Source organism: Festucalex cinctus, chromosome 20 (genome assembly GCF_051991245.1).
Source record: "Festucalex cinctus isolate MCC-2025b chromosome 20, RoL_Fcin_1.0, whole genome shotgun sequence".
Taxonomy (NCBI): Eukaryota; Metazoa; Chordata; class Actinopteri; order Syngnathiformes; family Syngnathidae; genus Festucalex; species Festucalex cinctus.
In genome coordinates, this window is record NC_135430.1 from 22,025,903 (window position 1) to 22,485,396 (window position 459,494).

At 39.0% G+C, this 459,494-nt stretch overlaps 15 protein-coding genes and 2 long non-coding RNA genes across 47 annotated transcripts; 8 read left to right on the forward strand and 9 right to left on the reverse strand.

The window, feature by feature from the left end:
* Positions 1-92,099: 92,099 nt before the first annotated feature.
* Positions 92,100-99,133, reverse strand: LOC144008987 (uncharacterized). Its single transcript, XR_013280800.1, has 4 exons — positions 98,999-99,133; positions 97,362-97,428; positions 95,198-95,625; positions 92,100-93,323 (listed from the first exon to the last, which is right to left on the reverse strand). It is a non-coding gene; the product is annotated as an uncharacterized LOC144008987 (long non-coding RNA).
* On the forward strand, positions 92,498-97,084 carry ropn1l (rhophilin associated tail protein 1-like). 3 transcript variants are annotated; one of them, XM_077508399.1, is made up of 7 exons: positions 92,533-92,658; positions 93,031-93,055; positions 93,133-93,265; positions 93,867-93,990; positions 94,742-94,903; positions 95,093-95,268; positions 96,694-97,084. In XM_077508399.1, the coding sequence occupies exons 3-7, from the start codon at positions 93,135-93,137 to the stop codon at positions 96,773-96,775; spliced, it is 675 nt and encodes a 224-aa protein (XP_077364525.1). In that variant the 5' UTR covers positions 92,533-92,658; positions 93,031-93,055; positions 93,133-93,134; the 3' UTR covers positions 96,776-97,084. The 3 variants fall into 3 exon arrangements, with proteins under 3 accessions (XP_077364523.1, XP_077364525.1, XP_077364524.1); XM_077508397.1 differs by lacking the exon at positions 93,031-93,055 and having other exon boundaries at positions 92,498-92,658; XM_077508398.1 differs by lacking the exon at positions 92,533-92,658 and having other exon boundaries at positions 92,683-93,055.
* A 71-nt stretch (positions 99,134-99,204) lies between the features above and the next one.
* On the forward strand, positions 99,205-108,087 carry ankrd33ba (ankyrin repeat domain 33ba). The gene is made up of 6 exons (XM_077508396.1): positions 99,205-99,993; positions 104,192-104,321; positions 104,416-104,556; positions 105,297-105,438; positions 105,515-105,713; positions 106,986-108,087. The coding sequence occupies exons 1-6, from the start codon at positions 99,646-99,648 to the stop codon at positions 107,526-107,528; spliced, it is 1,503 nt and encodes a 500-aa protein (XP_077364522.1). The 5' UTR covers positions 99,205-99,645; the 3' UTR covers positions 107,529-108,087.
* Positions 108,088-110,857: 2,770 nt separating this feature from the next.
* Positions 110,858-117,417, reverse strand: dap (death-associated protein). Of its 3 annotated transcripts, none has more exons than XR_013280798.1 (5): positions 117,189-117,417; positions 116,297-116,396; positions 115,286-115,473; positions 114,191-114,233; positions 112,939-113,043 (listed from the first exon to the last, which is right to left on the reverse strand). XR_013280798.1 is itself a non-coding variant. In XM_077508400.1 (4 exons), the coding sequence occupies exons 1-4, from the start codon at positions 117,241-117,243 to the stop codon at positions 112,924-112,926; spliced, it is 318 nt and encodes a 105-aa protein (XP_077364526.1). In that variant the 5' UTR covers positions 117,244-117,410; the 3' UTR covers positions 110,858-112,923. The 3 variants fall into 3 exon arrangements, 1 of the variants encoding a protein (XP_077364526.1); XR_013280799.1 differs by having other exon boundaries at positions 112,955-113,043; positions 115,281-115,473; XM_077508400.1 differs by lacking the exon at positions 115,286-115,473 and having other exon boundaries at positions 110,858-113,043; positions 117,189-117,410.
* A 6,252-nt stretch (positions 117,418-123,669) lies between these two features.
* On the reverse strand, positions 123,670-284,266 carry ctnnd2a (catenin (cadherin-associated protein), delta 2a). 5 transcript variants are annotated; one of them, XM_077508498.1, is made up of 25 exons: positions 283,621-284,266; positions 261,960-262,102; positions 233,306-233,418; positions 212,048-212,082; positions 211,834-211,938; positions 208,104-208,276; positions 204,885-204,939; positions 203,859-204,069; positions 203,475-203,589; positions 202,967-203,099; positions 198,693-198,866; positions 186,427-186,793; positions 174,289-174,421; positions 168,505-168,718; positions 160,661-160,847; positions 155,581-155,698; positions 153,310-153,492; positions 148,428-148,601; positions 146,568-146,718; positions 138,361-138,601; positions 136,905-136,989; positions 130,596-130,722; positions 125,648-125,779; positions 125,425-125,495; positions 123,670-124,330 (listed from the first exon to the last, which is right to left on the reverse strand). In XM_077508498.1, exons 2-25 carry the CDS (start codon positions 262,098-262,100, stop codon positions 124,028-124,030), a joined length of 3,741 nt encoding a protein of 1,246 aa, XP_077364624.1. In that variant the 5' UTR covers positions 262,101-262,102; positions 283,621-284,266; the 3' UTR covers positions 123,670-124,027. The 5 variants fall into 5 exon arrangements, with proteins under 5 accessions (XP_077364624.1, XP_077364622.1, XP_077364623.1 ...); XM_077508496.1 differs by having other exon boundaries at positions 123,670-124,438; XM_077508497.1 differs by having other exon boundaries at positions 123,670-124,438; positions 186,427-186,727; positions 283,621-284,264.
* A 1,392-nt stretch (positions 284,267-285,658) lies between these two features.
* Positions 285,659-303,604, reverse strand: zc2hc1a (zinc finger, C2HC-type containing 1A). 8 transcript variants are annotated; one of them, XR_013280801.1, is made up of 10 exons: positions 299,605-300,182; positions 297,743-297,816; positions 297,517-297,633; positions 296,857-296,998; positions 296,362-296,504; positions 294,957-295,219; positions 294,778-294,888; positions 293,962-294,103; positions 288,227-289,243; positions 285,659-286,609 (listed from the first exon to the last, which is right to left on the reverse strand). XR_013280801.1 is itself a non-coding variant. In XM_077508410.1 (9 exons), the coding sequence occupies exons 1-8, from the start codon at positions 299,621-299,623 to the stop codon at positions 293,968-293,970; spliced, it is 1,005 nt and encodes a 334-aa protein (XP_077364536.1). In that variant the 5' UTR covers positions 299,624-300,182; the 3' UTR covers positions 285,659-286,609; positions 293,962-293,967. The 8 variants fall into 8 exon arrangements, 7 of the variants coding, with proteins under 7 accessions (XP_077364536.1, XP_077364541.1, XP_077364540.1 ...); XM_077508410.1 differs by lacking the exon at positions 288,227-289,243; XM_077508415.1 differs by lacking the exons at positions 285,659-286,609; positions 288,227-289,243 and having other exon boundaries at positions 291,871-294,103; positions 294,957-295,026; positions 295,117-295,219; positions 299,605-300,111.
* LOC144008995 (uncharacterized) lies at positions 288,144-291,811 on the forward strand. Its single transcript, XM_077508416.1, has 5 exons — positions 288,144-288,201; positions 289,142-289,255; positions 289,336-289,419; positions 289,525-289,644; positions 290,982-291,811. Exons 1-5 carry the CDS (start codon positions 288,199-288,201, stop codon positions 291,150-291,152), a joined length of 492 nt encoding a protein of 163 aa, XP_077364542.1. The 5' UTR covers positions 288,144-288,198; the 3' UTR covers positions 291,153-291,811.
* Positions 303,605-306,941: 3,337 nt separating the features above from the next.
* On the reverse strand, positions 306,942-314,686 carry ercc3 (excision repair cross-complementation group 3). Its single transcript, XM_077508408.1, has 15 exons — positions 314,513-314,686; positions 313,828-314,027; positions 313,511-313,747; positions 313,094-313,143; positions 312,874-313,009; positions 312,388-312,558; positions 311,875-312,079; positions 310,518-310,832; positions 310,255-310,439; positions 309,994-310,196; positions 309,810-309,906; positions 309,117-309,234; positions 308,890-309,008; positions 307,683-307,832; positions 306,942-307,595 (listed from the first exon to the last, which is right to left on the reverse strand). Exons 1-15 carry the CDS (start codon positions 314,538-314,540, stop codon positions 307,461-307,463), a joined length of 2,349 nt encoding a protein of 782 aa, XP_077364534.1. The 5' UTR covers positions 314,541-314,686; the 3' UTR covers positions 306,942-307,460.
* A 435-nt stretch (positions 314,687-315,121) lies between these two features.
* LOC144009107 (RNA-binding Raly-like protein) lies at positions 315,122-362,769 on the forward strand. 11 transcript variants are annotated; one of them, XM_077508624.1, is made up of 9 exons: positions 315,122-315,271; positions 318,928-319,019; positions 340,062-340,156; positions 356,123-356,387; positions 358,976-359,175; positions 359,304-359,420; positions 359,546-359,700; positions 359,807-359,846; positions 360,516-362,769. In XM_077508624.1, exons 2-8 carry the CDS (start codon positions 319,003-319,005, stop codon positions 359,837-359,839), a joined length of 882 nt encoding a protein of 293 aa, XP_077364750.1. In that variant the 5' UTR covers positions 315,122-315,271; positions 318,928-319,002; the 3' UTR covers positions 359,840-359,846; positions 360,516-362,769. The 11 variants fall into 11 exon arrangements, with proteins under 11 accessions (XP_077364750.1, XP_077364749.1, XP_077364751.1 ...); XM_077508623.1 differs by having other exon boundaries at positions 315,199-315,271; positions 340,045-340,156; XM_077508620.1 differs by lacking the exons at positions 315,122-315,271; positions 318,928-319,019 and adding exons at positions 358,139-358,214; positions 358,373-358,420 and having other exon boundaries at positions 340,043-340,156; positions 360,516-362,766.
* Positions 362,770-362,964: 195 nt separating this feature from the next.
* On the reverse strand, positions 362,965-364,039 carry rbis (ribosomal biogenesis factor). 2 transcript variants are annotated; one of them, XM_077508629.1, is made up of 4 exons: positions 363,888-364,039; positions 363,384-363,510; positions 363,202-363,318; positions 362,965-363,115 (listed from the first exon to the last, which is right to left on the reverse strand). In XM_077508629.1, the coding sequence occupies exons 2-4, from the start codon at positions 363,495-363,497 to the stop codon at positions 363,047-363,049; spliced, it is 300 nt and encodes a 99-aa protein (XP_077364755.1). In that variant the 5' UTR covers positions 363,498-363,510; positions 363,888-364,039; the 3' UTR covers positions 362,965-363,046. The 2 variants fall into 2 exon arrangements, with proteins under 2 accessions (XP_077364755.1, XP_077364756.1); XM_077508630.1 differs by lacking the exon at positions 363,888-364,039 and adding an exon at positions 363,750-363,872.
* A 1,328-nt stretch (positions 364,040-365,367) lies between these two features.
* Positions 365,368-370,644, forward strand: LOC144009109 (carbonic anhydrase 1-like). The gene is made up of 7 exons (XM_077508628.1): positions 365,368-365,540; positions 365,652-365,849; positions 367,338-367,456; positions 368,164-368,256; positions 368,327-368,389; positions 368,469-368,624; positions 369,340-370,644. Exons 1-7 carry the CDS (start codon positions 365,507-365,509, stop codon positions 369,457-369,459), a joined length of 783 nt encoding a protein of 260 aa, XP_077364754.1. The 5' UTR covers positions 365,368-365,506; the 3' UTR covers positions 369,460-370,644.
* A 427-nt stretch (positions 370,645-371,071) lies between these two features.
* Positions 371,072-422,408, forward strand: rdh12l (retinol dehydrogenase 12, like). Of its 2 annotated transcripts, none has more exons than XM_077508616.1 (7): positions 371,072-371,443; positions 383,003-383,118; positions 383,793-383,948; positions 384,056-384,160; positions 420,360-420,569; positions 420,840-421,032; positions 421,117-422,408. In XM_077508616.1, exons 3-7 carry the CDS (start codon positions 383,822-383,824, stop codon positions 421,217-421,219), a joined length of 738 nt encoding a protein of 245 aa, XP_077364742.1. In that variant the 5' UTR covers positions 371,072-371,443; positions 383,003-383,118; positions 383,793-383,821; the 3' UTR covers positions 421,220-422,408. The 2 variants fall into 2 exon arrangements, with proteins under 2 accessions (XP_077364742.1, XP_077364741.1); XM_077508615.1 differs by lacking the exon at positions 371,072-371,443 and adding an exon at positions 382,630-382,758.
* Positions 422,409-424,196: 1,788 nt separating this feature from the next.
* LOC144009111 (phthioceranic/hydroxyphthioceranic acid synthase-like) lies at positions 424,197-434,379 on the forward strand. Its single transcript, XM_077508631.1, has 6 exons — positions 424,197-424,283; positions 425,034-425,187; positions 425,611-425,771; positions 425,844-426,050; positions 426,118-426,299; positions 426,735-434,379. The coding sequence occupies exons 1-6, from the start codon at positions 424,226-424,228 to the stop codon at positions 432,273-432,275; spliced, it is 6,303 nt and encodes a 2,100-aa protein (XP_077364757.1). The 5' UTR covers positions 424,197-424,225; the 3' UTR covers positions 432,276-434,379.
* On the reverse strand, positions 433,690-443,373 carry LOC144009103 (phenolphthiocerol/phthiocerol polyketide synthase subunit C-like). Its single transcript, XM_077508612.1, has 6 exons — positions 443,196-443,373; positions 442,468-442,621; positions 442,143-442,303; positions 441,164-441,367; positions 440,760-440,941; positions 433,690-439,668 (listed from the first exon to the last, which is right to left on the reverse strand). Exons 1-6 carry the CDS (start codon positions 443,371-443,373, stop codon positions 434,215-434,217), a joined length of 6,333 nt encoding a protein of 2,110 aa, XP_077364738.1. The 3' UTR covers positions 433,690-434,214.
* A 45-nt stretch (positions 443,374-443,418) lies between these two features.
* LOC144009104 (ATP-dependent zinc metalloprotease YME1L1-like) lies at positions 443,419-451,569 on the reverse strand. 2 transcript variants are annotated; one of them, XM_077508614.1, is made up of 18 exons: positions 451,351-451,569; positions 450,595-450,714; positions 450,181-450,349; positions 450,015-450,110; positions 449,824-449,933; positions 449,167-449,320; positions 449,001-449,084; positions 448,499-448,672; positions 447,743-447,895; positions 447,154-447,286; positions 446,989-447,051; positions 446,810-446,922; positions 445,637-445,792; positions 445,407-445,558; positions 444,514-444,640; positions 444,369-444,442; positions 444,212-444,298; positions 443,419-443,855 (listed from the first exon to the last, which is right to left on the reverse strand). In XM_077508614.1, the coding sequence occupies exons 1-18, from the start codon at positions 451,381-451,383 to the stop codon at positions 443,715-443,717; spliced, it is 2,139 nt and encodes a 712-aa protein (XP_077364740.1). In that variant the 5' UTR covers positions 451,384-451,569; the 3' UTR covers positions 443,419-443,714. The 2 variants fall into 2 exon arrangements, with proteins under 2 accessions (XP_077364740.1, XP_077364739.1); XM_077508613.1 differs by having other exon boundaries at positions 448,995-449,084.
* Positions 451,570-451,764: 195 nt separating this feature from the next.
* Positions 451,765-458,324, forward strand: mastl (microtubule associated serine/threonine kinase-like). 3 transcript variants are annotated; one of them, XM_077508857.1, is made up of 13 exons: positions 451,765-452,094; positions 452,159-452,296; positions 452,402-452,541; positions 452,636-452,724; positions 452,980-453,083; positions 453,147-453,297; positions 453,631-453,794; positions 454,066-454,403; positions 455,054-455,336; positions 455,413-455,554; positions 456,683-456,796; positions 456,875-456,976; positions 457,874-458,324. In XM_077508857.1, exons 1-13 carry the CDS (start codon positions 451,927-451,929, stop codon positions 458,083-458,085), a joined length of 2,145 nt encoding a protein of 714 aa, XP_077364983.1. In that variant the 5' UTR covers positions 451,765-451,926; the 3' UTR covers positions 458,086-458,324. The 3 variants fall into 3 exon arrangements, with proteins under 3 accessions (XP_077364983.1, XP_077364984.1, XP_077364985.1); XM_077508858.1 differs by having other exon boundaries at positions 453,150-453,297; XM_077508859.1 differs by lacking the exons at positions 456,683-456,796; positions 456,875-456,976; positions 457,874-458,324 and adding an exon at positions 456,371-456,544.
* On the reverse strand, positions 453,537-456,544 carry LOC144009257 (uncharacterized). The gene is made up of 3 exons (XR_013280880.1): positions 455,023-456,544; positions 454,510-454,603; positions 453,537-454,409 (listed from the first exon to the last, which is right to left on the reverse strand). It is a non-coding gene; the product is annotated as an uncharacterized LOC144009257 (long non-coding RNA).
* Positions 458,325-459,494: the final 1,170 nt, after the last annotated feature.

The window sequence follows — 459,494 nt, forward strand, 5'->3', positions numbered from 1 at the left end:
TTCCGACAAAAAAACGACCATGTATAGTAAGGCTTTTTTTTCCCCGACAAAAAAACGACCATGTATAGTAAGGCTTTTTTTTCCGACAAAAAAACGACCATGTATAGTAAGTCTTTTTCTTCCGACAAAAAAACGACCATGTATAGTAAGGCTTTTTTTCCCCGACATAAAAACGACCATGTATAGTAAGGCTTTGTTTTCCGACAAAAAAAACGACCATGTATATAGTAAGGCTTTTTTTTCCCCGACATAAAAACGACCATGTATAGTAAGGCTTTTTTTTCCGACAAAAAAACGACCATGTATAGTAAGGCTTTTTTTTCTGACAAAAAACGACCATGTATAGTAAGGCTTTTTTTTCCGACAAAAAAACGACCATGTATAGTAAGGCTTTTTTTTCCGACAAAAAAACGACCATGTATAGTAAGGCTTTTTTTTCGACAAAAAAACGACCATGTATAGTAAGGCTTTTTTTTCCGACAAAAAAACGACCATGTATAGTAAGGCTTTTTTTTCCGACAAAAAAACGACCATGTATAGTAAGGCTTTTTTTTCCGACAAAAAAACGACCATGTATAGTAAGGCTTTTTTTTCCGACAAAAAAACGACCATGTATAGTAAGGCTTTTTTTTCGACAAAAAAACGACCATGTATAGTAAGGCTTTTTTTTCCGACAAAAAAACGACCATGTATAGTAAGGCTTTTTTTTCCGACAAAAAAACGACCATGTATAGTAAGGCTTTTTTTTCCGACAAAAAAACGACCATGTATAGTAAGGCTTTTTTTTCCGACAAAAAAACGACCATGTATAGTAAGGGTTTTTTTTCCGACAAAAAAACGACCATGTATAGTAAGGCTTTTTTTTCCGACAAAAAAACGACCATGTATAGTAAGGCTTTTTTTTCGACAAAAAAACGACCATGTATAGTAAGGCTTTTTTTTCCGACAAAAAAACGACCATGTATAGTAAGGCTTTTTTTTTCTGACAAAAAACGACCATGTATAGTAAGGCTTTTTTTTCCGACAAAAAAACGACCATGTATAGTAAGGCTTTTTTTTCCGACAAAAAAACGACCATGTATAGTAAGGCTTTTTTTTCCCCGACAAAAAAACGACCATGTATAGTAAGGCTTTTTTTTCCGACAAAAAAACGACCATGTATAGTAAGTCTTTTTCTTCCGACAAAAAAACGACCATGTATAGTAAGGCTTTTTTTTCCCGACATAAAAACGACCATGTATAGTAAGACTTTGTTTTCCGACAAAAAAACGACCATGTATATAGTAAGGCTTTTTTTTCCCCGACATAAAAACGACCATGTATAGTAAGGCTTTTTTTTCCGACAAAAAAACGACCATGTATAGTAAGGCTTTTTTTTTTCCGACAAAAAAACGACCATGTATAGTAAGGCTTTTTTTTCCGACATAAAAACGACCATGTATAGTAAGGCTTTTTTTTCCGACAAAAAAACGACCATGTATAGTAAGGCTTTTTTTTCCGACATAAAAACGACCATGTATAGTAAGGCTTTTTTTTCCGACAAAAAAACGACCATGTATAGTAAGGCTTTTTTTTCCCGACATAAAAACGACCATGTATAGTAAGGCTTTTTTTTTCTAACAAAAAAACGACCATGTATAGTAAGGCTTTTTTTCCCGACATAAAAACGACCATGTATATATAGTAAGGCTTTTTATTTTTGAAAAAAAAAACGACCATGTATATAGTAAGGCTTTTTTTTTCCGACAAAAAAACGACCATGTATAGTAAGGCTTTTTTTTCCGACAAAAAAACGACCATGTATAGTAAGGCTTTTTTTTCCGACAAAAAAACGACCATGTATAGTAAGGCTTTTTTTTCCGAAAAAAAAACGACCATGTATAGTAAGGCTTTTTTTTCCGACAAAAAAACCGACCATGTATAGTAAGGCTTTTTTTTCCGACAAAAAAACGACCATGTATAGTAAGGCTTTTTTTTCCCGACATAAAATCGACCATGTATAGTAAGGCTTTGTTTTCCGACAAAAAAAACGACCATGTATAGTAAGGCTTTTTTTTCCGACATAAAAACGACCATGTATAGTAAGGCTTTTTTTTCCGACAAAAAAACGACCATGTATAGTAAGGCTTTTTTTTCCCCGACAAAAAAACGACCATGTATAGTAAGGCTTTTTTTTCCGACAAAAAAACGACCATGTATAGTAAGTCTTTTTCTTCCGACAAAAAAACGACCATGTATAGTAAGGCTTTTTTTCCCCGACATAAAAACGACCATGTATAGTAAGGCTTTGTTTTCCGACAAAAAAAACGACCATGTATATAGTAAGGCTTTTTTTTCCCCGACATAAAAACGACCATGTATAGTAAGGCTTTTTTTTCCGACAAAAAAACGACCATGTATAGTAAGGCTTTTTTTTCCGACAAAAAAACGACCATGTATAGTAAGGCTTTTTTTTCCGACATAAAAACGACCATGTATAGTAAGGCTTTTTTTTCCGACAAAAAAACGACCATGTATAGTAAGGCTTTTTTTTCCCGACATAAAAACGACCATGTATAGTAAGGCTTTTTTTTTCTAACAAAAAAACGACCATGTATAGTAAGGCTTTTTTTCCCGACATAAAAACGACCATGTATAGTAAGGCTTTTTATTTTTGAAAAAAAAAACGACCATGTATAGTAAGGCTTTTTTTTTCCGACAAAAAAACGACCATGTATAGTAAGGCTTTTTTTTCCGACAAAAAAACGACCATGTATAGTAAGGCTTTTTTTCCCCGACATAAAAACGACCATGTATAGTAAGGCTTTGTTTTCCGACAAAAAAAACGACCATGTATATAGTAAGGCTTTTTTTTCCCCGACATAAAAACGACCATGTATAGTAAGGCTTTTTTTTCCGACAAAAAAACGACCATGTATAGTAAGGCTTTTTTTTCCGACAAAAAAACGACCATGTATAGTAAGGCTTTTTTTTCGACAAAAAAACGACCATGTATAGTAAGGCTTTTTTTTCCGACAAAAAAACGACCATGTATAGTAAGGCTTTTTTTTCCGACAAAAAAACGACCATGTATAGTAAGGCTTTTTTTTCCGACAAAAAAACGACCATGTATAGTAAGGCTTTTTTTTCCGACAAAAAAACGACCATGTATAGTAAGGGTTTTTTTTCCGACAAAAAAACGACCATGTATAGTAAGGCTTTTTTTTCCGACAAAAAAACGACCATGTATAGTAAGGCTTTTTTTTCGACAAAAAAACGACCATGTATAGTAAGGCTTTTTTTTCCGACAAAAAAACGACCATGTATAGTAAGGCTTTTTTTTTCTGACAAAAAACGACCATGTATAGTAAGGCTTTTTTTTCCGACAAAAAAACGACCATGTATAGTAAGGCTTTTTTTTCCGACAAAAAAACGACCATGTATAGTAAGGCTTTTTTTTCCCCGACAAAAAAACGACCATGTATAGTAAGGCTTTTTTTTCCGACAAAAAAACGACCATGTATAGTAAGTCTTTTTCTTCCGACAAAAAAACGACCATGTATAGTAAGGCTTTTTTTTCCCGACATAAAAACGACCATGTATAGTAAGACTTTGTTTTCCGACAAAAAAACGACCATGTATATAGTAAGGCTTTTTTTTCCCCGACATAAAAACGACCATGTATAGTAAGGCTTTTTTTTCCGACAAAAAAACGACCATGTATAGTAAGGCTTTTTTTTTTCCGACAAAAAAACGACCATGTATAGTAAGGCTTTTTTTTCCGACATAAAAACGACCATGTATAGTAAGGCTTTTTTTTCCGACAAAAAAACGACCATGTATAGTAAGGCTTTTTTTTCCGACATAAAAACGACCATGTATAGTAAGGCTTTTTTTTCCGACAAAAAAACGACCATGTATAGTAAGGCTTTTTTTTCCCGACATAAAAACGACCATGTATAGTAAGGCTTTTTTTTTCTAACAAAAAAACGACCATGTATAGTAAGGCTTTTTTTCCCGACATAAAAACGACCATGTATATATAGTAAGGCTTTTTATTTTTGAAAAAAAAAACGACCATGTATAGTAAGGCTTTTTTTTTCCGACAAAAAAACGACCATGTATAGTAAGGCTTTTTTTTCCGACAAAAAAACGACCATGTATAGTAAGGCTTTTTTTTCCGACAAAAAAACGACCATGTATAGTAAGGCTTTTTTTTCCGAAAAAAAAACGACCATGTATAGTAAGGCTTTTTTTTCCGACAAAAAAACCGACCATGTATAGTAAGGCTTTTTTTTCCGACAAAAAAACGACCATGTATAGTAAGGCTTTTTTTTCCCGACATAAAATCGACCATGTATAGTAAGGCTTTGTTTTCCGACAAAAAAAACGACCATGTATAGTAAGGCTTTTTTTTCCGACATAAAAACGACCATGTATAGTAAGGCTTTTTTTTCCGACAAAAAAACGACCATGTATAGTAAGGCTTTTTTTTCCCCGACAAAAAAACGACCATGTATAGTAAGGCTTTTTTTTCCGACAAAAAAACGACCATGTATAGTAAGTCTTTTTCTTCCGACAAAAAAACGACCATGTATAGTAAGGCTTTTTTTCCCCGACATAAAAACGACCATGTATAGTAAGGCTTTGTTTTCCGACAAAAAAAACGACCATGTATATAGTAAGGCTTTTTTTTCCCCGACATAAAAACGACCATGTATAGTAAGGCTTTTTTTTCCGACAAAAAAACGACCATGTATAGTAAGGCTTTTTTTTCCGACAAAAAAACGACCATGTATAGTAAGGCTTTTTTTTCCGACATAAAAACGACCATGTATAGTAAGGCTTTTTTTTCCGACAAAAAAACGACCATGTATAGTAAGGCTTTTTTTTCCCGACATAAAAACGACCATGTATAGTAAGGCTTTTTTTTTCTAACAAAAAAACGACCATGTATAGTAAGGCTTTTTTTCCCGACATAAAAACGACCATGTATAGTAAGGCTTTTTATTTTTGAAAAAAAAAACGACCATGTATAGTAAGGCTTTTTTTTTCCGACAAAAAAACGACCATGTATAGTAAGGCTTTTTTTTCCGACAAAAAAACGACCATGTATAGTAAGGCTTTTTTTTCCGACAAAAAAACGACCATGTATAGTAAGGCTTTTTTTTCCGAAAAAAAAACGACCATGTATAGTAAGGCTTTTTTTTCCGACAAAAAAACCGACCATGTATAGTAAGGCTTTTTTTTCCGACAAAAAAACGACCATGTATAGTAAGGCTTTTTTTTCCCGACATAAAATCGACCATGTATAGTAAGGCTTTGTTTTCCGACAAAAAAAACGACCATGTATAGTAAGGCTTTTTTTTCCGACATAAAAACGACCATGTATAGTAAGGCTTTTTTTTCCGACAAAAAAACGACCATGTATAGTAAGGCTTTTTTTTCCCCGACAAAAAAACGACCATGTATGTATTTTATTTAAAAGATGCATTGTGCACCTGCTGAGTAATAAACTGATCCTATACTCGGCCTGCTGTTGTTGTGGGGAAAAAGTCAACTAACAACTGCCTTTGCATCAAAAAAACGACCATGTATAGTAAGGCTTTTTTTTCGACAAAAAAACGACCATGTATAGTAAGGCTTTTTTTTCCGACAAAAAAACGACCATGTATAGTAAGGCTTTTTTTTCCGACAAAAAAACGACCATGTATAGTAAGGCTTTTTTTTCCGACAAAAAAACGACCTTGTATAGTAAGGCTTTTTTTTCCGACAAAAAAACGACCATGTATAGTAAGGCTTTTTTTTCCGACAAAAAAACGACCATGTATAGTAAGGCTTTTTTTTCCGACAAAAAAACGACCATGTATAGTAAGGCTTTTTTTTTCTGACAAAAAACGACCATGTATAGTAAGGCTTTTTTTTCCGACAAAAAAACGACCATGTATAGTAAGGCTTTTTTTTCCGACAAAAAAAACGACCATGTATAGTAAGGCTTTTTTTTCCGACAAAAAAACGACCATGTATAGTAAGGCTTTTTTTTTCTGACAAAAAACGACCATGTATAGTAAGGCTTTTTTTTCCGACAAAAAAACGACCATGTATAGTAAGGCTTTTTTTTCCGACAAAAAAACGACCATGTATAGTAAGGCTTTTTTTTCCGACAAAAAAACGACCATGTATAGTAAGGCTTTTTTTTCGACAAAAAAACGACCATGTATAGTAAGGCTTTTTTTTCCGACAAAAAAACGACCATGTATAGTAAGGCTTTTTTTTCCGACATAAAAACGACCATGTATAGTAAGGCTTTTTTTTCCGACAAAAAAACGACCATGTATAGTAAGGCTTTTTTTTCCCCGACAAAAAAACGACCATGTATAGTAAGGCTTTTTTTTCGACAAAAAAACGACCATGTATAGTAAGGCTTTTTTTTCCGACAAAAAAACGACCATGTATAGTAAGGCTTTTTTTTTCTGACAAAAAAGGACCATGTATAGTAAGGCTTTTTTTTCCGACAAAAAAACGACCGTGTATAGTAAGGCTTTTTTTTCCGACAAAAAAACGACCATGTATAGTAAGGCTTTTTTTTCCGACAAAAAAACGACCATGTATAGTAAGGCTTTTTTTTCGACAAAAAAACGACCATGTATAGTAAGGCTTTTTTTTCCGACAAAAAAACGACCATGTATAGTAAGGCTTTTTTTTTCTGACAAAAAACGACCATGTATAGTAAGGCTTTTTTTTCCGACAAAAAAAACGACCATGTATAGTAAGGCTTTTTTTTCCGACAAAAAAACGACCATGTATAGTAAGGCTTTTTTTTCCGACAAAAAAACGACCATGTATAGTAAGGCTTTTTTTTCCGACAAAAAAACGACCATGTATAGTAAGGCTTTTTTTTTCTGACAAAAAACGACCATGTATAGTAAGGCTTTTTTTTCCGACAAAAAAACGACCATGTATAGTAAGGCTTTTTTTTCGACAAAAAAACGACCATGTATAGTAAGGCTTTTTTTTCCGACAAAAAAACGACCATGTATAGTAAGGCTTTTTTTCCCGACAAAAAAACGACCATGTATAGTAAGGGTTTTTTTTCCGACAAAAAAACGACCATGTATAGTAAGGCTTTTTTTTCGACAAAAAAACGACCATGTATAGTAAGGCTTTTTTTTCAGACCAAAAAACGACCATGTATAGTAAGGCTTTTTTTTCCGACAAAAAAACGACCATGTATAGTAAGGCTTTTTTTTTCCGACAAAAAAACGACCATGTATAGTAAGGCTTTTTTTTCCGACAAAAAAAACGACCATGTATAGGCTTTTTTTTCCGACAAAAAAACGACCATGTATAGTAAGGCTTTTTTTTCCGACAAAAAAACGACCATGTATAGTAAGGCTTTTTTTTCGACAAAAAAACGACCATGTATAGTAAGGCTTTTTTTTCCGACAAAAAAACGACCATGTATAGTAAGGCTTTTTTTTCCGACAAAAAAACGACCATGTATAGTAAGGCTTTTTTTTCCGACAAAAAAACGACCATGTATAGTAAGGCTTTTTTTTCCGACAAAAAAACGACCATGTATAGTAAGGGTTTTTTTTCCGACAAAAAAACGACCATGTATAGTAAGGCTTTTTTTTCCGACAAAAAAACGACCATGTATAGTAAGGCTTTTTTTTCGACAAAAAAACGACCATGTATAGTAAGGCTTTTTTTTCCGACAAAAAAACGACCATGTATAGTAAGGCTTTTTTTTCCGACAAAAAAACGACCATGTATAGTAAGGCTTTTTTTTCCGACAAAAAAACGACCATGTATAGTAAGGGTTTTTTTTCCGACAAAAAAACGACCATGTATAGTAAGGCTTTTTTTTCCGACAAAAAAACGACCATGTATAGTAAGGCTTTTTTTTCGACAAAAAAACGACCATGTATAGTAAGGCTTTTTTTTCCGACAAAAAAACGACCATGTATAGTAAGGCTTTTTTTTTCTGACAAAAAACGACCATGTATAGTAAGGCTTTTTTTTCCGACAAAAAAACGACCATGTATAGTAAGGCTTTTTTTTCCGACAAAAAAACGACCATGTATAGTAAGGCTTTTTTTTCCCCGACAAAAAAACGACCATGTATAGTAAGGCTTTTTTTTCCGACAAAAAAACGACCATGTATAGTAAGTCTTTTTCTTCCGACAAAAAAACGACCATGTATAGTAAGGCTTTTTTTTCCCGACATAAAAACGACCATGTATAGTAAGACTTTGTTTTCCGACAAAAAAACGACCATGTATATAGTAAGGCTTTTTTTTCCCCGACATAAAAACGACCATGTATAGTAAGGCTTTTTTTTCCGACAAAAAAACGACCATGTATAGTAAGGCTTTTTTTTTTCCGACAAAAAAACGACCATGTATAGTAAGGCTTTTTTTTCCGACATAAAAACGACCATGTATAGTAAGGCTTTTTTTTCCGACAAAAAAACGACCATGTATAGTAAGGCTTTTTTTTCCGACATAAAAACGACCATGTATAGTAAGGCTTTTTTTTCCGACAAAAAAACGACCATGTATAGTAAGGCTTTTTTTTCCCGACATAAAAACGACCATGTATAGTAAGGCTTTTTTTTTCTAACAAAAAAACGACCATGTATAGTAAGGCTTTTTTTCCCGACATAAAAACGACCATGTATAGTAAGGCTTTTTATTTTTGAAAAAAAAAACGACCATGTATAGTAAGGCTTTTTTTTTCCGACAAAAAAACGACCATGTATAGTAAGGCTTTTTTTTCGACAAAAAAACGACCATGTATAGTAAGGCTTTTTTTTCCGACAAAAAAACGACCATGTATAGTAAGGCTTTTTTTTTCTGACAAAAAACGACCATGTATAGTAAGGCTTTTTTTTCCGACAAAAAAACGACCATGTATAGTAAGGCTTTTTTTTCCGACAAAAAAAAACGACCATGTATAGTAAGGCTTTTTTTTCCGACAAAAAAACGACCATGTATAGTAAGGCTTTTTTTTCCGACAAAAAAACGACCATGTATAGTAAGGCTTTTTTTTCCGACAAAAAAACGACCATGTATAGTAAGGCTTTTTTTTCCGACAAAAAAAACGACCATGTATAGTAAGGCTTTTTTTTCCGACAAAAAAACGACCATGTATAGTAAGGCTTTTTTTTCCGACAAAAAAACGACCATGTATAGTAAGGCTTTTTTTTCAACAAAAAAACGACCATGTATAGTAAGGCTTTTTTTTCCGACAAAAAAACGACCATGTATAGTAAGGCTTTTTTTTCCGACAAAAAAAACGACCATGTATAGTAAGGCTTTTTTTTCCGACAAAAAAACGACCATGTATAGTAAGGCTTTTTTTTCCGACAAAAAAACGACCATGTATAGTAAGGTTTTTTTTCGACAAAAAAACGACCATGTATAGTAAGGCTTTTTTTTCCGACAAAAAAACGACCATGTATAGTAAGGCTTTTTTTTCGACAAAAAAACGACCATGTATAGTAAGGCTTTTTTTTCCGACAAAAAAACGACCATGTATAGTAAGGCTTTTTTTTTTTTTTTTTTTTTTTTTTTTTTTTAAATTCCTAGTCATACTTACTAAACTCATTGCTCCTCTTTCCAGTAAACAGACTAACAGCCCCGTGGTCTAGTGGTAGAGTGTCTACACTCTGACACTGAGGTTGTGGGTTCGATCCCAGGCTGAGTCAAACCAAACGACCTTGTATAGTGAGGCTTTTTTTTTCCGACAAAAAAAAGGACCATGTATAGTAAGGCTTTGTTTTCCGACAAAAAAACGACCATGTATAGTAAGGCTTTTTTTTCCGACAAAAAAACGACCATGTATAGTAAAGCTTTTTTTTCGACAAAAAAACGACCATGTATAGTAAGGCTTTTTTTTCCGACAAAAAAACGACCATGTATAGTAAGGCTTTTTTTTTCTGACAAAAAACGACCATGTATAGTAAGGCTTTTTTTTCCGACAAAAAAGCGACCATGTATAGTAAGGCTTTTTTTTCCGACAAAAAAACGACCATGTATAGTAAGGCTTTTTTTTCCGACAAAAAAACGACCATGTATAGTAAGGCTTTTTTTTCTGACAAAAAACGACCATGTATAGTAAGGCTTTTTTTTCCGACAAAAAAACGACCATGTATAGTAAGGCTTTTTTTTCGACAAAAAAACGACCATGTATAGTAAGGCTTTTTTTTCCGACAAAAAAACGACCATGTATAGTAAGGCTTTTTTTTCCGACAAAAAAAACGACCATGTATAGTAAGGCTTTTTTTTCCGACAAAAAAACGACCATGTATAGTAAGGCTTTTTTTTCCGACAAAAAAACGACCATGTATAGTAAGGCTTTTTTTTCGACAAAAAAACGACCATGTATAGTAAGGCTTTTTTTTCCGACAAAAAAACGACCATGTAAAGTAAGGCTTTTTTTTCGACAAAAAAACGACCATGTATCGTAAGGCTTTTTTTTCCGACAAAAAAACGACCATGTATAGTAAGGCTTTTTTTTTTTTTTTTTTTTTTTTTTTTTTTTTTTAAATTCCTAGTCATACTTACTAAACTCATTGCTCCTCTTTCCAGTAAACAGACTAACAGCCCCGTGGTCTAGTGGTAGAGTGTCTACACTCTGACACTGAGGTTGTGGGTTCGATCCCAGGCTGAGTCAAACCAAACGACCTTGTATAGTAAGGCTTTTTTTTTCCGACAAAAAAAAGGACCATGTATAGTAAGGCTTTGTTTTCCGACAAAAAAACGACCATGTATAGTAAGGCTTTTTTTTCCGACAAAAAAACGACCATGTATAGTAAAGCTTTTTTTTCGACAAAAAAACGACCATGTATAGTAAGGCTTTTTTTTCCGACAAAAAAACGACCATGTATAGTAAGGCTTTTTTTTTCTGACAAAAAACGACCATGTATAGTAAGGCTTTTTTTTCCGACAAAAAAACGACCATGTATAGTAAGGCTTTTTTTTCCGACAAAAAAACGACCATGTATAGTAAGGCTTTTTTTTCCGACAAAAAAACGACCATGTATAGTAAGGCTTTTTTTTCTGACAAAAAACGACCATGTATAGTAAGGCTTTTTTTTCCGACAAAAAAAACGACCATGTATAGTAAGGCTTTTTTTTCGACAAAAAAACGACCATGTATAGTAAGGCTTTTTTTTCCGACAAAAAAACGACCATGTATAGTAAGGCTTTTTTTTCCGACAAAAAAAATGACCATGTATAGTAAGGCTTTTTTTTCCGACAAAAAAACGACCATGTATAGTAAGGCTTTTTTTTCCGACAAAAAAACGACCATGTATAGTAAGGCTTTTTTTTCGACAAAAAAACGACCATGTATAGTAAGGCTTTTTTTTCCGACAAAAAAACGACCATGTATAGTAAGGCTTTTTTTTTTTTTTTTTTTTTTAATTCCTAGTCATACTTACTAAACTCATTGCTCCTCTTTCCAGTAAACAGACTAACAGCCCCGTGGTCTAGTGGTAGAGTGTCTACACTCTGACACTGAGGTTGTGGGTTCGATCCCAGGCTGAGTCAAACCAAACGACCTTGTATAGTAAGGCTTTTTTTTTCCGACAAAAAAAAGGACCATGTATAGTAAGGCTTTGTTTTCCGACAAAAAAACGACCATGTATAGTAAGGGTTTTTTTTCCGACAAAAAAACGACCATGTATAGTAAAGCTTTTTTTTCGACAAAAAAACGACCATGTATAGTAAGGCTTTTTTTTCCGACAAAAAAACGACCATGTATAGTAAGGCTTTTTTTTTCTGACAAAAAACGACCATGTATAGTAAGGCTTTTTTTTCCGACAAAAAAACGACCATGTATAGTAAGGCTTTTTTTTCCGACAAAAAAACGACCATGTATAGTAAGGCTTTTTTTCCGACAAAAAAACGACCATGTATAGTAAGGCTTTTTTTTCTGACAAAAAACGACCATGTATAGTAAGGCTTTTTTTTCCGACAAAAAAACGACCATGTATAGTAAGGCTTTTTTTTCGACAAAAAAACGACCATGTATAGTAAGGCTTTTTTTTCCGACAAAAAAACGACCATGTATAGTAAGGCTTTTTTTTCCGACAAAAAAAACGACCATGTATAGTAAGGCTTTTTTTTCCGACAAAAAAACGACCATGTATAGTAAGGTTTTTTTTTCCGACAAAAAAACGACCATGTATAGTAAGGCTTTTTTTTCGACAAAAAAACGACCATGTATAGTAAGGCTTTTTTTTCCGACAAAAAAACGACCATGTATAGTAAGGCTTTTTTTTCCGACAAAAAAACGACCATGTATAGTAAGGCTTTTTTTTCCGACAAAAAAAACGACCATGTATAGTAAGGCTTTTTTTTCCGACAAAAAAACGACCATGTATAGTAAGGCTTTTTTTTCCGACAAAAAAACGACCATGTATAGTAAGGCTTTTTTTTCCGACAAAAAAACGACCATGTATAGTAAGGCTTTTTTTTCCGACAAAAAAACGACCATGTATAGTAAGGCTTTTTTTTCCAACAAAAAAACGACCATGTATAGTAAGGCTTTTTTTTCGACAAAAAAACGACCATGTATAGTAAGGCTTTTTTTTCCGACAAAAAAACGACCATGTATAGTAAGGCTTTTTTTTTCTGACAAAAAACGACCATGTATAGTAAGGCTTTTTTTTCCGACAAAAAAACGACCATGTATAGTAAGGCTTTTTTTTCCGACAAAAAAAACGACCATGTATAGTAAGGCTTTTTTTTCCGACAAAAAAACGACCATGTATAGTAAGGCTTTTTTTTCCGACAAAAGAACGACCATGTATAGTAAGGCTTTTTTTTCGACAAAAAAACGACCATGTATAGTAAGGCTTTTTTTTCCGACAAAAAAACGACCATGTATAGTAAGGCTTTTTTTTCCGACAAAAAAAACGACCATGTATAGTAAGGCTTTTTTTTCCGACAAAAAAACGACCATGTATAGTAAGGCTTTTTTTTCCGACAAAAAAACGACCATGTATAGTAAGGCTTTTTTTTCCGACAAAAAAACGACCATGTATAGTAAGGCTTTTTTTTCCGACAAAAAAACGACCATGTATAGTAAGGCTTTTTTTTCCAACAAAAAAACGACCATGTATAGTAAGGCTTTTTTTTCGACAAAAAAACGACCATGTATAGTAAGGCTTTTTTTTCCGACAAAAAAACGACCATGTATAGTAAGGCTTTTTTTTTCTGACAAAAAACGACCATGTATAGTAAGGCTTTTTTTTCCGACAAAAAAACGACCATGTATAGTAAGGCTTTTTTTTCCGACAAAAAAAACGACCATGTATAGTAAGGCTTTTTTTTCCGACAAAAAAACGACCATGTATAGTAAGGCTTTTTTTTCCGACATAAAAACGACCATGTATAGTAAGGCTTTTTTTTCCGACAAAAAAACGACCATGTATAGTAAGGCTTTTTTTTCCCCGACAAAAAAACGACCATGTATAGTAAGGCTTTTTTTTCGACAAAAAAACGACCATGTATAGTAAGGCTTTTTTTTCCGACAAAAAAACGACCATGTATAGTAAGGCTTTTTTTTTTGACAAAAAACGACCATGTATAGTAAGGCTTTTTTTTCCGACAAAAAAACGACCATGTATAGTAAGGCTTTTTTTTCCGACAAAAAAACAACCATGTATAGTAAGGCTTTTTTTTCCGACAAAAAAACGACCATGTATAGTAAGGCTTTTTTTTTCTGACAAAAAACGACCATGTATAGTAAGGCTTTTTTTTTACTATACATGGTCGTTTTTTGTCAGAAAAAAAAAGCCTTACTATACATGGTCGTTTTTTGTCAGAAAAAAAAAGCCTTACTATACATGGTCGTTTTTTGTCGGAAAAAAAAGCCTTACTATACATGGTCGTTTTTTTGTCGGAAAAAAAAGCCTTACTGTACATGGTCGTTTTTTTGTCGGAAAAAAAAGCCTTACTATACATGGTCGTTTTTTTGTCGGAAAAAAATGCCTTACTATACATGGTCGTTTTTTTGTCGGAAAAAAAAGCCTTACTATACATGGTCGTTTTTTGTCAGAAAAAAAAAGCCTTACTATACATGGTCGTTTTTTTGTCGGAAAAAAAAGCCTTACTATAGATGGTCGTTTTTTTGTCGAAAAAAAAGCCTTACTATACATGGTCGTTTTTTTGTCGGAAAAAAAAGCCTTACTATACATGGTCGTTTTTTTGTCGGAAAAAAAAGCCTTACTATACATGGTCGTTTTTTTGTCGGAAAAAAAAGCCTTACTATACATGGTCGTTTTTTGTCAGAAAAAAAAAGCCTTACTATACATGGTCGTTTTTTTGTCGGAAAAAAAAGCCTTACTATACATGGTCGTTTTTTTGTCGAAAAAAAGCCTTACTATACATGGTCGTTTTTTTGTCGGGGAAAAAAAAGCCTTACTATACATGGTCGTTTTTTTGTCGGAAAAAAAAGCCTTACTATACATGGTCGTTTTTATGTCGGAAAAAAAAGCCTTACTATACATGGTCGTTTTTTTGTCGGAAAAAAAAGCCTTACTATACATGGTCGTTTTTTGTCGGAAAAAAAAGCCTTACTATACATGGTCGTTTTTTTGTCGGAAAAAAAAGCCTTACTATACATGGTCGTTTTTTTGTCGGAAAAAAAAGCCTTACTATACATGGTCGTTTTTTTGTCGGAAAAAAAAGCCTTACTATACATGGTCGTTTTTTTGTCGAAAAAAAAAGCCTTACTATACATGGTCGTTTTTTGTCAGAAAAAAAAAGCCTTACTATACATGGTCGTTTTTTTGTCGGAAAAAAAAGCCTTACTATACATGGTTGTTTTTTTGTCGGAAAAAAAAGCCTTACTATACATGGTCGTTTTTTTGTCGGAAAAAAAAGCCTTACTATACATGGTCGTTTTTTGTCAAAAAAAAAAGCCTTACTATACATGGTCGTTTTTTTGTCGGAAAAAAAAGCCTTACTATACATGGTCGTTTTTTTGTCGAAAAAAAAGCCTTACTATACATGGTCGTTTTTTTGTCGGGGAAAAAAAAGCCTTACTATACATGGTCGTTTTTTTGTCGGAAAAAAAAGCCTTACTATACATGGTCGTTTTTATGTCGGAAAAAAAAGCCTTACTATACATGGTCGTTTTTTTGTCGGAAAAAAAAGCCTTACTATACATGGTCGTTTTTTGTCGGAAAAAAAAGCCTTACTATACATGGTCGTTTTTTTGTCGGAAAAAAAAGCCTTACTATACATGGTCGTTTTTTTGTCGGAAAAAAAAGCCTTACTATACATGGTCGTTTTTTTGTCGAAAAAAAAAGCCTTACTATACATGGTCGTTTTTTTGTCGAAAAAAAAAGCCTTACTATACATGGTCGTTTTTTGTCAGAAAAAAAAAGCCTTACTATACATGGTCGTTTTTTTGTTGGAAAAAAAAGCCTTACTATACATGGTCGTTTTTTTGTCGGAAAAAAAAGCCTTACTATACATGGTCGTTTTTTTGTCGGAAAAAAAAGCCTTACTATACATGGTCGTTTTTTTGTCGGAAAAAAAAGCCTTACTATATACATGGTCGTTTTTTTGTCGGAAAAAAAAGCCTTACTATACATGGTCGTTTTTTTTGTCGGAAAAAAAAGCCTTACTATACATGGTCGTTTTTTTGTCGGGGAAAAAAAAGCCTTACTATACATGGTCGTTTTTTTGTCGGAAAAAAAAGCCTTACTATACATGGTCGTTTTTATGTCGGAAAAAAAAGCCTTACTATACATGGTCGTTTTTTGTCAGAAAAAAAAAGCCTTACTATACATGGTCGTTTTTTTGTCGGAAAAAAAAGCCTTACTATACATGGTCGTTTTTTTGTCGAAAAAAAAGCCTTACTATACATGGTCGTTTTTTTGTTGGAAAAAAAAGCCTTACTATACATGGTCGTTTTTTTGTCGGAAAAAAAAGCCTTACTATACATGGTCGTTTTTTTGTCGGAAAAAAAAGCCTTACTATACATGGTCGTTTTTTTGTCAGAAAAAAAAGCCTTACTATACATGGTCGTTTTTTTGTCGGAAAAAAAAGCCTTACTATACATGGTCGTTTTTTTTGTCGGAAAAAAAAGCCTTACTATACATGGTCGTTTTTTTGTCGGAAAAAAAAGCCTTACTATACATGGTCGTTTGTTTGTCGGAAAAAAAAGCCTTACTATACATGGTCGTTTTTTTTCCGACAAAAAACGACCATGTATAGTAAGGCTTTTTTTTTCTGACAAAAAACGACCATGTATAGTAAGGCTTTTTTTTTCTGACAAAAAACGACCATGTATAGTAAGGCTTTTTTTTCCGACAAAAAAACGACCATGTATAGTAAGGCTTTTTTTTCCGACAAAAAAACGACCATGTATAGTAAGGCTTTTTTTTCCGACAAAAAAACAACCATGTATAGTAAGGCTTTTTTTTCGACAAAAAAACGACCATCTATAGTAAGGCTTTTTTTTCCGACAAAAAAACGACCATGTATAGTAAGGCTTTTTTTTTCTGACAAAAAACGACCATGTATAGTAAGGCTTTTTTTTCCGACAAAAAAACGACCATGTATAGTAAGGCATTTTTTTCCGACAAAAAAACGACCATGTATAGTAAGGCTTTTTTTTCCGACAAAAAAACGACCATGTATAGTAAGGCTTTTTTTTCCGACAAAAAAACGACCATGTATAGTAAGGCTTTTTTTTCCGACAAAAAACGACCATGTATAGTAAGGCTTTTTTTTCCAACAAAAAAACGACCATGTATAGTAAGGCTTTTTTTTCGACAAAAAAACGACCATGTATAGTAAGGCTTTTTTTTCCGACAAAAAAACGACCATGTATAGTAAGGCTTTTTTTTTCTGACAAAAAACGACCATGTATAGTAAGGCTTTTTTTTCCGACAAAAAAACGACCATGTATAGTAAGGCTTTTTTTTCCGACAAAAAAAACGACCATGTATAGTAAGGCTTTTTTTTCCGACAAAAAAACGACCATGTATAGTAAGGCTTTTTTTTCCGACAAAAGAACGACCATGTATAGTAAGGCTTTTTTTTCGACAAAAAAACGACCATGTATAGTAAGGCTTTTTTTTCCGACAAAAAAACGACCATGTATTGTAAGGCTTTTTTTTTCTGACAAAAAACGACCATGTATAGTAAGGCTTTTTTTTCCGACAAAAAAACGACCATGTATAGTAAGGCTTTTTTTTCCGACAAAAAAACGACCATGTATAGTAAGGCTTTTTTTCCGACAAAAAAACGACCATGTATAGTAAGGCTTTTTTTTCCGACAAAAAAACGACCATGTATAGTAAGGCTTTTTTTTCCAACAAAAAAACGACCATGTATAGTAAGGCTTTTTTTTCGACAAAAAAACGACCATGTATAGTAAGGCTTTTTTTTCCGACAAAAAAACGACAAAAAAACGACCATGTATAGTAAGGCTTTTTTTTCCGACAAAAAAACGACCATGTATAGTAAGGCTTTTTTTTCCGACAAAAAAACGACCATGTATAGTAAGGCTTTTTTTTCCGACAAAAAAACGACCATGTATAGTAAGGCTTTTTTTTCCGACAAAAAAACGACCATGTATAGTAAGGCTTTTTTTTCCAACAAAAAAACGACCATGTATAGTAAGGCTTTTTTTTCGACAAAAAAACGACCATGTATAGTAAGGCTTTTTTTTCCGACAAAAAAACGACCATGTATAGTAAGGCTTTTTTTTTCTGACAAAAAACGACCATGTATAGTAAGGCTTTTTTTTCCGACAAAAAAACGACCATGTATAGTAAGGCTTTTTTTTCCGACAAAAAAAACGACCATGTATAGTAAGGCTTTTTTTTCCGACAAAAAAACGACCATGTATAGTAAGGCTTTTTTTTCCGACAAAAGAACGACCATGTATAGTAAGGCTTTTTTTTCGACAAAAAAACGACCATGTATAGTAAGGCTTTTTTTTCTGACAAAAAAACGACCATGTATAGTAAGGCTTTTTTTTTCTGACAAAAAACGACCATGTATAGTAAGGCTTTTTTTTCCGACAAAAAAACGACCATGTATAGTAAGGCTTTTTTTTCCGACAAAAAAACGACCATGTATAGTAAGGCTTTTTTTTCCGACAAAAAAACGACCATGTATAGTAAGGCTTTTTTTTCCGACAAAAAAACGACCATGTATAGTAAGGCTTTTTTTTCCAACAAAAAAACGACCATGTATAGTAAGGCTTTTTTTTCGACAAAAAAACGACCATGTATAGTAAGGCTTTTTTTTCCGACAAAAAAACGACCATGTATAGTAAGGCTTTTTTTTTCTGACAAAAAACGACCATGTATAGTAAGGCTTTTTTTTCCGACAAAAAAACGACCATGTATAGTAAGGCTTTTTTTTCCGACAAAAAAAACGACCATGTATAGTAAGGCTTTTTTTTCCGACAAAAAAACGACCATGTATAGTAAGGCTTTTTTTTCCGACAAAAGAACGACCATGTATAGTAAGGCTTTTTTTTCGACAAAAAAACGACCATGTATAGTAAGGCTTTTTTTTCCGACAAAAAAACGACCATGTATAGTAAGGCTTTTTTTTTCTGACAAAAAACGACCATGTATAGTAAGGCTTTTTTTTCCGACAAAAAAACGACCATGTATAGTAAGGCTTTTTTTTCCGACAAAAAAAACGACCATGTATAGTAAGGCTTTTTTTTCCGACAAAAAAACGACCATGTATAGTAAGGCTTTTTTTTCCGACAAAAAAACGACCATGTATAGTAAGGCTTTTTTTTCGACAAAAAAACGACCATGTATAGTAAGGCTTTTTTTTCCGACAAAAAAACGACCATGTATAGTAAGGCTTTTTTTTTTTTTTTTTTTTTTTTTTTTTTTAAATTCCTAGTCATACTTACTAAACTCATTGCTCCTCTTTCCAGTAAACAGACTAACAGCCCCGTGGTCTAGTGGTAGAGTGTCTACACTCTGACACTGAGGTTGTGGGTTCGATCCCAGGCTGTCAAACCAAACGACCTTGTATAGTAAGGCTTTTTTTTCCGACAAAAAAACGACCATGTATAGTAAGGCTTTTTTTTCCGACAAAAAAACGACCATGTATAGTAAGGCTTTTTTTTCGACAAAAAAACGACCATGTATAGTAAGGCTTTTTTTTCCGACAAAAAAACGACCATGTATAGTAAGGCTTTTTTTTCTGACAAAAAACGACCATGTATAGTAAGGCTTTTTTTTCCGACAAAAAAACGACCATGTATAGTAAGGCTTTTTTTTCCGACAAAAAAACGACCATGTATAGTAAGGCTTTTTTTTCCGACAAAAAAACGACCATGTTAGTAAGGCTTTTTTTTTCGACAAAAAAACGACCATGTATAGTAAGGCTTTTTTTTCCGACAAAAAAACGACCATGTATAGTAAGGCTTTTTTTTCTGACAAAAAACGACCATGTATAGTAAGGCTTTTTTTTCCGACAAAAAAACGACCATGTATAGTAAGGCTTTTTTTTCGACAAAAAAACGACCATGTATAGTAAGGCTTTTTTTTCCGACAAAAAAAACGACCATGTATAGTAAGGCTTTTTTTTCCGACAAAAAAACGACCATGTATAGTAAGGCTTTTTTTTCCGACAAAAAAACGACCATGTATAGTAAGGCTTTTTTTTCGACAAAAAAACGACCATGTATAGTAAGGCTTTTTTTTTTTTTTTTTTTTTTTTTTTTTAAATTCCTAGTCATACTTACTAAACTCATTGCTCCTCTTTCCAGTAAACAGACTAACAGCCCCGTGGTCTAGTGGTAGAGTGTCTACACTCTGACACTGAGGTTGTGGGTTCGATCCCAGGCTGAGTCAAACCAAACGACCTTGTATAGTAAAGCTTTTTTTTCCGACAAAAAAACGACCATGTATAGTAAGGCTTTTTTTTTCTGACAAAAAACGACCATGTATAGTAAGGCTTTTTTTTCCGACAAAAAAACGACCATGTATAGTAAGGCTTTTTTTTCGACAAAAAAACGACCATGTAAAGTAAGGCTTTTTTTTCCGACAAAAAAACGACCATGTATAGTAAGGCTTTTTTTTTCTGACAAAAAACGACCATGTATATTAAGGCTTTTTTTTCCGACAAAAAAACGACCATGTATAGTAAGGCTTTTTTTTCCGACAAAAAAAACGACCATGTATAGTAAGGCTTTTTTTTCCGACAAAAAAACGACCATGTATAGTAAGGCTTTTTTTTCCGACAAAAAAACGACCATGTATAGTAAGGCTTTTTTTTCGACAAAAAAACGACCATGTATAGTAAGGCTTTTTTTTCAGACAAAAAAGCGACCATGTATAGTAAGGCTTTTTTTTCCGACATAAAAACGACCATGTATAGTAAGGCTTTTTTTTCCGACAAAAAAACGACCATGTATAGTAAGGCTTTTTTTTCCCCGACAAAAAAACGACCATGTATAGTAAGGCTTTTTTTTCGACAAAAAAACGACCATGTATAGTAAGGCTTTTTTTTCCGACAAAAAAACGACCATGTATAGTAAGGCTTTTTTTTTCTGACAAAAAACGACCATGTATAGTAAGGCTTTTTTTTCCGACAAAAAAACGACCATGTATAGTAAGGCTTTTTTTTCCGACAAAAAAAACGACCATGTATAGTAAGGCTTTTTTTTCCGACAAAAAAACGACCATGTATAGTAAGGCTTTTTTTTCGACAAAAAAACGACCATGTATAGTAAGGCTTTTTTTTCCGACAAAAAAACGACCATGTATAGTAAGGCTTTTTTTTTCTGACAAAAAACGACCATGTATAGTAAGGCTTTTTTTTCCGACAAAAAAACGACCATGTATAGTAAGGCTTTTTTTTCCGACAAAAAAACGACCATGTATAGTAAGGCTTTTTTTTCCGACAAAAAAACGACCATGTATAGTAAGGCTTTTTTTTCCGACAAAAAACGACCATGTATAGTAAGGCTTTTTTTTCTGACAAAAAAACGACCATGTATAGTAAGGCTTTTTTTTCGACAAAAAAACGACCATGTATAGTAAGGCTTTTTTTTCCGACAAAAAAACGACCATGTATAGTAAGGCTTTTTTTTCCGACAAAAAAACGACCATGTATAGTAAGGCTTTTTTTTCCGACAAAAAAACGACCATGTATAGTAAGGCTTTTTTTTCCGACAAAAAAACGACCATGTATAGTAAGGCTTTTTTTTTCTGACAAAAAACGACCATGTATAGTAAGGCTTTTTTTTTCGACAAAAAAACGACCATGTATAGTAAGGCTTTTTTTTCCGACAAAAAAACGACCATGTATAGTAAGGCTTTTTTTTCCGACAAAAAAACGACCATGTATAGTAAGGCTTTTTTTTCCGACAAAAAAACGACCATGTATAGTAAGGCTTTTTTTTCGACAAAAAAACGACCATGTATAGTAAGGCTTTTTTTTCGACAAAAAAACGACCATGTATAGTAAGGCTTTTTTTTTCCGACAAAAAAACGACCATGTATAGGAAGGCTTTTTTTTCCGACAAAAAAACGACCATGTATAGTAAGGCTTTTTTTTCCGACAAAAAAACGACCATGTATAGTAAGGCTTTTTTTTCCGACAAAAAAACGACCATGTAATATAGTAAGGCTTTTTTTGCCGAAAAAAAAAAACGACCATGTATAGTAAGGCTTTTTTTTCCGACAAAAAATCGACCATGTATAGTAAGGCTTTGTTTTCCGACAAAAAAAACGACCATGTATAGTAAGGCTTTTTTTTCCGACAAAAAAACGACCATGTATAGTAAGGCTTTTTTTTCCGACAAAAAAACGACCATGTATAGTAAGGCTTTTTCTTTCAATAAAAAAAAATGACCATGTATAGTAAGGCTTTTTTGTCAATAAAAAAATGACCATGTATAGTAAGGCTTTTTTTTTCATAAAAAAATGACCATGTATAGTAAGGCTTTTTTTTCATAAAAAAACGACCATGTATAGTAAGGCTTTTTTTTCCGACAAAAAAACGACCATGTATAGTAAGGCTTTTTTTTCTGACAAAAAAACGACCATGTATAGTAAGGCTTTTTTTTCTGACAAAAAAACGACCATGTATAGTAAGGCTTTTTTTTCCGACAAAAAAACGACCGTGTATAGTAAGGCTTTTTTTTCCGACAAAAAAACGACCATGTATAGTAAGGCTTTTTTTTTTTTCTGACAAAAAAACGACCATGTATAGTAAGGCTTTTTTTTCTGACAAAAAAACGACCATGTATAGTAAGGCTTTTTTTTCCGACAAAAAAACGACCGTGTATAGTAAGGCTTTTTTTTCCGACAAAAAAACGACCATGTATAGTAAGGCTTTTTTTTTTTCTGACAAAAAAACGACCATGTATAGTAAGGCTTTTTTTTCCGACAAAAAAACGACCATGTATAGTAAGGCTTTTTTTTCCGACAAAAAACGACCATGTATAGTAAGGCTTTTTTTTTTTCTGACAAAAAAACGACCATGTATAGTAAGGCTTTTTTTTCCGACAAAAAAACGACCATGTAATATAGTAAGGCTTTTTTTTCCGAAAAAAAAAACAACCATGTATATATAGTAAGGCTTTTTTTTTTTCTGACAAAAAAACGACCATGTATAGTAAGGCTTTTTTTTCCGACAAAAAAACGACCATGTATAGTAAGGCTTTTTTTTCTGACAAAAAAACGACCATGTATAGTAAGGCTTTTTTTTCCGACAAAAAAACGACCGTGTATAGTAAGGCTTTTTTTTCCGACAAAAAAACGACCATGTATAGTAAGGCTTTTTTTTCCGACAAAAAAACGACCATGTATAGTAAGGCTTTTTTTTCCGACAAAAAAACGACCATGTAATATAGTAAGGCTTTTTTTTCCGAAAAAAAAAACGACCATGTATAGTAAGGCTTTTTTTTTTTCTGACAAAAAAACGACCATGTATAGTAAGGCTTTTTTTTTTTCCGACAAAAAAACGACCATGTATAGTAAGGCTTTTTTTTCCGACAAAAAAACGACCATGTATAGTAAGGCTTTTTTTTTTCCGACAAAAAAACCACCATGTATAGTAAGGCTTTTTTTCCCGACAAAAAAACGACCATGTATAGTAAGGCTTTTTTTTCCGACATAAAAACGACCATGTATAGTAAGGCTTTTTTTTCCGACATAAAAACGACCATGTATAGTAAGGCTTTTTTTTCCGACAAAAAAACGACCATGTATAGTAAGGCTTTTTTTTTTTTTCAATAAAAAAATGACCATGTATAGTAAGGCTTTTTTTCAATAAAAAAAAATGACCATGTATAGTAAGGCTTTTTTTTCTGACAAAAAAACGACCATGTATAGTAAGGCTTTTTTTTCTGACAAAAAAACGACCATGTATAGTAAGGCTTTTTTTTCCGACAAAAAAACGACCGTGTATAGTAAGGCTTTTTTTTTCGACAAAAAAACGACCATGTATAGTAAGGCTTTTTTTTTTTCTGACAAAAAAACGACCATGTATAGTAAGGCTTTTTTTTCTGACAAAAAAACGACCATGTATAGTAAGGCTTTTTTTTCCGACAAAAAAACGACCGTGTATAGTAAGGCTTTTTTTTCCGACAAAAAAACGACCATGTATAGTAAGGCTTTTTTTTTTTCTGACAAAAAAACGACCATGTATAGTAAGGCTTTTTTTTCCGACAAAAAAACGACCATGTATAGTAAGGCTTTTTTTTCCGACAAAAAACGACCATGTATAGTAAGGCTTTTTTTTCTGACAAAAAAACGACCATGTATAGTAAGGCTTTTTTTTCCGACAAAAAAACGACCGTGTATAGTAAGGCTTTTTTTTCCGACAAAAAAACGACCATGTATAGTAAGGCTTTTTTTTTTTCTGACAAAAAAACGACCATGTATAGTAAGGCTTTTTTTTCCGACAAAAAAACGACCATGTAATATAGTAAGGCTTTTTTTTCCGAAAAAAAAAACAACCATGTATATATAGTAAGGCTTTTTTTTTTTCTGACAAAAAAACGACCATGTATAGTAAGGCTTTTTTTTCCGACAAAAAAACGACCGTGTATAGTAAGGCTTTTTTTTCCGACAAAAAAACGACCATGTATATAGTAAGGCTTTTTTTTCCGACAAAAAAACGACCATGTATAGTAAGGCTTTTTTTTCCGACAAAAAAACGACCATGTATAGTAAGGCTTTTTTTTTTCCGACAAAAAAACCACCATGTATAGTAAGGCTTTTTTTCCCGACAAAAAAACGACCATGTATAGTAAGGCTTTTTTTTCCGACATAAAAACGACCATGTATAGTAAGGCTTTTTTTTCCGACATAAAAACGACCATGTATAGTAAGGCTTTTTTTTCCGACAAAAAAACGACCATGTATAGTAAGGCTTTTTTTTTTTTTCAATAAAAAAATGACCATGTATAGTAAGGCTTTTTTTCAATAAAAAAAAATGACCATGTATAGTAAGGCTTTTTTTTTTTCATAAAAAAACGACCATGTATAGCAAGGCTTTTTTTTTTTCGACAAAAAAACGACCATGTATAGTAAGGCTTTTTTTTTCGACAAAAAAACGACCATGTATAGTAAGGCTTTTTTTTCCGACAAAAAAACGACCATGTATAGTAAGGCCTTTTTTTCATAAAAAAATGACCATGTATAGTAAGGCTTTTTTTTTCATAAAAAAATGACCATGTATAGTAAGGCGTTTTATTTTTGTAAAAAAAAAAAAAAAAAACATACAAAAAAAACGACCATGTATAGTAAGGCGTTTTATTTAAAAAAAAAACACACACACACAAATAGAAGAATCTTAAAATGGATTCTAAATTTCACGGGCAGCCAGTGAAGAGAGGCCAGGATAGAGGTGATGTGTTCCTTCTTCCGGGCACCAGTAAGGAGATGAGCAGCAGCATTTTGGACAAGCTGGCGACGCTGGAGGGAGGACTGGCTGATTCCAAAATAAAGTGCATTACAGTCATCCAGCCCAGATGTAACAAAGGCATGGATTACCATTTCTAACTACTGCTGAGATAGGAGATTTTTTACCTTAGCCAGCTGCCTAAGATGAAAAAAGCTGGATTTGAAAATAGCGGCAATTTGCCGGTCCAGTTTAAAGTCACTGTCCATATTGACACCCAGGTTTGAGGCTGTCGGCTTCAGATATTATTATTATATATAAAAAAAAAAAAAAAAAAAAAAAAAAAAAAAAAACATGTATAGTAAGGCGCTTTATTTTTGGAAAAAAACGACCATATATATTAAGGCGTTTTATTTTTGTACAAAAACGACCATGTATAGTAAGGCGTATTTTATTTTGTTAAAAAAACGACCATGTATAGTAAAGCGTATTTTATTTTGTTAAAAAAACGACCATGTATAGTAAGGCGTTTTTTATTTTGTTAAAAAAACGACCATGTATAGTAAGGCGTTTTATTTTGGGGAAAAAAAACGACCATGTATAGTAAGGCTTTTTTTTTTCCGACAAAAAAACGACCATGTATAGGAAGGCTTTTTTTTCCGACAAAAAAACGACCATGTATAGTAAGGCTTTTTTTTCCGACAAAAAAACGACCATGTATAGTAAGGCTTTTTTTTCCGACAAAAAAACGACCATGTAATATAGTAAGGCTTTTTTTTCTGAAAAAAAAAACGACCATGTATAGTAAGGCTTTTTTTTCCGACAAAAAATCGACCATGTATAGTAAGGCTTTGTTTTCCGACAAAAAAAACGACCATGTATAGTAAGGCTTTTTTTTCCGACAAAAAAACGACCATGTATAGTAAGGCTTTTTTTTCCGACAAAAAAACGACCATGTATAGTAAGGCTTTTTTTTCCGACAAAAAACGACCATGTATAGTAAGGCTTTTTTTTCCGACAAAAAAACGACCATGTATAGTAAGGCTTTTTTTTCCGACAAAAAAACGACCATGTATAGTAAGGCTTTTTTTTCCGACAAAAAACGACCATGTATAGTAAGGCTTTTTTTTCCGACAAAAAAACGACCATGTATAGTAAGGCTTTTTTTTTTCTGACAAAAAAACGACCATGTATAGTAAGGCTTTTTTTTCCGACAAAAAAACGACCATGTATAGTAAGGCTTTTTCTTTCAATAAAAAAAAATGACCATGTATAGTAAGGCTTTTTTGTCAATAAAAAAATGACCATGTATAGTAAGGCTTTTTTTTTCAATAAAAAAAAATGACCATGTATAGTAAGGCTTTTTTTTTCAATAAAAAAAATGACCATGTATAGTAAGGCTTTTTTTTCCATAAAAAAAATGACCATGTATAGTAAGGCTTTTTTTTTCATAAAAAAATGACCATGTATAGTAAGGCTTTTTTTTCATAAAAAAACGACCATGTATAGTAAGGCTTTTTTTTCCGACAAAAAAACGACCATGTATAGTAAGGCTTTTTTTTCCGACAAAAAAACGACCGTGTATAGTAAGGCTTTTTTTTCCGACAAAAAAACGACCATGTATAGTAAGGCTTTTTTTTACTGACAAAAAAACGACCATGTATAGTAAGGCTTTTTTTTTCCGACAAAAAAACGACCATGTATAGTAAGGCTTTTTTTTCCGACAAAAAAACGACCATGTATAGTAAGGCTTTTTTTTTTCCGACAAAAAAAACACCATGTATAGTAAGGCTTTTTTTCCCCGACAAAAAAACGACCATGTATAGTAAGGCTTTTTTTTCCGACATAAAAACGACCATGTATAGTAAGGCTTTTTTTTTCAACAAAAAAACGACCATGTATAGTAAGGCTCTTTTTTTTTTTCAATAAAAAAATGACCATGTATAGTAAGGCTTTTTTTCAATAAAAAAAAATGACCATGTATAGTAAGGCTTTTTTTTTCCGACAAAAAAACGACCATGCATAGTAAGGCTTTTTTTTTCGACAAAAAAACGACCATGTATAGTAAGGCTTTTTTTTCCGACAAAAAAACGACCATGTATAGTTAGGCTTTTTTTTTTCTGACAAAAAAACGACCATGTATAGTAAGGCTTTTTTTTCCGACAAAAAAACGACCATGTATAGTAAGGCTTTTTTTTTCGACAAAAAAACGACCATGTATAGTAAGGCTTTTTCTTTCAATAAAAAAAAATGACCATGTATAGTAAGGCTTTTTTGTCAATAAAAAAATGACCATGTATAGTAAGGCTTTTTTTTTCAATAAAAAAAAATGACCATGTATAGTAAGGCTTTTTTTTTCAATAAAAAAAATGACCATGTATAGTAAGGCTTTTTTTTTCATAAAAAAATGACCATGTATAGTAAGGCTTTTTTTTCATAAAAAAACGACCATGTATAGTAAGGCTTTTTTTTCCGACAAAAAAAACGACCATGTATAGTAAGGCTTTTTTTTCCGACAAAAAAACGACCATGTATAGTAAGGCTTTTTTTTCTGACAAAAAAACGACCATGTATAGTAAGGCTTTTTTTTCCGACAAAAAAACGACCGTGTATAGTAAGGCTTTTTTTTCCGACAAAAAAACGACCATGTATAGTAAGGCTTTTTTTTTTCTGACAAAAAAACGACCATGTATAGTAAGGCTTTTTTTTCCGACAAAAAAACGACCATGTATAGTAAGGCTTTTTTTTCCGACAAAAAAACGACCATGTATAGTAAGGCTTTTTTTTCTGACAAAAAAACGACCATGTATAGTAAGGCTTTTTTTTCCGACAAAAAAACGACCGTGTATAGTAAGGCTTTTTTTTCCGACAAAAAAACGACCATGTATAGTAAGGCTTTTTTTTTTTCTGACAAAAAAACGACCATGTATAGTAAGGCCTTTTTTTCCGACAAAAAAACGACCATGTATAGTAAGGCTTTTTTTTCCGACAAAAAAACGACCATGTATAGTAAGGCTTTTTTTTTTCCGACAAAAAAAACACCATGTATAGTAAGGCTTTTTTTCCCGACAAAAAAACGACCATGTATAGTAAGGCTTTTTTTTCCGACATAAAAACGACCATGTATAGTAAGGCTTTTTTTTCCGACAAAAAAACGACCATGTATAGTAAGGCTTTTTTTTTTTTCAATAAAAAAATGACCATGTATAGTAAGGCTTTTTTTCAATAAAAAAAAATGACCATGTATAGTAAGGCTTTTTTTTTTCATAAAAAAACGACCATGTATAGCAAGGCTTTTTTTTTTCCGACAAAAAAACGACCATGTATAGTAAGGCTTTTTTTTCCGACAAAAAAACGACCATGTATAGTAAGGCTTTTTCTTTCAATAAAAAAAAATGACCATGTATAGTAAGGCTTTTTTGTCAATAAAAAAATGACCATGTATAGTAAGGCTTTTTTTTTCAATAAAAAAAAATGACCATGTATAGTAAGGCTTTTTTTTTCAATAAAAAAAATGACCATGTATAGTAAGGCTTTTTTTTTCATAAAAAAATGACCATGTATAGTAAGGCTTTTTTTTCATAAAAAAACGACCATGTATAGTAAGGCTTTTTTTTCCGACAAAAAAACGACCATGTATAGTAAGGCTTTTTTTTCCGACAAAAAAACGACCATGTATAGTAAGGCTTTTTTTTCTGACAAAAAAACGACCATGTATAGTAAGGCTTTTTTTTCCGACAAAAAAACGACCGTGTATAGTAAGGCTTTTTTTTCCGACAAAAAAACGACCATGTATAGTAAGGCTTTTTTTTTTTCTGACAAAAAAACGACCATGTATAGTAAGGCTTTTTTTTCCGACAAAAAAACGACCATGTATAGTAAGGCTTTTTTTTCTGACAAAAAAACGACCATGTATAGTAAGGCTTTTTTTTCCGACAAAAAAACGACCATGTATAGTAAGGCTTTTTTTTTTCCGACAAAAAAAACACCATGTATAGTAAGGCTTTTTTTCCCCGACAAAAAAACGACCATGTATAGTAAGGCTTTTTTTTCCGACATAAAAACGACCATGTATAGTAAGGCTTTTTTTTTCAACAAAAAAACGACCATGTATAGTAAGGCTCTTTTTTTTTTTCAATAAAAAAATGACCATGTATAGTAAGGCTTTTTTTCAATAAAAAAAAATGACCATGTATAGTAAGGCTTTTTTTTTTCCGACAAAAAAACGACCATGCATAGTAAGGCTTTTTTTTTCGACAAAAAAACGACCATGTATAGTAAGGCTTTTTTTTCCGACAAAAAAACGACCATGTATAGTTAGGCTTTTTTTTTTCTGACAAAAAAACGACCATGTATAGTAAGGCTTTTTTTTCCGACAAAAAAACGACCATGTATAGTAAGGCTTTTTTTTCCGACAAAAAAACGACCATGTATAGTAAGGCTTTTTCTTTCAATAAAAAAAAATGACCATGTATAGTAAGGCTTTTTTGTCAATAAAAAAATGACCATGTATAGTAAGGCTTTTTTTTTCAATAAAAAAAAATGACCATGTATAGTAAGGCTTTTTTTTTCAATAAAAAAAATGACCATGTATAGTAAGGCTTTTTTTTTCATAAAAAAATGACCATGTATAGTAAGGCTTTTTTTTCATAAAAAAACGACCATGTATAGTAAGGCTTTTTTTTCCGACAAAAAAAACGACCATGTATAGTAAGGCTTTTTTTTCCGACAAAAAAACGACCATGTATAGTAAGGCTTTTTTTTCTGACAAAAAAACGACCATGTATAGTAAGGCTTTTTTTTCCGACAAAAAAACGACCGTGTATAGTAAGGCTTTTTTTTCCGACAAAAAAACGACCATGTATAGTAAGGCTTTTTTTTTTCTGACAAAAAAACGACCATGTATAGTAAGGCTTTTTTTTCCGACAAAAAAACGACCATGTATAGTAAGGCTTTTTTTTCCGACAAAAAAACGACCATGTATAGTAAGGCTTTTTTTTCTGACAAAAAAACGACCATGTATAGTAAGGCTTTTTTTTCCGACAAAAAAACGACCGTGTATAGTAAGGCTTTTTTTTCCGACAAAAAAACGACCATGTATAGTAAGGCTTTTTTTTTTTCTGACAAAAAAACGACCATGTATAGTAAGGCCTTTTTTTCCGACAAAAAAACGACCATGTATAGTAAGGCTTTTTTTTCCGACAAAAAAACGACCATGTATAGTAAGGCTTTTTTTTTTCCGACAAAAAAAACACCATGTATAGTAAGGCTTTTTTTCCCGACAAAAAAACGACCATGTATAGTAAGGCTTTTTTTTCCGACATAAAAACGACCATGTATAGTAAGGCTTTTTTTTCCGACAAAAAAACGACCATGTATAGTAAGGCTTTTTTTTTTTTCAATAAAAAAATGACCATGTATAGTAAGGCTTTTTTTCAATAAAAAAAAATGACCATGTATAGTAAGGCTTTTTTTTTTCATAAAAAAACGACCATGTATAGCAAGGCTTTTTTTTTTCCGACAAAAAAACGACCATGTATAGTAAGGCTTTTTTTTCCGACAAAAAAACGACCATGTATAGTAAGGCTTTTTTTTCCGACAAAAAAACGACCATGTATAGTAAGGCTTTTTTTTTTCCGACAAAAAAACCACCATGTATAGTAAGGCTTTTTTTCCCGACAAAAAAACGACCATGTATAGTAAGGCTTTTTTTTCCGACATAAAAACGACCATGTATAGTAAGGCTTTTTTTTCCGACATAAAAACGACCATGTATAGTAAGGCTTTTTTTTCCGACAAAAAAACGACCATGTATAGTAAGGCTTTTTTTTTTTTTCAATAAAAAAATGACCATGTATAGTAAGGCTTTTTTTCAATAAAAAAAAATGACCATGTATAGTAAGGCTTTTTTTTTTTCATAAAAAAACGACCATGTATAGCAAGGCTTTTTTTTTTTCGACAAAAAAACGACCATGTATAGTAAGGCTTTTTTTTTCGACAAAAAAACGACCATGTATAGTAAGGCTTTTTTTTCCGACAAAAAAACGACCATGTATAGTAAGGCCTTTTTTTCATAAAAAAATGACCATGTATAGTAAGGCTTTTTTTTTCATAAAAAAATGACCATGTATAGTAAGGCGTTTTATTTTTGTAAAAAAAAAAAAAAAAAACATACAAAAAAAACGACCATGTATAGTAAGGCGTTTTATTTAAAAAAAAAACACACACACACAAATAGAAGAATCTTAAAATGGATTCTAAATTTCACGGGCAGCCAGTGAAGAGAGGCCAGGATAGAGGTGATGTGTTCCTTCTTCCGGGCACCAGTAAGGAGATGAGCAGCAGCATTTTGGACAAGCTGGCGACGCTGGAGGGAGGACTGGCTGATTCCAAAATAAAGTGCATTACAGTCATCCAGCCCAGATGTAACAAAGGCATGGATTACCATTTCTAACTACTGCTGAGATAGGAGATTTTTTACCTTAGCCAGCTGCCTAAGATGAAAAAAGCTGGATTTGAAAATAGCGGCAATTTGCCGGTCCAGTTTAAAGTCACTGTCCATATTGACACCCAGGTTTGAGGCTGTCGGCTTCAGATATTATTATTATATATAAAAAAAAAAAAAAAAAAAAAAAAAAAAAAAAACATGTATAGTAAGGCGCTTTATTTTTGGAAAAAAACGACCATATATATTAAGGCGTTTTATTTTTGTACAAAAACGACCATGTATAGTAAGGCGTATTTTATTTTGTTAAAAAAACGACCATGTATAGTAAAGCGTATTTTATTTTGTTAAAAAAACGACCATGTATAGTAAGGCGTTTTTTATTTTGTTAAAAAAACGACCATGTATAGTAAGGCGTTTTATTTTGGGGAAAAAAAACGACCATGTATAGTAAGGCTTTTTTTTTTCCGACAAAAAAACGACCATGTATAGGAAGGCTTTTTTTTCCGACAAAAAAACGACCATGTATAGTAAGGCTTTTTTTTCCGACAAAAAAACGACCATGTATAGTAAGGCTTTTTTTTCCGACAAAAAAACGACCATGTAATATAGTAAGGCTTTTTTTTCTGAAAAAAAAAACGACCATGTATAGTAAGGCTTTTTTTTCCGACAAAAAATCGACCATGTATAGTAAGGCTTTGTTTTCCGACAAAAAAAACGACCATGTATAGTAAGGCTTTTTTTTCCGAAAAAAAAACGACCATGTATAGTAAGGCTTTTTTTTCCGACAAAAAAACGACCATGTATAGTAAGGCTTTTTTTTCCGACAAAAAACGACCATGTATAGTAAGGCTTTTTTTTCCGACAAAAAAACGACCATGTATAGTAAGGCTTTTTTTTCCGACAAAAAAACGACCATGTATAGTAAGGCTTTTTTTTCCGACAAAAAACGACCATGTATAGTAAGGCTTTTTTTTCCGACAAAAAAACGACCATGTATAGTAAGGCTTTTTTTTTTCTGACAAAAAAACGACCATGTATAGTAAGGCTTTTTTTTCCGACAAAAAAACGACCATGTATAGTAAGGCTTTTTCTTTCAATAAAAAAAAATGACCATGTATAGTAAGGCTTTTTTGTCAATAAAAAAATGACCATGTATAGTAAGGCTTTTTTTTTCAATAAAAAAAAATGACCATGTATAGTAAGGCTTTTTTTTTCAATAAAAAAAATGACCATGTATAGTAAGGCTTTTTTTTCCATAAAAAAAATGACCATGTATAGTAAGGCTTTTTTTTTCATAAAAAAATGACCATGTATAGTAAGGCTTTTTTTTCATAAAAAAACGACCATGTATAGTAAGGCTTTTTTTTCCGACAAAAAAACGACCATGTATAGTAAGGCTTTTTTTTCCGACAAAAAAACGACCGTGTATAGTAAGGCTTTTTTTTCCGACAAAAAAACGACCATGTATAGTAAGGCTTTTTTTTACTGACAAAAAAACGACCATGTATAGTAAGGCTTTTTTTTTCCGACAAAAAAACGACCATGTATAGTAAGGCTTTTTTTTCCGACAAAAAAACGACCATGTATAGTAAGGCTTTTTTTTTTCCGACAAAAAAAACACCATGTATAGTAAGGCTTTTTTTCCCCGACAAAAAAACGACCATGTATAGTAAGGCTTTTTTTTCCGACATAAAAACGACCATGTATAGTAAGGCTTTTTTTTTCAACAAAAAAACGACCATGTATAGTAAGGCTCTTTTTTTTTTTCAATAAAAAAATGACCATGTATAGTAAGGCTTTTTTTCAATAAAAAAAAATGACCATGTATAGTAAGGCTTTTTTTTTTCCGACAAAAAAACGACCATGCATAGTAAGGCTTTTTTTTTCGACAAAAAAACGACCATGTATAGTAAGGCTTTTTTTTCCGACAAAAAAACGACCATGTATAGTTAGGCTTTTTTTTTTCTGACAAAAAAACGACCATGTATAGTAAGGCTTTTTTTTCCGACAAAAAAACGACCATGTATAGTAAGGCTTTTTTTTCCGACAAAAAAACGACCATGTATAGTAAGGCTTTTTCTTTCAATAAAAAAAAATGACCATGTATAGTAAGGCTTTTTTGTCAATAAAAAAATGACCATGTATAGTAAGGCTTTTTTTTTCAATAAAAAAAAATGACCATGTATAGTAAGGCTTTTTTTTTCAATAAAAAAAATGACCATGTATAGTAAGGCTTTTTTTTTCATAAAAAAATGACCATGTATAGTAAGGCTTTTTTTTCATAAAAAAACGACCATGTATAGTAAGGCTTTTTTTTCCGACAAAAAAAACGACCATGTATAGTAAGGCTTTTTTTTCCGACAAAAAAACGACCATGTATAGTAAGGCTTTTTTTTCTGACAAAAAAACGACCATGTATAGTAAGGCTTTTTTTTCCGACAAAAAAACGACCGTGTATAGTAAGGCTTTTTTTTCCGACAAAAAAACGACCATGTATAGTAAGGCTTTTTTTTTTCTGACAAAAAAACGACCATGTATAGTAAGGCTTTTTTTTCCGACAAAAAAACGACCATGTATAGTAAGGCTTTTTTTTCCGACAAAAAAACGACCATGTATAGTAAGGCTTTTTTTTCTGACAAAAAAACGACCATGTATAGTAAGGCTTTTTTTTCCGACAAAAAAACGACCGTGTATAGTAAGGCTTTTTTTTCCGACAAAAAAACGACCATGTATAGTAAGGCTTTTTTTTTTTCTGACAAAAAAACGACCATGTATAGTAAGGCCTTTTTTTCCGACAAAAAAACGACCATGTATAGTAAGGCTTTTTTTTCCGACAAAAAAACGACCATGTATAGTAAGGCTTTTTTTTTTCCGACAAAAAAAACACCATGTATAGTAAGGCTTTTTTTCCCGACAAAAAAACGACCATGTATAGTAAGGCTTTTTTTTCCGACATAAAAACGACCATGTATAGTAAGGCTTTTTTTTCCGACAAAAAAACGACCATGTATAGTAAGGCTTTTTTTTTTTTCAATAAAAAAATGACCATGTATAGTAAGGCTTTTTTTCAATAAAAAAAAATGACCATGTATAGTAAGGCTTTTTTTTTTCATAAAAAAACGACCATGTATAGCAAGGCTTTTTTTTTTCCGACAAAAAAACGACCATGTATAGTAAGGCTTTTTTTTCCGACAAAAAAACGACCATGTATAGTAAGGCTTTTTCTTTCAATAAAAAAAAATGACCATGTATAGTAAGGCTTTTTTGTCAATAAAAAAATGACCATGTATAGTAAGGCTTTTTTTTTCAATAAAAAAAAATGACCATGTATAGTAAGGCTTTTTTTTTCAATAAAAAAAATGACCATGTATAGTAAGGCTTTTTTTTTCATAAAAAAATGACCATGTATAGTAAGGCTTTTTTTTCATAAAAAAACGACCATGTATAGTAAGGCTTTTTTTTCCGACAAAAAAACGACCATGTATAGTAAGGCTTTTTTTTCCGACAAAAAAACGACCATGTATAGTAAGGCTTTTTTTTCTGACAAAAAAACGACCATGTATAGTAAGGCTTTTTTTTCCGACAAAAAAACGACCGTGTATAGTAAGGCTTTTTTTTCCGACAAAAAAACGACCATGTATAGTAAGGCTTTTTTTTTTTCTGACAAAAAAACGACCATGTATAGTAAGGCTTTTTTTTCCGACAAAAAAACGACCATGTATAGTAAGGCTTTTTTTTCTGACAAAAAAACGACCATGTATAGTAAGGCTTTTTTTTCCGACAAAAAAACGACCATGTATAGTAAGGCTTTTTTTTTTCCGACAAAAAAAACACCATGTATAGTAAGGCTTTTTTTCCCCGACAAAAAAACGACCATGTATAGTAAGGCTTTTTTTTCCGACATAAAAACGACCATGTATAGTAAGGCTTTTTTTTTCAACAAAAAAACGACCATGTATAGTAAGGCTCTTTTTTTTTTTCAATAAAAAAATGACCATGTATAGTAAGGCTTTTTTTCAATAAAAAAAAATGACCATGTATAGTAAGGCTTTTTTTTTTCCGACAAAAAAACGACCATGCATAGTAAGGCTTTTTTTTTCGACAAAAAAACGACCATGTATAGTAAGGCTTTTTTTTCCGACAAAAAAACGACCATGTATAGTTAGGCTTTTTTTTTTCTGACAAAAAAACGACCATGTATAGTAAGGCTTTTTTTTCCGACAAAAAAACGACCATGTATAGTAAGGCTTTTTTTTCCGACAAAAAAACGACCATGTATAGTAAGGCTTTTTCTTTCAATAAAAAAAAATGACCATGTATAGTAAGGCTTTTTTGTCAATAAAAAAATGACCATGTATAGTAAGGCTTTTTTTTTCAATAAAAAAAAATGACCATGTATAGTAAGGCTTTTTTTTTCAATAAAAAAAATGACCATGTATAGTAAGGCTTTTTTTTTCATAAAAAAATGACCATGTATAGTAAGGCTTTTTTTTCATAAAAAAACGACCATGTATAGTAAGGCTTTTTTTTCCGACAAAAAAAACGACCATGTATAGTAAGGCTTTTTTTTCCGACAAAAAAACGACCATGTATAGTAAGGCTTTTTTTTCTGACAAAAAAACGACCATGTATAGTAAGGCTTTTTTTTCCGACAAAAAAACGACCGTGTATAGTAAGGCTTTTTTTTCCGACAAAAAAACGACCATGTATAGTAAGGCTTTTTTTTTTCTGACAAAAAAACGACCATGTATAGTAAGGCTTTTTTTTCCGACAAAAAAACGACCATGTATAGTAAGGCTTTTTTTTCCGACAAAAAAACGACCATGTATAGTAAGGCTTTTTTTTCTGACAAAAAAACGACCATGTATAGTAAGGCTTTTTTTTCCGACAAAAAAACGACCGTGTATAGTAAGGCTTTTTTTTCCGACAAAAAAACGACCATGTATAGTAAGGCTTTTTTTTTTTCTGACAAAAAAACGACCATGTATAGTAAGGCCTTTTTTTCCGACAAAAAAACGACCATGTATAGTAAGGCTTTTTTTTCCGACAAAAAAACGACCATGTATAGTAAGGCTTTTTTTTTTCCGACAAAAAAAACACCATGTATAGTAAGGCTTTTTTTCCCGACAAAAAAACGACCATGTATAGTAAGGCTTTTTTTTCCGACATAAAAACGACCATGTATAGTAAGGCTTTTTTTTCCGACAAAAAAACGACCATGTATAGTAAGGCTTTTTTTTTTTTCAATAAAAAAATGACCATGTATAGTAAGGCTTTTTTTCAATAAAAAAAAATGACCATGTATAGTAAGGCTTTTTTTTTTCATAAAAAAACGACCATGTATAGCAAGGCTTTTTTTTTTCCGACAAAAAAACGACCATGTATAGTAAGGCTTTTTTTTCCGACAAAAAAACGACCATGTATAGTAAGGCTTTTTCTTTCAATAAAAAAAAATGACCATGTATAGTAAGGCTTTTTTGTCAATAAAAAAATGACCATGTATAGTAAGGCTTTTTTTTTCAATAAAAAAAAATGACCATGTATAGTAAGGCTTTTTTTTTCAATAAAAAAAATGACCATGTATAGTAAGGCTTTTTTTTTCATAAAAAAATGACCATGTATAGTAAGGCTTTTTTTTCATAAAAAAACGACCATGTATAGTAAGGCTTTTTTTTCCGACAAAAAAACGACCATGTATAGTAAGGCTTTTTTTTCCGACAAAAAAACGACCATGTATAGTAAGGCTTTTTTTTCTGACAAAAAAACGACCATGTATAGTAAGGCTTTTTTTTCCGACAAAAAAACGACCGTGTATAGTAAGGCTTTTTTTTCCGACAAAAAAACGACCATGTATAGTAAGGCTTTTTTTTTTTCTGACAAAAAAACGACCATGTATAGTAAGGCTTTTTTTTCCGACAAAAAAACGACCATGTATAGTAAGGCTTTTTTTTCTGACAAAAAAACGACCATGTATAGTAAGGCTTTTTTTTCCGACAAAAAAACGACCGTGTATAGTAAGGCTTTTTTTTCCGACAAAAAAACGACCATGTATAGTAAGGCTTTTTTTTTTTCTGACAAAAAAACGACCATGTATAGTAAGGCCTTTTTTTCCGACAAAAAAACGACCATGTATAGTAAGGCTTTTTTTTCCGACAAAAAAACGACCATGTATAGTAAGGCTTTTTTTTTTCCGACAAAAAAAACACCATGTATAGTAAGGCTTTTTTTCCCGACAAAAAAACGACCATGTATAGTAAGGCTTTTTTTTCCGACATAAAAACGACCATGTATAGTAAGGCTTTTTTTTCCGACAAAAAAACGACCATGTATAGTAAGGCTTTTTTTTTTTTCAATAAAAAAATGACCATGTATAGTAAGGCTTTTTTTCAATAAAAAAAAATGACCATGTATAGTAAGGCTTTTTTTTTTCATAAAAAAACGACCATGTATAGCAAGGCTTTTTTTTTTTCCGACAAAAAAACGACCATGTATAGTAAGGCTTTTTTTTTCGACAAAAAACGACCATGTATAGTAAGGCTTTTTTTTCCGACAAAAAAACGACCATGTATAGTAAGGCTTTTTTTTCCGACAAAAAAACGACCATGTATAGTAAGGCTTTTTTTTCCGACAAAAAATGACCATGTATAGTAAGGCTTTTTTTTTCATAAAAAAATGACCATGTATAGTAAGGCTTTTTTTTTCATAAAAAAATGACCATGTATAGTAAGGCTTTTTTTTCATAAAAAAACGACCATGTATAGTAAGGCTTTTTTTTCCGACAAAAAAACCGACCATGTATAGTAAGGCTTTTTTTTCCGACAAAAAAACGACCATGTATAGTAAGGCTTTTTTTTCTGACAAAAAAACGACCATGTATAGTAAGGCTTTTTTTTCCGACAAAAAAACGACCGTGTATAGTAAGGCTTTTTTTTCCGACAAAAAAACGACCATGTATAGTAAGGCTTTTTTTTTTTCTGACAAAAAAACGACCATGTATAGTAAGGCTTTTTTTTCCGACAAAAAAACGACCATGTATAGTAAGGCTTTTTTTTCCGACAAAAAAACGACCATGTATAGTAAGGCTTTTTTTTCTGACAAAAAAACGACCATGTATAGTAAGGCTTTTTTTTCCGACAAAAAAACGACCGTGTATAGTAAGGCTTTTTTTTCCGACAAAAAAACGACCATGTATAGTAAGGCTTTTTTTTTTTCTGACAAAAAAACGACCATGTATAGTAAGGCCTTTTTTTCCGACAAAAAAACGACCATGTATAGTAAGGCTTTTTTTTCCGACAAAAAAACGACCATGTATAGTAAGGCTTTTTTTTCCGACAAAAAAACGACCATGTATAGTAAGGCTTTTTTTTTTCCGACAAAAAAAACACCATGTATAGTAAGGCTTTTTTTCCCGACAAAAAAACGACCATGTATAGTAAGGCTTTTTTTTCCGACATAAAAACGACCATGTATAGTAAGGCTTTTTTTTCCGACAAAAAAACGACCATGTATAGTAAGGCTTTTTTTTTTTTCAATAAAAAAATGACCATGTATAGTAAGGCTTTTTTTCAATAAAAAAAAATGACCATGTATAGTAAGGCTTTTTTTTTTCATAAAAAAACGACCATGTATAGCAAGGCTTTTTTTTTTCCGACAAAAAAACGACCATGTATAGTAAGGCTTTTTTTTCCGACAAAAAAACGACCATGTATAGTAAGGCTTTTTCTTTCAATAAAAAAAAATGACCATGTATAGTAAGGCTTTTTTGTCAATAAAAAAATGACCATGTATAGTAAGGCTTTTTTTTTCAATAAAAAAAAATGACCATGTATAGTAAGGCTTTTTTTTTCAATAAAAAAAATGACCATGTATAGTAAGGCTTTTTTTTTCATAAAAAAATGACCATGTATAGTAAGGCTTTTTTTTCATAAAAAAACGACCATGTATAGTAAGGCTTTTTTTTCCGACAAAAAAACGACCATGTATAGTAAGGCTTTTTTTTCCGACAAAAAAACGACCATGTATAGTAAGGCTTTTTTTTCTGACAAAAAAACGACCATGTATAGTAAGGCTTTTTTTTCCGACAAAAAAACGGCCGTGTATAGTAAGGCTTTTTTTTCCGACAAAAAAACGACCATGTATAGTAAGGCTTTTTTTTTTTCTGACAAAAAAACGACCATGTATAGTAAGGCTTTTTTTTCCGACAAAAAAACGACCATGTATAGTAAGGCTTTTTTTTCCGACAAAAAAACGACCATGTATAGTAAGGCTTTTTTTTCTGACAAAAAAACGACCATGTATAGTAAGGCTTTTTTTTCCGACAAAAAAACGACCGTGTATAGTAAGGCTTTTTTTTCCGACAAAAAAACGACCATGTATAGTAAGGCTTTTTTTTTTTCTGACAAAAAAACGACCATGTATAGTAAGGCCTTTTTTTCCGACAAAAAAACGACCATGTATAGTAAGGCTTTTTTTTCCGACAAAAAAACGACCATGTATAGTAAGGCTTTTTTTTTTCCGACAAAAAAAACACCATGTATAGTAAGGCTTTTTTTCCCGACAAAAAAACGACCATGTATAGTAAGGCTTTTTTTTCCGACATAAAAACGACCATGTATAGTAAGGCTTTTTTTTCCGACAAAAAAACGACCATGTATAGTAAGGCTTTTTTTTTTTTCAATAAAAAAATGACCATGTATAGTAAGGCTTTTTTTCAATAAAAAAAAATGACCATGTATAGTAAGGCTTTTTTTTTTCATAAAAAAACGACCATGTATAGCAAGGCTTTTTTTTTTTCCGACAAAAAAACGACCATGTATAGTAAGGCTTTTTTTTTCGACAAAAAACGACCATGTATAGTAAGGCTTTTTTTTCCGACAAAAAAACGACCATGTATAGTAAGGCTTTTTTTTCCGACAAAAAAACGACCATGTATAGTAAGGCTTTTTTTTCCGACAAAAAATGACCATGTATAGTAAGGCTTTTTTTTTCATAAAAAAATGACCATGTATAGTAAGGCTTTTTTTTTCATAAAAAAATGACCATGTATAGTAAGGCTTTTTTTTCATAAAAAAACGACCATGTATAGTAAGGCTTTTTTTTCCGACAAAAAAAACGACCATGTATAGTAAGGCTTTTTTTTCCGACAAAAAAACGACCATGTATAGTAAGGCTTTTTTTTCTGACAAAAAAACGACCATGTATAGTAAGGCTTTTTTTTCCGACAAAAAAACGACCGTGTATAGTAAGGCTTTTTTTTCCGACAAAAAAACGACCATGTATAGTAAGGCTTTTTTTTTTTCTGACAAAAAAACGACCATGTATAGTAAGGCTTTTTTTTCCGACAAAAAAACGACCATGTATAGTAAGGCTTTTTTTTCCGACAAAAAAACGACCATGTATAGTAAGGCTTTTTTTTCTGACAAAAAAACGACCATGTATAGTAAGGCTTTTTTTTCCGACAAAAAAACGACCGTGTATAGTAAGGCTTTTTTTTCCGACAAAAAAACGACCATGTATAGTAAGGCTTTTTTTTTTTCTGACAAAAAAACGACCATGTATAGTAAGGCCTTTTTTTCCGACAAAAAAACGACCATGTATAGTAAGGCTTTTTTTTCCGACAAAAAAACGACCATGTATAGTAAGGCTTTTTTTTTTCCGACAAAAAAAACACCATGTATAGTAAGGCTTTTTTTCCCGACAAAAAAACGACCATGTATAGTAAGGCTTTTTTTTCCGACATAAAAACGACCATGTATAGTAAGGCTTTTTTTTCCGACAAAAAAACGACCATGTATAGTAAGGCTTTTTTTTTTTTTCAATAAAAAAATGACCATGTATAGTAAGGCTTTTTTTCAATAAAAAAAAATGACCATGTATAGTAAGGCTTTTTTTTTCATAAAAAAATGACCATGTATAGTAAGGCTTTTTTTTCATAAAAAAACGACCATGTATAGTAAGGCTTTTTTTTCCGACAAAAAAACGACCATGTATAGTAAGGCTTTTTTTTCCGACAAAAAAACGACCACGTATAGTAAGGCTTTTTTTTCTGACAAAAAAACGACCATGTATAGTAAGGCTTTTTTTTCCGACAAAAAAACGACCGTGTATAGTAAGGCTTTTTTTTCCGACAAAAAAACGACCATGTATAGTAAGGCTTTTTTTTTTCTGACAAAAAAACGACCATGTATAGTAAGGCTTTTTTTCCGACAAAAAAACGACCATGTATAGTAAGGCTTTTTTTTCCGACAAAAAAACGACCATGTATAGTAAGGCTTTTTTTTCTGACAAAAAAACGACCATGTATAGTAAGGCTTTTTTTTCCGACAAAAAAACGACCGTGTATAGTAAGGCTTTTTTTTCCGACAAAAAAACGACCATGTATAGTAAGGCTTTTTTTTTTTCTGACAAAAAAACGACCATGTATAGTAAGGCCTTTTTTTCCGACAAAAAAACGACCATGTATAGTAAGGCTTTTTTTTTCGACAAAAAAACGACCATGTATAGTAAGGCTTTTTTTTTCCGACAAAAAAAACACCATGTATAGTAAGGCTTTTTTTCCCGACAAAAAAACGACCATGTATAGTAAGGCTTTTTTTTCCGACATAAAAACGACCATGTATAGTAAGGCTTTTTTTTCCGACAAAAAAACGACCATGTATAGTAAGGCTTTTTTTTTTTTTCAATAAAAAAATGACCATGTATAGTAAGGCTTTTTTTCAATAAAAAAAAATGACCATGTATAGTAAGGCTTTTTTTTTCATAAAAAAATGACCATGTATAGTAAGGCTTTTTTTTCATAAAAAAACGACCATGTATAGTAAGGCTTTTTTTTCCGACAAAAAAACGACCATGTATAGTAAGGCTTTTTTTTCCGACAAAAAAACGACCACGTATAGTAAGGCTTTTTTTTCTGACAAAAAAACGACCATGTATAGTAAGGCTTTTTTTTCCGACAAAAAAACGACCGTGTATAGTAAGGCTTTTTTTTCCGACAAAAAAACGACCATGTATAGTAAGGCTTTTTTTTTTCTGACAAAAAAACGACCATGTATAGTAAGGCTTTTTTTTCCGACAAAAAAACGACCATGTATAGTAAGGCTTTTTTTTCCGACAAAAAAACGACCATGTATAGTAAGGCTTTTTTTTCTGACAAAAAAACGACCATGTATAGTAAGGCTTTTTTTTCCGACAAAAAAACGACCGTGTATAGTAAGGCTTTTTTTTCCGACAAAAAAACGACCATGTATAGTAAGGCTTTTTTTTTTTCTGACAAAAAAACGACCATGTATAGTAAGGCCTTTTTTTCCGACAAAAAAACGACCATGTATAGTAAGGCTTTTTTTTCCGACAAAAAAACGACCATGTATAGTAAGGCTTTTTTTTTCCGACAAAAAAAACACCATGTATAGTAAGGCTTTTTTTCCCGACAAAAAAACGACCATGTATAGTAAGGCTTTTTTTTCCGACATAAAAACGACCATGTATAGTAAGGCTTTTTTTTCCGACAAAAAAACGACCATGTATAGTAAGGCTTTTTTTTTTTTTCAATAAAAAAATGACCATGTATAGTAAGGCTTTTTTTCAATAAAAAAAAATGACCATGTATAGTAAGGCTTTTTTTTTTCATAAAAAAACGACCATGTATAGCAAGGCTTTTTTTTTTCCGACAAAAAAACGACCATGTATAGTAAGGCTTTTTTTTTCGACAAAAAACGACCATGTATAGTAAGGCTTTTTTTTCCGACAAAAAAACGACCATGTATAGTAAGGCTTTTTTTTCCGACAAAAAAACGACCATGTATAGTAAGGCTTTTTTTTCCGACAAAAAATGACCATGTATAGTAAGGCTTTTTTTTTTCATAAAAAAATGACCATGTATAGTAAGGCTTTTTTTTTCATAAAAAAATGACCATGTATAGTAAGGCTTTTTTTTCATAAAAAAACGACCATGTATAGTAAGGCTTTTTTTTCCGACAAAAAAACGACCATGTATAGTAAGGCTTTTTTTTCCGACAAAAAAAACGACCATGTATAGTAAGGCTTTTTTTTCTGACAAAAAAACGACCATGTATAGTAAGGCTTTTTTTTCCGACAAAAAAACGACCGTGTATAGTAAGGCTTTTTTTTCCGACAAAAAAACGACCATGTATAGTAAGGCTTTTTTTTTTTCTGACAAAAAAACGACCATGTATAGTAAGGCTTTTTTTTCCGACAAAAAAACGACCATGTATAGTAAGGCTTTTTTTTCCGACAAAAAAACGACCGTGTATAGTAAGGCTTTTTTTTTTTCTGACAAAAAAACGACCGTGTATAGTAAGGCTTTTTTTTTTCTGACAAAAAAACGACCATGTATAGTAAGGCTTTTTTTTCCGACAAAAAAACGACCGTGTATAGTAAGGCTTTTTTTTCCGACAAAAAAACGACCATGTATAGTAAGGCTTTTTTTTTTCTGACAAAAAAACGACCATGTATAGTAAGGCCTTTTTTTCCGACAAAAAAACGACCATGTATAGTAAGGCTTTTTTTTCCGACAAAAAAACGACCATGTATAGTAAGGCTTTTTTTTTTCCGACAAAAAAAACACCATGTATAGTAAGGCTTTTTTTCCCGACAAAAAAACGACCATGTATAGTAAGGCTTTTTTTTCCGACAAAAAAACGACCATGTATAGTAAGGCTTTTTTTTTTTTTCAATAAAAAAATGACCATGTATAGTAAGGCTTTTTTTTTCATAAAAAAATGACCATGTATAGTAAGGCTTTTTTTTCATAAAAAAACGACCATGTATAGTAAGGCTTTTTTTTCCGACAAAAAAAACGACCATGTATAGTAAGGCTTTTTTTTCCGACAAAAAAACGACCATGTATAGTAAGGCTTTTTTTTCTGACAAAAAAACGACCATGTATAGTAAGGCTTTTTTTTCCGACAAAAAAACGACCGTGTATAGTAAGGCTTTTTTTTCCGACAAAAAAACGACCATGTATAGTAAGGCTTTTTTTTTTTCTGACAAAAAAACGACCATGTATAGTAAGGCTTTTTTTTCCGACAAAAAAACGACCATGTATAGTAAGGCTTTTTTTTCCGACAAAAAAACGACCATGTATAGTAAGGCTTTTTTTTCTGACAAAAAAACGACCATGTATAGTAAGGCTTTTTTTTCCGACAAAAAAACGACCGTGTATAGTAAGGCTTTTTTTTCCGACAAAAAAACGACCATGTATAGTAAGGCTTTTTTTTTTTCTGACAAAAAAACGACCATGTATAGTAAGGCCTTTTTTTCCGACAAAAAAACGACCATGTATAGTAAGGCTTTTTTTTCCGACAAAAAAACGACCATGTATAGTAAGGCTTTTTTTTCCGACAAAAAAAACGACCATGTATAGTAAGGCTTTTTTTTCCGACAAAAAAACGACCATGTATAGTAAGGCTTTTTTTTCTGACAAAAAAACGACCATGTATAGTAAGGCTTTTTTTTCCGACAAAAAAACGACCGTGTATAGTAAGGCTTTTTTTTCCGACAAAAAAACGACCATGTATAGTAAGGCTTTTTTTTTTCTGACAAAAAAACGACCATGTATAGTAAGGCTTTTTTTTCCGACAAAAAAACGACCATGTATAGTAAGGCTTTTTTTTCCGACAAAAAAACGACCATGTATAGTAAGGCTTTTTTTTCTGACAAAAAAACGACCATGTATAGTAAGGCTTTTTTTTCCGACAAAAAAACGACCGTGTATAGTAAGGCTTTTTTTTCCGACAAAAAAACGACCATGTATAGTAAGGCTTTTTTTTTTCTGACAAAAAAACGACCATGTATAGTAAGGCCTTTTTTTCCGACAAAAAAACGACCATGTATAGTAAGGCTTTTTTTTCCGACAAAAAAACGACCATGTATAGTAAGGCTTTTTTTTTTCCGACAAAAAAAACACCATGTATAGTAAGGCTTTTTTTCCCGACAAAAAAACGACCATGTATAGTAAGGCTTTTTTTTCCGACATAAAAACGACCATGTATAGTAAGGCTTTTTTTTCCGACAAAAAAACGACCATGTATAGTAAGGCTTTTTTTTTTTTTCAATAAAAAAATGACCATGTATAGTAAGGCTTTTTTTCAATAAAAAAAAATGACCATGTATAGTAAGGCTTTTTTTTTCATAAAAAAATGACCATGTATAGTAAGGCTTTTTTTTCATAAAAAAACGACCATGTATAGTAAGGCTTTTTTTTCCGACAAAAAAACGACCATGTATAGTAAGGCTTTTTTTTCCGACAAAAAAACGACCATGTATAGTAAGGCTTTTTTTTCTGACAAAAAAACGACCATGTATAGTAAGGCTTTTTTTTCCGACAAAAAAACGACCGTGTATAGTAAGGCTTTTTTTTCCGACAAAAAAACGACCATGTATAGTAAGGCTTTTTTTTTCTGACAAAAAAACGACCATGTATAGTAAGGCTTTTTTTTCCGACAAAAAAACGACCATGTATAGTAAGGCTTTTTTTTCCGACAAAAAAACGACCGTGTATAGTAAGGCTTTTTTTTCCGACAAAAAAACGACCATGTATAGTAAGGCTTTTTTTTTTTCTGACATAAAAACGACCATGTATAGTAAGGCCTTTTTTTCCGACAAAAAAACGACCATGTATAGTAAGGCTTTTTTTTCCGACATAAAAACGACCATGTATAGTAAGGCTTTTTTTTCCGACAAAAAAACGACCATGTATAGTAAGGCTTTTTTTTTTTTCAATAAAAAAATGACCATGTATAGTAAGGCTTTTTTTTTCATAAAAAAATGACCATGTATAGTAAGGCTTTTTTTTCATAAAAAAACGACCATGTATAGTAAGGCTTTTTTTTCCGACAAAAAAAACGACCATGTATAGTAAGGCTTTTTTTTCCGACAAAAAAACGACCATGTATAGTAAGGCTTTTTTTTCTGACAAAAAAACGACCATGTATAGTAAGGCTTTTTTTTCCGACAAAAAAACGACCGTGTATAGTAAGGCTTTTTTTTCCGACAAAAAAACGACCATGTATAGTAAGGCTTTTTTTTTTCTGACAAAAAAACGACCATGTATAGTAAGGCTTTTTTTTCCGACAAAAAAACGACCATGTATAGTAAGGCTTTTTTTTCCGACAAAAAAACGACCATGTATAGTAAGGCTTTTTTTTCTGACAAAAAAACGACCATGTATAGTAAGGCTTTTTTTTCCGACAAAAAAACGACCGTGTATAGTAAGGCTTTTTTTTCCGACAAAAAAACGACCATGTATAGTAAGGCTTTTTTTTTTTCTGACAAAAAAACGACCATGTATAGTAAGGCCTTTTTTTCCGACAAAAAAACGACCATGTATAGTAAGGCTTTTTTTTCCGACAAAAAAACGACCATGTATAGTAAGGCTTTTTTTTCCGACAAAAAAAACGACCATGTATAGTAAGGCTTTTTTTTCCGACAAAAAAACGACCATGTATAGTAAGGCTTTTTTTTCTGACAAAAAAACGACCATGTATAGTAAGGCTTTTTTTTTTCCGACAAAAAAAACACCATGTATAGTAAGGCTTTTTTTCCCGACAAAAAAACGACCATGTATAGTAAGGCTTTTTTTTCCGACATAAAAACGACCATGTATAGTAAGGCTTTTTTTTCCGACAAAAAAACGACCATGTATAGTAAGGCTTTTTTTTTTTTTCAATAAAAAAATGACCATGTATAGTAAGGCTTTTTTTCAATAAAAAAAAATGACCATGTATAGTAAGGCTTTTTTTTTTCATAAAAAAATGACCATGTATAGTAAGGCTTTTTTTTCATAAAAAAACGACCATGTATAGTAAGGCTTTTTTTTCCGACAAAAAAACGACCATGTATAGTAAGGCTTTTTTTTCCGACAAAAAAACGACCATGTATAGTAAGGCTTTTTTTTCTGACAAAAAAACGACCATGTATAGTAAGGCTTTTTTTTCCGACAAAAAAACGACCGTGTATAGTAAGGCTTTTTTTTCCGACAAAAAAACGACCATGTATAGTAAGGCTTTTTTTTTTCTGACAAAAAAACGACCATGTATAGTAAGGCTTTTTTTTCCGACAAAAAAACGACCATGTATAGTAAGGCTTTTTTTTCCGACAAAAAAACGACCGTGTATAGTAAGGCTTTTTTTTCCGACAAAAAAACGACCATGTATAGTAAGGCTTTTTTTTTTTCTGACATAAAAACGACCATGTATAGTAAGGCCTTTTTTTCCGACAAAAAAACGACCATGTATAGTAAGGCTTTTTTTTTCCGACAAAAAAACGACCATGTATAGTAAGGCTTTTTTTTTCCGACAAAAAAAACACCATGTATAGTAAGGCTTTTTTTCCCGACAAAAAAACGACCATGTATAGTAAGGCTTTTTTTTCCGACATAAAAACGACCATGTATAGTAAGGCTTTTTTTTCCGACAAAAAAACGACCATGTATAGTAAGGCTTTTTTTTTTTTTCAATAAAAAAATGACCATGTATAGTAAGGCTTTTTTTCAATAAAAAAAAATGACCATGTATAGTAAGGCTTTTTTTTTTCATAAAAAAACGACCATGTATAGCAAGGCTTTTTTTTTTCCGACAAAAAAACGACCATGTATAGTAAGGCTTTTTTTTTCGACAAAAAACGACCATGTATAGTAAGGCTTTTTTTTCCGACAAAAAAACGACCATGTATAGTAAGGCTTTTTTTTCCGACAAAAAAACGACCATGTATAGTAAGGCTTTTTTTTCCGACAAAAAATGACCATGTATAGTAAGGCTTTTTTTTTTCATAAAAAAATGACCATGTATAGTAAGGCTTTTTTTTTCATAAAAAAATGACCATGTATAGTAAGGCTTTTTTTTTCATAAAAAAACGACCATGTATAGTAAGGCTTTTTTTTCCGACAAAAAAACGACCATGTATAGTAAGGCTTTTTTTTCCGACAAAAAAACGACCATGTATAGTAAGGCTTTTTTTTCTGACAAAAAAACGACCATGTATAGTAAGGCTTTTTTTTCCGACAAAAAAACGACCGTGTATAGTAAGGCTTTTTTTTCCGACAAAAAAACGACCATGTATAGTAAGGCTTTTTTTTTTCCTGACAAAAAAACGACCATGTATAGTAAGGCTTTTTTTTCCGACAAAAAAACGACCATGTATAGTAAGGCTTTTTTTTCCGACAAAAAAACGACCATGTATAGTAAGGCTTTTTTTTCTGACAAAAAAACGACCATGTATAGTAAGGCTTTTTTTTCCGACAAAAAAACGACCGTGTATAGTAAGGCTTTTTTTTCCGACAAAAAAACGACCATGTATAGTAAGGCTTTTTTTTTTCTGACAAAAAAACGACCATGTATAGTAAGGCCTTTTTTTCCGACAAAAAAACGACCATGTATAGTAAGGCTTTTTTTTCCGACAAAAAAAACGACCATGTATAGTAAGGCTTTTTTTTTTCCGACAAAAAAAACACCATGTATAGTAAGGCTTTTTTTCCCGACAAAAAAACGACCATGTATAGTAAGGCTTTTTTTTCCGACATAAAAACGACCATGTATAGTAAGGCTTTTTTTTCCGACAAAAAAACGACCATGTATAGTAAGGCTTTTTTTTTTTTTCAATAAAAAAATGACCATGTATAGTAAGGCTTTTTTTCAATAAAAAAAAATGACCATGTATAGTAAGGCTTTTTTTTTTTCATAAAAAAACGACCATGTATAGCAAGGCTTTTTTTTTTCCGACAAAAAAACAACCATGTATAGTAAGGCTTTTTTTTTCGACAAAAAACGACCATGTATAGTAAGGCTTTTTTTTCCGACAAAAAAACGACCATGTATAGTAAGGCTTTTTTTTCAGACAAAAAAACGACCATGTATAGTAAGGCTTTTTTTTCCGACAAAAAAACGACCATGTATAGTAAGGCTTTTTCTTTCAATAAAAAAAAATGACCATGTATAGTAAGGCTTTTTTGTCAATAAAAAAATGACCATGTATAGTAAGGCTTTTTTTTTCATAAAAAAATGACCATGTATAGTAAGGCTTTTTTTTCATAAAAAAACGACCATGTATAGTAAGGCTTTTTTTTTCCGACAAAAAAACGACCATGTATAGTAAGGCTTTTTTTTCTGACAAAAAAACGACCATGTATAGTAAGGCTTTTTTTTCTGACAAAAAAACGACCATGTATAGTAAGGCTTTTTTTTCCGACAAAAAAACGACCGTGTATAGTAAGGCTTTTTTTTCCGACAAAAAAACGACCATGTATAGTAAGGCTTTTTTTTTTCCGACAAAAAAAACACCATGTATAGTAAGGCTTTTTTTCCCGACAAAAAAACGACCATGTATAGTAAGGCTTTTTTTTCCGACATAAAAACGACCATGTATAGTAAGGCTTTTTTTTCCGACAAAAAAACGACCATGTATAGTAAGGCTTTTTTTTTTTTCCAATAAAAAAATGACCATGTATAGTAAGGCTTTTTTTCAATAAAAAAAAATGACCATGTATAGTAAGGCTTTTTTTTTTTCATAAAAAAACGACCATGTATAGCAAGGCTTTTTTTTTTCCGACAAAAAAACAACCATGTATAGTAAGGCTTTTTTTTTCGACAAAAAACGACCATGTATAGTAAGGCTTTTTTTTCCGACAAAAAAACGACCATGTATAGTAAGGCTTTTTTTTCAGACAAAAAAACGACCATGTATAGTAAGGCTTTTTTTTCCGACAAAAAAACGACCATGTATAGTAAGGCTTTTTCTTTCAATAAAAAAAAATGACCATGTATAGTAAGGCTTTTTTGTCAATAAAAAAATGACCATGTATAGTAAGGCTTTTTTTTTCATAAAAAAATGACCATGTATAGTAAGGCTTTTTTTTCATAAAAAAACGACCATGTATAGTAAGGCTTTTTTTTTCCGACAAAAAAACGACCATGTATAGTAAGGCTTTTTTTTCTGACAAAAAAACGACCATGTATAGTAAGGCTTTTTTTTCTGACAAAAAAACGACCATGTATAGTAAGGCTTTTTTTTCCGACAAAAAAACGACCGTGTATAGTAAGGCTTTTTTTTCCGACAAAAAAATGACCATGTATAGTAAGGCTTTTTTTTTTTCTGACAAAAAAACGACCATGTATAGTAAGGCTTTTTTTTCCGACAAAAAAACGACCATGTATAGTAAGGCTTTTTTTTCCGACAAAAAAACGACCATGTATAGTAAGGCTTTTTTTTCTGACAAAAAAACGACCATGTATAGTAAGGCTTTTTTTTCCGACAAAAAAACGACCGTGTATAGTAAGGCTTTTTTTTCCGACAAAAAAACGACTATGTATAGTAAGGCTTTTTTTTTTTCTGACAAAAAAACGACCATGTATAGTAAGGCCTTTTTTTCCGACAAAAAAACGACCATGTATAGTAAGGCTTTTTTTTCCGACAAAAAAACGACCATGTATAGTAAGGCTTTTTTTTTTCCGACAAAAAAAACACCATGTATAGTAAGGCTTTTTTTCCCGACAAAAAAACGACCATGTATAGTAAGGCTTTTTTTTCCGACATAAAAACGACCATGTATAGTAACGCTTTTTTTTCCGACAAAAAAACGACCATGTATAGTAAGGCTTTTTTTTTTTTTCAATAAAAAAATGACCATGTATAGTAAGGCTTTTTTTCAATAAAAAAAAACGACCATGTATAGTAAGGCTTTTTTTTCCGACATAAAAACGACCATGTATAGTAAGGCTTTTTTTTCCGACAAAAAAACGACCATGTATAGTAAGGCTTTTTTTTTCGACAAAAAACGACCATGTATAGTAAGGCTTTTTTTTCCGACAAAAAAACGACCATGTATAGTAAGGCTTTTTTTTCCGACAAAAAAACGACCATGTATAGTAAGGCTTTTTTTTCCGACAAAAAATGACCATGTATAGTAAGGCTTTTTTTTTCATAAAAAAATGACCATGTATAGTAAGGCTTTTTTTTCATAAAAAAACGACCATGTATAGTAAGGCTTTTTTTTCCGACAAAAAAACGACCATGTATAGTAAGGCTTTTTTTTCCGACAAAAAAACGACCATGTATAGTAAGGCTTTTTTTTCTGACAAAAAAACGACCATGTATAGTAAGGCTTTTTTTTCCGACAAAAAAACGACCGTGTATAGTAAGGCTTTTTTTTCCGACAAAAAAACGACCATGTATAGTAAGGCTTTTTTTTTTTCTGACAAAAAAACGACCATGTATAGTAAGGCTTTTTTTTCCGACAAAAAAACGACCATGTATAGTAAGGCTTTTTTTTCTGACAAAAAAAACGACCATGTATAGTAAGGCTTTTTTTTCCGACAAAAAAACGACCGTGTATAGTAAGGCTTTTTTTTCCGACAAAAAAACGACCATGTATAGTAAGGCTTTTTTTTTTTTCGACAAAAAAAACACCATGTATAGTAAGGCTTTTTTTCCCGACAAAAAAACGACCATGTATAGTAAGGCTTTTTTTTCCGACATAAAAACGACCATGTATAGTAAGGCTTTTTTTTCCGACAAAAAAACGACCATGTATAGTAAGGCTTTTTTTTTTTTTCAATAAAAAAATAACCATGTATAGTAAGGCTTTTTTTCAATAAAAAAAAATGACCATGTATAGTAAGGCTTTTTTTTCATAAAAAAACGACCATGTATAGTAAGGCTTTTTTTTCCGACAAAAAAAAACGACCATGTATAGTAAGGCTTTTTTTTCCGACAAAAAAACGACCATGTATAGTAAGGCTTTTTTTTCTGACAAAAAAACGACCATGTATAGTAAGGCTTTTTTTTCCGACAAAAAAACGACCGTGTATAGTAAGGCTTTTTTTTCCGACAAAAAAACGACCATGTATAGTAAGGCTTTTTTTTTTTCTGACAAAAAAACGACCATGTATAGTAAGGCTTTTTTTTCCGACAAAAAAACGACCATGTATAGTAAGGCTTTTTTTTCCGACAAAAAAACGACCATGTATAGTAAGGCTTTTTTTTCTGACAAAAAAACGACCATGTATAGTAAGGCTTTTTTTTCCGACAAAAAAACGACCGTGTATAGTAAGGCTTTTTTTTCCGACAAAAAAACGACCATGTATAGTAAGGCTTTTTTTTTTTCTGACAAAAAAACGACCATGTATAGTAAGGCCTTTTTTTCCGACAAAAAAACGACCATGTATAGTAAGGCTTTTTTTTCCGACAAAAAAACGACCATGTATAGTAAGGCTTTTTTTTCCGACAAAAAAAACGACCATGTATAGTAAGGCTTTTTTTTCCGACAAAAAAACGACCATGTATAGTAAGGCTTTTTTTTCTGACAAAAAAACGACCATGTATAGTAAGGCTTTTTTTTTCCGACAAAAAAACGACCGTGTATAGTAAGGCTTTTTTTTCCGACAAAAAAACGACCATGTATAGTAAGGCTTTTTTTTTTTCTGACAAAAAAACGACCATGTATAGTAAGGCTTTTTTTTCCGACAAAAAAACGACCATGTATAGTAAGGCTTTTTTTTCCGACAAAAAAACGACCATGTATAGTAAGGCTTTTTTTTCTGACAAAAAAACGACCATGTATAGTAAGGCTTTTTTTTCCGACAAAAAAACGACCGTGTATAGTAAGGCTTTTTTTTCCGACAAAAAAACGACCATGTATAGTAAGGCTTTTTTTTTTTCTGACAAAAAAACGACCATGTATAGTAAGGCCTTTTTTTCCGACAAAAAAACGACCATGTATAGTAAGGCTTTTTTTTCCGACAAAAAAACGACCATGTATAGTAAGGCTTTTTTTTTTCCGACAAAAAAAACACCATGTATAGTAAGGCTTTTTTTCCCGACAAAAAAACGACCATGTATAGTAAGGCTTTTTTTTCCGACATAAAAACGACCATGTATAGTAAGGCTTTTTTTTCCGACAAAAAAACGACCATGTATAGTAAGGCTTTTTTTTTTTTTCAATAAAAAAATGACCATGTATAGTAAGGCTTTTTTTCAATAAAAAAAAATGACCATGTATAGTAAGGCTTTTTTTTTCATAAAAAAATGACCATGTATAGTAAGGCTTTTTTTTCATAAAAAAACGACCATGTATAGTAAGGCTTTTTTTTCCGACAAAAAAACGACCATGTATAGTAAGGCTTTTTTTTCCGACAAAAAAACGACCATGTATAGTAAGGCTTTTTTTTCTGACAAAAAAACGACCATGTATAGTAAGGCTTTTTTTTCCGACAAAAAAACGACCGTGTATAGTAAGGCTTTTTTTTCCGACAAAAAAACGACCATGTATAGTAAGGCTTTTTTTTTTCTGACAAAAAAACGACCATGTATAGTAAGGCTTTTTTTTCCGACAAAAAAACGACCATGTATAGTAAGGCTTTTTTTTCCGACAAAAAAACGACCATGTATAGTAAGGCTTTTTTTTTTTTTCAATAAAAAAATGACCATGTATAGTAAGGCTTTTTTTCAATAAAAAAAAATGACCATGTATAGTAAGGCTTTTTTTTCATAAAAAAACGACCGTGTATAGTAAGGCTTTTTTTTCCGACAAAAAAACGACCATGTATAGTAAGGCTTTTTTTTTTTCTGACATAAAAACGACCATGTATAGTAAGGCCTTTTTTTCCGACAAAAAAACGACCATGTATAGTAAGGCTTTTTTTTTCCGACAAAAAAACGACCATGTATAGTAAGGCTTTTTTTTTCCGACAAAAAAAACACCATGTATAGTAAGGCTTTTTTTCCCGACAAAAAAACGACCATGTATAGTAAGGCTTTTTTTTCCGACATAAAAACGACCATGTATAGTAAGGCTTTTTTTTCCGACAAAAAAACGACCATGTATAGTAAGGCTTTTTTTTTTTTTCAATAAAAAAATGACCATGTATAGTAAGGCTTTTTTTCAATAAAAAAAAATGACCATGTATAGTAAGGCTTTTTTTTTTCATAAAAAAACGACCATGTATAGCAAGGCTTTTTTTTTTCCGACAAAAAAACGACCATGTATAGTAAGGCTTTTTTTTTCGACAAAAAACGACCATGTATAGTAAGGCTTTTTTTTCCGACAAAAAAACGACCATGTATAGTAAGGCTTTTTTTTCCGACAAAAAAACGACCATGTATAGTAAGGCTTTTTTTTCCGACAAAAAATGACCATGTATAGTAAGGCTTTTTTTTTTTCATAAAAAAATGACCATGTATAGTAAGGCTTTTTTTTTCCTAAAAAAATGACCATGTATAGTAAGGCTTTTTTTTCATAAAAAAACGACCATGTATAGTAAGGCTTTTTTTTCCGACAAAAAAACGACCATGTATAGTAAGGCTTTTTTTTCCGACAAAAAAACGACCATGTATAGTAAGGCTTTTTTTTCTGACAAAAAAACGACCATGTATAGTAAGGCTTTTTTTTCCGACAAAAAAACGACCGTGTATAGTAAGGCTTTTTTTTCCGACAAAAAAACGACCATGTATAGTAAGGCTTTTTTTTTTCCTGACAAAAAAACGACCATGTATAGTAAGGCTTTTTTTTCCGACAAAAAAACGACCATGTATAGTAAGGCTTTTTTTTCCGACAAAAAAACGACCATGTATAGTAAGGCTTTTTTTTCTGACAAAAAAACGACCATGTATAGTAAGGCTTTTTTTTCCGACAAAAAAACGACCGTGTATAGTAAGGCTTTTTTTTCCGACAAAAAAACGACCATGTATAGTAAGGCTTTTTTTTTTTCTGACAAAAAAACGACCATGTATAGTAAGGCCTTTTTTTCCGACAAAAAAACGACCATGTATAGTAAGGCTTTTTTTTCCGACAAAAAAACGACCATGTATAGTAAGGCTTTTTTTTTTCCGACAAAAAAAACACCATGTATAGTAAGGCTTTTTTTCCCGACAAAAAAACGACCATGTATAGTAAGGCTTTTTTTTCCGACATAAAAACGACCATGTATAGTAAGGCTTTTTTTTCCGACAAAAAAACGACCATGTATAGTAAGGCTTTTTTTTTTTTTCAATAAAAAAATGACCATGTATAGTAAGGCTTTTTTTCAATAAAAAAAAATGACCATGTATAGTAAGGCTTTTTTTTTTTCATAAAAAAACGACCATGTATAGCAAGGCTTTTTTTTTCCGACAAAAAAACAACCATGTATAGTAAGGCTTTTTTTTTCGACAAAAAACGACCATGTATAGTAAGGCTTTTTTTTCCGACAAAAAAACGACCATGTATAGTAAGGCTTTTTTTTCAGACAAAAAAACGACCATGTATAGTAAGGCTTTTTTTTCCGACAAAAAAACGACCATGTATAGTAAGGCTTTTTCTTTCAATAAAAAAAAATGACCATGTATAGTAAGGCTTTTTTGTCAATAAAAAAATGACCATGTATAGTAAGGCTTTTTTTTTCATAAAAAAATGACCATGTATAGTAAGGCTTTTTTTTCATAAAAAAACGACCATGTATAGTAAGGCTTTTTTTTTCCGACAAAAAAACGACCATGTATAGTAAGGCTTTTTTTTCTGACAAAAAAACGACCATGTATAGTAAGGCTTTTTTTTCTGACAAAAAAACGACCATGTATAGTAAGGCTTTTTTTTCCGACAAAAAAACGACCGTGTATAGTAAGGCTTTTTTTTCCGACAAAAAAACGACCATGTATAGTAAGGCTTTTTTTTTTCCGACAAAAAAAACACCATGTATAGTAAGGCTTTTTTTCCCGACAAAAAAACGACCATGTATAGTAAGGCTTTTTTTTCCGACATAAAAACGACCATGTATAGTAAGGCTTTTTTTTCCGACAAAAAAACGACCATGTATAGTAAGGCTTTTTTTTTTTTCCAATAAAAAAATGACCATGTATAGTAAGGCTTTTTTTCAATAAAAAAAAATGACCATGTATAGTAAGGCTTTTTTTTTTTCATAAAAAAACGACCATGTATAGCAAGGCTTTTTTTTTTCCGACAAAAAAACAACCATGTATAGTAAGGCTTTTTTTTTCGACAAAAAACGACCATGTATAGTAAGGCTTTTTTTTCCGACAAAAAAACGACCATGTATAGTAAGGCTTTTTTTTCAGACAAAAAAACGACCATGTATAGTAAGGCTTTTTTTTCCGACAAAAAAACGACCATGTATAGTAAGGCTTTTTCTTTCAATAAAAAAAAATGACCATGTATAGTAAGGCTTTTTTGTCAATAAAAAAATGACCATGTATAGTAAGGCTTTTTTTTTCATAAAAAAATGACCATGTATAGTAAGGCTTTTTTTTCCATAAAAAAACGACCATGTATAGTAAGGCTTTTTTTTTCCGACAAAAAAACGACCATGTATAGTAAGGCTTTTTTTTCTGACAAAAAAACGACCATGTATAGTAAGGCTTTTTTTTCTGACAAAAAAACGACCATGTATAGTAAGGCTTTTTTTTCCGACAAAAAAACGACCGTGTATAGTAAGGCTTTTTTTTCCGACAAAAAAATGACCATGTATAGTAAGGCTTTTTTTTTTTCTGACAAAAAAACGACCATGTATAGTAAGGCTTTTTTTTCCGACAAAAAAACGACCATGTATAGTAAGGCTTTTTTTTCCGACAAAAAAACGACCATGTATAGTAAGGCTTTTTTTTCTGACAAAAAAACGACCATGTATAGTAAGGCTTTTTTTTCCGACAAAAAAACGACCGTGTATAGTAAGGCTTTTTTTTCCGACAAAAAAACGACTATGTATAGTAAGGCTTTTTTTTTTTCTGACAAAAAAACGACCATGTATAGTAAGGCCTTTTTTTCCGACAAAAAAACGACCATGTATAGTAAGGCTTTTTTTTCCGACAAAAAAACGACCATGTATAGTAAGGCTTTTTTTTTTCCGACAAAAAAAACACCATGTATAGTAAGGCTTTTTTTCCCGACAAAAAAACGACCATGTATAGTAAGGCTTTTTTTTCCGACATAAAAACGACCATGTATAGTAACGCTTTTTTTTCCGACAAAAAAACGACCATGTATAGTAAGGCTTTTTTTTTTTTTCAATAAAAAAATGACCATGTATAGTAAGGCTTTTTTTCAATAAAAAAAAACGACCATGTATAGTAAGGCTTTTTTTTCCGACATAAAAACGACCATGTATAGTAAGGCTTTTTTTTCCGACAAAAAAACGACCATGTATAGTAAGGCTTTTTTTTTCGACAAAAAACGACCATGTATAGTAAGGCTTTTTTTTCCGACAAAAAAACGACCATGTATAGTAAGGCTTTTTTTTCCGACAAAAAAACGACCATGTATAGTAAGGCTTTTTTTTCCGACAAAAAAACGACCATGTATAGTAAGGCTTTTTTTTCCGACAAAAAATGACCATGTATAGTAAGGCTTTTTTTTTCATAAAAAAATGACCATGTATAGTAAGGCTTTTTTTTTCATAAAAAAACGACCATGTATAGTAAGGCTTTTTTTTCCGACAAAAAAACGACCATGTATAGTAAGGCTTTTTTTTCCGACAAAAAAACGACCATGTATAGTAAGGCTTTTTTTTCTGACAAAAAAACGACCATGTATAGTAAGGCTTTTTTTTCCGACAAAAAAACGACCGTGTATAGTAAGGCTTTTTTTTCCGACAAAAAAACGACCATGTATAGTAAGGCTTTTTTTTTTTCTGACAAAAAAACGACCATGTATAGTAAGGCTTTTTTTTCCGACAAAAAAACGACCATGTATAGTAAGGCTTTTTTTTCTGACAAAAAAAACGACCATGTATAGTAAGGCTTTTTTTTCCGACAAAAAAACGACCGTGTATAGTAAGGCTTTTTTTTCCGACAAAAAAACGACCATGTATAGTAAGGCTTTTTTTTTTTCCGACAAAAAAAACACCATGTATAGTAAGGCTTTTTTTCCCGACAAAAAAACGACCATGTATAGTAAGGCTTTTTTTTCCGACATAAAAACGACCATGTATAGTAAGGCTTTTTTTTCCGACAAAAAAACGACCATGTATAGTAAGGCTTTTTTTTTTTTTCAATAAAAAAATAACCATGTATAGTAAGGCTTTTTTTCAATAAAAAAAAATGACCATGTATAGTAAGGCTTTTTTTTTTCATAAAAAAACGACCATGTATAGCAAGGCTTTTTTTTTTCCGACAAAAAAACGACCATGTATAGTAAGGCTTTTTTTTTCGACAAAAAACGACCATGTATAGTAAGGCTTTTTTTTCCGACAAAAAAACGACCATGTATAGTAAGGCTTTTTTTTCAGACAAAAAAACGACCATGTATAGTAAGGCTTTTTTTTCCGACAAAAAAACGACCATGTATAGTAAGGCTTTTTCTTTCAATAAAAAAAAATGACCATGTATAGTAAGGCTTTTTTGTCAATAAAAAAATGACCATGTATAGTAAGGCTTTTTTTTTCATAAAAAAATGACCATGTATAGTAAGGCTTTTTTTTCATAAAAAAACGACCATGTATAGTAAGGCTTTTTTTTTCCGACAAAAAAACGACCATGTATAGTAAGGCTTTTTTTTCTGACAAAAAAACGACCATGTATAGTAAGGCTTTTTTTTCTGACAAAAAAACGACCATGTATAGTAAGGCTTTTTTTTCCGACAAAAAAACGACCGTGTATAGTAAGGCTTTTTTTTCCGACAAAAAAATTACCATGTATAGTAAGGCTTTTTTTTTTTCTGACAAAAAAACGACCATGTATAGTAAGGCTTTTTTTTCCGACAAAAAAACGACCATGTATAGTAAGGCTTTTTTTTCCGACAAAAAAACGACCATGTATAGTAAGGCTTTTTTTTCTGACAAAAAAACGACCATGTATAGTAAGGCTTTTTTTTCCGACAAAAAAACGACCGTGTATAGTAAGGCTTTTTTTTCCGACAAAAAAACGACTATGTATAGTAAGGCTTTTTTTTTTTTCTGACAAAAAAACGACCATGTATAGTAAGGCCTTTTTTTCCGACAAAAAAACGACCATGTATAGTAAGGCTTTTTTTTCCGACAAAAAAACGACCATGTATAGTAAGGCTTTTTTTTTTCCGACAAAAAAAACACCATGTATAGTAAGGCTTTTTTTCCCGACAAAAAAACGACCATGTATAGTAAGGCTTTTTTTTCCGACATAAAAACGACCATGTATAGTAAGGCTTTTTTTTCCGACAAAAAAACGACCATGTATAGTAAGGCTTTTTTTTTTTTTCAATAAAAAAATGACCATGTATAGTAAGGCTTTTTTTCAATAAAAAAAAATGACCATGTATAGTAAGGCCTTTTTTTCCGACAAAAAAACGACCATGTATAGTAAGGCTTTTTTTTCCGACAAAAAAACGACCATGTATAGTAAGGCTTTCTTTTCAGACAAAAAAACGACCATGTATAGTAAGGCTTTTTTTTCCGACAAAAAAACGACCATGTATAGTAAGGCTTTTTCTTTCAATAAAAAAAAATGACCATGTATAGTAAGGCTTTTTTTTTTTCTGACAAAAAAACGACCATGTATAGTAAGGCTTTTTTTTCCGACAAAAAAACGACCATGTATAGTAAGGCTTTTTTTTCCGACAAAAAAACGACCATGTATAGTAAGGCTTTTTTTTCTGAAAAAAAAACGACCATGTATAGTAAGGCTTTTTTTTCCGACAAAAAAACGACCGTGTATAGTAAGGCTTTTTTTTCCGACAAAAAAACGACCATGTATAGTAAGGCTTTTTTTTTTTTTCAATAAAAAAATGACCATGTATAGTAAGGCTTTTTTTCAATAAAAAAAAATGACCATGTATAGTAAGGCCTTTTTTTCCGACAAAAAAACGACCATGTATAGTAAGGCTTTTTTTTCCGACAAAAAAACGACCATGTATAGTAAGGCTTTCTTTTCAGACAAAAAAACGACCATGTATAGTAAGGCTTTTTTTTCCGACAAAAAAACGACCATGTATAGTAAGGCTTTTTCTTTCAATAAAAAAAAATGACCATGTATAGTAAGGCTTTTTTTTTTTCTGACAAAAAAACGACCATGTATAGTAAGGCTTTTTTTTCCGACAAAAAAACGACCATGTATAGTAAGGCTTTTTTTTCCGACAAAAAAACGACCATGTATAGTAAGGCTTTTTTTTCTGAAAAAAAAACGACCATGTATAGTAAGGCTTTTTTTTCCGACAAAAAAACGACCGTGTATAGTAAGGCTTTTTTTTCCGACAAAAAAACGACTATGTATAGTAAGGCTTTTTTTTTTTCTGACAAAAAAACGACCATGTATAGTAAGGCCTTTTTTTCCGACAAAAAAACGACCATGTATAGTAAGGCTTTTTTTTTCGACAAAAAAACGACCATGTATAGTAAGGCTTTTTTTTTTCCGACAAAAAAAACACAATGTATAGTAAGGCTTTTTTTCCCGACAAAAAAACGACCATGTATAGTAAGGCTTTTTTTTCCGACATAAAAACGACCATGTATAGTAAGGCTTTTTTTTCCGACAAAAAAACGACCATGTATAGTAAGGCTTTTTTTTTTTTCAATAAAAAAATGACCATGTATAGTAAGGCTTTTTTTTTTTCTGACAAAAAAACGACCATGTATAGTAAGGCCTTTTTTTCCGACAAAAAAACGACCATGTATAGTAAGGCTTTTTTTTCCGACAAAAAAACGACCATGTATAGTAAGGCTTTTTTTTTTCCGACAAAAAAAACACCATGTATAGTAAGGCTTTTTTTCCCGACAAAAAAACGACCATGTATAGTAAGGCTTTTTTTTCCGACATAAAAACGACCATGTATAGTAAGGCTTTTTTTTCCGACAAAAAAACGACCATGTATAGTAAGGCTTTTTTTTTTTTTCAATAAAAAAATGACCATGTATAGTAAGGCTTTTTTTCAATAAAAAAAAATGACCATGTATAGTAAGGCTTTTTTTTTTTCATAAAAAAACGACCATGTATAGCAAGGCTTTTTTTTTTCCGACAAAAAAACGACCATGTATAGTAAGGCTTTTTTTTTCGACAAAAAACGACCATGTATAGTAAGGCTTTTTTTTCCGACAAAAAAACGACCATGTATAGTAAGGCTTTTTTTTCCGACAAAAAAACGACCATGTATAGTAAGGCTTTTTTTTCCGACAAAAAATGACCATGTATAGTAAGGCTTTTTTTTTCATAAAAAAATGACCATGTATAGTAAGGCTTTTTTTTTCATAAAAAAATGACCATGTATAGTAAGGCTTTTTTTTCATAAAAAAACGACCATGTATAGTAAGGCTTTTTTTTCCGACAAAAAAACGACCATGTATAGTAAGGCTTTTTTTTCCGACAAAAAAACGACCATGTATAGTAAGGCTTTTTTTTCTGACAAAAAAACGACCATGTATAGTAAGGCTTTTTTTTCCGACAAAAAAACGACCGTGTATAGTAAGGCTTTTTTTTCCGACAAAAAAACGACCATGTATAGTAAGGCTTTTTTTTTTTTCTGACAAAAAAACGACCATGTATAGTAAGGCTTTTTTTTCCGACAAAAAAACGACCATGTATAGTAAGGCTTTTTTTCTGACAAAAAAAACGACCATGTATAGTAAGGCTTTTTTTTCCGACAAAAAAACGACCGTGTATAGTAAGGCCTTTTTTTCCGACAAAAAAACGACCATGTATAGTAAGGCTTTTTTTTCCGACAAAAAAACGACCATGTATAGTAAGGCTTTTTTTTTTCCGACAAAAAAAACACCATGTATAGTAAGGCTTTTTTTCCCGACAAAAAAACGACCATGTATAGTAAGGCTTTTTTTTCCGACATAAAAACGACCATGTATAGTAAGGCTTTTTTTTCCGACAAAAAAACGACCATGTATAGTAAGGCTTTTTTTTTTTTTCAATAAAAAAATGACCATGTATAGTAAGGCTTTTTTTCAATAAAAAAAAATGACCATGTATAGTAAGGCTTTTTTTTTTCATAAAAAAACGACCATGTATAGTAAGGCTTTTTTTTTCGACAAAAAACGACCATGTATAGTAAGGCTTTTTTTTCCGACAAAAAAACGACCATGTATAGTAAGGCTTTTTTTTCCGACAAAAAAACGACCATGTATAGTAAGGCTTTTTTTTCCGACAAAAAATGACCATGTATAGTAAGGCTTTTTTTTTCATAAAAAAATGACCATGTATAGTAAGGCTTTTTTTTTCATAAAAAAATGACCATGTATAGTAAGGCTTTTTTTTCATAAAAAAACGACCATGTATAGTAAGGCTTTTTTTTCCGACAAAAAAACGACCATGTATAGTAAGGCTTTTTTTTCCGACAAAAAAACGACCATGTATAGTAAGGCTTTTTTTTCTGACAAAAAAACGACCATGTATAGTAAGGCTTTTTTTTCCGACAAAAAAACGACCGTGTATAGTAAGGCTTTTTTTTCCGACAAAAAAACGACCATGTATAGTAAGGCTTTTTTTTTTTTCTGACAAAAAAACGACCATGTATAGTAAGGCTTTTTTTTCCGACAAAAAAACGACCATGTATAGTAAGGCTTTTTTTTCTGACAAAAAAAACGACCATGTATAGTAAGGCTTTTTTTTCCGACAAAAAAACGACCATGTATAGTAAGGCTTTTTTTTCCGACAAAAAAACGACCATGTATAGTAAGGCTTTTTCTTTCAATAAAAAAAAATGACCATGTATAGTAAGGCTTTTTTGTCAATAAAAAAATGACCATGTATAGTAAGGCTTTTTTTTTCATAAAAAAATGACCATGTATAGTAAGGCTTTTTTTCTGACAAAAAAACGACCATGTATAGTAAGGCCTTTTTTCCGACAAAAAAACGACCATGTATAGTAAGGCTTTTTTTTCCGACAAAAAAACGACCATGTATAGTAAGGCTTTTTTTTTTCCGACAAAAAAAACACCATGTATAGTAAGGCTTTTTTTCCCGACAAAAAAACGACCATGTATAGTAAGGCTTTTTTTTCCGACATAAAAACGACCATGTATAGTAAGGCTTTTTTTTCCGACAAAAAAACGACCATGTATAGTAAGGCTTTTTTTTTTTTTCAATAAAAAAATGACCATGTATAGTAAGGCTTTTTTTCAATAAAAAAAAATGACCATGTATAGTAAGGCTTTTTTTTTTTCATAAAAAAACGACCATGTATAGCAAGGCTTTTTTTTTCCGACAAAAAAACGACCATGTATAGTAAGGCTTTTTTTTTCGACAAAAAAACGACCATGTATAGTAAGGCTTTTTTTTCCGACAAAAAAACGACCATGTATAGTTAGGCTTTTTTTTCTGACAAAAAAACGACCATGTATAGTAAGGCTTTTTTTTTTCTGCCAAAAAAACGACCATGTATAGTAAGGCTTTTTTTTCCGACAAAAAAACGACCATGTATAGTAAGGCTTTTTCTTTCAATAAAAAAAAACGACCATGTATAGTAAGGCTTTTTTTTCCGACAAAAAAACGACCATGTATAGTAAGGCTTTTTTTTCCGACAAAAAAACGACCATGTATAGTAAGGCTTTTTTTTCCGACAAAAAACGACCATGTATAGTAAGGCTTTTTTTTCCGACAAAAAAACGACCATGTATAGTAAGGCTTTTTTTTCCGACAAAAAAACGACCATGTATAGTAAGGCTTTTTTTTTCGACAAAAAAACGACCATGTATAGTAAGGCTTTTTTTTCCGACAAAAAAACGACCATGTATAGTAAGGCTTTTTTTCCGACAAAAATACGACCATGTATAGTAAGGCTTTTTTTTTCGACAAAAAAACGACCATGTATAGTAAGGCTTTTTTTTCCGACAAAAAACGACCATGTATAGTAAGGCTTTTTTTTCCGACAAAAAAACGACCATGTATAGGAAGGCTTTTTTTTCCGACAAAAAAACGACCATGTATAGTAAGGCATTTTTTTTCGACAAAAAAACGACCATGTATATTAAGGCTTTTTTTTTTCGACAAAAAAACGACCATGTATAGTAAGGCTTTTTTTTCCGACAAAAAAACGACCATGTATAGTAAGGCTTTTTTTTCCGACAAAAAAACGACCATGTATAGTAAGGCTTTTTTTTTTCTAACAAAAAAACGACCATGTATAGTAAGGCTTTTTTTTCGACAAAAAAACGACCATGTATAGTAAGGCTTTTTTTTCCGACAAAAAAACGACCACGTATAGTAAGGTTTTTTTTTCCGACAAAAAAACGACCATGTATAGTAAGGCTTTTTTTTCCGACATAAAAACGACCATGTATAGTAAGGCTTTTTTTTCCGACAAAAAAACGACCATGTATAGTAAGGCTTTTTTTTTTGACAAAAAAACGACCATGTATAGTAAGGCTTTTTTTTCCGACAAAAAAACGACCATGTATAGTAAGGCTTTTTTTTTTCTGCCAAAAAAACGACCATGTATAGTAAGGCTTTTTTTTCCGACAAAAAAACGACCATGTATAGTAAGGCTTTTTTTTCCGACAAAAAAACGACCATGTATAGTAAGGCTTTTTTTTTCATAAAAAAATGACCATGTATAGTAAGGCTTTTTTTTCATAAAAAAACGACCATGTATAGTAAGGCTTTTTTTTCCGACAAAAAAACGACCATGTATAGTAAGGCTTTTTTTTCCGACAAAAAAACGACCATGTATAGTAAGGCTTTTTTTTCCGACAAAAAACGACCATGTATAGTAAGGCTTTTTTTTCCGACAAAAAAACGACCATGTATAGTAAGGCTTTTTTTTTCGACAAAAAAACGACCATGTATAGTAAGGCTTTTTTTTCCGACAAAAAAACGACCATGTATAGTAAGGCTTTTTTTCCGACAAAAATACGACCATGTATAGTAAGGCTTTTTTTTTCGACAAAAAAACGACCATGTATAGTAAGGCTTTTTTTTCCGACAAAAAACGACCATGTATAGTAAGGCTTTTTTTTCCGACAAAAAAACGACCATGTATAGGAAGGCTTTTTTTTCCGACAAAAAAACGACCATGTATAGTAAGGCATTTTTTTTCGACAAAAAAACGACCATGTATATTAAGGCTTTTTTTTTCGACAAAAAAACGACCATGTATAGTAAGGCTTTTTTATCCGACAAAAAAACGACCATGTATAGTAAGGTATTTTTTTCCGACAAAAAAACGACCATGTATAGTAAGGCTTTTTTTTCCGACAAAAAAACGACCATGTATAGTAAGGCTTTTTTTTTCGACAAAAAAACGACCATGTATAGTAAGGCTTTTTTTTCCGACAAAAAAACGACCATGTATAGTAAGGCTTTTTTTTCCGACAAAAAAACGACCATGTATAGTAAGGCTTTTTTTTCCGACAAAAAAACGACCATGTATAGCAAGGCTTTTTTTTCCGACAAAAAAACGACCATGTATAGTAAGGCTTTTTTTTCCGACAAAAAAACGACCACGTATAGTAAGGTTTTTTTTTCCGACAAAAAAACGACCATGTATAGTAAGGCTTTTTTTTCCGACATAAAAACGACCATGTATAGTAAGGCTTTTTTTTCCGACAAAAAAACGACCATGTATAGTAAGGCTTTTTTTTTCGACAAAAAAACGACCATGTATAGTAAGGCTTTTTTTTCCGACAAAAAAACGACCATGTATAGTAAGGCTTTTTTTTTTTTCTGCCAAAAAAACGACCATGTATAGTAAGGCTTTTTTTTCCGACAAAAAAACGACCATGTATAGTAAGGCTTTTTTTTCCGACAAAAAAACGACCATGTATAGTAAGGCTTTTTTTTTTCGACAAAAAAACGACCATGTATAGTAAGGCTTTTTTTTTCTGACAAAAAACGACCATGTATAGTAAGGCTTTTTTTTCCGACAAAAAAACGACCATGTATAGTAAGGCTTTTTTTTCCGACAAAAAAAACGACCATGTATAGTAAGGCTTTTTTTTTCAATAAAAAAAAATGACCATGTATAGTAAGGCTTTTTTGTCAATAAAAAAATGACCATGTATAGTAAGGCTTTTTTTTTCAATAAAAAAAAATGACCATGTATAGTAAGGCTTTTTTTTTCAATAAAAAAAAATGACCATGTATAGTAAGGCTTTTTTTTTCATAAAAAAATGACCATGTATAGTAAGGCTTTTTTTTTCATAAAAAAATGATCATGTATAGTAAGGCTTTTTTTTCATAAAAAAATGACCATGTATAGTAAGGCTTTTTTTTCCGACAAAAAAACGACCATGTATAGTAAGGCTTTTTTTTTTCATAAAAAAATGACCATGTATAGTAAGGCTTTTTTTATTTTGTTAAAAAAACGACCATGTATAGTAAGGCGTTTTATTTAAAAAAAAAAACACACACACACACACAAAAACGACCATGTATAGTAAGGCGTTTTATTTTTGTAAAAAAAAAAAAAAACGACCATGTATAGTAAGGCGTTTTATTTAAAAAAAAAAAAAAAAAAAAAACGACCATGTATAGTAAGGCGTTTTATTTAAAAAAAAAAAAAAAAAAAAACATACAAAAAAAACGACCATGTATAGTCAGGCGTTTATTTAAAAAAAAAACACACACACACAAATAGAAGAATCTTAAAATGGATTCTAAATTTCACGGGCAGCCAGTGAAGAGAGGCCAGGATAGAGGTGATGTGTTCCTTCTTCCGGGCACCAGTAAGGAGATGAGCAGCAGCATTTTGGACAAGCTGGCGACGCTGGAGGGAGGACTGGCTGATTCCAAAATAAAGTGCATTACAGTCATCCAGCCCAGATGTAACAAAGGCATGGATTACCATTTCTAACTACTGCTGAGATAGGAGATTTTTTACCTTAGCCAGCTGCCTAAGATGAAAAAAGCTGGATTTGAAAATAGCGGCAATTTGCCGGTCCAGTTTAAAGTCACTGTCCATATTGACACCCAGGTTTGAGGCTGTCGGCTTCAGATATTATTATTATATATAAAAAAAAAAATAAAAAAAAACATGTATAGTAAGGCGCTTTATTTTTGGAAAAAAACGACCATATATATTAAGGCGTTTTATTTTTGTACAAAAACGACCATGTATAGTAAGGCGTATTTTATTTTGTTAAAAAAACGACCATGTATAGTAAAGCGTATTTTATTTTGTTAAAAAAACGACCATGTATAGTAAGGCGTTTTTTATTTTGTTAAAAAAACGACCATGTATAGTAAGGCGTTTTATTTTGGGGAAAAAAAACGACCATGTATAGTAAGGCTTTTTTTTCTGACAAAAAAACGACCATGTATAGTAAGGCTTTTTTTTCTGACAAAAAAACGACCATGTATAGTAAGGCTTTTTTTTCCGACAAAAAAACGACCATGTATAGTAAGGCTTTTTTTTCCGAAAAAAAAACCCGACCATGTATAGTAAGGCTTTTTTTTCCGACAAAAAAACAACCATGTATAGTAAGGCTTTTTTTTCCGACAAAAAAACGACCATGTATAGAAGGCTTTTTTTTCCCGACATAAAATCGACCATGTATAGTAAGGCTTTGTTTTCCGACAAAAAAAACAACCATGTATAGTAAGGCTTTTTTTTCCGACATAAAAACGACCATGTATAGTAAGGCTTTTTTTTCCGACAAAAAAACGACCATGTATAGTAAGGCTTTTTTTTCCCCGACAAAAAAACGACCATGTATAGTAAGGCTTTTTTTTCCGACAAAAAAACGACCATGTATAGTAAGGCTTTTTTTTCCGACAAAAAAACGACCATGTATAGTAAGGCTTTTTTTTCCGACAAAAAACGACCATGTATAGTAAGGCTTTTTTTTTTCTGACAAAAAAACGACCATGTATAGTAAGGCTTTTTTTTCCGACAAAAAAACGACCATGTATAGTAAGGCTTTTTTTTCCGACAAAAAACAACCATGTATAGTAAGGCTTTTTTTTCCGACAAAAAAACGACCATGTATAGTAAGGCTTTTTTTTTTCTGACAAAAAAACGACCATGTATAGTAAGGGTTTTTTTTTCCGACAAAAAAACGACCATGTATAGTAAGGCTTTTTTTTCCGACAAAAAAACGACCATGTATAGTAAGGCTTTTTCTTTCAATAAAAAAAAATGACCATGTATACTAAGGCTTTTTTGTCAATAAAAAAATGACCATGTATAGTAAGGCTTTTTTTTTCAATAAAAAAAAATGACCATGTATAGTAAGGCTTTTTTTTTCAATAAAAAAAAAATGACCATGTATAGTAAGGCTTTTTTTTCCATAAAAAAATGACCATGTATAGTAAGGCTTTTTTTTCCGACAAAAAAACGACCGTGTATAGTAAGGCTTTTTTTTCCGACAAAAAAACGACCATGTATAGTAAGGCTTTTTTTTCCGACAAAAAAACGACCATGTATAGTAAGGCTTTTTTTTTTCCGACAAAAAAAACACCATGTATAGTAAGGCTTTTTTTCCCGACAAAAAAACGACCATGTATAGTAAGGCTTTTTTTTCCGACATAAAAACGACCATGTATAGTAAGGCTTTTTTTTCCAACAAAAAAACGACCATGTATAGTAAGGCTCTTTTTTTTTTTCAATAAAAAAATGACCATGTATAGTAAGGCTTTTTTTCAATAAAAAAAAATGACCATGTATAGTAAGGCTTTTTTTTTTCATAAAAAAACGACCATGTATAGTAAGGCTTTTTTTTTCGACAAAAAAACGACCATGTATAGTAAGGCTTTTTTTTCCGACAAAAAAACGACCATGTATAGTTAGGCTTTTTTTTTTCTGACAAAAAAACGACCATGTATAGTAAGGCTTTTTTTTCATAAAAAAAGGACCATGTATAGTAAGGTTTTTTTTTCCGACAAAAAAACGACCATGTATAGTAAGGCTTTTTTTTCCGACAAAAAAACGACCATGTATAGTAAGGCTTTTTTTTCCGACAAAAAAACGACCATGTATAGTAAGGCTTTTTTTTCCGACAAAAAAACGACCGTGTATAGTAAGGCTTTTTTTTCCGACAAAAAAACGACCATGTATAGTAAGGCTTTTTTTTTTTCTGACAAAAAAACGACCATGTATAGTAAGGCTTTTTTTTCCGACAAAAAAACGACCATGTATAGTAAGGCTTTTTTTTCCGACAAAAAAACGACCATGTATATAGTAAGGCTTTTTTTTCTGACAAAAAAACGACCATGTATAGTAAGGCTTTTTTTTTCGACAAAAAAACGACCGTGTATAGTAAGGCTTTTTTTTCCGACAAAAAAACGACCATGTATAGTAAGGCTTTTTTTTTTTCTGACAAAAAAACGACCATGTATAGTATGGCCTTTTTTTCCGACAAAAAAACGACCATGTATAGTAAGGCTTTTTTTTCCGACAAAAAAACGACCATGTATAGTAAGGCTTTTTTTTTTCCGACAAAAAAAACACCATGTATAGTAAGGCTTTTTTTCCCGACAAAAAAACGACCATGTATAGTAAGGCTTTTTTTTCCGACATAAAAACGACCATGTATAGTAAGGCTTTTTTTTTTTTCAATAAAAAAATGACCATGTATAGTAAGGCTTTTTTTCAATAAAAAAAAATGACCATGTATAGTAAGGCTTTTTTTTTTTTTCATAAAAAAACGACCATGTATAGCAAGGCTTTTTTTTTTCCGACAAAAAAAACGACCATGTATATTAAGGCTTTTTTTATTTTGTTAAAAAAACGACCATGTATAGTAAGGCGTTTTATTTTGGGGAAAAAAAACGACCATGTATAGTAAGGCGTTTTATTTTTTGAAAAAAAACGACCATGTATAGTAAGGCGTTTTATTTTTGGAAAAAAAACCCCGACCATGTATAGTTAGGCGTTTTATTTTTGTAAAAAAAACGACCATGTATATATAGTAAGGCGTTTTATTTTTGGGAAAAAAAACGACTGTGTATAGTAGGGCGTTTTATATTTTGTAAAAAAAAAAAAAAAAAAAAAAAACGACCATGTATAGTAAGGCGTTTTATTTTTGTAAAAAAAAAAAACGACCATGTATAGTTAGGCGATTTATTTTGGAAAAAAAACCCGACCATGTATAGTAAGGCGATTTATTTTGGAAATAAAAAACAACCATGTATAGTAAGGCGTTTTATTTTTGTAAAAAAAAACGACCATGTATAGTTAGGCGTTTTATTTTGGAAATAAAAAACAACCATGTATAGTAAGGCGTTTTATTTTTGTAAAAAAAAACGACCATGTATAGTAAGGCGTTTTATTTTTGTAAAAAATAAAATAAAATGACCATGTATAGTAAGGCGTTTTATTTTTAAAAAAACAAAACAAAAACGACCATGTATAGTAAGGCGTTTTATTTTGGAAAAAAAAAACCCGACCATGTATAGTAAGGCGTTTTATTTTGGAAAAAAAACAAAAAACGACCATGTATAGTAAGGCGTTTTATTTTTGGAAAAAAACCCCGACCATGTATAGTAAGGCGTTTTATTTTGGGAAAAAAAACCGACCATGTATAGTAAGGCGTTTTATTTTTGTAAAAAACACGACCATGTATAGTAAGGCGTTTTATTTTGGAAAAAAAAAAAACGACCATGTATAGTAAGGCGTTTTATTTTTGTAAAAAAAAATAGTAAGGCGTTTTATTTTTGTAAAAAAATGACCATGTATAGTAAGGCGTTTTATTTTTGGGAAAAAACAACCATGTATAGTAAGGCGTTTTATTTTTGGAAAAAAACCCCGACCATGTATAGTAAGGCGTTTTATTTTTGAAAAAAAAAACGACCATGTATAGTAAGGCGTTTTATTTTTGGAAAAAAAACCCGACCATGTATAGTAAGGCGTTTTATTTTGGAAATAAAAAACAACCATGTATAGTAAGGCGTTTTATTTTTGTAAAAAAAAAACGACCATGTATAGAAAGGCGTTTTATTTTGGAAAAAAAAACCCCGACCATGTAAGGCGTACATGGTATAGTAAGGCGTTTTATTTTGAAAAAAAAAAAAAAAACGACCATGTATAGTAAGGAGTTTTATTTTTGGAAAAAAACCCCGACCATGTATAGTAAGGCGTTTTATTTTGGAAAAAAAAAAAACGACCATGTATAGTAAGGCGTTTATTTTTTGGAAAAAAAACGACCATGTATAGTAAGGCGTTTTATTTTTGTAAAAAAAAACGACCATGTATAGTTAGGCGTTTTATTTTGGAAATAAAAAACAACCATGTATAGTAAGGCGTTTTATTTTTGTAAAAAAAAACGACCATGTATAGTAAGGCGTTTTATTTTGGAAAACCCCCCCCCGACCATGTAAGGCGTACATGGTATAGTAAGGCGTTTTATTTTGAAAAAAAAAAAAAAAACGACCATGTATAGTAAGGAGTTTTATTTTTGGAAAAAAACCCCGACCATGTATAGTAAGGCGTTTTATTTTGGAAAAAAAAAAAACGACCATGTATAGTAAGGCGTTTATTTTTTGGAAAAAAAAAACAACCATGTATAGTAAGGCGTTTTATTTTTGTAAAAAAAAAACGACCATGTATAGTAAGGCGTTTTATTTTTGTAAAAAAAAAAAAAAAAATGACCATGTATAGTAAGGCGTTTTATTTTTAAAAAAACAAAACAAAAACGACCATGTATAGTAAGGCGTTTTATTTTGGAAAAAAAACCCCGACCATGTATAGTAAGGCGTTTTATTTTGGAAAAAAAACAAAAAACGACCATGTATAGTAAGGCGTTTTATTTTTGGAAAAAAACCCCGACCATGTATAGTAAGGCGTTTTATTTTGGGGAAAAAAACCGACCATGTATAGTAAGGCGTTTATTTTTTGGAAAAAAAACGACCATGTATAGCAAGGCGTTTTATTTTTGTAAAAAACACGACCATGTATAGTAAGGCGTTTTATTTTGGAAAAAAAAAAAACGACCATGTATAGTAAGGCGTTTTATTTTTGTAAAAAAAAATAGTAAGGCGTTTTATTTTTGTAAAAAAACGACCATGTATAGTAAGGCGTTTTATTTTTGAAAAAAAAAAACGACCATGTATAGTAAGGCGTTTTATTTTTGGAAAAAAAACCCGACCATGTATAGTAAGGCGTTTTATTTTGGAAATAAAAAACAACCATGTATAGTAAGGCGTTTTATTTTTGTAAAAAAAAACGACCATGTATAGTAAGGCGTTTTATTTTGGAAAAAAAAACCCCGACCATGTAAGGCGTACATGGTATAGTAAGGCGTTTTATTTTGAAAAAAAAAAAAAAACGACCATGTATAGTAAGGAGTTTTATTTTTGGAAAAAAACCCCGACCATGTATAGTAAGGCGTTTTATTTTGGGAAAAAAAAACCGACCATGTATAGTAAGGCGTTTATTTTTTGGAAAAAAACCGACCATGTATAGTAAGGCGTTTTATTTTTGTAAAAAACACGACCATGTATAGTAAGGCGTTTTATTTTGGAAAAAAAAAAAACGACCATGTATAGTAAGGCGTTTTATTTTTGTAAAAAAAAATAGTAAGGCGTTTTATTTTTGTAAAAAAACGACCATGTATAGTAAGGCGTTTTATTTTTGGGAAAAAACGACCATGTATAGTAAGGCGTTTTATTTTTGAAAAAAAAAACGACCATGTATAGTTAGGCGTTTTATTTTGGAAATAAAAAACAACCATGTATAGTAAGGCGTTTTATTTTTGTAAAAAAAAACGACCATGTATAGTAAGGCGTTTTATTTTGGAAAAAAACCCCCCGACCATGTAAGGCGTACATGGTATAGTAAGGCGTTTTATTTTGAAAAAAAAAAAAAAAACGACCATGTATAGTAAGGAGTTTTATTTTTGGAAAAAAACCCCGACCATGTATAGTAAGGCGTTTTATTTTGGAAAAAAAAAAACGACCATGTATAGTAAGGCGTTTATTTTTTGGAAAAAAAACGACCATGTATAGTAAGGCGTTTTATTTTTGTAAAAAAAAACGACCATGTATAGTTAGGCGTTTTATTTTGGAAATAAAAAACAACCATGTATAGTAAGGCGTTTTATTTTTGTAAAAAAAAAACGACCATGTATAGTAAGGCGTTTTATTTTTGTAAAAAAAAAAAAAAAATGACCATGTATAGTAAGGCGTTTTATTTTTAAAAAAACAAAACAAAAACGACCATGTATAGTAAGGCGTTTTATTTTGGAAAAAAAAAACCCGACCATGTATAGTAAGGCGTTTTATTTTGGAAAAAAAACAAAAAACGACCATGTATAGTAAGGCGTTTTATTTTTGGAAAAAAACCCCGACCATGTATAGTAAGGCGTTTTATTTTGGAAATAAAAAACAACCATGTATAGTAAGGCGTTTTATTTTTGTAAAAAAAAACGACCATGTATAGTAAGGCGTTTTATTTTGGAAAAAAAAACCCCGACCATGTAAGGCGTACATGGTATAGTAAGGCGTTTTATTTTGAAAAAAAAAAAAAAACGACCATGTATAGTAAGGAGTTTTATTTTTGGAAAAAAACCCCGACCATGTATAGTAAGGCGTTTTATTTTGGGAAAAAAAAAACGACCATGTATAGTAAGGCGTTTATTTTTTGGAAAAAAACCGACCATGTATAGTAAGGCGTTTTATTTTTGTAAAAAACACGACCATGTATAGTAAGGCGTTTTATTTTGGAAAAAAAAAAAACGACCATGTATAGTAAGGCGTTTTATTTTTGTAAAAAAAAATAGTAAGGCGTTTTATTTTTGTAAAAAAACGACCATGTATAGTAAGGCGTTTTATTTTTGGGAAAAAACGACCATGTATAGTAAGGCGTTTTATTTTTGAAAAAAAAAACGACCATGTATAGTTAGGCGTTTTATTTTGGAAATAAAAAACAACCATGTATAGTAAGGCGTTTTATTTTTGTAAAAAAAAACGACCATGTATAGTAAGGCGTTTTATTTTGGAAAAAACCCCCCCGACCATGTAAGGCGTACATGGTATAGTAAGGCGTTTTATTTTGAAAAAAAAAAAAAAAACGACCATGTATAGTAAGGAGTTTTATTTTTGGAAAAAAACCCCGACCATGTATAGTAAGGCGTTTTATTTTGGAAAAAAAAAAACGACCATGTATAGTAAGGCGTTTATTTTTTGGAAAAAAAACGACCATGTATAGTAAGGCGTTTTATTTTTGTAAAAAAAAAACGACCATGTATAGTTAGGCGTTTTATTTTGGAAATAAAAAACAACCATGTATAGTAAGGCGTTTTATTTTTGTAAAAAAAAAACGACCATGTATAGTAAGGCGTTTTATTTTTGTAAAAAAAAAAAAAAAATGACCATGTATAGTAAGGCGTTTTATTTTTAAAAAAACAAAACAAAAACGACCATGTATAGTAAGGCGTTTTATTTTGGAAAAAAAAAACCCGACCATGTATAGTAAGGCGTTTTATTTTGGAAAAAAAACAAAAAACGACCATGTATAGTAAGGCGTTTTATTTTTGGAAAAAACCCCCGACCATGTATAGTAAGGCGTTTTATTTTTGAAAAAAAAAACGACCATGTATAGTTAGGCGTTTTATTTTGGAAATAAAAAACAACCATGTATAGTAAGGCGTTTTATTTTTGTAAAAAAAAACGACCATGTATAGTAAGGCGTTTTATTTTGGAAAAAACCCCCCCGACCATGTAAGGCGTACATGGTATAGTAAGGCGTTTTATTTTGAAAAAAAAACAAAAAAACGACCATGTATAGTAAGGAGTTTTATTTTTGGAAAAAAACCCCGACCATGTATAGTAAGGCGTTTTATTTTGGAAAAAAAAAAAACGACCATGTATAGTAAGGCGTTTATTTTTTGGAAAAAAAACGACCATGTATAGTAAGGCGTTTTATTTTTGTAAAAAAAAACGACCATGTATAGTTAGGCGTTTTATTTTGGAAATAAAAAACAACCATGTATAGTAAGGCGTTTTATTTTTGTAAAAAAAAAACGACCATGTATAGTAAGGCGTTTTATTTTTGTAAAAAAAAAAAAAAAATGACCATGTATAGTAAGGCGTTTTATTTTTAAAAAAACAAAACAAAAACGACCATGTATAGTAAGGCGTTTTATTTTGGAAAAAAAAAACCCGACCATGTATAGTAAGGCGTTTTATTTTGGAAAAAAAACAAAAAACGACCATGTATAGTAAGGCGTTTTATTTTTGGAAAAAAACCCCGACCATGTATAGTAAGGCGTTTTATTTTGGGAAAAAAAACCGACCATGTATAGTAAGGCGTTTATTTTTTGGAAAAAAAACGACCATGTATAGCAAGGCGTTTTATTTTTGTAAAAAACACGACCATGTATAGTAAGGCGTTTTATTTTGGAAAAAAAAAAAACGACCATGTATAGTAAGGCGTTTTATTTTTGTAAAAAAAAAATAGTAAGGCGTTTTATTTTTGTAAAAAAACGACCATGTATAGTAAGGCGTTTTATTTTTGAAAAAAAAAAACGACCATGTATAGTAAGGCGTTTTATTTTTGAAAAAAAACCCGACCATGTATAGTAAGGCGTTTTATTTTGGAAATAAAAAACAACCATGTATAGTAAGGCGTTTTATTTTTGTAAAAAAAAACGACCATGTATAGTAAGGCGTTTTATTTTGGAAAAAAACCCCCCGACCATGTAAGGCGTACATGGTATAGTAAGGCGTTTTATTTTGAAAAAAAAAAAAAAACGACCATGTATAGTAAGGAGTTTTATTTTTGGAAAAAAACCCCGACCATGTATAGTAAGGCGTTTTATTTTGGGAAAAAAAAAACGACCATGTATAGTAAGGCGTTTATTTTTTGGAAAAAAACCGACCATGTATAGTAAGGCGTTTTATTTTTGTAAAAAACACGACCATGTATAGTAAGGCGTTTTATTTTGGAAAAAAAAAAACCGACCATGTATAGTAAGGCGTTTTATTTTTGTAAAAAAAAATAGTAAGGCGTTTTATTTTTGTAAAAAAACGACCATGTATAGTAAGGCGTTTTATTTTTGGGAAAAAACGACCATGTATAGTAAGGCGTTTTATTTTTGGAAAAAAACCCCGACCATGTATAGTAAGGCGTTTTATTTTTGAAAAAAAAAACGACCATGTATAGTAAGGCGTTTTATTTTTGGAAAAAAAACCCGACCATGTATAGTAAGGCGTTTTATTTTGGAAATAAAAAACAACCATGTATAGTAAGGCGTTTTATTTTTGTAAAAAAAAAAACGACCATGTATAGTAAGGCGTTTTATTTTGGAAAAAAAAACCCCGACCATGTAAGGCGTACATGGTATAGTAAGGCGTTTTATTTTGAAAAAAAAACAAAAACGACCATGTATAGTAAGGAGTTTTATTTTTGGAAAAAAACCCCGACCATGTATAGTAAGGCGTTTTATTTTGGAAAAAAAAAAACGACCATGTATAGTAAGGCGTTTATTTTTTGGAAAAAAAACGACCATGTATAGTAAGGCGTTTTATTTTTGTAAAAAACACGACCATGTATAGTAAGGCGTTTTATTTTGGAAAAAAAAAAAACGACCATGTATAGTAAGGCGTTTTATTTTTGTAAAAAAAAATAGTAAGGCGTTTTATTTTTGTAAAAAAACGACCATGTATAGTAAGGCGTTTATTTTTTGGAAAAAAAACGACCATGTATAGTAAGGCTTTTTTTTTTTTTCAATAAAAAAATGACCATGTATAGTAAGGCTTTTTTTTTTCATAAAAAAACGACCATGTATAGCAAGGCTTTTTTTTTTCCGACAAAAAAACGACCATGTATAGTAAGGCTTTTTTTTCGACAAAAAACGACCATGTATAGTAAGGCTTTTTTTTCCGACAAAAAAACGACCATGTATAGTAAGGCTTTTTTTTCAGACAAAAAAACGACCATGTATAGTAAGGCTTTTTTTTCCGACAAAAAAACGACCATGTATAGTAAGGCTTTTTCTTTCAATAAAAAAAAAATGACCATGTATAGTAAGGCTTTTTTGTCAATAAAAAAATGACCATGTATAGTAAGGCTTTTTTTTTCATAAAAAAATGACCATGTATAGTAAGGCTTTTTTTCTGACAAAAAAACGACCATGTATAGTAAGGCCTTTTTTTCCGACAAAAAAACGACCATGTATAGTAAGGCTTTTTTTTCCGACAAAAAAACGACCATGTATAGTAAGGCTTTTTTTTTTCCGACAAAAAAAACACCATGTATAGTAAGGCTTTTTTTCCCGACAAAAAAACGACCATGTATAGTAAGGCTTTTTTTTCCGACATAAAAACGACCATGTATAGTAAGGCTTTTTTTTCCGACAAAAAAACGACCATGTATAGTAAGGCTTTTTTTTTTTTTCAATAAAAAAATGACCATGTATAGTAAGGCTTTTTTTCAATAAAAAAAAATGACCATGTATAGTAAGGCTTTTTTTTTTTCATAAAAAAACGACCATGTATAGCAAGGCTTTTTTTTTCCGACAAAAAAACGACCATGTATAGTAAGGCTTTTTTTTTCGACAAAAAAACGACCATGTATAGTAAGGCTTTTTTTTCCGACAAAAAAACGACCATGTATAGTTAGGCTTTTTTTTCTGACAAAAAAACGACCATGTATAGTAAGGCTTTTTTTTTTCTGCCAAAAAAACGACCATGTATAGTAAGGCTTTTTTTTCCGACAAAAAAACGACCATGTATAGTAAGGCTTTTTCTTTCAATAAAAAAAAATGACCATGTATAGTAAGGCTTTTTTTTTCAATAAAAAAAAAATGACCATGTATAGTAAGGCTTTTTTTTTCATAAAAAAATGACCATGTATAGTAAGGCTTTTTTTTTCATAAAAAAATGACCATGTATAGTAAGGCTTTTTTTTCATAAAAAAACGACCATGTATAGTAAGGCTTTTTTTTCCGACAAAAAAACGACCATGTATAGTAAGGCTTTTTTTTCCGACAAAAAAACGACCATGTATAGTAAGGCTTTTTTTTCCGACAAAAAACGACCATGTATAGTAAGGCTTTTTTTTCCGACAAAAAAACGACCATGTATAGTAAGGCTTTTTTTTCCGACAAAAAAACGACCATGTATAGTAAGGCTTTTTTTTTCGACAAAAAAACGACCATGTATAGTAAGGCTTTTTTTTCCGACAAAAAAACGACCATGTATAGTAAGGCTTTTTTTCCGACAAAAATACGACCATGTATAGTAAGGCTTTTTTTTTTCGACAAAAAAACGACCATGTATAGTAAGGCTTTTTTTTCCGACAAAAAACGACCATGTATAGTAAGGCTTTTTTTTCCGACAAAAAAACGACCATGTATAGGAAGGCTTTTTTTTCCGACAAAAAAACGACCATGTATAGTAAGGCATTTTTTTTCGACAAAAAAACGACCATGTATATTAAGGCTTTTTTTTTTCGACAAAAAAACGACCATGTATAGTAAGGCTTTTTTTTCCGACAAAAAAACGACCATGTATAGTAAGGCTTTTTTTTCCGACAAAAAAACGACCATGTATAGTAAGGCTTTTTTTTTCTAACAAAAAAACGACCATGTATAGTAAGGCTTTTTTTTCGACAAAAAAACGACCATGTATAGTAAGGCTTTTTTTTCCGACAAAAAAACGACCACGTATAGTAAGGTTTTTTTTTCCGACAAAAAAACGACCATGTATAGTAAGGCTTTTTTTTCCGACATAAAAACGACCATGTATAGTAAGGCTTTTTTTTCCGACAAAAAAACGACCATGTATAGTAAGGCTTTTTTTTTTGACAAAAAAACGACCATGTATAGTAAGGCTTTTTTTTCCGACAAAAAAACGACCATGTATAGTAAGGCTTTTTTTTTTCTGCCAAAAAAACGACCATGTATAGTAAGGCTTTTTTTTCCGACAAAAAAACGACCATGTATAGTAAGGCTTTTTTTTCCGACAAAAAAACGACCATGTATAGTAAGGCTTTTTTTTTCATAAAAAAATGACCATGTATAGTAAGGCTTTTTTTTCATAAAAAAACGACCATGTATAGTAAGGCTTTTTTTTCCGACAAAAAAACGACCATGTATAGTAAGGCTTTTTTTTCCGACAAAAAAACGACCATGTATAGTAAGGCTTTTTTTTCCGACAAAAAACGACCATGTATAGTAAGGCTTTTTTTTCCGACAAAAAAACGACCATGTATAGTAAGGCTTTTTTTTCCGACAAAAAAACGACCATGTATAGTAAGGCTTTTTTTTTCGACAAAAAAACGACCATGTATAGTAAGGCTTTTTTTTCCGACAAAAAAACGACCATGTATAGTAAGGCTTTTTTTCCGACAAAAATACGACCATGTATAGTAAGGCTTTTTTTTTCGACAAAAAAACGACCATGTATAGTAAGGCTTTTTTTTCCGACAAAAAACGACCATGTATAGTAAGGCTTTTTTTTCCGACAAAAAAACGACCATGTATAGGAAGGCTTTTTTTTCCGACAAAAAAACGACCATGTATAGTAAGGCATTTTTTTTCGACAAAAAAACGACCATGTATATTAAGGCTTTTTTTTTTCGACAAAAAAACGACCATGTATAGTAAGGCTTTTTTATCCGACAAAAAAACGACCATGTATAGTAAGGCTTTTTTTTCCGACAAAAAAACGACCATGTATAGTAAGGCTTTTTTTTCCGACAAAAAAACGACCATGTATAGTAAGGCTTTTTTTTTCGACAAAAAAACGACCATGTATAGTAAGGCTTTTTTTTCCGACAAAAAAACGACCATGTATAGTAAGGCTTTTTTTTCCGACAAAAAAACGACCATGTATAGTAAGGCTTTTTTTTCCGACAAAAAAACGACCATGTATAGTAAGGCTTTTTTTTCCGACAAAAAAACGACCATGTATAGTAAGGCTTTTTTTTCCGACAAAAAAACGACCACGTATAGTAAGGTTTTTTTTTCCGACAAAAAAACGACCATGTATAGTAAGGCTTTTTTTTCCGACATAAAAACGACCATGTATAGTAAGGCTTTTTTTTCCGACAAAAAAACGACCATGTATAGTAAGGCTTTTTTTTTCGACAAAAAAACGACCATGTATAGTAAGGCTTTTTTTTCCGACAAAAAAACGACCATGTATAGTAAGGCTTTTTTTTTTTCTGCCAAAAAAACGACCATGTATAGTAAGGCTTTTTTTTCCGACAAAAAAACGACCATGTATAGTAAGGCTTTTTTTTCCGACAAAAAAACGACCATGTATAGTAAGGCTTTTTTTTTTCGACAAAAAAACGACCATGTATAGTAAGGCTTTTTTTTTCTGACAAAAAACGACCATGTATAGTAAGGCTTTTTTTTCCGACAAAAAAACGACCATGTATAGTAAGGCTTTTTTTTCCTACAAAAAAAACGACCATGTATAGTAAGGCTTTTTTTTTCAATAAAAAAAAATGACCATGTATAGTAAGGCTTTTTTGTCAATAAAAAAATGACCATGTATAGTAAGGCTTTTTTTTTCAATAAAAAAAAATGACCATGTATAGTAAGGCTTTTTTTTTCATAAAAAAATGACCATGTATAGTAAGGCTTTTTTTTTCATAAAAAAATGATCATGTATAGTAAGGCTTTTTTTTCATAAAAAAATGACCATGTATAGTAAGGCTTTTTTTTCCGACAAAAAAACGACCATGTATAGTAAGGCTTTTTTTTTTCATAAAAAAATGACCATGTATAGTAAGGCTTTTTTTATTTTGTTAAAAAAACGACCATGTATAGTAAGGCTTTTTTTTCCGACAAAAAAACGACCATGTATAGTTAGGCTTTTTTTTCTGACAAAAAAACGACCATGTATAGTAAGGCTTTTTTTTTTCTGCCAAAAAAACGACCATGTATAGTAAGGCTTTTTTTTCCGACAAAAAAACGACCATGTATAGTAAGGCTTTTTCTTTCAATAAAAAAAAATGACCATGTATAGTAAGGCTTTTTTTTTCAATAAAAAAAAAATGACCATGTATAGTAAGGCTTTTTTTTTCATAAAAAAATGACCATGTATAGTAAGGCTTTTTTTTCCGACAAAAAAACGACCATGTATAGTAAGGCTTTTTTTTTTCGACAAAAAAACGACCATGTATAGTAAGGCTTTTTTTTTCTGACAAAAAACGACCATGTATAGTAAGGCTTTTTTTTCCGACAAAAAAACGACCATGTATAGTAAGGCTTTTTTTTCCTACAAAAAAAACGACCATGTATAGTAAGGCTTTTTTTTTCAATAAAAAAAAATGACCATGTATAGTAAGGCTTTTTTGTCAATAAAAAAATGACCATGTATAGTAAGGCTTTTTTTTTCAATAAAAAAAAATGACCATGTATAGTAAGGCTTTTTTTTTCATAAAAAAATGACCATGTATAGTAAGGCTTTTTTTTTCATAAAAAAATGATCATGTATAGTAAGGCTTTTTTTTCATAAAAAAATGACCATGTATAGTAAGGCTTTTTTTTCCGACAAAAAAACGACCATGTATAGTAAGGCTTTTTTTTTCATAAAAAAATGACCATGTATAGTAAGGCTTTTTTTATTTTGTTAAAAAAACGACCATGTATAGTAAGGCTTTTTTTTCCGACAAAAAAACGACCATGTATAGTTAGGCTTTTTTTTCTGACAAAAAAACGACCATGTATAGTAAGGCTTTTTTTTTTCTGCCAAAAAAACGACCATGTATAGTAAGGCTTTTTTTTCCGACAAAAAAACGACCATGTATAGTAAGGCTTTTTCTTTCAATAAAAAAAAATGACCATGTATAGTAAGGCTTTTTTTTTCAATAAAAAAAAAATGACCATGTATAGTAAGGCTTTTTTTTTCATAAAAAAATGACCATGTATAGTAAGGCTTTTTTTTTCATAAAAAAATGACCATGTATAGTAAGGCTTTTTTTTCATAAAAAAACGACCATGTATAGTAAGGCTTTTTTTTCCGACAAAAAAACGACCATGTATAGTAAGGCTTTTTTTTCCGACAAAAAAACGACCATGTATAGTAAGGCTTTTTTTTCCGACAAAAAACGACCATGTATAGTAAGGCTTTTTTTTCCGACAAAAAAACGACCATGTATAGTAAGGCTTTTTTTTCCGACAAAAAAACGACCATGTATAGTAAGGCTTTTTTTTTCGACAAAAAAACGACCATGTATAGTAAGGCTTTTTTTTCCGACAAAAAAACGACCATGTATAGTAAGGCTTTTTTTCCGACAAAAATACGACCATGTATAGTAAGGCTTTTTTTTTCGACAAAAAAACGACCATGTATAGTAAGGCTTTTTTTTCCGACAAAAAACGACCATGTATAGTAAGGCTTTTTTTTCCGACAAAAAAACGACCATGTATAGGAAGGCTTTTTTTTCCGACAAAAAAACGACCATGTATAGTAAGGCATTTTTTTTCGACAAAAAAACGACCATGTATATTAAGGCTTTTTTTTTTCGACAAAAAAACGACCATGTATAGTAAGGCTTTTTTTTCCGACAAAAAAACGACCATGTATAGTAAGGCTTTTTTTTCCGACAAAAAAACGACCATGTATAGTAAGGCTTTTTTTTTCTAACAAAAAAACGACCATGTATAGTAAGGCTTTTTTTTCGACAAAAAAACGACCATGTATAGTAAGGCTTTTTTTTCCGACAAAAAAACGACCACGTATAGTAAGGTTTTTTTTTCCGACAAAAAAACGACCATGTATAGTAAGGCTTTTTTTTCCGACATAAAAACGACCATGTATAGTAAGGCTTTTTTTTCCGACAAAAAAACGACCATGTATAGTAAGGCTTTTTTTTTTGACAAAAAAACGACCATGTATAGTAAGGCTTTTTTTTCCGACAAAAAAACGACCATGTATAGTAAGGCTTTTTTTTTTCTGCCAAAAAAACGACCATGTATAGTAAGGCTTTTTTTTCCGACAAAAAAACGACCATGTATAGTAAGGCTTTTTTTTCCGACAAAAAAAACGACCATGTATAGTAAGGCTTTTTTTTTCATAAAAAAATGACCATGTATAGTAAGGCTTTTTTTTCATAAAAAAACGACCATGTATAGTAAGGCTTTTTTTTCCGACAAAAAAACGACCATGTATAGTAAGGCTTTTTTTTCCGACAAAAAAACGACCATGTATAGTAAGGCTTTTTTTTCCGACAAAAAACGACCATGTATAGTAAGGCTTTTTTTTCCGACAAAAAAACGACCATGTATAGTAAGGCTTTTTTTTCCGACAAAAAAACGACCATGTATAGTAAGGCTTTTTTTTTCGACAAAAAAACGACCATGTATAGTAAGGCTTTTTTTTCCGACAAAAAAACGACCATGTATAGTAAGGCTTTTTTTCCGACAAAAATACGACCATGTATAGTAAGGCTTTTTTTTTCGACAAAAAAACGACCATGTATAGTAAGGCTTTTTTTTCCGACAAAAAACGACCATGTATAGTAAGGCTTTTTTTTCCGACAAAAAAACGACCATGTATAGGAAGGCTTTTTTTTCCGACAAAAAAACGACCATGTATAGTAAGGCATTTTTTTTCGACAAAAAAACGACCATGTATATTAAGGCTTTTTTTTTTCGACAAAAAAACGACCATGTATAGTAAGGCTTTTTTATCCGACAAAAAAACGACCATGTATAGTAAGGCTTTTTTTTCCGACAAAAAAACGACCATGTATAGTAAGGCTTTTTTTTTCGACAAAAAAACGACCATGTATAGTAAGGCTTTTTTTTCCGACAAAAAAACGACCATGTATAGTAAGGCTTTTTTTTCCGACAAAAAAACGACCATGTATAGTAAGGCTTTTTTTTCCGACAAAAAAACGACCATGTATAGTAAGGCTTTTTTTTCCGACAAAAAAACGACCATGTATAGTAAGGCTTTTTTTTTTCCGACAAAAAAAACACCATGTATAGTAAGGCTTTTTTTTCCGACAAAAAAACGACCATGTATAGTAAGGCTTTTTTTTCCGACATAAAAACGACCATGTATAGTAAGGCTTTTTTTTCCGACAAAAAAACGACCATGTATAGTAAGGCTTTTTTTTTCGACAAAAAAACGACCATGTATAGTAAGGCTTTTTTTTCCGACAAAAAAACGACCATGTATAGTAAGGCTTTTTTTTTTCTGCCAAAAAAACGACCATGTATAGTAAGGCTTTTTTTTCTGACAAAAAAACGACCATGTATAGTAAGGCTTTTTTTTCCGACAAAAAAACGACCATGTATAGTAAGGCTTTTTTTTTTCGACAAAAAAACGACCATGGTATAGTAAGGCTTTTTTTTTCTGACAAAAAACGACCATGTATAGTAAGGCTTTTTTTTCCGACAAAAAAACGACCATGTATAGTAAGGCTTTTTTTTCCTACAAAAAAAACGACCATGTATAGTAAGGCTTTTTTTTTCAATAAAAAAAAATGACCATGTATAGTAAGGCTTTTTTGTCAATAAAAAAATGACCATGTATAGTAAGGCTTTTTTTTTCAATAAAAAAAAATGACCATGTATAGTAAGGCTTTTTTTTTCATAAAAAAATGACCATGTATAGTAAGGCTTTTTTTTTCATAAAAAAATGATCATGTATAGTAAGGCTTTTTTTTCATAAAAAAATGACCATGTATAGTAAGGCTTTTTTTTCCGACAAAAAAACGACCATGTATAGTAAGGCTTTTTTTTTTCATAAAAAAATGACCATGTATAGTAAGGCTTTTTTTATTTTGTTAAAAAAACGACCATGTATAGTAAGGCGTTTTATTTAAAAAAAAAAACACACACACACACACAAAAACGACCATGTATAGTAAGGCGTTTTATTTTTGTAAAAAAAAAAAAAAACGACCATGTATAGTAAGGCGTTTTATTTAAAAAAAAAAAAAAAAAAAAACGACCATGTATAGTAAGGCGTTTTATTTAAAAAAAAAAAAAAAAAAAAACATACAAAAAAAACGACCATGTATAGTCAGGCGTTTATTTAAAAAAAAAACACACACACACAAATAGAAGAATCTTAAAATGGATTCTAAATTTCACGGGCAGCCAGTGAAGAGAGGCCAGGATAGAGGTGATGTGTTCCTTCTTCCGGGCACCAGTAAGGAGATGAGCAGCAGCATTTTGGACAAGCTGGCGACGCTGGAGGGAGGACTGGCTGATTCCAAAATAAAGTGCATTACAGTCATCCAGCCCAGATGTAACAAAGGCATGGATTACCATTTCTAACTACTGCTGAGATAGGAGATTTTTTACCTTAGCCAGCTGCCTAAGATGAAAAAAGCTGGATTTGAAAATAGCGGCAATTTGCCGGTCCAGTTTAAAGTCACTGTCCATATTGACACCCAGGTTTGAGGCTGTCGGCTTCAGATATTATTATTATATATAAAAAAAAAAATAAAAAAAAACATGTATAGTAAGGCGCTTTATTTTTGGAAAAAAACGACCATGTATAGTAAGGCTTTTTTTTCCGACAAAAAAACGACCATGTATAGTAAGGCTTTTTTTTCCGACAAAAAAACGACCATGTATAGTAAGGCTTTTTTTTCCGACAAAAAAACAACCATGTATAGTAAGGCTTTTTTTTCCGACAAAAAAACGACCATGTATAGAAGGCTTTTTTTTCCCGACATAAAATCGACCATGTATAGTAAGGCTTTGTTTTCCGACAAAAAAAACAACCATGTATAGTAAGGCTTTTTTTTCCGACATAAAAACGACCATGTATAGTAAGGCTTTTTTTTCCCCGACAAAAAAACGACCATGTATAGTAAGGCTTTTTTTTCCGACAAAAAAACGACCATGTATAGTAAGGCTTTTTTTTCCGACAAAAAAACGACCATGTATAGTAAGGCTTTTTTTTCCGACAAAAAACGACCATGTATAGTAAGGCTTTTTTTTTTCTGACAAAAAAACGACCATGTATAGTAAGGCTTTTTTTTCCGACAAAAAAACGACCATGTATAGTAAGGCTTTTTTTTTCCGACAAAAAACAACCATGTATAGTAAGGCTTTTTTTTCCGACAAAAAAACGACCATGTATAGTAAGGCTTTTTTTTTTCTGACAAAAAAACGACCATGTATAGTAAGGGTTTTTTTTCCGACAAAAAAACGACCATGTATAGTAAGGCTTTTTTTTCCGACAAAAAAACGACCATGTATAGTAAGGCTTTTTCTTTCAATAAAAAAAAATGACCATGTATACTAAGGCTTTTTTGTCAATAAAAAAATGACCATGTATAGTAAGGCTTTTTTTTTCAATAAAAAAAAATGACCATGTATAGTAAGGCTTTTTTTTTCAATAAAAAAAAAATGACCATGTATAGTAAGGCTTTTTTTTCCATAAAAAAATGACCATGTATAGTAAGGCTTTTTTTTCCGACAAAAAAACGACCGTGTATAGTAAGGCTTTTTTTTCCGACAAAAAAACGACCATGTATAGTAAGGCTTTTTTTTTTCTGACAAAAAAACGACCATGTATAGTAAGGCTTTTTTTTCCGACAAAAAAACGACCATGTATAGTAAGGCTTTTTTTTCCGACAAAAAAACGACCATGTATAGTAAGGCTTTTTTTTTTCCGACAAAAAAAACACCATGTATAGTAAGGCTTTTTTTCCCGACAAAAAAACGACCATGTATAGTAAGGCTTTTTTTTCCGACATAAAAACGACCATGTATAGTAAGGCTTTTTTTTCCAACAAAAAAACGACCATGTATAGTAAGGCTCTTTTTTTTTTTCAATAAAAAAATGACCATGTATAGTAAGGCTTTTTTTCAATAAAAAAAAATGACCATGTATAGTAAGGCTTTTTTTTTTCATAAAAAAACGACCATGTATAGTAAGGCTTTTTTTTTCGACAAAAAAACGACCATGTATAGTAAGGCTTTTTTTTCCGACAAAAAAACGACCATGTATAGTAAGGCTTTTTCTTTCAATAAAAAAAAATGACCATGTATAGTAAGGCTTTTTTGTCAATAAAAAAATGACCATGTATAGTAAGGCTTTTTTTTTCAATAAAAAAAAATGACCATGTATAGTAAGGCTTTTTTTTTCAATAAAAAAAATGACCATGTATAGTAAGGCTTTTTTTTTCATAAAAAAATGACCATGTATAGTAAGGCTTTTTTTTTCATAAAAAAATGACCATGTATAGTAAGGCTTTTTTTTCATAAAAAAAGGACCATGTATAGTAAGGTTTTTTTTTCCGACAAAAAAACGACCATGTATAGTAAGGCTTTTTTTTCCGACAAAAAAACGACCATGTATAGTAAGGCTTTTTTTTCCGACAAAAAAACGACCATGTATAGTAAGGCTTTTTTTTCCGACAAAAAAACGACCGTGTATAGTAAGGCTTTTTTTTCCGACAAAAACGACCATGTATAGTAAGGCTTTTTTTTTTTCTGACAAAAAAACGACCATGTATAGTAAGGCTTTTTTTTCCGACAAAAAAACGACCATGTATAGTAAGGCTTTTTTTTCCGACAAAAAAACGACCATGTATATAGTAAGGCTTTTTTTTCTGACAAAAAAACGACCATGTATAGTAAGGCTTTTTTTTTCGACAAAAAAACGACCGTGTATAGTAAGGCTTTTTTTTCCGACAAAAAAACGACCATGTATAGTAAGGCTTTTTTTTTTTCTGACAAAAAAACGACCATGTATAGTATGGCCTTTTTTTCCGACAAAAAAACGACCATGTATAGTAAGGCTTTTTTTTCCGACAAAAAAACGACCATGTATAGTAAGGCTTTTTTTTTTCCGACAAAAAAAACACCATGTATAGTAAGGCTTTTTTTCCCGACAAAAAAACGACCATGTATAGTAAGGCTTTTTTTTCCGACATAAAAACGACCATGTATAGTAAGGCTTTTTTTTTTTTCAATAAAAAAATGACCATGTATAGTAAGGCTTTTTTTCAATAAAAAAAAAATGACCATGTATAGTAAGGCTTTTTTTTTTTTTCATAAAAAAACGACCATGTATAGCAAGGCTTTTTTTTTTCCGACAAAAAAACGACCATGTATATTAAGGCTTTTTTTATTTTGTTAAAAAAACGACCATGTATAGTAAGGCGTTTTATTTTGGGGAAAAAAAACGACCATGTATAGTAAGGCGTTTTATTTTTTGAAAAAAAACGACCATGTATAGTAAGGCGTTTTATTTTTGGAAAAAAACCCCCGACCATGTATAGTTAGGCGTTTTATTTTTGTAAAAAAAACGACCATGTATATATAGTAAGGCGTTTTATTTTTGGGAAAAAAAACGACTGTGTATAGTAGGGCGTTTTATATTTTGTAAAAAAAAAAAAAAAAAAAAAAAAACGACCATGTATAGTAAGGCGTTTTATTTTTGTAAAAAAAAAAAACGACCATGTATAGTTAGGCGATTTATTTTGGAAAAAAAACCCGACCATGTATAGTAAGGCGATTTATTTTGGAAATAAAAAACAACCATGTATAGTAAGGCGTTTTATTTTTGTAAAAAAAAACGACCATGTATAGTTAGGCGTTTTATTTTGGAAATAAAAAACAACCATGTATAGTAAGGCGTTTTATTTTTGTAAAAAAAAACGACCATGTATAGTAAGGCGTTTTATTTTTGTAAAAAATAAAATAAAATGACCATGTATAGTAAGGCGTTTTATTTTTAAAAAAACAAAACAAAAACGACCATGTATAGTAAGGCGTTTTATTTTGGAAAAAAAAAACCCGACCATGTATAGTAAGGCGTTTTATTTTGGAAAAAAAACAAAAAACGACCATGTATAGTAAGGCGTTTTATTTTTGGAAAAAAACCCCGACCATGTATAGTAAGGCGTTTTATTTTGGGGAAAAAAACCGACCATGTATAGTAAGGCGTTTTATTTTTGTAAAAAACACGACCATGTATAGTAAGGCGTTTTATTTTGGAAAAAAAAAAAACGACCATGTATAGTAAGGCGTTTTATTTTTGTAAAAAAAAATAGTAAGGCGTTTTATTTTTGTAAAAAAATGACCATGTATAGTAAGGCGTTTTATTTTTGGGAAAAAACAACCATGTATAGTAAGGCGTTTTATTTTTGGAAAAAAACCCCGACCATGTATAGTAAGGCGTTTTATTTTTGAAAAAAAAAACGACCATGTATAGTAAGGCGTTTTATTTTTGGAAAAAAAACCCGACCATGTATAGTAAGGCGTTTTATTTTGGAAATAAAAAACAACCATGTATAGTAAGGCGTTTTATTTTTGTAAAAAAAAAACGACCATGTATAGTAAGGCGTTTTATTTTGGAAAAAAAAACCCCGACCATGTAAGGCGTACATGGTATAGTAAGGCGTTTTATTTTGAAAAAAAAAAAAAAAACGACCATGTATAGTAAGGAGTTTTATTTTTGGAAAAAAACCCCGACCATGTATAGTAAGGCGTTTTATTTTGGAAAAAAAAAAAACGACCATGTATAGTAAGGCGTTTATTTTTTGGAAAAAAAACGACCATGTATAGTAAGGCGTTTTATTTTTGTAAAAAAAAACGACCATGTATAGTTAGGCGTTTTATTTTGGAAATAAAAAACAACCATGTATAGTAAGGCGTTTTATTTTTGTAAAAAAAAACGACCATGTATAGTAAGGCGTTTTATTTTGGAAAAAACCCCCCCGACCATGTAAGGCGTACATGGTATAGTAAGGCGTTTTATTTTGAAAAAAAAAAAAAAAACGACCATGTATAGTAAGGAGTTTTATTTTTGGAAAAAAAACCCGACCATGTATAGTAAGGCGTTTTATTTTGGAAAAAAAAAAAACGACCATGTATAGTAAGGCGTTTATTTTTTGGAAAAAAAACGACCATGTATAGTAAGGCGTTTTATTTTTGTAAAAAAAAACGACCATGTATAGTTAGGCGTTTTATTTTGGAAATAAAAAACAACCATGTATAGTAAGGCGTTTTATTTTTGTAAAAAAAAAACGACCATGTATAGTAAGGCGTTTTATTTTTGTAAAAAAAAAAAAAAAATGACCATGTATAGTAAGGCGTTTTATTTTTAAAAAAACAAAACAAAAACGACCATGTATAGTAAGGCGTTTTATTTTGGAAAAAAAAAACCCGACCATGTATAGTAAGGCGTTTTATTTTGGAAAAAAAACAAAAAACGACCATGTATAGTAAGGCGTTTTATTTTTGGAAAAAAACCCCGACCATGTATAGTAAGGCGTTTTATTTTGGGAAAAAAAACCGACCATGTATAGTAAGGCGTTTATTTTTTGGAAAAAAAACGACCATGTATAGCAAGGCGTTTTATTTTTGTAAAAAACACGACCATGTATAGTAAGGCGTTTTATTTTGGAAAAAAAAAAAACGACCATGTATAGTAAGGCGTTTTATTTTTGTAAAAAAAAATAGTAAGGCGTTTTATTTTTGTAAAAAAACGACCATGTATAGTAAGGCGTTTTATTTTTGAAAAAAAAAAACGACCATGTATAGTAAGGCGTTTTATTTTTGGAAAAAAAACCCGACCATGTATAGTAAGGCGTTTTATTTTGGAAATAAAAAACAACCATGTATAGTAAGGCGTTTTATTTTTGTAAAAAAAAACGACCATGTATAGTAAGGCGTTTTATTTTGGAAAAAAAAACCCCGACCATGTAAGGCGTACATGGTATAGTAAGGCGTTTTATTTTGAAAAAAAAAAAAAAACGACCATGTATAGTAAGGAGTTTTATTTTTGGAAAAAAACCCCGACCATGTATAGTAAGGCGTTTTATTTTGGGAAAAAAAAAACGACCATGTATAGTAAGGCGTTTATTTTTTGGAAAAAAACCGACCATGTATAGTAAGGCGTTTTATTTTGGAAAAAAAAAAAACGACCATGTATAGTAAGGCGTTTTATTTTTGTAAAAAAAAATAGTAAGGCGTTTTATTTTTGTAAAAAAACGACCATGTATAGTAAGGCGTTTTATTTTTGGGAAAAAACGACCATGTATAGTAAGGCGTTTTATTTTTGGAAAAAAAACCCGACCATGTATAGTAAGGCGTTTTATTTTTGAAAAAAAAAACGACCATGTATAGTAAGGCGTTTTATTTTTGGAAAAAAAACCCGACCATGTATAGTAAGGCGTTTTATTTTGGAAATAAAAAACAACCATGTATAGTAAGGCGTTTTATTTTTGTAAAAAAAAAACGACCATGTATAGTAAGGCGTTTTATTTTGGAAAAAAAAACCCCGACCATGTAAGGCGTACATGGTATAGTAAGGCGTTTTATTTTGAAAAAAAAACAAAAACGACCATGTATAGTAAGGAGTTTTATTTTTGGAAAAAAACCCCGACCATGTATAGTAAGGCGTTTTATTTTGGAAAAAAAAAAACGACCATGTATAGTAAGGCGTTTATTTTTTGGAAAAAAAACGACCATGTATAGTAAGGCGTTTTATTTTTGTAAAAAACACGACCATGTATAGTAAGGCGTTTTATTTTGGAAAAAAAAAAACGACCATGTATAGTAAGGCGTTTTATTTTTGTAAAAAAAAATAGTAAGGCGTTTTATTTTTGTAAAAAAACGACCATGTATAGTAAGGCGTTTTATTTTTGGGAAAAAACGACCATGTATAGTAAGGCGTTTTATTTTGGAAAAAAAAAACGACCATGTATAGTAAGGCGTTTTATTTTTTGGAAAAAAAACGACCATGTATAGTAAGGCGTTTTATTTTGGAAAAAAAAAAAAAACGACCATGTATAGTAAGGCGTTTTATTTTTGTAAAAAAAAAATAGTAAGGCGTTTTATTTTTGTAAAAAAACGACCATGTATAGTAAGGCGTTTTATTTTTGGAAAAAAACCCCGACCATGTATAGTAAGGCGTTTTATTTTGGGGAAAAAAAACGACCATGTATATAGTAAGGCGTTTATTTTTTGGAAAAAAAACGACCATGTATAGTAAGGCGTTTTATTTTGGAAAAAAAACCCGACCATGTATAGTAAGGCGTTTATTTTTTGGAAAAAAAACGACCATGTATAGTAAGGCGTTTTATTTTTGTAAAAAACACGACCATGTATAGTAAGGCGTTTTATTTTTGAAAAAAACAAAAACAACGACCATGTATAGTAAGGCGTTTTATTTTGGAAAAAAACAACGACATTATGCTATGACAACTTCATAATATCAAATTTTTCGCCGGGCCCGAAGAAATTGCAAAGTTTGGTGAGTTTTCGTAAATGTTTAGGTCCTCAAAAATGCGATCGTTTGCGGAGAATAAAGAAGCAGCGGAATAATAATAATAATTCTTACAAAAACAAGAGGGACCTCGCAGCGGTTGCTGCTCGGGCCCTAAAAACCCTGAAATATAACTGCATAATTGGGTAAAAGGAATTTCAAACAAGGAGTTGGATATTTATTTGCAAGATCCAGTACTCACCTTACAAGCAGGGGGCGACATTGTGCCGAACTGAAGTTGACAACCGCCTCCTTTGAGTCGAACGGGCCCGTCGCTAGGCAACGGTGCTGCAAATGAAGACTTTGCTAGGCTAGCAAAAATTAGTTCATCATTCAAAGATTTACAAACGTCAACATTCCCACTCACCAACAGCCCAGGTAATATTCCATCTCCTATATTTAGCAAATTGAAACGTTTACCCTTCAAGTACATACCGTTAATAGTTAATCGTCTTTTTTTTTTCGTACACTCGTGGTCTTCAAAATGCTAACAGTCGGCATGTTTCTTTCCCCAACGAATTCCTTTTAAAAGTCGTCGACGGCTTCAATTTGTCAAGCCGGCTGCTTATTATCAGTCAATAGAGTTAATCAAGTTGAGTAGACGTGTACGTGACGTCACCGACGAGGTGTTGTTCATCAAGGTGTTCGTGATATTGATTTAAAGTATTTCGTTACGTAACGAGACTCCCACCTGCATGTCGACTTGTAATACTTACCTGATGATGCCACAGCTAATCATTCCATTTGTAGTCTGTGTAGCAGCACGACGCTTGAAGTAAGTCCTGAATCTGAACAGTAGATTGAATGAATTGATTAGCTCGTCGTGGTTGTCACATTTGAATGCGTTTGCAGCCATGCCTCCTCCAGAGACCATGTTCTGCTCCCAGCAAATCAACATTCCGTCGGGACTGCCGGAAGTCCTCAAGAACTTCACAAAAGCAGCCATCCGAACTCAGCCCAAAGATCTGCTGGTGTGGTCGGCAGCGTGAGTTCATCTCAGATGCTCTGAGAACTGTTTGTGTCCTTAATTGTATGCAGCATCACTGCACACACACACACAAAAAAAAAGAGTCCATTTTGACATGTGCGTCTCTTATATTTGCATTGATTGACTTTAATTGGATCCCACGAGGTTCGTTGTCTGGCTTCCTTCACAAATGAAAGATCTAGAAGGAATAAAAATGAGTGCAACTTAAGTATGTCAAACCACTCTGGTCTAGTACTGGCCAATGTTTGTATTTCGAAAGAAAAGCGATCTTCTGTTTTGGATGCATGATGAGATTTTTTTTTAAATTAACTACTTGAATTCATAATCAAAATCACAGTTTATTTTTGTTTATATTTTTGTATTATTGTATGACCTCACTAAATGAACGACAATATCTGCCCATCCTTCTCTTTGCACCAATTTTCTTCACAGTGTTTTTGAGCATGAAGAAAAGTGCAATACAAATCTGATTAATGTATAACACTACTTATGTTATGACTGACCAGACCCAATGCAATCAAGCAGGATTGTTCTGACCCAATATGATATTTACAATTGTAATTTTTGTGCTACTCACGTTTTGTTTTGTTTTTGACAGCTACTTCGAGGCATTGGCTAAAGGGGAGATTCTGCCAGTTAAGGAGAGGCTAGAGTTGGATTATGGCAACCAGAATAAAGATGCTCTGCTGACACCAGGTCTGCTAAAGACTCTTCACAAACAGGTACAGTACTTTCATATCACTGTATGTCTGCAGTACACTGATAAATCTGAGTAATAGAATTTTTCTGAGAGTGTAGTTATTAGTTGTGCAATTTTACTGAGCATATTTCTCATTTTTGTTTGTAAAGTATGTTCCATCCATCCATTTTCTTGACCGCTTATTCCTCACAAGGGTCACGGGGGCTGCTGGCGCCTATCTCAGCTGGCTCTGGGCAGTAGGCGGGGGACACCCTGGACTGGTTGCCAACCAATCGCAGGGCACACAGAGACGAACAACCATCCACACTCACACGCACACCTAGGGACAATTCGGAGCGCCCAATTAACCTGCCATGCATGTCTTTTGAATGTGGGAGGAGACCGGAGTACCCGGAGAAGACCCACGCGGGCACGGGGAGAACATGCAAACTCCACCCAGGAAGGTCCGAGCCTGGACTCGAACCGGAGTAAAGTATGTTCCTTTCTTCAAAATAAAATAAATAGTATGATAGTTTTATTTTTTTTAGTTGATACTATTGGGCATTTTCTTTCTTTTTCTTTTTTTTTTAAGAGAATGGGGAAAAACAAAACCTTCTAACACTAATTATATCCTATTTGGTCTCTCCCAACCAACATAAGCCAAAAGCGCATCAGATCATCCTCAAGCAATTTCCGTAGTCCGAAGATTTATTTCTGCCGCTTACTATAAATCAGATTTTTCATGCGTATACTTTCTATTTCTAAAGTTGATATGTTTGTGCTCCACCGTATAGCTGTCGACTGCGGAAATTTGCGGCAGAGAGTCATTGCATAACAAATGGAAGGCTCTGTGTCTGCCCATGGAGCAGCTGGAGAACATGCTGATACTGGGCAACTTCAGCATGGAAATCAACTGGATGGAGTTTTTTGCACTGGGCTGCAGTGCTCTGGGAGATGTGAGATTTTGATCTTATACTTTGGTGTGAAAAAGAGCAAGCTTTGAGCTGCTTTTCAGGGTCTCTCGACTTTGAAAATGAGTAACTGCAATTCCCCACGTTGACCACACGAGGGCAGTCGAGCTCTATTCCCCATGTTTGTTGCGTGCGTGTGTTCAAACGTTCCCTATCTGTTGTGTCTTCTCCAAGTCTCTCAAGACCTCCCTCAAGGTGGCTTGTGAGATCCTGACTGAGGACGAGGAGGGGGGTGCCGCAAGGATCCCCTTTGAGATATTTTCATTGATGTGCACCTACCTGGCGAGCCTGGACAAAGAAATGCCGCCGGGCCATATTGACGCCTTCCTCGCTCGCCTGCAGCCACAAGTGTAGGTTCATTCTGATCTGTTTGCATGCTGTGTATGGAACTATCTCGAGGTCGGTAAGGTCACATGATGGAGTGAAAACCTGAAAGTCAAACGTCCCAAAGAGTCGGAATAAATGTTCTGGAAAAATGTCTTAAAAGTTCAAAGCTAACTTACTAGCCTTAATGAAGAGAAATTGATGACAAATGTTCTGCCCCAACACACGGAGCCGCCCAAGTGTGCTTATCTATTTCACATCCTGACAACTGAGAACATTCTGACCTCTGTTTGGTCCAAACGACACCCGGTCGCTTTGGGAGTCCAGCCAGGTGCTGCGGCCTCAGATGGCGTCGTGAGATAGTGTCCGTCGCTTTCGCTGTCCTAAGAGCAAGAAGCAGAACGGAATTGTGTTTTGGAGTTTCGACATCAGCAGGAAAGGTAGATTTAAAAAAACAACAACAACAACAACAAAAAGACAAAATGGCAACATTCCATGAATGCTCCTTTAAGCACTTTACCTCAAATTGCTCCCAATTACAGGTTAGCATCGACAGGCCTAGCAGGGCTTTATTCACCATTGCTCTGCTTTTAATGAGTAGCAAGAGTGCAATTGATCCAAACGGAATTTATCATCATACACAGAGACCACCTAGCAGCTTGCTCAGGGGTCTGCAACCCGCGGTTCTGGAGCCACATGTGGTCTTTAGTCTCTCCCCTGTGGATGTCTAAAAAAAATTTTTAGTAGAGATCAATATTTTTTTATAGATTTATTTTTTAGATAAAATATGCTTTAAATGAATTGATTTAAATAAAAGAATGTATATTTAAAAAAAAAAAACATCAGTCCAAATTTTTAAGTTGTCAGAAAGAGATGAAAGGCAGATGAAAAAAAGTTTTTAAAATGACCTAAAAATGTTTTAAAGGTGACCATAAAATGTCCATAAAGGAAGAGGAAAAGCAGAAAATTACCATAAAATATCCATGAAATTGCAAAAAAATATCAGAATTTAATAACAAACAAAAAAAAAGGCAGAAAAGACCATCAGAAATATGCTCAATAAATGTCCTATAACAAAAGAGGAAATCCCAAAAATTACCCAAACATCTACACAAAATGGCCTCTTACTGATTTTTCCAGAACATTACTTTTGAAGTATTGTGAATTATTAACTTTAATTGTGTTGATTTTGCTATATTTGCAGAATTGGGTTCTGAGACACTTTAAACGGTGGCATGATTTTGAATGTGACGAGCCACATCTCGGGTGTGCACACTTTTGCAAACACAATGGATTGTTTTTAGGTTCACCTCAAATATTTTTTTTTTCAATTGAGTTATAATGTCAGATAAAGATCACAAGAAATCTTGTAGTAAACAGGGGGGTGTAGACTTTTGCTATCCACTGTATATAGGGGTGTAAAATACAGTAAGTGTTGTCTTGTGTTGCAGCAAAGTACAACACGGCCTGATCAAACCTCTCGACTTCATCCATCAGGAGGATATGAACCCGCCCAGTGAGTCATCGGACTGAAGTTGAGCAAAACCAAACAACCGCTACTGTGTTTCGTCATTTTCAGTCAGGCACAACCCGTCCCCCTTCTCATCCTCTAATCCTATTGATGTACTGATGATGTCATCATCCTGGCACGTTAGAAGACGCTTAATTCATCACCGAGACAACATTTATTCCGCAGTTAATCACTCGTTTCCATGAATTCAAAAATCCGATTGAGCTGTTGTCATTCACACAGCGTTGTGTATTTAATAACATCATTCATTTATTATTCATCCAGCTTTAGGAAGATGATAACAATAAATGAAGCTATTTGTCTTGGCTGTATTTGGGAATTGCTTTGACACGCATGACCAAACATCAAAACGGAATTAAGGGTCATTGTGAGCTGATTGCAATTGTTGCCAATGGATTGTTACATTCGTCCTTCAGCTAACAGCTAAATTGAATTAAATGTTTATCCTTGGCGTCTCATAAATCTTGAAATAATCACCACCTTAATGTCTTTGATATTAAAGAAAAAAAAAACACGAGAGTCAATTGATATTTTGCCATTTGTGTGCACGTGTGTGTGTGTGTGTGTGCAATTGAGTGGGGGACTCACAGGGAGATCTTTGTGAGGCTTCAGGTATGTAGCACAAGAGCCCACAAAGTGGGTGGGCCGTTTTGGGCTGTGGGGGGAAAAACAAAACAAAACCAGTGAGTATTACATGTTTAAATTCATTTGCATTCCAATCTATTGAATCTACACAATTACGTAGCATACACAATTTTGCTATAACAATAAAACTCGTTTGTAATTAGGAGTTTCCGAGTGGTAACGTCTTTCTCATAGCACGCGAAGGCAGGGTCAAAACAAATTCCCACTTGTCCAAAATATGACATGAGGTGGTGTTCACGTGCAATTTTCCTACTAGACATTTGGTATTTACCATAATTTCAATACCACATGAGGGCAGCATATCCTGACTTCACCGACGGTCTGCAATTGACGTCACACTACAACGCCGACCGTGAATGGTAAAAAAATAATTTTTTTTTACTCGAGTATAAAACCTTTCTTCATTCATATATTAAAAATGCCTTGCTGTAACATGTATGTGACAGTATGCTATTACCTCCCTGCATGAAATGATGCGGTGAACTACTGAAATAAGCGTAAATAAAAAGAATAAATGAAGCAAAATTGTGAGAATGTTAAAAATGTTTGCTGGAGGTCCAAATGAGTTTTGAGGACCAAAATAAAAACTACTTTTGTCTCAAACGCTTTCAGGTCGGAACTGGGAAAAACCAACTTGGATACATCCGACTTTTGACCATCCTCGAATGCAGCAAAACCATTTTGTGTGTCACAATTCCATCTATTACTAGTTATCAAATATCATGACACTTTCCCTCTTTGCCGTTATTTGCACGCTTCTGTGGTAGAGTCGCAAGCAACTCAACAAATGGAAGACTCCATGTCTGCATGATTTTTGAACTCCACATTTTTGTTTTAATTGAACTACTTGAGCTCTTTAAAACAAAACGTCACAAAAAAACACTAAAGGTCAACTCTGGATTCTGAATCAATTATGGCTGTAGACATACCCAAAGACGTTGCTTATTGTACTTGTGTCCATATATGATCATGCATCGTTTACGCTAATACAAATTGCTTTATGGGACTTGGAGGCGCTTGTCCCAAAAGAGTTTGTTGTTGGCCCCCATAATTGAACGACAACTTCCCATTTATGGTTAGTTCGTAAATGGGCCGGAAAGTACAGTTTTGTTTGTCCACAAAAAAGAGCCATGCGAGACAGCCATCACATTTTACGGCCCTCTGAATCATCGAGCAAATGACTTTGGTTTCCTTTGATCGTACATGAGAGAGAGAGAAAAAAAGTGGCCTGTGAAATTGATGGTGTGGCTAAAATTGTGTTAATTGCTACTTGTGCACGTCCCAGCATGTGTATGAAAACATGTTTTCTTCCATGCACTTTTTAATTATGACTGCAACTACTGATTATTTTAAGAATTACTATTTCCCATCAACAGGGGTGTGTAGACTTTTTTTTTGTTTTTTTTTACAACCACTTACAAGCAACTTAATGCACTTTAAACCAACTTGACTGTGAAATAAGCAATTCTGATGGTTTTCCACACACAAATGTCGACAAACATTTCAACATGTGGATTTTCCTATCAAACATGATGAAGAGATATAGTGCATGTAAATATGGCCATGTTAATGTGACTCACCCACACGTTGGCACGCCTGCTGGTACCTTAGCGATGATGGGCCAGCCACAGGAGATCAATCCCAGCTCTCAGCGGGGGGGCAAAGAACAAGGTAGAATATTAATCAGCTCACACTGGGACTGTTATGCACTTGCTCCCCCCCCCCCCCCCCCCCCACTACAGGTGGTCGCAGTCAACTGGCACTCAGGAATGGAGAAAAATGACATTTTAAGGTAATGATATGGTAGAAATGCAATGTGTGGGGATTTTTTTCAAGTTTTTCAACGGCTATACTAGATTTATTATAAACACTTGATGAAATCCTAAAATGAAGAAAATGCTATACTTTGAGGTTACGTTACTGACGTAATCTGGTGACAGCGTCGTAAAGCGAGGATAGCCTGCATTTTAATGGAGGAGGGGTGGCTTGTCCCGGGGCCATCTAATCGGATTAGAGACTGCACGTTGGGGTTGTGCGTCTCTCTCTCCGCCCTACATGTCATGTTTGGGTGCTCTTCTCCACGTTGGAACTTTGGAAAGTGTTGCGTTCACGTGCGGTGCGCCAATGTCGTCCACGCAACGAACTGAGCCGAACGACGTGACAGCACGTGCATGACGAAGTCAACGTAAAGTGACCTTTCGGGTCGAGAGAGTTGGATTCGGATTCGATGGTGCTGATCACGGACGACAGGGACGTTGGAGTCGCAGCGTCGCTCCGGGTCAAGCAGCTGAAAGCGGGCGCGGGGGTCGCTCAAGTCCACCCGACCATAGTCGAGGAGGACTTCGAAGAAGTTGACTTCGAGGACTTGGACGACGTCAGGAGCATCGCGTCCGACGACTCCTTCTACCCTCCCGATGATGCGTTCGAGGACTCCGAGCGCTCCCCGTCACCGCAGAGTCCGGAGCCGCTTTCGTTCTTCCGGGCGTGCTGCACCAACAACGCCGCTGGAGTCCGGATCATGATTCGGCATGGGGTCGCGGAGGATGAGGTCAAGCAGACGGACCGGAACAACAGGGTATAGAAAACACATCAAACTATGGCTCCATGTATGCTTTCATCCGGTCCACCGAGTAACTATTGTCAAGAGTCTTGTATTCATTTTAGCCAGTAAATGTCACTAAATAACTGGGTAGTTGATTTATGATGAATACAAATGTAGTATTAATCAAATAAACACTTTCAAACAATTAAAATTGAATTGAAATCATTTGAATACAATTTAGTTATTTTAATGTAGTTTACATCCACATTTTAACTTTTTTTTTAAAATCCTCATTTACAAATGAATGCTACATACAAATATGTTTCTAACATAAGCAGGGCCAATAAGAACATACATAACCTGACACATAAAGAAGACGTGTCATTTGTCATTTTATTAGCACGGCACTCACATCAGACTGTGGAGAGGAATAATTAAGCCCGAGCTTTGTGTAGAGGCTTAAGGACTATTTTAAGGCTTTGCTGTAACGATACATAAAGTCTGACCTCTGTGTAAAAGCCTGTTTTACTCGACTTCACTGGCTTAGTCGGACTAATCAAAATGATAGCAACAAATCCAAAATTGAACACAATTTGTTTTCAAGATGAATAATGTATAGTGAATACTTTTGTGTCACAAAATCCGACCAATGGAAATTAAAACCAAAATAAAGTAATAAACTGACTTGGATAGTGTAATAACCCATTTAATCCCAATGTTTTCCCAGGCATAAAAAAAAAAAAAAAAAATCAAAATCAGGTGTCATTATTTTATGTTTTATGTCTGTTGGAACAAGTTGAGGAAGCCATCTTCTTCTCAAGGTGTAACCAGGAAGTAACCAGTTCTGGTCATGTGATAATATATTCCAAACATGTGTAAATGCATACATTTCACCCAAGCAATATATTCTGACAATATATACCAAACATATTTTGAAAGATTACCCAGTAACATTTGTAGAGCCCTGAAGATGAAATTATTCTGGTCCAACACAAGAGACCACACACCATATAGTCACCAATGCTTTTAACAGAATGTTTTTGAACCCACCATGCTGCTGTATATGAGGACGTAGTGTCCCTTTAACCCCTTCTGGGAAACTCCAAAGCCACACGCACATACACAGAACCCATTAAGTATAAATGAGGCCACTGTTCTCGCTCGTCTCCTCTCGACCACCTTTTGCAAACAGGGTGAGCTCGGGAGAGGAGACAAGGAAGGAATCATACGGAATGTTGTTGGATTGTGTGTGATAATTGTTATCGCAGGAGAACAGAGCGAGCAATATTATTGCAAGTAGGAGCCGAGCTAATGTGAATGATTGGAAAAATCAAAGTCATGCACATGTGATTTGATAACGCCCCAGACAGGAGTGTTAACACGTTCGTTATTGACTGTAAATGGCCTCTAGTCTGGACTCTGCACGGTTGCATCATTTACTTGTTCTTTTCACACATATATAAGTTGAGTTTGAACAAATAGATTTAGCAAAAAAAAGGTTGGATTGATGAGAGATTCTTACATGAATTTAACAAGAACTCTGAGTCGCTATGGCTTCGGTTTAGACCCCCAAAACAACATCACTTTACTTGCAAAATACTTGCAAAACAGCAAATCGCCATGGCAACAGCATGCAATAAAGTATAAATCTTTTCAAGGCACTTTTGGTTTTAAACACATTTACCCGAAACACCCCCAAAATTGAAGATGATCGGATAACTTCAATAAAAGGAGATCATCTTATAAAGGGTCAAAAAATGTCAAAAGTAATATCAAAATGGCAGACTTTCAGTTCCGTTTATGGTATGACTCTAAAAGACTTTTCTGTACATTTTGGGCAGATAAATATGCCTTCCAATTATTGTAACTAGGTCAAACTAAAACAGGTTGAAAAGGTGACATTTTACATCCCAAAGCATCACAAAAAGTGAGGCTCAGAAATTGATAAGCTTCAGATACTAAGTAGTGATTTACCTTGAGTGCCAGCACATCTACATATTTGTAAAAAATCATTAAAAAAAAAATCTTCATATTTGTATAATTGAAAGCTATTTATCATCAGTCGTTGATAGATTTTACAGATGTTCGTAAAAACAAACAAACAACAAAATCTGAGGAAAACCACTATTTCCATAAAAACAAATATCCAAGAGAAGTAATAATTGCCATATAAATCACCAAGATATAAATTCAACCAGGTTTTACCGCAGCCATAAAACTATACAGTAAATCACTCGCGTGCAAAATATAAATGAAGTTGTCCCATTCTAGTTCTCATATGAACAGCAAAACTCTGAGGAAGACGTGTTCACCACCAGACCGTCACATAACATTTGACATAAGGTAAATATGAAAGCAAGTTCGAATTGCTTTAACTTTGGGGGTATGATTTGAGCAGAGCGAGGTTAAACAAGGTCAGCAGGAATCCAGCGAATTGGAACACAACAGATTAAAAATCAGAACGTCCATCAGCATCAAATAATGAAAGTCTTCAAACTGCTTTCGTCTGCCTTCCTTTTTATTTGGCCTACATGAAAGAAAAAAGAAGAAAAAAAAATGCATAATCTTCTACTGCTTGTGTTTGAGGCGGAGCTTTTGCATTAAGACTGCCTTTAAAATCACTTTGTATGCGATGGTGTGTTTGAGTAAGAAATGAGTTTGTCGAGTACAACACGTGCATTTGTGTCTATGAGACAGGTCGACATGTGCACAAGCAAGCAGAGCCGTGCAGTTAAAGTGAACTTTTTCCAGACAATCCAGCAATTATTCCCAACAAACATTCCCCCTTTGTCTCCTGGAGGCTCCCAGGCCTGACGACGCAAATGCGATTACATGCACTCGGCTGACAGCCTGCCTTGTTTTAATAGTTGTGTTTGTTTTACATCGTGTCCATTACGCACGGGCTATAAATTCTGTCTTAAGTGGCCTGCGCTAAGGAAAATACCCAAAACTCGAGTAGTGGTGATTTTATTTCATGCAACTGCAGATAATATTGAGTCAAGAATTTTTTTATTTGATTTTTTTTAGGAGATAATTCACGTTGTCTCTCCAGGAATACTCCTTCTTTTGTGGAGTGTTACCTAATTATCAGTCAATGTACATACAGACATTTTTAATGCCATTACATTAACAATAACATGATTTTTCAAACAAACTCTGGAGCTGTAGTAAATCTCAACAAAAACAGATTAGAATACCAAAACACACTTGTGCATTGTTATCAATTTAAAGCATCTATATTTGTTGATCCACGGCTTGTATTATAGTTAGGATTAACAGCTGATATTTCAAATGCTGCTGGTACAAATAATTATTGCGCTTATTAGTTTGACTATTTAAAGAGGACATACTCGTCTGCACACAGTATTCTGGTGAATTTATATTGTGTTTGTGGAATATGAATTAAACAGCAAATGCCACCTCTTTTATGCACTCATGGGGCGGCCATTTTGCCACTTGTATACAAAATATACATAGAGCATCCCAACAAATCTCCGAAAAAAAGTTTGTTCAAGCACTCACTGAAAGTTCCAAACTACATACAGTTGCTTTTAATGCTGACATTTAAGCTCTGTCGACATCAACACTCGTCTTGCTCGGGAGTATGCAAATGAGGCTTGCGGCTAAACTCGGTTAGATGAGTAAACATAGTGCTTCTATTTCAATTTGGAGCAGTCAGCGACTGGATGTTTTCGAGAGAGAGAGAGATACATAATATTTATAGTAAAAATATAGCTATTGTATTATTAAAATAGAGCGTAACAGAAAAATTGATGAATTATACTCACTGTATAATGGTTGTATAAATAATGCATAACCAACACAAAGCTAAAAGTGCGACCCCATGAAAAGTCAACTAAGTAAATTTCAATTGGCCCGTCATCAACCTTGTTTGTGTTGCCTTATGACTCCCCGACTTTTACTTTCAGCAGAATTTTCCAGGGTCATCACTGCAGCAAACATCCTCCCACACAGAGCGACATTCACGCATACGCGCACAAACACAAACTCCTTTTTCTGGCACACAACATCAGACCACGGCTCTTGCTTATTTTCCCGCCGAGTTCAACATGTCTCGGTTTGCAGTGAAAACAAGTCATCTTAATTCACAAAGGTCCATCCATGCCGACGAGCGCCGTTATGTTTGGATTTAGCGTCTTTCAGGGTCCGATATGGCGGCACAAATGTTTGTGTCTCTCTCATTTAACGCCTTCGCTTGTTGTCGTGTCAGACAGGGCTGCTGGTTGCTTGTTACCAAGGTTATGTTGACGTTGTGGTAGCGCTGTCGCAGTGCCCGTATCTGGACGCTAACTGGCAGGACAGCGAGGGGAACACGGCCCTCATTACCGCAGCACAGGCGGGTAGGTCGCACAAAACCATGTCTTAAAAAAAAAAAAAAAAAATGTCTTCAATCCTTTTCAAAGATGATCTGTTCTCTTTTGGACTTTCCTTTAGGTCACATTACAATCACCAACTACCTACTCAACTACTACTCAGGATTGGACATCGAGAGGAGAAACTGTCACGGCTTCACGGCTCTCATGAAAGCTGCCATGCAGGGCCGCGTTGAATGTGTTCGCTCGCTTATGATGGCGGGTGAGGAGAAGTTAAGTCCCAGTTGTTGGGATAAACAACACATTTTCAACTAGACTGAGTGCAATTCCTGGAGAAATTGCGTGGGAATGCTGAAAGCTGAATGCTAAGACTTGAATGCATGTGGAATGCTTATGCAGTAAATTGGGAGAAAAATGATGAAATGATGATCTCCTGTACTGGTTACTGGACAATGCACTTTGCCAACTGTGCCAACGAGCAGTAGCAAACACCTGGTAAAGATGATAAGTTATATGTATGGAAGTGGGCGTGGAAAGTTACACTCAGAAATAGTTCAATGTCTGTCCCATTGAAAATGAAATTGTGCAAATACTGTCAGTAATGTGGAATCAGACGATATATACCCCGGGAGGCGTGAATTTTTGAAGCAAGTTTGAAATTTGAACAGGATAAATCAAAGTATTATGTAGGAATTGTTACATGGCAAAAAAGTGTGGGGAATAAAAATCACAATAACAATCGTTTCCAGCGATCTTGCAAGACGCACCAATTGAGAAAGGAGAGACATCTTATTATTTGTGGGAAATATTCTTTCTGATTTTTGGAAACACTAATATGTTTGATATGATTATTTATTATTATATTTTTGACAATGTAAAGCATTGTGACCAACCGTATCAAATATGACACAAAAAGTCATGATTAAAGAAAAAAGATGTTTGCTCATATATTTGATGGTCCAGGCTTTATTGGGTTAAACGGAACAATCTTGTTCCTCTCAGGAGCCACTCTAAATGCACGAGACTCTGGCCGCCAAATGACGGCCAGGGAATGGGCCTTGTTCACCGGCCGCTATGAAACTGCCTGGGCGATGGCCCGACTGATGGAACGATCCACTGCGGATCAAATCTGTGATGCATACAGGTAAGAAATAAAGTTCCCCCTCTTGGTCTTACTTTGAAGGACAGCAACGACATAACAGCCAAGCGACTTTTATCAGTCTAGAATGGCCGCCGCTGGCATCAATGGTGGCCAGAGCCCGGGAGCCTCGAGGCTGCCTGACGCGCTTGACCGACACGGTGCGCGACATCTTCAACATTGCCAACGTCACCAACCCTGAGGACGATGGCGTCATCGACCACCTGGTGTCTGTGACGACGGCCATCAGGAGCCCATTTATCGCCGTGACCTGTCATACGGTGAGTGGCCGGAAAACTTCAAATTGCTATAAAGCCCAAAGTAGCTGCCTGCTTAAAGGTAAACCTATGATACATTTTATCTGGCTTATAGCAACAATTTTAATGATTTGGAAACTTTGCGAACGTAGTTCGCCTTAGTGGCGCTTAATCGAGTGTCGAACGCAATGGCTCGACCTTCCACAGCTGGGACCCGCAGGCCGTCGTTGCTGAGTCTCGTGATTCGGGCTCTCGTCGCTTGCCACCTTCTGCTTTGCTCGTGCAAGCTTTTTTTTTTTTTTTTTTTTTTTTTTTACTAGCTTCTCCCACTAGCTGCTCTTGTTAGCCACTCCAGCCTGCAACTTGCAGCTATGGAGCCACTCTTTAGTCCCTCTCCTGTGGCTCCCTGTGGAGCGCTAAAAAAATTAATATATTTTTTACATCTTTATTTGTATATAAACTTCACATTAATTAATGATTAAATAAAAAATGAATAATTAAATATCCAAAATATCGTCAAAATTGAAGTTGTCGGAATAAGACACGAAAGGTAGGTGAAAAAGTTGTAAAAAATACCTAGAAATATCCAAAAAAGTGACCGTAAAATATCCAAAAAGGAAAAGAAAAAGCAGAAAACTACCATAAAATGTCAATGGAATATTCTTCAAATTAATTGATGATTAAATAAAAATAAATAATTAATATCTAAAATATTGTCAAAATTTAAGTTGTCGGAAAAAAGAGGCGAAAGGCAGATAGAAAAAGTAAAAAAAAAAAAAAAAAATACCTAAAAATATCCCAAAAGTGACCGTAAAATGTCCAAAAAAAGCAGAAAACTACCATAAAATATCAACCGAAAAAAGGTATTTAAAAAAAAAAAAAAAAAAAAGTCTTAAAAATGTATAAAAAAAAAAAAGGAAGAAGAGAGGCAGAAAATCATCCAAATAATATTTCCATACAATTGCCAAAAATGTCAGAAATTTAACCCGAAAGGCAGAAAAGTCTAAAAATGTATGAAAAATTAAGTATGAAAAATCCAAAAATGGACAAGAGGTAGAAAAAAAATGAATCTCAAAGTATTGGATGCTGCATCTTTGTCTGTTATGGTGCTAATGAGCTCTTGGGTCCTCAGTACAATAAACTAACAATAATGACACACAGTTTCGTCTCTCTGAGCCACCGTAGACAACATCATCAAATAGTTGCAATTTCCGCTTTTATGTCTTTAGCTAATACTTCGGTAGTTAGCTTTAGCTCTCTAGCTAGAAAGTTGTGACACTCCCACTTATATTCTAGGTCTGTCCCGAGAGCCCCCCAAGTGTGGGCAAACGCCGCTACGCAGTTCCCGAGATCCTCCGCCATCAGCGGGCCAAAGAGGTCAGCGCCATCAACCCGGACAGGGTCGACGGCCACCTCAAGCTGTTCCAGAACTCGCCAGTCACTTTGGCGCCCAAAACCTCAGCCGACCGGCGGGCCAGCCTTCAGACGCAGAACCCGGCGCCTCGAACCAGGAGCCTCAGCCTGGGAATGTTGTCGTATAACGAAACGGAGCTCCGGAGGACTAGCCTGCTGCCTCTCAACATGTTGCTCAGGAGGAGCAGCGTCAGGCCGGGGTTCACCATCCCCAAGGTGAGCGTGTCCAGGGCGCCGGCGCCCACTTACGAGCCCGAAAAGATCCGGAGGAAGAGCAGCGCCAAAGATGGAGGCAGACAGCTGCTGCAGATTCCTAAGTGGCGATATAAGGAGCTGAAAGAGGAGAGGAGGAAAGCCGAAGAGGCTGAGAAGAAGAGGCTGGAGGCGTTAACCAATAGACGCCTCACTGTCGGAATCAGGAAGTAGTCCTTTTTTTTTTTTTTTTTTACGCACACTAAACCAAAAACAGACAATCAATGAGTTGGACATTACTCGACTCAGGGTGACTACACTTACCAGCAGTATTGCATGACTCAAGACAAAGTTGATTTGTGTCATTTAATCAAGTTTCAGTGGATGCAAAATTGCTGCCAGCTTTAGAAATGCTCGTCATTTGCAATGTCGCAGGGGATATTATACTTGAAAGTGGTTGGAGCTTTAACTTATTTTTCCTTATTTATTGCTTTTAAAAGCAGCCCTAATGGCCAAGCCTCTATTTCATTATATTTTTTTTTCCCCACACCAGCCTTTTTTGTTGTTGTTTTTTTGTAGTTTTTCCACTGTAATGGAGGGGGGAAAGTAAATAACAAAAATCAAAAATCCAAAGTCTGTTGAAGCACAACAACAACATAAAACGAAATCAATTTGTACTCGACTATTTTTGGGCAATACACTAACACGAGCAAATCTCTCTGCAACATTCCACAAACATGCTGTGCTGAAAATACTGTATTTTGTAATAAATGAATTTTGCTATCGTACTGCAGTTTGGTATTCAATAATTTGCCTAATCATACTTTTTGGGATCAAGCTTCCATTACTTGCTGAAAATTTCCCCTATTTATTGCATCAGATCGTTGCCTACAGTATGTGGCACATGACTGTACATTATTCCAGTTATGGCCAAGACAATCTTCTTATTATCTGGCTGCATGACATAATATTTAGGTCATGAGTGTTGCTGACCCAGCTGTTGGCTTCCAGTGTAACCTGAGATTATGACATACTACAGGCATGCCTCTTCGATATGACCCGAATCCCTCATTAATTCAGAGAAGGCTACATAACAAACAAACAACGAAGCAGTACAGTTGCTACTGATATGATGGCTATTACAGTTTGGGTCCATGTAATGCTAGATGCGAGCGTGGGGATTTAAGACGGCATGAGCTCATTCTGGATCAGCACTTTCAGGAGTGCTGAGTGGGAGGTTTTGGCGGAGAGCTTAATTGCAGCCCCCTGCTGGTTGCTTGTGGAACAGCACTTGCAGAGTACGATTTTAATGAGTCACACGTTTTTTTTTTGTTTACTGCTATGTTTTTGATGCCTATATAGTAATTTTAGTATTGGTTGTAAGCTTTATATGTCAGCAGATGCGGGTTTGTGAATTGCACTTTTTCCAAAACTTTTGGTTGGCTTTCTTTGAGTTGTTCATTTAGCAACACAAGTCCCTCAATAGTTCTTGTATGAATTTCCACCACATTTGTATATATATATATATATTTTTTAAACCAATTTACCACTTGAAATGTACATTAGGGCAGTCATGAAACGTTTTCTTTTCAACTTGCCACTCTACAGTGACCCAAAATAAGTAACATAGTACAGTACCAAAAACCTGGCCATTTACTGCATTTTTTATTACAGCTATACTGTGTGCTACATATATATATATCTGTAATTCACTTTTGATTAAGGAAAACAAAACTGAATTCCAGATATATGGCATTTTGAGTCACAAATTAAAATTCCAACTACTTAAAATATAGTTACTAACTAGTCAGTTGTCACGTTATTGGTACACAGAATAACGTGCAACTACCCTCTAAAATAATCGTTTTTTAAGTCTTGATTCAAGTAAGAAACTGAAACTATTCTGCCACTCAAGGTACGAGAGATGTACAAACATATATTTTTAAGGCTAGAACACCATTCTTTGACGGCAATGACTGTGACACTTGGGGGGGGGTAAAAAAGATGCAATGAAGTTGGTGTTTCCTCATGAATTTTGAATTTCTGACAAGCAGCAACGTCTGAATAAATGATTGTGGGCTCACAATTAAGAAACTATCACAACTAATCTCAACTAGTAAAAATGAACTACAAGTTGTCCTAAAACAAAAAAAAAACTTTCCACAAAGAGTGACTGTATAAATTTGAAGCCAACATGTGATTGTAACTTTCTATGGCACTTTTCTTATCACAGTGACCATGAACACCGCCCCCATTTCCACATTCAATGGTCGTCATACCTTTGACTCCCACTGTGGCTTGTTGACTGAGTAAACGGATGACTTTCAGGTCACTTTGTCACACCACTGTCCAGTTGGTACAGGTTGGAGCTAGTTCCAATGATGCTAAGGGTCACCTGGTCAACAGCTGGCGGCGTATACTCAAGAATGATGCCAGCGAGTGCAGCAAAACAAGAATGACTCAGGTTACATGTTGTATTCTATTCTTCCTACAGAGAGAAACAAATGGTTAGTTCCATGTATAGCTGGATAATGCACAACACAATAATTAAAAACAGAAAAAAACAAAACGTTTTTACCTATTCATGATGTAGCTAGTTTGACATTTAACCTCAATTGTTCAGACTAACTAAACGTCAGGAATGAAGATAAATTTATAGGAGATGTCAACTCGAAAAGTTACTAGTTTAAACATGGTGGGGGCAGCCATTTTGGCGTCTGAAGATGGCGTCACAGTTTCTGAGGGAACAGGCAACGACCAATCACAGCTCACCTGTGTTTTTGAAGCTGAGCTGTGGTTGGTTACGACCTGAGCAACTGTGATGTCATTTTCAGTCGACAGCAAGTGGCAAAATGGCCGCCCCATGAGATGGATACAAATGGGTGGATTTTGCTGCTTAACTTATACTTCATACTTTCATTAATCAGAATTTTTTGACTATTTGAGGCACATAAAATATAAAACAGATTTTTTTTTTTTTTTTTTAATAAATCCCTCATTTAGTTATCAAAATAAAATATTTGAAATTAAAACTGCTGTTGTAGGACCCATTTTAACCAGCATCTAAAGTCAATACAAATCTAAGCAGCCATTGCATATAATACAAGTGTTTTTCCAGTTATTGACAGTACATAGTTTAAATGTATGGCAGCCATATAAAATGTGTATTTCTCAGGTAGTGTGGGTGTGCTGCTCCACGCATGGAGGTTGTGCGTCAACTGTAATTTGGTGTTGCGGTTCGCTGCATCTGGCTCATACCAAGTTATATTGCGCCGGCTGCTTCACTGGGTTAACACGAGCTGACAGGACACCTGCTTGCAGATGCATGTGTAAAGACGGATTACATGAAATAACACCTGGTGTGCGCACTTATTTGTGTGTGTGTGTGTGTGGCTGGACAGCTCATGACTTGTTTCTTTTCCAAAACACCAGCTGAGCCCTCATCCCCCTGCGAGTGTTGATTCACCACGGGACACACTTATTTGCAACGTAATAATAAACGAGCCTCCAGATATTTTTTTATTTGTACTTTTTCATAAAATCAAATCATGAAAAACAGCCCATTTAAGATAATCTATATCTTTATTTAAGACAACCACAACCAATACCAAACTCCAGTTGAAACAATTGATTTAACTCAAGAGAAATGTGAAAGACAACAACAATAATAAAATTCTTCATCTTGAATGAAAATGAATTGATTTGTAATTCTTGGCAAAGAGGATCTCTTTTACTTCCTGTGACAAATGAGTGTCTTGATATGTTTGAAACACACAAGACGTGCGCTAAAATGAAAACAAGTACACTACCACAACCAAAATGATGGAATGTAAAAACTGTTTTTTTTTTTCCCCCCCAATCATCCTACTTTATGTTACCTTCAATTTACACATCTGCTGTTTTTTTTGGCGACAGGGTTTTGCTTGGCTTGTTATACTCCGACCCTGCTATGTTAAAGCTTGAATGAAAGCAAAACAAACCAGCAAGCATCCCCTTTTGCTTTTGATATACAACATACGCTGGCGAGGGATTTGGCTTTATTCGCAGCTGAAATCTAAGAAACATAAAAACAGTATGGTGCAGGATGTTAACAGGCACTGCTGGATTATCTTTGAAGCAGGTTGCATGTGCATCACATTCGCAACGTTACAGTTAGGAGGAGGACGCAAAAGCTAAAGAGTGAACTGCATTATGATTTGCTCTGTTACAGTATGTGATACCCTTGACACCTCACATCAAGCAGCTAACTAAGCAGTTGATACCAAATTATTTTAGGACACAGACGCAGAATTCAGTTGAAAGGATTTTTGCCTTAATTAGGACGTGGCCAATTAGTGGGTGCACTGCTGGAATGTTTATTGGTTATAATGCTCGCTCCTTTCCCTTTTTATGGCCCACGTGCAATGTGGCAACAGCCTGAGTATGACAACATATACAGTTTTTTCTCTAGGGATGAATTGTGCAATGAACATTGCGCAATGTTTCAATGTATTTGTTCGACATATAGTAGGACTTGAAAGCATATTTGTATTCAAGTTAATTTTGCAAACAATTATTGGTTTACTTATCGGTTATCGACATCGGCACCTCTAAATTATTGGTTTTATCGGTATCGGTTGAAAATAGTATTATCGTGCATCCCTATTTTTTTCCAATCAAATCAATTCAATTTAGTTTTTTTTTTTTTTTATTATGTTGTTAATAAAAAAAAAGGGGGATCTCTAATTAGCTGTTAGGCTCTTTTGGTTTGTCAAGCATGTACAAAGTCTTCCTTCATATTAATTGGTAAGTTCAGTGCTATTAATTACCTGACTGTGTTGTAGGGCTGGGTAAAATAATGATAATAATAATAATAATCTAACAATCAATATATTGAATCAATTTTCCTTTTCAAGCATGATAAAACTCATAAAACCATGACTTGATTATTTTAAATTTATAAGAAAATAGAATTTTGAAAGGACGAGGTCTTTTTTGTATTGTACTGTTTAAAAGTATTTTCTTACATTTATGAAATACCTGACTCACTGTACTTTAAGACAATTCAGAATGTTTTTTTTATTTATTTATATGTACAATTATTGAATTAGAATTCTGAAAAGATTTTCACCTCATTCTTGCTGATGCCAATGTTTGTGCAAGTTAAGCGATTTTAACGCTAAATCATTTAACCAGCTCCTTCCTCCGCAAAATTTAATATATTTGTGGAGTTTTTAGCATGTCCTTGATATTTAAGAAGACTTGTTGTTCCATAATTAATCGATATCGGATTGAAGTGAATCGAATCAGAAAACAATCAAAATCGAATCGATTGAGGAAATCTCAACATGGGGGTTGATCGGGGTGATTGATTATATAGTAAACGTCTATATATCAATTATGACTTTCAAAAAGATACATTTGAAAGAAAGGAGCCAAAAGGGCACAACTAATAGTGCAGCACCGATTCAGGGCTGGTACAAGTGTGGCCATAGCGTTATTAGGCTTCTGTTGCAGACAAATTCCACATCACACAACAGTAAACAAAAGCAAAAAAAGTGACCGATCGATCAAAGGATATCTGTGCCTAGCGGGAAAACTGTGTTCAATTGGGGAAGGCCGACTGGTGGGCTTGGCGTGAGCTCGCGGCTCACTTGCGGGGCTGATGGATGTGCTGGTTGATGTGCTGAGAGGGGGGCAGCTTGGGGATGCCAGGCTGGGGCTTCTGGTGCGCCACCTGGGCAGCAGCCGGGGTGAAGTCCCGATCGCCCTGAATGCAGTCAGGCCGAAAGGAGAGTCACAAGCAGGCGAGCTTGGAATCTTCCACATTCATTACAAACTCGGAAAATGCGTGATGGATCTTCCACTTAGCAGATTTTTTTGTTCCTCGTTATTATTCACTCAGATTTCCCCACACACAAAAACATGTCAAGAAAATGTATACTAAAATGTACATGACTCATAAAGTGGATGTATAATTTAACATTCTGTGAGCACAGTGTCTTAGTATATTATTATTTTTTTTAATCATTTTATTATTATTATTTCTATTATTATTATTACTATTATTAGTTTTTTAAATAAGTATTTTTAATAATTTATAATGTGAATGGTGATGTTACCATACACTGTAAAAAAAAAACAAGTATTTACTTGAAAACACCTAGTAAAGTTTTTTCACTCAGAAAATAAATTCACAGAAAGCACATTTTACCAGTTTATTTAAAAAAAAAAAAAAAAAAAGTACTTGAGGGTTGAGGAACTAACCCAAAACCTTCAGGTTGGGAGACAGCCACTCTACCACCTGAGCCATGCCGCTCCTGCTGTGTGCTTAAAATATTGATGAAGCTCATGAGTTTGTTCCTTAATGCCTGAGAGAATTATTATTATTTTTTTAATAAAATGGTAAAATGTACTCAAAACTCTCCTTGTAAAATTTACTTTGAATTTCTGAGTGAAAAAACTTCACTAGGTTTTTTTTCAAGTAATATTATTATAGTGTATAAAAATACAGTCTATGCGTATTCAGTTTGTCACCTGTGAATTTGCAGATTTTTATGTTCTCTCACCCCAATACTTTTTTTTAATGATTATTATTACTTTATTATTTACCAACCTGATCTCTCCCTCACTCATTTTTCATGGAAAAGGTATATTGAATGTTGATCAACATCTTCAGAAGAATTATAAAAAATAAAAATAAAAAAAATAAATAAAAAATAACGCCAAATGCAGTTCTATACATGTGACAAATTACAGTGAAAATAAAACATTTTGACATTAATAAACTCTGAATTGTGTTCGGTCAAGGTAGAATTTCCTTTTCTTCGACTCCATACAAACTCAGCCATTGTATTATTCTGACCGCTTATATTTCCACGACATTAATGTGAAATGTGTGAGTCAGTGTGCGTTACCTTGGTAACCACTCCAGACACAATCACTGGGACCTTGGGTGGACTGAAAACAAAAAAGAGAAAAGACGAGTCAGTCGTTGAGAAAAAGCCATGTACACTGCGCAGAATGTATGCCAACATCTTTTAGTTTGTGCATGTGTGCAATCTAATCATCTGAAAGAAGGTCGAAGACGGTTACAGTCTATACAAAGCGGAGTTACAAAAATATGTTGGGCAGAGCTAAGGGAGGCGAAAGGTCAGAGAAGGACATATGGAGGCAAACGCTTTGATAACAACAATAATAATGGATCGTCAGAGGGGAGGAAACGAGGACGGAGGGCGAAGCGAGCGCGCGGCTCGACCTTGACGTGACAAACGAGCGCCGCCGTCTAATTTTACAGCGTCGTCGCCCCGCGGTGATGGTGACCACCTTCCAAAAAAAAACATCACCTCGAAGGCTAGCACAAAAGGAAGCGCTAACAAATTCAGAAAATACTTCAAAATATATTCACGTATAACATGTGAGGGACTTTTTGGAGATAGTAACTAATTTGGGTTGTCGGGCAGGCTAAAGGAAGCCATTTTCTGTTCATATTTTTGATAAACTGCACTATAGCAAATCAACATTTTACAGCTAATTGAAAACTATTTCTTCAGGACATTTTTCCTGACTGAAAGCTGGTGCGCAGAGCCTGCTGGGGGAAGCAGAGAGCTGTCAGAAATACTGCAGACTTGTGCCTCAGGAAGGGGGGGAAAAAAATGAGGGGGAGGAGTCTGAAGGTGAGACAAGAAGTCAGGATGTTAATTCAACGCTGGCTTCAAAGAGTGAAATATGTTATTACATACGCATTCTTTGTAAGCGTCAACTCAGCGACCCACCCATCTCCCTGCGCTTGAGCAATGCACAAAGTTTGTTGCCGTGGGCATGGAGATGGTTGCCATAGAAACTGATGCATGCTGCATTTTCTTCATTTGTCTGCCACTTAACTGAACTTTTACTTGCACTGAATTTTATCTCAGGAACTCGAGTGCTTCGGCATCACAAAACAAAACAAAACACTTGACATATATGGTGAACTTGTCATTTCTGTAACATGTTTTCAACACCGACCTGACCTTTGCGTTCTTCTGACTCCATGCTCGTCCTCAACTTTCCTCTTCATCTCTCATGTAAACACGGCTCGCCGTCTCTCCACCTCCCTTTGCCCCATCTGTCCATCTGGGCGAGATTGGTTTCGGCAGGTGCTCCCCTGACTACAACGCTTGACTGGCCGCAGCTGATGTGAAATTTACCCACTAGCCACCTGCGAGACGTCCATCAGTGTGACTCATGGAGGGAACAGTTGGACTGATGGAGTGCAACTGTGGCTTTGAAACAACTTTTCAACACAAGAAGGCCCAAATATTATTCATAACGGCTTTATGCACACTACAACCAAGTTTAATAACCTTTGACTGCCGAAGACAATTAATAATTAGTAGATGAATGTTATGCGATCTTTCATTTAGTACCCACATTGTACATATAGTAAAGGCAAGCAATATTCTTTTTGCCTTGAAAGATGAGTTAAAATGCTCGAAATTGGCTGGCACTGTGTTTTTTTTTTCTGTTTTTTTTTTTTTGGGGGGGGGGGGGGGATAACGTGTGGCAGTCAAAGAGTTAACATTCAATGAATACCTAATTTTGGCAGAATTGTATTTATTTTTCATATATTTTATTCGATTGCGCAGGTGTACCTAATGCTGAGCGCCATGAGTGCATATAATTGCGTGTGACTGAAAAATGTGCATAAAATGACTGGAGTGACGGTAAAGCTCTCTGCTGTGCACCCGTTGTCAGCTCTCATCACCACACAACCTGATAATGCGGCATGTGAATATACCATCTGCACCCGCTTTAAACTTGCAGCTGCAAATGGGAATAGGAATTCACTGTTACAACCAAAAACGGTGGTCGGAGGAAAAATATGAGTTAGAATATGTTGGAATTTATGTTTGGGTAATGTTATATGAAAAATAGGCCAAGTCAAGGTTATTCTAGCGTAAAAGTTTGTTTCTAGAAAATTAAATTAAATTTGAGAGGAACTCAATCAGAAAATCTTTAATGTGCACTTTAGCCAGGCTCACCTACTGCTCACATATTCCTCCTCGTCGTCATCTTTTGGTGGAGGTTCCGGCGTAGCAGTCGGCTGGTGCTTCTGCACTATCCTCTTACCCCCGGCCTTTACTGCAACAACAGGTTATTATTACAACATGCGATTAGGTCTCATTACTTCTGTGGGCTGCAACTATATTAGCAGAATACTTGAATAATCCATCACATATTGTACTTGTGGTTTGGCTTTTGCAAATTCACCAACTCGGATCCTTTTTTTTTGGGAAATTATCCTCCACATTGTGTGGATAATCTGCAATGGGTTTTTTTTTTCTGTGGCAAAATGCTGTCTGCAACATGTATGATATTATTTGCCGAAATGGGAAATGTGATTTTCTGCAAATCTCCAACTTTACACGATTAGCATTTGCATTGTAGCAATTCGTACTTGATATTCACCTTTGAACTCAGAGGTGATCAAAAGGGCTGACATTGTGGAATGTCACCTTATCAGACTGCGTTATCAGTGCAGCTGCTGCAAGGCCGCCGTGGCCTGTCCACGTATACGTTATTTGCCCAGGCGCCTCCCTGCTCACTGACCTCCACGTCACCATCGTACTTCCACTGCACGCTTGTCATATCCCTCTAAAATAATAAAGCCATCTTTAAAAATGACCAAACTATGTTTTGAGATGCTAATAGGGCATCGCTCGTCTATCCGGAAGTGAAAACGTGCAACATTAGCGACACGAAGGGAGTGCAAATGCGTACATTGTCAACCACAAACACAACAATAAGGCTGTCAGTCGCATATTACTATTAGTGATAGCTTTTAGGTGTATTGCTGCACCACTGTTATTAGAACATGGAAACATGAGGCCTTGAAAGGCTGTAAATAAAAACAATGTGCAGTAGTAGCTTTACCTGCAGGAGGGTGTCCACCCCTGGTTTCGAGCTTTTCTCTCGGCGGAGACGACATACTTCAGGCTCCAAAGTGTGTCGATGCCAACTCGCAGCGTATACTGACTTCTTCTCGCTCAATTCGGGCCCAAATTCGGGACGGAACACCAGTCTGGAATCGTCAACGTGGCTTTTCCCCGAGAATTGTTTGGGAACGATGCGTCATGGCGTCACGGGTGCAGCGCGAGCCGTGACGTCATGACGCAAACGTGAAAAAAACTTTATTTAGAATGAATTGTTAACAGAGTCGCAGTTGCTTAGGTTATCTTTAAAAAATGTGGAAATAATTTCCTAGAAAATAAACACAACGATTTTAAAGTTCTTATTTTTATTTATTTATTTATTATCCAGGTTGAAAGCTATGATTTAGTCTTGCACTGCACATTGTTATTTGAGTAAACCGTTGTTTATTGATGTACTGTTTATAAATAAAGCTCCCTTGCATTACTTGCGTTTTATTCTGCCTCAGCATCAGCTCAGTGGTTCATTAATTAAAATAAATGGACACTGCTGAGAATTGCAAGCACATTGTTAGTGGCAGTCTTGACAAGAAGTGCTTGACTGTCCCCTGAAGAGGCCAAATCAAAAGACCAGAAGTTCACATGCAGGTCAGGACACAGTCTGAACTGGGAACACTGTTGTATTATATGTTAGTATTTTTTAAATTAAATCTGATTCAACAAGACAAGTTGATTATGATGTGATTTTTACTGACAACACATCAGCAGGGAGTACTTCAAGCAGTGAGACTTTTTTTTTCAATTTTTTTTTTAACTTGCCTTTTACAATCAATCAGCACTGACTGACACTTCTGATTAATCACATACTGTAAGCAGGTCCATGAATGAAAGCCCCATGAAAACATAGCAAATTGTGCTTCAACAAAATATACAAAAGTCAAACATAAAATGTGCAAAAGCCAAAGTTTTTGTTTTATTATGCCGTGTCAAACCAAAAAATAGATCATGACTTATCCTCCATAAACCAGGATGTAAACGACTAACTAACAATCATTACAGCATTAACAACAAATCTAATGCTGGCCTACTGTATGGCATTCCGTAGTCATCATGAGCAAAGCAATGTGTTAGTTTGACTCTCTTTTGAGTAGGAAATTTGCCCCTGATAGGACGACTAGTTACCCGTCCATTCTTAAGTGTACCCATTCGCAATTGTGGCCACTAAGAAGCAAAGTAGAGTTTGATGACGAGATGAAGCTCAGCCTCCAGATGTGAGCACTTTGTGCCCTGCAAGAATGGTCTGTGATGTTCCCATAGCAGAAAAGTAACACATCTCCATTTTCTCCTTGACCTTTTCCTCTCTGATGTACACATAGAGAGTTGTGACTTAGCACGGGTAGCATTCATTTACTCGGAGTGTAAATCCACGGCACACATGAATACTGCCCTTGTTGGAATCCTTTTCAGAAGTCAGTGATCTCAACACCTGCCCGTGGCTGATATCTTAGTGTGTGTGCGTGAGCGTGTGTGTCAAGGCCTTGGAGAGGAGGGGCACCCGGTCGACGTCTTGGAGAGAGACAGAATGAGGACATCACAGGTGAAAGCTTTTGCTCAAGCTGACAGCTTCATGCACCCTCATGTATGTGCTCTCTCAAATGTATGAAATCATGCCTGGGACATATTTGTCAACTCAACTCAACTGAACATCAACACGCCTGCGGAAAGAAGTCTTCTCTCAGTTGCCTTTTGTTGGTGTTTCTATCCTTCTCCGTACTGGCTTCTTCTGTGGCAGCACAAGCAGTTAAACAGCCATTATTGCTCAAAAGTTTTCTATACAGACGCTGCTTTGCTGTCCGTTTCTGCAATTTTCTCAGGTGGCTTCCACATCGGCACGGAGGCGCGCTCGTGCACCTGTGCGGGAGACAGCTGGCTCGACTGCAGCAGCACTAACATGCATGAATAGGCAAGAGCCATCTCCAGCGTAGGCTGCTCAATATCTGACAAAGGCAGTAAAGAGTGAGAAAGAGTGCAACAGGCAGATGGATACGCATAATATAACATTCACTGATTCCATGACCACTATATTCACGTCTTTTATAGGAAGTTCCGCTTTGTCTCAAGTCCCGGTGGATTTCGCCAGCCCCATTTTTATGCCCTGGTTTTAAATAGGGCTGAGTATCGATTCAATTTGGATTCATAAGAGTTCAGTTCCATTCGATTGAGATTTTTTCTGATTCGCTTCACTTCAATTCAATTTGATATTAATTATGCAACATCAGTTCTTCTTAAATGTTAAGGGCCTGATAAAAACTCCACAAACGAGTGTTTTGATGTCAGCAAGGACGAGAAGAAAATATTTCTAGAATTCTAACTCAAAAATTGTGCATATAAATTAAAAAGATTCTGAGTGGTTTAAAGTGAAATAAGTCAGGTCTTAAAAATGTAAAAACATACTTTTACACTTATGTGAACAGTAAATTTCAAGTAGCCCAAAACAAAACAAAAATGTTCACATGATCTAAAACATTCCCTGCGAATAAAGACTTTGTATTCCTTTAAATAATTTCATATGGGAAAAGCTGTTGAAAAGCTGTGAATTAGCCCAACTTCAAAGTCAACCAGTGACACCAAACAGACTGTATTCATATTGTAAAGAAAAAAATAATAATCTAACCGACTGTTTTGAAAAAGATCATACATTGGAATAAAGTCAAGTGATTACTGCTGATTCTCCAAAGAATGGTGAACTGAGCTAGAACAATAAAGGGTGGTTATTAAATGGGGATCTGCTGGCAATCAAAACTAATTACGTTGTGTGAATATCGCAGCTCCAAACGGCAATCTCAACGTCATCAAAACAACAGAGAGAAATTGCACTCGGCACCACACACCAAACGCGCGTTAAATTCACCTCTTGTTGACAGTGATGAGCCAATAACAGCTTTATTTTTAACGACAGCTCCCGTTTTGTTCTGAATTTGTATTTATTTTTTGCTCCATCAGCCTGCCAACACCTAGCCCCAACTTATCTCACTCTAGGCGGCCTATTTCATAGTTTACTCAGTTGATAAATGTCCTAAATGGATGGTAAATGTTTCTCTTTAGTCAATGGCAACAGAAAAACAGCCCATGAAACAAAGAGCCAAGATAATAGTCAATATTAACACTTCAACTCTAGAAGTGGCTGCTTATGAATGCTAACCACATGCTGAATGCATAAATAAGCGTCTGTTTACTAAAGTGCTCCTCATTCCACCTTAAAGGTGCTGCTGATCAAAGGCTGTCTGCACTGCTTCCAAGTGTCAAAAAAGAAGAAGAAGAAGGAAAAAAAAATATGCAGTGGATGCACATCTAAGGGGGTCGACGGGGTGAGAACCTGAGAGCCAAAAATGTTTGAAGCAAGAACCTTTTAAAGAACCTTCAAAATAAGGGAAAAGTTATGCACGACTGAAGAGTGCCCTGATTTCTGCTGCCAGCTGTTACGGGAACATGTAGCATCTTGTTTTACTCAAATATTAACCGGGTAATTCTGGCTCCAAGAATATTTCTACTAATTTTGAACAAACTAAATTGACCAGCATCAAGTGTCAAAACAAACAAACAAGCAAAAAAGCATCCGACTCATTCTCTTTGTATGCGTGTTAACATCAAAATCAGCATAATTTATCATAGCAAAATGCTCATTGCCACGGCAACAGCATTGGAAAATCTTTGCTTTTATTCATCTTGAACATTGTGACACGAAACGACCACAGTTTCAAGACAATCGGATAAAATCGCTTTCAAATTGTGACCTCAATAATAGGCTGTAAGTGGGGTCTAATTTGGGGGAGAAAAAATCAAAATGGTGGACGTCATTTTGTAGGTCTTTTGGGCTGTTACATATGCCTCAAACTTCTCGTAGATCTTGGTGAAATAAGAAATATACAACTTGGGCTGAAACGTTCTAGGGGGCGCCACTGAGTCATTGTCAATAGCTGCACAATAAGGTATTGAAAATATTGATTATTTTGTCAGGCATGATGAGCGTGCGGAATTTTCAGCATGTGTTAAAATCAGCTTCATTTTTTCTTGGCAAACGCAGCAACAGCTTTTGGCGAAATCAAACTGTTGGCTTTTTCTTGAATCAAGGCAGTCAATACAGAATTGCACTTGGATTTACATTGTGTCCTGCCCTACTGACCCAGTTTATCTGTCGAGGGGGGATTTAAGAATGAACATTGCTCTATGCTATGAAAATATAGCTACATTGCTCGGCTTAATAACAACATCTCTCGGACTACAACGCAAGCGCCGTCATATCGCTCCATGCCGACATCAAAGTGAAATCTAAGCTCCCACATCGCGTGTAAGTACGTTAGCTTTTATCACAGAAAGGGCCAAAGCAGAGTCATATGACATGTTGCCACAAATCAGTCAAGCTCCCATTTATCAATTCTGTTTGGGAGATGATCAAGATGTTAACAGTATTGTTACCTTGGTTATTCACGACATCTATTGGTGACTTTGGCTTGTGAAAATTGAGAAATAGTGTCACAATAACCTCAGCTGTTCATGACTCAACTGCAGAGGAATAAAATTGCAGCAAAATTCACCCACCTGGTTATTATGTAATTGTGTATGTCATCATAGCCGTCTCTCGCATGTTGTCACCTCCTTAAGACAGTCCTCAAATTATGTTCTGGGAACATGCTCTTTATTTTTTTTTTTGGCCATAGTAAAAAAAAAAAAAAAAAGTGGCACTCTCATTTATTTATTTCTTATTTTTTTTTATTTCAGGCAAATTGCTGCCCAAATTTTTTCTGTTATAGACTGTTGTAAATTGATCTACTGTATATGATTTTTTTTCTTTTTTAATGTTAATGATACATTTTTACTTAAAATAATTCCTTAGACAAACAAACTATTTATATTCCCGACAGAGTTGGCGGGGTTGCGTGAAATGTTTTCTTGTTCTTGGGTGTGAGGTTAAGCACTAACTTCAACTAAATATGAGACCAATATTTGACAAACTTCAATCTCAATATGAACACTACAAGCATAAAAATAAAAAAAGATCTAATACCTCTTTGACAATGTCAACCAAAATGGAAAAGTTTTGAAATTCAATTCAACTTTCAGAAAAAGACAATGACATTTGTTTGTAAAGAGTCTTTTTATTTGTTTTGATTTCTCCTTGTGTTCAAGTACGGTCCTTTCTCAGCAGGGTCATTTAAGAAGCATGGATACACGATAACACACAACTCGCACCTGAGCCTGAGCATCTTCAGCTAGGATTTCTCCTTTCGGGGGGAGGCCAGCGAGCCGCAGTTTCCACCATTAGAGCAAGTCAACTAAAGTTCTGTTTGTACACCGCGTCATTTTTTCTCTCTCTGCAAACATTGGTTGAGCTTCAGTGACATGGATATCTGCACATAAAAATGATAGATTTAGATTTCTATTCATATATTTATAGATTTGTCATTCTATGTCAACAATTCATTCTAGTGATTGGACCGAGATTAGCAAAAGCGGACGGAACGCCTCGCGTGGGCATTGATTTGTACAGAAACCCGCACGCGCACAGACACGCCACACACACGTGCATGCATAAATACGCTCACCCGAGTTGAATGCGTCGACGCACGCGTTCCGTCACCGACATGCACACAAACGCACACGCTCACGCGCCCACATTTGCTCAGCAGACACGAAGGGTTCCCAGCAACATCCAGTTGGGGGGGGGGGGGGGGGCACGGCAACAGAAAAGTTACAAACAGCAGAGCGAGACATCCAGTCAGTGTGTGACAACCGAGACGGAACGTCCGTTAAAGTCATCCGGGGTTGATCCAAGAGGGGGCAAAGTTTGCCAAGTCTTTCTTGTCCTTTGTGATTTTCCTTGACATTGTCTTGCACAATATTGACTCCTGCCCAAGTGATGATGCTCCCCACTCAAGACAAGACGGACTTTCCCAAACACAAACAGTGCTGGAAAATGTTTCTTTTTTTTTTTTTTTTTTTTTAGGCAGTGAAAAAGCACTTGTCCGCATGTGTGCATTTCCATTTTCCCACCAATTGGATGAACGACACAAATACGGCAAAGCTGGGATTGTGCTGACTTGTGTTCTTATTTTACATCTTTTTGTTGCTTTTCTCGTGTGTTACATCTGCAATACATAAAATGACTTGTTGAAAAATCTAAAAAAGTAGAAAAAAATGATGACATTCCTTTGAAATAAATCCAGAGGCTTCCGTAGGCAAAAAGGCAACAACAACAACAACAACAACGAAAAAAACCAAAGAAGCGGTGCTACGTTTAGGTGAAGTAGGAAAACCCCACTTTTCTCCTCATGTCAGATATGCTTCCATTCTTCCTCGGAGACTCCTCGTGCAAGTCATCCTCTCTTGCTCTCAACAAAAGGTCACGACTCCTCCTCATTCGATCGCCATTATACGGTCATCCCTCGCTCGCCTCCTCTTCTTTAGTCATCTCCCTGTGCCTCATCCTTTTCTTTTCTTTCTTTCTTTCTCGATTTATTCTGCCCACTGCATTTTTGGCCCTTCACACCTTGCGCTCACTCAGTTGAGCGGGGCTGAGATTAAAAGACACATAAACTGAGCGGTGGTGGGAAAAGAAAAAAAAAAAAAAAAAGTAAATGCATGCACATGCATTGTTTGTCACTTGACCTGACTTCATTACTTTTTCTTGCTTTTGTTTTGAGATCAGAAAAAGTTTGTCAGGGGGTTCCAGACTACTATGCAAACTTGATGTGCTTGGAAAAAAAATCCCCTCCACACACAGAAACGCTTTATAACCCCTCATCATCATCATCATCATCATCATCATCATCATCATCAGTCTAATTAGACCCAGGAGTCAGGTGAGGCTGGATAGTGGCTGGTCTCGTAGTTGAGTTCGCTGTACGGCCGCGCCGCCGAATAGAAGTCTACATAGTTGCCGGTGGACTTGAGGCCCAGATGCATGCGCAGGTCCTCCCGCGGGTCCCGGGGAGGCCCGGCGCCGCTGGGGGGCTGCTGGGGTTGGGCCTGAGGTTGGGCCTGCGGCTGGGGCTGGTTGGGCGCGGGCGGCGGCGCTCCCTGGTCCTCGTAGTAGGTCTCGTCGAAGCTCCTGCTCTGGCTGTGAGGGGGCGGCTGCGGAGGAAGAGGCTGGGGGAAGGAGGGAGGGGGAGGGTAGTGGTCGTAGTCTTTTAGCACGCCGGTTGACGGACTGTCCTGTTGAGGCTGCGGGGGCATGGTGCAGGGCTGGACGGGGGCCTGTTGACGGTGCGGTGTCAGGGAGACGGGTGGTGGAAGGTGAGGTGATGGGAAAGAAGGATTTCAGGCAGTGTGGTGAAACATCAAAGGAGCGAGAGTGGGGGGGGGGGCACATGCTGCAAAACGGCGCTGTCCTGTGTAAAACACTTATGTCCAATTTAAAAAAGGAGCTGGTTGGGCTGATTTTATTTTGATTAATTTTGTGTTTTACCTAAATAAATAAATAAATAAATAATGAGTAAGTAGGGCTGTACCGCCAATAAATACATATATGTTTCTAAAACAGCGACTAACCATTAGCATGTCAATGGTGTATTTTTTAAAATGGTTTATTAGCATTAAGCTAAGCTAGCTTCCCTATGGCAGTGGTTCTCGACCTTTTTTTTCAATTTCAATGATTTTTTTCAGCGCAAAGACGTAAAGGTATAGTTTGAAGGATTTGTTTTGGTCTGTCCGGGACATTTTTTGGGCGGAGATCCAAAAGTTTTCCTTCTAGCCAAGCCGCGGAGACAAGCTACTATTAGCGGTATATGCAAATTTTACTGTGCCCACTCCTGATTGGTGGACGCGTTTGGAGTTTTGATCCTTGTGTCTTGTCTGCATATGCAAATTTGGCTGTGCAAAGTCTTTGTGATGAATTGTTGACTATTTGCCAACCTTATTGTAAAGTGAGTTGAATTTGTTCACTGCCACTTATTTTTGTGGCCTTTCATTCTTCATTATAAGTTCTTGCTGTTACAGGGGAAATTAATAGTAAAGAAAATAAAGGAGTACAATTGAAAGTGAGGAATTTTGTACCACTATGTGATCTTTTAGAACAGGAGCCCCTAATTGAGGAATTCCATAAGATTCCATCGAGCTCACTTGACAAAGTGAGGACATGCTGGACATGCTATTTGACAGGGTGCAGCTAACAAATGCATTTAAAAAAAAAAAAAAAAAAAAAAAAAAAAAAAAAAACATTTTGTTTTGTGCTATTAGCTCACCTGATTTGGTTTGATATCATCACTGGCAGTCAGGTATGAGTTTCGGAACAATGTAGATGTTCCGCAGGACACTTGAATGGGAAAAACAAGTTAATAGTGACATTTACATGTCGGCCACATAAAAACAAAAACAAAACAGGAACGTAAAGAAACAGATGCATTTAGCATTACAAAAAAAGACAACAATGAGGAAAAAAAAAAAATCCCCCACACGCGTACACACCTGCCATGCCATCTTTCCGGGATGTGTGCTCGCCTTTGTTGCTATGGAAACCGGCGTTGGTTGCTGTGGAATCGTAGTCCATCTTGCGTTCCTTCAGACTCATCATCTCTCGCGGAGAGGCCGGCGCGCTCGCTACGCACGCACAAATACACGCACGCAAAAAATAATGAGGACAGCATGAGAAGTCGCACTTGTGCGTGGCCACGTTTGTGCATGCATGAGCATTCTGGCCTTTCAAGGTGCGCCATCATTACGCCACATTTACCAAGTCAGCATATAGAATCACCTGCTTACTTGACATTAATAACTCGTCAAAATATATGAAGTATAAAACAAGCATTTGGACATCAGCTTAACGTTTTGTTTGGCTTTTTTTTGTTTTTTTAGTGTGGAGGTTACCCTGACAGATTCAAATTATACTGTTTTGTTTTGGGATTATATTTTACCAGTTGTATTGTCACCTTTTCAGCATAACTGTATTTCACACATGAATGCATCATTGCGCACACACAAAGACACTTACGCCCTACAATAGTTGAAGCTACTGTTTTGATCTCTCTCTCTCTCGCTCTCTGCAATGTAATCCCCTTATAGCATATTCAAAGTGCTTACTCAGTCCCTCTTATCTTGACACATGGGATTGCCAGAATGCTGCCTACATGAAGTATCAGCCCCCTCAGTTTGCTTAGCTAAACATTCCTGTAACTACTCCACATATGTGTCATGCATTAATGCACTGCAAGATTAGCCGGAGGCTTCAAAGTGAAGGACACTCTAAAAATACTCAGTCTGGAATAGTTCAGTCTGACTTTGCAGGTAACTGTGCGGCTGCAGTGGTGAGCAACTTCACTGCATCATACTGAGATTGAGGTTGTATTTAGCTACAGGGGAAAAAACAGTGGAAAGGCCATTAGTGTAATCGTCATACACGGCTGTAAACTACAAACATGTCATACATATATGCCAAATTAACCTCACAAGTGTGTATTTGGTTTATGTTTGCTTATGTTGTCATAGAGGTTCAGTACATTAGCAATATAATTAATTAAAATCAATCATAGATGCAAACTAACATTGCGCAATAATGACATTAGGTCCAAATACAATAAGTAGCCTACAAACAGACGTACAACAGTCAAAATGTGTTCTTATGCCGCCGTAATGACAAAACCAAACACCAAAGGGGAAAGTATGACAAACAAATTCTTGATCGCACGCCACGACAGTGTCATGCTACTTTGTTTTAGTTGAACTCTCGTTTTACATTGGGTAACATCTCTTTATACTTATATGGTGGTTAACAAAATTAAAATCATGTTAAAAACAGTGCCATTGATTAAAATAGGTTTTACGACACTGACAGTTTAGGTACAAATGAATTCACTTGACAGTATTTTAATGTAAATGAACTTTTGAAATTAGAACTAAAAATGTTGTCTTTGCTGACAGTGTTAGTTCCAATAGCGCTCTATACAAGTCGAGTGCACAGATTTTCTCAGTCTAATTATATGAACACGCTCCCCCTTTGTGTAAGAGGAAGAATTTTCCTCATTTCAATGCAAGACTAAAACTAAGGAGGAAAAAAAAAAGCCTTTGTTCTCCGTGGCGCCCCTCCTATATCATGATGACAGCAGCAAGGCAAAACTACAAATAGAATAAAGGTTTTTAAACACGTCTTTTTCGCTATTTGAATACAAAAGGACGACCTATTGTGGTTCAAATCTTCTGTACTTGACACTTACGAGCAAAAGAAAAATTCTTCACCTCTTATCTGCCTCCCAGTTTTTTTTTTGTTTGTTTTTTAAATACAAGAGACTGCATGTATTGTATGTATTGAGGCCAAACTTGAATCAAAAGAGGTTCGACTTGTTAAGAACATTACAAATAACTACGGTAGATTGGGGTTGCCAACACGATGACATAAAAACTACCCACTCCATTTTAAATAGCCACAAAACAATGGATATTATGACAAGAGATACTTACACCATCTGGCCACACTTTTACGTACAGCTAAGCACTTTCTAATATTTTGCTTCTTGGTTTGCTGTGTTAGCAGTGACTCAAAAATGTAGCGAGCTAAGGTACAAGCTATACATGTTGCTTAAATACACTGAAGATAACCACCATATAAATGAAGCTAGCTAAGCTACATCACAATCACAAATGTTGCTAAAATACACCAAAGCTACTGAAATGGGTAGAGACTTAAAAACAACAACAACAACAACAACTACATTTTAAAATCAAGGTTAGAATTGTTCTATTGGGATTTAAATGAGCATGTAAATATTAAAAGTCACTGAGCTATATAAAGCTATTAAAATTGGTAACAGTGACACCACTACCACATTACTGAGAAATGGAGTTTAGCTCGTAAATATTGAAAAACATTTGCTATTATAACTGATTTATGGGAGTGGCCAAAACATCCCCAATTAAATTTCAAAACTAGGCAGATTGCTATACGTAGTCAAACAACATTTAATGACATTTTGAAACCAAAATAATCTTCCTTTCACCCAGTTGACCGCCATTTTGACTCGTGACGTAAGCTCGGAATTGTCAAAAACCCTGTTTAGTTGTTCTAATCAGTTACACTGGGCAGAATAGATTTTTTTCTACCCAACTGTGTCCACCTCTGAAACAGATAAACACGAAAAGGTGATTTTTTTTTTTTTTTTTTTTTTGTAATCATTTCACACCATAGTTCGATGCCTGCCGGGTGAGCGCTGTGACCTGACACCTACTGAGACGTTCCCATCACCCCTGGTTACAGTGGCAGGCTAGCTGGGAGACTTGTTCTATCAGTTCGAAACACAGCAGGATCCCCATGGCAACCAGGGCGGACGTAAAGGTCTCCTTCTCCCTCTGCCTCCCTGCCGTCGGCACCGCCCGACACCTTCCCCGCAAACTCGTTACGTCTTTTCCCCCGACCCCCGAACACACACACATGCACACACTTTCACTCCACCATCATTAGCCACCCTCCTTTGATCCGTCTCTAGGGGCCGAATCACGGAGCACATGCAGGCAGAAGATACAGATGCACGTTCATGTGTGCGTGCGATCAGTGGATGAAGGGACAAGGAAGAAGGCTTACTGGAAGAGTAGAAGGTGGAGGAGCGAAGAATAGATGCAATATATAATACACTCACAAACACACGCACACAAATCTGATGGAACATTTCAATGTCACTGTCCAAGGTCAAATCCTCATCCCTGCATTAACGGTCCTTTAATAGCTAATGCTGTTTGTCATGCCTCCCTTTGCCGTCTCCACACATCCACGCATGCGTGGCTCCCTCACTGGGTCCTTGAAGACCACCCTAAGCTGGGAGGAAGGAAAAGTACTTTTCTGCCTCATCAGTCCGCTAAGCCTGATGCGGAGAAAGCGCAGCTCAAGGCTCCTTGACGACGGATGCTAACAGCTAGCGCGCACGTAGCAAAGCATGAAGGCCACTGGGCTCAAGCGAAAGGCGAGCGCTAATCACGCTGTGGGTGGCCAGCACAAATTCTTTACAGCTCACGTCGGCACACTGACCGCTAAGTCATCAATGATTTGTCACTCACATTCCTAATGTCAAACGCAGTCCGTTCTAGGAGGCTATTTGACATTTGATTTTCATTGTCAAATTGGATGAAATGATATAGGAATGACTTTGTATTCGTTATTCTAACATTTTAGTTCATACTCAAACTATTCCTCAAGTTTTTTGTTGTTATTGTTGTTGAAAAAAAAAATCTGTTAAATTAAAGCACAACAGTATGGAACCAGAATTTGTAGATGACAAACATCCTCCAGTAGTTTAATTGCATACAGTATGTACTTGAAGGTTCATCACATCAATCAGGTTTTCAATATATGAGTCAGCTCAGATCAATTCTTACCACTGAGTGTCTTGTGAATAAAAAAGTATCTAGGAGGAAAAATATCAGCAATTATTCTGATCATTCGGTTCACAAAAAAAACAACTAACTAACTAACTAAATAAATAAATAAATAAACCAATCAATCAATAAATCAATAAATAAAAACAATGAAGCATTGAATGTGAATCAAATGTGTCCCCTGATGGGGTATAAGAAAACAAATGAGAAGACACTCACTTTCTGTTCAATTCTGTTAAATCGGCCATGCTATGAACTAAGGATGTAACAATACGGGCAATATCGTGATATCGCCATAATAAAACTGCCACAGTCGCCCTCATATTAAAAACAGAACATCTGTTAAAAAAAAGTCAGGTTGATTTCCATTTGTACAGTGTAGCACCCTCTTGTGGCTATTTTTTTTAGTGCAGTTTAATTTTGACAAGGCATGGTTTGGCCCTTCTATGTTTAAAATCCATGCAAAGGGTCACATGAAGGGGTATAGGTAGTTTTTATGTATTGCTGTAATGTACAAAAGCACAACGTTGCATTTTTTTGTTCCCCACAACCTCCCCACGTATCGTGATAATTATCATATCGTGACCTTCATATTGTGATAATCGTATTGTGATGTTTGGATATCGTTACATCCCTACTATTAACCCCCCCCCCCCCCCCCCCCCCAAAAAAAAATAAAAAATAAAAAATAAAACTTTAAACATTGCACCAAAAAGACCTTAGAAGGAAGTCTTCAATGACACACCTTTGATGATTTGTCTATGTGGGAAAAGAGCTGGTTTTGAGCCCGTATGACATGTTTTTGAAGCACTTTAATAGTTCAAAGAAGACTTTTGTAAGTGGACGTGAACTCTGGAAGGAAGCGCTGATCTTTGCAAGCAATGTAAGATTAGATTTATAAGGTTAAATCGAGTTCAAATGAAATATTAAATCTCAACTTGAATGACTTCATGGGAAGAAGAATTTCACTGGATCAAAATATCCTTGGTGCAATTATGGTGACGGCATGGTTCATACACACACCCGCCCTTGATCATAACTGTTGTCGTTTACTCACCGGAGCGGTTGTTTGGGGATGTCCTGATAGGGGACACGGAGGGAGTTCGAGAGGACGAGTACGGTCTCTGCCGGTCTCGCTCTATTGTGGAGGCAGAGCCCACAAAGTGATACTGGGAGTAGCCATCCTACAGTCAAAATACACAAGAGGAGAACACTGAGAATTCATGCTAATGGTCCCATGTGTTAGAAAAGCTGGCATCCTTGATTTTTTTTTTTTTTGTAGTTTTTGTGACGTCCGCGACCAAAGAACGTGGCAACATAATGACATCCAGCTCAATTCCTACTCTGCATTAATATACTGTAAACCTTATAAGACCATATTTTGTGAACTACAAGTCGCTCCGGAGTATAAGTCGCGCGAAGCCAAAAAATCTCACTGTTGATTTTTACATTTTTTGTGCAGCAGCTTGTTTTAAAAGTACAGATACCTTACTAAAGTCCAGTTGGTGGAAACATTAGGGGGTACGAAAGAAAACGACTTAATGGATGATAGCAAAAGGTTCGATAAACATATACAGTATATTTATTCATCCCCTGAATAAAATCAAATTATTAGGTCAAGTCAAGTCAATAAAATCTAATTATTAGGTTAAGTCAAGTCAAGTCATCTTTATTAAACCAAAATCAGCGTAAATCTATTAGGAGCAGATCCACTACATGGTCAGTTAAAAAAAAAAGAAAAAGTGACAGCTTCATTCCAACAATTGTCCTTTCTATTCATCCTCAGCTGTCTGATCCAAAATGTACTTTTAGTGCCAAAAATGCCATAATCACATCAATCACCTCTTTCATTATATGATTTTGAACACTGAGAGCGGAGGGGAAAAAACAAACAAAAAAAACACTGGCCAACACAATCGAAGACATTTGCATCAAGCCCGAGCATCGTCTTCTTACTTCACTGGCAGGGACATTTTAGCACAACAAGTTGGCATGAAGAATTAGTGCAGAGCCAATGACTTTTCTGCATGCGTGTGTGTTGGCTTAGCAGTGATTGGAGCAAAGCACTTTTCAAAAATGGATTATGATGGTCGGCAACAATCACAGAGCCGGAACCCAATTCAATTTAGCATTACGATAATTGGCTACCTCTGAATACAAAGCGCAAGTAGATGATAAAAATATAAATGGAGATGTGCTCCATCATTGCTTTGCTGTCTGGCAGCGAGTTGTGGCGCGCATACGTTGGAGTTGGAGGGCTGAATCACTGAAGTGGAATGGCTGGAGAGGAGGAGCAATTAGATGAGGCAGAAAGAGAAGAGAGGACGACGAGTGAGACAAAAGATGACAGGAAGTAATGAGAGCGGAGAGTAATGGCGGGACGGTAATGAGCGAGGCGAGCACAACGAGATACGGAGCAAAGGATCAGGAAGTAGGCTGCGTCCTCCCTCGACTTTCCCGCCAAAGCAATGAAGACAAATCGAAGGTGGCTTACGTCAAAAGGTAGCTCCTCTGCAACCATCCGTGTTCTTCCCGTGTATCCATCAGCTCCCTCTTCCTCCCACCCAACACACATCTCATTAGAAGCCACGTAACCTCCCGATGGTACCGATGGTACCCTCAATTGGACACCGTCAAAGTGTCATGTTGCTCAAATGAACACAGTCACCAAGTATTGAATAATGAATGCATTTGGCGGTGAGTGACGGCAGCAATCTGCCGCCCGTGGTTGCGGATCGCTCATCGGGTCCTCGATGGGGTCTTGAAGGGCGAGCGCGAGCCACGTGAGGAATAGTTCAACGCGTTTCATCCACGAGTGATTCTAACGTATGGATTGCCTTTACCAAGGCGGAATCATTACTAGCATGTTCTCCCTCGCAGTCAGGAGATCAAGGTTTGAATCTCTGTCGGAATATTCCTTCATCATGTTCCTTTACGTTTCCGTTATGTTCCGCTTTCCTTGTGCGTCTCGTCAAGCATTGTCCTGCCCACCTGCCTTTGCCTGACTTCCTCGTGTGTCAGAACACTCTGACACTTGTGTCTTGTTGTGGCAATTAGTGTGTGTGTGTATTTAGTCTCTTGTCTCCCATGTGTCTGTGTTGATTCATTGTCATTTTCCCTCAAGTCATTCTGCCGGTTTACTTCCACGTCTTGTCTCGTTTCACCCTTTTGGATTTTGTCCTTTTTGTTTCTTAGTTTGAAGCTCCTTTTTGCCTCCTCGTTTTGTTTATTAAATTCTTTTTGACCTCATTCTTTGCCTCCTCGCCCTGCTGCCTTGCATTTGGGTCCACCACCACACCTTGTTCAACATTTGCATTGGGGTGGGCACATTTTGCGTCAAATGTATGCAAATGACCTCATTTAGTGACATTTAGTTTACTTAGTGACGGATTTCCCCATCTGCGCGTGTTTAGTGAATTGGGCGCTCCCGGATTGCTCCATTTTTACCGGTTTGCGCCGTGCAAAGGCGACGCAAACCTTTAGTGAATAGGCCCCAAAGTGTGAATCGAACGCTGGCGATTTTGCTTTGTACAACCAAAATATTTTTCCGCTTCATACAGATGTCATAAAGGACAAAAATGTGATTGTTCCAATCCACATCCCTTTTGTGCTATGCAACCTTTCTGCATGTTGTTCTCGTGACTGCAGTATTAGTTTCAGGTCATGCAGCTGTGCAGCCTTAACAATTGAAATGAATGCGTTTTTGTGTCTTCTATTCAGTGTTACTTTCGCAAGCTTATTTCATCCTTTCAGATTTGATGGTGTTGAATGCTGCGCTCTGACCTTTGCTTGCTTTATTTTGCTTGAGTAAAATACTGTCGCTCGCTTCCAGATGAGTAATCGCAGCACACTTTTTGATTGTATTACTGAGCTTCCGATTCTCATCTGTGCTTCCTGACAACTTCATTTTCAAGTTGCTCATCTCATCAAAAAATAAAAAGAAGATGAAAGTGCGTTTTCAGCCATCGCTCTTTGTTCGGACTAAATGGCTGTTGCTTGTCTCACTGCGGCAACAACGTGAAAAAGAATCACACGGCACGCGGTGACATGAGCACACTTACTGACATTTTCCTTTCAAAAGTCCATTCACAGGAACATACAGAGCATCACGTGTCGTGACCTCACGCACATGTTCCAGGCCTTGTCATATCACGCTAACAGCCGCCCACACAATTGTCAATTACACAAGGCCAAACCATATTGAGAATGCGCCACACTTGCCATCAAAACATCTCTCTGGCCCTGAACCCCAACTGCCAAGTAGTTTTTGTGACTGCTGAATGTTTTGCATGCGTGTGAGCGAGCGATAACAAGCGCGTGTCGGATTAAGCGCCAGAGCGAAATCTTTTTATCAGGCAAGCTGGAAAATGCAAAAATGCAGTGTGGAATTCCGTCTTTAGTTTGTGTATCTAAGTGCGTGTGGGCTCATTAAGTCCTGCTGGTGTTTTTGCTCGTCAGCCTGTGACCGAACAATGGCGGACATTTGTTGTTGACATGGCTGGCCGAGCGGCGGCATCCCTCCAAGGAAGTGAAGCAGCAGCGTAAACACAGAACGAGGACATAGAAGTCATAGAAACCAAATCAATTTGGGGACAAGCGGAGTTTGAAAGCACACTGGAGACTTTTAGACATGATTTATCTTTAAGGCAAGCGCCAGTGTTGCTGAAAACAGATTTGGGCTTTGGTTTATTAATGACTGCTGCACCACTGATCTTTCAAGTCATCTTCATGCAGTTGCTGTTTATTTATGGGCCCTCACCCAACTAACATCCACCGGCTCTGTTGCAATTCCCTTTTCTGCTCCTGTGGAATTGCTATAGGAAGTGATAAACTCGACTTAGTCCTGTGACTGTCGCGCGACACAAACAAACAAACAGGAAGACAAACATACGCTGATGTTTCCAGAGAAATCTTTGAAAAACAACTTCCAAAACGCTCATTATGAGAAAGAAACAAGCAGACTTATTCATGACTTTTTTTTTTTCCAAAACATTTCTCATACACAAAACCCACCAAAACTCTCTCTGCTTTTGCATTTGATCGCAAACTCCCTTCTAAATTGTATGCTAATCCATGTCTGGATTGGAGGCTAACAGGATTTTTGGCTGCCCCAAACATCCATGACCTAATATGTGCATGCAAGAGAAGAATGCAAGGTTCTGCACTCTGATGATAAGGCCCAAGAGTGGATTGTGGAATGCAGCATTTACTACAACAACAAAGTAAAACCACTTTGCTTTTTTTGTTTACCAGGCACAACTTCGATCAGCTCTTAAAAGCGGTTTTGTGAGTGACTATGGAGGACACCAACAAAATGAACAGCAGTTCGACAATCCAAACTTAATTAAAGTTGCTGCCAATGCAAACCTTATTTGACCTTTATATTACTGAGTCCTCAAGCACTACATACTTCCACATCCAACAAGTCCAAATCCAAAACACGTCTGGCAAGAACTGCACATGAAAGTCAGAGAAGAAAAGATCTCGACCAGGTGTGGCCAAGCAGTCAGCGGCTAAGAGACACATTTTGTACTTTTGATCATTACGCATCCCCGTCCGCTCACTCCGAGCACTCTTTTGCATGATTTCATTGGTTGACTTTTTAGCCCATGCACTGTTTCAAGTAAGTTCATACAAGTGCTTCATAAATTTCGGAAATAACTGTCTACTTGTGCTTGAGAAGTTCAGTCTCTTTTGTAAATTCCTGGTTGATCTATGGAGGAGTGAACTGACAATTTGAAGCCCTGAATTTGACTAATGCTGCCTAGCGTGGAAGGCAGACTGGCTTGCCGATTATGTTCAACAAAAACTGTCCTGTGTTCATCTTTAAGTTTTTTGCTTTGGACCGTTCTCCCATCACGCGTGTGATGTTGTTCTGTTGTTCTTTCAGGCAATAATTGAGACCTTATATATTATTGGATACTTGTTGTGTTTTAGGTTAGCTCCAAGACCATAAAAATGGCAGCGGAGGCCGAATAAGCAGATGCTAATTTGCTAACGTACCTAAATAAGTCAAGTCAAGTCAAGTCAAGTCATCACCGGTGTAAGAGAGAGACGTAATTCTGTCGCCGAGTTGGGGGGAAAAAAAACAAAGTACTCCTGACACTTCTTCGCCAATGGGAATATCATCCAACCTTTGCTCAAAGGCTTTAGTTTAGTTGTGGGAGCCAGTGCAGGATTGTTGTGTGTATCACCGGGAGTATTGTTTTCCATTCCTCTAACGGCTCTTTTGGTACACTGATGTGCAGGCAACCTTGGTGGCAGATATTCACTCAACATTCATTAGTGACAAATGAAGGGAACACAACTCTCATTACCTTTAATCAAGAAGCAAGGTTGTGTGTATTTGTCATTTGAAAAGAAATACACTAACTAGGAACAAAACCTTTTTTTTGAAATGGTGCTTGTGTGAGCAATAAAAAAAAAAAGAAGCAGTTTATGCAAACAAACAAGCTCACACAAACACTCCTCCACTGAAATGGCCCTTTGTGCTTGCTTGTGATTCTTTACTAACAGGAAACACGTTTCCTGGTCGCCAACATTGTTACTAGCCTGTTGTGCATGACTTGAAAAAGGAAAAAAAAAAAAAAAAAAAAAAAGAGTCCAACCATAGTAGGCTGGAAATAACACATACTGCATAACACAACATTATTGATTTTTGTTCCCTGTAGAGTATGAATGGTTCCAAGTAGAGAAACCATTGATCTTCAGTTTGGAGTTGATTTTGACTGAGCTCAAAGACAGCAAACAAACTCGCACACACGCATGCGCAACTGCACTCTGGCCATTCGTTTTTACACACAGGTTAGCAACATCATAATTATACTTGAATCATTCAACTACACTTGACATTATTAAGAAGACTTTTTTTTTTTTTTTTTTAATAAACAGCACTCCTTCCAGCTATTATTTTGAGGTGGTTAATGCTCCTTGTAATTGGGCTTGTAGATGTCATCACATTAGCATGGACGCAAATCACACAGTGGAGCGAGCTCATCACTGTTTACTGGACCGCTAATCCCTTGTAAAGAAATACATGTTGAATCATGTGCGGGGAACTCATTTACCTGTAGCGAGACTTGACACTTTCATTGGTCCAGGGGGCTTAGGTGCTGCTGTTTTGGTTAGCAAGTGGGTCAGTAGTTCTGCAGATCACGACTTGTTGAATGGGGGGGGTGATTAAATTAGGCAATTACCTATACATATACATTTTGCTGCTCACAATTATTAATTGAATGCAAAATTTTTAGGCACGATGGGGTATTTCCTGCGCTGCCCGTCATGCAGATTTGTGCGTCCAAATGAAGTGGATAAGGAATCCAGCCTTTGGTGTAGACAGCATCTGTTCATGATAGCAGTGCGTTACCTTCTTGTAGAGGGAGCGCAAGTCTCTGTACTGCCACATGCTGCTGAGCACCTGAGAGGCCGCCTTCACCACCTTGGCCGAGTGTCTGAGGGGAGATTGTGTGCATTGTTACCTCTCCACCGCACCATTTCTTCTGATAACATTCCAAACTGTTATTCCGTTTGCCGTCAATATCACCTGTGTGGAAAGATATGTGGAGGTTGCCGGCTCTTTAAGACTAAGAGGCCCATTGCTCCTTTCAGCAGTGAGTGATTCCACTAACGCAGTTTCCAGTGGAGTGAAAAAAGACCCCACCTTAGCCCTCCCTCCCTACCTGGCCACTCTGTCTGCAAAATGACTCCAGAAGGAATCCGCTCATAAGCAATGGCTCTCTCGAGAGGCAAGTCGAGCAGATGCTTGCAAAATGAACAGTTCTCTCCTGATAGTAAACATCACCTTTTTCTCCATTTCAGCCCGTTAAATAATACAACACAAGTGCTTTAACACCTCCTGCATAGTTCACTTTTCTGGTTGAGGTGTTCATCTCTCCATAAAAGACAATTTGATACGCTTTTCCATCACGTGGGGTGCAAAACGATTCAAGGACGGTTCCATTTGAAAACGGAATGATTCAATTGGGTTCGACTCAGCGGATTACGATTCGATTCGATTCGATTCGATTCGATTCGAGATGGTACAGCTCAGTTAGGGTATGATGCAATGACTGCTATTATTGTCATTTGACATACATTTCAATGAACTTGTTAGTAATATCAATTTAAGGTACTTTTGGGGCTAAATGCATTGAATAGTACATCTTGACCCTCAATGAAACTCTTTTAGGCGCTTTTGAAGCGGGTAAACAAGTGAATTTCTCAGTGAGCCAAAAGCAACATTTTGTGATTGAGGCAAGTCTTCTTCTCAGCGCACCTATCTTGAAGAAACGAAGATGTGTGAGCTATTAAAAGCGGACTAAACTAAGTGAGAAATTTGCACTTTCTTGCAGCCGCAGCCTCATCGCTCTTTGTAATGATGCCCTTGAGCAAAGTTCTCGCAATAGTCCGTGCTTCTCTCTCGGATTCTCTTTCTCTCCCCTCTCTTAACTACAACTCATTGTTTGAGGTCTGGTTGATGTCACTTCTGGCAACCTCTCTGACTTGCTGGTTGCCATAGCAGCAAGACCGAACAAGCTGCTTCCTTTCCTGAGCTACATTATTCCTTCTTGTTTAGGAATAGGCAAGTGCATGTGGATAGGAACAAATGCTTCATGGAACAACAGCTGAAATATGATCAGCTCATCCGCAAACGCTGCATAAGCCTGATAATGATCCTGTTGATTGGAATCTGCTCGTGTTGGATAAGGGAAACCTCCAAAACCTGTTGGACTCCGGCCCTCCAGGCCCACCGCTCTTCTAAAGTGTTTCCAAAAATACTCAAGATCAAAGTGACCTTCAGGTGGCGTTTTAAGAACACTTACTTGTCTCCTTTACTGCGGGCGATGCCGATCAGTTTTTCAATTCCACCAGCGTCCCGGAGGGCTTTGGCGTTCTCCATATTCTTGGTGATGACTTCATGTAGCGCGCAGCAGATGGCGGTGACCGTGTCGTCAGACATGGCCTTGCTGGGTGCGCCCGCAGTACTCGAGTTCCCGCTGCTGGTGGCGTTGTTACTGCTACTGCCCGGTAGCCGATGGATCAAATCTCGCATGGCATATTTACCTGAAATGGCAAGAGGGAGAGGTGTTTTTTTCTTGTCGTTTTTAGTAGGTGTGTCAGGCGATTACATTTTTTGATTGCAATTAATTGCCTGGCTTCAATAGTTAACTCACAGTTAATCTGAAATTTCATATCTGTTCTAAACGTACACTGTTAAACTATACCTGCACAGTTAAACTATTTTTCAATATGCATTTTTTTTTAGTTATTGATGTGGTAATGTCATAATAACTCATAAAATTGAGTTTAAATTAAAAAGATTCACTGTACTGTAAAAAGACCAAAAAAAATTAAATCTGACATTGATTTGTGTCGAGGTTATTTTTCTGCCACTAGGTGGCATAACTGCATTTGTAAGACATTGGTGACAGCATTTTTCTTTTCTTTTTCTTTTCAATCTCAACAAATAAATGTGTTATTATTCAATTTAGTACTGTCAAATTCTGCTGCGTCGTAACTGAAATGAACGGCTTTCCAAGCAATCACACGTTAAAAAGTGGCGGCAAATTAACAGAAAATGAAGGCACTAATTTTGATACCCTTCGTATTTAATAAAAAGAACAAATGTGTTTGACTTAAGAGGGAACTACGAGTGAAAACCAAAGTGAGTTTTTAGATGGACTTTCCAAATGTTCTGCAAGGCAGCAAATATCCATGCGGGCATTTTCTTCATCTCTCCAATGTCTGCGAGAAGCAAGCGAAAGTATATTTTACTGTGGATCACAGGGAATGCGTGAGTACTTAACCTCATTTCAGAAAAGTTTTGCAGAAATCAGAAGTGCAGCAAACACTTGTGACTTAACGACGCCGTACGCTCACGCACTTTGACTTTGCCATAATTCAATGGACTTAAATCAGGAAGTGCTGTGAAGGAAATTTAACAAGTTAACAGATCCTTTGAGTGTCTAAGTAATAAAGCAAACGTCTTGCGCAGCGAGTGAGTGCTCGGATAACTCCATAAAGCTTTGGCCTGAGAGGGCTCACTGTAAATCCGCTCACACGGCCGCGTTAATGCTCGCGCTTAGAATGCAATAAAAGGGGCCGCCTTGCGATATTTCAGCGCATATGAGCAGACGGAGAAAGAAATGACATTCAAAGGATGAGTTGAGCTGCCGGAGTCATTAAGGAGTTGCAGGAGATTCAGTCAGATAGCAAAAGACAGAAGAACTCTCATTTGGGAGAACTTGCGCAAGACACGAAAATGACAAAACCGACATCATCTAACGTGAGCTCAACCATCACATGAGACATTTAGGTGTACATTTATTGTGCATGAAAGATCATATGTCACATGCTAAGGCTCATCCTGGTGCTTTCATGTTTGGGCTCCTCGAAGTCTCTACCTAGTTTTGATCTTCTCAAATTTGAATCCTGTGACCTTCATGCCTGATTTTATCATGGTAATGACATTTGGACATGGTCATTATTATTTATGATCAATGTGAGGGACAGAAAGTTCTCAAAAATCAAGAGGAAAAAACTTTTTTTCTTTTTCTTTCATACGGCTGAGAGGAAATATTGAACATTTCCAACCATGTTCCTGAAACTTTATCTTTTGAAGAAGACAAAAACATTGATTATTCTTGCCGAGGACTTCACAAAGGGAAGAAACTACGAGTATCAACGCAATGCAAATAAAAAATGTAGGCTGAGTTTCATTGGGAGTTTTTCAATGTTTCATGGTTACATCTATTCATGTTTCAATATTTGTCAGTCCGACTGCTCAATTCTAGTGGATAATATGCAACATTAAATCCACATTTGATTCAAATAAAAACGCAAAATCTTCAAAATCAATGGATTCTTAATCATCACTTTGGTCTGATTTTTGTAATTTTGTATACATTTTAATTAACTGAGGATGTTGCTGATGAAAATTTTAGCAGTAGATAATAATAATAATAATACATTAGAGTTTAGATTTGGTTGAACAAGGCGGAAATATTTTGAGAAAATCCTTTGTAAGGATTTAGAGTAAAAAATAATCATGACTCAGCGGAGCATTCGAACAAACCATGTTCGGTAAGTTTCCTTTCTGACACAAACTACATAAACTTGGAGAATACAGTGTCTGCCGTTTCCCGCTCTGAGTCACAATCCAACTCCAAAACATCCGTCTGTGCTGAAGCGTCCATGCTAAAAACAGCAAGTTTCATCCTCACTTCCAATCTGCCATCAAACAAAACATTAGCTCAGTGAGGAAGAACATTTGAGAATTGAGTGAAAAGGGAATGTGTGAAAACACACGTTGGATGAACACTAACTTAAAATAGTGTCAAATTGCCAAGAACTCTGTGAAGCGCTAATAACGAGAATTGTAGACACGACGGATAATTGGGGAAATTGTTTGTAAGCATTTGTAAACAACAGCAAATTCCAAAGTCCTCAGTTGAATGTACATCAGTTCATTTGGACGCGTCACCTTCCCTCCAAATTCTCATCGCAAAACAACGGCGGGAAGTCCAAGTTTTTCAATGATTAAGTAAGAACACAATATTCTTGTAGGTAACACGTTGATTCATTCATTTTGACTGTATTGGCAAACCTCTTTTCTATTCCACTGACTTTTTTTCTCCTTTCAGACAGTGTTGATGAGACACTTTTTCTCCCCGACCGCTCATCATTGTGATCGGCAAGATACTTTCCCGAGCCTTTGATAAATCCTGTTTACTAGTCAAAGTGATCCGGAAATGGCTGAGAATGCGGAATAATGACACTATTAACCTCCAGAAGAAAGCACACATAAGCAAACATACAATTCCGCAACCCTCACGTGCGCACTGCATGACACGCACGCACACGATCGAGGATGAGAAGTGGGTTCATTGGTCCTGCGTTATCGCCGTCGGACAGGATAAGCAGAGGTGAAACGGTCTTGTGCTCCACAGGGTTGAGCTAAATTCACGATATGAGCAACTTGACTCATTTCCTCACTGATGAAGTGACACACATTGGCTTTCATTTGATGAATTTGGGAGCGACTGACGGAATAATTCACTAACTTACTGACCGGCTAATTTAGCGAGTGCCTCGCCAGATAATTGACTGTGCCAGTCAATGACAATTTATTGACTGGAGTGCTGATTGAGTGAGCAAGTCATTTATCAAGCCACTGACTGAAGAGACGTCATAATAAAAGTAGGGAAAGTCTTTGCTAAAGAAAGACATTTCAATAGGGACGTCGAGTTGCCCTTCGGAAAACTAACCAGTGTCCTCCAGGCAGCTGAGACACGGTGATACCAGAAGAACAAAGGATGAATTATTCATTCATACAAAAAGTCGCAATGCTTCCCAAAGTCAATGCAAAATTAAACAAATATAAAAGCTTCATCCGACGTTTCCTCTCGTTTTCGCTGCAAAACGGAATTGTAGGAAGTTCAGTCAAGTGAGTTTTGTCACGCATGCAAGAGGCAAGTCGGGAACATCATGAAACCGTTTCACTGGTGACCTCAGAGTGCTGATGTGGCAATCGCACAAAGAGAAGAGGGAAGACAAGTGATGCCTGAAGAGCAAATGAAGATCGATTTTTCATGAGCGAGGAGCAGCTTGAATGTACAACGTGAAAACGGCAGCACCGTTCCAATGGCAATTTTGGATTTTTTTTTGCTTGCCGTCGGACATGCCTCGTCTTGCATGTGTTAATAAGCGCTTATGACATGACCTCCAGTGCAGCGTCCCTCATGTGGGATGCAGAGGTGCTGATCTATTCCTGCGCTGCATTCCCTTGTGCCGCTCGCTCCCTTCCAGAAAGCTGCGCTTCATCAGGGCCACCATGGCTGATTTGATTTCAAGAAATCCAATTATAGCCCCAACAATGGAGGGATTTGATTGTTTACTGGAGGAAAAGGGAGAACGTTATTGAAGTCAAATTGGAGGTAATTGTCTCAGAGAGCTGTTATGAGAGATGAAGCAACGTGATTCCGCTGAATGGAATGAGAGGAAAATATGTTTAGTGCACAGTTATCAGTGTTTGTTCATCGAAAAAAGTGCTTCTGGATTATGTATGATAATCCGGCAGAAATCTTGCCCACTGAACCAAATCTCATGATGTCATTGCAACTTTGCATGCTGTTGTATGTCACTTTGGCAATAGGGGGCGCCAGAATAAAAGTAACTGACAACGCTGCGTGTGATTCTCCTAATTCGTCCATCCATCCATTCTATACAGATCATGTGCTGATCTAATTTTGGGTGAGCTGGAGCCTATCACAAAGACCAAAGCAACTACTTTGTCCAACTGTGTGTTTAAAAAAAAAACATTCAGGCAGCTAATGTGGTTCTTGGGGTACCACATTGTTTTTGGAACGTGGGAGGAAACGGAAGAAAATGCAGTCAGGCGTACGGCGAACACGCAAACGCCGCACAGCAACCAGGTTGCCAGTACCATCAGCTTGGCCCCATATGCCATTGTGTGCATATTATTCTCGACTTCATCCGTTTGACATCATCGAGTGCTCAAACGTCAAGGTGGAAAAGATTCTCTGAATAAAACACGCCACCACAGACACAAAAGCACAAAGTTGTCTCAGCGTGAGTCACCGGAGGGCCACACGTCATCTTTTGGCCTTCTTCTGGCGAACCTTCAAAAGTTTGAGTATGGAAAAGTGTCAGGAAAGCCATCACGGACCTTCGAGGACGGTTTGATGAGTGCTCGTCATGTGACTTCTTTATTTCGTTTCATTCATTTGCCTATCACGGCTCACCACTTCCAACGCTCACGTTTGCAATCAAGCGCTTCGCGAAACCCCGGCGGTACGCCGCTGCCGTTTCCATGGCAACGCCTCGGCGCCGGCGTCATCGGCGCAAGACACAATGAGCGAGTGAGAAAGAGAGAGAGATGTTGTGAGCTCATGTCTGAGACGGTATTAGTTTGAGAGACGTGGGCGTCCAATTAAGAATGTACGCTTGGAGGAAGAGTAATAATCGACTCAAAGACGGGAAGGTGGGCAATGGAGGGAGGAGAGTGGGAGGGGAGGACAACTCCACAATAGCAATTGTGTGACAAGAAAGAAAGAAGAAACATGAGAGCATATTTGCTGATATATTTGTCATTTTGGCTTGACAGTTACATTATATTCGACTTCACGTATTTAATATAATCCGCAGTATTGCGCTCCCTCTTTGAATTAAATGCTTGCTGCAAAACACAAGTGGAAAAAAACCAATTAAATCGAGCTGTGAATTAATTAAGCGTCTTGAATTAATACCGATTTTGAATTAATCGCTTTTCATCCGGCATTAACTTTGTTTTGGTGGCAAGCGCAAGCGTGTGTTTATAAAGAGCGTCGCAAAATAGCTGCTCGATTTGGAATAACGCGACGACGACTGCTTGGCATTCACGCGTGTCAAATTGCCGTCTGCAAGTCAACGGGCGAGAATTGCAAAGACGGACTGCATAGCGGTAAATGCCAGTCATTTATCTTTACAGGATATTATACAGATCAAAAAACTAAAGAGGTAGAAACGGAACAAAAGGGGATGAGCGAGCAGATGGATGATGCAAAGTGACTTCAATGTGCCACCAGATGACATTAAAGACACTTGAAACAGATGCAAATGGCTGCTCGGTTTCATCTTTGCCTGTCCCTCTATTTAATGGCGGTTCTTAACGTGGGTTCGATGGAACCGGAGAGGTTCAGTGAGTCGGTCTCAAGGGGTCAGCGGAGGTCAAGACACACAACAAACTCATGATTTGTGTGTTTTCGTTATCATCGTAATTTTAGACTATGTTGAGCAAAAAAATTAAACGGTCGGATGGATACACGTGATATGAATTAGTGCTGTCACTATCAAATATTTCTAGAATTTAATAACGAGATTTTTCGATTAACCTATTGATTATTCAATCAATTAATCTGATTCATGTGAATTTTGCATTCAAATGTATGACAAAAGCATTTCCCCCCCGTTTACTGTTTATTAAACGGCAATTTGTGTTTATTTCATAATTGTATAGTGATTTTAAAAAAAAAGAAAAAATTGATGGGGATTGATGTTGTACTATGTTAACGGTTTGGACATTCTTTTCCAAAGTCAAAACAGATGTTTGTAAATATCTTATTTTGATTACTGGTAAACACAGGAGATAATCTTCTTTCATGAAGGACTCCAGAAATCAGTTTACAATTACTGTTGATCTCGAGGATTTGGACAATTTTAAATTAAAAAATGGCTCCAAACGATTACTCAATTATTAAAATATTTGTCGATTAATTTGATAACTTGTTAGTTGTCGAAATCGATTGATTTTGACAGCCCTAATATGAATTCATTTGTATAACAGAAGACATGGTGTTCCACAGGGTTCAATTCTGGGGCCTATGCTGTTGGGTTCCATCTTAATAAATAAATAAATAAATAAATAAATGAAAAGAGTGGAGGTTGTTTTAAAGTGTTCAATAAATAGTTGAGTGATGCGAGTAACTGCATGATTTGCAATGCTAAGTTGAGCAATTCTAAAGCAACACTTGCTTAACTGCATGGAGATAAAATCAACAACAAAGAAGGAAGTGGTGAATGCGTAGAAGGAAACTCGGAGGGTTCAGTACCTCCAACAAGGTTAAGAAGGACTGCTATATAACAACTAACTAAAATTCCATCTGTAGTGCCAGTCATTTGAAAATATTTGGCCAGCAAGAATGCTCTGTCCAACATCTTTGTCAGCCAAGGATCGTTTTTGCCCTGATGTAAAGAAACAGCAGTTGACTGTGAGGTTTGAGTCAGTGTGTGTTAATAAAGCTTGTTGTCAAGGGCCAAGCAAGATGGGGCGAGCGGCGTCTGGCCTCGACCTCTTTGCTGTCACCGCCAATCATGTCACACCTTGCCGAGAGCAGACGCTCGTCTTGGAAGCAGCTCTTACGCTTCGGTTTGCATCACTCAAATGTTGCTGTCATCTCACTTGCCCGTCGTCTATTACAGCGCATTCAAAACCAAAAATCACTACTTGTAACCCAACAAAACAATTTTTTTGAGTGAAATGAGTTTGAAAATAACAAATTGTTCATTAGTCTTTCCCTAAAAGCCAAATTTATTAGGGAACCCTCGCCATAATTCTTCGTTATCTCATTCTGTTTTAAAGAGGCTAATTAAACAGTGCTATAAAAGTTGATCAATTGCCTTCACGTATTTGAATCAATTAGATAACCTTTTAATGATTTCCAGAGGAGATCATATATTGTTCTCATCGTAAAAGACCCAATAGAATCGCTCATCCAATTCTGTGACTGTTGCAAGAGGTGCTTTTTTCTTCTTCCATCCATTAATTTAAATGGAGCTTTTAGGTCGATAATGTAACAGCGAATGACTCACTCTCATTTGTTGCAAACGCCGTTTTAACAGCTATAATTCCGCAATCAAAAAGCACCCCCCCCCCCCCATTGAGCTCCTCCATGTAGTTTACATGCACAATTGAAGTTTTTGCATGAAGAAAATTGCAGTGTTGAAGCACAAAGTAACTGGCGAACAAATGAAATGAAAACTTGTCATCTGTGTGCAGCGGAAGCCATCTGCTGCCATGCAGCAGCTCGATAAATGTTGCATGGGAATGTGGCGCTTCACTCTGTGTTCTTAAACCACATCAACAGAGACTCCAGAAATCCTCCCCGCAAGTGAGGGAAGCATGGTTGCTATAGAAACCGCCGAGCCCACCAGAAAGCTGCAATAATTAGACATACCAGAGGCAGAAACACACAGACAATCCCCTCCAAAAGTAATGGAACAGACAAGGCAATTTAGCGATTTTTGCTGTCAATCTCCGAATCAGTTTGCTTTCATTTTTCTTGAAAGTCGCAGACAAAATCGTTTGGTAGACTTTCGAGTTCATTGTTCTTGTCTTTTTAGGGAGTTGAACGGCTCTCCGCAAAGACTCGATTCCCATCATTCATCATGCACTGAAGAGCCGTTCAAATGACTCGATTGGTTGGTGAACGTCGCATCGCTAATAGAAGCAAATAAAATGAAGCAGACTCACCGATTAACTCCTTGTTCCGGATGTCCAGCGCCATATTTCTTAGAGCGGTGGCCACGGCGCACACGACTTTGTCGTTATCGATCCGCAGTAACTCCACCAGGATGGGAAGTCCTTTCTCCTTACGAACGGCAGCCCGGATATACACGGACCACTGCGAAGCAAGACAAACGGAGCAGTGGCCAAACGGTTCGTGGATTAGGAGAAGGTTTATCAACGAAACCGTCATGGCGCCGGCATGTATGCCATATGTGGCTTTGACAGACATTTTTAGCCAGCATTTTTACTCCTTTTACATCCACAGCATGAGCACAAATGATCTCCGGATAAATGGGAAGGTGTGGCGAACAGCTGTGAGGCAGTCAAAGTCCAATGCTCAAGAGGGAAATGTATGGAAATATTCGGGGGCCGTTTGAGAGGCTGAAGTAATACAAGTGACTCACAAGTGATACATCGTAAGAGGGAGAATGATATGAACTGGAGCCAAGTCTTCAGAGCTTGGAGACCACTCTATCCTCCCTCAGTAACTCTCATCGTACACTTAGATGGCTTTGTCAACCCGAGATAGCTCAAGTACTGCCACCTTGTGGCTCATATGCAGATAAATGGATAGAAGTCTGCCTTTTCAAATGACTTCAACTTCAACCCATTGCGCTCTATTCTAATCGAGCGAAACAGGAGGAGAGAATTGCAGGAGAATAATCAAGATCTTCTTCTTTGGAAAATGTTGCCTGACCTTGGAAATAATCTGGGGTATCGGCCGATCAAAATGTTGAATCGGAATTAATCACATGACTTCAATTTGTCAAATTTGATATCTGTTTTAAATGTACAAGTTTCATACTCTGGCTAACGGAAAAGTCGAAACAAATGTTACACGAGTAGAAATATGGCTTCATCTTTTAGTCATCGATGCAGTAATTTCATCAGAATTCAAAAAATTGAGTTAAAATGAAAAAGGTACTTACTGTAAAAAAAACCCGAGTGTGATGTTGATTTGTGTTGGGGTCATTTTTCTGCCACTAAATGGCAAAATTGCATTTGTAAGAAGTTGGTGACAGCTCGGTGCATTTTTCTATTCATATTAAGAGCTATCTAATCTTTAATATGAAGTCACTTGTGAAATTCTGCACATTTTTAAAATTGTAAAATACAACTTGACCCCTGCTAAATTTTGACATGCATTGCGACTGGAATTCACCCAGTTCAGGCTTTCCAAGTAAGTGGTGGTCATTAATCGCGCGTTAAAATGATTTTTTGATGGCGTTAAGGGAACTTTAAATGAGCTCAAAATGAACGCACTCGAACTCTGGAAGCGCTCACCAAACCAAACACATCTCCAGATGCTGAAACATTCCTCTTGCTCATCGTGTGTCCTTCACTTGAAGTGCTCCTTTCAACCAAGTAAAACAAATATAAGCTGATGGGAAGCTGTCGACCACACCCCCATTCCCAGATTGTCCATTTGCAGTCGCCCATTTGACTTGTGTCATTTCAAGGTTACACTCTCTCAATTCATGTCTTGTTGGGGGGGGGGGGGGGGGGGGTGTCTCAGACATCTCCAATCTTGCCCAAGGCTAACACTGCCTTTACTGATACCATCCCTTTGGACTGCATGACTCATTCATTATTCGCAACAAGCTGGCGGACCCCGGGTGGACTCCTGTGTGGGCTTAAAGTCATTCTTTATACAATAAGATCAATCACAGACTGCATTTCAAAGTTGAACCAGTTATTTCCTCCGCTCCAAATGAATTTCTGTCTGCGAATCTACTGAGTAGCATTCCCAGATTTTTACTCCATTTGACTATTTGTCTTGTCAATGAATAGTTTTGGGAGCGATTCCTATTTCTCATTCGTTACCTTCCAGCTGCCAGCAGCCAGGTTCTGCAGTGCTCCAGCTGCTCCCTCCAAGGTGTCAGGATTGGAGCATTCGGACAGCAGGGTGAGGTAGGGCTTGACAATGGTGGGGTGCCACAGCATTTGAACACCTTTGGGGGGATCCACCGTGTCTGGAAAGGGACCAACACCATCCCACTGGAAGCAAGGAGGAAGGACAGGTTAAGATTGTCGGGATAACGGTGCCGTACTAAGCAAAAGCGCTAATTCACTGCACTTGCTTGCCACTATGGGCAGGGCACAGGATGGCGGTGGTACAGCGGAAGCTTGCCCATATTTGGCACTGCTTGCTAAATGGCCAGACAGGAATTGACCCGGTGCCTTTTCATGCCGGCCTGGACAAAAAGGAGGGCATAGCTAGGCAATATTCATTTGGCGCAGCCTTTGCTTAAAATGAGGAGGAAGCGAAATGATGAGTAAAGCATCTGGGTCAATACTGTATTTTAAGCAAACATTTTGATTGTTAAAAATATTCACTCGCAGCCATTTTCACTGAAGCAACACCCTTCCCTCACGGTTGTTTTACTGGATTTTGAATGATTTTGCAAGGCCCACAGAATATTGTTCTTTTGCTATAAAAACATGGAAGCTACCAAAAGAAAGATTAGAGTCTCTTCTTTTATCAGGAAAAAAAAGTACATTTCTATCTGTTTCTATTTTGCAGAAATTACCAATAGAATTGTGGGGAAACATCTTGTTTTCAACATGACCCTGGTTGATCTCTTATACTCTGCTGCCACTTGCTGGCCGTTTTTGGAATTACTACCATAGTTTCACCCGTTTACTGTGCATGAGAGGCTGCACGAAAGCCTTCTATATGCTCTACCATTAAAAAAAAAAAAAGAAAAAAGTATAAATATGTCTTTGGGACACATAACATTTAAAATAGAACATATTTATACATTTTTGGGAGCAAATTAGTTAAAATCACAAGTTTCTACTACTTTTTAGAAAGCTGGTACATCCAAAGTAGTGATCTCTCCCCATCGATGTGACTTCATCATCATTTGTCATTAGTCAACAACGACCCCTGTACTAAAGAGATACTTTAATATTATATATTGATATTTCGTCTATAATTAATGTAACAACTTCATTATTTTTCATGAACAATTAATACATTTAAAAACGACATTTTCCACTTGCTGTTGACTGAAGATGACATCACCCGTGCTGAGGAAACAGGTAACGACCAATCACCGGCTCCAGTTTGCCACGATTGGTCGTTACCTGTTTCCTCAGCACAGGTGATGTCATCTTCAGTCAACACCAAGTGGAGAAATTAGTTTTTAAAGGTATTACATCATATTAATTATCGACAAATCTTCTTACTGTTGAAAGTGGCTCAATGAGTCAAGTCCCCCTTTTAAGTGCAGTGTGAAAAGGTCAAATAAGACAAAAATGTGAATCCGAAACAAACAAGCCCAAATTCAAACATCTTTTTTTCCCTTTTCTTGAAAGTGGAAATGGTGAGAAACTACAATTTCTCTTTATGAGAGAAACCTTGGCGCTTGATATAAACACAAAATAACAAGTCAACAAACCTCCTATTAAGTAAAATGCTCCCTGACACCTTGATTTTTTTTTCTTGATTAAAACTGATGAAAGGGAAATCGTGAGCAAGGGCAAAGGATGAAATAAAATAGCTGCTTTCACACAGCAACTGCATTTTCCTTTTGGAGAAATAAACCCAAAGAGCTTTAACTGTCACGTCTTTTACACAACCTCCGTCGCTTTGTTACTCCATCTTCTGTTCTGTCATCTCTCTCTCTCTCTCCTCTTTTTTCAGATTTGGTCTCTTCTTTGGCTCGAGATGTCTTGCTTTTCTTTTGTGCATGGCACACATTACCTCAATAAAACCTCCTTTCCATGTATTTTTTCCTTCTATTTCCTGACTTCTCCCTCTTCTTTGAGTTTTCCTCCCCATCGACCTTCTCGTTCCGCTCAACTGCTTCATGGTAAACTAGTCTTTTGCACTGTGCGTGCTTTATTTACATCAATTCTCTGATGGCAAAATCAAACACTCGATACAATTTGAAAAGTGAACAGAACAGCCTATTACCTACAATTGTTGCCCTGCAGACCTCCTACGTGAATATGAATATTGGAGATCATATTAATGCACAGAAGGAAAAAGCAAAGACCTTACACCTATTGAATGTTGCTGAATTCAAAAGGTGATAACAAGCCACAAAAAAAATGGGATTTGCATAACTGTCACACAAACAACAGGAAGATAGCAAAAATGTTTCATTTGGAGCCGTGGAAGGCTACGAATGTGTTTGAAGGGGGTCGAACTCGCAATCTATGTTGTAGTTCACACCAAAGAATCAGCTCAGAATGTCTTTACAGTCAGAACCCGTCCAAGAAACATTAAGATAACAATGATGACCAACACAGGGAGAAGAAAAGGAAGCCTGGCGGTCCGTTATCAGTGCCCCGAGTTTCTTAGATGAAAAAACTAAACGTTCGGAAGTAAAAGATTGTCAATCGGAAACACTGTAAATATCCAACATATCCTAGCAAGATCTAAAATTAAGAGCTGCTTATTGATGAATTAATAGCGCCTTTGGTCCTTATTGCATGCATTTCCTTCAATTCCTTGTACAGTGTTTGTGTTTACTTGTATGCAGCAGTCAATTAGGGGTGTTTAGCTTGAGTTCAGGCACCCACGCTGTTCTTTGGCCTTGCTGTCAGAGACGCTAATAAATGATGAAGGGGACGACATTACCGTCCTGACACCGCCTACCCTCGTTTCTTGCTGGCGCTCTGTTTTCCACTATTACCTCATTTTATTCTCTTCGTTGTCTAGTGTACGCTTTTTTTTTCTTTTAAATATAGCTTGTACTGGATGTCAGATTGCATAGCAGATGTTGTGGGCAGTAAGTGCAAGAAAATCAGTTGCTTGGCATCTTTTGGGTGTCGTTTCCTTTACCTCTCACGAAAGCACATTGAAGTGGAAGACAAAATAACGGGTTGACTTGTAAGTCAAACGGTGTGATCTCACCTCACCCACTTTCTAAGATAGAGCACACGTGCACGACACCAATCTGGTGAGTGAAAGATGAATATGGAATTGCTTGAAGACTTTTTCAGGTCCCGTATTTGCCACTTCAGAACAGGTACAAGCGGTTCGGACTTTTTAAGCCGCCAGAGTTAAGCAAACTTCAGCTTATTAGCTCCAAAAAGAGAGTAGACGGAACAGAGGATAGAGGGCCAAGACACAATTAAGCTTTTGACAAGATCTAGCTTTAAAAAAAAGTAAAGTGCCATAAAAGAATGAAAAAGTTGCCTGTGATCCAATTCATTAGAAAGGAGTCTAATGCGTTTAAACAGGTCTACAGCGTACTTTGTGATCTCAGGTTTCCATCCCTCCTCTGCATTATTCAGCCAGCGCGCAGCTCCCGTGTCTCGACGGCTGACACCGTGTTCCTGCTTCATCTTCTCCGTTTTGGACCCACGTGTGACGGAACACAGCGTTTGTATTGGCCACAAATTCAAGTGAATACGTGAAAGGAGAACGGCTGCGCCGTCGTCACATCTTAACCCTACTTGGCAGGCTTCCTTCACGTGAGGAACAGCGTTGCTGCTGAATCGCATCAATTGGGTGAAATTCAAGAGATGACTTTTGATTGATTTCACAACCTGTTTTTCCCAACTCTTCTTGGACATATGATGAACACAAAGAACACAAAGATGCAAACACAAAAAATGTTGAAATGTTAAGAAGCAAAAAACCTTGCATGGATTTTCCAAACGAACAATGTTTAGTTGAGTAAAAAAAATACATGAAAAAATTACACGCTGATAATGTGACTCATTTGTCACAAATTAAGGGGTTCCGAAAACATGAAGGGATAATGGGAGTGAATTAGTCCCAATTATAGCTATGTCCCTGAAACTACATATCACTGGCCAGAAATTGGTGAATTTTCACAAATATATACTACTGCTAAGTGTGGGTGTTATTTTGCCAAATCATTGACCAATATAAAGTGTTGAAAAAGGTTTGAACTCTTTAACGATGCTATAAAGAGACTTACGCAGTGATTACTTGAGAGGTATTCAAAGATCTTAAGTGATTTGTTACAAAATTGAAATACATTTTTACAAAGTTCGTAGAAACAAATAGACACAAAAAAAGTTTCATTGGCAACTTAAATCACAGGGCTTCACTGTCCAAAAAACAGACGAAGGACATGGAGAAAGAACAAACAACAGGGGAAAAAAAAAAAAGAAAAAAAAAACCCAGAAAGGATTATAAATACATACACACTCTAAAAAGAGAATTGTTGAGCTAATTTAAGATTGCGGAATAATTGTTAAAAAATTGCTTCAATTCAATTGGTAACACACGATTGAATTCAGTTAATCCAAAGTGAATATATAAGTTTAATTAATTGAGTTGATTATACTTATAATTAATGATGAGTTCATTAAACTTTTAATTAAGTATGAGTTCATTTAACTTAATATATTCACTTTGAATTAACTTAATTCAATCATGTGTCAACAATTCAATTTGTAATCTTAAATTGGTTCAACAATTCTCTTTGAGAGCAGTTATTGTAAATTAATCAAAACCATAAATATTGGGTTATTTTTTTTTATTATGTCACTAAAATATATATTTTATATATACACATACATATATTATATATGTTATATTATCATACATATATTTTCTGTAAATGTACATTTGAATATTTCACCAAAATGGACATACAGTACGATCTAATTTGGAATCCAATTTCAGCCTCTTTTCTTCCCACTATCTAACATGGACGTGGAGTATTTTGAATAACATAAAAGCTGCCTTCGTTTGGAATGCTTTTTGTTTTCGTACCTGGTCGGCACCCTTCTTTTTCTTCTTCTTCTTGCCCCAGCAGCCCGAGCTCTCTCCATCGCGAGCGTTGGCGTCACAGAGGAGGCCGTCCAGCTCCTCCAAGCCTCCCTGCTGGCCGTGGGACGTCTCGGCCGCCAGGCGGTAGGACAGGTTCCTCAGGATGCAAACGCAGTTCTCCACCGTCTGAGTTGGGAAATGAGAACGATGAGAGGACCGATTTCAGAGATGAAATGTCACACTTGAGAACACAGCTCAAAGTAGACGTGAAGGCCTGCGCCTTTTCCACGAGAGCAGGACTTTCATCCGCCTTCCAGCCTGAAGCGTACTTGATGGAGAGAGTGAGAGGAAATTGAGAGGCTCGATAATCCACGGCTGATATCAATGAGCCTTTTATTAGTTCTGACTTGGAGATGAGATGAGAGGAAAGTCAGGTGAATGAGGAAACACGGCAGATCCAAAACATTTTCCAACGCGCCATTAAACAGGTGAACAACGCGAGATCAGGCATATGCGTCAACGGGTTTAGTACCACTGGTGTCACCAAGACAACGGTGTGGAAATGAACAAAGTCAAATCATCCATCTTTTCGCCCGCCACTTTACACAATCGAACACGCTCGGGAGACGCCGCAAACAAAACAACGTCGCGCTCGGGCGAGCTGCAGTCACGTGAAATCCACCATCAACCATAAGGCATGCTTAAAATCCTTTCATTTTCTCAAAAATTGAATATGCTTTGTAATCCAGTGCGCCTTCTGGATATCGGCTTTTCAGTTTTGTCGTCTTTAATTGAAATTCTTTGATACTTGTTGTGTTTTCTTTCCTATTATATTGCCATTCTCATTCTCATGCACAACTAAACGCTAGCATTTATCTTTTCGTCATAACATAGAATTATTTTTCAGCCTGTCGGAATCATGGGAAATGAAGTCCTACTACCTGAGAATTGTTGGCAGCATGTTTCCAGCATTACCAAAAGATGCCGATTGTTTACAGCTGTTATTAAACTGTCAACAGATGACTTAAAAAATCTGCTTTTACCAATCGACCTCGCATACCGATGAACTGAAAGCAATTATTGCGACTATTTTCGAACACAACACAGGATTCGAGACGAAATGAGTCGAGCGGTTTGCCCGCCGCGGCAAAGGAGCCAGCGGCTATCATTTATGGCTATTTTGCTAATAACCGCCTGCGCGTTCACCTGCCAATCAGTCTTTGTTAGCGGGGCCACGGCTGCTCTCCTCTGGCGGCTGCAGTCAGATGTTGGAGAGGAGCGGGCGGATAAACCGTGATTAAGGGAGGCCATTTGGAGCGCCTGGCAGACAGGGAGACCTTGAGAAGCCAGCCAGCCAGCCACAACATTGTTTATGCCATATCGACCGGTTGACACGAGCGCACGCTCGCTCGCTTCAGGCCTGCTCCAACCGGAACATCACATATGGGGAAATGTTCAATGCAGAAACTCTCCATGCCTGCTACTAAGAGTGAAATATGACCCATTTTCAACTTCTTACTGGGCAATCGGTAAAGATGTGATATTTGACTCGATGAAATGCCTGAGGGGACTTCACAATATGTCATTCAAACATTGCCGTACAGTTTATACAGGAAATGTACGTCGGCGAAGATCCAAATTACAATTGTGGTGAAAGTCTACAATCTAAATCTAAATCTGTCATTGCAGAATTTCATTCCCCTCAAGTGCGAAAGCGAAAGTTTGTCTTTGATTTGCTGTTGTTAGGTTTGTGAACTAAACAACAATCTAATCAAACTTAGTGAATAGATCATTAGTAAACTGTTCATGAGTTATTTACTAACAGTAATGAGGAATAGAATAATGTTCCAATAACATATATAAACTATTAACTGATACTCACCAAGTCACTTAGTAATTTACTAATAGCTTATTTATTATCAATTACTCATTTAGTTGGTATAGTTATAAATAATTAATGATTACCTAACAGTTTATTCATGATATATTAACTACCTATAAACATCATTATAAAAAACAAAAACAAAAAAACAAACTGTTATTCACAAGTTCACTCCCAGCCATTTTCACTACCGGCTGTTTTACTGGAATTTGACTGATTTTGCAAGGCCCAAAGAATATTGAACCTACCAACCAAACAAAATATTAGTCTCTTTTTCATCAGGAATAAAAAGCTTATGTTTATCTGTTTCCGTTTTGCAGCACTTAGCATTGGAATAAAGAAGAAAGAAGAAAGGAAGGGAGAAAGCCAGTGTAACATTTGAGCACACACACCTTGCTGTCAATCTCAGTGCTGCCCAGAGAGGTCTGGATGACGTAGAGCAGAGCGTCCGTCAGGCCGTCGCACTCTCGCATCCTCCGTCTCGCCTCCTCACCCGCCGAGCTGACGTTCCTGGAAGCAAACGCAGGCCGACGAAGTGGTCAGGATGTGTTTTGTCAATCGCGAGCGCAAAATGCCGCTAAACGGGGAGTTTGTGAGGAGGCAAGATAAGACGAGGTAGAAGCGCACAGAGTGGCGGCGAGATCCCCAAAGCTATATCATTGGAAAAGGTGCATTACAATTCAGGCAGCAGCATTTGAAAAAACAAAAGTTAATGTTCACATTTGCACTTTAGAGCGAGATTGGACATTTTCTCAAAAAGAAACCAAAGAAACCAAAGTGCCGTCTGGTTCTCGTGGACTCAATCTCGATTTGTGTGTCCGATCGTCCCACGACTAACATTCAAGTCATTCAAACGTATCGCTAAAGTTGTTGGGATGTTTTGGTAAATGTTCAAACTAGTGCTGTCAATTGATAATTGATAATGTGCCGATTTATCGATTAATTTTGACAGCTCTAGTTCACATCTTAAACCGTAAAAAAAAAGGCGAAATTATTATTATTCTTTTTTTCCTATAATGCCACGGGGTATTGACTTGCACATGCACAATTGTGGCATTACAGAAAATACCCCTCTGCATTATGGGAAAAAAATGTTTTTAGGTTTCGAATGACTTTACCAATACTTTCAAACGACTATATAACACATTCGAAGGACTTTCTCAAGTAGTTTGAATGACTTTTCAGTACGTTCAAACAACATAGCGGCAGTTCTGTGCGTCCATTGTTAACCAATACATGCGGTTTACAAAAAAGGTGCATCATGTGTGGTTAATCAAAAAATCTAAACGCGAATATAAGCATGAATGGTTGTTATGGGTGTAATTCCACAAAAAGTTGCTTTCAGACCTTGAAATGCCAACCGACTTCTTCTATTGATGTTCAGTCGTTCTGAATCAAGTGCTTTACAAAAGCGCTGCATTGATAAAAAATGCTGAAGAAGATGAATTATTTCATTTTCATCGAGTCAAAAAAGGGCTCTGTGTGTTTGCTACGATCCATCTTGTGTTTCATATGTCAATATGATGCGGAATCTTTTATAGTGAAGATAGTGGGTGGGGCCTCTACCAAGTAACTCAATAGTTCGGCTTATTTCTTTCATTTTGTCTCTTTCCCTCGTTAATTTCCATTGATTACATCATACATGCGCAGCGCTTAATTACAGTTCGAATGAAATTCCACCATGATGGGTTTGCAGAAAGCCAATAAGGGAAACATCAAAAGAATGATCAAACTAATTAGTCAATAATTCCAAGAGTTTGTCATATAGGTGAACAGATATGCCATCCAATTGAAATGTATTGAGTCCCATTCATCATGCTGGCATTCTAAAGAGATCACAGCTCTTTGACTAGTCTATGAAATGAGGGCAATCCTTTATTGTTGTAACGAGAATGAGGTGAGAGAAAGACGCAAGAACTCAATTAAAACTTAACGTCTAATGCTTCTGGCTTTCCAAGAGAAGGTCAAGTCGTTTTCACCAGCTCGGAATGCTAATGGAAAAAAACGCAAGCTCACTTTGCATAACTGGCTTCAAAGTGACGATTCTCGGAAGTCGTTGGGAAACGGCGCAGACTGACAACGCTTCATTCGCAGTAATAAAGACGCTTGCTTGACTTTTTAAATGTTTAAAGGGAGAACTGGAACTTTTTTTTTTTTTTTAAATCAGATGTATCCACCTGCGCAACGCCAAACCGCTCGTCTCGGTTATGATATGAAAAAGAAAAAAAAGCCCGACAAGCTAATACTCAATGGGAGAGCTTTTCCGCAAAGTGGGAAAGGCCAAATGATGAGACAACAACAGAGGCTGGCGCCGAGATGGTGAGACGTCACCGCTTGGATCATCGCTTCAAGAGAATGTGAAACCCAAACCAGAATGTCACCGCCTGACCGTGTGCCCAATTCAGACGGAAAAATTCCACGCCTAATGCACCAGTGAGAAAAGAAATGAGAGCACCTTTTCGTGACCGTGACAAAGTGCCAGAGAATTTCTTGCAATTGAACAGGTAATCGCCACTCTTGAACTATTCCATTATTGACTTGCATCTCGTCCTATCTGATGTCACTCCTCATTAATTCAGTCCAAGTCATTAGCTTGCATCATGAAATAATTGCCCAGCGAGAACGACGACAGAACATGATTAAGCATCCCATTCACGATTCAAAGCGCCGTTATTTTGGCTATGTCACACTGATAAATGACACGCCGTTTCTTACACTATACATCATGTGGTTTAAAAAAAATTAAATAAAAAAATGTCAGTCCAAGCAAGCTACCGTGTAATAATTAACATTTGATCATTGCATTTGGGGAAAATATGGCCGAGAAGAGTAAAGTGCAGCAAAGATGTGATATTATTTTGGCTGAAAAAAGAATGATAGAATTATGAATGAATTTATTTGGTTCATTGGCAAATAAAAAAAACTAACTCTACTACTCTAGCAACTCGCCACTCGAACACTACAAAATAGAAGAAATAATCAATAATTCAATAATTGTACATTTTACAGTATAAAGACAAGTTATGTATTATTGAAAGGGATGAAGAGTGTTACCACTTTTTTTTTTTTTTTTTTTAAACCTAAACATTTTAAAATAGGGGACATTTGAGCAACAAGCGCACAAGTGGGATCCCATTTTACGGAAGGTCTTATCTTGAATTCAAGGAGCTCTTAACAACTATCCAATCTTTCAAGTGTTTTTCAAGGTGGATTTCAAAATGAACTTTCCCTCAGTCGACTAGAAGCAAATAAGCACCCGACCTCTCGGTGGACAAATGGAGCATCCATTTTCTCTGGAAACCGCTCGTTTCTTTTTGATGACCTTGATAGCAACGCGTACAGCAAACACATGGACACAAATGATTGGTTGGCAGATGGCTTTCTAATGTCGCTCAAAGAACAAATGACCACCGAGTGACATGAGAGCAGCTGGTGTGAGGTGGCTCCACGCAGTGTGCGAATGTGCGCAAGTGAGGACAGTCGAGGGTCATCGGCAGTCGGCTCACACATACAATCCAAAACAGATCAAACCGGGAACATGACGAGATGGCGACGGCGCCTGCATGGAAGTTGGTGTCCTCGTGGGAGCGAGCAGGAGACATTCAATTTGACCAGGATGGACCATTTGTCTCTCAAAAACTCTCTTTTCAAATGTGCTGACTTTTTTTATTGGATACGTCACGTGACAAAAAAAGCCAAACAAAGTAATGCTGCCGTCTTCTCTTCAATGATGAGCAAAAACAATCCGTAAACTTCCCCCACCCATAAATAATGGCCGTTACAACTTCTTAAATCACCACATTTCAAGGGGTGCTGACATTTTTAAATATAAACCCAGCCAATGTTCATCCCGTGTGTGTGCGTTTCTGTGATCCCGATAAGCCGAGAAACAGAACCGCAGACACAAACGTGTGTACAGTGTGGAAGCGGCGAATGTTTTTTTCTGTCTCTGTGCCTTGGCTGTGAACCAGCACCCTGCAGGGAGGTAAACAACATTCAATTGAGGCTATTGAGGATATTGAAAAGCGTTCACATAACACCAAGTGTCTGGCATGATAAGTCTTAACGTGTATGTGCGTGCGTGCATGCGTACATTTGTGTCGATTGATTACATAACCTTTCCTTACATAACCATTCGTACCACTAGTGACTGGACACATACAAACCCAACTAAAACACATGCACGTAAAATAAGAACATTTGCAAAAAATCTTTAATCTCTTGTTGAATGTGATAAACGGTGTCTGTTGCAGAATGTTCTGTTGAATTGTTTTTTTTTTTTTTTTTTTTTTAAAAGAACATTTAACTCATTTGCTCCCAAAAACGTATACATATGTTCTATTTTAAATGACGCATTTATATGTTTGTTTTATGTTTTTTTTGAATGCTAGAGCATAGAGAAGGCTTTGATGCAGCTTATGACATGAAGAGGCAGCTTAAAGCAATGGTATTAATTAAAAAAAAAAAAATGTCAACAGGTGGCAGCAAAATATAAGCCAAATATCAGCCAAGTTCTTTTTGTCAGTTTATTCACCAGGAATATGAATATTGATGAAACTTATATATTCCAATGCTAATTGCTTCAAAACGGAAATAAATAATAAGATAATTTTTGAACTGAAATGAAGGGCTGGTAATGGTAGTTAGTTATTACAAAAACGGCCAGAAGGTGGCAGCAGAGTATAAGAGATCAACCAGGGCCATATTGCAAAAGGCTCTTTTCCCCACTGTTTTAAACACATAATGATGAAACTTAGGAGGACACTAATCTTTCTTTTGGTAGGTTCCATGTTTTCATAGCAATAGAACAATATTCTGTGGGCCTTGCAAAATTAGTCAAAATCCAGTACAGCGTTGCTTCAGTGAAAAAGGTTTTGAGTGAATGAGTAAATGGATTAGGAGTGATATATGGATGCAAAACTCATTTCAATCTGAAAGATGTTTTACTGCTTATGATCATGATCTTTGTTTTGATTCCATTTTATCCTGTCATGTGTTTCTTGTTTGCCTTTTTTCCATGTCTTGCTCGTTAGCTTTCTGTTTCCACGACAACCTATCAGGCCCCTCCAGCCACTTCATAACATGACCTTGTTAAAACAAAAACAACAAAATCTGCATCTTTAATTAATCGACTAATTGATTTTATGCTTCTTCTTCTTTTTTTTTTTTTTTTTTAAAATATGATCCCCTAAAAGAAATAAATCATAAACATATCCACAAGTAGTGTGTACCCGTAATGGGAATAGGGTCTTTACTCTAAAACTGAATAACGGAGATTGCACTGCCAAAGCTAATAAGACTATTGTGAATTATGCATGCTGCTATACGATGACTGCGGGGAATCAATAAAATAAAATGCTTATTTACAAACAGTGTGTCGAAGGCATCAAGCGTAAACAGAGAGGAAAGCGCATGTGCATCTTGACCCACTTGATGCAATTGGCATGCTAATTTCCCGCCCGGTGCTTTTACCTGAGGCAGCCAGTAGCATTGCGCAGCACCTGGGAAGTGTGAAGCTGGAGCTTGCGGTCGTCATGGTGATTGGGGGAGGAGTCCCAGTTGGAGTGGGGGATGATGACGCTGTTGGTCAGCACAGCCAGCGCGTCCTGGATGATTGGCATCTTGAGAGCGTCGCATGACGACAAGTTCCACAGCACGCCTGCGCAGAAAAACTATTTCATTCATGAACAATTTACAGATTTTTTTAAATTCCATCCAATATGCCGTTATCCTTTTTCGCATTCTTTCAAAATAAAGCTGCCGCCAAACGGGAAGTTGGAAAATAACAGTTCCAAGTAGTTGAAAATTTGGCAAATAACTCGTTGTCCGTCCTTTACATCTCTAAATTTCTGCCTTTTAAAACTTTCTCGTGGTTCTGACTAACAGCAATCTCTCCCACGTGTACTTTCTCAGCTCTTCTTTGCCTGCTAACGTGACATTTGGAGGCACATTTTTGATGGAATTTTAAGCAGATGGTGACATGAACCTCTCAGAGGTGTCCAGGGCAAAACATTTGGTTGGATTTTGTGAGGTTAAAAGTTGGATCTTGTCGCTCACGTTGATGTGAGCTTGAAACTTTTCAAAGTGAGGCGAGGCCACTGGGCTCAAGGCCAAAATGGAGGCTGCACTCCACACTGGAGAGGGATTTTACAGCTGGCATTTTAGGGAAAAACACTTTTATCACTTTCTGACATAGCTTCGGCTATTTTTAGCCGAGGAGAAGTCCTTAAGATTTACTCCATGTTTGTGATGCATTGAAAAGTCATTTTGTGCCTTGGCGACACTGCACACAAGCTGTCATTAACAGTGTGCGAATGTTCGCACGTTTTACATGCTGATACAACAACGTGCAGACACAAGCAATAATCGCGAGATATTTCTTTACTGGCAAATGAAATGTCCTATTTGCATATTCAAAAATGTTAACAAGTGCTGACAAAGTTGGTGACGATGAATTAATACAGGAGGGAGGACAGTCAGACAAGCTGAGTAATTCAGGCAGGAACAGATTGAGACAAAAGATGACACATGCTTTGTTGTATTGCCATGGTGAGTTTTGTCTTTTTTTACAAAAGAATAAGAAGCTACAAATCAAGGGTATCACCAAACTCACATATTATGCATGCAATTGACAATTTTTAATAAAAAGCCTGAAGAGATTCTGCACACACATAAAACAATCTTAAAACTGGTATGCAAATACCAACAATCCTGCTTCACATAAAAATCGGTTTTGCCACTTGATTGTGAGAAAGTGAGATTTAGAAATAAAGTTTGTTCTTACTAAAGATCCAATTGATAACAACCCTTTTGTCTTAACAATTATAAAAAATAAATAAATAGTCTTCCTCGACTTCATATACACATCAAATACATTTTTAAATAAAATCTAAACTAAAGGCAGTTTTATTTTCTAACGTGACATGTTTAACTATTAATGCTGTAATGGCAAATCTGACCATTTATACATTTTTGTAATCACATGATGAAGATGATGTCGCTCCCTCAGACGATTTGAATAGTCCCACAAGTTTGGCCATGTTCATGCTGTAAATAGCAGTTTCATTTCCAGTTCTCATTTGTGCCTCTTGCAAGTGCTTAAATGTTCCTGTCAGTGGTAGCAGAATGTTATTCTCACAATGTACTGACATGTAGAAACAAATATATTATTCAAATACTAATTTTAGAAAAGTAATTCCATTCTGATTACTTGACTGAGAATAGTTGAAACTGCAGACATGTTAGAATAACATGTTACAGGCATCACTGTTCACAACTGAACAGATCTCAGCAAAGACACAAGAACAATCTATCAAAGCGTCTAAACAGCTCGAATGAAATGTTTATAGAAGGGAAATGCTTGTATTTGTACCAGTGCAATAGTAAAAAGGCCTGGAGTTATGTGCTCGCTTTATGAAATTAAACAACATTCTTGGTTGAAAAAAAGAAGACCACTGTGTCCTTATTATTGTTATCGTGTAAAACAAAAGATGAAAAAACGTCAATCTGTGCATAAACAAAATGTGGCAGTTGTGTCAAATTAGCCATGAAAGAGAAGAATGGCTTGTGTGTGCCTGTTTGACTGTCTGGATAACGAGGACAAAGAGGGTGATAAGGCGATGACCATTGCTGCTATTTGGCACCAACTGGGAGCTTCAACCTTTCTGTGTGTGGGTTTCCATGGCAACATTTGCCATCACTTAGCACTCTTTTTTTTTTTCTTTTCCACCCCTCAAGCCTCTCGCTTTCCTCGCAAACGCTCTCCTGTCACGAGCACTTGCTCAAGCAGCAAACACACAAAAGTCACTAAAACCGGCACATTAAAAAGTGACATTTTCCAGGCATTTGCTCTTTTTATTTACACGGAAACCCAGCTGAGCTAATATTGTTATATTTATATTATATCATATTATATTATTATTATTAGGGGTGTCAGGCGATTAACATTTTTAAATTGTAATGAATTGCATCACTTCAATAGTTAATACATTTTATATCTGTTCTAAATCTACAACAAAATGCACAATTAAATGTTTTGGAAGTTTTCAGAATTGTTAACATAAAAAAAAAAAAAGAGGAAAAAATGTTAAACTAATAGAAATATGGCTGCATCTTTTAGTCATTGATACAGTCATTTCATAATCATTCATAAAATTGAGTTAATTAAAAATATGTACTGTACTGAAAAAGTGTGATATTGATGATTGATTGATACCGTGATCACCTGCAGCCAATGCTAGCCAAGGGGGGCAATTCATCCAAAATCCTTTGAGTCAGGCGTGTGCGTGCGCGTGTGTGACTCTTGACTACCGCCAAAGCCGAGACCGGCTCAGCAAGCCTCGGGTGAAGCAATGCTCTAAAAAGTCATGTCTCCTGTTGCTTGCGTAGGCACATGGCAGCCGGAAAATACATTTTTAATTGTGTTTTTGTTGTTGTTGTTTTTGCCACGAAACGGTTACAAATGCCACACAAGCATGTCCAGACAACAGCCCTTAAAAACTCAAGCCTGCGTTTCCGAAGAGGTTCGAAACGTTGACTCTTGATTGCAATCAGGTTGCAGCCGCGTTCTTTGTCAAACGCCAGCAGAGCCAAAATAGAGCGCAGGCTCCTCCAGCGTTTTGTGGGACAACGGCAGCATCGCGTCTGCCACTGTGTCATGTTGGCCAAATTCCGGTGTGACACACGCTATCGCACACACATCGGCCTGCTCAAGAAACATGGATCGGCCATGCTTCACTAAGCCCACGGGGCCCTTTGGAGGATTGCAGTCAGGTGACCATAGACAATGACATCATTCGAGAGCTTTGTGTGTGCCAGCCGGGGTGTGTGCGTGCGCACTCCTTTATCTGGTCCTCTCTAATCCGTCTCTCTTGGCTCCAACTGGGTCCCTCCAGACACATGACAGACAGTTTCCAAGGAGCTTGGTGGTTTGGGGGGGAATGTGGGGATGATTGCATGAATTCATGAATAAATGAGAGTAAGACTTGTAAGGGGGGGGGGGGGGCAGGCCTGTTAGGACTCAAGTGGAAATGTTTTATTAAACAGCCCTCATCTACGTGGCTGCGTGTGAATTAGTAAACCGCAGAGTCAGAACCGACTGATGAACAAAGGCAAAGATGAGAAATGATACAGTAAAGGTGAGAAAATATAGAAAAAGAGCGATGAAAAGTGGACACATTGACTTTGACAAAGTGTTCGTTCGGCAGCAGGTTGCTGACTTGGGCCGGTGATTTTTCTGCAGCAAAGAGCAAGAACCACCATGATGCCTTGATTTATAATTTAAAAACAGCTTGGGGCACAGGTTCTTCAAAAAAGTCAAAAAAGTACAACAACTTCTGACTTGATTGGTTTTGATGACACCTGACAAAGTCAAATTTCATGACAACTGGAACGTCACTCACAGAAAAAGCAAAGAGCACTTCCAAGGCCAAACAATCCTCATTTGGAGCAATGTTAATTAAGTTGCTACCTTTATGCATAACCCCTTTCAGCATATTTGAGAGGATGGGATTTGTTTTTTCTCCGCAATTTTTGCAAAATCACATTCATTAAAACAAACACGTTAACACCACTGCTAGTAAGTCAGTAGCGCATCTAATATTTCACTAGCATCACAAACAAGTTGAATTCCTGAATATACATACATTTGAGAGGAATTGTAGTTATTCCCAAAAAAAACAGCAGGTGGCAGCAGAGTATAAGAGATCAGCGAGGGCCATGTTACAACAAGCTGTGAAGTCTTTTCACCAGGAATGTGAATATTGATGAAACTTAGCTATATTCTGATGATAATTGCTGCACAACTGAAACAGATACATTTTTTTTTTCCTGATGAAAGAAGAGACTCTAATCTTTCTTTTGGTAGGGTCCGTGTTTTTAGAGCAATAGAAAATCAGTCAAAATCCAGTAAAACAGCCGGTAGCGAAGGGGTCGCTTCAGTGAAAATAGAAAGAGACCCTTACAAAGTGGTCTTGAGAACTGCAACACAATTTCCACATGCTTTTTTTTTTGTTCCCATTCCCACCGGCTTGATAAGTATGAGGTTTTTTTCTTTTGAATCATTTCTAAAGTTCATTGTCCTACTGAAATGGATTTATGATTGCAAGTTCCGACACATTGTTCCACACAATTCATCTCAATAGGAAATTGGTTGACCGCCATCACAGAGAAAATTGAGTCCAAAATTGGAGGTTAATTGTCCATGATAATGGAAGCAAATACACCTTTCAATTACCAACAATCTAAAAGCAAAAGAATGACAAAACTGCATGTGGCCTGTACCTCTCTCAGGTAAGTAGAGTATTCAAAAGGAACATAGAACCCACTGCAGCCAACCTTATGTGTCACAGTCCGGCAACTCAAGGTGAGCCCACAAGCATGGACAGCATCTCCGATTGACACCCAGAGCCTCAACATCGACCAGCCTTTGATTGACAGGCCCGGAAGCTTCAACTTCCTCCTCTCTCACTCGCACGGACAGCCAGGAAGCCAATAAAGCTTGTCTAAATTTCAACTTCAGAAAGGACAGTGCAATACAGTCAAAGGTTTACTGTCTCATTTTCCAGAGCCACAAAGCGCCTTTAATCAAACAGTGCAGAATTCGATATAAGACTGTCAACGGGTTGGCGGTGAGAAGGCGTCTCACCCCGGGTTTTCACCGGATGCGGTTGCGGTGCGGTTGCGGTGCGGTGCGTCTTGACTGCGTGCTCCGGACGGGTCAATTTTTTTGTCAATGCACACCGTCGCCGCCCACTTCCCAACGTGTCTCGCGGGACCGCGCACGCGCGATCATGTGGCATTTCACAACGAGAGGTGGACTTCTTTTGATTGAACCTTTTCTTCTTCTTCTGCTATGAGATTCCATGCAGCATCCTTTTTTTGGTTGTCCTTGTAAAGTATATTAATAACGAGAGTCGGGTCAGTGCGGGTCCACTCTTTATTTCTGTCTTCCGCGTCCGGCTGCCGCTCAGTACGGCAAGCGAGACGGGCACAACAAGCAATCGCGAACATCAAACTCACAATACATTACAGTCCTTATAAAAAGGAGTGCCGTGTCATATATTATTTGGTGGTTTTCCACCTCCAATATAAACCTCTCCTCGTCCATGTTCGCTGGTGTCTAAACCGTGAATGAGCACATGGCCCGGCGACGCCCACGTCACGTTTTGCTGAAAAACTTGCGAAATAGGAGCTGGCGAGTGTTTTATTCTGAAAGGTAACCGGAAATTTATTTTGAAACTGCCTCGGTCTTCCTGTCCCGCTCGATGTGTTTTGTGCTAGCTTGCCATTTGCCGGAGGCCTACCGCTGCGGCGTCCGGCAAAAATAGAAAATAGGTCTATCCTTCCGCAGTCGACACGCAACGCACCCGCAAGCGGTGTAAACTGCACCATTCGAATGAATGGAATCTAATTGCTTGCGTCGCCGGACCGCACTGCAACCGCACCGCAACCGCATCCAGTGAAAACCCGGGGTAAACCCGGGGTCACTGGTTCGTACTCAAGCACAACCATTCGGTCTGTCTCGGGCCAATAATGAGTTGACGTGTGCATGCTGTTTGAGCATCAGCCATCGGCCCTGATCTATTTCTGATGGACCAATTCACATTTACTCATTAGAAAATCATTTTGCTTAGATTTCGCCCACAAAATTAACACTACGTACAACGGTACAACGGAAACAAATCACATCCATCTTTGTCAATTTTGGGCCATCCATCACATCTTGTTATCATCTCATAATATGTTGTGGAGACTACGGTCGTTACTGTTAAGGCATATAAAGGCAGAATTTCTATGACCGTTGTTAAATTGGATTTTTCCTCTCAGTGTATCTTTAGAGCCAACGCACAAAGGTTGCTTCATAAAGCGTAGTTGCTCTTTCTTTCTGCTCTCCTCACCCACATTCTTTCTTTGTTTCTCTCTGGTGGGATGTTATCAGTATTTCAGCCATCTCCAAAGGGAGCTTCCAAATCCCTCGACAACTTGTCGCTATTGTAATCCACACATCTCCTTGGAGACCTATGGGGATGTGTCGAAAAAAAAATATATGAAAGAAATGTTAAGTTTGAGTTCAAGCTCTACATTGGCTTTCTCTGAATTTGCAGCTGTGAATGGGTCACCACGCAGATTGTACTTGATCCTCAGAAACATCTCCACCACTCGTAAGCGTTTTAACATATTTACAGCATAACGCATATTTCTTCTAAGCCGAAAGCAAAAGACTGATCAGTGCTTTTGAACATCCTTAGCATTTGCTCATGAGGGCTGAGGCACCTGTGTGACCACTGGACTCAGGAGTAGTGGCAAACATTCTGTTCACTGCAGAATTCTCATTTGCTATCTCACAGCCTAATTCGGGCTTAACAAACGAGTTTTTATTCCAGTGGAGGGAAATCTTCGCCTTTCAGCTTCCCATGATATCTTTGAAAAATTCCATGCTGTGCACAAACAGTTGGGCAAATGTCTTTTAGTGTCACGGAATGGGGGATGAGTTTGATGTGAAACAACTTAAAAGGCTTCACTTTAACCCCATCAACAACCTTTCAAACAGTAGTTTGCTCCTTGTCATTGCTGACAAACAATTGCAGCCACACACCGATATGACGTCATAGTTGAATGTGTATTATATAAGAGACGGACGGCAGGGTGGTGCACTGGCAAAACACAAAATAAGATGATTACAATGTGAGTGGGAGGCAGTTTGCAGATTTTACATGGAGTATTTGACTGACGTTTGCTTACTGACAGGCTAATGAAAATTCAGAAAGTTGAATGCTAATATAACTCAACTACGTGTCAAATAAGTAAAAAGGAGAAAACACAAAAAGAGGAGTTGTGCGAGTCAGGTTGTTTCAGGACAATATTGGCTGCCATTCATGCCACTTCTTCATTCAAGTTGTTTGCCCGTGCTTGAAAATCAAACAAGTGGAATTTTTAACAGCCTTGGTTTGAATGAATAGTTGGAGTTGATTAAAGACTGAGTGAAAAGTTACAATTGACGTCAATGGCGCCACTAAAATATCTGCTGCTCTTGATGTCAGGGACACAAAATACATGCAAATGTTTGAGAGGGAGTTGTGTTAAACATCTTCAGTCAAACCCAAAGGAGAGAAGATTTTGCACAAGAATATGTTGCATAGTTGACCCAGATTTCGTGTGCGTGAGTTGGTCTATTCAGAGCTTACACCTCCGCACATCAGATGTGGCTTCACTTTTTCCAAATCATCTTGCGTAATGCCAAAACGCTTTTTAGCACGTGAAAAGCTCTTCTGCAAGGTCAAGCTCCAAACAAGGACATGTTGTAAAAGTGGTCATACCTGTGACCAATTCTCTGATTTCAACGTCTCCTGTTTTCCTCAGAAGGCGAACGAGTGCTGGGATCCCTCCACAGTTCTTCAGGGCCACTTTATTCTCGTCGTTGGCCTTGCCGTAGACCAGGTTCCTGAGGGCCCCGCAGGCACTGCGGTGGACCTCGCTCATCCTGTGGTCCAGCAGGTCCACCAGCAGCTGGATGCCTCCCTGTCTGCGGATCTAAACCATTCAGACAAAAATAAAAAATTTAAATCACTGGTTGCTTTAATTCTTTATGGGACAAGCCAAAGGAGTGATATTGATGGGGTTTTTTTTGTTGAAAAAGTCTTCACATGTTCACATCACCTTGAATTTTTTTTTTTTGACTTCTCTATTTTGCATTTTATGCAGCATTTAAAATGCAGCAACCTCGTTGATTTACAACACTATAAATGCTGCAAGGATGTGGTTTGTTATGTATGCAATATAATAGTTACACGATGCTGCGGAATCTTTATGGAGCAAATAAACAGTTATAATAACAAATGCACTTTCAAGCTTATACTGTATTATTTTTTTCCATCGATTATTGAAGTTGTACTGCACTAGGAAGGCGACTTTAATGTGTTTGTCATTAGTGTCTATAAATAAATTGACTGAAATACAAATTGCATATTATGAGACATGTAGTTAATTAAAGCCATTTTGCTCTCTTTAAAATAAAGGAGCTTGACAAATACAAAGCTGCAGTCAAAGTGATGATTGTACTGATTGATTTACTTCGTGTTGAGTTGGGAGTAAAATTCTAGCGGGAACGGGAAGAATGACATTTAAAACAATATAAGTGCATATGGGATCTGGGTCTATTCAATATTTCACAATTATTTCTTCCGAAATGACTTTAAACGCAATAGTCGGAATTTCTCCACCTATTTTGAACTACTGTTCCTCCTGATTAGCAGAATTTTGCTGCCTGATGGAATTGTGCCATCAGTGGACGTCTGCTTGGATGACGTCATGTTGCTGTTTATAGAATCCAGTCTGGTTTCGACTGATTCACCAGAAAAGTAGTGCAATCCATTTTTTCCTTTAACACGTCAAGAAATGACTAATTGACAATAAATAAAGCATTCCAGCTTTCTACATGATTTCAACAACAAGTTTATTACACTCCAAAATCAGTTAAAGTCAAATGTAACAAATTATGGATCAAAATTGGACTGACCCAACTTTCTGAGTTGTTTCATACAAAATGGCCCCATTTTTTACCCAAGGTTGGGTCAAATTGACCCACGTAGAAGATCAGACCCAACTTTCTGGGTTCTTTTGTGCAAAATTATTTATTGTTAAACCTCCCATAAACTTGGATCAAATTGACCCAGTAGACGATCTGAACTAACTTTATGGGTTCTTTTATACAGAATATTTGACATCTTCTTATCTTTTATACAGAAATTCCCATTCTGTCTCCAGGCTGTGATTGTGAAGACAAATTCCTCGTGTTTTTAGATACTTGGCAAATAATTCTGATCTCGAGTGAACTAGTCCAGGTATAGGGATAAACTTTTTATACAGTTAAGCGATCAATAATAATAACAAAACTTGCACAAGCAAGACTACAACCAACTGCGTGAAGTGCTTTGGTTTGGTTTGGTTTGGAGCATGGTGGAGACAGAAGAGTAACTTTGGCCACTGATGAAAAACAGGAAAAAAAAAAAGAAAACTTCTAACATAGCTTTGATGACTTTTAAGTGGAAAGACACATTGAAAAGGGGGAAAAGGTGAAGACGAAAGACGCGGACGCGATGGAGGGCAAGGAGAGGACGGAGGTGTTTGATGACACAGCGGGAGTCTATCGAGTAAAATGACTTTGCTTATCTATTCAATTAAAATGGATTAAGGGTTGCCGTGAATGGCAAACTAACCTTGCTCTATTGACGACATCGTTTCCCCGCTGCAAGTACGCACGACAATCTTTAGCTTTGTTCCTTCCCTCCCTTTGTCCAAATACATCTCTTGTAAGGCTTGGTTTCATACCTAATCTCATATTCTATGAAAGGCATCGTGCTATTACTTTGCATTGCCTTCCAGATAGATTCGGCGTCCCAATGCCGTCGTCCTTTCCCCCTCTTATTCTATGCAAAGAAGATTAGAAGCGTGGATTGATTTGTCTTTGTCTCCCGCTGTTATGCAGGACAAACTTTCCGTAACCCATAGCGACAGCATCGCTGTGGTAACGGTTAGCGGTGGTGACAGCCGCGATTGTGGCACTTGGAGGTGCTGCAGGCGTGCATGAAAATCAATAAATAAACAATGGAATCGATAAAAACAAACGGAGACAAACACGGGATACACGGGTGACACTTCTTAGCCGTGCTGGTGAGCACGTGAAGCCTCACAAGTGCGCTAGTGGGCATGAGTCACCACATATGGAATGTCAGTACAAATCAGCGGCACACTTGCCGTTTAGCAGCTTGATTTGCGAGCCAACGAGTGTCACACACCTTCAAAACCATCACGTGCACTCAAGCAGACAAGCAAGCTTTTTTTCTTTGCCTCCATTTGAAAAACCTTTCGACCTTTGCCTAATTGAGTTTGTGGCCTCAAGCAGTGATTTCTCCATGGGGGCAATGCAAAATGGGCCACCATTCACAATCTCATATTTGCACTGAGGCAACAATGAAGAGTTCACAGCAAGGGGAAATCTACAGTGGCAAAAAAAAAAAAACTACAAAATTTGGGAAATTATGGCTCTGCAATGAATTCAATTACAATTTCAATTATTATTACACTCCACAATTACAAAAATCAGCATAATCGCAAAAAAAAGATTATGAATACAAATTTTTGAGTTGTTTAAATTTATACAGTTACACCTTTTTTAAATTTGAACAAATTTCATACATTTTGAATATATATATATATATATAATGAATATAATTTTGACTGATTGATTGATTTTGAATCCCACAGTGTCAACATCAGTAATTTTCCATCTTTTATTTTTATAATGTTAAATTGATTTCATTTTTTATTCATGATGTCACTTACACTTACTTTTTGGCAGAATAGATAAAAGACTGCTGAAAAAAAAAAATCACCCTTCTTCTGTAATGAGATCAAATTAGAAGAACGATATAAAAACATGCCTTTACAAAGATGATGCTCCGTTTTAATTGACACTATTACATATTAATTCAGTTTGCAGTGGGAACGGATTTGTGTGCCTTAGATGAGTTAGATTCCTTAATTATGAGTTGGTATATTCTTCTTCCAAGGCCGTTTTTAGAGTCAAGGTTCCTATCGCTTATAGAGTTGAGAGTTTTCATGCAGCTGCTTTGGGATCGCTCATTTCACTGCAAGCAACTGTCCAGAATGAATCCGAAATCCTTCGGCCTGGGCTACAGTCGATGTACGACGATGCAATTAAAACGAGTCATTGTCATCATTACATCGCTTTAATCTTATCCAATTTGCAGGGTCAGAAATGTCAAACAGTTCTGCTTCCGATTTGCTGAAAATTTGCCAGCAGTCTGAATGAACATGGAAAATCTCATTTAGCATGTTCAGATGTTTTTATCTCATCACGTTTTATGATTAAGACAGTATCTCCATAAAACTTCCGATTAGGATCCTGTTCAGCAACTGATGTCACAAGTGACATATTTTATTCTTGACTGTACCTAATATTATGACCGATGACTGTTTTATTGGTCAATTTGTCATCTCAACAAAGGAGTCAAATGAATGAATAAAGTAAAGAAAAGAAAGAGTATTACTGCATCGTCACAGAGATACGTGATGGGAATTCCCACTTTTGTGTACCTGAAAGAGGTCTTGCACCAAGAAAAGGTCGCCCAGTAAGCTTAAGCTTATTAATAATAATCCAGTTAGTCTGTACCAGTGTTATTTTGAATTAATGAAACACAAGTCAGTGCAGATGGCAGCGAGGGAAATTCAAGTCTAATACTTTTTATAAGTAATAGAAGAGTTGTTTTTTTAAAACTATATACGTACCTGCCTGTGTTTTTTTTCCCTGTCCGCTGGTCGAAAAGAAAGAGTGCCACTATTCTTCAAGACAGCCTTGAAGATCTTACAAAAGACTCGAAAAGTGCACTAAACAAAACATTAGATTTTATAAAGCAATATATTTATTATCCAATGAGGTACTGTAAAGCAAACACGATGGACTAATGTTCAGTTGGAGATTAATATAAGTATTATTATGGAAATCCTCCTGTTATGTTTGTTTGGGAGGAACAACAATAATGTTCCCCCTGGGTCATTTTGACCCAGGACGTGTTTTAGCTATCCAAACATGTCAGAAAAGTGTCTCATCCAAATGCAATACTGCATTTTAAACAGTGTGTGATGTTCATGTCTTCAAAACAACAATAATGTTTCTGGGTCAAAATGACCCGGAGATATATTTCATTTTCCAAAAGTGTCACAAACTTTTTGTGTGCACACACTTGCTCGTATCTAAAATAATACATAATTTCAACCCATTTGTTATATTTGTTACACTGGATTAGTAATAATGTCCTGGGTCACTTTGACCCGGGATCATGTGTAAAAGAAGAACCAGATTTTGTTTTTTTTTCTTTTCTTTTTGTGTATTAATAATCATGCTTAACAAACAAAGCCGGTACTTCATTTAATTACTTTTCCCAGGAAGAGCAATAATAATCCTGGGTCATTTTGACCCGGGTTTTGCTCAATTATCCAAAAAAAAAAAAAAAAAAGTTTCAAAATGAAAACAAATGTCAAATAACATTTTTTAATGCACTCTTTAATTCCAACACTAACAATTTCCATCAATATTCATCTCACAGATCACGTTTCATGGATTTTTTTTAAGTAAGAAAAATGCGTACAAATTCCATTTTAATTGGATATGTTGAAGCAGAAGCCGAAACCCAAAAACTGCTCTCAACAATGTAACTTTCAAATGGGTCAGTGTGGCCCACAACATAACAGGAGTGTTAATAATGACATGAATGAATGAATGAATGAATGAATGAATTGCATGTTAATTATGTTTGAAAGCCAAAAAAAAACAAAAAACCCTGAAAGCACTGAAGATCAAAACTGCTGCTTATTATGCCACAATATTCTAAATCTATTTGTAAAAATGTACAGAATTGAAATGTGCAGTTTTGTGGAATTGCAAGCTCGTGATTGGTTGATGTTTCTCCCACGTGTAATAATGAATGATGAAGTGTTGTTGCTGCACTTTGGACCTTGAATGAAACACTCAAAGCGGTGAAAGAAACTGCATCCATTGGAAAGTGGAATTTTCTATTTGCTTCACTGTTGGATACCTTCACTTAGAAACACTAACTGCATCCATTAGAAAATACATTAAACACTTAAGTTATTTTTTCAGGGCCAACAAGAGTTGAGTGGAATGACGCTTTTGTGTGCATTTGCTTGCGTGCGTGGGTGGATAAGTCGCTTTGTGAGAATTACAGGTACCGTCTTGAAGCTTAATTGTCAACATTAGCCGATAGTTACCGGCTTCCTCATGCACGTGTGCTGCTTCAATATATTTGTGGGAATGGTTACTGTAATACGACGGCATTTTTTCTTTTTTTTCTTTCATCATTTTCAAATAAAGTGATAAACTTGGGCACTGCCAATGGTAAGATAAAACAAATCAGACCTCGAAGGGATGAGGTTTATAATCCAGAACTGGTTTGTTTATGTGCCATTACTTGAACCGTAACGCAGGGAAATGCAAAACTGCAGACGACTTGAATCCACTCATTTGTTGTGAAGTTTTTTTTATAGACGATGCAGATACTCACCTCAGCTTTGATCTTGTTGTCCCCAAAACAAAGGTGTTGAAGGTATGCAGCCGCATTGGATTGCACAGATGGGAACTGATGTTGCAACATCTGGATCACCTCTGGCAGCTCTGGGTCTCTCCAGCCAAACTCCCTGCACAGATGGACAGATGGAGACATTTTGACTCCCTGGGAGATGTAACAAGCGTCGTATCGATATTACCTGAAGGAAGACAAATGAAATCCCCAACTGTCTTGCTGCCACGCCAAAAGCTACAGAATATTAATATGCAGTAGTCAAGAATGCAGTGCCCGCATGAATGAGAATGTGAATGTGAAAATCTTCTCAATCTGTCTTTAGATGGAGACATATTGTCTTACACAAGAGAGTCTGACAGGCTTCGAAATGATGCAAGCTGCACACAAAAACATGATGATTTGTACATATCACAAAGAAGTGAGAGTGAAAGAAGTTCATGACACCACAAAAACTATTTGGAGAATAAAAATGGGGCGGGGGGATGCGAGTGCAGTGCAAAGAGTAAATAAAGTAAAATAACGCCCAGGAAATGGGCTCCCTCCCTGCTGATAATTCCTCTGTAATGGTCCCCTGAATGAGAAAATGAGGAGTGTGTGTGAGAAAGTGTGGCTGGGTTTGTCTCCACAATCACCCATGTTATTTCCTTTAATAACCACCCTGTAAAAGTAACTGGCTTTCAGGAAACACCAACTCCCAGCGCCATCCCACAAAAAGCCTTTGTTGAAATTTTGCAAGCAGCATCGATTTGACTCGACGAGGATTGATTTTGCTGTTACCACCTTCATGCTGGCTCTTGTGTGCCAAAATAGCTTCTGCTATCATCCCCAGCTAGATATCCCGGTTTATTTTCCTCACTTGCCCGTACATGAAAATAGGGTAAATACAGAGAAATTGAGCAGCCCGAGGAGTTGGAAATGGCCCTGGCCTCCATGCCGCGCTCTCTGCTGGATGGAGAGCGTCAAGCGCGTCAAGCGGCGGTGGAAAGCGGCGCGCTGGCGAGGAGTAAACATGGCTCTCCCAGATAAAGTCAGCTCTTGCCTGGACGGGTCTTTATCTGCCAAATGATAAGTGTTCATTCGGCTGGAAAGGGAGGGAGAGGAGCGATAGGAAGAGCGAGCTCGAGGAGGAGGGGGGCGGGGCGGGGGGATTCCCAGGCCATTTAGGAAGAGAGACCCTCAAACAACACTAAATCACATGGGAAGATAACATCAGGCCAGTTTGTTGAGATTTGACTTGTTTCTTTCCAAAGTGCATCTTTATTTCTCTCTTTAGCTTTGTTTATAGGTAAACCTGACTGGACTGAGCATGGGTGCGAGATCCATCCCTTCCCTTCCCTTCCCTTCCCTTCCCTTCCCTTCCCTTCCAACCTCACAGCTCTGTCAGCGCGCGGAATAGAAAGCCGTGAGATCTGCTGATAAGATAAGCGTCATGGCTCACCATTAATTAAAAAGGCCTGCAAGGGAGAGCCAGACACACACCGAGAGGAAAGCGGAGGGACAACAGGCAAGAGGGAGAATAAAAATACATTTTCTTTTTGAAAAAACGGCCCTCAGACAGGACAGCAGTCAACACTGGTGCTAATGAGCGCTACAAACCTGCCGGGCGACGAGCCAGTCACGTGAAACACACACAAACACAAAAGGGGCGACAAGACTCGTGCCAGCAGAACCGCAAGGTTCACACGAAATATGCATTAAGGCAGCTTGTTGTCGCCAGAATGTGACAAGCTTCAATGCCTCCAAATACGGTAGATATATTTTGAAATAGCGTGTAAAGCTTTATTATTTGATAATTGCCGTTTTTGTCCGGCGGCGTCACGGGGGATGCGGTTTGCGCGTCTACCGTCAAAGGCAAAAAGATCTGCTTTGAAATTTGGCTCAGGGCTTTCTGTGTGAAATTCTCATGTTAGCCCTGTGAAATTGTGCAATTTCATATTCCAAAAATGCACGAAATTGTGGATTAATTGTGAATTGTGTGTCTTTCACACAGCTAGCAGGGATCGGCTGGAGGTCACCTGTGATTTATGCTGCATTCAAGGAAAGTGGGAAGTTAGCGTAGGGGATCACCCCCTTGAACTCGGAAATCCCACTTGGGAAGTCGGGATAAAAAAATAAATAAATAAATTTTAAAAAAAGTACCTCGACTTCACCGACCGACTTCGATGTGACGTCACTCGAAAATACTGTCAATAGTAAAACATAATTTTCTCGAGGACAAAACTAGATAGCTTTCTTCATTCGTAAATATTCAACATAACTTTATGCGTAACACAACATATGTGACGCCGCTGTCTCCCTGCATGAAATTATACAGTGAACTAGTCAATTGAATAGAATATATTAATGAATACATAGATGAATACGTAAATGAAGCAAAATGGCGAGAAAGAAGAATAGAAAATTGCCATATCGTATCCATTGTCCCATGTTAATCAAAAGTGATTTGGAAATGAAAGTGTAGAGTAAATACACATTTTCTTATATGGCAGTGACATTGTAAGTCTCAATGTTGGGACTGACTAGAAAATGGTGAAAAATGGCTGACAAGAATCCTTTTGGACTCGAGCGTCTTCTAATGCCTTGAGGTGGAGTACACGGTAGTAAATATGCAAGGCTGTAATTTATTACGTCCTTTTTGCCCTCGCATTCCAATTCGCATCCATTTTGAGAGCTCGCAACGCATTTGAAGAGACAGCTCCCGACAGGAAGTGTGTCTCGCCGGCCTTAATCTGATTGGACAAGGCCTGTCATTTACGTCAACTGATTGGCGGACAGGAAAGCATCGCGCGCGCATACCAAAGCAGATGCTAATTAGGACCTGAGCATCCATCTTCAGGCCACTCAAACGGACAGAGGAATGAAGGTGGTCAGTGGGGGGAATGAGAGATTAAGAGATATCGGAGGGAGGAAAGTGAGAGAAAGTGCCGAAAACAGTTTCGCTAATTTATAGCCTTGGTTCAGACAAGTCTGCATGTTACTCTGGGGAAGCTAAATAAGAGTTTGACTTTGACAAAGGAGGCAAGCTGAGCATTTTTGGAAGTACTGGCTAGTAAATCATTCCGGCCGTCAAACACCAACTGCTTCTATTTCCTCTCTTTTGTCTCATGCAGATCTTCTGACTGCATTTAGTCACATTCTAACAAGACTCAATACAACAATCTGTCTTTTTCAAAGCTCTAGATTCTCCGTTTTAATGCACATCGTCAAAGAGAAATTCATATATTCAATATGTTTGCGATTGTATTTTTCAGCTTCATTTAATACTGAGCCACCAAAGTTGTACACAACAGAGTTCAACCAAGACTGAGTATTTTTTATTATTCTTATTTTTAGCTTTATTTAGTTATATTCAACAGTGTTTGACTCTTTACGCACATATGGCAGTTGACGTGTTCAAATGTGACATTTAAACAGCGACTTTCGAGCAAATGATCAAAGAAACGAAACTTAACTCATTCACTGCCAGTCATTATAGAAAATTTTTACATTTCCAATACTCACGTGATATTCCATTCAATAATTATATATAAACCGAATCTACCAAATAACAGAATAGACTCCCTACTTTTTGTCCCGTCCCGTTCTTTTATAATTGACAGCAGAAAAATGTAGGTTTGCCAAAATACAGCCATTTCTCCCATGGACTCTGAAACTGTGTTTATTTCCTATAAAATGGGGCAATGATGTCATCTACCGGTGGTTGGGCATCAGTAAAGTTGTTTCCAAGTTTGATATTTACAGTGGAGCATGCTCAGATTCGCCCCCATTTAGCACCGCTCTAAAAAATACAATTGACAAGTATACTTGTCAAAGGCAGTGAATGAGTTTTAACAACGAAAACTAAAATTGAAAAATCATTTTCGTTGACTAAATAACATAAAATAAACATGAAAATGTCAAATTATAGTTCAATTATTAAGCATTAAAATTGTATCATTATTATTATTAGCATTATTACAATCATGTAGATTGCAAGACCTGCACAAGTCAAACTTAGATATAAATGTAGGGACAAGTCAAAGTGACACAAAGAATGTTTACAGCAATTCCTCTGACAAAATACAAGCATAAAAATAATGCATGGAACAACTTTGTGAAGATTGCATTAAGTTGACGTGTCTTTTTTGGCACTCGGAAAAGGCCGGCTAAATGGAATTCATCTTGGCAGCGCGGTGCAACTAGGCTACGGATTTGCCACACGTTCCAAATGATTTTGCTCACATCCCTAGAATTGATCATATTTGGATGCATGCATGTGTCGCTTTCAAGTGACATCATTTGACTGCTGCTATTAATATTGGCAGACAGAAGCACAGTTTATCTTCGGTCAGCATCGTCAGCCTTCAGCGAAAACAAAACAAAACAATATTAAATATTGATTTTTAAAAAAAACTTTTATCTTGTGTATGATCATTTGACCTAAGGGCTATCACAAAAGAGTCATATTTTCGATGTATAAAGTGTCTTGAGCCCACTGTGATCCGTTGCTTCCTCTGAGTATCGATTTGTTCAAAGCTTCATTTGGATAAAACACGCCCCACAATCGGATGAAAAAGCTTTTGCTCCGATCCGTCACTCTGCTTCCTTCAGGTTTGGAAAGTGCCAAATGGAAGCAAGTCAGTATAAGAGAGAAGAAAGAAAAGAATGAGATCAAGGAATGAGATGAAGAGAGGAGGAGTACATATTACTTCTTTTATCAAGCTCATCACGTCAGGACCAGTACGCCAGATGCGACTTTCTCTTTCTTTCGATCCATACAATTGTCTGCACATACCGACATTGCACACTGTCTATCTCAGTCTGCTCCTTGTTCTATATTAGATGGCTTGGGGAAAAAAGGCGAAGACAAGAAAAAAAATAAAAAAAAATCAATCGGCTTTCTCCAAGGCTCTTCCGGTCTGGGATGGATGGCGAGGGAGCGTGAATGAAAGCTAACAAAGAGTCTGAGTGACAAGAATATGAGGTGTGGAATGAAGCTGCCGTACACATCGTGATGCGATGGATGGCGGTGAAAAGAGCAAACCATGAAATGTACGACAGGAAACGTACAGTTGAAGCAAAACGCGCATCAAGAATGACTGAAGTGAAGTAACACCACTCGGGCTCACATTACATTTTGCTATTTTGGATCCAGAAGCTCTTATCCTGGAAGTTGTCTCAAATAATGGAGTGAGACGATTGTTTCAATGTGTCATAACGGTACAGTTGTAACTCGCATTCATTGAGTTCATCAAAGTGTCTTGAGTGAGTGTGAGTAATGTGCAGCAAAGCTTGAGCTGATCACACAAAATTTGGGGCCTAACGGACTCGTGCATTAAGCTGGCAGTTTTTTTTGTCATGAACTCACATGCATATCATGTGCACATGATCATTCATTAAAAAAACAAAAACAAAACACACATTTGCATAGCGATGATCCCATACAGTATTTGCTGAGCACAAATTTTCAGCCTGTTGTCACAATTCCCCTTTGGTACAGTACAATTACTAAATGTTTCCATCAAGCCAATGAAACACACATTAGACTGAGGTTGACCTATAGAATTATGCACCACCCTGAGAACACTGTGACTTGAAATGATACATGTTCAATATTAGAGAATACAATTTCTGGAGAAAAGCAGGCTGAATGATAAGATATGGAATCATTTGCAACGATGTGTGGAATGATATACAATGACCCGTGATGAGCTGAAAATGTTGAAGTTGGAAGGGTTTGAATTGGTTAATATATGTGGAAACTGGAGATGAATACGTAGAAATTTTGAATTTGGGATCCGATGAACAGTTTGTTTGTTTTTTCTTCGTCATGTGCTGAGTCTCTCAATTTTAAAAAAATGCCTGCACAATACTCAAGGACTAAGTGTGATTTTTAGCCGCGTGTCGTGATTCAAGCATACCAAGTTGTGACTTGTGCTACATCCTAGTGAGGAAACCGTCACTGGCGGACTTCCACACAAACTATAGAAATGGTTCCAAGACTGAGAGGAGACACTTGAACCGCAGCCATGATCAAAAACACAAGTGAGCAAAATATCCAATCAAAATGCTCATCAGGCGCACTCAGCCAATCAAAGCGAGAGGGGAAGATGAAGCTGAGGGAAGAATGAGAGCCGGCTGAGAAATTAGGCTCCCATTGTCTTTTGATTTGCAAGCCCAGATGCAATCACCTCAACAAGTTGCGCTCCGGCCTCTGAATGAGAAACAAGCAGAGATGAGCTCGTTCCGTGCCGATAATGCTAATGAGGAGGCTAACTTGGGCGTGCGCGTGTGCGTGTCATCGACAAATCGCGGCTTGATGTCATGTGACACTCACTTCCCATCCACATGCTGCATGCGACTACAAATTATCCACAGATAGTCTGACATGTTGAGGTCAAACTGGATTTCATCTTTGAGTGTATGCGTGTGTCATCTGCAGGGATGTGATATAAAATATAGCAATTTTAACTTTAAGGCACAATGTCGTCTTATTTAGATTTGGCATCTTCATGTTCACCATATTTAAAAGCAACACATTTGTTGAAAAAGTCAGGTTGATTTCCATTGGTGCAATTCTAGCACCTTCTGGTGGCAAGTTTTTTAGTACAATTTAATTTTCATGAAGGATGTTTTGGCCCTTTTATGTTTAAAATCCAGGCTAATTGTCAGATGAAGGGGAACGTAATATGTCTGTGAACCGAACAATATGTGCATATGAACAATATTGTGCTTTTTTGTTTTGGTATGAACTAATTTTTTTTTTACACAACATCGTGATGATTATGGTATCATGAGCTTCATATCGTGTTAATATTGTATCGTGATGTTTGGATATGGTTTCATCGTCCCTAAACCACGAGGAGCCACACTGAACATGCGTCTCCAGAATCGGATGTTGCGGGTGATGAGGTGTCCATTCAAATACAGCAAATGTCTTTTATTGATGGCAGAATGTAAGAAGCAGAAATGTGGTCCTTGTGCATCGCAATTTAAATCAAGTTATTTATAGGACGAACTCTGTCCGTTCGCACATGTAACGAGTTATCCCGAATGTTTCATAAACCCTCATTTCGACCTTAATGCGAATATTGATGACATGTACACGTTGTCTATTATGCAGCGTTGCAGGCATAAGAGCGGTACAACAACGCCACGTCTGTGGAAACGGGATGGTGGGAAGCCACGACGCGGGTGTGATATAACACAAGCCCGTCATTGTCACTGGCGTCGAGCCGCTACAGATGCGCCAATCTTGTGGATCAGAGCACGGTAAAAGGGGGCCATTGTTTCCAATGTTTGACGGCGAGAGGTGTTAATGTAATTTAGTGCTCATTCTGAAGCTGTGATTTGTGGTGATGCTGCAGAATTACCCTGGATTACTCACTAATTATGGTCACACGGACTTGACTGGATGTGTGTGTGCGTGTGCGTGTGCGTGTGTGCAAGGGTAATGGGCAGTAATGCAATGATCGCCTGGCAGGGCCTCATCACAGTAACATTTATTTAGAACACAGCCAAACACTTTTAGTCACTGGTGTTGATTTCCTGTTTGTTTGTTTTTTTGCAGCATATTGCCTCTTATTGACACACATGTGCAAACACACTCTTGTAAACATGAATTCATGCAGTCGTGTCAAAAGGCACAGCAGAGGCTAAACTAAAACAGAGAAAGCCGGATAAGTGGAGGCCAAGGTGGCAAGCTGGAATAGAGACATTCGAAATCCAAATATTTTGACTCGAGTGGATGATTATGACATGCAAAAAAACCAAAAATGTGTCCGCACTCCCCTGCAGACCCATTTTCATAATTTGTGTCATAATCGAACATTGTGTGCTGTGTGAGTGTTAATATTTGCGAATTACCAACAGGCGCGTGTGTGAGCTAAGAGAGAAATGACGCAAAAGGGACAGAAAACTATCAACGAGTTTGGTGCTGGTGCACCTGCTCCAATCATTCATTCATCGTTCACACCAGCAGCGAGACAGAATTGGAAAGTCAACCAACATTGGCTAAAAGCTTCATATCAAGGACACACACACACACACAGTGTCACTGATTGTGATTTTTGACACAGCATATTTTACTGCAAGCCCGGTTAAAGAACACTTGCAGACTGGATGAATGTGCATTACAGCTGACAACCCATCACAACTGTCGGGTCTTCGCAACACCTGAAGATGTGGGACAGAGGAAAAGAGAAAATGGCGTCTGCATACCTTGTCCCATCAAACTGGCACATATATAAATTGAATGAAGGAAACATATAGCAGGCTTATGCACTCGACCTTTATGAGGGGAAATTCACATCTATTGATTTCCAGATTTCACATATTCTTGCTTAATGGAAAAAGTAGAAAATACAAAAAGCAGCCATATACAGGTGTACAATTTGGTGGGTGTTTTTTTCCCCCCTTTAATTAAGTGCCATGAATGTTTTACTGAGTGCTCTGGAGGTACTTCAAAAGCAAAAGCAAATTCTAATAAGAAGGTAATACATTCACATTAAAAGTCCACAAAAAGTTACCTCAACTTTTTTTAACCTACTTTCTTCACATTTCTATCCATGATAATAATAAGCAGCAACTTGCTTTGGATTTGCAAATTTGACAAAACCTCTGATGAATGAATATATTCACTTAAATTAAAGTACTTATTCAGTCTCATTGAATACATCCGCTATTCAACATGCTCGGATCCCGAGGGAAGACAAGTGAAGAAAAGATAAAAACAGAGACACAAGCATTTGTTTCCATCCCAAGGTCAACCAAACGCATCCTCACACAAACAGAAATGCCAGTTGAAAAAAGGAAAATGACTCCAATGGGCAATTTACCCCGAAGAGTCGGCGGCGATGGCCAAGCCACAGCTGCACGTACACACGCACACACGTTTGCCCCATCGCACGCACATACAGCTGCGCCTCGGGGACAAGGTTCTGGCAAAGCATCATTACCCTCCCCTGGAGGTGATACCACATCCCAGCATGCATTTCTCATGTGGAGTGGAAATTACCCACGGGCCATGCTGAGAGGCAAAACGCGCTTTCTGTCCTTTCTCTTTAAATTCCTCCCTCATGATTGGGACCGTGACAAAGCAAACTCCTCCCATCACACCTGTCTCAGATCCACAGCTTTGTCTGCTTCTCTTCTTTCACCGATTGAGGATACAGAATGATACAATTCAATAAATGTGAGCTTTTAGTCAGCTGCCCATGGGCAAAGTTTTCATTTGGAATTCCTAACTTTTTTTACCATCATGAAATGCCTTGCCCAGTAACGTCGTCCGAATGTACAAAAGGTCAAACTTATTTTTGTGTTTAATATAAAACATGTTAAAGGTGTATTCAAGGATCTTTTGTCTCTCCGTCTTCCGGGTGGATCATCTCAACAATTGCTTCTCGATCCCGTCAATCAATCTTCCGTAACGACCTCGCGTGTGCACCCGCCCCCGGCCCCGCCCCCGCGGACAAGCAGGAGAGCTGATAGGATGTCGGCCATGCGCATTTTTTCAAAAGTAACAAACGGACGTTTGGCTTCTACTTTTGAATACACCTTTATTTATTTATTTCTTGGTTGCGATTGTAAATGTCTTAATTGGTTTCCAGACACTGTCCTTGGTCCTTAAAAATGAAGTCTGAGTGTTGCTCTCCATGGTGCTGACTCAACTTCCATCTGGCAAACCACACTGTTAACACAAGCGATTTCAAAATCAAAACGTCAATAGATCATCATCATTTATGAATAGATCTGTGTCTGCCTTTCAATTCCACTCCACTGTGAGCACAATATAAAATCAAGTCAACAGTTACTATTGCATGTCTGCCTTATAATTGTGCAGTCATATTGATGCACAAACTATGAAAATCACTCAAATAGAAAACAGAAAGTGCGGCCAGTAGCAACAGATGTTTGTTATGTGCAAAGAATTCAGACTATATGGTAATCCCCACTTGTGGTGTAGTAAACAGTGTGGTGACAGCTTGTTTGACTTAAGAGGCTGTGGAATCCCCAGTTTGCATCTAATCCTGGTCAAGAACCTTTCACACATACAGATGCAGTGAGCACTCAGCTTGCCGCTGCCTTCATTCGGAGCTAAAGCAGATCTGTCGACTCATCGATAATATCGTGGCTGGTAAGCTGACACAGTACGTATGTTATTGTCGTCCCCTGTCAGCACGTGAATGTAATGTGTTCTCCCGTGTAGCATGCCGCTGGCTTATTGACTCTTTGATACGAAGGAAGTCAAGCCAACGCACGGGAGAAAGAAAAATACTGCAGCCTTGTTTTTGATCACTGTGTTGCAACTTCTTCTATTTTCCTTCCCATCAATCCACATGTCTCTTGGCCCAACTCCCCCTTCAAGATGTTTGCAAGACACCTGTGCTTCTGTTGAGCTCCTAAGCTTTGGACCAATAAGCATCCACACCCACCGCTTCCACCTTAGTGGTCCCTAATTCCCACTCTCCCCGAGCTAATGTTCCTCTCCCCCTTGTTCTTCCTCACACACCCCGCCCACAATGCCTCAATACTCGTTTCTTCTTCCTTCCATCTTCTTAATCAAGCTCTTCTCTGTATTTTCCTCCCTGAGCAACCAGACCTTATTTCTTTTCCTTTATTGTCTGTCTTGACTTTGACTAGCGCTTTGAGGAGAGCACACACAACAAACAATTCCGCCGACCGCTAATCTAAATGATGAAACCACTACTCTAAATGATTGTACGCGCTTTGATCCACTTTACTCTTCGCCGAATCTCCTCTTCTTAGCATATTTGCCACTCCATCCTTTTTATTGTGCGTCTTTATCCCCCTCCTCTCACACGCCTCTTCTTCCGGCTTCATCTTCGCCCATTTCTCACTTCCTCCTTTTTCTGCCGTTATCCACGTAATCTGCCCCCTTCCTTTATTCCCATCCTCCATTAGGGCTTCATGAATTTTCTGTGTCCTCATTTCTCCTCCATCCTGATCACAACGCGACAGCTGAATCGCGTTAACAGCGGGCTCACATAACAGACTCACATGAGGCTTCAAAAAGATATATCCAGAAATGCATTGATTCCTTGTACACGCCACAAAAATAACCTCTGCCTTCAATCAAGGCATTCCTTGTCTCTAAGTAGCTGCTAACTCATTTAGCACTTCATGCAAGCTCAGCTCGATCCAATTATTGAAAAGGAATGACTGGAGTTGGAGTAGGCAGCCAGTTAACCTCTTGGCAAAGAGAAAGCTAACACATATTGTTGTTACAATTGAATTAGATTAAGCAGAGTGAGGGATTCTATTGGCTTGACATAAAGCACAACTGAAGAATCTGATGACATTGTTGTGCAGCGCAGGTAAACGTATACATATGATGATGTGTAACCAAAATTCACCGCATTGCACACACACAATAGTTGTCATAGTCAGAGCGGTGCTATTAAGATGATAATGAAGATCACAACTTGTTTCATGAATTGATTTCTACAATGATTCAATCAAGTTACACCACCTGCGCTACATTTAGACCTGCCTTTACCCAGTCTAAATTCAAGTCTACGTTTTGTGACGAAATTTGCTGATGCGCCATGGGGGGGCGGGCAGTTCGGTGAGAGACGTAGCACGTCTGCCAAATTCACAAACGTGCTAAACTAGACTTGCCCCGGCACAATTCTATATGACAGAATAAAAACAGAGTGACAAAGGAAAACTAATTGCATAGCAAATTAGCAACTGCCATTTTCATCATAAAGGACATTTACATAATATCATAGCAACTGATGACATTCTCATCATAATTTTCATTTCCATAATTGCATAGAAACTTCCAACATTCTCATCATAAGTGACATTTACATCATATCATAGCAACTGACAAAATTCTCAACTTAAGTGACATTTGCATAATAGCATAGAATGCATTGTCAATAATCAGCTAAAGAAAAAAAATCATTAATAACCGACGCTTATTGACATTTGACTCTGACTGCAGCTCTTTTCTCTTAAGTGTGCTGTGTGTCGACATTTATCGATTTTGGGATATTTCCCCAAGGCCGTAGCCATGCGAAAAACATAAATCTGTCTCCGTTGACTCGTGCATTTGAATGTGACACCCAATACAAGAGAATCTCTATTTTAGATTTGCTAAATCATCAATCTTACCTGGGGTCCTTCTGAATGGAGTCAATGGAAGGCGAGCGCTGCAGCGTGCCTTCCGGCGGCAGGGCTGGCCCAGACTTGCTGTAAGGTGATTCCACCACCGAGGGGCAGTACTGCAAGGTGCGGTAAGGGTCGGCCACATACGGGTCCGAACCGTACATGTCGCCTCCTCCCCCGCTCGTGGTGTAGCCCGGTCCCACCGTAGCATAGTTGTTGGTCCCGCCGCGGCTGTAGTTTCCCGCCCCGGTGCCGTGACTTCCTGTTCGCTGCAAAGGGGTGGAGTCGACACCAGGGGAGGAGGGAGCTATGGCAGGAAAGTAGGGACAAAGGACATAACTTAGGACATGTTCATGGAGACGGTGGGAGAAGTCTACAAGGACAGTTGATGAGATGAGATGAGAGGAGAGGAACAAACGGGCATGTCTCCATATGGATTGATAAATATTGGCCACATGCCCAGGATTAACAGGACCAATGTTTACCGCAGGGATTGGAGGAGGGAGAGAGACAGAGAATGACAAATATTGTGCACAAATCATTTAAACAACTGCTAAAATTGCACTCGCATTTAAAGACGCCCTTAATTCAAGAACCTCCTTAATAGCTCCTAAATCCCACTTTAACACGAGGCACCGTTTCCTTCTTGCCGTGTAGCTGGAAAACAACTGGATAAACTTGTATTTGCCCAAATCATGAGACATCTGCTCGCTGCGCAATAACGACCGCAAAGCATGAAAGAACATGTAAAAACAGCCAGCTTTAGCGTTGTGTGTTTAGCGAGAGATGGGAATTGCTTGGTGATGTCAGCATTCTGCAGGGCCACTGCAACTGTCACCTTCCTTCGCTCCTGTGTGGGAGGGAGCAGAGGTGTTCATGTGAGTCTGGGGGCCTGTAAAAACAGTGAGGGAAATAGTGAGTGTGTGTGCGCGTGCATATGTGTGTGAAGTGGGGTGGCTGATCCTTCTCATCTGTCATGAAAAGGAAGGTACACAAAAGTGCCGGAAACGTGCTCTTCAAAGACTATGTGATAAATCAGAGATCAATGAGGGGGTCGCGAGTGACTGGGACTCGAACAAAGCTCAATGAGGCTCCTCTTAAAGTTGAGTATTATTAGCCTTGAAAATTGCACTTGAATTGAAAATCACAAGAGTCAAAACGTGAGACGAGAACGTGTACAATAAACAATCAACTGACCACATCATTAGTAGGGGTGTCACGATTCGCCAACTCCACGATTGGATTTAAATTTCAGTTTTGGGGTCACGATTCGATTTTTTTTGGTTTTTTGGTCCAGCTCCCTCCCAAACGCAAAACATCTTATATGCATTTGAGGCATTGACAATGTTTTTGGCATTGTCTGTGGTTACAGGGATGGTGGTGTCTTGTCTGTCCAGTTTCCATTCTTGTACCGCTTCCTGTAATACTTCTGCCAAATTATCGCTTGTGTGTGATTCATAGATAGGGCCAGTTTGAAGGACTGGACTTTCAATCTCCCAGTTCTTATTCACGTAGCGTGCTGTGATAGTGACGGAACTTTGAGTTGCTCTTGAGGTCCAGCCATCTGTTGTTATAGCAACTAACTCTGCATTGCTCCGGCCCAGCAAAACTTTTTCTTTAGCGTCTTCATACATGCGACAACGTTGTCGACATAACTCACAGGGAAAGCAAAATGGTGACTTGAGAGAAGCGGAAGCGGCTTGAAGCTCCATTGGCGCGTCTTTGTCCGCGCTTGCCATGACTGCAGGACAAGTTAGCTAACAAGTGCCGTTAGCTAGTAGCTGCATTGGCTGCGTCTCAGTTGCTTTCCTGGGAGGTGGGGGTTTGTGGAGGGACAGAGGGGGCGATCGTGTGTCCTCTCTTTTATTTCGATGCTCGAAATCGTGACGTCATTTCCATCGATTTCGAGAAAAAACCGAAATCGTGACACCCGGGGTTAATCATTAGGTATACCTATAAATGGATACGTACGGAGCGGACAGAATGATATGCAGTGAAAATCCTGGCGGCCCGCCAGGCCTATAAAACACTGGGGGAAACCCTGTCTGTCTTTACAAACATCCAAATGATTGATACTGACAGGGAAGTATTCAACAAATCTGACCGGTGACTATTGAATTTAGTATTTGATGTCTAAAATGGGACATTCTCTCATCACGTGAGACATTCTCCAAATTTTCTTCCGGGCTTCAAGCTTAGGCAATAATAGAGACCTCATAAATGATAAATCTCCTTCTCGGAGATGCTGAGGCAAATGTGCTGCGTCACAAGTGTGAATCACAAACATATGAGATGTGACACAGCATATTTTCCTCGTTATAACTGAGAGGGGAAGTGAAAAAGCTAAACTACTTTTATATATGCTGACAGACAATAAATATCCTATAATTTACAAGGTCTCCATTATTAGCTAAGCTTGAAGCTCGGAAGAACAAATGTCATGCATGTGATTGGAGAATGGCCCAAATACATGTGTAAAATAATATGAAATATTTTGCCATATCGATATTGATCACGTTTTCACCAATAAATTGTGAGAATGAGTTCAAATAATGTCGATGTATTTTTAAACCAAATGAAAACGGACGATCCCGAAGAAATGTCAAGAAGAGAGGAAGCCTCAGCAGAACTAATAAAGCGGAACACAAACAAGTGCAGGACACAATTTATTTGGTGAGTTGCCAGCATCGTTATTTGGTAGAAAACAACTGCATATTTAATACTGTTGAGGGAACTCATTTAGAACATCAGCTAAGTTTAAGCACTTTCATTCTATGAACTGATGTAATTAGTTAGTAGCAACTTTGGGTCTTTGAGGGAAGTGTATACTTGTCTTAAGAAGATGGCGCACCTGGCAACTAAATTGGGGCGCAGGGTCTATTACCAGGACAACAATTGTGAAATATTTTGGTGTGGATTTAGTTTACAGTATTACTTGGAAAGCGGCCAGCTTCTGTTATGTTTGTGTATGTGTGTTATATAACTGGAATCCAGATAACATAACTTCAGCTGTTGTAATTTAGGTTCAGATTTTTGTTTTATTCGTATTACAAACTGTAAATGATGACATTCTTAGCAGAGCAAAACTACAGTAATTCACTCACTTGCATACTAGTGTGCAATTGTGCATTATAAACTTGATAAACTGAAATGGCAAGTGATAGGAAAAAAAAAAAAACACTCTTGAGAGTAGAGTGAGCTGCAGTTTAAGAAAAACAAAAGAGTTGTGGGGGATGAAATGGTTGCGAGGAGCAGTGGTCAACACCGAGCGAGGCGAGGGAGGCTAATGAAGCAGAGTTCCTCCCATCAGAAACAAATCCTCGTCTTTTCTCCCCTCTTTAAATTGTCTCAGTGATGCGTCCCTCTTCCTGAACGTCTCATTAGTAGCCGGGGCTTTAGGCTAACACTGCCAGTGTTGAAGTGAGAGTGCAACCCTCCCTGGGACTCGGCACTCAAATAGGACAAATCTCCAAGTGGGATAAACGGGTGGGTGGACAAATTGACCAGCAAACGTATTTTGTAGCAATAGCGCACTTTTGGATCGTTTTTCTTTGATTTGGTTGAAAAAGTAGGTTGGTTTAAAATTCACAAATTACACACTGAATATGAGCTGTCTGTTTTTTTTCCCTTCTTGCCTAGCTGAACCAAACAGAGTTGTGACTGCGTCATTTGTCCCGGTAATGGTGTGTTCCGGCTGATGACTTGACCTTTGCGGGCCACGTAGCCTGAAGGAAATGAGCGTGGGGCGCATGTTTAAAGATGCATACTCGTCATTGCATATATATTAGAATGCTGTATCTTGACCTTTATGAAGAAAACATATCTGTTAAAAATGGGTTTACTGTGCCAGTAGAAATTGATATATCTCAAGATGTACTTTAATTACAACAAATGCTAAGTGGATAGAAGATAAAATGACAATAAAGCACAACAATCTAACGTAAAAATACCATTTAAAATATCTGGTAGTACAGCCAATTTCCAGGGATATACACTGCTGCTGTGTAGATTGTAATGTAGCGCAATGTACAATGTTTACATCCATGTTAAGTATTTGCGTGACATGTAAGCAGGCTTCCGCAAAGTATTAGCATTGCTGCTACGTTAACCTGTAATTCATTGTTCATAGTATGCTCGTGTACTCAAGTTCGCAGTGCAACAACAGAAGCGATAGCATGACCAATCAACTCACGCTTAATTCAGCTTTCACATTTGTGTAACAGTTGGATTGGATTTTGTCTGATGCTACATTAATGTAGCTCCAAAGCTTACCCAATATAAGTGACAACCAAGTTTATATTGTGCTACAATACATTATAGTACCATCACACAGCACAATATATGTTAGCTGTAGCCAGTTAAATGAAATTAAAATGATCTATCTATCTATGGTGGCATGAAGTGAGCTAATGCTAGTCTTTTCAGATTGTGGTGGAATGTAAAGAGCTAGCATGAACAGTCTGCTGTTTACCATGAGCACTTTAATGCCTGAACACAATCTTTTGTTAAGGCGCACTCAGCCACATTTGTTTTTAGCCAAGGCAGATATGTTGTCTCCGCGGTAGAAAAAATAGCTCTGTCGCCGCGTGTCTGAGTCGGGTGTTTTGTTGGCGCTCAAAGTTTTCGTAAGGCTCATCCGTCTTTCTGTTAGCAGTCGTTGTGTAGCTATAGCTTTTACTTTTAGCGTGTACCTCGCCTGTGTCCATTGCTATCTTGGCTACGTTGACTGGCAGCTACTTTGTCCTCTCAGGCTCAGCTGCTTTGGCGGCATAATGGGTGAGGTTGCTGCAATGCTAGCTACATAGCAGGATTCCCAAAAAGCACACATGGCGAACTTTTGCAATGTCCAGAGGCACTTCTCTGTCCTACAGTATGTTATCTTTAAGTGTGTGGCGCAACCTTGTTATTATGCTTTTCAAGGCCTGGCTGGCTTTACCGGCTACTGGATGTTTTACGCCTTTGATGCCGAGCGGACCAAAAGGGTCGTTGTTGCCTTGATTTGTGAATAAAAGCTTGCATTGTGGAATCCTCCTTGCTGAACTGAACCGCTTCATACGCAATAAGACAGATTGCTATCCCCAACAGCAGCAGGAAGAACACAAACACAAGTTGGTGTCCTGGAACATCATTTATGGTATATTTCTGGTTTAAACTATTAATGAAGGACAATTGTAATCACTTTAAGGGCAATGTCAATTATTCAGGGAAATTAATTGTTATTCAGGCTTGTTCCCAATCCACCCGGGTTTTGTTGTACATTTATTTCAGTAGAGCAAAACCATCTGACATCTTTCATATGTATTATTTTTCCAAATAGCCAAAAAGAGCTGAGTATATTTTATGAAGTGGTGCTCATGAAACAAAAGGTTTGATTCGTTATTTTCAATTAGTTTACACAATCTGAGGCAACTCAATGTGGAAAATCTTATATTCTTTGCTTTTACTGTGCACATGAACATTTGCTAGCAGTAACCGAATGTATGCTAATCCAATTACTGTGACAGTTCTAAAAAAAACAAAAAAAGCACATCTGACTACTCTTGACAAAGTGAAATGTAAGAGAAGACACAATTACAACAAGACTATGTCAATCCTTCTCACTCATCAAACTTTGGAGTGTTTGTTTCCATTCGCTTTGGTGTTAAGTAAACAAATAGCTAGCAGATTAGCGGCGAAAAGATGTTTTTTTTTTTTTCCCAATCACACAATTAGGCAGCCAGCGTAGGCGCCAGTGAGCTCGAAGCAAGAAAGAGCTGCATGAAGAAGTATGATAGGGGGAATACTGTATAGAAATAGAAGGGAATCAAACCACTCCTCCGAGCTTTCATCTCTGCCCGCATTTCTTTTTTTCCTACTCCGTCTCTGTCACTCTATTTTCCCTCATCGCTTTATTGCCCTTTTCTCTTCTTTCCTTATTTCTCACCTCCCTCCCGATCCTCACCCAATCCATCTTTCTCTCTCACCCGCCTCATGCCTTTCAATCCGCAGCCCTCGCTCTCTTTTCTCAACTCCCTCCGTGCTTCCCGATTTTTTTTTTTTTCCCCCTGTCATCCTCTCTTCATCATCCATTCATCCCATGTTTTTCTCGGCCTTTCTTCCCAATCACCCTCTGTCTCTCCATCGTGCCGCCTCTATTGTAGCTGTGGAAGACTATGTGATCAGAGCCGAGGACATGTCCTTTCTCCCGACACGCTTCAACGCTCAGCACGATTACACAAAACCCCTCGCTCTCTCTCTCTCTCTCTATCTCGCACACACACACTGACTCACAACTTCTAAATATCAAAGTGATTGACATGGTCGAAACATGTATGCCCCTGGGGCATTCCTGTGTGCAGTGCAGTGAGGTCATGCAGGTATAACCTTGGCCACAGCAGCTATAGGTGAACACATGCGCTCACATGCTTGGATATGGAGGAGAGGGAGGATTACTTTCTCCCTAGTTTAATCCCTCGGAGTAGCTCCAGGCCAACACATAGCTCTTGATGTTCCAGAGTTAGTAGCAATGGCTGACACACACGCATACGAGTGTTTTGCGGTGTCTCAGCTGCACGCTTGTCTAAATGAGGTACGTTGAATGTCCATGCAGAGGAAGAACAAAAGTCTAAGACATATTGTATTGTAATTGTTTGTTCACGTGTATCTTAAGCTGACAGCGTTTACATGATATAAGGCATGATGATCCATGGTAACATATTTAATTTCGTGAAAATCAACATGTAACTAATGCCTGTTTTCCATTTGTTAAAGGCCTCATCAGACTCGACTTTCAACATATTCGTGTTCTGCATGTGTTCCTCAAAATCATTTTAGAGACAGACTTTTTTCATGGAATACAGACTCGATGCTGGATGGTATCAATAGTGCTGCAGTTCCCTTTTATTTGGGGTCTTAATGGAGGGGGCGAACACAATCCGTTCCGGGTTTTGTACAGACTCTCACTCATAACAAATCATTGCTCAAAAGGCCATTCTCAGCTTCCAAGCTCTTATCACAAATCACCCAGTGAGCACAGATCCAAGTCGCACAAATATAAATACAGAAACGGACCTTTTAAGGTAGGGAGCAAATCTATGCGAGTGCTTTTCCAGCCTGACTTTTGACTGTTATTTAAAAGACAGAGAGTCTATCAATAAAGCAGCAGGATCAAGGGCCAAGCAGAAATTGATCTGAGCCAAACGAATCTCATCACAGTTGGCCTAGCGACTGACACAAAAGTGACTGGGGAGCTGCTTTGGCAAAAAGCAAAAACCACAAAATATTATGACTAATACGACTGACATATTAATACTGTCAAAGGCATGCAAGTGAAAGCTCGTGTCCTTACGCTGGTTTGCAGATGAAGTCTAAAATGGTTATGATGAGGGTCAGCCTTCATGGCGTCACCTCTGCTTGATTCATCTACTTGAATATGGTATTTTAATGACCTCTTTCATTTCTTGAATGTGTTTCAAAAAGAAACTTCTGACGCCATTTGCCCCAAGTCAGCCGCGATCGGGGTTACGGAAATATTTCAGCGTGATGCAGGCACACGTTGCCTTTTTGTTACCTTTCTTGCTCTCCAGGAAGGAAATCATTCTCTCCATTTAAGAGGTGCCATTAAATGTTCCTGCCTGCTGGCTAGAAGAAGCCAAATAAATGCACCATTTCCTCCCCAACTGTCTCCAGCTTTATCACCTTCCCGTCCTCCTGCTCTTCTGATGATCAGCTCGTCCTTGCGCTCGTCGTCTTATCCCTCGTCTTTTTTGAGCGCATTTGCCTTAAAAGTCAACAAAACTTGAAATTCAAACCATCAGCGAATGTTGTGAGACTTCACCTCAGTTGACATCGAAAGCACAAGTGTCAAATTCAAGGCCCGCGATCCAGATCGAGACCTCCACATCATTTTATGTGGCCTGCGGAAGCTTGTCACAACTAAACAGACCAAAACATGATCAACTATGTCCAACAACGGGAGACACAAAAGCGCAGACAGCGCCCCAAGTTTCTTCGATGGAAAAAAATACAACATAAAAAAGGGTGACAAATGTTCTTTGTTTGTTTGCCACAAAGCTGGGAAATGAGGCAGCTATCAGTGGGGTGCTGGTTTACAATGTTATTCAGCTTGCAAATGTGTTTATGATTTACATTTTGGCACTAAATATTGCTTTATAAGCTTATATTATGACTGGGTCAACTTGAAACCCACCCAAACAACACAAAGTTTAGAATTTTTTACTGGAGCATTTAATATTTGAAACTTTTTTTTTTTTTTTGGGGGGGGGTTGTTTTCTTTTGTTTAAATAGAGGTTGCTGACATATAATTTCTGTTCTATATTTATGCATTTGAAACCTATAAACGGGTCATTGTCAACCATAACACAACGGAAGGATAAAATTAGTTATCCAATAAAGAAAATATAATAATAAAATGCAGGGTAATGATGTAATATGACAGAGCGATTATTATTATGCCTTCTCTGTAAACAAACACATAACAACTAACCATTGCATTTTTTTTTTTGCATAATGTCAAAAATCATTTGAAAAGGTGTCACGTAAACATGTTCAGCTGCAAAGAGCTGTTCTACATAAAGAGAACATTCAGAGAGAAAAAAAATTGTTCACAACCCCCCCACAGAAAATGTACCGAATTATGGCCAAAAACAGAGGAATAGACTGGACCGTACTGTTCGACACCTAGCATAAAGCATATACCTATATAAAGAAAAAAAAAAAAACAGTAAAGAAAGCACAAAACCAAAGTAGAGCCACAAAATATCCTATAGTAAAGTTTTGTAAATATGCAAATGCCGTTTGTGTAACGGCGACAGCTTAGCTCTGCCACGTCTGCTTGGCAAGTGATAAAGTATTTAGGGTAGTGATCAGGGTAGCGTGCTTCTGTATAATGGGCTATAAAAGTATATACACAATGTGCAACAATAAGATAGGCAATTAGGCCACATTTTTACCCTTTTAATTGTTTCTCGCAAAGGCTGTCCAGGGTTGTTTATGGCTGGACAGATACATAACTCGAGCACAATTTCTGTCCAGCTTGTGTCTAAAGATATCTGACATATTTATCAACCAACAATAGCTTCAAATGGCTTACAGAGTTCGAGTATGTGGAAAATCACCCATTGGCCCCTTGGATGCTATTAAATAGAAAATGTGCAGCTATTCCCAGTGCTCAGTCATTATGTAGGCCAAGAGAGCTTTCTGGACAAACATAAAAAGTACAAAAAGTGCGACAAAAACAATGAATGCACCAGGGGAGAAAGATAAGAAAACAAGGTGGATGGTTTTTGTTGTTTTTGCTTTCTTTATCTAAATAATTGATGTGAATTCTTAAATATATACATTTGCACAACTTAAAGAAACCCAAAGAATAACGGAATGGAAGAAATGTAAAGATGATGCTACTTGATTTTTTGTGTGCTTACTATTTGTGCATCCCCCAAGGCTCAGTTGGTTACCAGCAAAGATGGGCATTGTACTACATTTTGAAGGATATGATACCGACACCATGTTGTCTTTAATGAGCAAATAAATACTCCAAGTTTTGAGAATAACAATATTGGATGATTTTGCTAAAAAAACAAAAAACACAACCCTAACTAATTGCATCCTGCCCTGCTGCTATTGTGTGACTATTTCTATTGCATTCTTTTGAAGACCTTTTTTTGGATGAAAGTGAATGGACAAAAGATTGATTTTCATGTGGAGGAGCTAATGAGGTCTGTGAGACAACAAAAGGAATGTAAACAGCAGGAGCATCATGACTGCGCTGCTTGAAATCGAGGAAAGGCCGCCTTGCATGGCACTGCAAGCAACAAAGACCAATTGATCCCTTTTGAGATCAATTTGCATCATGTTTAGGTAACGCTGCCACAGTAGCCAGCTGCGGCGTGGGTCTCATTTGACTTTATTCGACAGAGACAAGAAGAAACAAAAACATAGCATCAGCTATAAACTAATATCGCCACAAAGGAAAGCATTTGTGAAAGAGAGACATTGTGACCGTGCAGGAATCACCTCTTGAAATAGGCCACATTAACCTGCGGTCCTCTGGGGCCTTGGCCTGGTTTCATCCGAGCGAACCAACACCGAAACAATGGCCACACACATACAATAATAGATTTGTGTGAATATGATTGTGACGGGGAGGAAGAGCAGCAAAGGAAAGCTAAAGTTGCTTTGAAAACGACACAAGTAGTACCAAGAAGTAAGAATTGATCATTAATGCATATCTCTATCAAACAATAACCTACTTCCATAATACTATTCATAAGAAATATGAGCGCCCACATTGTTTGAATTAATGTCATTGCGCATGCACAGAATGCAACTTTGACAATTATTGAAGGAACAGCACAAAATGAGCGCTCCTTTTCTTCCCACCACGAGTGATCATTTGTACAACGTATTCCACTGAACCGTCGCGGCTTAATAACGTCCGTCTGCCATATGTGACATAATTAATGACTTACTAGTCATCATATCAGTTCATTATGTGCAATCACTTATGCAATATGAAACCCATTTTGATATTCTTATAGTCACTGCGCATACGATACAAAAGACGAAGGCTGAGTCTTAATTGTTGATCTAACGGCGAGTTGGCCCTAAAGTGTGTTTGAGTTGAAATTGTGTATGGAAAGAATCGTCTTGCTGGGAGTTTTGGAGCTGCGTCTTGTGAAGCTCAAGGGTCGCAATTAAAAGCACAAGCTTTACTTTGCATCCTATTGATTTTTGGAGCGTTTTGTCTGTTTTTTTTACACTCATCTTTTGAACCTCCAAATAAAAGGAACAGTAAATTGGAGATAACAGTGAATTTGCTCCAACCGCTTCTCAAGTGCCCTTATTTAATTAAAACGCCTCTCAGGAAGACAATCCCAGCCAAGGATCCATTAACACTGAAGTGTAGGGAGAAAGCCGAGCTCTCGTCTCCTCTCCTCTTCTCTTCTCGCCGATGAATCGGATCAACTCGAATGCGGGTCTGGAGTGCCATATTTACTGCCGTGGTACTGACCCAAATGCTAACGATCGCTATTAACGCTAGGTTGGCTAATGACATCAAGGGAGCTGTGAACGTGGCGGAACCAACTTGGGTGTTTTCATGTGGGTGTGATAATGCTAATGGGATTAACACGGCGTACGTAAACCCGCACTGAGATAAGCGCAGTGAGGCCCTATTAAAAATACATCGGCAACAATGGCGATACACAAGGGAAGCCGAGGGAAGGAATACGTCTTACGGTGCACATCAGCTTGATAGCACTCAGTTCCATACCACTGAAAGATAAAACCACCAGTATAAATATGTCATCGAAATACTTTACATTATTGTATTTGTGAGCATTTATGTATGCCATGAATCTCGTTTGATGATTTTATAGCATCATATCATCCATCCATGAAAAAAAAAAAAAATCTGAAGCGGGAAGCCGTAAAATAATGTGAAACGATAAATACGGTGTAACCTCAAAATTAAAATAAACAATATAAATATAATATAATAAGAATATATAATCATATAATACAATAAAAATATGTTTCTTTTAAATTTGAACAAATAAAAAATTGACAGCATTGTTTAAAAATAATTTTTAAGCTTTCAGGGTCATCAGCATGTGTTAAGCTAAATTAAAAGCTCAGTAAGTAAATTGTTTCCTTAAAATGTTCTACTGTAAATAGTTTTCCAACATTCTAACATAATTTCTTAATTTTATAGTTTTGTTTGTTTGTTTGTTTTCATTTTTAGAAATTAAAAAAAAATGTAAGAAGCTCTCAGTATTAAGTATTAGTAGAAATTCAACTAAATCCAAAAATGAAAAAGTTCCTTGTATCACACCGGGCGACAAATGCATGCAAATGGAGTTAATTGGGTGTTTGCAAGACAGTAAAAACTTTTCTTGAAATGTCTTTGCGACAAGTAAAAAAAAAAAAACTGTCCGTGAACAAATCCTGATGAAAAGCCAAAATTTGCTACGTTCGCAAGCATTCACCGCTCAGTAAGACAACAAGTTTATCGGCCTTCAGATTCGTAAAAAGGCTGATGGCGTTATTTGTCAAAATGGCAAATACTGTATCAGCCCAGCTGATAATCGGTCCATCCCCAATTACGATGCCATTCGGCTTGAAATATTGACAGGTTGACGGTGAGATAGAGCCAAAATGTATTGACGCGGCCAACCTATTTCCATTCCTTACAAGAGGACAAATGAGTTCAAAATGTAAACATGCTACAAATGAGTTGAATCGTTGACCAAGCCAACGTAAAAGTGGCCTACCGGTGTTGTTGCGATAGGGGCCAGTGTCAGGCCCTTGGCTCTGGCTGAGGCTCCTCATGGGACCCTTGTTGTGGTAGACTCGTTCCTCATATATGGGGTCTATATGGTGCTCTGGGGACCCCAAGGGTCGGAGGGGCTCCTGGCTATGTTGACTGCTGTAGGAGCCGCGAGAGCCTGGAAGAAACACAGGAAAGAGAACGTCAAAGAGTTGCCAGATTTAGTTCGAAGTAGAGTCAAACATGACAGGAGGTCAAAATGACCTTGAAGGCTGAAGAGGGTGATGTCAAATATATTGTTATGAAGAGGCTGGATAAGTACATTAATATGAAAAGAGCTGCGAATGTGCTCAAATTTGGATGAGCACTTACTGTGAAAAGTGTCGCGAGTAAAAGCAACAAGTGTGAATCTGGGCGGCGTAATAAGGTATCAAATTACGCTTTTGCTCCAAGACCTCATCATTCGCACTCCATTTTCCCCATTTGGCTGGAAGATGTTAGAAAGGTCCATCATTTACATATTTATAAGCTTGTATTCAACTGCAGACATTGAAAAAGGAGACAGCAAGTACACCACGGTGACACTTGCACGAGAAGAAATGATGGATAATGAGGAGTAGGTAGCAAAAAAAAAAGAAAGAAAAAGAGAGAAAGATGTCACTGCATTTCAATTTTTTTTTTTTATCTTCACTGAGCACATTGCTGTTTGTCAGCAATAAAATAATGAGTTGCCACGTATTTGGCAGGAGGTCCAAATTCATAAGGTGATGAAGACACTGACAGCAGCCATTTGTTGATTATAGTGGCCAACAAGGCAGGGGCCTCCCTCTGACGACATATATATATATATATATATATATATATATATATATATATATATATATATATATATATATATATACACACACTCATATATGCACACGCAGGCTGAGAGTGAATGAGAAGCTGCAAACTAGAATGACGGTCCAGTGCCAGTGGAGCTATCGTGTCACATTAGTTTTCAGTCGATGGCGAGTCGCGTGCTGAGGAGATTCCGGCCTCAGAGGCAGAGGAATGAGCCCGATTCCTTCATTTCAACATCCAAGGAACTGCAGCGCCAATTTAAAGCTGTGAACTCTTCAGCCTTTCATCTGCATCGGACATCATTTCAGAAATGCCTTCTCATAGTGGTTAAAAAAAACAAAAAAAAACAGTCAAGGTTTCCAATAGTCGTCATGAAAATATTTTGTTTTTGTTTTAATGAAGACAAAAAAAATGCTGCTGACAAGGTAACGTCCATTTTTAAGCTCTGTTGCAGCATTGCTTTAAATCTTAGCAAGATTCTTTGTTTGCAGTTTACAACTGACAATAAAAGAACAGCACAAGATGAAGAGATAATTGACAGAGATTTGCAACACCCTGCAATGTCAGACACCAGAAAAAAGCAGCGGGAAAGCTGTAAAACAACCCAGATGAAGACAGAAAGTGTCCGAATATGCAAGTTAGGAAGCTAATAAAGAGTCAAGACACGCCCGTTCAACAGCGTGACTCATCCAAGCTTCTTCCCAGCCAATTCTTTCAAGTCTTGATGAGTTGCTTTTTATTGCTTTATTCTTTCAGTTTTTTTGGGGGGTTTTTTGTACTCACTTGCGGAAGCAATGACCTCTTTCTTCCAAAAGGGAGAAGGAACTTCAAATAAAGAAGGAAAAATGGTGCAAAAAAATGACTCTCCCATCATGTTTATTCAGTAAAATACTTAAGGATTACAAAATGTATGAATAAATATTGGCCCCTCGGTGCCTCACTTATGTTTGTTGAGTGAAAAGGATTCAAAGCAAATATTATCGTAAAGATATTTTCCTTTAGGATTCGATCAGTGACTCAACAAACAATGTTGAAAATTGTTGTTCAATGAAGGAAATAATTATTAAACCATCTTATTGATTGATTGATTGATTTAATTTCTTGGTTAATGCAGGAATATTAGAGTTTTTGAATTTTTATTTTAGTTAGACAAGTTTTTTATTTGATTTTGACTTTTGTTTTTTGTACATTTAGTTAGTTTTAATTAGTTTTCAGGGTGGTTCTGTTAGTTTGTATTAGTTTAAAAAAAATGCTTAATTTTGGTTAGTTTCAGTATTTGTTTTTGCTTTAAAAAAAACGTGTATTACTTGTGTGCAATATTTAATAAACACTACTGTAAAATGAACAACATTTCTTACCTAGCTTTGCAGTCCTTATCTCTTAGCTCTTAAACTCTGATGAGCAATTTTTGTTGTCATTATGACAGTATTTGCCCAAACAAACGTCCCTTTTATTGTAGCAGGTTTTTACAAGAAAGTGAGTGAACTGTATCTGTACTTGCGACGAGTTTCAATTGTGAAATCGAGCAACGCTTCATACTTGACCACGCAAAAGGACCACAAATGCGCCTCAGGCAGCATCATTCAACGTCAATTACGACGGCTCTCAGCGTTCGTGCCACACATGAACGACTTTCTTTCCTCAACCTCCTCACTCTTCTTCCACTCGTTACCAAGTCAAAATGGAAGAATTCATCAGGGGACTATTTTCATGATCCACTTTCTGTCACTTGGCTCTTGCCTGTGTTTTTCTTTCCCCGAGACAGCGAAGGAGTCAAGCAATTAGAAGCACCTGGGGACTATTGGTTATCGGCTCCTCCACTAACTCCGCCTTCATTGCATGAGTATCTCACATTGTTCCTTTATCGTTGCCGTTTGCTGCGCTGCTCCTTTTTTTTTTTTTTTTCTTCTCGTTGGGCTCCTTGTTTTAGTTCTGGCAATTTTCTGGCATTCCTCCTTTCTTTTTAGGCCACTTTTTGTTTTCACCATGTTGGGTGCACGTCAGTAGTTCTTTGATTATTAGACTGTTATTTTTTATTTGTGCTTTGACGGAATAAAGCCCTTGTGAAAATGGCCCATCATCAAGTCTAAGCTTTCGTATTTGGGAATTTGGTCGACTACGCTGTGCCTCGATGGGCGGTGTGGTGGAAAGGTGTTTGTTTTGTATGACGCAACTTTGCCACACTTGGCAATTTGGTGTCAGAAAGTAGACTAGACTTTAGACCAGGCGAAATTAGCTCGGAAGTGGTAGCAGAAGTTCGGTGCGCTGCTGATATGTGTGGTCTCTGTCCTTGTATTTCATTCATAAATATGAATTTGATTTATTCACAGCTTTTGTGTAACGGTGACCTTTCTCTTGGCTCTGCAGCTGCCTATTTGCATCCCTTGCACACTTACCAGTTGAGACCAGTGAAGATCGTGGATTCACACACAGAAAGACACCAATTGGTGCCGTGACCCAGAGTAAAAAAAGCTCTGATAACCTACTTTTTGAGTTGAATTTGTAACATATCATGCTATCAGAAACTACCACTAATCTGTATATTGTCAGTTGAACTATTTATTGGTCACAGCAACGCAACCGCCAAAGACACTTAATCTAACAGGTGGAGGGGAATCTCGCAGTTCTTACTTTACAGTGGCGATCTTCTTGCAGATCCTTGTAAATGTACACGGCAAAATCCTGCACGGACTCCGATGAGTGAGTCTATTATGCGTCCGCCATATATTAAAGGGAATGAGAAGAGACACTTTCATTGGCCGGGAATCAGTCGGCTACGTTCACTCCCACAATGGCGCCAATTTCCAATTGTGCCCGCCTAGGAGAATTTCAAAACAACTGCATTGACAGTTAAGTTTTCTCTCCCCATATTAGGACGATTTGTCCCATCTCTATTAGAAATGACACCAAAGCCTCTCGCTTCCGACACAACCCCAGTCTGATACGTCAAAAATAAATAGCATCAGCATTTCCAAACAGTTACATACAGTTATGTTGTAGAGCCACAAGCACTCTCCAAAACATTTTGCGGGCTTGCACATGGACGTAAATCTCCAGATACTAACCTCAACACGCCGGCGATGTCGTTCACACATCAGTTAATTCAATCGACTTAAACGCAGCACTTGACCTTTGGAAGACGGGCTGAGCGAGCCACTGATATGCAACAAAGAGGCTCCATCATAACACAGGTGCTTAAATATCACACACACACACAAAGCCATATTGATATCCTTATAGATTTTCCCACAAGCAACCCAAAGAATACTTGCGCAGGCAGGAGATGAAAGTTTCATCAATAGCGCTTCGAAGTGAACTCCAAATCGGAGCAAATTGTGTTTAACTGGAAGTACTGACTTATCAAACAAGCGCAAAGACCTCCGAGCGCCATATTTACAGTAGTAACGATTAATATAACAACGTAGGCGGTCTCACCTGCTAGACTGCCGGGCCTCTGGAGTGTAGCAGTTGCGTAGAGCTCATGGGAAATCTTGTACTGGTCCGACGCGTGGTGAGCTGCGAGCCGTTTGGGAGACAAAGTGGCATAACTGCCGATGCCGGAGCTCATCTGCAAAGCCAAGAAGACCTTCTCAGTCAAATACTGCCAAATAAGCTCAGGGAGTGGGAGAGATTCAAGCGATGCAATCACTTCATTCGCTCGCCGTTGGCAGCCAGACGGAGACGTCGTTTGCTTCGACTTTCCATTTGCTCAACCAACTCACCTTTACTTCCATTTACACATGGTAACGTTGCCTTAAGTGGCTTTATGGGTGCAAATTGTCACTTTGTGTAAATCGCTTGAAAGCACTCAGCATTCAATCAGTGAAGGAAAGTGACACACAAAAGTTTCCTATTGGGACAACGTAAGCACACTTTCAACATTACAGAAATGAAAAAATATCTGATATAATGAAGCCATATTGTGTGTGAGGAGGGCCTTGACCTGATGAAGGGGCGACGATGAGCCGGCGCCTCCCCCAGTGGCGGTGGAGTTGGGTGGCGAGGCCAACCTCAGGGGAGAACCTCCACCACCCCCTGTTGTCACGGCAACGTTGGTACTTGAGAACAAAAAGCAAACGCGATTCTTTCTAAAGGTGAAATACATTCATATACAGCTAGAAGCGCAATAAGATTTTTTGGGTGTGTCGACCTTTCAAGAGTTGATACCTCAGGATTTGTGCTATTTTCTACTGCAATCTACACCATTTTCATTATCATATTGAATGATTTCCTATTTGCAAAATTCTGTTCGTCAGCCGTCCTTTCCATCCTCAGTATCAACAGCAATTCATCCAAATCAAGGCGAGCATGGCAGCCACGCGTGTACCTGAAGGACTTGGCCAGCCGGTTGGCAGGACACTGTTTGCTGGGGGAGGAGGATGAGGAGGAAGGCAGGCGTTGAGTGGTGGAATACCCCAGAGAATCGGACGCCGAGCCCAGGCGTTGGAGTTTATTGGGGGACCCTGAAGCCCCTCCCCCGCCACACAGGGGGGAATTAACACGCTGGGCGGGTAAGGTGGAGCTGGAGTAGTAGATGCCTACGGCACAGAAGGGCAAAAAATTACTTTGGAGGATGTTTTCATTGTTGCAGTATATTAGATGAATAACTGACACATTCTCCTTATCACGGAACAGTCATGTGATTTACAATTTCAATTTTGATTGACACTGTCAGGGGCTTATTAAGCAGAGCTTGCAGTGGAGAATAATTGAATTGCATCACACTGTGGTTTTTTTCCCACGACAGCAACAACAGCACCTCTGACAGTGTCAATCCAAACGTACAATTACTTGCTACTGCTTTTACCTTATTGAATCGCGTTAGAATATGCAGGTGGGACACAACATAGCATCGAGCCTGTCCATAATTCATGCGGTGGCTGGAACTAACTCAAATTATTTCATGAACTGCAATCTTGTTTGATTCTGCTAAAATACAGGTGTTGATGTTTAAAGGTAGCTCACTAATATTATTAACTATTTACATGCTTTTTGTTCTTCCTTACAAGAAAGTGGAAATATTGCACACAGAATACAGTAGCCAATGTTTTCATGCTGCAGCTGCCATTAAGCATGACCACAAACATCCAATTGTTTACAAAACATACAAAATAAATGTGCAACATGTGCCACATGCTGCTTCACCCAGCTGAAAGACAAAGCAAAGTTTGGACAGCGTGAAGCTTTGCCGCCGAGTGTCGCAAATCACTTCCGCGATATTACAAGTAGCACATATTTGAACGATTATTTGAATTTCAGCAAACTGCCATCTTGATTTATTAATCGAACAAAAATATATGACTCTAATTGACCAGAGGCAAGAAAAAGAGGAAGGGGAGAGGTGAACACTTACCCGACCCCGCCCCACTTTGTGATTGTTGCTGCTGGGCTGCGCGGCTCGAAGTCACCTGGGGGACGGTGGAAGAAATACAGACGAGGAAGGGAAAGAAAGTGCGATGAATAATTACAGAGGGAGGAATGGTGACGTAACGGAATGGGAAGGGAGAAACGCAGAGTGAACCAGAGCAGAATGAAAGAGAGAAAGAGTATTCAAAAACTTTTATGCACAATGACTTGAGTCACATGTTTGAGCGAAGGGGCCTGCATGAAGCTCCAAACGAACGTCATGGAACACCGAGGGGGATTCAAACACACTCTTGGAAGCAGATGATGAAGTCAGAGGAGCTGCTCTGACCAAAATAATCTCTCATTAAGCACCTACTCAAACTACAGGCTTTGTGTATTAACATATGAAACGTCAGGTATTGTCACATCAAGGTTACATAAAGTTGCGAGTTAAATGTGAAATCATTTGTTGTAATCTATTTTGAAATCATCTAACCAGCAGCCAGATAAGAAGACCGTGGGGCAGTAGTGAGGCACTGCCTGACCACACGTCCCTGATAGGCCCAAGTATCGTCAAGGTTTTTCACTTATACAAGGTTCCAATAACTCAAACTAAACTGCTTATTTTGGCTTTTCAATGACAGGCAACCAGTGTGGAAATGCGTGCTAAGAAATTTTAACCCCTGTTGAGATCTCAAGTACACTTACAAACAAACTCTGAGACAAATACAAGCTGCATTATTGTTCTACAAATCAGCATACAAGTGGTTGTGACAAATTGGTGCAGAAAAACCCGACAAGTTGGAACATTTGGCGCAATTCCTTCCTAAATTCTTCTGAGAACATGCTGCCTTAGTCTTCACACACAGACGCAGAGGTGGGAGGGAGAGGACATATGCCAGTGCTCAGCTGAGCCTCTCAGCCTTATGTTGATACTTAGAGCTGTAAAGGTGATCCAGATACATTATTAGCCACCCGAGCAGCGATAATAGTGCCTGAGTCACCTTGGAGCGCTGGCATTATTTCACTTTGGCTTGCAAAACAGAGAAGGAAAAAAACAACAAAAAAAGCGACCGTTGCTGGCTCACCTCAATTAATGGCAAGATTAAATAGCGTCTAAAAGAAGACGTGCATGTGTGCACAAACTGTGTACAAGTATGCGGAATAGCAATTGCAGCAATGCAAAAAGGCCAGGCCAGCTCAGCAAAACTTTCCCTGGATGAGGACTAACAAAAGTGAATCGGTATAAATATAGGAGCATGTTAAAAATGACGACGGTTTTGGCTGTCTTTGCTGGTTTTACATTCGCACTGTTTACCATAACCACAATTTGTGCTATACTTTACATTGCCAATGCAAACGCAAGAGCAATATTCCACATTATTGAATAAGACATACAGTAGTTCATGTGGCTAACTGTTAGCATGAGCACTTCACAATTCGGAGATTGTGACTTTCAATCCCAGTTCTGAAACTTCTTCAGGTCAAATTAGCATACAGTTGACTGCCACTCTCAAAAAAGTTCAATTCACAAATGAACGTCGCTTCTATGAGTTGCACTCCACCTAATTATTATTTCCTTTTAGCAGCTTCCTCAGCTGCTCATTATAATTTGCTGAAATCATCTCATTTTCCATGTAACCTTCATGAATAACTTACAAACTCACATCAAAACAACTTCATGATTTTCAGAATACAGATAAACATGTTTTTTTTTTTAAATATATTTCCAAATTGTATTATCAATATCATATGATAGATTACAAAAAATACTTGTATGGGTTTTTTTTCTCACAATACACCCCTAATTAAAAATGTATGCGGTGATAACTAATTCCAAGTGTCGATTTCAAGTCCGGTATCATGTTTTCATCGGCATGCACACAAGGAATAAGCAGCACGGGAACCCGTGTTAGGTTCAAACGCTGGACAAGAAATGAAATTCAATGCAAGCCATTCCAAGATGCTTGATAGCAAAGTTGATCACGTTAAAGGCAGCATTCGGATAGACGGATGAATCATTGAGAAGGAAAATTGATGAGCAAGCTTTCCCTATTGTATTGGTTGTCACCTTTGCAATGCTACTTCTGCCACTCAAACAGTGGAAAAGTTGAGGTGCCGTGTAGCCATGTATTATTCAAGCAAAGCCTCTCAGGGTTATAAATACCCTGCAGAGCACCAACACGCGTCTCCTTTTTATTTGCCTCCAAATCGGCCAGAAACGGCATCTTCTAGTGTTAAACGTACACATATTAGCAAAAATATAAAAACAATATGCGGGTTATGCTCGGCCAAGGGAACACTGCTGCAATCACATGCCAAGAGAAGCACACGCGCGCGTGCCTGTAGGCCGCACCTGCACATCCAGCTGCAGCAGTAGCTGGTGAAAAAGTCCATTTGTGACCCTCTCTGACAGCTCTGGCCCAATTACACTGACAGGCGATTACACACACAGCAATGTGAGCAAGGAGGAGGGGAAGAAAGAAGGGGAAGCACCAATATGACAGCTAATAATATGGAATTATGTGGGGAAATGTAGAAACTTAACTCTTTCAATGCCAGTGACGGTTTTTCACGTCATTATCCAGTATTTGGAATTATTTCCACCCACTTTATTTCTGAAAATGGCTGAGACTGATCTGACAGTGAAAAATTAAAGCAGCAATACCTTGAAAAAAAAACAAAAAACAAAACACTGCAGCTATTAACAAAGGCAGATTATTTGAGCGTCTGTTTGCGAGGCCCCTGGTGGGCAAATAAGCACGTTTATGGCCATAATGCATCACCTTGGAAATCTTGACGTACTGTATTACTCTTCATTAACACACTGCTGTGATTCTACTTGCAGCTTTATTTCTCAGGTCCTCATAAACACAACACTCACTGGGGTGCTTTTGATTGCTCTTAATTGTGTGTGGGTGAGCAGATTATTACCCGTCTCCTTAATAACGGCTTTAACTGTGTTTGAAAACTTCATTAATGCATTATAGGATACAGGAGGTACATTGTAATTGATGTGGAAATAAAGGCTAAAAGAAAAGTGGAGTGACGTTTGCTCAGTGTTCGGACGCACAACTGGAGCAACAAGACGACCGTAAAAAAATAAATAAAATCTTGCTGTAAAAGTACATGCAGGCTCTTGAAATGAATCCGTCAAGTGCTCTAAGTAGTGAAAAAGTGAAACGGTGTTGTTGTTTACATGGTGAGCGCCTTCAGCCTTTCCTACCTGGTTGTAGCTGTGCACGGCTCCTCCAACCTGCCCGCCGCGCTGAGGAGATGCTGCGGAGATGCTGTCGCTAAGGGCGAGGGTCTGGTTGCTATGGTAGCTGGCAGAGTACTGGAGCGAAGCCTCCGGGGTGGAGTTGAGCTGCAAGGAACTCTGGGAGAGGAGCGCCGGTCCTACGCACAGCGAGACGGGAGTCGGTCGGACGGGGGGTGGAGTTTGTCATGCGAGCATGCATGTATATCGGCGAGACCAAGACCAGCGAGAGATTGAAAGAGTAGCGGGGGATGAAGGGGCGCGATTGAGAGGCGAAGAGTGAAATGGGGAAGCGAGAAAGAGAACGAGAGAGAGAGAGAGAGAGCACAATTTAGAGCAGATAGTGCAGCAGTGCAGCACTCCGCGAGTTGGAGATGGCATACATAATTTATTAGCAGAGGGAAAGAGAAACAGAGGAACAGAGAACATGGGAGGATGAGGAGGACGAGGAGGAGGAGGAAGGCTGAAAGGAAGAAGTTGCAACAACTCGATATGTTTCCATGTTGAAAGTTGCCTCGTACCGTCGACTCGAACAAACCTCCATTTGAACCCTTTTCCGCAATGCATCGACTTTGGCGAGGAATCGAGGAACGCCATCTTTTTCAAGCTACTTTTACTTGGTGCCTCGGGCGGCTCACTGCTCACAATTATTTTACAATTCTTCAAACCCAAAACTCCAAAATCAATCAATCAATCAATAAAACGGCAAACGTGTTTCTCCGACAATGACCTACTTAGATGCATTCAACGGAATGAATGGAAAATCTGCTTTTACAAAGAGAATATTCATAACAATATGGAATCTTAGAGGCCCATTTGTTTTCTGGAAGTTCACTGTTCAAATTCAGACAATTCAGAATATTTTTCAACTTATATTTACAATGATTGAATTATTTCATCTCAACCTTGCTGACGTCAATGTTTGCGTAACACTTCAGTGATTATGACACGAGGCAGTAACTGGTTACACTAAATCATTTGAATATTGAATTTGATGATTGCACCGGTGCCTAATATTGTCCGTGACACCAAGTAGGTTATCAAACTTCTCAATAGGCGGTTTTGTGGACGAGTACGTTTGTGTTTATGTCACATTGTGCTTGATTCAAGGGCAGTCAGGTCTGTGACTTCTGCTCCCATCGCTCATATATATTTCATTAGCGTGACTATTTTTACTCCTTTACTGTCTCTTTTCATTTCTGACAAAAAAGAAAAAAAAAAAAAGACTGATACGCCTGCGATGTGCTTAATTACAGCTTTCGTGGCGGATGCACCACATTAATGAAATGCTTAAAAGGGCTGACACGGTCGTGCAGTGCTGAGCTTTGAATACACAGGAAGAAAGTTGCATTAAAATATATTCTTACAATTATTTAGAAGGAAATCATATGAGAAATGTCAACAAAACACATTCTAAAAATGGGAGAAGCTCAAGTGCAGTATCCCAAAAAGAATAGATGAATATCAGGTTGTTAGGATAATGATATTGTTAGGCCAATAGCATATTTGTAACCATTTTCAGAAAATAAGAAAAAGCACAACAAATGTTCTCAAACAATGTTAGGCAAGCAAGCACAACGGCATTCTTTATTATTGTGGCAGTAAGTTAAAAATGTTCTCGTCCGCGTTCATTCGAGGTCGCCGAATGTTCACGAGATGTTTGCCAAATGTTTTAATGATTTTTCTTGTTCCAAAAAAATTGTACCCCAATATATGACCTTCAAGGCGATATTTTATATTACCTACATTTTTTATGAAAACAGTTCTACGTATAACCAAATGACATTTTTATTATGCTGGATAGCAAAAACGATGTCTTCTTTTAATGTGTGCGCCATGTCAGCAAGTTGCAGTTTCAGATGCGGCGAGAAAATTTATGATCGAATGCGCAACATCGATTCTGACATCTCCGTATCAATGCGCATATTGTAAAGAAACCCACAACGATATATTCCCGTATCGATTTTTCGAGCACACCCCTCCTAAAGCTTCTGTGTGATGACAGGTGCTCTAACTCAGGTGTTCATTTGTCAGGAAGCAATGAACTATAACCACAATAAGAAATAAAGCATGAAATTTCACAGCCTACCGTGAGCGTCTACCCCAGAAAAACAAATGCAATGTCTTATTTCTCAGTCTCTATCATCCAATAACTTGAAAAGTGAAAAGTGAGATCAACCTCCTCGGCTTCTTGCCTTCACAAAACACTTGTCTTATCCCATCCCCATGCAATCCCTTGCTTGTCATGAATTCTTAACCATTACTTTGTGCGAATCGGAGCTCCCGGAGCCGTCAAAAAGAGCTTTGGTGTTGGCGTACAGAAAAAAAATATGTACAGTGCATGTTTGTTTCAAAATGTGTGCATGTGATGTAAAGTGGGTTGGTGTTGGCCACAGGGACTTTGGAGCTTGTTCTTAAGGTGTTGTGGAAGTGAGGGTGAATTTGTGTTCCATGCATTTATGATAGCGAGTGTGTCCGTGAATGAAAGATGAGTTTTAAGATATGCGTAATTTACACTGCAACTGGCAAAAACTACATGGAGAGATTTTTTTTTATTTTTTTTTTTTACTTATATTCCATTCACTGCAAGATGAATTGAATTTATCAGGTCCCACACATTGAAATGCTTGTGGGCTATGCACATTTGCAAAACAGCAGGAGCATCACAATAGGAGCAATCACAAAAGCATTCGCTTTCATAAAGCGCCATTTCTCTCACTACATTGTACACATGTACTTGCTCATGCTAACCGGTTTCTTATCTGAGTAAACCAGATGTGAAAATATGTCAAACCAAGGTGTACCCTGTGCATGGCCAAACTGCACATTAGCACAGCACGACGACGAAAACTAATCTCCTGATTTGACAAAGTTGGCAAGTGAGTCTCTACAAATGAGCTATTTTTACATGCTTAAGAAAAGTTTTATACGGCCAGAATTCACATTCGGCGAGAATGCTATAGCCACAATACAAGTATTGTGACAGAGGAAAGTCAGATGAAGTTTAGCCACGAAACGCGCATGACATCACACACACACACACAGACGGGGAGCGGGAAATTTGAAATCAAATCCAGTCTGAAAACTATTGGCCAGAGCTTTGCTAATATGTTAATATGCTAATTAGAAGATGTCATAATGGTCAAACAAAAAGGCCACTGTTAAGATATTTGGGTGTAAATTGCTACATAGAGCAGCTTTAAAAAGGTCCACCTGGCATGACTAAATGCCTAACGACGGCTCTTTCTTCCTCTGACCGAATCAAACAAACATTTACAGCTAAAACTCGTGTTTTTTTCCTGGTTTTTTTTTTTTCAAATTCTGCAAAAGTGCCTGATTATAGTGTGATTGTGAATGACCATTTCCAGTTAAGACCTTGAATTTTGAAACAATTTCAATAAATAAAGGTTTGTTATCTGCAAACGATCTCCGTTGAGAACAAATTTGAATAAATACAAAAAGTAAAAAATTCTAATGAGTTTCTCTCGAATGTTTTTTTTATGCATTTTGGCTGGAACTGAGCTTTGTTTTGGTTTGCAGGTTTGCTTTGAGGAACGTCAAGAGCACAACATGTGGGAAATCATTAGAATTCAATCAGGCCTATTTGAGTTCCCAGTTAGCCTGTGAAAACACACAAACAAACACAAACAAACAAGCATGCACAGACGTACAAAAGGTTGCCGATGAACACGCTTACTTTCCACGCCGTCAAGGATTCCCGACTCCTGGAGGGAACGGATGCAGGAATCCACCAACTCCAGACCTGTGGTCAACTCATCCTCAATATCCTTTTGTCCATCAGCTGAGAAAGTAGACCACAATCAATGATTCTGGGATTGAGCCATACACAAGTAGAATGTATACTTACAAGTGTGACCTTTAATCAAGTGGTGAAGTGAAATGTTAATTACCTTGCGCATTCCAACGGAACTGCTCATCCGTAGAACTGCAAGAAAAGCATAAACGCAAAGACATTTGACGGGGTTGGAAAAACAGACATGAGAGGCAGTTGAGCTAAGTACAATCGGCGTCATTCTACTTTGTTGCACGCGTCCGCTCGGGATATCGCAACACTTCAACCCCAACAGGCTGCCACTTTCTTAAAATAGGAATCCTGTTGTGTAGCGACGCTTTACATAACTGCACTGGCAACAGCTAAATCTCACAGCGCCCTCTACTAACCTAATGAAACCCTGCCGCACCCAAACGACACCTTAGAATTGTTTCCGTATAGCTCATATCATGTACATGACAAACAAAGCTGCTATCTTGTAGTCAACGTGGCACGAGTACAGAAAAGAAAATGCTGATAACCTTGCTGGATCGCAGGTCCCCGACGTTAAAATGGATGCAAGCACAGAATGCTGGGAAAGATTTCATCTCAAAATACTGCTTGTAAGACCATTTTTCAAGGAAAGTCAACCCAAAACATTTTTATTTTTTTTTTTTATAACAATATGTGCAATGACCAATCACAGCTCACCTGTTTTCTGAAACTGAACTGTGATTGGTCGTTACCTGAGACCTGAGCAACATTGATGTTATTTGCAGTCAACAGCAAAATGGCCGACCCTTGAGATGTAATATTAATCAGAATGTCATGTTTAGAATCGTGAGACTACATATAAGATATTGTCACAAAATGTTACTCTTGATTATACAGTAATTCATCTGACATACTTTGTTATTTTGTGTAGTAAGGGACTTGAAATGGACGATTAATTGGGAGATTCTACCAACAGTACCAATTGGATCATAATGTGAGTTATAATGTGAATTAAAATTCGGTACAGTTTCCAATTTAACTTGACTAAGTGCAATATCTGGAGAAATTGTGTGAGAATGCTGAAAGCGGAATGCTAATTAATAGCTGAACGCTTGTGGAGTAAATGGAATGATAAATTGTGTGAAAATTAGAAAGTTTGAAATGAAGTTGATCCATCCATCCATCTTCTTCCGCTTATCCGAGGTCGGGTCGCGGGGGCAGCAGCTTGAGGAGGGAAACCCAGACTTCCCTCTCCCCAGCCACTTCAACCAGCGCTGGAAGGGATGAATTTTTGATGCAAGAGGAAATCGGAAGTATTATGTCGGAGTTGTTTCTCGGCAAAAAAAGTGGGAATTAAAAATGTGAGTAACAAATGTGGCTCACAAACAAGATAAGTTGTATGTGCATGGGACCTTTTTTAACATCCACTATAGATAACCTGCTAATGTCTTGAAGGACAATCTCGGCATCCTTCATAAGTCACGAACCTTCAACTTTGAGGGCATCACGCGAATAAAACAGCAACACACCTCCTTGAAACGAGGCTGCCCAAATCCTCCATTTGCCTCCTTTAACACATTGCAGCACTTTACAACACTTTGAGCGTGAAACTGTGTGCACAGCCAAACATGTTTACTCTCACGGGGTGTCGGAAGACGAGAAATGACAAAATTGAGGGCTAAAACTTATTGGAGAGCATATGCAACAGTGGAGATGTATTGTTCCCTCAAAATGACTCAAAGCAATTAATAGTTCAAGCCCGAGCAACAAAAGTGAGTACACCCCTAAATAAAAATGCCCAGTGTCAATATTTTCCTCCCAGATTTGCGTCATGGAAAACCAAGTTTTAGGCTCAGAAGCACTCCGATCGATCTTTTATGATGATCTACAATCCACCCACTGATGGTTGCCCGAACAACCATCATCAATGCTTCATTATTGTCAGCATGACAGGATGACATGATAACTGCAAGCTGTCAATCAAAGCAACCAGATTGTCTTTTATGCAGTGAGCGCGTGTGCGCGTGTGCGTTATGTTTCTATCAAACTTGTGTGCGAGATGAAGTTATGTTGTGAATTATTTGTACAAAGGCAGAGACGTGTTTGTTTCTGTGCAGATGCGCACACGATTGTGCGCTGACTTTTTTTGTTCCCAGCGAGGCTTAAAACAAACTTTGAGGAGTTTTGACGGTTCAATTGGTCAGGCAGAAAAAGAAAGCAACTGGTCAAAGTCTGGACTGAAGCACCTTCAATGCGCCACGACTGACAGCTGCAACAAAACGGGACATCTCCTCACAAAACCAAAACAATGCAGCAGAGTGCAGAACATTTATTTGAAGATTGTTTTCTCACACGAGCCTTTTTCGAGGACCTCACAATCTTCCGCTTGTGTCCAAATCTGCCACGGCAACGTGTTAGAATGCTCACGTGGCTTTCGTATCTCGCACGTACAGTTCACACTCACACACTACGTGAGATCTTGAAAAGCTCCCTGTTGGATACGGACAACTTGCACATGCAAGTCTGCACTTAATGGCGGTCATAAATGCTTGCATGGTAGCTAAGTGTATTGTGAAGGAACATCTGCCGCGTGTTTCTAAATCACGAAGCTATTAAAACCATCATGGCGGTTAAGCTGCCTTATATCATAACAGATGATGACAGAATACCTGCATGCATAATTCACCAGGGATGAGGTGAATCACTGCAGTCATGCAATTCGAGTTGAATTTTCATTTGAACAAAAGTTGTCACCCTTAGTTTTGTGGCAATTTTCGATATTAAAGGAATACAAACTAGACAACACCAAGGGCCTGATATACTGTATTAATATATAGCTAAATTGCATGTTCACACAAACGGATTATGAATACATTGGGGAATGAGCCACATGCTGTTTCACCAAGTCTGAAGACAAATACATTAGCACCTGTTCTCACCAAGCAGGCTGTAAATTTGCATTATATTAATGCTTAATATCCATAAAGAGCTTCTATTTTCATTGCTGTTCACATAACCACAAGACATAGAAGTGGGGAAACGTCCCCCAACGTCCCCCAACGTCCCCCCGCGTACGTCCCCAACGCCCGCCGCGTGCATTTGTTGATGCTGGCAGGATAGCAGCGACAGGCAAAGTGATCAAATGTATCGTTATCAGTCAACATTCAATGCAAGTGAATTCACATCTCTTTTTGATGAAAAGGACATCATGATATACATGTGCAAGCTGGACAGGTTGGATATTACAGATCTCTATCAAGTGCCATGAAAGAGTGCTTATTACAAGTATTGCAAGATGGTGAGTCCTTGTGATCATCCTGATTTGAATAGATGGACTGGAAAACGTGCTCATTGTAGCCATTAATCCTGATTTTCTCATTTTGATTAAAAGAAATGGACAAAATATATGGATTTATATTTTGGGGACCTGAATTAACGTTGTTAATCCATTTTTATTTATTATTTGTTGATAGTATTATATGTTATTTTTAATTGCATATAATTATTTGTGTTTATTTAATTAAAAAAAAATGAAAGAGGGTAGAAAGAAGTAAAACGTATATTTGCTCCTAATCAACACAAAATGGATGTTTTAGTTTTTAAGCATCATGTAGTTAAATTACCCGCTCAAAAACTATTTATAGTTTAAGTAGGAATGTAATATTTTAAGTTGTCTAAGTTGCTTTCTTTTTTTCGTTTTCTTTAACATTAATAACGATATCAAGTTATGCAATTGTCAAGACAAATAATACTATTTATAGTTGGGGTGTGTGACACGTTTTCTTTTTCCTGGTTGGTGGAACAGAAAATAATTGAGAAGCACAGTCCGGGTTATGTAAATGTATGAGCACAAATGTACATTAACAAAGGTTAAAAGGCACTTAATAACACAAAAACAAATGCACAACTCTACTCATGTCAACTTTAACCTCTGAAAATATCAAAACAATTGTCAGAGTATTTTGGATTTATGGAGCTTTTTCATGTATGTTGTCTTTTTTTATTGTAAGCTAAAAAATGAGCTCAACTTGGCTTGTTAGCAAGTCAAAGGCTCCATTTTCCTACTGGCACCAACGCAGCGCTGGAGAAAAACCATTTTCTGTTGTTTTTTTTTGTTTTTTTCCACCATGATTGTTATTCTTCAGATGTGCCTTTTTAGTTATTTCCAGTTGTGTTTGGGATGAGGTGGCAGGAAAAACGCAGCCAAGGTCTGCTAAATGACATGATTCAATTGCAAGGCCTGGGCCATGCTATTCAAAATGGATTGGAGTATTTTGCCGCCTCTCTTGAAGTGTAGCATACGTATGCACTCTTCCAATTGTGCTCGCAGACGGCATCTTGGTGGCACAAGCAACCCGAAGCCCGTTTCTTGAAAATGTTCTATTATAAGGTGAAGCAAACGCAAATGATTCATTTGCGATAAATGCGCTTGCAGATCCATTAAGCCGCATTTGACTGAACAGCAATCACTAAATAGTCTTACTTATTAGCATAGCAGTACACATTTGCATATGAATCGGAAGAATACACACAAGGAAATTAAAGTGCAAGTAATAAAATCATTGTTTGCCAACAGTATTCTGACTGCATCTATAAATGTGTGGAAAAGGCAACAAATTCACAGCGGTGCTGATTTTTCTTTTGGATATTCCAAGGAACTGCTGTCTGACAGGGAAAAACATTGTCATGCAAGTCACGAGCAACAAAAATAGGGCAAAATTAAAATGTTGTACGAGCTGTCAACACTGAGGAAAGCAGAAAATAGAAAGCAAAGGCTGACAACAATCTTGTCATCAGTGTTCGTCAGACGCGCTACCCGTGGGAGTCGCCTATGACTGATTGTCAATCTCCATTTTCTGACACGGAGCAATTATTCACCAGATTGGAGCAATTGCGGTAATATGGAATGTGACGTCTGTGTTGTGAAAGGGAAAAGGATCATTCACTTGAAATTTAACACTTGAATGACCAACTTCCTGCTGTATGTGACCGATACGGAGCTTTTCTTGTCAAATTAGGGAAACCCTGTCGAAAAGAAAATACAAATAAATGCTCCTGCACACCATCACTTTGATGCAGCAAACACACAAACTCACAGCAGTTTGTCTTGTCAGATGTCTTGGTTGGATCCCGAGTTTTGGGGGCCGAGGCAGCCGAAATCACTCAACCTAGTGGGGATAATCAATAAACGTATGATTTCGAGGGAGTCACTATCAGAGGGAGACGATGACGCCGTTGAAGCCTGAACAAGTCCCTCTTCACGACCCCTGTTGGCTTGTCGACATCCACATGGATGCGATGATTAAAGGTCAATGTGTTTCACAACAGAATTAAGTCAGGAACTGTACAAAGTTGACCCAATATTCCAGGAATATGAGCATTGCAGTGGTTGAGTAAGCTCCGAGTACCCCCGAGTGTATCCCCGATGACTTCAGGGGAAAAGCAGCTCCGCCCTGAAATTGTCACCAGCCAATTGCAAACAACCGTTCAGACTCACAGACTTTGAATTCACTTTCACATTCAGCCCCATTTTTGGCCTTTTATCAAATTAACTTGAACTACGCCGATGTTCATTTTTACTTCACCAGACACAGTTGCCGTGGCAACCTTGCCAAGAAAAACAACGCTGATTTGGATTTGGTCTTAACATTTGTGAGAACATATGAAACACGCATCACGCTTTGCCATTTTGCCCTCTGCTTAGACAACTCAAAGTCTGCTCACCTTCGGAACTCTCTTCAGAGCGAGGATTCTTCACCAATAGCTTTTACCTTTACTGGAATCTACTCGTCACTTCAATTGGAAGAAAACTCCCTGATACTAAGAATTTTCTTCTCATTTGCCCACGAGGAGCCATCACCAAGAATCTTTACCACTTAATGGTAAGACAGACATGCTCACTGAGATTCCATCACTTTGCCCAAGAAAGAAATAAAGAAAGATTGGTGCCTTAATCACGTGGTAACTTTTGGAATCCCAACAGAGCAAATTCAATGGATTGTGTCAGAAAACAATAAAAAAGTAACCAATTACTCATGCTTGACATTTCTCTGGGACGAGACAGCGAATGTTTCACAACATGGAAACAAATAACATTGCGGACCACAAATAACACACAGTAGGAAACTTGATAAAGCCACACACACACACACACACACGTGAATGCATAGATGCAGTATGTGGGAATATATTGAAATCTGTATGAGGCTGATGGATGAGAAGGATGGGATGCGACAGGCAGTGAAACTCTTCGAATGAAGTGGTGGGAGCGGCGCTGGCTGGTCCGGCTATGAAAATATATCATCACGTCTGGTCTACAATGACTCAACAACTCCATCTAAAACACGCAGCAGCCACCTGCAGGGTGCAGCAAACTTGTGGACGATATTGATAAGGACTAGACCTGCCCACACAAAATGATATAATATGTTGTTAATAATCGACAAGCTGTTGGTGGTGTGGCCAATTTATGACACGTAAAAAATCTATAAAGATGGTTAGTATAGCATATACAGTACCGGGTGCCTTATTTTTTTTTTTATAGAGCATGCGAGGGCTCGACCTGTAAAAGGTGCCAAGTCACAATGAGAAGTGTAATCACAGTCTCCAGTTTGGGAGGACTCAGCAAGTCCAAGTCCTCGTTCAAAGAACATAAAGATGCTGGATTTATCGTCTTCACCTATAACCTATAATCTGGATAGGATATGAATATCACGCAATAAAACAGAGAGGATGACACGATGCGAGGAGGTAGGACTCAGACGCAGAGTGTAAGTTGGCCAACAAGGCTGCAGCTTTAATCCAATGAACCAAAAAACACCTCTCAAGGAGGGAAAAAAGGCAGAACAAAAAGAGCTCCAAACTGGAGAATAAACAAGGGCACTCAAAAACAGGGACAACTAAAGGCGCTCCGCTAGGGAGGAAAACAAGGGGCAAACTAAGGGCGCAAGACAAAGCAAGGCAAGACATCGAACAAGGACTGTGGAACAAGGACTGTGAGGACGCTTCCATGCACTGAGATGTGACACTTCGGCAACGGAGGGGAGAATGCAGGTGGCTTTTATGTCCGGGTTGATTGGGAGCAGGTGGAAACAATCATGGGCGTGGACCGGTGATTACTGTGCAGGAGGAAGGGCAAGTGACCTGAGGTGAGAGGGTGGTTAATGACTTCAAAATAAAACAGGAACCTGACTGTGAAATAAAAGCATGACCCGCCACTCTGGTGGCGGCGTGACAGTACCCCCCCCTCAACGGCCGGCTCTCGACGGCCCAGGAACCTCGGGGTGTTCATCATAAAAATCGTCGATGAGGGAGGGGTCTACAATGAACCGGGCGGGCACCCATTGCCGTTCTTCAGGCCCGTAACCCTCCCAGTCAACCAGGTATTGGTGCCCCCGGCCCCGCTTTCGGACGTCCAATAATTTTCTGACCTTATAAACTGGGCCCCCCTCCACCATCTCCGGAGGGGGCGGCGCAGGCTCGGGCGGGACCAGGGAACTGTCCTGAACAGGCTTGACCTGGCTCACATGGAAGGTAGGGTGGGTGCGGAGGGATCGAGGCAGGCGCAGGCGCACGGCGGCTGGACCTACTGTCTTGGTGATCGGGAATGGCCCCACGAATCTAGGGGCCAACTTTGGACAAGGTACATTTAGATGAAGGTTCTTCGTCGATAGCCATACCTTTTGACCTGGTTGATACTGGGGTGCGGCCCTCCTCCTCCGGTCAGCAGCTCTTTTCATCCTGTCGCCTTGACGTTGTAGTGCCAGTCGAGCCGCTGACCAGATTCGGCGGCACCGGCGGACCATGGCGAGAACCGAGGGAACTGAGGCTTCCTCCTCCAGGTCTGCGAAGTAAGGTGGGTCGTAACCATGCACACATTTGAACGGCGTGATTCCCGTGGCAGAGGTGGGTAACGAGTTATGAGCCAGTTCAACCCAAACCAAGTTTTTGCTCCAGGTGGACGGATTTTGGGAGACCAAGCACCGGAGTCCGGTCTCCAGCTGTTGATTTAGTCTCTCGGCTTGTCCATTGGCTTCCGGGTGGTAGCCCGAGGTTAAGTTCGCCTTGGCCCCTATGGCTCTGCAGAACTCTTTCCAGAAACGAGAGACGAACTGGGGCCCGCGGTCAGACACAATGTGTCGCGGGAATCCATGGGTTCTGAATACTTGGTCTATCATTATTTCTGCTGTTTTCTTGGCGGAGGGTAACTTGGGTAATGGAATAAAGCGGACCATCTTTGAGAAGCGATCAACAACTGTAAGTATTGTGGTTTTACCATGTGATGTGGGAAGTCCAGTGACAAAGTCCATAGATATTTCAGCCCAGGGTCTTGAGGGGATCGGTAGTGGCTGAAGGAGGCCCATCCGAGGTTGATTAGATGATTTATTTCGGGCACAGACTGGGCAGGCCCTTACATATTCCTGTACCGAGGCTTCCATGGAAGGCCACCAGAATCTTCGGGCGACAGCGAACAGGGTCCTGCGAGTACCTGGGTGACAAGACAGACGAGAGGTGTGTGCCCAGTTGATCACCTGTGCTCTTAGGGCCTCCGGGACGAAAAGCCGTCGTGGTGGGCATTCCTTCGGGGTGATCGTGTCTTGAAGGGCGTCCTTGACCTCCTCTTCAATCTGCCAGGACAGGGCTCCTACTATGCAGTCTCTCGGCAGGATGGGTTCAGGTTCGGTTGCTGTGGATTCCGGGTCATGAATACGTGAAAGGGCATCTGCTTTAACATTCTTGCTTCCGGGTCTGTAGGTCAGAGAAAACGAAAATCTGTTAAAAAACAATGACCACCTGGCCTGTCGGGGGTTCAGTCTTTTTGCTTGGCGCAGGTACTCCAGGTTGCGGTGATCTGTCCAAATGATGAAGGGGTGTTCTGCGCCCTCCAGCCAGTGCCTCCACTCTTCTAGGGCGACCTTGACCGCCAGTAGTTCCCGATCTCCAACGCTGTAATTGCGCTCGGCCTTGGAGAGCTTCCTGGACAAGAATGCGCAGGGGTGCACCTTTCCATCCTCCTGGCTCCTTTGGGATAGGACGGCCCCGACGCCCAGATTGGAGGCATCTACCTCAACCACGAACTGGCGGGTAGGGTCGGGAACTCTGAGCATCGGAGCCTCTGTGAAACGTTTCTTGAGTGTGTTGAACGCGGCGTTGGCCTCCGGAGTCCAGACGAAGCGTTGCTGTGGCGAGGTCAAGGCATGGAGTGGAGCTGCGATGGAGCTGAAGTTGCGGATGAATCGTCTGTAAAAGTTGGCGAATCCCAGGAACTGTTGCACCTTCTTTCTGGACTCAGGTGTGGGCCAGTCCCTGACCGCGCTGACCTTCTCTGATTCCATCTCGACTTTGCCAGGAGATACGACGAATCCCAGAAATGAGATGGTATCGGCGTGGAAAAGGCTCTTCTCAGCCTTCACGTAGAGCCGGTGTTCAAGCAGGCGTTTCAAGACTTGGGTGACATGGTGCTGGTGGGTTTTCAAGTCCGGTGAGTAAATCAATATGTCGTCCAAATAAACATATACGAACTGGTCGATGAAGTCCTTGAGCACGTCATTGATCATGGCCTGGAAAACAGCTGGCGCATTCGTGAGTCCAAATGGCATGACTAAGTATTCATAGTGGCCTCGGGGAGTATTGAAGCCAGTTTTCCACTCATCCCCTGCACGAATACGGACGAGATGATAGGCGTTGCGGAGATCCAGTTTGGTGAATATCTTGGCTTGCTGGAGCTGGTCGAATACTGAGGACATCAAGGGCAGAGGATAACGATTCTTGACTGTGATTTCATTCAGGGGACTGTAGTCAATGCAAGGGCGTAATGAGCCATCCTTCTTGCCCACAAAGAAAAAACCGGCTCCAGCTGGCGATGACGAGGGCCGAATAAGTCCGGCTTTCAAGGAAGTGTCTATGTACTCGTTTAGGGCCTTGCGTTCGGGACCCGAAACAGAGTACAATCTCCCCTTGGGGATGGTAGATCCAGGAATCAACTCGATCGCACAGTCATAGGATCGATGTGGGGGAAGTGACATGGCCTTGGTCTTACTGAACACCTCCCTGAGAGGATGATAGCAGGTGGGAACGGTGTTCAGGTCCGGGTAATCCTGGTCATTCACGAGAGACACCTGTCGGATGGCAGCGGGAGGTGCCTCTGCCGCTGGCCGCTCCACCCCATGGTGTTCACAATCATCTCCCCAGTCCAGGACTCGCCCCGATCGCCAGTCGATGCGGGGGTTGTGCAACTGCAACCAGGGATGACCCAGGACCAGTGTGTGTGATGGGGAACGGAAGACATGGAAGCGAAGAAGTTCTCGGTGCTGTCCAATATGGATCTCAAGAGGCTCTGTGACATGTGTGATGAGGAATAAGTCTTTCCCATTGAGCGCCCTGGCCCTCATATGGGTGGAAAGTGGCTCCGTGCCTGCCTGCAATTTTTCCACCAGACCCCAATCCATGAGGCTCTCGTCCGCTCCGGAGTCAATGAGAGCTAGTAGGTCTGTGGAAATGGCATTGCAGGAAATCTTGACTTGCGTGAGTTTTCGGTTTTTGCCTTGCTTGTGAGTCGCGGTACCCACCGGAGAGCCTCTCTTGGTGGGACAAGCTACCACCAGATGGCCTTGTTCTCCACAGTAGTAGCATCGCCCCTCTTGACGACGTCGCTGGCGTTCGTGGTGAGACAATCGGGCGCGGTCCAGCTGCATCGGCTCCTCGTCACTCTCGCTGGGCCTTCCCGCGGTGGGCGACTGGGGAAGGGCACCTCGCGGAGGGCCTCTTGCTTCTGGGTGCCGGAAGAATCCGGAGCCGTGTCCCCGTTGATGTCCGCTGGTCTGCAAAAGATCTCGCCGTCGATGATCTGTGCGGATGGCCAACGAGATCAATGAGTCCAAATCGCCAGGTAAGTCCACTGGCAATAAGAGTTCTTGCATGGCTGTGGAAAGCCCCTTTAAAAAGTGGTCAAAAAGGGCTGTGTCATTCCAGCCACTCTTGGCCGCTAGAGTTCGGAATCGGATTGCGTAATCATTCACCGATTCTCGGCCTTGTCTGAGGTTGCTAAGCTCTCGAGTCTTTTCCCGATCCATGTTGGTTGGATCGAACACGAGGCGAAGTGCCCTGCTAAACCCGGCTGCTGTTGAGCAAGTCGGGGAGTGCCGTGCCCATTCCGTGGTGGCCCAGTCTCTGGCTCGTCCAGTCAGATGGGAAATCATGAAGGCCACACGGGAACGGTCGGTGGGAAAAGCCTGTGGCGAAAGTTCAAAATGTAAGTCGCATTCAGTCAGGAATGCCTGACATTGTCCTTGGTCTCCCGAGTATCGATCCGGGGGAGCCAGTCTCAACCCCGCCCCGGTCAAGGCTGGGGTTGGGATCGGTGGTTCTGCGGTCTCTGGTTTCGTGATGGCCGGCGTGGAGTGTCGCAGGTGGCTCATTAGCTCCTGCACCTGTCCAGCGAGCTCTCCCATCCGGGTGACCATCGCCTGCTGGAGCTCCTCTGTCTGCGACAGGCGGGCGGCCTGTCGTCGAAGTGCAGCCTCCAACTTCTCCGCTGGGTCCATGCTGGCCGAAGTGTACTGACACGATGCGAGGAGGTAGGACTCAGACGCAGAGTGTAAGTTGGCCAACAAGGCTGCAGCTTTAATCCAATGAACCAAAAAACACCTCTCAAGGAGGGAAAAAAGGCAGAACAAAAAGAGCTCCAAACTGGAGAATAAACAAGGGCACTCAAAAACAGGGACAACTAAAGGCGCTCCGCTAGGGAGGAAAACAAGGGGCAAACTAAGGGCGCAAGACAAAGCAAGGCAAGACATCGAACAAGGACTGTGGAACAAGGACTGTGAGGACGCTTCCATGCACTGAGATGTGACACTTCGGCAACGGAGGGGAGAATGCAGGTGGCTTTTATGTCCGGGTTGATTGGGAGCAGGTGGAAACAATCATGGGCGTGGACCGGTGATTACTGTGCAGGAGGAAGGGCAAGTGACCTGAGGTGAGAGGGTGGTTAATGACTTCAAAATAAAACAGGAACCTGACTGTGAAATAAAAGCATGACCCGCCACTCTGGTGGCGGCGTGACAGAGGATACACTACTTTATTTTTCAAAGCATTAATTTTGTACATAATTGGTCTTGTCTTTCATTTTGTTTGAATGCTTTCGTATTCCTACAGGGAATCAGAGGTAATAGTGCTGAATAAAAAGTCAACTCTTTTTCCGTCTCTTTTTTTTTTTATGCTTATCATTTTTTACTTGAACACCAAAGTAGAAACAAAAAAAACTATAAAGTCTACCATTTGAAATACATAAAACAGCACAAAAGTTAAAAAAAAAAAAAAAAAAATGGCACAAGAATATATTTTGCAATAATGTTGATCCGGTTGATGTCATTATGGCCAACGAGATATTTTTCTGCAATGCATCTCTCTTCTCCTTTTCTAATTAGACGTGACATTTTTTTGATAATCCGCTTTCAATTAATCCAGTTGTAAACTTTTGTCCCAGACGCAGATGAAAATGTCACCGTATGCATCCAGCCACAAAAATACAAGCCAGACATGCTCTGTGCGAGCAACAAAACATTTCCTCTGATATTTCCACATAAATGCATAATAACCGACTTTTCCAAACATTACATGAGCACCAATATCCAAAGGAGTTAAGTAGATGATGCCCATGCATACGCTGAAGGTTTTACGTCATTAAGTCAGTGGGAATTGAGCGCATCGGAGCCCACTCAGCACACATCAGCATTTTGGATGTGGGGTTACAACAAAAAAGAAAAAGTAATGGACAATATTATTATACATCCCTGGCACATTTATCACCTGGATTGGACCTACACATTTTTCTGCAGGGCAAACCGACATAATTTATGATGCGGCTATGCAAAAACAGCATCATTATGTTGCTGTGTTGTAATAAAAGTTGGTGAACAGGCATCAGGTGCTGTCTTATATCATAGAAATATGAGCTAAAATCATCCCTTATACAATTTGGCTAATGGCCTTTTTCCAACAAGTGTGCACTTTTTGGAACTCGCCAATTTCACTGTCAATGTTTTGGTTGCAGTCACTTTTCTGCGTCTGCCTCCCTGGCACGGAAGCACGCTGGCTTCTTATCTATTCGCACCAATATCTGGTGCTGGGGGAAGATAAGCATTCATTTGCATGTTTAATGAAGCAAACATGCCCCCGATTTCCCTCAGAGTGGGGACACACACGCGCACACGCGTGCGAAGAACAAACACGCGCACACGCAATGCTACTGTTGCCCTGAAGGCCTCCGTCTCCTTGCCGCTGACATGGAGTCACCAGCTGCTGACTCCTACGCAAACAAACATGGCCCATTTATCTGGCTTCACATTCACAACTTGAATGACACACACGCGGACATTTGGTGAGAGCACGTCAGATCAAAACAACCCTGACATGATTTGACATCTTGGGGGGAAAAAATGGATTCATCTCCACAACAAAGAACAGGCAACAGAGCTGCAATACGAAATTGAGCCGCATTATTTCGCTGCTTTTAGGTGAGAACTTCTTGAAAAATGTCCAAAATTAGCGTGTTCATTTAAAGTTCCTTTAATGGCACTAATTGTTATGTTCTGGAGTTGGATTCCAAAAACGCAGATTTTAACTTTTTATTCGCATAACGAGAGGCGTAGAGCAAACTTGACTAGAATGTATCGAGAGACGCTAAGCTAACTTGGGCTGTGGAGGTGCACAGAGGAACAGCGGTAATAATCCGACAAAAACACACACTTCTCAGACCGGCTTATATAGACAACGAATCTATGATCTGATTGGCTGTCGCTAGACATGTGGCTAACAGGACCGACATGGAATTATCTGATTGGCTGTTGACTAGATAAAGGGATTCACATACCTTCTGACATCACATAGCGTATTACCAGTTGAAAGTAGATGCCGATGACATCAGTTCAAAACAGACACTTGACCTCACGGCCATGACCCAAACGTAACCCTTGCATGACTCTAGTCATGACAGTAAACATAACCGTTGCAACTGAAGAGAAAACTAGATCGAAGTGTGAGGAAACAACACGGACAGAAAGATGGACAGTGAGCCCGACAGCCAGGTGAGAGATGGACCCACCTGCCACCATTTTTCTCTCCTCCCCTTCTGGAAATGTATCATCAGTCATTAGGAGGGAGCGTGACTCCTGCTATCATCATTCACACGTGCACATTTACACACACACACGTAAACGTATCCAAACTCCAACATGGGGCATATTTTAAGGTGTAACTCTGTGGTCTATAATTTGAGTTCTCTCTATGCAGCATTTTGCTGAGCTTATAAAAGCGCCTGCAGCTAATGGTGTGATGGATCCCTCTATTATCACCCAACTTGAGAGAAGAGAGTGAGCTATAGTGAGATAAAGGAATCTAATTGGATAGTATTTTAGTCCTGGCAAAAACAGGGAAGTGACCAGGGACGGAAAAAGAGCATGTAAAAAGCACTAAAATGATCAAGTGCAAGTTCAAATGGAAATGTTGTCGGTCCCGTCCACCACATTAAATCATACATGAGCTCATTTCGCCCATTTCCTAGTTAAGAAATGAGCAAAGGTAGGAGAAAGGGTACTTTAAAAGCAGTAGTTTACATTTTCAGGAAATGAAGAACAAAAAAGTATTATTTACATACCGTTTCAATTATTGAAAAATACCACCTCATAACTAGAAAAAGTGAAATTTCTGCAGAAATTATGTGGGAATACTGAAAGCTGAATGCTAATCAAATATTTCCCTAGCGATACTTGCATGTCTCTGTAACGCCATGCAAGTATTTAACATGTGAGCCAACTTGGCTTGTTGAAAATCATGGCTAATGGCCCTATTAAATGCACAATTGTTATCTATTCTGAACGTACCCTCCATTCATTTAGATGGAAAAATGGAACTAATGATATCCAATGGAAAAATGCAAAAAATAAAAAATACAATTCACACAATAGCGCCACCTAGCCATGCAGTACCCACCAGTCATTTAGATGGAAAAGTGGAACTAAGATAGTTGGTATACATGTCATCACTGAGCATAATTGACATGGATACATTTGTTAATGTACAGTCAAAGGTGGGATTTGAGCCTGCAACCTCCAATGCATTTTACCAAGTGCACCACTGAGCGGTATCACAGAGCTGGTCATGATGAGAAGTTGCATGTATGGGAGTGGGCGTGGAAAATGGGACTTAGAAAAAGTTCAATGTCAGTCCCACTGAAAATGAATGAGGAAAAGTTGATATTTAACATTCAGTTGTACGAATACTGTAAGTACTGTGAAATCAGGCGATATATTCCCAAGGTGGCAGAATTTTTGAAGCAAGTTGAAATATGAACGGTGTAAATCGGAAGGATTATGTGGGAGTTATTACACGGCAGAAAAGTGTGGAGAATAAAAAGCCGAAGAACATATTTCCACAATTAGGCCAAAACTTATCCAAGTGCTTAAAGGCAAATGAATATTTCTCCTCAGCTGGTAATTTACGGTGTCTCCACCAAATATGACCATTTGGTTTTGTTCCAAACATAACTGACTGTGTTACTAAAAGTTGCGAGAGATTTCAAAACAACTGGTCAATTTTGGCACGTATAATTGAATGTGAGGTTTAATGACATGCATTATTTACATGGTACGGTACATTTACAGTATATAGTTAATAGCATTGGTAAAACAACAAATGTTATGATGACATTTGCACAGTACTGTTCTCACTAGTAATAGAGTGATGGGATGTTCACTGTCATGCGACCACAGGAAAATGATGGGAAGAACACAAAACAAACACAGAATTTCATTTTTTGGTTTTTTTTTTTAAACCCCCGCTTCTTGGAAAAAGTAATCATACAAAATGCCGAATGTCCTCCAATTTACTGTGTTGTCTTCCAAATCAAACTGAACTGTACTTACTGCTCCGGAATCCAAAAAGAGTACAGCACCGTCGGTGCATAATTTGATGGCACTTCCTCATTAGAATAATGAATCCCCCAGCACACAATTGGGGAAAGGTGAGCACGCAGACGAACTCACGACTTGCTTTTCTCTGGATTTCTTGTTCACACACCAAATACAATCGATCACGTTTTACCTTCGACTGACCTTCCCCCTGGGGAGTTTGGCAGATGTGTAAACTAAAAGCTGTTATAGCCTGAGGACATGAACTTGACACCTCACACTTCTCAGTATGCACATCTTTCTGTGACTTTGTATTTTGAGCTGGGTGCTTTCAAAGGCAGCGGATTCTTGCCAAAGTTCCCGTGACAAAGACGCCTCGTATTTCCTTTCTGTCATTCTTTCCGCATTATTGAGAGATACCAGAGAGTCATTTTTATTCCAAAATTCAAACACTCAGCGTTTATATTTGACAACTAAGCAAAAACCTATTATGGACACATCTATAGATATTTTTTCTCTGTTGGTACTTTGAATGATATAATGTCTGTGTTGACATATGTCAGCCATAATTAAGTACTATTTTCCTTCAATATTTTTGTCTGTTTGGTTCTGTTGTCAGCTTTTGTTTCTGCAGCTAAGATCCCAAAGCAAGAATCTGTCTGTTTACAGTATTGACATCATCCACATGCTATGACCCTCGAGCATGATAAATAAATGAAAACATGATGCACATACTGTGACATGCCCAAAGCACTAAAACATTCAGTAGCCAGAGATCATTAAAAGCTGGCAAAAGTTACAAATAGAATTGTGGTACTATTCAGTCCTAATTTTGCATTGATAGAATAGAACCATGACAATATTATTTTTATTATATATATATATATTTTTATTTTTTATTTTTATTTTTTATATCAAATTGACCATGATAGAATCCCGTAGGAGTGTTTGTGAAAGTCAACGGTACCCAAGCAAGGCAGAGGAGACATCACGCAGACATTATGAATAATACATAAGAAAGCAATACTGTCAGAGACACTCGTGGTCGGTCCGGTCTTTGAGGATGAGGCAGACATAGAGCGGGTGAGCATACGTATAAAACAGTCAAGTCAAACAACATTGAAAAATAAAAGCCAAGGAATGATCGAGGCTAGCGAGAGAGCAATTGGGAAGAGGACAAATGAAGGAGAAAATGAGACAAGGAGAAGGAGGAAGAACTACAGAGCCAGATAGCAGGAAAAAAAATACTAATAATAAATCAATGAGGCCATTCTGTGGCGCTGCCATGGGGTAATGAAAGCTATCTATTAGCTTTTCTTGTTTCCATTTCCTTCACTACCTCTGCGTTAGTACCCCCAGCATGGTTACTGCTTCCTCTCTCTCTCTCTCGCTCTCTCTCGCTTCAAACAATTCCATAGCAAAGCTGTGACTTCAAAATCTCATTTGTTTCGCTCAAGTTGACTGTCATCAGCAGGCTACCTAAAGCTATTATCTGACCTACAGTTTGAAATAATTGCTCAATTAAAGTGGACTTTCAGAGGCTTCAGCAGAAGTCGCTTTAGAGCAACAATTGACCCCGGATGCTTAAATGTTAGCTAATAGGCATCATGGTTTGTTTTTTCTTTTGTAGTATCAAGAAGCATATGTTGCTAAACCAGAATTACATCATTCATTCCTTGGTGGAGGTTTTTCTTGCAAACCATTCTAACCACCACCACCACTTGGTCTTTATCTTCGTTTTTCATAGCATTTCCAACTGAGCTAAATCAAGTGTAAGTGATGTGATTGAGCTTTTTAAAAAGAGGCCGGTGGTTTCAAAAAAAAAAAAAAAGAAAAAAAAGAGGCCCAGAGCTCCACAGCCAGTCGGGCACACGCGAGACAGCAGGAGCAAGGAGTTTCCCCACCGGCTGCCACTTACGACTAATGTTGGAAAAATGATCAATTAGCCCCCGCGTGGCGTTTGGTGTCGCGCGCTTGCACGAGACGATGTCGGTTCTACACGCCGATGTGTGTTTCCTTGCTGTAAAATGCGGCGGCGTTGCATGCCAGCAGATCGCAGCGTGAACAGATGTTCGCCGGGATGGTCCCACAACAGCGCGCGACACATTCTTTCAGCTCAACAATTCTGTCGAGGAGTCCAAGGAGATTGTTTGAGGGAAGACAACGTGGACAGGAAGGCTGACAAGAACACACAGCGTTTATTGCTGCACATACCGAGGATGTAAAAACGGAAGGTAACTCAGACGAGTGTCAAATAAATGCATGGACAAATGCTGAGCTGTTAAACCTAAAGACCCCGTAAAAAAAAAAAACAAACGTCTTGTCAATTTGACACACCACAAATAAAAGTGTTAACAGTCCTCCCAAATTTCAATGATTTAAAATGTCCCCTGATGTGGGCGGCAACCATATTTAAACAGCCATTTACGCTCACACTCACAACTTCAAGTCTTCAATTAGCCTATTGTGCATATTTGTGGAATGTGGGCGGAATCTGGACGACCAGGAGAAAACCCACACAAACACTTGAGTTGAATTCGCACCCCGATTCTCAAAACTGTGAAGCGAACCTCGGGTGACCAGATATACAAAATGAAAAACCAGAGCACTACAATGCAGGAACTATTTAGAACAAATTTCATCGTTAGTCAATCATGTTGTGTTTTTATTTTAGCTAATGCTATCTTGGTTGACAGATGTAAAAAAAAAAAAAAAAAGTCATTATCCACCCATTTTTGCTCAATAGTGGAAGCTTAACTCATGTAGCAGGTTGCAGACCCCTGGCATTGTAGGACTACATTTCCCATGATTCTTTGACACAAGTAGGAAGTACTGTAGTTGTAATTCCAGTATGACGAAAACACGCCTGCTCACAATTTTACAGTAAATTCCTTTTTAATTGGTTTATTGGTCAAACAAAGAACAAGTCCACACTGTTTGTCTGCATACTTGTTAGTCAACAGAACTCTTTCTGGTAATATCTATTGGATCATGCAGCATACCTAACACAAATTATTCCATCCTTTGACTTTCCTTGAAATTATTCTTTCAATTGACTGTTATGTGTTACTGTAACAAATAACATATCCCCATATTTCCATGCAGTCTGTCACAGAGAGCTTAATGAAGCACAGGAAAAAGAAGAAGTGATGTTCTAGAGAGGTTAACGCCATCTCACTGAATGCTATCAGATTGTCACATCACAGATGCTCGTATCTACACTTGGGCTGGGAACAATCAGAATCAAAGGAAAGCGTCAATCAAGGCGGCGAGACGAAATAAAGCCGGACAAATTCACACGTGCGCTCCGGTGCGATGCGCAGACGCCAAACGCACATCACACGTTTGAGTTCACGCGCATTGACAAGTTTAAGTGCACGCGGGGATCAACGTTGACTCGGCGGCATAATGAGCTCCCAGCGGGCAGAAGCGCAACTAATCCTCCAGATCTGGTGTGATTACCAAAGGATGACGCAACCGTGAGACAGCAGACAGGCCCCCAAACGCACACGTGCGCACATATTCATGCAGAGATCATCAAAAACTGTCAATAATAGATACATAATAATGTTATTAGTAGAGCAGATATATTAATGTATGAAAGCAATTGGCCCTGTGGTGAGGTTCGAAGCAATACAGTTCTGGATATTGTACAGGATAATTTCTTCTAGTCATTGGAATACGTGTTGCAAAAGTTTCAGGTGTTTCAAAAGTTTTAATTGAACAACAAAGGGGTTTCCTCATCAGTATGGGCCAGACGGTCAACCAGCAGCACGTCCACAAGGACATCATATCGTGTTTGCTTTGTTTAGTGTGTAAAAAGAGAAGCGTGCTCACCATGACAACATGTCTGTTCACAACGGACAAAAAGAGCTTGTTGCAACATGGCCCTGGTGGAACTCTGCTGCCACCTGTTGGCTGTATTTTTGTAGTAACTACCATTGCTTTAAGGGACCTCTTCAGGTCAGAGGCTGCATCAAAGCTTAGTGTAAAACAAACAAACAAATACGCATTTGGGACCACTACAATATTTAAAATAGAACGTTTTTAAATGTTTATGGAAGCAAAAGAGTTAAACGGAAAAAAAAAATGCAGTTTTTGCTGAAACGCAAAATAATAAGAATCCAATTTTGAGAGAGAGGAAAAAAAGCTGTATGACAGTGTATAGACTAGTGAATTAGTTGATGCCATATGGCCTACAAATATTAAGAGCAGGACCACCACACCGCTGCCACACCCTCAACTCGCTGACGCCAACTCTGGAGCAACAAACGTGCTCCAAATAAGCCAGGTGTCCATGTTTTATCCGTAGACAGTCTTGACAGAACGTGAGAAAGTAGAGAAAGTCCATGAGAAGAAGGCAGGTTGGGAAGGAAGATACTGGCATTGGCGCTAAACCGCAGGATGAACCCTTGTGTGCTTTTGAGCCTTTGGGTCTCAGCAGGCCCTCGCCCCTCTCAACCCGTCACAAACACTGTGACAGAACACTTCAAGTGTCTTCAGTACAGTGGAAAAGATGCAATGCCTGCCATGGCCACCAAGAATTTAGTCTTGTTGGAGGAAAAAGCCACGCAGTTCAGATTCCAAACTCCAAAAGACTGAGGCAGCTTTGTGGACCAGTATTCCACCATGCTGCCTTTATATTAGATAAATAATAGCATTGGAATTAATCAGATCATGAGTCAAATTGACATTGCATTGCAATATGCATCATGGTGAAGTGGTTGAGCATTTTAATGCAGAGGTTCAACATAGAGTTGTTTATCATCACAGAAATAAATTCCATACACTCAAAATGCTTAAAAAAAAAATATATAAATAAAAAAAAAAGCTATAACGGTTGCAGAAAACAGTTTCACCAAAGCTTTTATTCCATGGGGCTTTTGTTCTTTGGGCCCTTTCAGGCTTGCGTACATGTACAATAAGTTGCTGGAGGGAGTCAGAGGAAAGCTGCATTCATATGAAGGTTGTCACTTTGACATTGCAGAAGAGCTCAAAACAAAAACGCACACCCAAAGAACACTGTGAGAAGGAAATAAGTTCAATCCAACTTCCTCCCTGATACACAATGTGGATTTTTCTCTTTTGGAGGAAGGTGATTTCATGTGAGCAGATGGCAAGCGCGATATTCGGGCTGTTAGCATTAAACTGCCTCATTAGCATGTAGGTCACACTTATCAGCTCATCCATTTTCTGACGTACTCAACTGAAACATCGGAAAAGAAGTTCAAAGTTTGGGAGTTAGCTGCTTTGGTGGAGTTCTTATGCGAATTTAAGCTGGTGGCAAAAAAACAACAACAAAAAAAAAAAACAACCCTTCAAGAGAATTCATGCTACCAAACATTTACAGTATTATCCAAATGCTAACAGTAGCTTTACTGCTTAATGACCTTTTTCACAAACATTTTCAGCCAAAAACACACAAATGAATACGACACCCAAGCACCACTCTCTATTGACTAAACATTAAAGACAAAAAAAAAAAAAAAAAGTGTTACCTGATGCTGCTCATGCTGCCAGCCTCCGATCCCAGCTTGCATCTCTCCAACTGGGTGGCAACGATCTGACGCTCGGCCTCAAGTTCTCGCGTCAGGCGCTCAAACTGCAGCTCCTGCAGAAGCACAGTGCACATTCAAGTGGAAGGCAACCGTAAATGTTTCTTGACAATAATATCTTATATGTGACCTCACTAGTCGAAACAGGACATTCTGATTAATATTACATTTGGGGAATGTGACTTATTTAGCAAAAGCCATCCGTCTTTTATCCATCTCAGGGTGCGGCCATTTTGCCACTTGCTTTCGATGAAAACATCATCAACATGATTTTGCTTCTTAACTCATATTCCACTAACACAATATGAACCAGAATACTGTAATTAGACTAGTGGGGCTGCATTGAACATATTATTGTCAAGAATGCACACAAAAAAAAGTTGAAATAATGGTCTGTGGCTCCAAAGTAGTTCTCCATATCACTTATATTTAACATGGACGCACTTAACAGTCTACTTTTATATAATCATTATACATACTGCTCTGCTCCCATTTTACTTAAAAGTTTATTCATATGGAAAGTACTTTATTTAGACAATGTGCAACGTGATGCAATGTTTGCCTCCAGTCTTGAAGACAGCACACAGTAATGCAATGTCTGAAATGAGGTGTCATCATTGTATTTAACTTGGATGTGATTGGCGTGTGAGAGTAGGTGGGAGGAGCTGCGATTGGTTGAAAAGAGTCCAAATGCAAAAGTAGCTCGTGAATCCCTTTGTCGACATTGTCACTTGAAAAGTTGAAGCGCTCCTTTTGAAAGTGTATAAATTCGTCGAATGAGCACATTTGTGGAATTCCTGCATGGATTGTGCTCTCCCCTCATGGACGGATCATTTGAGGATTGGTTTTGGTCTTTTGCACATACTCGATTGAGAATGAAATTAGAACAAACTTAGTAGATCATACCCAGACATTTAGAATGTTAACATTGATTGACAATTGGACTTGACTGGACCATACTGGCTATTTAAGCATCTTACTGACTGTTAATTCATATATATCAACAGTTTAGCAATGAAGTGGATGGGACTTGAACCATATAGTACATATATGCATTCATATTCAAGTCACTCATAAAGGCATGGATCAATAAGTGCAAGTGTTGTAGTCCAGCAGCCTTGATCCAGCGTTTAGCAAGTACAATGTGTGCGCGCGTGTGCACGAGCAAGAGAGAGCGTCTGTGCCCGTCTGATTGGTTTTCAAAGCCATTTGAAGTGCTGAATGACTTGATCCCCCAGTCGCTATCTCAAGTCTCCAAGCTCAATCCCCTCAACTCCTCAACATTACAGCACAGTGAAATGCAATTCATCTCCCCCAACATTCTCAGGAAGCACTTACTCATCCATATGTGCACTTTCTTGCCCCTTTTACTTCCACTTCCGCACACACTCGTGCAACAAGCACCCAATACGAAGATATCACAGCAGTATTGGTATTACACATACATACATGCATATATATATATATATAATATATATAATATATATATATACACACACATACAGCTCAGAAGAAAAACAGCAAAATAGATAGCAAGCACTTGCTCACTTCAATTTCCTGGAAAACTAACTAGCAGGTCGAGTCACCGCTGCTAATTGAAGCACGGTCTATTAAACAGCAAGAACCTGTCATTTGAAATCACAAGGGTCTTTCTTTTATAAAAGAGATGCCTCGCACCTCTGCTCCTTTTTTTTTTTTTTTTTTTTTCCCAAGCGCTTTGTCGCCTTGTTTGCCACGGCAACAAATCCTCAAGGTGTCAAAATGCAAAAAAAAAAAAAAAAAAAAAGCTGAATTATGGAAATTAGTGACACAATGCCTCAGGATGCTCTGAGCCTTCTAAGGTATCCCGAAATAACACTTGACTATTGTGGCTAATAAGAGACATGTTTGTGTCATGGATGGAAAAATTCTACATCCTGTTGTATTTTGTGTCATGTTAGTGATGTGTGATTCAAATAATACATTTCATAAGTGTTTAATGTATAATATAAGACAGAGAGGGAGAGGAACTGGTTATTTTGCTTTATCTTTATGTAGTATTTGTGTCAATGCAACATGGACGTTTGACGACATCCTGCAGTCTTTCGTACTTTGTGTTTTCCAGGTGACCAACTGTTGATTGTCATCCATCCCCACCATTTAAAATAAAGAGTAAAACAAATGTACAAAATCGTTTATTAACATTGCATATAAAGGGGATGCCACAATTTGATAGTTGCAGCCAACACGGAAAAATCATTTCCACACAATGCGACGGGTTCGTTCGTCATCAGTTTCTTAGAAAGTCATTTTAGCCTTCCTTGGCTTTCACCCAAGTTGTAATAAGCATTTTATTTTGAGAACTAATTTGTTGTACAATTAATGCTAATTAGATAAGCATGGCAGCAGAAACACCGTTTGAGTGAAGTGAAGGAAATAACACAGAGTAAAATCATACTCGTGTGCTAAATGCCTTGAAATGATTTGTGACCACGCAGCTTTCCTCAAATGAAAACAATCAATCAAAAAAATCAGTTGTGTTATGGTGTAAAAGCTGAAGGAAGCAGTTGCAGCCGCAGCCCCCAATTTCCTACCGGCACTCGTACACACTTTTTTCTTAGTATATAATGGTGGCGTTATTTTTCGTGCCTGGGCAGAAATAAAGCTCATCGGTCAAGAAACATCAAAGAAGTTAGAATGACGTACTTGCGTGCGAATACAAGCACACGTTGAGTTCCTCCACATATTGACTCGGTTCACAAGCATATTACGTGGCCCTTCTGATCTGACCATTAGCGTGGATTGGAAACATAGAAGGGCCAAAACATGGCTTGTGAAAATTAAACGGCACTAAAAAACTAGCCACCAGAGGGTGCTAGAACTGCACAAATCAAATCAATTGTTTTAGTGTTGAACAAAAACAAAGCGTTCAGAAGGTTCACAAGGTCAGCAGGATCTCTTAAGTGAACTGAAAATGTAAATAGTTCCCTGAGATTAAAATGCTTTTAGCTTGACCTTTTATCGGCCATCACATTTTGAAATGAGGCTGATATTCGTCAAAATGCTCAATAGTGATACAAATAATCTGCCAGTCGATTATCGCTATGTGTTAACCTTGCTTGACACAAATAAGAGAACCTTGTTCTCCTCATTGCTTTGTATGTTGATGATTGCGAGTAAGTCATTTGTTCACTATTATTCTCTAATTGCACCACCATACAATATAGCAAATGAGTCAAAGAAAAACATGATAACATAGAAATCCTAATCGAGAGGGCAGGCAGGTCACATCCCTGCATGTAAACAATAAAAATAATGCAAGTTATTCCATCATTAAAATGAATAAAATAGTTGAATTTGCGTGTTTTCTGTTATAGCTTGTCCAATGTTGTGCTATACTTTGGTTGTATTTTGCGTACATTGTGGAAGTCCAGTACTTGTTATCACTTCAGAACGTATCGTATTGTATTTGGGCTCAACATGATTGGACGCAGGGCAAGATAAGAAAGCGGTGGCCCTGATATCAGAGCTTTGCATGGGAGAAATAGCAGCCCTGCCTTCTCACTTTGTTAGTATAAAAACAAAAAACTGGAGACAAGCGATCGTGCTCGCCACCATCAAGACGTTGCGTGGTGTCTGCGCTTGATGGTCTCTGTGTGCGTCTGAAGATAAGACCCAATCATTATAAAGTGGCCTACGGGTAGCTATTAGCGGCGCTGTTTTTGGATGGGAGACAAAAGGCTATCAAAGCGAGCTGTGACCTTCTCTTTGAGACGCGACGCTCCCTCTCGCTGGCCTTCCCTCCGCGTCCTCAATCAGCGGAGGGAAAAATGAGTGGAAGGAAGGAAGGAAGGAAGGAGCGGGGGAAAAGGTCAGAGCGCTCTCCTCCGCCACCCCCGTGCATACTGAACACCACACGCCTCACATGTTGCTTTTTCAAGGCTTCAAATTTCAGAGACTTATTCGTGCCCCCGCTTTGGCGCTTGTCGTCATGATAATGAGAGCAAAGACGAGTCGGGTGGGTGGGCCGATACCTGGAGGGGAGGACAGCGAGGTGACTGTGCTGATGAAAGTCACATGAGATGATGGCCACGGGGAGGAAACTTTTAGATATATTCAAGATGGGGCACCGTCTGACCACTCTCTCAAGTCAGCTCCTGTTTTTTGTTTCTCAGCTTCTAAACTTTTCAAAGTCATTATCTGTTTTTCCAGCGCAGGTCTGTATGTGGAGCACCGTGCAATTATTATGCTCGATTAGAGGAAAGGTCCCCAGTATTCATCATTCAAATTTGTATTTTAGATCATCAAAGCAGGAGTTATTACTTGCCAGTACTTGGACCATTAAATGTCAGTGAACGAAAATCATTTGATCTGAATTCATATTGATCTTATGCTTTGTTAGATTGTTATTATTGTTACACAAAGATTATTTGTTGGATGTTTTTTTGAGATTCTGGTATTACTTACTGTGAAGCCATTTGAGACTTTTGTGATCATGGTATAAAAAATGAAGTTGAATGTCCAAATCATCGTTTCTCCTCGTAAAAGTGTTTTCATCAAGCATCTCGACCATATTTGTGGATTGTGTTTTGGTTGGGCGTGTCAGTGAATGTAAAAATTTAAGCCAAACTCACCGGGAGCCACAAAATCATTTTGGATTAAAAAAAAAAAAAAAAGTGTTTTATTTTTAAATCAATGAACCACTACGTAGAACGCCAAATTTAATTTCTACATGTAACAGAAATATTTTGAACTGTGACAAAAAATGCTTGGTTGCATCATACTTTCAAGTATAGAATTGACGCCATAAAAACAAACCAAAACTACCATCTTCGTCTTGTGTTCTGTTATCGTGTCATCATGTGGAGCTCATGCGTGTCAGCCAATGGCGGTTGGCACTGGAGGATGGACTTTTACCCATCGGAAAGCAATCGTCAACAGAGGTTATGACAGAGAGTGAAGGCCCACCTGCCTAGTTTGGATGCCCCGCTGAGTTGCGAGTGGACAGTCAGCTGTCAACTTCAACTAAGAAGGACTATATCATTTAATCATTCCAAATACTGTTAATATGTGCCAAATTATAGACCTTGTTAATGATGTTTTGCTGCATTGGAACTTCCATTTCAAGCTGTCAGCGATGAAGTGTGAATGCTGATTGTTTTTAAAATAAAGGAAAATACTAGCCTATACGATATACTATATTAATAGCAACAATGTTAGTTAGCACGATGTGAGCAAGTTTTTATAGTTATATCTTTAAATTGACGGGCAATACAACGGACACGTAGTTCTGTCAACTCTTATTTCTTGTTGTGATATGCGTGAAAGGCGATTCTCAGTTTTGAATTAGCCTAAAAACGTGATAGATTTAACTTTCATGCATGATCCATTAATAGAGCCGATAGCATATAAGACACTTGAGATGAAAAAAACGTTTTACCCTCAAGACTTGTACACGAGGAAAAACATGGGTAATGTTAAAGATGAATTCTGTGAAGGGGTTTCGACAACATCTCAAAAGAATTATGTTTAAAGTAAACACCAACTAAACTGTTACATCATCAATGTAAACAAATACACTTTTATCAGAGTTCCTTAAATCCTGAAAGAGCGCTCATGAATTCATATCAGAATGTTTGAGGAAAAACCTAAACCAGAACATCTAAAGCAGACTAAACACATTTAAATAAACTTTCATCGTACTTTTAATGAGACTGAACTGAGCTCGAGTCCAATAAACAGACAAAATGATTCCAGCCTCGGAAAAGCTTCAATAAAAGCCCTTCCCAATTCCCAGGTGCTACAATTGAGCAGGTATAGCAGATGTTGCCACGCAAAATGATCTGAAGTGCAAAAAAAAAAAAAAAAATGAAATCATGAAATCCTTCTTGACAAGAAGGCTAAAAGAGCGCCTTTAAAAAGTAAGCGACTTTGGGCTGCGAACGGACACGCTGATGTATACAAATAGCGACTTTGCTGCAAAAATCCTTGTGGAGAACCCTGTCACTTCTGTTTTGGGGAGAGCTGTTGCTTATTTAACTGCGAGGCAGGCGCTGTTCCCGAAAACAGCCTTGGAGCACATGTTTGAAATAGATGGAGCGTCGTCACATTTGGGGAGGAGGATGCGCTGCGATTCGACTCTTTCAAATTCTGTCTTGTACAGCGGACAGCTTTGAGGCCAATGACGGCATCGGAAATATATCATTCAATACATCACTTCTCTTAAAGAAGAGGAGGTCGTTTGCCTCTTCCTACTGTACACATACATCCAGATACCACTTCGCCTGCTTATTTGTTTGGTTTGACACTACTACTTTCAGATGCATCAAAATTGGAGTACATACACCTTTAAAACGGCAAGAGAACTGAGATGCAAGACTGCTAGCAGCTGGCCCATAACAGCTTTATATGCATTCTAAATATTCAACACACAAACACACCAATACTCTGACAGATCTCCCCCTCATTAAATTATTTAGGAGCTCGGCGGGCAAAATGAAAACATCTCTCTTTGTCTCTGATTTCACTCTGACTTCTTTTAAGCATGCTGCTGTCGCCTTTTCCATTGTGTGCTAGTATGTGTCCACTTGCATACATTTTTGGGCTGCAAATAGGAAACTGCGAGTCTGGTCAAAAAAGAAAGAAACATATGCAGACTCAGCTTCCACTGGCTTTAGTGTCGCTGGTTACATGCGCTATCCTGTAAAAAATGAGTTTAATACAGCCTTTAGCATTAAAAGTGCCATGTTTTTTTTTCCATTTTCATTTTATAAGGTCAATAAAGGCTCAGAGAAAAAAGGGATTAGGATGCAATTTTCACAATCTGGAATTCGACATTGGCTGCAAAACACTAAAGCCATTCAAAGTGTCTGCTTAGTTTAATCCCATGTCAAATTAATGCTTTCATGCATGACAAGCATATGGATCAAATGTGCTGTGAATTATTATGAATGATTTTCATGATAGCATGAACTAAAAAAAATGGCAAACCTAATTTTACATTGGCACAGATAGATTAGAATTATTCAATTTTCTAAACATGAAATGTTTAATGCTTAATCTGAATTATGAAACCTTTTTTTTTTTTTTTTGCAATAATATCTCCGATGCAGCACCACTAGATAATATTTAATGAATATTGTGTTTAAACAGCAAAATCCTCCTGTTTTTGTCCATCTCAGTGGGCGGCCATTTTGTTACTAGCTGTCGACTGAAAATGACATCACAGTGGCTGAGGATGACCAATCATTAGCTCAGCTTGTACATCCCATGACCAAACTAGTAAAACAGGTGAGCCGTGATTGGTTGTTATGCTACATCCGAGGATGGTCGGAAGTCGGACTTTTCCGAGTTCAAACCAGGAAGTGTGTACGGGAACGCCTCCTTGACCTCGGAAATTCCACTCCAGAAAAAAAGGACCTCGACTTCACCGACGGACTTCAATGTGACGTCACTCTGAATGGCAAAACACAATTTACGCGAGTATAAACTAGATAGCTTTCTTCATTCATAAATATTCGATAAATATCCATAAAACAATGTAGGTGACAATAGTGTTGCCATCTCCCTTCATGAAATGATACGGTGAACTACTGAACTGTATGAAATGGTTATGAAATAAGATAAAAACGATAAATGAATCAAAATAGTGAGCAGGTAAATTTGCTGGAGGTCAAAATGAGTTTTGAGGACCAAAATAAAAACCAATTTACTGCTATCCACCAGTTTGGTCGATTAGTTTCGCCTCGAATGCTTTCATGTCGGAACTGGCAAAAAACAACTCGGATATATCCGACTTTCGACCATCCTGGAATGCAGCATGACCTGTGGCGTCTTTTTCAGTCAACAGCAACTGGCAAAATGGATATAAACAGGTGGATTTTGCTGCTTAATTCATATTCCACAAATGCAGTAACAATAACAAACAAGTACACGCAAACGAAAGGCAAAGCACCTTGACCGAGCATCAGCTTTTATTCACATCATTTAAGTCGTGCGTCCATCTCCTAAATGGCTTTTGCATGATTGAATGCTGGTGAGGAGCTTTAGTGATGAACTCATCTGTGATTATCCCTCCCCTCGAACAGATTGTCTGGATTTCACGTACAGATCACAAAACTCTTCCCCGAGGGATGCCGTTGGAAACGTGTTTCACTTGTGATAGATTATGCAATTACTGGCCATTGTTTAAAAGTGGCTCTTTGCAGAGCTCGTTCAATATTAGAAATGGGTGAACAAATTCACAGGCCACATCCTTAGATCGTCGGCTAGAGAATTAGACTCCATGATACAGAGAGGTGTTTGTAGTGTATTTTGCCCCTCCCTCATTTAGCTCACACCATCATCATATTAGTGAGAGCGCAGTTAGCTTAGCTTCTGTGCAAGCAGTCGAATTGGATACGCTTCATCTTCTTCCAGGTTTTATGTGACAATTGCAGCTAATAACAAGGCATGATTTGTTTATTGGTAAATCCACGAGAAGCCTACGATTGAAGTGTGGATCCATTTCTTGTCTACTGGCCTATTGCAAAGTCTCCAAGAGCATCATGTCAAGTGCCATCCAATTTAATGCATAATACATCTGCGGGTCTTTACCTAATAGACTGACTCATTACAATAAGTCCGATCATTTGTCTTCAGCTACCATGATAAATTAGGATGGGGAAGGTATTTAGCTGTCTGACAGCACATATTGATTACATAAAATGTTTTTTTTATGGTGCAAGAAAACCCTCATAATGAGCTGTAATGAAAAGAAAAGTGGCACTGGCCATCGATAAAAACCAAGGGGATGGTCTTTCCAAGGTCAAAACTCTGCATATGTATGATCAATGGATTTTTGTTTTTTTGAAAGGTACTAGAAATCCCGACACTGGATTAGAGGGGAATCGATCGGGGTCTGTTGCCCCCGGTCTATTACGGGGGTGCATTCACGTGCAGATGGACATCAGTGTTCCTCGGCAGCGTTACGGTTCATGCTCCTCGAGTATGGATTTGGCCGTAGACAAAATGTCATTTGGAAAATGTCATCGCCTAAATGCCATTGCGGCTCTCTATGTGTCCAATTTTGTGTGTTTGCGTGCGTGTGTGCGTGTGTTCTCTCAGACGCAGACATCATATCACAGCTGCACTCTGTCATGCGTCCGGTCACTTCTGGAGAAAATTTGATGGTGCATTCTGACAAGTACGCTAATGTTCGTGCTCTGTTCCCTGTGGACAGAATCGGGTTGTTTCGATGGGTGGGGCATCAATAAGATGATATTTAGACGGGGATATACTGTATGTAGGTAGGATATAGGACATTAAGTTGGTAGCACTTTGAAAAGATAAGTGGCAGAGATGATAGTTTAAACTTTAAGTTGGGCAGAAGGATATAGAAAGAAAGATAAGATGAGAGTTGGCCTTTTACAGACTCAATTTCCAGGGTTGAACTTTTGCGGTTCACTGCAGCTGAAGCTAACAAAAAGCTCCTCCAACCCTCACTTTAGCATTTGATAGGCCTATTGGTAATGTGCCATGGATGATTTTTGATAGGAAGAAACACTTGGTAAAATGAGCAGCCAGGGGGGCGAGCTAGCTAGCTAGCTAGCTAGCTCGCTCATCATTATGCCACCAGAAGTCTGGAGAATTCTTATTGTTGGAGCTTTGACAGATTAGGCTTTTCTAATAGAATTCTTCTGGCTCTGCCGGTTCCAAGTTTATTTCAAATCTGGAAGTTGTATTGAATGGCAGTTAGGTTTATTGGAAAAGATTTTGTTGGAGAAAATGAAGCGTGGTTATCTCTGCATCTCAGCCTTTTGAAGGCATTCACAATTATCAATAAATATAACTTGACTTGACCTGACTTCTATATATATATATATATATATGATGTATGCGGTCAACTTCCCTCCCGGTATGTTGACTTATTGTGTGGAAGTGTTTAGCTAACTGGATAAATGAACATTCTCTGAGGCCAGAATAATAATAAATATTTCTTATGATTTTAAATAAATAAGGTCCACCAGGCACTACTTTTTTTGTTTCTAGGATTTGTAAGAAGGTACGCGAGATGGATAGGTGTTTCGGTGGGTAGGACATAGAAAGAAGTGCACCTTATCAATACTGTAAAAGCAAGGATGGGGTCAAAAACACTTCAAATTGTTATTCATCATTCACCGTGTATGATGTATTCGTGCGGATTTGAACTAGAGCTGCACTTGGACATTTTTCAGACCAGCTCGGGAAATCAAGTTGCGTAAAAGTGAATATGTAAACACACGTCTCAAAATGTACTGGCAGCTCACCTTTGAGGCTTGTGCACTTGGCTTTACCTTAACAGACCTGGATGGATATGGAATTAGTGTGTGGCTGTATGAGAGTGCTGCTGCCGGGTGTGATGCGGTCTGGAAAGCATGCAGTTGCCCAGGAAAAAAATAAAATAAAAAATACCTTGAACATAGCAGGGTACAAATAAATAGCCCAGCTCTCCTCCATCCCACCACATGATACGACGGGACCCGAGGGAGGCCCCAAAGGTCATCCATCCATCCGCTCGTTTTGATAGATTAGCAAGGTCGGGCACATGCAGAACATTGCATACACACGCACACGCAAACACACACAAAGCACCAAGTGCACTCAAGCAAACGTGTCTGTATACAAATAGAACGGCTTGCTCGGCAAACAAGTAGCAGAGAGATGCCTATTGAGAGGCATCCGAGCAACAAATCTGCAGTTGGAGGTTGCTTGAAGGCCGTCGTTAACTTGTCTCCGGTATAAAAGCAGCACTTGACCGATTCGTTATCAATCAGAGGGAAGCCAATAGCAAACATTTCTGGAAATGTTTGCTTCAAGCAAAGGAGATGCAAAAGGAGAAAAGACAAAAACACACATGGCGCCGTTTGCTTTGAAAAGACGAGGTCACTGATGATGCAGGCTGGTGCCTTTTTTAATTCTCAAGGTAAATTTGAGCCCTCTGAGTCAGGCTAACCTGCCGATTGCAAGCATATACTGTACGGACTGTCCGGGTACGCGTTTGCGAGTCCTTACGCGTAAGAGTGCGCGTGTAAGACAAGACACACAAGCCGAAACGGGAGCGACAGCCATGACAATGATAGAATCGCAGACGGGCCCTTCGGCGCAGCTTTCTATGATCGGTAAAGGGCTTAACAAGCATCTCTGCCAGCTCCTTTCTTTACAGTTCATTCACACTATCGAAATCAAGCATTCACAATCCAAAAAGCAAAAGCGGGACCTTTTGTGTGTGTGCGCGTGTGTGGCCCATTCACCATCAAATGAATCAACACTACAGGAAATTCAGACAGATACGCTTGCATCCACAATATGCAGAAAAGCTGATTTGAGATCATTATCCATTATGTCAGCTGCAAAAAAAATGCCTCCCCTCGCAACGTGTACATTACATGATGGTATCAAGTGTGACTTATCATTGTGGCATTAAAGGAGAAGCACTCGTTACAGTTAGCAGCTGAATGTGTCATCAGCACACATTTCCTGTGACAACAATGAAGGGCAAAGGCGCTTTTCAGTATATTTGCGTGAGTGACCACTACAATATAAATAAATAATATACATAAAATAAAATAGAAAAGAGAAATCAATTCATCTAAAAACGCAGCTGATAAAGGCAGAGATGTCACCTTAGCAAAAATAGAATTATGTATTAAAATATGACACACGAGAATGGTCCCACTATCATATGGTGTTCCACGGGTTCAATGTTGTGGAATTTTTCTGTAATTTGAGAGTGACGTTAAGTTTGCAGGCTGCAAAACAAAAAAGACCTCACACAGACGGCCTGAAAACAATGAATTGAATAGGATATATTTGAAAAATGTTGGCTTGCTGGAACATGGTGAGATTTGGAGGCTCACGGGAGAGAATTAAAAAGAAGGGCGACAGCGTGGCAAGCGGCACACGGCAGCTTAAGCAGTCGCACTGGGCAACATGCGCCCGCGTGAGCACCACAGTCAGAAGGCGAAACAAATCACCCCAAACACAATTCAATTCATCGGACAAGCATGACAAGCATTTCCCACTTTCCCGTTTCCCGCTACCTGGTTGCAAATATTTCACAGCTCCACCAGACAGCATATTAAGAAGGCGTCCAATCCTCTGGAAGTTTGCTCCTCTTTATTACAAAAAAAGTGACTTGCAGTCCCCCATAATAGCAAACTGGTTATCGTTGTGTGTAATCCAAATGTACAAACATAAAACTGACATTTCTCGATTTCCTCGCAATCATAATTGGCAGATATCGAAATTGGATGGATAAAATCCGATTTGAAACACCCCTACCGTGTGTATGACTTTCCTTTTTAATCAGCATTCAACGAAATGCACTCTGACGCCGTTCGTGTGACTGAATCTTGGAACAAGCTCAACTCGTCTTTGTGCTTGAGTTGACTCTATGCTAACGTGTTTGACAATCACAAATTGAACACATATTTAGAATGACAATTAGTGAATTTGAGATGTTTCTGTGTAAACAGAATGAATGTTAAAAGTGTCAATATATTCAATAATGTCGATATTGAAGCGACTTTGATTTCTACAGTCTGCAAGTCAACAAGGCCGCACCCGCCGCCATACATTGAACAACTGTTGATGATATCGTCGGCCTCATTTGCAGGTTGTATACACAAACAGAGATATCATCTCCAAAGGCAAACAGAAAGCTGGCGACTGTGCAGTAATTGGCTGTCGCCGAGTGGAAGATGAACACTGCGGCCATGTCGTCTCATTAGAGAGAGAAAGAGAGGAAGAAAAAAAAAAAACTGAGGAGAGGATAAAGCCAGAGGAGAGAGGCGGGATCTAAACTGGGGGCGGGGTGGAGAGATACGCTAATGGCGAGAAAATCTGCATGCAAACACAATCAGAATGGAGGTGCTGCATTGTTGATCAAGCGCATGTTTGAGACAACCGAAGCACGAGCCCACTTGAACGTGCGTGTTCCTCGCTTATCTTGGAAAAGAAATTATGTAAATGAATGGAATGTATACTGACGTCCAAAGAAAGCTTTTCTTCATAATACTCATAATTAGTAACGCCAAGTATGGATAGCAGGTGTCTGTCTGTCTGTCTGTATTGAGCCGACATCAGACCTTATTTCAAGGTATCAGTACTCGTGATGACAGCCGATACCAAGGTCGGAAAATAAAATGCAATATTGCTATATATAAGTTTTTCTTTCAAATTATATTGAGGCTTTTTTTTATGTATTAAAAGTACTTGTGGTATTGGTATTGTTATCAGTGACTACTAAAGATTTCAGTGTGGTAATGGCATCGATCTGAAAAAAAAAAAAGTGGTGTCGAACATCCCGAATAATAATAACAATTCTAAGAAAAACACTACACTAATATTCATCGTCATCGTCATCATCATAGCCGTTTTGCCTCAGCTTTAAAAATGTGTATTCTTCCAGGTTTGATACATGTTCTAATGTTAGAAATCAATTCATAAATGTTGATGTTTCCACGTCTGAAAAGTTATTTTTCTGCAATTGAAAGTTGCCATGAATTTGCATCCATCCAAGACGTTTTTTGCTTTGCTGTACTCGATGCGCCTCCTCGCTTACAGTATGTACAGCACATCTGGCAGATGTGTGCGCGTGCTGGCAAATGAGAAGAAATTCTGAACTGTCGAGTCTTCTCCCCTCTCGGCAAAGCATCATTAGGTAAAAACATGACTGCGCCCCCCCCAACCCATACTGAGGGCGATGACAGTTGCGGGAATGGCGGGTGAAGAAAAGGCGAGGAAGAAAATATTGGCGGGTTATGGAGAGATACAAGCAAGCTCAGGAGAGGAAATAAGAATATGATTACAATACGTACATTTGGAGATGCATTTTTATATACATGGCTTGGACTGAATCTCATTAAAAATGTGAAAGTTGAGCTGCTTGACGGATTTGTTGTTCACCTTCAGTGCATTGGGAGATTGTCGCGCCGAGATTTGTTTATGTGCTTAATGTTGCTGGGCAAGCGAGTGTCTTCAAGACAGCTTCAGAATGAGTCAGTCAGCCTTTCAAAGTCTTCCGCTGGCTCATTTCAACCTGCAGGAGTATCGGTGCAAGGTGCACTGCTGCCAAGGAGGACACAAATTCTCCCCGGGTCTCGTTTTTGGAAAGACACCAACGATTTACTCATCTGTCGCTCTGCCAACAATCACTGCTGTCACCCACGATCGGGAGCGCGACCAAAGCATCGCACAAGGCACTAAATAACCGTGCAAGGCGGAATTCAAATCACAGTACTATGAGGCGAGTCTTCGTTTCATCAACAAAAATAACTTGGTCAACACACATTTTCCAACTGACTAAAACTAGACTAGACTAAAACACTCGTTCATAAACAATAACTAGGACTAAATCACTTTGCATTTTCGTTGACTAAAGAAGACGAGAGCAAAATGTTCTTCACTTCATAAAAACTGGACGAAAATCTCTGGACATTTTAGTGCATGAACAAAAACGATATGATTTTGTCAAATCTTGTCACGTCTGTGGGACTGTAATGTGACACAGCACAAACGCATGGCACAGACACGAGGTGGATTCACGGTCAAAGGTGAAAAAATAGATATATAAGGTATAACTTAACATGAATCCAACGGCGATAACATTCCAACAATAATGTTAATGCGACTGCTAACTAATGCTGGCTAACTTCCCATAGTAGCCACTGTCATTGTGTGTCAAGTTGGTTTTCATCAGAAACATTTTACGTGAAATAGTTTTAGATCCAAAAAGGTTCAATATAATCTGCTGACAAAAAAATAAATATGCAGCTCTAAAATGGTTGTGCTGACTAAAACTAGAATAAAATGTTGACAGTTTTTGTTTTACATTTTCTTAGACTAAAATAAAGACTAAAATGCTCGATTTATTGTTGAAAATGGATTCAATAAAAACGGGGTGAGGTTGACTAACGCTGATTAAAAAAACTAACAAGCGTGACTGAAATTGGACTAAGTGAGACTCCATTTAAAAATGGCAGAAAAAAAATGAACACTAAAACCAATCTAAGATTACAAATTGTTGACCAAATAAAAAAAAAAAAAAGTCCACAATAAGATTTCAAGAGTTTTGCTTGCAGAGACAGACGTGTGCAAGTGAAATGACTCACTTTAATTGATTTCAATTGCCTTCTATTTTTAAACATGCAGTGTTGGGAAGTAAAAGAAGACCACAGGGAAGAGGAAAAAAAAAATCTCCCAAAGTGGAAGGAGATGTGGGAATTGTTCCAGCGCACACGAAGAGGTGAGTGATCATTTGCAAACACGGCAAATTTTAGCCACGGAGAAGCCGCCGCTTCTGCGGCAGGCCCACAACTGGGACACTTTTTCCCCTTTGGACGAGTTGCGCAAACGTGACCTGGCCGTCCCAGTGGCACACCCATTTTTTTCCTCACGTCGATGCGCTTGTGTTCTGCGTAGGACCTCACTTCATGTGGGATCACTCCATTAAAGCAGACAAATGATGAAAATAGACTTTTGGATTGCTTGTACACACATCGTTGCCCACACATGGACAGCAAAATTAAACAAGCATGCGTCTATTTGGGAAAATGTGTCTGTGAGCCAGTCGATCTGCATATTTCACCATTTCAGAAGCTGCCACCCACAATGAAGTTTTCCCACCTTGGCTGCCATTTTTGAGCCTGCCACCAAACTGCACACATGCACGTTCATGTCAAAGGCAAATAGCTGCACAATTAGCACAGATTTTTTTATTTTTTTCCAGGTTTTTTTACACTATGCTCCCCTTTGGGAGCATGGCTGGAGCCTTATCTTCTTTTTTTCTTCCCTTCTTATCGAAGATCAAACACAGGCTTCTCCATCCTGAATGCAAAATGAAAGTGAAAAACACGACTAACAAAAAGTCTCCAGTATACTATGAAGGCGTCCGATCATCTGTAAGTTTGCTTACAAGGAATCTTTCACACATGCGACAGAAAATCCCTGATTTCTGTCGTCCTCCATGATGGCATTCTGGCTACCTTTGTGCGTAATCCAAATTTCTAAACATCTGCTTTTATGGGGAAAACAATGAGCAACATTTATCGATTCTGAACACTCCGACTGTGTGTGCATATCCGACATTCCTTTCTAAACAAAATGTACTGCACCGTCCTTGCGACTGAATCTGGGAGCAACAAGCTCAACTACTTGGTGCCGTTTTATTCTCCAATTCTTACAATGAGTGAAATGGAGACATTGTTGAAATGCATCACAGGATTAGAGTTACAAGTGTCATTATTGTCAATAATGTCACTCTTTAAGCCACTTTGGTTGCTATAATCTGGAAGTAAACAAGCCCGCACCAATTCATCGCAATTTCAATGACAACATTCCGCAATTACAAAAAACTGCATAATTTTAAACAAAAATAAAATAGTATTCATACTAATTTTGAGTTGTTTAAATTGATATATTTGCACCTTTTTTATTTGAAAATAACTAATTTAATAAATCTTGTTTGGTCCAAAAGGAACTTGCATAATTACAGTGTTTCAAAGAAATGGAATTCTCTTTTGTACCACAAAACAACAGACTGTCGTAATTGTGATTGCAATTATGACCAAATTATTTGTGACTAATATTTTCTTCATAATCAAGCCTTGAGCGACTGACCGAAGAGGAAGGCGAGCGGTCACGGTGTGGAAGTGAGAGACAGCATAGAAAGAATGTCGAAGCTGGATGCAGCGTGTCCCCGACATTTGTCATGTGACACCATCGCTCAGCTCAGCAGTTGAAAATGCTGAGCTCGCATCCGTCCTCTCCTCCACAAGCGCGCAGACGCAAACTGACCATGAACATCCTGGAAAATGTACATGATTCGTTTAGCAATTGAGTCAAAAGTCACATTTTCAATTGCATCAACAGTCCTCGTGTCCTGCAGGGCAGAAGCAAACTGGCAGTGCAGTCAGCAGATGCTGAGACGGGCGCAGGCGGCAATCGACAACTAATGTGACGCAAAAAAACAGCGCACATTTCTGGAGATGATCAAGCTTGAGGCAGCCTTGACATTACTGTCCTTCTTTCCCTAAACGTACATATGAAATGGTTCCTTTCATGTGAAAAAAAAAAAATAACAGGGAGACCAGAAGCAAGCCTGCAAAAACAATTATCCCACACACAAATACAAAAAAAAAAAAAAAGACTCTTGCATCACTCACTTCCAAAAGAAGATCAAGGAGAAATGAGAGACCGCATCATCACACAGAAATTGTCAACACACCACTTTTAGTGATGTGTGTAACTTGTTTTATGGCTTCTCATATGTCGTGAGACCGGCTATTACTTATTATGGGATTATCGATCACTGCTGTCAAAAGATTAGAGGAAAATTATGGCTGGAAAATGTGCTGCCCAGCGTAAGAAAGGTTGGTCTCAGCCTCGGGTCGGGGGTCCTTCGACGGGACAAAACCCAAAACAAATAGCTTCAAATACTCAATAAGTCAACAGTCAAAAGAGCCCTGATCTAAAACGTCATCATTTCAAAACGTCGTCATTTCAAAACGTCATCATTTCAAAACGTCGTCATTTCAAAACGTCATCATTTCAAAGCTCACATCAGAAGCTCACATTGGTCTAAACCAGCTCATCTTTTCTCCATTTAGTTCTTAAAAAATGTAAAAATAAAACAAACCATGTATCAATTATTGTCCTATTTTATTTGATGTATGCTTTTGTCAGTCGAAGCAATATGTATATATGAACAATGCTAATGTTACTGATTTGGTTACATTATGTTTCCAATTGTTCGAGTAAATGATTTTGGACATACAGCACCGCATAATCGTTTCATTAAAGATGGCAATGAAAAACTACTCAAATTGATTGCACATGTTTGTATATTCTACATATCATTGATATGATCTCAATGATGACTTATCAGAGGCTTGGCTATGATTCTTCCTGACTCGGTGCTGCAAAGAGCTTCCATTTCGGACGCTGTTTTCTAATTGAGGGCTGGGCAGAGAGCATTCTCGCGTTTTGGCATTTGCTCCAAAGTCTGGAGAGGGCACAAGGGAGGCACAAACATGTGAGTGAGAGACAACATGCGTATGAACAAAGAAAACACTTTTGGAGCTTCCGTTCCACTGAATCCAAGCATCCTAAAATTAGCCATCCTGAAAACCCGGCTGGATTGCTGCCTTTTTTTTTTTTTTTTTTACACTTCAGTCTTTCTATCAAATAGTAGTGTTCTATTTCTGTCACCTCAGTGCCAACTTTCTTGACATCCTTTTCGAGCTTCCTGCCACCTCAGACCAGGCGCTCACATTTCCTTGCATCCGTCCATCCATCCGTCTTCCCTTGCACACATAGCAAGCTTCCATCCAAGCTCTTTTCATATCTCCGGAGGCCTTTGCATGCCTGCGTGATTACGCGTGCGTGTCGGCGTGTGCCCGTAAGCGTGTTCAACAACACTGTGGGGGGAGTCGCCAGCGCTAAAAGTCAGGATTCATTAGGGTGTGACAAGGAAAGAGAGCAAGCGAGGGAGATGACATGCAACAGATCCGCTTTCACACGCACGCAGATGACAGCACGAGCGAGCGAGCGAGCGAGCGAGCGACGCGTTGGCTTGCCTCAAACTCAAAGCCAAAGGATAAAATGACAAAGAGGAAGAAATGTCAACAAGATTTTCCGGGTAACAAATATCCACTGTCGTCAAGTTTAACAGCAAGTTGTAAGCACAAAGCACGGTCAACTATGAATATTGTTGCTTCCACAAATAACTTGACCAAATGCAGAGTGACACATTGTGCTGTCTGCTGACTTACCTTTGGCCTCTTCAGCCCACAGTGTAAACACTCGCTCACTCCGTCATCTCATCTTCCTCCCTTGCAGAATAACAGCCGTTCATTCCCCTTGTGTTGCCTTGCATCAGCGATTGCTATTGTCGGCTTTGCCTTCCTGCTGCCTTTTGTCCTAACTTACAAACTTGCAATGCATCCATTGGCGTTAATGTGGTGTGATTTATGTATCGATGAACTGTGTTTAAGCCACGGCAAAAAAAGCAACATTATTGGGAAGTTGGTCTAACATTCACTCTCTTGTATTATTTAAGTATTGTCGCAGTATACACAAAAAGTTCAGACATTTCAAGGGTGGAACCTCAAGTCTTAAGGCAAGGGACTGCAAGAATGTTAAATTCCACATCCACAACATCCGCATTACGGCCAAGTCAAGGAAAATGCAACGTGATTGAACTGAAGTTCCGAAAAAGGATATTCAAAGCACGTTGAGTGAGTAACCGAAGCTGATCCAGGAGGCGGGAAGGCGGATCCAGACCGGCTCGTCACACGCCAGCCTGACCTGACCCCCCTCTGACGGTCCCGCCCACCCATGCGGTTGGGGCAGAAGGCAGCCCCAAGTCATGAAACCGATTATGCTCGTGTGACATTGAAAGCGTGCGCGCGCGTTTACAAGCTTTGCGAGCGTGCGGTCACAAAATGCACTGCTTGCTCTAATTGGGTTTCTCGTCCGGCGTGCCCAGCGAAATTCTTTCAGGGAGTTGATGAACAGAAATGATGCATCAGTGACGGAGCTCTCGTCACAGCTGGCGCATCAGCTGAGCATGCCCAGTGACTAAAAAGCTCATTCTGCATCATTTGCAACGTGCAAGGCTGCGATGCTAACTAGAAACGATGATCAACATCTTCAGATGTGTCAATAATGCAGTTGTTCACTTAACGGTTGAGAAAATCTCTTTTCAAAATGATTGATTTCAGTTGGGCATCATTTGTCATTTCACGTTCCTACCATTAAACAGAGGGCACTGTTTGCAAAGATTATTTTACGACTAGTTTTGTTTTTTTTAATTTCAGGGAAAATAGAGTTAAGGGATAAAAAGTAAACTAAGAAAAGAACATCTGTAGAGAGAGTTCAAGGCCGGGAAGCTATTAAAAAAGGTCAAACAAAAAAGTGTGACTAAGAACGAAGAAGCCATCTAAACATGGGAAATATTCAGAGATACAAAGAAGGGAAACATGCGGAAATGTCATTTTCATCGAGGACAATCTGACAGAGCTGGAAATATTCATTTATTAATAACTCAATGTCAAAAACAGAAGTGGTCAAAATATTTACAGTTTAAATGAAATCAATTCCTCCAATCAAGGCTGAAAATGTTGAGATTACAAAACACTTGTGAATTAAATGTATACATATACTAATAAATATAATAAAACTAAAATATTATTTCCCCCCTCCCACATTTCTCAGGTCTCCCCCCCCCCCCCCCCCATCTAAGAAACTCGGGGCGCTGATTAGTGAACCACCAGGCTTCCTGTTTTCTCTCCATTATTCTTGTTTATTGTCATTTTAAATGTCTCTTAAAAATTCCTTTTTTTTTTTTTTTTTTACATACTTGGCCAATAATTTGGATTCTGATTCTGATAAAGTAAAAATAGTTCATCCTTCTATGACTCGTCGCAGCCCTTAAGAACAACAAACAAACTTGAAAATAAAAAAATAAAAAAGTTTATCCTGGATAATTTGTTAACTTTTTACCCGGTTTAATATCCTTTTTGGGATATTACGGATGTGAGATATTGTATCATCTCTGTCATCAGAAAAAAACAATGTTCATATGAGAAGACAAGGCAAATCCAATATTCCACAAGTTAATGACATGAATCAAAGCTGCCTCCAAGCTAGATTTTCAATGGCCATGACAACCACAAATGTCTTCATGGTAAACGTCAACAAACCAAGCTCATTAGCATCAGTTGGATGTGCGTCTCTAACTTGATGCAAAGCGGGAGAGGACAGCGAAGGGCTTACGGGCGCATTCGCGGTGGTGGCGGCGATGTGTCATTAATTCCATACAGCCAGTTAGCGAATGAACGATGAGTGCAACACGGGAACCGAGAAAGAAAGCGTGGGAGAACCACAAAAAATGAAGGAAAGGGAAAGAGCGAGTGATCTCTTGTTTATTTCCCAGAGAAGCCCAATGACAGAGCCATTCTTCATCAGCCAGTGTCTTTGCCGTGAAGATGTCAACAGTGGCGACTCATTTATCTATTTAGAATGCCAAAGGGAGAGAAAGCTAACAAATAACAAAAGCAGGTGATGGACGACCTAAATTCACTTTGAAACACAAAAGTACAGTTCAATTACTGTTTGCTATTCTAAATCATGTAAAGACAATTGAATGAGGAATTGGGACGTTTGTCAAGAGGGAACGTTTTCCCTTTTGACATTGAAATCCCAATATTTGGATGGGAAAGCAAGTGAGTCATGCAGAAGCGCACAAAAACAAAAGTATCCAAAAATAGATGTTGTTTGTACTCATGAGTTGGTCAAGGTGGAATCTCTGGCTGAGTACTATTTTAGGAAGTGGATCCTTTCTTCTTAAATTAAAACCTCATCTATGCCAAATTTGTGACAAAGAAATTCATCTCCATTGTCAGCGAATGGAGACACTCTTTAATCATGTGATATCACCCGTCCATCAGCGGGGGGGGGGGGAAATAAGGCTAATCATGAGTTGCCAAATTAAAATAAAGTGTGGAGAAACTGGAGCAAAACAAGTCTTCTGTAAGTGAGTACAGACCGCGTTTCAGCACTTTTGTATCATTCTCTCTTGAGACAAAAGGAAAAGACGTTTGTCACAACAAACCCACCAAGAGTTTTTAAACTACATTCACCTGCACAACCTAACGAGATCCAAAACACGCACTGAATGAAAAATATCCTATTTTAGTTTTGACTGACAACTTCACAGCATCACACTGAGAGTAACTCCTGAAATGGTGGCTAAATCGTTTAGAAACCCTGAGCGAGACTTTCTAGTGTTGCTACAGATTCAGGTCAAAAGCATCCACATATTCGAGGCTTACTGTTTATCTCAATTTTAGTAGCTAGAAAAGTGAGAATGCTAACTGTTTGTCAGCCACTTTCGTGACAACTTAAGCTGTTCCATTCTTCTAAAAGGACAACAAAGAATTTAGTGACACATTTTTATTTTATACAATCAACTTTTGTTTCAACATGAGCGTTGTATTGAACAGAATATCGTTGCTCTGAGGACTAGCGATAACAGCTGTTAGCTAAGCTAATTTTTAGCTAACAGTTTAGTAGAGACTGAATCAATAGCGCACATAGCAACCCAGATTGCTTTTTTTTTTTTCTTCAGGTTTAACGTGGGACTTTAGCTTTTTCCGATTGTTGTTACAAAGTTGGTTAGCATGCAGATGACGTGAGCTGGCGTCGCATTAGCATTCAGAGGGTAGCGGGCGTAGTGATTAGTAGGAAGAGGTGCTTGCTTCACAGGAGTCATATGTAGCCTTACAGGCTAATGAAACAATACCAGGTGGGGGAGCAATGTTAGCCCACTGACAACACTTGGCCGAAAGTCACGCAGAGCCGCACAATCGCACAGCTCCATGCTGACACGCAGTTAGCTTCACTTATGGTGAAAGTAATCACAGGTGCACATACTGCATCTCAGGGAGTTGTTTACAAGGAGCTACTCCAAGGTCTTTGTGATTAAAACCACCGCAAAGCACTCCTGACACTCCATTACCCAGCATGCCCCGGGTGAAGCAGGAGTGTACATATTGATTTCACGCCTCATTAGGTTTTGTGTCTAACAATGTCATAGTTCATGCGAGTCCTACAGGATCCTGCATCATTCCGCAATGACCAGGCACAAATGTGGGAGGGGACGGCAGACACATAACGAATGAACACATTATTATTGAGTTTGGGCCTGTTGTACTTGGCAAGTTGTGCGCTGCTCTTGACCCACTTCTTACTTACTTACTTACTTGGGGAGCCTATAGACAGGATAACTGACACTTTTTTTGTCTTTTTGAAAAAAAAAAAAATGTTGGCTACTTTTTGAAGGATTTCTTTTCCGCCTTTTAATTCAATACTCTGACATTTTATGGTCATTTTCTGATTTTCCTCTAACTTTTTGGACATTTTTTGGTCGCTTTTTTAGTTTTGTTGACTGATGTACATGCTTCACTTTTTGGGGACATTTAAATAAATAAATACATACATACATACATAAATTACCAGCTTCAACAAGTGGTGTTAAACTGGAAGTCAAACTAAAAATGTTCTTTCCAATAACGTGGTCTTTTCCACCACACGGTATTCTCCAATGTCAATAACAATGGCGGCGTAAGATGGCTGCCCTCTGGTTTTCAACTGTCGATTCATAGAGTGTGGGATGTTTTTGTATGCTTAAAAAAAGAAGAAAAAAAATCTGAGCTTTATGAGAAATTTAGGTTGATGCGGCTGTTCTGATTTTGATGTGTCTATGACAGGAGGTTTTTGATCTGGGTAATAAATTATGAAATGATTCCAAGTGCCCCTTGCTTACGTATTTATTTCTGTTAGATACGTTGTGGCGGAGCGTGCCATGTCGTGCTTACTGGAATTGTTAGTGCAAGTAGAGAAAAGAGAAGTAAACATCGATGTACAATATACTGCAAACACATTCTTATATGCCTTCGGAACAGAAACTTTTTTTTTGTTCTTTCTTCTTGTTTAATTTTCTTCCGTGAGAGAAAGTTTATTTGAGAGCTTCTCAGCAGTCTTTCACTGTTTGTATTGGATCGTTTATCTTTGCAACAGAGTGCACAAACAGCAATGTACTGTGATTCCACTTTCACTGATTGACCTTCAAACAGTAATTGGCAAGATTCGTTCATTTGGACTCAGACAGCTGTGGACTGGATATGGCTTCCACCGGCTTTCTTTCTTCACGCTCTTGCTCGCTTTCATTTATCTACTAAATCTCCTCTTCCTCTTCCTAACTTCCCATCAGTCTCTTTTTTATTGCTCCACACATTACGATTTGACTTTTCTCACCTACAAACTGTTCGAAGGAGACAGTTTTGGAGGGCCTGTCCTGTCCTTGTATATGGTAGTGGTGAATACTAATGTTTATGTGGTCTGAAAAATAAATTACAAATCAGTTGCTACCAAGACCTGGGTGGAAAAACTGTGTGAAGGCTATTATTATTATTATTATTATTATTATTATTATTATTATTAATAATAATAATAATAATAATAATAATAATAATAATAATAATAATAATAATGTTGTTATTATTATTATTATTTATATTATAGTAAGTCATAATAATTATTAATAATATAAAAATAAACTACAAATACACAAATAATTATTAGTCTTTAGTATTATTTTATTACTAATGATACTAATATTAATTATTATTATGACTATTATCATCATCAACATCATCATCATCATCATCATAATAGGCTACATAATAAAAATATTATTATTATTATCATCATTATGTTGCCTTCTAAACGTCCATTTCTCCACCCATGGGAAGTTTCAGGCACTTTAGCTGATGACTTTCAAGCCATTATTTCTCTGCACTTTATTAAAGAGCTGATTGCTTTGTATTTTCAATGTTGTTTTATATTTTATAGTCTCTGCCTTCACATTTTATGCATTTGTGGTCTTCAGAGTTTTTATGTCATTGCAGTGTGCGTTTCAAGCACTTTGTAACGAATACCCGTGAAAAGTGCGTAATAAATCCATTTTACTGACATGCTTACTTTCATTGGTTGAGTCACAGTTTGCAGATGACATTTTTAGTAACTCAGAGTCATTTTGCTTTGAAGCAAAATGCATTTTTGGCCCTACAAAACATTTTCAGTAATTCCCCACTGTGACGGCAGATATGGAGGCAACACATTTTTCATGGTTGTTTACAAAAGATTACTTACAATTTGAAACATTTGGATCTCTTTTAAGGAAAACTTATGAGGTGTTATAATGATACGCCCCAAAAGACTGAATGCTGCTCAAAGCTCCAGTAGTTTACGCAAATAAAAAAAAAATAATAATAAAATAAAATAAAATAAAAGCTTTTGAAAAATCTATATTTTGGATTGATCTCCAATGATTCCTGCAACGTGTTGCAGTGATGCAGGTACAAGTAAAGGTGAAGGCAGATGGAAGGAGGAAATGTTGATTTGAAAGATGCCGACTGTAAGTACATCAATTTGTGCGGGGGAAATTACATTTAAAGTTCCATTTCCCGCTGGTTTCGATAGCAGCGCGGAGGCTCTTCCAGCGAGCACGAGGACGTGAAAAGATATTGCTGTGACACACCTCGCGTGAAAAATCCTTCCAAGTCACCTTGGCAGCTTTTTGTGTTGTTTAAAAGCCACTCGGGCGACACCTGGGCTACTTCCCCGGCGGTAGAATTGCGGCCGCCGTTTATCAGTGTATCCTGTGTCCTGAAGGCGAAGGGAACAAACTGGAAGAAATAAAGCCCCTTTATTGCAAGCGGACAGATTTGACTACACAGTGCAAGTGAGATATTTATATCTCCAGTGTGAACTGTACTGTAGATAAGTGCAACCTGGCGCAGGAAGGCCTTTTTAACTACAGTGACTATTTGTTGTATTGAGCAGAATAATACGGCCTCAATTTCTCGGAGTGGATGTCATAATATACACTGTATATATAAAATATACATACAAAAACTAGAAATATCGCTGCATCTTTTAGTCATTGCTACAGTACTTTCATATTAATTCATGAAATTGAGTTCAAATGAAAAAGATGTACTGTACTGTCAAAAAACAAGTGTGAACAAGTCATTTTTCTGCCACTAGATGGCATGATTGCATTTGTAAGACACTGGTGACAGCTCAGTGCATTTTTGGGATCATATTAAGTGCTATTTAATCTTTAACATGATGTAACGTGGAATTGTACACATTTTAAAAATTGTAAAATGCAACTTGGCCCCAGTCTCCACAAATATATGCATTATTATTCCATTTATCACCGCTAAACTTAGATGTGGACGTTGCAAGTGGAATTCCTCCATACAGGCTTTCCAAGTAAGGGTTCATAAATACGTGTGGCGTGAAAGGAACACAAAATTAACGCACTAACCTACTATTGATGTCAAAATCTTTGTATTCTCTTTTCATAAGTGATGTACACTCAATAGAGGGAGCGTGTTCAAAAGAAGGAAAACAAGGAAAGGAGTCTGAAGTATCGAATATATTAGCTTGTGCGCACCCGACGAGAGAGACCTTGCTTCTGTCACGTACACAAACTCCATCAGTGGAGAACCTTTGATGGTGGATTTATGGATTATGCAGACTTTCAGCTCACAAGCAACAAGCTTAGCAAGGAAATGAACCCATGTGCAGAATACCAAAGACAAGATACTGCCGGAATCTGAAGAGTCAAACTAAATGAGAATGGAAATCAGCTGTTCCAGGGTCATCATAATCATTGCATAATGACGAGGAATTGATCTTTCATTTTCCCACTAATCAAACAAGCAACAGTCATTAAATATTGTCGCTTTAATAACAGGTGACAACTCGGCTAACGAAAAGTTCACGGGGAGGTCAACGCTTCTCTTCTCGTGTTCTTCTTCTCCAAGTATCATTCAACACGTGTTTGGGGTTAATAATAGTAACACTAATACTAGAGCATATTTTGTTTGAGGTAAATCCTACTGCTAAAGTGTTTCCTGTGTCCTTTTGGTGTCTTTGATTCTAATGACATGCACCCATCCCAGTCAACTACATTACCCTGATGTAATTCATCATTATTAAGGTGTTTATGCCTAGATGTCATTATTAACTTCCTAGTATGCAACGATAAATTTGAAGGTGATACTGCACGTCATAAAAATGGCAGAAGACTTTTCGGGGATAAAACCTGCGATATGTATCAAATGCAGTACCAAATAAATGACGAATTAGCAAAACAAAACGCTTTTCTTTCCTATCAGACCTTCAACTAAAAATGGAGGCAGCAATACTGTAAAGCACGATGGCAGCGGTAGATGTGCTGAAGTTCTCCTGAGGCAACCTGCGAGATGATGATGATGATGATGATGATGCAACGTCCTGCAAAGCATCTCGAGAAGCCCAAAACGCTTCCACGTGAGGCGGTACGGGGGGGGGGGAATGTTCATGGCGGACATTTTGGCTGCAAATTTACACATCAGAGAATGTGCCCGATTAAAAGTCAGACTAATTTCCTGTTGGCATAACTGACTCAGAGTCGACCCCTAGAAAGTTACACCACCCCAAGCCAACGAAATCTTTCATTCACTCCTCACAGATAGCATCGCATCCTGAAAGCGTTTCTACAGTCAAGAAAAAAAAAGGATTAGAATTAAATTAAAATATTAAATATTCCTCTATCAACCAAACGTTTTCCTCCGAGGGCCGCAAACAGAAAAATCAAAAGATGCCACTTTGAAATCTCCAATTTTCATACAGTAAACACATTAAAACCAATCAATCAAGCAATTATGTATTCGATTTATTTCAACTTGTTCTTTGTTGCTAATTGACCTTTCTGTTAGAGCTGATAAGGAAAATCATTTTTGGACTTTGGGGTGGTCTGTAATAAAGTGATAAATTTTAAAGCAGCGTTTACTCGGATCTAATTAATAATTAATGTGATATGGTCACAAATGGAGGAACTGCCAATGTGAAGTAAACATCTTTAACTGACAAATACTTGAATAGGTTAAATGCTAAAAGAAAAAAAAGTTACATCTTTGCCCATAATGTGGGTATTGACTGATGGAGTATTGAAAAAACTTTTTTTTTCCAATGTTTTTTTACATTAGGCTATATCAGAGTGCTGCGATTGGCTGGCAACCAGTCCAGGGTGTAATAACCCCGCCAACTGCCCAGCTGAGATAGGCTCCAGCACCCCCCGCGACCCTTGTGAGGAATAAGCGGTCAAGAAAATGGATGGATGGATGGATGAGTGTGTTCTAAAATGAAGTCAACATTGTTTATTCATAATATCTCTGCAGTGCATGATTTGCGTCGGTCAATTTTTACTGTAATGCCGCATGCACAGTTTGGACTCAAGTGTCCGAGACTGCCTCCACCTACAAGCATAATGAGGAGAGACGATAGACGAACCATCAGTTCATTGATCGCTCATCATCTTTGGGTGTAGTGTCGCGAAATGGTCATCCCGAATATGAACATCAAGCAATTGATCGTATAAGCGGCCTTTCACCAGCGTCAATTGGCTTTTCCATCATTGTTGAATTCAGGTCAAAACATATTTATTGGCTCCCAAGTTTGCCGTAGCGCGTATGCCAATGACGGAAACAGCACTCAGCTACACGATGAACGAAACACCAAATCCCCCAATGCAATTAGTGCAAATGCAATGTTTTGGTTTTTCAGAGTGCAACTTGGGATCGTCAAATGGCAGATTTGGTTGTTTGCTTCTTTGTGTCCGGGATTTGTTTTTCTGCTTACATGAGATCAAAACAAACAATCGCACTCCTAAGAATACTGTGGCCGTTGACCTTTGAAGTATTTGCCCGGTCACGCCCACTTGTCATCCTCCAGCTACAGAAGAAAAAGTAGCAAGTAATTGTACAGTTTTGAAATGACGCATTGAAAAATGCCGATTTTCTGATGAAGTGTTTGTCATCAACAACCACTTAACAGTTGTAAACGACACTTTCAATTTAAGAATTGTTCTTAGTCCTTAGAGCGTTGTTATTGTGACCAAGAATAGGCAAGATTTTTGTTCCCTCTTCAGTGTAAAAGCCCCCCGAGGCCCAATGTCATGTGGAAGAGGAAATGTTCCTACCTGCTCCTTGACTGAGGCCAGGATGGAGGAGGTTGTCTCCGTCTCCGTCTCCGTCTCCGAGCGCTCTCCATTCGAGGCCGACATCACCGGGGCAACCATGGCCCCCTTCTCCTGCTCGGCGGGCTGCTCCGGCACGGGCATGGCTGAAATGATCGCAAATATTCAATTAGCAACAATTCACTTCCACTTTCAAGCTCATTCATTTGGTGAAATAAGATCAGGAAATGATCACCATTTTTAAGGAAGGGGAACATTAACTCATTTGCTCCCAAAAACGTAGAAATATGTTCTATTTGAAATGTTTTGCGTGTCCCAAAGATGGATTTATATGTTTTTTATACGAGAGCATACAGACAGCTTTGGTAGTGTTTCAACTGCAGAGAACAGGTGAAGCAATAATAGTAATTACAAAAACGGCCAGAAGGTGACAGCAGAGTATAAGAGATCAACCAGGATCATGTTGAAAACAAGCCGTTTCCCCACAATTGTAAACAGCATTAGAATATAGCTACGTTTCATCATTATTCACAAATCTAATTGCCGCAAAATGGAAACGGATGAAAATGTACTTTTATTTTTTCTCCTGATGAAAGAAGAGAATCGAATCTTTCTTTTGGCAGGTTCTATGACTTTATAGCAATAAAACACAATATTCTGCGGGTCTTGCAAAATCGGTCAAACTTCAGTAAAACAGTCGGGAGCGAAGGGGGGAAAAATCTATGAAAAAAAATGAAAAAATACTCGAAATATTTTGAAAACATTCCAAACATTAAAAAAAATAAATCAATAAAGATTTGATCATTGAAAATGAAAACGATGATTTCGACAGCTATTAGCAAGCCTTCATGCTCGCACGATAAAATGTGCATTGTTGGAGCCCTCCAAATTGAGCCGTCTGCCATGCGGGCAGAAATATTTGACGTGCCTGCCAGAGACGTCTCACAAGTGTGAAATGAAATGTTAGCGGAATCAGATTTTCTTCCGTCTCATCCATTGAGGCAGCTTACACCAGGCTTCAAATTCAGAATTAATACGAGTTGGACATTTGACATATTGGGCGCATCTTCATCCACGTCACCCAAGTGGATTTTGACACACTGATGAGTCATGAATTGATATTTTCCAGGCTGCGGCCTCATCATTGATTAAACACACAGGAGACACGCAAAGTCAAGAAGGTGGACAAATCCTTTACGTCATTCGAAATCTCGGCTTTACTCAAACTTTAATAGAAGCAAGCGAACGGCGGGTTCGAAAGAGGAAACAACTGCCGTTCATATTTCATCTTCTTTCAAAGTGTCGTGAAAAGACAGAAATGGGGAAGTAGGACAGCAAAGAGACCACAGGGAGCGGACGGTGTCAATAGAGCGCAGTAAATAATGAGCCAAGTAAGCGGAGTCGCTTTCCTGCGAGACTCATCAGCCCAATTACGACGGCCAACGTTGACGTCCAAGTTTGGGACAACTTTTGTTACGTCAAAGATGAATGCTCAGCCTGCAATTATCAGAAGCCACTTACAGTATCCCAAGTGGACTTATTGAAGGCAAAAATATCTTCTTTAAAGGGATGCTTGACTCGTTTTCAGCAGTAAGATGTCAATATTTTATATTCATTATTTTTCATGTCCAGTTAACACCTTTCAAAGCACATTTTGTCACTTGCTGTCGACTGAAAATGACATCTCAGGTGCTCACCTGTTTTCTCGATTTGGTCATGTGACGTTCGCCAACCGATTGATGACTTGAGCCCCGAGCTTATCATTTTCAATCAACAGCGAGTGGCAAAATGTGTTTTGAAAGGAACTTATCAAACTAATTATCGCCAACTTCTTACTGCTGAAAATGGTTACATGAGTCAAGTTCCATTTTGTGGCCAGCGGTAGACGACATCATCATTGCCCCATTTCATACTAAATAAACACAGTTTGAGAGTCCATGCTGAATTTTCAATGAGAAAAGAACGGGACGAACGAGGCATAAAAGTATTCGACTCGATTCTGTCATTTGGTAGATTTGGTCGATTTAGAATTATTGAATGCAATATCGCGTGGGTATTGAAAATGTTGACATTTTCTAAAATGGCTGGCATTGAATGAGTTATTAAACATTGAAAAAATGTCATTTCAATACATTTTAACATTTTAACTGAGTTTCTTTTCCGATATTGAAGCGTAGTGTGAATGGTTGGCTTGCTAAATACTTTTTTTTAGAAATAAAAACATTGCCTTGTTTTTGATGGGCGCGGGTTAGGGTTAGGGTTAGGACGTCATCTTCCATGGTCGGCATGTTGAACGAGCAGCTGGTTGCAACAAAGACGTGATGAATCAACAAAACATTCCACACAATCGACATAACTCTTATTGAGCAATGACTTCAATGGAAGAATAAAAGCGGCAACGTCACTCACGCCGGACCAGGCGATACCATCGCCATCGATTCGTTAGCATGAAGAAAGACCGTAAACAAGTCGGGCGGTTTGTAAATCAAACATTGAGTCCATCTATCAGTTCGTTGGCTCGCCAGCGGACGGCGACGGCGTCTGTAAATAAAAGATGGTGCTGAGGCAGCCCGCAGATGGATATTTTCACTCCGGCTGACATCTTCACTCCATAAGAGGAAATGCTGAGAAAGCAATTAAGACAACACGGGAGCGTCCGGGGCCGTTTATGAAACACCTTCGCAAACCACTGCGACTTTTACTCACAGCGTTTTGAGGCGTGCGGCTCAACAGAGATCCTTTATTATCGCTCGGCTTTATCATCGTCACACACCGACGACAGATGCAATTCCAGATCCATTTCAAGTCCACGCAAAAACTGTTTTGCGGCCTTACAATGCAAATCCTTCCTGAAGAGCGATCGGCTATAGAAACGCGCTGCGGTCGCCGCACTGACCGCTTCCGTGATGAGAAAATTGCAAAGCTGTTTTTTACAGCCATAATGCCGCGCTGGGCCAGAATGCTTCAATCAGCCGCGATTGTCGGCACCTTGGCACCAATTCAACACGTGCGCCACTTTGTGTGGAACACAATGCAACAGCGACCCAGTTGAGACCGACATTTAATTGCACTTTTTCAGATGAAGGTTGCTTCCTGTTAATCTCAGCAAGGGATTGGGTTTTGTTTTTTGTTTTTTTTTGGGTGGGCGTTGTGATGCTGTGACTTTTTCTGGCTCAGGCAGTCTTTTTTGATCAGCATCTGTTAGCCTTATTATGCAAAAACATAAAAATAATAAAATACATATGCAATTTCCATGAAGAATTTGTGGAAAATATATAGCAAATGACACAATAAAGTAACATTTGATGCCACTTTTTTTTTTTTTTTTTTTCCCAGACCAAACCATGACTCGTCACCAATGCAACCAGTACTTTTGATGCATGATGATGGGAATAAAAGTCAACTAAGGCGGTTTGGTCGACCAGAAAAAGTGGTCGACACAAAAATGCATGTGTTATTGCTATTTTAATCATTTAAAAAAAGATATTGGCAGCACCTGGACGTTGCATGACGAAGGCATGCATTGGTTTATATAATGTGCTATGCACACGTTATCTGTTAAATGAGTATTTCCTCTTTAAAGTGTATCTTCCAACTCAAACAACAACAACAATAATAATAATAATAATAATAATAATAATACAATTTTAGTAATTTTTGTGTTTTGTCAGGTTTTCTTAATTCTTATAATTATGGTTGCATGATTAAACATAACAGAGCTATTTTCGTAGACGGGCAGCCATTAGTTCAGCGAAAAAAATGATGCATCTTGATTTTTGTGCTGCCGAAAGTCCAGTTTTGCTTGTGGGAAAAAAAAAAAGAAAAAAAAAGTAGACTAGATTTTCGACGACCTAAAAGCCAGTCTAAATTTTGGTGCAAGTGGTGTAGCCTACTGTTAATGTCCTTTTGGTGGATTTGATTGAGGCGCAGGCGCACATTTGGACTGGACTTGTGCAAGTATTCCAAATGAAGAGAACACGCACAACAAATCGTCAATTATTAAAATTGACATTTAGTATTTGTCAACTGTGGGCCCTTTGAGACACTTTTGTGAATAACGAACATTTCGATAAATCCATGTTGTAGTTTTATGGCTAACAAAATGTATTTTTGCGTTCCTAAAGGAAATAAAGTTATGAATATTGCAGCGTTACATAGCAGAGGCCAAAAATGCGCCCATCTGATCCTAATGTGCGCACAGCACCATGTGACTTACCTCCATATGGCTAAACAATGCGCTCTTGAAATAATTGACAGAGCATAAAAGGTCCTGTTCCAGATAAACAACAATCGTTTACGGTTTCCGTTCACATGCTTTGATTGGATTAATTCCCTCCATTACTTTTCACAGAAAAGAAGAAAAAGTCAATTGGCTCCCCGCTAGTCATGCATATTAAATAAAAGAAGCCTGCAGTCTGATAATAATTTCTTCTGATGGAGAGATTTACGCCGGCGCTGAAAGAAACATTGCAGCTTAAACGTATTCAAGAAGTCAATCATCTTCATTGAAAGATGCTTCTCAGCTTCACACCTTAACTGAAATTCCGACTCACTCCATCGATGACTGTTGAGGCTTTTCAGCATATTACCTGCGTTGGGTGCAGACTTCAACATAATCATTTCCAACATGTGCTTAATGGCGCTAATGTTGTCAGCGTCAAAATGAAGCCGCCGTCATTTTCATTTTCACGCCCCATTTTGCCAGCCAATCACTCCTGGTGCCAACGACTCGTTTGCTTCTCTGAGATGATCCCCTGACGAACGGCGCGTGCAAACGTCTCCCATGATTGATGGCTCCAAATGACCTCCATGTAACGTCTCATATTCAACTGGAAATAATGCACCATTCCAGAGGTGAAGTGGGTGCACAATCGTAGGCAAGCACATAATATGCACGCGCTTCCAAAAGCTCGAAATAGATTTTTTGAAGCCAAACTTACAGGAACAAGCGAAGCTGTGACAAAGTGTCGGTGGGAATCAAATCTCAATTAACGGCAAGAGCGTGTACAAATGAACCACCGCCTTCAAACAGGTTGACTTTCGTGGGGCTTTTATAAAAAGGGCAGAATTTGGCAGAATTTGGCAGAATTTGGATTTTGCATTCATTCTGCGCTAGCGCGACATCAGCGACACAAAACATGAAGATGTAAAGGCGCAGATTTTGAAAATGCACGTCAAGCCCAGAAGCAGCCCGAGGATGAGACGAGACCGGAGGCGGACGCGTCTCCAGCGGCCTTCGTCGCTCATTGAGGAGGCGGCTCACACGCGGCTGCCATCTCACGCACGAGGCCCGCTGCTCTTCGGCGGACAACTTTCACTCCTTCAATCGATACCTGCAGCTACCGCAGTCCTATGATGCGCTCAACTTTATCACTCTGAAGCCCGCCGTTTATCACGAGTCACCCACTGCCAAATTGTAGTAATATTCAGTGGCTGTCAGTACTGGCAAAATGCATATATTGTCTGTCATAGCCCGGAGTGTTGACGGAATATGCAACGCGACCGACGCGTTGCAGTCTGTGAAGCAGGTCGACCTAGATTGTATTCCCATTCACAGACGAGCCGGGGAAAGCATCCGCATAAAAAGTCAGAAATAAATTCCCTCACAGTCACAAAGAGGTAAAAATAATTCCAAACTTTCTTGGCCCTTGTTAACATGCCTCCCTGCAGAATTTCCCCCATAATGTCAGTTATTTTGACACCGCAGAGGAAGGAGGGACTCGACAGGTAGAAAGTGAAGACAAGTCGAGACGGACCACAGCGGTGCCACCTGATGCCAAAACGACATCTTGATGCAGCTGACATACAGAAAACTGTTGGTGCCCTTGTGGGACGGTCGAGCTGCACATTGTGAGTGCTACGACTGCCACCATTGACATTTGTGTTTACAATGGCTTAAAAGCAAAAGTGAGCCACTCGCTAACATGCAAGAGTAACATGTGGTGCAAATCACGTCTGTATGTGACAATTGCCAGCTTACGTCACACTGTGGCCACAGCCTAAGCCGCAATTTCAACTCATCCATGGCTTCCATTTAAAGGGAATCGCTCTCAATCTAACCAGCACAACCATTTATTAATCAAGTGCTTTGTCTTTTCTTCCCTTTATTAGCAAAAACAACAATAAAAGCTGCCCTTTTCAACTCATTGCCCTTTTCAACCTGTTCAAATTTCCCCCTCCAATCGAGAATGTGATGTCACTCGCCGCCGCCGCCTCCTCGAAATAAGTAGGGCAGCTACTTGGAGATGGGGAGATCAGAACTGACAGGTCAGTCTCCGAAACAAGCTGCATTAAAGACGAAACCGGATTGAACAAGAGGGACGAGGAAATGAAAGGATGAACAAGAGAAGAGAAGAGAACTTTCCATACTTGCTACTTGTGTTTTCATCATCTGCTTGCACACTGTGTTGTTTTAAAAGCTGCCCTGCGATTGGCTGGCAACCAGTCCAGGGTGTCCCCCGCCTACTGGCCAGAGCCGGCTGAGATAGGCTCCAGCAACCCTTGTGAGGAATAAGTGGTCTAGAAAATGGATGGATGGATGTTTTAAAAGCCAGAAAGGATGAAAACAACATCGGTTTGAATTGCAGGGAAGCCTCATAACTAAAAGTCCTTTTCCTGTCTAATGGACACGGACGCCATCATTTTATCGCAGCTTCCAGATTCAAATCTAAAAGTTGGATTTCTGGCTCGAGCGTTCAGGTTTTTGTGTGTGTGAAAGGTTTCCAGGTGGTTTGCCAGTCTCGAGGCCGTGGGGAAGTCGAGGAGGCGGAATCCCCTGCTGGAAGCTCACCTTTCATCCTTTGCAGCCTTTGGCATTGAATATCCGCATGACGACGCTCGCAAAGCAATCGCGAGCGCTGAATGCAATTAAATGTGATGGCAATCTGAGCCGGGGCACCGAAGGCTGCCGGAGGCGCCGTTTTCAACTGTTGGGGCTCAATATTTATTTGGAAGCATTACATTTCAAAGAAGAAAAAAAATACATTTTAAATCCAATATAAAAACAGTTTAAAATAATGAAAAATTGATTAGATTGTGGACATGCGGTAAATAATGAGACAACCGTGGGGGTTTTGTTTTGTTTTTTAATTAATTCCCGTGAATGATACATATTTTTTTGTTTTGGTATGATTTTTAGTTTATTATGAATGCTTTTTCATACATCATTTACAGTCATTGTGTATTGTGTCTAAATAAAGCAAAACGAATGTTTGATGACATGCGATAATTGAGGGAAAGTGGACAAGACTTGTGTCGCACAATATCAGGTCGGTGCAAAACTATCCGGCTGGTTGCGTTTGATGGCACCGAGGTGCCACGCGTCGGTCAGAGGAGGGAAGTGGTCCCAAACGGGACCAGGCATGACGTCACCCTCTTGCACAGCTCTCTTTCTTTCTTTCTTTCTTTCTTCAAAGTTCAACCGCGCGTTCTCTTTCAAGTAAATTGTTCGAATCGAGTGCGTGCGCATCCAGAGGCAAAGAGCGGGCTGCCATTTCTCTTATCAGCCACTCAACACATCCCTCCAGAGGATTGAATCGTAATTGGGAGCGTTTGTTTGCCGATGCCTGGATGAGCGTGTAACATCATGTGGCAGAACGTACGCGTCTGTCAAACAGACGGAGAGAGAGAAAGACACGCTCAAAGTTTCTGGCTCTGCTGTCTCGGTCAGTCCAAAGCCCCTGGCGGTCACTCTCTTCATCTCCGCCGAATAACGGAATCGCAGGCAAAACTGTGGTGCTCTGTGGCCATTGTCACACGCCAAAAGGGCAGATGGGGCGACGCTCTCGCTGTTGAAGGACAACATGTGTTTCTGCGCACACAAACAGACGCCGCAAAAGTCAAATTGTCTGATTGGAATCATTGGAGGAGGCTCGTCAGATGAAACAAGTTCCCATTCAAATGAAGACGCGGAAGAAAGAAAGAACGAGACAGCAGTGTTGTGTATTGGCTTGAAGATGCAAGCATGCAAAAAAAAGATCTTGAATAAAGATATTATTACTATCGGCTTTAGCATTCATATATAAAAATGTGAGAGATTGGCAGATAATTGGTCAGGCTATTCAAGTATTGTGCCTTGAAGCGAAAGTGAGCAGATCATGGATGGGCAATTAGCGGCTGAATGTGGCCCTTGAGCACACTCTGGGTGGCCCCTTGAGTAGTTTACAAAAAATTTAAAAAAAAATTTTTTAAACAACACTGATAAATATTAATTTTTCCACATAAAAATGGGGAAAACAAAATGCAGAGGAAACCGTGAAGAATCCAATATATGAAAAAAATATCAAAGAAATAAAAAATCAGCAATTATGCAAATCCGTGGGTGCCATAATGAAGACTGGCTTGAAAAAAACAAACAAAAACAAAAAATAAAAAACTGAATAATTCATATCGAATAGTTTTCGATTCTGATTCCTAAAACCGTGAATCAGTTATTTTAATTTCTCTTTTTCTCATAAATTCATTAAAAATAGAAATTTAAAGGTCATCTTTCCATTTTCTTGACATTTACTGTTCACATGAATTTAAAAATATTTCTTACATTTACGAACGACATGACTTATTGCACTTAAGACAATTCAGAATCTTTTGAGTTTATATTTACAATTATTGAATTAGAATTAAGAAACTATTTTCATCACATTTGTGTCACACTAAAGTGATTATAACGCATGACGTGTTACTTTCACTAATAAACTAAATCATTTCACCAGTTTTACTTCTGCCTCCGCAAAATTGAATTTGGAATTGAAATGAATGTTTGTGGAGTTTTTAATCATGCCCTTGATATTTAATAAGAATTGATGTTCCATAATTAATCAATATCAGATTGAATTGAACGCCTGTGAATCGCAATCGAATCGAGGAAATTCGAATCGATAACTAACCCTACAAATTATGCAGCGGTCGACTGTTGTTTTAAGTTGTAATATCACCAATCACCAATAGATGGCAGACATGTCTTCGATGGGTTTACACTGGGTCTTATTCTCCCCTTTACCACAACGTTGAGGACTAGGCCAAATCATTTGTGGTGTATTTGGAATATGTAGGACAAACAATAAATAATATTACAATTTTGAGCATGTTAATGTTTGTGGGGAAAAAAATGAACCGCATGCATTTGTGTGCTTTTATGTTGGTTTTCTGTTCAGCAGTTTTGAATAGTAAATTATATACACGAGAGCCCTTTGCACTACGGTCGACCTTTTTGCTGTTGGATGAGGAGAGTGGACATGCATTGTATTGTCAAATGAAATATATGAAAGCATCGACCCTCCAGAATAAAAGCACGTCACGTGTGTTCATCAGCCTCCGTGGAATAGGAAGTAGCTGTTAACTAACAAGTACGCAAATCTAGCATTCAACACTTTGACCTTGGTGGAGGTCTTCATTTTATTTCAAACAACTTTTGTCCGATTCCGTCCCAGCTGTTGCCTCCTCAAGCACTCATTGAGGATTTTTCCTCTCCGTCTATCTCAGTTCCTCAGGGGGCTAATGATGTTCTTAGTCTAGGCTATTAGCACAAGAGGCATATGGGACCTTGGTGAGTTGTAAAGCTTACTGGCTTGACGCTGACCCCCAGCAATGTGCGCGGGCGGCGTTTCTGACCGACAGAGACCGAAAAGATGGATCGCAAATCCAATGCAAAGTCAAGTTGGACTGCTGCAGTCATTGTTTAACGTGATTTTATACAACAACAACAACCATGGCGGTCACCGAATCAAAGCCGTCAAGACATTTAGACTTGTTTGGAGGCACGAACTGCACATGTTAAGGCTTGCGGGTGTTTTCGCTCGAGCTCCCCTCACAAGATTTCTCCAACGTGGATGCCACAGCCGCGGGAGGCGGCTTCAAGCCCATTTTGCCGGCTAATTCCGCAGCTGCCGCCCACTGCCGAGCTTTGGGAAGCGCACGGGGCCGCCACGCTCCCATGGGAATTCATTTTTATTTCTGCATTGTTGACGTATTGGTGTTTCGGATTTACACATCAACCTTTTTGGCACATCAGTTTGCTTCCGGTTCGGTCAAAAATACTTTTGCTTCCGACTTTGTGCAACCCGGCCCGGAAACAAACTGATGTGCAAAATCACATCCCCGCCCATTACAGCCGTCAACGCAATATTATGTTGTGGTTAGTAAATCTACCTTCCAGTCAAGTTTTTCTGCATTCTCCCCATGCTCGGATGGGCTTTCTCAAGGTCAGGACTGGCATAAAGTCACGTGGCATTGGCTGGTGTGAGCCATTTACTTGAAGAAGAGAAAAAAAAAAAAAAAAAAAGTCTTACTTCTGGTTGATGGAAGCATTTTCAGCTCAAACATTACAATAATCTTGCCTTGAAGTACATTCTTAACCACATCTCTGACACTGGTTGAACTTCAATTCCGCTTTGGAAGTTTCATAGTTCAAGTCCCAACAATGCTAGTCCGTATCAAGCTAATAGCAGAAAAAAATGGAGGCGAAGTCCTTTCCAAAATACCGTTTACTTCACGGTTCAAGATCCACTGTGGATTCAAAACGCGAGTCTGCGTCAAGCTAATCGAAGTAGAAAAGAACAGGAAGTAGCCTAGCAAAATAAAGCAAGTATAATGCAAAACATGGCTTAAGAGAAGTCTGTTAAGTCAAGCCGCTTCTCCAAATATCAATACACTGAAAGACTCAAACTGGACAAAGGCAGTCTTTTCTACTTAAAATGCTGTCTGTTTACTTGGCACTCATTTCCAGTAAATGTTTATCTTCTTGTTTCCCTCATCACCACTGTCCTTTCAGAATAAGTGTCGCAAAAGCAAAACACTGCAAACAACAAGCGCGTACTGTTAAATAATCTCTGACATGTCGATCAAATAATCATTTTGAACAAAGCTTGTCAGCTGGTGAGTTTTATGAGTCCATTTCCTATTGATAGCTACTAAATGACACACACACATTTTCCAGTATATCGAAACTTCCTTTCTCATCGAGTCGACATGAAAAATCCACACGCGACTCACACACACACACGCTACATTCCATTTCAATTCCATCTGCAATGTACTCTCATTTGTGAGTGACAAATATCTCATTTTTGCTCTTAGACTGGTTTGGACTTTAATTGCCTCGGCTGACATGAGACTGATTATTAGTAGCTTAGCTTGTCTTGTTGTCCAATTTGTGCACAGCTTGGCAATAAAATCCAAACTATAGCAGCAGAATGGACTAAAGGCGCCTTATTAACAAGCTTGTGTTTGCAGGCCAACGCTGGCATTTCATAACAACACGATTGATTGGCCATCGACTAACAGAACCTCCTTAAGAATCAAGCCTGACGAGGATCACGGGTCATCGGCGTGTGTGCACGCTTCTCAGCACTCACGTATGACGGGTTGACGCCATTAAATTAGCGTTTCTAACGTCCCCTTGGAGAGGTCACTGCACTGTAGTGTAACGATAGATCAGCTGCTTCCCCTGGAGGCCAAAGTGAATTCGATCTCACGCCACTTTTGTCCCAGCAAATGGACAGAATTGTTTTGATAGGGCAACTTTAGACGCTCCACACTGAATTCATTGATCACAATCAATGCCTGCTGGCATATTATAACGTTGAGCCAGTGATCTTTGCGTCGCCATGGCAACTAGAGTGACCTGGCAAGTAGTTACCATGGATTCTAAACTACTACTGCTGCTGAGCCTTGGTGGAACAATGGGCTCTTATTGGGAACCTTCTGACCCCGAGTTTAGCCCGCAGTGCATCCAACAACGAAAAAGACAGCAAGGGTGAGAATACGTTTTCCCTCGTGATTACAGCCTTCGCATTGGCATATATAGTCGTCAGGTGGTCATGTATGTCACGGACTCGTGCTCTCTATCGTCAATGTGCCATAATTGGAAAATGTGTAACTACAGTTACTGGTGGAATTTGTTTGCCGACGTCCACACGATCAGCGAATGACGATCTGTCCAAATCATGGAAGGTTGTCTTTTAATTGTGACCCACCAATGATGTAACGCTTTGAAACAAATGATGGCATCCAAACGCATCCTGCTTCTCACGCCGGGCTGACAACTTTCGGGACACCAAAGACAAATTCGACCAGCGTTTGTGATCCACGATTCTTCAAGAGTAAAACTGACTTGTCATGATGCTTCTTTGATCCCACCTCCTTTCAAATGTTGAATACATCAGAATTAAACAGTTTGGGCATCATAATTCCACCCTACTGGTGTGCACGACTTGGCCACCAGGGGGAAGTAAAACACAGACAGACATTCAAAAAAAGAAGAAGAGTTACACAACAAAGCTACTCAGTTGCAGTGATAGTACGGAATAAATGCTGAAACTGTAGTAGACTGTAGACAGGAGGTGGAATGATTTTAAGACAGCGTTTCAAACCTTTATTGAGATTTCACTCAAAACAGCGCATCACCAAACAAAAATGTCACAAAATATATACAGCATATACAGTACTGACATAATTCTGATTTCTTGAAATCTGGCCCTCTTTAGTTCAACGTAAAGCTCCTCCATCTTATTAGCGGCAATCGGTGGCTACGCGTGTTAATTGTGCCAATCGGTTGTTCTGCCTGTCACTGTATGTTGCTGACACGGATGGGGAAACAAGGATACATTACTTGTAGCTACATTTCTGACCAACTAAGTGAGAAATTCCCTCAGCACATTTGATGATCTCTCTCATGTCAGGTCACAATAAAGCACTCAAGTCCAACGTGGTCTGAAAAATCACACGAGTGAACGTGCGTCGCATTCCCGGGTTGCAACGTGGACGTGTGTGCAACTAGAAAGTCAACAAGTTCAACGGTTTGTGTCGTCTTGTCTCCGCATGGTCCAGTGAGACGGAGAAAGAGCGATATTGTGCATGTCTGTTCAAAGGATTTGTTTCATTTCTTTTTCCCTTTGAGAACGCCCGTCTGCCACTCGAAAGCCAGCACATTGTGAGCCTAATTGGCCTGAACAACAACAGCCTTGCTTGAAGACTTGAAGTATTTTGTCAAGACATTTTTTTTTTCGGCCTCCATACAACTAAATGTCTTGCGACTATATGGAGGAATAGAGTTCATTAGCACATTCAGTCGTAGCCAAAACAAAAATAAATGACAGCACAAATTAAATACCAGATGGCATTTGAAAAGTCACCATCACTTTTCTAAATTGTGTCAAGCTTTTTGTTTGTGTGAAGCGACCAAACCGCCAACTCATTTCGGATCCTCTGTTGCTCAGCGTGGATTTAAAAAGCTTGTCCGAGGCACATTCAGCCACATCTTTATGCTTGGTGTGTCGAAATACACAATCCACGACACACTGCATCACCAACCAACTAGACTCCATTTACAATGAATAAATGGAATAACAGAGGTGCAAAAAGATGTCATACTTGAAAGTATTATACGACAGAGAAATGTTTGTCACTCCATTTGGCAGAAGCAGGAGACAAAAAAAAAAAAAGAGCATCAGCACGTGCATAAATCCTTTAAAATTCATGAGCCGCAAAACATGTAAGTCAAATGATATGCATGTATCGTTGGTGATTGTTGTTAACGTCATGAATTCGACAGCCACGCAAGACAGAGATGAGTCAAATCAATGTTCATGTTCCGTACCGCAACTCAACCATATTGGAGATTTCACACGCAATGACGACGCATCGTCAAATGCAATTTCAGAGCTGGCATGATGCCGAGGGAGTGACCGCACTTTTTCGTCCATACACACACAAATGCCCAAAGTTGCCATTTTCTCATGGAAGCTTGTGCGGTAAATTGCACTTGTTAGCGGGAATTCCTCAGCGGCATGGATAACTTCCAACTTCGCATCCTTCAAACCACCCAAACTTCTTTTGAAGCATCAACTCATTTTTGAATAAGAATAAAGTGTATCAGAACTGCAAGCCAGTGCTCGCACCATTACAAAACGTACTTTCATGCTTTACTCTACTGGCACTAAATAAATGTAACAATACTGTACCTATTTCAAAATGTCTCACATTCTCCAGCATCCACACCATCCTTATACAAAAGGGAAGCTAAATTTTGCCCCTACCACGTTTACAATATACAATTCAGCAACCACCAACATCACCACTGCAAAACATGTTCACTACTTTCATCAATACCCTGCTCAATGTCTTCATGACTCATTGTAGCAACAAAGGCCCGGACCTCACTCAGAAGAACCGTTTCTGTTGAAAAATCAATCGAGGTATACGATCCCTTTTAAAAAATAATAATAGTTTAATTTTTGCATCGTTATCGAGCACAGGCTGCTTACAGTGACAGCAGCTGTCGACACGATTTGCTTGAAGCAGCCTTTGTTAGCTCAGGGAAAATGAAATCAAATGGTGCAGACAGCATGGCCAAGTCGGGCTGGAGCTGAAGACCAACGTCAGCACACATCAATAAGTCAATAACCGAATAAAACCTGATTTTTCCTCTCTTCACTCAGACATGCGGACAACACTCGAGGCTAAAATCACCTTCCACAGGTGGTCGTCTCCATCAATCGATCGATAAGACTAAAGGCCTTTTCAGCCCACACCGTGTCGTGGTGTATCGCGCAAGGTGAGCGGCAGATCCACTAGAAGAGATGGTGGTGTCGTGATTTCACACAGTAGGAGGCTTGTCAGAGTTGTACGGTTTACGGCATGACGAGAAACTGACTGGTAGCTTAGCAACCGCTGCCAAAAATGGACACGCTCACGCCAGCCCACTGTGAACACCGTGAAAACAAAGTGCAGTGTGAAAAGGGCTTAAGTCGACTATAGGTGTGAATATGAGTGTGGATGGTTGATTATCGACATGTGCCTTTACACTAACATTCGCATTTACAGTGCAGTGAAAAAAGTATATAGCCATCTCTCGAAATAGTACTTTTTGCACTTTCACCATTTTAGCTTTTAAGATTATCAACCATATGTACATACTGTAAACATCAGACAAAGATAACCCAAGTAAACATACAATGCAGTTTTAAAAAATGCTACCAAAGCTACCGTGCCCTGTATGACTTGTTGAATCGTGGATTTAATGTGGCTAATCACATTTTCCAGTCCATTTTAATTGGTCACACCCAAGCCAGATTACGTCCAGACCTGTTCGATCAAAATAGAAAAAAAAAAAATCACCTAAAAAGAACCTGACTGACTGAATGTAAAATCCCATTGACATGCTAACGTAAATTAGCATCAACTTCCGGAGTGGTACTTCAAAAGTATTCACACAGAAACGCTGTAGGAACACATACAGACAGTTAATATAACAATACAATATTATTTATAATTTGTAATAATAATAAAAATAAAAAATTAAAAAAAAGTTTTATTACCAAAGCTCAATTGCAACTTTCTTCTTAACTCATTGTAATTGTATAATTCAGGCATCTGCAGCACCACACTGCCCCGAAGAGGCCAACGAGCACATAGCAGGAACAGTCGTGTTTTTTGCTGCTAGCATTTTCCTATTTGGTACTAATTTATTTTATAGTTATAGTTAGCTGTTATGTTTGAAGTTGAATTTTCATCTGATCTTGGAAATCCCTATTATTCTAATATGAAAGTTTTTGAGGTACATAAGCGTAAATTTGAACTGGTTCTCATCCAAAATCCACACAAGTCAGAAGTGCTAACCGCTAACCGCAATGCTGATGGTGACAAATAGGCAACAATGTGAAAGAGCAATTGAATCATGTGCAGCCGGTTTGCCTGACAAAAATCTCAAACGGTCTGTGCGTTTTTTGTTTTTGTTTTTTTCTCAGGCTCCACTTTGATGCGAAATGAACTCGGGCACACCTGCTAGCTGAGCCAATTATTAATGCAGCTCTGCAAGGATCGTGAGTCGGGCCCAGATGTGATCAAACATATCACTGCCGATCTTGTTTTCCATATACTGCATTCCACTTTTCATAGCCTCCGTTCCCGCGTGAGATGTTTCCTGCTCTTTCTCCCTCACGGGCTTTATCACGAGCTCTCCGTCTTTCACTTTCCACTCCATCTCCCCATCATTTTCGCCACTTACCCCTTCCTGCGAATTCCCTCTTCTGTCCCCTGCATCCTTAACCCGGTGTACCTTCACGCTGTTTTGTCACTTCACATATTGCCCACCTCTCTCCTCTTTTTTGATCACTATCATTTCTTGACTTCTTTCTTTGTCTCCCGGCTGATAGGGAGGACAATCGAGTGGAGGAGGAGGGGGAGGAGGAGGGATGATGATGGAGGGAGCCCCATCTGTGGCTCGCTCATTAGAAGGAGGAGCACAGTAGAAGGCATCCACACACACACACACGCACACACTGGAATCAGTCCAACGCTGACACATCGCTATCTCCAAATCTGGCCGTCATTAATCACACCGTGTACACCACATAACAACATTGCGATGCTTTAGAAAACTCCGGCACTGTCAAGCGACTCCGGCACATTCAATTGAAACTTAAACTCTGCCCTAAGCCGGATAGTTCTCAACGCTTTCCTTTACAAATGACAAAAGATTGCATTGCATTTGGAATGGGGAGATGAAAAGCTCAAGGGCACTCCAGAGGTGCAAAAAAAGAAAAATCCCACTTAAGCTTACTTTTGACCAGCACATGAAATATGTGACACATGATTGAAGGGATTTAAAACAGCCTCTTCTGTCTTATCCATCTTGAACAGTCCTTCCCTTTTTACCTGAGACTTTATTCATAACTCCTGTTTGGCACATTACCTGCAGCCTTTGCAATGTCACGGCAAAATCTTTCATCGTTTCATTTGGAATTCCTATTTCTCAGGATAAGGATGACACGTTAGACCGCGAAAAGGTTTCACGGCCTTTTTTGGTTTTCACTGGGCCTGGGAGGTCAGCAGATGGCGGAGTTACACTTGAGTGACATCTCCAGGCAGCCAATAGGTGCGCTTAATAATAACAACGTGTTCAGCTTTCCAAAAATAAATAATGCTCACAAGAGGTCTTCCTAATATTTCCACATTCTAATGTTGGAAACATTAACGAGATCCACAAACACATTTGGCAGCATTTTTCAGTTGTGTTATACTTTGGCTAATGCTAAACGCTATCTTGGTTGACAGTTCAGCAGCGCTAAACACGGCACTCACCATTATCCAACGTTGTTTGTTGGCACCTATTAGAAGCTGGGTGTGCCGTTGACCTCGCCCGGGTCACACATCGTAACATTGGAAATGCTCCCCCACGCCATTACGCAACAGAAAACCATCTCAATAGTCATGCGCACATAATATACATCAGGTGTAACTTCATCTGTAGCCGGTAAATGTATACTAAGTACAAGTTGATAAGTAGCTTCATGCTAGGTTATGGTTACATGATAAATGCATTTCTCCGATTGCCTCTTATAGCGGTCAAAACTAAAAAGCTCAGTGACAAGCCGACCGTCCAGTCAACTGTCAAGGATTCCTCTCGCCACATCTCCTACAAATTGAAGACCTTGAACCTAAATCTCACTGCCTACAACCAATCATATCATCATGCTCATCTTTGGCAATATTTCCCTTGGCAAACTGGATGTTGAATGTGCTAAATTTACTTGCTAGTCAAGTTATAATGTGGGATGTGCCTAGCTCAATAACACAAAAAAAGCCATATGACTCTTTATTATGCGTTAATCCAAAAGGGCTGCTTGCATTGTGTGGAATACGACCAGATGCAGATGAAGAAAACAGTAATGATTACACATTAGTCAATCAAATGGGAAAAAAATTAACAACAAGATAGACTATGATTGAAATATGGCCCCATAGGAGAGACACGCCGGATGCTATAATGTACTATGAGGGGAAAGAAGAGTGATGCTACAGGTTTAATGGAGCATAACGTGTATTTAATCTTGTAACACTTATGGGGAACATTGTAAAAGTGTCCATTAGCAACTGCACGTTATGTGTTTTTTAATGTCATTAAGCGAGCTCATCGTAGTCCACTCATGGCAAAAAAGCATGAATGATTGACGAGCATCTGGAGGCTGTCAACACCTCCCACGAGTCCATCGAAACGCAATCAAAGCACCGGGCAAGTTCACAGCTCGTGTCACATGCTTCGATGAAAGAGAAATCAGCAAATCTTAAATGTCCCACTTGACCTTTTTCCATCTTTTCTTTTGAACTTGAATGTCCGTCATTCTGTAAATGTAGCAAATATGCTGCAGTACATCTAAGCATGACAACTCCACATTGTTTTTCTAAATAGTCCGGCTCGAAATAAACCCTTTCGCATCACAGTTTGTTTATAATTTGCGCCTCATTCTACCACATTGAATCGCAAAAGTGATAATCAAATGTTGAGACTTCTGCTGTCAAAAGAAAGCAGAAGTAAAAGAAGCACTGAGACGGGCCTAAAAAGCTTTGCTGAGCTCATGTCACCGACACAGAAGCAGCTCGCTAGCAACAGCGCCGGTTGACGACTAGTGCGCCTAAACACGTTATGTAGTCGATAAGTCAGTAAGCTTTGCCAGCGTGATGGAGAATAAAGTGTGTTTATGACAAGTGTCATACGAAGGGATGACAAGAAAAGACAGAGAAGCCATGCTAAATGCTAAGCTAACCTAACCTAACCTCGTTGCATATAGCTAACACCTTTAACAATGCAATGAAGTGCTTTTCACTTTTCACTATTGTCTGTCTGGAACAGAGTTAAAGTGGAGAACATCCAACTTTGAAAACTTACATTTCAAGAAAATTAAGTGTTTGGACTCTGGAGAGAAAATCATATTCGCTAACAACTGAACCGGACCAAGGAATGAATTAACTTGGATTATGCCAGGAGGCCAGGAGGCGTGGCCTATAAGCTTCAAACTACGTATATTAATATAGTATGAAACATTTAGAATTGATCAGTAATGTTATATATGTGTTTTCACAATGGAGTCCTAAGTTTTGACTTTGACTTTTGAGGTCTGTGCGTCCTTCCATTTTTCTGAAGTGAAAAAGTTTGGACACGAGGGATTCATTTGGTTAATTTGGTACTTGGACCTGATACGTCTTATGATCTTCACTAACACAGTGTGGAGACAAAATCGATCTAGTTTGCGTTGGAGTCAAGAGGAAGCCAAATGTCAGTCATTTCAGATGTTGTTGTTAAGAACTGGATACAAAGAAAGAAGAAAAAAAAAAAAAAAACATTTTTGGTCCAGCACACTTCAAAAGGGAGGTGAAAGGAGTCGGCCTGCTCAGCGTGGCGTCTTCCTATTGCGATAATTCCCAGGAAAAAGGAAATCAAAGCGGAAAGGAGGGAAAGGTCATTTTGGCGCCCGCCAGGTCTCGACACTTTGATGACAAAGCGGCTGAGCATGAAGCAATCGGCACCCGAGCGGACTAACTATTGATGCAAACTCCTCCCCGCCTCTTCCATGGCCAGCTCATCATGGCGGCTCTTTGGACTGTCGTCAGCACTCCATCCTCGTGGACGCCAGCCAGCAGCCGCGCCGCCCGATCAATAGGCACCGGCGGCTCGCTTTGCCCCACCCCCCGTCTCAACTAGAACACTATAAAGGCTGCTGTGTTGTGCCGCCGCTGCATAGTGATTAAGCATCCCGCGCCGCGGCGTGAATTAGCCTAATCTGCGTCCGCAACCAAAGGACGGCGCTTCTTCGCATGCCCGCCAGAGACGGTCGGCGCACGGAAAACAAGCTCATCCTTGGGATTTTTGCCAAAGCGAGTTGCATGGGAGGATGCTGGATGTATGTGACAAAAGGAAATGTGCCATACGAATAAGGGATGCCAAATGTTTTCTCGCTTACTTCAAGCGGAACCTCTGAAGTCAAATGCCACCATATGTAATTGCGGCCAGCCATTTTCTATCGCGCTCATTAGAGAGTTGCGACTCGGCTGAGATTGGAGCTTTGGAATATTCAGGGGGGGAAACCGACTTTGAAATTTGACCGCAGTCGTGAATGCCCCCAGCAAATCTCATAAGACCTCAGGGGCGGCCATCTTGCTCAGGGCTCAGGCGATGACCAATCAGCGCTCGGCTTACAAACGTCACATGACCAAACTCAGAAAACAGGTGCAACGTGAGTGGTTGTTGCCTGAGCAACTGTGATGTCATTTTCAGTCAACGGCAAGTGCCAAAATGGCCGCCACCTGAGATGGAACAGGTGGCTTTTGCCGCTAAATTCATTAAAAACATGATTCATCAGAATGCTGTTTTTGCAGAGAACATTTCTGGGTTGACTTCTCCTTTAAAAATATTTACAATTGTCTCGAGTTCTGGAGTTGTCGTGATAAAATCTCTTTCGCATCGGTACTAAAATATATTTCATCCCTTCATCCATCCATCTTCTTCGCCGCTTATTCCTCACAAGGGTCGCGGGGGGTGCTGGCGCCTATCTCAGCTGGCTCTGGGCAGTAGGCGGGGGACACCCTGGACCGGTCGCCAGCCAATCGCAGAAAATATATTTCAATACTTTTTCAAATGAACAGAATTTTGTTTGAACAATCAGAAAGTTGAATTTTACATCGCAAGGGTTTGCTTTTCTTCATGCGCAAATTTAAAAAAACACAATTCAAAACACGAATATTCTCTGTCTCTCTCTCCTCCCATGCTGCAACCCTGCAACAAATGTTCTTGTCACCAATACAGGGCAAATAACACTGTAAGTTATTGTCAAGTAATATGACTCGCGCTTATAGTGAGTGGTAAGACTCCTGCATGAAACAATTGTTCATTGACTTTTCCACTTTTATATTCTGATAACAAGCACATGCAAGTGGACAACAAAACAATTGAAGCAAAAGTAAACAAGAACCTAAACCCAAATCATGACATTAGTTTGCAATCCAGTATAACAAATTGAAAGTCCTGAGCCTCTTAGAATGGATGGAGTTGACTTTAGAGGTTCCACTCCACAGCTTTTCTACCCTTCCTTATTAACGTACAGTCGGAATATTTCCATGGATGCAAACACGATGATGATGATGATGATGATGATGATGATGATGATAGCCTCTTGCATCAGTCACCATCATTGGTGCCTAAAACGCAGACTTTGGGCAATCACTCTGTCCTGTCATCTAAGGTCAGTTTAGAGGAAGAACACCAACCCAAAGCTTTTTTTTTTTTTTTTTTTTTTTCCTCAGCACCTGAAAAGACAGTTCAATGCCACATCGCGAGACCTTGGCATATCTAATCAAAGCTTTCCCGCCTGCTGGCTGCATGATGATGCTGTCCATCATGCGCCTGTCATAGTGCTGACATGCAGTTGGCTGTGCATGTACCCACATCATGTCTAATAAGGCCACCCGCTGTGCTCATTCTCTCCTCTACCTCCAGCTCATCACCGGGATCTCTTGCATGCCCTTGACAAACTGCCAGTGCAATCCTTCTCCTGCAAAAGGTCTATTTGTCATGATGGGATGGGAATCCAGCACACATCCCTGCATCACATCCGGAACTCGTGGAGAGCAAGAAGGATGTCAAAACGCCTAACTTCACTTAGTTTGGACAAATGTTACGGAATAGCAGCTTTGCATCCAAGAAGTGACGCGTTCAGATCCACGCTGTCCATTTGTGTGTCGTCTGCTGGAAGTCCAGCAACAAAAGAATCCCGTTTTCGAATCCTTCTCAAATGATGCTTCACGCATGGCCAAGTATGTGCAACCAACACTTTGCACGTCCTATTGTGGTGGCGGGCGACAACACATCGTCGGATGTGATGAAAAGACTTACCTGAATAGGATCCTGGCCACCGTCCCAGCCAGCGGCGTCTCCTCGATTCTCCTTCCGCCCCTGGTGCGCCTTTCCCCGCAACGTGTTGGGCTCAGTTTGGGATGGAAACACGCGTCCGGTATCCTCGTCCTGCTTCCCGGGATGCGGCGGAGGCAGCGTGCATTTGCAGTCCGCCGAAGGTGGAGGAGGACGAAAAAGCGGGTCGGAGCACTGCGGCGACAGGAAGCACCGGAAAGGAGGCAGACGGCCGCTCTGCTCTCCGTCTCGCTTACGCCGTAACACGAGAGCTTGCAGGCATGTGGTGTGGGTGGCGCGCCCCCTGCAGGGAAAGCAACGATACGACAGGCAGGCGGGGTCTTCCTTCCTGACGGCGACGAGACGCCCCCAAGCGTGGGGGGCGTCTCTCTCTCTCTCTCTCTCTCTATTTGGGTGCCATTTGTGTAAGCATTTGTGAGGTGCCCAAGTCCGGTCCTCGTCAGCCGCCATCCGGCCTGTTTTCAACGCAGCTGCATCCAATCATCAGCTCATCAACGAGCTTTGCAGAAGCCTGATCAGGATCCTGATCATCAATCAGGTGTGTTGGTGGAGACAAACATTGAAAACAGGCTTGATAGGTGCTCACGAGGACCGGACTCGGCCATCCCTGGACTCTAACTTGTCGTTTCATTTTCACATCACGTGGACGCAAGCATGACGTCATCATTTGTGCGTCACAGTTGAAAACCACAAGGATCACCTTCAGGGGCGTACAAAGCAGACGCCGACATTCTTTCATGAAAAGGCAATAAATAGTATGAATAAAGGGACATCGCGAATATAGATAAAGATCCTTGTTTCAAATGACAAATTTGACAAATCTAGGCCCGTTTAGTTCCAATAAAATCTGTTCCAGCGTGATGAATGACAACAGGTGGAAACACATGCACGTTAATAGCACTACTGCCATCTAGTGGAAGCAAGCGCATAATTGTTTTGCCTGTCCGGATATGACGAATATTTGTACTCCATTTTTAAGCAACATGAGATCATTTCCTGGGCCACACCTGATCAGCTCTAGAAATATACAGCTTACAAATACTTTCAACACATCTGCATAACCTCGTGTCTGTTTTAGCACTTTTCTTTCATTTTAGTAACATTTCATCTGTTAAATGAGTTTATTCTATTGTTCATCTTCATAACTGTACTTTGCCTTTCGCCAAAAGAAAGTTGCGATACGCTTCAGATCCCTTGTGAGGAGAATGTGGCTCATAGATGATTTTTTGTTTCCTCAATCATTTGCATTTCATAGAAAACTTGATTTATTTCAGCAGTTCAACTCAAAAAGTGAAACTCATGTTAGAAACATTCATGAAAAAGAAAAATCATTTTCACAAGTTAGATTTTTTAAATAAGAATTCTGATTGAAACTTGTGTAATATTCGATTGTTTATTGACCATCAGTATTACTACAATACTACGTTATTGTCATAAATATCAAGCTTATCTAGATCATTGCAAATTAACTCGTTTCATCTCTCATAAACGTATATGATCATCAATCATCAATCGACATGACTTTCCATGATCTTGTGTGTCGAATACTTGCATGTTTGTAGAACAATCGCTAGAGGGCGCTCCCTGTCTGAGATTTTAAAGGCTCAATAATGCTGTTAAAGTGTCAACACCATTTTTGCCGTTTGACGTATCGAAAGAAAGACGAACAAAATTGAGTTGCATTGAGTTTTTCCAGAGCAAAAATAGAGATATATATATATTTTTTTTTTTTACGTCTACAAAAACATTCATTTGGATGGCTACAATGTATCTATTAACCAATACCACGATTGTTCATTATTCAATGTAACAACCATGTCGCAATAATAACCATGCTAAAAATGTTAAAAAGAATAGTCAACATTTAAGCACCAGTGGAAAAGACTTTTATTGGAAAATGACTCAACTGTGTGAAACAAAACTTATTACATATTTCTTGGGGTCCAATTGTAATCAGTAGAAGTTAGGACACATTTGATTAACTTCACGACAAAAACAAAAGGTGGTTGAAAATTTGGATTTAATTGAGACAACACATTTTTCGATCTCAAGTATTTTAACAACTGCAAAAAAGTTGCTTCCAAAAAAGTGGCAAATGATTTTAAATATACGAAATCCCTCCGCGAGTGGAATTTGATCCCGCGTGCTTGTGGATGTGCAGCAGATCAAAAGTCTGCAGTTGTTTCCAAAAAGCTGCCATAGTCATTATGAGATGCTCCTGAAAATGGAGTGATTTGAATTTCTCAATATTTAGTCTGTGTGTGAACTTTGACCCCAACTCAAAGAAATGGCCCTTCGTCATGAAGGACATCGAGCAAGCAAAGTGGTTGCGCCCACAAACAAGTCGGAATGACCTGACGATTGTCCTCATTTGACATCTTCCAGGAAGGCCATGACGACACGAAATGGTCACGTTGAAGTGTCGCAACGCTACTTACGGGAAGCAAACGGCGAATTGTAGCTTTCACTTCCACGTATTCGGCAAGAATCTGTTCCGGGATTTGCTTGAGAATTAAGGCCCACCCTCGTTCGTGTCTGTGTGTCACTCTTAGTTTACCCAAGAAAAATAACAAATACATTCTTTACTTTGACAACCATATTCAATTCAAAATATCAATCAATTGTATTTATTGACGATTTTTAATGGGGGTTTTCTTTCTCCAAGTATATTTCTATCAACAATTTGCTGCAATACATTTTGCAAGGGGTCATATCAGAATGACTTTTAAAGCTCTTTTCAAAAACTGGCACGAATACAATGCAAATGTCCAAAATGCAAATGAAAGCATTTTCACTTGAATAAATCATCTTCTTGTCGGGACGCATCTCCACATACTTTGCCAATGAATCATCATCCCATAATCGGCAAAAAGAATCTTGCAGTGTGTGGGGCATCGCGTCTGTCACCGTGGTAACGCTCGTATTTGAACGGATCTTTTCATTCACTGGGGACCTGATGACAGTGGCAAAAACACACAAATATTCCTCTTATTTGCACTTTAATAAGCAGATCAGAAATGTACACATGTGCGGGTTAAAACTTCTCACGTTTGTGTATTTTGATTGATGTTGTTTTGCCATCTTTCCTGCACCATAAAACCTGCTAATATAGTTTCACTTCAATGCTTCGGGGAAACTGACTGCAATGATTCATTTCAACAACAAAAAAGTTGGAAAGGCATATTTGATGTGACGACAATAACCTGAGATGTGAGAGGCCTGTGAACAAATCAATGGTGACTTGAATTGAGTAGCGAAATGGCTGTTGAAAGCAAAAGCCAATCAGAATATGAATGTTTGCCTCTGGTTGATGTGCTGCACATGAGTGGAATACAAAAATGGGAAATGACTTGTGAAAAAATAGATGGCCGTCAAACTCCTCGTTGTTGGATGGCGAACGCCGTCCTAGCAAGGAAACATTTGACATTTGACGCCATGTCCAAACGTCACTGGAATTGTGGTTTGTAGTTTTCCCCGACGAGTTTGTCTGCTGTTTACATTTCTGTTAATAGTCAATCACATGTTGAGGCCTGCATGCAGGATGGAAACCAAACGATGGCAGCTCACAGTTCAAGATGTCAAATCATGTCGATGTGGCTTGGAAACTTCCATCTCATGTTATTCTTGAAATTGGCTGTTATCGTCTGTTAGGATTATTATCGATATGATTCCATAGATTTCATTGGAAAAGCATCTTGCTCAGTGTTGTGCTTTCTGTTTGGAACTGCTGCATGCACGTTTATGCTGTGGAACGTCACAGCAGGACAATCGACAGCGTTCAAGTTCTGTGTGATGGTTGGAGGATGTCTCCAAGCTGTGTCGTATTTGTGATGCCACACCGCTGCGATGTCTCCATCTCCTTTTGCGACCGTTTGTTTGTGACCAGCACACAACTCTCGCTCATCTCTCCTTGTACAAGTAAAGGCTTTGTTTTGCTCATTTTAATGTCTGTCTCCTTATTTGTGCAGTTTAATAAGATGCTGTTTCAACCTGACATCGTCGCCGACCTTTCACTTCACATGCAGCAACTTTTGAAATAGACATGAAAAGTTTTGCCTTCCACTAAGTTGGTGTCCCTTCAGAAGTACATTTTGCCGAGAGCTGCCACACCGGATAGCCCGTAATTGATTACAAACAACAACAGATGCAAACGAGTAACACACCAAAAGTTGGAGGCTTCACTAACATTAAACTTTGATGTCAAATCGAGGGCTGCAAAATGTCATTTTGCACAGTGAGTTGGAGCCTCATTAGTGAGGACAAAATGCGACTGGCAATCAATCGTTTGGCCTTTGTTTTCTCATCATCATCACATTGGAAGACATTTGAAGCAACATTTGGTGCATCGCCCCCAACTGTGTGCTGGTTTCAGCTTGCAATATGAGAACAACAAAGTGGAAGGAAATGAATGAGAAAAACGCACTCGCGAGCTGTCCATGCGCGGTGCAACCAGCACAGGAAGCAACTTGTGGAGGAGGTCAAGCGATCCACTGACGCGCTCCCACGGACAGCGTCAATGCGACCATGAATGAAGGATGACCAATGGTAAGTCGTCGAGACATGAACTCACCGATGCCGATTTGGTCGCTCCGCCGCCTCAGCAATGCGAATGAATGTCTCGTTTCAAACTTCCCATTTGCTCGTCAGAAGGAAAGTGAAACGACAATCTTAAGGACTTGACGGGAATAGGCGGAGGACTTCCTAAAAGTCTCGTTTTGATATCTGCAGCTTGCATGCAAGCCTGCACGACGCCGATTCTTGCTCATTCTTGAAGATTGTTCAAGTGCGCGTTCCAATGTGGAGTGAACTTGTACTGGCTTCACTTACAAAAAGACAACAAGTTTTCACTGTCACAGTATTCCATCACAATATTCAGTGTTGGCATTATTATTGTCATTTCGACAATTCGATTACTAGAGGAGACAGATTGCTTCTTTTTTTTTTTTGCTAGTGACGATTCCAATTATATGAGAGTGATAATCAGTATTTGGAGCTGATATTCATTTGAAATCAAATCGGTGTCAACCTTAAAAAAAAAAATGTCTTAAATTATACGTTTTGGATTTGAAAGATGTTGTTGTGGTTTGAAATTTTTATTTGAAAATGAAAACGTTTAGAGGTCCTGCATCATCATCAGTAAATGAAAACTAGACAAGCCGAAATATTTTTGTCAATAACAAAAGTTCACGTATCTTTGTTTTTATTGATATTACAAAAAAAAGGTTCCCAGGCGCTCTTGTAAATGTAACTGAAAATGTTAGCACAGCTTTCAATGCATCTTTGATCAGATTTGTTCCAAAAAGCTGGTCGGTATTGATCGATTCTTCAGAGTCCATCATCGGTCAATCCCGAACAACTCGCCATGAATTCGAAAGCACTTTGAAAACAACCGTTGCTGCATCCAAAGTGCACAACAACAACAATGAAAGCGAAAGTCATCGTGTCTTGCTTGTAAATTGAAGGTTGACTTGCCTTTCCTTGCAAGCATCTCCTGCTTCTCCTGCTCCTGCTTCTGACCTCGAGCTGCAGCAGCCAAAAACCTCTTGCAGACCTCAGAGAGGATTTTGCAGATTTCTTGGAAGCGGATCTCAACGACGCAGTGAGTCCAAGCAAGACATTTGATGAAGCACAGGAACATTTCAATGTTAACACGACTCCTGGTTGTGTTTTCATCCGAAGAAAGAAAGAATCGCGAGCGTGCAGAAAAACGCGTCCTGCACTGACGACACGCAAAGGATGCAAACGTGCACGCCAACAAACGCAGTGAGTCGCATCACATTTGGAATCGAGCAAAGCTCGGAAGACAAATTGACATCCTGCATTGATGTTTATGTTGCAAACCACTTTTGGTACGTTTGTGTTTTGCAGGATTTTGTCGGCATCTTACACGATTTAACCTGCCACATGTGGAATATCAGATTCAATCAGACAGACAAACTGGTCAGATCCGTCTTGGAGTCAATCGATTGCACTTGTTCTCTCAAAGCCGTAAGTCTCCCTGCACTTTCACTTCAAACATATACCAATCAATCAATCAATCAATATACGCCAGATGAAACAAACGGAAGCAACCCTCGTTTGTTCGCTGCTTGCTTGCTTGTTTGGAAGAAACGCACAAAGGAGTGCCAGTGCCACGATGACAGTAACGAGTATTTCAACAATGAATGTGGGTCTGATGCAAAATTTGTTTGAAATGCCAGAAACAAAGATTTGCCAGGAATATTCAGCAATGCGATTTTGAATCATTTAAAGGGGAAGTCAACACAAAAATGTTATAATCATGTTTATATGCTTCTTCCACTAACACTTCCAATTCCATCACTTAAGCGTAATTTTGTACTTGTGGCACTCTCCCAAATTGTGTAAATTGTGTTAAAAAAACAAACAAAAAAAACTTGCGGGATGGAGCATTAAATGTAATCAAACATGAAAGGGATACTTGACTTGTTGAGACATTTTCAGCAGTGAAAAGTTCATATTTGGTCCAAACTTAATGTGATAACTTCATTATTTTTCATGTACAATTAATAATACCTTTAAAGACAAACGTTTCCATTCGCTGTCAACCGAAGGTGACATCACCTGTGCTGAGGAAGTGGGTGACTTAACGAGCAATCACGGCTCACCTGTTTTCTGGGTTTGCTCAGTAAACTGAGCCATGATTGGTCGTTAGTCACCCACTTCCTCAGCACAGGTGATGACATCATTGACGCATCTGTACTTGCTCCTGCACTCGCTCGTCAATCGAACTACTTGTTGATTTTTGCATTGGGATTTTGAACTACATTGTTGCAGAATGCCTGGCGGGAAAAGAGCTGACGAGAATGAGGAGCTCAAATCTTCTCTTGTGAAACTCAGTGGAATGGTCGCCGAATGACTTGAAATGAAGAAGAGCATTGAGCCACTTCTTCAGGAAATGCAGCAATTGAAGAAAGAGACGCAGGAAAAGATGGCCGCATTGTTGCCTTGGAACAAAAAGTGGATGATTTGGAAGAAAATCTTCGTCTCAACGATGCGATAGTCACCGGACGCGTCTCGAATACGCTTCGGCTTCTACCCGTCAGCCCTTCTTTCGGATGTCAATGTTGCAAATGATGTAAGCTGTAATGTGTCCGAGAGGAAAAAATGACTAAACGAAACTAAACTAAACATCATCTTCAGTCGACAGCAAACGGAAAAATGGTTTTGAAAGGTACATGAAAAATAATGAAGTTATCACACTAATAAGTCAAGTCTTGAGGTTTTTTGTTGTGGTCCGACTTGATGATGGACGGCGGGTGAAATTGAAAAGCTAAAGAAGCATCTTGTGTTTGTCGCTTTTGTAGAGTGGAGAACGCAAAGCGAGATCCAAGAGGACGACAAACGATCGGAAGCGACACAAGCGGCGGAGAAAATTCAGGAGGCAAAGCAAACGACTTTGCAAAGTTACTGCGATCTTATCTAGCATAAGCAAGTGCTACGAGATGCTGAATTCGCTGTCAGCCGACACCCGATAGCGGCGTCCCGCTCGGGTTGCTTTGCAAATTCCTTGTTTGGTTTCGCAACGAGGAAGCTCCCACTTCGTTTCAGCTACCGACTCTTTCCATATGCCAACTCAGCGAAAGGTCCAAAGGTCAAGCAGTTGACTTGTTTTATGATTCAACATTTTCAACACAAGCTAACTTGCCGAGTAAAGTATGAAACTACGTCGCAATGTACCGTACGCTAAACAAAGAAGTTTCACATTGACACAAGTTGCTTACAGAAGGGAAACTACTTGCATTGTTTTTGAAGCTTATTTTCGAGTGCAATTTTGCTTTGGCTTCTTTTGATTCAAACGACCAGTTGGATTGTGCAGATAAACAGCAATATTTGTGACGAATCAATCATTTTGTGACAAGTGAAGGGAAATGGGATCGTTCCCCGTCACGCCACTCTTGTTGGGATGAGATGACACGGCCGAATCCTCGGATGTTTGCAAAGCTCATTTTGCCGCAGATGCGACTGTGCTCGGGTTTGATGTCTTTAATGGCTTCCGTAATCGAGCTCGGGAGGTTCAATTCTCACCCATGTTGGGAGTACGAAACCTGACATTTCTTCTTTTGTGTACAAGAAGCACATAAGCATTTAATGTATAGATCCCATTGACATTGAAATGAAATATTTATAACAAAAACCATAACGGTGCTTGTTGTGCTTTTGATTCTTTTATCTTCAATGGACACACTCGCACAGTTGTTTGCATCAGCGTTTGTTTATTGATGGATCCTCAATCATTTTTCTCAATCAAGTCGACGTCGTCCGTGTGCCTTCCACTGCAACAGTAATTAATGCAAGCAGCAGAGTTTTAAAGCGTTCTTGAGAGAGAAATGAGTCGTCATTCGTGGAGTGCACATATTACTGAGAAATACTTCCAATATTGACTTCCATACTAAATTCGGAGTTGAAATTTCTTTGTACCGATGAAAGGAGAAGTGCAATACATCAAGTTTCAGTACAATATTAACAAACTTAAAAGTCATCCACTAAAGACGGGCTGAAAAAAGGACAGAATAAATAACGAGTTCAAAAAGGAAAAGGAACGCACGGGCGACAGTGTTTGTGAAATATTAGCATTCAAAATTCTAAAGCTTTTCATGAATGTAAAAAAAAACAAAAGCTGTCACACGCACTTTCCTCAGTGGGCAACCAAATTGTCCTTTTTGACGGGAAGTTATTCTCCGATGACGAAATGGAGAAGCAGGCCCACCGTGCCTGACTGAGAATGAAGCGACAGCGGAAACGATGCGCGTCCGGCTCGTGATTCAGCTCGCGCTTCACATTTGTCACGTTTTCCAAACAAGCCGAAAAACTTCACCAATCCTCGCCCACAATTTCCTGACAACTGGAATGTTTTCAATGATAACCACCATTACTGATATTACTGTAGTACAGTTAATTTAGTGAGCCGTTTTCAAGGCTGGGAATCTTGTCATCACAAATGAACTCATTTGCTCCCAAAAATGTATAAATACGTTCTATTATTTCAAATATGACTATGCTCCCAAAGACGTGTATATACGTTTTTTTATGCTAATGCAGCCTCTGGACTGAAGAGAAGATTATAAAAACGGCCAGCAGGTGGCAGCAAAGTATAAGAACTCAAACGGGCCCCACCGATTTGTAAATAATGATGAAAGTTAGCTACATTCTAATGCTAAACGCTGCAAAATTGTTTTTCCTAATGAAAGAAGAGACTCAAATCTTTTATTTTGGTATTTGCCACAGAGTTTCTTCAAGCAATACTTGTGGCAGCCAGGCTGTCGCCAGCATCTGACGCAGGTGTGGCTATTCCGTCAACAATGTGACACTGATGGATGCCCGTTTTATTGACGAGTAACGATTGATGAGAAAGGGAGAAATATTGAAAGACTTTTAAGCACTGCCAGAAGTGAGTATTCATCAATAACTGGGTCAGTGCCAACTGATCAGTTTGATGATGGATTAGAATTCATCTCGGCAGCCCCGCCGAAAGTTGATGTTACGAATGACATCATCGGTGCTCCGTCTTCATCACTCTCCATTTATGTGACATGAGTGCTCAGTTCCTTTATTTGATATCAGGCACGTTTAGTTAGCCAAGGGTCCTTCGGCGTGCCATTTTAGGTCGGGCGCGTTATTCAACAGCTAAAAAGGTGGCGTCGTCTGTCGGCCAAATGAGCAGTCACAACCATGAGCAAATAATGTGGACAGAGCTTAAAGCTGCATTGTTCCTTCTGCTCTTTGACTTGACTGCTTGCATGGATGACAGCTTGAGATGCTCCCATGTCAGCATCAACAAGTGGCCCATTTGAACGACAAGCGACTTCTTGACGGATGCTCACTACGAATGACGGAAACATCGACAGACGCCCATTTTGCCGAATGACACATTGACGATTACAAATGTGGTTTGATTTGCAATACTGACGGACTGATGATGACAAAACGGTGTCCCGACTGTTGACAAACGCGGAAAGTTCATTGACGCCACATCTGGTCACCGCAAGTCTCCAGAAACACCAGCACAAGCTCCTAGATTTGTTGCTCGTCAAAATGATTGCTAGTGGGCTCTGAACTGGTTTAGTTTAGTAACACGGCTCTGGCCAATCGAGTTAGTGCTGTAAAATCCCAACATCACAACACAGCCATCATATATTTGGGGAAGGGAAAAAAAAAACTTGCGCGAATGCGGTCCAATTGTCGATACAAACCTGTTTGGGACTCAAATGACGTGAGAACATGAACAACATAAATTGAAAGCCCATGCATTAAAAAAGAAAAAAAAAAAAAAAAGTTTGAACATACCGGTACTCAGATACACAATCTTCTCGTGCCACACTCGCAACAAAATTTTGCAGATTTGATGGGGTACATGCTCCCACATGAGTGACAAGATTTGTTCTTGATTTCACCGTTGCCGACGTCGTTACTGCCGTCCGCGCCATCCCTGAGAAAAATTGAACACAACCACATGACAAACAACTTCAATTCACTTCTTTAGATTACTGAAGATCTTCTTTTTTTTTTTTTTTCCCAGTAAACAGTCAATAAAAAAAGACTATTAACACTTTTCAAAACAAAATTTCCCATAGGAAATAACGCAATTGAATTATTTTGTTTCACACTGTTAAAAAAAACCATTTTGTATAATAAAACTAAAGCAAATTAAATTAGTTGATACATGTGTAATTTAATAATAATAATATAATCTAGCAGTATGGTGTGTAATTATGTAACTATGATGTTAGCATCTGCTTAGTAAAATGTGTGTATGTGACGAAGCATCGATCATCCGGCTCTGGCAAAAGCCTGTGCCAAAATGTGCCACAAAAACAAACAAACAAACATCAAAATTGAGATTATTGATATATTTGAATTCTGCACTTAATTCCCTTTAAAATGATATATCATACATGGATGTAGCTCAAAAAATGTTAAACTGTGGGTACAGATTAGCAAAAAAAACAAACAAAAATTAAATATAAAAATTCAGACCCTGACACCAGAGGGGACTCCTCCTCACATTTCAGATTGGAAGCAGGAATTTGACTTCAAGAAAAACAATGTCAATCCCCTAGCAAACCACAAGAGGGCAGGATAGCTTTTATTTTTGATTCTAACCTTGTTATGCAAGCATCGTCCTGTTTCTTCTTGTTGAGCGGTCGTCTTCCTGGCGTGGGGTTTCGCGCAACGCCGTATCCGGAGCCCACCACTCGGCTCTTCATTCCCACGCTGACACACAAGCAGAAAAGGGGAAGTGACGATTCTGCCTTCCAACGCATCTGTCTGTGTGCACGCACCCGGAAGCCGGACTGGTGATCCCAGACGCGTTTGTCCTCGCTGAAGTTGCAGAGGAGACTTTACTGGCTGCTAAAATAGGAAGCACTAAATGGAACTTTTGCGCCGCTCTCGCCGCGCTGAACGTGAAATGGCTGTCAAATTTAGAAGTACGTGCGTTACCAGTGGTCTGGGCAAGTCCTGATCTTGCAGGCAGACGGGAGGAGGCCGACGGGGCGGTCGATGCTGCAGCGTTGACCTTCTTGACAAGAGGCGGCGCCTTGAACTGAGGACAACCAAAGGTGCAATGAAAACAACCACAGTTAAGATGATTTTCTACAAAGAGTGCTGGCGGGTTTTATTTACTCTATCAGGGTCAAGTGTTTTGTTACGTTTTCACAAAAATCAAATGTCTCTTGCCAAAATGGAAGATTGCAGTACAATTGATGGCCCATGTTGAGATTCCAAACATTACTATAACCAAAACAAAAACAAAAATGGATTCTCATTTAGTACAATTCTCAATCAATTTTACATGTCCTAAAATCAATTTTATTGAAATTATTTTATACTGTCTTGCCCTTGTTTGTGGACTGGGAACGCTGTTCATGTTGTACCCGATTTGGCCACTTAGGGGCAGTGTGTTTCCGTGCGTTCTGAGTCTGATACACATTTAAAACTCTTTGACTGCCAACGATGATTAATAAGAATTAGAAAAATTCCAATGAATGCAATACGATCTCTCATTTAGTACTCACATTGTATATGTAGTAAAGGCAAACAATATTCTTTTTGCCTTAAAAGATGAGTTCAAATGCTCAAAATCGGCTGCCACTCTGGTTTTTTTTGTTTTATTTTGTTTTATTATGTGGGGCAGTCACAGTTTTAAGTTGCAACCACATTAGAGAGTAGAAGGAAAAAGTCACGATCAAGTTATGCCAATAAAAGTTGATTTTTAATTTTTTATTTTATTTTTTTTCAGCACAGGAAGAGCATATGCCGGTGAGTAATGTTAAGATGCTTCTCTGTGTACATTTCTCAAGTGTTTTGCATGAATAGCCATTTTTTTGAGGGATAAAAGTGCTGCGAGTTGCACGCTAATTAGCATTAGCGAGTTCGACTGGCGTAGATGACAACAATTATTTGCTCATCGATAAAATGAAGCAGCAATCATTGTCGATCAAATCATTTGGAATGGAAACCCAACAATCGGACTCGTGAGACAGTCAAAGATTGCCACCCCTTCACTATTAGCATTCAAATCTGTTGACCAATGTTCTAAAAAAGCGAAGAAAAATAAAATGAAATACCTTTTAAAAAGATAGTTTTATTTCATTGACTACATTTTGAAACCCCAACGGACACCCCGAAACATCAACACTGATGTTTACATGCTGAAAAATAACCCAAAACAAAACAATACAGTACCTGCATGCGAGCAGGCGTTTTCTTGCCTTCTCCAAACTTGTTTTTGTTCCCCATCCTGGAAGCTTGATCCCGACAAAACTTAATGTGTCCTTGAGCGGCAGCTTCGTTGAACCTCCGCTGACAATATGGACACTGGATCAGGTCTTAAAAAGAGATTGCGAGAAAACGCGCACGTCAGTTTTCAAGATTCAATAAATGCTGCGGCCATGTTTTGTCATGACATTTTTTACATCATCTAATGATTTGAGTGGCAAATGGCCAGGATGGCCTTTTTTCAAGCTATTAGTTGGTCCAAAACACACAGTAGACAAATGTTCAAATGTTCAATGCCATTTAAGTCGTCCTTTCTCATGTGTAGTTTCTGATGGTAAAACGGCCAAAAGAATGGCGTCCGATGCTGGCATATCTCGATGTTAAACATTGACAACGTTTTTGAAAGGCCAAATCAGCCAGCCCCAGTGACCGGTACTTTCAAGTGCACCAAATATGACTTGCCTGGGTCATACATAGGAGGAAGAGGAGGGGGCAAAGGTCCGCCTTCTTTCATGGCCTTCGCTGTGGCCCTGGATGCTTTGATGGCCGTGAGGAAGTCTTCACGTTTCTTGCGCCAGTTGGACGGCTTCTTTGGGGGCTCCGCCTGGCAGGAGGAAACATCCGGCACGTCATTCTGCCATTTCACTGGGTACACAATGTGCGTGTGAGCAAGAGCGGCAACACGCAGTCCTTGACAACTCTGTCTGAAGTGAACCTTTTCAATTTTGCATTCATGCAATGACAGGATAGGGCAAGTGGAAAGCAGTTACAGATGGAGGGCGACGGTCGTAAAACACTGTTAGGAAGTAGCCTACAGCTCGGAGAGTCATTGTTATCTCAAATAAAATACATTAAATCAACTTACTTTATGAGAAGATGATGAACTTTGTGACTGAAATATCAAGTATTTGCTTTTTGTTGCAAATGTGTCAACCAAACAAAGGAATAACGTCGTGGTTAAATGGACACGTTCCCCCCATGGAGGTTGCCATGGAAGAGCGACTCATTCAAACTAGGACATCACAAGCAGTAGTTTGCTCAGGACAAATCGGACTCAAAGCTGACATTTGCCGGTCCAGATTCGACTCAAGCCAGTGAATCCCCCTCACAGTGTGATCTTACCTTTGGTTTTAGGGGTTTGAGTGTTGGGATGTCTGTGCCAGCCGCTCGTTGCCTGCTGGAGTCAAAAACCTTCCTCCGTTTGGATGCAGACTTTTCGCAGATTTTGGCATGCTTCTCCTGGAGAAACAGAGAAACCGTTTCCCAGCAAGCAACCACACCCAATACCAAATCATTCACCATTAAAATGGTCCTGGTTTAGGAATGTGAGCAGCAGTGTTGACTTTACCAGAACTTTAGGGAAGAACATTCTTTTACAGGTGTTACATTGAGATAGCTCGCCATCAGTAAGGGGTTCCCCATCTGAAAGGACGAAAAAATGGTCAAATGTCATAAATAGCGATATTTGCTTTACTCAGTTGATATCAGATTGAAATGAAAGGCCCCTGGGTTCTCACGATTTGGATTTGGACAAAATGTTGGCTTTCCGGCTCCGAACCGTCACCGTCAGCCAAGTATCCCGCATCTCAAACACCATAACTGCCAGGCTCGCTTCTAGCGTCCTGGAATGTACTGAATGCGACACCATGACATCATCCAGCATGCTTATTGGGTGTGGTGCATGTTGTAATGCCCTCTATGTAGTCAAGGATGACACTTTTGTTGTTTTAATTCCCACAAGCAATAACAGAATTCAGTCAAGACGCGCTATCGGCAACAACTTGCGGCGAGTCGGCCACAGGCAGACTTGCACGCGACTCTCCAACTTGAGCCAGCGTTAACGTGACATAAGTGCATATTATTTAGTGTCATATACTAGTGAAACGCACGCCTCAGAAAGACCACACTTCGCAAAACAACCACCATTTACTACTGTAAGAAGATTTATTTTTACATAAATTGCATGGACCAATTTTGTTGCTTATTTGGGGAACTATTGTGACCAAGAAGCTAATGCTAAGCTAGCGGCACCCGACGGAACAAACAAAGGGCACAAAAAGAGTAGCTGTTTTTGTTTTGTTTCAACGGACCTTTCAGTCAAATAGTCATGAAAAGAGAGTGTTACACTGCCAATTATTATTTGGAGCGAGCGAGCGAGCAGCCCGGCGAGCATTAAACTAGCTGGTGTGGCTAACAAGAGCGGCTAGCGAGAGGGAGACAAGTGGAGGAAGTCTGAATGACGGGACTCAGCGACGAGTCGATGACCACCAGCAGGCCCCAGCTGGAAGGTAAGCGGCGATTGGTCAGTGTCCAATTCGAGCTGCAAGCGCCACCAGAGGCTAACGAGCCTCCAGAAGAGGCGGCGCGACCTATGTAATATGATTAATAGTAGTAACTAGACCTATGATTATATAAAGAACATTAATGTGATAGGAACTTTTTGGGGTTTTTTTTGTTGCTATTATTGAAATTAAGTGAATAAATTATTTCACCACTAGATGGCACTAAATATTACACAATGCCCTTCATTTTTTTCTTTGGCGACATCAAACAGCAAATCAAACAGCAAATCAGTTGGCCCACCCCAAGAGCCAGAGGCATCCATTGAAGGGTTGCACAACGAAGGCACTGCCTGGCCTGCTATTACATACCAGTGAGCTCCTTTTGAGCCGCCACTGTTAACATGACTGGAGTAGTGAGTTGGATGAAGGAGGCCTTCCAGTCTCATGTGAGAGTGCATAAGCAGTTCCCGGATGATAAATGACTATTGATTGGCCTTTTGATGCTCTTCCATTCTGGATCACAAGATACAATGAGCATCAGACCAAATAAGGAGGTCCTGAACCCTGCAGGGCATCACGCCCATAATTAAGATTTGATTCTAACCATCGTGCAGTGTGTATATCAATCTCAACAATGATGTTCATCACGTTATCTATTTAGAACAATATAACCGTTTAGATGCTTATGTCGTATGTAAAGCCAAATGGTAACAGTCGATACAAGTGATGGACAGTTCCTAAAAACAAACACATCCATTGCAGTGTACATGGCAGCTAGCGTACACATACCAAACGTTCCCACGTCTGACAGGGGTGAGAAGCCAAACAATAGGAGCTCGCTGACAAAATTGACAGTTAATAACTCGTGCAAAATTACAAATTCTATTTTAACACACAAAGGTGGAACAAACACCGTAATTTATCTTACCGTCGAATTCTTCCATCATTTCCGTTTCTTTACTTCTTGTAGATGCAATTCAGCTGTCCTAACAAACAAGAGTGGTCATCGCCGGATGACTTGAAAGAGGTACCTGCCTAACACTTCCGGTTTTGTTCACAGACGCAGGAATTTGATCTCATTTCTTGATTTGAACCTCCTCGATCCTGGATTTTGAAGTCAAGTCTTTTAAGTCAACTCTTTTCCCACCAGACATTTCGTCGATGAGATCAACCAAAGAGCGAGTAGGGACAAAGTTTGGATAAATAGGCGTTCGTTCCTCGAGATTGTCATTTCACGCAAATTCACTGAGACGTCAAGTCAAGATAACGGGTCACAAAATCGCTTGATCCTAATAGCACATCTACATTTCGTGATTTCCGTTTTAAATGAAATGAAATGAAACGAAACAACCATAAATTTGACCAACACTGTTACTCTGTACAAATCCGATCATTTGCGGTGGGGATGTTCTTTTCCAGTCTCCATGTTTTCTGTAGTAAAAGTGGTCGTGGGGAACTCTCTTGACTCGAATACTCTTTGTGCTACCAATGGCAACTGGCTTGTATGATGCTAGCGGTATGTCAACATCTCAAGATTCCATTGGTTGTTACTGCGAGGTCGGCGCTAATGTAACATGCACAGGAACCAGCAGATGGGGCATGGGAGGTAACCTCTGTTCCTAACTGAAATGGAGACATTGTATTTTTCACGTGTACAAAGGCAGGGTACTATTGTCATTTGTGCTAATGTCTCCTGCGCAAAAGCGTTTCAACGCGTGCATTGAACAAACACAGTTTCAGCTGTTTGGCATATTGAGCACATATGTGTCTTGGTGAATGGAGTGACAGACAAAGACCTGCTACGAGGAGACGCTGTGGGCAGAACAAGAGGATCACTGTTCTCTCTTCACGGATAAACACAAAGACGGACGCACACTGTGCACGGAGAAAGCAGTCTTTATTTTGAAACGTCAACCGGAAATACACGTATCATCCATTCGCCACCTTGACCCTGACGGTGGTCAACCTATTTCGACTCGAGAGCGTGACGAGAATTCCCGAGGTACTGTACTGTTCCTCCACCTGATGCAGTTGCTCCCACATGCGAATGTTTGGACGCCTTTTTAAACCTTAACAGGTACCGCATAACAATTCAAATTGTTCACGTGATGCAAAATGACGCGATGGTAAGAGCGCAAGCCGTGTTTACTGCTTCAACGAGTGGCCTTCGAACACAGACGTGCACGTCGTCGGTTTATGATTGCAATCAATGTGCGCGTGGCTCTTACCTGTATCAAGATGTTCACATAATCCTTTTGAATTTCGACACACAATGTGCATTTCAACGCCTTATTTCTGTCTTTTCGGCAAACGTTGGTCGCCGAACGTTACAAGCAAACATCTTGAATGTTTTAAAATAATATTTCGGGTGAATTGTATAGTTTTTGTTGAACTGCCGTTATTATGAAAGGAGTCCCTGGACCAAGAAGGTCGACAACTCCTATTTTCAATCCACTCCTTCACATTTTCTCCACTAAAGATAGTGTAGTTTGAAATAGACAACGTAGACATGGAAAGGTGTGTAGCAGACGTGTGTGACGTCATGCACGTTGAGATCACGTCTGATCAACTGTTGAAAGGAGACTGATTCTGTCCTCTTTCATCTAGAACTGCTTCAACATCAAAGCGTCTGTAGGAATGGAAGAATGTTGATTTATTTTGATTGTATTGGTGTTATTGTTATGTTTGTTTTTTTGTGCTTCTGTAAAGTGCTTTGTGGCAGCTCAGGCTGTTTGAAAGCTCTATATAAATAAACTTGAGTTGAGTTGAAGACCCATTATTGTTATGGAAATGTGCATGCGATATTTGCTAACAAGTGTGAATGAGGGGGGGGGGGGGGGGAAATGAACTTTTTGCTAATGTTCAGTGTTATGAGCAAACTAAATACTGCACAATGTACACTGTTTTGGTAAACAAACATATTGCAAAAACAAACAAATGCGACTTTAATCAGAATGCCGTGTATAGACTGGTGGGAGCGCATACCAAATATTATTGTAAAGACAAATTTGAGGTTCACTTCCCCTTGAAATTATAAAAAAAAAAAAAAAAAAAAACTCACTTTACTTCACTGACCTCAATTTGCTCTTTTGAGTTTTCTCTAAAAGAGTGATGTCACATCCAGAATGTAGATTCATGCAAACTAGTATTGGAAACATAATTCATTATATCAACATTCATGAAACCACTGTTTCCATTAATGTATATTTATATTAGGGGTGTGAATTGCCTAGTACCTGACGATTCGATTCGTATCACGATTCACAGGTCACGATTCGATTCGATACCGATTAATCCCGATACGAATGGTCACGATTCGATACCGATTAATCCCGATACGAATTTATAAGTCGATTGTTGCGATTTTTTTCCATTCAAATTTAGAAAATACTATCAGTAAATTTGTACATGTACACTGTAAGATTTGTATGAATATATTTATCTAAAACTTGAGGCTTATAACCGTGAACCACTGTACACAAACAGTTTGCAATCTGTTTCACATTTGAACAGCATTAAAATAAAAATATTAAGGCTTAATGTGCCGTTCATATAACATTCTTCCATGCTCAAGGTGTGAATCCTAAAAAAAAAAAAAAAAAAAAAAAATCGATTCTGCCGATTATTGAATCGATTCGAGAATCGCGCGATGTAGTATCGCGATATATCGCCGAATCGATATTTTTTAACACCCCTAATTTATATAGAAAGATACTTTTTCTTCAAGCTGACCAACAATTAATATGTCATTCTACGTATTTACATTCAAATTACAAATACATCTCTTTTAAAATTAAACTTTTCCAAGAAAAAATAAATAAAGTAATAAGTACTGGAAAAATTACAGAAAACAGTTCTTCAAAATTCTGTATTTTCATGGGTACTGTAAAGCCACCAATAATTAATTTTTTTCTTCCTCACTTTTTAACAACGTGTTGTTTTTTGCCTGATTGCATCTGTTGTTTGGCATCTGCTTCAAGATATGTCCAGCTGAGCTCTGGCTAAACCACTGACAGGCTGCGTCATGAGTTGAGTTCTAAATTATGAAAACTTCCAAATGAATATTGCATCAGGTACGTGCGTACCAAGCAAATCATCCACGTTTTAGAAGAGGCCTCATCCTCTTATTGTAATTTGAAATTGTCATTGAGGAGCTGATCTTTTTTTTTTTTGTCCGAAGCGGTCGTACATAAAGTAAAATAATCATGTGGCTATTCCGAGGTTAACATCTGTGGGGTCTTGCCCATCCTGACATCATCGGGAACGCGGCAGCCGCGTGGGCTGCATTGCTCACTCTAATGGCGAAAGATGTGTCTGAAAATAGATGTAGATGCTTGCAGTCATTTTAGGCGGGTGTCAGTGGCTTATCAAGCACAAAAGAATAGAAAAAGTCCGTCCAATAGAGCAGCATTTGGTTTGCATAAGTTAAGTCCAAGTCTGCCAAAGCAGGGAAGATGCTGTGCTATTTTGTGGAGCAGACTGGGAGCAATTTGAATGTCAACACGGGTTTAACCCAAATCGCCATGGCAACACAAGTGCCATCATGTCTTATGCTAATTCCAAGTGAACTAGAATTTGAATATAATCCTCCTTGGGCCATAATTTCATCTTTTTGTCATCAGTTGTAGAACATCCTGCTTTGTTTTTAAACCGGTGCTCATTTTATCTCCCTTGTCGACTGATCCTAAAAGCGGTTGACGGATTAACTCCTAAATAAAGAGAGGGGAGGATTTTCTTGATAGCCAATCCCCATGTCTATATGACATATCTGGTACCTGTTTTCCACAAGTGTGTGCAGGCCCTGCCATGGTGAGGCGTGGCAGAGATGACGGATGTGGAGGCGACCTATGAGGACTTCATCGCCTCTCAACGGTCCGGTCGTAGGAATGCAATCCACGACATCCCAGCTGGCACCGGGGGGCCGGGGCCGGGGCCCGCGGACCTCTCTGCCAGCCTGGCGCAGATAAACATCAACAAACCCGGTAAGAGGGAGTAGGAAGTTGTAGTTGGCAGTGAGTCAAGTGTTAGGGTTACTTTTTTTTTGAATTATTGGTCAGTCCCCATGTGCATCTGATATTACTAGAAATAACCCATCTAAAGTGTTGAAAATAGCATAAAAGCAAAAAAAATATATATATATCTATATATCTTGTCTGTATTGCATGCTAAGAAGTCTCACTGCGGGAGCCTTGCAGCGTTATATCTCCTGCAAAGATTAAGATGTCCCCGTTAGACAATAGTGAGTGAAAATAGGCCTGCTACAATTGATTAGCCCTGTTTTGGTAAAAAATGATAGCTGTGAAATTATATAATAAAGGTTAGGAAGATGGATGTGACCACATTTGTTACCTTTGTTGTTTTTTTTTTGTTTTTTTATCTGTATTAAAGCCCTCTTGTAAAAAGAAAAGTCAACATGATCGCAAACTTTTGATTTTCTTTTTAACTGATGTGACAAATGTGGGCGGTGAGTCTCTTCACATGAGCACAGCTGACTTTGTGATGTACGTTTTTTTTTTCTTCTGTTTTTTTATCATCAACTTTAGCCATACAGTATTGCACTGAGCAGTGAGGACAGAGATGCATGTATAGTAATTCCTAAATCACAGTATGTTCAATTTCCTGTTTGATCATTTTCATCACACTGTATTGAATCTCATTAAATAATAATAATAAATAAATAAACGGGGTAGTGCGTGAAGTATCAAACACAAATGTGTAAGTGGAGAAAACAATCCAAGCAGCACTCTCTAATGGAGACAAAAAGTCTTATATGGACCAGGGCAAAGTCTTGCGTGCATAGACAAATGTAATAAAGTAGCTGTGTCACAAATCAAAGTCCTTCAACTTACAAAGCGAGAACGCGAGCACAAGTAATAATTCACATTTATGTCTAACACCAATTAATGAATGAACTTAACATGCAAAAAAAAAAAAAAAGAAGACAGGAAGTAAGGGGTTGGGCCTTCAAAATAAAAGAGCACATTGCAGATTCTGCAGGTCATACATGAGACTCACTTCTCAATTTGCTTTTCTGTCCTCCAGCTGTTGAAGGTGAAGAAGATTCTGACAAAATCAAGTCATCTTCATCAAAAGACAACAGCCAATGAGGGGGCGGCTGGTCAGCGAAAGCGGTTGCGAAAGCTTCTAGAAGTCAAACGGCGCTCATGAACGCACACAAGTTGTGCTTTATTGCGATAAACAGACATGCAAACCCGCCGACCTACTGCCATGAGAACGTCATCGCCATGGAAACTTGAGTGTCATCTTTTGGCATTCAGGCGTGTTCCAAGATCCTTAAAAGGCCCCATTCCCAAGCTCGCCTTTCCTTGAGCGGGCCTGTAAGAAACGTGGTCAGTGGTCCTGAAAGGAAAGGCGAGAAAGGCCCGGGGTCGTTCAAGGTTACTGCGGAAGACCTTAATGCCCAATCAGGATTCAAACATCCTGCCCACCTGAAGCACTTTTGTTTTCCCCTCGTATAACCTGGAGATTTTACTCGTGTCGGACTTAGCCTGGTCCAATTGTAGGAAATCCACATGAAACTAAAACATGCTTATTTTTATCCTTGAGTGCGCCTTTTCAGATCCTTTTTGTTGCCAAAGCGTGTGATCAAGTCCGGAACAAATTTCCTGGATTTCTGTAGTTTTTTTTTTTTTGTTCATTTTTTTTTTTTGAAATGACGCTAATTGTCGCTTTTGGGATGTTGACAGGTTCCCCACTATCCAAAAGTGTGCACGTTGTCGTGCGACATTTAGATGAACGCAAAATGGCGTTTATTGACATATTGGTGTGTATGTCTTTGATATGATGATTAAAAAAAATGTGAAATACTGCACTCAGTTCACTTGTGTGCTATTGTGTATAATCACACACTCTATCCAATGTTTCTGTTATCAAGATTGAGTTTGTCAGCAGAACTGCCCAGAGACTTACTGTAGATACACCCCCCCCCCAAAAAAAAAAAATGTTTACTAATACACAAACTTCTTCTGTGTTGAATTTATGATACCGGCATGGTTGCTAATATTCTAATGACATAAATGGATTTGTATATTCAGTCGAAATTAAATGGCATTATTATTTTTCTTTCCTTTTATGGACAGTTTACCAATTACGACTGTGGGATTATTTTGTATAGTTTGGATAAGCAAATAAATCTGTGTGATTGAAATAATACATTTGACTTGCCTACTTATGTCCAATAGGTGTGAACGGTGAATCTGATGATGCCAATGTAAGTATGACACAAGCAAAATCTCAACTGCTATTTAGTAGCCGGGTGTCATTTTTTGCATGAAACAAACAAATGGACCAGAGGACTGTAATTTGTAGTGCCCATTTAAATGACTGACTTGGTAGATGAAGTTTGGTGAAGCATTTTGAAAGAAATGAATAACAATAATCCTTGCGTGACTCTGGCCTCAGTTGTGCTGCTGATTGAGATCTTCTTTTTGGGAAGACCAGAGAATGACAGTCATCTCAACGACAAGAAATAAAAGCATGCATCAGCACCTCCGTGGTGGCCTGTGAGAGAAACGGGCGGACTCTGGCAATATTCTGAAGATGGTAAAAAACAATCTTGGCTACATTTTTAACATGAGGAATAAAAGTAAGCTCAGTGTCAAAAATGACGCCCAAATTCTTCACGCATTGCGAGGGTTTAAAATCTTGTAGTTTTGGTAAAAGTTTCTCTCTGAGGACCGATGATTAAAACCTCCGTTTTGTCCTGGTTGAGCTGAAGGAAATTTTCTGCCATCCATGAAGTCATGCCATTAATTTGACTTCTGAAGTGGTCTGCAAAGCCATCACAGAGAGTGTTTGATGGAGTCTGTGATGGCTTTTTAAAATCAGGATTGGTTCAAAGATGGAAAGTGGAGAAAATAAATTTAGGATCTTTTGAATGAACTGTGATTACATTTGAGAAATAAGATGTTCTTGCCTGTTTGACTGTTTTATTGTAGGATCTGAGTTGTTCACGTAATATTTCATAATGTATTGAAAGTTTAGTTTTCGCCACCTCCTTTCAGCACACCTGCATTTTCTTTTTGATTTTTTGATCTCATCATTTCTCCACGATATGTTTTTAACGTCTTCCTACTCCCTTTTGAACATGTAAGCTGTGATGATTTTTTTTTCTTTTTTAAAATTTTTGTTTCTCTGCTGTTTGTATGTTTATATGTTCAATAAATCAAATCAAATTATAAATTGTAAACCTTCCTAACACAATTTTGTATGTGTGAATTGCTTGAAGAAAGAACATTAGGTGGATTTTTTTTAATTCCATTTTATTCTTTTTACTGTAAAAAAAAAAAAAAAAAAGTTTGACAACATCAGAGTTGACTGTTTCCCTACCTGACGATTCTATAATCATGTATTTAAATAGACCATTAACATGACTTATAACAAAATTGTTCAATTTGCATCAGTTATTAAGACTTAAATCTGTCTGCTTCAAGTCTACTAGGGCCCAAACAGTCGTAAACCCGTCCCCGCAAAAAATGGTTGATCCAATTTTCCATGCGACTTCTCCTCAACCAAGGTTATGATTGTGCCGGAGCCCATCCCAGCTGACTTCAGGTGAGAGGCAGACAAGCAACCACACCTACGGATACTTCACAGTCAAACGCGGGAGGAAACGGAGAGAACGCGTAAACTCCACACAGGAAGGCCCAAGCACGGATTCGAACCACCAACCTCAGAACTGCGAGACAGACGCGCTAACCGCTGTGGCGGTCTCTTCTCGCCATCTTCTCATAAGGTTGAGTGTCCAAACTTTGACCAGCCCGTCTACTTCCTGAAGCGCTTGAAGAGCGGATGGATGCCTTTGCCCAGAGAAGGCGCTTTGCTTTTACCCTGATACTCCATATAGACCGTGTCATCAGCACCAGACATGGAACTCATGGTCCCCGTTCGCCTTGAAAACTGTTGGGAAATAAAAAGGAAAAAGAAGTTAGAACGTTACATCCATTTCTAGGAGTTGATATCTATTTTTTGGTTTATGCAACCCACCTGTGGTCTCGTGCCTGCCTCCCCTGCCACCGTTTCCTCCTCAGCATCCAGATCAGATGCAGCCAGGACCTTTTGGAGGAGCTGCTGTTGTTCCTCCCTGGTGGAGAACATCAAGTCTTCTTCCTCCATTCCGGCCAACTGGGTGATCACCTAAGAAATTGGACATGGCTTTTAGATGTGGAATGACCATTTTACAAGATATTTGCCTTTAAAATCTCGGGGAATATATCCAGCCAAGCCATAGTAGGTAAGTCCAGTCAGTAAAAAACTTCCTTAAAAATCCACTTCAGTAAAAAAAAAAAAAAAAAAAAAAAAAAAAATGCATTTCATTCTTGAAAAGAAAAAAGAAATGAAAGGGACAGAAAGAAGTAAAACTTGTGATATCTGACCCTAATTTAACACAAAAAATAACACAAAATAAACAGTTCAAGACACTTTCAAAGTAACAAACAAAATAATGACCTTGTGCTAAATAGATTTTTCCAATAGTTGTGCTTTTATACATTTTTTTTAATACAAATAGATTGAGATTATTTGCTTTTATCATGCAGATTGTTCCACAATTTGAGTCGAAGTACATCATTATTTTTGTTTTGTTCTGTATTTAGGTTTGGAAAAAATATCCGTTCCTCTTCATTGTACTCAATTTCCTTTTTTTTTAAATTTGCATATTGTGATAAAATTTCATGATGGGCTTTATACATTATTTTAAGGCGGTTAAACTCCATCAATTCATTAAATTTGAAAGTTTTTAGTTGTATAAATATTGGATTAGTGTGGTCTCTGTATCGACAACCGTAAACGACACGAATAGCATGTTTCTGTAAAAGAAAGATGGGTTCAGTGTCGGCTTTGGCTGCATACCCCCACACTTCAACGCAACAGGTCAGGTATGGAACGATCAATTAATTATAGAACAATAACAAAGCATTCTTGTTCAAGGATTCTTTAACCTTGTGTAAAATAGCTATGGCTTGGGATGGATACCTTCGATTTGACATCTTCTATATGCGCTTTCCATGTTAAATGCTCATCAATAACAATACCTAGAGACTTTCAGTGTCGCTTCAACATCTAGATTTCTACAACTGACAATCATAAATCGGTTTTTACTAATGTTTATAGACAGTCTATTATCTGTCATTCATCAATATTCTTCTTCTGAATTGATTTGATGATCTTGGTCATTGGAAGAGTTCAAATACACCTTAAAGCTGTAGCCCTGGTCCACGAGAAACCTCTGCCTCTTGGTGGAGTACGCCATCTCTTGGGTGTCCTGAGACACCAGGGAATAAAAGAACGCATTGTATTCCTCTGCAACCATTCCTAAAAAGGAAGACAGGTGATGTGAGAGGCTGTTCGCCCACGTAGTGTACATTTGCGTTACCATTCCAACACTATAAAAAAAATAAATAAATACATAAATAAACAAACCTTTCTTGGCTCTTAAGACTCGACCAAGTCTCTGTGCTTCCTGCCTTCGTGACCCACCATGAGAAGAGATTTGGATCAGGACGTTGGCTTCTGGCAAGTCAAATGAGGTGTCTCCAACCTGTTTGATAGTAAAGATGTAGAAAAAGAAAAAAAAAAAAAAAACTCCTCAAGTAAAACAAAATGACAACACTTCAATGGAGACGGTGTTATTTTGCACCCAATGATGATAGTGTACTGTCCTCTTGTGGTGAAAGTGGTGTTTACGCGTTTTGTAGTTTTGACCCTCATGTGCTACACCTGAGCTAATCCAGAGTGGTGAAACCTACAGACTAGAGTCATTTTGGCTTCAGAAATCTCTAAGTATATTATTTTGAGGAGTGTTGGCTTGTCCTAGGTTACTGAATTGAATTGAATTGTGTTTTAAGTTCCAATGTGACATAAGCATTTCGATGGTACCGCCCATGTACATTAGCAATATGCTAACGGCTAAAAACGATCCCACTATGTTTTGCATCCAGTAAATGGCCAAAACAAAAAGAGGCTTCCTGGTTTTTATCAGAAAAGCTGTTAGCTATCTAGCTCCTAACCATTAGTGAAGACGGGGTAGTGTGACAGGAACTCATTAGAAGAGGGCAAAATTCGCCCTTTGATGCTTTTATACAGCACTCAATAAACGAAGGTGCAGTTTGTTACCTTGGAGATAAAAATTGTGTTGATCTTTGGGTTATGTTTGAAGTTCTGCAAGATCTGCATCCGTTCCCCTTGGGAGGTTGGTCCATAGATGTAGGGCCTTGAGCAGACAATCACAGAGAGGAATGTACGAAGTGAAATACTGTAACACCAAAAAAACACGTGTATTTTTGGTGAAAAGACATACTTGTTGAGACGAATGGCATATTCTTTCAAGGCAAAGACGTTATCGGCAAAGACAATGATCTTGTCATTGCGCCGCTCGTGAAAGCGAATGAGAAACTGGCACGCCCGGAATTTATTTGGATTCATGGTATAAAGCAAGATGCGCTTCTTGGTTTTGATGGCCACATATTCTCTGTAAAACTCTGGAGACATCGGGCACCACACCTGCAACACAAGACGGTGTTCAAAGAAAGACTCCTGTCAGCTCTTTGGCTCTTTTCACCTCTGCGCACTGGACTTTGGCGATGTAGCCGTTGCTCTGCAACTCCATCCAGTTGGCTTCATAAAGCTTTGGACCAATGAGGAAGTTGAGGTCCACAATCTTGTCGTCCTCCCGAACTAAAGTAGCAGTGAGACCCAGTTTGCAGTGCGCCTGGACGATGGTCAGCACGCTTCGAAACATTTTGGCTACAGAAAACAAAAATTAGCGTATCAAGACTAATTTCAGGTTACTGGCAAGGAAATATGAGGTTTTGTTAAACTCACCAGGAATAGTGTGGACCTCATCAAGAATAATGAGACCCCATTCTTGTCTTTTCATCCACTCCATGACCTTCTCAGCTTCCCAGGAGCGCTTGGTGGTGTGGCCCAGCATGGAGTAGGTGCTGATGGCCACTGAGCAACCGATGGGCTTGTCCTTGGCGTCCGAGGTGAAGCGGCAGATCTGAGAGTCATCGATAGTGGACCACATCTTGAACTGGGACTTCCACTGTTCCACGGACACCGAGGAGTTCCCCAACACCAGGCAGCGTTTGCGTACCGTGCACGCTGCTGTCACACCCACCAGAGATTTGCCCGCTCCTGGAAAGCAGCACAACAAATGTACGTAATGTTGTGACCAGTGTTGCCACAGATACCTTGAAAATGTAACTGATTACTTGCTTAAGTAATCAGGTAACTTATTCAGTTACTTTTAAAAGTGACAGTTACTTTTAAAGCAAATAGTCACAAAGTGAGCTAGTTATTATTTAGTTACTTCTAAAAGTAATCGAGTTACTTTTTCAAGCAAGTAAGAAGGCATAAAAGTGAATAATCAGTAAAATAACAAACTTAGATTACAAGTTACATTTACCGGATAAAAAAAATGAAACCCGGTTTTGCCACTTCATTGACGTGTTTTTAACAGTGACGTGCAAGAACAGTTTGTTTTTATGAAAATTAATACAAAGGTATTATTAAGTGAACATAATTTAAAAAAAAAAAAAAAAAAAAAAAAAAAAGACTTTCATTTAATTTAACAAATTTGCTACCTGTATTTATTTTAAAAAATAAAATAAAAAGAATGACTTTTTAGACTTCACTTAAAAACACACACATACATATACATATATATATACATATACATATATATATATATATATATATATATATATATATATATATATATATATATATATATATATATATATATATACACACACACACACACATACATAGTGATTATACTGAGTACTATAGTGTTAGGAATCGGGTGTTTTTCCATATTTTATTATGAATTAGTTTTACATTAAAATAAGGTTAGAAGAGTGTGCTGTTCATTCCAGTCATCTATGTCAATTCTTGCTCACTGGTGTCTCTTGCAGGCAGTTAAGTGCTACTGCCTGTGGTAGTCACAGGTGCCACTCTATAGAATAAAACATATTCTAGATCCAAGTAACTTCTACTGATTTTAGAAGAGCAACTATAGTCTGATTACTTTACTGCAAGTAGTAACTTAATGTGTTAATGGCATCACTGGTTACGACCAGCGAGACGATGACATGAAAATATTTTAAATTCACCTTATGACAGATTTTTGTCATTATTCCACCCTCCCTTACCAACACTAAATCAGCATTCTCACCACAGGGCAGCACAATGACCCCGGAACGAGCGCGTCCGTTGCCAAACATCTTGCGCAGACTTTTTTCCTGGTAGGGTCGTAATACAGCGGTCGGCTTCAGGTCTATGTTGATATCTGGGTTGACCGTATCATTCCGAAAGTCATACTCGGCAAGGAGCGGATATTCCAGCTGAATGCAGCGCTTTTGTAGCGCCTCGATCATCTCCTACACAAGACAATGATGAGCATGTTGATTAAAAACTGCTGTGTATACTCAATGGCCAAAGCATTTCTTCTAATGGCGCCCATTTCAAGAGCTGTAATATTACTACTACACCACCGCAAAATACAAACACAATAATACAAGTTACATGAATACCACTTTAATAGTGAGCATGTCATTTATTTCAAAGTTTCCATCAAGTAACTATCGGTACATGAGAACATATAATCAGGTGTTACGTCCCTTAGAACAACACTCACTGCATTTGGCTATGAACCAATGAGCCGCCACACAAACTATGTAATGCGCACCTGTTGAATCTCAAAAGACACGGTCTGAGTCTCTTCTTCCTCCTCTTCTTCCTTGTCCATCTGCTCATAGTAGCTGAAGATGTCTTCAGGGATCTGCTGGTCCGAAGTTTGACCGTCCGTGGACTGCTGTGAGGTGGAAGCACCTCCTTTATCCTCAACAGTCTTGGAGATCTGTCAAAAAAAAGTACAGTATCAATTATTCATGAATCTGTGAGTTTGTTTGTTTTTTCTCCAAGTATGTAGTAATAAATAACAAAATGTTCTTTACAATAATACGTTAAACCTCACTAATCTACACACGGTATTCTGACTAATATCGTGTTTGTGGAATATCAATGATGCAGCAAAATGCACCCGCTGTCATGTATCTCGGCTTGACACTTGCTATATCAACAGAGAATGACCAATCACGGCTCAGCTTGAAAATGTCACATGACAAAACTCAGTGAAGATTTTTTTTTTTTTTTTTTTTTAAATGAGGCATACCGCTGACTTGCTGTGGACGACCTCAGTAATAAGCCCGCCATCTGTCCCATCAGCAGCACTGAGGCGACATTTTCGGATCATTTCGTCCTGCAGGAGACGCTGAATCACATCAGGGAAGGTGCTCTCAACAAAATACCTGAAGACGGACAAAAACACAGGTAGAAAGTGAAATAAAGAACCATAAAAACAATCAAAGTGAAACGTTTTGAAGGGGCTTTACCTATTATGCTTGAGCACCAGCTTGACTTTGCCGTAGCTCACAGTGCAGAGCTGGTGAAAAACAAATATCTAAAAATGTGACATTCACCACCATAGAAGCTGTGACTATTGTTGCATTTCATTAATGTGATGTCAATGCCATTCTTTAGCCCGCCAATGCCTCTTCGCAGTATAAGTTAGCATTTATCTAGCAGAGACTAAGTTATGTGTCAAGACAAACTATAAGGTGTTAGGTTACATACACAACATTGGTAATTCTCTTTATTATGCGTTTAGTTTTACACTACCCTTCAACTAGAATGTCATAAAAACAGTTTGAATCAAGTATGGTATTGAGTGTCGTAATATCGGAGCACTTTTAATTGTCCATTACCAGTACAGGCCCTGATATCAATAAAAGTCCACCTCTAATACATACCATAATAAATTGGACAATTCCATCAGGCACAGAGGTCTTGCTGAGTTTCTGCAGATACTCCACAATATCAGAAGTCTGCAGCCCCACACTGACAGCCGCATACAGTGAATATGCTGTTAGTTTGTACTCGTGGATGTGGTTGGGCCTGCACACCGGCTCTGCAATGGCTACCAGGAAATCCTGTGCATACTTGTACACTGGTGAAAAGGCTTCTAGAAAGATGTGTCCATCTGGAGCCTGCGGGAAACAAAACAAACGAAATGAATTAGAACAATGAAGAACGTTTAGCTGGAATGAAGTCTCAAAGGACATCTTACCACCCAGAGGGGTCGTGAAGAGTGATCGTTCTTCAGAAGCATCTGAACACGATAGTCTTTGGCTCCATATTCATCCAGCTTTGTGCTGGATTCATCCACTTGCTTCCCCGCAGCAGCAGGTATGGCCTCTTGAGACTTGCCACTCACCACGTCTTCATCATCTTCCTCCTCCTCATAGAAACGCTTTTTGGACTTCTTCTCTGTAGATCATAACAGGTTTAATACGTAAGTCGTGTCCGCATAAGACGTAAAGTACACTGGAACTTGCGCGATACAATGCAACAGTATAACGTTGACAAATGATACATGTGTACAACGTAATGGAATGGAACGTGATTTATAAAACAATATGTACATGCTATAACTAAACACCCATTCAAAAGGTGGTTCGCTTGCTAGTTGAGCCAGGGATATCAACTCTAAACTAAGAAGCTCAAACATAATACTGTAGCGAGCAGTGACGGGAGTCGGAGGCAGAGTGTTGAAGTCCGGTGGCGGTTTATTGATATCAGCTTCTCATCGTTTAACAGCAACAACAACTCACTCTGCGCGAGGCTCACAGACCTACCAACATTTTGTTCTTTTATCCTTTCATCCTTTCATCCCAACAAACTCCCCCTTCGTCCCAACGTTCCGTGGGTGAATTATGTTCTAATCACTACAATACAATAATTCACTAACTCACCTCGATCCGCTTTATCTTTTTTCCCCATTTTAGCTGCTTAGAAGGTCTTTTCGCTATGAATCGTTATCGCCAGAAGAGGAGGAGACGATAACGAGCTATTATTTTTGCAGTAGTTTCCTAGCTTGGCGAGGAGGCACCATGTCAAGATGTGGGGTCTTCTTATTTGATGTAAATAGCGATTGGTAATACGCGTTCGGGTAACCTACCGCCACCTACCGGACGGAGTGTGAATCATGCGATCCATCCATCCATCCATCCATTTTCTGAACCGCTTGCTCCTCACAAGGGTCGCGGGGGGTGCTGGAGCCTATCTCAGCTGGCTTTGGGTACACCCCGAACTGGTTGGCAGCCAATCGCAGGGCACACAGAGACGAACAACCACTCAGACTCACACGACTGATAGAAACGTTTTAACTGCTGGAAAGTTGCTGTTTTTTATTAACATGCATAGCGTGTGGCTTCCTGACATCGGGGAAGTTGACTTGCAAGCTTTCAAAGTGTACAGTTAGACAAAGATTGGCACCACTCTAATCTCCGCCATTCAAATTAATAGCTGGTAGCCTCGTTTTTCCTTCGCGCATGCGCAAACCTAATGCGCATTTTGCTTATTGGGAATTGAGGGTGCATTCAGACCAGAAAAGTCCTTCAGTCCGCTTGTTTGGTCCGCACCAAAAGCCGACTTTGGTTTTCAATTTAGCTCCATTCCTCTCAAACACAGGGAGAAAGTCAAAATTGTTTACCTGGAGGGGCGAGAGTAAGGTAAATATTCCTTCCATTATGATTTGTCACGTTTGAACGCGACACACGAGGTTGACGTCATATTGGTTTCATTGACTTGTTTTGTTCAACTAAATTCTGGTTATGCAAGTGAGAAAGCCGTTTCACATCTGCCTAATAAGACGGGCATGATGTGGTTTGGCCACAGGGTGGTAGCAAAATCCTGAAAACGCCACTATACCACTCGGCCGACAAACACTCGACATTATTTGTTATTGTTTTATTTATTAACTCTTCCAGGCTTTTTCACTTTCTGGACTTGTGATGGGCGGCTTGATGAATAAAAAAAATCAAATAAAATAGATAGATAAATGTAAATAAAATAAAATAAAATAAAAAAGTACGTTAGCACCGAAGAGCGATGCTTCATTTTGATGTGCTCGGGGTCGTCCTCATGTCTTGCATCATCAACGCTGTCAATAGTTTCATAAAACAGCTGCAAGAAAAGAAAACAATCCGGAGGGGTTAGCAGCATACTTCACTTCAAATCATAAATACATTTTATTTTGTAGTTTATATTTTTCGACTGATGTCCAGGGTTATTATAGATTTGGGATTTTCATTTTAGTTAGTTTTTACTTCGTCTTGTGTTTTAAATTTTAGTTAGTTTTAATTCCATTTTAGGGTGGTTTTGTTAGTTTGTATTAGTTGTAGTTATTTAACACATGCTTAGATTTAGGTAAAGCGAGGGAATGCAAAGTTGTTGTTGTTTTTTCTACCATGTCACCTTAGGGGCTCCATATAAACATGATTATTCTGGTTAATATCAAAATAAATGTACTTCAAATCACATTTCAAATCATCCCCAAAAGCTCATGCATACAATTAATTGCCAAAGATGAAAAGAAAGGACATTTTTGCTATATTTATTGGTAGGGTTTGTCAACATAAAATGTAGTTCCAGTTAGCTTTTGTTTTTTAAAATGCATTTTAGTTTTTATTTTATTTTGTGAACAAAATTTTTAGTTTTAGTTTATTTTGAGTTTTAGTGAACTAAAATGACTCAATGATGACGTTATCACTAAACAGTGAGTTGGCTCGGTAACAAAATACCTTGTTGACGTTGATCCGCTTTTGAAAATATGCTAGTGGAATTTGTTGTGCCGTACGACAAGTCAGTGAGTGTAACGAGAAAGCAACTTGCCACCTTTTCCATTTAGACGCCATTTTTTTTTTTTGTCCGTGTAAATGGAGTGTCGGCCGCATGAGGGATGAATTGTCGAAAGTGTGCGTGGGCCGAGGTGATGCATCTGCTGTCGCTTTTGTGCATTAGCGCGTTGACCTTTTTCCCGCTCCGTTTCTATTTTGCCAGCAAAAGATGGATGGAGAAGCCTCCCGCCAAAAGGCGTCGCTCGTCTGGACACGCCGGTATCGGGAAAACGCTCGCTCACGACACGACTCGTTAGCTGTGGCTACCTAATTAACCTCATGACAAACTAAACCAACTTGTGAAACGGAGTATTAGCTAACTCACCAAATACTCACCCAGTAAATGACAAATGAACTAAATGACAAACTGGCATGACAGCATATTATTAGCTAACTAACAACAAAATAACTCAATAACCTAACGTAAACGCAAAACTGCTACGTTGAGCAAATTCAACTCACACATACAAAAAACATCATATTAGCCAAGTGGCCGAATAAATAAACAACAATGTCGATTTAAAGAAATAAACTGTAAAATCATTTGCTCACTCAATGACGACATGGCCAACTGACAACTCGCACAAGAGCAAACGCAATCAAAACGAGATTAGCTAACCAACTAAACGGCAAACTTTTTTTTTTTTTTTGGTGAGTGAAATGGAAAATGCACTCACACAAATGAACAAATGAACTGTTGGAAAAACTGAAACCATCAAGTCGCTCGTTCACTAACTGACCAACTGTGCTTTTGAGGACATCGTCTCTGTGTCCAACAATGTGAAAGAAAAATCTGAAACAATACGTGGAAAAAACATCAGCAAGTCATTTGGAATGCAAGCAAATGAGGGGAAAAAATGTCCTTTTTTTTTTTTCTTATTTTGGTTTTGCGTGTAGTAGCGGGCAATAGATCAGGCCCAAATGCGGATTGATTATGCTGTCAGCGCCAGCGTTGAATGCATTTCATATTTGATTCAGTTTGTTATTCACGCCCCCGTTGCTTTGTGGCGCCATTTGTCACCGCCGCCGTCGCTGTCGTCAATTCATCACGAGCGCGCGCGAGTCCTCGCCGGGGCGCGTCCGCACTATTTACACAAGAAGCAATTTTGCGTGACTCGCCCTCCAGTCGAACTCGGCAGCTCGTCAACAAAGTCAAATGTACACAATTGCAATGAGTTGCCCACCCGCAGGTCGTTTGTCGCATCCCCCGTCACGGAGGAAAAAGGACCCTTGGGGGGGATTTTCTTCAGTCTATAATAGTGATAGACCGATAACGGTTTTTCCCAGGCCGATACAGATTATTAGTAGTCAAGGAGACCGATAACCAATATTTCAAGCCCATATTTTCTTCGTCACAGCTGGAATAACTGAGGGAGCAAATTGGCTGCTGCAAGGTGTGTTTGAAATATTCATATGTGGGAATGCTTTTCAGAATTCCCACATATGAATATATGTCGGCGGGCGGGAGTGTCGCAAAGTTGTTTTTTGTTTTTGTTTTTTATGAAGTGCTGATCGGTAGTCGAGTGGTTCGCACGTCCGCTTCCCAGTTCTGAGGTCTCCGGTTGGAGTCCAGGCTCGGACCTTCCTGGGTGGAGTTTGCATGTTCTCCCCGTGCCCGCGTGGGTCTTCTCCGGGTACTCCGTCCGGTCTCCTCCCACATTCCAAAGACATGCATGGCAGGTTGATTGGGCGCTCCCAATTGTCCCGTCGGTGTGCTTGTGTGCGATTGGTTGGCGACCGGTCCAGGCCGTCCCCCGCCTACTGCCCAGAGCCAGCTGAGATAGGCGCCAGCAGCCCCCGCGACCCTTGTGAGGAATAAGCGGTCAAGAAAATGGATGGATGGATGAAGTGCTGATCCAGCCAAATGAAACCAAAGTCAAGTTGCAAGCAGAGCCGCAAGTTTGTTTTTTGTCAAACAAGCAAAAGAGACACAGGGGACGTGGAAAGTTTTTGCGTAATGCTTTGTGATACCTGTGCATGCATTTCACCTGCAAACAAACACCCGCCGGGGGAAAAAAGAAAACAAAGCCAAGTCTCCGGCTTCCATCCCGCGTTTGCGTCCGATCCGTTTGGGCACGTGGACCGCAGGCGTACGTGGGAATTGACTGGGACCCGAGCCAGCGTTTGCGGGCTCCCTCGCAAGCAAACGTTGACGCTGATACGTTGAGAGGCGAGACGGCGCGTGCTGTCAAGTAACACCGGGATGAAAGTGGCTCTCGCTCGCTCGCTCGCTCGCTCGACAGCCGCCGCCTTGGCACAAGTGTGTGATCACATGCTGATGTTTTTTTGGGGAAGGAAAAAAGAGCATTCCTGAAAGGCTGCCAGCAACTCGGCACACTTGGACAACAAACGTCCTCCGGATGCGCAAACTCAAATCTTTCCCATCAATAATTGATGCCGCTCGCTCCTTTCATGCTCCACGTAAGTCATTTACTGCCAGTGACTCACATTTTCTCTTCTTTTTGTTTTTTTGTTTTTGACTCCCCAAGCTGAAACGTGAATCTCGGAGGATGAAGAGGACGATGGCGTGATCCTCCCGGGCCCTTCACATCATCGGCATCAGAATGTGGCAGAACGAGAGGTGAAGTGCATGCTGGGAAGGCAACACGCGAGTAGTCACGTACACATCGGAAATATCATGAGGACAAAACCGGAATTGATTCCCCAATATTGAGAGAAACGCCTCTGGGCGCATGTTTATTGGATGACCGCCTCACGTTTGCAATTTTCACAATCGTGTCATCTATTTTTTTTCATTTCTTTTTTTTTGTATCCATCGCTGCAGATGATTACACTTTGAATTCAAACCAAGGTCATTTTGTGAATTAAGACTAACGAAAAAACTCAAATAAAACGAAAATCCCTTCTAAAATAAAACAAAATTACATTTTATGTAAAAAAAAAAAAAATTATAATGATAGCAAGAATGTCCTTTGTTTTAGTCATTAATTTAATACAAGAGCCTTTGGGGATGACTTGAAGTTGATTTATTTTGATATGAACCGGAATAAGGACGTTTGAAAGAAGTGACGTCATCTCACAGCAGCCAATAGAAAAGCACCAAAAGATGACGTCACTCCTATGCTGTTTTTTTTTTTTTTTATATTGTGCACAAGTAATACACTTTTTTTTAAACTAACACTGAAACTAACTAAAACTAAGCATTAATTAAATAACTAAAAACTAACAGAACCACCCTGAAAACTAATAAAAGGAACTCAATTGAAAAAAACAAAATGCAAAACAAAATAAAAAGTAAGAAAAGTGAAAAATTCCAAAAGTATAATAATCCTGATTGCAAGGTGAAGTAAAAGTGTCAACATCAACTGTGAATTTCTCAAAGCTTTCACAACATTCTCTTTTATTGAAAAATCTGCTCAAGCAACAGCAAAATATCCACTCAAGTGGAAGGTCAAAGGTCAATTGGCGATTGCAGTCAAACATCCACTCAAGCAACAATCGGTCAACAAAAAGCTCAAGCATGATGAACCGGATGATTCGCTCATTCCAAAGCTTTCCTCTTTTAATTTCCTTTTGCTTTCATTGCATTTTTCAAAAATATGTCATCGTTTTACTTTAGTTAGTATTGGTAGTTTTTTTTTTTTCCACAAGATCAGCTTGACTTAATCCAACAGCGTTTGTTTGGTTCAAGGTCACAAACGTTGGCCAGATGTTTGCCAGATGTTGCCTTGTCTTGTCTCAAGCACATTTTCAACATGTACAAGAAAAACAAAACAAATTCAAGCTGTCGGCAAACGTTTTGTGACCTTGAACAAATCCTGGCATCTTTTTTTTTTCAAGCATTTTTATTTGATTTCAGTTCACAAAGAGGGAATTTTGTTTTTGAAGTGATGTTGTTGCTTTTCTGTTATCGTCTTTGAAAGGTGCAATTGATTCGATTTTTTGTTTTCAATTTTTGATTGACGGTCTGAATGTGTCACAATAACCGACACGTCTTGTATGGGAGCTCATTCGATTGTGCATAATGGAGAAAATGCAATCGTGTGGAGCGCCATCCATATTTGATGGCAGTTTGGGTTTTGTTTTTTTGAAATCCCCAGACCAGTCGACACCCCCGCGGCGTGCGTGGCGTTTGCAAGGTCGCGTTAAAACCGACAGACGGATGAAGTGACCTTGCTGCGCGCACACATGCGCGCCTACCTGGGGACAGGCGCACACGCATGCCCCTTTTGCTTCGTGCTGTGCCGGCTTTATAAAAAGATTCCGATAAAAGTCAATCATTTTTCTGCAGACCTTGCTTTCTATTCGGGTGTGACTTGCCTTCCGTCTGGCAATTGGATCCGTATCACGATTCCATTTGATACCAATTCATCCCGGTCCAAATCTGTAAGTCAATTCATTTGAACTGAAATTTCCAAAATACGACTCGGTAAATTTAGGATTTGAAGAATGTATTGAACTGAAACGTCGGCAGGTTGTTTGAACGGCATTCAAATGAAAATATGAAGGCTTAATCTTCCATTAATATAACATTGCTCCATGAACCATAAGTAAGGCTTTTTGTTGAACGTTTCCATCAAAAATGGATGTTTAAATATCAATCTGGCCGTATATTGAATCGATACAAAAATTGCCTGCTGTAATATCGCCAAAATGGATTTCGTTTCTATTGTTGGTCCTTTTTTCTAGCTTGTGATCCGCGCGACGGCACTTTTGCGCTCGAGTTGAGCACGCTAAAAAAAAAAAACACAGTCAAAGTTTGGATGTTGTTCCACAAGCAAGTCGTCGTCATCACGCACGCACATTTATGGCCTTGATGGCGGTTGCCGTTGGTAGCCATGGAAACCAGGCCACGGCCGACTTGCATCACGGCTCATTAGCGTCAACTTGCTGTCTTTTTTTTTTTTTTTTTTTTTTCCCCCATCCTAGCCAAGAAGACGTCTTGATTGTTTGTACGTCTTGCTCACTCGAACGTGACGTCAAGTGTTCCCTTTTCAAGCAGCCTCCTTTTCAAAACGCACCGCAGGAAAGAAAAAAGGGTTGTGAAATAATAATCTGCCCAATCAGGATGAAAATTGTTTGGTGAAAAGGAATATTGAACTGATTATCATTCAGTATGAAGCTCACGATACGATAATTATCACGATATTGTGGGAGGTTGGCGATGTTTGAAAAAGGTCATGATAGTGTAAAAAAAACAAAAAACAAAAAAAAACAATATTGTGCTTTTGTACATAACATCGATGTTATGTTATTGTTGTTATTATTATTATTATGATGTTAAGTTGTTAATGCACGCACACATTGACTTGCTTGACAGGAATATTATGTTCCCCTTCATCTGACAATTAGCATAGACTTTAAACACAGCGAGCCAAAACATCCCCAATGAAAATTAAATTGCACTAAATTGTGGCATTTAATATCACTATCACAATATTGCCGTTATCGTTACATCCCTAAACCGTATATGATAAAGTATTTGTTTACCTTTCTTTTCCTGATCACTTTGTGCACTTTAAGAATGTAAAAAAAAAAATAAAATATTTTGTCATGGTTGGAATGTTTATGGGGGAAAAACGTTGACAAAGTATTTTCTATTTATCAATTAACTTTGTTCTAATTTTGTCCTTTAAAACAAAAACACTTAAAGGTTGAAATGATACAGCTACCTTTTTTTTTTTAAATTGAAAAAAAAAAAAAAATATATATATATATATATATATATATATATATATATATATATATGAACAAACGTAAGAAAAGCTTTGGACGTGAAGCACTTGAACTGGTTGGAGCACACAAGCAGGTGTCGTGTCGTTCTCCTTTTTTTTTTTTTTTTTTGGGGCTTGCGATGTGTCGTGGGCGTTTGTTCCTTTTCTTCGTCTTCTTCTTGTCACCTCAAACATGCGTGCGTGCGTGCGTGCGTGCGTTTCGTCTCTCTTTTCATTCTCCACAGAGGCCGCCGCGCTTTGGCGACGCTGCCAAACAAAATCCTAATTAAGCGCGTTTGTGTGCGCGTCTCCAAAATGTTCCAACATGAGGCGCTGTGATCTCGCGCTGACAACGTGCCGGCCGTCAACAACAACAACACCGACAACAACGATGACGTCAGGCTTTGCCTTTTTATTTGTGGCCATTTGATTAGGTACACCAGCGCCACTCGCAATACAACGCGAACAAAGCAGGACGCGCTCCACTTGGAAAGGCCAACCCGACTTTGAAGCCTACCAATTCGTTGAAATAGGAGTGTGACGATACATCGATATCGCGATCAATTGTGATACTTTGTCTCCCGATAGATTATCCATACGCAAGCCGACGCAAGTATCGCGATATTAGTAGCTAATAACCAGTCCCTATAACGGCTCCATTGTTCATGACTTATTGAGCAATTCCTTGGCAAACCACTAGGGGGAGCGCCTCTTAAGAGTGGCGGGGAAATGGACGCAAGTCTTCAGGCGAAGAAGAAGACTCTTCAGCTTACTTACTGACTTGTGGAAGACATTTATTTATCTGACTCTAATGTGGGTTTTAGGCCGGTGAAAAATGTCTGTTGACAAAATTATTTTGTGCTTTTCCTTGGCGAAATTAACACTAACCTGTAGTCTAAAAGGCATGAAAGTGACTTCCTTCCTTCCTTCCTTCCTTCCTTCCTTCCTTCCGGCCGTCCACTGATGGACAGCCGCTTCTTTTTGGAGTGGCGCCGGACACACGAGGTCACGTTTACCTTGGCTGTCGGCCGACGTTTGCCGAGGACGGCGGCGTCAAGGAGATTTATGTCCCTCCGTCCTCAAAGCGCCGGCGTGGCCTCGCCGTTTATCGGCAGGTGCACGGCAACGACGCGCAAAGCGCGCTGCATCGATCTCGGGCTGGTAATGAGCAAGCGGACAGTAATTTAAGGCCATAATTCTGACAGGCGTATTGATCGAGGTGGAGCCAGATGGGGGAGGGGAAAGGGGCGGGGGGTTCTTTGGCAGCTGGTCTGGGGGGCCACAAATCACGGCGCAAGTGTTAAAGCAACGTCCACCGCTGGGATAAATCAGAGCGGCGCTCGTTTGTCTCCGTCTTCCCAATTGCCGCTCAGCACTTTTCGGCGCCGCCGTTTGACGGCCTGCGTCAAAGCCACTTCCTTCCCTCGCTTGCACTTTGTTTTTGTTTTTTTGCAACCGTGGCCTGGCACTGCTCCCCAAAATTGCAAATCATGAAAATTCCGGAGGAACCTAAACTTCAGTCTTCAGTCAAGTTTTGAATGCAGAAGAAATGGAATCCATGAAAAAGGTTTTTCCAAAGACTTTCTGTGACTCTTCCAGTCTCTCTCTTCCCATCTGACTTGACTCTGTGGCTTGAAACTTCCACATATTTTTTGATTGATCTTTCAAGCTTGTGTTTTTGACAATGTAAGGGAGCAAAACAAACTCTTTTTTTTATTGTTTATTAGTATTCAGCATTGGCCGATTGGGTTGGTTGGTTTCACCAAAACACCCGTTTCCCAACTTGACCAGCGACTTTGGTGCTAAAGTTTTGGATTTTATTTAGATTTTTTTTAGCACCTCAGAGATGATATAAAATAATCATTTATTCTTATCGACGGCAAGGAATGCAACTTTTAGTGAGGTATAAAATTGTACTTTACAATGAAATCGGATCGGGATGCACGCTAATATCGCTGGCTGGCTGATTAATTAACCAGCTAATAGAGAAATCTGCCAATAATTATTGGCACTTAACCAATTTCACGTCGCACAAATAAACCAGATAATAAAGAAGTTTGCCGAAAATGATCGGCAATTATCGACCAATGTGGTTTCATACAGATAAACCAGATAATAAAGAAATCCGCCGATAATAATAGATAAACATGCCACGTTGGTCCATCTTTTGTGGTTGCGGCTCATATCAATAAAATTCAGCTTCACATACATTGAAACATTGCGTCACGTTTACACAATCTTTCAATGTATTTGTGCATGTTCCACTTATCGGAGGACTCAAACGGATATTTGTATTCAAGTTCATTTTCCCAACAATTATCGGCTTACTTATCAATTATCGACATCTTCACTTTCTAAATGACTGCTTTATCGGTATCGGTTGAAAATAGCATTATCGTGCATCCCTAATAAAAACATATTTGGAAATGCACTAAATACACAACTTACGGAATATGACTACAACTATTACTTCTATTACTTGTAATTACTTTGTAATCTTAACAACTTGTCCTTTAATTTCCTTCATAGGTGTTCAGCTTAACATTCAGCAATTAGCATTCAGCGTTCAGCATTCCCACGCAATTTCTCCATAAATTGCACTTAGTCTCTTAGTTGATGATGTAGCAAGAGGCAAAGAGTGGTGGCTCTAATTGATGTTTATATAAATGTGAAACGACGCCTTCCCTTGTCCATGGCCGCCGGCTAACGGCCGCAATCGCCTCCCATTACGACGTGTAATTAATGTTTGCTGCGGCGTAAACGTGTCATTTCTCTTTTACGCCACATTACCGTCGGCCGGCATCGAATCTCCTCCTTCTTGTATTTCCTCCTGCAGAGACTTTTGCCTCTTTACCTGCAGCAAAAGTCATTTTGCTGGAAAATTGGCACTTCCTCCTCCGCCACCAAACGACTCCCCAATCCCACCCCCCTCGGTTCCCCCTCATCTCCGCTCGCCACCGTCATTCAGCTGGCGATTGTTGTGCCTCGAGCGCTAATCCAATTAGCTCTAGGAAGCTAACGGAGTTATCGGTCACGTTGGCACGTCACCTGCGCCGAGGCCAATCAGTCGAGAGGCCGGCCGCCACTTAGGTTGTGGCTTTGGGGGATTTACGGTAGCCGGCATGTAAATTGTTCACAGTGGGAAATAAACACCGAAGAGATTTCACAGCACACAGGCGAGTTCAGGTTTGGAGTTGCGCGCCTTCCACAACATGCTACTGGAAGAAAAGGCTTCAAGGTACTACCTCAAGGAGGTCTCAGAGAAAGTGGGCGTGTGTGTATAGTCCGCAGAGGCAGTGCGGGGGGGTGTCCGCACCTAATGATGTCACAAAGTGAGCACCCGCTCGTTTTCTCAGTTTGGGAGGGGCTGGTCGAATTTCTCAGAGGGGCGACTGGAGGAAAACACCCCTTCCGTTGTGGTTTTTGGTGAGGAATTAGCATTTTAACACTGCTAAAAGCTCCAAAAAGTCAATTGCTTTCCCCCTTCGATTGTCCGTACCTCCAGACACACTGTGTGAATAAATGGAGGGAAAAAAAGCTCTTTATTTGACCCTCACCCTCCATCCCGAGGCAGTACATGGTTTTGTTGGCCCGCTATTAACCGCTGTCGACATTTCTTGGCGTTGGCAGATGGTGGGCGGCGGGATGGCAAAGTACCTGCGGGGATGGCAAGAAAGGAGCAATTAGGCTATTTCCAGAAGCCTTCGTGTTTTTCTAACATGCGCAGACGTGAGAACAGCAAATGGTAGCGGATGCGTTCCAGAACCACCTGCGACCTTTAACACGTGACTTGAAAGGCATTTCAACCGATCGAACCCGCACGCCGCTTTACCATTTTCCGAGCGCTCCTTTGATCGCAAAGGGGAGGGGACTAAATGGCTAAATTGGGCTGATTATCATCACGTGTGCACCTGCTTCAATCATTCAGCTCATTCCCAATTTCCAGCTTTCCCGTTCTGCGTTGGCTGAAAAGACTTTTCTGAGCTTCCGTTCGCATGTGTCCTTTCCGTTTTATAGCAACACTGAAATATGTCCACCCTCGACAAACGTTCTCTAAAAGAAGCAAGTGTACATCCCGTGGGCAGCAGGGCAACTTTTTCTTTTTCTTTTTTTCTGGACTTGGAGGAGAATCTTGTCCACATGCTTTCATGCATAAACGGCATGAATAAGAATAAACTTTTATTTGTACAGTATAGCACCTTTCAAAACAAGTGTTGACAAGGTGCTTTGATGAACCAACAAGACAAATTCCACACCAGAACATGCAAACAACCATCGAAAGAAAATTGACAAGCCTTTAAGAAGGAAAATCGGAGCAAAGCTAACACGAGGCAATACGACTGTATTGTGTACTGTGTTCAGACTTCCAATGAAAATCAGCCTGCACAAGTACAAAATAAGTTGAATTGGCGCCGTCTGCCCGTGTGCCCACACGCTTGTCGACTAAAGTCTTCGTGCAAGAAATTGACCTTAGCGTGGCCCGCCCCTCTCCACCCACTAAATGCGAAGACATTTCGCGGTCCAGATGAACTGAAGCGCATTCGCAGTAATGGCAAAGTTGTCAAATCTTCCTTGTGATTTCTCGCTCGGGTATTTTCAGGATGCCGATATTTCTCTTCCCAGCATGCAAAGGGGTAACCTTGCTCTGGCAAGATGAATTCTGCTGGTGTTTGTGAGTTCCCAAACTCCGGAGAATACAGCTTGGACCACTCCCGTTGATCTCCGCCGACTGACTGGGTCGGACCAATCACAGAGCGACATTGTGTTTGGGGGCGGGACATGCAACTGTGACGAAAAGAGGAAGCTAACAAACAAACCTTGTTGAATGTTGAACAGCGAGAGGCGCTTGGTGCGTTTCCCCCCGTCGACATGAACGGAGAGGACATTTTGAAATGTTCACGCGTGGCCGTGATTGGTTCAGACAAACGTGGAGGATGCCGCATCAGCTCGACTTGTTGTATAGAATGTCCTTCCAAACCAGATGATATTGCGGCGAACTCCCTTGAGTGAAGCGCAATATCAATCCGGTTATTGCCACCTTAGCAAAGGGGGCTTTCATTTTTGAACAGGAAGTTGAAGCAGAGATTTCACACTCGGACGCGCCCCCTTGCCAAGTTTGTAAAAAATCAACCCCGAGCGCCAATTGACAGGAAATGAGGCGGACATGTGTGTCATAACACAAGGCGTGAAAAACGGCGAAGGCCGCGTAGCTGCAATTGAAGAGGAAGTGTAGCAAGGAAAGAAACATAACAGGTGGTTTTGTCACGTGTACTAGCTAATTAGTTTTGTCTTACTGGTGCCCTCAGCCAATTCAATTGTTCGCGCCCCTCCCGCGCACACGTCGGGCCGTTTACTCGACCCCGCCGCCATACCTCAGAGTGCCGATCGATGCCTCACAGGCAGAACAGTGGAAAATGTTGATGAGCTTTTGTATGCGGCTGAGCGAGGGAGCGCTCTTAACTGTGGCGGGAGTATATTGTTGTGCCGTTTTCATTAACACGTCGCTCTTTGCCGGCTGCAGGCACTCCATTTACAAGCAAATCGCACAACGAGTTTGCTTTGCTTTTTTACCTTGAATCATTTCAGCAGTTCACCCTCCACGTTCAATATGCGCAAATTGCCTTCTTCCTTGGCAAATGAAACTTTGCAACGGAAGCAATTTAAATGCAAATGGGACGCAAACGGAGCCCTGAGGTACGCCCACACTCGCGTTCAAATCAAACACGTCCATCATTTTCTGGCAGGTGAATCAAATTGCACAACATACAGAGGGAAAGGTCGACTTATTATTGTCGGGCAGAAACCTCCTTCATATTATGCTACATTCGTTATCCGTCCGTCTGTCAAGACTCATTCACATTTCAGCATCTTGACAACTTGCGTTAATGTTGTTAATTTCCCAATAGTGGGACTAATAACGGATTATCTTATCTGAGCAGCTTGCAAAGCGTAACGAGGCCATAATTGATATGCAAGTTCTTTTTTTTTTTTTTTTACGCACTTCCAACATTACCCACAGTGATTATTTTGGAGCGTCGGAAAAGGATAATTAAGGAGCAGCGCTGAAGCCGAGCGCAACGTGTGATGGTAAACAGAAGAAGAAAAAGAAGGAAGCCGTCGGGGGAGGGAAGCGAACACGCAAGTAAGATTTCACAGCCATCATAAAGTGTGACGACTTAACACTCGCGGTGAACTCGCCGCCTCCGCAGCGTGTTGCTGAATGTCGATGAGGATGTCCGCTGGGGGGGCCAAATCGTGTCCGATTAATGAAGTTCCTCAAAACTACAAAGTGATTTGGGAATTGAAGACAAAAAGGTTGATCTGGGACAAGGCAGCAGAAACGAGAAGCTTTTGTGCAAAATCTGCCGCTTGGTCGTCATTTGACGCAAAGGCCGTCTGGTGGGCTCGGCCTGAAGTCGTTGCGTCGCTCCAACAAGACCCGCCAGAGAAGCGTCCCAAAACGTGAGCCGCAATTCGGAACTCCAATCATGATCATGTTTTTGGAGTCAAACGCCAGTTCAATCAATGAACGGGAAGGAAAACAAACAAACAAACAAACTCCAATTAAGCGAGGTCTTGATTGACTTGATGTCACATGATGACTTACATGATGATGCTTCATCGGTGTCGAATTTTGTTCAGCTGGGCCCTGTTCTGTCGTTGCTTTGATTGACATTTTCGTATTTCATATTTTTGTTTACCATCAAATATGTTTTGTTTCCGCAATGCTAACACGCACGTTTTTTTTCTCCTTAAAATTGCTGTAAATGTGGCTTGAAAAGCGGCAAATGCAACGCGGCTGCACAGCTTTATCGGCCATCTGGGTCCAAATGTCAGCCGCGTTTTTTTTTTTTTTTTTTTTATATAAAGAGTGTTATCAGATGGCTTGCTATCGCGGTGACAGCAAAGTAGGGAACAGGCGACTGAGAGGTAATTGCCAGCGCTGCGGGAGGAGAAAAAAAAAAATGTCAGCGCTGCACTGTGTTGTGAAATCAGCCACAAAATCTCGCTGTTTATTAGAGAAAGGGTGAGGCAGAATGGAATCGTACCTCCCTTTACAAGCCGGTGCATAAATATGTATTTTTCTAGGGAGAGCGTTCGGATGCCCTGTCATGCAGCAGATGGGATGAAAGGTACCAGCCGTAAATCATGAGCAAATGCATTTGAGCAAAAACAAACCTCGAAAAAGACCACAGAGTTGGAGAGCTGATTTATTGAAGGGATGATGCAGTTCCACCTCCAGCCACATGAGGCGCCGAGTCCCAAAACTTTGGCTACATCTGCCGTGCAAAATTGGCCACTTAAACTAACAAACATGACTTGTTCTTCATGAATTCTTTAATTCCAAAACTCATTTTTTTTGTTCTCGGAACATTCCAACTTTATTCAACTTTTTTTTTTTTCTCGCATTATGACGTCTTAACGTTGTTTTACTTTTAATATTAACGTTTATCCTTTCAACAATTAAATAAAGTTTATTCTAGTGACGTTATTTCTCCTAACATGACCACTTTAATGTACCGTGAATAATTTCGTGTTGGTATAACATTACAATGTGTAATATTCTTTCATATGATGTCTTATTCTCATAACATCACGATTTTTTTGTCATAACATTGGAGCGATTTTCCTTTCAATTTTCGGGATAACTAGAATATTCTTGTCACATTATGATCGTTTTTCTCATCGTATTATGAATTCATATTGCGACTTTTTACTTTTGACTACATGAAAAGATTTATTTATTTATTTTTTTCTTCAATGAGAGCTCCAAGGCCCTTTTTGGATCTTGTGGTCTTCATCCTGTACTCCTTTTTTTTTTTCCCTTCTTTTAGCGCATATTAATGTAGAAAAAAATGATCTGTAACGAAGGCTGTCAGGAAGCGTGCAGCGGCACACGGCGCTTGCGACATGTCCTCATTCTTTCATCTGCACTTGAAGACAATCTGATTTGCACTCGGGCACAAATAACAACAAGAACGGACTGGAATGTTCATGTCACACTTGAGTGCAAATATTCCCGACTCGCTCTTTGAAAAGTTGTCATTAAAAATCGGCGCATGCGCCTCGTTGGATTTCTCTCTGCTCAGCAGGGATTTCAAATTGCTTGAAAGCCAAGCGAACAAAAAAAAAAAAAAAAAAGATGAAAAGCGCCACCGTGTCGTCACAGGTGAGGCGGTTGCCGTGGCGCCCGCAGCGGTGACGGTTGTCACGCCAACCCGCGTTGGCCGCCGCCCACATCAGCTCGAACGTGTCGTCGTGTTCGTCTCGTTCTCACAATACCGTACCAACCAAATACATTCACATGCACGTCAAAATGAACCAAATTCAGAGGCGGCCACCTCTACCTTGCGACTGACTGATTATCAATGAATGCTTTAACGTGATAATCGTCATATTCTTATTATTTGAAATGTTGCCTGTAAAAAAAAAAATGAAAGCCAGTCAGTGTAATTTCCAGAATACATGCACATCATGGCGCATGGTCGGGATTAGGGATGTTGGAACCCACTTTTCCCCCGATCGATACTGGGATGTAACGATAAGGGCAATATCATGATATTAAAACTGCCACGATATCATCAAGCAACACATCTGTTAAAAAAAAAAAAAACGTCGGGTTGATTTCTGTTTGTGCAGTTGTAGCACCCTCTGGTGGCTAGATTTTTAGTGCAATTTAATTTTCACACGGCATGTTTCGCCCGTCTTTGTTTAAAATGGACACTAATTGTCAGATGAAGCAAGTTCTACCCCAGCATGATTCGTTTGTTTGAGCCTTTTGGGAATCTATTATTCGATTGCTTTGTTGCATCTGAATGTCACGCGATGACCGTACGCCAGTTGACAACGGTCATCATTGTCATATTTGTCACCCACATTTTTTTTTTCAGGTGAAAATGAAACCAAAACTCAAATAGAAGCCATTCATTGAGACGATAACTCCAATTGACTGACAATTTGGTCAATGACTCAAAACCAAAACGGTTCACTTCAACATGTTTGATTGAAACAATTAATAAAAGGCGCCGTTGTATTAAATATCTTGCAGCTACAAAGAAGCATGTTATCATTTTCTGTATTGAAATGTTTGCTGAAGGAAAACATCGACTAAACCGTCAATTTTAGTCAACGAAAATTGCTCTTTTCTTTGCCGACTCAAATTGCTCTTTATTTGCGTTGACTCAAACTAAAATACAATCAGATGACTCACACAATAATTCGTTTGAGTCATAAAAGTAAAATGAAATTCAAAATGAAGGCTCCGTTTACACAAAAGTCAAAACTTTGTTGCCATCGAGTGTCCTTTGGCTGACAGACAACTCAAAACCTATTGCTGTCAAATTTAGATGATAAAATAATGAGTGTTCAATGTCCCCCCCCCCCCCCAATCTCAATCAATCAATCAATCAATCCAAAACCTCGACCACTGTAGTCTTTGTTTGGCTCTTCTGCGCCGAGATTTGAAAAAGTCAACAGAAAGAAAAATACTCAAGTAAAGTACATATCTTGGAAAAAGCAAAACAATCGGTCTGTCCTTGATTAGGTCTCGGCACTAAATGAAGAATTGAAGGCGTGCGTGCGTGATGAAAGGTCGCCGGCGTTCTCAAGTCCTGATGAACGCGACTGCTGCATGATTTTCCTATTTTCTTTGTGTTGCCTTGAATTATTCAGCGTGACGCCGAGACGTAATGAGTTCCCCCGTCCGTTATTAATGGGCCGCGCCGCCGCTTGTTTATCTCACGTGTGCGTGTGAAGATGAACTTCTTCACCTTTTCACTCACACACAAAACAAAACAAAAAAAGCAAAAAAAAGTTGAGTGGCCTCTTTCTTACTTTTGCTGAAAAAAAAACAGTTTACTTTCAAACTCTTTGCGCCTCGTTGCCTAATTTCAGTCCTTCATGAAACTTTTCTTTGACTTGGGCTTTTTTTTTTTTTTTTTTTCTTTATCAGCGGCTAACAAAGTGTCCTTGCATCCTCCGCATCGGCGTGTGCGTGCTTGCTTGCGTGCTTGCGTGCGTGTCGCTTCTTTCTTCTTCTGGTAAATTTCCTTTCAGGTGACTGAATGTTGCCGCTCGTGCCCACTGGATGGCTTAACATTTCAAATGCTTATTTTTGTCTACAGCAAAAACCAAATCAAAATAATTTTGTCATTTTTCAGCAGACTAAAACGAGACTCCACTAAACGAAAACCCTCATTAAATAAAAAAAATAACTGGGACGAAATCAGAATGCATTTTCATCCACTAATGGAGACAAAAATGTACTCGACTTGATCAAAACTGGAGTAAAACGTACGACGTTAGAGTTGATGAACAAAATCAACTCAACTCAACTTTGTTTATAACTTAACATGAATCCAACGGCGCTAACAATTGGACTGCTAACTAACGCTGGCTAACTTTCTAGCTCACAGATAGAAAATTTGACGCGAAATAGTTTTAGATAACTTGAGCCGCCACCACAACAGATGGATCAACGTGCCATGTCGATTATTATCAGCGGATTTCTTTATGATCTCCTTTATGTGTAAAATTGGTCAGTAATTATATTTCCTTATTATCTGGTTTATCTGCGTGACGTCAAAGTGGTTGATAATTGCCGCTACCGATATTATCACGCATTCCTACTTTGTGTCCTTGCATGTGAATTGAGCGAAAGTTTGATGAGTGGCCGTGAACAAAAGTCCAATCGGAAAACTCCAGGCCAGGTCAGCTGAAGCGGCTTGAATTAGTTTTGTTGTCGTTACAACACCGTCAATGTTTCATCTCAATCCACAATGCACGAGACCGGCTTTGCTGGAGTGGTGTTATTCTTTAGAAAAAGTGTGATTTCCTTTCAAATGTTTCAAGCATAAAACGACACACAAACATGATGGAAGCGTCCCAAGCCAATTAAGACGCAAGCTTCACATCAATTTTCTCTCCGAGTGCTTCCTCAAGACGCCGCCGTCGACATGTCTTTTTGCTCATTTCCTTTTATATGGACCTGGTTTTCTGCAACGTTTGGAGCATACCGATTGGCCAAACCTTGAAGCTTCAGGCTTGATCAATCAATCCATTGATTGATTGAGATCTCTGTGCAAATGTTTGCTAAATGTCGCTTTGTGGGCGGGCCCGCTTTCTCGGATTTGCAGCGATTAGCCTCGCCCACAATCGATCGGGTTAGCTTGCGCCGAATTCACACTGCCTGCGGAACGGACGCGCTGCGTTTTCCGCACGGAACGCAATTGGCAGCGCGTGCGTTGCGTGTCCGGAAACGAGCATCGGCCAGACCGCACGAACAGTTGAGCGCACGCCACAACAACCGTGTATATCGAGGGAGTCCTGTTTGTAAACGATAGCCAAGCTTGCCTCGTCACACGAATATCCTTTTTGGGACTCCCACCATGGGAAAGTACCTTTTTGTTTTTAGTGTTCTTTTGTCACGTTTCATTTGTTCTCAGCTCATTTTTTGTCTTAAATGTCCAACTCGTGTCATGTTATGTAGTTAGCTAGCTACCCTCCCCAAAAACCCAGTTCGCAAACGCTTTTATTTTGAGATTTACCGGATTGACGTTAATGCGAGGCGCCCGCCCGCCGACTTCCTGTCCGGCTCGTGTCATTTTTTCAGCTTCATGAAAATCTGCGTGCGGTGTCCGGGGAAAAATAGAAGAAGGCTTGCGGAAAGCTTCCGCATCACTGCAAACCTTCCACGGCATATCCGCACCGCGCCGCAGCTGGTGTGAATTGACGCCACCGGTACGGCCAGCGTCCGGAAAACGCACCGCATCCTTTCCGCAGTCGATGTGAATTGGGCGTTGCTGTGGATTGCACCGCTTGATAAGTTGGACTGGAATCCTCCTTGTCATGCAGTCCGAAAAGTCTGAAGGGAATTAATGCCTCTTTCCTCGCCGTAATGAATTCTTCCGTTTATTCCTGCCAAATTCTAAACTGTAAAACGACAAGCGCAAGATCAAAGAATTTGTGATGAGTGGCAGAAGGAGGCCGCCTTGTTTCTGTGATGAGACAAATCTACTTTCTCAAATCAAAAAAGTGTTCCGGTTGCAGTTGACAAAAAGTTTTGCTGATCATAAAGCAGGTATTTGCAATCCCAATAATAGTCCTTGAAATCCTGGAGGGAACGATTCTTCAAAGGCACTCTGGCAGCCGCCGCCCGCCTGAGTCGATTGCTCGGCGAGCTTGCTTCACTTTGAACTCTCAACCTTGACGGGCAAAAGCGGACCCCCGGGCGCCGACTGTCCCTAATGCGGAAGTCGGCATTGGCCGAATGCCCGGAGAAGTGATTATTCCTCAAAAAAAAAAAAAAAAAAAAGACTTGACATGCGATCAAGTGGCACCACCAGAGGGCAGAGCGCTCTCGCATCCCTTTTTGCTTCTGCTTGGACAAAATGTATGCCGGACATCCGTCCGTCCGTCCGTCCGTCCGGTTGTCTCTTCCCGCAGATGGACTGCAATTGAAATGCGACCTTGCTTCATCGAAGGCGCGTGAGACGTGACTTTTTGGGCCTGCCCAATTCAACGTGTGAGTGTTTCTGGCTGTCAACCAAACGGTGACTCGGAAAAGCCACTCGTGGTTCGCAGGTCTGAGGTTCCGAGTTCAAATTCTTCCCCATCTTTCCATTTCTTTCCGAGTCCAAAATCAGGAATTGAAAACTCGAAATGGTCTTGCTCCTTTCAAATGGCACTAATAAAAAAAACTAAAAAAAACAATGAACTCATCCTGTTCAAAGTAGAAAGTTGTTGTTGTTGTTGTAGGTGTGAATTAGTGGCGTTTCCCCTCACAAGTCCAGATGGCTGGCTAACGAGCACCTTCCTGAAACTAATTACTAGTGCACAAAGAGATCATTTGAAAAGCAATTAAAAGCCTGTGCTTTTTTTTTTTTTTTGTTTTCCCTGACTGACGGATGGCGTGAAAACGTCGGAAAACTGTGACGGTCGAAAGGGCCCGTGCAATTTGCATACTTGGTGACGTCATCTCGTCGGGCTTGTCTCGATGTTTGTCTTTTGATGGCCTTTAGGAAACATTCATGACAAACACCAGAATGATTTCCTTTTTAGTATATCGATCAGCTTTGCAGTAGTCGCACATTGATCTGTTTAAAGTGCGACGACACGGCCGCTTGAAGCGCCACCTTCGCTCTCACTGACTGATTAAAAAGCCGGCGACGACAACGTCCACTTGAAATTGGCTCTTTAAGGCAGCGGCGTCGCTCCTGTGGAAGGAAAATAATGATTTGCAGCTCTTTCAATTAGCTGCGAGCTTCCAATATCGTAGCCGGGGCACGGCACCATAAATCATCGGGAATTGCAAAGCAGACGTGCCAAGACGCAACTCGGAAACGCTCGCTGCGCATATCCCATCCATTCCTCGCTCGCATCCATCAGCGCCCCGCTTGATTGGTCGCAATGAGCGCCTTTTCGGCGGCGAACGCCGAGGCTTGAATCGTTCATTTGCTCCAATTAACGCGGCGGAAAGACGATTTGCGGCTGGCGCGCTTGCTCTTTTCAAACGGCTGCGTTATGACTCGTTGATGAAGTTTGCTTGGGAGCGTCTCTTCATTTGCATTTGTGAAGCCGCAGGATGCATCCGGAGCCGGCAGATGGCTCGCTATTCAGCGTTTATCCCAAAGACGGCAACTCGGAGCTCATTAGCGACGCTGCTCGGGAACTCTTGGCAGCACCTGGCAGGAAACTTGGAGGATTATCACCAGGAAGGTTGTGAACAAACACGCGCAACAACAAAAAGGCCAACGCGGCCGGCTTAATCCCCGCCAAGCTCTCACACAATCTTTTGGAAATAGACGGTGTTGAAATTCTATTTCCGATTGTATCGCTGCTGGTGAGATCGTCGGAATCCTTCAAGCGGGCTTTGACAGACCGAAGGTTCTCTCGGGGTGACTTCATCGCTAAGTTGCTTTCCTCCGCTCGCGTCTTCTCACATTCGTTTCTGTGACGGCGCATGTGCAAATTATTTGCTTTAGTTTTTTGCTGGCTAAAGTCGGCAATGTAAGTTGTAGTGTGTCTCGACAGGAACGGTGTTTACTCAATAAAAGATTTTGCGTTGGCTCTCGTCTCCCGAGGTCAACAAAGTATTGTTGGAAATAGTTTGGAAGCGACTAAAAAAAGGCAAACGCCTTCGTGAGCCAAAATCACTCACAAGCAGCAATCGTTGTGATGGCACCGCGAGTAAACAAACGCTTCGGTGTCATCTGCCCAAGGCCGAGAAAATGGCTGCAATGGTGATTGAATCTGTCAAGCCCAAAAGATCTTTTATCTTTGTGGTCTGCTTGGAAGGGAAATATCGGCGTCCTGAAAAAACCTGAGCGCGAAATCACAAGGAAGCTCGGACAACTCTGCCGTTACTGTCAATGCGGTTTCGCCCCAACAATGTCGGAGGAAGCCGATTGTCCGCACAATGTGCTGCAATAAGGTCAACTGGCGGGGAATCCACTTTGTTTTATGTTGAGGAATTCACTCAAGAAAAGCTCCGGTCTGCTTGCAAATGTGACTGCGAGCTTGGAATGTCTTTGCTCGCAGATGTAGCGGTCATTGTCGCTCGTCATGGTCACAGCGCCGGTGTCAGACACGGCGGCACAATGACTGTCAAAATGCGTCACAACGACCAGTCAGTCGGCATGACGGGAACTAGAATAAACGGCCGCCGTTGTTTCGCCGTGCCTGATTTATACTCGGCTTGGCGTTCCATCGTCAGCGCTAGCGAAGGCGAAGGAGCTCGTCGTCGTCGTCGTCGTCGTCGCTCTCTCGAGACCGCCGCTGCGTAAGCCTTAAACGCGACTGCTGAGCCGGCCGGTTAAAGACGTCCCCCCCCCCCAAACAGGATAAGCCGAGCCGTGCAGGTGAGCTCAACAGGAAACGCTCGAGTGAGGCAAAAAAATGATTTCCCCTTCCGAGGGGACGCCGCCGCCATACAGTGTGAAATTGATTTCCACCAAGTGAATCAGGAGCTCATCTGGGCTCGCAAAACAAAACAAGGTGGTTTGTTTTGTTTTGCTCCAAGAAGCTCTTGAAATGACGTTGGAGATGGTCGCCTGCTAAATTTGCGTCTTTCACGCGTCTGCTCAAATCCATGTCGCTGTCGTGCCTTCATCCTTCTTCCACAAAACGCCGTCCTGATGGGCGTGGCAAACGCTTTGGGACGTTTGGCATGTGGAGCCCGACCGGCTTCTTCTTCTTTGTTGAATTGCGCGTCGTATTAATGCGAGGCGAGCGGGCCGCTGGCTTCAGTTTTGACAAGTTGTAACTTTGTTTGGGGGGCACAAAAACTCCAATGACTGACGGAAGGAACTGGACTCAATTCAGTTACTCGTCAAGATCTTTGAAAAAGGCCGATAACGATATTGATTGCTTTGGCGAATTCCATCGCCATCATAAAATGGCGTCCAGAGACTCGTGAGCTCTCGGCAGCAGGATGTTCCAAGTCGAGCGTTTGCGGACCGTCAACAAGTCCGTGTTGGAATTGGCTGATATTTGCTCATCTTTTATTCAGCTGAGTAAAGGTAGCGAGTCAGCTATCGCCTTTCTCAGCGCTGCTTTTTAGAACGCAAGCCTGGCCGGGTCCTGATAACGGAAAAGGCACCTGGGGGGGGGCCGGCATAACACCGTTTAAGTCGACGCTTCGTCTGGAGACGCCGCACATCCGAGTGACGCTTCCAGCGCTCTGATAAGTGGACGTGCCCGATTGAGATGTTTCTGCATACATTTGCCGCCATTTTTGCCCAATATCTTGCTCAAACGGGTTTTTGTTTTTTTTTCACCCTCACTCAGACTGAGGCAGACATTTGCTGCATTCCCGTGCACCCCCACTTGGCATCCATTTTATTGTTATGAATAGCCTCGTCTCATCCAAAAGTAGTGCTTTGCTTCCATCTTGTAGCATTTCGAGGCAATTCTTACCTTTCTTCTTCCTGGGGGCGGCTGTCGATTGACCTTCGCGTAAAGCACGACCACATGACCTCGTCAAGCAATCAAGACGGCAGTCACGCCTGCGACGGCACGTGCGTTTTGCTGCGGACAAGCAAAAGCAATCCGGCGCTTGACCTTTGCCTTTTGTTGCTTTGATGCAATGCTTCAAATGGGCATAAGCGGACGTGATTTTGCAAATTGCCATATGCATGGTGGGCTTTTTGCTCCATGTCCTTGAGTGCACGAATGCGTCTTGGCTTGGAAATGGAAGTGGTGCACTCATTGTTCATTCGGCGTTGCAGTCACGCCACCAGAGAGGCGGCGGCCGGAGGCTCTCGCTGACCGCCGATAGGCTGGCGGGCTTCTGACGCCGCTCGCGCGCTTCAATCATGCCGGGCGCGAATCTGCCCAAAAATGGGCCACTTGGCCCCCGCGGCAACAAGTGCACCACTTGCTTATTCCGCAGCACAATTTTCACATTTTCCACACCGCACGACACTTTTTTCGGTGGCTTCCCCGAGGCGCGCACCGGTCAAACCGGTTTTTTTGCTTATTGTTGATGCTTTCTGTAATTGCGGTGCTATTAGGAGGTACGACCGCCACATGAGCCGGGCGACACTTCCTGTCGACTCGCACTTGACCTTGACGGGCAAATATATCCCACTAATGTGTTTGAACGCTCCCGAAAGCAGCCGCTAATCGTCCCCCCCCCGAATATGAGTGAGCATATGCTGAGAGAGATAACTCTATTTGGCAGGGTGGTCATTTGGAATCTCTGGTGCCGAGGGCAGAATTAGCCCACTGGGTCGTCCCGCAACCATCTGGCATTAGCGTCTGCACGCACACGCGCGAGGTTGGGATGCCTTATTAGGCCGCAAATCGGAAGAGCGATATTCCAAGAGGCATCCTGAGATGGCGTTCAGCTTTCGATAGCATAAACGTCGCTAGGAGCCCGTTAGCAGCACAACTGTTTCAAATGTATTAAGTGTCCCAAAGACGGTTTTTATTTTTATTTTTTTTTAAGCTAGAGCATCCAGAAGGCTTTGATGCAACCTCCCAACTGAATTGAAGGGGTGAAAAAAACTCATGGTAATTACAAATACGGCCAGCAGGTGTCAGCAGAGTATAAGAGATCCACCAGTTCCATGATGAAAAGGAGCCGTTTCCACACAATTGAAAGCAGATTGCGGTATGATGATGAAACTTGCCTATATTCTTCTGCTCATTGCAGTGGGGACTTGACTGAATTGATAACGTCGTCACCTTGTCATCGCCGTGATGAAGGTCGCCTGCTGTTCTCGGCCGATCGCGTCCACATCAGCCACAAGCCGCCTGCATTATTCACAAGCGCGCTCGCGCTCGACTTTGTTGGGCGGACTCGCCTCGCGTCACCTTTGAAGGCCCACAAAGGAGACGCGTCGCCATCCTCGCGTTTGAGGAGATTGTACGAGTGACGGTGTCGTTCCTCGATTCAAATGTTGCTCCAGTCACACCAGACTGTCACTTGTTTTGGTTTTGCATCTCGCCGCTTCGTGACGAGTGTTCACGCTTGACTTTGATTCCAGCGGACAGGAAGCACGAAATCCTCCATTTGTCCAAAAGTCTGCTGAAATTGGCATCAAATCGTCACATTGCACATCAAACTTATTGCATCTTTTGCAATCTGCATATTGCGCGGGCCAATATCACGATATATCGATATCGATATCACCTCTGTGGCGGTTGTGAGGAGGACGTTGCGAGACGGAGGAGGTGTGAAGTTGCGTCGCTTCCACCACGCCGCCGCACTTTTACGTTTCTCCCGCCGCGGCGCCCGACGGCAACGTGGCAGCCCAAAAGTCCTCAATGCATCTGCGGCTTGAAAAGCTTTTTGTTGCCACGAGGGAGAGCGGATCGCGCTGGCGGCTGTCCGGCCCACAAATCATCAATAAATACACGATATCCAGCGATACTTTTTGAAAATGACATTTTCATGACATGAGCTTGTTTTTGTTTTTTTGGTAACAGATGAATGTCATTGGCAGATGTTTGAAGTTGAGTCGCGAGCACGCCCGGCCAAGGAATTGGACTCGTAAGTCGAAGGAAGACGGCTGCATTTGGATTTCGCCATCTGTTCCAGGTGAGCCACGAGTACGCGGCGGCCATGATTTGTACGCATGATTTGCAATGAGTGGAGCATATGGAGATTCAAGCATTATGGTGGTTTCATGGCCCCAACCCATTATTTGCCGATATATAGATATATATATTTTCTAGAAATACATAAAAAAAAACTCCAGCTCTTAATTTTAGTTGAATTTATTTATTGTACAATTTTTAGGGTTTGTTATATATTGGAGTAAAAAAAACAAAAAACAAAAGGCTTGTTTTAAAAAACCTAACAAAAAGTTCAGGAAAATGTAAGTCAATATTGTTTTCTACAGTAAATCAAGTTTTCCGACATTTCAAAATGTCTGAAGCACAGTCTTAAAATCTTAGTTTTAATTTCAACCAAAAACAAAAGGTGCAAGGCTAGCTAGCAGCATCTCTGAACATTTCAATTATTGCGCATTATTGGGCGTACGATTCTTCAAAATGGCCGATAATTGTCCACATGCTGAATATCGGCCTTCCGCCTTGACACTTTGCTGCCCTCTGCAGTGTTCTTTTGGCATTTTCTTGCATCGGCTGCTAAAAACAGTGGAGCAAAAAAAAAGATGATGTCAGTCGTCGCGGATGATGCAAGACGATTCCGAAAGAACCGATCGCTCACTCACAAGCCGTTGCGGGTCTCGTGAAGGATCCAAGCGACGTCTTGTCGGCAATCGTCTCCAAAAGGATTAGCAACAAGCGACACGTGTAAGTGCAAACATCTTTTTTGTTGACTGCGGATGACATAAATGCAAACGTTGTGATCGTTAAGTCGACATGAGAGCGAGCGCCGATAAGCGGCGAAGGATTTACGAGAAGCTGTCGGCGCCATCAAAGGTCATCTTGAAGGCAGATTAGCGCACGCCACGTTTTCTCGCTCGGCGAATGCGGGTGACGTCTGACACCCGCGGATTTGTGAAACGTGAAATGTCTGCTGCAAGTGGGCGGGACCGGCAACATCGTCTCCAGCGACGATATCGTCAAGTTGCTATGCTCACTTTGGCCTCTTAGGGGCAGTGTGGCGCTTGCATGCTGATAGCGAGTGCAAATGTTGCTATCAATCGCATACCAAGTAAATGCGGTGCCAGTATCGCCGATACGTTTTGAAAATGATAGTACATCATTAAAAAAATATAAAGGTCGCTGTATCATTAAATTGCTTATTCTCAATCACGTTTTTTTTCCATCCATCTTCGACCACTTGTGTTTTTTTGGGGGGGATTTTTAAAAGGACAAAATTAGGACAAAGTTAATAAATAAACAGAAAATACTTTATTGGTGTTTGCCCCCGGCAACATTCCAACCATGACAAAATATTTTTTGAACAATATTTTTCTAAAAGTGCACAAAGTGATCAAATGAAAAGAAATGTAAAGAAATACAAATCGAAAAAGTTGTGCCTTCATCACTTCTTTTTCTACCTCAATAAACAAGATGTTGAAGATCATCAAATATCAACCACAAAACATCCAAAAGAAATGATTAGATTTTTCAAGTCCAATACTGCACGTGTTGATGCAATCTCCTCCAAAGATGAGATGCGAAGTCACGTGATGTCACACCAGAGAAAAAAAAACATGTCAAGGCCAAGGAACAAAACTGAAAGCAAACTACCAGATTGATATTTTATTTTAGTCCCAGTATGGATCTGAAATTGATCATATTGAATATTTGCCCACAAAATCAGCATGAAGCGTCACGTGAGCATGGAGAAGATCGTCCGACCCGTCCGGAAAGTGACAAACGGCGCTTTTTTTTTTTTTTTTTGATCTCACGTGCGACTTTGAACGCGACCTTGATGTTTCCAGCCAAGCGCGATATCCGTTGGGACCGATATATGTTTTCATTTTCAAGCCATAACGCTCAACCGGCATCGGTTGAGCTCGTTCACGTGGTAGCAAGTGGAGAGGTCGCCCTCCAGCCCTCCAGCCAAAGTTATTTGTTACAAAAAAACAAACTGATAAAAGCAGGACTCATTTAAGAGCCGTAGTTTTCATAAGGGGCAATTTTCATCTTTTGTGCAAGATGATATTAATGGTCTGCATTTTCCGTTTCTGCTGCTGCTGCTATTGAAGGTTTTTGGAGCGGCAGCTTGAATTGTTTCAGTTCTACTGAGGCAGCGGCAATCAATTTTTTTTTTTAGTCAATGCTGATTTGTCACGCACGTTTGCGTGCGACGTGACCGTTTGATCATCGGACGCACAACGAGGCGCATTTCATGACTGTACGTTTTTGTTTTTTTGGCCTTGCTGGAATTGTGCTTCCCGATCCGAAAGCTTTCGTGCGTGTTTTCATCGCGCCGCGCCTTCGTTCCCGCTTGCCTTTTCGGAGGCCTCCTTCCGTTTCAAGTCCTCATTTCGTCCAAGTCGGCTTTTTGTTTGGTTTTCTCCTTCCGTTGCTTTCTTGGTGCTGAAACGAGACGATCGTCGCGCAAGGCATGAATAAATAAGACGATATTCCGCACGTTGGCTTTTTGCGGCCGGCAGGCGTCGTCGTCCGTCGTCCTCGCGTGTCGCCGCCGACTTCAAGTTGGAATCGCCGGCTCCAACTTCAGCCAAACCCGAAAGTGCCGAGCGAGGATGCGTTCGTCACGCGGCCCGGCCCAGATCCGCTCGGGCATCCCGCCGCCAAAGTGGGCCGGCCTGTCGCCTCGCATCAGCACGGACGAGCGTTTGCGCGCGCTCGCCGTTGTCCCGCGGGCGCCGCCTTCCGCGCGCGGCGGCCAATCGAGGTCGCGCCGAGAGCCGGAAAAACCGTCACCCCAAAAAAATGTTTGTCAAGTCGTCAAATGATGACAAGGTTGCTGCTCGACTTTCATGACTTCACACCACCGACGACCTCCTTCCTCTGTTAATTGAGCAAACATCCCCCAAAAGATGCTTTTGAATCATATTTCCATGCTTTTTCTTCTTCTTCTTCATTATGATGACTTTTTAGCGCACGTCGACGGCAATTCCTGGCTTGGCCGTCGACTCCCAACTGGGCCAAACAGACGACCAACAAGTTGCCGACAGGCAGAAAAACGAAACTTAATTGCGTCCAATGAAAGTGATGGCCGATGTCGGCGCTGACAAATCAGTCGCCCGGGAAAAGAAAAGTGGCAATATTACATATAGACACATACGTTTTTTTTTTTTTAACGATTATTAGTAGTCAAGGAGGCCGATAACCGATATTCGTTTTCAGTTGGGAAAAAAAAAAAGGGGTGAAATATTGGCGTCAATTTCAATATTTCAATTCAATTTCAATCTGAGCCAAAATCTTCTCTTTTTTTTTTTTTTTCACGACTGGTGTGTACAAGATGCGCTTGATTTTATTGGCCACCGCGTCAAGAAAAGCCAAAAGTGCACATTTGTAAGTTGAAGTGGAAGTGACGAGCAATACGCAAAGATGAAATGCGGCGCTTGTGCAATCAATTTTTAATGCCTTTCCGCATTCTAATAACGCTGCGGCTGCACTTTTTGTCCGGAATGAAGGGAAATACAAAATTGTGCGTATTGGCGCCACATTGTGCCACTCGGCTTTTTTTGAACAAGCGACAACGCTGGCGGCAACCTGGAAATGCTTTTGCGGCTTTCCAGCCTCCAGCCGCGTTCTTTCTTTCTTTCCTCTCGGTTTCAGAGCCACCTTTGACCTTTGGCCTGGAAGCTTGACAATTAGCTTCAGTGTGACTTCAAAAGTTGCCGGAAGCGGGTGGAGACGACCTTTGGCCTTGCACTTAGTTTCCAATGCGCAAACGAATCCCATCTGGATGGCACGATCATGCGCCCGTTTGGCGCTCTCGGCCAATTGCAGCTCGGCGCGAAAGCCGACAATCGCCGCATTCCGGCTGGATGAGGAACGTCAACGGCCAGATGTGCCGACGCTACCTTGGCACAAATGGGAGCTCTAGTGGACAAAATCATGTACTGCATCCTTCCCCAGAAAGACATTTTAGGGGCTCGCCAAGAAGGCGGACGATGGAGAAATCCAAAGTTTTGTTTGCGCTCTTACTGGTTTGCACTTACTAGAACTGATTTTTTCGGTCATGCAGAGGTTGGCCGGTCCGTGGAATTGCACGCCATTTTTTTTCACACCCAGGGGGATGTACGGCTTGGAGATGGCGTCCGTTGGAGCCGCTTATGGCGGCGTGCGCCACATGTTCACTTGCACTTGCAGGACAGCGCTGGCGCTGACGCAACCATCTTGTGCTGTTGTCAAAGACGCAAGCGAGGCGCGTTCTCGAGCGCGTTCTCGAGCGCGTTCCCGAGCGCGAGGAGCACATTTCCTCCCCCGGGCCGCCGCAGCTTTTTTTTTTTTTTTTTTTTGCAGGCAAACAGGTGCGCTCTCACATTCTGGAGCTTAATTAGGTTTGTCGGCGTAAAGAGCTGCTAATTTTGTTTGCCGGCTCCGCCGGCGTTCCCAGCATGCTTTGCAGGCGCATTGTGTGCCAAACGAAAAAAAAAAGAAAGAAAGAAAGAAAGAAAGAAGAAAGCGCACGTCCAGACGCTTGCCACAAAATCCGTCTGATTGCCCATCATGCAAAATAATCATTGCCAATGCACAAGTCAACCCCGCCAATCACGAGGGGAACGCAAAAAACATCTTTTGGAAGGAAACCTTCACAAGTGGAAAGTAGAAAATATATCATATATCATATCATATATCTGAGTTTGATCAAGAGAATGAAACATGTGAGTGAGTCCTCGTCCAAGACTGCTGATTCCATCCTTTTTGAATTGTATTATATAAATAGAATGTCAATATTCAGAGAAAAAAACTCGCACATTAAAAAAAAAAAAGAGAATATAATAATAATATTCCAATAAATCTTCTTTCTAAATATCAATATAAATACCTAGTATGACTGCTAGTCGTATGTCATTGACTGTAAAAATGCTGAATTGTTAGCGCCAGCGCTGTGATAAACCAAAATCAATAACTGTGAAATCTGGATGGATTGTTTGGACACTCGGATGGATGCGAGTAAGACGTGCTGGCCAAACGTGTTGTCGGGGGCCGGGGGGGGGGGCGACCTTGTTTTTGTTGGCTAATGAAGCCGCGTTTGTGATTGATAGGAAGATTTCCTTCCTTCATTCATTCATTCATTCATTCACTGCGCGTCTCCTCCACGCTGCTCATGCTAATTGCTTCGTCTTTCGTTGTCCTTGGACAACAATTGAGTTGATTTAGTAAACACGACATTCCACTTCCTGATTTCAATTCACCGCCACTGAACATGTTTTTTGATTTTGTTTTGTAATCATCAGCATCTTTTCCTTCCGTGGCTGCCAAGTCATCGTCTGCAAACGCTCGATTTGTTCCGGCCGAGTTTCAGCTGGCAAATGAGCAAACCCAGCGAAAAACATCGGACTGCGCTAATTAGTCATCAGGAAACGTTTTTGTCATGAAACCAATCACTGATTATTATGATTGTATTTTTTTCTGTTGTCTATTTGTCCCGTTGATTTGTATCTTTTGGCTGTCTGATGTTGATTAGGCGTGTGCGTGTGCCGTTTGCTCGTTAAGGCGCTTGTGCGTGATGATTAGTAATAAACGAGGCGGCTCTTAATTAGCTTGAGCAGAGTTTGCTTCAAGAATCACTTTGCCTTCATTGGGCCATTTTTTTTTTGGAGCGATTCTTTTTGGATTGGCTGACAACGTTTGCGTTTCTAACGACATTCAGACACAAATAAATCATCGTTGACTTTTTCATGGCGGCTCCAAAAACGACAAAATAAAAGCACGGCTGACAAAATCGTCGCACCCTTTTTTTTTTCTTCCAATTACTACTTTCCTTTGATTCCATTGTTGCCTCAGTGATCCTTTTTTATTGAAGGACCCGTCAATGAATTCACTTTTGTTTTCCTCGACATCATTGAAGCTAATTGCTGAAAATGTGCAAAAGAGTATAAGAGATCAAGCAGGGCCATTTCGCAACAAGCTGTCACCAGAAATGTGAATAATGATTCAACTTTGCCATATTCTAATGCTAATGGCTGCAAACCCGAAACAGAAATATACTTTTGTTTCCTGATGAAAGAAAGAAAAGACTTTACTCTTTCTTCTGGTAGCTTCCATGTTTTTATCGAACAAAATATTCTGCCGGCCTTGCAAAATGAGTCCAAATCCAAGTCAATGAGTTCAGAGTGAATGAGGTCAGGAAATGAATACTGAGAAGGATGCGTGCCTTGCGGTACGCCACATGTGATTGAAGCAGGAGGAATTTTCAGGAAATTTGCTAGCATGAGCATTCGACTCCATTTGCTTGCTCAAATCAACATCATTTGTTTTTGAAGACAAATGTCAAACGAACGTGACATTTTCCTTTTGGACCAGGGACAGCCCCGCCCCCCGCAAGCCCCCCGCAAGCCCCCCGCAAGCCCCCCGCAAGCCCTTCGGTGCTGCGCAAACGTCTGCATGCTGGCACCTCGTCTTCCCTCCTCCCATCCAATCGGATCTGGCAGGGGGAGAAAAGCGCATCCGGCGGACGGACGGACGGACGGACGGACGTCTGGCGCGGATGAAGAAAGCGACGGAGGAGGACGACATGACGACATGACGACATGACGACATGACGACATGACGACGACACGGCTCGTACGCAGTTCGCAGGCGTGAGCGATGGCGCCGTAAGGACGAGCTGACGACGCGTCACGTGACGGCAGAGCACACGCGCACACGCTTTTCTTTTCCTCCCCACCTTCGGTGAGTACATTTTGCAGCTTTTTTTTTTTTTGCAGCTGCTGTCGTGTGAATGGAGCGTTGACGTGCTTTTTTTGTGTCAAGTTTCCAGCATGAATTCGATCTTTTGCCTGGCCGCACTTTGCTGCTTTCCAGGCTCGACAGCCTGCAGACGTTTTTAAGTGGGGTTTTTTCTTCTTCTTCATTTTTGTGCATTTGATTTCTTCGTGGCTCTTTTGGTGTGCGGTTGGATTTCTCCTTTTTGCGTTTGGGGACTTTTCTTCCAGGTTTGTGCTTTCCCTCGCTTGTCTTTTTTTTTTTTTTTCCTTCTTCCTTTGGGAATATTTGATGGCGGTCGGACGGTGTTTTTCTTTCCCGCGACCACACGGATGAACAGACGAGCAGGTATCCGACGTACGTTAATATTTGCCCATGCAGCTTTTATTTTGTAAGGCGACTGACGCAAACGATCGACGGCTTGATGGGCGTCGCGTCATTTGGGACAAAACCTGACGAAAGATAATCGCGCTCACTTGGTTTGTTTTCTTTCGCTTGGTTTTCATCAGCAAGCAGCACGAACGTGCTCGTTTGCGTCTTGTGGGATGTCAAGTGAATATTTATTGCACACTGCAAAAGTCCCAGTTGAGATGTTCCGGGTTGGAGTCTCGGCACGCGTTTGCCTGCAAAACGGAGCAAAAGACTGGAAATGGTGTGAATGGCGGCACGTGCAGTGAAGATGGCCCGGCGACCAATCTGCCACAATTTCCTCCCCAAATGTGGCTTGCTGATTTCGGCCAACGAAAAGCAAAGAAAAATCTGTCACGAAAGTGGGGTGTTGGTGGCAGGACCCAAATGCAGGAGGCAACAAAAAACCGGGCAAGGCAGGGATGCAGGTAAAAAAGGGGATTTAATTAACGAAAACTATAAACAAGGTGCTATGAAAGAATTAACAAGATCAAAAAAACAAAGACAAGGCATGGCATGGCATGGCATGGAACACAGGGACACAGATACTACAAGCACAACAGATACAATGACTCCACAAGAACCGAACGGAAAACAGGGAACTAAATACACACAGGCTAATGACAATGACAAGTGGCAAGGGAAGCTGATTGGTGGATACACTGGGAAGGGAAGACACACTCAGGTGGACGTGGTTTGACATAACGGGACAAGGGAAGAAACAAGGAACACATGACAAACGACCAAAAGACAACAAAAACCCACCCCCACCAAACCAAAACATGACAAAATCCTTTTGTCGCAGCGTTTCACCAGACTAAATGAATAAAGAAGAAACGAGTCTGCATTTTGGGCAACTGATGAGGACGAGACCAAAATGTAACTCGACTGTCCAAACATATTAGCTGATGAACTGAACAGAAATCTTGTTTCTGCTCATGTGTCATGTGCCACGCCCCCTTTCACCCCTCGTTTGTGGCTTTGAGTCGTTTCCTGCCTGTGATTGCAAATGGAAACGATCGCTGTCCTGTCCAAGTCCCCTTGCGGTCGCTTCAACTTTTTGGTCCTCCATTTGCTGGCGGCTATGTTGAAAATATGATTGGACGTTACTGCGTTGGAATGTTGCTCAGGAAACGGACGGACGGACGGACGGACGGATGTGACGCAACCGAGCGGTGGCTCCGCAATGTGGTTCAACGTCGACTTGTTTTGCGTGTTGACGTGCGCTCAAGCGGGCTCGAGTTGTTTTCTTGTCTGCGCTTTGACAAGACGGCTTGCAAATTCCTGGAGCCAACAAATGGCAAAATATGAATATGACATAAGATCACTTTGAGGAAAGAAAAGAAAAGAAAAGAAGAGCAAAGAGAGGCCAAGCGTGCCGTTGAGTTGTCGCTCTCGTTAAGATTGGACGGCTGATCTCAATAGACGACTGCACAGGCGATAGGCCGAGACTTTGGAGGCGGCCATATTGCTCCTCCCACTGCAAGAAACGTTTCCCGCCATCTGATCCGATACATTTTCAGGATCCAAACATTTGAGACGAGAAAAGAAACGACATCATTTCTGCTGTTGTCAATTTGTTCACCATAAACGAGTTCTTCGGGCATTTTACAACTTTCCTTCAATACTTGTGTAATTGTTATGCTGAATGATGTCTACAGGAGGAAACTTGCATACAGACATTTTTTTTTCATGAAAGAATTGTAATGTCATTCAACAAAAGATGAACTTGTTAAAAAATAGCGACCATGGCCTCTGTTGAAGTCAAGTACTCGCTTCCCAATACTTTTCGCAAGTATTTCCACGCACGCACGCACGCACGGCGAGCTGACGGCTTCCTGGCGTTGATTTCTTCATTGCGTTGGCCGGCCTAATGGTCACGTTGGCGCCAGTGCAAATCACATTCCCGCGCCTCACCTATTGATCCGCTTCCATTCTTGTTGCTCTTCTCAAAATTCCACGCAAATTGTCACCTCCCATTTATTGCGGCAGAAAACCACAAAGGTCAACGAAAGCATCATTTGACTAGCTTAATGCTAACATATAATGAGAAGTTCCATAGCGGAGCTAACGGAAAGAAACGAGTGCAGCTTTTGCGCTCATTCGATGCAACTGCAAATCATTCATGATATATTCAAACCTTCATTTCACAGAAGAAACGTCCGCTAGCTTATTGCTAACATCTTTTGGAAAATGCCAAGAGAAATTAGGCTGAATCGGAAATTGGGTGCCTCAACTTGAAGAAGCTTTCCAGGCCTTCTTTTGAAATGTTGAAGGGTGACGACGTTTGGGGACGATTCCAGTTGTGTGGATGTGTTGAAGATTTCCATCGTTTTATTTGGCTATGTTTGCGTTTCAGACGAGAGCGGGTGAGCGCATGTCGACCAACTCTTGTCCAGATGTTAAAGGCAAACGTCCCAAAGGCTGCTTTGCCTTTTTGTTTCGTTTGTTGCTTTTCTGCTTGATGCGGCGAGACGCGCGCGTGCAAAGGTCGCAACCTCCCTTTGCGCCAGTGGGAAGGCTCAGGTGCAGCCGGTGAGATGCCCGTGGCGTCGCGCGCGGCTGAAACGTTTGGCAAGGACGTGCGGAATCCCTTTCAAGTGGCGAGCTAGCGAACGCGACACGTCGGCAGGCGGGCGCCATTTTTGCATTGAAGGAGCAAAACGAGTTGAACCCCGCCCACAATTACAGAGGAAGAAGATATATTATTTATTTACTTATTCATCCATCCATCCATTTTCTTGACCGCTTATTCCTCACAAGGGTCGCGGGGGCTGCTGGCGCCTATCCCAGCTGGCTCTGGGGACGGCCTGGACCGGTCGCCAACCAATCGCACGCACGCACACCGACGGGACAATTGGGAGCGCCCAATCAACCTGCCATGCATGTCTTTGGGATGTGGGAGGAGAGCGGACGGAGTACCCGGAGAAGACCCACGCGGGCACGGGGAGAACATGCAAACTCCGCCCGGGAAGGTCCGAGCCTGGACTCCAACCGGAGACCTCAGAACTGGGAAGCGGACGTGCCAACTATTTACTTATTTATTACTAGTTATTACCTGGGTTGTTATAGTTACATTTTTGTTCATTTTTATTTCATTTTGAGTTTTGTTTTAAATTTTAGTTTAGTTTTAATTTCAATATTAGTTTTTGTTTTAGTTTTGTTTTTTCAGTGTGTATTACTTGTGCACAATATTTAACAAAATATGAGCGACGTCATCTTTTGGTGCTTTTCTATTGGCTGCTGCGAGACGGACGACATCACTTTTGTGTGACACGCCTTCAGACGTCCTTATTCCGGTTCATATTAAAATAAATGGACTTCAAATTATCCCCAGAGGCTCATGCGTTCAATTAATTACCAAAGATGAAAGCAAAGGTCATTTTTGCTATCATTATAGTTAGTTTTGGAAACAGAAAATGCAGTTTCAGTTTTCGTTTTTCCACTTTTGTTATACTTGGTTAATGAAATTGTTTTTTGAGTTTTAGTCACCTAAAATAACCTTGGTAATGACTAGTCTAACTGGTAAAAAAAAAAAACAACTAGTACCTTCTGTCATTGTTGTTGCTGTCGAATTGTATTTGAAAAAATAAGCAAAATAAGTGAGGCAACAACGACAACGTCAATGACGGCGAATGTTTTGAGCGCGGTGTTGAAGGCGCGTGCACGCGTTCCGCATGCAAATGGGCAGTAATTGCGGCAAACGAGCGCTTCCGTTTGGCCGGGCGACTCTCGTCCCAGCCGGCGTAATCGCGCCGCTAATTAGCCGCCACCGCCGCCGCCTTCAAAAGCAATTTGAGCTGGCTGAGAGGAGGAAGCAAAAGAATTCGGGTCAGCAAAAAGCAGCGGCAGGAAGAGCAAAATGTCGTTTGGGTTTGATTCAAGCGGGAAAATCCGGGAAGACTTTTTCAAGGCGAACAACAACAAAACGTGCAGTTCAAAGAGCGCATTCAAAAAATCGCCAACAGATTCACAACTTCATTTCCAGGGCATTATTTAGGCTTTTATTTATGATTCATGTATTTTTTTTTAAATAACATTTTCTAATTTTGTATTAGAAATAATTTGATCGTGATTAGAATTTGTCATTACATAATAAAATGATTGCAATTGATATTTGAAGTGTATTTTGGACGTGTCCCGTCTTCCAACACGCCTGAATCAAATGAGCACCTGGTCAGACGCGTGCTAACGATCCTGATCATTTGAATCAGGTGTGCTGGAGGAGGGAAACGGGCTGGATCAATCGCCCTTGTTTGAAGCTATCGGGGCTCGTGGAGGCTGCCAATACCAGCCACCGATACTCAAGTTCAAAAAACATTCAAGGGATACTTGACTCATTGAGCCATTTTCAGCAGGAAAAAGTTAACATTTTGTCAATATTGAATGTGTTCATGTTATTTTTCATGTACAATTATTACATTTTTCTAACTTGCTGTCGACTGATGATGACATCAGTTTATTGACCAAAGCCGGAAAACAGGTGAGCCATGATTGGTCGTTAGCACAGATGATGTCATCGTCAGTCGACAGCAAGTGGAAAAAATACTTTTTAATTGTACATGAAAAATGTTTTGTTTTGTTTTGTTTTTAACTGCTGAAAATGGTTCAATGAGTCGAGTATCCCTTGAAGTCCTCCTTGCCAGTAGTTGGCGCTATACTGCAGCAGTTTTGGTGACCCTTGAGAACAAAAACACGTTGTTGGTGAGAGTCATTTGGAATGTGGCACTTTTGTTTTTGTTGTTTAGTTTTTCTTTGTTGTCTGGCGTAATCGGCGCAAGGCAAGCGAGTGGCGCTCGTTGTTGTCATCGGCGCGCTCGAGCGTCTTGACGAGCAGCAAGAGATTGCGCATTTCCGCGCCGCCGCCCTCATTTGTTTCATTTCCCCTCTTAAAGGGACCACCGATGAGTCACGGCAGCTTTTGCGCTTGCGAGTCGTTTGTTTGCTTTTCCGCGCGCGCTCGTTTTTAGCGTCACAGCGGGCCAAAAACGCTTTCAAAATGAAGCTGACTTGTAAATCATTGAGATGTTCAATCAACACTTTGGAAGGAAACTCTTGAGCAAAAAATGACATTATACACTTTTCCTTTCGTTTGGCCAATCGTCAATTTGTCAAAAAAAAAAAAAAGAGGCTTCAAGCCGTTCCTGTCACCTCAAACAACCGTTAGCTTCATGCTAAGAGCATCGATGTTGAACCCACAAAACAAAACGGATTGAAAGCAAATTGTATTTTCAATAATGAAAACATTGTAAGCTTGTAAACATTTGAAGCCACGCCCCACACCCCTTCGCCAGCCCCGCCCACTTTGTACACATCCTTAAAAAAATGACTGGCGTGTTCCAAAAGCAGCGTTCCGTATTTATTTCATATGCGGAATGTGCCTCTTGCATGCTCACGAAAGAAAGAAATGCTTGCGACGCCGCAACATGTTCACTCGCATCATCTTTGTCGCACTGGAACTTTTCCCAGGTGATGCCTCACCATGTTAGGCAAATCGTGCCCAAATCCACATCAATGGATTCCAATGGGGGCTCCGTTCGTCAGAGACGGGCCGGGACAAAACTTGACTTTTTTTTTTTTTTTTAGAAAACTAATAAACGGTTACAAAAAACAAAAAATCTTGTGAACCCTAACTAAAGACGATCATCTTGCCCTCTTTCACTAACTACATTAGCTTGTAGCGGACAAGTGGATTCCACCGTTGACCTTTCCAATTATTGATGGCCGTTTGATTTGATTTTTTTTTTAATCACATGGTTATCTTCCCATGTTAATGTTAATGTAGGAGCAGCAGCGTCTTGAAAAAAGGTCAGCCGGGCACCAAGACCAATTTCATGGCAGCGAAAAAGCAAAAGGAGTACAAACAAAATGAATGAAAAGCTTTAGGACGACATATTTGCATACTCGTGAATACAAATACAAATTTGTGTCTTAAACGCTCTTGTCATGCAACACGTCAGTCACGTAGTCAATTGTTTCTTTTTCTAAACTGAGACACAATTTTTTGGTGTAACATTGCAAAATTAAATAAATACATTTACTTCAATGTTAAATCCAATGAAACCAAGATTGATATTCCTCAGAAATTGTGTGCTTGAAAAAGTTGTAATATCAAATGTGTTTTCAAATGTTCCAATTGAAGCTCTCATCAATATTTTTCAACGAAACGTCGGTTGCTGGTCGGAAGCTGATGCGTCTTCTTCGCCTGAAGACTTGCGTCCGTTTCCCCGCCACGCTTATGAGGTGCTCCCCCTAGTGGTCCACCAAGTCATTGCTCAATCAGTCATGAACAATGGTGCTGTTCCAGTGGCTGTATATGAACGAGAAAAATCACCGTACTTTGATAGGCATATATCGATCATCTATCGGGAGACAAAATATCAGGTTTGATCGCAACGACCGATATGGTCCGACTCCAGCAGGGCTGGATGGGAAATATGTCGGATGGCGAATCGTGTCAATGGTGGACGGATGGAGTTGAAAGGTGATTGGAGCGTGGCGAGATCGTGGCCCAGCTGGCCGACCTTCATCCCGTCCAGCGCCGCCGGCAAACGCGGTTGCATGAAGATCCGTTTGAAATCGGGATTGGGCAACTTGCGATGAATCGTTTTTGCAAACGAGCAGCAAGAGCATTTTGTTTGAAAGGCCGCCGTGACTTCTTCGTCTGTCACGGCGGCGCCGCCGCCGCTTTGATCTCCCGGCGACCTTTTTCCCGCGCGGCGTCACGCACACGCGCCAGCAAAAGATGCAAAAACGGCTTCACCTGACGCCCCGTTTAGCATTTGATGCGTCTTTTTCAAGTCGCATCTATTTTTACTCTTTGTTAGGACGTCACGCTGTCAACGGCGTAGATGGATTTGATTTTTTCTTCCTATCTGTAGTTTTCCATATGTCAAAGTGCTTCTTTGATATGCTGGATATTTATTTTCACATTGATTCCATTGCGTTGGCTGAGAATGTCCAAATGAAAAAGGCAGAAGAAGAACGTGGATTTTTTATTTTTTTTTTTACCATTTTTTGGGATTCCGTCCGAGTGAACGTTTCACTTCCAGCCGGCCTGAAAAAGTGAAACCTTCCCCACGTGCGGTTATTATTGAGCAGCGCCCACGCGTGGTCAACATTTGCCACCGCAGAGCGGCCGCTCGGTTGCCGCGGTTACCATCATAACAGGAGCATCTCCAACGGGAAAAACCAAAAAGAAGCCTGTGATTGATTCCTCACAATGACTGCGGCAAAATAGTTGGTGACGAGGATGAAAGGAAGCAAATGTGACGGAAGGCTGATGGCCTGTTGACGGAGTCTCGGCCGACATTTTCTTGGCTCCGGCCGGCGCCGACGAGCAGCAGCTGCCAAATGAAGCCTTTTAGTCATTTTCACTTAGCGAGCTCGCTTCCCTACCCAGCCAAGATTCGGACCGGCAAACCGACGGACCTGAAGGCCACTCGACCACCTTCCGATTGAAGACGGGCCTTTGCCAGCATTTGGATGGAACACAGCATAAGAACAGTTTCGCGTTTGAACACATTTTTTTTTTATGTATTAACATTATTGTTGGAACGTTATTCATGTTGAAACTCTCATTGACTTTTATTTGAAGCTTTCACGGCGAATTCACCTCCCATCTGTCACGTGTTGGCGCATGTTGCATTTTTGAAAGGGGGTGTGGCATCATTTTCATCTGGTTGTTGATGAACTGAAATGTGCAAAGATTTGAGTCCAGTGGCAGTTTTTATCAAGTGAAATACATTTTGGGCGCGTCGTCATTAGTGGAAAATGCATATTCGTTTGGTCCCATGCACGTATTGTTTCGAAATGAAGGTTGTGGTCTCGTCTAGTTTTAGTGGATTGACAAAATGATTTTTGTTTCCTTTTTGTTTTGCCAAATGAACACGATCAGTAAGTCGGCATCTCCCGCCGCTTGAATTGCGAACAAACGTTTTGTTGTTTTCAGTCGTCTGTAAATGTTTGCCAGTTTGAAACGCTGCTGTGTGTTTTTCCTCATCTCACGTGCACGTGCTTCGCTCTGCTTTGAATGTTTTTTCCCTTCACAAGCGGCGCTTTGTGCGTGCGCTTTATGCAAATGTGCGTGCGGGCACTTAATAGCAAAGCAAAAGTCTGACTAAAAAGCGGCGCTCAAATGAGACGGGGCCCGCGGGGGCCATTAGGCACGCGACGCCGCCGCTAAGCGGGACCACAAAGTGCTCCCGCTGACAGCTCGCGTGCTCGCTAAGCGCCGGCAAAACTGGCGGCACGCACGTCCGTCTGCTGTTAGCATTTGAGCGCCTCAGGTGGGGCCTGCAGCTGCAAGTGCTAAATTTAGGGGGGGAGAAAAAAAAAGGCCAGAAATGCTTTCCTTGCAAACGGGCCTGTTGCGAGGGGCCGATCGATGCAAATATTGATATTATCGAGTCTGTGACGATATCGGATCGATACAGGCAGTAAAATATCGATCTCGTAGTTAAGTTTGAGTTTCTCTATTCTGCACTTTACACGTTTTTCACGTTTTACTTTTGCACAAAAATTGACAGTTGTAATTGTTTTTCTTCTTCTTCTATTCAAGATAAGGATGAGGAAAAGAACAAGGCTGATTATTGAATTAGAAATAGAAATATTTCACCTTCAAAAAGACACCAAAGCAATTGACGCGTCTGCTATCGATACGGTCGTTGACAAACGATTTCGGGTCCAACCGGTTTATTGTCCCACTCCAAGTATTTACTTTGCATACCAAAATTGGCAGCATTGCACGCCACTACTGCTTTGTAAACAAACCAAAATGGTGCCTGCGTGTTTGTTGACGTGTCGTTGTTGCTTTTTCCGGCGTCAGGATCGGAGGATGAGCGGCAAAAGCCAGACGAGCAACGTGACCAACAAGAACGACCCCCGCTCGCTCAACTCGCGCGTCTTCATCGGCAACCTGAACACGGCCGTGGCGAAGAAATCGGACATCGAGGCCATCTTCGCCAAGTACGGCAAGATCCTGGGCTGCTCCGTGCACAAGGGATACGCCTTCGTGCAGTACGTCAGCGAGCGCAACGCCCGGGCCGCCGTGGCCGGCGAGAACGCGCGCGGCCTCGCCGGCCAGCCTCTCGGTGAGTCCGCTCGCTTTTTTGTTGCTTCCGTTGCTAAGCTAAACTGCAAACAGCGATCACCTCGTTACCAAAAAATGTTTTGCAGGCAAAAATGAAACGTTACGAGTTGAAATATCAACTGAAATTGTCATTGGCTAAAACTGGATTCAAACTACAATGCAACCTAAAACTGGAATGAATTTTAGTCAAAATACTATCACAAAAAAAGATATTAACTTAAACTAAATTCAAATTTCTTGTCAAAATGAACACTGATGTCAACCAATGACAAAAAAACAAACAAACGACTTTCAGGTTACAAACTTGATGTGCTAGTTACATACAAACATGTAGCTAATTAGCATGCTAACAGTTAGCATGGCTAGTGGCAGCAAACGGCACTCTTCTTCCTCTACTTTCTTCATCAAATCTCAAAAGAGGACATTTTGTTTTTGGGGAAGCTGAAATCCATCTGCTGTGTTTTAGACGCTGGCGATTTGTTGCTCCATGCTGCAAATTTGAATGTGCGAGTTGATATACATGTCGCTAATTGGCATGCTAAGAGTTAGCATGGCTGGTTACGGCACACCCCCTGCTGCACTTTCCTCATCAAACACCAAAAGAGAACATTTTGTTTTTGGGGAAGCTGAAATCCGCCTGCTCGCTATTTGTTGCTAACATGCTAACGCTTTGCGAATGTGACGACGTTATGCTGATTGACATTCTGGCCTGGGCGTCCAAATTGCAGCCGTTTAAAATCCAAAGTGTGTCTTTTGTGCCGGGGGTTTGCATCCTCCCAACGTTTGATGAAGTCACCGTGACAGCTTGCCAGCGTGTCACTGCCGACAAGCCCTTGGCGCTTTGTTTTTTTTGAACTCCCGATTCCCGTGAGGGGAAAACAGTTTGAACGGCGTCCTGACGTGACACGGCAGCGCGAGCGAGCATATTTTTTGCCCGTGGAGGCGGCAGATGTGCGCTGTTGGGGAAGGACGGTCCAAGTTGGGATTTTCATGTTGTTGTGGTTTTTTTTCCAAGCCAACGAACAAGATGGCCGTCGCGCTCGCATCCGACTGCGCTTTGCCAGAGCGCTCTTCAGCAAAATTCCATTTTTTGTTTCTCAAGAGTTTTTTCGATCGGATTTGGCAGGCTGAAGAGTTGAAGCCGGCGGCCATTTTGGAGCGTTTGAAATCATTGTAATTCTTATAATAACAATGTTGCATTTGCGTCCCTGGTGGTTGCCATGATTTTGTAAAACAGCTTGACGGCCATCCAAATCATTTGACGTCTGCAAGGCAGCCTTGTGAACTTTTTATTGCGAAAATGGTATCGAGTATACCTTTAAAAAAAAAAAAAAAAATGTGTATGACTTCATTTTCTTGCACAACTGTAGAAATGTTTCAAGCATTTTAATACTCGAATGCAAACATAAAAATCGGGGAACAACAAAGAGAAAAGACAAAATGAAGTGGATCATTGTTAAGATAAACAAAATCATTTTGGACTGGGACCAAATGAAATGAAGCTATTTAGTTGGAAGACTGAAAATGTTCTCCCTCTAGTGGAAGATGAAAGAATATATTATCTAGTAATGTTTATCCCAATTTCCGCCGTCTTGTTGATGACGGATGAATGAGACGCGTTTGATGTTTTGCTTGACGTTGCGCAAATGAGCATTTGGTGGCCGCAATTTGTCAAGATGGCGTCCAAACGTTGAACAAAGTTCAACTTAGTGCCGTGAGGATGGAATTTTTTTTGTCTGCGTACCTCTTCAGATGTCAACATGGCGGGCGAACCAAAACCGTACCGGCCCAAAGGCGTGTCCAAGAGGCCCCTGTCGGCCGTCTACAGGTAACGCAACTGATTCGCCACCAATTGCATGAAATCCCAATCAGGAATTGTCTTTGTTGAATGATGCATCAGGATATCCAATCATTGTTTTGGCACGTGTGCAATTGAATCGCCGTCTTCTTTCTCTCTCTCTCCTCTTGTCCGTGCGTTTGCGTCAGCGGTTCCGAGTTTGATTTCGACTTCTACAGAGACGACTTCTACAGCAGGTACGCTTGACATTCCGTCACCGACCTCCATCGAGGAAAGAAAAGATGTTGTGTCTTTGTTGCTAAAAACACAAACTGTCGATGGCTCCAAATTGAATTTGGAAGCGCTACTGCCACCTGCGGCCAGAAAATGAAACTTCACACACAAACTCCACAATGCGCAGCGACGGCAAAATTCTTCATCTGCTCCTTCACGTGAAAGGCAAAAGGCCGTTTGCCAAATGTGGCCGCGATTTGTCAAACGTGCCTTTGAATGCCAAATGAGCGAGCGGCTGTCCACAAGCCGCCTTCAAGGAGACGTGCAGGCTTTTTTCTTTTGGTTTGTTTGTTTTTGTCCCATCAAATTTGCTCGCCATTTGCACCGAAACGATGAAGGGCGACGACACTTGCAATCGTTTCCTTCCACTGCCGTTTGAATATCGGCGCATGCAATTGCAGTTTTCTGACTGAAATCACAATGTCTTTTTTTTTTAATTTATGATTCCATCAAAAGGCGCAACATGAAACAATCATGCGGACTTGAATCAAGGCAGTTTTTCTTGTGTTTGTTTTCAGGCTTTTGGAGTACCACGGTCGATCGGCTCCGCCCCCCCTCGCCGTCATCCCCCTGAAACGCTCCAGGGTGCCGGCGGCCTCCCCGCGCCGCCTCAAGACCGCCTTCGCCGTCAAGACCTCCTCCTTGTCCTCCTCGTCTTCGTCCTCCAGACCTCCCACCACGTCTTCCTGCTCCTCCTCCTGCTCGCCCGCCGCCAAGCGTGCGTACGCGGTTCTGCTTTCTTTGCTTCGTTCTTGACAAATCTTTATTTACAAAAGACGACACGAAAGCTCGCGTGTAACTTGAGCTGCTAAACTTGTTTTGTTTTTCTTTTGTGGTCGTCCTCAGCGGCCGAGACGGAGCAGTTGCAAAGCATCAAGAAGGAGCTGACGCAGATCAAGAGCAAGATCGACTCCCTGCTGGGACGGCTGGACAAGATGGAGACGCGGCAGCGAGGACACGCCGGTGAGGGACGGACGGACGGACGGACGCCGGTCGGAAGACGGCAAACCGTCCATCCGCTTGTCAGTCGTTGTTTTTTCCACAAGCAGCTCAATTCTTCTTGTTGCTTGCGTCCGTCCGTCTGTCAGAGGCTTCTGAGCGCAAGTACGACGACGACTGGCGCTCGCCGTGCGATGAGTCGGCGTCGGAGGCGGGCGAGGAGGCCGGCGACGGCGCGCTGATGGACGGCGACGGCGAATACGACGAGGAAGACGAGGAAGAGGAGGAGGGCGCCCGTCATCTGGTACAATCCAAAAAAAGAGTCGTTCGCAAGCCAAAGGCAAACTTTTGGTTTTTTTCTTTCTTTCTTGCAGTCACCTGACTTGTTTGTTTGTGTTTGCACCTTGCAGATGGAAAATCACGTTTCCGACGTGGACAACTGAGCATCGGGTAAGCGCAATTCTTTTTTCCTTCATTTTTCTCTTTGCTTTTTCCCCTCGAGCTCAATGCTGCCTGCCATGTGGTTGCGCAACATGCTACGAATCATCAGAAATCATTTTACAAAATTGTAAAGGCGCACTTGACTCGTTGAACATTTTCAGCAGCGAAAAGTTGCCATTTTGCGACGTCGTCATTATTTTTCATGTCCTTGAAAAAGTCATTTCTCAACTTGCTGTCGACTGATGATGACATCACCTGTGCCGAGGAAGTCAGTAAAATAATCCAATCAATAAGATGCAAATGAAGACGACTTTAACAACTGAAGGCAAAATTCCATTGTGAATGGCTACTGCCACCCGTGGCCCAAAAATGGAACTGCACGCACGCACGCACGCACGCACGACGTCAACACATCCGCAGACGCAGGGCGGGAAATTTGGGGGCGTCGCCATCATATTCAACTGTTCGAAGAGCAGACGGAAGTCAAGTGAAAAGCCAGTTGTGACTTTTTCACAGAGGATAAAGAAGATGTGCCCGTGCTGGGTGACGTTGTTTTGCCTGAGCGTGCTAACGCGCCGCTCGATAGCTTGTAGCTCGTGATGATGCGTTTGTTGACGCAGCTCGCAGACACTTTTGGGCACGTGTTGGGAAAACCGCTTTTACTCTTTGTGTCTGCAGGATGATGAGCAGGAATTCGCGATTGCCTTCAGCAGGCGGGAAAGGCCGACGAGTCGGGACTGCAAAAGAGGCGGGATCAAAGTGGGATGTACAGTATGTAGAAACAAAAACAAAAAAAAAGACAAAACAAAAGGTCCCAAGCAAGAAGCGGTCGGATGTCGGTCGGTCGTCACTTTTCCCTCCTTTTTCTTCTGTTCTGCCAGCGAACATTTTGCTCGTCTGCCGGCGCACCGTCGCTTTCTCCCTTCCGTTTTTTTTTTTTTTGTGGCTAATTGATGCCGTATATTTTCAAGTCTTTCTTTTTTTGTTGACATTTTCTGTGCTGGGGATAAAAAATATGCTTACAATCTGACAAAAACAAAAGTCAACATTGCGCTCGTCAACAATCATGCAATTTGGTGTATTTTTTTTTTTACTTTTGATAGCCAAACGTTGCACATTTTTGTGACGAGACATTTACAAGCATGAAAAGCATTTTTTTATTTTTTTTTACAAAATGGACATTCAATGTTCCATATTTTATTATTATTATTATTATTATTAAAATATACATGTATATAGTTTAAGACAATATGAATAATGAAGACTATACGAGATTTTGGCCAAATTAATCATGCAGCATTTTTTGTATTTAATTTTTTTTTTATTGTTAATAGAAAAACAGATGACAATATTTTCATCATTAATTACAGTTATGGACAAATTCTCCATTTCTTCATAGTTATATCATTAATTATAAAAGACACATAGTGTATGTTTGCATATCTTTAAGATGATAAAATTTGCTTAAAATTTTTGTAAAATTCCCTGTTTAAATGTACATTATTTTTATTTTATTTTTTTAATTCTTGATTGTTAATAGTACGGTGCTTTTTTTTTTTTTTTTATCCTGATAAAATAGGATGGATGCATTAAATACAAAAGTGACTTTAGATCAATGTAAAAATAAAAATCACAAGCTGAAGATGAAAATTTGTATGCTTGTAGATGATCACTGCCACAAACTGGAACCAAATTGGCAAGAATCATCATCATCATCATCATCATCATCTTTTTCATTCGTCACTCTGCGTCCATTCCAGGCCGACTGCTGCGTTTTAAAACGGTCGCTGCACTCGCATTGCGCCCCCCAACGTCGGGAGTGTGAATTGCAATCCGGAGTGTGCTGTATAGAAAAATGTACATTTTGTTTTTCTAAACATATTTTTATCAAAAAGGCATGTTGACTGTACTTTGTATTTTCAGTTGACCTACAAAAAAAAAAAAAAAAAAAGTACTATGATAGTACAGCATATACATACAGATTATATGTATGTGCGTATGAAAAGTGTGGTGGAAAGGAAAGTTGGTTGTTGTTTGTGTATAAAAAAAAACTTGTGTTCCTATCAAGTCAATAAAGTTTGTGTCACGTTTCATGAAAAGTGACTTTTTCATTTGCAAACATCTCCAAATTATTTATCCAGTTATTTCTCAATTTTGGCTTTCCGTTGTAAATGCTGTTCAATTTTGTTCTTCAGGTTGCACTCACTGAACACCAAAAATCTATTCATGCAAACAAGTATTATTTTTGATTTCATTTTTTTTTAATGCACAAGACAGACATGATCAGAGAATACAAAAATGCCCTGAGGTGGTTTCCTAATTGAATTGTTTTCCAGAAGCGGAAGTGGAGGAAGTCGCGAGCGTCAGTTGCCTTCAACATGCGTCAATCGAGTGCCCCCTGGTGGTAATACTTGGACGTGACGCTCATAACAGCAGATAGGACGCAAATGGCCACACTAGTCATCCATCACCTTGGCGGATGAAAGCAGAGGACAGAAGCAGAAGCCCTCGCATGGACAAAATGGCCGACTTGACTGACAGCAGCGGGCGGGAACGTCAACGTCAACGTGAGTTTAGTTTCCAGTTTAGCGTTGGCATGCTAACCTGCCCCCATAGCACCATCTGCTGGACATTCATGCAAATTGTAACAATCTGTAATATGGCACCGCGCCACATGGTGGCAGTGTTTATTTTGTCATGCCGATGGCTAACTTCATTTTGCCTTTTCAGTTTTTTGTTTTTGTTGTTGTTGCTGCCATGGCCATCCTTTTTTTATGGATGTGGATTACGTCAACTGAAACCACGGACGAGCAGATGATTCTTTTTTTCTTGCTTGGTGCCCCTTGCAGCACCGCCGCCACCTGGCGGTCGCGAGGGACGAACACGTTGCTGTGTTGTTGGCTTTTGCAGCAGCTCAGAGTAAACATATTCAAAAAAAAGTTGGTTGGTCCTTCTTTGACCCATAATTACTTTTTTTGTTTTGTTTTATTTCTTATTTTTCGACTCAACTGTTTTAAGAGTGTACTCGTAAGACACTGTTGTCGATGTATATTGATTCCAGTTTGAATGTGATTCAAAGCAATTTGGTTTGACTTTTCAGGCTTTCTGAAAGCAACAAACGAGTGAGCACTGTACCATGAAACATTTAAAATAATATTGCAACAAGCTGATAAGAGGTGAAAACAACAGTATTGATAACTGAAACTCCATCAAAGCTGAGAGAAGAGCTGAGCAGCGCCGTCAACGTTGACCGGCTCCTTCGGCGTCTCTTTGACGATCTAACGCCGGCACACAAAAAAAAAAAAAAAAAGCCATTAATGAATGAATGAATGTGACGTGGAATGAAAAGGGGCGTTGAGTTCACCTGCTGTGTCGCGTTCTTTGCTTCTGCCGCCACACGTTTGGAAAGGCCGACATCCTTCTGGACTTGCGAGAACATCTGGTTCAGGTTTTCTACTTTGTCATTCTTCACGGCGTTGATCTGAGTTTGAAGATGCAAATAATACATTTCATAGAATGACATTACTTTTTTTTTTTTTTACTTACGTGCTTGAGTGTCGTCCGGATGGGCTTGGCTTTGTTTTTGGCCTTCAAGTGCTTGTTTGCTGCCACTTGGAAGACGTTTGCCTGTTTTTTGCCTTTTGGTTTGTTTTTACCCATGTTACGTTGTTACCTGCAAGGACACGCACACGCAAACGTTACTGATTGATAATGCAAATAAACAATCAGAGCACAAACATTCCGGACAAAATGGCAAAAACGCTAATGTGGCGTGAACAGTATTTTGCAATGTCATTCATAGAATAGACTTTATGTACATAAAACATTTGTTGTTTTTCTAACAACGTTGCCAGGAAAACACATGACCACTATGCAAACAAATGCTACAGACATGCTAAACGTTAAACCCACGTAGCGTTATTTCGTGTTTTATCGAGCGAGGCTGCTGCTTTTTTGAAGAAAAATAATGCAACAATCCATTTAACTGTACTGCACGTGTGTCTTTTGGACGACTTAATGACCGTATGTGAAAACAATCTCTCCATTTACCTCCACGTTGTTCTGTTTATATTCCAACGCGAGCAGCGTCCGTCCATGTGACCTCATCAACATGAGACGTGTCGTGTGAATGATTGCCATAGACACACACACTATAGATGTCTCGTCCGCGGCGTGAGCCAACGGGAAGAAATGTGAGCATAAGACGGCCATCTTGGGACAGGACTGCTCGATCACTCATCATATTAAAGTCAATGGAGCGTGGACTTTAAAATAACTGTAGATTGCTCAAATCTCCCAAATTCTCAACCGATTTTCATTTTTGTTAGATTTGACACGAGGCAACATGAACAACTATTTCGTGTTTTGTTTTGTTTTGTTTTTAAGCGATTTTTAAATTCATAGCCACGTTAATAAGGTTTATAATAAAGCAATCCATTTTGAATTCCGTCAAGAGTTCAGCGAGTTAAGATTATTTAAGTGAGTGAATCATTCAATTTACCGCCGACTAATGGTCGCGTTGCCGATTGCGTCTTGAGACGTCTACTGTGTATATCTATGACGATTTCTCCGCCGGTTAGTCTTTTTTTCTTTTTGTTTTTAACTTCATATAAATTAATAATTACGGTCGTCGGGTGATTTTGTTTTCCTATCGACCTATCGAAAGGAAAGTAAAAGTTAAGTTACTACGTTAACATAAATTTTAAACGACACACATTAAACAAACGTGTGTTTTTTTTTCTCTCTCCTTTTTTCGTATTTTTTTTAACACACGATTATCTATGTGTCCTAATCTGAAATAGTACCGTTTTAAAAGCAAAACTTTCCTGGGAAGTTGAAAACGTATCGCTTCCAGGAAGTAGAAACTGAACGCTTTCCGTTTTGGGTGCGTGGCCTTCACAATAAAGGTTATTATGTTGGCGAAAACAGTAGCTGGGCTTTGTGGTGTGTTTTGAACGACTGCCTGCAGGTGGCGCCGTTGCAGCGCAGATTCGCCTGCCTTCGGGTGCTTGCTCGTCTGTGCATTTGCTTTTGCAAGCCTTTACTGTATACGTATATCCGCCATGCTTCGCTCTCCACTGAAGGTCACCACAAAGTTCGGCGTTGGACTGGACTTGACCTGCCAATTGAGTCTTTCACCGCTTCAATTTTTCTCATTTTATTGTTGCCATTATATTGCGTTTACAAACAAAATAATAAACGACTTGGATGCAGGCGATACGTCATAAAGGAGGCGATGAGATCAAAGATTTTTTTATTTTTTTTTTAATGTTAAGTGTGATTTTTGAATGGAGCTGAGGAGGAAATGGAGGTAGGCTGCCTCCGGCGTTCGTCATGGCTTTTGGGTCAGAACCCGGACCGACCCACACGTCGGGTTCGGATCAGGTAACACCGTTGGATTAGATTAGATGCACACAAAGAGAGAGAGAAGATTGCTGCAGCACGTCTGCAAAGACGGAGGAGGAGGAGGAGGAGGAGGAGGAAGAGTAAGGGGAGCGTGGGGGTGGGGGGCGTCGGTCGTCGCGTATTTATATATAAGGCGCCGCGCAGCTGGCAGGTGTCGTGGGGGGCATCAGCCAGTCAGCCAGCCAGCCAGCCAGCGTTCTTCGTGCACGATTGCTTAGCAAGAAGCCATCAGCATCACCGCGTCCACTTTGACAAGTGACAAGATGTCTCACGCGTGGGGTTACGACGCCGAGAACGGTGAGCGAGCACGCAAATCGCATGCGCAGATGTTGCATGCGTTGGCGCGCGCAAAATGCTCAAAATGCATTTGAGTGGTTTGTTTGTTTGTTTGTGTTTGTGTTTGTGTAGGTCCGGACAATTGGTCGTGCAATTTCCCGATCGCCAACGGCCCTCGCCAGTCGCCCATCGACATCAATCCCGGCCAGGCGACGTACGACGGCGCGCTGAAGCCGCTCAACCTCAAGTACGACCCGGCGACCTGCTTGGACATCCTCAACAACGGACATTCCTTCCAGGTGTCCTTCCTCGACGACACCGACAGCTCAGGTGGGCGAGCGTGTTTGTCGTCGTGCGTCGCTGACGTCATCCTTCAATTTGACGCGAGACTCATTTTGTTTCTTTTCATCTTCGTCCTGCTAGACTGCACTTTATTCTTTTAGATTCACAAAATGAACTCTTATTCTCACAATAATTCAACAAAATCCTCACAATGTGACGATGACCTCATTTCTCAACTTCCGACTACTATTTATAATGTTGCAGTACAATTTATGGCTCTCATGGGAATAATAAAAAAAAAAAAAAAAAAAAAAAAAAATCCCATTAATTTGGAACTGATTTAATATTCCAAGCGTTATTCTTAAACTGTTCTAACATTCCGATCACAACGCGCGCAGATGTGAAAATAGTGCAACCTTAAAGTGACAACTTTCTGCTTCTTTTTCCTCCTGGCTAAATGATGACTATATTTTTCTGAAGTCAGTCATCGGAGATTCATGTTGTCCTTCTTTTGCTTTCATCGTATTTGCGTGGTAGCTATTAGCGCTCCTTCTTCCTTGGATCGATTTGATGGCAGCGAGGAGGACGGCAACATTTGAGCCCCTCAAGAACAAAGCGTGCATGCAGACATGCAGACATGCAGACATGCAGACGCTCATTAATTGTTGCTGTAAACCGTCACCACGCAGCACAAACAAAAAAATGATGTCAATTTAAAAAAAACACACAAGAAAAGGAAGGGAGGGGATTATTTTTTGTCAATATGATGTTTGTAAAATGACATTTTTTTAAAACATTTTTTTACTCTTTTTGAAATTGTCATATTTACTAAAGAAAAAGAGAAAACTACCCAAATTTGGCCATCAAAATTGCAGTCCAAAAAAAAATGTCAATATGACATGAATATTGTTTTCCGTGTGTCTCGAATATTCCTTTGTGGAGCTCCAAATGGAAGAATTGTGCGTATTTTTAAACCTTTGCTTATCCAGATTACACGTTTGCTTGCCAGTTGAGATTAAAATTACATCATCGAGTCCAGACGAGCCGCTTTGCCGCAAAACAGAAGTTGCGTCCGTCCGCTGCTTCATTTTCCACCTGACTGTTAGCTTGGTGACTTTTAGTCACGCGTTTCAAACGTGAAGATGACACACATCAACCCCGAAAAAAAAAACTTTTTGTACTTTCTGAAAACAAGCAATGGATGGAGGGAACACAAATGGTGCGTGCTTGTGTGACACATGTAGACAGACAACATAAGAGTACTCACACTCACGTAGTCTTTATCCTCTGCAGAGAATGACTATTAGTGATGAGCAGCGATTGCCGCTCTGACTGTCTTGTGCTGCCACCAGGTGGCCAAAGTTTGAAAAAAAAAAAAAAAGTCATTTCTGTGTGTTTGTATAAAGTTCCAATCGGATGTCGACATCAATAATATCACTTGCTAGCGTCGCGATGCTATCGGCAGCGCTTGAAAATGGCAACAAATGCGTCCGTCCGTCTGTCTGTCTTTCTGGCTGCATGTCCGTCCGCGCGCAGTCCTGACCGGCGGTCCCGTGTCGGGCGTCTACCGGCTCAAGCAGTTCCACTTCCACTGGGGGGCTTCCGACGACAGGGGCTCCGAGCACACGGTGGCCGGGAACAAGTTCCCCGCCGAGGTAAGCGTCACCTGACACGTCATGTGACTCACGTCACGTCCTTTGTTTTGCTCGCAACGACAAATGATGACAAGATGGATGAAGTGATTGATTGATTGATTGATTGATTGATTGGACGCCGTGGAAGTGAAAAGTCATCTTGCGCTCGCGTGGATCAATTCAATCCTCCCGCGTAAGAGCAACTTTTAAGGATGTGCGTCCACCATAACATGAAAACGTGAATTATCTTTTTTTTTTTTTTTGTCTCCTTTTGATGACATCACATTTGAAGACATTTTCATATTCAGTAGGTTCCCCAGATTGAGATTTCAAGATGTTTTTTTGTTTTCTGATTGGCTAAGTAGACATTTCAGGACTTCCTGAAAAACAAGAAGAAGATATTTAGCAACACAATCACAAGAATTGATTGTCATGGGAAAGGAAAGAAAGTTGTGAGATGACACCAAAAAGGTGTCAAGAAGATTCAATGATAATAAAGCAATCATCTTACATAAGCAAAAAATGTCAAATGTTTCACATTAAAATGGAAATTTAGGAGCGTAATGTGACCAGTTTTTTTTAAAGTCTGAAATAGGAAGTCTTTAGCGCCCCCTGTTGCTTTGGCATAACAATTATTGTTTTCATTTCGTTCTTGCTTGTCATGTTTTTGTTGCGTTTTTTGCATTTTTTTGACGTGATAGGCAAATGGTAACTTTTTGTTTTTGCAGTTGCATCTGGTGCACTGGAACACCAAATACGGCGACTTCAGCGAGGCCGCCGGCAAAGCGGACGGGCTCGCCGTGGTGGGCGTTTTCCTGCAGGTGACAAACGTGATCAAAACAAAACCAAACCAAGTCGCCATTGTGATGTTGCTCAATTTTCCCTCCCCAGATTGGGAAGGAAAACGGCAACCTCCAGAAGGTTCTGGATGCTTTTGGTGCCATCAAGACCAAAGTAGGTTTCCACGGCGACTGATGCGGGTGGCGGGCGGCGGGCGCGGCCCTAACGCCGCTTTTGCTTTCTTCCGGCTCAGGGCAAGCAGACGGCGTTCAAGGGTTTCGACCCGAGCAGCCTGCTGCCGGCCCGCTTGGACTACTGGACGTACGAGGGCTCGCTGACCACGCCCCCTCTGCTGGAGAGCGTCACCTGGATCGTCTGCAGGGATCCCATCGCCGTCAGCTGCCAGCAGGTGATTTCGGCGCCACGCCCGCTTTCACATTTGCACCCTTTTTCCTTGTTTTTGTTTGTTTGTCAAATTCTGTACGTTCCGATCACTTTGAGCAAGCGAAGACGTCAAGTGCGCTTGCTTCGAGCTGCTCAGTCGTCACTCCCACTTGACATAATGAAGCCAAAACATTCCATCAAAGAATACTTGACTGAGTGAGACGTTTTCCACAGTCAAAAGTGAAGATTTTTCATGTCCAATCAATACCTTTCAAAAGTCATTGTTGAACTGATGATGACGTCACCCGTGCTCGGGGAACAGGTGACAACCAATCACGGCTCAGTCTGCTGACCAAAGCCAGAAAACAGGTGAGCCGTGACTTCCTCAGCACAGGTGATGATGTCATCATCAGTCGACAGCAAGCGGAAAATTGTGTTTTTCCAGCTATTAACGTGATACGAATCGAGCGCGGCAAACAAACGCAGCAAAACGTTGCAGTCGTTTGACGGACGCGCCGGCTTGAAATGGAAACAAAGAGCCAGTCGGGGGCCTTCTCTGCCCACCGAGCTTGCTCTCTTTCTGCCCGGTGGCGCAAAGTGGTAACTACACTGTAAATGACGCTGTCCAGAATCAGCTTGTAAGAATGACAGTTGTGTGATTGTATGAGGTGGTTGGTTGGCGGCGGCGGCGGCAGGAGGCGGAGCCGCCGCAACTTGAAGTGTCTTGTGCGGATGTGCAGGTGGCGCAGTTCCGCAGTCTGCTGTTCTCGGCCGACGGCGAGCCCGAGCGCTGCATGGTGAACAACTATCGGCCCCCGCAGCCTCTCAAAGGGCGACAAGTGCGAGCTTGCTTCAAGTGAGCCAAAACGACCGCCGCGATCGTGGAAGCGTCCGTCGCAATCGCAAATCTTCTGGACGGCAAAATCAAACTTTCCCTTTTCCCATTTGTTGTTGGTGTCACATGATCAATGCAAAGCAACTTGATTGGCCGCTCATTCAAACAAACATTCACGCTTCGTTTCGCTCTTTTTCTTCAATACAATTTCAAATTCGAGCTTGATTTTGCTCCTTTCAACGTTTGCATATTTGATAGAATCTTTTTCCCCATTGTTGAATTTTTCGAGACGCTGATTTCTTCCGAAATGTCGAATATTTGATATGAATGTTTCATATCAGAACTTGAATTTTTAATTCACACTTCATTCTTTTAACATTACATTTTCAACACTGACTTTGAATTGTTTGACAGATTTTCTTTTTTGACTTCATTTTATTGAAAAAGAAATATTTGAATGTTTTTGAACATTCAAAGTTTGATTTTGATGCTAAAACATCTTGATTTGAAACTTGATTTTGAGACTCAATTATTGAAAGAGATTTTTTTTTATTAATGTCGAATTGTTTGAGGCAGAATGAAATTCACAGTTGGAAATTCAAACTTGACAATTAACACATCAACTTACATTTAATTTTTGGGGAATTTGTAATCAGACTTACTTTGAAGTTGAAAGTTGAACCCCCCACGGAATAGCAGCCAGCGAGCTTGAAAGCTCGCGCGCCCTCCGTCCGATATTAGCTGGCGAAGGCGCCGGTCGCTTTGTCACCGTGCACACAACAAACAAGCTCCATCATGTGACAACCAGTACGCACTAACACTCGCCTCAAACACGTTTCATGTGCGTCTGCTCTGTGTCGTCCTCTGGAAAGACATTTTCATCAAACGTCAAGTGTCAAATTGAGATGATGACAATGACAAAAACGAAAGCCGAGAAGCTGCCAAGAGACGAGACGAGACGAGACGTAGCAGCTTTTCATTCGTTCAAATGAAAATGTTTGCAAAAGTCTTTTTTTTGTCTCGGTATTTATGTACCAATGTACACAGAAAAAAAAGAGAACAAATTTGATGTCTTCCAATTATATTTGAACCGATGCCAGTGGTCATCATGCCCCATCCAGAAGTTGTCTGTCATGTTGTTGTTGTTGTTGTTGTTGTGTCAACTGGAAGAAAAGTGATGGCGCTGTTGAATAAATATGTTTTGAAAGGAGATCCGTGCCCGCTGCTTTGTAACGTTCAAGCTAAGCTAGCTGCTTCTTCTTATTTGATGAGCGAGGTCAACGAGGTGGTGACTTAGCATGAAGGCTAACGAAAACAAGTCTATTTGATTGTACATCATAGAAGCAAAATGTAGCATAAAAATGTGGAATGAAGGATGAAATCTCATACTCAAAATCTCACCAACCTTGCTACAAGCGCACCACGAGCGAGTTCATGAACACCGTCTTCAGCGAGTTAACACCCTCTTGGAGTAATCCTTGAAAACATTTGGCAACACGAGCTAATTGGCACATTTTGCCACATGGATTACGGCTAACTTATCCTCATCTTAGCAAGTTTATCTGAAAGCTAAGCCCGCCTTGCTAACAGCACAATAACGCTTTCTTTTTGTAACATTGTTGAACGAGTGGGACATTTTACCATTGGAGCTAAAGAAGCTCAACATCCAGCAAGATGCCATTTTTTTCTCGTTATTGAAGAATGTTGACAATGTAGCTAGCCAGATCTCGATACCAGTGCAACAATACGTTCTCATGATGTCAAGCCAATGAATGAGTGAATTGCTCGGAAGCACTTATTGTAAAGGCCTGACTGGCCATGTAGCATCAAAGCTAACCAGGGAGAACAAACACTGAAACGGTTTGACTTTAGCCACAGGTGCTTCTATTAAGCTCGTTGACCCGATTCATGAGAAACACCTGCGGCTAAAGTCAATCTGTCAATCTGTGGCGGCGTTTTTATGTTCTGGATCTGGATAAACCGGAAGCTAACGTGGCCTTTCTACAATGGTAAGTCCACTTCATTTACGCTTTGTCTTCATTTTCAAAAATGGGAAATGGCAGCATTCATACAAAAATTGAGACAGGACAATCATTGAATTCAACGTTGTTGTTGTTGTTTTTCATTGAAGCGCTTTTTTGCAAGTTGAGGAGCCATTTTGTGCACACGCTCAGATAGACGATATCACAGTTATGCTTTATTTATTTTTTTGGTAGTACGTGTGTATGTTTTGCTTGTAATGTGTTGTGACAGCTGGCTGACCTTGCTGGGGGCTGTCACATGACACGCACACACATGCCCTCTTTCATTTTATTTATTTGATCTGACAAACTGATGCAAAAGCTTTAGTTTAGTTTAGTTTAGTTTTCCAAGGTGAAGTGAATGTCGTAGCAGCGTTGCTGGCCTGACGCACGCATGAACTGAAGCCGCTTGCATAGATTTGATTGATTATTCTCGCACACGGACAGACGGACCCTGTGGGCTTAGTGGGCTTAGTGGCCCCCCCCCATCCCGTTGCATAATCTGACATGTCAGTGCGCTGACATACATGAAGAGGACAGCAGCATCGCGTGCACGCACGAACCCTTTGCAAACGATCGCTTATCATCTCACAAAGATTGTGCCAAACCAAACAGGAAGTCCGCCATTTTGATTTACGTAGCCATTTTTTGTGGCCTTTTATAGGGGTCATACATGAACAAACTCTTTAAACTTGGCATGTTTCATCTTAAGATGAAGAAGTTTTTTATTTTGTTGCACGCCGTTGCCATAGCGATACATTGTTTGCCAAGGAAAATGCGGCTTCTTTTTTTTTTTGTCTAAACATGCAAAAACTCATGAAACTTTGCACGCACATCAGACCTGTCACAAACATAAATTTGACAGATTTGTTGTGCAATTTGCAATAAATGGTTCAATAGCGCCCTCTAGACAGTTTTATGAAGCATTTCTGATTGTATGATTCAGCTCGATTTGTGAAAATTAGCCCAAGATCTACTAAACCTAACAGGTACAAGTCCGCCATTTTGATTTTATTTTGGGAATTATGCATCATTTGTGGCCTTTTCTTGAAACTTTGCACACACAAGGCATGGCAAAAACATTTCCAATTTCGACAGTTCTTGGTTTGTTTGACAGGACGCCAACGTGGCCCGAGTTGCGAGTGCTCGCACCTCTAGTTTGTATTTGAGTTGAGTACGCAACGTCTGCGCGCGCTAGCTAGCACGCAAGGCGAACGCTTGCCTGATGCTATCGGATGCTATCGGATGCTATCGGATGCTATCGGATGCTATCTGCGCATTTGTCAGCATTTGTCAGATGACGACGAAGACGATTGGTTTGATTGCGTATGCGGTCATGCGGTGGGAACGCGCATCACGTGGTTGCGCAATCGCCGCTCGCCTTCCTGCTCGTTTCCTGCTCTGAGTGGCGGGAAAGCGTCAAGACTTGCCATCATGTCGACGTGTCGAATGAATCAAGTGGAGAAAAATTTCTCTCTGGCTTCACCTGTCCCGACCCGGTTGTTGTTGTTGTTGTTGTTGTTGTTGTTAGCAACCGCTATCGCGACAGACACATGGATGACATCGACGGTCGCCTGTTGACGCGTGCGGACCAGCTGACGTGCGCTGACGTTTTCGGCCTCCCTCAGGGAAAGTGTCCACGTTGTCATTCATGTGACGTTTGCCTCATGTGGGTTGTATTTTTTGGGGGGGGAGCGTGAGTGGAATTTTGTTGGGCTCTCCTCCAAATCCGTATGCTAACACGTTAGCCTGATTTGCCGATGAAGCCGCGACGCTCCCAAGAAGAACGAGTCCATTCAGCAGCGCCAACCGGCCGCCAGCTGGCATTGTTGGCTTCTTTTTGTTGCGCCGGAGGAAGAACAAGGGCGCTCATTGACTGCTACTTGATTAGCGGCGAGCGAGCGCACCCGAGAGTGGCTCAGATTTGCGCTCGCCAAGCGGGACAGATTGCGTTACCGGCGGCACAGGCGGGAGTCCGGTTTCCTGTTCACACGCACCGCCGGGTCAGGTCAGCCCTCTCGCGTTACCGTCGCTCGCTCGCCACCGCCAGCTGGCTGCCAAAAATATTGGGACGCCTCCACAATGGCAAGTATGCGTTTGGGCCAATCAGGAAGTGATTCCAAGCAATCATTTGGGACGCAGGAAGTGCAGAATGTCAACATTTGGTGAAAACAAGCAGGCGGGCATTCTTTCGCTATCTGCCGTCGTCCATCGGGGCTGACGCAAACGTTATCCTGCCTGCCATCAAGCGGATCCGATTTTGGCTGCCTTTGACAATCACGGCCGCCATCTTGTCTTGCGCAAAGGAGGAATTTCCCGCAGGCCTCCATCAGGGCGCTCCCGACGGACGTTTGCGCTCGCTCCTCCTTTCGCCTCTCTCGTGACCATCGTTTGCCTTTTGAGCTCCTTCCTCAAGAAAGCCATTGGCAAGCGTTGCAAAAATGAGCATTTTGTTTGGCTTCTCGTCTTTGGACCAAAACAAATTCAAGTTGTAGTCATCTGGTTCTAGTTTAGTTTCAATCCAATTTTTGTCAATGGAAAAAAAAAAAAAAGAGCAATTTTAGTGGACTAAAGTGACAATTTAGACAATATTTTCCTTTGGCGTACGTTTCAACTTTGATACAGAAAATGATAACACGCTTATTTGTAACTGTAGTTTAATAAAACGACGTCTTTGATGAATTGTTTCAATGAAACATGTTTCAAACCGTAGGCAGCGTTGTGACCCGTTTTGGGGTTTTTTGTTGCTTCTGACCAAGTCATTTCAAAATAAGATATGGCTACCTGACAATAATAGAACTTAGTTGAAATTGCTTGAGATGAATCTTACAGCTGCTCAATGAAATAAATCAGTTAAATGACATTCAATCCCATGAAATAAAGTGCAAGCGGACATTTTGTGAGTGCTTCTTTTCCGTCCTTCCGATTGGATTGTGTGAATTCTCCTCACTGTTGGTTTTAGTCATTGACAAAATTGTCAGTCAATTTTAGTGACCGTCTCAATCAATGGCTTCTATTTCAAAAAAAAAAAATGGTGACAAATTTTTCATCGATGAAATGATCACTTGCTTAAATACGTCGACAAATGTGAAAGGAGGAAAGAAATTGTCTTCCTTTGGGAATATTCTTGGCATATTTTGTCGTGCGTTCCAATCGTGGAGACGAACTGACAAGAAGGCCGAAGAAATGTTCGGGAAATTGGAACAAATCCAAAAAGATGTTTTGTCATGCGAAAGTCCACATTGTCTTCCTTTTTTTCCATCTTCCGTCTCGCGACATGTTGCGGCATCGCGCGACGCCATCTTGCAGGTCATTTTTGCCGCTTTTCAAGCTGACTTCAGCCGTTTGCCGGCATTCTCCGGCGGGCGCCTGCGCTGCGCAACTCGTCAACAAATCTTTCCGTGCCATTTAGCAAAAGAGGAAATGTGCTTTACACTCAAAGTCAACATCAAAGAAAGCGACTGACGCCTTATCAGATGGAAAGAAGCTTTTCAAATGATGGCCCAAGCTCATAAGCAGCTCGACTTAGTGCAATTTGTGGAGAAATTGTGTGGGAATGCTGAGATTTGAATGCATGTGGAATGCTTATGAAGTCAATGGAGAGACAAAATATGAAACGATGACCTCCTGCAAAGGTGACTGGACAAGGCGCTTTAGCAACCGAGCAGTATCAGACATCCGGTAATAATGATAAGTCGTATGAATGGAAGTGGGCGTGGAAAGTGATACTTGGAAAAAGTTCAATGTCTGTCCCATTGAAAATGAATGGGGAAAATTGATATTAAACGTTAAATTGTGCCAATACTGCACGTAATGTGGAATCAGGCGATATATACACATCGGGAGGTGTGAATTTTTGAAGCGAGTTGAAATTTGAACCGTGTAAATTGGAAGTATTTCGTGGGAGTTGTTACATGGCAAAAAAGTGTGGGGAATAAAAATGGCAACAACGAACGTGGGAATGTTGACGGGCATTCGCACAATAAAAGTGTTGAGCGATTTGCAATGTTGTCATCTATCAGAAAAGTCGTCATCTGTAATCTGCCCTTGTGACTTTTTAACACCTCGTCGGGAGGAAGTCGTTGGCTCACTTGCTTGCAGCCACTTTCTCGCCAAATTAATCATCTCGCTGACAGATTTCCTCATCGTCCTCGCCCAAATTTGTCATTTGTCAAAAAAAGTCATTTCATTTGGACTTTTTGTTTGCCAACTTTCCCGCCAGCCAGTTGTGGCGGTGAAGAAAATGGATGGATGTTGTTCACTTTGTTGAAATCGTCTCATTGCTTTGTAACTTTTTCATTTCCAGAACGGATGCAGTTGAAAATCGACCAAATTCTTCCCGTGCTTGACTTTGACTTTCCATCACAACTGCAAACAAGTCTACATTTTTTCCCCATCTCATGTGGCGTCCCAAAACTTTTGTCCCTTTGGCCGTAGCTACATTCCAGGTGGTGCTTAATCGTCGACCGATCGGCGTTTCAGATGAGTTGATTGTGAAAGGCGCCGTCCGCTAGCAGGCTGGCGAAAGAACCCTTTTCACGGTCAACGCACGCCGTTTTTTTTGTTTTGTTTTTCTCTGCGGGCTGCCGGCACGTCGAAAATCTTCAGGCTGCGCGTTCGCAGACGCTCTTTCGCTTCTTTCCCCTTCAAACGTCATCCAAAGTCTTCTTTTGTCAGGGAAGCGTCTTGAAACTGGAAGACGACTCGTGCATTTTTCAACAGAATATTCCATGGTTGGGATGAGGACGCTCGCGCAGTGCAAGAAAATGTTGTAAGGCCCCAAAAAAACATTTCCAGTAAATGTTGAGCAATGTTGTAGCGTTTGTCATCTGGGAACGCAACAGGGAAATCGCACACATCAAATATTTGTCATCCAAATCAATTGCAAACTCAATTCCAGATCGCTGCATTTTCAACACAAACTCTTTTCAATGATGGAACCAGACGTGCGTGCGTGCGTGCTGTTGTTTGTGTAGATCAGGATGATTGTGGCTCATTAGTTGCAATGCAAAGTGATTGTGTTGCTTCTTGTCCCTCGACTCTCATCTGTGTGTGTATATTCATGTTGGCAAAGCAAACGCAGCCCCCCCCCATCAATTCTATCATGTAAACACACATGCTAATGAAGCTGTTGATTGAGATGCAACAGCACTCAAAACTGGACTTATGCAACCGTGCTGTGTGTGCGTGCATTACACACAGAAAAAGACATTTTACTGCCACAGAGATTGCGATCACGTAAATATCCGTAACGCCCCCGCCAGTTGAGAGGTTGAAAGGTCAAGCGGGCATTTCGGACTTGCGTTGGTTTTGCTGAAAGTTTGGATGTTTTTGTGGGTTTCATTTGTTTGTCGTCAGGCAAACGTGCCAAATCTTCCGGCGGACTTGTGGCCATCCGTCAAAAGCAAGAGCAAGTCACAAATGACATCGATTGCTTTCAACGATAAAGATCGTCCGGACGAGCGTCTTGAGCAAATGCGCACGCGCGCGCTCAATGCGGGTCAACTGCTCCTATTTGCAGTCACAACAATCCGTGTTGGCGTCTGCGTGAGGATTGCAGGCGCCTGCTTCCTGCCAACGCCGCCTGCTCTCACATATCAATTATGGAAGTGCCGGCGTGCGCTTCTTTTGCGCCTTCCTAACGAGACGCTCGCGGCTTGAAGGCGTCTCGCTCTCTTCGGCGTGTGAAGGTCGTCGCTCGGCTGGGAGATCGTCTCATCATCGCCTTTGCAATCCTCCGCTGCCAGCCCGCGTTTGCTTCCAAGCAACCGCCGCATCCGACATCCGAAAAGATTTCAAACAAAATCTGGGCTACCTTCAAATGTTAACATAGAATAAGAACCAACATGCTTGCGGACATGAGCAGGGATGTTGCATTTTGCCGGCAAAACTGGAAAGCAAACACACACAAAACAATAAAATAAAATAAAATAAAAAATGAAAAGTAACTGAAACTACATTTTATGTTTGCAAAACTAACTATAATGATGGCCAAAAAGTCCTTCGTTTTAGTCTTTGCTAATGAATTGAATGCTTGAGGGGATGATTTGAAATACATTTATTTTGATATGAACCGGATTAGGACGTTTGAAAGTGTGTCACACAGAAGTGACGTCATCGAGCAGCAGCCAATAGAAAAGCACCAAAAGATGACATCACTCCCATGCTGCTATTTTTAAATATTGCAATACACATTTTTTATTGATCTAAAATAATTTATTAAATAACTAAATCTAACAGAAGCACCCTGAAAACTAACTAAAACTAACTCCATTTAAAAAACAAAACTCAAAACTTAAAAAAAAAAAAAAAAGGAAATTCCAAAACAATAATAACTGTTTTGAATTCAGTCAGTCAGTCAGACGGTTTAGTGAGCTATTTATCTAGCTGGGTCAAAGGTTAGTTGACCAATCAGTCGTTGAGTTTTTGATCAGCTGCTCAGTCAATTTGTTAGCTTGGGATGCATCCGACAGTCGATTAGCTCGTCACTCGCTCAATCGGTCGGTTAGTCAGAAGTAAACTCATCCGGCTTGTCGGTGGGTTGGTGAGTTGTGGTCAGTGTTGCGTTTCGGCCTCGAGGGAGGTCAGCCAGCACCGACATTGTGGGCACACTCACTCGCCGCCATTGAGATGGAAATGTCAGAGGCGGCAAATAGTTTTGCCGGCTTCCTTGGTGACGCGAAGCACTTTGGGAATATTAATGACTGCCAGCCTGCCAGTGAATATTCTTGCAGGTCCGTGATTGGCTTGCAGATGAAGGCCAGCGCGCGTTTCGGCCTTTTCTTTTGTTTGACGCTCTCACGCTGCACTGCGCGGGCTCTTTTTTGGGGGGGTTTTGCGCCGTGTCCCATTTTGGACGGCGTGTCGTTGCGTGTCTCCAGGCAACGCTGAGGCAGGAATATGATGAGTCTATTCATAGAGCGCGTTCATCACTGCACTGCAAAGCTCTCACGGGGGCTTTACATAATAGTTGGGAGAGAAAAAACAATTGGACGGGCGGCTGCAGAATATCATGGTTGATTTTTATTTTTTATTTTTGGAAGATGAGGCTTTTTTCAGCTTAAAGTAAGTAAGTGAACCAACTGCCTGATCACCAAAATGCTCCTTTTTTGAGCTCGCCTTTGCACACGTTCGCCTCCCAGTTGTGAGGACTCGGGTTGGAGTCCAGGCTCACTCGGGTTGGAGTCCAGGCTCCGGCCTTCCTGGGTGCAGTTTGCATGTTCTCCCCGTGCCTGCGTCACTTTTCTCTGGCTCCTCCCACATTCCAAAGACATGCGTGACAGGTTCATTGGGCGCTCTGAATTGGCCCTCTGATTGGCTGACAACCAGATCAGGGGATACCCCACCTACTGCCCCAAGTAAGCTATATGCATATAGTTTATTCATTCATTTTATTATAAAAAAAAAAAAAAAGATTAACATGGTTGAAAAAAGTATTTTTATATATAGTGAGGCTTTTTTTTTTTTGTAAATGACTATTTTTAATAGTAAAGCTTTTATCTAAAATGTAAAAAAAAAAAAAAAAAAAAAAACAGCTATATATAGAAAGGTATTTTTGAAAAAAAAAAAAAATATATATATATAAAGGCTTTATTTTATTTATTAAAAAATGACCATGTATACAGTAAGGCTTTTATTTAAAATAAATAAATAAACTCACCATGAATAGTTGGGCTTTTATGTATAAAATTAGCATGTATAGCAAAGCTTTTACAATGTAAAAAAAATAAATCATTATTATTATTGTTTTAACCTTATATCAATAAAAAAAAAAGACCATGCATAGGATGTAAGGCTTTTTTTTTTTTTTAAATGAGCCCCCCCCAAAATGAGAGCAGCTGCACGAGGTGACCCGCACACACGAGGCGCCGAGCGTCGGCCTGAAGTCAACGTAGCATGAAAGGTGTCAACGGACGATGATAACGCCGACGACGATGTTTATGATTTGGTGCCAGGTGACCTTGAGAGGACTTTTTGTTGTCATGTAAACATGGCTCCTCCTCCTTTCCTGTTCTTCTGGAAGTTTGACCTCTGTGTCAACAACTGCTTTGCACTCCTACAATCACGACTTCTTTACTGTATTTCTTTGACCAGTGTGAGCATCATTCACACATTTATGCTTTCCATTTTTGAGATCATTTATTAGACGTTGTAAAAATGTGCCATCATTTTTATAAGGGCTGTCCTAGTACCAATAACATTGATATTGATATTGAGATGAGATATATATATATATATTGATATTTGAAGGTATGGAGTACTCATGGAGGTTGCCGATAGCCGTCAGTGTGGATGAGCTCCTCCTGGGTGACTTTCCTCACATGCTTGGATTTATTCTGCATACAACTTATTCTTGTCAATTCGGGGTGGCGAATCTTTGACTGTCTCCCGATTCAATTCCGATTTTTGATTGACGATGATTTCTGCCTCATTTGATAGATGAGCAAATCATTGCCATGATCTACTCCAGTCTCACTGGCTAATGCTAATTAGCACGCTACCCGCGGCACTTTTATCCCTCAAAAGAACGACTATTCATACAAAATGCTTCAGGAATGTACACAGAGAAGCATCTTAACATATAAACAACAGCATATTCTCTTCCTACGCTGCAAAACAAAACAAAACAAAACAAAACAAAACATTGACATCACTTGATTGTGACTTTTTCCTTCTACTCTCTAATGTGGTAACAACTTGGCTTTGTATCGGAACACATGGAACCACACTGCCCCTAAGTGGCCAAATCGGCTACAACATGCAGCGATCTCAGTACACAAACAAAGGCAAGTCGGTATCAAATCATTTCAATCAAATCGATTCTGAATTGTATTCAATGAGAATTGTTGTTGTTTTTTGTCAATGCATTGCACATTTGTATTTTCCTTTCTTCTTTCAATTCCTAACTAACTGGGCCTCGCAATGAAGATCGCGGTCGGGGTTAGAGCGCCACCTAGTGCTTTGGCATGCACTTCGCAAGCATGGGATTGGATTTTGTAGGCTGAGCGTACATGCAGTCACAAGTGTCGACACTTGCTGCTCATTTGGAGCGTTTTGCGGCCGAGCAGGACGCGCTTTGTTCGCTTGTCTTGACTTGGCGTCCGTCCGTCCGTCCGTCCGTCCGTCCGTTCCTAAAATAAGAGAACTTGCAGAATGTTTGTTTCCAGTTGTGGCTAATGGATTGTTCAGGTGGTTTATTCAGCGCATCCTCCTGCTGGCCCTGCATTGTTTTTGGAGGCCTCTGGGACTTTGCTTACTGCGGCGCCACCGCCGGAGGCCAAATCAAGTCTGATCGCTTCTGCAGATCGACCACACATCCTTCACAAACAATCATCATCATCATCATCATCATCGTCGTCGTCTGACCTCCTCACTTTCAAACACATTTGCAACCTCACTTCAAATATTTCTTCTCTAATGTATCCTGATGGGTTTTTTTCATCCTTCGTTTGTATTTCGCGTTCACCTGCTTACTTGAACAGTTCGCACACGTAGAAAGAATCATCCCAAGTTGATTTCACAATGCCAGACTTGACTCTCCCACGCGGACACGTACACTCCTTTTCTGAGGGGTTAAGCACAAAAATGGGAAGTCAGTGTTTGCTGACGTGCAATCAGCTGCCGAGTTTCCTCTTCGAGTGACCTTGCATGCGTGCACACAATCCGCCAGTAGGTCATTGGAACAAATAAATGCAGCGCAACAAAACAAGCACAAATAATCTCACAATTCAAAGTGTCAATCATCATTTTAGCTTCGACGAGGATTTGCCGACAGTGTGAGGAAGATGAACATGCCTCAACTAAGGACAAAGCAACCAGTTGATCTGCACATAGACACACAACATGCGGAGAAAGAAAAAGAAAGAAAGAAAGAAAGAAAGTCAGTTGTTCAGTTAGCGTTTGCTGCCCCCTGTTGGAAAGCTCTATATGCGCATGTTCGGCGTCGGCAGCTTGGGTGTCGATGTTGTATTCACCAAGCAATAATAATAATAATAATTAATCATAAACAACCATGAATTCTCCATAAATATATTAAATCGTATCTCAATAGCTAACATTTGATCTAAACGACTCTAAACGTTGGAACATTTCCGAAGAAAGTATCTGCACATGTTATTTTCTAAATCGAACGCACGCGTATTGAGGTCCGTTTTAACCAATCACGTTCGTCCGGAGGGTGTTAAACCCGCCTCCGGTTGGCTAAAAAGACAGTCGATCAATTTCAGCACGTTTCCACACTGACCTGTATGTATGACTGGATTGCCGCTAGCCCATACACGCCCATGCAAGCCATTGAAGTCACAGGGCGGCCATCTTGCTCCTCCCACGTCGCGAGCAGACGACTGTATCAACGATACGCTATACGTACAGATGAGACATGTACAACTCGTAGGAAGTTTAGTATAAGGACGGAGGCGGGATGAGAGCTTGTGCCGGGGTGTTCACTTTTTTTTAATTTTTTTTAACAAGTTTAAAAAAAATAAGAAGTGGATGGTATGTGATGCTTTGAAGACCTTTTTTTCTCGTATCGCTCAGTTTCTTACCCCAATATTAGATTTGACAGAGGCATCTTTTCTTGAATTACAGTTACAATTCTTATAATTCTTTAATTAAAAAAAAATACAAGTTTCCTCCTGTAAACATCATTAAGCATACAATTTATACATGTATTTAAGGCAAGTTGTAAAATGTGTTATGTCCGCTTGTTTATGTTTAATACATTTAAAACAGCATAAATCATGCTGCTCCTGTCACAAATATTCTCCAATAAAAATTTGCATGCCGTAAACGTTTAGGATCGTATGCCGAGAAACGTTTCTTGGGAGGAGCAATATGGCGGCCTCGCGGCCTCAAAAGTCTTAGCCTATCTATCGTCTATCAAGTCATATATTAATATATTTTATATCAGTGGCTTTCCATCATTTCTTCGGTCAGAACAGCCAAAACAAACTCAAGCGTAACTTGTCACTGCTGTTTGTACGTCACTCGCAACATTCGATAGTTTTTCAAACATTTCTCAACCGAGAAAGAAAGTGACTCGGCGGCACAAAGTGCGTCTGAAATGGAACGCATTCGTAGTTTGGGGTGTGCCTTGTGGTCCCGTTCTCCATCCAATCAGCTGCGAGCGAGGGCGTTGATCCCGACGCTGATTGGCTCAAGTGTCAGTCGCTCAATTTTAAGGACGCTAGTTGTGCGTCGCGGGTTTTGGCGTTTGAAGTTGATGAAGGTGTTTTGAGAAGTTGTTGCCAATTACTTGTTTGTTTTCTTGTTGGGATTCAGTGAGACGACATGCAGTCGATAAGGTGAGAACTTAAACATGTTGATGGCGACTGAGATTTCAATTGGAGTATTTTTGTTGTTGTTGTTGTTGTGGCTAATTAACAAGCTCCGATGTCACCTTTTCGACGCGAGGCTTTTTGTGTTCAGGTGCCACTGGGATGTTTGACTTTTCTGTGACTTTGGCATGAGTTTTGTTTTCCGCGATTGTCAGTTTCCTCCTAAGCCGGCTGAGTCACACGCTGGCGCGATTGCTCAATTGTGTGACAGGAACCTGTTCCGCGCTCCCTGGGCCAGCGACGTCCAGCTGCAGGGCAAGACGGTGCTCATCACGGGGGCCAACACCGGCATCGGCAAGGAGGCGGCGGCCGACCTGGCCACCAGAGGTCAGTGTGCATGCGCACAAGCCACACACGTGGCCTGGCTACCTAAATGCCTGCCTGGCTGGCCTGGGATGTGTGATTTAAAAGGATGCATCCGCATTGTTTATTTTTATTTTTTTTTAACCGCTCACTCACACACTCACACAGAAGCTTACTTGATGTAAGCCACGTGGGTCTCCCAGGCGGAGGCCAACCAGCACCGAAGGCAAGTGACGGTTCCACTCCTCCACCTGCAGCCCTGCATCCGCATTTTTGCTGCTGCCGAGTCACTCGTTCTTTCGTCATGCGCTCACTGCTCATCACATGATGCGTCAAATGGCGCAGACTTTTACACACACAAATATTTCATTCCTTCTTATTGTGGCTTCAAAATGTGGGTAACAATTTTGTTTTCATCTTGAAAATGTTGTTGTAATTGTAGTTTTGAAGGGAATTCTTCTGGCTCTCGTGGTAATTTCTCAATTTCATCACTAGGGGGCACCCTAGTGTCATAGTTGCACTTGATTTCAATGACCTCATCAAAAATACACACTCGCAAACTATTGACTGACGTGTTCAATTTGGAAAACTGTATTCCCTTTTATTAGGGAATTAATGGGAGTTAAGGAAATGTATTTGTTTAAATTGTTGTGAAATTCCCCAAATGGTTTTCCACCAAGTTGTCATTTTTCAAATAGGGGCCCGGGTGATAATAGCGTGCAGGGACATGGAGAAAGCGCAGGTGGCCATCAAAGAGATCAAAGAGCGTTCCCTCAATGAAAACGTGGTGTGCATGAAACTGGACCTGGCCGACAGCAAATCCATCCGAGAGTTTGCGCAGGCCGTCAATGAAGGTGAGGTGTCCCTCAGGGATGCGTCTCGGTTCCCATTCAATTCGCTTGACCTAACGTTCCGCTCATGTTTTTGTTCTACGTCACTTTTTTTTTTTTTTGTTGAATAGGGGAGCCCAAATTGAACATCCTGATCAACAACGCTGGCGTGATGATGTGCCCTTACGGCACAACAGCCGACGGCTTCGAGATGCAGATCGGCGTCAATCACATGGGTAAACTTTTGGTGAAATTGTTGTTGAGATTGTGTGGAAATGATGACTTGACTTCCAAGTCACAATGCTTTGAATCAAGCCAAGACATTTGGAAGGAGAAAGCCGGTATTTGTTCAATATTGGTAGCAAATTGTTGAATGGGAGATAATTCACGCAAACGTGTTAGCATCCTGCTAGCATGTGATGATCATGTTGCACGGGAGCGTGAGGAGATTACGGCCAAGGTAAACGCTGGATTATTGCGCGTTGCGTCGCACGTGGTGATTTGGGTTACGTCACATCTGTTTGTTATTAGTGCGATAAGATGCACCACTTTACGAGGTCGCTAACGCCGACTGCTCGCTTTTGCTAACACAGGTGATGCTGAAATCTTTTAGTGGCTTTACTTCACCTTCAAACCAGTAAGGTGTTTTTTGTTTTAGTTTTTCAATCATGTATAGTAAGGCATATTTTTATTTTTTATTTATTATATATATATATATATATATATATATATATATATATATATATATATATATATATATATATATATATATATATGTATGTATATATATATATATATATATATATATATATATATATATACATATATGTATATATGTATATATAAATAAGGCGTTTTTTATTTTGTTAAAAAAACGACCACGTATAGTAAGGCGTTTTTTATTTTGTTAAAAAAACGACCATGTATAGTAAGGCGTTTTTTATTTTGTTAAAAAAACGACCATGTATAGTAAGGCGTTTTTTTATTTTGTTAAAAAAAACGACCATGTATAGTAAGGCGTTTTTTTATTTTGTTAAAAAAAAACGACCATGTATAGTAAGGCGTTTTTATTTTGTTAAAAAAAACGACCATGTATATAAGGCATTTATTTTGTTAAAAAAACGACCATGTATAGTAAGGCGTTTTTTATTTTGTTAAAAAAAACGACCATGTATAGTAAGGCGTTTTATTTTGTTAAAAAGAATGACCATGTATAGTAAGGCGTGTTTTATTTTGTTAAAAAAACGACCATGTATAGTAAGGCATTTTTTATTTTGTTAAAAAAAACAAAACATGTAAGGCGTTTTTTATTTTGTTAAAAAAATGACCATGTATAGTAAGGCGTTTTTTATTTTGTTAAAAAAAAAACGACCATGTATAGTAAGGCGTTTTTTATTTTGTTAAAAAAAAAAACGACCATGTGTTGTAAGGTGTTTTATTTAAAAAAAACAAAAAAAACAAAAAAAAACACACACACAAAAAAATAACCATGTATAGTAAGGCGTTTTTTTATTTTGTTAAAAAAACGACCATGTATAGTAAGGCGTGTTTTATTTTGTTAAAAAAACGACCATGTATAGTAAGGCATTTTTTTTTGTTAAAAAAAACGACCATGTATAGTAAGGCGTTTTTTATTTTGTTAAAAAAACGACCAGGCGTTTTTTATTTTGTTAAAAAAACGACCATGTATAGTCAGATGTTTTTTTTTATTTTGTTAAAAAAACGACCATGTATAGTAAGGCATTTTTTTTTGTTAAAAAAATCGACCATGTAAAGTAAGGCGTTTTTTATTTTGTTAAAAAAACGACCGTGTATAGTAAGGCATTTTTTTTTTGTTAAAAAAAACGACCATGTAAAGTAAGGCGTTTTTTATTTTGTTAAAAAAAACGACCATGTATAGTAAGGCATTTTTTATTTTGTTAAAAAAACGACCATGTATAGTAAGGCGTTTTTTTATTTTGTTAAAAAAAACGACCATGTATAGTAAGGCGTTTTTTATTTTGTTAAAAAAAACGACCATGTATAGTAAGGCGTTTTTTATTTTGTTAAAAAAAATGACCATGTATAGTAAGGCGTTTTTTATTTTGTTAAAAATAACGACCATGTATAGTAAGGCGTTTTTATTTTGTTAAAAAAAACGACCATGTATATTAAGGCTTTTATTTTGTTAAAAAAAACGAACATGTATAGTAAGGCGTTTTATTTAAAAAAAAAAAAACAACACACACACACACAAAAAAATGACCATGTATAGTAAGGCGTTTTTTATTTTGTTAAAAAAACGACCATGTATAGAAAGGCGTTTTTATTTTGTTAAAAAAACCCGACCATGTATAGTAAGGCGTTTTTTATTTTGTTAAAAAAAAAACGACCATGTATAGTAAGGCATGTTTTATTTTGTTAAAAAAACGACCATGTATAGTAAGGCGTTTTATTTTGTTAAAAAAACGACCATGTATAGTAAGGCATTTTTTTTTGTTAAAAAAAACGACCATGTATAGTAAGGCGTTTTTTATTTTGTTAAAAAAACGACCAGGCGTTTTTTATTTTGTTAAAAAAACGACCAGGCGTTTTTTATTTTGCTAAAAAAACGACCATGTATAGTAAGGCGTTTTTTATTTTGTTAAAAAAACGACCATGTATAGTAAGGCGTTTTTTATTTTGTTAAATAAACGACCAGGCGTTTTTTATTTTGTTAAAAAAACGACCATGTATAGTCAGATGTTTTTTTTATTTTGTTAAAAAAACGACCATGTATAGTAAGGCATTTTTTTTTGTTAAAAAAAACGACCATGTAAAGTAAGGCGTTTTTTATTTTGTTAAAAAAACGACCATGTATAGTAAGGCGTTTTTTATTTTGTTAAAAAAACGACCATGTATAGTAAGGCGTTTTTTATTTTGTTAAAAAAACGACCATGTATAGTAAGGCGTTTTTTTATTTTGTTAAAAAAAACGACCATGTATAGTAAGGCGTTTTTTTATTTTGTTAAAAAAAACGACCATGTATAGTAAGGCGTTTTTTATTTTGTTAAAAAAAACGACCATGTATAGTAAGGCGTTTTTATTTTGTTAAAAAAAACGACCATGTATAGTAAGGCGTTTTTTATTTTGTTAAAAAAAATGACCATGTATAGTAAGGCGTTTTTTATTTTGTTAAAAAAAATGACCATGTATAGTAAGGCGTTTTTATTTTGTTAAAAAAAACGACCATGTATATTAAGGCTTTTATTTTGTAAAAAAAAAAACGACCATGTATAGTAAGGCGTTTTATTTAAAAAAATAACAATAAAAAAAATCACACAAAAAAAACGACCATGTATAGTAAGGCGTTTTTTATTTTGTTAAAAAAACGACCATGTATAGTAAGATGTTTTTATTTTGTTAAAAAAACGACCATGTATAGTAAGGCTTTTTTTTTGTTAAAAAAACCGACCATGTATAGTAAGGCGTTTTTTATTTTGTTAAAAAAACGACCATGTATAGTAAGATGTTTTTTTTATTTTGTTAAAAAAACGACCATGTATAGTAAGATGTTTTTTTTATTTTGTTAAAAAAAACGACCATGTATAGTAAGATGTTTTTTTTATTTTGTTAAAAAAACGACCATGTATAGTAAGGCATTTTTTTTGTTAAAAAAAAACGACCATGTATAGTAAGGCGTTTTATTTTGTTAAAAAAAATGACCATGTATAGTAAGGCGTTTTTTATTTTGTTAAAAAAAAACGACCATGTATCGTAAGGCGTTTTTTATTTTGTTAAAAAACGACCATGTATAGTAAGATGTTTTTTTTATTTTGTTAAAAAAACGACCATGTATAGTAAGATGTTTTTTTTATTTTGTTAAAAAAAAAACGACCATGTATAGTAAGATGTTTTTTTTTATTTTGTTAAAAAAACGACCATGTATAGTAAGGCATTTTTTTTGTTAAAAAAAAAAACGACCATGTATAGTAAGGCGTTTTATTTTGTTAAAAAAAATGACCATGTATAGTAAGGCGTTTTTTATTTTGTTAAAAAAAAACGACCATGTATCGTAAGGCGTTTTTTATTTTGTTAAAAAACGACCATGTATAGTAAGGCGTTTTTTATTTTGTTAAAAAAACGACCATGTATAGTAAGGCGTTTTTTATTTTGTTAAAAAAACGACCATGTATAGTAAGGCGTTTTTTTATTTTGTTAAAAAAAAACGACCATGTATAGTAAGGCGTTTTTTATTTTGTTAAAAAAAACGACCATGTATAGTAAGGCGTTTTTATTTTGTTAAAAAAAACGACCATGTATAGTAAGGCGTTTTTTATTTTGTTAAAAAAAATGACCATGTATAGTAAGGCGTTTTTATTTTGTTAAAAAAAACGACCATGTATATTAAGGCTTTTATTTTGTAAAAAAAAACGACCATGTATAGTAAGGCGTTTTATTTAAAAAAAACAACACACACACACACAAAAATGACCATGTATAGTAAGGCGTTTTATTTAAAAAAATAAAAATTAAAAAAATCACACAAAAAAAACGACCATGTATAGTAAGGCGTTTTTTATTTTGTTAAAAAAACGACCATGTATAGTAAGATGTTTTTATTTTGTTAAAAAAACGACCATGTATAGTAAGGCTTTTTTTTTGTTAAAAAAAAACGACCATGTATAGTAAGGCGTTTTTATTTTGTTAAAAAAAACGACCATGTATATTAAGGCTTTTATTTTGTTAAAAAAAACGACCATGTAAAGTAAGGCGTTTTTTATTTTGTTAAAAAAAACGACCATGTATAGTAAGGCGTTTTTTATTTTGTTAAAAAAACGACCATGTATAGTAAGGCGTTTTTTATTTTGTTAAAAAAACGACCATGTATAGTAAGGCGTTTTTTTATTTTGTTAAAAAAAAAACGACCATGTATAGTAAGGCGTTTTTTTTATTTTGGTAAAAAAAACGACCATGTATAGTAAGGCATTTTTTATTTTGGTAAAAAAAACGACCATGTATAGTAAGGCGTTTTTATTTTGTTAAAAAACGAGCATGTATACTAAGGCGTTTTATTTTTGTAAATAAACGACCATGTATAGTAAGGCGTTTTTTATTTTGTTAAAAAAAACGACCATGTATAGTAAGGCGTTTTTTATTTTGTTAAAAAAACGACCATGTATAGTAAGGCTTTTTTTTTGTTAAAAAAAACGACCATGTATAGTAAGGCGTTTTTATTTTGTTAAAAAAACCCACCATGTATAGTAAGGCGTTTTTATTTTGTTAAAAAAAACGACCATGTATAGTAAGGCATTTTTTTTGTTAAAAAAAAACGACCATGTATAGTAAGGCTTTTTTTTTGTTAAAAAAAACGACCATGTATAGTAAGGCGTTTTTATTTTGTTAAAAAAAACCACCATGTATAGTAAGGCGTTTTTATTTTGTTAAAAAAAACCACCATGTATAGTAAGGCATTTTTTTTGTTAAAAAAAAACGACCATGTATAGTAAGGCGTTTTTTTTTGTTAAAAAAAAACGACCATGTATAGTAAGGCGTTCTTTTATTTTGTTAAAAAAACGACCATGTATAGTAAGGCGTTTTTTATTTTGTTAAAAAAAACGACCATGTATAGTAAGGCGTTTTATTTTGTTAAAAAGAATGACCATGTATAGTAAGGCGTGTTTTATTTTGTTAAAAAAACGACCATGTATAGTAAGGCATTTTTTATTTTGTTAAAAAAAACAAAACATGTAAGGCGTTTTTTATTTTGTTAAAAAAAACCGACCATGTATAGTAAGGCGTTTTTTATTTTGTTAAAAAAAAAAACGACCATGTATAGTAAGGCATGTTTTATTTTGTTAAAAAAACGACCATGTATAGTAAGGCATTTTTTTTTGTTAAAAAAAAACGACCATGTATAGTAAGGCGTTTTTTATTTTGTTAAAAAAACGACCAGGCGTTTTTTATTTTGTTAAAAAAACGACCAGGCGTTTTTTATTTTGTTAAAAAAACGACCAGGCGTTTTTTATTTTGTTAAAAAAACGACCAGGCGTTTTTTATTTTGTTAAAAAAACGACCAGGCGTTTTTTATTTTGTTAAAAAAACGACCAGGCGTTTTTTATTTTGTTAAAAAAACGACCAGGCGTTTTTTATTTTGTTAAAAAAACGACCATGTATAGTAAGGCGTTTTTTATTTTGTTAAAAAAACGACCATGTATAGTAAGGCATTTTTTTTTGTTAAAAAAAACGACCATGTAAAGTAAGGCGTTTTTTATTTTGTTAAAAAAACGACCATGTATAGTAAGGCGTTTTTTATTTTGTTAAAAAAAACAAAACATGTAAGGCGTTTCTTATTTTGTTAAAAAAAAACGACCATGTATAGTAAGGCGTTTTTTATTTTGTTAAAAAAAAAACGACCATGTATAGTAAGGCATGTTTTATTTTGTTAAAAAAACGACCATGTATAGTAAGGCATTTTTTTTCGTTAAAAAAAACGACCATGTATAGTAAGGCGTTTTTTATTTTGTTAAAAAAACGACCAGGTGTTTTTTATTTTGTTAAATAAACGACCAGGCGTTTTTTATTTTGTTAAAAAAACGACCATGTATAGTAAGGCGTTTTTTATTTTGTTAAAAAAACGACCATGTATAGTAAGGCGTTTTTATTTTGTTAAAAAAAACGACCATGTATAGTAAGGCATTTTTTTTTGTTAAAAAAATCGACCATGTAAAGTAAGGCGTTTTTTATTTTGTTAAAAAAACGACCATGTATAGTAAGGCGTTTTTTATTTTGTTAAAAAAACGACCATGTATAGTAAGGCGTTTTTTTATTTTGTTAAAAAAAACGACCATGTATAGTAAGGCGTTTTTTATTTTGTTAAAAAAAACGACCATGTATAGTAAGGCGTTTTTATTTTGTTAAAAAAAACGACCATGTATAGTAAGGCGTTTTTATTTTGTTAAAAAAAACGACCATGTATATTAAGGCTTTTATTTTGTAAAAAAAAAACGACCATGTATAGTAAGGCGTTTTATTTAAAAAAATAACAATAAAAAAAATCACACAAAAAAACCGACCATGTATAGTAAGGCGTTTTTTATTTTGTTAAAAAAACGACCATGTATAGTAAGATGTTTTTATTTTGTTAAAAAAACGACCATGTATAGTAAGGCTTTTTTTTTGTTAAAAAAAACGACCATGTATAGTAAGGCGTTTTTTTATTTTGTTAAAAAAACGACCATGTATAGTAAGATGTTTTTTTTATTTTGTTAAAAAAACGACCATGTATAGTAAGTTTTTTTTATTTTGTTAAAAAAACGACCATGTATAGTAAGGCATTTTTTTTGTTAAAAAAAAACGACCATGTATAGTAAGGCGTTTTATTTTGTTAAAAAAAATGACCATGTATAGTAAGGCGTTTTTTTATTTTGTTAAAAAAACGACCATGTATAGTAAGGCGTTTTTTATTTTGTTAAAAAAACGACCATGTATAGTAAGGCGTTTTTTTATTTTGTTAAAAAAAAACGACCATGTATCGTAAGGCGTTTTTTATTTTGTTAAAAAACGACCATGTATAGTAAGATGTTTTTTTTATTTTGTTAAAAAAACGACCATGTATAGTAAGATGTTTTTTTTATTTTGTTAAAAAAACGACCATGTATAGTAAGGCGTTTTTTTTGTTAAAAAAAAACGACCATGTATAGTAAGGCGTTTTATTTTGTTAAAAAAAATGACCATGTATAGTAAGGCGTTTTTTATTTTGTTAAAAAAAAACGACCATGTATCGTAAGGCGTTTTTTATTTTGTTAAAAAACGACCATGTATAGTAAGGCGTTTTTTATTTTGTTAAAAAAACGACCATGTATAGTAAGTCGTTTTTTATTTTGTTAAAAAAACGACCATGTATAGTAAGGCGTTTTTTTATTTTGTTAAAAAAAACGACCATGTATAGTAAGGCGTTTTTTTATTTTGTTAAAAAAAACGACCATGTATAGTAAGGCGTTTTTTATTTTGTTAAAAAAAACGACCATGTATAGTAAGGCGTTTTTATTTTGTTAAAAAAAAACGACCATGTATAGTAAGGCGTTTTTTATTTTGTTAAAAAAAATGACCATGTATAGTAAGGCGTTTTTTATTTTGTTAAAAAAAATGACCATGTATAGTAAGGCGTTTTTATTTTGTTAAAAAAAACGACCATGTATATTAAGGCTTTTATTTTGTAAAAAAAAACGACCATGTATAGTAAGGCGTTTTATTTAAAAAAATAAAAATTAAAAAAATCACACAAAAAAACCGACCATGTATAGTAAGGCGTTTTTTATTTTGTTAAAAAAACGACCATGTATAGTAAGATGTTTTTATTTTGTTAAAAAAACGACCATGTATAGTAAGGCTTTTTTTTTGTTAAAAAAACGACCATGTATAGTAAGGCTTTTTTTTTGTTAAAAAAAACGACCATGTATAGTAAGGCGTTTTTTTATTTTGTTAAAAAACGACCATGTATAGTAAGATGTTTTTTTTATTTTGTTAAAAAAACGACCATGTATAGTAAGATGTTTTTTTTATTTTGTTAAAAAAACGACCATGTATAGTAAGGCGTTTTTTTTGTTAAAAAAAAAACGACCATGTATAGTAAGGCGTTTTATTTTGTTAAAAAAAATGACCATGTATAGTAAGGCGTTTTTTATTTTGTTAAAAAAAAACGACCATGTATCGTAAGGCGTTTTTTATTTTGTTAAAAAACGACCATGTATAGTAAGGCGTTTTTTATTTTGTTAAAAAAAACGACCATGTATAGTAAGGCGTTTTTTATTTTGTTAAAAAACGACCATGTATACTAAGGCGTTTTATTTTTGTAAAAAAACAACCACCATGTATAGTAAGCCGTTTTATTAGAAAAAAAACACACACAAAAAAAACCGACCATGTGTTGTAAGGCGTTTTATTTAAAAAAAAAAAAAAAAAAACACACACACACAAAAATGACCATGTATAGTAAGGCGTTTTATTATTTTGTTAAAAAAACGACCATGTATAGTAAGGCTTTTTTTTTGTTAAAAAAAAACGACCATGTATAGTAAGGCGTTTTTATTTTGTTAAAAAAAACGACCATGTATATTAAGGCTTTTATTTTGTTAAAAAAAACGACCATGTAAAGTAAGGCGTTTTTTATTTTGTTAAAAAAAACGACCATGTATAGTAAGGCGTTTTTTATTTTGTTAAAAAAACGACCATGTATAGTAAGGCGTTTTTTATTTTGTTAAAAAAACGACCATGTATAGTAAGGCGTTTTTTTATTTTGTTAAAAAAAAACGACCATGTATAGTAAGGCGTTTTTTTTATTTTGGTAAAAAAAACGACCATGTATATAGTAAGGCGTTTTTTATTTTGTTAAAAAAAACGACCATGTATAGTAAGGCGTTTTTATTTTGTTAAAAAACGAGCATGTATACTAAGGCGTTTTATTTTTGTAAAAAAACGACCATGTATAGTAAGGCGTTTTTTATTTTGTTAAAAAAAACGACCATGTATAGTAAGGCGTTTTTTATTTTGTTAAAAAAACGACCATGTATAGTAAGGCTTTTTTTTTGTTAAAAAAAACGACCATGTATAGTAAGGCGTTTTTATTTTGTTAAAAAAACCCACCATGTATAGTAAGGCGTTTTTATTTTGTTAAAAAAAACGACCATGTATAGTAAGGCATTTTTTTTGTTAAAAAAAAACGACCATGTATAGTAAGGCGTTTTTTTTTGTTAAAAAAAACGACCATGTATAGTAAGGCGTTCTTTTATTTTGTTAAAAAAACGACCATGTATAGTAAGGCGTTTTTTATTTTGTTAAAAAAAACGACCATGTATAGTAAGGCGTTTTATTTTGTTAAAAAGAATGACCATGTATAGTAAGGCGTGTTTTATTTTGTTAAAAAAACGACCATGTATAGTAAGGCATTTTTTATTTTGTTAAAAAAAACAAACCATGTAAGGCGTTTTTTATTTTGTTAAAAAAAAACGACCATGTATAGTAAGGCGTTTTTTATTTTGTTAAAAAAAAAACGACCATGTATAGTAAGGCATGTTTTATTTTGTTAAAAAAACGACCATGTATAGTAAGGCATTTTTTTTTGTTAAAAAAAACGACCATGTATAGTAAGGCGTTTTTTATTTTGTTAAAAAAACGACCAGGCGTTTTTTATTTTGTTAAAAAAACGACCAGGCGTTTTTTATTTTGTTAAAAAAACGACCATGTATAGTAAGGCGTTTTTTATTTTGTTAAAAAAACGACCATGTATAGTAAGGCGTTTTTTATTTTGTTAAAAAAACGACCATGTATAGTAAGGCGTTTTTTTATTTTGTTAAAAAAAACGACCATGTATAGTAAGGCGTTTTTTATTTTGTTAAAAAAAACGACCATGTATAGTAAGGCGTTTTTATTTTGTTAAAAAAAACGACCATGTATAGTAAGGCGTTTTTTATTTTGTTAAAAAAAATTACCATGTATAGTAAGGCGTTTTTTATTTTGTTAAAAAAAATGACCATGTATAGTAAGGCGTTTTTATTTTGTTAAAAAAAACGACCATGTATATTAAGGCTTTTATTTTGTAAAAAAAAACGACCATGTATAGTAAGGCGTTTTTTATTTTGTTAAAAAAACGACCATGTATAGTAAGGCTTTTTTTTTGTTAAAAAAAACGACCATGTATAGTAAGGCGTTTTTTTATTTTGTTAAAAAAACGACCATGTATAGTAAGATGTTTTTTTTATTTTGTTAAAAAAACGACCATGTATAGTAAGATGTTTTTTTTATTTTGTTAAAAAAAACGACCATGTATAGTAAGTTTTTTTTATTTTGTTAAAAAAACGACCATGTATAGTAAGATGTTTTTTTTATTTTGTTAAAAAAAACGACCATGTATAGTAAGTTTTTTTTATTTTGTTAAAAAAACGACCATGTATAGTAAGGCATTTTTTTTGTTAAAAAAAAACGACCATGTATAGTAAGGCGTTTTATTTTGTTAAAAAAAATGACCATGTATAGTAAGGCGTTTTTTATTTTGTTAAAAAAAAAACGACCATGTATCGTAAGGCGTTTTTTATTTTGTTAAAAAACGACCATGTATAGTAAGGCGTTTTTTATTTTGTTAAAAAAACGACCATGTATAGTAAGGCGTTTTTTATTTTGTTAAAAAAACGACCATGTATAGTAAGGCGTTTTTTTATTTTGTTAAAAAAAACGACCATGTATAGTAAGGCGTTTTTTTATTTTGTTAAAAAAAACGACCATGTATAGTAAGGCGTTTTTTATTTTGTTAAAAAAACGACCATGTATAGTAAGGCGTTTTTTATTTTGTTAAAAAAACGACCATGTATAGTAAGGCGTTTTTTTATTTTGTTAAAAAAAACGACCATGTATAGTAAGGCTTTTTTTTTGTTAAAAAAAACGACCATGTATAGTAAGGCGTTTTTTTATTTTGTTAAAAAACGACCATGTATAGTAAGATGTTTTTTTTATTTTGTTAAAAAAACGACCATGTATAGTAAGATGTTTTTTTTATTTTGTTAAAAAAACGACCATGTATAGTAAGATGTTTTTTTTATTTTGTTAAAAAAAACGACCATGTATAGTAAGATGTTTTTTTTATTTTGTTAAAAAAACGACTATGTATAGTAAGGCATTTTTTTTGTTAAAAAAAAACGACCATGTATAGTAAGGCGTTTTATTTTGTTTAAAAAAATGACCATGTATAGTAAGGCGTTTTTTATTTTGTTAAAAAAAAACGACCATGTATAGTAAGGCGTTTTTTATTTTGTTAAAAAAACGACCATGTATAGTAAGGCGTTTTTTATTTTGTTAAAAAAACGACCATGTATAGTAAGGCGTTTTTTATTTTGTTAAAAAAAATGACCATGTATAGTAAGGCGTTTTTTATTTTGTTAAAAAAAATGACCATGTATAGTAAGGCGTTTTTTATTTTGTTAAAAAAAATGACCATGTATAGTAAGGCGTTTTTATTTTGTTAAAAAAAACGACCATGTATATTAAGGCTTTTATTTTGTAAAAAAAAACGACCATGTATAGTAAGGCGTTTTATTTAAAAAAAACAACACACACAAAAATGACCATGTATAGTAAGGCGTTTTATTTAAAAAAATAAAAATTAAAAAAATCACACAAAAAAAACGACCATGTATAGTAAGGCGTTTTATTTAAAAAAATAAAAATTAAAAAAATCACACAAAAAAAACGACCATGTATAGTAAGGCGTTTTTTATTTTGTTAAAAAAACGACCATGTATAGTAAGGCTTTTTTTTTGTTAAAAAAACGACCATGTATAGTAAGGCTTTTTTTTTGTTAAAAAAAACGACCATGTATAGTAAGGCGTTTTTTTATTTTGTTAAAAAACGACCATGTATAGTAAGATGTTTTTTTTATTTTGTTAAAAAAACGACCATGTATAGTAAGGCGTTTTATTTTGTTAAAAAAAATGACCATGTATAGTAAGGCGTTTTATTTTGTTAAAAAAAATGACCATGTATAGTAAAGCGTTTTTTATTTTGTTAAAAAAACGACCATGTATCGTAAGGCGTTTTTTATTTTGTTAAAAAACGACCATGTATAGTAAGGCGTTTTTTATTTTGTTAAAAAACGACCATGTATACTAAGGCGTTTTATTTTTGTAAAAAAACAACCACCATGTATAGTAAGGCGTTTTATTAGAAAAAAAACACACACAAAAAAAACCGACCATGTGTTGTAAGGCGTTTTATTAAAAAAAAAAAAAAAAAAAAAAAACACACACACACAAAAATGACCATGTATAGTAAGGCGTTTTTTTATTTTGTTAAAAAAACGACCATGTATAGTAAGGCATTTTTTTTGTTAAAAAAAAACGACCATGTATAGTAAGGCGTTTTTTATTTTGTTAAAAAAACGACCATGTATAGTAAGGTGTGTTTTATTTTGTTAAAAAAACGACCATGTATAGTAAGGCGTGTTTTATTTTGTTAAAAAAACGACCATGTATAGTAAGGCATTTTTTTTGTTAAAAAAAACGACCATGTATAGTAAGGCGTTTTTTATTTTGTTAAAAAAACGACCATGTATAGTAAGGCGTTTTTTATTTTGTTAAAAAAACGACCAGGCGTTTTTTATTTTGTTAAAAAAACGACCATGTATAGTCAGATGTTTTTTTTATTTTGTTAAAAAAACGACCATGTATAGTAAGGCGTTTTTTATTTTGTGAAAAAAAACGACCATGTATAGTAAGGCGTTTTTTATTTTGTTAAAAAAAACGACCATGTATAGTAAGGCGTTTTTATTTTGTTAAAAAACGACCATGTATACTAAGGCGTTTTATTTTTGTAAAAAAACGACCATGTATAGTAAGGCGTTTTTTATTTTGTTAAAAAAAACGACCATGTATAGTAAGGCGTTTTTTATTTTGTTAAAAAAACGACCATGTATAGTAAGGCGTTTTTTATTTTGTTAAAAAAAAATGACCATGTATAGTAAGGCGTTTTTATTTTGTTAAAAAAAACGACCATGTATAGTAAGGCGTTTTTATTTTGTTAAAAAACGACCATGTATACTAAGGCGTTTTATTTTTGTAAAAAAACGACCATGTATAGTAAGGCGTTTTTTATTTTGTTAAAAAAAACGACCATGTATAGTAAGGCGTTTTATTTTGTTAAAAAAAATGACCATGTATAGTAAGGCGTTTTTTATTTTGTTAAAAAAAACGACCATGTATAGTAAGGCGTTTTTTATTTTGTTAAAAAAAATGACCATGTATAGTAAGGCGTTTTTTATTTTGTTAAAAAAAACGACCATGTATAGTAAGGCGTTTTTATTTTGTTAAAAAACGACCATGTATACTAAGGCGTTTTATTTTTGTAAAAAAACGACCATGTATAGTAAGGCGTTTATTTTGTTAAAAAAAACGACCATGTATAGTAAGGCGTTTTATTTTGTTAAAAAAAATTACCATGTATAGTAAGGCGTTTTTTATTTTGTTTCAAAAAAACGACCATGTATAGTAAGGCGTTTTTTATTTTGTTAAAAAAACGACCATGTATAGTAAGGCGTTTTTTATTTTGTTAAAAAAACGACCATGTATAGTAAGGCGTTTTTATTTTGTTAAAAAAAACGACCATGTATAGTAAGGCTTTTATTTTGTTAAAAAAAACGACCATGTATAGTAAGGCATTTTTTTTTTGTTAAAAAAAACGACCATGTATAGTAAGGCATTTTATTTTGTTAAAAAAACGACCAGGCGTTTTTTATTGTGTTAAAAAAAACGACCATGTATAGTAAGGCATTTTATTTTGTTAAAAAAACGACCAGGCGTTTTTTATTGTGTTAAAAAAACGACCATGTATAGTCAGATGTTTTTTTTATTTTGTTAAAAAAACGACCATGTATAGTAAGGCATTTTATTTTGTTAAAAAAAACGACCATGTAAAGTAAGGCGTTTTTTATTTTGTTAAAAAAAACGACCATGTATAGTAAGGCGTTTTTTTATTTTGTTAAAAAAACGACCATGTATAGTAAGGCGTTTTTTATTTTGTTAAAAAAAACGACCATGTATAGTAAGGCGTTTTTTATTTTGTTAAAAAAAACGACCATGTATAGTAAGGCGTTTTTTATTTTGTTAAAAAACGAGCATGTATACTAAGGCGTTTTATTTTTGTAAAAAAACGACCATGTATAGTAAGGCGTTTTATTTTGTTAAAAAAAATGACCATGTATAGTAAGGCGTTTTTTATTTTGTTAAAAAAAAACGACCATGTATAGTAAGGCGTTTTTTTTGTTAAAAAAAAACGACCATGTATAGTAAGGCATTTTTTTTTGTTAAAAAAACGACCATGTATAGTAAGGCGTTTTTTATTTTGTTAAAAAAAAACGACCATGTATAGTAAGGCGTTTTATTTTGTTAAAAAAAATGACCATGTATAGTAAGGCGTTTTTTATTTTGTTAAAAAAAACGACCATGTATAGTAAGGCATTTTTTTTGTTAAAAAAAACGACCATGTATAGTAAGGCATTTTTTTTTGTTAAAAAAAACGACCATGTATAGTAAGGCATTTTTTTTTGTTAAAAAAACGACCATGTATAGTAAGGCGTTTTTTATTTTGTTAAAAAAAAGACCATGTATAGTAAGGCGTTTTTTATTTTGTTAAAAAAACGACCATGTATAGTCAGATGTTTTTTTTTATTTTGTTAAAAAAACGACCATGTATAGTAAGGCATTTTTTTTTGTTAAAAAAAACGACCATGTAAAGTAAGGCGTTTTTTATTTTGTTAAAAAAAACGACCATGTATAGTAAGGCGTTTTTTTATTTTGTTAAAAAAACGACCATGTATAGTAAGGCGTTTTTTATTTTGTTAAAAAAAACGACCATGTATAGTAAGGCGTTTTATTTTGTTAAAAAAAATGACCATGTATAGTAAGGCGTTTTTTATTTTGTTAAAAACAACGACCATGTAAAGTAAGGCGTTTTATTAAAAAAAAAAAAACACACACAAAAAACGACCATGTGTTGTAAGGCGTTTTATTTAAAAAAAACAAAAAAAAAACACACACACACAAAAACGACCATGTATAGTAAGGCGTTTTTTTTTTTGTTAAAAAAAACGACCATGTATAGTAAGGCGTTTTTTATTTTGTTAAAAAAACGACCATGTATAGTAAGGCGTTTTTTATTTTGTTAAAAAAACGACCATGTATAGTAAGGCGTTTTTTATTTTGTTAAAGAAACGACCAGGCGTTTTTTATTTTGTTAAAAAAACGACCATGTATAGTAAGGCGTTTTTTATTTTGTTAAAGAAACGACCATGTATAGTAAGGCGTTTTTATTTTGTTAAAAAAAACGACCATGTATAGTAAGGCGTTTTATTTTGTTAAAAAAACGACCATGTATAGTAAGGCGTTTTTTTATTTTGTCAAAAAGAAGGCCATGTATAGTAAGGCGTTTTTTATTTTGTTAAAAAAAACGACCATGTATAGTAAGGCGTTTTTATTTTGTTAAAAAAAACGACCATGTATAGTAAGGCTTTTATTTTGTTAAAAAAAACGACCATGTATAGTAAGGCATTTTTTTTGTTAAAAAAAACGACCACGTATAGTAAGGCGTTTTTTGTTTTGTTAAAAAAGCGACCATGTATAGTAAGGCATTTTTTATTTTGTTAAAAAAACGACCAGGCGTTTTTTATTTTGTTAAAAAAACGACCATGTATAGTCAGATGTTTTTTTTTATTTTGTTAAAAAAACGACCATGTATAGTAAGGCATTTTTTTTTGTTAAAAAAAAACGACCATGTAAAGTAAGGCGTTTTTTATTTTGTTAAAAAAAACGACCATGTATAGTAAGGCGTTTTTTATTTTGTTAAAAAAACGACCATGTATACTAAGGCGTTTTATTTTTGTAAAAAAACGACCATGTATAGTAAGGCGTTTTTTATTTTGTTAAAAAAAACGACCATGTATAGTAAGGCGTTTTTTATTTTGTTTCAAAAAAACGACCATGTATAGTAAGGCGTTTTTTATTTTGTTAAAAAAACGACCATGTATAGTAAGGCGGTTTTTATTTTGTTAAAAAAACGACCATGTATAGTAAGGCGTTTTTATTTTGTTAAAAAAAACGACCATGTATAGTAAGGCTTTTATTTTGTTAAAAAAAACGACCATGTATAGTAAGGCATTTTTTTTTGTTAAAAAAAACGACCATGTATAGTAAGGCATTTTATTTTGTTAAAAAAACGACCAGGCGTTTTTTATTGTGTTAAAAAAAACGACCATGTATAGTAAGGCATTTTATTTTGTTAAAAAAACGACCAGGCGTTTTTTATTGTGTTAAAAAAACGACCATGTATAGTAAGGCATTTTATTTTGTTAAAAAAAACGACCATGTAAAGTAAGGCTTTTTTTATTTTGTTAAAAAAAACGACCATGTATAGTAAGGCGTTTTTATTTTGTTAAAAAAAACGACCATGTATAGTAAGGCATTTTTTTTGTTAAAAAAAACGACCACGTATAGTAAGGCGTTTTTTATTTTGTTAAAAAAAAACGACCATGTATAGTAAGGCATTTTTTATTTTGTTAAAAAAACGACCATGTATAGTCAGATGTTTTTTTTTATTTTGTTAAAAAAAACGACCATGTATAGTAAGGCATTTTTTTTTGTTAAAAAAAAACGACCATGTAAAGTAAGGCGTTTTTTATTTTGTTAAAAAAACGACCATGTATAGTAAGGCGTTTTATTTTGTTAAAAAAACGACCATGTATAGTAAGGAGTTTTTTTATTTTGTCAAAAAAAAGGCCATGTATAGTAAGGCGTTTTATTTTGTTAAAAAAAATGACCAGTATAGTAAGGCGTTTTTTATTTTGTTAAAAAAAACGACCATGTATAGTAAGGCGTTTTTATTTTGTTAAAAAAAACGACCATGTATAGTAAGGCTTTTATTTTGTTAAAAAAAACGACCATGTATAGTAAGGCATTTTTTTTTGTTAAAAAAAACGACCACGTATAGTAAGGCGTTTTTTATTTTGTTAAAAAAGCGACCATGTATAGTAAGGCATTTTTTATTTTGTTAAAAAAACGACCAGGCGTTTTTTATTTTGTTAAAAAAACGACCATGTATAGTCAGATGTTTTTTTTTATTTTGTTAAAAAAACGACCATGTATAGTAAGGCATTTTTTTTTGTTAAAAAAAAACGACCATGTAAAGTAAGGCGTTTTTTATTTTGTTAAAAAAAACGACCATGTATACTAAGGCGTTTTATTTTTGTAAAAAAACGACCATGTATAGTAAGGCATTTTTTATTTTGTTAAAAAAAACGACCATGTATAGTAAGGCGTTTTATTTTGTTAAAAAAAAATACCATGTATAGTAAGGCGTTTTTTATTTTGTTTCAAAAAAACGACCATGTATAGTAAGGCGGTTTTTATTTTGTTAAAAAAACGACCATGTATAGTAAGGCGTTTTTATTTTGTTAAAAAAAACGACCATGTATAGTAAGGCTTTTATTTTGTTAAAAAAAACGACCATGTATAGTAAGGCATTTTTTTTTGTTAAAAAAAACGACCATGTATAGTAAGGCATTTTATTTTGTTAAAAAAACGACCAGGCGTTTTTTATTGTGTTAAAAAAAACGACCATGTATAGTAAGGCATTTTATTTTGTTAAAAAAACGACCAGGCGTTTTTTATTGTGTTAAAAAAACGACCATGTATAGTCAGATGTTTTTTTTATTTTGTTAAAAAAACGACCATGTATAGTAAGGCATTTTATTTTGTTAAAAACAACGACCATGTAAAGTAAGGCGTTTTATTAAAAAAAAAAAAACACACACAAAAAACGACCATGTGTTGTAAGGCGTTTTATTTAAAAAAAACAAAAAAAAAACACACACACACAAAAACGACCATGTATAGTAAGGCGTTTTTTTTTTTGTTAAAAAAAACGACCATGTATAGTAAGGCGTTTTTTATTTTGTTAAAAAAACGACCATGTATAGTAAGGCGTTTTTTATTTTGTTAAAAAAACGACCATGTATAGTAAGGCATTTTTTTTTGTTAAAAAAAAACGACCATGTAAAGTAAGGCGTTTTTTATTTTGTTAAAAAAAACGACCATGTATAGTAAGGCGTTTTTTATTTTGTTAAAAAAACGACCATGTATACTAAGGCGTTTTATTTTTGTAAAAAAACTACCATGTATAGTAAGGCGTTTTTTATTTTGTTAAAAAAAACGACCATGTATAGTAAGGCGTTTTATTTTGTTAAAAAAAAATACCATGTATAGTAAGGCGTTTTTTATTTTGTTAAAAAAAAACGACCATGTATAGTAAGGCATTTTTTTTTGTTAAAAAAACGACCATGTATAGTAAGGCGTTTTTTATTTTGTTAAAAAAAAACGACCATGTATAGTAAGGCGTTTTATTTTGTTAAAAAAAATGACCATGTATAGTAAGGCGTTTTTTATTTTGTTAAAAAAAACGACCATGTATAGTAAGGCATTTTTTTTGTTAAAAAAAACGACCATGTATAGTAAGGCATTTTTTTTTGTTAAAAAAAACGACCATGTATAGTAAGGCATTTTTTTTTGTTAAAAAAACGACCATGTATAGTAAGGCGTTTTTTATTTTGTTAAAAAAAAGACCATGTATAGTAAGGCGTTTTTTATTTTGTTAAAAAAACGACCAGGCGTTTTTTATTTTGTTAAAAAAACGACCATGTATAGTCAGATGTTTTTTTTTATTTTGTTAAAAAAACGACCATGTATAGTAAGGCATTTTTTTTTGTTAAAAAAAACGACCATGTAAAGTAAGGCGTTTTTTATTTTGTTAAAAAAAACGACCATGTATAGTAAGGCGTTTTTTTATTTTGTTAAAAAAACGACCATGTATAGTAAGGCGTTTTTTATTTTGTTAAAAAAAACGACCATGTATAGTAAGGCGTTTTATTTTGTTAAAAAAAATGACCATGTATAGTAAGGCGTTTTTTATTTTGTTAAAAACAACGACCATGTAAAGTGAGGCGTTTTATTAAAAAAAAAAAAACACACACAAAAAACGACCATGTGTTGTAAGGCGTTTTATTTAAAAAAAACAAAAAAAAAACACACACACACAAAAACGACCATGTATAGTAAGGCGTTTTTTTTTTTGTTAAAAAAAACGACCATGTATAGTAAGGCGTTTTTTATTTTGTTAAAAAAACGACCATGTATAGTAAGGCGTTTTTTATTTTGTTAAAAAAACGACCATGTATAGTAAGGCGTTTTTTATTTTGTTAAAGAAACGACCAGGCGTTTTTTATTTTGTTAAAAAAACGACCATGTATAGTAAGGCGTTTTTTATTTTGTTAAAGAAACGACCATGTATAGTAAGGCGTTTTTATTTTGTTAAAAAAAACGACCATGTATAGTAAGGCGTTTTATTTTGTTAAAAAAACGACCATGTATAGTAAGGCGTTTTTTTATTTTGTCAAAAAGAAGGCCATGTATAGTAAGGCGTTTTTTATTTTGTTAAAAAAAACGACCATGTATAGTAAGGCGTTTTTATTTTGTTAAAAAAAACGACCATGTATAGTAAGGCTTTTATTTTGTTAAAAAAAACGACCATGTATAGTAAGGCATTTTTTTTGTTAAAAAAAACGACCACGTATAGTAAGGCGTTTTTTGTTTTGTTAAAAAAGCGACCATGTATAGTAAGGCATTTTTTATTTTGTTAAAAAAACGACCAGGCGTTTTTTATTTTGTTAAAAAAACGACCATGTATAGTCAGATGTTTTTTTTTATTTTGTTAAAAAAACGACCATGTATAGTAAGGCATTTTTTTTTGTTAAAAAAAAACGACCATGTAAAGTAAGGCGTTTTTTATTTTGTTAAAAAAAACGACCATGTATAGTAAGGCGTTTTTTATTTTGTTAAAAAAACGACCATGTATACTAAGGCGTTTTATTTTTGTAAAAAAACGACCATGTATAGTAAGGCGTTTTTTATTTTGTTAAAAAAAACGACCATGTATAGTAAGGCGTTTTTTATTTTGTTTCAAAAAAACGACCATGTATAGTAAGGCGTTTTTTATTTTGTTAAAAAAACGACCATGTATAGTAAGGCGGTTTTTATTTTGTTAAAAAAACGACCATGTATAGTAAGGCGTTTTTATTTTGTTAAAAAAAACGACCATGTATAGTAAGGCTTTTATTTTGTTAAAAAAAACGACCATGTATAGTAAGGCATTTTTTTTTGTTAAAAAAAACGACCATGTATAGTAAGGCATTTTATTTTGTTAAAAAAACGACCAGGCGTTTTTTATTGTGTTAAAAAAAACGACCATGTATAGTAAGGCATTTTATTTTGTTAAAAAAACGACCAGGCGTTTTTTATTGTGTTAAAAAAACGACCATGTATAGTAAGGCATTTTATTTTGTTAAAAAAAACGACCATGTAAAGTAAGGCTTTTTTTATTTTGTTAAAAAAAACGACCATGTATAGTAAGGCGTTTTTATTTTGTTAAAAAAAACGACCATGTATAGTAAGGCATTTTTTTTGTTAAAAAAAACGACCACGTATAGTAAGGCGTTTTTTATTTTGTTAAAAAAAAACGACCATGTATAGTAAGGCATTTTTTATTTTGTTAAAAAAACGACCAGGCGTTTTTTATTTTGTTAAAAAAACGACCATGTATAGTAAGGCATTTTTTTTTGTTAAAAAAAAACGACCATGTAAAGTAAGGCGTTTTTTATTTTGTTAAAAAAAACGACCATGTATAGTAAGGCGTTTTTTATTTTGTTAAAAAAACGACCATGTATACTAAGGCGTTTTATTTTTGTAAAAAAACGACCATGTATAGTAAGGCATTTTTTATTTTGTTAAAAAAAACGACCATGTATAGTAAGGCGTTTTATTTTGTTAAAAAAAAATACCATGTATAGTAAGGCGTTTTTTATTTTGTTTCAAAAAAACGACCATGTATAGTAAGGCGGTTTTTATTTTGTTAAAAAAACGACCATGTATAGTAAGGCGTTTTTATTTTGTTAAAAAAAACGACCATGTATAGTAAGGCTTTTATTTTGTTAAAAAAAACGACCATGTATAGTAAGGCATTTTTTTTTGTTAAAAAAAACGACCATGTATAGTAAGGCATTTTATTTTGTTAAAAAAACGACCAGGCGTTTTTTATTGTGTTAAAAAAAACGACCATGTATAGTAAGGCATTTTATTTTGTTAAAAAAACGACCAGGCGTTTTTTATTGTGTTAAAAAAACGACCATGTATAGTCAGATGTTTTTTTTATTTTGTTAAAAAAACGACCATGTATAGTAAGGCATTTTATTTTGTTAAAAAAAACGACCATGTAAAGTAAGGCTTTTTTTATTTTGTTAAAAAAAACGACCATGTATAGTAAGGCGTTTTTTTATTTTGTTAAAAAAACGACCATGTATAGTAAGGCGTTTTTTATTTTGTTAAAAAAAACGACCATGTATAGTAAGGCGTTTTATTTTGTTAAAAAAAATGACCATGTATAGTAAGGCGTTTTTTATTTTGTTAAAAAAAAAAACGACCATGTATAGTAAGGCGTTTTTTATTTTGTTAAAAAAAAAAACGACCATGTATAGTAAGGCGTTTTATTTTGTTAAAAAAAATGACCATGTATAGTAAGGCGTTTTTTATTTTGTTAAAAAACGACCATGTATACTAAGGCGTTTTATTTTTGTAAAAAAACGACCATGTATAGTAAGGCGTTTTTTATTTTGTTTAAAAAAAACGACCATGTATAGTAAGGCGTTTTTTTATTTTGTTTAAAAAAAACGACCATGTATAGTAAGGCGTTTTTATTTTGTTAAAAAAAACGACCATGTATAGTAAGGCATTTTTTTTGTTAAAAAAAACGACCACGTATAGTAAGGCGTTTTTTATTTTGTTAAAAAAAACGACCATGTATAGTAAGGCATTTTTTATTTTGTTAAAAAAACGACCAGGCGTTTTTTATTTTGTTAAAAAAACGACCATGTATAGTCAGATGTTTTTTTTTATTTTGTTAAAAAAAACGACCATGTATAGTAAGGCATTTTTTTTTGTTAAAAAAAAACGACCATGTAAAGTAAGGCGTTTTTTATTTTGTTAAAAAAAACGACCATGTATAGTAAGGCGTTTTTTATTTTGTTAAAAAAAACGACCATGTATAGTAAGGCGTGTTTTATTTTGTTAAAAAAACGACCATGTATAGTAAGGCGTTTTTTATTTTGTTAAAAAAACGACCATGTATAGTAAGGCGTTTTTTTATTTTGTTAAAAAAAACGACCATGTATAGTAAGGCGTTTTTTTATTTTGTTAAAAAAAACGACCATGTATAGTAAGGCGTTTTTTATTTTGTTAAAAAAACGACCATGTATAGTAAGGCGTTTTTTATTTTGTTAAAAAAACGACCATGTATAGTAAGGCGTTTTTTTATTTTGTTAAAAAAAACGACCATGTATAGTAAGGCTTTTTTTTTGTTAAAAAAAACGACCATGTATAGTAAGGCGTTTTTTTATTTTGTTAAAAAACGACCATGTATAGTAAGATGTTTTTTTTATTTTGTTAAAAAAACGACCATGTATAGTAAGATGTGTTTTTTATTTTGTTAAAAAAAACGACCATGTATAGTAAGATGTTTTTTTTATTTTGTTAAAAAAACGACTATGTATAGTAAGGCATTTTTTTTGTTAAAAAAAAACGACCATGTATAGTAAGGCGTTTTATTTTGTTTAAAAAAATGACCATGTATAGTAAGGCGTTTTTTATTTTGTTAAAAAATAACGACCATGTATAGTAAGGCGTTTTTTATTTTGTTAAAAAAACGACCATGTATAGTAAGGCGTTTTTTATTTTGTTAAAAAAACGACCATGTATAGTAAGGCGTTTTTTATTTTGTTAAAAAAAATGACCATGTATAGTAAGGCGTTTTTTATTTTGTTAAAAAAAATGACCATGTATAGTAAGGCGTTTTTATTTTGTTAAAAAAAACGACCATGTATATTAAGGCTTTTATTTTGTAAAAAAAAACGACCATGTATAGTAAGGCGTTTTATTTAAAAAAAACAACACACACAAAAATGACCATGTATAGTAAGGCGTTTTATTTAAAAAAATAAAAATTAAAAAAATCACACAAAAAAAACGACCATGTATAGTAAGGCTTTTTTTTTGTTAAAAAAACGACCATGTATAGTAAGGCTTTTTTTTTGTTAAAAAAAACGACCATGTATAGTAAGGCGTTTTTTTATTTTGTTAAAAAACGACCATGTATAGTAAGATGTTTTTTTTATTTTGTTAAAAAAACGACCATGTATAGTAAGATGTTTTTTTTATTTTGTTAAAAAAACGACCATGTATAGTAAGGCGTTTTATTTTGTTAAAAAAAATGACCATGTATAGTAAGGCGTTTTATTTTGTTAAAAAAAATGACCATGTATAGTAAAGCGTTTTTTATTTTGTTAAAAAAACGACCATGTATCGTAAGGCGTTTTTTATTTTGTTAAAAAACGACCATGTATCGTAAGGCGTTTTTTATTTTGTTAAAAAACGACCATGTATACTAAGGCGTTTTATTTTTGTAAAAAAACAACCACCATGTATAGTAAGGCGTTTTATTAGAAAAAAAACACACACAAAAAAAACCGACCATGTGTTGTAAGGCGTTTTATTAAAAAAAAAAAAAAAAAAAAAAAAAACACACACACAAAAATGACCATGTATAGTAAGGCGTTTTTTTATTTTGTTAAAAAAACGACCATGTATAGTAAGGCATTTTTTTTGTTAAAAAAAAACGACCATGTATAGTAAGGCGTTTTTTATTTTGTTAAAAAAACGACCATGTATAGTAAGGTGTGTTTTATTTTGTTAAAAAAACGACCATGTATAGTAAGGCGTGTTTTATTTTGTTAAAAAAACGACCATGTATAGTAAGGCATTTTTTTTGTTAAAAAAAACGACCATGTATAGTAAGGCGTTTTTTATTTTGTTAAAAAAACGACCATGTATAGTAAGGCGTTTTTTATTTTGTTAAAAAAACGACCAGGCGTTTTTCATTTTGTTAAAAAAACGACCATGTATAGTAAGGCGTTTTATTTTGTTAAAAAAAATGACCATGTATAGTAAGGCGTTTTTTATTTTGTTAAAAAAAACGACCATGTATAGTAAGGCGTTTTATTTTGTTAAAAAAAATGACCATGTATAGTAAGGCGTTTTTTATTTTGTTAAAAAAAACGACCATGTATATTAAGGCTTTTATTTTGTTAAAAAAAACGACCACGTATAGTAAGGCATTTTTTTTTGTTAAAAAAACGACCATGTATAGTAAGGCGTTTTTATTTTGTTAAAAAAACGACCATGTATAGTAAGGCGTTTTTTATTTTGTTAAAAAAACGACCAGGCGTTTTTTATTTTGTTAAAAAAACGACCATGTATAGTCAGATGTTTTTTTTATTTTGTTAAAAAAACGACCATGTATAGTAAGGCGTTTTTTATTTTGTGAAAAAAAACGACCATGTATAGTAAGGCGTTTTTTATTTTGTTAAAAAAAACGACCATGTATAGTAAGGCGTTTTATTTTGTTAAAAAAAATGACCATGTATAGTAAGGCGTTTTTTATTTTGTTAAAAAAAACGACCATGTATAGTAAGGCGTTTTTATTTTGTTAAAAAACGACCATGTATACTAAGGCGTTTTATTTTTGTAAAAAAACGACCATGTATAGTAAGGCGTTTTTTATTTTGTTAAAAAAAACGACCATGTATAGTAAGGCGTTTTATTTTGTTAAAAAAAATTACCATGTATAGTAAGGCGTTTTTATTTTGTTTCAAAAAAACGACCATGTATAGTAAGGCGTTTTTTATTTTGTTAAAAAAAAATGACCATGTATAGTAAGGCGTTTTTATTTTGTTAAAAAACGACCATGTATACTAAGGCGTTTTATTTTTGTAAAAAAACGACCATGTATAGTAAGGCGTTTTTTATTTTGTTAAAAAAAACGACCATGTATAGTAAGGCGTTTTATTTTGTTAAAAAAAATGACCATGTATAGTAAGGCGTTTTTTATTTTGTTAAAAAAAACGACCATGTATAGTAAGGCGTTTTTTATTTTGTTAAAAAAAACGACCATGTATAGTAAGGCGTTTTATTTTGTTAAAAAAAATGACCATGTATAGTAAGGCGTTTTTTATTTTGTTAAAAAAAACGACCATGTATAGTAAGGCGTTTTTATTTTGTTAAAAAACGACCATGTATACTAAGGCGTTTTATTTTGTTAAAAAAAATTACCATGTATAGTAAGGCGTTTTTTATTTTGTTTCAAAAAAACGACCATGTATAGTAAGGCGTTTTTTATTTTGTTAAAAAAACGACCATGTAAAGTAAGGCGTTTTTTATTTTGTTGAAAAAACGACCATGTATAGTAAGGCGTTTTTATTTTGTTAAAAAAAACGACCATGTATAGTAAGGCTTTTATTTTGTTAAAAAAAACGACCATGTATAGTAAGGCATTTTTTTTTTGTTAAAAAAAACGACCATGTATAGTAAGGCATTTTATTTTGTTAAAAAAACGACCAGGCGTTTTTTATTGTGTTAAAAAAAACGACCATGTATAGTAAGGCATTTTATTTTGTTAAAAAAACGACCAGGCGTTTTTTATTGTGTTAAAAAAACGACCATGTATAGTCAGATGTTTTTTTTATTTTGTTAAAAAAACGACCATGTATAGTAAGGCATTTTATTTTGTTAAAAAAAACGACCATGTAAATTAAGGCGTTTTTTATTTTGTTAAAAAAAACGACCATGTATAGTAAGGCGTTTTTTTATTTTGTTAAAAAAACGACCATGTATAGTAAGGCGTTTTTTATTTTGTTAAAAAAAACGACCATGTATAGTAAGGCGTTTTTTATTTTGTTAAAAAAAACGACCATGTATAGTAAGGCGTTTTTTATTTTGTTAAAAAACGAGCATGTATACTAAGGCGTTTTATTTTTGTAAAAAAACGACCATGTATAGTAAGGCGTTTTATTTTGTTAAAAAAAATGACCATGTATAGTAAGGCGTTTTTTATTTTGTTAAAAAAAACGACCATGTATAGTAAGGCGTTTTTTTTGTTAAAAAAAAACGACCATGTATAGTAAGGCATTTTTTTTTGTTAAAAAAACGACCATGTATAGTAAGGCGTTTTTTATTTTGTTAAAAAAAAACGACCATGTATAGTAAGGCGTTTTATTTTGTTAAAAAAAATGACCATGTATAGTAAGGCGTTTTTTATTTTGTTAAAAAAAACGACCATGTATAGTAAGGCATTTTTTTTGTTAAAAAAAACGACCATGTATAGTAAGGCATTTTTTTTTGTTAAAAAAAACGACCATGTATAGTAAGGCATTTTTTTTTGTTAAAAAAACGACCATGTATAGTAAGGCGTTTTTTATTTTGTTAAAAAAACGACCATGTATAGTAAGGCGTTTTTTATTTTGTTAAAAAAACGACCAGGCGTTTTTTATTTTGTTAAAAAAACGACCATGTATAGTCAGATGTTTTTTTTTATTTTGTTAAAAAAACGACCATGTATAGTAAGGCATTTTTTTTTTGTTAAAAAAAACGACCATGTAAAGTAAGGCGTTTTTTATTTTGTTAAAAAAAACGACCATGTATAGTAAGGCGTTTTTTTATTTTGTTAAAAAAACGACCATGTATAGTAAGGCGTTTTTTATTTTGTTAAAAAAAACGACCATGTATAGTAAGGCGTTTTATTTTGTTAAAAAAAATGACCATGTATAGTAAGGCATTTTTTTTGTTAAAAAAAAACGACCATGTATAGTAAGGCGTTTTTTTATTTTGTTAAGAACAACGACCATGTAAAGTAAGGCGTTTTATTAAAAAAAAAAAAACACACACAAAAAACGACCATGTGTTGTAAGGCGTTTTATTTAAAAAAAACAAAAAAAAAACACACACACACAAAAATGACCATGTATAGTAAGGCGTTTTTTATTTTGTTAAAAAAACGACCATGTATAGTAAGGCGTTTTTTATTTTGTTAAAAAAACGACCATGTATAGTAAGGCGTTTTTTATTTTGTTAAAAAAAACGACCATGTATAGTAAGGCGTTTTATTTTGTTAAAAAAACGACCATGTATAGTAAGGCGTTTTATTTTGTTAAAAAAAATGACCAGTATAGTAAGGCGTTTTTTATTTTGTTAAAAAAAACGACCATGTATAGTAAGGCGTTTTTATTTTGTTAAAGAAACGACCAGGCGTTTTTTATTTTGTTAAAAAAACGACCATGTATAGTAAGGCGTTTTTTATTTTGTTAAAGAAACGACCATGTATAGTAAGGCGTTTTTATTTTGTTAAAAAAAACGACCATGTATAGTAAGGCGTTTTATTTTGTTAAAAAAACGACCATGTATAGTAAGGCGTTTTTTTATTTTGTCAAAAAAAAGGCCATGTATAGTAAGGCGTTTTATTTTGTTAAAAAAAATGACCAGTATAGTAAGGCGTTTTTTATTTTGTTAAAAAAAACGACCATGTATAGTAAGGCGTTTTTATTTTGTTAAAAAAAACGACCATGTATAGTAAGGCTTTTATTTTGTTAAAAAAAACGACCATGTATAGTAAGGCATTTTTTTTGTTAAAAAAAACGACCACGTATAGTAAGGCGTTTTTTATTTTGTTAAAAAAGCGACCATGTATAGTAAGGCATTTTTTATTTTGTTAAAAAAACGACCAGGCGTTTTTTATTTTGTTAAAAAAACGACCATGTATAGTCAGATGTTTTTTTTTATTTTGTTAAAAAAACGACCATGTATAGTAAGGCATTTTTTTTTGTTAAAAAAAAACGACCATGTAAAGTAAGGCGTTTTTTATTTTGTTAAAAAAAACGACCATGTATAGTAAGGCGTTTTTTATTTTGTTAAAAAAACGACCATGTATACTAAGGCGTTTTATTTTTGTAAAAAAACGACCATGTATAGTAAGGCGTTTTTTATTTTGTTAAAAAAAACGACCATGTATAGTAAGGCGTTTTATTTTGTTAAAAAAAAATACCATGTATAGTAAGGCGTTTTTTATTTTGTTTCAAAAAAACGACCATGTATAGTAAGGCGTTTTTTATTTTGTTAAAAAAACGACCATGTATAGTAAGGCGGTTTTTATTTTGTTAAAAAAACGACCATGTATAGTAAGGCTTTTATTTTGTTAAAAAAAACGACCATGTATAGTAAGGCATTTTTTTTTGTTAAAAAAAACGACCATGTATAGTAAGGCATTTTATTTTGTTAAAAAATTTTTATTGTGTTAAAAAAAACGACCATGTATAGTAAGGCATTTTATTTTGTTAAAAAAACGACCAGGCGTTTTTTATTGTGTTAAAAAAACGACCATGTATAGTCAGATGTTTTTTTTATTTTGTTAAAAAAACGACCATGTATAGTAAGGCATTTTATTTTGTTAAAAAAACGACCATGTAAAGTAAGGCTTTTTTTATTTTGTTAAAAAAAACGACCATGTATAGTAAGGCGTTTTTTTATTTTGTTAAAAAAACGACCATGTATAGTAAGGCGTTTATTTTGTTAAAAAAAACGACCATGTATAGTAAGGCGTTTTATTTTGTTAAAAAAAATGACCATGTATAGTAAGGCGTTTTTTATTTTGTTAAAAAAAACGACCATGTATAGTAAGGCGTTTTTTATTTTGTTAAAAAAAAAACGACCATGTATAGTAAGGCGTTTTATTTTGTTAAAAAAAATGACCATGTATAGTAAGGCGTTTTTTATTTTGTTTAAAAAAAACGACCATGTATAGTAAGGCGTTTTTTTATTTTGTTTAAAAAAAACGACCATGTATAGTAAGGCGTTTTTATTTTGTTAAAAAAAACGACCATGTATAGTAAGGCGTTTTTTATTTTGTTAAAAAAAACGACCATGTATAGTAAGGCATTTTTTATTTTGTTAAAAAAACGACCAGGCGTTTTTTATTTTGTTAAAAAAACGACCATGTATAGTCAGATGTTTTTTTTTATTTTGTTAAAAAAAACGACCATGTATAGTAAGGCATTTTTTTTTGTTAAAAAAAAACGACCATGTAAAGTAAGGCGTTTTTTATTTTGTTAAAAAAAACGACCATGTATAGTAAGGCGTTTTTTATTTTGTTCAAAAAACGACCATGTATAGTAAGGCATTTTTTTTTGTTAAAAAAAAACGACCATGTATAGTAAGGCGTTTTTATTTTGTTAAAAAAAACGACCATGTATAGTAAGGCATTTTTTTTGTTAAAAAAAACGACCACGTATAGTAAGGCGTTTTTTATTTTGTTAAAAAAAACGACCATGTATAGTAAGGCATTTTTTATTTTGTTAAAAAAACGACCAGGCGTTTTTTATTTTGTTAAAAAAACGACCATGTATAGTCAGATGTTTTTTTTTATTTTGTTAAAAAAAACGACCATGTATAGTAAGGCATTTTTTTTTGTTAAAAAAAAACGACCATGTAAAGTAAGGCGTTTTTTATTTTGTTTAAAAAAAACGACCATGTATAGTAAGGCGTTTTTATTTTGTTAAAAAAAACGACCATGTATAGTAAGGCGTTTTTTATTTTGTTAAAAAAAACGACCATGTATAGTAAGGCATTTTTTATTTTGTTAAAAAAACGACCAGGCGTTTTTTATTTTGTTAAAAAAACGACCATGTATAGTCAGATGTTTTTTTTTATTTTGTTAAAAAAAACGACCATGTATAGTAAGGCATTTTTTTTTGTTAAAAAAAAACGACCATGTAAAGTAAGGCGTTTTTTATTTTGTTAAAAAAAACGACCATGTATAGTAAGGCGTTTTTTATTTTGTTCAAAAAACGACCATGTATAGTAAGGCATTTTTTTTTGTTAAAAAAAAACGACCATGTATAGTAAGGCGTTTTTATTTTGTTAAAAAAAACGACCATGTATAGTAAGGCATTTTTTTTGTTAAAAAAAACGACCACGTATAGTAAGGCGTTTTTTATTTTGTTAAAAAAAACGACCATGTATAGTAAGGCATTTTTTATTTTGTTAAAAAAACGACCAGGCGTTTTTTATTTTGTTAAAAAAACGACCATGTATAGTCAGATGTTTTTTTTTATTTTGTTAAAAAAAACGACCATGTATAGTAAGGCATTTTTTTTTGTTAAAAAAAAACGACCATGTAAAGTAAGGCGTTTTTTATTTTGTTAAAAAAAAACGACCATGTATAGTAAGGCGTTTTATTTTGTTAAAAAAACGACCATGTATAGTAAGGAGTTTTTTTATTTTGTCAAAAAAAAGGCCATGTATAGTAAGGCGTTTTATTTTGTTAAAAAAAATGACCAGTATAGTAAGGCGTTTTTTATTTTGTTAAAAAAAACGACCATGTATAGTAAGGCGTTTTTATTTTGTTAAAAAAAACGACCATGTATAGTAAGGCTTTTATTTTGTTAAAAAAAACGACCATGTATAGTAAGGCATTTTTTTTGTTAAAAAAAACGACCACGTATAGTAAGGCGTTTTTTATTTTGTTAAAAAAGCGACCATGTATAGTAAGGCATTTTTTATTTTGTTAAAAAAACGACCAGGCGTTTTTTATTTTGTTAAAAAAACGACCATGTATAGTCAGATGTTTTTTTTTATTTTGTTAAAAAAACGACCATGTATAGTAAGGCATTTTTTTTTGTTAAAAAAAAACGACCATGTAAAGTAAGGCGTTTTTTATTTTGTTAAAAAAAACGACCATGTATAGTAAGGCGTTTTTTATTTTGTTAAAAAAACGACCATGTATACTAAGGCGTTTTATTTTTGTAAAAAAACGACCATGTATAGTAAGGCGTTTTTTATTTTGTTAAAAAAAACGACCATGTATAGTAAGGCGTTTTATTTTGTTAAAAAAAAATACCATGTATAGTAAGGCGTTTTTTATTTTGTTTCAAAAAAACGACCATGTATAGTAAGGCGTTTTTTATTTTGTTAAAAAAACGACCATGTATAGTAAGGCGGTTTTTATTTTGTTAAAAAAACGACCATGTATAGTAAGGCGTTTTTATTTTGTTAAAAAAAACGACCATATATAGTAAGGCTTTTATTTTGTTAAAAAAAACGACCATGTATAGTAAGGCATTTTTTTTTGTTAAAAAAAACGACCATGTATAGTAAGGCATTTTATTTTGTTAAAAAAACGACCAGGCGTTTTTTATTGTGTTAAAAAAAACGACCATGTATAGTAAGGCATTTTATTTTGTTAAAAAAACGACCAGGCGTTTTTTATTGTGTTAAAAAAACGACCATGTATAGTCAGATGTTTTTTTTATTTTGTTAAAAAAACGACCATGTATAGTAAGGCATTTTATTTTGTTAAAAAAAACGACCATGTAAAGTAAGGCTTTTTTTATTTTGTTAAAAAAAACGACCATGTATAGTAAGGCGTTTTTTTATTTTGTTAAAAAAACGACCATGTATAGTAAGGCGTTTATTTTGTTAAAAAAAACGACCATGTATAGTAAGGCGTTTTATTTTGTTAAAAAAAATGACCATGTATAGTAAGGCGTTTTTTATTTTGTTAAAAAAAACGACCATGTATAGTAAGGCGTTTTTTATTTTGTTAAAAAAAAAACGACCATGTATAGTAAGGCGTTTTATTTTGTTAAAAAAAATGACCATGTATAGTAAGGCGTTTTTTATTTTGTTAAAAAAAACGACCATGTATAGTAAGGCGTTTTTTATTTTGTTAAAAAACGACCATGTATACTAAGGCGTTTTATTTTTGTAAAAAAACGACCATGTATAGTAAGGCGTTTTTTATTTTGTTTAAAAAAAACGACCATGTATAGTAAGGCGTTTTTTTATTTTGTTTAAAAAAAACGACCATGTATAGTAAGGCGTTTTTATTTTGTTAAAAAAAACGACCATGTATAGTAAGGCGTTTTTTATTTTGTTAAAAAAAACGACCATGTATAGTAAGGCATTTTTTATTTTGTTAAAAAAACGACCAGGCGTTTTTTATTTTGTTAAAAAAACGACCATGTATAGTCAGATGTTTTTTTTTATTTTGTTAAAAAAAACGACCATGTATAGTAAGGCATTTTTTTTTGTTAAAAAAAAACGACCATGTAAAGTAAGGCGTTTTTTATTTTGTTAAAAAAAACGACCATGTATAGTAAGGCGTTTTTTATTTTGTTAAAAAAACGACCATGTATAGTAAGGCGTTTTTTATTTTGTTCAAAAAACGACCATGTATAGTAAGGCGTTTTTTTATTGTTAAAAAAACGACCATGTATAGTAAGGCGTTTTTTATTTTGTTCAAAAAACGACCATGTATAGTAAGGCGTTTTTTATTTTGTTAAAAAACGACCATGTATACTAAGGCGTTTTATTTTTGTAAAAAAACGACCATGTATAGTAAGGCGTTTTTTATTTTGTTTAAAAAAAACGACCATGTATAGTAAGGCGTTTTTTTATTTTGTTTAAAAAAAATGACCATGTATAGTAAGGCGTTTTTTATTTTGTTTAAAAAAAACGACCATGTATACTAAGGCGTTTTATTTTTGTAAAAAAACGACCATGTATAGTAAGGCGTTTTTTATTTTGTTTAAAAAAAACGACCATGTATAGTAAGGCGTTTTTTTATTTTGTTTAAAAAAAATGACCATGTATAGTAAGGCGTTTTTTATTTTGTTTAAAAAAAACGACCATGTATAGTAAGGCGTTTTTTTATTTTGTTTAAAAAAAACGACCATGTATAGTAAGGCGTTTTTTATTTTGTTAAAAAAACGACCATGTATAGTAAGGCGTTTTTTATTTTGTTCAAAAAACGACCATGTATAGTAAGGCGTTTTTTATTTTGTTAAAAAACGACCATGTATACTAAGGCGTTTTATTTTTGTAAAAAAACGACCATGTATAGTAAGGCGTTTTTTATTTTGTTTAAAAAAAACGACCATGTATAGTAAGGCGTTTTTTTATTTTGTTTAAAAAAAATGACCATGTATAGTAAGGCATTTTTTTTGTTAAAAAAAACGACCACGTATAGTAAGGCGTTTTTTATTTTGTTAAAAAAAACGACCATGTATAGTAAGGCATTTTTTATTTTGTTAAAAAAACGACCAGGCGTTTTTTATTTTGTTAAAAAAACGACCATGTATAGTCAGATGTTTTTTTTTATTTTGTTAAAAAAAACGACCATGTATAGTAAGGCATTTTTTTTTGTTAAAAAAAAACGACCATGTAAAGTAAGGCGTTTTTTATTTTGTTAAAAAAAACGACCATGTATAGTAAGGCGTTTTATTTTGTTAAAAAAACGACCATGTATAGTAAGGAGTTTTTTTATTTTGTCAAAAAAAAGGCCATGTATAGTAAGGCGTTTTATTTTGTTAAAAAAAATGACCAGTATAGTAAGGCGTTTTTTATTTTGTTAAAAAAAACGACCATGTATAGTAAGGCGTTTTTATTTTGTTAAAAAAAACGACCATGTATAGTAAGGCTTTTATTTTGTTAAAAAAAACGACCATGTATAGTAAGGCATTTTTTTTGTTAAAAAAAACGACCACGTATAGTAAGGCGTTTTTTATTTTGTTAAAAAAGCGACCATGTATAGTAAGGCATTTTTTATTTTGTTAAAAAAACGACCAGGCGTTTTTTATTTTGTTAAAAAAACGACCATGTATAGTCAGATGTTTTTTTTTATTTTGTTAAAAAAACGACCATGTATAGTAAGGCATTTTTTTTTTGTTAAAAAAAAACGACCATGTAAAGTAAGGCGTTTTTTATTTTGTTAAAAAAAACGACCATGTATAGTAAGGCGTTTTTTATTTTGTTAAAAAAACGACCATGTATACTAAGGCGTTTTATTTTTGTAAAAAAACGACCATGTATAGTAAGGCGTTTTTTATTTTGTTAAAAAAAACGACCATGTATAGTAAGGCGTTTTATTTTGTTAAAAAAAAATACCATGTATAGTAAGGCGTTTTTTATTTTGTTTCAAAAAAACGACCATGTATAGTAAGGCGTTTTTTATTTTGTTAAAAAAATGACCATGTATAGTAAGGCGTTTTTTATTTTGTTAAAAAAAACGACCATGTATAGTAAGGCGTTTTTTATTTTGTTAAAAAACGACCATGTATACTAAGGCGTTTTATTTTTGTAAAAAAACGACCATGTATAGTAAGGCGTGTTTTATTTTGTTAAAAAAACGACCATGTATAGTAAGGCGTGTTTTATTTTGTTAAAAAAACGACCATGTATAGTAAGGCGTTTTTTATTTTGTTAAAAAAACGACCATGTATAGTAAGGCGTTTTTTATTTTGTTAAAAAAACGACCAGGCGTTTTTTATTTTGTTAAAAAAACGACCATGTATAGTAAGGCGTTTTTTTATTTTGTCAAAAATAAGACCATGTATAGTAAGGCGTTTTATTTTGTTAAAAAAAATGACCATGTATAGTAAGGCGTTTTTTATTTTGTTAAAAAAACGACCAGGCGTTTTTTATTTTGTTAAAAAAACGACCATGTATAGTAAGATGTTTTTTTTATTTTGTTAAAAAAACGACCATGTATAGTAAGGCGTTTTTTATTTTGTTAAAAAAACGACCAGGCGTTTTTTATTTTGTTAAAAAAACGACCATGTATAGTAAGGCGTTTTTTATTTTGTTAAAAAAACGACCAGGCGTTTTTTATTTTGTTAAAAAAACGACCATGTATAGTAAGGCGTTTTTTTATTTTGTTAAAAAAACGACCATGTATAGTAAGGCGTTTTTTTATTTTGTCAAAAATAAGACCATGTATAGTAAGGCGTTTTATTTTGTTAAAAAAAACGACCATGTATAGTAAGGCGTGTTTTATTTTGTTAAAAAAACGACCATGTATAGTAAGGCGTGTTTTATTTTGTTAAAAAAACGACCATGTATAGTAAGGCGTGTTTTATTTTGTTTAAAAAAAAACGACCATGTATAGTAAGGCGTTTTTTATTTTGTTAAAAAAACGACCATGTATAGTAAGGCGTTTTTTATTTTGTTAAAAAAACGACCATGTATAGTAAGGCGTTTTTTATTTTGTTAAAAAAACGACCATGTATAGTAAGGCGTTTTTTTATTTTGTCAAAAATAAGACCATGTATAGTAAGGCGTTTTATTTTGTTAAAAAAAATGACCATGTATAGTAAGGCGTTTTTTATTTTGTTAAAAAAACGACCATGTATAGTAAGGCGTTTTTTATTTTGTTAAAAAAACGACCATGTATAGTAAGATGTTTTTTTTATTTTGTTAAAAATACGACCATGTATAGTAAGGCGTTTTTTATTTTGTTAAAAAAACGACCAGGCGTTTTTTATTTTGTTAAAAAAACGACCATGTATAGTAAGGCGTTTTTTATTTTGTTAAAAAAACGACCAGGCGGTTTTTATTTTGTTAAAAAAACGACCATGTATAGTAAGGCGTTTTTTTATTTTGTTAAAAAAACGACCATGTATAGTAAGGCGTTTTATTTTGTTAAAAAAAATGACCATGTATAGTAAGGCGTTTTTTATTTTGTTAAAAAAACGACCATGTATAGTAAGGCGTTTTTTATTTTGTTAAAAAAACGACCAGGCGTTTTTTATTTTGTTAAAAAAACGACCATGTATAGTAAGATGTTTTTTTTATTTTGTTAAAAAAACGACCATGTATAGTAAGGCGTTTATTTTGTTAAAAAAACGACCAGGCGTTTTTTATTTTGTTAAAAAAACGACCATGTATAGTAAGGCGTTTTTTTTGTTTTTTTTAAACAACCATGTATACTCAGGCATTTATTTTTATTTTTATTTTTTTAATGAGGCATGTTTTTTCTTTTCCTTGAAAGCCTCGTTTGCAAGTGGTCACCTTTTGTTGTTGTTTTTTTTAAAATTATTATTATTTTTTTAAATGAGGCACGTTTTTCCCTTTCCTTGAAAGCGGTCACCTTTTGTCGATTTTGTCGGTCTCCTCGCAGGTCACTTCCTGCTGACGTACCTTCTGCTGGATCTGCTGAAGCGCTCGTCTCCCGCCCGCGTGGTGACGCTGTCGTCCATGGTTCACTCTTGGGGCTCCATCAACTTGGACGACATCAACAGCGAGCGCGCGTACGACAAGAACAAAGCGTACGCGCAGAGCAAGCTGGCCAACGTGCTCTTCACGCGCTCCCTCGCCAAACGCCTGCAAGGTATTCTGGGGCCTCTTTGGAAAAGGGTTTGAAAACCCTGAAACGCTCGTTTGAAACCCGAACAGACAGACTTGAAACCTGAAATTGTTTGAAAGCCTGACTGACCACTTGCTAACCTTAAGCCAGACTTGAACGGCAAAACTTTCGGCCCCAAACCAAGTGGATAAGCTTCAGAAAGTGTCAGTAAAGCAATTTTGAATGTATTTTTTGCAAGTTGCGCAACTTGTTGCTGGCGAACGCAGCTGACGTCTTGCGGTTGGTGCGCGGCAGGCACGGGCGTGACGACGTACTCGCTGCACCCGGGCGTGGTGCAGACGGACTTGTGGCGCCACATGAACGCGCCTCAGCAGTTCCTGATGAAGCTGGTGCGCCCCTTCACCAAGACGTCGGCGCAGGGCGCGCGCACCACCGTCTACTGCGCCGTGGAGCCGGCGCTGGAGCAGGAGAGCGGCGGATACTACAGGTAGGCCGGCGCAAAATCCCGCCGGCCCGGCCGGTTGCCATTCGCTGGCTCACGTTTTTTTTTCTTTCTCCTCCTCCGCCGCAGCGACTGCGCCGCCGCCAACTGCTCGGCGGCGGGAAAAGACGACGAGCTGGCGCAGAAGTTGTGGGAGCTCACCTGTCGCATGCTCAACATCACCTGGGAATGACGTTTATTTCCTTGCCAGCTTTTTTTTGACATCCCAAACTCGCCTTTCCTTCACTTCACTTGTGTGCTGCTTCTCTGTGCAATTCATAAAAACAAAAGTTAGGACTTGTTGCATTTTTCACTGCAATTTCAATGACACTTGCATTTATTGACTCATCATTAGTATAAAATATCCATTAGCCATTTAGTCCATCATAGCAATATAAAGTTCATGTCTATAATTAATTTGATACTTTCATGATTTTTTACGTACAATTATTAGTACCTTGAACAACTTGCTGTCGACTGAAAATGACATCACAAGGGCTCAGGTAGCCAATTCCAGCTCACCTGTTTTCTAGGTTGGGTCATGTGACATTCACAAGCTGAGCTGTGATTGGTTACCTGAGCCCTTGTGATGTCATTTTCAGTCGACAGTAAGTTGCAAAATGTCTTTTTAAATTGTACATGAAAAATAATGAAAATTTCACATTTATTAAAGGCAAAATATTCATGTTTGACTGGCAAAAATGTCTAAATAAGTCAAGTATCCCTTTAACAGCATATTAGGGCCACATATAAATATATATATATATATATATTTTTTTTTAGAGGCCGGGGGCAATATGAAGAGAAAAAAACTTGCAAATTTGCGAGTTTATAAAGTGGCAGATTTGTGAGAAAAAAAAAAAAACTCCCAAATTTTGGAGGGTAAGCGTATTACTTGAGCGTTTGCGCCAATACTTTATGAATCTATCTCCATCCTGCCTTTTCATTTTAGAAACGGTCCCATAACAAGCAAGCAAAGCTCAAATGATTAATTATCGCTCCGGCTGCGTGGATTTCTCCTCACTTTTTCTCGCAAATCCGTCACTTTAAAAAGTGGAAAATTTGCCATTTTCTAAAGTGGCAGATTTGCGAGGAAAAAAAAACAACCATGCAAATTTGTGAGTTTTTTTTTCTCCTCTAAAAACATATTTCTATGTCGTCCTAACAATGCTGTCATACTTAACCACAAAAGCATTTTGCTGCCACGACAGGGGAAAAAAAAAAAAGTTGAATATTATCTGTCAACGTGATGACTTTCAAGTTTGAATGTGTCAAGTTTCAAATTGATTGTCGTAGTTTCATGTTTGCCAAAGGATATTTTCATTTGGGACTTTTGCGAGAATTGTTTTCAACAACGAGTAAATTGTCTTCTGCTCACCTCATCTTTTTGTTCTTATTTTTCAACGAGCAGCCGTTTGATTTGCGCTGACTCGACGTCCTCGGTCTTATCTCGTCATAAAAAGTCATCGGCGCACGTGATGAGCGGCGATATCAAGTTTGGAGATTAATAAGTGCAGAGCTTGTTTGGTGTTGCATAATCAAACAATTGTTATTCGGTGTCCTCGTGTTGCAGCTTATGACTCAATCATGTGTCAGATCAAAACCAATACAGCGTTAGTCAATATTTTGTATCACGCTGAGCACAAAACAAGAACCGGTCGTTTCCTTGCATTCAGTGACACAAATGATTATTTCAGAAGAGGAAGTGATGCATCAAATTCTTCTGCCGTCATCTTATTACATTTTATCACTTTGGTTTGGGCACTTTTTTTTTTTTTTTTGACTTTGGTACAAAAGCAAAAACATGATGGGGCCGACTGCGCAGTCACCCTGACATACGCTAGCTAGCGTATGTTTTAAGCATGCTAGCATATGTTTTGAGCGAGCGTATGTTTAACCGTGCCTGCGCCTTCACTCTTTGACTGCCAAACATTATCCAATAAACAACCCCAACAGTGGCAGCTGATTTCGAGCATTTTCACTCATCTTTCAAGGCAAACGAAATATTGTGCGCTACGACTACATGAACATTAAAAAAAACAAAAACAAAGTATTTCTACCTTATTTAGTTCTTTAGTTAGCACCATTTGAAAATAGGTCATTTAAGTGTCATTGAAAAGATACATTTTGTGCACAACAGTGACTTAGATGTTATTTTTTTTGTTTATTGACGCTCTGTGAATTAGATTTAATGTGACAAAGGCTTTGATCATGCACATCATCCTTGAAAACGTTCAATTTCATCATATCAGTCATGTTTCATTGTAATTTCATATACCATGAGTCCATTGAAAAAAAGATACAATGCTGCCATAGTTAGTGGGTGTTTTTGATTCCACAACCCATTGAGCAGGCAATGCTGCACAAGACGTTGCACTGCCCATTGAGAGAGAGGAAAAAAAAAAAAAAAAAAAAACCTCAGTAAACGTCAATTAACATTTATGGCGGCATCCGTTAGGATTTTAGCATACGTCATTAAACGTTTTTGGCGGTCAACGAGTTCATGTGTGCGTTAAAGACACAAATAGCAAAGCGTACCGAACTGAGACTGCGCCTGATAATACGGCTTTTGGAAAAGGCTAAACTAGCGGCACAAATCAAAGTTTGTTCCAACAATCATGACGTGACAACTTTCAGGTTGAGCTGAGAGCTTCTCTCGACTTCACGGGAATGATTATCAATAATTTATTTTAGACGTGACTTGAAGCGTTTCATCATTTTGCCAAACCAAACGTTTCCATTTTCCGATTTTTCCCTTTCAATCGTTCGTCTGCGGGTAAAGTAGACGTATCGACGGACGGACGGACGGATAGCGATAGGATGATGTTGTCTCCGACGGGGATGTCGGGTGGCAAAAGGTTGTGCGAGCCCCGCCTTCAACAACGTTTGCTATATTGACGCCACTCATCTTTGATAAGCTTCAATGACAGCAGCCGATTGTTGGACCAGCGCTTGATTTACTGATTAATCGCTATTGAGTCTTGATAACGGCTGCAAGGTGGTCACCGGGGCCACGTCTATACGATCCATCATTAATGATTGATGAGCGGCGGGCGGCCTATAAAAGGGCCGGCCCACGTTCACGTTGGATGGGTGAGCAAGCGCAAAAGTCGCACGCCTCGCGGATGGAAAGAGGAGACGGACGGACGGACGGACGCATTTTGATTCTGTTTGTGCTCGTCAGCCGCGCCCGGCGAGGATGGAGCGGCCCGAAGACGCCGTCGCCGTGGTGGGCATCGGCTGCAACTTCCCTGGCGGTCGGTAACGCTTTTTACAAAAAAAACATTTCACGATCATAAAGACAAACGCTTTTTATTAACAGCAACATTACTGCAAAAGATTTGCATTTGGGAGTTACACTCTGTTCTACATCCATTTTTATATTCGAGAGATGGACTCTAAGAAGTAGAATTAGAGAAACGGATATCATTTTCACATCATTTAATAAATGTATACATAAATATAATAAAGAATACATCGAGCAAATATGAAGTTTAAAATCAACTATTCCACTTATGTGCATTTTCACTGAAACCAAAAATGAATTTTATTCAAATGAATTTGTTTTAATGAAAGAAATAACATTCAAATGGATTCATTCAATGAAATGACATTTTACATGATATAGTACACAATAATCAATGTCAATGTCATTCAGTCATTACAATTTATTTTTTTTCCAAATTCCTACAGCAAAATAATGACTTGGTCTGAATTTTGTTTCATTAAAATCCAAGAATAGAGTCCATTTGTTTTGAGATGACTTGACTTTACAAGCTCATTCAAAAAGTTATTAGAAATGAAAATGCCTTCCATTTTGAATGAATATTGAATTAATTTCTTCATTGTTTTGTATTCTTTGAAATTGTAAATCCGTTTTAAAATTGTCTTGATTAAAAATGAACACATGCAAATGAATCCTTGACATCACGCAATAAAAAGTGGAAGTATAAAAAAAGGTTGTGATTTCTTTGTTTGTTTGTTTTTTGTTGCACGCACGCATGCAGGAGAGGGTGTGGAAAACTTCTGGCAGGTTCTGGTTAGCGGGCGCAATTGTGCGGCGCCGATTCCCAAGGAGCGTTTCGACTTAACCGCCTGGTACGACGCCGACGACAACAAGGCGGGAAAGTCGCGCACGGCCAAGGCCGCCCTCATTGACGGGTATGGCCACACCCCCTTTGCTCTGTGTTAGCCCAGTCTACGGCACCGCCGACCTTTTTCGTGCCGAGCTCTTCTAAAATGCTCAATTGAACCGGAGAAAAATATGGCAAAAAGTGCAGCCGGTTCCAATAACGACCCAGTTGGTTTCTAAAACCAAGACCGAGTGAGCACGATGTCATACTTGATGGCGTTTTTTGTGTGTGTTTTTTTCCCCACCATTGCAGTTTTTGCGGCCGTGGTTAAAACGTCGCGCAGTGATGTACTTGAACATTCGGCGCCATGTCAAAACTTGAGCGCCCAAATATTTGACACCTCAAATATTTTGGCGCTCAAGTTGTGACATGGCATATTTGAGGTGTCAAATATTTGGCACTTGGCGGCTCAGGCAAAACGATGGATAACTCCTCCCCCCGACGTTTGCAGTTTCAACCAGTTTGACCACAAGCTATTTGGCATCAGCGACAGTGAGGTGGAACAAATGGACCCTCAGCAGAAGCAGCTGCTTCAGTGCGTCTTCAGAGCTCTGGAAAATGCCGGCATTCCCGTGGAAAAGGCCAGCGGGAGCAGAACCGGAGTCTACTTTGGTAAAAATCCTCATTCCCTCATTTGACATGACGGCGAGCGATGAACACTTTTGTTTTTTTTTTCCCCGGCAGGTCTCATGAACCGAGACTACGAAACCAACGCGGCGCACGTCCATCCCGGCGTCATCAACCACTGGACCGGGGCGGGCTTGGCCATGAGTATCGCTGCCAACAGAGTGTCCTACGTCTTCAACTTCACCGGGCCGTCGTTGGCCATCGACTGCGCCTGCTCGTCCTCCCTGGTGGCGCTCCATCTGGCGTGCCAGGCCATCAAACAAGGTGAGCGCACGCGGCGCCCATCCCGTCTGTGAAACACCTTTCTACAAGGATCTCGTTTGCCTGTCAGGGGACTGCGACATGGCGCTGTGCGGCGGCGTCAACTGCATCATTGAGCCCAGGGTGTTCGTGGCCCTCAGCAAGGCCAAGATGATTTCTCCGGACGGGACCAGCAAGCCTTTCTCCAACAAGGCCGACGGTTACGGCAGAGGCGAAGGCTGTGGCGTGGTTCTCCTCAAGCCGCTGACAAAGGTGAGGCCATTTTCCAGAGGTCGCTTGATTTCACTCAAGTTTGGCCACAAGTCGCCAATTTAAGGACTTGGGCTTCCTTGGCTAAAACCGATACTTTGACTTTGTATTGATAAGACTCATCTTGGACTTGAATGATTTGCATTTGAACATTTACAATCATCACGCAAGTAGTGATCCAAAGTGCAAAATGTCAAAAATGGATGTCATGACTCAGCAACATTGACTTGACTTGACAAGTGACTTGTTTAAAACCTTGACTCGACCTACTTAAAATGTAGTAGGGCCCGCCTCGCTGTTGCCATTTTAACTCTGGCCTTGCCGGAAAAGTTATCATTTGCACGTGTGAGTCAACACCCACCTCTGCCATTTTCCGTTCAATCATTGTCCTGGCACCGGCAACTTCAGGTTCACTGTACCCTTGCTGTACCTTGACAGGCTTTACAAGACCAGGATCACATTTGGGGCATCATCAGCAAGACCGCCGTCAACCAAGACGGGCACTCCGTGTCGCCAATGACCAAACCCTCCATGACTCAGCAGGAGGAGCTTCTGCGGATGATCTACTCTGAGCGTGACCTCGCCAACGTCCAGTACATCGAGGCTCACGGCACCGGGACGCCAGTCGGAGATCCAACGGAGGCGGCGAGCCTCTCAAACGTCATTGCCAAAGTCCGAGCTTCCGGTGCGGAGACTCTGCGGATTGGCTCGGTCAAGAGCAACATCGGACACACGGAGTCTGCCGCCGGAGTGGCCGGACTTATCAAGGTGCTGCTCATGATGAAGCACGGGACCATTGTTCCTTCGGTTTTCTTCTCTGAGGAGACGGCCAGTGTAGACTTCAAGGCCCTGAACATGCAAGTTCCTAAAGAGGTGGAAAGGTGGGAAGCAAGCGGCGGGCGGGTTGCGGGAATCAACAATTTTGGATTTGGGGGCACAAACGCTCACGCTATTGTCACCCAGCACAAGCAGTCGCACAAACTGAACAAGAATGATAGCAGGAAGATGAAATATTTTGTCATGTCGGCAAATTCCTCAAAGTCCCTCACTCTCATGCTCGAAGACACCGTTAAACGTCTGGAGAACAACATTGAACTTGATCATCTTTTGTACACGGCGGCATGCAGGAGGAGCCACCTCAAACACAAATACAGACTGGCCTGCGTAGTTTCATCCATAGCTGACCTCCAAGAGAAGCTCCAGGCCGCTGTCAACAAAAATGCAAGGCCGTCACTCCAAGATCCAAAGTTAGTATTTGTCTTCTGCGGTAATGGTGTGACTTACCACGGCATGGGCAAGCAGCTGCTCCGACACGAGCCGGTCTTCAGAGACAAAATTGAGCAGATTTCTCGAGCCTACCAGCAGCTGAGCAGGCTCAACATCCTGGACACACTTGAGAGCGACAGCGAGCGGAGTGACTACAATGCTCCAGATGTAGTCCAGCCTCTCCTCTTTGCTCTGCAAGTGGGCATCGCCACCTTGCTCGGGCACTGGGGTGTCAAAGCCGACTCCATGCTGGGACACTCTGTTGGAGAGGTGGCAGCGGCTCACTGCTCCGGCCTCCTGCCCCTGGAGGACGCCCTCAAAGTCATCCACTTCCGCAGCGTTCTCCAGGGTGAAGTGGCCGGGGGGAAGATGCTGGTGATCAGCAACATGGCCGTATCAGAGGTCGAAGCTCTTCTCCCTCAGTACTCTGGGAGAGTTTGTCTCGCGGCTTTTAACAGCCCACAGTCCTGCACCCTTTCAGGGGACGCAGATGCAATCGAGAGCCTTCAGGCAAAGCTGAGCAGCACGGCTAAAAGTGAGAAGCTCTTCATCCGTGTCCTGGAGGTACCCGCTGCTTACCACAGCCACATGATGGATCCAATTCTGCCAAAAATCAGGGAGGCCATTGGCTCCTTGGTGGGGAACGAGCTTAGCGTGCAATTATTCTCAACCGTGACTGGTGCAGAGGCACAGACGGGGGATTTTTGCTCAGGTGACTATTGGGCTCGAAATGTGCGAGAGCCCGTCGCTTTCGCGCGGGCAGTCAGATCAGCCAGCCAGGGAAAGAAAAGTACAGTCTTTGTCGAAATAGGTCCAAGACGGGCCCTCCAGAGAAACATCATGGAAACTGTAGGCAATGACACAGCAGTCATAGCCTCGCTGCAGCCAGACCAAGATCACCAGACACTCTTGTCTGTGGTTTCAAAGCTCTTTGAGCTCGGTGTACACATAGACTGGAACACGTATTATGCGGGGTACGAGGCACCACCGCTGCCTTTCCCGAGATATCAGTTTGATTCCTCGGACAGGGATGTCATCATCAAAGGGGCTCAGAAAAACACGGGGAGTAACCACCCTGTGCTCTGCGCCACCGGCAGTGAGAGCAACACTTTCAGCTGTGATTTGATGTCTGACTCCAACTTTTACCTGCAACAGCACAGACACAACAAAGTGCCCATCATCCCCGGGGCCTTCTATGCCGAGTTGGGTTTAGCTGCCTTCATGGCTTGCTCCAAACCAAAGGTCCCTCTTAACTCACTGCAGCTCAGTGTCAACTTTCACAGCCCATTTGTCATAACCCCAAAACCCCTAGAAATGAAGGTGCGGCTAGAGCAAGAAGAGAATGAAGCTAGTTTCTCAGTGTTCTCCTCATCAGCCACATATGCGTCAGGCAAAGTTGCCTTAAAGAAAGAGCGAGCAATTGAAGAGCAGCGCATTGACCTGAGCAGCATCTACAAAAGGTGCACATCTGTAGTGACTTATCAGGAGTTTTATGGTTACCTTGCCCAAGGAGGCTTTCAGTATGGAGAAGTCTTCACCAATAAGGCAAATGTACACTATGGGGAAGATCTGAAAGAGGCTTTTGCCATGATCACAGTTCCACAGGCACTACGGTCTCAGCTGCATGAATACTGTGTTCATCCAGTAGTGCTGGACTTCCTCATGCAGCTTCTCCCAGTCACAGTAGAGCACATTTTTGCCGGCAGACCTGGATTTCCTGCCAAGATTGGAAGTTTGACCGTGTTAGAACCCTTGCAAGATGAGATGACGGTCTACTTGAGGGCAACCGATGTTGGTGCAGACCATTTTGAGGTCTGTGGATGTTTTGCTGATCGGCATGGTCGGACCTTGGTTGAGGTCAAGCATGTTTTGATCAAGTACCTTGGCAGTCGATCTCATGTGGTCGAGGAATACTTCTACCATAATGACTTTAGTATCATGGCCGAGGGGCTCACAAATGATCCAGCTCCGAAGGCGTTGGTCTTTTCAGACAATATAGGGATTGCAAAAGCCCTTCAGTCCCACTTAGACTCGCGCTCTCACTACATTTCATTCGCACATGCGCAAGTTATCCTAAACCATGGATTCCCGTATCTCTTGGCAAACCTCAACATTACAGACATCAAGGAGAACTTTGATGAGGTCTTGTTCTTGTGGGGCAAAGAAAACCTAAACTCGTTCAAGCCTGATGATGTCTTACAGAATCTGGCAAGTTGCTGTGAAACATTCCGGCAGGTTGTCCTCGAGCTGAAGCGAATCCACTTCCCCAACTCCATCCGAGCAGTAACCTACTGTTCATCCGAGCTCACGGTCGATCACGTCAATCCAGGTTTTGCCATCGTAGGCATGACAAGAGCCCTTGCTGCAGAAATAGCCGAGCTCTCATTTCAGTTGGTTGACATTAGCTCCATCTGTGCTCAGGACATTGCGGCTCTGTCCGAGGTCCTACGAGCTTATCCTTGCAGCAAGTACCCAGAACTGGTGGTCAGAGATGGGGCAATTCTAAAACCTTCCATGGCACGTACATCTCCTGAACTCACTGACAATTCTGAAGGCACTTTTACATCCAACACATCTGAAACTTGTATCCTTCAGACAGCGGACGCTTTTAAAATGAGTCACTTGAGTGCCGTTCATGTCCATGCTGACGCCGAGCAAATGAGTGATACATCAGTTGAAATTCAGCCCACTAAGTTATGTGTCCATTCATCAGAGTACTTCCCTGTGAGTGCCTCACATCTGAACTTCGGCCAGACGTTGTACTGGAACAAACACTCGTCACAGACCCACAAGCTACTCATGCTCGACTTCAGTGGAATCGTGACCAAGGTTGGAAAGGATGTCAGGAAATTAAAAGTGGGGGATTCAGTGGCTTCCTGTTATCCTGTGGTAGGGGGCAGTAGGATCAGAGTTCCTCAGGATGTGTGTTACACAACCAAACAACTCCCCTTCCTTCAAACAACACCTTGTGTCTCCTACTTTGTGCTGGCGAGGGAAATCTTATGTCGGGTCTTGTCAAAAGCCAAGCATCATCTCGGCATCATATCTCCTGTTCCTGAATCAGTTCTGGTAAAGGTTTTGACAATTGCCTCTCAAAAGTCTGGCTGTGACGTGACGGTTGGAACACATGGCTCCTTTAAAGACTCCAATCAAATGGATGCATTCGTAGTCCTGCCTCCATACAACAAAAGCTTGATTGCAGAAGTCTGCAACTTTCCTGGTGTCAAGAATCTTGTCCTTGTTCGTGGATCTCAAACACAGGACTTGCTTGCCCAGGATGAGCTCCAGAGCATGAACGGAAGCGTCCATGTGCAACAAGTTGACATCCGGGCTGTTTTGCAAAAAGGGTCGCTGGGTGCTCGAAGGCTACGTGTTTATCACTGGCTTAAGTCCTTCAACCTGAACAAGAAGTTCTCCCTGGAAAGCTTCATCTTTCAGTGTAACACATCTGAGAAGATCCAAAACCTTCCCTCTGAGAAGTCAAACTCCTACTTCCATGCCAAAAAAGTGGCTGTTGTGGCGCTGGAAAAAGGTCAGAGCACCGCCACATCACACATTCCACTTGTGCTCTCCAAAAAGCAGCTTTTCCGAAAGAGATCGGTGTACATTGTAGCCGGTGGTCTGACCGGGCTGGGCTTTGAAACAGTGAGGTTCATCTCGCAAAAGGGTGGCGAGGTTGTCGTCACCCTCTCCAGGAGCAAGCCCTCAGTGGAAGTGCAGCAGGAGATCCAAAACATCCAGAAGCAATGCGGGAACAGCGTGGTCAGCATGCAGTGCGACATTGCCGTGTCTGCGCAAGTGCACAAGGTTATCAGCGACATCCAGCTGCAGTTCAAAGGTTATCCGATCAGAGGCGTCTTTCACAGCGCGGTCGTCTTGCACGACGCGCTGATCGAGTCCCTTGACAGATCCATTTATGAGGAAGTTCTCAAGCCCAAAGTCAACGGTGTGCTCAACTTGCACCACGCAACCCTAAGCTGCCAGCTGGATTACTTTGTTTGTTACTCCTCTATATCGGCCTTTCTGGGAAACGCGTCGCAAACCAACTACGCAGCCGCAAATACGTTCCTGGACTTGTTCTGTCAGTACAGGCGTAAGCTCGGCCTTCCGGCGCAGTCCATCAACTGGGGAGCTCTGAACCTGGGACTCCTCTTGAACAAAGAGTTATTCCATCGCTTCCTGGAGGCCAAGGGGATGATGGTGCTGATGGTGGCTGAGATCCATAAAAGTCTGGAGCAATGCTTGCGACTCAACCGGCCGCAACAAGCGATTTGCCGCTTCCACTTTCGGAACATCCGCTTTAACATCCTCTCGCAAAACGCCGCCCTGACCATGCGACTGTCAGCGTTGGTGGAGCAAGCCCTCCAAAAGTCCAGAGAGTTGAATTCTCAGAGCAAAAACACGGAGGAGGTGCCGGCCAAAGACTACGTCATCTCGCTACTTGGCAAAACCGCCGGTGTGGACGTGAGCGAACTGAAAGATGACACGCCGCTTTCGTCTCTTGGCACGGACTCCATGCAGGCCATGACGCTGCAAAACCTCATCTACCAGGACCGAGGCGTGAATGTACCGCTGGTCAAACTTTTGGACCCCAATGCCACCCTATCCACTGTGGTGGCGATCCTGATCGAGAGCTGTGAGGATGGATCTCATCACGCCGACGACGACGCTCTTCCAACTCATAACGACAGCACTCTTTCCACACGATTTTAAGCAAGATCACTCAACATATATTAGACGCAGTGCTCAAATCACTCATCTCCATTGACATCAATGTAAATATGTTCCAGCTCAGTGCTCACTTTCTTAGGACTGAAACATTGTTTGAGAAAATATGTACACAAAAGCTGCCAATGCCAGTGCTAACCTCAACAGATACATGCACTTTCACGGTTAATCATGTGAACTGATGCCATCTGGCGCAGTGTCGGAAAGTCACTCACAAGTCCACTTTGCAAAAAAAAATAAAAAATCACTTGTAAGTCAGGACACTTACAAGTCAAGGTGTAATAAGAACTGAAGTATTCATTTATGAGAGCCTAGATTTCAATTTGTTGGAATTATTTTCTGTGTAAAGTCTTTGGACTAATTTTTTGTAAACATTTTTTACCAGGAGAAGATATATTTGAGAAAAATGTTGTTTATGATTGTTTAGTGTTTACAGATGATCCATTTCATTGTCTGAAGGATATGTGCAGCTAACAGACGTCCTTGCATATTTTTTTTTTTTTCAAGCTGTTCATCTGTCCTGTGTTCCGAAGGTGAATCTTTCTTATCGCTTTTCGAGGATTATTAAACTGACGGAGCAAAATGACTTTATGTAATGATGATGCAAGAGCACAAAATGTGCCACATGCCGCCTGCTGCTTTGTTTTTTCTCTTTCAAGTGACGTTTTGTCCCCTGAAACCTTTTCCATGTTGAATTGACGAGCAAATGCTCGTTTACTGCACAGACCAACGTCCGCGACTGAGCGCCATTTTCAACGACATTCCTGTCAAACTGTCTTGTGGCTAATATGCATAATGCAGGTGCTGTATAATTAGTGCAGGTTGGCAACACCATTCATGGTTTCATCAGTGCAGTGTTTTCTTTTCTTTTCTTTTTTTTTTTTAACCCCGCAGTTTCATACATCTAGTCATCAAAGTGTGATTTGAAACATACTTATATACTTCAATTATTTTTCTCTTTTTGAAAACACGTGTATATATTTTATCAGTGCACACAATGAAGTACACACAAATTTAAATATAAATATTTAATACCAGTCTATATTCTTTTACTGTGGCCGATATACATATATACACAGACAAGTTGAGAAATGTACGACTTGACAACTATCACTCTCATCTATCTTTTGCACCACAAAATCTTCTTTCTTTTTTGTGTCAACCAGCAAAAAAAAGGATCATTTGGAAAGTTGTAACGTTGCAAAATGATGGAACAAATATATATGTGTGTGTGTGTGTGTGTGTGTATGCGTCCTGAACGCCACTGAAGCCCTGAGACTGACTTACCCAACCCCCGAGGATCGAATGGAACCAGCCGGTTAGCATTAGGCGCTCGCTCCCATTCTCATCAGATGTGTTCTTTGCTTCTGGTAGTACCTGTTGGTAAAAGTGGATTAGTTTTCAGGTCCAACACCGCTTTGAAATATAGTTGATCAATAAGCCTAGTCGCTCAGAGGTGCGAGGAATGCAAAGATTGAGTCCGCATCATTCCTGTGTTGCGTGTGTCGATTAAGAGCCGCAATCCGCCCGTGTATGCAGGTGTATGTGTTGAGATACTTTTCGAGCCATCGCAAAAGCAATACAATTGCAGGCCTCAATGAACTCTTTAATAAATGACAATCGTCTTTGTACATCAAAACATCCAAGCACTTTTTGTTAGGGTAGTATGGGCAGGGAAATAAACTTTGGACTGTGGTCATTGATACGCGATGTTGTTATCGTCATAAAACAATAAAAAGCATCGCACTGATTGCTATCAAGCAGATTAAAGAACTGTTGACTCAGTCTTCATTGCTTTATGAGAAACATTTATTCATTCCAATCCAAATGTATTTAAAGCCAAAGTTTCAAAACAGGGTTGACAAAAGTTAGGGTGAGGTTTGCAGCAAACTATAAAACTAATGTGTGCAGGTTTCACTTCATTCTAATCTTTAGGAGACAAAAGCTCATTGCTCATCAATGCATGACATACAAAACTTTCCAAAGTTGCCACAGTCATGTTTGGGTCCAGTATCTTGACCAATGGTATATTTACACCGGTGTCGTGAAAGATTTTATTTTGAAGTGTCACTGCCAACATCGAGTCGACGCCCAGCGCACCTAGCGTGGTCTTGTCATCCAACTCTTCCTCGACGAGGTTGCTCACGTCTCTGATGATCCTTTTCACGCATTCATGCGGGGAAGACGAGTGGCCAACTGGCGGCTCAAGGCTCCCGTTGTCCTTTAGCTCCGCCTCCACGAAGAGTGACAGTCGTTGCCCAAGGGAGGCGTTTTTGAAGTTGAACTTGCATACGAGCTGCTGAGGTCTGTTGGCGAGGAGGACCTTGGCAAGAGCTTGGTGCATCTCTGCCACGTCCATGACCATCATCCCTTTGCTCTCCAGGTGCCTTTGGACGTGCTTTTTGTTGAGCAGGAGGCCCAGGTTCAGCGGACCCCAGTTGATGGACTGTCCGGCCAGACCAAGGTTCCTCCGGTAAAGACAAAAGTTGTCAAGGAATGAATTGGCTGCTGCATAGTTGGACTGCGACTCATTGCCAAGAAGCGACGAGATGGACGAGTAGCACACAAAGAAGTCGAGCTTCTTTTGAAGCGTGGCGTTGTGCAGATTCAGGGCGCCGCTCACTTTGGGCTGCAGAACCTTCTGCAGTAGGGACGCATTGAGAATTTCTATGGGCGCATCGTGAAGCACCGCAGCGCTGTGAAAAACTCCTTTGATGGGACAAGTTAGTCTCTGTTCTGTCTTGGAGATGGCTTCCTCCACTTGCTGCGACACTGAAACGTCACACTGAAAGCTCACGATGGTGATGTTGCACCTCTTCTGGATGAGATCCAGTTCCGAGTGCGTTTCCTGCGTTGGCATGCGTCTGGACAGCGTCACAATACAACCGCCGCCGTTGCAGGCAATGAACTTAACCGTCTCAAACCCCAAACCAGTCAGGCCTCCACTTACAATATAAGCAGCGTGTTTCTGAAACAATGGTTTGGGTTTGCTCAGCAGCACAATGTCTGACAACTGGTAGCTGGCCGTTCTCCGATCTAAAACCACTTGGTGCACCGTCTTGGAGGCAAAGTACGACTGGTCGGCCTGGGCTTTTGCTGTGCTTGAGATCTGAAAGGTATCCCTTTGAATAGGCAGAGACGCTCGATCAAAGCCAAGCGCCGTGAGCCACTTCGAGATGGACCCCCCTTGCGCTTGGAGGTAAACTCTTTGAAGAACATGAGTCACGTGGAGAACATGCACGCGGAGTAGGTCACTCTTGCACGCAATTCTGTTTGTCCAGCAAGGGAATGACTGTTGCGTTCCGCACACAAATACGGCATGCCGCTCATTTCCGTCACCTTCGCATAAGTCTTGCCAAGAGTTGTCATACGGGGGTAGGAAGACAAAGGCTCGACATGGATCAACACTTGGATCTTGCCTTGACAGATGGGGCAAACAGGACACATTCCAACCTGACCTGTTTGCTGTCATCGCTAGAACTTTCAGAAATACAGACGCTAAGTCTGGAGTGATGATAGTCAGTTTTTTCTGTCGTAGTTTGACAGAGGGAAGAGTGCGCTGCAGGAGCTCCCATGCCAGGATGAAGAAGGACATGCTTGGACATTCTTCCAGGAACGGAAGCTTCTTGGTGTCATAGCACGCAGAACCCGGAAGGACGATCCTCGTCGCTGCCGCAGACGGGTAAGTCGTCGCGATGCGGTCGCCCACTTTTAGGGTGTGAACGTCTTTGCCGACAGCTGTCACGATGCCGCCAAAGTCAAGAGCCAGCAGTGTGTGGTGGTGGTCGGTGCCGCTGTTCCAATACAAAGTCTTTCCAAAGTTCAGGTGTGAAAGTGTCACAGGGAAGTAATCTGATGAATGGACACACACATTTGTTAGCTGAATCTCAACTGATTTCTCCGGAACTGTGTCGTCAAAAATGTCATTGGGGCTAGCAGTCAAGTTTTCCATTCTGTACGGATGACTGGTCTGCAAGACAAAATCTCTCACTGATTGGATGTCACCCTTAAATGATACCGAGTCCACTACGTGCGTACGTGTTATCCTTGTTGTCGACACTTGTCCTTGACCAACAATGATGTGGGACTGCTTACAAGAATTAATGAGACCAACTAAAGATTGAATGTCCGTTTTGGTAAGAGACATCAAGTCAATGAGCTGGAAAGAAATACCTGGCACCTCTGTTGCACAAGCCCTCATCATACCAGACAGCGCAAAACCAGAACTCACACAGTCGACCATCATCTGGGTGCACCTGTAAGTTATAACGTGTACAGTACAAGAATGTCGGCTCTCCTTCAAAGTTGAAACAACCTGTCGAAATGACTCACAGCAGGCCACCAAGCGGTCCAGCATTCCAGCAGCTGATAAGTGAGTGAGGTCTTCGGCGGCCCAAATGAAGAGAACATCTCTCAAGTGGTTGCCAAAAACAACGTCTCGCAGTTGGCCTGGTGACCAGTGCGCTCTGTCCTCCACGCAGGACGACTCCGGGTGCAAGTACGGCCCAAGTGCTTCAGCAATGCCGAGCTTGTCTGCAAAAACGAGCGCCCTTAACTTCCCGTCACAACTGAACTTGTTTTCAATGGGAATGATTTGACCGTGGAAGAGCAGCTGCTGGGCAGGCAAGCAGACAGCCAAAAACGTGACACATACCTCCCGAAGTTCCACCAGTACCTTCCCATCTTTGGTAGCAAAGCAACCACTAAATTTCAAGATGTCTGGCTTCTCTTCAGTTGCACGCATGTGAATCAACATCTCCTCTTGGGGTGGTCCTGAAATGACAATGCCGCCAATAGCCGAGGGGAACCCCTGCTTGGCCGAGAGACGCCTCGTGGCCACGACAGCCGTCATTTGCAAGAAATAGTCCAACAGCACAGGATGGAAGAAGTAGTCGTGAAGATGCTTCACCAGTTGTTGTGGGACACGGATTGCTGCCACAGCCTCTGTAAATTCTTCACCAAAATGCACATTGTCCAGCTGTTTGAAAACTGAGCCATAATCAAATCCCCCTCTCCAAAGGATGGAGTAAAATTCCATGGTTGATACAATCAAAGTGCACCTACGAAATATTCCCTCCGGACAAATACTTGGCTCCTCGAGCACAGCCGGTTCACCTTTGCACCTGAAAGTACCTGAGGCATGAGTGGCAGCAGGGGAACTTATTGTAAAGGCACCACTCGTTTCCTCAAGCCTCACTTTCAATTGGGGATTGTTGGTGCTAAGCAGATGATGGAATGTCACAGTGAGCTGGAAGAAGGAGATGGGCCTCCTCGGCTTCAAACAGGCCACCGCAGAAGCCAAAGCCAACTCCACAAAGAAGGCGCCGGGCACGATAGCAATGCCGTCGTGTTTGTGCTCCCAGAGGTACGATATGACGCTCTCCACGGTCACACTGCATACGTACTCGTTGCCGTTGTTCCGTACTTGGGATATAAGCGGATGTGATGACGAAGAAGACAAGTCGTGTCCTTGTCGGACATCCTCAAAGTACATCTCTTTCTTTGTGTTGTCAAAATGATAGACTGGCAGCGTTGTAGGTGATGTTTGGTAACCTCGGTAGAGCTCCTGCCAGTGCACATTGACACCCAGTTCAAACAGTTTCCCCACCGTCGACAAGATGGTTTCATATTCTTGGTGCGGTTGGACAGAGGCGAGAACAATAATGTCCTCTCCTAGAGTTTCCAGGATGTGTCTTTGAAGAGCCCTGCGAGGTCCAATCTCCACAAAGACCAAGTTTCCCCTTGACTGCGTATCCCTTATGACTGCATGCAGCGTTTGCTCAAACAAAACCGGTTCCCTGATGTTCTTTGCCCAGTAGCTAGCAGTTCCAAAGTCACCACACGCATACTTGGTCCCTGTCACAGTGGAAAACAGCTTGCAGTCCATTGTGCCCACAGCCAAAGCATCCAAATGACTCTGAATGCCTTCAAGTACAGGATCCATGAGATGACTGTGGTAAGCTGCCTGAACATCTAAGACGTGCAGAAAGATGTTCTCATCAACATACATCCTGTTGAGTTTGTCATGGAGGGCATGGACAGCGTCCTCATCTCCTGACAGAGTGCAAGACTGCGGGCTGTTGAAGGCAGCCACGCAAACCCTCTTGGAAAAGTCCTGAAGGATTGTAAGCACCTTTTCCACAAGTATGTTGCCCACCACAAGCATCTTCCCAGCGACGGCCCTACTTTGAAGCACACTGCGCTGGTACACCACATTGACGGCATCTTCTAGAGACAAGAGGCCAGAGCAGTGAGCAGCCGCGACCTCGCCTAAGGAGTGTCCGAGCGCTGTGTCGGCTTTGACGCCCCAATGCTTTAGGACAGCTGCTATGGCCACCTGAATAGCAAAAAGCAGAGGCTGGACGACATCTGGCTGCCTCAGGTCATCCGTGTCACACTCTCCGGAAAGCCACTGACTGATTGTGATGTGTTGGTTCTTCTTCTGAAAGAGCACCTCCACCTCACGCACCTGGTCTTTGAAAAGCGGAATGGTGCTAAGGAGCTGCCTGCACATGCCTCTGAAGGAAACGCCGTTACCACTGAACACAAACACCACCTCGATGTCCGACTTTGTCGACGCCACTTTTGCTGTCAACGAAGACGCCAGCTGATGCTGTAAATCCAAGAGCGATGACATGACAATGGCCCTGCGGTATTTGTGTTTCGTGTGGCTCCGTCCGCAGGCTGAGGTGTAGGACAATGCCTGCACGTCAGCTACTTGGCCGTCGAGAAGCCGTCTGTGTGTATCAGTGAGGGATCGCATCAAGGATTTCTGGGAGGCCGCAGATGTCACAAAAAGTCCGGGACCATCTTTTGGAATCCGTGCCAGACCTGTGCTCTGCTGATGTTCTCTCACAATCACGTGCGTATTTGTGCCTCCAAACCCAAAGCTGTTTATCCCAGCCACCCGCTGCCACGAGCCATTCGTCCGCCACCTTTCTGCTTTTGTTGGAATACAAATTCTCAGGGCTTCAGCATCGATGCCAGAAGATTCTGGTGAGTAGAAAAGAGATGGAACGATGGTCTGGTACTTCATCATGAGGAGCACTTTGATGAGTCCGGCCACCCCGGCCGCAGATTCTGCGTGTCCGATATTTCCCTTCACAGAGCCAATCGACAGAGCGTCTGCACCGCCGTTTCTGGATTTGGCAACCACGTTTGAGATGCTTGTTGCCTCCGTCAGATCTCCAACGGGGGTTCCAGTTCCGTGAGCCTCGATGTACTGAACATCGCCGAGCTCACGCTCCGAGTAGATTTGTCGTAGCAGCTCCTCTTGTTGACGCAAGGACGGCTTGGTGATTGGTGTCACGGAACGTCCATCTTGGTTGACGGCCGTTTTGGCGATGATACCCCAGATTTTGTTGCAGTCTTCGACCGCCTGCAAATTACACGCAAAGCTAAATACGCTTACGTTTTCTGTCATGGTAATCTGTAAATTGATGAGTGGAGGCAATTGAGCTCTCTTTGGTCGATGAAAATGTCTTAACCCAACCACACTTGGTCGTTGTTCATTTGTGCCATGTCAACAAACCAAGTTGACACCCACCAGACACTAACAAGGAAACTCTACATCTAAAATTTTGAACAGAAGAAGCCTTTTGGAAATACGAGAGATAACATGCATGCACGCACACAACCAACAAGATTCCATTGCCTTCATTCATCTTTTGCATCTTATTATAACAAATACAAGTAGCACAGTATAGATTGCTTGAACAGAGAACTGGTCTCCACACAGTTTGAGCTACAGTACAGTATTCTTCAGGACACTAACTTCTTCTTCAATCTGTGGGACATCTTTGATTCATGGTGAAAATAAAAAATAAAGGCGGACAGCCTCCAAGCTCCCACAAAGCACAAGGTACAACTCCCAAGCAGGCTCCAGAGCTCTCAAGGAAGACATAAGAACGTGGTCCTCAGATATTGGCTTGACATTTGGGTCCTTAATAAAGTTAAGAATTAAATACTCATGTAACCTGTATCGTTGCATAATTCATGGTCAAAATCATGCTGCGCAGCAAGTACCTGTGCTCAAGTCTTGGAAGGTGAGATTAGCAGATTTAGGAAGAGAGAGCACATTTGTTTTTGTTTTTTTTAACTCTGCTTGTGTCTTGAAATAGTCCGTGGGTGCATGTCATTGTAGTTTTTCAAAAACTTTCTCATCTAGCTTTTTGGAAGGTCTAAAAGTGAAGACTAATCTACAGCGGGGATGGTCAATCTCTGTCCTCGGTGGACGGGGTCCTGCAGGTTTTGGATGGTCCCCTTCTCCATCACAGTTGATTCATGTAATCAGTTCATCAGCAAGCTGTACATAAGCCTGCTAACAAGCCGTTTGTTGGAATCAGATGTGTTGGAGAAGGGAAACATCCAAACCCTGCAGGACTCCGACCGTCGAGGACCTCAAGTTTGCCCGCTCCTGATCGACAGGAAGCCCGAAGACGGGAAATTCGGCCCGTTTTCAAAAGTCACCTTTTTGAGCGGCTTGAGAAGGACGACGCCGCAGCCCTCGCCTCTGCCGTAGCCGTCCGCTCGGCTGGAGAAGGGCTTGCTGATGCCTCGGGGCGAAATCATCCTGGCCTTGCTGAGGGCCACAAACACTCGAGGCTCCAAGATGCAGTTGACCCCTCCGCAAAGTGCCATCTCGCAGTCGCCTGGTCAGGGCGGTGCAGCAAACACTTGAAATCATCACTCAAAAACACGCACGGATTCAAGTACAATTACTGATTCGACCGTTCGAATTCCTTCAAAGTGAAGAAGTACATAAAATGTCTCTGTGTCATCGTTTCTATCTACAGTACCTGAAACAGTAAAGTGCGGATGCCTGAAAAATGTAGCTAGTTGGGAAGATGTTTCTTTGCGGATAGTATATATACCTTGTCTCATGGCCTGACATGCCAGATGCAGAGCGAGCAGAGAGGAGGAACATGCACTGTCCACGGCAAAGGACGGCCCGGTGAGATTGAAGACAAAGGAGATCCTGTTGGCCGCCAGGCTGCTGGCCGTCCCCGTGGCGTGGTAGTGATTTATGGAGGCGGGGCTGCGGCTTCGGACCATCTCGTAGTCTCCGTTCATCAGACCTGCAATGCAGTGGGCTCTGTTGCTTGGCCCTCGTTTCAATCTTATGCTGCCAGTGACTCGCTGCAAGTGTCTTTCATCACAAAAGTAATGTGAGCGACAGATAACGCCAAATTCAACACACGTGCTGCACAATCGTACCAGAGGCAGGGATGTAACGATAACAGCACATCTGTTAGAAACAATTTTGTGCACTCTGGTGGCTGTTTTTTTATGTGCAGTTTAATTTTCACAAGGAATGCTTTTGGGCCTTCGTTGTTTCAAATGCCAAATGAATGTCCAGATGAAGGGAAACGTAATATGCTTGTGAAGCGAGTCAATATGTGGCAGAACGTGTGCGCTTTAGCAAGTAAGTGCCTCAATATTAAGTGTTATTAGAGATTGTAGGTTGTTTATATGCATTATTGTTATGAGCTTTTCTTTTTTCTTTTTTTTAAATATCGTGACCTTTTTTTTTTAATATCGCCATCCTCCCCACAATATTGTAATAATTGTTGTATCGTGACCTTCATATCATGATAATGTCGCTTCATGAGGTTTGGATATCGTTCCATCCCTAACAAGATGGGGAATGGGGAAAAAAAAGAGTACATTGGGCCCAATTTGGACATTTTCACTTGGGGGTGTGCTCACCTTTGTTGGCAGGGGATGAAATATGAATGGTTGTGTGTCAAGTTATTTTGATGGGACAGAAAATGTGCACTAAACTATTTTCCACAGCAGCAAAGCGCTGTCACATGACAAGGTATTCAAACCGAGTGTACTTGACATGCTCACCGATATAAACTCCCGTTGCGCTTCCACTGATGCGCTCCATGGGGACGCCGGCGTCCTCCAAAGCCCTGAAGGTGCACTGAAGGAGCAGCTTGTGCTGAGGGTCCATGACGTCCGCCTCTGCCTCGGCAATGCCAAAAAAATGGTGGTCCAACTCGTTCAACCTGAAATGAACACCCGCCGGCCGTCGTCACCTGATATCATGACTGCATTGTGCCAAACCTGATGCAAATAAATGCTTTCCCAAAACAGACAACTATACAAATCAATCTCAAAGATGAATTCTTGAATGAAGGATTAAGTACAGCATATTTATTGTTCCACTCACCCGTCGATAAGAGCAGCTTTGGTGGTTTGCGTCTTTCCGGGATTGCTGCCATCAGGATGGCACCAGGAATCCGTGTCAAACCTCTCGGCCGGAATATCCACAACACGGTTTTCGCCCTCTGACAGAACCCTCCAAAAATTATCCAAACCTTCACCTGAAAGCACACAAGAAGCACCGTCATCCACTTCAACCCTCAGGTCAGACTTCTTGGATATTATTACCTGATTGATCAGATACCTAATTTGAAGATTTAAAAAAACAATTCTATTATCACTGCCTACATTTTGAAATCATGTCAATTGTTGTCATCTCACTTCTTAAACCAAAATGTAAATTGTTCTCCATGGCCTGCAGAGGCGCCACTTGTAAAAATCAAAACAAACAAACAAACAGCATCATTTCACAACTTAGCCATACATCAATAAAAATATCGATGTTGTATTTTTGTCTCTTCATGCAAGTGCAGGTCAATCACCTCGGTCATGGAAATGTCAATTTGTTGCAATTATGTTATCAGGCTACGTAAATGTAATACTTATGCATTTCAATTGGTCAAAAGGTCAAATAGGATGTGAACAGCATTTATGGACGCATATTTAGGAGTTGAAGCTGTGTAAATGACACAATGAGACAAACATGTCCACTGTGAGAAGTTTTGTTACATTTGCATGAATGCAGCTAAAAGCCAGGACAAGACAAGACAAGACAAGACAAACCAGGTAGCGTACCTCCAGGGAAGTTGCATCCAATCCCGATAACGGCAACGTCATCTTCTGCATGCATGATGCTCTTTTCCCGTGTAAAGCACCAGACTCGGTGTGGGAACAAATGCTCCTTTTGCAACTTATAAACACTCAAGAGGAAGAGGAGGAGGGGCAACCTCAACAATGAGCGACAGTCCTGCATCTAATTGCACGTTGAATAACGACACAAAATGAATGACCCGATGGCTTCAAGTCAAAGGTCAGTTGACCTTTATTTGAGCAGGTCATATGATCACCGATCCAGGTGGGGGACTTGAAGAAGTCAAAGGAGGTCTTATCTTATGATGCCACAAAAGCAGACATCGATACAAAATGGTGACTTGCACTCTTTGGTGGCGCCGCTTATGTGTTCAAGTTGTTTGTTGATGCCATTCAATTGGAAAAGGAGTGGAAAAAGCCCTTAAAAAGCGTTACGGTATGTACAGGGCCACCTTGGCTGTACTGTGCTGGACGTACAGTACAGCGAGGCGGCCGCTTATCTTCTTAGTGGTCCAGCGCTTCTCCCTCCAGAAGCATTTGGATCTCTTTGGCGTCCAGCGTCTCATACCTGAGGAGGGCGTCGGCCAGCTTCTCGTGCTCCTTTTTGTACGTCTTCAGGAGGCTCTTGGCGCGCCCGTACGAGTCCTGCAAAAAACCCAACCGGCTTGATTCGGCAGCTTCGCAGCGACACCGGTCCGACTTTGGACGCAAATGAAAAGAAGGCAACATGTTTCACAGGCTCGTACCAAAAATTGCCCATCAAATATGAACATCGGCATTGCAATTCCAGCTCCAAAATCTTCCATTCCTTTCTCACAGAAAATCAAATCAAATCACGCTTCTGTGCTTTGTCAGGTTAACACGGTGTGAAGAAAGTGACGTTAAATCATCTGCACAATTTGTGTGGCTTGAAATTTCAAGCACTGGAATTTGAAATTCGAGCCCAAGCACAACACATTTGATGTTTTTGTTGTGGCAAAGGTACACACGCTCACACACACCTTTAACAACGACCGGACTTCCTGTTCGATGGCGGCCTGCGTCTGGGGACTCTGTTTGGACACGTCGCCGTAGGTCATGACTCCCAGCTGGAGGGAAACAAAATGTGGCGTTACATCATCACCATGGGAAAAAAAAAATGCTGACCGGCAAATTGACCTTGTCACTCATGCCGAAGCGGGTCACCATCAGATTAGCAATTTTGGTGGCCCCATCAAAGTCGTTGGCTGCGCCTGAAAGGGACCATTCAAATGAGACGTCCCTAAAAACGGAGCGGGCGGGCCGTGAAGCGCGCGGGATCCACCCGTGGTGATGTGGTCGTCTCCGAAGACGAGCTCCTCCGCCACTCGCCCGCCCATGCTGACGTCCATCTGGGCCAGCAACTGCGCCCTGGTCTCGCTCCAGCGCTCCTTTTCGGGGAGCAGGGACACCTGGAGGACCGCGACCGCGCGCCGGGCCAAGGCCAGGACACGTTGACAATGAGGGAAAAAAAGGGAAAAAAAAAGAAAAAGAAAAGATGTTGGCCATATTTGAAGACATCCAAAGCAAGATTTCCCATTGGTCGTAATGTGAACCCAATTGATGTGTTCAAGACAGCCACAAAAATTGACACATTTCTAGAGAATAGTGACAGATGAACCTCCAAAAACATTGTGGAAGACGAATGAAGTCGATACATGAAGATCATTTTGACCTTTCCAGTAATGTTCATTTTTTCTGCCATTTTTAAATTTAGTCCAGTTCCAATCACGCTTGTTAGTTTTGAACAGTCAGCCTCGTCCCGTTTTTGTTTAGTCCCATTTAGTCAACGATAAATCAAACATTTTAGTCTTTATTTTAGTCCAAGAAAACATTTTAGTCAGGAAAATCATTTTAGCCCTGTTTATTATTTTGTCGAATATGTATTTAAGTCGAGACGTAGACATTTTCAAACTCTGCTCAGAGTTCTTCCCTGAATGTTTTTTGCCAACGAAAGCGCACAAACGCATTCTTTGGCCAACAGTCACAGAAACTATTTTGTGCCTGTTTAGTGGCGTTGTTATTACAGTACAGCATACTGCTTGCTTTTATTTTGAAGGCGCGATTTTGGCTGGGATGCCTCCGCGCCTTTCGAAAGGCTTGCGATGCAGGCGCATGAACGATGGAAAGAGTGAAACTAATGATTGCAAAGGGAACGCGCGCATGTTTAGAACTGACGTGTCCGAGGGTGGACCCTCGCGGCATGATGGTGGCCTTGTTGATGGGCATGGCGTCCTTGGTGTAGTAAGCCACGATGGCGTGTCCCGACTCGTGATAGGCCGTGATGGTCTTGTTCTTCTTGTCAATCTGCACGCTCCTCCTCTCGGGGCCTGCAGTCAACAAAGTTGTTGTTGTTGTTGTTGTTGTTGTTGTTGCTAAGGGCCCCGTTTGCTCGCTCGCTCGCTCACCCATGAGGATCTTGTCCATGGCGAACTCCAGCTCCTTCATGGTGACCATCTGTTTCCCGTCCACCGCCGCCTTCAAGGCTGCCTGGTTGACCAGGTTTTCCAGCTCGGCCCCCGAGAAGCCCACCGTGCCTCGGGCGATCCTTTCGGGCTCCACCGCTGCCACGCAACAAAGAACCTTGTTACCAATAAAAACAGGCTTTTTTTGTTCTTCTTCTTCTTCTTCACAGGAGCACAACAGCGACTCATTCACTACAACAACAAATTTGTCTTCCGCAGTCAACTCATCCACTTGAAGGACTCTCCCACAAAACCTCAATGACATAACATTTCTGTGGTTCGACATCAAAATATTAAGAAATACAATTTCAATTCACCCATTCAACAAAAACTGCAGAGAGGCTGGATCAAAGAATATACGTCGCAGTGTTCATTTTGACAAGAAATGATCATTTAGTTTTAGTTCTAGACGTTTGACGGAAATTCATTCAAGTTTTAGTCATCAGTCGATATTATCCTGCAGCATACATTTCAACTTTTATACAGAAAACGATAACACCTATTTGTAACTGTAACATCACATTTAATACAACATATTTCAATGAAACATGTTGAACTGACAATAATATAACTTAGTTTTCACCTAAAAAAAAAAAAAGTGGAAAATTGCTGCTTGAGATTGATTTTATAGCTGCACAATGAATGTAAACATGTTTGACCATGAAATCAAAGTGCAGTGAACGATGAGCAGTTTGCGAGCGCTTCATTTCTCCAACCCAACGATTGGATTGTGTCAATTTTCCTCACTGTGTTGTTTTCATTTTGCTTTTAGTCATTGAGCAAATTGTCACTCAATTTTAGTTATAGTTATCGTCTCAATGAATGGCTTTTATTTTACTTTTGATTTCAGTTTCGTCTGAAAATAAAAAAAATTGTGCCGAAAATGATGACGATAGTACTTATCACTGATATGTAGCCATTCCAACTCTAATTCTAATGAAGATGAAGGACTGAATAGTCCAACAACTGGAAAAGCTCAATACAGGGCGGCCTCACATTGGAAAGGTTGCGGGTTGCTTCACTCGCTGCTTGCCTGGCTTTTCTCCGTGGGTCGTGTCCACATTCCAAAACCGTGCACGTTAACTTCACTGAGGAACGCTCCAAAAAACAACCTACCAGAGTCCACTTTGATCTTGGCCAGGTACCAGTTGAGGATCTCGGTCCGTCCCTTCACGTCGGGCCGAGGGACCGTCACCTGCATGTCGAACCTGCCCGGTCGCACCAGAGCGCTGAGGGCGAGCGCAAGATGATTAGCTAGCGACGGACGTTTGGGAAGGCCAGTCGGCGTAACGTACTTATCCAGAGCCTCGGCAAAGTTGGTAGCGCCGATGACGATCACGCCCTCGTTTGGCTTAAAGCTGCGTCGCAAACACAAAAGCAATCAATCAATCACAACGGATGCCATCGGAGGGGACATTTTGACAAAAGCACGCACGGAACAAGAAGACGATGCCACTGACCCGTCCATTTCAGCCAGCAGCTGGTTGATGGTTTGTCTGGCGTACGGATGCATGGGAGACTCCACCCTCTTGCCGCCGACGCCGTCCAGCTCGTCGATGAAGATGACGCAAGGCGCGTTGGCTTTGGCCTCCTCTGGAAATCAATGGAAAAGTCCCATAATAATCCCATCGATTAATCCACTCATAGCCCCACCCCCCACCCCACTAAGGTGAACCTGAGTTGAATTTATATGAATACTCATTTTTCCTTATCTTCTGCACAAATATGTGCATATTTGTGTAACAATTCATGAGTATTCATGTTATACAAACAGCAACAAAATTAGCCTATGCTAAACGATTAACAAGCGCAATGAGCATTAGCGCTGAAGAAATTCAAATCACTTTCTTACTTTGAGATACTTTTCGACTGTCTCATCTAGCAACCAGTACAAACATCATTCTTGTGATATTTTTGAAAAGGGAGATTGTTTTTTTTTTTGTTTTTTTTGCCAGTAGTTTCCCCCTCATCGGCAACCACTTGCGCTTTTTCCACCTGGCAGCACGCGTGACGCAACGCGCAGATCAATGTTCTTTCCCGGAGACTCACTGAACAGGTTCCGGATGCGGCTGGCGCCGACGCCCACAAACATCTCGTCAAACTCGGAGCCCGAGACGTAGTAAAAAGGCACGTCCGCCTCACCGGCGACCGCCCGGGCCAGCAGCGTCTTCCCGGTGCCGGGCGGCCCCACCAGCAGGACGCCTGCAGGGAGAGACGCCATTGTCAACAGAGCAGGGCAAGTGGAACAGGGTTAGTATACTTTTGCAATTTTTCATCTCGTTACTTTTGATTTAAAGTTTTGAGTTTTAAATGTAATTAGTTTTTGGGGTGGTTCTGTTTATAGTTATTAAAGAAATGCTTAGTTTTAGTTAGTTTCAGTATTATTTTTTTTGTTTTTTAAATGTGTATTGCTTGTGGGCAATATTCAAAAAAAACATGGGAGTGGCTTCATGTGAAGGTGCTTTTCTATTGGCTGCTGCTAGATGACACCACTTCTGTGTGACACACTTTCAAACGTCCTTATTCCAGCGGTTCATATCAAAATACATCATCAAGTTCAAATCACATTGAAAATCATCCCCAAAGGCACATGCATTTAATTCATGATAAGAAGACGAAAACGATTATAGTTAGTTTTGTAAACATAACATGCAGTTTCACTTAGCTTAGGTTTTTTTTTTTTTTTTTTTTTTTTTTTTTTTAAAAGCATTTTTATTTGTATTTTCTTTCGTTGTTAAAATTGTTTTTTGAATGTTAGTTTGAGTTTTTGCACTGCTTTTAGTGAACCTTGAAGTGGAAGAATACCTTTGGGCAGCTTGCCACCCAGAAGTGTGAATTTGTGGGGCTTCCTGAGGAATTGCACCACCTCCTGCAGCTCGTTCTTTGCCTCCTCCGCTCCTTTGACGTGCTCAAAGGTCACGTTCTTCATCTGGACGGGGTCGACGGCCGAGTGCAGGCCCGACGTGGCGCGGAACCTCACTACCGCAACACAAACATGCGCAATCGCATTACAAGACAACGATTCGGGCTGAAAATAATCCTCATTATTTTTGGATTGCGATTGAAAGCCTCATTCACAAAACACAATTTCCCAGTGAGTGCATAACTTACATTACATAACTACTCAACTTCAAAAATAACTTGAAAGACAAACACAGAAAATAAATGACAAAGTCAAATAATAACATGAATAAAATGAGCGCAATAATAAAAATGAAAAATGTCCATTGCTGTTGAACATGGGATGGATTGTGGAAGTGCACGCGCGGCCGTCGGATCATTTGCGAGGAGGAAAAGGCACCTTTACCGGAGAGAAAGGGCGACCCGGACAGACCATAAATGGCGAGCAGGACCAGCGCCAACAGGACCAGCCTGCTCCTCCTCAACGAATCTGCAAGCAGTTGGAACAAATCAAACGGGCAAGCGTGTCAGCGATGGCGTTTGCCGCGTCGGCCCGCCCGCCCGCCGCCTGCCTTGCGCCTTCCGCGTGAAGGCCTGCGATCGCACGAAGCCTTCGGAGAAGCCCAACTTGAAGGCCTCTTCTTGGTGGGGCGGAAGCTTCTCGCTCGTCGTCACTTGCCGCAATGACGACGGAGCGTCGGCTCCCTTCCCCCTCGTCAGCAAAGCCTGCAAGCAAACAAAACGCACGAAAAGGCCTCACGAGTTCTATTCTTGATGCAGTGCACTCACAATTACCCACAGTGCACTTTGGAAAGACGTCAACATCCATGCTTATTGATATCGACCACAATGCATTGAGAGTATGAACAAATAAAAAAATGAATCAAGAGCAAACATGAAGTATCTATGTACTATGGAAATAATGAATTCATTGTCGTTGAAAAGATGTCAAACAAATACATTTTGATGACAAATATATAGTCATTTGCATCATTTTAGTGAACTAAAACTAACGAAAAAACTAAACCTAACATTAAAAAAAAACAAAAAAACAAGTTGGTTAACAAAATAAAATAAAAACGAAAATGCTTTTTAAAACACAAAAGCTAACAAACTACATTTTATGTTGACAAAACTAACTATACTGTAATGATAGCCAAAATGTCCTTCATTTTGATGTCATTTTTCAGAGAAGCAAAGGTAAGCCAAATTGCGAGGTACGATGTGACCTTCATGAAAGCCGACGTGTAGGGATCCGACTGGGTCGGAACGTCGTCAGCAGACGCCGCCCGCCTGCTCTTGGTTCGGAAGGTCTTGAAGCCTCGACTGTGGAGCCACACTGAACGAACCAAGCACAACTCATGACATACCATAAAAATCTAATCAAAACACCGATGGCGCCGTCACCCGCGTTACCTACAGGGTGAAAAGTGAAGCTCGGCGCAAACATCTTGTAGAGGTCCGCGCTTTTGCCGGTGGAATACTGGCCAGCCAAAAAGGCTTCTGCGTGCAAATCCTGTGACAGACCAAAACATGTGCATCCTAAAAGACAGGAGAAGGTGGCCTGAGCAACCCTGACAACTGACCATGCTTGTTGTGAAAGAAGCTGTGAGTGGAAAGGTGACTGCTCCTCCACACCGACGATAAGGTGGGAGGTTCCTCCGAGGCCAGCGTGGGCAGCAACCTGTCCAGCAGCTCATCCAGGTGACCGCCTCCAATTTCGGACACAGCCAGATCCCAAACACTCCTGTTGGCCTACAACAAGACGGGGAAGGGAAACATGCATACATTTATTTATCCTTATGAAGCAAATGTCACTTTATGACACGCCCATTTATTTCACTGAAACCATTCACTTTATTTAAAAAAAAAAAAAAAGCAGAATTCGCACCTATAGAAAACTCCATTTCTTTTGTTTACATGCTTGGAGCATCAGCTGCTCTGCTGCAGCTAACTTGAGTGCCATCATGCACGTTGCGCTCATCAAATGACAAGCTCACCTCTTTGGCATGCGCAGTGTGCTCGGGGCTAAAGTCTTTGTGCAGGGTCTGCACCGACACTGTTGCCGTGTTCTTCGCTGAGTGGAGGGCACTGATGAGCTGGTTGAGGGGCACAACCGTCTGGTGGGGAGAACAAATCACATGACAACAACAACAACAATAACAACAATACTGTCTACAGTCAGTTTGCATTTATTTCAGTCTGTACATCAAACAAAACGTCAACACGAGATTTGAATGGACACTTTTTTAACTGCTTCATTTCTCTCTCTCTCTCTTTACACGAGGCATTTGTACTTGTATTGACACAATAAAGCTTTCACGCGACTCCGACCACGAATGGCAGTTGTGTAACCTTTTGATTGGCGCCTGTCATTTGACTTTACATTCCTGTCCATCCAGTGTCCAGCGTTCATTTTCCCTGTATGTGTAAACTTGACAGGTCCAAAAATGAAGTCCTACTCCGCATTTCACAACAACCGAAAGCGTGGTGACGTCAGCAATCCACAGCCCTGACGGTGACACATTCCTACCGGTAAATGCTACATTAGCCAAACATTAGCGGTCATAGATGCAAGAGTAACGACCCTGGCGAGTCGCGACCAAACACCACCGTACACAAGTGAATAATCCACCAAATAATTACTATGGAGGCGATCGAAATGGTAGTTACACGGCAATAGATGAAATGTTGAGCAATATTAGCTAGCTAACTAGCTAGCTAGCTAGCTAGCTAAAAATGAGCATATCACTGACCTGCTGTGGCTGAAACGACGACAGAGAAAACATTATGGCGGAATTAAACCACAAACGTAGAACGTAAATGTACGTGCCGAGGACAGCCCCTCTGTGTGCCTTCTAAAGGAACACGTAATACTAATCCCGAGTCAGTGCTTTTTCTTCTACACCACAACTTTCGGCTGCTTTTTGTAAACACCGAACCGACAACCCTTGCGGCATCCGCTGATAATGGAAAAGAACTACAAGATGACGTCACGCAAAAAAAATAAATAAAAAATACTGTATATATATATATATATATATATATATATATATATATATATATATATATATATATATATATATATATATATATATATATATATATATATATATATATATATATATATATATAAAACAACAATCCCAGTCGAATTTATGAACAGGCACATCCTTGTCTACCTCAATGAGGTCAGAGGACCCCGCGAGAACGCTGCTGAATTCAAATTTCAAAACAACGTTCAACTGTTAGGTCAACATGCAAGTGTTTATTTTAGGCTAGTTGGTGGCCATCGAGAGACACGATCGGGCGTAGGGAAAAATCCTAACACGATGGACTCGGCCGAAAAGGACAAACGTTCTCCCAATTCTCGAGCTCTGGTGTCGCTCAAGCTGCCGAAGATCGAAGATTTCGTGACGTTGAAACCAATCAGCCGCGGTGCTTTTGGCAAAGTTTACCTTGCACGGAAGAAATCCAACTCTCGATTATATGCCATCAAGGTGAGTGCATGTTTGCTTGTGCTGTTGTTGGAAAGGAATTTCAGAGAACGCTCGGCCGTTGCAGGCCATGAACAAAGCGGACATGGTGGATAAAAACATGACGGGCCAAATCAAGGCAGAGAGAGATGCGCTGGCTTTGAGCAAAAGTCCCTTCGTCGTGCACCTGTTTTATTCTCTCCAGACAGCCACCAAAATCTACCTGGTAACACCACTTAGGCACAGTCACGATCGCTTGAGAGGATTCTGTGAAGTCAGACTGACTTCTTCTTTTTTTTTTTTTTTTTTTTTTTTTTCCTCCTCGATGAAGGTGATGGAGTACCTCATCGGAGGAGATGTGAAGTCTCTCCTTCACATTTGTGGATATTTTGACCAGGACATGGCGATCAAGTACATCTCCGAGGTTGCCCTGGCTTTGGACTATCTCCACCGCCACGGCATCATCCACAGGTAGCGAACGAGCGTGAGGCAGGAATGTGCAGTGAACATTATTGCAACGTGTCAATTGTTGTTGTTGTTGTTCAAAATATATGTCTATCTTTAGGGACTTAAAGCCGGACAACATGCTCATTTCCAACGAGGGCCACATTAAGTTAACCGACTTTGGGCTTTCCAAGGTCAAGCTTGATCGAGGTAAGGCCCGCCCAACACTTTTTGACAGATATGAAAAGACAACCTGATATGGAAACCGGTTGATCGTGACAGACAGCCACTGAAATTATCAACAGATCAGATTCAAACAAACTATAATAATCATGTCAGAAAAATGAAATGTAACATGTAACCGAAATTTTGGCAAAAGAAGACTCAAAATGTAATTTTCCATACGAAAAAAAAATGCATCTGCCTGTCTCCTTTACTGTTATTTTTGTTTGTTTGTTTTTCCAGAACTGAAACTTACGGACATCCTGAACACGCCGTCGGTGACCAAAGCCACAAATTACTCGCGCACGCCGGGCCAAGTCATGTCCTTGATCAGCTCCATCGGTTTTGTGAGTCGACGTTTGTCGCGTTGTTTTGTCTGCGCGTTTGTCCACTCATCATCCCGTCCACAGCAGAACACGCCGGCGGCGGAAAACAAACGCCACTGCAGCACCTCGGCCGTCTCGTGTGGCAAAATGATGCGCAAGACCAACTTCCTGGGTTCGCCCGGCGTCAGCGCAAAGGAGACCATGAGCTCCCCGGCACACCACACATCCAAGAAAGGTGAGCGCAACCAAAGGCTAGTCCACATGGATCACCACAAAAATGCCACATGCCTGCCAATTGAGACAATAATGAATAAACAAACTTGTTTTGTTTTTTTTTTGGGGGGGGGGGGGGTTGTCACTTCCAACAACAAAGAAAAAAAGATTTCACCTCGTTGGCAGTTGGGAGTGACTCAAGAATTGTGCAGTGTCAAGGGGGAAAAAAATGGGAGGGGGCGAAGGTAAACAAAAGGGGGAAATAACCAAAAGAAGGGGGTAAAGGAAAAAGGGAAACATAGAAGTAAAAGAAAAAGAGCCGTGTGCAGTGCCAGTAAACGTGACGTGTCGACAGGGCCGTGTAGCTTCGTGTTCAGCCCGCACAAGATGGCCGCCGCCGTCAACCTGACCCCCGCGCTAATGAGAACCAGGAAACGCCTGGAGACCATGAGCGCCGGCAGCACCACCGACACCGACGGGGGCGGTGGCAGTGGCAGCCCCCTCTGGGACTTCCAGGAGGTCCGATTTTCATTCTTCTTTTGATAGGTTCCATGTTTTGATAGCAATAGAAGACAATATTGTGTGGGCATTGCAAAATGAGTCCAAAAGCAGTCAAACAACCGCGCTTGCTTCGCTCAAAATGGCTGCCAGTCAGTGAGTTAACAAATGTTTTTTTTTGTTGCCAATAAGGCTGTGAAAGAAGGCATTCGATATTTTTGCTAAATGTTCTTAAATAGGTGCTAAAAAGTCTTGAACGTAACTTGATGCTGTCCTTTCCTCTGCTCTTCAGAAGGAAAATGAGCCAAAAGATGTGAATGTGGCGCAAAGCGGCTGTCGTGGGACGGCGCCGTCGGTCAAGCGGCCCTTCTCGGACGTGCAGGTGAGCCCGGAGGCCGTGGCGAGTCGGGCCAAGAAGAGCGCCAAACCCTGCCAGAGCGCCGCCGTCGCTCACAGCGGCCTGACCGGAGCCTTCGCCGCCGTGGACATCGCCGTCCGCAAGCGCTCCAGTCCCGCCGCCGCCACCGTGGCCAAGAGCCTCTTTGCCCAAACGGACCCGGCGGCACCGCAGCTGCGCGACTTTGAGCGCGTGGACTTGTCGGGGTGCAGCTTCACCTCGCCGCTCGCCAGGTAACTCTTACGCATACCAACAAAAATCATTTGGCAAAATGAGCAAGTCACTGACAGCACCCCAAAAAGCTTCCTGGTGTCTGTCAGTGATAGATGAACCACTGACCTCCATATTTTGACGGGATAGGCGATTATAGCCCATGCAAGCCATCCAAGTCACAGGGCGGCCATCTTGTTACTCCCACCTCGCCAGCAGACTACTGTAGAAACAAACACGCTATCCGTACAGATGAGACATATACAACTCGTAGGCAGTTAGTAGAAGGCCAGAGGCTTTGTGGTCACTATTTTTAACAAGTTAAATAATAATAATAATAATAAGTGGAGACCCCCTTTTTCTTTATCGCTCAGTTCCTTTGACCCCAATATTAGATTTGGCAGAGGCATCTTTTGTTAAATTGCAGTTATAATTCCATCCATCCATTTTCTTGACCTCTTATTCCTCACAAGGGTCGCGGGGGGTGCTGGAGCCTATCCCAGCTGCCTTCGGGCAGTAGGTGGGGTACACACTGAACTGGTTGCTAGCCAATCGCAGCAGTTATAATTCTTTAATAAAAAATAAATATATATATATATATATATAGATGAGCGTGTATGAAGGTATCCGTAAGCCTCCAACCTAGCATGCGTCTGTCCGTCTCCCTCCGGAGTTTGGGTGTGGACTCGGACGTGTCGGCGATGGAGACGTCGCTGACGCCGGACTCCCCGTGGGCCGAGCGGCGGCGCGGCCGCTCGTCGGCGTCCCCGGGCGGGGGCGGGGCTTCCTTCCTGCGGCCCCGGAACGCGGTGGCCTTCCGCAGCTACTGCAGCTCCATCAACCGCTCCAACGCGTCGCGGCTCAGCGTCGGCTCCGCCTTGGACGCGTCCTCGCCCGCCGTCGGCCTGGCCACGCCCGTCCAGAGGAAGGCCAGCTCCGGAAGCTCGCTCTGCCAGGTGGGGGAACGTGCCCGTCCACCTGACATCTTTCCCTGCGTTCAGGTTGTATGTGCGTGTTTTCCTCTGCTTGTAGACTCCTCAGACCGCGTCCACCTCGCACACGCCCTTCCGCACGCCCAAGAGTGTGCGACGGGGACCGCTTCCCGTGGAGGGGGCGCCTATTTTCGGGACCCCTGACTACTTGGCCCCGGAGCTGCTTTTACGGATTCTGCATGGTAAGAGCAAATGCAGCTTAGTGGCATCGATTCTTGATCCCCTGCCAAGAAGGACTATTGTCAGTGCTGCAGATTACTCAAGCCCACCGATCTCTCTATATGACTGGTTAGCCGATATTGCTCCTCCCAAGAAACGTTTCTCACCATACAATCCGATACATTTACACCATCCAAATTGGAGAATATTTGAGACACCACTTAGTAGAAACAGCATCATTTATGCTGTTTTCAATGGATTCAAAATAAACAACTTACCTTATGTATAAATTAGACAGGAGGAAACTTGTATCGTTTTAATGAAAGAATTGCAACTGTAATTCAACAGACGATGCCTCTGCCAACTCTAATATTGGGGTCTAAGGAAGTGAGTGATTAAAAGAAAGAGCAGCACATTTGTTTTTTTGGAACTAAAAATAGATAGTGACCACCCTGGCACAAACCCCCCACCCCACCTCCGACCTTATTCAAACAGCCTCCGAGCTGTATACTGTAAGTCTCATCTGTACTGTACGTAGAGCATCTAGTTGAAACAGTAGTCTGCTGGGGAGCTGGGAGTGGCAAGATGGCCGCCCAGCGACTTCAACGGCTTGCACTGGCGGTCTATGGGCTACCCAGTCATATATTCAGGTCAGTGGTTTTGTCGTCTGTCAGTGCTGTACTGCCCCCAAGTGGCTAAGGCTTGCATAACAGCAGGCGCAGCACAATGTCGTGTACGTTGAAGCAAAAGTGTCGTGCTCATCTATCATTCCAAAAAATGTGATTGGGGCGCGTATTGTTGCTTTCACGGATCTCACACAACTTTTTGGTGAGTTTCAGGGAGGCGTCGGTGCGGTAAGTGTGCAAGTGGAAATGATGTTTGCATCAGCAGCAGCTGGCGTGCTAACACACTTTGGCTAATTGTGATTTCCGGGTGGTTGGCTAATTGTGATTTCCGGGTGGTTGCCTGGGCCGGACGCTAACAGCTCATTTGCAAGTGGATGCCATGTGGCGGGGGGGGGGGGGGGGGGCTGCGCACTTCAAACGGGGGCCATTTTGGATTTGATTGGACTGCTGCTGGCAAAATGCGATTGGGCTTGATGGCGGGCGGCCATTTTTCCTCTGGTTTTTCTTCCTTGCTGGACTTTCCAGACTGCATGGTGGACTGGTGGGCGCTGGGCGTGTGTCTGTTTGAGTTCCTGACCGGCGTGCCGCCCTTCAATGACGAGACGCCGCAACTGGTCTTCCAGAATATTCTCAATAGAGGTGACCCGAAAATACAAATCAAAACTGCATTTTGTACCCAACAAATTGCCACTCAAATGTTGTTTTGTTTTTGCAAAGACATCCCGTGGCCCGAAGGCGACGAGGAGCTGTCGGACGACGCCAGGAGCACGGTGGAAATCCTCCTGACCACCGACAAGACCAAGCGGGCCGGACTCAAAGGTCAAAACTACTTTTGCCATCCAAACAAAGTGAATGGAGGCCACTTCCTTTAGACAAACGTGGTGCTTTGGCGCCATCTTGGCGTGTTGAAGTTCATTCCTCAACTGACCTCAACATGGGCAGACATATTGCTTTGTGGCAACTTACTGTTGTGTCAATTTGGACAAAATATTTTTGGGGCGCCAAGGAAGAAAAATTAAGAGTCTCTTCTTTCATCAGGGAAAAAAAAAAAAAAAAGTATATTTCTATCTGTTTGTGTTTTGCAGCAATGATCATTAGAATGTAGCAAATTGTCAACATTATTCACAAAACTGTTTAAAACAGTGGGGAAAAGAGCTTGTTGCAACATGGCCCTGGTTGATCTCTTCTACTCTGCTGCCACCTGCTGGCCATATTTGTAGTAACTACAATTGCTTCAAGCATTCTCTTTAGTTCAGATGCTGCATCAAAAAGCCTTCTATATGCTCGAGCATAAAAACAACAAATACGTCTTTGGGAGCCTTGTAATATATCAAATATTACGTATTTCTATGTTTTTGCTAGCAAATGAGTTAATGTGTTCACGTCATGTACAATGAATACCTTTTTAAAAAGTCATTTTTCTACTTGCTGTCGGACGATAATGACATCACCTGTTTTCTGGGTTTGGTCAGCCAACAAAGCCATGATTGGTCATTACCTACTTCCCGAGCGCAGGTGATGTCATCATCAGTTGACAACAAGTAGAAAAATGACTTTTTCAAAAGGTATTCATTGCTCATGAAAACAATGATGTTCATTCTGGATAAAAGATTGAAACTCGTTCAATGAATCAAGTATCCGTTTAAGACGCAAGTTGCGCTTTCCGGCCATCCACGTCACAGCTGATGCAGATTTGGCCCCTCCCCCTCCCCACAGAGCTGAAGCGCCACCCGCTGTTGGAGGGCTGCGACTGGGACAACCTGGACAGGCAGCCCATGCCGTTCATCCCGCAGCCGGAGGACGAGACGGACACGTCCTACTTTGAGGCCCGCAACAACGCGCAGCGCATCGCCGTGTCCGCCTTCAGCTTATCGCCGCCGCCGCCGATGCCAACGAGTCACAACGCATCAGCGGCCAAACTGCAGTAAAGCGGCAACCGCAATCACCAACTGATGTGTGCAATCACTACTTTTTTTTTTTTTTGGGGATGACTTCTTCTGTCCGTCAGTTTGACGTACAACAAGTCTCGTTTGGCACTTCCTTTTCAACGACACTGCTGGCTGCTAATCACCTCGTCAATCTTTCTGTTATCGTTTGTCAATTGCTGCTTTTATTACCTTTGTTTCCCCTGAAAGAGAAAAGCAAATAAAATATATTTGGAACAAAATGATGTCCTTCTGCAGCATACGACGGCGTATTAGGGCCACCTAGAAATATTTCTTTTGAGGGCGGGTAAATATGGTGTAAAAGTCACTTGTAAAAAAATATATACATTGCAATCTTTAAAAGTTGTGATTTGTATCTGTAAAAAAAAAAAAATGTACGTGAAAAATTAAAAATCTGTACATTTAAAAAACAAATTCCAAAAAATGTACCCGTCGAAAGAAGTGTAAATTTGTATCTGTAAAAGTCATGAATTGTACCTGTAGAAATGACGTGTAGTCAACTAAGTCGCCACTAGGAGTCGCAAGTGTTTTTTTTTGTGTGTTTTTTCTGCTGCTGTCCAGTCACGTGGCTTTAGCACCAAATTTCTCGCTGCAGATGGTGCAGAAATAGGTCGCTTGCACGTGTCGTCACTTCCGCCTCGGATTTGTCGTCGTCGCCATGCTGGGTGGCCTCCATTTACGTCGTGATTCGGTCTAACACGTATCTATCACGTTTGTTGTCTGCTCTGCGTTTAAAATGGTACATTGTTGCTGCATCGTTGGCTGTTCGAACAAAGCCAAGGGGGAAAATGGTCGGTCTTTCTTCCGAATTCCGAAAATAATTAGGAACCAGGACCTGGAGACAGAGGAATTGTCAAAAAAAAAAAGGCAAGCGAAGTGGTTGACGAACATCTCCCGTTCGGACTTCGGAGAGAAGTCGTTACTTTGGGCTCGTGTGTGCAGCGATCACTTTGTGAGCGGTAAGTTTGTTTACCTTTTATAGTAATGCATGATGGTTAATAACATTTCGACAGCCCATACATGGGCAAGCCGCTTATGTTTTGGATTCATGAGGAAGCAAGCTCGGTAGTACAAGCTGGCTAACGGACGTTAGCCGCAAGCTAACACCTAACATTTTCACCCAAAGTAGTGCCAGTGCAAAGTGTTTACTGCTGAAATGGGATGGATTAATCTTATGCTCTTAATGCATAACATAACATTTTTGGTGGCAAAATGTAAACTTGAAGAAAAGAGACAGAAGGGGTGAAGCAAGAAAACAGACCCCCGGTAGCCTACACGTCATGCTAAAGAACTTATTCACGGCCACCTTACTGCGGCAAAATAACCAGTCTAGAGCGCCATGATTTGGACGTATCGAGACGCGATTTGTGACCCGCACGCGCAGAAGATCG

Bases quoted from the DNA above. Each gene is read 5' to 3' on its own strand.
- zc2hc1a (XM_077508410.1), bottom strand. The intron at 297,634-297,742 runs GTAAAGTCAACA...CTGTTTCTCCAG, and splicing joins TGTTCTTCCCTAAAGTTCTG to GAGAAGCATGCCAAAATCTG. The intron at 296,999-297,516 runs GTAAGATCACAC...TCCTCCTGCCAG, and splicing joins TCAAACCCCTAAAACCAAAG to GCGGAGCCCCCAAAGAAGCC.
- dap (XM_077508400.1), bottom strand. From the start codon at position 117,243: ATGTCGTCTCCGCCGAGAGAAAAGCTCGAAACCAGGGGTGGACACCCT. The intron at 116,397-117,188 runs GTAAAGCTACTA...CTGTTGTTGCAG, and splicing joins GGGTGGACACCCTCCTGCAG to TAAAGGCCGGGGGTAAGAGG. The intron at 114,234-116,296 runs GTGAGCCTGGCT...TTTTGTTTTCAG, and splicing joins GAGGAATATGTGAGCAGTAG to TCCACCCAAGGTCCCAGTGA.
- ankrd33ba (XM_077508396.1), top strand. From the start codon at position 99,646: ATGGTGCTGATCACGGACGACAGGGACGTTGGAGTCGCAGCGTCGCTC. The intron at 99,994-104,191 runs GTATAGAAAACA...TTGTCGTGTCAG, and splicing joins AGACGGACCGGAACAACAGG to ACAGGGCTGCTGGTTGCTTG. The intron at 105,439-105,514 runs GTAAGAAATAAA...GACTTTTATCAG, and splicing joins CAAATCTGTGATGCATACAG to TCTAGAATGGCCGCCGCTGG.
- LOC144009107 (XM_077508620.1), top strand. From the start codon at position 356,132: ATGAGCGGCAAAAGCCAGACGAGCAACGTGACCAACAAGAACGACCCC. The intron at 356,388-358,138 runs GTGAGTCCGCTC...GTACCTCTTCAG, and splicing joins CCTCGCCGGCCAGCCTCTCG to ATGTCAACATGGCGGGCGAA. The intron at 359,176-359,303 runs GTGCGTACGCGG...GGTCGTCCTCAG, and splicing joins CTGCTCGCCCGCCGCCAAGC to CGGCCGAGACGGAGCAGTTG.
- rbis (XM_077508629.1), bottom strand. From the start codon at position 363,497: ATGGGTAAAAACAAACCAAAAGGCAAAAAACAGGCAAACGTCTTCCAA. The intron at 363,319-363,383 runs GTAAGTAAAAAA...CTTCAAACTCAG, and splicing joins TCCGGACGACACTCAAGCAC to ATCAACGCCGTGAAGAATGA. The intron at 363,116-363,201 runs GTGAACTCAACG...TGCCGGCGTTAG, and splicing joins CAAAGAACGCGACACAGCAG to ATCGTCAAAGAGACGCCGAA.
- LOC144009109 (XM_077508628.1), top strand. From the start codon at position 365,507: ATGTCTCACGCGTGGGGTTACGACGCCGAGAACG. The intron at 365,541-365,651 runs GTGAGCGAGCAC...GTGTTTGTGTAG, and splicing joins GGGTTACGACGCCGAGAACG to GTCCGGACAATTGGTCGTGC. The intron at 365,850-367,337 runs GTGGGCGAGCGT...GTCCGCGCGCAG, and splicing joins CGACGACACCGACAGCTCAG to TCCTGACCGGCGGTCCCGTG.
- rdh12l (XM_077508615.1), top strand. The intron at 383,119-383,792 runs GTCAGTGTGCAT...TTTTTCAAATAG, and splicing joins GGCCGACCTGGCCACCAGAG to GGGCCCGGGTGATAATAGCG. The intron at 384,161-420,359 runs GTAAACTTTTGG...GTCTCCTCGCAG, and splicing joins GATCGGCGTCAATCACATGG to GTCACTTCCTGCTGACGTAC.
- ctnnd2a (XM_077508496.1), bottom strand. From the start codon at position 262,100: ATGCCCGTGCCGGAGCAGCCCGCCGAGCAGGAGAAGGGGGCCATGGTT. The intron at 160,848-168,504 runs GTATGACCACTT...TTTTCTGCGCAG, and splicing joins AATCAGAGAATTGGTCACAG to GCGTGCTGTGGAACTTGTCG. The intron at 155,699-160,660 runs GTAAAAGCACCG...GTTTGCTTCCAG, and splicing joins AATGCTACTGGCTGCCTCAG to GAACGTCAGCTCGGCGGGTG.
- LOC144009111 (XM_077508631.1), top strand. From the start codon at position 424,226: ATGGAGCGGCCCGAAGACGCCGTCGCCGTGGTGGGCATCGGCTGCAAC. The intron at 425,188-425,610 runs GTATGGCCACAC...CGACGTTTGCAG, and splicing joins AAGGCCGCCCTCATTGACGG to TTTCAACCAGTTTGACCACA. The intron at 426,300-426,734 runs GTGAGGCCATTT...GTACCTTGACAG, and splicing joins TCCTCAAGCCGCTGACAAAG to GCTTTACAAGACCAGGATCA.
- LOC144009103 (XM_077508612.1), bottom strand. From the start codon at position 443,373: ATGCAGGACTGTCGCTCATTGTTGAGGTTGCCCCTCCTCCTCTTCCTC. The intron at 442,304-442,467 runs GTGAGTGGAACA...TGTTCATTTCAG, and splicing joins AAAGCTGCTCTTATCGACGG to GTTGAACGAGTTGGACCACC. The intron at 441,368-442,142 runs GTGAGCATGTCA...ACTGCATTGCAG, and splicing joins CGCAACGGGAGTTTATATCG to GTCTGATGAACGGAGACTAC.
- ropn1l (XM_077508397.1), top strand. From the start codon at position 93,135: ATGCCTCCTCCAGAGACCATGTTCTGCTCCCAGCAAATCAACATTCCG. The intron at 93,266-93,866 runs GTGAGTTCATCT...TGTTTTTGACAG, and splicing joins CTGCTGGTGTGGTCGGCAGC to CTACTTCGAGGCATTGGCTA. The intron at 95,269-96,693 runs GTAGGTTCATTC...CTTGTGTTGCAG, and splicing joins GCTCGCCTGCAGCCACAAGT to CAAAGTACAACACGGCCTGA.
- LOC144009104 (XM_077508613.1), bottom strand. From the start codon at position 451,383: ATGTTTTCTCTGTCGTCGTTTCAGCCACAGCAG. The intron at 447,287-447,742 runs GTGAGTCTCCGG...ATTGATTTCCAG, and splicing joins CCGCATCCGGAACCTGTTCA to AGGAGGCCAAAGCCAACGCG. The intron at 445,559-445,636 runs GTGAGCGAGCGA...TGTTGACTGCAG, and splicing joins CATGGACAAGATCCTCATGG to GCCCCGAGAGGAGGAGCGTG.
- LOC144008995 (XM_077508416.1), top strand. The intron at 289,256-289,335 runs GTGAGTCCAAGC...TTTCATCCGAAG, and splicing joins AAGCGGATCTCAACGACGCA to AAAGAAAGAATCGCGAGCGT. The intron at 289,645-290,981 runs GTAAGTCTCCCT...TCGCTTTTGTAG, and splicing joins GCACTTGTTCTCTCAAAGCC to AGTGGAGAACGCAAAGCGAG.
- mastl (XM_077508857.1), top strand. From the start codon at position 451,927: ATGGACTCGGCCGAAAAGGACAAACGTTCTCCCAATTCTCGAGCTCTG. The intron at 452,095-452,158 runs GTGAGTGCATGT...CGGCCGTTGCAG, and splicing joins CTCGATTATATGCCATCAAG to GCCATGAACAAAGCGGACAT. The intron at 452,542-452,635 runs GTAGCGAACGAG...GTCTATCTTTAG, and splicing joins CGCCACGGCATCATCCACAG to GGACTTAAAGCCGGACAACA.
- ercc3 (XM_077508408.1), bottom strand. From the start codon at position 314,540: ATGGGGAAAAAAGATAAAGCGGATCGAG. The intron at 313,748-313,827 runs GTAAGATGTCCT...TGTTTCCCGCAG, and splicing joins CTTCACGACCCCTCTGGGTG to GCTCCAGATGGACACATCTT. The intron at 309,009-309,116 runs GTTTGTTTATTT...CTTCCTTTTTAG, and splicing joins AGTCTTAAGAGCCAAGAAAG to GAATGGTTGCAGAGGAATAC.